Genomic DNA, 576716 nt, shown 5'->3' on the forward strand with positions numbered 1-576716 from the left:
TTGTTCCCCAGTTGAATTATTCCTGAGTTCTGGATGTTTTCTATGTATAAAAGTATTCATATACATACATCGTCGTCTAGTAGCCTTATTATTGAACTTATTGTGAAACTAGTTCAATCTGTGTTAAATTGTCCTTTAATATTATGTATCTATTTATACTACAGTCCCATCAGCATGCAGCGCTCTATATACGGGAATTGATATATCTATTCTATGACTCTTTTCTTTCCGGTCAGACTCTCAAATGTATGCAGAGCTTGAGAACATACTTTAAAAAGCTCGGAATGTCGACGATTGCGTGTTTTTATGTTTTTAGGGTTCTGTACCCAAAGGGTAAAAAACGGGACCCTATAACTTAAACAGTGGACTGTCTATCTGTCTGTCTGTCCGTCTGTCACCAGGCTATATCTCATGAACTGTGATATCTAGACAGTTGAAATTTTCACAGATGATGTATCTCTGTTGCCGCTACAACAACAAATTTAATACTAAAAACTAAATAAAATAAATATTTAAGTACGGAACCCTTCGTGCGCGAGTCCGACTCGCACTTGGCTGGATTTTTAATATATATTAGTTTTCAATCACACATAGCAACTTTAAGGCGGGATGCCACCAATGTGCGGCACAAGCATATTCATTACTAAAATGTTGTTTAGTAATTAAAGGATTGGGAGTAGGTTAATTAGGTTAGGGTAGTTAATTAGGTTGGATTATGGGCTGAATCATGTAAAAAAAAGTTGGGGCCATCGCTTGGTCATTTGTGTATTGGTGCCACAGTGCCACTACCTTAGTAGTTGTACGAGTTATGTACCTAATTATTTTTATTACAGCATACCCTGCCCTTAGTGCCCTGGAAACGGCAGAAGCGTCAATCCAGGACCTAGAGCGTCGCCATGCGGCCAACGACGCTACATTGGGGCAGGCTATGCTCCGCGTCGCGCGGAACATGGAACTGCTCATCACGTCCCATGAAGCCCACAACACTCGGCTTCATGAGCAGGTTGTGAGGCTCATAACCTCACGTGATGAGCAGTTCAAACAGTATCAAACCACGACCAACAGCCTGCTACATCACATGTCAAGGCAGCATGATGCTCTTATAAGATTGCTCGATGTAATGGCAAGCCGTGTTTGCTCGTCAAATCGGGAAGAAGTGAGTATCATTTTAATGTTGTGTTGTATAATTTTTACATACATACATACAGTTGCTACATTACCCTCCTTGACAATATTGTACATAATTATTTACTTAAAAAAAATAGATTCATTTAATATGTGTTAGTGTTGGTATGTGTACATCTGTACTATAATCTTGATACTTAAGTACTCTTAAATTTTGAGTAGGGCTACAGGGAACATATTTTTTTAAAGAAACGTTCATCATCTTCCTGGCGTTGTTCCGGCTTTTGCCACGGCTCATGGGATCCTGGGGTCCGCTTGGCAACTAATTCCAAGAATTGACATAGGAACTAGTTTTTACGAAAGCGACTGCCATCTGACCCAGAGGGTAAATAAAGTATTAGGCCTTATTAGGATTAGTCCGGTTTCCTCACGATGTTTTCCTTCACCGAAAAGTGACTGGTACATATATTCCGAAAAACTCAGTTACGAGCCGGGGTTTGAACCCGCGACCGGATTGAAAGTCACAAGCTCTTACCGCTCTAGGCCACCAGCGCTCTAAGCTTTTAAGAAGCGTTACATGTAGAAAAAACAGTTTTCACTGTGTGCACTGTGCATTGAATATAACATTGCTCTGGGTGCCTAGCCAAGACAATCATTTTCGCTACGACAACGAAACGCTGTCTCTCTACCGCAGTCATATGGAAGAGTGATAAAGGGACACAAAGCATTTCGTTGTCGTAGCACAAACAATGGTCACCTTGGCTAATAGGCAGACTGATGAGAAAGTGGCATATTAAGTAATTAACTGTTAAACAACATTAGTATTTAAGTTTTTGTTACTAACACTTCTATGGGAGGCAAAATAAATGATTATTTAATTCATGAATTGCATTTTATCCACTGGTGAGGCAAAGTAATCTGATGCAAATTTTGAGTTGTTTCCTTATGTTAGCCGGTAGAATTTACTTTTAAATGATGATTTTGAATGACAAGTTTAGTATAACGTTCATTTGGATATGATTTTGGTTTGATTTTGTTTGATATTTTTCAGTTAGTATTTTCCTTGCGTTGGTGTGGTGAAAAATCTTGTGTTTCACTTGGTGGTAAAATTTGTTACGGCACGAAGCCTTTGACTTGAAGCAACGCTCAAGATTCCACTTATCAAACTTATCGAACTCGCTACGCTCGTGGTTTCATTTCGATGTCTTTCGCTGGCTCGGGTATCAATATTAGCAAAAGCAGTTAAACAAGAACTTTGCCCCTTTGTATAACAAATAACTATTTTTACAGGGACGTAATGACGAATGACGATGAATACAGAACAGGATGACTCTTCCGTCATGCCCGTCCGCCCGTATTACCCAACCAGATGCTTTTGGTCGTCATCCGGAGACAACGACATCAACATCAACTATCAACCTCCAGAGTTTACCCAGGCCATTATGATTATTTCTTAGAATTCACACATTTTTATTACACACTTTTATTTAGCTTGACGCCGTATATCCAAACTATCTTTGTATTTGTGTGTGCTTCGGCTCGGCTCGGCTTCATGAGCAGGTTGTGAGGCTCATAACCTCACGTGATGAGCAGTTCAAACAGTATCAAACCACGACCAACAGCCTGCTACATCACATGTCAAGGCAGCATGATGCTCTTATAAGATTGCTCGATGTAATGGCAAGCCGTGTTTGCTCGTCAAATCGGGAAGAAGTGAGTATCATTTTAATGTTGTGTTGTATAATTTTTACATACATACATACAGTTGCTACATTACCCTCCTTGACAATATTGTACATAATTATTTACTTAAAAAAAATAGATTCATTTAATATGTGTTAGTGTTGGTATGTGTACATCTGTACTATAATCTTGATACTTAAGTACTCTTAAATTTTGAGTAGGGCTACAGGGAACATATTTTTTTAAAGAAACGTTCATCATCTTCCTGGCGTTGTTCCGGCTTTTGCCACGGCTCATGGGATCCTGGGGTCCGCTTGGCAACTAATTCCAAGAATTGACATAGGAACTAGTTTTTACGAAAGCGACTGCCATCTGACCCAGAGGGTAAATAAAGTATTAGGCCTTATTAGGATTAGTCCGGTTTCCTCACGATGTTTTCCTTCACCGAAAAGTGACTGGTACATATATTCCGAAAAACTCAGTTACGAGCCGGGGTTTGAACCCGCGACCGGATTGAAAGTCACAAGCTCTTACCGCTCTAGGCCACCAGCGCTCTAAGCTTTTAAGAAGCGTTACATGTAGAAAAAACAGTTTTCACTGTGTGCACTGTGCATTGAATATAACATTGCTCTGGGTGCCTAGCCAAGACAATCATTTTCGCTACGACAACGAAACGCTGTCTCTCTACCGCAGTCATATGGAAGAGTGATAAAGGGACACAAAGCATTTCGTTGTCGTAGCACAAACAATGGTCACCTTGGCTAATAGGCAGACTGATGAGAAAGTGGCATATTAAGTAATTAACTGTTAAACAACATTAGTATTTAAGTTTTTGTTACTAACACTTCTATGGGAGGCAAAATAAATGATTATTTAATTCATGAATTGCATTTTATCCACTGGTGAGGCAAAGTAATCTGATGCAAATTTTGAGTTGTTTCCTTATGTTAGCCGGTAGAATTTACTTTTAAATGATGATTTTGAATGACAAGTTTAGTATAACGTTCATTTGGATATGATTTTGGTTTGATTTTGTTTGATATTTTTCAGTTAGTATTTTCCTTGCGTTGGTGTGGTGAAAAATCTTGTGTTTCACTTGGTGGTAAAATTTGTTACGGCACGAAGCCTTTGACTTGAAGCAACGCTCAAGATTCCACTTATCAAACTTATCGAACTCGCTACGCTCGTGGTTTCATTTCGATGTCTTTCGCTGGCTCGGGTATCAATATTAGCAAAAGCAGTTAAACAAGAACTTTGCCCCTTTGTATAACAAATAACTATTTTTACAGGGACGTAATGACGAATGACGATGAATACAGAACAGGATGACTCTTCCGTCATGCCCGTCCGCCCGTATTACCCAACCAGATGCTTTTGGTCGTCATCCGGAGACAACGACATCAACATCAACTATCAACCTCCAGAGTTTACCCAGGCCATTATGATTATTTCTTAGAATTCACACATTTTTATTACACACTTTTATTTAGCTTGACGCCGTATATCCAAACTATCTTTGTATTTGTGTGTGCTTCAAATCTTGAAACTTAAATTTGAACCACTTGCCGATGTCTGATTCAGTTGAAATTTGGAGTACATCCGTAATTCCCAAGACAATGCAATAATATGCTAACATGGAGCTGATCTGATGAACCAGTCAGAATAAGTAGCAAACTTAACTCTTCTATGGAAAAACACAAACACATCGAGTTTGGGTTCATTAGAAAGGTCTCGTACAGTCAGCAGTAAAAGTGTGTCAGTAACTCGTATACTCCACAACATGTGACATTATGAATTGTCACGAATTAAAATATTTTCTATAAATAATTTAATTTGTTCTCATTCTTCAGAAAGTTTTGTTATCTGAGAAGCCGCTTTATATTGTAATGATAATACATACTTATACGAATTCTTAGCTAAAATTGTAAAGCATGGTCACTATCTTGAATTTTTTTATTCTTGGTATGAGCATGTTAAAAAATGTATAGAGTTAGACCAAAAAAAGTTTGCAATGATTTTGGTAGCACACGCAGTGCGTTATTTTAAACATTAAACTCCTATGTAATTATGACGTTTAAATAACACTTGCACTACGTTTGCTATTTAAATTGTTGCAGACTTATCTTGGTCCAACTATGTATCTGAGGATTCGAAAGGCTTTGTCATAGTAATCCGAAGTCAAAATTGTAAATAATGGCCACCATCTTGAATTCCTTAATTTTTGCCCTGCGGTGTCAGCATGGTTGCATTTTTATCACCTGTCACTATGCCTGCCACTTTTGCACTTACATACTTGTTAGAACGTGACAGGCATGGTGACAGGCGATAAAAATGCTACCGTGCTAAGCCCGCGGATCATAATGAAAATTGATATAAGAATTGGGGATTTAAGTGGCCCTTTAACATATTACATATTAATTAGTAGTTAAAATTGTAAGAAACGGCACGTGTTATGAATTTGTACATATTGTGTTCAGTTGCGTCGAAAATGTAATAGGTACTTAAGTAGATGTAGATAAATATAAATAATATGAACATATAAATCTTCTCTATAGGTTTTTCGAAAAGTGAGTTCTCAGTTCGGGGCGAACTACTATCGTTTACCGTAGTCAGGTTTCAGCTCCAAATCTTCTACAAAACATAATTATATCGATCTCTGTACAGAAAATTACAGACGTGGCGTCTCCGTTTGGTTATATCCTCCTAGTGAGTAAATAGATCCCTAGTGGCTTTCATACGTCATGTTCTCTGGCGTTGCGATTTGCCATAGAGCATAACGTGCTTTCATATTGGTTGATACTGTCGAAGGCCGAAGGCCGAGCTTCGCGTAGGGCCGAAGGCCCGAAGCGTCACACGAGAGGGGGAAGTTGGAGCTTAAACACGACCCAATAGTAAAAATGCCTCAGACAAGCGAAACGGCGGGCCGAAGGCCGAAGGCCGTAGGCCCGACGATATGATAATAAGCTGTGACAGACGGACAGACAGAGACAGGCGCACAAGTGATCCTATAAGTAAGCGTTCCGTTTTTTCCTTTTGAGGTACGGAACCCTAAAAATGTACTCATGCCAGTCCATTGACAGAGCCCGGTAACGATTTTAGATCAAAAATGTAAAATTGATAGATTTTAGTCTTTGAAATTGTACACCTTTTGTTACGTAATTATCTAAATAACAAGTATTGGTTTCTGTTAGCACGTATTCTCATCATGCGTTTTAATAATGAGGTCGCGAGCGTGCGTCACTGGTAATATATGAAGAGAAGGGGCAGTTTTTAAAAATTCATAAAAATAAAATGGTAAATTATACAAAATGATGTATAAGAATAGTTTCAGCAAATTTTGTAGATTATTGAAGTATCAAAATTACGTTGAAATTATGTCTATTTTCAGAGAAATTGTCACTTGTTTTGAAGTAATTTCTGGAGAAAATTGATTTCATCTAACTTTCATTTACACTACTTCAAAGTCATAATAATAAAAATGTAGTCTGTACAGGATATGTGTAATACAAAATTACCATTTTTAGCAGTCCAAACTTTACGAAATTTACAAATAAGAGCGACAAAATCAGTGCTTTACGCGCGTTTACCTAAACGTCCAACAGAAAAATAGTTATTTGTTATACAAGGGTGCAAAGTTGTATTTTACCCGCGAGTGTGGAATTGAAACACGAGAGCTAGCGAAAGGATTTTATAGTTGAACCACGAGCGAAGCGAGTGGTTCTAAAATAGAATCCTGAGCGTAGCGAGTGTTTCAACACACGAGAAGTAAAATACATTTGCACCCGTGTGTAACACAAAACTTTTCCCCTCACTATAGCGAGGAAAGTGCAACATCCACAGGCGTTACATCATCTTCATCACTGGAATCACTTTTTACGATATTATAACACAAACCACTGGAAATTCTGATTTTTACGTGAGTCGGTAAGAAGTGTTTTTAAGTAAAAAATTTGTTGACAATGTTGACATTTCTGTTCTGACGTATGAAATGTCAACGATGCGTTTTGAAATTGCATCGACTTAACTTGTGCGTTCAGAATTATATTTATATAAATAAAAAAACCTAACGTTTTTTATGGAAATTTAAGGTTTATGAGTTAAGATTATTAAATAAAGCTAAATTTGGTATTTTTTATTAGATTTTCAAACCATTTATTTAATGAACATACATTTATTTAATGTTCATAGATGGCAGCACCAGTCTCTCTCGCTACAACGTAAATCCGTAAGGAGTTCGTTTAGGAGGTGCAAGCGCGCACTGCTTGCCCTTAGAGCTGGTCAAAGACGCCTAGTCTTACTAAGATGGCATTTATTTAATGATAATTAATATCGAACGAACCATTATTATGAGCGTTTTACGTTTTGTTATCTGTCAAGCTACTTAAACACGCTCCATCCAAGGTCAAATTACTTTCCCCACTAGTGGATAAAATGCGTTTTTCCCCGCTTGTATTAAAGGATAAAAGACGGCTTTCCGAGCTAGTGAGGGGAAAAAAACATTACTAATTTTGTGAACCTGTTTTCAAAAAATTGATCTGTAAAACGGCAAGATGAGAAGACGTGCTAATAGAAACTTGTTATTTCTATTACGTATCAAACGTTGTATAATTTTACCGACTTAATCTATCAATTTTACGGTTTTGCGACTAAAATCGATAACGGATTCTTAAACGTTTAGCTTAAAATTGTGAAATTAATTATATGTAGTGATTGCACACAACTATACACATCATTTATTAGTAAATTAAGTTCATAATAAACGTAATGGTAGCGCTCTAAAAGTAATTTGTTACTGTTTTCGGTTTAAATAATACATTATTCTCGGTACATAGTCAAATAGTATGCTATTGTTCAATTATCAATTTTCCTTGACACTTGACATAGTGATTGGCATACACGCCGTTTTGTCGCCTAAATAGTGTTTAGTTTTTAAGTTTATAAAATGCATATATATATATGTTAGTCTGTAAGGTATTTGTAATATGTGACTTGTAATTGTTGCCTGATTTAAATTTTTAAATAAATAAATAAATTGTCCTAAATTGCGTGTTGGTGTGCACGCACCGCAATAGGTAGGTATTTAAGTACTTACTTCATAATGACAGTAAATAATATACGCAAAAAGTTTTGATTTTATTTTAACCCTATGAATGCCAAGAACCCCTAAAGTGGTCGTTACTAGTCGTGCCCACAGCGCCAAGGACCACTATAGCGGTTATGGCTGACGCTGTCAAAGTAACCTTGATACTTTCAAGTAAAGTTTACATTCGCTCGCTTGCGCCGGTTATCTTGGCGTGACAGTGACGTTTTTGTTTATGACAAAGCGTTCAAAAGGTTAACATTGCTATTGATCTTTTTTTTACTGCGTGCTTAATCTTTCGTATGCTCCCGTCAAAAAATTGCTATTTAAATAGCAATCTAGACAACTTCATGTTGAATATATATGGAATCAGATTTGCTTCTAAGCATACCAAAGGTTAAGATTGTCCTAAATACACAACTATTCTAGTCTTGCCTGTTTTTGTAGAATTGTACAGTCGCCATCAGATATACGTAAAGGTCTTTTTCGTGCACATTTGTGGACAAAAAAAAAAAAACTTTTCCCTCGCAATTTAACTAGACGGAGCCCCGCTTCGCGGGCATTTGTAAGCTACCTAACGAACCTAGTAATAAACAACGGACTTTTCTGAATATGGTTTACGAAATGTGTTGGGACAACTTGATTTATGAACGTGGTTTAGAAATAGGCAGCTTGAGAGAGAGGTGACGAGTAATTTGTTTCATTTTTTTTTACAATTTTTGAGCGTTCATAGGAGAATGTGTGGAGCGAGCATTATTTGACGTGTAGGTCTGGGTTCAACAAAAAGAACACTTGTCAATAAGGTGTTCGTACTGTTAAAATTCATTTAACAATAGCCTTTATCGACCATCAGCAGTGTAGTCCCTTTTTGATTGATGGAGATTGTCACGTATAGTTCCACTACTCGCCGCCGCGTCGTCCACAGCGCATTAGTTCATCTATCGCTTACAAGATGTCATTAATTTCTGTAAAGTTATGTACTGAAAAAAAAAATCTTTACTCTATGTTACAAATTCCCCTTTTGCACGTCAAAAACTCCAAGATGGTGCCCAAGCCTATAGACAAAAAAGTCTAGTGAACAAATCATTACATGTCAAAATTTGACATTAGCAATCCACAGTTAGGTGACAACGAAACCAAACCGAACCACGCCGAGTTCAGAGCCATTTTAAACCGTATAGTAGTAAGAAAACAAAGTTGATTTTTGTTGAATAATTTTTTCAATGAATGAGTTTTGGTTGTACCAAATGATACTTTCCACAGTTGATGAACAAATGATTCATTCCACTGTTGAACTGATGTTGAAGCCGAAACTGACAGTTGTGCATCTCGAATAGGGCCCCAGAATACCAATGTTTTTTCAACTACCTGTTTTCATAATAAGCAATTTAGATCCAGATTTTAAACCTGGCTCACATTGGATAGCCATTTACATTGATGTTAATGGTGTTGGTGAATATTTTGATTCGTTCGGTCGAAAACCTGAAGGTTATCATAGAATGTTCTTAAATAGAAATACTAAGAAGTGGTTTTATAATCATCAACAACTACAAAGTTATTTGACATCGGTTTGTGGAATATATTGTTTAGTTTATCTTTATTTAAAAATGAAAAATGTAAAAATGCATGATTTTATTAATGTTTTCTCCACTGTTAACAGATTAAGTAATGATGCTACTATATACCATATGTTTAGGATATTATTTGAATAAATATTGTACAACAATAAATGTTTTTTATTTCGACTAAAGGTAATAATAAGAATTAAATAAAACAGAAACTGTGTTAAGTTTATATATTATGTATTAAAATAATTTACAAATTACAGCATTTTATGATTATTCATTAACATTGAATTGATATCTTCTACACTCTTCCGTGTCAGAAATATCTTTGGTTATTCCAAACAATAACTCTTTGGTTTTGCTGTAATGCTTATTTGACTCGTTGACGTAATACTTTGCACGCACCTCCGCAAACTTCCAGTGTTGGCTTGCATCAACTTTGGATAGCTTTTTGAGATCATAAATTTCTATTTTTATTAGATGTGTTGAATTCGCGCCATCGTCTTTGTTAGTAGATAGGTATTGTATACCCCCTTTGCAGCCTTTTCCGACTGTGGATGATGCATATTTCTTCTTCTTTAACTTTGGCTGATCAAAGAATCCATCGATATTGGACGTGTTTAATTTTCGCTTCACCGGCTCGCCTGGTACACAAGTTAGACTGTCCTCTGCATCTGACACTGGATAATAGTACTGCTTAAATGTATAGTCTTGATCATCGAAGACATTTGAGGTGGAGTTCTGCATCAAAAAACATGAGTTACTAATTGACACGATTTTACACAGTTATAAATTTACATAATTTCATGATTACACAGTTTTTAAATTCTTAGCATTAGAAAAACATTTGTAGTTAATAATAAGTGAAAATAATTGAGGACTTACCGACATATTGATGCCTTCTGTGATGTAGGAGTACAGCAGCGTGGACAGTCAATCGATAGTAGTATGAAAAAGAATTCGCCTCGGGCCTTTATATACAACTCTTGATCATTAAAAATCTTGTTTCAATACAGAGTCTTGTTTGATCATTGATATCTTGTTTTGCTTCAAAATACGTGGTATTAGCAATTATGATAAACCCAATTACTAAGTAGATTGTACATACATTAAAGTAACATTAAAATTCCATTGTGTGAATTAGAGATTTCAACATTGATCTTTGTAACGAACGTGAATATTGATTAAACCTAGATACTCAAAAAATAAAAATAAAATAGGTTAGGTTTGATTCGAACTGCGATGGTATTAGAGACAGGTTAGGTTAGGTTTGAACCGTATCCCCCTTGAACGTAAATATTTAATAAAACTATGTATTTGAAGAATTCTAAATATAATAAAAATTAGGTTAGGTTTGATTCGAACTGCGATGGTATTAGAGACAGGTTAGGTTAGGTTTGAATCGTATCCCCCTTGAACGTAAATATTTAATAAAACTAGGTATTTGAAGAATTCTAAATATAATAAAAATTAGGTTAGGTTTGATTCGAACTGCGATGGTATTAGAGACAGGTTAGGTTAGGTTTGAATCGTATCCCCCTTGAACGTAAATATTTAATAAAACTAGGTATTTGAAGAATTCTAATTGCCACCCTGTATATGAGTCTCAATACGCTATCTAAGATCAACACCCTACTCACTTTGTGATACGATGTGAGATAATTAACGAATGTAATTAGGAATGAGCATCATCATAGCAACGACCAATAGGAGTGCACCATTGAGAACCAAGATCCCTGCCCACTTTATAACTTCAACTAGGGGGGTGTGGCCTAATTAATGGATGTAATTAGCTAATGAGAATCATTAATGAACTCAACGACCAATAGGAGAGCACCATCTTGAGCCAACACCCCGCCCACTTGCTGACACCAAGTAACACCTGAGGTAGATAGTGTGGCTGCTAAAAAAAAGGTAATCAACCAAAACCAGGGCTGTTTGACCCCCCCAAGTTTGAGCCAGAACGCACGAATCCCTACTACTATCGGCAACGGCGACCCTAACTAATTACGAGCGTGGGCTCTGACATGGCTGGCAAAGGCATGGGGCAGTAAAGCTGACCAGAATCATTGTAAGTGTAATTATAGGAGGGTTTCGGCCGGGACTTACGTATCTGACGTTTCGTATCAAGTTCAATGAGACGAGCGTCTTCAAAGTTCTTTACGCTCATCTTAACACGAGAACGCCATTCTGGCCGCTGAGAAGCATACTCCTCCCATTTCTCAGGTGGTATACCGCAGGCAGTTAGGTGACGCTTAAGCATGTCCTTGTAACGTAGGTGCTGCCCACCTTGCTTCCGTTTACCAGCTGATAGCTGGGAGTAGAAAACGGCTTTAGGTAGTCTACAATCAATATAGGATAGAGGAGTACTGTCATAGTAAATTTTGTAGCCACAGTAAATTCACTGCCATCTATCGACACACGATTAAAACTAAAAATGACGATGGTTAAAAAATACCAAAAAATATATTTATATATGGATAAATGATTGCATTTATTATTTTCATATTATTTTGACCTGTTCTTTCACTGATATGCGACAAAATAACAAACGAAACCGTCAAAGCCATCTAAACGAGAATAGGCCAAAGGTGGTAAAAGGTGGCGCCATCTGTTCGAGAATCAAATTTTCGTGAGTTTCGAGGCACGATTTTTCCTTAGACCGTATCCATCTATTACGGAGTTATATCTATCTTTGATATTAGCAAGGATGAACAGCAGATATGAATATCCATACAATACAATACAAAATATTCTAAAGTAAAGAGTAAAAGTGCCTACATACAAAAGCGAAGCCAAGGTTCAAAATTTACTAGGTACATCACGCAACTACAAAAATAATATAATTTTTGAATTATCTTCTTGGTACTTAAATAGATAATAATGATTAACTTCGAAAGATGCCTTTGTGGTTTACTTATTTAAAATTAGTTCCAAGAAACGTAACTAGATGTCGCTACATATTAAATCGAATTAATTCCGTGACGACTTCAAACTCATCATTCATCAAATTATACATTATTAACTACTTGAAAACATTGCGAGCAAATATTAAAGATAATAAAATGTTGCTATTAAAAAATAGCAGACATACGTTTCGTATGTACAATGAATCAACTGAATTGAGTCCTGTCACTCCTGACATACGTATGTAAGGGCCACATTCACCATTCACTAACCCGGGGTTAACCGGTTTAACCTAGTTACCATATGGTTACCAGTACAATTTGACACTGGGTTAACGGTTTAACCGCTTAACCCCGGTTTAGTGGGATGGTGCAAGTGGTCCTAAATGAGTAATGAAATTGATTTGTTGCCAATTTCCATTACAAATGAGGGCTAACGCGTATGAATTCGCCGCTAGGGGCGCTAGTGTAGATGGTGGTCCTTTCCATAGTTCGAAATGTCAAATGTCAGTTGTCACTTCAATGACTGACAGCTGTTCTTTAGTCTTTTGGACCACCATCAACAGAGGCGCCAACTGTGAGCAAAAAAACGATAGCCCTCATTGCAATTTCAGCAATGTTTTACATTCATTCTATTTTTAGTATTGCTGGTGACGTCACATAACCTCTAGTTTTTAACTGGTACGACTATTTCGCCCACTTAGTACAGAGGCAGCGTGGCCGAGTGGTCTAAGGCGCTGGTTTTAGGCACCAGTCCGAAAGGGCGTGGGTTCGAATCCCACCGCTGTCAGAAACCTTTTTGTTTCCTTTTTCAATTTTTTTTACATTACAAATTATGATGGAAATGTAATTTTATATTTTTGCCTATAGTACAAAATAATAGTACTAGTTTGATAGAATTAAAATTACATATTTTTATAAAATGTATTTTAAATAAAGAGAGATCTAAGTAGTGCCAAAAGATTTTTTTTCCTTTTCTAAAATGAAGTGATTATTATTATTTTGCTTAAAATGTTTAATGAAAAGTGTAAGTAGCAAAAAAGGCGTTTCCGAATAAATAATGCTGTTGAAATACAAATTGGTAGGTCTCTGTTTTAGTTATGTTTATTTTTAAGACATAATATAAATATCATAATTATTTTTATATTTAACACATCATTCATCATCAGCACACTACAAACACCATTAAATTCCCTAATAAATGAGGAAATACATTTTCACAATTACGATAACTGTCAAAAATTAATTCGCACATTTCTAAATTAATATCACTATGGCATTAATCTTAATTCTTATGCCACGTTACAAACTTACATTTGCCGTTCATGGCAACGCTGTCACCTATGAGATCGTAGGAACGTTATAAGTGCCAACTAACGTTCCAAATCTTGCCGCTTTCAGTTGTAAGTTTGTTTTTTCTATAACAGTTTATTAATATGAGCAGTTGACCGAAAATGACTGTTTATTGCCGAATAGGATTTTGTTGAGTTTTATATCACTGCTAGAATTAACGGAAAATGTATTATAAATAAGTGTCAAACACGTATACCATCGGTATTGGACTATTTTATAAAAACTTTCTAAACATCTACTTACAATAGGTAGTTATTAAGTTTATTAAGTACTGCCTTATTAAGTTTACTGTGGAACTAGGTCAATTTGTGAAAAAAAATCTCATAGTAGATATTTTTTGCAAATTACTTATTTTTACAATTATCTATAGCGCCTGCGCTTTAATTAAGTTAGGTATAGAATAATATGACTACGGGATCTGGGGGTACGGCAGTGCCCCCGCCAAGTCGAGCAAAACAAAGAGGCACGGCCGTACCATCCTTTTCTCGAAGCCATTCAGGTCATTTTCGACGTCCTGTAATTTTGTGCTGGTTAGATTGTGCAGCCCCGTTTTATTAGTAATTAGATATTTTCAATTTTTCACCTCAGCAGCTCGAACAAGGGTACTTCGTTGCAAAACAGTGAGCAAAATATGGTTTTGCTAGGCTCAAAATTCTACATAAGATTTACTTGCTACGCTTGTAGTCTATTGTAGAATTTTTCGCTTGCACTGTAATTGGAAATATTGAACTTTGCTCTCTTGTTGCACAAATACCTAACTATTATATTCACTCGGACATTGCAACGAATCGCCTGCAAAAAAAAACGATCATTATACGACACTGCGATAGGTCGGCACTGCGGAGAGTAGGCAGTAGGCACAGCCGACGCGAGCGCAGTCAGTCCGATGTATTTATCCTGGAAATGTCGGCCCGAAACGAAATGAGCAATGATGCAAGTATATAAGGTATATAATGGTTTGGACCTTTGAGGAATAAACACTATCTTTAATAATGTGAGAAAACAATTATTTACTTGTAACCACTTAATTTTGCTAATTTAAAGTTACTTAAACTAATTGCTTTTATGAAGTAGCTCAGCGAAATAATATTTAAGGAATGCTTTGTATAAAGAAAGCGTGAACAAGGGCGTGTTCGGTGCACAAGCACTTATTATTAAGTATTTTACGTAAACAACAACTTAAGATAAATTATAATTTTAAGCAGTGCAAATTCAAGATGCAATGCAATTAGCACTTTATGACTTATATATTAAGATTGATTAGCTCCAGCGGCCGCCGCAGCGCAGCTGAAATGTACGTATATTTTACCTGTGTGAAAATTGTATACATGTGATAAATAAACTAAACTAAACTAAACATAGGCAGTTACTGACCGGTAGATATACCTATATATAAAACTAGATTTGGATTGGGTTTTATTTGAGGATAAATATTAAGCTTCTAATTAATATTCATCAAATTCTATTAATCATAACCTGTATGACAGTGTCTTATATGGCCCAGCTTTCTCAGCTTTGCCTAGGTTTTATAATCAATCTGCATAATTATTACTGACTACCGAAATGAGAGAAAATTAATTTGATTTCTTCGGAGAAATACTAACAATCTCGTTCATTATAAATTGGTCAATAAATTACGGTTATGCTAATTTTGTTTTCGGTTTATAATAATTTAAGTATTTAACGCTAAATAATGGTAGATACTATAATTAAGATATTCAAATGATTAATGTACTTTTTATAGACATAAGCAGGGGAACAATTGATTTTTGACTTACCTAAAAAAATAGTTCAAATCACAAATTAAAAAAGTGCGATTTTTTTGTATACTCCCAGAGAGGAACAAGGAGACTAGACCTATTTTTATTTTGTTGTCGATTAACATAAAATAAAGTGCATAGATAGATTCTATCTTCTTTTTTTAGGGTTCCGTACCCAAAGGGTAAAAACGGGACCCTATTACTAAGACTCCTCTGTCCGTCTGTCTGTCACCACGTCCCCAGGCTCATGAACCGTGATGTATTTCTGTTGCCGCTATAACAACAAATACTAAAAACGGAATAAAATATATATTTAAGTGGGGCTCCCATACAACAAACGTGATTTTTTGCCGTTTTTTGCGTAGTGGTACGGAACCCTTCGTGCGCGAGTCGAACTCGATCTTGGCCGGTTTTTATTTAGTACATAATAAGCGTAATTTCTCCATATGTCGTATGTTTTAAACGTATGGTATTTTTGTAGCTTAACGGAAAATGACATAGGTCCATTTAACCCCAAATTGGGATTTCCTATTTATATATTCCTTAGAGGATATAACGAAACGGAGTCGGAGGCGATCCCCTCTGTCGAAAATAGGCGGCCAATGTTCATACACATTGTATGGACTGACGTTTATCTGACATGGCTATTTTTAAGGTACGTATACATTTGACGGTCCCCTCCCCCGCAAAAATCGGCAGACTGTATTGTACAGAAAATACAGAGTAGTGTGAACATTTTTAGTAGTTTAAATATGAATGTTCCAGACCAGTTAAGATATTTATCTCTGAAGTCATCACGTGACGTCAAAATCACGTCAGAGATAAATACCTAAACTGGTCTGGAACATACATATTTACACTACTCAAGGCGTCTCCGTTTGGTTATATCCTCTAAGATTTAGATCCGCCCAGAATGTGGAGCTCTTCAAATTTTACCTACATAGTTATCATAGAATTAAGTAGGCATTTTGCTAATTCAAACAAGTCGTTGTCTTTACGAGCTTATCAATCTTCTGTCAAAGGATTTAATTTCGCTTTCTTTTTTTTGAAAAATGATCGGGTCCAACTGGTGCTTCCACTTTCGTCGCTCTCTAAAAGGAAAAAAATGGGATTAGGATATTAATCAGGTTTATACAGGTTGTAAATCAGGATAAAGGTGTGGTGCGACATGCAGCGTGCGGCGATTTGATGAACATGCTAATAGTAGGCAAGTGCGTAGACCGTACGGCCAGCAATACTATTAGCTTAATCTAATTAGCACCTTTGCATACAAACTTCTACACAGGGAGGTTTTCTCTGCAGCTGACTGTACATCTATATACGCAACATCATGATGCTATTGTAGGCTAGAGCAGGATACCTAATTCTTGTAAACAAGAGAGGCTTCCGACGATCCCCTGTCAGGCGTGACGCGTGACTCACTCCGCGAATCCGTCGCGCCGCTACAAGTACATGCGGCCGCCCCCAGTTCTGAGGTCTAAGTGGTCTAACCATAGTAATTGCCGCGCACCGTTACGGTACGGACGCCTGTTCGCGCATGCGCCACCTAGCGGTCATATTTTTCGTAATAGACGCGTTTTATTAGAGAGCGAATCTTCTGTACCTAGTATACTATTATTTATTCTGTGCCCCTGTCAACCTCGCAAATTAAGAATGGCGGTGAAACCAAATTTTCACAATTTTAGAAGAAGCTAGAACTATATTTGGGCCGGTTTAGGTAAGAAACTTGCAGCTTGATCCTGTCTTGTGACTACAATATCTCCATTATTCTTATTTTTGAGAACAGAAGTGACAACCATTTATTTTCCACCTCTTATGACGCTAGTCAATATTTTTAAATCTTATTTTTGATCTATACTTGTGTTCTTGTTATGTGTCCTTATCCGCTAATCGCTACAACTCGGTCCCCACCTCTCGATCCGAGTGCAATTAATCGATGTCACATGACAAGCGCGCGCGCAGCGGGCGCGCTGTCCTTCGCTAAATCAGTATTTAGCATTATACGCAGAGTAACAAAGGTACTGGATAGATTATTTGGCGAAACGCCTCGTATTCAAATAAAACCCTAGCTTTAAGTTTGTAAGCTCACAATGAGGACTACCGCGTTTAATTTCGCCGCTAGGGTCGCTAGTGTAGATGGAGGTCTTTCAGAATGTCAAATGCATAGAAGTTTCGGGGGTTTCAAGCTTTTTTATCGAGAATTTTGACTCCTTATTCATAATTGTGGTAAATATTTCTCCATCTTTGATTAATCATGGTAAACAATAGATATAGCTCAATAAATGTTAGTGGTTTAAAAAAGTGCCAACTAAAATATATGCAAAATTAAACAGGTTGAAAAAATGGCACATTTAGACGTTAAATTAATACTTTTGTGTATATTAGAACGTATTGATTTTATAAAAATAAGCATAGAAGAATTTTGAGATCTGTTTTTCTGTACCTACATGCGCGCCAACTGATGACCACAAAAACGGTAGCCCTCGTTAAGTACCAGTTTTTTTTTTCTCTGTGTTATTAACTAAACATCAAGAAATTTTTCTATTCAAGTAATCGCGCATCTTCACTTCCATACCTATAATACGTGCAATATGTAGGAATGTATTGAAGATTTACTGTCCGGTTATTTTTATATGATATGATAATTCAGGGTCCCCGTATAACCCGGTTCTTTTTACCTAATTAGCATCTTTACATGTCTACTGTTAATCTGTCTACTACATTACATTTACTATATGACGTTCGGTTTCTCTATATGACGTTTAAAGATTGGCCATAGCAATGAGGATATAATAAGATAGAGCGGTACTGTCATAGTAAATTTTGTAACCGCTGTAAATTCACTGCCATCTATCGACATACTTTAAAACTAAAAATGAAGATTTATAAAAATACGTTAAAATGTATTTAAATATGGATAAATAATTTTTTTATTTGCATTAATTAGTTTTATATGATTTTGACCCATATTCTTTCACTGGTATGCGTTAAAATTATAAATAACAAACGGAACAGTCAACGCCCTCTATACGAGAGTAGGCCAAAACTAGTGGCGCCATCTGATCGAGAATCAAATTTTCTTGATTTTCGAGGCACATTTTTTCCTTAGACTGTATCCATCTATTACGGAGTTATATCTATCTTTGGCCATAGCAATCCAGCGCGGGAACGCTGCCTGTGTGATGGGCACCCTACCAAGGGCACAAAATTTTGATAGGTATTTTCATTTTTTAGCTCTAGTTAAGTTTAGTTTAGTTATTAGTTAGTTTTAGTTTCGGTTTCTTATGTGAGTTGTATAAAACCTTCATTCCATTCCGTACCAATAGGGAATATTAGGCGAAACTGCGCAGGGGGCGCCACTACCACAATCTGAGGGTCTATCGCAAAACAAAAAAATCGAAATTGTCACTCTCGCATATTCGAGCGATAATGAGGCAGTAGCGAAATTTCGGATTCGCGTTTCCCGGTAGGTTCTCTGTAAACAAACCGCCTTGGTACATCAATAACATATTTTATTATCTCTGAAAACTTGTCAAACAACTGTAAAATGCACAGTATGTATAAGTTAATCTGTGGTTTACTAAAAAGGCTAGTGCTGCACTCTGGTGGCAGAACATTGCAGTAATACCCCCTATTGATTACATGGTCACTATTAATAATAGCAATCATTGAACATAAAACACGTAAGTATTCGTTCGCAAAAAAGCTCTACATTTCACTACTCTGTGCACTTTTTAATCTGATCCCAATTAATAGCAAGTGACAATACCGATGTCCGAAAGAAAGAGTAAACAAACGACTTTCTCTGTCGTTATGATCGATATGTCGACAGCCGATAAGCTTAGAAAGTGAACTCTTGGAGGCTTTAAAGTTTAAAGTTACATTCGGGTTTTTGTGCAATATTCCTCTGTTTTATACTTACCTACAGTGATAAAAATGATAAACAAAGATAGTAGGGTTAGTAAGCGCATTGAGTATGCACTTTTGTCTCAGGCGATGCCGTTTGGCACGATTGTTCCTTAGGTCAAACAGAGCTGATTTGGCCCAGTAGCCACGAGATCGTACCGTGCATACCCCCCATAAAGGGGGGGTGAAAGGGTCGGCTCCCCAGGTCCAATCTATGCTATATTTCTTCCTCTTCTTAGCAACTAGTTATATAATTTTTGTATAATTTAGGAACGAGGAATTAATTTTTAAAATAATTAATATTATACGTTTTCGTACAAAAAAATATATTGTTGTACAAAAAATTAAAATGTAATGTAGTTTTTTGTGACAATTTTAGCTGTTACAATCACAGTGTGGCGATTTTCACAAAATTAAAAATTGGATAATGTAGCCCATTTATTCTTCATTCTGGAAAATATCACATTAAAGTAGGCATTCATACATTTTTTTGTAAAAAAAAACTTATAGCGCGTGGCGGTGACGATTTCCATACAAATGGAACCATGCCCAGTCAACGATTAAAAATTTCAATCCCCCCTCCCCCTTTTGGGGGCTATGCACGGTACGATCTCGTGATCGTGACTACCGGGCCAAATCAGCTTTATTTGACCTAAGGAACAAATCGTGCCAAGCGGCATCGGCTGAGACTAAAGTGCATACGCTCCATACATTTCTGCTCATTACTATTAACCCTAATAAGAAGCATGATCGTAAGCAAACACTGTAGCACGTGCAAACGGACCGATTTTAACGATACTACTTATATGTGAGTTAATGCTACGATCAATTATCTTCTGTTCTAAAAACTCTATTTACATACAAGATATATACAGCGGTACTACGTAAACGAAATTAATAACTAGCTTAATACTAAAATAGGCCCTTGAGGCATTGTACCAAGGATGCTGGCGGCATTTCCTCGCTGTATCGCAATGCTGATACCAACTGATACGTTGTGCGAGGAAGCCGCCAGCTCTTCGGAATTATACTTTCTGTTCTTAGTTCACATGCGATGATGATGATGACAGCGTGCGATTGCCAGTCCACATCCACCGAATCGAACGATATGTTAGGCCAAAAATATGTTAGGCACTAATGAAACATATTTTAAATATAAAATAAGAAACTGTATTTTCCACTCTTCTAACTACTACATCTTAAATATTTGTTCATATACCGTTAACGCTTGTGCTTAGATACAAGGTAAGTTCTGTACTATCTATTTGACTTCAAAATGACAAAATTACATCATATAATTTTGATGTCTATATGTAAGTTTGAATATGAAAAGGTTTTGAATATGGTAGGAGAAAGGCGAAGCTTATTAAATACCATAAGAAATAGGAGAGGCAAGATGTTAGGACACCTAATACGAAACGAAAACTTTTTCCTAAACATCCTGGAAGGGAAAATTGAAAAGACGAGAGGCAGTGGATGGAAAGCCTAGAATCACAAATCTAAGCCAAGTAAAAGAGAATATGCATCGTAAGAGCAAATCAAAAGACTGGCTCAGGAAAGAAAGGATTGGCAATTACTCCACCGACAAGAGCAAAGCTCTTAAGTTATGATGATGATGATGATTAGATTAGATGAAGTTTAAACTGACCTCCATTTATAGATTGTAATCTTCGTCAAAACGCGCTGTTTTTATACAGGTACATAATAGCTACCTATAATTACTCTGAGCGGTACTAGATGGGTTTTTTCTTGCTCTATCTTACCAGACAACATTTTTTTCCTCTTAGCTGAGTCCGATTGTAAGGACAATAATTATAGTTAACTATTTGGATATCCATGAATCGTATTTTTCCATAGCCTTACCACGAGTTTGACACCGATATATATTCGCTGACGTCTGTGTAACTTACTTTCTATGCATCTCGCTGGCAATGGTAATGTCGCGAGATGTAGGTATAGAAAGTAAGATACGCAACGCTAGCGAATATGTCAGTGTCAAACTCGTGGTAAGGCTACTAATGATTTTGTCAAACAGCTTTCAAAAGGTAGAAGGTTTGAACATGCAAGTCATCCAGCAAGAAAATCGGGCTTTAAAATCCATTTTTTAACGATGTCAACAGGAAAGAAGCATGACTCATGCCTACTAAAAAGTTTTTGACCCGTGAAGCTGGTTATATGGAACTTTCGAGATTATTGCTTTGAACTAGATGTGGTAATTAAAATGACATAAAGTCGTGTTGTCTATTAGTCGTGAAAGGAAATGAATACGTTAATTAATTATTTAAATCGCGGATGTGTTGTCTTTATGGGCAATATTTTTACAGATGTTTTAAGAGTCCCCGGCAAGCTCGGCCGAATTGCACCTTCCCTTGTTGTTTTAAAGCATAAAAGACGGCTTTCCGAGCTAGTGAGGGGAAATAGTTATTTGTGCAACAAGAGAGGAAAGTTGGTTTTTCTTGCGAGTGTTTATTTTGAGTCCCGAGAAAGCGAGTGATTCTAAGGTAGAATCTTGAGCGTAGCGAGGGACTCAAAAACACGAGATGTAAAATAACTTTGCTCTCGTGTTGCACACATAATTTTTCACCTCGTAGTGAGAACATATTAAAGGTTAAAATGTATTTCGAATTACCAGAATAAACAGAAAAAAAAAGTATTATAATATGTACGATACGATAAAATACGATACGATACGAGACGGGACCGGACCGGACCGGACCGGACCGTACCATAAAAAAAAATGTAATAAAAGTGAGGTCAAAAAACTATTATAACTCAGTTAAACGGTTACCTACTACGAATCCAAGGGTCATAAGTGAAAATATAGTGGTGACGGCCAGTGTTTTATATATATTAATACTTATGAATAAATGCACGATTTGCATGGTTGTAGAATAGATTACACGCCTAAACACCGCTAGGTGGCATTCAAAACTGATGAGACCGTTGCTTCAGACAGCGGCAATTAATGGACCTTTTGTATGGGTTATCCTTGATCAAATTATTATTGCATGTACAATATTAGGTTCCTCCTCCTCCGAATTTTAATAAGAATGTTTTGTACTAAACAAAAAAAACTGTAGTTGGCATATTGTTTTACTTCGTCACTTTTCCACAACGTATTGCACAGTAAGAATTTTTACTTAATTTTATGAATAACATAACAAAATAGGTAGGTACCTATCTATGTACCTACATATATTAAACAAAATGGAAATTCCTAACAGGCGTTTTCTATTTTTAAAATGTAACAGGTTCTGAATTAGATCTGGATTAGTTATGGATCTGATCTGTTAGTGTCAAAAGTGACATGACAGATCTGATCCATAACCACAGAATACACCGTACAGAAAAGAAACTTCATACAAAACCGAAGTATGACAGCGGTTCAGGGACGAATCATGCTGTCTCTTTCTAATATATGGCACTATCCCTTTCGGCTATAATCAAAATTCAAGTCATTATCAAGTTCAAGTTATTATTAGACGTTAGTCTGTGGTCGTGCACGCATAAGGACGTCAAGTTGTGTTAACCCTAGGAGGAGTTTCGCACCCCTGGCATAACTAATCCAGATCGAATTCAGAACCTGTTATTAAGATCAGAATACTCCTGTAATGTCAATAGAACAAAAGTATAACATTATGTAGGTCAGGTACCTATGTTTATACATTTAAAGGCTTAGTAACGTACTTAATACATGTAAGTACGATAGGGTGCCGGCCGCGGCCGGCTTATACAAATTTTTTGTTGTATTACATATTCAGTAGGCGATTTATATTATGAATCCAGTTTTCTTATCTCCAAATCCAACGTTTCATTACAAATTTTATTAATGACAGTAGTGATAACTGATTTTAAAATCTGTGTATGAGCCAAACATGAATGTTAGGAGTGCTTTTGAAAAATAATTGACAACTGACAATATTCTGAATTATTTAGTCTGAGTTATTTAGTTTCTTAACTAGAGTTCAACGTTCAACGCACTAAACGAAAACAACACGGTCATATGCCATACTGTCAATAAAATCTAAATAATCGCGATCGAACCGTCACTCATTCATCTTCAACCATTTCTAGATCGCTAGAGAAGGGGCGCGGCGCGGTATTTAAGCTTGGAGAAATGCTTTCACCGCATCCACACGCCTGTGTCCTTCCGACAACACATCATGGCAGCCAAGCTGATCGTTGCGGCGACCATCCTCGCCCTATGCCACGCTACTCCGGCCCTATACAACGGTAAGGTAAAAGGGTTTGAAAGGAGCACCTTTTTGGAAAAGATGTGGTTAAAATTTTGAACATCAGTTTAAAATTTATTTTCGTATTTTTTTGCAAAATCGATCATTAATTACCTACTTGTAAAAGATGTTGAAATTACATTGAATAGGTATAGTAATTCCTTTTTAATCCAATCTGCCATAAAATATTTATCCTCGTAATTTTACCCCCGACTCAAAAAGAGGGGTGTTATATGTTTGACACCGATGTCTGTCTGTCTGTCTGTGGTGTCTTAGCTCTCCAACGGATGAACCGATAGATTCGATGCTTTTACATGAAAGCGAGTTTCCTTGCGATGGTTCTTTACCTATGTTTGACAGAAATCTATTCAGTAGCTTGAAGAGTATCAGCTTTTTTTCCAAAATAATGTAATGGTTTTTTATTTTAATGGGTTATGCTGTCAGCTACTACAGCTAGTCTAAGTTTACATTATTTTAAAAAAGTGATTTATAACTCCATTTCAACTTCCAGGTATTTATTTCCGTGATGGACGAAACTTTGCCATGGGCAAGGCGTACAGCAACAACTTCGGCAGCCAGGCCTCCGGAGAAGCCTCGGTGAGCGACGGCTCCGCGCAGGCCTACGGCAGTGCCTCCGGTAACCAGCTTGGCCGCGCCGACCTCGTCTACCCCGGCCAGGCCAGCGCCCAGGCCGAGCTCTACGACGCCCCCGCCGTCCCTGTCTACGGATCGGCAAAGGCTGTAGCCGAAGCTCAGAACGGCGAAGCCATTTTCTACGCTCCCGCTCCCGCTACCATCATCTCTTATGAGCAGAACTTTGCTCCCGCTGAGATCAGCTACGAAGCCCCGGCCGCTCAGTCCGTGCAGTCCACTGCTTTGATAAACGACGATAGCGACTCTTCCATCGCTTCAGCTTCATCCAATGGCGCTGGATCCGCTGTTTCGTCCGCCCGCATCCAAGGACTCGGCAGCTACAGGACTTCTAGTAACGCCAACACCTACGGCTCTGGCTTCGGATCGGCCTCCTCGAACGCCAACTCAGGTGTCAGCTCGGCCATCACTGCCGCCCGGACTCAAGGCTTGAGCAACGGATACAGCTCTGCCACTTCCCAGGCTGATGGCGGTCTGGCGAACCGCGCCACCGCTGACGCTCAATCAACCGGAGGATACGGATCTGCCTCTTCTACTGCCAACAACGCTCAAGGCTCCGCTATCAGCTCGGCTAAGTTACAAGGCTACAGCGGCTCGGCTGCCTCCGACGCATCCGTGAACACCGGATACGACAGCGCAATCTCTGCCGCTAAAGTCGCACCTGCGCCCCAGAAGAGGATCCACTGGCGCTTCGGAACCCTCTACGGCACTCCTTCTCACGTGAACACTCGCGCTCAGGCTGACGCTAACGGCTTCAACGCTGCAAAATCCACCGCCGACGTGCACCAGGGCGGCTCCGCGCAATCCGCCGCCAACACTTACGGCTCCGACGGCTCCGTCAACGCCATAGCCAACGTGAACGGAGGCTACGGCTCCGCCAATTCCGAGGCCAACACCCACGGCTCCGGTTTCGCCAAGAGCGCCGCCAACACTCAAGGATTCGGCTCCGCTCAGTCTCAGGCCAACACTCACGGCGCCGGCTTCGGCGCGGCCAAGTCGTCTGTCAACACCGGTTACGGCTCTGCCAACGCTAACGCCGACGTCAACGGAGGAGCTGGTTTCGCGAAGTCCGCAGCCAACAACGGCTTGGGTTACGGATCGGCCGTGTCTTCAGCCAACAGCAATGGTTTCGGGTCGGCGCGTTCGGACGCAAACGTGGCGGGCTCTGCCTTCGGCGCCAGCAACGCCGCGCGCCTCGCCGCCTTGTCGTCTGCGCGCTCGCAGGGCGTGGACGCGGCCTACAGGGTGGCCAACTCCGCCGCCAACACGCACGGGTTCGGCTCGGCGCACGCTAACGCTAGAGTTCACTAAGTCAAACAGCCAATTAGCAAGTACAACAAGATGACAAATGACTTATCTTGATGTATTGCCTCGAAAGACTTATTAATTTAATTTAGTGAAATTATTTATTTGTTAGCTTTAAGGATGACTGAGGTGGTGTAATAAAAGACTTTCGTTTACTTTAGTTTTTTTTTTTCGAAAATACTCCTTACTACATAATCACAATACTAAAAGCCAACCACAGCATAATTAGTGGAAGCCGTACGAGCCAAATTTCAAAGAAAAACCGCAAGTACAGTTTAACCATTCGGCACACGCATACTTGAGGTCAAAACTACATTATTGACCCGCAGTTAAAAAAAAAGAAAATTCCCTTAGGAGGGATGCTGTCATTTTTTATTTTTGTATAGGATTTTTTTTAGAAACCTATCGTGTGTGGGCTTTTTGAAACGTTTCTAAAAATATACCACATCATTACATTTCAGCTATTATTTTTTTTATTAAAACAAAAATAGTTTTCAAAACCTCAAGTTTGGGCTCCTTCAGATACGATTTTTTTTGTACTATATACCGCAAATGATACGTGATACCTTCATATCTATAGATATCCGATATCGGATCAGACAATGTGACAACACTCTAAAGTCAGTAATTAAGCAACAGTAATCAATGGATTTTCCCCTCACTAGCTCGGAAAGCCGTCTATTATCCTTTAAAACAAGCGGGGCAAAACGCATTTTATCCACTAGTGGGGAAAGTAATTTGACCTTGGATGGAGCGTGTTTAAGTAGCTTGACAGATAACAAAACGTAAAACGCTCATGATAATGGTTCGTTCGATATTAATTATCATTAAATAAATGGTTTGAGAATCTAATAAAAAATACAAAATTTTGCTTTATTTAATAATTTTAAGTCATAAACCTTAAAATTCCATAAGAAACGTTAGATTTTTTGTAATGATGTTAAATATAATTCTGAACGCACAAGTTGAGTCGATGCAATTTCATAACGCATCGTTGACATTTCATACGTCAGAACAGAAATGTCAACATTGTCAACAAAATTTTTACTGTTCTTCTCACCGACTCACGTAAAAATCAGAATTTCTAGTGTTTTCTGTTATAATATCGTAAAAAAATTAGTGATTCCAGTGATGAAGATGATCTAACGCCTGTGGATGTTGCACTTTCCTCGCTATAGTGAGGGGAAAAGTTTTGTGTTACACACGGGTGCAAATGTATTTTACTTCTCGTGTGTTGAAACACTCGCTACGCTCAGGATTCTATTTTAGAACCACTCGCTTCGCTCGTGGTTCAACTATAGAATCCTTTCGCTTGCTCATGTTTCAATTCCACACTCGCGGGTAAAATACAACTTTGCACCCTTGTATAACAAATAACTATAACACCTTCGTGCGCGATCAAGGGTCATTGCGCAAGCTAATACATTGATGATGCGCGCGCGCACGCGACAAAGGCTATACTTATTTAATTTAGTTTTTTTTTCTTCAAAATATTGAAAAATTATACACATAAATTATTGTCAAAATTGCTTTCTGGAGGTTCGATATGAAGATATTACGTATCATTTGTCGTATATTTTACACAAAAATCAGTTAGGTATCTGAAGGAGCCCAAACTTCATATTATGTGTGAAAAACTAAACAAACAATACCAACTGATGAAAAGGCTCAGTTAAAGGGTTAAAGAGGTATTCTCCGTTGGATATATGGTTATTACGTATCATTTTATGATTAATATGTACATACTGTATCTGCAGTACAGTTCCATAAGTTTCGTAAAATAGGTACTGAAGTGTCACTTTAAAAAATAAAAATCAAATACTAAATGAAATTATTTTCAAAATTGCTTTCTAGGGGTTAGCTATGAGGGTATGACGTATCATTTGTGGTACCTATATTGTACAAAAAAAAATCAGCCATATCGTATCTGGAGGAGCCCAAACTTGGTATGTTTTGAAAATTATTTTTGTTTTAATTTAAAAAAATTGATGAAATGTAATGATGTGGTATATTTTTAGAATCCTAAACTCATGAAATATAATTAAAAACTGTAATAGATGTCATATATTAAAGAAAAAGTGACGAAGCCCTCCAGTGGTGAAGGCCGGATCCGGCCTAAAATAAATCAAATTTTTAAAGTTTGAATGTTCGTATGACATTTTGTCGTAAATTGATAGGTATGTACCTACCTAATAATATAAGATCAAATTAATAACACACGAAATCAAACTGAGTTTACCACTAAAAGCTATATTAGTATGTATATGGGTCGGCGGAATAGCACAAAAAAACATTACGTAACTACTCCTAGTTACCTCAAATCAACAAATATAATGGGGCCTATTCGATTCGTCAGAGTCATGTCATGACTTGACCATATGTCCATATTCGTGATGAAATGTGATGATCACGTCACGATCACCGTGATCCGAGTCGATTTAAGGATGACTCACGTTAGACCGGGCCGTGTCCGGGCCGGAGCTTCCGGCGCTTCGTTTTCTATGGAAAGCATCACGTGATCACCTGTCATGTCATAGAAAAGTAAGCGCCGGAAGCTCCGGCCCGAACACGGTCCGGTCTAACGTGAGTCATCCTTTATCCTTATGGCTGAAATCAAAAAGTTCACACCTAAAATCAGGTATATATAGAGGTTATCACACAGATGTCAATGTGTAAGTTTATATAATTTTATTGTACTTTTGAACGAGCTACATTGGAAAATTGGGTTAAACACGTTTCAGAAAAAGGTCCCTTCTGTGGACAAAACAATGAAAGTTAGCGTCCCGGGTATGTCACGATTTCCTTATTTGAATCTCAAGCACTGAAAAAATGTATAAGCCTTGAAATAAACTAAAAAAATTACACATAAGAAACATTACAGATAAGATTCTTAAAATTATTGGTCAATAATAAAACGAAAACCAGCTGTAAAGATAATTACTCAAAATTATTCAAAATCTGCGAAATCTTGCCAATTAGTTTAAAACACAAATAACTCCTAACAGTAAATAACCATAGCAATCGAGCGCATAGCCTAGTACCGATCGACCACTCGCATAGCACAAAATCTGTGTCTGCTGGCAAATATGAGGTACCACGAGTACAAAACTATTTCGGTGACAGAACCCTAAAGAAAAGATTACCGTACTACCTCAATAACCTACCGTATAAGATAAGACACCAGCCCGACAAATCTAAATTTAATAAACAGCTTAAGAAATACCTACTGGATACACTTAAGTGACACCAGGAGCGGTATTCGACATGCGTTAAGTGACGTTTCGTGTTGAACTTCAGTTGAATGGAAGAAATCGTGTGTTGTCGAATAGGTAAATTTGACATTAGCAATCCACAGTTAGGTGACAACGAAACCAAACCGAACCACGCAGAGTTCAGAGCCATTTTAAACCGTATAGGTAAGAAAACAAAGTTGATTTTTGTTGCATAATTTTTTCAATGAATGAGTTTTGGTTGTACCAAATGATACTTTCCACAGTTGATGAACAAATGATTCATTCCACTGTTGAACTGATGTTGAAGCCGAAACTGACAGTTGTGCATCTCGAATAGGGCCCCTGTATCACAAACAGGATGTCGCTTAAGTGTGCCAATAATTAACATTTAGCATAACAAGCAATAAGTTAAGTAGCATAGCAAGTAGAATAATTTAGTTAACTATCTTACCTGCAGGCAAACTGTGAACAACAGTTTTGCAGGAAACTGTATAAATTGTATGTATATTTTTTTCAATAATAAATCTCTCTATCTCTCTCTATCTATTAGCTTTTGATTTTCTTCTTTTTGCGATGTGTACTAAAGACGCAAACCAATTAACCATACAATAAAATGTGTATGACTCAATTAATAAGGTTACTACTACAAACCGGCTGCCTAAGTAGGAGCGACGAATTCAATGGCTCGATCAAATGCTGCAATGTATCGCAAATCGTGACGGTTGTATAGAGGAAATTAAATGATTTATATTAAGTTTGTATTAGGGCTTTACAGTTCGTATTATCATAGAGTAACTTATACTAGAGCGGTACTGTCATAGTAAATTTTGTAACCCCAGTAAATTCACTGCCATCTGTCGACACACTTTAAAACTAAAAATAAATATTTTTAAAAATACGATAAAATGTATTTAGATATGGATAAATGATTTTTTTTATTTGCATTAATTATTTTTATGATTTTGACCCATGTTCTTTTACTGATATGCGTTAAAATTGTTAAATAACAAACGAAACCGTCAATGCCATCTATACGATTGTAGGCCAAAGCTAGTAGCGCCCTCTGAACGAGAATCAAATTTTCTTGATTTTCGAGGCACGTTTTTTCCTTAGACTGTATCCATCTATTACGGAGTTATATCTATCTTTGGTATTATTAATGTTTTTAGAAATCATCTTACACTCAAGAGAAATATTAAAGTCGGCCAAGTGCAAATCGGACTCAGGCCCGTGGGGTCGTCCGTACCTCAACATTTTTATACGGTGTTGTAATGTTTTACTGCTGGACGAGTCAACCTTGGTCAGGTTTTAATTGTTTGTTGTTATTATGCATGTTTTTATTATCTTTATCATCACACCGGTTTGATGTTTGTATGTTTAATGATTATGGAGATACAAAAAAAAACAATAAAATACACTTTTAGGATGCCCAATAAGGTTTTCATTTTATTTTATTTTTATTATTTGTAGTTATAGCAGCAATAGACAAACACTAATGGTTCTTGAGATCGAATCCGCTGATAGATAAACGGACGCGTAAGCGTTTAAGAACTTTTAAAAACAATAATAGTGGGTCACTTGGTGGTGGGTAATTATTGTTTAACTTCATGTCAAAAATACGGGGTCTGTGTTTGCTCCATACCGAGTGATCCACTTTCAACTCTTGTAGCTTAAAGTTATTCTGTGGAAAGCACGTTTTACAGAGTTTTCACGCATTTCTACGAAACAAATCAAATAAAAAAACAGATGCCATACACAATGGATGCATTCATTCATTCCGTGACCATTCCATTCCATTTCGTGAGATTCCGGTGCTTTATTTCCAATCATTTAAGCCCATGTGGGATTCGCCTTATTAGCATTAATACGATTGAAATGTTGTTTAAGTGCGTATTGTCAGCGCAAAAAAAAACAATGAAAGCCGGAAATTTTTAATAGCTTTTTCGATCAGCCGGTGCGTTGGAAAGTTGAATTAAATTTGGGTAATTAAGGTGGTGACTACAGAGTTTTCTCTTATTAATATTATTAATAACTAAATATAGCTCGTATTATTAAAGTTTTTCAGCACTGCAGAATACCTTAAAACACAATAAATCTCTAATGCAAAACAACCATTTCTAATGATAGCTAGAGAAGGGGCGCGCGGTATTTAAGCATGGAGAAATGCTCTCACCGCATCCACTCGCCTGTGTCCTTCTGACAACACATCATGGCAGCCAAGCTGATCGTCGCGGCGACCGCCCTCGCGCTGTGCCAGGCTACCCCGGCCCTATACAACGGTAGGTTGGGTAAACACCACAGAATTTTAAATTATAAGCTTTTCTTGGAATTGGATATGGAGTGAAATTCAATTGTTTTAGTCAGCTACCTATGACCATACGATTATAGCATACCTAAGTATGTTTTAGAAATATAGTTTATGTTCTTCACCCTTCAATAGTAACACATTTTAAATTTGAGCTTAAAACAAGTTCGGCGCTTCACCGCGCTTTATTCACCAACCGGCCTTGACGTTTGATCACAAAAAGTTGTTTTGAACTAAACACGTGTAATTAATTAATTACTGATAATTATATTTATTATTTATATCTGATGTATAAACTTTGATATCTCTATCTAGACTGGACCTTTTTGTCGCCGCACCATCTAAGTCAATCTTCTGTACATTTCTGATTACAGGTTTCTTATACCGTGATGGTCGGAGTTTTGCTATCAGCAAGGCATATAGCAACAACCTCGGCAGCCAGGCCTTCGGAGAAGCCTCGGCGAGCGACGGCTCCGCGCAGGCCTACGGCACCGCCATCGGCAACCAGCTCGCCCGCGCTGACCTTGTTTACCCCGCCCAGGCCAGCGCCCAGGCCGAGCTCTACAACGCTCCCGCCGTCCCCGACTATGGATCTGCTAAGGCTGTAGCTGAAGCTCAGAACGGAGGAGCCATTTTCTACGCTCCCGCTCCCGCCGCCATCGTCTCTTATGAGCAAAACTTTGTTCCCGCTGAGATCAGCTATGCAGCGCCTGTCGCTCAGTCCGCGCACTCTACTGCTTCGATAAACGGCGGCAGCGAATCTTCCATCGCTTCGGTTTCATCCAATGGCGCTGGATCCGCCATTTCGTCCGCGCGCACCCAAGGAATCGACAGCTACAGGACTTCAAGCAACGCCAACACCTACGGCTCCGGCTTCGGATCGGCCTCCTCGAACGCCAACTCAGGTGCAGGCTCGGCCATCACTGCCGCCCGAACTCAAGGCTTGAGCAACGGATACAGCTCTGCCACTTCCCAGGCTGATGGCGGTCTGGCGAACCGCGCCACCGCTGACGCTCAATCTAACGGAGGATACGGATCTGCCTCTTCTACTGCCAACAACGCTCAAGGCTCCGCAATCAGCTCAGCTAAGACTCATGGCTACACCGGCTCAGCTGCCTCCGACGCAGCCGTGAACACCGGATACGACAGCGCGATCTCTGCTGCTAAAGTCGAACCTGCGCCCCAGAAGAGAATCCACTGGCGCTTCGGAACCCTCTACGGCACTCCTTCTCACATCAACACTCGCGCTCAAGTTAATGCTGCCAAATCCACCGCTGACGTGCACCAGGCCGGCTCCGCGCACTCCGCCGCCAACACTTACGGCTCGGACGGCTCCGCCAAAGCCAACGCCAACGTGAACGGAGGCTACGGCTCCGCTAACTCCGAGGCCAACACCCATGGCTCCGGCTTCGCCAAGAGCGCCGCCAACACTCAAGGATCTGGCTTCGGCTCCGCTCAGTCTCAGGCCAACACTCACGGCGCCGGCTTCGGCGCGGCCAAGTCGTCTGCCAACACCGATTACGGCTCTGCCAACGCTAACGCCGACGTCAACGGAGGAGCTGGTTTCGCGAAGTCCGCAGCCAACAACGGCTTGGGTTACGGATCGGCCGTGTCTTCAGCCAACACCAATGGCTTCGGGTCGGCGCGCTCGGACGCCAACACGCACGGATTCGGCTCGGCGCACGCTGACGCTAGAGTTAACTAATTTAAACACCAAAATAAGCAAGTACAGCAAGATGACAAATGACTTATCTTGATGGACTTCCTCGTAAGACTTATTTATTTTAGTTAAGTTATTTATTTGTTAGCTTTAAAGATGACCGAGGTGGTGAAATAAAAGACTTTCGTTTATTTTTGTTTTTAATTATAATATTATTCGAATATTCACAATCACAAATCACATTACTCACTAAAATAAAAACAGAACATGCACTACGAAAAAATACTTAAATTATACATAATTATAGTAGTAGTTTGATTCAGCATATAAAAAATTTATATCGCAATTATCTACTAGAAAGACAGCAGATTGCTCACAAAATATCTAATAGATTAGATATCTAATAGATTAGATATTTGTGAGCAATCTTAAAAAAAAGAAAAAAAAAGATAAAGCTAAAAAGATAGAAAAATTTGAAAGATCTTTCTTTGAAGGTACCTATTTAATATACCTACTAACGCAAATTTTGATCTGCAGCTTTAAGCTAGGTACCTAACCTAGAAATTAGTAGATGTAGACTGCAGCTACCAACTATCTTTATTCTTAATTTAAAATGATTTACTAGGTAATAAATTAATTCCATCTTCTTGAACATTTATCATCTAGTCTGAACCTAATAATAAACGTTTAATAGACGTTACACTGGTTACACGTTACTCAGGTCGCCTATTCGACTCGTCAGAAATGACAATTTATAAAAAAAGTGACGTCATGAAGTAGCAGCTACTTACGTCCCCGTCAGTCACTCGCGAGTTGAATCGTCCAACATAGCACAATCGACTTCGGTCTAACTTCGAAATCTCCAGAACAGTCTGACTTCTGAGCCATATTTCTATGAGATGGCTTCGTTCAAGGGACATAATGTCGTATACCTTTTTTGTGTGGAATTTAATAAGCTTTCACTTTGCCATACACAATAATCATATGAAATCCATAGCTACAGAGAAAAAACTAAAAACAAAAAGTCGTATATTTTTTCATATTCCGTTTGATCCCCGTTCTCAAAGCTCAAATTTTAAGACACGCATACAGGGATCCCAGAAATTGTAGGTGTCAAATTTGATCACTGTCACTATTCTCAAATCTAAGCTACAGGGCGTACTGAATCATCAGTACTAAAACCCATAACCCTACTTTCTGGTTAAGTCGCAGTCGAGTAAAATGTGGATATTGGGGTAGGACGTGTACAAATGTATAGACAAAAGTGGAATTTATAGTCCTCCAAGTTTCCTATTAAGAGAATATCCCCTGAAAGGGTATATGCGCTAAATCCGGATACAGCAAGTATTTTCTATAACAAGTGTACTTTTTCCGCAAAGATATTTAGGAATTTTTCGTGTAGAATTTAATAAAATTTTATGTTGCCTTACACCATATTTTCATAGAGAACGTAGATTTACAGTAAAACGCGAATTTCTCCAGAATGGTACAAATTTTCCAACATGGCTGCGATTCCTCGAGGTCCCCATATGTCAAATGGTGTGGACATGAAAAAGGGGCCTTTAATTTATATACATACCAAATTTCACGACTGTTCTAGAGATTTCGAAGTTAGACCTAACCCGATTGTGCTAATAACTATGACTAGATTCTTATGATATGTGCTACTCGACGTGCATTTCACGCGCACCAATTAGTGCGACCGATGGATGCCTAATGACACGACGCATGTACATTTCACACGCAACAATCAGCGTTAACTATTGTGAAGGTCGTGTCATAACCAGATCAAAACCTTAACAATTCGTCCAATCCGAACCGGCCTCCATGGATTTCAAATTTAAGATAGTCTTAGTAGTAAGTACTAGCTAGCAGCCGAAACTTTCAAACTAGTTGGAAATATTAAAATCTTATGTCATTCCAATTTCAAAGTGATTTAATCCGACAAAGTCAGTATTGTCATAAAAATAAACTGTGTGTGTGTGTGCCTAAATGCAAACAAATTATTACTTTTACCAAGAACACACCTTTCCCACTAGTTTCCTACCCCCGTTAGCGCATCGACTCTCGAAAAAGTCTCGGTAATAAAAGATCTTGGTGTCAATTTGAGGAGCTTATATTCCAAACCTGATTTGTCACAAAAAAAAGTAAAGTTAATGTTATCAGTCTATAGAGCATTAAAAATAGCATCAATATAAAATGTTTCGTTACCGCATTAATCTTATTTTCCTTAAACAACCCTGAACTTACCTCTATTTATATAATTCACTGGTTAGGTCTCAGCTCAGGCTGGTTAGGTAATATGCCGTGTCTAATATGGAATCTACGATAAGTACAAAATCTGTTCAAAAGAAATTCTTACGTGCCATGCATTTTCGATGTTGCCGTTCGCGTTTAAGTTACCAACAGCTTCTCGATAAGTACAAATTACTCAACTTACAAGTTACTTCTGGACGCGATGGACTTTCCTTTCTTCTTCCTTTGCCATAACAAATTCGACTGTCCCAGCCTGAACGTGGCTATTTATCGCTACCGCTTACAGACGCGGGCGCGGCAGCGCGCTGCGCGCATGCACCATTGCACCAGCTGTTTGCGGACTCGCGCTGCCGCACCCGTCCTGGAGAGCACGATCCCCTATACACGCTGGTCAAATGTAACAATTTGTATTTTAATGAAATTGATATTTTCATGATGTCTGACAATGTGTATAAAAAGAATTTGATGCAGTTGCTTCAAACAAAACATAATTAAAAGTCGATCCGGTCTCCAGTGGGCCATGCTGTTTTTACTGTTTACTGTTTTTACTCGCTCATTAAACTGTACATTTATGTATAAATATACTGCTACTGATACCATAAATATGAATTTGTTACTGTATCCACAAACTTATTTCGTAAACGTAGCTAATTATTAATTTCAGCTTATATCCTATATTACCTAGCGCTATTCATATGTAGGTAATCTAGTAATCTGTGGACGATGTACTCGAGTCTATAAATCGTTCCGGCAAGCCGTCGTGATTCAACTATACTCTCGTTTGCAATATTTAACTTACGCCCAATGTTGCACAATGTATTATTTCCGTCGTGTTTTCTCGGAAACGTTCGTATTTTGTCATGCTACTTCAGTCCCCCTCAGTACTTTTTGTACCGAGACTGAGTGAAATAGCAAGACACGTTCTACGTTTCCGTGAAAATACGATGGAATAGTAGATTGTTAACCAAGGGATGAAAGGCACCCATTTCTGCCGAGGTATTTTGGTGCTCGAACGCAGTGAGAGCGCCAATAGTCCGAGGCTGAAATGATGCCTTTCACCCGAGTTAAACACTCTACTTTTCATTTCGAATACGAGGAAAGTAAAACGAATGTGTTTTTTTTAAAACATGACTAAGTATACATTTTTATAGTATTTCTTGAGGGTACTTTCAATTAACAATTTAGGCAAAAGTATCGTTATTTATGGAATGGAGAGTCAAATATCAGAATGAAAATTTTATAATAAATCCATTTGAACTCAAATTTTAATTGCTTATCGTAAAAAAGTTAAAAAAATCGTACTTCGAACGTAAAATGCTCTAGTGCAGACACGTATCATTTTCTGCACACCTTTTAGAACAACAACGACCCTCTTTCAGAGCATGAGAAATGAAAAATAATTAATATAATTATGCACTACATCTGTATACCAGAGGTTGAAATGTAATCAATTGAAGTAATAATTATAAGAACCTCATTCATCATTCACAAACAAAAGAATTTTTCTTAAAAATGGTCTCTAAATTTTAAGTAAGTTTTTTGTTTCAGCTTCAGCTAGTAAAGTGGTCACTATTTTAAGCTTATGAAAATTAAGCCTCACGTTCTCCAAGTTTTTCAGCTGTCTACTTACGCTCCATTGCAATAAATCTTTAATGCAAAACAACCATTTCTACCGATAGCTAGAGAAGGGGCGCGCGGTATTTAAGCATGGAGAAATGCTTTCACCGCATCCACTCGCCCGTGCCTTCCGACAACACACCATGGCAGCCAAGCTGATCGTTCTGGCGACCGCCCTCGCCCTATGCCACGCTTACCCAGCCCTATACAACGGTGAGTAAAGAAAATCCCGCCAACCGAAAATAATATATATTTGATGGAATAGCGAACTAAATTCTTATGTAGAGCTTTTTCGAAGTTAGTCATTTACTTCAATTATTTCAGCCAGCAGCATTTTTCATAGTCATTATAACTATTTGAAACTGAAGCTCAAAACATATTCCGCGCTTCATTCATAAACCGGTCTTGGCGTTGGAGTTCAAAAAGTTGTTATGAAATTAAACATGTTGCAAATTAATTGTTGATAATCGTCGTTGCCTACCTACCTACCTACCTATTTGTATCTATCCTCTAGATTATACCTACTTTTTTGCAGTAAGATCCCATCTATGTTTCTTAAAAGTAATATATTTATTTGTTTTCGTATTATTTATATTCGTGATTTTGCTCCAGGTTTTCTATACCGCGATGGTCGGAATTTTGCGATCAGCAAGGCATACAGCAACAAATTTGGCAACCTGGCCTCCGGAAAAGCCTCGGTGAGCGACGGCTCCGCGCAGGCCTACGGCAGCGCCTCCAGCGACCAGCTCGCCCGCGCCGAACTTGTTTACCCCGCCCAAGCCAGCGCCCAGGCCGAGCTCTACAACGCTCCCGCCATCTCCGTCTACGGATCTGCTAAGGCTGTAGCTGAAGCTCCGAATGGTGGCGCCATTTTCTACGCTCCTGCTCCCGCCGCCATCGTCTCTTATGAGCAAAACTTTGTTCCCGCTGAGATCGGCTATGCAGCGCCGGTCGCTCAGTCCGCGCACTCTACTGCTTCGATAAACGGCGGCAGCGAATCTTCCATCGCTTCGGTTTCATCCAATGGCGCTGGATCCGCCATTTCGTCCGCGCGCACCCAAGGAATCGACAGCTACAGGACTTCAAGCAACGCCAACACCTACGGCTCCGACTTCGAATCGGCCTCCTCGAACGCCAACTTAGGTGTAGGCTCGGCCATCACTGCCGCTCGAACTCAAGGCTTGAGCAACGGATACAGCTCTGCCACTTCCCAGGCTGAAGGCGGTCTGGCGAACCGCGCCACCGCTGACGCTCAATCTAACGGAGGGTACGGATCTGCCTCTTCTACTGCCAACAACGCTCAAGGCTCCGCTATCAGCTCGGCTAAAACTCAAGGCTACACCGGCTCGGCTGCCTCCGACGCATCCGTAAACACCGGATACAACAGCGCGATCTCTGCCGCTGAAGTCGCACCTGCACCCCAGAAGAGGATCCACTGGCGTTTTGGAACCCTCTACGGCACTCCTTCTCACATCAACACTCGCGCTCAGGCTGACGCTAACGGCTTCAACGCTGCCAAACCCACCGCTGACGTGCACCAGGCCGGCTCCGCGGACTCCGCCGCCAACACTTACGGCTCGGACGGCTCCGTCAAAGCCAACGCCAACGTGAATGGGGGCTACGGCTTCGCCAACTCCGAGGCCAACACCGACGGCTCCGGTTACGCCAAGAGCGCCGCCAACACTCAAGGATCTGGCTACAAATCCGCTCAGTCTCAGGCCAACACTCACGGTGCCGGCTTCGGCGCGGCCAAGTCGTCTGCCAACACTGGTTACGGCTCTGTCAAAGTTAACGCTGACGTCAACGGACCAGCTGGGTTTGCGAAGTCCGCAGCCAACAACGGCCTGGGTTACGGATCAGCTGTTTCTTCAGCCAACACCAATGGTTACGGCACGGCGCAAGCTAACGCTAGAGTCAACTAAGTCAACAAATCGGCAAGTACAGCAAGATGACCCCTAACTTATCTTGATGTATTTCGGAACTCGGAACTAGTGAAATTTAATTTATTCTAGTTTTAAGTTATTTATTTGATAGCTTTAATGATGATTGCGGTGGTGAAATAAAAGACTTTCGTTACTTTTGTTCTTTAATTAATTTATACATATAAGATAAACATTTCAATATGTAGTCCATACACATTTATTCTTAAGAATAGCAATATCATCCCGAGGAAAAGGATGAGATGAGAATGTATTTAACTAATATATAAGGGAATACAATCCGTAATTTGTGAATATTAAATATTGTAAAAAAATACCATCAAATTAGCTGAAGATTAATTTTCAATATTAAACCTTATAAAAGTTATAAAGCACAACCTTTCTTTGGCCAATTTCCATCACCATAGCGGTATCACCCAAATTTTATCACAAATTTAAAATAAGAAATGTATTATATATCTATCAATATTTATTGACATGCGTAAGTTAGCTTTGTAAAAGTATTAATATTTATAATTTAGGGTTTTGTTTTTAAGAAGAGTTTATATTAAAAGGTCTATAGTTTATGAGGCACCAGTTTCCCTTGCATAAGGGGCTTCAGGTATTTGTGGAAGCTCTCGTTGACGGGTTCAGCGTTGAGCGGGCTCTTGAGGGCCTCCTCCATGAGGCGCTCATACACGCGCCCGTCGTACGCGCCCAGGGCGGAGTTGAGAACCTACATACATTGTTTAGTGGATATCAAACAGTGAATAAAAAAAACACACGAACGGATTACTCCAAATTAACAACTACAAATTATTAGTTATGCAGGCAACTTACTCACTAGCCAATTAATTTACACTTAATTCGTGTAATTTCTGTCTATTATTTAACGTACCTCATCTCTGAAGTCAAAAGCGTCTACCAGCCCCACGGCATTGGGTCTGATCTTCCCCAGCAGTGTTTCATACCGCTGCTGCAACTCTTGCACATCAGTAGCAGTTACGGGGGTATACTGCAACAACAAAACATCAACTATAATCTTACAATACGTACGTTATTCTAAGCTATGAGCTTAAATCCCAGATACTAAAACTCCAGTTCGATTGGTATATAATAAAAACAAAATCTGTCTGGTTTTGTACTAAAATGAGTAAAAGACAGTTGGATTGGGTATATATTGGCCATTGGGTAATAAATTGGTCAATCTAACTGTAATTTGAGTTATTGGGATATAATTACTGGGATAAAGGTGGCAGGTATGGTCGGATTGGAAACCCTGGAGTTTCGGAGGAAAATGCTTCTCGCGATCCACAATGATAAAATCGGGAAAAATGCCGGTGAAAAATTTCAGAAAATTTTTACCTCGATCCTTACGAGCGAGCTAAACTCCGCCTCCCATAGAGATAACCAATTACGATGCATTTAGGATTTTTCATCTTAATAATGGAAAGGGTTAAAAACAGATAAAACAATAGGTAGTAAGGCCAGTTAATTAGTTGTTGTTTATGCTAAGCTTGGCCTCCCCATATGCATTTTGGATTCCTTATCTTAGTTTGCAAATGCCGGCCGTCACAAGACAATGGACTGCAATAAACTACCTGAGCTAACCTTTTTTTTCAACACCCACATTTTTAAGTGCCATGCTATTGGTCATCATTCCTATGATATCGCCTGACCGTCTGCAAGACGTTTAAACGATTTTTGCCCTTAAGGTGGTTCACCGCCAATGTCCTCGATTGTACATGGTAAAAATTTTACCATTAAAAATAAGTAGTCCAAGTGCATTCACATTATACCTTTTGAAACCATAGTCATCTAAAATATCTACCCATGTAATTGGGGGATTAGGTATCTCAATGCTAAGCTATTTAATCTGAGGTGGTTAGATAAGTAGAATATGTTGGTCACGACTGCACGATTTGCCAACCGGTCCCATCTTCCAGTACGTTCTTATGAAGGTAATCTCTCGATCATAAATAAGTTGATTGAACTTTGAACGAAGGTAAAAGTGAATCAATGTATAGAAAAGTGATAGGTAGGCACTTAGAACCAACTTAGATTTCAAATCAAGTTTTCTTGAATAGTAAAGCCATTTGATAAAATCAGGATGATAAATATCTTAACACCTCTTAATGTATACCTACATAATTTTATAGGCACCTCTATAACTACAACAAGCCTTAATTGCTATCCTAAATTATATTAAGTCTAAAATGCACTGTCACCAACCAACGCAATAAAATTTTAATTTAACAATTATGGATTCAAACGGAAACTGAAGACAAATCTACGGTTTCTCCTGTCGTAAAAGGCGACTAAAGCGGGCCATCGAGCCTTGATAGTCTTGTCAACCAGTACACAGTACTTGGTAACAAACAACCCAGAAAAGTTGTGAGAAGCACACTTGGTAACACAGAAACAAGCCAGCTACCTAGCATATTGCCAAAATCCCAATTTTCCAGAAACTACGAGTAGTCATCTAGTTTAAACAATAAATGGCAGTTAAGTTTGTGATGACTAAAATATGTTCTTTAACGATATTAGCGAACGATAAATAAGAACAAAATAGCAAGCCCACGCTGTTATTTGTCTATCCAATGATGAACCGGTCAATCGATCCATATTGATAATGTCGATACTCGATACTTTATGATTCTATTATTTTTGCGAACTAGATTATTGACCCCATATTTTTATAACTGTATCCATAACCTTATGAGTCACAGGCTAAATCTAGAGATATTAAAATTAAGCCATTATATAGTCGAGATAGATTTGTGTTGATTGACGCCTGATAAGAAATGCGCTACTCTATCAATAAAATAACATTTTGCAAAGTCATCTGTTATCGAGACTGTAGCTCACCTACTTTACAATAAAATTATCAAACCACAAATTTTAATGGCAATGCTAATAAAATTATAATCAGTATTACTCATTTTAAGCAAAGAATTGGTAAAACATAGAGTAACATATAATACATACTGTGCCTTTAACAGTTTTTTGACAAGATTTCAGAGATAATAAAATATGACATTGATGCATCAAGGCGGTTTGTTTACAAAGAACATGCAAAGAACCTGCCGGGAAACGCGAATCCTAAATTTCGCTATCTGCCTCTTTATCGCTCGAATATGCAAGTGTGACAGAGATGTTAGATAACGAAATTTCGATTTTCTTGTTTCGCGATAGACCCTCTGATAGTGGCCCCCTACGCAGAGTTTCGCGTAATATCCCCTATTATTAACAATATTAACCTTGCTTAAAACGCCTAGCATCCACAGCAGCTGACCAGAGAACTAAAAAAAAAGTATTTTGACGTTTGACAAGAGTTGTCAATTTAGTCAATAAATTCAACTATTGTCGTGTCAAAATCCGAAGCTTTTCTCGATAATCTCGATGTTCGAAGTATTTGTAAATAATAATAATGAGCCTTCCATTAAAGGAGACGTATTTGAAGTATAAAGTGTGTGTTATTTGCAACGTTCCACAGTCACAGGCGCCAGGAGTTCTATACGCCAAGTTTCCTCAGAATGTTAATCGGTATGTTTCGTATTTCGTTTTACTCGCAGCAAAACATGTCCCTTATTAGTAAATTACCCAATAATTATTAGCTACTATTATTTCAAGTCTTCAAAACTATATATTAAGAGGTTATGTATATTAGCACGCCAGGCAAGCAAACATTTAACTTATAAACACTGTAAAGTGACTAAAGTGTAAATCATCAACTATTTAACTCCATTAATTAACAATATAAATACTTAGTCTTATGTTTTTTACACTAAAATAGACTTGAGTAGAATTACTTGTGCATAAGAATGTATTTTCACAAACTTGCAAGTTACGTATTCAATAATGCACAAACTTCCAAGTGTACCATTAGTCATCTACACATTTTAGGTTATAAAAATAGAAGAAATTATTAATAGTATCAAGTTGTCAATTTACTATCCACTAGTATCAATTTTATTTTCAGATGTCGGAGATGGATACGAGTGATTGGTGATGTGAATCTCCTCCAACTCTCTCTAAAGAGGCTCCAGTACCGCTTTGTCTGCGGCAACCACTTCCTCCCCCACTATTTCACTAAAAGCGGGAAGCATTTGACCAAAGACGCGGTGCCAACAGTGTTCCCACATACCATCAAGCCGCTTAAGAGAGATGTGGTCAAGTTGTTTCCCATGCTTATGAACCGGACTAAGGATAAGATTTTACTTAGTATGTGAATTTTAATTATCACTTTATTTCAACTGTATGAATAAGGCTACCGTCTGACTAGCAATGATATAGCAATACACAAGTAGCAAATCACTTTCTTGGGCAAGAGAAATAAATCAGATGCATATCGTCAGGTGACAACCAGAACTCACTAATAACTACCACAAGTTCAGAACCATAGTAATCCGTACTAGTAATCTCTCTTCTTTGTCGGTATCTCATTACTGAGGATCGTGACCACTTGGTCTTGCAGCTCCTGTGATTTGTATGCGTGCACTAGTGTGTGTAAAGCACTGTACACAAAGGTATCCCACTACATTCATTTCAAGCTGGCTATAATTTGTTTTTCAAAAAACACAATTTGACCGAATTAAAAGGCCCCAGGCAGCATAGTTTAAGACGGCATTGCTTAGTCAACTTTGTTGTTCACACTCAATGTATAAACAAATGTAACGTTTTCAACCAAAAGGTATATAAAATAAATATATTTCATTTCAGAATGCACTCAGAGGATTGTGCCCATAATAGACCCAGCCTTACAATCCCCTGACTCCCCAACATATGAATACTTAGATGAGTTTCGAGAACATATGGATCCAGGTGAAAAGCTTTTTTTTTTTACTTTTTGACTGACCAATATCACATAACGAAGTAAGCAGGAAAGGTTGCTGCAAGTACTATCAAACAACATGATTCCTAGCCCACTGTGAAGCCTTTTCACATTTATATAGTCCTCAACATCGATTTCGATGATGGCGACCTCTACAATCAAAGTTTTACTATCATATAGTATCATAAAGTTTTACTATATTACTATCATAAAGTTTTACTATCAATTTGAAAAAAGTAAAATTTTTATGACACTGAAAACTTTATATAGTAGGTCACAAACCAGTTATTTCGGTTGCACAATACCTACAACAGAGATATACCAAAGAGCATAGCGTTGCTGCGCTTGTAAATTCCCACATGTGCTCAAATTTCAAATCGAATAATCGAAATCATACCATGAAAACTATTACATAAGGAAATGTGACCGATCACATCACAGAATTTACAATCGCAAATAAGTTGCCTTCAGTATTTTGTCTTAGACAATATATAAAGCTGTAAGAAATACCGTCCTCCTTTTTTGAAGTTTGTTGAATATTAAATATGAATTTCTTTAATATTTCAGATGCCCCTGAAGTTTCAGAACCTTTAATAACAATAAAACAAGAGTCACTGGACCCAACTCTTCAAGGTAATATTTTGTTATACTATTTAATGATCCAAATTATTTTAATGCTTAGACATTTGTTTTATTTACTTTCCTAGTTACTAATGACCGCTTACGAACATAGTTACATTTGTGAGATAGTCAGTCAAAAGTGCGATTTTTAATGGGGTTGGCAACTGTCAAAGGTTTGCAGAGATTTTTCTAGGAGATTTGGCTTAAAGGGCTGGCATCCAGGGCATTAAAAAAACAAAAATTTGACACAATTCTAGGGATTGACAGGGCAAGCTATGCTGGCGCCATCTGCTAATTATTTCGACCGGCCAACCCCATTGTATCCAAATGGCAGTAATCCCTGTTGACAAATAGTACATTTGTTTTAACTTTTTTGATGTTTTTTTATATACATATTTGTCTTTGAATAGCTATCTGTAATAACATAGGTACCACAAATCGTCTTATATCTTATCTATGTTCATAGTCCAAGCCAAAGTTCGGGCAAGTTCGATTTTTGTAGAATTGTCATGTAATATTTATATGAAATCATAGAGTAACTTATACTAGAGCGGTACTGTCATAGTAAATTTTGTAACCCCAGTAAATTCACTGCCATCTATCGACACACTTTAAAACTAAAAATGAAGATTTATAAAAATACGATAGAATGTATTTAAATATAGATAAATGATTTTTTTTATTTGCATTAATTATTTTTATGATTTTGACCCATGTTCTTTCACTGATATGCGTTAAAATTGTTAAATAACAAACGAAACCGTCAACGCCATCTATACGACTGTACGCCAAAACTAGTAGCGCCCTCTGAACGAGAATCAAATTTTCTTGATTTTCGAGGCACGTTTTTTCCTTAGACTGTATTACGGAATTATATCTATCTTTGATGAAATGGAAAGAAGATGTAACTATGACCACCTCATTTAGTTGACCATCAACATTTCTTTGCAGAATGTCTACCCAAGATAATCCCGATATTGCACCACAACCTGGCACCCAATTCATACACCACAGAAGTCTACACCATCAACAAGGACCGTGAGGTCATACCCATCACCACCAAAGTGCTCAACGATGGCAAAGGTAAACCTACTGACTGAAAAGTATAAATTAGTATTTTAACACACACATTAACATTTTTATTTTATAACAGTGTTTCAATTTGCCTCGCTTGCGAAATGCAACAAAATGCTGAGTAAAAGCTTTTTCCCTATCACACACATTTTTGTGAATGAGTATATTAGGGGAAGTTTGAAAGTAGTAGGTTAGCGTGGTATGGGCATGTGATGAGGAAGGATGAATGCCATATAGGCAAAAGAATGTAAGGGATGATTGTTGATAGACGGAGAGCCAATGGTAGACCCAAAAAGCGATGGATGGATTGTGTGAAAGAGGATATGAGAAAGAAAGGAGTGAGTGCTGAGGTGACGAAAGATAGAGGAGAATGGAAGAGAAAAACATGTTGTGCCGACCCCACATAACGTGGGATAAGGGCAGGAAGAAGAAGACACATATTATAACCTAATGTAATTTGTTTATTGTTTTCGTGTTGTTGTTGAAATGTTTTTCTTTTTTCCTTAAGTTTACCCTATGAATGTGTGCTTTATTTTATTTTAATTCATATTGTTCATAAATTACAAACATAAGAACTTATTTTTTTTATTCCAGAATGTATTATAGAGTTATCACGAAAGAAGATACCTGTGGTCCCCAAAGGTATGTATTTTTTTCTGCTTCCTTGTTAAAAATTTTGTTCTGCTCCGTGAAACAGAACCATTTAAAATAACTTTACTTTTATTTTCAGAACCGAAAGTGATACCTGTCAGTGACAAAGTGTTGTCAAGGATTCTGAAGAAAGGTAGATTTATCTATAATCAAAACATATACTATCATATTATTATATTAAAAGGATGTTTTAATTGTTTAATTCGCGATATTTGTTACGATTTTTGTACCTACGTCTTACATTTTTTTACAGACTATGTTGATGTGGAGATAGAACCAATCTATTACAACTCCAGAAGTAGGTATATTTTAATCGTATTCTATGGCAAATTTTGATAACAAAACCGGCCAAGTGCGAGTTGGACTCGCGCACAAAGGGTTCCGTACCATTACGCAAAAAACTGCAAAAAAATCACGTTTGTTGTATAGGAGTCCCACTTAAATATTTATTTTATTCTGTTTTTTAGTATTTATTGTTATAGCGGCAACAGAAATACATCATCTGTGAAAATATCAACTGTCTAGCTATCACGGTTCATGACATACAGCCTGGTGACAGACGGACGGACAGCGGAGTCTTAGTAATAGGGTCCCGTTTTTATCCTTTGGGTACGGAACCTTACAAAATTTAACCACCGAAAAATACATGCACATTTTTTATAGCCACTACAAAAGGCCCCTATTTACAAAAATATTAATTTATCTGGAGAAATTTCGACCGGTAACGAGATCGGGTGGCCTAGTGATTATTGCGTCTGCCGTGAACGCGGAAGATGCTGATTCGATCCCGCCCAGAGCTGGCGGACTGGAGGCCTTGGTCATTTTTTCTTTCGTCCAAAATCCAATTAGTCCAATTTCCGTTTAAAATATTTTTTATTAATTCCAGAGAAATCTAAAACAAAACTACAAAGAGAAGAGAAATTGCAACACCAAATCGTAAAACTACAGCGGAGAAACAAACAACTAAAACGGATACTCAAAAACATATGTTTAGTCGACGAAATTGTGTCCCCTAACATAAAGAGAGTAATAGAAAAGGCCATATACAATAAGCAGTTGAAAGAAGGCATTAACGAGTTCACACATGAGAAAAAGATGGCAGCCGCCATTTTGAAAAGAGCTTTAAGCGCATATCACTATTTGAGTTGTTTAATGCCTTTACCTAGTGTTTGTGCGTTAGAGAAGATAGCTAAAGGAATTCCTTCTAGAAGTAAAACTACTAAGTGTAGACATTTGTTATAAAAAAATTAGTTAAAATCATGCTTTCGCACAATACACGTTCTATGAGTGCGAAAGTGTAATGTTTAATAGGTGGTGTGAGACTATTACTTTTTAACAATTTTGGTGCAAAATCGATGTGTTGGTTTTACAATTTAATATTATTAATAAAATATGTAATATATAATATTTTCCTTGCCTTTTCTATCAGTAGTTATTTACTTACCTAATAAGGTATGTTTGTTATCAAATTTTGGAGATTGTCTATTATATAGTCGGGCAAAAAAGAGTAGAAGTTAAAAAGTGGCAACACTGTAGTGTCGTCCCTTTCAAATCAATCTAAGTAAAACGGGATGACACTACAGTGTTGCCACTTTTTAATTTCTACTCTTTTTTGCCAGACTGTACGATAGCAGATTTAGATAAATATTAAATATACGATAAAATAAACCCTAAGCCTAATCAAGTGTGTTGCCTGTTTTGCGTTTGATGGTACATGAAGTAAGTACACTTATGTAAGTACATGGGTACCATCACTGTTTTCATCTTTTACTATAGTAAGGTTTTGTACGCCTAAGACTCTAATCTGGTAAACAAAAGCCATTGTTTCTTTTGTGTGAGCGGTCAGCTTCCGTTTTGAGCGCGTGTCAAAGCAACAATGATTAAAAAGCTGCTGTCGTATTGTTTTTAAGGTTCAAATCTATGTAATAATATGAGCGCTCGATGGTCAATCATCCTACATTACCAAAACATGTTAGATGTGCATAGACTTGAACCTTAAAACCACCAAGATACAGTTGCTTTTTAAATGACATTGTTGCTATGCCGCGTGGCTTATACGGGAGCTGCCCGCTTGCACAAAGAAACAATGGCTTTTGTAAAAATCATTTGAAAATATTCATACTAAACCTATAGTTCGCACATTTTTGAGTTGAAGAAGCGACAAAAACCGTCGTTCAAGGAAAGCAGGTGCGTGGGAAGAAAGCGGGGTTAGGTACTTTAAAAAAACTTAGAACGTAACTTGTGTATAGACTACACTTAGTCGCCATCAGTGATATCGGAGCGGCCAAAAGAAGCTGAACACAAATGTCTGAAAACGCCTCTACATTCTAAGCGTTGAGTGTGTGTTCAGATATTTTTGAGCGCCCCACTCGACTGTACCAGTCAAATAATTTCACTCACCAGTAGCAAGTCGCCGAGCCGCTCCAGCGCCCAGTAGACCGCGTACAGCTCTAACAACTGGTACAGGACAGTCCGAGTTTCCCCGCTGAGAGCGAAAGCGGTCGCTTCTAGTTCTGACTTATACACTGACAGAAGAATCACTCGGGAGTGAGCCTGGGGACAATTTGAAGATTCTGTAAAATTTACATGCCTTTACGTTCTCAAATTTTTTTACAGCCATTTATGATTTACTTTATGTTGGAGATTTTAAAGTGCAAGTACTGAACAACCAAATTAGATTGAACTCTAAATGGATCATCAGTGAAAGTCCGTGGCCGTACCTACCAAACCGGGACGGTGGGGTATACAAACGATTTGTGACAAGGCGTTGATGTCACCAGCTAAAGCATGGTCGTGGGACCATCAAACTAACGGTGTACAAAATCGCACTAAAAAGTTCTAAAAACTTATTCTTCACTCGCACATCAAAATAATGGGTTTCCAAATTACTCTCACCGTAAAACGATTACCAAATAAATAAAAAACCGGCCAAGTGCGAGTCGGACTCGCGCTCGAAGGGTTCCGTACCATTACGGAAAAAACAGCAAAAAAATCACGTTTGTTTTATGGGAGCCCCATTTAAATATTTATATTATTCTGTTTTTAGTATTTGTTGTTATAGCGGCAACAGAAATACATCATCTGTGAAAATTTCAACTGTCTAGCTATCACGGTTCATGAGATACAGCCTGGTGACAGACGGACAGCGGAGTCTTAGTAATAGTGTCCCGTTTTTACCCTTTGGGTACGGAACCCTAAAAAGGATCATAAACCTAATACAATTTAAACTATAGTCTGTCAAGCCATTTCCGTCAGTAGAAAAAAGCGGCAAATTTAAAATAATTTAGGCACGAAGGGTAATCGTCCCATAGACAATTTGAATTTAGCGCCTTTCTACTGACAAAGTTGTTTGACCGGCTATAATTTATTAGTGAAATTCGCATTCAATTTCGTTTTTTTCGATATACAACTAGAGAAATCTAAACTAACCAAACACCAGACATTTATAGCCCCATAAATCTAAAGTCATTGTAAAACTGTAGCAAATAATTCTTATTTATTAAGTTTTATTGGATCACACGACCGCATTATAATATTCGGTCAAGATCTTTAAAGAGCGATTCTTTGATATGTTAAATAGCGACAGCGGACATCCTTGTATAGGTACTTATAGAAATATGTATGTATGTATATGTTTTTATGGAGATTTAATAAGTGGGTTGCGGTCATATCTAACTTGCTCAAATTCACGCAAAATGATTATTTTTAACCACCTGCGCCCTGTCACAAAATGACAAAATTACATATCCGAAGTAGAATTAATATCGGCCTAATGTGCAAAGTGCGCTTTTCAGTAAAGGACATCGTGAGGAAACTAGACTTATCCCAATATTCAATACTATAAAAAAGTAGTACAGTCGTATCAATACTTAATTATGTAGTTATAGTATCCCTCGGGGTTGGAAGACTTGGAATGTCAGTTGCTTACATAAAAAACTAGTATCAATATGCTGCAACAATCATTATGTGCACGCCAGATACCGACACGTACGGCCAGGATGCGTAGACAAGTTGCCAATCGTTCACGCTCCGTAGAGTCGTTATCTTTCTTTGTCACTTCTCCATATTAGTGCGACAGAGACAGTTGCGTTTCGTTCGCTACGGAGCTTCAACGATTGGCATCTTGTCTACGCAACAGTTGTGTTACGCTGCGTCTTACGTATGCGAACGTGAAGCGGCGCGGCGGGCCCAAGGCGTTTGCGTTCGCAACGAGATCGCCCACGTAGACGTAGGACACTTTTATAGGTACCTATCAAAGGATTGATTCACCCCGCTTAGTACGCTGCGTTAAAAGGTATACATTAATTATTACATAAATATACAATGATTACCTCGGAAGCAGCAACTAACTGCACCGACGTGAGGTTCCACGCATCTTCTTGGCTTTTGCCGTCGTTCATGTGCCTCTGCATGCTGTACAGGCACGCCTCCACTTTTCTTTAATCAATCAAATATTGTTTTTGTTTAACATAAAAATCAGCAATATTTCATAAAACCAACTACAGGGCGTATCGCTTAAACGATCTCTATCACTTAAACGCTCACTTGAATAAATACCTACCTGTTTGTGTAAATTAAACACTGGGTAAATAAACAATACATACCCGGCAGCGACCTTCTCGAATCCTTTAATGATTCCTTTGACGGAGTTATCCCACTTGGTCATTTTGCTGCGGTCGGCCAGGTAAGCCATGGACGGGCTCACCGTCTGTCCTGATGCCACTTGCGTGCCAGCTTTCATCAAAGCCCTGCCAGTAAAAATCAGTTAGCCATTAAAATGAGAAACAACAACTTGACTTCCTAAATACTATAAACAACTATAAATAACAAATACTAAAACCGGCCAATTGCGAGTCGGACTCGCGCACGAAGGGTTCCGTACCATTACGGAAAAAAAACAGCAAAAAAATCACGTTTGTTGTATGGGAGCCCCATTTAAATATTTATATTATTCTGTTTTTAGTATTTGTTGTTATAGCGGCAACAGAAATACATCATCTGTGAAAATTTCAACTGTCTAGCTATCACGGCTCATGAGATACAGCCTGGTGACAGACAGACAGACGGACGGACAGCGGAGTCCTAGTAATAGGGTCCCGTTTTTACCCTTTGGGTACGGAACCCTAAAAAGCAAATAAACAAAGAAAGGTCGATAATGGTTGGACAGGGTCTCTATTGTTTGACATAATTATTCAACTGACACGCGACTACAGCCCAATATTGGCATTCGTGCATTGCGGCAAAATTCACGATTACACGTCGCGCTCTATAGGCGTTCAAAGGGTAAATTCCTCGGAAAATTATCATGCATCGCAGTTTGCAAGTGAAGGACAGTGTTTTGGACCCTCATAAATGCATGTGGCAGTTACGTTGGCTACGAGTATGTCTGTGGTGGATTCGAAGAAAGCATGTATCCGTGACCTCCACACGACGGTCTGCAACGCTCCACTAGTATTGATGCGTCTGCTGTGCTTGTTGCCTTACGGCAGTATCAAAGGTATTGCACAGCTGATATAAATATTATCATACCTCGCAGTTTGCAAGTGAAGGACAGTGTTCTCCCCCTCGTAAGTGTACGCAGCAGTTACATTGGCGTATGTCTGTGGTAGATTCGAAGAAAGCATGTATCCGTGACCTCCACACGACGTTCTGCAGCGCTCCACTAGTATTGATGTGTCTGCTGTGGTTGTTGCTTTGAGGCAGCAGGATAGGGCGTGCAGCTGGTGAAGAGAACGAACGTTAATTGTAGGTATTGCCAGATCTTGGTATGTACTAGAAAAAATCCAAAATTGTCCCTATGCAGACCATCCAATTGTAAGAAAGTATAGTTCTGGTTTAACGATCACTCGCCATCTAAAAGCGGTCACTTATGACGTTTCGTGAAATAGATAGTCTGGCAAACAGTGTCAGTCAGTAAGAACCAGGAAAATTATACTCATCCCTTTCTTTTGGGTGTTAGTACTAGCGTAAGACAAAGACAGTATTATGATTCTCTCTATGTTTGAAATGAGTCCTGAGGAGTCCTGGGCAAAACTATAGTGGTCGACATAGCTTAAAAGATCAGTAAGTTGAAATGGCGGCGGGAAATAGTTAGTGTTTTATAGAGTTAGTCCAAGAAAAGTCTGCAACGATTTTGATAGCATACGCAGTGCAAGTGTTATTTATACGTCATCATTTCATAGAAGTTAAACGTTTAAAATACATAACACTTGCACTGCGTGTGCTATCAAAATCGTTGCAGACTTATCTTGGTCCAACTCTATTAGACGCCACGCGTTTTTACAGAGCTATAAGAAGGTTAGTTAGAACACTCCAAAGTCTCAGAGTCATTTTTGCAGTTTTGAAGTTAGAACCTTTTATTCCATTATAGTTCAAATTTGTTCTTTTTAAAAGGGCATCGGGACTTAGGTTAGACAAGTTTGGTACCTCAGCCAAGTTCTCCAGGTTCCCGGTGGCCAGCTCATCATTGACCTTCTTGTAGATGGTCCAGAGTCGGTAGCAGTTGATGTAGTACGCGTGGCTGGTTGCTATGGAAACGAACAGCTTGTGCTGTTGCGTCACGTAGTCTAGGATCTGAGGCTCTGGTTCACTGGAACAATGTGGCGTAGTTCATTTTATGATATGGTGTAAATTGCAGGAGTTCGTAATATGTCCGTAAATATAAAATCCTACTATACAGTTTCAATTGCCATCATTATGGTCTTCAACAGCAGTTTCACTTTACCCATTGGACCTTTCCGAAAGCAAATGCACCAACACTTAAATCGCTGCGTGCCTTTTATATTTGAAAAGTTCCTACGATTGCTCCAGGGTCCCACGATCAGATCGTCAGGAGAACAGATGACAAATGGGATCAACTATGAAGTATCCCTTTGAAACAAAAAAGGATTTTCCAGATCGATCGAGCCAAACATTTCGACAAATAATTTAAAATCAGAAGCAGAAGGAGATCTCCAGGAGAATCCAGCTGGGTTGGGCGGCTTTTAATAAATTAGCGGACATCTTGAAACCTGCTAACAATCCACAATGCCTGAAAACTCGCCTCTTCAACCAATGTGTCCTCCCCACCATGACATACGGTGCCGAGACATGGACGCTCACTAAGGAGCATATTTTTTATTTTTGTGCATAAAATCCGCGTAGCACAGAGAGCCATGGAGCGCGCCATGCGTATCAAGCTTCAAGATTAAGTAAGGAATGTCGAGATCCATCGACGCACCAAGGTGCAAGACGTTGGTTTCGCCATTACCAAACTAAAATGGAGTTGGGCGGGACATGTTGCTAGGCAAAGTATTGGCAGGTGAACTAAAATGTTAACGGAATGGTGGCCGCTTTCGAATGAAAGAAGCCCCTGGCGTCCGTTGGCTCGTTGGGCGGACGACATCCGGAAGATTGCGGGTCACTCTGGATAAGATTAGCTCAGGACCGAGACAAGTGGCGTACTGGAAGAGAGGCCTATGCTCAGCAGTGGGCGATAAAGGGCTGATATGATGATGATGAATTTAACATTTTAAAGTCAGTGTAAAGGGCTGACCTTGTAGGTACCTGTTCTTTAGTATTAATTTTTTTTTAAAACATTGTCGAATGTCCTTACTTAGGCTTAGGTTGCGACTGCCTCCTAACAGCGGCATAGCGCGTGGCGATCGTAACAGCTTGGCCGAGGCAGTTGCCCATGAGGCACAGTATGGTCATCCTAACGTAGACCATAGTCCCGTACACGAGCTTGCTGCTAGGACCCGATACGAATGTGCCATCCTGGAAGAAAACATCAGATGACACAAGGGATAAAACCTGATCTGAATGAAAATGTAGCTTTGTACTGTAAAATTATATGTAGGTAGCTAATTCTGATATTATTAGGTTGACTAAGCATTTTATAAATTTATTTAATCTTTAATCAGCCTTGAAGCCAAAAGAACGACATTAAATCGTGATTTATAAATCGTCTATAAGTAAATATTTTAGAATTATTAGGTAGTCAACCCGAAGAAACATGATCACTCTACCATCACTATATTAGTCCACAACCAATTTATGGTCCGATAGAGTGATTGCAGATTGTTATAAATCGACGGTTCCTTTGACTCGCCGTCTTCATCTGAGAATAAGTAAGCATCCTATCTCTAGACATGGATGTGGGCACGTATATTAAACATCTTTGTTGTACGTTCTTATCGTTCACTATAATCTTACACAATTACTTACACCCACTTTATCGCAAGTTAGGTACCAGAGACATCTTATCAGTGTCTGAGATACTTAAAGCCATTCACCAGTCCCAAGACCTTACCTTCTTCATCTGAGAAAACTTCATCAGCATCCTATTTCTAGGTATCCTATGGTTCTCAAAGCCTAGGAACCCATTATTGACAGTGTTAAAACCCAGCTTGGCGCCTATTTCGCCCAGCTTAACACCCTTCATCGGCATGTGGGTGTCCAAGTCTCGGATCTGGACGATGAAGGGCTGGATGCCGCAGCTTTTGCCGCGGCTGTATGTGTGGGCAATAACGACGCAGTGGTTGGCTGTGTGGGCCACTGTAACGAAAGAACATAATAGTAATTCTTAATTTATGTTGTGTTTTTTGATGGCTATTTATTTACATAAAAACAATGTCCTACAGTGTGGCATAAATTCTTCCGCTAAGTTAAAAAAATCTGCCTTGTTTGGGATTTTAAACGTAAAACCACCAACTTATTTTAATCCTGTTCTGACGTGGGTAGATATAACTGATATAAGCATTAATTATTAGCATACCCCGGATTTTTGGGTCCGGGAATAATTTCGTGTGTTTATAGCTTTGTTTACTGTAAAATAGTTACCAAAATATTTATGAATAAAAAATAGGTAGTAAGCTCCGAGCGAGCTTAGAAATGTTCAAATAGTTTCTTCTTTTACAGTTTTTACCTATTTTTAGGCTAGTGTAAAACACAGTGGGAACACCTAAAAATCCGGGGTGTGGACTAATTAGGTATGACTATCGATCAGTGTTAGGCACATTTTTAGAATTTGTACCATCTCAAAATTGTGCAAAAGTCAAACAATACGAACATGAATACTTATTTTTACTAATAATTGGGTACGTAATCTAATCTAAATATCCGTTACAATGTCCGCATACCGATAAAAAGTACTAAATGTACCTAAATTTAGTTAAGTATAAAGGTTAGATGGGGTAAGATAAACTATGGCATGGGGCAAGATAAACACTTGCAGGGAAATTTATCAGTTAGAGATACTTAAGGATATTAAAAATCAAATATTTTTGTATTATTTCCATATATTATTTTAATATCTACATTTATCCATATTATTCATTAAATAAAGTATTACAAGGCGATAACCAGGATGAAACAAATATCCAAAATTAAAAGTCCACATACAATTACATTTAAAATAAAATAACTAATCTTAAATTAAACTAAAACTATACCTAACCTTATAAAATAAATTAAAACTAAATTAAAACTAACTAAAAATGTCTCCCAGATCTGACCCCTGCGGAAGGGTGCCCATAATGCTGGCTAAATTCCCCCGCTGAATGGCAATTCCGATTCTTTGGCCAAAATTAAATTACCGGAATGATATGATATTACTATAAATAAAACAAATGCATAAATAAAATTAACTTAAAAATTACGTAGAAGGACTTGCCCCGAGCAAAATAAAGTACTTATATCCTCTTGCCCTACCTGACCTTAACAGAATTATTTCCAACATGTCGAGAAAAATCTAACATGTCACCATGTTTACCTTTACCAAATTGGATAAAAAGAACTTACATCCTCCAGGCCACCATTTGTATGCCGTCAACTTGGGGCTATTCAGAACGAATTCTTCAGTCTTGGGATCGTATTCGGCAGTCGTCTCAAGACCACGGATGAATGTCCCGTGGCCTAACTCGGTCTGAAAAAGTAAAGTGAGCAATTAACAAAGTTACTTGTGTGAATGATCAGGAATTCTAGTTTGGAGCGCTGGTGGTAAAAGTTCATTAATTGGGTTCCTGGGTTAGAGTCCAAGCTCGTTCCAACAGTGGCATAGCGTTTTCTCTGCCTGAACCCATCTTTCTTGTGCCGCCCAGGGAATGATGATCACTATGATGACCCCGACGGAAGACCAGCGCTAGCCGAGCCAGCACCACTGAGTCGGGACCGTTTCGTTTTCTTCTTTTTTTGCCACGAATAAACGCTATCTATCTATGATCAGGATTTGAAATTTTAGTTCCTCAATAACTTTTAAAGCATCAGAAGATTGTTGTGCATAAACCTAGAGCCTAGGGTATACCCTCATTGAATGTATTTACGAAATTATTCTTGCTTGGCGACAGTAGTAGGTACCTCTGTTTTACTTCTTGACAAGATATTTGCTGTATAAGTATTGGAGACCTAAGGTCCCTAAGGACAAATATGGGATTGGATTTTACAGTATAACTACCCTTATTGAAGTAGATACATGTAGGTACCTGTTTATGGAACTACATGAACGTATCCTTTAGCTGTATTTTAAGATCTGTGGCAACACTAACAACAACTAGACATGGCGTCGATTAAAGTCTGTGTTATATTTAACTCTGTGTTTTAATTAAATAAATAATTACAAAATGAACATGGTTTAATATTAATAAAAGAGGGGGGATGTTTATGGAACTACATGAACGTATCCTTTAGCTGTATTTTAAGATCTGTGGCAACACTAACGACAACTAGACATGGCGTCGATTAAAGTCTGTGTTATATTTAACTCTGTGTTTTAATTAAATAAATAATTACAAAATGAACAGTACCTGAGCATATGTCCCAATGATTTTCATGTTCCTGATCTTCGGCAGCCAGTATTTCTGCTGTTCGTCGTCTGCCTGTCCGGCGATGACTTTGGTGAACATGGAGTAGTGCAGTATCAGCGGGGAGTTTTCCTTGAAGATGGCTGATGATATTGTGGTGCGGAGGTCTAACCTAAAGACCAAACATTTAATTTTATATACACAAGACTGTGAGTTGAATATCGTATTAAATTGAAAGCCCTCGCCGTCATCCACGATTGAAGGTTCTGATGCGCTGCCGATAGTAAGATACGCCCACGATTCCGACATCAGAAGTGGGATTCGAACCCACGCCCACAGAGCGGAACTAACCGACATTCTAAAGACACCCGATACACCTTATATGGGACTGACACAGAAAAAGAAACTTGTCTCTCGAAAGTTAAGGAGACTAGGGAGCCTAATGTTGATTATGGGAAGTATCGACATATACTTCGAAGTACTCGATCTACAGTTTCAAAGAAGTCAGAAGTCTTAGGATAAAGAGGATTGGTATTGTATTGTATTTTGTTATCCGTTGTCCTTAACTTTAGGAGAACTACTCAGTACGTTAATCATTAACGTACTGAGTAGTTCTACTACCAATTATTGTTAAGTGTTAACTAGTTTTTTAGATTTTTTGTTTGAACAATCAACCCCAAATAAATATACCAATAATGCGATTTAAAGATGTTAAATAATAATTTTCGATGTTTATTTATTTTATTATTTCAAAGCAAAAAATTTCATCAGCATCACTTTGTCTGGTGCAGAATTAGGACTTTCACTCCCTGTACCGTACTAAGCTATTGTTCGAGTCTCCACTCCCTCGAGTTCAGGACTGTCCTTGGTCTTACCTGGCTTTCTCCTCTTCGTTTAGGTTGTGTTCATCCAGGTTTCCCAGGGTCTGGTGCATGATGACCGCTTTCCGCACCGCGTTCTCATATCGGTCCTTGTGGCTGAGATATTCTTCCGGCACTTCGTCTCTTAGCCCTTTGACGTTTAAGACTTTGTCCTCTTGAAAAAAAATACTCTTTTATTGAGGACTTCATAGCGTAAGGGTTTTGGCTAGAGTAAATAAGTAAATTAATTTATGAGTTAATTTCAAATTCGTCATTTTTGCAAGAATATGTATACACAGGTCGTATCATGGGCAGGCCTCCTTCACTCGCTCAAGGCCACGCGCTATATGCCTACCGCTCGGCGTATCGTCGACGATACAACCGACAGAGGGCCGCCGAACGCCCGCCTGAGCGCTCGCACCGCACGTTTCCCGCGCCTACGCTTCGAAATGCCGAAACCACGTAATTATTGTACAGTAGATGGGTGTAAAAGTCAAAAAACAAAGGAAAATTTGTCGTTTTTGTCATTTCCGAGAGACGAAGAAAGGTGAGTAGTGTTTTAAATCTATCTTTATGAATTTTGTCACCATTTATTTATTTAAACATAAGTAGGTAAATCGTAAATTAAGGAGTTTTTTGAGTCAGGTTGTTTTTATATTTGATTGACTAATAAAAAATATGATTGATTCGAAACATTCGTTTTATTACAATAATAACATAATTAACAGTACAACCCTAGCGCATTCTTACGATGACGCGTTGGCACGTGACTCGCACGGCGAGCAAGGCAGTCTCGACTCTTTGTGCACGTACTTATGGTACATTTCTTCTCGTCCTGAACAGCAGGTATTATTATTAAGATTTTGTAGGCTATTATAGCGTAGGTATTTTCGCTTTAGTATGGGAATGATGTATCTGTTACGTAGTAACTATTTATTAATCTGTGTCATGGGTACCTATTTACATGACAGTGGGCTCACAGTTAATAATCCCTTCATGTTTTACATAAATGTTAATTTATAAAGTTACTTTTAATTTAAGTACAGTCGCCATCAAATATATCGAAGCGGCCGAGGTGCTCAAAAATATCTGAACACGCACTCTAATGCCTTGAAAATAGAGGCGTGTGCAGATATTTGTGAGCACCTTGGCCGCCCCGATATATCTGATGGCGACTGTAGCTTCACGCCTTCTCAATCATTTTTACGTAAATATCGCTCATTTAAAATAGTACCTATTGATCTATAGATACAGTAATCGCTGAATGGGCGTACGAGATTTGATACGCCAATTATGTCACTATTGTATGTTACAATATTTTAATACGAGTCACCTGAAGTAACAAACTACATCGGTAACTATTGAAAATATATGTCCTGCCGAAACGAAGCGCAGGTCCAACGGCTAGATGCTCGTTGATGTCTTTTACTTTATCGTTTGGCTTAATATTCTTAATGGAGATAGTTTGAGGCCCAGAGAAGTTTTTTATCAATCATCATCATCATTCAACGCAGACGAAGTCGCGGGCAGAAACCAGTACTTAGTTTAGTAAAGAGTAAAGGTGATTTAATGAAATCGTTTTAGCGGGGAGCGCCATTGATAAAAACATTTCATTTTAATTAGTTTAGTAAACAAAATCTTTAAAACATCGTAAATGTTTGAAGTGTATAAGATCTTCTTCTTTTTAAACTTGTATGGTGCTGTTTGTAGATTTTTACAATAAACGTTTTCTATTCTGTTCTATTCTATTCTAAAAACATTAAAGTCATTGAGTAGATTTTTTTAAATTATCATGAAGAAATGGGCCTCATAGTGCTTTAGGTCTAATTGTGTTATTAGCAACGACAAATATTTACACAGCACTTAATCATAATATTTATTATTGGAGTGGTTTTAGCACTTCATATATATGTTTATGAGTCCTACCAATGTTACTAATTGTATGAAACCAGAAAGAGGAGTTGTTAGTAGGTATGTTGTGTACGAAAATAATTTAAGTATTCATGTTCTCTTTGGCAAAAACTTTTACTAATAATACCTACACAAAAATAATAACTAATTTCGTATAATTTCTATATAATATTCATAGGTATAGGCATAGATGTATCTTATAGTTTTTGTATTTTTTTATATTTATATACCTACTTGTATTTTTATATAAATTTATTTACTCATATTAGTAACAAATAACTAAATACATAATGTATAAGTAAATAAATGTATATAAAAATACAAGAAAGCAAAATTGTTGTTTACCCTCGTGCTAACATTGACCCGAGCAACCGAATGATTCCAAAATTGTACCCTGAGGGTAGCGAGTCTCGCCACACCAATGCGAGAAAATTCCTAGCTGTAAAATAATACACATCTAACACAAATTAATGGTATTAAATATTAAAAAGTCCATCCGCTCAAGCTGACGTCAGAGTTTGCATCTAATTACATTTGCTCTTTACATACAGAATGTTAAACAACTCTGCCCGCTGTTATCAAAGAATAACGAGACTTACGAGAGCATTGCCCCGGTAGTGTTAAAAAAAACAATCAGCTGTCAACTTAGTCTATCTAATTTAAAGAGAGGCAGATCAGATACAAAATTTAGATTTTCGTGTCTCGCGGTACTGTCTGTTTAAGAATCCAACCAGTTTGATCATAACATAATCAGTATTGCCAAACAAATCAAACAATCCTTACCCATCTCCTTCCGATACTTTGTAATCTTCTCCCCTCCATCCAGATATTGTGTCAACTCTTGCACATTGAACGTGCATCTGTCACGCTCTTTCTGCAGGTCTTCATTTACTTTCCTGCTCACAACCATTTTGACGTGCGCTTCCCCCGAGATCTAGTTGTCACTGAGACCAAAAGAATATAATCACTATTCGCTCATTTGTTTACAACGCGCGCGTATCTTTGAGATAATTTATAAGTAATCTTGCGATTTTGTGAGCAAAGTGCGATAACGGCTGATCGGGCTACGCGCTTGCGTTGAATGAACGTAACACGTAGGAGAAACTTCGAAACAACATTGCTACCGGCTCTTGAGGAAGTTGTTGGCTTGTTGCGTAATTATCCGTCATGTAGTTCAATAACTTTTTAACACTGGAGTATTAAAGCGTCAATAAAACTGTTTGTTACCTATATTTTACTCATTTGTACATGATAAAACATTAAAACTATGGATATAATGTAGCGGAGTTTTACTCCAAGGGGGGATGTAATGATAACCTCGCTACATGGATCTCTACGAATACAAAGCACAGTATAAAATAGCTATTGCACTGACCAGGAATCAACACTCGATGGGCGCACAATTCCATCTACTCTCAATCTCATATCTCTTATTCTCTTGTTATGAATGTAACCTCAACACTCTCAGGGAGATTAGAAGGGCCCCAAGTCCCGTGGCTTGTATCAGTGGATGCACGGCACAACTGAATCTCGACAAGAGAACTCATCGTGCATCCCGCATCTCATAGGTATTACTCTTCTCAACCTCATGCGATGAGTACTGAGGTGGGAACCATGTGGTCCCCGACGAGCCTCCACAACAACCCCTACAGCTCATCCATCAGCCTCCATAAGAAACCTCCAGTAACTCAAACCGATAACCTCCAGCCACCTCACTTGTTACATTCAAACTCGAGCTACACACAAAGAATAACAATTCTTTAACTCAGCTCTATCTCAAGCATATCTCAAGTCTCTCTCGTTAATTCAAGGTCACTGCAATATCTATATATCACAAAATATAGATATGTTTCGCTTACCAAGAGCCTCCTGTACCTGAATGCACTCGCGACACCACGTGTTACGTACCAGCATTCAGACGACCTTTCTCAACTTGTCTCCACTCGCTCCCGCCATCTTGCTCTGCTCGTCACCTATAACACTGGCCGACCTCGATCGCCAGTGTTACCAGTGAAAAGTACGCTAAGAGTGACAGATAGGATACATACCACAATAACAGACTTCGCGATCTCCGCGACACTCCCGAGGGCGAAAAAATTACATAAGTAGCGTCATTAGCTGACGCGTCCATTCGGCTATTCGTTCTCTAGCCCAAATGGCAGCGTTCCGCCTTACTCTTGTCGCGTCCTCTGGCCGTTCTTCCATAACTCTTGGCTCTCTCACTTCTGCCTCGTATGTATCAGCAGCGGGAGCTTGCTCAGTTTGCGTAGGACTACTTTCAGAATCTAACACAGAAACTTCTTTCTCGGTTGCCGATTCAGTAGGGATTGTTAGCTCATCAATTTCCATCTCGGGCTCGGGTGACACTATCGTTTCTGATACTCTTATGGGTTCCATAGTTTCAACCATCTCCATGTGCTCATTTGGTGTCTCTGCCATCTCGTTTTCTTGTAATGGTAGTTGTGCATAATCTATTGGGCCGTATGTCTCAGACTCTAACGGATACAGATGGGCTATGGATCTCGTAAACTCTGTATTCCCAACTACCACTTTGGCTGCTCGGCATTCACCATCACGGCTTCGGATTAAACTTGAGATTCTACCAACCTTCCAATTGATTCTATTTTTGGAATCGTTCTTAATTTGTACAATGTCACCGACTTCAGGCGACTTCTTTGAAATCACTCGCTGTTGTTTATGAGAATGGCTGAATCTTTCCCGCAGACTCGGTAGGTACTGATTGGTGAACATCTCTTTATACTCGTTAAGAATCCTCTGACCTCTCTTCCAGCCTTCAACCAAGTCGACTTTAGTATTGGTGCCTTGTGAGGTGCCCTCACCAAGTTCTGGGTTTATTTCTAGACACTGACCTAGAGACAGAAAATCAGCTGGTCGTAGCACTCCCTCTGGGTCAGAACCCACTACAGTCAAAGGTCTTGTGTTCAATACAGCCTCAATCTCCTTTACTACTGTATGCATTTGACCGTCTGTTAATAAATGCTTATCAAGTGTGCGCTTTAAACAATGCTTTACCAGTGCAACTAATCTTTCGTAAAAGCCGCCTTGCCAGGGTGCAAGCTGCGTGATGAATTTCCACTTGATGTGTTTCTCCTGGCAGTATGAATGGATTAGTACTTCACTTGTTAGCTTGAACTGTAGTGCATTGTCAGATATCAATACTTTAGGTGATCCTCTAGCCGCCACGAACCGGCGTATCGCTAGCAAGCACTCCTCAGCCGTCAAAGCCTTGACCAACTCCAAATGTACAGCACGAACTGCTAGACATGTCATAAGACAAATCCATCGTTTTTCTCTGCCAGTATTTGTTTCCACTAATACTGGACCCAGGTAGTCTAATCCAGTAAAGGTAAATGGAGAGCTATAATTAACCCTTTCACTGGGTAGTGCAGGTGGTGGTGGCAGTTTGTAAGGACCTCCAGAATACTTCTCACACTGCGAACATCTCTTCAGAGCTTTCTGTACTTGGGCTCGCCCATGAGGGATCCAATACTTTTCGCGTAATATACTTAGCGTGTGTGGGACCCCAACATGGTAGTTGTCTCTATGCGTCTTAAGTATTATCTGGGTTGTGAAGGGTGATTTCTTCGGAATCAGAATGGGATATCTCTTATCATAGGATAAATTAGCATTTGCGAATCTTCCTTTACATCTTAAGATCCCATCTTCGTCTACAAAGATACCTAAGTTCCGTGACAAACTAGTCACCTTTCCTGAAACTTCTTCTGAAAAGAATTTTTCTTGCAACTTCTTTATCTCAGTCACTGTCTCTTCACACTTTTCTTCATCTGAGGGGTTTTGCATAGAATCCAAACTTTCATGAAGTGTAGTGGCTGCAGGAATAGCCTCCATTTCAGAAAGGTTAAGATCATTATCTTGGTCTTCATAGCCTTTAATTGTCATCTCTGGACCATCCACCGTGTCCAGAGCCCTCCCGGCCAAGCACATTTCTTCTTTCCTCTGCTCCTTAGGCCAATCACTTTGCTCTTTTAGAAGAAAATCTGGACCATGGAGCCATAGATCCTGTTTATGATGCCACAATTCTGGTCTGGTAGCTATGTCTGCAGGGTTTTCTTTTGAGTTGACATAGCGCAACTCTGCACCTAAGCTGTCCTTAATTTGCTTGATCTCATTGACTCGTCTCGATACAAATGGTGGAAGTAGTCTACTTGATTTGATCCAAGCTATGACAACTTGACTATCCGTCCACAAATATATCTTGCATATATTTAGGTCTATGTGGCTTTTAACATACCTCAGAAGTCTACTTCCTATCAGATACCCTAGCAATTCAAGTCTAGGAATTTTGAGATCACTCTTGTCTTCTGCTGGTGTTACTCTACATTTTGACATGAGAAAAGAAGTTGATACTTGCTTTTCAGCTATGACTCGCAGATAAACGACTGCTGCATATGCATTCATAGATGCGTCAGTGAAGCAATGTAGTTCATACTTCGTGCATTCTGACTTTGATCCACTTGCGACATGTCTTGGCAGTTCTACATTCTTAACAGCTTTTAAATTCTCAATTATGCTCCTCCATGATGTCGACAAGTCTTCAGGCAGAATCTCATCCCATTTAAACTTTCTAGTGCAAATCTCCTGGAACAAGAGTTTTCCTGGTAGCATGAGCGGTGATACAAAGCCGCATGGATCATACAGACGTGCCAGCACTCTCAAGACTCCTTTCTTTGTAATGCCTCTGTCTGTGATCTCGCTCTCAAAGGTTTCGTTATTCATTTTGAGCCGTAGAGTGTCATTTTCCAAATTCCATACCAAACCGAGGATCTTCATTTCACTTTCCTGTTTAGCTCTCTTTTGCTTGGGAATTTTGTCTACAAAATCTTTGTCATTAGACATCCAGTCTCGTATGTTCATTCCTAATTCTTTAAATGAGTTTGTTGTTTGAGCATACAAATTGAGAGCCTCTTCTCTTGATTGAACTGACGTCACTAAATTGTCTACATAACATTTATCTGCTATCACTGGAAGAAGACTTTTGTTAGTCCTTGAAATGTGATATCGAATTGTTGCCGCTAAGAGGAAAGGGCTTGATATTACTCCAAAAGGCACTCTGCAGAACCTATATTGCATGATATTGTCTTCAGTCAGTTCCTTATTCAAATCTTTGACCCAGAGAAACCTGGTTACATCCCTGTCCTCTTCTTGTAGACCAACTTGAAGAAAAGCCTTTTCAACATCGGCGGTGATAGCAATTTTCCCAATTCTAAATTTCAGTATCAATCCTGTAAGGTCTTCCAGCATGTTCGGACCTCTGTATAAGCACTCATTCAAGCTTTTCTCGTTTTTAAGCTTAGCTGAAGCATCATAGACTAGCCGACCCTTTTTACCCTTCTGTTGAACCATATGAAAGGGCAGATAGTGAACTGGATGGTCACCAGGAATGGTAGGATCCACGACTTCTATTATGTTAGCTTCAAGCTGTTCCTTTAAAATTTTCTCATACTCCGTCATGACTTCTTTATTTGATCTTCGTAATACACCCTTTAATCTTCCAAAGGCAAGTCCAAAATTAGTAGGCAATTTTGGAGGATACTCTATCCACGGCCACTTGACCTGGTACCTTCCTTCACTGTATTTGACAGTCTCGTTAAAGTGCTGAACGGCTTCTTCCTCACATGTAGTTTTTGGAGAATCACATATCCCGATGCTCTCAAGTGACCATAAAAATTTGACATCTATGGTACGCAGAGGAAGATCTGGTTCTGTAAAATAGTCTTGATTAATTTCATGGCACTGGCAATATGTGGCCACTGATAGAGTGTCCCCTTCCTTGTTGTCAGTAGCACTTCCTGCGAGGAACCAACCAAAATCAGAATCAACTAGGAAAGTATCATTTCCCAAATCAACACTCTTCCTGATAAATGAGAAGTATAAATCATTTCCAATCAACAAATCGATGCCTGCGCCAGTAGAAGCATCGTCCGCCAAGATGTCTATCATTGGTGACTCTACCTTAGCCATGGGTACCTCTGCAGTGATGTATGGAACTATATTCACTCTAATCAGTCTTTCAACATTACGTTTACTCACTACAGTTATTGATGCATATGGGCAAAACATTTCTCTAGGCTTTTCTGATCCAAATGTATAAATCATCAAACAATCTTCTCCATCAGGTTTAATTCGTAATAATTTTGCTATTCTGTTTGTAATATAAGTTCGTTGACTTCCAGAATCAAGTAAAAGTCTAACGCTCAGACTTCTCCCCTCCGCTGTCCTTACTTGGGTTACTGCCGTCTGTAAGAAATTAGATGGCTTATTTAACTGTACATTGACTGAAGTCATGTTTGAAAGAACCATATCACCATCCTTACCCTTCTGCACCTTCTGTCGGCAAAGTGCTCTATTATGCATTCTAGAGCAATGTACACATTTCCTCCTTCTTGTGCACTTAGAGGCACGGTGTCCTATTTGGAAGCACAAATAACACCTATCTTTCAGCTTGCCAATCCTCTCCTTATATGTGTTAAATTTGGTACAATCCTCGCTGTAATGTTCTTCATTGCAAAATATGCACATTCTCTTAGGGCGTTTCCTATTAGGTTGAGCTGAAATTGCCTCTCTCTTTTGTTGCCATTTCCTTTTCCTTACAGCTCCAATTTGCAGTGTTGCTGTTGAAGCAGGTGTACTCATCTCCGTTGTGTCATTGGATTTTACCGGAATCACAGAACTCTTCATGTTTGTAACAACTGAACTCTCCATGGCTGTTATTACGGCCTCCAAAGCCTTTCGGACTGCATCAAAGGAATCATCGGTTGACATAAGCCACACTTGGTATACCACTCTTGATGGAAATTTATTAAGTACAATAACTCTAAGGTAACTAGCATCAACTTTCTCCCCTAGAGCTTCTAATACCCTCAGGTGCTTCTCTATAATGTTCAGAGTGCGCCTACAATCTTCAGGTGAATCCTTCGCTACAGCCAGATTTTGCAAAGCATCATTGTGAGCATCGATGACCTTTGTAGGTTTACCAAAGCGGCTATTGAGAATGTCTACCGCAATCGGATAGTTGATGTTAGTAGTTTCCAGACCCTCAACTGCTTGAAGGGCTGGTCCCTCCAATGACGCTAGCAAGTATGAAAGCTTCTCAACGTTGGCAATGTCCTTACTATCAACATTAGCCGCGAATTTATCCCAAAAACTGTTCCATTTTAGAATGTCACCATTATATTTCCCTAACTCTAATTTAGGTAGACGCGTTCTATGATTGTTTTCTCCCTCATGGCAGTATAGTTTTATCGCAATTTCTAATTCGGTAAGCGTGTCCTCCGCTTTTACTTGCATATCTCGACATTCATTGCAGAAATCTTCTTTTATGTTCGTTGCGCCAGACAAATATCTATTTAAATCTGTTGTGAGTGATAACAATCTACTATTAACATTAATTTTCACAGCAATTATCCTGTCCCTTGCTACACCAGTCTCAATGCTGTTAAGGGCCTCTGTGGCTCCCTTTAACGCTTCTGTTAGCCTTTCTAGGCGCAATTGTAACGTGGAAAGCAGAAAGTCCATTTTGTACGCAATGCAAGCTACCGATATACTTCATATGCTTCTAAATCTTATGTGAATCTTGCATTTTGCTTGATGCTAATAACGGCTTATTTAGCAGTCCACTTCAACACTTTTGCACTTTTTAATTAAGTAATTGCACTTCTATTCGATTGTATATTTCTAACACAAAAGTTTTCTCACAACCGGCGAAAGAAAAAAACGGGTAAGTTTGCAAAAGTAAAACCATAGACTAACTTGAAACTTCTAGAGTTTCTAGACTTCACTTAAATCGCCTCTATACGACGCGACCGATCGATCTGTCATACCAAACACAATAAATATTCCGTAACGTAAATAATGACCGTAGGGAAAATAATACAACAAGTAAATGTTTCAATACTTCTTTTTGTCTTTTACACAATAAAAATAAAGTTGGTGTAATAAAGCTAACGAGGAAACGTGCGCAAGTACAAATTTAATAAATAAATTTGCAAATAATTTTGATCGAACGTAAACAGTGGCGTGTTTCTGAACGTGATCAGAGACTAAGTTCAGTGTTGCCAGAGTAAAAAGCGTAATTATAGTTTGTCAAAGGACCGTCTCATTTCAATTATAGACAGAGAGAATCATACCATCCCCGTCTCACACCAATACCAGCACCCAAAAGAAAAGGATGAGTATAGCTTTTTGTTCTTATTTACTGCCAATTTGGTTTGACCAACTATAATTATAATTACTACAACTATAATTACTTTTAAACACGGTATTACAACAAATAACAAAATCAACGCAAAAAATGCTGATCTATCGAGATGAGAAAAAAACAAGGAATCGTCTGTCGGCCGGTCCACCGTGTAATTAAATTCTACAATCAGTCCGCACTGAGCTCGAGACATACATATTCTCTTCGCGGCTGGGAAATATTACTGTCCATGTGTACGCACCACAATGGGTCAAAACTATCCCATGTGTACGCACCACCATGGGCATACCCAAACCGAAAAAAAAGTCGAGTTGAATAAATAAATAATTCAACATTAAGTACGACAACTCTTATTCTCATTCTAAAGTCCAAACACGTGAACCGTAGCCGATAGATTTTTTTAAGCATCTCCACCAAAACATGTAGCGGAGTTTTACTCCAAGGGGGGATGTAATGATAACCTCGCTACATGGATCTCTACGAATACAAAGCACAGTATAAAATAGCTATTGCACTGACCAGGAATCAACACTCGATGGGCGCACAATTCCATCTACTCTCAATCTCATATCTCTTATTCTCTTGTTATGAATGTAACCTCAACACTCTCAGGGAGATTAGAAGGGCCCCAAGTCCCGTGGCTTGTATCAGTGGATGCACGGCACAACTGAATCTCGACAAGAGAACTCATCGTGCATCCCGCATCTCATAGGTATTACTCTTCTCAACCTCATGCGATGAGTACTGAGGTGGGAACCATGTGGTCCCCGACGAGCCTCCACAACAACCCCTACAGCTCATCCATCAGCCTCCATAAGAAACCTCCAGTAACTCAAACCGATAACCTCCAGCCACCTCACTTGTTACATTCAAACTCGAGCTACACACAAAGAATAACAATTCTTTAACTCAGCTCTATCTCAAGCATATCTCAAGTCTCTCTCGTTAATTCAAGGTCACTGCAATATCTATATATCACAAAATATAGATATGTTTCGCTTACCAAGAGCCTCCTGTACCTGAATGCACTCGCGACACCACGTGTTACGTACCAGCATTCAGACGACCTTTCTCAACTTGTCTCCACTCGCTCCCGCCATCTTGCTCTGCTCGTCACCTATAACACTGGCCGACCTCGATCGCCAGTGTTACCAGTGAAAAGTACGCTAAGAGTGACAGATAGGATACATACCACAATAACAGACTTCGCGATCTCCGCGACATATAACGTAGGATAAACTACATACAGATTTATTAGCTCTTATAGGTGAGAGGTCACTTGCATCAGAGTAGGGTTGCCATACGTCGGGATTTCCCTGACATGCGGGGGGGACTTGGTGAGTGTCAGGATTTTTTAGAAACCTAAACTAACTAGAAGACATCGATCTAAAAGTTTGGAGTTGGGTAGAGGAAAGGGCCTTCCATTTCCTTTCCTTTGTTGTAGCTACAGCATATGGTGGCGAGTTATTGGGCTCAAGAAATGTTTTGGAATGAGATTTATTTTGGGTGAAATGACCGTGCAGGAAATGTCAGTATTTTTATGGCGATTTCATTATTTATGAAAAATGTCATTTGACAACCCTATATCAGACGGCGAGTGGTGATTATCTGATTATTAATATCGCGCGTTACGCTCGTGTTTATAAATTGTTGTTGTCAATAAGACGCTATTTCCATAAAGCTTCAATTTGAAATCAACCTTATCGACAACCGACAATGTGGTACCTTTTTAGTTGAAAACGTCACAAATAGTCACTAGAATTTATAGTCAAAAAAAATTAAAATTTAAACTGTTTATATGGGAATGCAACCCCTGCTTACATTATTAAATTTTAATTAAATATTTATTTTTACATGCTAGTGAGTCTTTCTTTATACATTTATGTCTATCAGCGCTTTTTTAACAATAGCCTTAATATTACTAGGTTTCTTATTTACATTTTCAATTACATCTCTGGGAAAGCTGTTTAGAGCTTTTGGCACGTATGAGGACCAAGTCCTATTACCATATACATTATTATTCTTAGTAGTCATGAAATTAGGTTCATTGGGTAAACTGCGAAGGTTATTTTGTCTACTATATCTATTCAGCTCTCCCAAACGATGCTTGTATTCCAGGATTACAGCCAGTTTAGCCTTATCATACACACTTAGTACCCTGCAGTAATTAAACAAGTTTTCATAATTATTTCGATGTTGTTGTTTTATTTTTAGCGGAACTATAGTTTTTAATATTCTAATTTGCAGTTTATGGATTCTTAGTAAATAAGTTTTATTGGTTCGCCCATAGCTGGATATGCCATAGTTAATTATGGAGTCGGCCAGAGCAATATACAATAATCGGATTATGTTATTATGGCATTTTATGTTTAATTATACAAAGATTGCTGAGGATAGCCCTTAGCCTGTTGCATACATTATAGATGTGCGGTCCCCAATTAAACGAGGTATCCATTTTTAATCCCAAATAAGTATGGTTGTTGACAACTTCCAACGACTCACATTTACCGCTACAGTAGGACTGCGCTGTGTGCATGCAAGCATGGTCATGGGCCACGATTTTGGGTGTATCACAAATTTTAACATATGGAGAATAAATGTGCATTACTTTAGTTTTGCTATAGTTTATAGACAGGCCCACATCATGAGCCCATTTACATAGCATGTTGAACTCGCTCTGCATCTGACACTCTGCCACTCTTATATCTGTATTAGCAATTAATAAACATGTGTCATCAGCGAACTGGTATACCGAGGCTGTTTGGAATATATTAATCATATCATTAACATAGATTAGGTACTCCGTCGGCCCCAAAATTGATCCTTGCGCTGTACCGTGGTAGGATTGGAGGAGGTCACTTTGCTCTCCGGCAATGCTAACAGTTAGAGTTAGTTAGTTAGTTCCCGGTCAATATAAGTCTAATGGTGGTACTGCTTGAACCAATTCAGTGTGGGCCCCTTCGCTGCAGCTTTTTGTACAATGTCTCGTGATTCAGAGTGTCAAATGCTTTGCTAAAATCTATCATGACTACTACCACCTGCTTCCTGTCATTTAAGTGCTGGTTTACTTCATCAGTGAATTGTGCAAGCAATTGAGTAGTGCTTTTACCTTTTTGAAAACCGAGTAGGTACATTACGCGTGAGTTTATAAAACGAGCTAAAAGCGAGTTTCATAAAAACTTCTCACATAATGCCTATTTATTTACAGTTATTTATATACACTGCTTTAGCTATACACATATAGGTATTATAAGCTCTCTATGATGTGTTCAGGAACCGCATGTAACGACCGCCATAGATCAAATCAAATTGGTTCCTTTGTTTTTCAAAGGTGCTCGAAATGTCATGATAAAAAAAAATATTATAGGACTGACTAATTCCCACGGTAAGCCCAAGGAGGCTTGTGTTATGGGTACTCTGACAACGATATACATACTATACATATAAATACTTAAATACATAGAAAACACTCATGACTCAGAAACAAATATCTGTGCTCATCAAACAAATAAATGCCCTTACCGGAATTCGAACCCAGGACCATCGGCTTCACAGGCAGGGTCACTACCCACTAGGTCAGACTGGTCGTCTAATTAAATAAAAATAAAAATTAATTTGATATCGACATTATAACATAATAATATCATTTTAACAGATAATAAATCTGTGTAACAAGCCAGTTTATCTTTATGCTGGCTAGATAAATGTTAAAGCCGCATTATATAAGTTATTACCAACAGTAAGTAACTAACCAATTAAAGTAATTAAGTAATCACCAGGACGGCTTGTAATTGATGGATTTAATTAATGGATGACCCCTAAATGCAAGTCATGCTAGAATGTAATTAGGATAGAAAAATAATCTTTTATTGGATGTCACAAACCAGTTATATAGATGGTACTTAGGTACACATTATGTGGTTAGTTATTGTGACGCCCTATATGGGTACAGCAACACAAATACTGTAGGTATTTAGGTACATAATGCAATTTAGATTTTAGTTCGTAACGCCACGGGGCGTCAAAAAAACCTCGAAATTCGTATGACGTAATTAATGGATGAACCCTTACTAGCGAAACTTTAGCGAACTCGGCGCCGTCGACTGGACAGAGACGGCTATGGACAGAGTAGCATAGCGGTCTTTGATGTCGGAGGCCAAGATCCACTTCGGGTCGTTGCGCCACAGCAGTAAGTAAGTAAAGTATGACTTGCATTGTTGCGTTACTTAAGGTCGCACGTGACAACAAGTCAGGCTAGTAGGTCAAATGAATCCGGGATTCATCTGTAAAATTTCTTTTTTTTTCTCATTAGTTGAATTAAATCCTCAAAAAGCCACCTGAGCACTAACTTGGGTTAAAAACATGGGTTACATGTAAATAATAAAAACGACTTACTTTCACAACCAAATCTTTAATGACATCACAATGTTCACAGTTACAAGTTTCACAGTTTCCCCTGCATGAAATGTTTGAAGTGCGTATGGAAGCTCTTGTTGACTGGCTCGGCGTTGAGGGGAGTCTTCTGGGCCTCCGCCATCAGCCGCTCGTACACGCGGCCGTCGTACGCGCCCAGGGTTGATTGCAGGATCTGAAGACAGGAGAAAAGTCACTATAAAAACTATTACATTTACTGCGATAAATACTGCGTAGGCTTTGAATGTGTTAATAGCGTGTTATATCAGGCATGACTGCAGCCGCAGCACTATTCATATAATTCATTGTAACGCGAGCCTCGAAACGAAAGACGCAACACAAAGGGACGTCTAGCTTCTGAGGCACGCCTCAGGTAGCACGCTACCTAATTGCCTAAAGACTTTTGGTTTAGAACACAGAAAAGACAGGGTAAAACCACAGAATAAATATTAGTACTGGGTACAGGAGGTTCGCTCTCTAACAAAACGCATCTATTACGAGCGCAAGCCACGCGCAAGTGCAAGCAGGCGTCCGTTCCGTAGCGGTGCGCGGCACCTACTACTGCTAGACACCAAAATTGGTGTGGGCCGCATGTACTTATACCGACGCGACGAAATCGCGGAGTGAGCCACGCCTGGTAAAACTTAGATTTCCTCTGCAATATCAGAGGACCTACCTAGACTTCTAGACTGGTACCAGTATCTGGTATGGGGAAGAACCGTAAGTTCACTTTAAATAGTTTACCCGGCTTAAACTGCTGACACGAGTAGCAGCCACTGCGTAAAATACATTGCGATGTGGCGGTGATGGTGGTGCCATTGTGGTTACTGTTAACTTGATTACAATTTCTTTTAATTATAATCGAAATAATTATGGTATTTTGACGAGTATTTCATTTAATTACTCGTCAATTGGCCCCTGAAATTTTATTTTACGAACTCAAAAATTTTGTAATCAAATTATAACTGACATGACATTGAAAACTAAATGAAATGACGTCCTTTATGGCATTTTGTCTCAGAACGGACTAAAGCACTGTTAAAATATATACTTTTACCTTTGGAGTCTAAATAAGTAATTTTTATGAATTAAAATGCGAAAGTACAAACGAATGCTTTTATATTTTGTCCAAGAAGAATGTTGACACATTGCTATGGTAACCAGTAGTTTTCTTAAATGTTGCTATATAAACTCTATTCTGCAACATATTCCGCCAACAGAAATAACATAACTAGGCACAAAATCAATACCTTATTAAATATAAACTACATTTTACATTAGCTCCTTGTATACTTGTATTACACAGATCAATATTTAGAGTGGACTGTAATCTTTTAAGGTTTGTGAAATTTAAATTAATATAACTCTTATTAAAACTTAATAAGTTGCTATGTAAGCAAGTTCACAAGATTGCTACGAATGTAGTTATGGGACAGTATGTAAGAACACAAGATTAGACACATTTTATAGAACTAAATAAACATCTTAATATATTAGATGCGACCAGCATCAACATATATCTCATGACTACCTACTTACAGTTATACTAAATTAAGTATCAGTACAATTCAGTAGGATTATTAGTCATAATAATATTTAACTAAAATATCAAAATACAGATATTATAACATTTTTAAAACATTACCTATTCATCTAAAGGCAATATACACACTTTGGTAATAGAAGTTGTATGAACTTTACCATTAGCCTTTTTAACTTCTAAGGCTCTTATCTTCCCATCCTGACCTGGAAAAACCTTAGTCACTCTAGCCATTGGCCAAGTCATAGGCGGAGCATCTATTTCACGCAAGATAACTAGAGCACCTACTTTAATATTAGGCAAGGCAGTCTTCCATTTAGGACGGTTTTGTAAGACATTTAGGTATTGTTTAGACCAATATCGCCAAAAATGCTGCTGCAGAGCAGTACATTTCCGCCAAAACTTCAATCTATTATCAGGTAAGTTTGTGATATCCTGTTCAGGATAGCAAGTTAAGGGCGCACCGGTTAAGAAATGCCCTGGCGTTAAATACGATAGATCCTCAATATCTGATGACATTGGCGTTATAGGCCTTGAGTTCAAAATGCTCTCAATTTGAACGAGTGCAGTGTACAGAAATTCATATGTTAAAACATGTGAGCCCAACATTCTTTTCAAATGATATTTAACACTTTTTACTGCGGCCTCCCATAGACCACCAAACACTGGCGAGTAACTTGGTATGAAATGGAATGTTGTTCCCAATTTTGCAGTTACATTTTGAACTTGAATTTGATGACATTTATTATTATTTAATTTATATAGCTCAGACAACTGAGTACTAGCTGACTTAAAAGTAGCGGCATTATCACAATATACCTCTGTAGGAACATTACGTCTGGCAATAAATCGTTTGAAGCTAGCCAAAAATGTGTCAGTGGTCAGATCTGACACTAACTCTAAATGTATGGCTTTGGTAACAAAGCACACATACACAGCAATATAACCTTTAGTAGTGACGACACCTCTCACCCTTGACTGCTTTATCAGGATTGGTCCCGCAAAGTCTATACCAACCTTATCAAACACCCGATCTATGCTGACTCTACCAGCGGGCAATGAACCCATCAGCTGTTTTGCTGTTACACCTTTTAGTCTAAAACATGTGAGACATTTATTCACAAACTTTTTTACCAATCTTAAGCCGTTAACTATATAATAGCGTTGACTTAAATTGCTAAGCACCTCTTTCTGACTGGCATGTAACAGTTTTAAATGTTCATTTTCAATAATAAGATAAGTCACCCTAGATTCTTTTGGCAAGATTATCTGATGCTTTTGGCTATAAGGTAAGGAGGAGTGTTGCAAACGTCCACCTATTCTGAGAATACCGTTAGCATCAATGAAGGGGTTGACAGATAGTAAATACGACGAAACCTGCCTACCTGCCCGCAAAGAGGCCAGCTCTTTATCAAAGAACCTTTCCTGTTCATTCTTTATAAAGAAATGCAATGCCTGAGTTGCCTCGCTAAATGTAACGAAATTAAGCTTTATCTTTTGTGAGCCAGGCCTTACATTTTTACAGAATCTTTGTATGTAGGCAAGCACGTTAACTGCCTTATTAATGTTAGAAAACCTATCTAACAAATCATTTGCAAGAGAAACCGATTGATATGATGCCATACACACCGGCTTGGAACCATCAGCATGCTTGATCTCCGGTAAGTTGTCAGGTACATTATTACTATCATCGGTGAATTTATACTCTGGATCAGACATGCTAGTCGGCCCACACCACCACAGTTGGTTACTTTGTAATTCACTAGGTTTTACACCTCGACTCAAACAATCAGAAGGATTGAGGTCTGTTTTTATATACAACCATTGAAAACCTTTGGTATATTCGTTAATTAATTTGACTCTATTAGCAACATAAGCGTTTAGCTTTGTTGGATCCGTTTTTTGCCATGCCAAAACAACCTGAGAATCACTGAAAAGATGCACACTTTTAATAGGCATTTTTTTACTTAATGTATTGTATGCTCTCAAGCATAATTTTGCCATCAAAAGAGATGCATTTAATTCTAATCGTGGCACAGTCCATTTCTTGTCTCTAGATGCAATGCGACTCTTAGAACAAAGAAGCGACATAGTTACTTTGCCATGCTCGTCAGTGACTCTTAAATAAATTGCTGCTCCATATGCAGAAATCGAGGCATCACCAAATGCTACTAGCTCTGCAGACTGAATGCTATCAACAGTGACATTTCGTTTTATTTTAATCTCTTTCATAGTCTGCAAATCATTGTAAAATTCAAGCCATTCTTTTAGTAAAATAGGCGAGGGCACTGAGTCCCAGTCGGTGCAAGCCTGAGCCAATTTTTGCATGATGATTTTGGCTTGGACAAAAACAGGTCCAGCTAGACCTAACGGGTCATAGAACTGGCTTATGTAACTTAAAATCTGTCTTTTTGTCTTAGGGACATTTTTTGACACTGGACATGAAAGTTTAAAAGAATCTGAGTCAATATCTAACTTTAAACCTAAAGTTTTGATGTCCTTATTCAGTTCCAGTTCTCCAACAACCTGCTGCTCTACTGGAATATTTGTCAAAATTAAAGGGTCATTAGCTGCCCATTTATGTAGTTTAAAACAACCTTTGGCAAGCAATTCTATCAACTGCGTTTGCGTGTCAACAATCTTTGCCAAACTATTCTCTGTATAAATGATGTCATCTACATATGTAGAGTTTAGTATTGCCGAACTGGCTAGAGGATATTGCCTCTCGAATTTCTTAGCCAGCTCGTTCAAGCATCTTGTTGAAAGATAACTTGATGACTTCATTCCATAGCAAACTGTGTTTAGCTGAATACATTTTATTGACTCTTTAGGAGTGTCTCGCCAGAGAATGTTTTGCAAAGATCGCTGATCTTTCTGTACTAAAATATTTCGGAACATACGCCTGATATCACAAGCAATGAAATATTTGTGCACTCTGAAGGACAACAATATGTCAAACAGCTCCTGTTGAACAATTGGCCCGTTCATTAAAATATTATTCAATGAAATCTTAGTACTCGTTAACATAGATCCATCAAAGACTACCCGAAGCTTAGTACTTACTGCATCCGGCCTTAAAACAGCTGAATGTCCCATAAAGTACACAGGATCTTTAGCAAGATCATATGAGGAAATATCAACATATGATCCATGACGTAAGTCGAGATATTCATGTATGAAATCCTTATAACCCTCATACAGTTTCTGATCGCTTTGAAATCTCTTCTCAAGATTATAAAATCTTTTGAGAGCTAGCCCAAATGAATCCCCCAATGTATTGTTCACATCATAGATAGGTATTTTTAATGGCAATGAAACTGTAAATTGATTGTCATCAAGTTTGACAGTTTCAGTGAACAATTTTTCGCACTGTTGTTGTTCAGATGTATGTTCCGCATATATTTCTGGTACTTTTTCTGTTTGCCAAAAATTAGACATAGTATCGCGTACATCAGTTTGACATTCTTGACAGAAAAGCGTAACAGCAGGTCGCTTAAGAATAGAAGATGGGACATCACCTCCTACTATGTAACCAAACTGTGTGTGAACCAAGCTGGGTGCGGCATCAGGATCGCGCAGCTCCTCAGGCTGCGACAACAGGCACTGAAAAAAGATATTTGCAGCTAATAAAATATCTATCTCACTTGGAATATGGAAGGAGTCATCGGCTAGTGTTATATTTTCAGGGATCTCAATCTTTGAAATATCAATCTCAGTTTGTGGCATATTTTCCTTAGTAAACTTTTCTACCACTAACAGATTTACTTGTGCTTTATATGGATAAACACATGAGAAAATATCCAGTCGCAAACTATGTTTGACAGATTTATCTTCTAGAGTTACACCAGTTATTGTAGTACCTGGCAAGAGTGGGTAACCTAGTTCCTTTGCAAGTTTTGCTGTAATAAAGGAATTCTGAGATGCACAGTCAAGCATTGCTTTAACTATGATCTCCTTGCCACTTTTAGAAACCACTTTGACTTTTACCGTTGGCAACAACACAAGTGTCTGGTTATTAATGTTAGCCAATGACACCGATGGTTTCTCTTCATTACGATGAAGTAGCGAGTTGTGGGATTCTTTGCACACCTTACATTTAAAATGAAACCTGCACTTTCCTTGGTGAATGTTAAGACAAATCTTGCACAGCTTTGTTTCCTTAACAAAATCTAGTCGTTCCGATATGGAAGCTAGAGCAAATTTAGGGCATGCATATAGTTTGTGTTCCTTACCACAGTACAGACAGCCTTGGGATGTTTTTGTAGTGACAAATGATGCCATCTTCACTGGAGCTACCTTGCCAGCAGCACAGCTTGCTGTATCACCCCGTCCCTCACTGTTCTCTAGGGCAAGGGCCCGACCTTCTATAAATTTCAAAAAATCATTAAAGGTTGGTTGTTTTGATGAATCCCTATGTAAATGATACTCTCGGTTTGTTACCGGGTCTAGTTTTTTATTTAATAGGCAAATGAGAACGCTGTCCCATTTTTCAATGGCCTCATCAAGGTTTTTTAATGCAGCTAAATGCTGTTTTGTTATTGAAATCAAAGAGCGTAAAGCACTAGGACTTTTAGTTAGCACTGGCAACTCAAACAAAGCATTAATGTGGTCGTTGATAATTTTATATTTATTATCATACCTATCAGCTAAAATTTTGAGAGCTTCCGAATAACTTTGACCAATGACAGGTAAGTTTTTGACTAAATCAAATGCTTCAGCTTTTAAGAAGCTTCTCAGATAGAAAAACTTTTGTATACTATCAAACCCTTCATTATTGTGCACAAGCGCAGTAAACATTTCAATAAAAGGTCTATAATCTGTATATTTACCATTGAATGTTGGTATTTGTATATTGGGTAACTTTATTTTTGACGAAACTTGAGGCGACGCTACCGGGAAAACAGCAGTGGTGGGTCCAGGCTCAGACAAATCTGCGATTCTTTGGCGGATCGCGGCGACACATTCATAGTAAGTCGTTTCAACAGGTATGGGATCTTCCTCATCTTCTATCTGTACGCAAAGATCTTCATAATCGCTGAATGCCACCTGGGCCCTCTCAGCCATTAGCTGCAGCATCTGCTTATCGTTAATATACGATCCCTCCATCTTATTATTTAAGCGCGTTAAGGCTGCTTTCTTTGTGCCTCGTCGTGCAACTAGCAGACGGAGTTCTTCTTCGGATTTTTTCCATTTTAAACAACACTGTGCATGCGAAAAACCGAACTTTTTCGTAAAAGCTTCGAAATAACACAAATTTATTTAATATTTTTCACAATCACAACAAAATATCTGGAAAGGAACAACAAATGTCAAAATATAGATTTGAAACGTAAAACGTTACTTGATTATTCCGTTCCACGCGCGGGCTTCGCTGCGTAGTGTGTGGTGATCGTTGTGGTGCGTTTATGGAACGCGTTGCTTGCTGCCGGCTCGTAGAACACTGCACCGCTCAATGGCGGCACCTTTAAATTCGGCAATGCCAGACGGGACGACAGAAATTTTTTTTTTCGTGCTTCTGGAATTCGCTGTTGCTTCTACGCAATTAATTTTATTTACTTACGGTTCGCGACTCAAAAGGACCATGTTAAAGTATATACTTTTGGCTTGGAGTCTAAATAAGTAATTTTTATGAATTAAAATGCGAAAGTACAAACGAATGCTTTTATATTTTGTCCAAGAAGAATGTTGACACATTGCTATGGTAACCAGTAGTTTTCTTAAATGTTGCTATATAAACTCTATTCTGCAACAGCACATTTGGTAACTGCTACTTGACTGCTACAGCACACTAAATACTTTTTTCACTAAGTATGGCAATTGTAAAGAGTATAATAATATAAGTGGCATTTGACATGTCATTGGCGTGGTGTAACTGGGTGGAGTGGGTATAAGGATCACTATGTATTTGGATATCATATCGTAATACCAGGCTCTTGGTGATATATATGCACAGAAAACCGCATCTGTGTATCATGTAATCAAATCGCTGCAAAGTTTATCGAGTAGCATTATGTAGTATATTTACAATATTAGTACACTTTCATTTAAGCCTTGTGGTGTTGGTGGTGATGGTTGGTGTGGTAAGTTTAGAATAAGATGTTACCTGATCTCTGATATCAAAAGCGTCGACGAGTCCTACAGCATTTGGCCTGATGAGCGCCAACAGCTCTTCATACCGCTGTTGCAGGCTTACGATGTCACCTTCGCTGATGCTGCAATACTGCAAATAAATTAAGAAAATCTGAAATCCTGTACGGTCAGCTTTTATTAGGTATTGTTGCACAAACACAACGTCGGCACACGTCTTGCCTTTAACATATTTCCTCTCTCTATCTACTTAAGTAAGCTGTGCTGCAGAAAATCAAACTTCTTCCAAAAATCTTGAAGGAACATATCAAAGAAATCAAGAAACTTGAAGGTGAGCTATTAAAACTCCAGTTAAAATCTGGTGTTTTCCTCTCCTATAGAATAGAATGAAGTAGGAATTGTATCACCGTTTGTATACAAATTCCCGTTTAAGTAAGATTCCCACCGACTCCTTGCGGACAAGGACGGCTCCGGACTGACTCCATCGCTTCTGCCATACATAATGTATAGGCGCATTTAAAATGCGCTCCGGCGCATATGCAACGCACTCCAGCCGGTCTGTGGGAATCATAGATACATTAAATAGCCTTATCCATGTCGATGAAAAGCTCCTTAAGTATTTATAAAGTCATTATTAAATTACCCGCAGCAGGTCGCTGGTCTATTCTAGTACCAACAGTGGCGGATTTGCCCTAAGGCCAAGTAGGCCCAGGCCTAGGGCGGCAAGACGTTAGGGGGGGGGGGCAAGATGAGTGCTGAGAAAGGAGCGGCTTAGTAGTTACTACAGGGCCCGGGGCCTAGGGCTGCCAAGACTGCAAATCCGCCACTGAGTACCAAGTAGGTCTTTTATAAAGAACCCTGCCTTGGCGTTTATAGATGACGTCGCAGTCAGGTGTTGTCCCGCTGAATGCAGATCGCAACTCGATAATAGGCCCAGTTCAGCGACAAACTTTTACCCTTAATAAGTCTCCAGTCCTTTCCAAAGCCCAGTAAGTGATGTAGAGAGAAGCCAGCTGATGCATGATGGCTCTGACGTTTGCTGACGACAATGCAGTCAGGCGTTGTGTTTCACTCCAGTAAGTGCTGCAGATGACGGCGCGGCAGTGGGCCTGGTTCAAGAAAAACAACCAGTTAAGGTAAGGATGTTTATTGCGACTGGTTTGATGCAGACAAATATGGATGATGTTTCCTGGATATGTAATTAATTATCCCTGATCATTTTTTCCAGGCTACGAGGAATGAAGCTAAATCAAAAAACAAAAGTACGGGGAATCTAAATACACTGTCAAAAGTGAACTTTCAGAACAAGTTTCCAAAATAGATCAGGTATTTGAGTCTAGTACCATCGCATCTCATCGCATCTGATATTTGAATCGCAAGAAGGTACTATGTGGTTTACATGCCTCGGCTGCAGCCACTAACTGGACCGTAGACAGCTGCCAGGCGTCTTCGTAGTTCATACCACTGTCCAATCTTCTTCGAATGCTCGTCACAGCCGCAGAAATCTTCCTATGGAACAAAACGATTATGCAATCGTTAATTGTAATCTTGAATGACTGTTTCACCTGTCGCCCCAACATATCAAATATCAATATTGTTGGAGTTTTTAAATTTAAATATGACCATTATGATAATCTTTTACATTTTAACCTTCAGCTGGCTGAGTTTAAACTGTCTGGAAAATTTATTTGCGCGGTACTCAATCTTCTTTTTAAATAATACAGAGTCTGTGCGTAAAGAGAAGAGTCGTGAAATATTAAGGGAACCAATACATTCTATATGACTCTCCTCTTTCCGCACAGACTATATCTTTACCAGACAAAGCCCCAGTTACATTTTCCTTACCCTTTAGCAAGTCGTTGGAACGATGATACCATTCCTTCCGATGAAGGATCCCAGCCACCGACGCCGACGGAGCCCGTGTGAGATAAGTACGAGACGGTTGGAAACACAGAGTTCCCTGCTTCTGTCTGCCCGTAGGCCTTTACCAAAAACCTGTAAAGTATTAAAAGAGCCTATTTATTTTTACCGATTTCAAAATTTCGAAGGATGAGAAAGGAAGGTTGGTATATTCTTTCAAATCCGGGGATTTCTCGAAGACGGCTGGATAGGTTTGTCATTAAGTCATAACATAATTTGATAATGAGATACTTTAAAAAAAATACTGACCTCTGTTCAAATATTACAGGCACAGCTATTGTGATTTCAATATTTTTAGTGCCTGGGTGCATTTGCCCTCGGAAAGTGGAGCTGCTGATAAAGACCATAAAATTATACCATTTTAAACTAGGTACATGTATTTTGTAACTAGTCTGCTTTTTTAGGGTTCCGTAGTCCACTAGGAACCCTTATAGTTTCGCCATGTCCGTCTGTCTGTTTGTCCGCGGCTTTTCTCCGTGATCGTTAGTGCTAGAAAGCTGCAATTTGGCATACATAAATCACGCATTGCGACAGAACGGTAAAATTAAAACTACAAGAACATTTTTTGTTGGGGTACCCGATACCTCCCATACAAAAAAAATTGTTTAACATTTTTTTCGCTGTAACCCAATGGTGTGGGGTATTAGATAGGTCTTTCAAAACGAATAAGGATCTTCAGCAATTATTTTTTCACAAAATAAATATTTTTGGAAATAATCGCTCCAAAAGAAATGCTTGGCCGATTTTTGGTTTATTTCTTAATACTACTAGCATTTGACGTAGGTATTACCTTGCACACTGCAGCATCAGAATAGTGTAGTCCCCCTCATTGGTCCGGATGCCCGCCACAAAGCTGTACAAGGTCGGTAGACGGGAGGACAGCATATATCCGTGGCCACCACACGCAAAGCGACACTGCTCTATGAGAGCCAGGGAGTCTGATGTGCTGAGGGCTTTAAGGCAACTGGATAAAGCGTGGAGCTGGAAGAGAAAAAAACATTAGGTTTTTTTTATGGGAAAGCTATTAGCTACAGTCCGTTAACTCTGAGAACGACCTTCGGATTTTAGAATGATACATCGGGTATCGGCGGTAACACGCGAAGGTGATACTGCTGTTCTGCTTTCTTATTACCTCACAAAAAGTTTTAAACTTACCGCAAAAAGTTAAGGATACCTATTGTCTCAATGTAAAATAAACCCTAATTTAATGACCTTATGCTTAATATTCGGTTGATGACTATATTGCGATTTGACTTTTTGTCATAATCTAAATATAAAATAGAATCAAAATTTGAAATTAGAAAACCAAATTTGAAAACAGAACGTCACACCGTCATTTACTACTTCTGGCGGAAATTATGTAGAGTTGATAATACCAGTCACATAATATTTCAGTTCATATTTTATGGTAAATTATACAATTGGAAAATTGTGATATTATTGTAATTTTTAAAACTACCTATTCAACATCAGTCATTTGTATTCATTATAAACCGGTCACTATAATCGTCTATTTTATTTTCATATATACGGAAGTCTTCTTCACATTTAATTGCGTGTTGACAAACTTTTTTCCAGTCTTCTGGACCTTTAAGTTTATCTGCAATGACTCGGAATTGGAAATGCGGAGATCTTCAAGAGAACCAGTCGTTTACATAAATCGGGTGGCATGGCTTAAGGAACCTGTGGCCGCGTTGGCTAAGATCGCAGGGAACCGTTTGACAGATAAGGTGAGGTTTGTCCACAGAAAATCGTGTTTCTCAACGTCTTTGAAGATCAAACAAATCCTGCCATGCTTTTATGTATGTGCTTAATATAAGGAACCAACTTAAACATTTTAATGAGTCCTTCTAAGCTAACTTGCAAAAATCTTGTGAAACAACATCGTCTACCTACAAATTGTGAAAGTGCAATTAAAACGTCATATTTTATTTTCAACACTATCGCTTGCCAAGTAGGTGCAGAGTTAGCTTTGTCTGACAACGAACCTCTGGCAAATTATCGACGTTCCCCTCTCTCATATCGGCCTGCAAGGCGGCGAAGGTGGTCCACGGCCAAGTGCTGGTGAGCTGCAGTGCGTGTGCTGTTCGATACCAATGAACATCAGCTTGCGCTGCTGCGTTATGTAGTCGTTATTTTTATCCTTTTGGTTTTGTCTCTTGTCTTGTTTTGATATCAAAAGAAACAATACTTGCGCAACTACAAACCTCTGGTAAATTATCGACGTTCCCCTCTCTCATATCGGCCTGCACGGCGGCGAAGGTGGTCCACAACCAAGCGCTGGTGAGCTGCAATGCATGTGCTGTTGCGATACCAATGAACAGCTTGTGCTGCTGCGTTATGTAGTCCAGGATCTGAGGTTCGGGAGCGCTGGGAATGTTTGGAGAGGTTGCGAATGTTATATTTGTAAGCATATCGGCCAATTATTTTGCTCTAACGCAGACTAACCTCACGGGTGCAGGTAATCGCCTTCGCGTTCACACTAGTCAAATTAAGAAGTGCAAGGGTAATTCAGACTTAGAGGATCGACCATAGTATAAATATAGTAAGAATAATATCTACTCAGTATTCAATTCAAATGGATCAATCTCTTTAAGTACTTACTTTAGGAACATGCACATTTTTGTAGCAATGATTACAGATTTTGATGGCATTTGTAATTAGATCCATATCTAGTCAAGCAGTAGGTAGTAAGACTAAGAAGTAGAAGAGTGGTCTGTGTTTTATAATACCTAATACTTTCACTTAAATGTACTAAATAAATTTTTTTATGAAAATAGACGACGACGAATGATTATCGTGGGGTGCTAATTCTCATCAAAATCATTAGATATAAATAACTTAGACTTTCCCAAGCGCTAGAATAGAACTCATCAATGCGAAAGTTATATATTTTTAATGAATAAATACATAACATAATTTAACTTTATTAACAGAATATGTGCCAAGAAATAGCCAACTTACAAGTCACACAACTAACCACGCCAATCGTCATGCAGTCGCCACTGTCGCCAGCAAGAACGCGCGTCAGTTGACGTCTTTGGCGGTCAAAGGTGTAGAAAAAAATTCACCTACTCGGGGTTAGGCTGGCATTGCCTCCTGACAGCGGAGTAGCGCACTGCTATGGTGACTGCTTTCGCCAAAAAGAAAGCTGCATCGTTGACCAGAATCACGCGGATGAAAACCATCGTGCCGTACGTCATCTTCTTGTGGGACTTCTTTACGTAAGTTCCATTCTGAAATATTTCCAATAGAAATCATAGGTAGGTAGGATAGTGGGGGATGGGATTAGAAGTTTTAGCAACGACGCAAAATATAATAAGTGAAATCAGTAAGTGAAAAAAATTATCTCGTAGGTATGAAACCATTTAAGTGATTACGTCTCACAAGATAGGACACATAATATATGCATTATCCCGATTATCCGGTTACAGACAAGTGAGTATTACGGTATTACTTAAGCGTACATGCATTAACAAGATACGCATTATGCTTGATAAGATATTGGAAGACACCTCTAAAATTGTAATAATGCAAAATTAGTATTTGTGGGTTTTTAAAAACTTTTTCTAGTTAGTCCAATAAGTCTCTTAATTATGCTGCAGACAGATCGATATGAAGAAATTATACATTTATTATGATTCTTTGATATAATCATCGTGTAGTTAAGAGCTGTGCTCTTAACAGCGAAGCAATTTCTAAAATGGTGTGCAATCACAGCATGAGATCGTATCTCTACCGTCTCTACGCTGTTCATACTTTTTAACGGTTTCACGTTTACTTTTTCTTTTATTTGGTCAATATAAATTCTTCTACGAACCCAACTAACAGAACCCTACCTAATCTATTTAGCTACGAAACAAAAAAAAACTAAAGCATCACCTTCAAAACCTGAGCATTTTTCATCAGCATATTCTCCCTGGGTATCCTAACGTGGTCGAACCCCAGAAAGCCGTTATCAGCATTGATGTACCCCATCCTGGGGCCGATCTCCCCCACCCTGATACCAGGTAGCGGCATATGGGTCTCCCTGTCGCGGATCTGAACTATGAAGGGGTGGGTTCCGTGACACTCGCCTTTGGTGTACAGCTGGGCTATGACGATGGCGTAATTGGCTGTTTTTCCCACTGAAAATTTGCATATAACTGGGATGAAATTCATAGTATAACAAAAAACCCGGCCAAGTGCGAGTCGGACTCGCGCACCTTACAGGTAATGCCAAAGCGGCACAAATTGAAATAGATTTAGATTTGTTGTTATAGCGGCAACAGAAATACATCATCTGTGAAAATTTCAACTGTCTAGCTATCACGGTTCATGAGATAATCGCGATTATTATAGATTAATCGCGTAAAATAAGTTTTAAATTTACCTCCGACGTTTCGAGGACGGCGTTGTCCCCGTGGTCTCGGAGAAGACTGGCTAAAGTTGAAATCAATATCTTCTAGGCGCACGAGTTTTTCAAACTACCCGCACTTGGTCTTGTTTATTCACTGGAACGTTTTGCGCACTAAGGGATGTCACCGGGTCGACACACAACACTCACAAAATAATGAGTAAAAATCGTGAAAGTTTAAATCAGTGTTCTAGTTGCTAAACAGCTACATAGACCGCTTTACTAGCGCAAGTATTTTAAGCCATTACTGTTGTATCTATTTAGGAAAAATACTTACATCCACCAGGCCACCACTTGTGAGCAGAGAGCGTTGGCGTGTGCAGCACGAATTGCTCCGTCTCTGGGTCGTAGGTTGCTGTCGTCTCTAGCCCTCGGATGAAGGTACCGTGACCCAATTCGGTCTGAAACACGTACATGTTCAAGCACATTTTTGTTGACTGCAATTATTCCCAAACTGACTGATTATTTTGTTAAATTATCCTCGGTTATGTGGTGGTGTGATCGCGCGAAATGGCCTTCTCTAGTGCACTTGTGACCTCTGTTTATTCATGGCCATGATAAACGACTAGAAAGGGATTAAATATTTCCTTTCTCAATTATTGACATGCTGACGCAGTTTTGAGCTGATGAGATCTTGTCTCCTTGAACAATCGGTTTAATGGAGTTCAAAGAAACATATTTAGTTTTGCCGCCTGATTCGAGAAGCCGGGCAAGCAGAACTCATGGAAACAGTTACGCTGGGCTCTGACAAGCATTGCTTCTAAGAGAGTGACACGTTCCAAACCTTATGGGACTATTTTATCTCAGTGTTACTTGCCTGAGCATAAGTACCAATAATCTGCATGTCCAAAGCACTAGGTAGCCACTCGGCCTGCTGGTCTGGCGTGCCCTGACCTAAGATTGTAGTTACGAACATCCCCAAGTGAATAGCGAATGGGGACTGCTCGTTTAGGTAGGCATCTGATGTCCTCCTGATAAAGGATGACCTGTAATTGATATTTATGTAATATTAAGAGCCTATACAACGCTCAAATACGTTTAGACAAACAGGTTTTGCCACAGAGTTTACCGATAGAGGCAGGATCGCTAAGGTAAAACTGACTTCACACGCACACATTGAGCCATTTACTACTCAGCTCTTGAGTCGCGTCACGCGTAAACGAGAGGAAATCTGCGTGTTATGAAATACCAATTTTGTCTTAGCGTCCCTAAAACTACCCACACCTAACTCTGACGGTATTCCATCCTTACCCAATAGCTTCAATATCTACATCGCTAGTCGCGACGAAGTTCTTGAACAAGACTGCAAATAGGCAGGACTTCTCGATTGCTTTCTCGTATCGTTCCTTCAAACTTAGGCATTCCTCTGGAGGGCCTTTGTTTACTACTTCTAGATATTCTTTCTTAAATGCAATGCTTTCTGTAACAACCATATTAGAAATCACCACATTTTAATCAATAGGCGCTAGTCGTCGAGTTGCGGAAACCTGCCCGTGCTACAATACATTACAATTTACAAAAATAGTACCTCTGATAATTATTTTATTTATTTTATTTTATTTATTAAGGTCTACCAACAGTTATTAAATCTGACATTTAATTTACGTTAAACCATAAGAAACATTCAGTGATGCATAACTAATTAGAGGTAAACACAGCATTTAAAAAAAAAGGAAACAGTAAACTTAAAGTAACAGTTAATGGCTAAATAACAACCTAACCTAACAACCTAATGAAGGTTATATACATACTATTTTCTTATGTTAATATTTAATAATTTTCGGAACCTGGGCAATGAGTCAGAATGAACGTCACAGCAGTGGCCGTGCTTGTTTAACAATCTACACAGTCGTGGAATTGGTGAATTGGCGCCTAGGACGGTTTTCCTAAATACCGGAGACAGAAGGTCTATTTTGTTTCTAGGATACCTATATATATGGCACTCTAAATCTTATTTTGCGCAAAAGTTGTGGACAATCTATGTAGTTATTTAAAAGTTTATATCGAAATTGGAGATCTAGTAGATCTCTTCTTTTATCAAGAGTATTGATTTGGAAGTGTCGTAGTCTCTCTGAATAAGATATGTATTTGCTAGCTAGTTGTGTTTGGCTAGATATATGCCAAAGAAATCTCTTCTGCACTCGCTCTATTCTGAGGCAATGGGTTGAAAAGTGTGGCCGCCAGACCGTGCTACAGTATTCTAAGATGTTACGAACGAAGCAGTTATAAAGAAAGATTTTAGTACTTGCTCTTCGAAATTGTTTACCAGTTCTTATGATAAAACCTAGCATTTTAGAAGCCTTCTCAATAATTGCGTCAATATGAGGTACAAAGGTCATCTTTTTGTCAAATGTAACTCCAAGGTCTTTGATGTGATCAGCTTCGCTAAGGTACTCCCCAGCGATGTTGTAGGACGAGTTTATACAGTTCAAGTTTCTTGTAAATTTTATATGTAAACATTTTTTGATGTTTAACTGCATGGCGTTCTCAGCGCACCATTGATTTACTCTATTTAGGTCGCTTTGCAATAATTCCACATTAATTCGTCTTGCGAACTTTAAATCGTCGGCGTATAGAAACGGGCAGGACAGTTTTGAATATCATTAATAAATATATTAAATAAGATAGGACCATAGAGTAACTTATGCTTATACTAGAGCGGTACTGTCATAGTAAATTTTGTAACCCCAGTAAATTCACTGCCATCTGTCGACACACTTTAAAACTAAAAATGAAGATTTATAAAAATACGATAAAATGTATTTAAATATGGATAAATGATTTTTTTATTTGCATTAATTATTTTTATATGATTTTGACCCATGTTCTTTCACTGGTATGCGTTAAAATTATAAATAACAAAAGAAACAGTCAACGCCCTCTATACGAGTGTAGGCCAAAACTAGTGGCGCCATCTGATCGAGAATCAAATTTTCGTGGATTTTCGAGGCACGTTTTTTCCTTAGACTGTATCCATCTATATAGGACCAACGTGAGATCCCTGTGGAACTCCGGAATGGATGTCTTGCACTTCAGAACGATGTCCGTTGACTACAACAAAGAAAGCTCTTTTATCTAAATACGATTTTAGCCGAGAGACGCGATCAAAGGCCTTGCTAAAATCCGTGTATATTACATCTATTTGCGTATGATCATCGATACCCTCAATGACATATTCGGTAAAAGACATCAGATTAGTACATGTGGACCTAGCTCTGGTAAACCCGTGCTGGTGATCAGTTATAACTTGCCTAAAGTGTAACTCGATGAATGGACATACCAGAGACTCAAACACTTGTATATGTACAATGCCTGTATAAGTATTTCAAACGTCAGCTGAATTATATCGATAAGTAAGTAAGTGTACCTACTGTATACCTATTTTATAGAAATAACATTAGTAAGTAAATACACTAAAAGTACCTACCTATATTCCTTCTATCCTCGGTCCTTTCCCTTCCTCCGTCTATGATATACGTCAGCTCTTCTATATTAAAATTACACTTTTTTCTTTCTCTTATCAAGTCTTCATTCACTGCAACCTCAGGAGTCATTTTTGCACAGAATTCAAGACCTAAATACGCTTCAGACTATGAATGATAAACTTATCTTTTTAAATATAGTTTTAAACACCAATGTTATCACATCAATAGTCTGGCTAATGAAAGTTGAACCTGCTAAAACCCGGCAATTTCAAAAAATCTGTAGCAGGCCACTCTTTGATTACAAGGATTGCATAATTTTGATACGTTAAATGATTTCTAGAATATAAAAATTATAAAAAGTATATAAATGATGCAATCCTTGTAAGCAAAGAGGTGCCTTCTATAGATATTTTTGAAATTGCCGCGTTTCTACAGGTTCAACTTTCATTAGCCAGTTTCGTTACTAATGTCAATGACGGAATGTATCCTAATGTAAATTTACTTGAATTAAGTTCATATTTAACATGCATGACTATTGTTTCGATTAGGGTGCGTAAGGTCAGTCTTCAGGGATTTTTATTTACCTTGTTTATTTTCAATTGTTACCTTTATTAACATAACTCTTATAAGACATATTTTAGGCGTAGTGTTATTTATAACACTTGTATTTTCCAATTAGGTAAGTAACCCAGGGCCACTTGCGCGTTGCAGGTTTAGCCCTTGACTCTTGAGTCTCTAAATTTGTCCATGAGCGTAGTGGTGCATGATATAACGACATCTTGCCTGACAGACAGGGTACTCGATATATTGGGTCCTCTAAGTGGCGCACCTTTAATCCCAGGACTTTGTCATACACACAGAGTATTTCGCATCGCGCCATTAAAGACAACTATTTAACTTATTCAACATCTTTATTTCCAAAACAATTAACAAATGTATAAAATATTAGAATATGTTCAGTCTCAGAGTTTATCACAGTTTCCCCTGCATGAAGGGCTTCAGGTATTTGTGGAAGCTCTCGTTGACGGGTTCCGCGTTGAGCGGGCTCTTGAGGGCCTCCTCCATGAGGCGCTCGTACACGCGCCCGTCGTACGCGCCCAGCGTTGATTGGAGGATCTGCAAGTAATCGTATCCTTGTATTTCCTATATATCTATTGGAAAAAACATATGAAGGTGCGTCCAAATCTGGCAAAAGCACTTACGTGCACTTTCGCCTTTTGTAAACAAGCACTTTTATGGCACGTGCTCCACATCGGAACGCACCTTAATATTCCAGACACGCAAAATCTAAAATCCATAAAGCTTTTACCATCTAACTCCCTCAGCAAACATTCGAATCTCGTCATTGGGGACAAATCACACACATCAGAATGTTTAGATCTGTACGGGTTTTACTCACTATTATTGATCTAAATATTTTGAAATATGTCTCACGATAGTTTAAGTGCGATAAATCACACACATTTTTAAAACTAGGTCGGGATTGAAGGATCGTTTCGATTTATTTTCGATTCAGCCTAATCCCATGTAAATTGGAGTTCTCAACGACACTAAACTAAACCCTCTAGATGGAGGGAGAGTGTCGACTTGATACTCTTAACCGAAACTAAAAAAAACAGACTAGGAATCAATGTGCATTTTTCTGGCTTGCGGAAAAGGCGCATTCCAGTCAAGATGCACGGCTGTGCCAAGCCGAGCAAAAACAAATAAAGGCATAGTGGTATCATCCTTTTTTCAAAGCCATTCAGGATATCTTTGCTTGCAATTTTACTCACGCCATCTATGATGTCGAAGGCATCGACCAGCCCCACGGCATTAGGTCGTATCTTGGCCAGGAGCTCCTCATACCAATATTGCAGCTCGTCCACGTCATGTGACGATATGCTCGTGTACTGGAACACAATACATATTTATATTGACACAAAGCTCTCTGTGTACCTAAGCTGTGTACAGTAGATGTCTACGATACGAATCCAACCATATCTTTACACTTTTTTTAACGGTGTGGGAATGCAGATACGCATCGTCGCATCGTGGGCCTATATTTTTGGGGGGTATATAGGACTCTCACCTCCTGGATCTTTCTACTGAGAAAAAGGGGGAAGGGGGGCTACCTACTAAAGCAATGCACCGCCGCAATGTGCCGTTTGAAGCCGTCATGGGATCACGAACATTCCACCACGGGTCCATATCAGGCTATATAAGGTCGTGTATACATATTTTTGGTGCTTTGTCCGTGTCAATATTTTAGACCTTGACTGATCCTACCTGCGAGTATACCATACCACACAAGTACTAAAATTCAACTAATAATGACGGCAGGATTGCAACACCAACACCCCTCCAACACCCACATGAAATACATGTGCCTAATTGACTAAATTAAATAGTGGTCTGTGTTATAGAGCAGTGACATCTTACCAGTAACAGATCGTTGAGTTTCTCCAACGCCCAGTAGAGGGCGTACAGCTCAACTAGTTGCTGTAACACTAGACGCACTTCAGCCGGCACGCTCGCGTCCAGTTTCCTGATCTCGTCGTGGAATGTGGACGTTATTATCACTCGACAGTGTGCCTGGAAATAATTTAGAAATTTTCCTAAAGCAAGCTCGTGCTTAGTGAGAATTAGAACAGCATGACACATTAACATCTCGAACTTGAAGGCCGAGGGTTCCGTACTTTTTAGTATTTGTTGTTATAGCGGCAACAGAAATACATCATCTGTGAAAATTTCAACTGTCTAGCTATCACGGTTCATGAGATACAGCCTGGTGACAGACAGACAGACGGACAGCGGAGTCTTAGTAATAGGGTCCCGTTTTTACCCTTTGGGTAAATAGGTACGGAACCCTAAAAAGGAGCCAGAATATGGTATTCAGATTACATGTTTTACAAAAATGACACGGTACTAAATTGGCAGTGACAATGTTTAAAAACTTCGTATTAGGAACTAGGAACTTAATACGTCAAGTAACTACGACGCTACGGCACTACGGACTGAAAATTTGGCGTGGTCAGTCTCAATGCACGGTTCAGTTGGATATTATAAAGCTATTTTAATAATGGCTTACTTCAGCCGCTGAGACCAGTTGGACCGAGGTGCAGTTCCAAGCGTCTTCAGGCGACATCCCGGAGTCAACGCGTTTCTTTAAGTTCTTAACGCATGTTGCCACTTTCCTGCAATGTTGGCAAAATAAGATGTTGGTTAAGATTGTTTAGTAAATCTTTTTTTGGCTAAATAATATTTCAGACATCATAATGAGAGTTAGTAGATTTAGCAGTTAACAAAGTGACGGGGTTCCAAACCGGAGAGAGTGGGTTAGAACCAATGCCTAAATTTCTTGAAGATTACCAATTTACTCTTCTAAAAAAGAAAACATCTTGACGAAACCGCGGAGTAATCCCAATCAAGCCTAGTTTCCCCTCCAGGTTGGAAGTCTGACCTTACCTAAACAATATCCTCGAAATCGAGAAAAAAGTATGAAAGAAAACGCCATTTATTAATTTTTTGATTAATCGCATAGTGAAAATTCTTCACTATGACACATTCACCTCGTAGATAATAACAAGGGTTGAATAATCACCCCAGTAGAGTTGAATTAAAGGTTATTACTGACCCCATAGCGACCTTCTGCAGCCCCCGAACGATGCCATCGACGGAGTTTTCCCACCGTGAGAAGCCGGGAGAGCTGGCTGTTTTGAAGTAGGCTAGAGTTGGTGTCAGGTTATCCATGCCAGTCTGCCAGGTCTTTACTAAATACCTGAAATCGATATAACTTTAGCAGTAGCGTAACTAGGGGGGGCAGAGGAGGCAAGTACTCCGGGCGCCATCCAAGGGGGGCGCCAAAATGGGCAAAAAGCAGCAGCAGGGCAACTTTTGTCAGTCGTCAGGGGGCGCAAATTTGGTGACTGCCCCGGGCGCCATATCCTCTAGCTACGCCCCTGAACTTTAGGTAGTTATTTAGGTACAGTTAGCAGAAGAAGTTGTTAAACGGATGAGGTGTTCAAAATGATCTTGACGCGACTTTATTGTTAAGAGAATAAGAGCGTGTCAAGGTAATTTTGAACATCTCGCCCGTTTAGCAAATTCTGCTGCTGACTGTACAATGTGTTACATATTGCTCCTTCTTCATTTCAAAGACAATAAAAAGAAAAGCCATGTTTTTAATTTTACCAAATACTGTGTGGCAGTATTTTCACATATTTATTCACGGTTTTAGGCAAGGTTGCAAAACAAAGGCAAGTAAGTAAATCCCGTCTAGCGGATATGGGACACATTGGATTCTCATAAAATTTGAGCCCACAAATTCCACTTTTAGTTCTACTTTGCACATAGCCAGAGTAGTCACATGTTTCACATTTTTTCAGATGACTGGTTTGTAGTCCTTTCCTGGATATAAGCGAAGTGCTCACAGCTGACGTGATGATCTACTCTACTGATTAATGTCCTACTTTGGATTTTCGGATCGACCCAGTGCACTAAAAGTAAGACCATGGATGGATACGGATGGGTGGGTCCTCGCCCAAGAGTCTGCAGCAGTAGCACCGTGTTCTCCCCCTCGTAAGTGCAGACCGCGGTAACCAATCCGTACGTCATGAGCAGGTTGAAGGACTGTATATAAACGTGAAGAGATGGATGGATGAACCCTCACCTAGCAGTCTGCAGCAGTAGCACCGTGTTCTCCCCCTCGTAAGTGCAAGCTGCGGTAACCAACCCGTACGTCATGGGCAGGTTGGAAGACTGCATGTAGCCGTGTCCGCCGCAAGCGAGCCGGCAGCGCTCCACGTACATGCTGGTGTCGGCCGTACTGACGGCTTTTAAGCAGCAAGCTAAGGCGTGTAACTGTAACAATATATTATTTCTAGCATAACTTTAGTACAACTGTCTAGAGATGATTTAGTAAGTATGTAATCTAGTGGGCTTAAAAGTCACTTGAGGCTCACAGGTCACCAGTTTGAAGCCCATAGACAGGTGCCCATTGCCGAACTAAGACGGAACTTCTTTCATTTTTTATACGCCCTTCCAATTTGTTATGAGCAGGGACAACACGTACGCACCTAGCTTTCTCCTCATGCTCTTGCCGATGTCAAAGGTGGTTTTTCAAGAAGGATTGAAAGGACCGGCAACGTCAGGAGTACCGACATGAGTAGTGAGTGTTTGCTTTTTATCCGTAGCGGTATGTTCTTCTCGGATCACGACATTGCAACGTCCTGACAGCAACAGAGGAATGAGCATTGGCTTGGCAATATGCCGGCAGTGGCAAGTTCAAAGCAGAAGCAAAGTGGAAACTGCTGCTGGTATTTAAGTAATAAGTACCTCCGGCAGCCTCTCCAGATTTCCGTCCACCAGCTGTTCAGTGACGTCATGGAACGTCTCCCACAGCATGTTGGCGGTGAGCCTTAGCGCATGGCACGCCGCTATGCCGATGAAGATCTTGTGCTGTTGCGTTACGTAGTCGAGGATCTGTTGCTCTGGTTCTCTGAAAGTATTTTTGTAATTCTTTTGAACACTGTTTCATTGGTAGTAAACCGCTAAATATTCATAATCCAAACAACTCTTTTACACGATGGACTTCGATCAGCTGGTAGGTACTTACTGTCTTATCTACGCTGCGCTTCAGAAGTTTTGGTATAGAATTATAGACGATTTATATCCTGTTTGCGATTGGTATCCTGAGAGGACAATTAGAATAACTGATAATGATTGGACTAGCTAACTAGCTAGCTAGTAACGTCGACTCACCCTTCTTTCAGCTGGCTCTGCCGGCGCACCGCTGAGTACCGCGTGGCAATGGTGACCGCCTTCGACAGGTAGTTGACCATGTCGTAAACGATCACCACTCGCACGAACACCATGGCGCCGTAGTTTAGCTTGGTGTTCCTTGCATTCCGGACGTATGTGCCATCCTGGTTGGAATACATCAAGAATAAGATATAATAAGATAGAATATATAACTGTGACGATAGACATAAAGTCTATTACAAAAAAGACTCATCCTCCAGAAACTTGGCATACTGGAGTTCTGGCCTATTCGTATTCGTGAAAGTTGAACGCTTTCGATAAAAGGTACCTACATTGCTAAACCCCAAGGGATTTTTGTCGTTGAATATTATCTGACTTGGATAATCTATCTCGCCTGTAGATGTTAATGGAGTGGTATTATCTACTTTAGTGCTGATCTGAACGCTATCAAATCCCATAAATATGTAAACCATGATATACTTGACTTATACACAAGTCTAACTACCTACTATTTATAGAAATCATCTTATTGAAAATTACCTCTAGAACTTGTGCATGCTTCATCAGCATGTGATCCCTCGGTATCCTCAAGTGGTCGAAGCCCAGAAAGCCGTTGTCAACTGAGTTGAGGCCCAACTTGGCTCCGATATCTCCCACCTGGAAAAGGTAAATTTACCTACTTTTATTACACCTGCTTACTTTACTCTTATATATTATCAGGAACTTTATTGTAACAATACCCGCGCCCTCGTGTTAAGCTATACAAGTATACATGTTTTCATAGATACATTTCAGTAGTTGCCATCGCTCCTGATAGAGCCCTTTCGAGCTTCTATGTAAAAACATTGACTTTTTAAAGCAAATATCTCAAGTACAAGTAATCTAGCACATACGGCACACAGAACGCCATCTCCCAAATATCATTATCAACCTTTGAACTAGGTAGATCTCTATCAAGTGCGACCAAGGTTCATCAAATGCAAGAGTATATTGGCTAATTATACCTAATTACTCCGCAGTTGTTTTACAGTTAAGTACCTTAATCCCAGGTAGTGGCACGTGCGTGTCCTCGTCTCGGACCTGGACGATGAACGAGTGGATCCCGTGGCACTGGCCTTTTGTGTACAGCTGGGCTACCACAATGCAGTAGTTGGCCGTCTGGCCCACTGGAAAAACAATAAGGAATACATAGGTATTTTATTAATTTTACTGGCTACAATATTTCCGCCTTCGCCATACGGCCACGTTTTTCTGAAACTGATAAGTTAAGCAGGTAGTAAACGTCTATGACTCTCCACCCTGGACTTGATAGGTTGCCGAAGACTATTTATGAGGTGGAGAAGGAGAAGTTGGAAAGCCAGTCCCCGAGCTTTGAAGTCCGAAACAGTAGCTGAAGTTGAAACCGGGATTACCGCTAAGCTGAAAGAGAACTAGAAATATATGATATGTTTAGGTACTTTTCTACCATATTAGCACCTACATCATCATATCTACTGTTTGTTTGGTCGGATTACATTCAGAACTTACATCCACCAGGCCACCATTTGTACGAAGTAAGAGTGGGGCTGTGCAGCACGAACTCCTTCATGTCAGGATCATAAGTGGCGGTCGTCTCCAGCCCGCGGATGAAAGTACCGTGTCCCAACTCCGTCTAGAACATTAATACATATGTGTTATTGGATTCCTGATGCCAGGTATGTAAGAAACATGGACCCTGAAAGGGTGTAGCATCAGAGGTAGTTCACAATACTCGTATGACTTCAATACTAAGTAGGTAGGTAGCTAATATTTATAAATCTCACTGTCAAGAAAAGTATCCTGTTATGATCCTGTTGCTACAGTGAGGTTAATAGCATTAATAAATTTTGATAAATTACATGTCAACAACTTAATATATCGGTACCTACTAAATTGATAAAGTAATTAAGAGCGCATCGACTATCGGCAAATGACAATAAATATTTTTTTTTATTCTTTATTGCACAAGAACAAGTAAAAAGTACAAAATGCGGGATTAATGCCTTGAGGCATTCTCTACCAGTCAACCACTGGGCTTAACATAAATTACTCCACTCCGAACGTGTCCTAAGGAGGCCATCACGAGTCAAGTCAACGTGGCCTTTACCTGAGCATAACTTATTTTATTTTATTTATTTTATTACAAGGAGATAAAACAGAAGCATACAAGTGAAGAACAATATAGACAGAATATACATAACTATTATAGATTATGTTGTTTCCTTAAGCATATCTCACCGAGAACATAAGTGGTATTAGAATGTAAACCTAGCAACATGCAACACTTAACTATTTTAACTACAACAACTACATTAAATTCATATTTATGATTTATGAATGTTATGATCTAAAACTACTTATCTATTTTTTATATAATTTTGTGACAGCAGCCTTGAATGAGGCACGGGAGCATGAGAATAAATCTACATTACAAAGTAGCTGGTTGTGGTGGTCGCAAATTCTATGTAAAGGAGCCCGTTTGCCTGCGTTAGAACGCGTAAGCGGTAAACTAAATAAGTGTTTGGACCTGGTCAACTTCTGCGGAGTGCGAAACTGTAGGGCCGCGAGAAGCTGCGGGCAGTCTATATCGGCTACGCAGATATTGCGCAGCATCACTGCGTCAGCAACGGCTCGTCGGTTCTCCAGAGACAGCATGTTAAACTTGGTCAAAAGATCAGCGTATGAACAACGCGGACTCTTTATTTTAAAATTCAGAAAGCGAAGAAATTTCTTCTGCACCATTTCTATTTTATCTACGTAAATTTGGTAGTATGGGTTCCACGCTACTGAAGCATACTCAAGATATGATCTTACCAGTGATTGATATAGTAGAATGAGAGTGTCCTGCTTTTTGAACGGTTTAGATGTACGTATTATGAAGCCGAGCATTTGGTACGCTTTTTTTACAACGCTGTCTACGTGAACATCAAGAGTTAATTTAGAGTCTAAGTGCATACCTAAATCACGTATACTTTCAGTAGTTTCCAGGCGGTGTTCATTTATGTGATATGAGTTATGTATTATGTATTTCTTTTTTGTGAATATCATATGTTGACATTTGTTGAAAGCTAGAAATAATTTATTCCTTTTGCAATAGTCATAAAGCTTATTTAAATCATCTTGTAGTAAGATGGTGTCTTCATGACATTGCACCCTTTTATAGATTTTGAGATCGTCAGCATATAACAAGATGTGACTATGTTCGAAGCAGGATGAAATATCATTAATAAATACAACAAATAACAGGGGCCCCAAAATTGACCCCTGGGGCACGCCAGACGTTACGGCTGTAGGTGACGATGTGAACCCATTCACTACAACAAATTGGGTGCGATTCTGTAAGTATGAGGCAAACCACCTAAGAAGATTCCCTTTTATACCGTGTAACTACCGATGATACTACAGTTCCAAGCCCTGGGCAGCCACATCATCTGCTACTTCTCTGTGCTCCGGTTGAGGATAGCATGAACATGATGTAGTGCACTCCATCGCGTACCCACCCGAGCGTAGCGCTGCCGTGCTAACAACATATGCTACTGCATATGTTAGCACGGCAGCGCTAATGGTAATCGCAGTTGAAAAGTCATGCAATTGTTTATTTTGTTCTCTTTGAACAAGTTCTTTATTTAAACGTTTTTTTTTTCATGCAAGTACTGCACAAACGATAAGCAGGGCAGAGCGGCCAATAATAGATACTACAGTTCCAAGCCCTGCACAGCCACCTACTCCGTACCCTGATTGAGGATAGCATGAACATGATGTAGTGATTTATCCATCATGTACTTATAATGTACCCACCTGAGCATAGCTCCCAATAATGCTGCAGTTCCAAGCTCTGGGCAGCCACGTCATCTGCTGTTCCTCAGTGCCCTGGTTCAGGATGGCCGGCATGAACATGATGTAGTGCACGCCGAATGGTGAGCCATCGCGCGTACTTGATGAGCCTAGGAGGCCGCTTATTACGTCTCTGAAAAAAACCGTTGGTGTTGATCGCAGCATTGAGTTGGTGGTAGATTTTGAGAGCGATAAAAGTTCTAGTCAGAAATCGGTGCATTTTCGTCCTTAGTTTAAATCGACACAATAAATCACGGAAGATCGAAAAGTCAAAACCTCGGCGCTAAATACTGTAAAAAAATCCAAAAAGAGGGTCAAAGGTTATGTATGTTAGACGCGTTGTCGAGTTTAGGGTTCAACCTACTATGTTAACAATAGTTTCAGGGATTATTCTACAGTTTGTCCGCATAGAAGTCGTTAAAAATTTAAAGCCCATTTTCACCTTTCAAGGGGTTGAATTTCCAAAAATCCTTTCTTAGTAGAGCACTACAACATTTTAAGCTGTAGGTATATATACAACATCAGTAAAATTCATTGTACTGAAGCACATGGAACACAAAATTAATGCTTTTAGGCGTGGCATGACTTCGAAGTTCCCTTTCTAATTTCTCATGCAAATATATGCAATTGTATGCAGTGAAAGACCAGTTACGTACGTGATAATCCGCCGATTCGATTTTAATTTAAAAGGTTGAGGTCAGGTTCACGATTAGATACACGCGAACTAAACTATGGTGCAACTTTTTTACCTTTTAAGGTACATTTTCCATTTATTTCCAGTGAATCACGAGTAGTATGGCGCCTAGGGGATACGAGTATATCGATTTTGTCTACCAGCCATACAGAGCGTCTTTCCTGAAGCCAACGAACCTACAGCTTACTGACTTATTGATTATTTTTCATTAATTAATATTTCTCCTTATGCCTGAGATACTTACTCCTCTCCTACTCCTCTTACCGATAGTTCGTGATGTTAGATCGTCCTTCTTCCTGCAACCGACGAACCAACTTGAAAAGTATTACAGATTTCCTAATGCTGTTCTCGTATCTCTCCTTATGGCCGAGGTACTCCTCTGCTACTCCTTCTGACAGCTCTCGCTCGCTTAACATTATCTTTTCTGAAATAAAATAACAATCATCTATACCTATTAATGGCGTTATTCATAAACGTGTGTCAAATTTAACAAATAATTCATGTCCCTATCCGTCATTTTGAAATTTCCGTTTGTTCGAAAGAGAAAAAAATTAACAGAGGTTTGTAAGAAGTTGCTAAATTTTATGAAATAAGGGGGTTTTTGGCTATAGTAATTGTACTCGAACACACACACTGCCGTACGTAGAAAAGGCGCGAGATTAAAATTTTGTATGAGAAGTCAACTTTTCGCGCCAACATTTTTTAAATTCTGACAAAGTGGATGCGCCAGAGTATAAGTTAAGATAGTGGGTTTTTAAACGCAAAAGCAAAAAAATACCGTAAAATTCAAGCTTCGTAACTAAATAGAACATAGCAACAGTTTCATATGTGTCACTAATAGTTTTTGAGTTAATCTACCTACTCTTACACGTGTAAAAGCGGCTGTCTTTCTGTCACCGGCTAATATTGTAGGTACCTAAACATACCTAACCGTTTTTATTTGCATAAACCCCAAACTTCGTAGATATAGGTAATACTTAGGTAGTAAATATCGTTAGAAAAAAGTTTAGAACTTCGTGCCTCGAATTTGACAGCTGAAGTAGATTGCTGTACCTACGGCTCCGCACATTAAGCGGTAGTTCTGGTTGTCTAAAGTTGATGTTTGACTATTCAGTTACAACCAAATCGTCAGGTGACTGCCAAAACTCACTCTCGCTACGCTTATGGTTCAATTGTGGAATCTTTGGCTTGCTCGGGTATGTAATTGTGTTTACTTGGACGCAAATAAAGATCTCTCTATCTATCTCTAAATATTAGCACGAGGAGTTAAGCAACAACTTTGCCCTCTTGTAAAACAAATAACTACTCTTATCGAATACCTACCTCATACTTAATAAATATCTACTGGTAATACCTAAAGAATTTTAAAAGCGCCATTATATCTACTTGAGGATATGGTGTATCGCAACCACATCGCAACTCTCGTCTCTCTATAGCCACTTATTTCTTACCTCTATATTTACGCTCCAATGTCTTTTGCGGCGTTCCATCTATAAACGTAGTCAAAACCTTTATATCGAACGAACAATTGTCTCTTTCTCTTTGCAAGTCCTTGTTTACTTCACCCATGTTTTGAACACTAGTGATGAATTATTTATTCTTATAGTATACGTAAAGAGTTGAAGACCTGACTAAAGTACCTATAAAAGAAGCGCGACGCGGGCGCTCTGTCTGAAATGTGACGACAAACTAGTCAGTCACTACTCACTACTTAAGTAGATTGAACGAAATCATAATGATTTGCACTGACTGGTCATTCATGAATGGTGAACCTGCAACCGGTCATTCTTGGTTAACCTACTTCGTTATACGAGTAGTTATGTACTTGCCTGACAACTTTCTAGCGCCACCACCATCCCGCGGTGCAAATACTATATGCCAGAAATTTCTATCACGCAAAGGGATTTTCGTTTTCGGCAGGAGTTGCTATGCTTTCGTTTTCGTTCATAAGGCGAGCGGGCCGAGTGCTTCAGAGTTGTCCCGTGTTAGCGCGTCTTTTCACGCTTTCTAGCAACAAATGCCATGTTCCATCTTCACGGAAGACGGCCCTTGTGCACCCTGTGCTTAAAATGGCGATAGATCAGACCCACCGAATTAAGGTATCTCTAAGGGCATGAAGATGTATTAACACAAAGCTCCCGAGATTCCTAGAAGAACATGATCTAATCAGCGACCGCCAGTATGGCTTTCGCCACGGTTGCTCAACTGGTGGTGGAGTATACATTCAACCTTTTTTTATGAGGACCACAAAGACGGTTTTACCTTGTAGCCCCCGGGCCGCAAGATGAATTCGCTTAAAGGTGACGTTCGAATGGCAAGGTTATATGTATCAATTCCAGGACCACCCGGCGGGCCGCAGGTTAAGTACCGCAGCGCTGTTCTCGTGTATCTCACACACCGCGGGGCTTCGACCATTGAGCGTCAGTCCGAGGTCCGAGGCTGAAATGATGCCTTTCACCCGAGTTAAACACTACTTTTCATTTCGAATACGAGAAAAGATGATACTGACTGCGGGGTAAATCGCCGGAGCTTCGGTTGCGAAAGGACAGTGCCAATAAAACACAAAATTTGTTTGTTTTTTTTTTAATGAATTAACCCGTTCACTTCTTGGCGGTGACGGCGGCCTCGTCCTCCCTGGCGAAGGTCTGCAGCAGCTCCTCCTTCTTGGCGGCGATGCGCTCCTCGCGCCGCTTGCGCGCCTCCTTCACCTTGTTGCGCCGCGCCTCCGCCTGGTCACTGTAATACAGATTATACACATTACTTATTTGTAAAACTACGTCCAGGGGCCGATTGCATAATAACTTGTAACTAATAGTATTAGCGGAAATCTCTTTCCAATTGCTTTGATTAGAAAGAGACTTCCGCTAATATTATTAGTTACAAGTTATTATGCAATAGGCCCCAGATCGGGTGAATATGCTAAACTCACGCGCCATTATGTCTGCTACTCGACGCAACATTGGCAACTGCGCAGCGACCCCGTTTTCCATAGCGCTGACTAGACGCCGACGTTTAAAAAACCGGCCAAATGCGAGTCGGACTCGCGCAGCGCACGAAGTGTTCCGTACCATTACGCAAAAAACAGCAAACAAATCACATTTGTTGTATGGGAGCCACACTTAAATATTTATTTTATTCTGTTTTTAGTATTTGTTGTTATAGCGGCAACAGAAATACATCATCTGTGAAAATTTCAACTGTCTATGACGGTTCATGAGATACAGCCTGGTGACAGACAGACGGACAGACAGAAATAAATGCATTTGTATTTTGTATTTACTCAGTTTCAAAGCATTCTCAAAAATTGTGCCGTTTTCAACCAAAAGGGTACTTATTGTCGGTTGTCAATAAGACGCTATTTCCATAAAGCTTCAATTTGAAATCAACCTTATCGACAACCGACAATGTGGAACCTTTTAGTTGAAAACGTCACAATTATGTAAATAAAAGAGTAATGTTTGTAAGCAATGCTCCAGCGGAATTGCTTCAGTGTGGTCCATTTGTAATAAACTGTGTTACTGTCCTCTCTTTGTTGGGACAAAACAAAATGTCAACAAGAAGTGAATCAACCATGAACCCAAATAAAGTGAGTCTCACCTAAGCATCTTGGTCCTAGCCTTCTCAGCTTTCTTCCTGTGGATGTACTCCATCAGCACACGCTTGTTCTTGAACACATTACCCTTCGCCTTCATGTACAGGGCGTGGTACAGGTGTCTGTCAATCTTCTTAGCGGTTCTGTACTTGAGCAGCAGCTTACGGAGCACGCGCTGCCGTTGGACCCAGAGTTCCTGGAAGGAAATATTAGTTTTAGAGTAGTTTAATATTGCATACTCTTGCGATCATATAATAAATGTGACGTTTTCAACCAAAAGGTACCACATTGTCGGTTGTCGATAAGGTTGATTCTAAATTGAAGCTATATGGAAATAGCACCTTATTGACAACCGACAATAAGTACCCTTTTGGTTAAAATTGGCACAAATTATCTTTATTTTAGCACTTTCTCAGTATCCTAAAGGAGCCCAGTTCTAGAAAATGGCAACAGTGGCAACCAGCAGGACCTGGCAGACATTATACAAAAGTGACCGCTTTGTTGGGTTTTGTTAGGTTTCCTCAGTAGTTTTCTGTCGCTGGAGAGGAAATGGTAAATATCTCAAAGTATTCATATAATCACCCCAAGACCTCAATAATAAATTTTGTTCTTCATTATTGTTAAGCGAGGTTTAGACTAGCAAGAACTTGCATGCTATTTACATTACATTGCTGACTACTAAGGTAAACTGCATTCAAAATGTTTATCAGATACCGCAATGTAATGACAATTGCATGCAAGTTATTGCTAAACCTCGCTTTAGAAATGGCATTGTGCAAGTTTCTAGTCCCAAATATTTAATATACCTAAATAGTCGGCTCATAAGTCCTGTCACTGGCCTTTAAAATTTAAATTTGGAACTCCTAAAACAAAAACCGTTGAAGCATTTGAATTTCGAATCTTTATTAAATATTTGAGTAGTATAATTTTGCAATTTTCTGTTTTCTTCAACATGGAGTGGACGCTTAAAGATAGCCGTACCGCAATAATTGCACTATATCGTTGTGGTCACTCGCCGACTAAAATTTTTAAGCTACTTGAAAATTTAAAATTCTCTCTAAGATTTGTGTATCGTACCATAGAAAGATACAGTGAGGTCTCTAGTTTAAATGACAAGAAAAGAAGCGGTCGTCCGCGTACAGCTAGGACTCCAGCGGTTGTACAAGCAATTAGGGCACGCATTGCCAGAAATCCCGCTAGGAAACAAAAAGTTATGGCCCTCCAGATGGGTTTGAGCAAAAACACGGTGAAAAGTGCTTAATCAAGACCTGAGACTTCGTGCTTATAAACGAAAAACTGGCCATCTTCTCAATGGTCGGCTTAAAGCTTTAAGGCTTAAAAGATCTAAAGCTTTATTGAAGAAGTACGCTATAAATAAGCACCGTTGTATACTGTTTTCGGACGAGAAAATTTTTGACATAGAAGAAAACTGTAATAAACAAAATGATAGAGTGTACGCTCGCAATAGTAAAGAAGCGTCTAATAGCATTCCCCGTATTCAAAGAGGTCATCACCCTTCATCTGTGATGGTTTGGCTGGGAGTTTCTTATGCGGGCGTCACTAGTATGCATTTTTGTGAGAAAGGAGTAAAAACTAGTGCCAAAGTGTACCAAGACACGGTGTTGACTAATATTGTGAAACCACTATCCCATACGATGTTTCTAAACCAGCATTGGGTTTTCCAGCAGGACTCTGCTCCAGCCCATAAGGCAAAGTCTACACAAGCCTGGCTCGCCTCCAATAAAATCGACTTTATACGGCATGAAGATTGGCCCTCCTCTAGCCCAGATCTTAATCCTTTAGACTATAAAATATGGCAGTATTTAGAGGAAAAGGTGTGCTCAAAACCTCATGCAAATCTAGACTCGCTGAAAAAATCTCTTGCTACGGCAGTGGCCAATATCGACATGAAAGTGGTGCGTGAATCCATTGACGACTGGCCACGAAGACTTCAAGCCTGTGTAGATAATTATGGCGGTCATTTTGAATAAATGTTATACATTTAGATTCTCTAGTTTATAAGCTTTCAAACGCTGTACAAATTATACGGAATAAACTTAAACTTTTGATTTTATTTGATACTATGTATATGACAGAACTTATGAGCCGACTAGGTAGGTATTATCTCTTCTTAGTTTTTGAGAGTTATTAAGTAAAGAATATAAAAAAGTCCAGTTTCATAATGGCTGAAAATCATGTTTCATTCAACATTCTAATTATGGCTCTCTTTAAATAGATTAGACAAAATAAAAACAACAGCATCAGAAATGGAACTGAGCATTGGTAGTCTTCCTATGATTAAATGTTATCCTGCAAAATGATAGTACTTAGGACAGGTACTTAGTACAGACTGTTACCACTGTGAAATAATTACTAGGTACTACGTCAAATAATTCAGTTGAAATTCGGTATGATATGAAGCCCCAGAGAAAGACAGGAAAGGTGAAACTGAGAGACATAGTCCTAGGCATAATGCATGTACATGTACTTAACGCAAATAAATAATAATCTGAATCTGAATAAATACATAAAATAAAAAAAAGTTTTTTGCAGAACCATAAAACCACCCAAATATTTTCATTTAGCTTATTTAAATGTCCTAATAAAAGGGCTCTGAGGCAAAATATTTTTATAAATAAAATAAAAAACCGGCCAAGTGCGAGTCCGACTCGCCCACCAAGGGTTCCGTACTTTTTAGTATTTGTTGTTATAGACGCAACAGAAATACATCATCTGTGAAAATTTCAACTGTTTACCTATCACGGTTGATGAGATACAGCCTGGTGACAGACAGACGGACAGGGGAGTCTTAGTAATAGGGTCCCGTTTTTACCCTTTGGGTACGGAACCCTAAAAAAGTTCCGTACTTTTTAGTATTTGTTGTTATAGACGCAACAGAAATACATCATCTGTGAAAATTTCAACTGTTTACCTATCACGGTTGATGAGATACAGCCTGGTGACAGACAGACGGACAGGGGAGTCTTAGTAATAGGGTCCCGTTTTTACCCTTTGGGTACGGAACCCTAAAAAAAGAACATTAAAATTAAATTAAATTTCTTTATTTGAGAGACAACATATGGTCCATAAATAAGATAGTTATAGCTTATACATTACATTACACACATTACATTACATTACATTACATTGGTATTGATACTTAATTACATGTATTGAACTCGTTGACCATAGTTTTACTTTATGGTAGTCAAAAGCAAAAGCTGGAAAGCTTCTTGTTTTGATAAACATGTCCAATTATTTAAATTTGTACCAAAATAATACTACTCAAGTCTCGGAAAACAATGTGCAGAAAATGACAAGGAAAATTATGCAAAGGAAAAAGAGAACATTTGTTATAAACACTCACCTTTTGTGGCATCCTAGCGTTGGCTGTACCTCTCCTCTTACCGAAGCCACAGTGACGGCCCTTTCTGCGGGCCTCTGTGTTCTTGCGGACGCGCGCACGCGAGTGCACGGCTACGGGCTTCTTGATGACCAGACCATCCTTGATCATCTTACGGATGTTCTGTCCTGGAAGATAGGTTCATATTTTAAGCTTTGTGACCAGTGCCAGGTTAGAGAACAGACAAAATAACCTTTTCACCACTATTGACTTGACATAGTCAAAAATTTGCACCTCCGGCAGGATTCGAACCTGCGACCATTTGGAGTAACATTCGCAGACGTTTCTGCTTCATAAAAAAATTGTTCAGTACATTTCCTACCCCACACACCACAACTTGATATTATGTTACATGGGTTGTTTACATGTATGGTGGTTTGGCGTTGATGATACTTTATTACTTCATTGTCGTGGTGGCGAAAAGGTTAAGCAGGTGTTTAAGGCAGCTGTCTTAGGGGCACTCAAAACTTAGAAATCCATCAAACCAGATCAAAATGTAGCAGGGAAATCAAAGCAACAGATTTTCTTGCTACATTTTGATGAGCATGAATTAATGAACAAATATGTAGCTGAAAATCGCTAAAAGAAAATTTAACCCTGACTACCTATTTCAAAACTTGCATTAGCAACTACAATAAAGTATACAGATGCCTAGAAAAGGTAAATTGTACAAAAGGTAAACTCATACTCATATATTTATTGCATCCATGGTAGGTACACAGGTGTTACATAATAATTGGTCTCACATGGGCCCTGGTAGGGCACGGCATATACTTAAATCTAGAGATTGTATGTATGTACAATGATTATCAATATCTTAATTAATTAAAATTAAATATTCATGCTGAAAAAATTATTACGGTTAATGTCAATTATCAATAAATTATGTTAATAAAACTTAAATTAAAAATTAAAAACAAAAATTAAAATTAAACATTAAAACATCAAAAATTAAAATTTAAAATTTAAACATTAAAAATTGAGTCATATTATATGTCCATATTGTCATCGAAAAATCATTTAGCTTATAATAGCACTTGTTAATTAAAAAATCCTTCAACTGCTTATTAAATAGCGTTTCTGACGTCTGTAATTTTGATACTACTGTATTCGTATTCGTTTATTGCAGTCATGTACAATGAATTATGTCTAGGACTTATTACTATGGTACATGAACCCGGATAGGGTGAAGCAATTGACTACTTATATCTAACACATAATTTACAGTAAGAATAATCAAATCTTAATATTCATAATACGTCACATAATTTACTTACATACATGATTAACCTAAAATTTATTCTAATGATTTAATGTCAATATTTTTGCTAAATAAATAAATTCTGATTCGTCATTATTTGAGTCAAAGTTAGGCAATCAAATTAAGTACTTTAAATAAGTCATACATTGGCGTCGTTTAGGAATTCGTTAACAGTATAATAGCATTTTTCAATTAGCAGTTTTTTAAGGTTATTTATAAAGGCGGTGGGATTTATTTCGGACTTAAATCTTCCGGGAATTTTGTTGAAAATATCTATAAATCGGGAATGTAGACTATTTCTATGCATTTGTAAGTGTGATTTTGGCAGTGCTAGTCTGTTTTCATGGCGCGTTTTAATAGTGCAGTTTGGAGCGTCCTTTATTTGTCTGAAAAAATGTGTATGGCCTCTAACGAATATTGCTACCTCCCAAGATATATATGGACGTTAATGTAAGTAATTTTTTTTTAATAAAAAGAGGTCTACAGCTTTCTCGAGGGCGGGCGTTTGCAAGAATGCGCAGACACTTTTTCTGCATTATGAACAGGTTGTGGGCGTCGGTACTATGGCCCCATAGAATCACCCCGTATCGTAACCATGCATAGGCGTAAGCAAAATAAGCCGCGAGGGTAGCCTCATAGTTGGTGTTTACTTTTAGTACACTTTGATTTTGTGTTTTGAATGTGTACCTTCCAATCAACGTTTGAATCGATTGTCAGTCCTAACAAGGTAAATGCGGTAACTTCTTCTATTTTTTTATCGTCTGAAATTAGATTAATATCGAGATTTTGTTTGGCAGGTCGTTGACGTATAATAAAAACAGCACACACCCTAGGACACTTCCTTGGGGAATTGAGGACCGTATGTCACAGATGCCTGATGCCACGGAGACGACTTCGCCGGTGTCTGCATTTGTGTGTTCGATCTCCACGAATTGTGTGCGGTTACTTAGGTATGAGGAGAACCATTTATGCGCGATACCGCGTATCCCGCACCCGTACAGTTTATCCAACAATATTTTATGTGAAACTTTTTCATATGCTTTTGTTAAATCTAGTAATAAGCCCACAGCATATTTTTTGTTGTTTAAAATGTTAAGTACATTTTGTATGTAACTATATACAGCTAGGGTCGTGGAGTGATTTTGCCTAAAACCGTGTTAATAAAGCATTAGAACTATTCAATTATACATTAGATACTTCTGTATATGTATAGTTTTACTAAGAAATAGGGAATACTAAGGGTATGTTTAGTGTACCTTAACCTAAAATATTGTATGAAACATTTGTGGGTAAACATACTTTTTCGTCATATTTTTCACTATTGTTTACCAAAACTTAGCTTGTGGGACAAAGGATTGTATTTTTAAACATCAATATTTTACTATACATAGATTATTACGAAAAAGCGTGCACATTCGAAAATGATTTTGACAAGGCATACTTACTGGAGTTGGTGTTGGCGATTTCATTGATCTCGTTGGGATCTAACCACACCTTTTTTTTACCACATCTCATAACAGAGGCTGCAAGCCTCTTCTGCAGCTTTAAGGAACTGAAAATAATAAAAATTCATGTGAGACCACATGGCACACCCAGGTAGGCCGATAACGACCAAGTTCAAACACGGTCTAGACATTCCCCTACAACACGAAAACACATTATTCTGATGCTAAACTACTTAAATAATCCATTGGTATTCTTAATTTTTCCATATTTCAATGGTTTTCCTATTTTTTCTTCGGAACTAACCTCATCTTGACGGAGTGAGATCCAACGCATACAAGAAAGAAATATGGCGTGCACGTCCACTAGTGATTTGCTGTACTATCGATAAATCATTCCGATTTTTGTAATCGATTCTAAAACATTATTTGTTTTAATATAAAATAAAAATATCCCTTGTTGATGATTAATAACACTAGGCCTAGTAATGGACTGAAATATTAAATTTCATATCATTTATACACACACAAGGCCCTATTTGCCCAAACATTTGTATTGCATCTCTTTCCTTAATATGACAGTTTGTCAGACAAAAGAGGATGATGGATGATGCAGCTGTACAACACAATACCTTAGCATGGGGTAAATTTTGGCCTGCAATACTTACTTTCCGGTGCTTCTAGTGAATTTCTTAAACATTTTGAGAAAACTGATTACGTCATTAATTTTGTTTGTAATCGAACCGGAAATCGAATCGTAAAATATTCTCATAATACTTCTCATATACATCCCTTAACCCTTTACGGTTGCATATGGCAACAATAATCTAGCTGTCAAGGCATGGCTGTCATGAGGCTGTCATATAGTGACGTCACGTCATGTCATGACGTCACGCACGTCACTTCTGAGACTGTTTAGTTTATTTATATATTTTTAAATGTTAAAAAAATCTATTTGAATAATCAATTATATTGTAAAATTGCGAATAAAAAACAATTGTTTAGTGGACAATGTTATAAAGTTCATGTACTTGATTATCATCTAGTGATAAATAGCAGCGTCCGATTACCCAACGAATCCTACAAATTATGCTATTTCCTATTGTTATCGAACAAATCTCAGATAATTCAGTGTAGCATAACTATGCTGCTCTGATTAATTATTTATCAGGACGATAATTTTAAATCCTGTTCACGCAATTCGGGTCGCACTTCTCTACAAACTTGTTTTCGCTCGTCTGCGGCAAAGTTTTGAATTTCGTCACTTGAGTTGATTGGGCAGTTTCCGTGGGTCCTCTCACCGCGTCAGACGTGCCTTCGGTCACAGTTTCAGTAATAATGACGGAAGTAACGAAAGTGAATCCCGATCTCCAAAGAGAAAGGGACAACTGCACATTTAATGTAACAGAATTGACAAACTTGATTGATGGAGGTGCACAGAAAACCGAGGAGAGGAGAAAAAGAGGTAATTACTTTTGTATCTCTGGAGACAGTCATTAAGTTAAACAAGTCAGTTATTATTGTTGCATGATGCCAAGACTCATAATTATATTGTAAAACTGAAGATACTTGCCTATATACAATTTATTTTTATTATAGTACCATAGCTTCAATTATTACAATGTAAACATGTTTTTACATCCATCCATTCTTTTATTGCCTACTTTATGCAGAGTTAGACAAACATAAGTACTGACAATTTATATAATTGTTTATTAGTACAGAAATCAATGGCTGGTTATTTAAAAAAAAATGTGGGTATTTTAATCAGTAATTTGAAAACACAACAAGCCAAAAGTTTTACATTAACCGGCTATATTTTATATTGAATGAAAGAAGAAATTATACAATTAGCATAATGTACATGTTATGATAATTGTTAATTTAGAATACTTAGTAACAGCCATTAACACATCACCTTTTATAATGAAAACCAGCTCCATTTAGACGCACATGCTGCATAATTATGTTTTTATAGTTCAACATTTATTTTTAAATAATATCTAACTTATCGCGTATATATATATCTTTACTTGAAAATAATTGTAGTGTATAACTGGCCTTATGAACCGATTTTGCATGTACAACCAGCCTTAAAGTTTGTAGTCTATGATTGTTCATTATTTTAGTATGTGGGTATTTTTGCACTTTGTAATTTTTCCTCAGTCACCCGTTGACCACGAACGCTGTAAAGAGTTCGAAACGTCGGGATGTATTATAAATTCAATAGACGCGATATAATCCGTTTTCATAGTTTTATTTCATGAGTAACTATCGCGGTAACCGAAGACAATATTAATATCTAACTTTTTTTAACAAACTGTATTATTCTCTTAACCACTTTATTCTTTAAGTGTCATTGCAAAGGTATAGTACGATTACGATTTTTAAGTAGCCTAAATCGTAGAAAAGTTCCTAACTTAAATAACATTTGAGCATTAAAAAAAACTATATACATAACACATACAATTGAATTGAAAATTAATTGTAAAAAGCCTCCATTTCCAAATTTCTGTTAAAATCCTTGACCCAAACGCACAAAGGTTGCATGTCATTGTTATCTCCGCAGGGACAGAATCACTCATTACTTATGTACAACGCTAATAATGTAGGTAATACTTATAAAGGAACAGGAGAATGGACCCTCTGATAAGAGTAAAGGCTTGGTATTGAAAGATAATAATTACTTGAACATAAAAGTGTTGTGAATCATGTGATGACAGTGTGATTTTATTTGTCATTAAAATTCTAATAAATTTAATCAATACATTAGACATGCATGTTACATTTGGATAAGGTCAACACTACCTAATCTACACTATCACACAATCAATTTGCCAGTCATAATAAATGACTAAATTTACATTAAAAATGGCACCCACTCCATTTTCCTCGCATTGTCCCGGCATTTTTGCCACGGCTCATGGGAGCCTGGGGTCCGCTTGGCAACTAATCCCAAGAATTGGCGTAGGCTCTAGTTTTTACGAAAGCGACTGCCATCTGACCTTCCAACCCAGAGGGGAAACTAGGCCTTGTTGGGATTAGTCCGGTTTCCTCACGATGTTTTCCTTCACCGAAAAGCGACTGGTAAATATCAGATGATATTTCTTACATAAGTTCCGAAAAACTCATTGGTACGAGCCGGGGTTTGAACCCGCGACCTCCGGATTGCAAGTCGCACGCTCTTACCGCTAGGCCACCAGAATTTTAATGACAAAAATGGCACTCACTCCGATTTAAAAAAATGTATGAATTGGTGGGGATTTATCTGCATCCAACCCAAGCTATAAAATAAATAAATTAATATTATAGGACCCCTTATAAAAATCGACCTAGTCCCACAGTAACCTCAATAAGGCGTGTTGTGGGTACTAGACAACAATATATTCTTAAAAAAATTAAGAAAATGACTTAGACCATTTTTTCTATGACATCAAAGATTTGTTTAACCTACCCAAAAAATCAATGGAATTTAATAATGTGTTTAATTGAATAATTTAATCCTTATATTTTATTAAATTTTAATGTTATATACGAACTGAATAATGCTTGACATGTATTATTTAAAAATATTATGAATCGTGTCCGACTCGCACTTGGCCGGTTTTTTAAATTGACTCTTGTTTTGTTACAGAGGAGATGGTACTCAAGGAAGGTATTCACTTAGACGAAGTTCCGTCCGAGTACCTAAGTCACAAGGAGAAGTACGAGCTAGCAGTAAAGAAAGCGTGCTACCTGTTCAAGATGATCCGTCGGCTGCAGGAGGAGGAGAACACTGGCATGGAGAACTATCAGTAAGTTACATCAAATAAAATATGTTTAGGATAGGGGGTACTGTCATAGTAAATTTTGTACTGCCATCTATCGACACACGATTAAAACTAAAAATATCAAAAAATGTATATATAAACGATTTTTTTATTTGTTTTTATTATTTTTATATGATTTTGACCCATGTTCTTTCACTGATATGCGTTAAAATTGTTAAATAACAAACGAAACCGTCAACGACATCTAAACGAGAATAGGCCAAAGGTTGGTATTGGTGGTAGCGCCGTCTGTGCGAGAATCAAATTTTCTTGATTTCCGAGGCACGTTTTTTCCTTAGACTTTATCCATCTTATACGGAGTTATATAGGTCTTTGGTTACATTAAATATAACTATTAAATTTTAAAAATTAAAAACCCCCATGCCAAAAATGCCTTACATCATTTTAGAAAAGAGCTGATACTGTTCAAACTGCTGGATCGATTTCTATCAAACATAGCTAAGAACAACCGCAAGGAAACTCTTTCACGTAAATAAAACCGCATCGAAAAATTTTTTTTTATCTTTAAACATAAACACCCCTCTTTTTGAGCCCGATAACGATTTTAGAGCAAAAATGTAAAATTAATAGATTTAGTCGTTGAAATTGTACACTTTTTGTTACGTAATATCTAAATAATAAGTATTGGCACGTCTTCTCATCTTGCCTTTTAATAATGTGGTCGCGAGCGTGCGTCACCGGTAATATACGAGTATATGACGAGATTGACGAGGTCACAGACGAGGTGCAGTTTTTAAAAATTCATCAAAAAATTATGGTGGTAAATTATACAAAAGGATGTATAAGAACAATTTCAGCAAATATTGTAGATTGTTTAAGTGTCCAAATTACGTTGAAATTAAGTCGATTTTCAGAGAAAATGTTACTTGTTTTGAAGTAATTTCGGGAGAACATTGATTTCGTCTAACTTTCATTTACACTTCTCCAAAGTCATAATAACAAAAATCTAATCTATTAAAAGGTGCAAAGGATATGTGTTATACAAAATTACCATTTATAGCAGTCCAAACTTTACGAAATTACAAATACGACCGACAAAATTAGTTTAACGCGCGTTTACCTAAAATTACTAATTTAGTGAGTCTGTTCTCAATAAAATTTACTATTAAACGGGAAGATGAGAAGATGTGCTAATAGAAACTAATACTTGTTATTTTTATTACGTAACAAAAGGTGTACAATTTCACCGACTAAATCAATCAATTTTACAGTTTTGCGACTAAAATCGATACCGGGCTCTTAAAAATAATAAATAAATATTATGGAACAAATTGACCTAGTTCTACATAGGGTTGCCATCCATCCGGGTTTCCCCGGATTTGTCCTAGTTTAGAGGGCATCCGGGGAGCGGCCGGGCCGGGCTTCATTTGTAGTCCGGGTTTAAAAGTTTAAAGTCTTTGGCCGCCCGCTGCGACACGCGCGGCTCCGCGACACGACGACAAACCTGTTGACATGTCCGGGTTCTGAGCTCTAAAATCCGGGGTTTTCACGCGTCTAGTCCTGGTTGCCAAATTTTAGAGATGGCAACCCTAGTCCTACATAAAAGCTTATGTTGTTAGCACTAGTCGACAATACATATAATAGATAGATATAGTATAAATACAAAATCCATACCTCAGAAAACATCCGTAGAAAACATCCATAACTCAGGAACAAATATTTGTGATGAACACACAAAGGCATGGTCACTACCGACTCGGTTAGTAGGCCGTTAACTAATTACATTGATGAGTGCTGGTTAGTTGATGCCCCTAAACTTAGGCTAGCTGCCAGGCGGAAAGTATCTAGTGTTGTCCAGAAAAGTACCGAAATTCTATTAAATTTTAATTCATAGCATACGTAATTGAATGCATCACATTTTAACAAACCACTAACAAACCAAAATAGTCATGCAGCAAGTGTTTCATCAACACAAACATTGAGGTTTGTCTGTTACAAACTTATTATACCGCGACTACGCGATTATCGGAAGTGCGCGCGAATTTTACTCGTGCGAAGGCGCGATATTTATTAATCTGTGGCGCGATCGAACATATTGATTATTGAACTCGAAAATTGGTCGCGCGATTGTCAATTAGGACTCCTATCATATAGCGATTAATCGCGCGTTCGCACGAGTAAAATTTTTATTTATTTAATATGTAATATTAGCACTAACAGATGGTTTATCTGTTACATGCTAACACTCCGATTACATTTATATTCGCGCAAACTTGCGACAACCTTAAAGTTCTCGCTGATTTCTTTGTCTGAAATAGAATTTATGAACAGTTCAGCAAGATATCGTGTTGTCGAACCTTATTGATAACAAATCACGGAATGGTAATTAACGGTCTTTATCTATTAAGACCTCGATTTATGTCGTTGTTAATGAAATATATATTATTTATATTTGGATTTAGTACAGTTTATCGACTTCTGCGCGGGCAGAAGCTATTCCTACCTAAAAAAACCGGCCAAGTGCGAGTCGGACTCGCGTTCCAAGGGTTCCGTACGTTACACAATATAAACAATGTATTTTTTATGTGAAATGTAAGTGAAATGTGTTTAAAAAACCCGTAGGGGTCGAATCAAAAACTAGTAATTAACTCCGACTCACGCTTGACTACACATTTCTAATAGGTTTTCCTGTAATCTATAGGTAAAAACCTATTTTATGTATTTTTTTCAAAATTTTTGACCCAGTAGTTTCGGAGATAAAGGGGGAAATGGTCATTTTTTGTATATTTTCTTGAATAACTTCTAAACTGTCCTAAAATTATAAAAAAAAAATATTTTAGTTTCTCACAATGATCTCTTTCATTTGATATGTAACACGATATAGTTTGAAAAACTTTTTTTTTTTTAATTTTCTCATTTACCCCCTAAAAGTGTGGTTCTCATGTTTAAATTTTATTTGTTTACGTTACATGTCCATCTTTGGGTCACAAACTTACATATGTATACCAAATTTCAACTTAATTGGTCCAGTAGTCGGAGAAAATAGGCTGTGACAAACGGACAGACAGACAGACGCACGAGTGATCCTATAAGGGTTCCGTTTTTTCCTTTTGAGGTACGGAACCCTTTTAGATGTTTGTTTATTCCTTCACACAAAAACGATGTTAACGGAATTTGATGAAATTTGGCATAGGTAGTGCAACGACTTGTGCGGACGAAATGGGCTGAGGCTACCATAATATAATATGTATTATTTATAAGATAATAGATTCAGTAAGCAGTTAGAGTTTGACCCACCACAAAAGGTCGATGACAAACAAAAATCTAAATGACAAGACAAAACAAATTTGCTGTCGATGTCGACCCGAGGGTTCAATTCAACCAACATATGTTATACAGGCTGTTTTTATCCGACAATATTCATTATTATTCACAACGACGGGACTTAATTAGCCAGTCTTCTCCGAGACCACGGGGACAACGCCGTCAACGAAACGTCGGAGGTAAATTTAAAACTTATTTTACGCGATTAAGTCCCGTCGTTGTGAATAATAATATGTCTATGGTTATTCTGAAATCAAACGTCACATGTTTTTACCGATGTTAGTTGCAAACGTCGGTTTTTTGAGCCGTCTTTAATAGTTCGTTTGTTGAAATCTGATTAGTTATACGGGACGGCGAACGTAAATGAATCCTTCAAATGTCGGTAACACTTAGGTCGGGTTGCACCAAACCGTCTGTCACCGTTTTAGCGTTCGCAAAATTTTATCGTATGGGAAGTTTCATAGTTTTCTGCTGCTTGACGTTGATCAGTCTGTTAATCACCAAACTGTTTGTCATAAAAACAAAATGTTTGTTAAATATTTCGCTAATTTTTTTGTATGGAAAGTTTCATAGTAAACCGCCGCGGCGCGCCGGGTGACGTTGATCAGTCTGTTGTGTGCGGATGGTGCAACTTGCCCTTTGTGTCACTTGCACGTTGCACCATCCGCAGTTTGCACTTGACAGACTGATCAACGTCACCCGGCGAGTCGCGGCGGTTTACTACAAACCTTTTTATACAATAAAATTTAGCGAAATTTTTAACGATGACAAACAGTTTGGTGCAACTTACCCTTAATGAAACGATGCTACTTAATAGTAAACAGTTGTTAAATGTTAATACATTGTGAACTGAAACTGACATACTTATCAAGTTATCATCAACAGACTAAATGCCTCAGCCTCAGCACAGGCTTCTTATCGCAAGAGTGGTTTTTTTTATACTACGTCGGTGGTAAACAAGCATACGGCCCGCCTGATAGTAAGCCGTCTCCGTAACCTATAGACGCCTGCAACTCCAAAGGTGTTACATGCGCGTTGTCCTAACACTCCGCACCCTCGTTGAGTTCTAGTTCCCAACTATTAGACACCGTCAGTGAAAAGAGCAAAATTAATAAAAACCTAAATCGGTTATAATAATTCGAAAACCGTGCAACTTTTACTGGGATCGCGAACATTCTACCACGAAACCATTCCACTATTGTCTCTAACCTTTTTTTGTTTTCGGAGTGGGAAATGCATTTACGCACCGTCCCCCCGGCCGCGGGAAGGCCATTGATGGGGGGATGTGTGGGACTCGCCGCTCCTGCCCCTCTCAGCTGGCGAGAGGGGAGGGAGAACTTGGCCCTACCCACTAAACCCACTCCGGCGTTTCACTCTCTTTGCCGTTTGCGAGAGCGCCATGGGATCGAGTACACTTCACTCCACCATGGATTGTCTCTAACCTAACCAATTCTTTTGTCAACAGAGAAGTGCTCGGCGGTTCCCTAGGCTCCGCCATTCTCCGCGATGGTTCCCCCCTCACGCTGCATTACGTCATGTTCATCCCAACCATCATGGGGCAGGCCACCGTGGAGCAACAAGTACTGTGGATCGGCAGGGCCTTCAATTGCGATATCATCGGCACTTATGCTCAGGTAACGTTAATATCTGTAGGCTCATTTTTAGGGTTCCGTACCCAAAGGGTAAAAACTGGACCCTATTACTAAGACTCCGCTGTCTGTCTGTCCGTCCGTCTGTCAGTTGAAATTTTCACAGATGATGTATTTCTGTTGCCGCTATAACAACATATACTAAAAACATAATAAAATAAATATTTAAGTGGGTCTCCCATACAACAAACGTGATATTTTTTGCCGTTTTTTGCGTAATGGTACGGAACCCTTCGTGCGCGAGTCCGACTCGCACTTGGCCGGTTTTTTGAGTTGTAGACCTCGCAAGCCCCCATTTTGAAAAATTGAAAAATTAAATCGATAAAAAAATAGTAAGTATCTAAATACCCGCGTATTCATGCGCGTTTGATCGCAATCCTATTCTCCCATATATAAGCCTCCGTCTAAAAAGTATCCTTTTCAGCCAGTTCATAAATCATAAACTTAAATGACTCGAGTAAAAATTCTGAACGGATGTGAATGGGTTCATAATATCCTTATATAATTTGCCAACCAACGGACAAACATTCACATTTTATGTAACAATTATTTAATAACAAGCCGCCTCTTGACTTTATGTCAGTTTCCTTTCACTTTTACACTACTCAGCCGATTTTGTTGAAATTTGAAATGTAATACAAAACTGACTGACTATATGTACCGACGATCATAATATAAATTCGTGTAAGGACAATACAAAACTTAAGTCCATGAAATAGACAAAAGACTAATGATCTCGTTTTGCGGTTTTCATATATTTTGAGACGATAAGTGACTGCGATGAAAGATATATGTACGCAAGATATGTAGCTATAGGTATACAATTACAAATTTATTTACATACAAGATATATACAGTGGTACTACGTAAACGAAATTAATAACTAGCTTAAATCTAAAATAGGCCCTTGAGGCATTGTACCAAGGATGCTGGCGGCATTTCCCCGCTGTATCGCAATGCTGATACGTTGTGCGAGAAAACCGCCAGCTCTTCGGTCACCAGTTACGTCAACCAGACGCTTCGCGATTTCTGCAAACAACTTATGCGCGCTGGGACCCCATGGACCTAGAGTTTCAACTCCAAATGGAACGAAATGATAGGTATACATATTTGCCAAGTTCGGTGGGCCGTTATTTCCACAAAACTTTCTTGACTCGAACGCTTTGTTTAGGAGTATTGTACTACTTAACCACCCTTTAGATCACTTATAATAATGTTCCAGATTTAGTTAGGTACTTATAATTATCCAGAGTATCACCACAGAATAAGTAATAGTATTTTCATACAGAACGGCCACGCACCGTCCCGCCCCGATTCGAATTACCTCGCCCCGCGACACCAGATTAACGATTCGACCTTTTGCCGACCGCTCAGTACTGTTTTTAAGCAACTTACACAGTGCCGCGTCTACAGACTTGCCGTTCACACATAGAAACGCAAGTAATTTTTGATGTATAGCGTGTCTGCCCTGTGGTATCACTGTGTCAGTTTAACTTATTGCCTAATTGTATATGCTGATAATGAACTGTGTTATTGATATAGGTAATTATTTGTTATAGACGGAGCTAGGACACGGAACGTTCATCCGCGGGCTGGAAACCACCGCCACCTACGACCCCGACACCAAAGAGTTTGTGTTGCACAGCCCTACTCTTACTTCGTACAAATGGTGGCCTGGTGGATGTAAGTAATACAGAATATATATATTATTATTACACTAAGATTGTTAAGCTAACCATATACAGGTTGGCGGGGTTGGCTATAAAATCAGTGCATTCCCGTTGCCAGGGAGGTTTTGGGATTATACTTTTATTATGGCACCAACCAAAATGTATGAAACAGCCAAATTTTTTTTCGCGATTTCGGGGTTGGTCCTATAGTAAAAGTTGCTCAGTATAATCCCAAAACTTCCCTGGCATCGGGAATGCACTTATTTTTTAGCCACCGTGTATATGTGTAGGTCATGTTAGATTTTTTATTACCGAATTTCACCAACATCCAAACAACTTTACTTACCAAAGTTATCGTAAGAGAAATGATCAAAAAATACAAATGCGCAAGTGTGCGCCGAGCTGAACCAAGCTGAACGTAACACCTAGGTACGCTTCGCTTTGTCGTCAGGATGTTTAGTATGTATTATTTCTTTTGCGTTAATAACCTACTGCGGTAATCAAAATCCATAAGAAACGCAAGAGTGGCTATAGTTAGTATCTTATGACACCAACATTTTGACTTACCAAATGTCGTGTACAATCTAAAATTTTGTTTTAATTTTTGTCCCCAGTGGCCCACACAGCAAACTACTGCATAGTAGTAGCTCAACTCTACACCAAAGGGCAATGTCACGGCATCCACCCCTTCATAGTTCAACTACGCGACGAAGAAACTCATATGCCCCTCCCTGGTATCAAGATTGGCGAGATCGGGGCCAAGCTTGGCATGAATGGGACCAATAATGGGTTCCTTGGGTTTGATAAAGTGAGGATTCCTAGGGAGCATATGCTGATGAAGAATGCTAAGGTTTTGGAGGTGAGTCTAAGACAAACATTATTCGTATTATCGGCCTCTGGCGTGGCTCACTCCGCGATTTCGTTGCGTCGCTACAAGTACATGCGGCCTACACCAATTCTGGTGTCTAGCTATAGTAGTTGCCGCGCACCGCTACGGAACGGACGCCTGCTCGCGCTGCGCCACCTTGCGGTCATATCTGTTTTGTGACGCGTTTTGTTAGAGAGTGAACCTTCTGTACCCAGTGTGCTAATACTAATTATATGTTTCTTCCAGGATGGCACCTACATGCGGGCGCCAAGCTCCAAACTAACATACGGCACCATGATGTTCGTGCGAGTAGTGCTCGTCAACGATGTGTGCAGTTACGTGGCGAAGGCCGTCACTATCGCCACCCGATACAGTGCGGTGCGCCACCAGTCGCAACCCAAACCTGAGTGAGTCCTCTTTAATATTACAGTTATAGTAAAACATACTCCAAGCTAACCTACGGCGCCATGATGTTCGTTTGAGTAGTGCTCGTCAACGATGTATGCAGTTATATGGCGAAGACCGTCACTATCGCCACCCGATACAGTGCGGTGCACCACCAGTCGCACCCCAAACCTGAGTGAGTCATCTTTAATATTACACTTGTAGTGGAACAAGCTCCAAACTAACGTACGGCACCATGATATTCGTGCGAGTAGTGCTCGTCAACGATGTGTGCAGTTACGTGGCGAAGGCCGTCACTATCTCCACCCGATACAGTGCGGTGCGCCACCAGTCGCAACCCAAACCTGAGTGAGTCCTTTATAATATTACACTTATAGTAAAACATACTCCAAGCTAACCTACGGCGCCATGATGTTCGTTTGAGTAGTGCTCGTCAACGATGTATGCAGTTATATGGCGAAGACCGTCACTATCGCCACCCGATACAGTGCGGTGCGCCACCAGTCGCACCCCAAACCTGAGTGAGTCATCTTTAATATTACACTTGTAGTGGAACAAGCTCCAATCTAACGTACGGCACCATGATGTTCGTTTGAGTAGTGCTCGTCAACGATGTATGCAGTTACGTGGCGAAGGCCGTCACTATCGCCACCCGATACAGTGCGGTGCGCCACCAGTCGCAACCCAAACCTGAGTGAGTCATCTTTAATATTACACTTGTAGCGGAACAAGCTCCAAGCTAACCTATGGCACCATGATGTTCGTGAGAGTAGTGCTCGTCAACGATATATGCAGTTACGTGGCGAAGGCCGTCACTATCGCCACCCGATACAGTGCGGTGCGCCACCAGTCGAAACCTAAGCCTGAGTAAGAACTTTTTCTATAAAGTTGACAGTGTCTATCACGAGTCACTTGGTTATTGCTGCAATTCTAAGCTAAAAAGCAGTATTTTAATGCATACATGTATAGCATGTACGATTTCTAAGATCAAGTTCGCCATACATTTACTATGGCGTACTTGATCTTAGAAAAACGGACGGACTATACTTAAAATCTTAATCTGTAAGTTTAATTTTCAAGTTAATTTGTTTTTGAGATATCGGGTTTTAGCTAGGAGGGCACATTGGGTTTCCTGTTCAAAATGCAATCTTAGTTTTTAGGATATCTTTTATGTTTGAGAGCTGAATCAATAAACTAGACCAGCCATTCCCAAAGTGTGCTCCGCGGACCCGTAGGGCTCCGCAAAGCCTCTGTGAGGACTCCGCGAGAAAAAGCGAAAACAAATCAATAATCAGCTCTCCTATATCTCTGATCCACAGTTAATTTGAAGAACGATTTTTTTTATTTAGGGCTCCGTCAAATATTTTGCTTTCCAATAGGGTTCCGGCGCCAAAAAAGTTTGAGAGCCGCTGAACTAGACAATGTTTAACTTACTAACACTCGTACGTACTAGCAATATAGTCAAATCGTCTATATTGCTATTGAAGATCTGAATTTTATATCATTTAAGTTACACCTTATCAGTAACAGCACGGAGTCAGAAGATGGATAGGGGAACTCTTTGGTGCAGGGTTCGAAAGGATAATTATCGTGATTTTTATCCCTGATAATTATCGATTTGATATAACCTAAAATTTACGAAGATTCTAAGACTAGATTTTAAAATTTACTAAAGAATTCAAAGAAAATAAATATAGCACCATCCATACCTGGGATAATTATCCGATAATTATCGCGATAATTATCAAAGACTATAATTATATGGATAATTTCGAACCCTGCTTTGGAGGCTACTAGTAGACCGAGGGGTCTAGTAAATCGGACTCATATTATTCGTTTCAACGAGTTCTTTTATTTGGGGCGTTAAGTACAGTCGCTAGTAAACTTCTATTAGAAACTTATTTAGCATTCTCTTACAGCGAACCAGAACCCCAGATCCTAGATTACGTGACCCAGCAACACAAATTGGTTATCGGCATAGCTACTGTCCACGCGCTTCGTCTCAGCGCCTCTTGGATATGGAACATGTACAACAATGTGACAGCCGAGTTAGATGCCGGCGACCTAGAGAGGCTGCCTGAGGTAAATAGCTCTTATTCATCCACATTAAGGGAGATATTCAAATGGGAGGTTTACAGCGAACCAGAACCCCAGATCCTAGATTACGTGACCCAGCAACACAAATTGGCTATCGGCATCGCTACAGTCCAAGCGCCCCGTCTCAGTGCGTCTTGGACATGGAACGTGTTCAACAACGTGACAGCCGAGTTGGATGCTGATCTAGATTCCCGAGGTACTCCCCCGAAACACAGATTATATAATAGTTCATACGAACAGATACTTATCTCTCAAAGAAAACGCAAATACCTACCGTTTTGATACCTACACAAAAATACAATGGAGAGACCTTCAACGCGCCGCTCCCCGCACCGCGCGCGCCGTCACAACGCTAGGGTTGCCGACGCTTCTTTCAAATACTTAGGTGTCTTAGGTAGATATCTTATAGGTAAATGTGTCGTAAAAACATTACCTACATCTTTAAAACAATTTAATAGTACCTACGTAGCTTGTTTTTTGTTTGAATTGTATTTTTGGAATTTTATTTCTTGACATGTCCCGCTATTATTTATGTGCTAATACATAGTTTGTAAGATTTTTCTAACACAATATCATATTGTTATAGAAATAAATAAATGAAATGAATGTAACTATCGTAAAAATAATAACAGTAGGTGTAAGTACCTATATTGAGAATGTCTACTTACTTTTCCTCATCCGTCGAAAGAGGAAAAAACTATATTTTTTATTTGTTTTGTTGTTTCTGCATCCATCTACACTACAAGCTGTGTTATTTGTTCGTGACGAAGACATTTCTTTGGCATAGCGCGCGGTGACGTGCGTGCGTGAGCGCGTGTGGCAACCAACTGGATAGCTTGAGTCCCGCCGGCGGGAAGCGAGTCGTAGGTATAAATCCGAGCTCGCGCGAAGAGTTCCATAGGCCTGCCCGAAATCTATTCTCTACCTTACTCCCCGATATTAAGATTGGTATTTGAATGGGCAGTTTGGAGCTTTGGGAAGATCTCTACATTTACGATTCCTTTTTCATTACACGTGCTCGTATATACGAGGTCTAGATATTCTTTAGGATAGCTCAATTACTATACCTAATTTCATTACTTATTTTAATTTCCAGCTACACGCCCTATCGTGCTGCCTGAAAGCCATAAGCACTTCGGACGCCGCCGAAAACGTAGAGCGATGCCGTTTGGCCTGCGGTGGACACGGATACATGCTAGCTTCGTCCTTCCCTCTCATGTACGGCATGGTCACCGCCGCCTGCACTTATGAGGGAGAGAACACCGTAATGTTGCTACAGACTGCCAGGTGAGACTATTATACAGAGCAATGCTGTCTGGCCTGCGGTGGACACGGATACATACTGGCTTCCTCCTTCCCTCTCATGTACGGCATGGTCACCGCCGCCTGCACTTATGAGGGAGAGAACACCGTAATGTTGCTACAGACTGCCAGGTGAGACTATTATACAGAGCAATGCTGTCTGGCCTGCGGTGGACACGGATACATGCTGGCTTCCTCCTTCCCTCTCATGTACGGCATGGTCACCGCCGCCTGCACTTATGAGGGAGAGAACGCCGTAATGTTGCTACAGACTGCCAGGTGAGACTATTATACAGAGCAATGCCGTCTGGCCTGCGGTGGACACGGATACATGCTAGCTTCCTCCTTCCCTCTCATGTACGGCATGGTCACCTCCGCCTGCACTTATGAGGGAGAGAACACCGTAATGTTGCTACAGACTGCCAGGTGATACTATTATACAGAGCAATGCCGCCTGGCCTGCGGTGGACACGGATACATGCTAGCTTCCTCCTTCCCTCTCATGTACGGCATGGTCACCGCCGCCTGCACTTATGAGGGAGAGAACACCGTAATGTTGCTACAGACTGCCAGGTGAGACTATTATACAGAGCAATGCCGTCTGGCCTGCGGTGGACACGGATACATGCTAGCTTCCTCCTTCCCTCTCATGTACGGCATGGTCACCTCCGCCTGCACTTATGAGGGAGAGAACACCGTAATGTTGCTACAGACTGCCAGGTGAGACTATTATACAGAGCAATGCTGTCTGGCCTGCGGTGGACACGGATACATGCTGGCTTCCTCCTTCCCTCTCATGTACGGCATGGTCACCGCCGCCTGCACTTATGAGGGAGAGAACACCGTAATGTTGCTACAGACTGCCAGGTGAGACTATTATACAGAGCAATGCCGTCTGGCCTGCGGTGGACACGGATACATGCTAGCTTCCTCCTTCCCTCTCATGTACGGCATGGTCACCTCCGCCTGCACTTATGAGGGAGAGAACACCGTAATGTTGCTACAGACTGCCAGGTGAGACTATTATACAGAGCAATGCCGCCTGGCCTGCGGTGGACACGGATACATGCTAGCTTCCTCCTTCCCTCTCATGTACGGCATGTTCACCTCCGCCTGCACTTATTTGGGAGAGAACACCGTAATGTTGCTACAGATTGCCAGGTGAGATTATTACCCGAAGACCAACCTCTCCACCACACACGCATTAACTGTACAACACATAAATACATATAATCACGCCTATTTCCCGGAGGGGTAGGCAGAGACCACGGATTTCCACTTGCTACGATCCTGACATACCTCTTTCGCTTCCTTCCCTTTCATAACATTCCTCATACTTCATAACATTTCACGGAAGACCAGCGTCGGGGACCTCAAAGGTTCCTTGACATGAAGCTGAGGGGAGACCATTTCAGGAACGCTTTATAACCAGCAATCTATGTTAGCGTCATTAGTTAAGTCTAAATTAAGCGTTTTTGAATAAAGCATCTTCTATTCATACACGCTCGCCGGTTTAGGGTGCTCTTGACCTGGCCTTTCTTCAGGATTTCCCCGATCTGATCAGGGAAAGTCCGCCGAGGTCTGCTCCTTCCAACTCCCAACTGTATATATTATATCATATGCCCCACACGGAACCCCCGCTAGACAACTCTTCATAGATAGTAACATAATGACACTGACATCACAATACCTATTTTACATAATTAAATATATTAGAATGAACATACACTTATTTCCAATAAAGACATTTAAAAGTTCACGTATCACACAAAAACACAAAAATAAGTTGGACTCGACATGTTGCCGACTTGCGAAATCCTCCAAAACGATAACTAATGCAGGGCCGGGTATCTACAATAAACTACCTGATAGTTTTAAAAATATTGAAAATGACCTGACATTCTATAATCAGTTAAAAAAATGGTTGACCACAAAAGCCTTTTATGACATGTCAGAATATAATAATAATGATTTAATCTTAATTTAATTTTATATTTTGTATTTTTATTAATTATTGGAAATTTGAAATGTGTTGATTATTTTTATATTGTATTATTTTACTTTAATTTAATTAATGATTATTTGAATGAATCGATTATATTATGTAAATCCAATTATGACGTGTAATATGAAATATTATTATAAATAAATGAGTATGAGTATGACACTTGACACAAATTGTGACATTTATTATCTGTTCGTAGATACCTGGTGAAGGCCTGGCAGCAAGCCAAAGGCGGTAATCCCTTGACGCCCACGGTGGCGTACATAGCGTCGGCGAGCGCGGGCCGGCGCTCGCCGCCGGCGCCGTGGGACAACACCTCGGGAGGCATCCTCCGCGGCTTCCAGCACGTCGCCGCCGGGTAAGATAGATAGATAGATAGATAAAACATTTATTTGGATGCTGCAAAACACACAATTTTAGTGTAAAGTATAAGTAGGTACATTGCAGTCAGAACAAAACTTAAGTAAATACTTAAGTTAAATTAACAAAAAATTTTTTACTTAAACACGAAATATTAGTTTTTAGTGGTTAGCTGCACGCTGTGTGCATTGCAGCAGCAACAAAAGGGTTCCGACTCAGCTATACGCTCCACTCTATTGAGCGGAGCACTGATATTCTGCCGGAGCCCAGATCACGTTACAGTTAGGTAAATATGACGGTGATAAGTATACGGTACAGTAAAAAGTGTGTAGTTGAGTGGTGTTAGAAAGTTCTGAAATAAAATACATAAATAAAACAGAAAATAAGCATAAACATAGAAATAAAAATAGTAGTGGCCATAAAATAAGAGTGAGAAAGCGCGAAAGGTTCGGTACAAGATCTCATAGCAATACCGATTAGATCCTGAAATCAGCAACCAAAAAGCCGTATGGTATCCCTGTTATGGTAGCCGTATGGTAACGTACCTATTCAATACAATAAAACGAAACCGGCCAAGTGCGAGTCGGACTCGCGCACGAAGGGTTCCGTACCATTACTCAAAAAACGGCAAAAAAATCACGTTTGTTGTATGGGAGCCCCACTTAAATATTTATTTTATTCTGATTATTATTTATCTCCACGGGACTTAATCGCGTAAAATAGTTTTAAATTTACATCCGACGTTTCGAGGACGGCGTTGTCCCCGTGGTCTCGGAGAAGACCACGATAAATAATAAGTGGAGATAAATAATAATGAGTAAAAATCGTGTAAGTTTAAATCAGTATTTTATTCTGGTTATAGCGGCAACAGAAATACATCATCTGTGAAAATTTCAACAGTCTACCTATCACGGTTGATGAGATACAGCCTGGTGACAGACAGACGGACAGCGGAGTCTTAGTAATAGGGTCCCGTTTTTACGCTTTGGGTACGGAACCCTAACAAGTCACTTTCTAAGGATATCACATGTGTTTCCGAGTGTAATCTGTAATATAATAAGAAAAATTAAGTTTAGGGAGTATTTTAAAGTGTAAATCATGATTTAGGAATTAATCGAATGTTTCGTGTCTCGCGATAGAGTTGGAGATATACAAAACTTTGAATTCCAATGTCTATGGTTGACATTCTGTTTATCAATACTGAAAATTCTTCTTCTTCTCGTGTCAACGGTTTCGTATTTCATATTTAGCGGGACCAAAAGGTAGCGACGCTTAACGCCCTGTCTATTGCTGGAAATTAAAATGTATGTATGTTTTATACAGTTTTCCGTTCGGGGTGACAATTTTCGGATAATTATTTCATTAAGAGCCCGTAGTCGATTTGAAAACGCGCGAAGATACGACTTTTACACAGTAACCGAACGCCGGCCGCTGCTTGAAATAACGCGACCGCCTAAACAATATTGATACTTTCGCAACATTATGCGTCACTATAAATTTAATTAGGTTAAAATAAAACTTTCGGTAAATTTGATATAATCGTTTATTACTCTTAACAATTTACCTATGTATTCATATAATACATACAAATTATATAGCATGATGATAATGATTTGCACTAAGGCAATATCTTATATATATATAATCATCTTACTCGCGTTATCCCAGCTTTTTGCCACGGCTCATGGAAGTCTGCTGGGGTCCGCTAACAACTAATCCCAAGAATTGGCGTAGGCACTAGTTTTTACGAAAGCGACTGCCATCTGACTTTCCAACGTTCCAACCCAGAGGGGAAACTAGCCTTTTGTTGAAATTTGGTATACAGATAGTTTGAATCCCGGGGAAGGACATAGAATACTTTTTATTCAAGAACTCACCCTTTAAGGGGGTGGAAATTTGTATGGGGAATCAATAAACGCTGAACCGATTAATTGGATGGAATTTGATATTGTGGAGATAGTCTTAATCATTGGGAAGGGTGTATAATAATTTTTAATTTTTATTTCCAAAGTCATCCTCTTCTCTTCTCCACTCTTCTAACACTCGCTCAACGTGTTGTTGGTTGTACGATGAATACTGCTCAAGACCTGGAACACCTGGAGTGCTTCTGGGTGCAAAGGGTCAGGGGTAACACTCGCTCAACGTGCCGCTGGTAGAGTATGATGGGGAAAACTCAAGACCTGGAACACCTGAAGTGCTGCTGGGTGCAAAGGGTCAGGGGTAACAGTCGCTCAACATGCCGCTGGTAGTGTGTAGTGTACGATGGATACAGCTCAAGACCTGGAACACCTGGAATGCTTCTGGGTGCAAAGAGTCAGGGGTAACACTCGCTCAACGTGCTGCTGGTAGTGTATGATAGGGAAAGCTCCAGACCTGGAACACCTGGAGTGCTGCTGGGTACAAAGGGTCAGGGGTAACGGGTAACACTCGCTCAATGTGCCGCTGGTAGTGTATGATGGGGAAAGCTCCAGATCTGAAATACCTGGAGTGCTGCTGAGTGCAAAGGGTGGGTAACACTCGCTCAACGTGTTGTGGGTAGTGTATGACGGAGACAGCTCAAAACCTGGAACACCTGGAGTGCTGCTGGACGCATCGGATCAGGGGTAAAACTCTTTTAATCTGAAGTTGGTAGAGTATGCTGTAGGCAGGTTAAGTTCTTCAAGACCTGGAACACCTGGAGGGCTGCCAGATGAAGCAGGCACCTGACCAGAGCTACTACACGTTTAACATGCAGTAGGTACTGGGGGTTAAAAGGGGGTGGAAGTTCTGATAACAATAAATGAACCTGAGTTCCACTAAGTACAGCCAGGGTTCATCATCAGCTCTATCTTGGGTACTGCTCTCCCATTTGCTCATCAAGACGTGTCAGAAGACCAAAACAGCGTGTGCCTATATTGCACCAAACCTGAGTTCCACTAGGTACAGCCAGGGTTGGGGTGCAGGGCTGGTAGACCTCCTTGTGGTGTTAAGTCGACAATGCGGTACCTAGGCATAGTCCTTGACAGCCGTTGGACGTTCAAGAAACACTTTGAGGGCCTTGCTCCCAAACTAATTGGAGCGGCGTCGGCACTTAGCCGGCTTCTACCCAACGTCGGTGGGCCGAATGTGGGCTGCAGGAAACTGTACGCGGGTGTAGTGCGGTCCATGGCCCTATATGGGGCGCCCATTTGGGCCTTCTCCCTGACCGCCGAAAATCAGGCCCAATTGCGAAGGCCACAGCGTATCATGGCGGTCAGGATGGTGAGGGCATACCGCTCCGTCTCCTACGAGGCAGCGTGCGTGTTGGCGGGGACTCCGCCTTGGGACCTCGACGCAGCAGTGCTCGCTGATGTTTATTGGCGTGTCACTGAGGCGCGGGCCGAGGGGATCCAACCACCTCTGGAGGAGGTCAGACGGTGGAGACTTGACTCCCGTCGAGTGCTCCTCCATAAGTGGAATGAAAGGTTGGAGGCGCCAAGTGCCGGCCACTGGACTGTCGAAGCCATCCGACCCGTTCTGGAGCGATGGGTCAAAAGAAAGGGGGGGTTCCTCTCCTTCCACCCAGGTCCTCTCGGGACACGGTTGTTTCGGGAGATACCTGTGTAGGAGGGCGGGACGGGAACCAACGACGCAGTGCCACCACTGCGGCGACGCTGAAGACACAGCGCTACACACGCTGGCTGGATGCCCAGCGTGGGCGGAGCAGCGGGCCGCACTCGTGGCCGCAGTGGGAAGAGACCTCTCCTTGCCAGCGGTGGTGAAAGCCATGCTTGGTGGGGAGAGTCTATGGAAGGCGGTGGCCTCTTTCTGTGAGGACGTGATGGTGCAGAAGGAGGCAGCGGAACGCGGCAGGGAGGAAGATCCGACCTCTCAGCCAATGCGCCGCAAGCGCGTGGGGCGGCGGCGGTTGGCATACGACCGCCGGTTACCCCCATAAGGGTCCCTGTGGGCGGCAGGCTCGGGGACGTCTGTCGCCTACGCAAAGGTCCCTGCGTGGGCGGGCGCAAACAAGGCGCCCATTGAGGTGAAGGGGTGATTTCCCCAAGAGCCGGGTCCGAGTTCGGACGGCCGCTGGCGAGGTTGCGGAAGAGTACTTCGGCGTTCCTGGGACCTCGACGTATAGCAGTGAGGCGGCAACAGAGGGGGTTTAGTGGGTAAACCATGGGTCCCATTAGCCTGTATGGGAGTCCCACATAACCATCCCAGGCCCGTCCCTGCGCCTGGGTGGTATGCGTAACGCATTCCCCCTCTATAAAAAAAAAAAAAGGTACAGCCAGGGTTCAGCATCAGCTCTATCTTGGGTACTGCTCTCCCAAGTGTTCATCAAGACGTGTCGGAGGACCAAAACAGCGTGTGCCTATGTTGCACGAAACCTGAGTTCCACTAGGTACAGCCAGGGTTCAGCATCAGCTCCATCTTGGGTACTGCTCTCCTAATTGCTCATCAAGACGTGTCGGAAGACCAAAACAGCGTGTGCCTATGTTGCACGAAACCTGAGTTCCACTAGGTACAGCCAGGGTTCAGCATCAGCTCCATCTTGGGTACTGCTCTCCTAATTGCTCATCAAGACGTGTCGAATAACCAAAACAGCGTGTGCCTATGTTGCACCAAACCTGCGTTCCACTAGGTACAGCCAGGGTTCAGCATCAGCTCCATCTTGGGTACTGCTCTCCTAATTGCTCATCAAGACGTGTCGAATAACCAAAACAGCGTGTGCCTATGTTGCACGAAACCTGATTTCCACTAGGTACAGCCAGGGTTCAGCATCAGCTCCATCTTGGGTACTGCTCTCCTAATTGCTCATCAAGACGTGTCGGAAGACCAAAACAACGTGTGCCTATGTTGCACCAAACCTGCGTTCCACTAGGTACAGCCAGGGTTCAGCATCAGCTCCATCTTGGGTACTGCTCTCCTAATTGCTCATCAAGACGTGTCGAATAACCAAAACAGCGTGTGCCTATGTTGCACGAAACCTGATTTCCATTAGGTACAGCCAGGGTTCAGCATCAGCTCCATCTTGGGTACTGCTCTCCTAATTGCTCATCAAGACGTGTCGGAAGACCAAAACAGCGTGTGCCTATGTTGCACCAAACCTGCGTTCCATTAGGTACAGCCAGGGTTCAGCATCAGCTCTATCTTGGGTACTGCTCTCCCAAGTGCTCATCAAGACGTGTCGGAAGACCAAAACAGCGTGTGCCTATGTTGCACCAAACCTGCGTTCCACTAGGTACAGCCAGGGTTCAGCATCAGCTCCATCTTGGGTACTGCTCTCCTAATTGCTCATCAAGACAGACCAAAACAGCGTGTGCCTATGTTGCACTAAACCTGCGTTCCACTAGGTACAGCCAGGGTTCAGTATCAGCTCAGCTCTATGTATACTAAAACCTTCTCCAGAATGTAACAAACACTTTTCTAAAAACCGCATCAAAATCGGTTCAGCCAAATGCGAGATAATCGCGAACAAACATACATACATACATACATACATACATACATACATATATATACAAACATACGGATCAAACTGAGAACCTCCTTTTTTTTGAAGGCGGTTAATAAACAAGTACTTACAACCCAAGGATTAAAGTTTCTGGTCGCAGTTTACACGCACACAGTACAGCCAAACACGCAACAAATATAACTTTTTACACGGCGAGCGACGCACACAATGATAAATAACTTCGTCGTCGTCGATGCAACGTGCGGAGCCGATCAACAAACGTCCTGCCTCTACCAGCTCCCGCGCGGGACTGAGGCCGCAAGCGCGTCTCACCGATGTTATACCAGTAAAAGGGGAAGTTTTTAAAAAATCGTCAGAAAATAAAAGTTGCAATTTAAATAAAATGAAGTACAGCAACAGTTTAAGTAAACATTGCAGATTATTTGAGTATGCAATCTACGTCGAAAATAAGTAGATTTTCGGAGAAATTGTCACTTGTTTTGAGGTCATTTCTGGAGAAAATTGAATTCGTTAAACTTTCATTTCCTCGAACTCTAAGTCATATAACAACAATGTAATCTGATAAACCTAGAGTACAGAATATGTGTAATACAAATTTACCATTTTTAGCAGTCCAAACTCTACGAAATTTACAAATAAGAGCATCAAAATCAGTGCTTTACACGCGTTTACCTAAACGTCCATCAGAAAAAAATTCATTACTAATTTAGTAAGCCTTATTTCAAAAAATTGATCTGATAAACCTAGAGATAAGAAGTCGTGCTAATAGAAACCAGTACTTGTTATTTCAATTAGGTAACAAAAGGTGTACAATTTCACAGAAGAAATCTATCAACTTTACATTTTTGCGACTAAAATCGTAACCGGGCTCTTAAACTGACTCAACAATTCTTTCATCCAACCGTTTTGCAATTCAAAACGGGCCAAATTCCTCAAACGCTAGAGAATAAAATACCTTCCTCATTCACTTTCATTCAACAAGGCATTCGTTTAAACCATAGACATTATATACAAGTAGTTATAGACATGAAACCGAGCGACCAGGGGTGAGAGAAAGACATATTGTATGATTGACAGTTTCATGTATGGCAGCATAATCCTATTTCTCTTTCACTCTTAAGAATTTCGGTATTTCGCCATCGCCTCCTTACTATGATGCTATAACTCGACCATGAAAAAATGCCCGGTCGGTGATAAAGACAAAGCATGGCACTATTTTGTCTTTCCTCTTATAGGAATCGCAATAAGACTATCTTTCTCTATGAAAGAGTGTCAGGCCCTTGGTTTAAACCAACCTTCTGTATTTTGCAGTAAAATAGCAGCGTGCGTGGTTAACATCGAGAAGCGGCAACGAACCGGCATGTCGTACGAAGACGCCTGGAACATGACGTCAGTTCAGCTCGCCAATGCCTCAGAGGTACGAACTATGGACGGTATAGAAAGGACGACAATCTCTTATGGCAGAACTATTGTAAAAGTGACCAGCTTTCAGCTTTAAATAATAGTTCCTAATCACTCCAATGGCGCTAGTTAGGCTCTGGGACATGAGAATAACATGAACCATATAAGACAAAAAATAACCCGACCAATTTATGTAGGTTGTTTTTGGTAGTACTTCGGTGTATGGTGGCGCCGCCTAATTACTGTTTTTTGATGGACACTTTTCATACATAGAGATTTGGCTCCTTTATATAGTCTCCATGGTACGAACGATTTGCCAAATTGATCTTCTGTCATTTACGATTAAATTAAATAAAACCAAAGAGGATATAAAAGGATATAGCAGTACTGTCATAGTAAATTTTGTAGCCACAGCAAATTCACTGCCATCTATCGACGTACGATTAAAACTAAAAATAAAAATATTAAAAAATGTATTTATATATGGATAAATGATTTTTTATTTGCAATATTTGCATTAATTATTTTTATATTATTTTGACCCATGTTCTTTCACTGATATGCGTTAAAATTGTTAAATAACAAACGAAACTACCAGGGAAAGGAGCACCCGACGGAGACCCCTTTTAGTTGTCCCACAACGTAAACTAGCTATATCTAGAAAGTCACTCGCTGTTGTTGGGGCAAAATTGTACAACTCGCTTCCTGCCGAAATAATTGATGCAAGCGATACAACATTTAAAAAAACTCAGGGCACTCTTAACTGAACTGGCGTGCTATACCATCGACGACTTTGTCAGTAGGGCAGCCAACCCAACCACATAAAAATAGATACGTAAGTTAAGTACCTATATTTGTAAAATGTATACTAAAAATGTAAATTAATTAGTAATAATTTAATATAATTATTTATTATACTGAAAATGACATGTAAAATACTAAATTTTATTAATAAATATCTGAATCTGAAACCGTCAACGCCATCTATACGAGAGTAGGCCAAGGATAGTGGCGCCATCTGATCGAGAATCAAAAGTTCTTTATTTTCGAGGCACGTTTTTTTCCTTAGACTGTAGCGATCTATTACGGATTTATTATCTATCTTTGATAAAACGTTAATGTTCCAGGCCCACTGTCGTGCGTTTATCCTGACCACATACTTCAGTGAGACCGAAAACCAGATCAAAACCGTGTCTCCAGCTCTAAGGACGGTTCTACTTCAGCTGGTCGACCTGTACGTCGTGTACTGGGCTTTACAGCGCGTCGGAGATCTGCTCAGAGTAAGTCCACGGCTGGGTCATAACGTGGCCGTTATTAGGCCCACTTACACCATCCTTTTTTTTGAAAGGTAGCCCATTGGGGGGCGGTATGTGGGACTCGCTCCTCCTCTGCTAGTCAGAGGGAGAGGAGGAGAATACCCACTAACATCCCTTGCGGCGTTTCACTAGCATTCTAACCACGACGCCTCCCCATACACTTGCACCATCCCACTAACCCGAGGTTAAGCGGTTAAACCAGTGTCAAATTGTACTGGTAACCATGGTAACTCCAGGTTTAACCGTTTAACCCCGGGTAAGTGGTATGATGCAAGTGGCCCTTATTTTTTTCTTTGTCTTGACTGTCAGATTACTACATAAAATTGTAAAGATGGGATCCAGGACAGTAGATAGCCAACCCCGAAGGAATCTGAAAACAATATGTTTGTGAACAGTTCACGTCGATCTCTGAGCGCGACATCGAACAACTGCAGAGCTGGTACGAAGAGTTGCTCATCAAGCTGCGAGTCAACGCCGTGGGACTTGTCGACGCCTTCGACATCAGTGACGAGGTGAGGAAAATACTCAATCAGACATGGCCACAACATGGCAAACAGAGGGTCTCCTCTTGTTTCCCATAAAGTTTAAAGTATTGTTTGTCCGAATTTCCGTTATTTGATTTTTTTACGAAACGCGTAACTTTTCAGGATTGCCATAAAACAAACCTAACCTATCTATACGAGAACCTTAGGAAAATCCTGAAAAGTTAACGGTTTCAGAATTATGACTAATGATAATATGACAATCATTACATTATGACTTTTAATAATTATGTCAAACAAAGGGACCCCGGCAAAACAGAGCTATACGGTCTTATTGAGAACAATAAGACCATAGCTCTGTTTTTATCTCAAATACTGTGTCAGTTATGGTAGTTAGTTTGATTGGTCAATTTACTGCCCTGTACTATATGCCTAAATTACCATATTACCAGTAACTATACGTTACTGTCTGCAACATAAGTATGCGACGCACGGAATTGCATAAATACCATGTAAGCAATAATAGTCTATAAATAACTAATGTTTAGATTTACTTGCTCTCTCTTTATACTTGACTACCGATAATATAACACATCTACGTTATGTTTTTTATAAACATTTATTTACATACAAGATATATACAGTGGTACTACGTAAACGAAATTAATAACTAGCTTAAATCTAAAATAGGTCCTTGAGGCATTGTACCAAGGATGCTGGCGGCATTTCCCCGCTGTATCGCAATGCTATGTTTACGTTATGTTTGGTTTTACTTAACAACTCCATTTGGCTCTCCGTACCAACTTATCTGATGGCGACCCTATGACCATCTTGCTTATGTACCAATTTTGTACTAAAACGACGGATGGGGTGCAACTATTGGGGCCCTTAGAGTAATAAAAGTAGGCTTTGCGGAGCCCTAAGGGTCCGCGGAGCACACTTTGAGAATGGCTGGTTTACAAATTAAGACTTTCTTTGCCGACGATGACCTAATGTCTTAAACCTTATTTTTTACGCAGATATTAAAATGATTGTCCAATTATCCCAAAGTTTCCAATCCTGTCATTTTAGTATGGTAGATGATTGGATAGTAAATTGACCAATCAAACTGTCCTAGAAGATCTGGGATATAAAAATTCGAAATTACAGGCGAAATTTGTGATAATTTTAATTTGGTGACTTCCAGATCCTGCACTCCGCGCTGGGCGCGTACGACGGGCGCGTGTACGAGCGCCTCATGGAGGAGGCCCTCAAGAGCCCGCTTAACGCGGAACCCGTCAACGAGAGCTTCCACAAATACCTTAAGCCCTTCATGCAGGGGAAACTGTGATCTCAACTCTAACTTCACGGTGATAGAGTCCAAAATAGCTTGCATTTCAAACCTAAAAAAGATTTAGATAATATCCGCTCAACCTGTTAATGAATTTTCACAAATACCTGAAGCCATTCATGCAGGGGAAGCTGATTTGAACTCTAACTATAAAGCGTTAGGGCATAAAGTAGCTTGAGGATTGAATATGTCGATAATACATATAGAGCGCGTCAGGGATGTTAGCGGAAGCGCGGGTAGACTGCTCCTATAGTTCGTTTTTTTTTAGCATTAGAAAAAAGGTAAACAATCTTGACGTGTCTTTTTATTAAAAAATATTTAAAAACGCTTTAAAAAAATTAGTTTATATTACCAAAGAGAAACTGTCACTGTTTACTGTCATAAATTTTGTAATCACAGTAAATTTACTGCCATCTATCGACACACGATTAAAACTTTAAAAAAATTGAAAATGTATAAAAATATCAAAAAATGTATATGTACATACATATATATATATATATTATGGATAATTTTTGTTTTTTATTTGTAATTATCATTTTTATATGATTTTGACCCATGTTCTTTCACTGATATGCGTTAAAATTGTTAAATATCAAACGGGGTCGTCAACGCCATCTAGCCGAGAATAGACCAAAGGTTGTAAGCGCCATCTCATCATGTGCGCAGGAATAGGTAAGTTGGTAGATTTTCTTGAAACTGGTTTTTGAAAAAATTGCTTGTTTATTTATTAGAAACAAGAATTGTAGTATATAGTTAGCTAGGCAGTAAATAGTTATGTATATTATACTAACATTAGCCTTAAGATAAAAACTGTCACTTACACAAATTGATCCAAGTTGGTCGTAAATTAATTAATTTGGTTTGTTATGGTTATTGTAAGCTAACTTTGCACCGACTTGGACAGAACAAAGTGAGGGATTATCATTATATACTTCATATTATGATAAATTTTTACATTAATGATGATTGATGACATAGCATGGTCCGAGTTTAATACCAAAATGTAGTTCCATCCAATGTTAGATTGTAACAATGTATTTTCCAGGCATAGTACGATTTATCGGCCACATACACGCCAATAGAATTTCAACTTTAGCATTCCGATTTAAGGTTCAAATTAGATTGCAATTTGGGGAAATGTAACTTGTTTTCAAATGAAACATCAAAGCTGGATTAATTGGAATATATGTATTTGGATTTTTTTGGGAAAACCATGTAAATGAGGGCTACCGCGTTTAATTTCGCCGCTAGGGGCGCTAGTGTTGATGGAGGTCTTTCAAAATGTCAGATGCATAGGCTTTCGGGGGTTTTGGGGGTTTCAAGCTTTTTTATCGGGAATTTTCACTCCTTATTCATAATTGTGGTAAATCTTTGTCCATCTCTGATTAATCATGGCAAACAATGTCGTATAGCTCCATAAATGTAAGTGATTTAAAAAAAGTGCACAAAAAATGGCACATTTAGACGTTAAAATACTTTAATATTAAGGTATTTTAACGTCTAAATGTGCCATTTTTTCAACCTGTTTAATTTTGTATATATTTTAGTTGGCACTTTTTTTTAAATCGTATTGATTTTATAAAAATAAGCATAGAAGAATTTTGAGATCTGTTTTTCTGGACCTACATCTACAGTGGCGTCAACTGGTGAGCACAATAACGGTACCTAGCCCTTATTGCGGGTTAAAACAATGGCGAAGCGTGAGACCTAAAATTGAGAAGTGGACGAATGTAATAGAATAGGTATTATTGTTAATAGATTCTATTATAATGGGATAAGGGTAGCAATATCATACTTTTATACGAAAGTTGAACTGAATCACTGTAGATATATATATATTTTTTTAAGAATAGGTGGTGGATGTTAAACATTCCATGAGCGACTGTTAGGAAATTTCGTTTAAATAAGTATAAATTAAGCAATTCCTAAGTGCTAAGAGATTTAACCATGAGATTTTTTTTAAATTTCAATGTTTACCATATAAATGAAATAAATTTTATATTACTTTTATGCAGTGTTGTTATTTTAATAATCAAACATCCAGTAACCAATGTACAATGAGCAAATGAAATAGCTAAGCGGGAGTTACTAGTACTAATTACGGTATTATTAATTACAATGGTACATAACATAGTTTAAAGTACATTGAATTTTAAACCATTTTCAATCGGAACAAAGTTGAATTTCTTTTGTTTTGTTCATTAACAATAAACTAGTGTTCAATTCATTTTATACACCTCGCCGCTACTGTTATATGCCTCCTACACTGAATGAATTGGGTACACCAACCATTTATAAATATTTACTACATATTAGTTTTGTACCATCACGCTCCGCGATTGATGCGCCATTTAGGGTCCTAGCTAAATTGGTTGTTCAATACTTACGCTATAGAAAATCCAATTGAGCAAGAACCCTAAAATCCCGTGTGGTGAGTGGTGACTGTTCAATACATTTTTTACATTAAAAATGACCCTCAAGGCGTCACGATGTATACAATTACATGTTTTTTTATGTGCGAGGTAATTATGATTATAAAGGATGTATGTAACTTCAAACGAAATGCCTGTGCTTACTTCAGCGGAGTTCCTTTTAATAATAAAAAACCCTATAGACCTTACCACGACGTAATAAAGTTTACGAATGGTATATCTATGGTATATCCCGCGACGGATAAAACGTAAAACCTCCCAAAACTGTAAAGTCATCAAGAACGTTTTATGTTCGATTAGACTCGTCATCAAAACAATCGTACCCTGATTTCACGGTGATGCATCGGCGTGGTAAAAATATCTGTGTCAGTATGCTGATGACTTTAGATAGTATAGTAGGATTCTACGAGTATGACTGCATACCTACCCTATGTTCCCATAGACATTTTTTACAGAAGTATTCTTAGAAAGTACCTACTAAAACAAAAAATATGGTAACCTATATTTTTTTTGAAACTATAATAAGTAAATAACTTAAATATCTGATTGTTAACGTTTCGAGTTGTTGTTTTTTGTTTGTTAACAAAACGGGAATCAATCACGCATGTTGAACACCCACAATTTCGAAGAATATAGCAGTTTTCTCAAAGCAATGGCCGATGAAACTCTTCTCGTTTTATTAAAATTTTAATAATTAGCAGTGACATGTAAGCAAAAGGGTTTTATATGTCGGAGTGGCCAAAGTGCTCACAATTATCTGAACACGCCTCCATTACCAAGGCGCTATTTTAAAGCACTTCGTGCGCTCCAATATATGTGATGGCGACTGTGTTTCTTACAATTCGTTTGCCCACAAACTCGCAATCATTATGACAATAAGAATTAATTCAAATTAGAATTTATTTTTTGTAACGCTTGTATTTGTTAAGGAAAAACAATTGACAAACATCTAAGAATAAAAACGTTTAGTTAATTGGTTTGGACAGTCATTTCCTCCGGTTTTCATACAGGATAGATGTATAAAACGATGGGTTACTGGTCATTTTTGCACAGTTGGTGAGTATGGCTCGACTAGTACTGTTAATATGTGTTTTCGGGCTCCTTTTGGGTGCTAATGCAGCACCAGGTAAGTAAAACGACCTACTCTATTGTTTCGATGTTTGCAATTTTGCAAACTTATACCCTATAAGGGCCAGTTGCACAAACCATTATTAAGGGACTGATCAACGTCATATCATATCATATCATATTTATTCATCAATAATACAAGATTGTGTTTGAAATGCACATTTTGAAAATAATATGTTTAAAAACATAGTTTTTGGACTGAATAATAGTAACACATTTTAGGACAACATTCACGTTATACATAATGAGATAAAATAAGGCATTTATAAACTATTTATACACTAACTAAACTAAATCAGTATTAAATAACTCATCCAAGCTATAAGAGCAACCTCTTAACAAATATTGCTTCAATTTTTTCTTAAAGATTATACTTTGAAATGGCGAAAATGTATTTTCAAATTATTTGTGCGTATGAGCAAACGCAGTTCCTCTTCTTCATGCGTTTCAAATCTTTGCCTTGGTGTTTGACAAGTTCCGTAAGCAGCAGTGAACTATGAAATTTCCCATACTTACAATACACTATTGCGAAAGTTTTGTGTTTAACGGTGACAGTCGGTTTGAGGAACAATGAAGTTAAAGGGGTGCCGTGGGAGGGTTAGTTACGAATAGAACGCGAGTGTTCGGATGGTGTATGTATTATCATTTCCTATGCGGAATTATATGTGTTTTCATATAAATTATTCCTATTTGTCCCCGCCTCATGTATTATAGCGGCGGTCACGTTGGGCGGGGACAAATGGAATACACCGTCCGGACAGTATATTGATATGGCTATTTATTCAACGCAGACGCGTAAATCTCGATAGCTTATTTGGTGATGAAAGATGGAAGGTGGCACGGGCAAGTAATCAATATCCTCACCCCTATCATCAGATAAATTAGCCCCGTTATGCAGACATAATAGGTATTATAGGTTGGCGAAAAATAGTATAAGATGTCAATACAATTTTATTTTTGTTCTTTTATGTTCCAGGTGGTAAAAGGAAAGATGAAGAAAGTATTGTCAGCTCCGCAAAGGATGTAAAAAATGATGGAAAAGGTGCCAATTACGAAAATGCTGGCAACGTAAATCAAGCCAAAGATGGGGAACAGATTAGCAACACCCATGATGGTAACGATGAAAGTAGTCGATACGGCAAATTAGGAGAAAATGACAACAACGGCGACCATGAAAATGGTAACATTGGTCGTAGTAGTCAATACGATAAATTAAGAGAAAATGACAACGGCGATGGTGCTGCTAAAATTGGCGATCATTATAACCGAAATGATAACAGTGAAGGAGAAAATAAAGGTACTAGTCGACACAAAAGAAATGAATCACGAGGCAAGGGAGATCACGGAGGTCATGGAGGCAATGGTGGTAAAGGTAGTGGCGGTGGCAGTGGCGGTCCTGGTGGAGGTAGAAAAGGAGGTGAAAATCCAGGTGGTCGACCTCGGCGTTCAGAAGGCAATGGTAAAAATTATGGAAATGACAAAAGCATATCCAATGAAAGCGAAGAAGACACTGAAGGAACAGCTACAAGTGGAAACGACCATGGCTCAGATAATAACGATGAAGAGAATAACGGAGATAACGAATCAAGTGCTAAAGGAAAACATGACGGTGATGATAAGGACAGTTCCGATGCAGGTGCTAAAGCATCGTCCGAAGATAGTGACAAAGATGTAGACCAGTGCAGCTACGATAGTGATAAAACAGAATATGACACCGGCAATTTACCTGCAAACGAAGGCCCTGAAACTTCTGCTATTATTCCAAATAATAACAATGACAAAGAAAATAGTAGTTCCTTAAATGTAGAAGACAACAAAGACGGAGGTCGTTACAGACGAGACAAACCCCACGGTCAAGGCAATCAAGGCGGTCATGAGCATGGAGGCATCGGTGGTGGAAAAGACGGTCAAAAAGGTGCTGGTGGTAAAGGTAGACACCGACGTTCTGAAGACAATGAAGACCACTCAAGCCATGACAGTAATAACACACGTGAAGGCGAAAATAACACTACTCATGCTGTTAATAATAGCAGTAATAACCATAGCCCGGATCAAGAAACCAGTGGAAACGACCATAGCTCAAATAACTATAAAGAGGAAATTAAAAACGCTGCTCGACATAGACGTGACAATTCACAGGATAAAGTAAATCAATGTGGTCATGGTGACAAAGGCGGCCCAAATTCAGATAGTAATGGTAGGCACCGACGATCTAAAGATAACGAAAAACACTCCGAACACACAGACAATGATAATAACTACAGTAATTCAAGTGAAAGAAAAGAAAGCTCTCCTGATAAAAATACTGATGTTGACCAAGATAGTAAAAGCGATGAAGATGAAGACAGCCATGACTTAGAAAGTAATGAAAAGGAGAATATTGATGCTGTCAGGCGAAGACGTGACAATTCACGCGGTAAAGGAAACCGTGGTCATGGAGGAGACAAACGCGTTCCAAATACAGGCGGTGAAGGCAGGCGCCGACGATCCGTAAACAAAGAACAACACTCTGAAGGTAAAGATGGAAACGACTCAGTCAACGCTCATGATGACAATAACAATAATTCAAGAGAAAGTGAAGAAACATCTGTTAAAAATAACGATCATAACGATGACCAAGAAAGTAACAGTGATGGAGACGGCTATTTAGACAAAAATGAACAGGAGAATAATAAAAGCGAAGAAAGCTCTCCTGTTAAAAATACCGACCATGATGTTGATGATGACCAAGGAAGTAACAGTGATGAAGGCAGCCTATCAGATGATAATGAAAAGGACAATAAAGATGGTGCTCGCTACGCACGCACACTACCTATAGATCAAAGCACATGGATGTATTTATTGTTAAAGTTGCTTAGTATTTTTGATATTATGTAAAGAGCATGTCATGTTGTATTAGAGTTGGACCAAGAATAGTCTGCCATAGATGTAGTGTAGTCTGCAGAGATTTTGACAGCACACGCAGTGCCAGTGTTAATTATACGTCATAATTTCATAGAAGTTTGACGTTTAAAATAACACCTGCACTGCGTGTGCTGTCAAAATCTCTGCAGACTATTCTTGGTTTAACTCTACCTATATTTCTTATCATAAATTCAATTTACTATTATATGATTATAAAATAATGACTCGTTTTATTTGAAACCCACATTCACTCGATTATATAAAATTACCGGTATTTTTATGTAGCGAAGTGTACAACACTATTCGAACAAAGTCGGGCGGGGCGGCCATTTCATTCACTCATCTCATTCACATCAAATCAAATTAATTTTTTTGACTTTTTGAGTGAATGTGTCACATGTGTCATGAATGTGAGAGTTGATTGATTTGTCTAGAAGTTTGTTATTTTATGGTGAAAAGTTTAATTGATAAATAAGATATAAATTGGGTTGGTTCTCTTAAATATGGAGAAATGGAATAATAGCTGCCGTGCTTGCCTATCGACGTCGGAATCCTTCACGTACTTCTTATATGAAAACATTTCACCCGAAGTCTATTGCTTTTGTACTTCCCTTGAGGTTTGTGTTATCATTTATCAATTGAATGCTCTAACATATTTTATTTTACATCAATTGATGTAAAATATATTATATGTTAGAGCCAGTTACAATTTTTGCTTACATATGTACTATTTAAGTATATTATGATTGTTTTAGTTTTTTGATATTTTTCAGTGAAATTAATTTTATCTTACCTTAATGATTTATTAATGAAATCTAAACAAAGACAATACATTTAAATGTATAATTTTGGTGCAATAAAGAATATTTACTTACTTACATTTTTCACAATTGATACTTTCATTTTAGGTAAAGCAAGATGCACTTCCTAAATCAATTTGCAACAGTTGTTATGGCTTACTCACAAAATTATCAGAGTTTAAAAAGTTATGTATACAATCAGAGAACATATTATATAATATTTTTAACAATAGTGAGCCCGAAAGCAAGAATTATCTTAACTTAAAATCAGAACTTGAAGGGAATGAATATGAAGAAAACCTTGAAAGTAATGTATTTGTGAAGAATGAAGATTTGGCTGATATAGGTAGGTACATTAAGTTTATTTTGTTATAGTTTTGTTAGAGAGAAAACTGGTGGGGATCACATTGAGAGACCGTAAAACGAATGAGTGGCTGAGACAACTGAGCAAGGTCCATTGATGTTGTAAAACGCGTAGCCAATTTGATGTGGGAATGGGCTGGTCCTATAGCACGAAAGACCGATTCGTGGAGTAAACAACTACTCTAGTGGCGACCATAGGGGGAAGAGCGTCCTCAAAGTAGATCACAGATGCGTTGGGAGGGTCGAACATATCTTATTTTTTCTTACAATGGGGGAGGAAGGGGGTTTTCATAGTTCTTACGTAAGATCACAAAGATGCGATTTTTATTTAATTTCTGTGAAATTATGATGCTTAAAATAATACTTCCACACACTATGCTATCGCACACAGTGCAGAGTTAGCTTAAACAGGCTCCAGTATTTTTGTAGGTATAAATAAATGTTCCTAAAATGATTTTTTTGAATAATATACACTATAAGTATAACAAATCAAATGTGTATTCATTTTTCCTTTAGATTCTTACATAATATAACTTATATAGGGGGAGGAGGTCAGCCTTTTCTTATTTTTTCTTACATAGGGGAGGGAGGCTCAAAAAATGGCAAAAATCGTCTTACGTAATAAATTAATGGCACCTTTCTGGACTGCCCCTTAAATATATTTAAATTAATACATGGTTTGAAACATAATTATCTTAAATGACTGTTCCAGATGATATAGAAACCGATTTTTGCAATGATGTTTATGAAGAAGATAGACATGAAACAGTTTATACACACAACACAAAGTAAGAAAATTACAAAAATATAAAATAAACCTAATGGTGCACGTTAATCACGTTATTCTATTATACATAAAGGTTTATTTATTTATTTCAGAAATTATAAGACAGAAACTAGAAAGAAATATGCAAAGCCAGTATCAAAATTAAAGAAGACAAGAAAAAAGTTTGAATTCACATGTGAATTGTGTTACAAAAAATTTGGCTTTAAAGAGCGGTTTGAAGCCCACTTGCTGGAGCATGAAGGAAAAACAGTAAGTTGATATTAACACCATAGACAACTGGACCGGTCTGGCTTAGTCATTAGTGACCCAGACCCCAGTCTATGAACTGGGTTAGAATCCCGTGTTTGTGTGATGAGCACAGCACAGATAACTGTTTCCGAGTCATGGGTGTTTTCTGTTTTTAAGTATTTGTATTAATATCATTTTCTGAGTACCCACAAAACAAGCCTTCTTAAGCTTACTGTAGGGCTTTGTCAATTTTGTAAGAATGTCCTATAATATTTCTTTATTTATAGAAACTATATCAAGTTATTGTCGGTTAAAATTCCAATTTCCCCTATTTCCTTCATTGGGACTTGAGTGGTTTGTAATTCTTGCTGGTGTCATTTGGGAGACAGCAAAGGTAAAGCTAGTTATTATAAATATAATTTGGATTTCTAGCTCCTATGCTGTGTATTTTGTGTGTGTGAGTTCAGATAAGATGATATACCTTTAAGATGTACCTTAGATGGCTTTACCAGTACTAATTAGCAAAAAAGTAGACATGGCTTGACGCCGAGCAAGATTAATATTATATTTAGAATATTTACCAATATTACATAATTAATGTACCAACATTATTTTCATTTCAGACTTCAATATACTGTGCACCATGCAACAAAACATTCACAACCTGGGGAGGTTTGAAGCGGCACAATGACTGTGAACATACGAGGCTGTCCCTCGACCAGCTGACCTGCAAGTTGTGCTCCAAGGTTTTTAAGAGCCCCCGCACACTGGCAATACATCGCACAACCCATGGGGAGAGAAAGCTAAGGATATGCGACGTTTGTGGGAAGGGGTTTAAAAGTAATTTGACTTTGAAGGTAATTCCCTAATTTATTATTATTAAAGATAGATCTTAAAATTGCATTGTTTTGCTATCCAATCTTTATAATGCAAGCCATCAGGCATAATAAAACAACGCCAAGTTCTTCGAACAATCACTAAAATGGATCTATCCAAGCACCACTTCTAGTTCTAACATCCCTGCTGGTTCATTAAATAAAACATGTGCGATAAAGCCTGAGTCTAGATACTATAATAATATTCTCCAAACTGATCTTCATTTTCAGGCACACCTAGAAACACACATAGAAAACCGCGAGCGTCGCTACACCTGCCAACACTGTGGCAAAAAGTTTCTCAGCAAAAAGACCTGCGCATCCCACGCCGCGCGGCGCCACAGCGACCGCCGCTACATCTGTCACCACTGCAACTACCCCTTTACGGACAAAAGCAACCTCGCCAAACACATCATGATACATGAAGGAAAACAACTACTACACAAATGCGACTTATGTCTCAAGACCTTCGCAGCACATTCGTCTCTAGTCATCCACAAAAGGATACATACTGGAGAAAAGCCATTCGCCTGCAACTTTTGCCCGAAGAGCTTTTCTAATAAACGAATGTTAGTGGACCATCATAGGATACATACGGGTGAAAAGCCGCATAAGTGCGCAGTGTGTGACCAGAGCTTTACGCAGCGCGGCACTATGAAACGACATATGAAGGTGCATGAAAGGATATCTACGTAAAAGAACTTGGAACAATGTGGACACAAGTGACATAAAAACGTTTGCCTAATCTTCGGAAACGGGTAAATAAATTGAAAAATTAGGTCATTCTTTGTGTCGTCCGCTTTTAAAGAACAATACTATATCGTCGGCCTAAATCGCAAACCTCGTAACTCAATCTGACCAAATTTTACAGGAGGCACAAAAAACTTCATTACCAAAAATTTTGCATGAAGACTTACTTAGTATTTTTTTAGATAATGTTAAGTTAAATTTAGCCATCAGATTCTTAAAATCTATTTTTTTTTAAATCACCTGAACCTGGAAAATTTGGAGTTACGAGTTTTTCTTCAAAATTTCTGGAAAGCTAATCGGGAGTTAAGAGTTTTGCTATAAAAATCCGTAAAAATAGAGGATAATCTTTTGATCTCAACAAGGTAATTGTGGATAAAAAAAAATAACTTGCAAATTAAAAAAATATTTATTAAATTTAAAAACAGAAAAGCCTCCTCTGGCTTCACACGTTAAAGTTGGAGTACAGAATTGCAGCGAGTGGGTAGTAGGATCCCATGGTTTCGGTAGCCGGAATCACCTATGATTCCGGCTTAGGGCAAATGCTTGTCAACTTCCTCGAGAGAGGGGCTTTTCTTGATGAATTCGTTCTTCAACCATTCTAGGGCATTTATTTGTGTGATGAGCACAGAATAGATATTTGTTCCTAAGTCATGGGTGTTTTCTATGTATTTAAGTATTTATATATTATATATATCGTTGTCTGAGTACCCATAACACAAGCCTCCTTGGGCTTACCGTGGGACTTAGTCAATCTGTGTAAGAATGTCCTATAATATTTATTTATTTATTCAAGACAAAGCCCCAAAGAAAGTGGACATGACGGAGCCCAGATACTATGACAAAAAATGAGAACAATTTCATCGAAACCGACAAAAAGCATATATATTCGGAGACGTCTCAGTGATCAACAGGTTCAACACCGGTAGTGATCACCGACTTGTTAAAGGCTATCTGAATACAACCATAAGCTCGAACGTGTCCGTTTAATAAGTCCAGGCTCCGACTTCCGACCTAGGCTGCTCCAAACCATGGTAGGATCTGAAGCATTTCAGTCGAACCTGGAGAACCGATTCGCTGCCGTGGAAAGCACAAATGCCGTTGACATAAACCAGACCCTCAAAAATGTGGCTGGAATCCTCAGGAAAGAAGGTATGAGATCTTGCGAAGTACAGCGTAAAGCCGGGAGGTCGAAGTTTTCAGGGGAAACCCTCAGGCTCATAATGGAACGACGGGAAAGACCCACCTGCCAAGTGGCAGAAGAAGAAGGAAGGGAGGGAGGGTGGAAAAAGTCTTCACAGCGACGGGCTCTTAACAAGAAGATCGGCAAACTAGTACGACGTGACTTCCGGTGCTCCAATACACGCTTCATTGAGCAAGCAATTGGGTGTCAAAAGTTTTTGTCCAGTCCCTTGGAAGAAGCCACCTGACGAAGTTGACCACAACTGATGGGGCTGTTGTGTCCTCCCGGTCGGGGATTCTCTCTGAAATCAAATCCTTCTATAGCCTACGCTTCGCACGCATCTCAGTCAGATCCCGAAATGAGGACTGTAGAGCCACATTGATCCACACACATTTTATGCGGCAAAGCTTCTGGTTTATGATGAGCGGTTCTCATCACGATGAGCCGATTTCGTGGCTTGAAAAGCGATTTTTTTGTGTCCACAAGGTGCCTCCAGAGGCAAGCTCTTGAAACTAGTTACCAGCAGAAAACCACGTATCTAATCTTCATGAGTAAAGATCCACGCGAAGCAAACCTCGTATGTCCATGGCATGCAACCAAACGACATTTTCAATAGTCTAATGTGTTTAAATATGATAAATATCTATTAAGAATAAACAATCAGTAAAATCGTAGTACCTTATTACACATACCTGTTATTCAGCACCAGTTTTCTTCCTAAATATTTACGCAAAACTGACGAGCAGTCACAACGCCATCGCAAACTGTACTGATGGGAGTGGCGGCGGGGGGAGATACGAGGTATTTCTTTTACAAAAATGGCGGTCGGGAGTTGCGAGGTTTTCTATTTTGCTTTTTAAACGTAAACGGTTTATTTTTGGTATTTAAGAGTTTTGCCGTTAGATGCGTTCAGAATAGTACTATCTAAAAGTGTCAAAACATGATTTTCAAAAAAAATGGAGTTACGAGGTATGCGATTTAGGCCGACGATATTATGATATTGTAATTATTGTGGAAATTAAAGGTATTTTTTTATAAGCATATTTTATTTAACTTCTTATGCAATGTTATAGGTATCATAAACAAGATATAATGGATCTCCATATCACGTTCGGCAGCGGTAGGTATAGTTGGTCAAGCAAATCTTGTCAGTAGAGAAAGGCGGCAATTTTAAAAAATGTAGCCGCGAAGGGTTATCGTCTCACAGAAAATTTTAATTTCGCGCCGTTTTCTACACACAAGATTTGGTAGACCAACTATACTTATAGCGATAGCTGATAGCCGTACTAAATGTTAAAGCTTAAATTCACTCGGCAAGTACGACTATAACCGTTACCGCCGCCTAACGAGATATTTCATTAGATGGAAGGGAGGGCTAAAATTTGAACAACCCATATTTAAAATTTCTTATTCTAATGTGTGTATTTTTAATTTTGAAAGTAACTTCAAAATTAAATAATCGATCATCTCTTTGCAATCTTATTTCAAAACTGGTTGCTTTACTTGTAATATTTCAGTTAAACACTTCGCTAACGCTAATATCAAAATAACAAAAAAAAAACGGTATTTACCGGAATCATTTTTATCGGTATTTACCGGATCATCACTTCACGTCACGTTATTTTTCATTCATTCGCACTTTCGTAGTTCACTCACTTCACTTGTCAAACGAAACGAATCGTAACGTAATCGTAGTTTTGTTTATCTTTATAATTGTTGTTTATTTTATGAATTAACTGGAATAATAAACCAATACCATCTGTAATATGGAACAATGGACGAATTCATGCCGTGCTTGCCTCAAAAGAGCCGAGTGTTACTCTCATTTTATTTACGAACACATAAGTCCCGAACAGTATTTTTATTGTACATCAATTGAGGTCTGCTATCTTTATCTTTTTATATTAACATACCGCTAAATATCCTACTACTTATTAATCTGAATATTTGTTAATTATTAAAACTGTATCATCAATATCAATTTTCTTTTCTCTTATTCCGACTATTTAGGTCAATCAACTTTCTCTTGTCATTCGCCATGGTTACGGTCACTTTTAAAATCCTGGATTTACAGTATTTCAACTAACCATACAATTTTGTAACAGTTACAAGCGTTTTCCATAATGAGTCATCTAATTAACATATTAGTAGGTATAAAGTAGTATAACATTTCTAACAAACTGTGCTGAGCAATTGTTGACTGGCCAATGGGACAGCAAGTTCATGTGGATCAACTTTATTTCTTTATAGATTACATTTTACACAGGTACATTATATTACAGGTAAAATACGAAGATGGACTTCCAAAGGCTTTATGTGACCATTGTTACATATTCATTAATGAGTTTATAGAATTCAAAGCAAAATGTGTTCAGTCAGAAAACGAATTACAGACATTGTTATTAAAAGAAGAACTTTCTATGAAATTAGAAACAAATACATCTGATGTGGCAGCTACACAGAATACAATGAGTGGAGATGAGCTTATAGCTCTAGAAACAACATACAATGTAAAAATTGAAATAGAAGATGCTAAAGAAGAAGCGGAAGAAATTTTAAGTGACAGCCATAATGATGGTAGGTGCTAGTTTTGGTATTTAACATTTAATTGTATTACTAATTATGAATCCCCACTATATACTTATATGATATGGATCCCTACTTAATATTATAATGCAAGAGTAAGCCTGTTCTGTCTGTCTGTTACCTCTTCTTGCTTAATAGCGACACAAACCTAGCTGCCGCCATACGATCGAAGTTACATTCGTATCCCCTAATTCATAAAACTAAGCAACCTCTTATAGACCTTTCACCTTTTTGACGCCAATGATGGATATATCTGCACCGTGGGTCCAACGCCAAAGATGGATTAATCCGTCATAGTCACAGCCCACAGCAATATAGACCTACGTGCATATGCATAAAGTTCAATTTCCGTTTTGACACTTTGCTGACGTGGCATCTGAGTCCAAGCTTTTGTGTTAGTCACAGCGTTAAAAAGTTAAATTTTGCCTGTTTCTAACAGAGGAACATAGGAACATTTTTAACTAGATATAACAAGCTAGCATCTGTTATTTCCAGATGCACAGAAGGATATTGAAGACACTGTTGAGGCAACCAGGTACGTCTAAAAATGTCGATACAACACGTCTACACTGGCCGTTTTATGCGCGACGAAATTACCTCGTGCGTATGCTCGCTCTGTGTGGACCCGGCTTATAACAAAACTTTAGTGAGACACAGACATATTAAATATATTAAAACGGGTCACTCACGTATTTTTACGTTGAAGCTTCTTGTTATGGAGCAAAACATGTCGAGCAAACCCTCGGCTTAAAAATAAGTGAGTTTTTACACATTCAATGCAAGTGCGAAATAAGCACTACGAGCATAGCCGGTAAAGTAACGCAGCGTACTACGTAGGCGAACCACATGCGAACGCGAAGCGATGCGGCGTGGGGTGAATCAATCCTTTGATACCTATAAAAGTGTCCTACGAGGGCGATCTCGTTGCGAACGCGAACGCCGTGGGCCCGTCGCGCCGCGCCGCTTTGCGTTCGCGAGTGTTCGCTTACGTAATACAGCCAACACACCTGGCAGTGAATGTGTTAATATATTCAATTTTATCAAAACTATTTTTTTGAAATAGGTACTAAATAAATATCTGTTTCAGTTCAGTAAAACTTAAGAAGTCAACCAAAAAGAGTATAAAAGCAAAAAACCCAAAAAATTACAATTGCGAGCACTGTAATAGGAAATTTTCATCTGAAAAACGTCTGGAGAACCATATGATAATATGCCCCAACAAAGAAGGAAAGGGGGAATTTGTAAGTTTATATTTGTTTAAGGGCCAGAAATTTTATTATATATTTATATGTTAAAAATAACGGCTCAGTACCGCTTAATCCACAATTTTATTTCGTCACCTTTTTAAATTGTTCACAATGCCATGTCGTTAGCATACAATTCCTAAATCGTCATCACCTTTATAACTCGTCCACATTACTATTTTTTGAGGCGTGGCTCACTCCGCGATTTCGTCGCGTCGCTACAAGTACAAGTACCCACACCAATTTTGGTGTCTAACCATAGTAACTGCCGCTTGTATCTTTCGTAATAGACGCGTTTTGTTACAGAGTGAACCTTCTGTACCTAGTACTATTAGGTATATTTTTTTATTCTATGCTACAGTCCCATATCGTCTATACTTACATTCCTATTTTGACCACAGTGCCAGCTCGTCAACATCATTGTACCATCCATTATCCTAACGCGTCTGTCTGTATTTGTGCAATTTTCAATCAAAAGGGTACTTATTGTCGGTTGTCAATAAGGCGCTATTTCCATACAGCTTCAATTTGAAATCAACCTTATTGACAAGCGACAATGTGGTACTTTCTGGTTGAAAATGTCACATTTATGTATGTTCGCGATAAACTCCAAAACTACTGAAAGGATTTTCATGCGTTTTACCTATCAATAGGTTACTCTATCGATAGATGAAAACGCAAACGCTTTCTTGAGGAAGGTTTAGGTGTATAAAATCTTATGGCTCCTCTACACGATGGCCCAGCGCTGGACCAGCGAGATGGACATGCGATGGTTGGGAGCACGCACTATGGAATGGACCACGTTCGTACGCAACATCGCTATCGCCATCCCGCCGCGCCATCCGACACCAATACCCTCTCTACACGCTGGTCCATCTTAGTTGGGCCAGTATGATGGCATATCGTGTAGAGTACCCATTAAGGTTTTTTTGTAACCCGTGCGAAGCCGGGCGGGTCGCTAATATTTAAAAACATCGGCACTTTTCATTTACTTTTACATTGCTTTTTTCCAACTGAAAAGTTTTGTTGGCCTGGTAGTTTGATCTCAATGCCATAAGTATAGGAATGTGGGCAAGATATGAAAGAACGATATAGGAATGTTGACGAATCAGAACAGTGGACCAAATGACAAGGTGACGAAATAGCATTGTGGATGAACGATGAGGCATAATAACAATAACTGAGTCAGTTCAGTATTGACCTAAACTGCATTTTTAGATAGAGTGCAATAAATGCCACAAAACCTACAAGGGTGCTTCCAGCCTCCGCTGCCACATAAAATCTTGTCACACTGACTATACATTCAAGGATTTGACATGCCAGATTTGCTTTAAAGTGTTCAGTAGCCCCCACACTCTCAAGAGTCATCACAGAACTCACGAGCAAAAATGGCAGCGTGTCTGCGAGGAGTGTGGAAAAGTGTTTAAAAACACTGCTACATATAAGGTAAGATACCTTGATATCTTTAGTGTGGGAAAGCCCTCGGAAAGGTATACAGGGGACCAGCTGTTGCCACCAAGTTACCAGTGGTAACAACTGGTTTATTTTTTCCGCCGGTTAATGGAATTAATGGATAAATTAATTAATTAAATTTTTACTGCACGGGGTGTACAATTTTTCAATCTAATTACAATTAGAACCTGTTTCATCGCTTCCCAATTCACTATACTATACAACAAGATTCAAATTAAAAATATGTAGTTTGTTTTGTATGGTAGGCCCTAAGAGGCAAACCATTTATTAAACTAAACTCCTTCATTCACAGCACCACTTAGACACGCACATCAAGAACCGCGAACGGAACTATCCATGCGAGTACTGTGGCAAAAAATTCATCAATAAGAAGGTCTGCGGCAGTCACATCCTCATACGCCACAGGAACAGACAGTACATATGCGATTACTGCGGTTACGTGTTCTCAGAGAAAGCTTACCTAAAACAACACATTATGCGTCACGAAGGAAGAAATCCTATGTACCAATGTGACGTATGTTCACAGTCATTAACGTCCAAACCATCTCTAAAGGCCCACAAAAGAATGCACACTGGCGAGAAACCTTACAGCTGCAAGTATTGCATGAAGAACTTTGTTGGCAAACTGGGGTTGGAGGAACATGAACGGAGCCACACTGGAGAAAAACCTTTTGAGTGTGTCGTGTGTGGAATGAGGTTCTCCAGACGGAATTCTATGAGGCGACATATGAAGGTGCATAATAAGTAAGTTGTAGGCAGAAAAATCTGAACAGATAACTTTATTTATATCATTTATATGCCCATGACGGGCCTGGAGGCAATGTCAAAAAAAAGGACAAATAATGGTATTTGTGTTTATTTATAATTTACATTTGTACAAGAATAAATTTCAATTTTATTTTTCCTCTGCAAGTTATGCTGCTGTTACTTAATTTCTAGTAAACAAGAAAAAAATTGTTATGATTTATGAACAATAATTATTAATTCGTTTTACAAATAAATTATTAACACAATATTGTCTTTTATTTTGTAGATAAAAACTTAATTATAAATATTAGATTTCCATTATACTCAGGGCCGGATTTAGAGGTGTGGAGGCCCCAGGATAACAAAGGAGTGGAGGCCCCCTGGCCCCATATTATTTTTCCGAAATCTCTATTGTGGGGGCCCGGGGCTGCCCCAAATCCGGCCCTGATGATACTAAAAACAAAAATAATGAAGTGATTGCAAGACTTACAAACAAAATCACTGTGACTGTTCATTACTGGCGGATTGCAGAAATGTAATTATTATTTACTGGCACATTACTTATTTACTTAAGGGTGTTCAGTAGGGAATATTACGAGAAACTCTGCGTAGGTGGCACCACTACCACAATCTGAGGACCTACCGGGAAACAAGAAAATCGAAATTTCGTTATCTAACATCTCTGTCACTCTTGCATAATTGAGTGATAAAGAGGCAGATAGCGAAATTTCGGATTCGCGTTTCCCGGTAGGTCCTCTGTAAACAAACCGCCTTGATGCATCAATGTCATATTTTATTATCTCTGAAAACTTGTCAAAAACCTGTTAAAGGTAAATCCTGACCAGGAATATATGATCACGCGCCATGTTGCGGAATTTCACTGTAACTAATTTTTTCATACTATATGAACTGTCACCCTATACATGAGAATGAACAGCGCCCTCTTGACAATGATCATATATTACTGGTCAGGCTTTACATATGTCAGGCTTTTTAAGGCTTGCACTCTGGTGACAGATCATTGCAGTAATATCCCCTATTCAAGTGTCATTTGTTTCAATAATAATTATATAAGATGCGAGCTGTAAGACATGACATGACCATAGAAACGTTCTATCAATCTGTTTTTGAGGGCATTCATTGTATTATAGTATTACAACTAACGCTTTCTATCCAACATACATCCTATGGTTCCAAAGGATGCCCTAAATAACGTAGCATTCATTCATATGACACAATTCTTTACTATTTTACACTAATGCGAAAGCAACAGACAAACCTCTTAGAGGATGCTGCTTTAACTCCACAATCACGTATCGTTTCTCCACTCATAAGTGACAGCGAGCGGCGCATGATCCGAAATCGTCGGCCGCTCGTCCCTCATATGTCCCTTCATATGTCTGTTCAACGCACACTTCTGTATGAAGGCCTGGGCACAGAGTTGGCACTTGTGGGGCTTCTCGCCGGTGTGGATCATGCGGTGGTTGCGGAGATCCTTGCGGGCCATGAACTTCTTCGGGCATAGGTCGCAAGCGTATGGGCGCTCGCCTGGAAACATTAATTTCATATTGAATTTATACCTCACACCAAATAACCAGTACAAATTGAACCGTAAACTCCGTCCGTTACGTTTTACGGTTCAATTTGTACTGGTTAATGGCAGGGTTCGAAAGGATAATTATCAATGATAGTAATCTTGATAGTTATCGTGATTTTTATGCCTGATAATTATCGATTTGATAATAACCTAAAATTTACGAAGATTCTAAGACGAGATTTTAAAATTTACTAAAGAATTCTAAGAAAATAAATATAGCACCATTCATACCTGGGAGAATTATCGCGATAATTATCAAAGACTATAATTATCTGGATAGTTTCGAACCCTGGTTAATGGTTAATTGCAATTAACGTTGGGCCAACACTGCCTCATATAGACTATAGTGAATATTTCAAGTACTTTTAACGTTACTAGAGTTAGTGCCTGCACCATCCGCACTTTACAGACTGATCAACGTCACCCGGCGCGCCAAGGCGGTTTATTATGAAACTTTCCATACAATGACAAACAGTTTGGTGCAACCTTAGACCTAGATGAATCTGCAACGATTTTGATAGCACACGCAGTGAAAGTGTTATTTATACGTCATAATCAGAGAGCGAAACTTTGGTGCCGATGACAGACGTATGACGTCAAGTCGCATATAGGATGTTTTTTAAAAACAACATTGTAACACCTCAATGATTCTTAATATTGATAATATATAAATTTTGCATATTTTCCGCTTATGCATTTTTCAAGAAAATAAGAAAGTTTTTATTTTGTAATTGTTACCAAGGTATATTCGAAGCTATCATAAAATTTGTTAAATCCATGTTAAAATCTCGTTCTCGTTCTCTTTCAATATGCTTTGTTGTTTTCAAATGTTTCTCTATATTGCTTGTACATTTTTTTCATTTTTTACAATCAGAAAAGGAAATTTCTACAAATACGGCTGCAAACCCTCCACTCCACGCGACTCCATAGCGACTTCAAACAATTATATTTCGGTTATATTTTATTAATAAAAAAATTATTAAACAGAAATTGGTTGTCATTTCCATTAATCTTGTTTTTAACATGACAAAGACAAATTATGTTTTTATACGTGGCCAGTACGTATAAAAACTCTCAACTCAAGTTTCAATATCAGTATACTAAAGAGGCTAATAAATTGTTATTTGTATAAGTATCTATAATCTAGACCAGAGGTCGGCAACCGGCGGCCCGCGAACCGCTCGCTTGCGGCCCGCGAGCCTCCGGGTTACATCAGTCCTACGTCACTAAAGTGATCGAGTGAAAAATAAAAGTTCCATTTCAATTTAATTTTTTTGGAATTGGGACCCATTATCACAAGATCTACATTAAATGTGCTGATCACTCAATATGCACAGACGTGCCAATATGAGTGTCTGCCTATCGCAATGTAAGAGCGCTGAATGTCGGGTTTCGCCCGACCTTCAAGTGTGGAGGGTTCTTTTAAGTGTGAGGGGCCCCGCAGGCGCCCTGTATGTGAGAGCGCGCGAAGGGCGCTGAATAACTGTGAGGGACGCCGCAGGCGCCCTGCATGTAAGAGCGCGCCGAGCGCGATGAATTTCGGGCTTCGCCCGACCTTTGCGTGTGAGGAGCGCCCTTCGTGTAGTAGCGCGCGAAGCGCGCTGAATAACTGTGAGGGACGCCCTGAATGTAAGAGCGCGCGAAGCGCGCTGAATGTCGGGCTTCGCCAGACCCGGTCGAAGCGCGCTCTGAATTTCGGCACTGCATAAAAATATTAAAAATGTATATTAAAAATAGTCCTTTTCGACAAACGACAATGTAGTACATTTTGTCTAATAATTTCACGAATTATTAACAGTGTGCGGCCCGCTGCAATTTTGCTAACCGCTATGTGGCCCTTGGCTGCTAAAAGGTTGCCGACCCCTGATCTAGATAACAACACTCTGTATTTAGCTTGACGTCTGTCATCGGCACCAAAGTTTCGCTCTCTGTACATAATTTCAGAAGTTTGACGTTTAAAATGACACTTGCACTGCGTGTGCTATCAAAATCGTTGCAGACTTATCTAGGTCTAACTCTAACAACCTCTGTACTTTTATAAAACCTGGCTTTCTCAGACTTCCCAACCCCATAAATCCCATAATACAGATTAAATACAAAACTGTGATAATGATAAAAATTGCTATTTTAATCCTTAATGACTACCTACAATGATTTTGAAATTTAGTCTAAAGCAACGGGGATCATTTTTGTGTAATTTCTGAGAAGTTAGAACTTAAAGGTCAATTTCGCCGTTACCTGTATGAGTTCTCATGTGTATTGCCATGAAACTCCTACTTTTGAAGGTCTTTTCGCACAGCTGGCACGAGAATGGCTTCTCGGTCGAGTGAGACCGCATATGCTTCACTAAATCTGCCTGTAATCACAATTAAAAGTACATTGAAGTAAAAATAGTATCTGAATAAACTTGAAATATTATGTGTACCTATGAAATAAAACTGAAAACGTATTATATCGCGTATATTGAATTTATAATACATCCCGACGTTTCGAACCCTTTACAGCGTTCGTGGTCAACGGGTGACTGAGGAAAAACTTCAAAGTGCAAAAATACCCACATACAAAAATTAATGAACCATAAACTTTAAGGCTGGTTGTACATGCAAAATTCGGTTCATAAGGCTAGTTGTACACTACAACTATTTTCAAGTAGATAATATATATATATATATATACATACATACCCTCGGACCCGAGAAGATTTAATTCCCTCCTAAATTGTAGGAGGGTATCCCAATATGGGACCAGCAACTTTTCAAAACATATTATACTCAGAATGTCCAACATCATCCAACACAAAGGTCTCACGGTCTATGTCTCGCTTGACAACTTACAACTAACCTTGATGTAGAATTTCATGTCACACTGTGTGCAGGCGTAGTTTTTGATGCCCGTGTGTCGTATGAGATGTATCTTCAGGTTGCCGGGCTGAGCGAACTTTTTACCGCACTGGTAACAGCCGTAGTTCCTCTCGTTTTTGTGCGTTTCTATGTGCATCTGTAAAATAAACATGGATAATATAATAAAACAGGAGACTGACCACGTCATAAGCCGGGTCCACAGAGACAGGGTCTCGCGCGCGAGGCACGTCTACACTGGTGGTTTTGTGCGCGAGGAAATTGCCTCGCGAGTATGCTCGCTCTGTGTGGACCCGGCTATAATCCCGTTTTTGTCCAATGTTCAGATTACTAATGACCAGGGCCGTGTTGCATAAAAAAAATACACTACAACTAATATTAAAAGCGGAACTACTTTTCTAATAAGTGGAATTAGAAAAGGAGTTCCGCTTGTAATATTAGTTGTAGTTTATTATGCAACACGGCCCAGATGGCGTCACTGACGCAGCAGATCTTAGTGTCACATATTTTGTTCGGTGCTTAGAACTCTCGTCAAAATAACCCACATTCCGTTCAATAGATGACGCTGAATACTGAACGCAACTTTGTATAGATAGACACCGTCACTCTTTATTCGTCCATATTAAAAATAAAAATATGTATATATGTACATACTAGCTTTTTCCCGCAACTTCGTCTGCGTGGACTTAGTAATCCCAGCTAGAGTAAGAATAGCGCCTGGAGAAAGTCTTATAGCAAAGCCAGTTGCTTGTCTTTTCCTGAAAACTTGCCTAATACTTTAAGAATAGAAACCGGCCAAGTGCGAGTCGGACTCGCGCATGCAGGGTTCCCCACCATTAGGCAAAAAACGGCAAAAAATCACGTTTGTTGTATGGGAGCTCCACTTAACTATTTATTTTATTCTGTTTTTAGTATTTGTTGTTATATCGGCAACAGAAATACATCATCTGTGAAAATTTCAACTGTCTAGCTATCACGGTTCATGAGACGCCTGGTGACAGACGGACAGACAGACAGCGGAGTCTTAGTAATAGGGTCCCGTATTTTACCCTTTGGGTACGGAACCGTATAAAATTACTAGTAATTTTTGGCTAGCCATATAGTAGCAGCATCTCAATAAAACCTACCTTCAAATTATGTGCCTGCACAAATTTAGCGTCACATAAATGGCACGCATGCTTCTTAATCCCCGCATGTATCAACTCATGATTCTTCAGCACATTGAGGTAAGCAAAGTCCTTGCCGCAGGTCAGGCACTGGTACTTCCTGACTCCAGAGTGCGTTCGAGAGTGGCTGGTGAGGCTCCGGAACGTGAGGAAAGTCTTGTCACACTCGCTGCATTTGATGTCTGGCTGAGGGGAGGTTTCATTTGAAATTATGCGTTAAAACAGATATCCCTGGGTTGTAGTGTTGATGGCTTAGAGAGATTTTCAAACCAAATGTTGCGAATTTGAATTAGTTTCTTGGAACTTATGTATTAACCTAATCCCAACGAGGCCTAGTTTCCCTCTGGGGAAATAGCTTTCGCAAGGATTAGAACCTGCACTCTTTCTTGGGATTGGTTGCCAAACAGGCATATGCTGGAATGAGAGAAGAGATTTAAGTTGGGCTGCAAAGCACACATTTCAACTAACTTTTAGGCAACCATCTGTTGAAAAATTGCATTTTTGTCTAATTGTGTTCTATACATATATAATTACGGCGGTGGCAGAATAACATCGTCCGTTGCTGAAAATCTTTGGGGCTGCTGTGCCCCGAAGCCTTTTTGGCACAGACATCAGCTGAGCCACCTTCCCTTTGAATTAGTTTGTAAGCATTATCGTGTACTTTTATTATGTACCTATGTTCAAACTTCTTGAATAAACGTCTTATTATTATTATTTGTATGTCTTTTATAGTATGTTTACACGCTTGGCAAGTCTCGACAAGCTTCCACAAACACAAGCGTGTGAACGGGGTTGTTTGGCTTGGCTTGCGTGAGCTCCGGAACACAGTAACGCACTCGCAAGCATGTAAATGGCATCCAAGCGTTTGTAAAGGCTTGAAGCTTGTAGACGCTTGCCAAGCCTCGGCAAACGTGTAAATGTAGCATAAAATAAAATAATTATGAAATATAGTGTATAAGCTAAAGAGTAAACATAAATGTAATTTGAATGTTAGCATGTAAGGTTTATCTGTTAGTGCTAATATTATATATTAAATAAATGAAATAAATTACATATCACGGGACCATGGGGTCCCGGACCTTTGAGAGGCGTACGTGGGGCCGAAGCCAATTGCGCAGAGGCCCTTTAAGACACTTTAATCTAAAAGCAATTATATGAAAAATATTGAAATAAATATTTTACCTTCTTTCCAAAGTGGCTCCGCATGTGAGCCTCTAGGGTCTCATACTTTTGAAATCTCTTATCACACTTGACACATTTCATGCGGTCCCTTTTACTCGCTTGTTCTGTTGTTTTTCTGTACACCCGTCTTTTCCTCCTAAACACAATAACATTGCATGATACTAGGTAAAGTGGATAATTTCAAATTCTGATAATCACACACACATCATTCCAACACATTACATTCCACTGTCTGATATATGTGCCATTTTCAACTAAAAGGGTGCTTATTGTCGGTTCGACGAGCGACAATGTGGTACCTTTTGGTTGAAAACGTCACATATTAGGAACTTTACCAGGATGATAGTTATTTTCTGACAGAATAACAACTTTGATTCAAAACAATGTTAATTGTAAAAAGTAGAAATACTAACAAACAAGAAACTAACTTTTTGGGAGCTTCCTCATACGGTTCACTGGATTCGGGGCTAGATGAGGAGTCTTCCTGAAGACCCTGCTCAGCTAACTCGTCATTTATATTTTTTTCCGTTGATTGCCCTTCATCTTCCACCTGTAATGTTTTCATCAAATTTAATAGTCTCTTTAAAATCCATACTAATATTATAAATGTGAAAGTGTGTCTATATGTCTGTTACCTCTTCGCGCTAAAACCGCTGAACCGATTTAGTTGAAATTAGGTATAGAGATAGTTATAGTCCCGGGGAAGGACATAGGGTAGTTTTTTATCCCAGAAGTCATTTAAGGGGGTGAAAAGGAGGGGTGGAAGTTTGTATGGGGAATCGATAAAAAGCAGATGAAAAAAATTAACTACCCTAATTACTAACGTGGAGTTAGCAGACGAAGACGCGGGCAAAAGCTAGTAGTACTATAAATATGTCTACTTTGCTTTTGCAATGAATTTTCTTTAATGCCAAGATCACACACAGCTATTTACTTAACAATATTTACTTCATATTAAATCACATTTAGAAACGGGTCTATCGCGAATTTATTTTGTTACCTTTATTTACCGACGTTTCGACACAGGTTTCACTGGTGGCCCGTTTCTAAATGTGATTTAATATGTGTTTAAACCGCGAAAGTTTTAAATGTTGTAATATTTACTTCATCATCCTAAGCATATTTGTACATGTCTGAAACATAGAGGCAGTGCAATATTCAATATATTGCATTGCTTCTCTGTCACTTTCAAAAAACAAAATTTATACAACTGGCACAACCTATGAAGTTAATTTCAACATAAAAGGTATTAAATGATTTAAATGAAACCATAATTGTGGTGTAAAGCTAGTATTTTAGGTCAGTGCTGCATAAGTGTGTATTCTAGCAAGAATAGAATAGCAAATACTATTAACTGCACATTTAACCCTGTCTCAGCATGGTTTTTAATTATAAGCAAACTAAAAGTGGGCTTAAGAGCCCATCAACATGCTCACTAGCGCCACTGCTAAATAAATGTGATCAAAGATAGATATAACTCCGTAATAGATGGATACAGTCTAAGGAAAAAACGTGCCTCGAAAATCAAGAAAATTTGATTCTCGTTCAGAGGGCGCTACTAGTTTTGGCCTACAGTCGTATAGATGGCGTTGACGGTTTCGTTTGTTATTTAACAATTTTAACGCATATCAGTGAAAGAACATGGGTCAAAATCATAAAAATAATTAATGCAAATAAAAAAAATCATTTATCTATATTTAAATACATTCTATCGTATTTTTATAAATCTTCATTTTTAGTTTTAAAGTGTGTCGACAGATGGCAGTGAATTTACTGGGGTTACAAAATTTACTATGACAGTACCACTCTAGTATAAATTACTCTATGATGTGATTGTATAAATTTAACAATAGATATAAAAAAGGGGGCCGCTATGTACTGTATTTTGTATTTAAGTACCTTTTGAATACATTATAATAGTGCTAACGTTGCGTTCGTCAATCTATGCGTCCAAAGTTAAAACCGCCGTTTTTGTCTTGAGTTCATAGAGAATCCAGCAACATAAAAACTAGTTTGATGTAATCAAAAGGTACTTAAATACAAAATACAGTATGTAGGGGCCCTCTTTTTTAAATATCTATTGTTAAATTTAAATAATCACAATTATTAAGCAGTGGCGCTAGTGAGCATGTTGATGGGCTAAATAAATTTTCTCTCTCTCTCTTAATCTCCAGATAATCCACTTATTTTTCCTGTTTCGTGTATTGTTAACCTAGCATAATATTTGTATTTTACCTTTAACTGTTGCCTCAGTATAGAATTGGACCTGGAAACCACTTGTTTGAAGTAATACAGCTGGTTTAATAAGTCTAGACATGATTGGCATATTAGTTTCGGCAAGGGGTCGCTCTCGGAAATCTGGAATAAACACAAATAAATCTTAAATCCATACTAATATTATAAATGCGAAAGTCTGTCTGTCTGTCACCTCTTCACGCTTAAACCGCTGAACCGATTTAGTTGAAATTTGGTATACAGATAGTTTGAGTCCCGGGGAAGGACATAGGATACTCTTTATCCCAGAACTCACCCCTCAAGGGGGTGGAAATTTGTATGAGGAATCAATAACAGCTGAACCGATTTAGATGAAACTTGATGGTATGGCGATAGTTTGAGCTGTGGGAAAGGATATAGAATAACTTCCCGATAGAATAATATCCCGAAATCATCCCTTAAGGGTGTAAAAAATGGGGTGGAAATGTATAGTGTGACCAATTTGGGGGTGAAAAATGATGGATTAAAAAGCAGATAAGAATTAAGGTATCCAAATTACTAATTCCACGCAGACGAAGTCGCGGGCAAAAGCTAGTTATTTAATAAGGTTAAAAATATTCGAAGACGTAACTTATATGGATAATAGATCATGTAAAAAATTATTGCATACCTCAACAGACGTACAGTACTTAAATAGTTCGGAAGAACACACGGAAAACAAGTCCTTCAAGGGTTCTCCATTCGCTAAGCACGCTCTGCATACATTCTGTAAGTCAAGCGCTTCTTCCATCTCGTATAAGTATATTAAACATAAATTCGATTTATATTATAGTACACAATAATTGTTTTTATTTTAATAATTAATTAATTACAAATTATTTAAATTAGAATTTAGCAACTTATAATAAGATTATATTATAAGTTGATTATAAGCTTAGCTCATGTTTGACATGTTCATGTTTCTGTGATTTTGATTTCTGTCAAACAAGACTGAAAACAATACGAACACGTTTCAGACATGCACAAATACGCTAAGGACTAAAATAATACTGTTACAAAACAAGATAAACATATTTTATATAAACAAATTTTCAAAGTAAATTCAAAAATAAAACAGCAATTTTTGCTGTATTTTCTTTTAATAAACTTTAACATGGAACTAAGTTTCAAAACTCGCCTCAAACTAACTTAAAAAAAATGGCGGGAAACTATGGATCATCAAAAATGCGGTCGTTTTATTGTAAACACTAATCATTGGTTTGTACCAGCTACATTACTGAAATATTACATTTACACTGTGAAATTGTGCATTTATATTAATGTAACTAAACATTATAATATATTATTACTCCATTTTTTTAATTTGAACTCATAACAAGGTTTATACAGTGTTCCTGTTTTGTGATGGTTTAGTTTGGTGCCTCGCTTTTTGTACAATGATCTGCGTTGTCTACGAATATTATATTTTGTCTAATTGTGGTACATAATTGTATTTATTTTTAATATGATACACGCAAAACACATTTTTTTTAATTTAGCACACTGATATAATTTAGAACCTGGAAGTAGGTACTGATAGGATTAATTATTTATCTAATAAAACTTATAAGGCAATGAAATGAGGTTTGCAAATGTTAATGGGAGTACGATTTAGAAAACCTGAGTAACTCGTGTTCTGATTATTTATGTCATTCAGTTAATAACCACTACTTTGTTTTAATTTATACTAGTCACATCTGAGAATTCTTCTTCATATATCTGTTCTCTGATAATGTTGAGCATACTTGAACGGAACAATGGGCATTTATGGAGTTGAGAATTTCCTCAGGTTTATCAAAGTACTTAGTAATCGGTATTGAGTCCACCAGTTAACCATTCAATGAAAAACAGTATCTTTTGTGTATCAACATAAACACAAAATATAGCACAAAAAACACAATATCAATAACTTGCAAACTGGGATAGCACTCATAAGATATGCATATATATAAAAATAAGTACACTGCTATCGCTAGTTGCGATTGAACGGATGTTACGGATGTTGGGCAATACATGTTTTAATATAATGTTTTCTATTTGCTGATAACATTTAACTACTGACTGGCTGAGAACCTATTTCAAATTATAAAAGAGGGGGCCCATTAATATCTACTATTTAAAAAAAACTTGAATTTACTCATTCATCAATAATGGTGTTTACGTGTCATGTCCTTAATCTTCTTAATCCTGTTAATCAACGTACAGGTACTTATGATAATGCTGTACCTACTTTATGTACCTAATGTACTAACTGATTAAGCTAAGGACACCGAGACACATTTCTTAATTACCTATTTTAGGTTTATATTAGTTTCATCGATTTCCAGCATTTGCAGCAATACTTTTAAATTGTTGGTGTTACTGAAAACAATTCATTTTGTTTGAAATTTAGGCATAAGTAATTTAGAATACTTACGAAGAAAAAAGTATTTTTGTAATTAAAAATACTATATGAAATTGTAGGTAGGTACTTTCATATATTTTATTTTACCAATTATCAAAAAAAGAAAAATAAACTTGGAAAAATATTTACATAATTTGATTATTACAAATCAAACAAAGGGGCATCGCTATAGATATAAATGTTCCATCAAATTGTGTAAAAAATTCATAATGTTAATATCCAGAGAGGATAATAGGGACTACGTTTGTATTGACAAGCAGGTGTTCACTTTCCTCTTAAGTAAATGTCCAGAAAAATTACAACTATCAAGAATAACAAAATGGTAGTTTAAAAACTATATTTATTATATTAAGTACTTGATACAGGGGTACATATATGCCTGCGAGTCGAGCAATACTAGTTTTGATAACATGTTTACTTTCCTAACTGTAAATTCGACTCGCAACATCGGCCGAGAAAGATGCGCAAACGAAAACGTCACCCTACTGAATAGCATAAGTAGTTTTATTTTAGGTTATGTTTGAGTAATTATTGTTTACTATTTTCCTTCAGTTGAATTTGATATAGATTTATTAAGTAAAATTAAAAAAAGCGTAGTTGACAACTTGAAATATCAATAATAAGAAAGTTTAGATGTCATCGGTGAAGAAGAACCGAAATTGGTATTAACTATTTCATATATGACAACCTTGCAGTGAATAAACGAGCGCGACATCGCTTTGTTATGATTATGACTGTGTACGTGTAACAAAGTGAAGTGTGTAGTTCAGTGGCATAAAATCTCATTGCTGATAAACGTAATTTTCAGTTATATTATTGCGGTGCCGCAGTACGGTCGCTTTGTACCTATATAACAAGTGCTAATTAATGCCAACGGAAATGGAAAGTGAACTCAAGAGTGATAAAGTACCAATCGCTATCACACCTAGTGATGAAAGAATAAATCGTTTATCTCGTTTATTTGAAGATGAATTTGGAAACAAGCCGTCATTTTACGTGAGAGTTCCGGGACGTGTAAATATTATTGGTGAACATATTGATTATTGTGGCTACCCAGTGTTGCCCATGGCATTAGAGCAGGACATTTTAGTTGCGGCAAGTTTGATACAAGAACCGGCAATTTATCTTCGAAATGCCAACAGTAAATACAAAAGTTTTAATGCAAAAATTACAACTTATGAAGAGATTAAGATAACACCGGATGGTGATGGAAAACCATTTTGGTATAATTACGTACTATGCGGTATAAAAGGGGGTTTAGAACATTTGGAAAATAAGATGAAAAATGGATTACAACTTTATATTGATGGAAATATTCCTCCAGCTTCTGGTCTTTCTAGTTCGTCGGCACTTGTAAGCGCTGCTTGCTTATCATTTTTATACGCACAAAATGTATCTATGAGCAAAACCGAAATAGCGTCGTTGTGCGCTAAAAGCGAAAGATATATCGGTACTCAAGGAGGCGGAATGGATCAAGCTATTGCTTTTCTAGCAGAAAAATACTGTGCACAATACATTACGTTTCAGCCACTCCAAGCAACATCAGTGAGCCTTCCAGAAGATGCTGTTTTCGTTGTAGCCCACAGTTTAGCTGAAGCCAACAAAGCAGCAACAAATGATTACAACCGACGAGTTATTGAATGTAGACTGGCAGCACAAATATTGCTTACACTAAACGGAATACCAACTGATAAAAAGATTATAACTCTTAGCGGAGCTCATAACAAAATCGGAAAAAGCTTAAAAGAAATGATACAGTTGGTGCATACATATTTACCAAAAGACATTTATACAAAGAACGAAGTTTGCACCACTTTGAAGATTGGCGAAAAAGATTTGGAAAATCTGTATCTTACTGCAAATACAAAGCATATCAATGAATTTAAATTAAAGCAGAGAGCTCTGCATGTTTATGAAGAAGCGTTGAGAGTAGAGGAATTTCGGAATATCTGCAACCAGTCTTCTGGTAATGGCAAAGTCAATGGTAAGAATGGTCACACCACTAACGGAGAATCGCAGAATGAAACTTTGGCTATTCTGGGAAAATTGATGTTAAAAAGCCATGAAAGCCTAAAGAATTTGTACGAATGTTCTCATACGAACTTGGACCGTATTGTAGAAATATCTCAAAAATTGGGAGTACATTCACGATTAACTGGTGCAGGGTGGGGTGGTTGCGTTGTAGCTCTTTGTCCAAAGAATCTGTTACAAAAATATATTGAGACATTAAAAGAGGAATTTTATGATAAGTATTGCAATATAGATAAGGGTAATGCGCATTTATATGTTTTCGCTACCACCCCTAACCATGGTGCTATAATTTATGAAAATTAATTATGTAATGGTAATTCTTTTAATGTAATGCAAGTAATATAGACATAGGTATAAATCGTTTTAAATCTAGTATTATATCAAACTTACCATCGAATGCATTTATAGTGCCAATTAATTAGGTCGTAAATTTATGTTGAGATATTACTTCCGTTTTTGTAATCAGTTACTTCAATTTAGTGTGTAATAAATATATATATATATATATATATATATATGATAATTCATTTTAGTTTGCATCACTTTCTTCTTTGTAATGTAATTAAGTCTATTAAGTTTCCATGAAGCGTTGCAATATGAGAGCCATGTAGGTATCTAAGTTTCTTGTATCTTATTTTATTAGAAAATATTTAAATTAATTAAAGTATACTATTTATGAAATATATTTTTTTTATTGTACTTGGTAATAAATAGTATATCACCAATCATGTTGTTTTACTTAACAAACTAATTGATCCTTCCTCGTGTTGCTTTACTTCAAACTCGGGTAAATCCATTCGACCCTCTTAGGAAACATCTACTCTATTACCTCTTTTTTCTTAATACCAAAAAAGCAAAATCTGACAGTTGGATTTACTCGAGTTTAAAGTTAAGCGACTCACTTGGTTTTCAATAAATGGATTTGAATTATTAAAATTTATTTGTTATTTAAACTTTCTAAATCGTAATTTTTATATGTTATATTTTATAATAATACATGTCTTTAGTATAACATTTGGTTCGAATCCTAGTAAGGGTATTTATTTGTTTTTCATATGCAATTTACAAATTTTTTATTAATTAATTACTCTAAACAGTTTAAACTGTAAATTCTGTAATTCTTAAGAAAAGTTTCATATTAAAGTTACCAAAAGTCGTATATCTAAATTAAATAGTACCAATTTGTAAACTTAAAAGAAAATAACAACACGCTGTATAACGAGTGTTATTGTGGAATTCTAATTCTTATTTGAACGCTGGTGGTACGCACTATTGCATGCTGTCAAAGCTGTCAAACCACTCTGTACTTGACGTTTAAATTTGACGTTGACATTTCAGCTGGTACATTATTGTAATATATTGAAAATTTCAAAATTTATTACCAATTTTCAGATTAATGTGTGGTAATATATGTTCTTTACTTCTCACCGAAAATCTTGTTTTTTTAATTAATAACTATTTGTGCAGTTAGTCGTTGCAGCTTAGTTCCCATAAAAAGAGGTTAGTACCTAAATGCAATATTTTCTATTTTCTACAACTAAATCGAAGGCTTATGACACTTATAAGTATATTTTTCTCATGTTGATTTGTTTCGTAGCTTACTAAGGAATCCAGCAATGTTCTTGTCTAAGGTATACTATAATTTTTCTATTGATGTGTCACTGTATTTGAGGTTATAGAATGCAAGCTTTGTGTTTGTGCCTGAATAATTGTTATATTTATTTCTTATTAAGGGTTTTTATGTCCCTGAAATGTCTGTGAACGAAACCTCTCGGTCTGTGTGTCATATTAAAAAAAAAACCTGTGTTTTGCTTGTACCGTTACTTAGGTTAGTAGTTTTTGTTACATATAAATATTTACTTCCCCTGCCAAGTTTTATAAAAAAAAAAAAACAGCTGCGATCCATAAATTGTTAGTTACATGACACTTATAAAACTACATTAGTAAACTACCTATTACATAAAAACATATAAATACTTATTTCCTAGGTCGTACAACATGAAGGTCGGTATATTGGCGGAGGATATCCGAGTCCCACCTTTCGGCAATCATTCTCAGGATGCTATTTGAGCTCCCCCTCATCCGCAGCACCACAGATGCCGTCTTCTTCCTTACTATGGCATAAAAGTCATCTACGCTAGCATAGGCAAAAATCCCAGAGGTGCTGCAAAATCGAGGAAGCCCAAACAGCATCCTGAAAATGTTATTATATTGGATACGCAGGGTATTGTAGGTCATCAGCCTGAAACTGGCCCACAGTTTATGTATGCCTAATGTTTGACAACCTTTTAAATAGAAAACTATGGAACGGTGAAAAATACTTGTTTATTGCTATTGATCCTATCTCTTTTTTATTTAAAGTTTAGTTGTCAGAGCGTACTAAAAGCAGGCGACAAGCGATGTGGTACCTTTTGCTTTAAAACAACAATTTTCTCTGTGTACCTACCCTAATATAAAAAAACTTGCTTTTGCCCGCGACTTCGCCTGCGTGAAGTTAGTAATTTGGGTAGCTTATTTTTTATCCAATCTGCTTTTTATCGATTCCCCACACAAACATTACAAACTTCCACCCCCCCCTCCCCTTTTCACCCCCTTAAAGGATGACTCCTGGGATAAAACTACCCTATGTCTTTCCCCGGGAATCAAACTATCTCTACACCAAATTTCAACTAAATCCCATGAAGAGGTAACACACAAACACACTTTCTCATTTATAATATTAGTATGGATTTATACATATTGTTGAACTTGCATTACCTATTCCAACACATTCTGCATTGAATATTGCACATTGTAACAAAGCAGTTACATTTTGATGTTGCAATATTGTTACATCATACAAACAAATTTTATCCAATTCATGTATTTACTTTTGTCTTGCATATCTTGTTTTGTTTTCTGTTTTTACATTACAACATACTTGTTCCATAGATTGCATGTTAGATGAATAAAAAAAACAGTACAATTTTAATGTGTATGTATTATTATAGGAACCTCCTGAAAACTGTCCAGAGGAGTCTTCGCAAGACCTAAGCACTGCACAAAAGAGAAGAATCAGGCGCAAAAGGCTTCAAGCAGCCCGTACCACTAATCCTATCACCACCCATCAAACCATCAATATTATTGACAGCATCCGAAGAGATATCTCATTCTTACAAGCCACAAACAGCTCCCTTGTACTAGAAATAGATCCCTTACCAATCAAATCTAAATGCAAAAGTTATGATATAGAAGAACTTATAAAGCCTAAAGAAGTTAAAGTATCAAAAGAAATGTCTTCTACAGAAAAATCTAGAGAGGAAGTTAAGGCTGCCAGGGAAGCTAAGAAATTAGCAAAACAAAAGAAGAAAGAATCAGATCAGAAGGGACAAGAAGCAAAGGTTGCTAAAGATTTAGTAGTCACAGAAAAAAATGTTAAAGTAAGTCCTGTCAAAGGCAAAGATGAGGTTGACAAGGCATGCATTCATGCAGAAAAACCTATAGTTAGAGAAAAAAATGTAGCAGTGAAAGAAGAAATTAAAGCTAAAGTAGAAACTCTTACTAAACCTGTTGAAAAACCAGATAAAACAGAAAGTACTGCCACATCTGCAGATGATAAGGCTAAAGATCAAATCAAAGCTGAAAGAGCAGCTAAGAAAGCAGCCAAACAAGCAAAGAAGAAGGGGTCAGAAGGAGATGCCCCCAAAGGAGATGGAGAGATGACTGTTAAAGATGTTGTAAATACATTGAAGGATATCGCCATTGTTGCTAAAGAAGTGCAAGATGTCACTGCTAAGGTACAGGCAATTCAATTGGATGGCAAAAAGGTATACTATTTTTTTACTATTAATTATTTTGAAGCATTATAAGTATGTGCAAATTAAGTTTGTTTTAGTCAACTTTATATTTGCACTATCATCAATATTGTGCTTCTAATGTTTATGAGAATGAAGCTTGAAATATTTTAGTTTAACTTTTAGCAATGAATTACAGAGCATTTGTATAATTTTACATTTATTATATAATATCATACAATAAATATTTTTACACTTTTGATTTTGTTTCCGCGGTTTTCGCAAACACGTTTTTGTACAAACTTTTTGTCCCAGATCCTACTTTTAAGGAAGTATTTCTTACTCAGAAACAATTGTTAGTCCTTTTTTTCTAAATTAGAAAAATCCAGATGTTAAAATTCTGAAAAAAAATCCCTCATAAACTTCAACTTTGCTCTCTTTGCAGTCAGAAGAATCAGTCAAGAGTAAAGCAGAGCTGAAGGCCGAACGGCGAGCAAAGCAAGAGGCTCAACGAGCAGCAAAGCAGGCTACCACTGCTATCAAGCCTGCTGCCAAGCCCGCTGACAAGCCTAAAGAGACAACCGCACCAGCCCAATCAGCTGCTGACAAGGTTTGATACATGTTCCATGCCCTATCTGTATCTGGTAAAAGCCAAAACTTAACTGTTTAACTCTGACCGCCAAAGACGTCAACAGACTCAACAGACGCGCACGGTTAGTGTATTACTATTATCAACTTTCATATATTCCAATAGGGTTTACGATGGCGCGTTGTATAATACTGGGAGGATTTCACGGGGTTAAAACGAACAGAAACTTGCCAAGGCTGTGAGTTCAATGCTAATTAACGCTCAATCCTTATGATTCTGGTTAGGAAACAATGCAAAACGGGGATCTAAAGTTATGTCGCTCTTGACCTACAATACAATACGTAATAAGGGGATTACGTAGTTTATTACAACTTTACCAATATTAAACAACATTGTAAATAACCGGGTCTATCGCGAATTTATTTTGTTACCTTTATTTCCGACGTTTCGACGTTCGTACACGACGTGTTGGGTAGTTACACAAATCTCTGGTTTGACATTTTGCTGGGAAGTTAGCCTCAACCACGACCAGCGAAACCTGTGTCCCGGTTATAAATATGTTTTAATATGTGTTCAAAACGCGAAAGTTTTAAATGTTATAATATAAATAACCCCTGTGTCATAGGAGAAATCCCCCAAACCGAAGACATTAGAGAAATCTAAGCCAAAGCCGCAAGTGGTGCAGCGAGTGAGCTGGTTCCAGCACCTCAGTGTGGACCCCGACAAGCAACAGAAAATCGCCATCAATTCCAAGTAAGTTTCCTTAATCCCTGTAGGAGAAATCCCCCAAACCGAAAACTAGAGAAAGCTAAGCCAATGCAGCAAGTGGCGCAGCGAGAACAAGAACAAGAAGAACAAGAAGTTTCCTTAAGCCCTGTAGGAGAAATCCCCCAAACCGAAAACTTTAGAGAAAGTTAAGCCAAAGCAGCAAGTGGCGCCGCGAGTGAGCAGCAGAGCATCACCTCAGCGTGGACTCCGACAATCAGTAAGTTTCCAGAGTCCAAGTAAGTTTCATGTTATGTTGAAAATTCGTGGTTCATAATAGGTACCTTTTAAAAAAAAAAAAGATTTTAGAATGACGGTTTAAAATGCGATCATTTTATGGTCTTCATCAGCAGTCTCACTTTATCATATGATGCTTCCCGAGAGCAAATGAAGAAGTTTTAAAGAATTCGGTATCACGTATGACTAGTGTAGGTATTTAAAAAGTTTCCTCGATTACTCAAACAAAAAAAAAAAAGGCATTTTATAATACATTGTCATTATCCTATACCACTTTTACATTAAAATAATATCTAGTTGAAAGTTTTGTTAATGCTAAAATTTGTATTTTTTATAAGTATATACTTTATTACTCCTAAGATAAGTACTGTAAACTAACCGCGTGGAGGAGCAGTGCATGCTCCCTTAGCACAAGTGTATTCTCACTTAAAAAGAGGCACCAGCGCAGATATTGTAATTGTTTTCTATGCTACCGAATAAAAATATTTTTTTATTTTTATTTATTACCTAAGCTTATTTTTCCTTGTTATGATTCATTACACTTGTCTGGTAATTTGTCCTTTATGTCATGTGGTTTGTTACAGCCTGCACCCCGCCATCATCAAGTTGGGCGTGCAGTTATCTTCGCGAGTGGTGTCCGGATCGAACGCCAGGTGCATAGCGTTACTGGACGCTTTAAAGAAGGTAATGTTTATGAAATATGTTCTTGGAGTTCGAACACGTGGATCCTTTGATAACTTCTTAAACTCTTGCAGTTATTAGATAAGACTTGACCGATAAGAACGCTTTAAAAAGAATCTGATTTCACATCACACGCCATCGAATACAATCAGAAAATAAATATGAATAATAAATTTATTTTTAAAGTATTTTTAGTCGATTAACACTCGACATTTTTCGATATTCGAGTATTAGATGACCATTGAAACGAATCGAAACAAGTCAATCAAACGACAAAAATCACATGACTAACTCGTTTAAAAATAATTTAAATTTTTGTGTCTCAAGGGACGACTAGAGGGTAACTCAGATTTTTTCTCTGACGGAAGTAACGCTCAGTAGTGGCACACGCACAATAGGACACACGTCAAAGTGCCAACATAGCGATAAACGTCATCGTCAAAGAAATTTTACTTCAATCGCGCGTAAAAATTACACGCACACACTTTTTTCTCAAAAATGGACGGCAAAGTCGACGTTGCCGGTTAAAAAATAGGTCGCGAAGTGCGTAGTTAATGGTCAGTCAAAAAATTAAAAAGTTAAAAACATTGCAGTCTCGATTTCGGGACTGCAATGTTGCATACAAATTCCATTATTTGTCGAGTTCCAAACTTTTTAAAAGTTGAAGTGGCCATATCAAATGAAGGCATAGGTCCATTAAACAGCCAAACAGATGATCAGTACTTATTATTATAATGTTGGTACCGCGACTATTTAGGTGTCTCAAATAGGTTGGCGTATTTTCAGCAGAAAAATACACTTCCATTTTTAATTAAATATTTTTTAAGAAAAAAAAACCGACTTCAATGGGGGATGCCGCTGAAAGTTCACTTATTGTTGATGGTGCACTCTTAGATTCCAGACAATGAAATAAAAAAGGCAGCATCTTTTGCCTAATACTGTAGAAAAGGAGGTAAAACCACCTACTTTTCTAGTAGCATTTCGTTTCTGTACGGGTTTGCAGTTCTAACCTAACCTAACCTACTTTTCTGATAGCATTTCGTTTCTGTAAGGGTCACAGCTCTAACCTAACCTACTTTTCTCATAGCAGTTCTGTTCTGTGAGAATCGCAGATCAAAACCCAACCACCCACCTAACCCACTTTTCTAGTAGCATTTCCGGGTCCGGATCAGAGTCCGGGTCCAAGTTTGGATCAGAGTTCGGTCCGGGTCCGGGTCCGAGTTGGGGTCCATGTTCAGACCCGGGTCCGGGTCCGAGTCCGGGTCCATGTTTAGGTCTGGGTCCATAAGGAAGAGAACAAATCGCCAAACGTGAACTGTCATTGAAGAGTTCCATTCTGATCATTATCAGTCATCAAATGTCACTTTTTTAAATGTAAATGCTGGATTTGTTGATAAAAAAACAAAAATGACTATAAGTATGCCTTTCACATTTGAGGAGTTCCCTCGGTTCCTCGTGGGTCTCATCATCAGAACTCGAGCTTGACAAAAATATGTCTTAAAAACTTAAGTTGCTTAACAAACATAAAGAAGAGGACAAATCGCCAAACGTAAGCTATGCGTCATTAAAGAGTTCCATTCTGATCATCATCAGCAGTTCCACTTCATCAAATGTCACTTTTTAAAATGGAAGTGCTGGATTTGTTTATAAAAATACAAAAATCACTATATGTATGCCTTTCACATTTGAGGAGTTCCCTCGATTCCTCATGGATCCCATCATCAGATCTCGAGCTTGACAAAAATGTTTCTTGAAAACCTAACTTGCTTAACAAACATAACGAAGAGGACAAATCGCCAAACGTGAACTATGCGTCATTGAAGAGTTCCGTTCTGATCATCATCAGCAGTTCCACTTCATCAAATGTCACTTTTTTAAATGGAAGTGCTGAATTTGTTTATAAAAATACAAAAATCACTATATGTATGCCTTTAACATTTGAGGAGTTCCCTCGATTCCTTATGGATCCCATCTTCAGAACTGCTTTTTGACAAAAACGGGACCAATCTGTATGTATATACTTACAATCAAAAAAAGAATTTTCAAAATCGGTCCAGAAATGACGGAGTTATGGAGAAACAAACATTAAAAAAAAAAACAACCGAATTGAGAACCTCCTCCTTTGAAATCTTGAAGTCGGTTAAAAAATAAAACGGCGGCAAAGCAAATCTTTTTACTTTTTTCTGTGAAAATATATACATAACAATGTTGCTTCTGTAAAATATTTCTATTATATTTGCATTTATTGCGCCATTTTTGAGAAAATCACTATATATGACTCGGCTGGAAGGCTACTTGCTGGCTTCGAATTCAATTAAACGGACTCCCAAGGTCGTCCGTTTAAAACAAATCCTCAGCCAGCAAGTAGCTACTTCCGAGCCTCGACAATAATGTACTATTTCTTTTAGATGGTGTCGGACTACACCCTCCCAGCGCGCACGGAATACGCCCGCGGCCTCGAGACGCACTTAAAGGAGAGTCTAACGTATCTGTGGGGCATGCGACAACCCACGGCGTCACAAGTGAACGCCGTCAAGTTCTTTAGGCACCATCTGACGCAGCTGCCGCATAATGTGGACGAGTTTGACGTAAGTTTCATCTAGAACTTGCAACGGCACCTGAATTTGCAACGGCACGCTTAGAAAATAAAATTTCACAGGCACCTGTTTTTATTTGAATTTGATCGGTGAAAGAAAACACAGTTAAAGAAATCTAGAATGATCCCAATATAGCTTAGATTCGCCTCTGGGTTGGATGGTCGCTTTTGTAACAACCGGTGTATGCGACAATTTTTTACATTAGGTGAACCCCGGGATTTTTCACTATACAACTGGGAAAACGCTAAGATGAAGAGTAAGAAATTTATTCGAAATATGACTTGTTGTTGGCAGGCCAAGAAAATACTACACGAAGAAATAGACCGATACATCCGCGAACAAATTGACATGGCGGGCGAAGCTATCAGCATCGCAGTACGGAACAAGATTTCGCACGGGGACAAGATACTCACCTACGGATGGTAAGGGCAGGGTCGCCATGTAAGGTATCTAGAGGACAGTTGGTAGAGGAGATTAAAATGTTTGCTACTGAAGAATAATAGGCTACATAGGTCTTTATTATAGTCCGACGAGAAATTGTAGAAACTTATTGAGGGCGCCACTTCCTACGTAACTGTCACATTTTTGACGTAAGATAACGTAACATGGCAACAATTTAGTATGGATTTTTTTTAGTTTAATTTTATTTATTTTCTATTATTTTATGTCGCATTATATGTAACTACATCTCGCTCGGAGACAAGATACTCACCTAAGAATGGTAAGGTAAGATATATTACCTAACATTGACAGGGTCGCCGTGTCAGGATAATAAATTACAAGTTATAAATATACCAATACATCCGAGGACACGACATGGCAGGCGAAGCTATCAAGATATAGGTCAGTAAATAGGTAGGTACATATTCAACTAATACTAGTAGGTACAACATTTCTGGAGTTATATTTGATGTCACTTAAACTTATTATTATTAAATAAAACATATTTTAAGCAAAACAAATTCGTAAACAGTAGACAATAGGGTCGCATATGGTTTAACAAGTCATCATTTTAATTTATAAGGTATAAATTTGTTTATACATATTAGTAGATAAATTACTTAGGGTTAGTACACGTTTCAACAAATTCGTCGACGCTGTAGCATGCTACGTCAGTTAACATTGTTTTAAGATTTCGGTCAAACTTTTTATCCGTTTTAGCTAATTTTATTATATCAGCATCACAGTACGCAACAAGATCTCGCACGGAGACAAGAAACTCACCTACTGGTAAGGGCAGGGTCGCCATGAAAGGGCGATTGGAGGATAGTAAGATTTAGCAAAAAAACTATTTTGATTTGAAATTAAAGTAGGTACTGAAGGTTACATAGGTCTGTGGATGAACTGGGGTGGTTAAACTGGTTTGAGTAGCGCTACCCTCTTTCATGCAAAAAAAGAACAATGAATATCGACTTGCGGAAAATGCCTAGAAAAACTAAGGTTGGCGGCTAGAGCATAGTGTTAGCAAAGGATCATTCTCAAATTAAATGTGTTTTACTACAGACTTATCATGAAATATCAGCAATCATATATTAAACGAGCATGCAGGTTGTATAATGAAAAGTGTATGAACGCGGATATATTTGGCAGTTCGTTAGGGTTATTTAAGAAGAAAGTTTATTCTTTATTAAATTAGTATTTATCTACACACATATCATAAACCCTCTATGATGCCTTCAAAATCCGTAAATAATGGCCAACATTAAAATAAACTGTTTTGTTTCAGCAAATTTTTTATCTGTGAAAATGTTATTATTGCTAAATAATAACATCGATTTCGATAATATTATTTTATTCAAATTTCGAACATCTCTGAAAAACAAAGAAATTTGATTTAACCTCTATTCTAATATCAGTCGAGATGACGTTTTATTCGAAATGAAATGTCAATTGCATACAAATTTGACAAATCTCGCTTTTTAGGGCAATCGACCCCCACTCTAGTTTGTCTCTGAATTTAAAAAAAAACTACGGATGCGTGACATGCGTGAAAAAGTTTTCTTTGCCGCCATTTGACGTGCAGTTTATCTTTTAATTAGTTTGTAGGTAAAAAATAATTTGTTTTGTTGTTTTTAAAGTAACTCTAGCAAAAGTTTCATGTAAAATGTGCGTTAAAGATATTTCGTAGACGCCACCTCATATCCGCGAATTCCGCCAGAGAGCAACTATGCCCCAATGTCGGCTGTAATATGAGGTTAGTTAATATATCATAGAAAGTTTATAATATGTTTGTAGATAAAGCAGTGTATGTAACTGTACATAATTAGGCATTAAAACACTCGTGTGATTCTATTATGAAACTCACTACGTTCGTTTCATAAACCCACACTCGAGTTTTAATGCCTTTCATTATGTAGCAGTCACATAAAACTACTATTAAGTTATCTCATTATTTGTTAATTTCACAGTTGTTATATTCAGATAGCATTTCATAGTATTAAGTTTAAAAAAAAATGTTTACATACAGGAAACTATAGGTCTACAGCTTATTTACCTACATGTTTTATAAGACTGTTTGTTTCTATATAAAAAAAAATGAAGTCCAAGAACCATGTACAGTTTTTGACTGCATATTTGCAATTATTTTAATCACTACACAGGACCATGGGTAACTTTGTGTGGAGCCTGGTTTGATAGGTATTTCTATGTACTTCATTTCATTATATGGCCACAAAGCGGAATTCCATTGCACAACTGAGATATTTGTTATTCAAGTCAAAATGTCTTTACCCTTATTACCTAGGCAATAGAGTCCTACTAGTCCAAGTATAGTAGATTGTTAACCAAGGGATGAAAAGCACTCATTCCTGCTGAGGTGTTTTGGCGCTCGAACGCAGTGAGAGCGCCAATAGTCCGAGGCAGAAATGATGCCTTTCACCCGAGTTAAACACTCTACTTTTCATTTCGAATACGAGAAAAGTAAAATGCATGTATTTTGTTAAAAACATGGCTAAGTATACATTTTTATAGTATTTCTTGAGGGTACTTTCAATTAACAATTCAGGCAAAAGTATCGTTATTTATGGAATGGAGAGTCAAACATCAAAATGGAAATTTTATAACAAATCCATTTAAACTCAAATTTCAATTGCGTATCGTAACAAAATTAAAAAAATCGTACTTCGAACGTGAAATGCTCTAGTGCAGACACGTATCATTTTCTGCGCACCTTTTAGAACAACAATGACTCTCTTTCAGAGCATGAGAAATGAAAAGTATATTAATTGCTGTAGAGTAGTGTAGAGCAAATGTCCGCGCACCGCCGTGTGAGCGCGGCGAATGGTTTGCCGCGCTCGCCCAGCGGTGGACTTTATTGCCTAGGTAATAAGGGTGACGAGATTTTGACTAAAATACCAATATCTCAGTTCTGCAATGGAATTCCGCTTGGTGCCCATAGAACGAAATAAAGTACATAGAAATACCTATCTTATAACCTAATTCTTGACCCTGTTGGTTTTTGGACCATTGACGCATAGTCCTTTTCGTCCACAGCTCATCCCTAATAGAGCGCATCTTCCGCGAAGCGTGGGCTGCGGGCGTCAAATTCGAAGTTGTAGTCGTCGGCAACAGAATACACCCCCATGGCAGAGAGATGCTGCGACGACTCGTCAAGTATGGCGTGCCTTGCACGTATCTGGACATTACTGCTGCCAGTTATATTATGCAGAAGGTAAGTCAAATATTTTAGTAACTAGATTGGGAAGTTTGAGGTCGTAGTCAGTAGAATACACCCCAGCTTGCCGGGGACCCTTAAGCAGTTCGAAATTTTTTGAACATTAATTTTGGACCTGTAGGGTGGGTCTTCTTGAAACTTTAAACCGAACTTTGTATTAACAGATAAGCAAAGTCCTATTCGGCGCGCAAGCCCTCCTGGCGGACGGGTCTGTGCGCGGCGCGCTGGGCACGGCGCAGCTGGCGCTGCTGGCGCGCGCGCGCAACGTGCCCGTGCTCGTGGCCGCCGAGACACACAAGGTCTCCGCCCGAGTGCAGGCCGCGCCCACGGACCACAACGAGCTAGGTAACTATACTGTGCGCGCGCAACGTGCCCGTGCTCGTGGCCGCCGAGACACACAAGGTCTCCGCCCGAGTGCAGGCCGCGCCCACGGACCACAACGAGCTAGGTAACTATACTGTGCGCGCGCAACGTGCCCGTGCTCGTGGCCGCCGAGACACACAAGGTCTCCGCCCGAGTGCAGGCCGCGCCCACGGACCACAACGAGCTAGGTAACTATACTGTGCGCGCGCAACGTGCCCGTGCTCGTGGCCGCCGAGACACACAAGGTCTCCGCCCGAGTGCAGGCCGCGCCCACGGACCACAACGAGCTAGGTAACTATACTGTGCGCGCGCAACGTGCCCGTGCTCGTGGCCGCCGAGACACACAAGGTCTCCGCCCGAGTGCAGGCCGCGCCCACGGACCACAACGAGCTAGGTAACTATACTGTGCGCGCGCAACGTGCCCGTGCTCGTGGCCGCCGAGACACACAAGGTCTCCGCCCGAGTGCAGGCCGCGCCCACGGACCACAACGAGCTAGGTAACTATACTGTGCGCGCGCAACGTGCCCGTGCTCGTGGCCGCCGAGACACACAAGGTCTCCGCCCGAGTGCAGGCCGCGCCCACGGACCACAACGAGCTAGGTAACTATACTGTGCGCGCGCAACGTGCCCGTGCTCGTGGCCGCCGAGACACACAAGGTCTCCGCCCGAGTGCAGGCCGCGCCCACGGACCACAACGAGCTAGGTAACTATACTGTGCGCGCGCAACGTGCCCGTGCTCGTGGCCGCCGAGACACACAAGGTCTCCGCCCGAGTGCAGGCCGCGCCCACGGACCACAACGAGCTAGGTAACTATACTGTGCGCGCGCAACGTGCCCGTGCTCGTGGCCGCCGAGACACACAAGGTCTCCGCCCGAGTGCAGGCCGCGCCCACGGACCACAACGAGCTAGGTAACTATACTGTGCGCGCGCAACGTGCCCGTGCTCGTGGCCGCCGAGACACACAAGGTCTCCGCCCGAGTGCAGGCCGCGCCCACGGACCACAACGAGCTAGGTAACTATACTGTGCGCGCGCAACGTGCCCGTGCTCGTGGCCGCCGAGACACACAAGGTCTCCGCCCGAGTGCAGGCCGCGCCCACGGACCACAACGAGCTAGGTAACTATACTGTGCGCGCGCAACGTGCCCGTGCTCGTGGCCGCCGAGACACACAAGGTCTCCGCCCGAGTGCAGGCCGCGCCCACGGACCACAACGAGCTAGGTAACTATACTGTGCGCGCGCAACGTGCCCGTGCTCGTGGCCGCCGAGACACACAAGGTCTCCGCCCGAGTGCAGGCCGCGCCCACGGACCACAACGAGCTAGGTAACTATACTGTGCGCGCGCAACGTGCCCGTGCTCGTGGCCGCCGAGACACACAAGGTCTCCGCCCGAGTGCAGGCCGCGCCCACGGACCACAACGAGCTAGGTAACTATACTGTGCGCGCGCAACGTGCCCGTGCTCGTGGCCGCCGAGACACACAAGGTCTCCGCCCGAGTGCAGGCCGCGCCCACGGACCACAACGAGCTAGGTAACTATACTGTGCGCGCGCAACGTGCCCGTGCTCGTGGCCGCCGAGACACACAAGGTCTCCGCCCGAGTGCAGGCCGCGCCCACGGACCACAACGAGCTAGGTAACTATACTGTGCGCGCGCAACGTGCCCGTGCTCGTGGCCGCCGAGACACACAAGGTCTCCGCCCGAGTGCAGGCCGCGCCCACGGACCACAACGAGCTAGGTAACTATACTGTGCGCGCGCAACGTGCCCGTGCTCGTGGCCGCCGAGACACACAAGGTCTCCGCCCGAGTGCAGGCCGCGCCCACGGACCACAACGAGCTAGGTAACTATACTGTGCGCGCGCAACGTGCCCGTGCTCGTGGCCGCCGAGACACACAAGGTCTCCGCCCGAGTGCAGGCCGCGCCCACGGACCACAACGAGCTAGGTAACTATACTGTGCGCGCGCAACGTGCCCGTGCTCGTGGCCGCCGAGACACACAAGGTCTCCGCCCGAGTGCAGGCCGCGCCCACGGACCACAACGAGCTAGGTAACTATACTGTGCGCGCGCAACGTGCCCGTGCTCGTGGCCGCCGAGACACACAAGGTCTCCGCCCGAGTGCAGGCCGCGCCCACGGACCACAACGAGCTAGGTAACTATACTGTGCGCGCGCAACGTGCCCGTGCTCGTGGCCGCCGAGACACACAAGGTCTCCGCCCGAGTGCAGGCCGCGCCCACGGACCACAACGAGCTAGGTAACTATACTGTGCGCGCGCAACGTGCCCGTGCTCGTGGCCGCCGAGACACACAAGGTCTCCGCCCGAGTGCAGGCCGCGCCCACGGACCACAACGAGCTAGGTAACTATACTGTGCGCGCGCAACGTGCCCGTGCTCGTGGCCGCCGAGACACACAAGGTCTCCGCCCGAGTGCAGGCCGCGCCCACGGACCACAACGAGCTAGGTAACTATACTGTGCGCGCGCAACGTGCCCGTGCTCGTGGCCGCCGAGACACACAAGGTCTCCGCCCGAGTGCAGGCCGCGCCCACGGACCACAACGAGCTAGGTAACTATACTGTGCGCGCGCAACGTGCCCGTGCTCGTGGCCGCCGAGACACACAAGGTCTCCGCCCGAGTGCAGGCCGCGCCCACGGACCACAACGAGCTAGGTAACTATACTGTGCGCGCGCAACGTGCCCGTGCTCGTGGCCGCCGAGACACACAAGGTCTCCGCCCGAGTGCAGGCCGCGCCCACGGACCACAACGAGCTAGGTAACTATACTGTGCGCGCGCAACGTGCCCGTGCTCGTGGCCGCCGAGACACACAAGGTCTCCGCCCGAGTGCAGGCCGCGCCCACGGACCACAACGAGCTAGGTAACTATACTGTGCGCGCGCAACGTGCCCGTGCTCGTGGCCGCCGAGACACACAAGGTCTCCGCCCGAGTGCAGGCCGCGCCCACGGACCACAACGAGCTAGGTAACTATACTGTGCGCGCGCAACGTGCCCGTGCTCGTGGCCGCCGAGACACACAAGGTCTCCGCCCGAGTGCAGGCCGCGCCCACGGACCACAACGAGCTAGGTAACTATACTGTGCGCGCGCAACGTGCCCGTGCTCGTGGCCGCCGAGACACACAAGGTCTCCGCCCGAGTGCAGGCCGCGCCCACGGACCACAACGAGCTAGGTAACTATACTGTGCGCGCGCAACGTGCCCGTGCTCGTGGCCGCCGAGACACACAAGGTCTCCGCCCGAGTGCAGGCCGCGCCCACGGACCACAACGAGCTAGGTAACTATACTGTGCGCGCGCAACGTGCCCGTGCTCGTGGCCGCCGAGACACACAAGGTCTCCGCCCGAGTGCAGGCCGCGCCCACGGACCACAACGAGCTAGGTAACTATACTGTGCGCGCGCAACGTGCCCGTGCTCGTGGCCGCCGAGACACACAAGGTCTCCGCCCGAGTGCAGGCCGCGCCCACGGACCACAACGAGCTAGGTAACTATACTGTGCGCGCGCAACGTGCCCGTGCTCGTGGCCGCCGAGACACACAAGGTCTCCGCCCGAGTGCAGGCCGCGCCCACGGACCACAACGAGCTAGGTAACTATACTGTGCGCGCGCAACGTGCCCGTGCTCGTGGCCGCCGAGACACACAAGGTCTCCGCCCGAGTGCAGGCCGCGCCCACGGACCACAACGAGCTAGGTAACTATACTGTGCGCGCGCAACGTGCCCGTGCTCGTGGCCGCCGAGACACACAAGGTCTCCGCCCGAGTGCAGGCCGCGCCCACGGACCACAACGAGCTAGGTAACTATACTGTGCGCGCGCAACGTGCCCGTGCTCGTGGCCGCCGAGACACACAAGGTCTCCGCCCGAGTGCAGGCCGCGCCCACGGACCACAACGAGCTAGGTAACTATACTGTGCGCGCGCAACGTGCCCGTGCTCGTGGCCGCCGAGACACACAAGGTCTCCGCCCGAGTGCAGGCCGCGCCCACGGACCACAACGAGCTAGGTAACTATACTGTGCGCGCGCAACGTGCCCGTGCTCGTGGCCGCCGAGACACACAAGGTCTCCGCCCGAGTGCAGGCCGCGCCCACGGACCACAACGAGCTAGGTAACTATACTGTGCGCGCGCAACGTGCCCGTGCTCGTGGCCGCCGAGACACACAAGGTCTCCGCCCGAGTGCAGGCCGCGCCCACGGACCACAACGAGCTAGGTAACTATACTGTGCGCGCGCAACGTGCCCGTGCTCGTGGCCGCCGAGACACACAAGGTCTCCGCCCGAGTGCAGGCCGCGCCCACGGACCACAACGAGCTAGGTAACTATACTGTGCGCGCGCAACGTGCCCGTGCTCGTGGCCGCCGAGACACACAAGGTCTCCGCCCGAGTGCAGGCCGCGCCCACGGACCACAACGAGCTAGGTAACTATACTGTGCGCGCGCAACGTGCCCGTGCTCGTGGCCGCCGAGACACACAAGGTCTCCGCCCGAGTGCAGGCCGCGCCCACGGACCACAACGAGCTAGGTAACTATACTGTGCGCGCGCAACGTGCCCGTGCTCGTGGCCGCCGAGACACACAAGGTCTCCGCCCGAGTGCAGGCCGCGCCCACGGACCACAACGAGCTAGGTAACTATACTGTGCGCGCGCAACGTGCCCGTGCTCGTGGCCGCCGAGACACACAAGGTCTCCGCCCGAGTGCAGGCCGCGCCCACGGACCACAACGAGCTAGGTAACTATACTGTGCGCGCGCAACGTGCCCGTGCTCGTGGCCGCCGAGACACACAAGGTCTCCGCCCGAGTGCAGGCCGCGCCCACGGACCACAACGAGCTAGGTAACTATACTGTGCGCGCGCAACGTGCCCGTGCTCGTGGCCGCCGAGACACACAAGGTCTCCGCCCGAGTGCAGGCCGCGCCCACGGACCACAACGAGCTAGGTAACTATACTGTGCGCGCGCAACGTGCCCGTGCTCGTGGCCGCCGAGACACACAAGGTCTCCGCCCGAGTGCAGGCCGCGCCCACGGACCACAACGAGCTAGGTAACTATACTGTGCGCGCGCAACGTGCCCGTGCTCGTGGCCGCCGAGACACACAAGGTCTCCGCCCGAGTGCAGGCCGCGCCCACGGACCACAACGAGCTAGGTAACTATACTGTGCGCGCGCAACGTGCCCGTGCTCGTGGCCGCCGAGACACACAAGGTCTCCGCCCGAGTGCAGGCCGCGCCCACGGACCACAACGAGCTAGGTAACTATACTGTGCGCGCGCAACGTGCCCGTGCTCGTGGCCGCCGAGACACACAAGGTCTCCGCCCGAGTGCAGGCCGCGCCCACGGACCACAACGAGCTAGGTAACTATACTGTGCGCGCGCAACGTGCCCGTGCTCGTGGCCGCCGAGACACACAAGGTCTCCGCCCGAGTGCAGGCCGCGCCCACGGACCACAACGAGCTAGGTAACTATACTGTGCGCGCGCAACGTGCCCGTGCTCGTGGCCGCCGAGACACACAAGGTCTCCGCCCGAGTGCAGGCCGCGCCCACGGACCACAACGAGCTAGGTAACTATACTGTGCGCGCGCAACGTGCCCGTGCTCGTGGCCGCCGAGACACACAAGGTCTCCGCCCGAGTGCAGGCCGCGCCCACGGACCACAACGAGCTAGGTAACTATACTGTGCGCGCGCAACGTGCCCGTGCTCGTGGCCGCCGAGACACACAAGGTCTCCGCCCGAGTGCAGGCCGCGCCCACGGACCACAACGAGCTAGGTAACTATACTGTGCGCGCGCAACGTGCCCGTGCTCGTGGCCGCCGAGACACACAAGGTCTCCGCCCGAGTGCAGGCCGCGCCCACGGACCACAACGAGCTAGGTAACTATACTGTGCGCGCGCAACGTGCCCGTGCTCGTGGCCGCCGAGACACACAAGGTCTCCGCCCGAGTGCAGGCCGCGCCCACGGACCACAACGAGCTAGGTAACTATACTGTGCGCGCGCAACGTGCCCGTGCTCGTGGCCGCCGAGACGCACAAGGTCTCCGCCCGAGTGCAGGCCGCGCCCACGGACCACAACGAGCTAGGTAACTATACTGTGCGCGCGCAACGTGCCCGTGCTCGTGGCCGCCGAGACACACAAGGTCTCCGCCCGAGTGCAGGCCGCGCCCACGGACCACAACGAGCTAGGTAACTATACTGTGCGCGCGCAACGTGCCCGTGCTCGTGGCCGCCGAGACACACAAGGTCTCCGCCCGAGTGCAGGCCGCGCCCACGGACCACAACGAGCTAGGTAACTATACTGTGCGCGCGCAACGTGCCCGTGCTCGTGGCCGCCGAGACACACAAGGTCTCCGCCCGAGTGCAGGCCGCGCCCACGGACCACAACGAGCTAGGTAACTATACTGTGCGCGCGCAACGTGCCCGTGCTCGTGGCCGCCGAGACACACAAGGTCTCCGCCCGAGTGCAGGCCGCGCCCACGGACCACAACGAGCTAGGTAACTATACTGTGCGCGCGCAACGTGCCCGTGCTCGTGGCCGCCGAGACACACAAGGTCTCCGCCCGAGTGCAGGCCGCGCCCACGGACCACAACGAGCTAGGTAACTATACTGTGCGCGCGCAACGTGCCCGTGCTCGTGGCCGCCGAGACACACAAGGTCTCCGCCCGAGTGCAGGCCGCGCCCACGGACCACAACGAGCTAGGTAACTATACTGTGCGCGCGCAACGTGCCCGTGCTCGTGGCCGCCGAGACACACAAGGTCTCCGCCCGAGTGCAGGCCGCGCCCACGGACCACAACGAGCTAGGTAACTATACTGTGCGCGCGCAACGTGCCCGTGCTCGTGGCCGCCGAGACACACAAGGTCTCCGCCCGAGTGCAGGCCGCGCCCACGGACCACAACGAGCTAGGTAACTATACTGTGCGCGCGCAACGTGCCCGTGCTCGTGGCCGCCGAGACACACAAGGTCTCCGCCCGAGTGCAGGCCGCGCCCACGGACCACAACGAGCTAGGTAACTATACTGTGCGCGCGCAACGTGCCCGTGCTCGTGGCCGCCGAGACACACAAGGTCTCCGCCCGAGTGCAGGCCGCGCCCACGGACCACAACGAGCTAGGTAACTATACTGTGCGCGCGCAACGTGCCCGTGCTCGTGGCCGCCGAGACACACAAGGTCTCCGCCCGAGTGCAGGCCGCGCCCACGGACCACAACGAGCTAGGTAACTATACTGTGCGCGCGCAACGTGCCCGTGCTCGTGGCCGCCGAGACACACAAGGTCTCCGCCCGAGTGCAGGCCGCGCCCACGGACCACAACGAGCTAGGTAACTATACTGTGCGCGCGCAACGTGCCCGTGCTCGTGGCCGCCGAGACACACAAGGTCTCCGCCCGAGTGCAGGCCGCGCCCACGGACCACAACGAGCTAGGTAACTATACTGTGCGCGCGCAACGTGCCCGTGCTCGTGGCCGCCGAGACACACAAGGTCTCCGCCCGAGTGCAGGCCGCGCCCACGGACCACAACGAGCTAGGTAACTATACTGTGCGCGCGCAACGTGCCCGTGCTCGTGGCCGCCGAGACACACAAGGTCTCCGCCCGAGTGCAGGCCGCGCCCACGGACCACAACGAGCTAGGTAACTATACTGTGCGCGCGCAACGTGCCCGTGCTCGTGGCCGCCGAGACACACAAGGTCTCCGCCCGAGTGCAGGCCGCGCCCACGGACCACAACGAGCTAGGTAACTATACTGTGCGCGCGCAACGTGCCCGTGCTCGTGGCCGCCGAGACGCACAAGGTCACAAAATAGACAAAATAGATCTTTACCTATAGATCACAGGAAAACCTATTAGAAATATGCAGTCAAGCGTGAGTCGGACTTAATTACTTAGCTTTTGATCCGACCCCTACGGGTTTTTTAAAGACATTTCACTCACGTTTCAAAAAAAAAATACATTTGTTTAAATTGTGTAATGTACGGAACCCTTGGAACGCGAGTCCGACTCGCACTTGGCCGGTTTTTAATTTTCTACTTGCGAATTATCATTTTTATGTAGATAGATATATTGTTTAGACATTAAGAATTGCAATAAGTCCAAATTTGTGCAGCAATATGTAGGTTCATATTCAAATTTTGTCAATTGGAGGAAAACTAGCGCAATGACCCTATAAAATATAACAGGTTTTTTTATTAAGATATAGTGAATGCCGTCGTTCTTCAGGCCCTATCTAACGTAGCTGCCGAATAATGTCGAGGAGTTTGCATGAGTGAATCCCCATAAGAAAAGAAAACGATTGGAGATGAACATTTTCACCATGCCACACTAAAATAAAACACTACAAATAACTCTTAAGATCACTTCCTCTTGAAATTCCTTAATTTTCCATCCATTTTACATATTCTCTGTGTGTTATGTACTTTTTTGTGCAATAAAGTGTTTTACATCATTTTCATTTACAGTACATATGGTGCTACTTTACCGCACTAGTGCAATAGTAAGCACATTACGTAACTATGTTGAAAATTCAATAGGCCATATGTACTGTAAAACGTTGTACGATACATGTGCGAATAGGTCATTCGCAACTCGTGTCGATTTAAAACACTCCTTTCGGTCGTGTTTTAACTTATCGCCACTCGTTTTGTATTTCCTATTTTTCGCACTTGTATTCTAATGTACTACTACTAAACCGCTGTTATTATCACTATACCTAAGCGATAAGCCGGCCGGTGCAAATAGCCATTTAAAATTCCCTAGTTTTAAGTAGGTACCTAATCATTAACCTAGGTCCTAGATCGTAAACTGCAAGACTGCAACATACGATTAAAAGAAACACAACTCTGTATAACTGAGAGTTACTCTCACTCAACAATTTCTCAATTACCTACCATGATTCTATATTTTAATGATCCCGCGATGATGTCCATTAATTACTTTTTCGTCTAAGACGGTAATATAATATGTTAAACAAAAGCCACTGTCTCTTTTATGTGAGCTGTCGGCCATTGTATGTTGGCGCGTGCCAAGACGCGTGCGGCGTTCACACACAATGGCACAGAATAGCCAACCGCTCGCACAAAAGAGACAATGGTTTTTGTTTAACATATTATATTACCGTCTTAGACGAAAAAGTAATTTGATATGATGCAGACTATACACTCACAAATAATAAAACTGCTCTGTTGATGCATTTTTAATGTTTTCTTTTTACCAAAACCAGGTGACCCCGACGACCTGATTGACAAGTCCGACCCCGACTCGCCCCTGAAGGACTGGCGCAACAACCCGAACCTGACCCCCCTTAATCTCATGTATGACGTCACGCCGCCCAGCCTGGTCACCGCCGTGGTCACGGAGCTAGCCATCCTGCCTTGTACGAGCGCCCCTGTTGTGCTTAGGTTTAAATTGTCTGAGTATGGTATAATGGCGGAATAGATGGTTAGGTTACGTTCCTACCCTAAGGCCAGGGCAAACCGGCTGCATGTGCGTGGGTTAAAGCAAAAGATATAAATATACCATAGATGACGCAAATGCATCTACTTCGCGTGTCCGAAACCCGACCAAGCGTCGAGGTTGACCGTCACTCTTGACAGTCCACGCGCGTTAGTTGTTGCAGCCAGACGTCCGTGAAAACTTAATAAATGCCTCGTTGCGTGATAATTAACTTACCGCCTTAACTAACAGCCCAAAAATTGCGAGCCCCCAAAGGCAAGGACATATTTCTTACCGCAGGTAAGTAATTTTAAAATTATGTTACCTATGCGTATGTATGAAAAAGTCGACACGCTTGGTTTCAATACAAATCGCGATATTTGCGTCATCTAGCGTATGGGATTCTACTGAGCAGCTTTTATTATGGGACCAACCACGAAATCGCGAAAAAAAATAGCCTCCCATAGAAAATGGACCAGCCAAAACGTATGAAGCAGCCAAATTTTTTTCGCGATTTCGAGGTTGGTTCCATAGTAAAAGTTGCTCAGTATAGTCCCAAAATCTCCCTGGCAACGGGAATGCACATATTTTTTGGCCATCCTGTATATTAAATCAGTGGTTAGAGCCGTGCACGCACGCGTCACGCAAGCGGAGTGTCGTCTCATAAGGATCTTTATATTACGTCTACGCACACGCGTCCGGTGTGCACAGGTCTTTAGTTTCAATAGAACTGTGAAAGCCATATGATCTATAAATAATACCAGTTCAGTTCTGTAAAAGTAATGTTCTCGCGAAATTGACTTTTACTGGGTATGCCTGCGAAAAGAGAAGGCAACTGTCTATTTTAGATTAAACACTTAAAAATCGAAATATAAAAGTGAGTTGGTAAAACTTTTACATGTTACAAACACTTACACTTAACTTTTCTAGTATTCTGGTTCGAAGGACCAAAAACAACTTGCCTAGGTAAGACTCCTAAGAGTGACAAATGCCAAACTAAATGGTCAACATTGACTGTAGGAGTGGTGCTATGGATTTGAACATGGAGAATATTTGTGCCGTTTTCAATAAAAAGGTACCACATTGTCGCTTGCCATAAGGACGCCCTGGTTATTCGCATAAAGATACAACCAAATTACGTCCTTATGGTAAGCGACAAAGTGGTACCTTTTGCTTGAAAACATCACACTTTATCATACTTTTGTCCTTATTCAGAGCTTGTAGGGATAATTATGGTGTAAATTTAATGTTTTATAAGCAACACTGACATCTCTAGAAGTAAGGGCTTGTGCAAGTTGAGCACAAATCACGCGAGGTTCGATAGGGGGGGCGGGGTCACGAAAAAATCACGACACATCACGTTGGGGGAGGGGGGTATAAAGGAGACCTCACGTGTATTTTTCTTGTAGCAAAAAACTTCACCAAATATTACCAAGGGGGAGGGGGGGTTCAAAAAGTAGCCGAAAAAACCTCGCGTGATTTGTGCACAAGCCCTAAGGAACATAAATGATTTAGCTTGCTAAATTGTTTCTAGTCCATTAGTCCAATATCAGACTGCAAGTATACTTATACTCAACTTGTTGCAATAACTAAAAAAGAACTGCTTTCTGTATATTTGTTATACTTATAACCACGTAAGGCCCCCCATACAAAATTTCCCTATTTTTAATTTGAACCTTGAGTGTATATTGTAATGTAATGCACTTGGCCTTACGAGGATTCATTTTTAAGAAGTTAATGGTTTTGTCACATAGATATTTTAGTTTATTTACTTAGGCATACTAAGTTTTATCTTAGTTTTTTCATGTGGTTTTTTCTAATTTGTAAATATATCCAAATAGTTCAACTTACGCTCAAATGTGTAAATTATTGAAATACTTATAAATGCTGTTAGTTTTATTTGGCTCTGTTATTAACCCTTAAATGCATGATTTTTTGTATAACTTTTTAATAAATTGAAATAGATGTGTCATGTTGTATAGATTGAGGGAATAATATTTTGGATAGCTGCATATTGAGCCACGGACCATCAAATATACGATGCATATATACATCATTATGCATTTAAGGGTTAAGTGTATGAATTATGTCTCAATGTATACTTAGTTGCAGCTGGAGCTGTGTAACTGCATATTTTTCCTTAAAGTTATCAGCATATGTATAAAAATTTGTATGTAAGCAGACTAAATAAAACAATTATTATAAAAACATCTTTATTTAAATGTATTCTTCACACAATCACATAAAATGCAAGTGAACTAGATGCATTCAAATTATAAATTAGTTATACAAGTAACTTGTTATATGAATTATTCCTTATGAGGGTGTTCAGACTTATGGATAGAGAAATCTAATCTTACATAAATAATTACGCATAGGAATAACATGTAAAGGAACCCGACAACCAGCAGAGGTTCCTGCAACATGAGGAGACGTGGGAATGTGTACCGAAGTTGGAAATCTTGGATATGGTTCTCAACAACATTCTTTGTTGTGAATGTAACTACGGGGCGACCCTTGGTGTCTAAATAAGTGTAGTGAAGAGTATCGGGCAGTCTAGTTACTGAATATGGGATGTTCAGTTTAATGTTATTAGAACCTTCCGGCAAAATAATCTTTGTGACAACCTCATCAACCTGCATGTCATCAAAAATGTGGTCAATGACTCTCATTTTTAACAAATACTCATTACCATACTGGTAAAGGTATTCATAGCTAGGCACATTGTATCCCAGAGTGTAGTGGCTCCTCCAACCACCAAAAAGAGGGTATCTCGGTCTCAGATCTAGTTCTACAGAATCTTTCTTGACTTTCATGTTGGAGGTAGAGATGTTGCCGTTGGTATCACGGTAGTAGACATCAGAGGCTGAAGCAGGGAGAAAGGTCTTGTAGGAGCGAACACTAGCGGGGCCACTGTGGTGGTCCTGCTGGTAGTCATAGCGTGAGAATGGTCCCTTCAATTGAGCTCCAGTGTGCTCAATCTCAATGACTTCCTCGACAGCAATGTTGCCCCAATGGGATACTTCAATGAGACGCTCCACACGCCTCACAGTTAAGAAAGGAGAGTTGTTCTTGTAATGAATGCTCAACTCCTTGTCGCTGAACGCAGCAACATTGGTGTAAGGGCCGTAAATGATGTTGCCGTCCTGTTGGACGAAAGGCTTCACCTTTGTGAAAGACTCCACACTCTTTGTGTTTAATACAACAGTGGTTTTTTGTGATGCGATGGTGTAAGGCGAGTAAAAATGCAGATTACCGTGATACTTGATTAGTTGATCCTCAGCTTGCGTGATAGCGGTCGGATAAGGGAGCAGAGCCTTAGTGAGCACTGCTTCGCTGTTAATGACCGCGCTAGACCCGGCGTTGATCGCCTCTTTGAGCTCGACACGCCAGAACTTTACGTTATCATAACCTTTTACTGTAGTCTCAGTAACACGAAGATCTTTGTTAGTGCTATCTTTAGCACCGACAAAAGCAATATTATTCTTGGCCGAACCTTCTGAGGCGAGCAGAAATTGTTTCACCGGTGAAGAACCCGCGTTCTCCAACGTTATTTTCGATGAAATTTTCACGAGTTGCGATGTGATGTCAATTGTTCTGTCTACATTCTTGATTTTTATATCGTTGGTTATTGTATCCACTGTGGCGCTTCTACATTGGATGATTACGTAGATCAAAAATGTAAAGCAAAATTGTAATTTAGCCATCGCCGGTAACATTTTTCCCCACTGCCACTGACAATGTTTGACAATTCAGCGGAAGTACACGCCAGCACTTCAGAGGAAATACGTTGTAATATTTAGTGTTGCCATACAACAAATATAATCGATTATTAATAGTTTGAATCCAAAATCGATAGCTCGAAATAAAAACCGGAATTGGCCTCTACAATGAACCCACATCACTATAGTAATTTGACATTTTGATTCGTTCGTTCTTAAATAGCTGTCATTAACTTGTCATTCACCAGGACTCGTTCATTTCATTCAATTTATTTATTGAATTGAGATTTTCTCGCTTGCTTGGACGTGACGTGAGCGATATCTTTAATCTTTTAGTTCGATGCAAGTACTAAATATTAACGTATTCTCTAGGGTTCTTGGAAATTGTGAATGACTTTTACACTGTGTGTTCATTTAACTTTCTACTGCCACAATTTTTATCTACCGGGACTCGGCAGGAAATTGAAACCCGTATCATAATAATGATGAGTTTATTCCTTCGCTTCACCCTACTTCTACTCGGTAAGTTAATGGACCTTTCATCTACGAATATCTGCACACTGCAATTTGTGGTTTGAGTTAGTAGGTATAAATTGTTAATATTCTTTTTTATTTTAGCATTGAACGTATTATTATCATGCGAGGCATATGGCACTTACGGCGGCTCCGGAAAATATGTTGGAGGTAAACCAGGAAAGAACCCCATGTTTGCGCAGGGCACGACTACCGGCGCCCCTGGACAGACCGCGCGTCGTGGTGGCCTTGGCGTATCCGCCTGGGGCATCGTAGTCATTATTTTAGGTGTGATACTCGGAGGAATGGGCTTCTATTACTTCTCTATGTGCTATCCTATTTTGTGCAAAAAAGAGCGAAAATATGACATGATTCACATAGATACTGCATAATTTGAAAGTATTTTAAATGGAATATCAATTCATATCATCATCAGCATTGACAAGAAATTCAATTTTTTACCTAGAAGATTGTATACTTTACGATAATTTTGAAAAATAATTTACCAAGTTAAAGGTACATTTGTATCTTGCATGTTTTTAAAATGTGAGGCTCATTAAAGCGTAGAAAAAGACTGGTACTAAAAGTGATTTGTAATGTAACTTGCAATAAAGTAATTATTACTAATAAAATTGCAAGAATAGGTCAATCCCTTGACTTCCTCAAGATTTCCCAATTAGCATTTAAGTCATCAAATAAGTTGTGTTCATCCTTAATGTATAACTTACTATAGTTAGTTGAAAACCATATTTTGTAAGTAATTTATGCCATTTTTACATGGGTGCCATAAATATATTTCACTAAGATATTTTAAATAGCATAAATACATTCTACTCCCTAACTTTATTTTATATGCTATCCAAAGTTTATCATCACAAGCTATTTAAAAAATTTAGATTTTTCTTTATGAACAGAGAAAAATCTGATGTATTCTCATTTGTCCCTGCTGGGCAAAGATGGAAATAGATGCATTCATATGAATCATTCCCATCTGTCCCCACCTCTTGTATGGTGATGGGGACAAATGGGAATACTTACACCAAAAATCTAGTGATTTTCGGCAGTTATCAGTTATACCTGTCACACTGCCTTGTCCTAATTGGTTCAGTATTATCTTGACTAATTGTTAGTTTAGAAGTAAATTATCTGTAAACAAACTATACAAGACTGTATCTTCAACTTTTGTTGTATATTCTAGGTTAAGATGTCTTATCTTTAGTGAAGTGCTCAAATAAATTATACTTTATACCACAGCTGCGTTTTTATCATGTTTCACTTTTTTATCTTTAAATAGGTAGGTAGATATAATTTTTTGCATTTCATGACTTTTTTGTACATCATGAGAGGGTAGGACATTTATCTCACAATATGTGAATTACCTACATATTGAAACAATTCTACTTGCTTGAAAAAAAACAGCTAAAAAAAAAACTAAAAAACCAGAATCGCAAGTTTCCTAAGACAACCATCAACCTCAAGAAAAGCTACTCAGTCTATTGTGGCGCTTGCGCCAGTGGCCTTGCACGGTTGACGGCCTCTGCTTAATGATTATGGTAATGCGCCATTGTTTTTGGCTGACATTGCTATATAGTAACGCTACTTTACCTTTTATATTACAAAATCACTACACATTTATAAAATACCTATAATAAATGTTATCTTGTAGACGTAAAAAATGAGGAAAAATCCTTGTTTACGAAGGACTTAGCTGTTGTAAATGTTTGGCCTACTTGCGTTACATATGCATTTATTTATTCAGTTTTAGTTAAAAGTACATGTTTAATTAAATAATACACCAACATGTATAATAGTAAATTTATTAGGAAAGAATTCATTTCTATTTCATAAAATTATCTAAATTCTAATTTTACTGTACTGTTATGCTAACTATTATAATTTTGTTACATTTATGGAAGAATATTATTACAAATTTTACAAAACAGTTTTCTAGACATATGCAAGTAGTAACGGAAATAACTGCATTTAGATAACTTATTTGGAACATGAGCCATATGACATGAGTCATTATTGAAAATTGAGATAAGAGATAACAGGTACGCTCCTAAAAATTAAATTACATAACACTCGTCACATTCACGCGTCATCTCCCAATAAATGCACGATTGTGCGAACAAGCTGTGAGTCAAGTGTGATGTAGATATGTGTATACATAATGAGTAAGTAAGGTTAGTATTTCACCTATACAATATCTTGGTATAATGTGCATTGTGTCTCACACTCTAACTAAGCAAAATGTGAGATGCAAATACACATTGGACAAAGTGGGTTACCACCCTAAGGTAAACATCCTAATGGTAAACATGATAATGCTCAATAATTGAAACCCTGCTGTCACCTTCATGGAGACATCTACATTACATGGATACTTTACAATTTTAGATCCAGTTCTTAGTGTTTTTAGCAGTTTTTAAAAATATATGGAAATATTTTAAGAATAATAAAAATAGTCTGAACTTATAAAATAAGCGTCATAATACAGAACGTATTCAAAAATGGTACGTTTTACAAGCTTTTAAATTTATTTTAGTTTGACACATCTAAGTAATTTTGCCATTATAAAATATTACGAGGATATTTTTTCAATAAAAGTAGATCATAATTATGTTAAAAATTAGTATCTATTTGTTTTCGTGTGTTGTAAATTTCATTAGAGAAGTTACAAAGTTATTTCTTTAATGACTTATGAAAAAGATCGACACAACACAACTCGTAATGCACATTCATCTCCCTTTCTTTAAATTCTAATCTCTCACGAAAAAAACTTTCTTTTTGAAATAATTTTAAGGTTAGAACCTTATTTCCCAAATGAGCGCACTGACAGTCCTCGCACTGGCTACGTCTATAGCTCGTCCTTCTCGAGGTCGACGTCGGAGAGGTCAATGTCCTCCTCTTGGGGCAGCTCGCCGTCCTTGCCGTCCCAGGGCTCGCCGGCCGCGACGTCGGGCATCTCGGCGCCGCGCACGGGCGCAGTCTGGCCGCGGCCGAATGACAGGTCTCTGAAATGGGAGATGACCATTTATAGTCGTCCTGCTTTTTTTTTTTTTTTTTAACATTTATGGAGTCGTCCTGCTCTGCTTAGGCGTATTTACCCTAGGGCCATGATCCGAAGCTGCACCAAATCTTAAAATCATGTAATCTTAAAATGTTACCATTTGAGTCTATAGTATACAATACAAATTCTTTTTATTGCACAACCTCAGAATATATATACATGGAAACACAAATAATACATGAAGACAGAGGTGACAACAGGCGGCCTTAGTATGAATCTTCTCAAATACTTTTTACGCCTAAGACCCTAATCTGTTAAACAAAAGCAATTGTTTCTTTTATGCAAGCGGTCGGCCATTGTGTCTGAGCGCGTGTCACTGGCTGTTGGCTTTTGTTTAACAGATTTGGGTCTTACGCGTAAAAATCATTTGAGAAGGTTCATACTATACCAGTTGCCCTAATTGTTTTGTCCTAAATGGGCATGCATTAGCCCTAACGATGAATTGTCATAACAATTATATTCCATAATGTAATGTTGTCCTAAGCATTTTTACCATAACTATCAATAAACAATGTTTTTTTCCATAGTCCTCGCAATCTCTAACAACGTTTGTTCTCGTATCAATTGCCCTAAACTGATCCTTACTGATTTTGTTCTAATCTAATGGGTTTTAGTCCTAACAATCAATTGTCATGACAATTATTTTCCATAATGCAATGATTGCTCTAAAACTCATTTGTGCGAAGCCTGTTTACCATAAATATCAGTAACTTTAGGGGATTCCGATAAAGATCCGTTATTTTAAATGTCAAACTTCTATGAAATTATGATGTTTAAATAAGCCAGCGTCCGCTTTCCTAATCAATCTTCACCACTTTGCCCGGTCTTTGGCATCCTCAGGTGTGAGATTGTTCTTCCATATCCGCTTTCACGTCGTCCAGCCAGCGCTTCTTAGGCCTACCGCGGCCTGGTCTAGTCTATGCAATCAAAATCGCTGCCAATTTAGCTTGGTCTAACTTTACCAGCGGTATGATTTAAAAAAAACCGGCGAAGTGCGAGTCGGACTCGCGCACGAAGGGTTCCGTACCATTACGGGAAAAAACAGTAAAAAAATCACGTTTGTTGTATGGGAGCCCCATTTAAATATGTATATTATTCTGTTTTTAGTATTTGTTGTTATAGTAACAGAAATACATCATCTGTGAAAATTTCGACTTGGTAGCTATCACGGTTCATGAGATACAGCCTGGTGACAGACAGACGGATAGCGGAGTCTTAGTAATAGGGTCCCGTTTTTACCCTTTGGGTACGGAACCCCAAAGATACTTTTAAGATTTGTATGTATTATGTAAGGATTGTTCACTCCATCTGTATAGTATTGTGTAAGTACCTGAGGAATTCGTTGATGCCGGTCTCGGAGAAGGATCCTCTGAGGGTGGAGAACTTGAGTTTCTTGGCGTTGACGACCGCCATGGCGGGGTAACCGAAGCCGCCCAGCTCCAGCGCTTCTTCAAGAGCGGTCTGTGCACCGGCCTCTGACCACACCCAGCTGGAATTTAACACAAGATGTTTCATTAAATGCGCAGGTTAATACATTCTAATTTTCTGGTACTAAAAAAAGGACTATATTCAGCAGTGGGTGGATACTGGATGAATAGATAAGTAATTTCCCGGTTTTTGTATTAAATAAGGCTTGTCCTACAATAAAAAAAAAAAACAACGAAAATGATTTCTTAATGAGCGATGATTTTGGGTGTTTGACTGAAAATGTAATTTAACAAAGGTGATAATCATATTTTTAATTGAAGTTTCGCTCATTCATTAATAGACTACGTATTGTTATGAGTCGTTTTCGCGGGCCATATTGACAGCCTCGCAAATCCGACCCAAAAGCCGTAGTTGGGAGACCCCTGTTGTAATAAATCGACTTTCTCTACCACATCTCCCAAAATTTTCGCACTATGGCGAGTTAGCCCTGGACCCCTGGAGTCAAAAATATAGGAAAGATTCGTGTCAGTTTTTTTTTCAAATACTCATCACATAGATGTCATAGGTCATAAGAAACCGGCCAAGTGCGAGTCGGACTCGCGCACCGAGGGTTCCGTACTTTTTAGTATTTGTTGTTACAGCGGCAACAGAAATACATCATCTGTGAAAATTTCAACTGTCTAGCTTTCATGAGATACAGCCTGGTGACAGAAAGACAAACGGACAGCGGAGTCTTAGTAATTTTAACCCTTTGGGTACGGAACCCTAAAAACACGAATTTTAAGCAAATAGTGCAACTCACCCCCACATCTTGCTCTTATATTTGTCGCCCAGTTTCTTGAGAATGGCCAAGTACTCGTTGCGGCACGCCGCGTTGCAGTCGAGGATGTGCGGCAACACCGACACCACGCACAGCGGCTTCTCCGAGCATGCCTTCATTGTTTCCGAGGACACGATCTGGAAATTATATGGTACATTCATTATTATGTATTAGTTTAAGACTGCGAGTCCAACGAATGCGATATAGAAGTAAATTTTTTTATGGAGTTAAGAATTTTAATAACTCTAGGGTTGTTAGGGGGCGTTCAAATATTACGTAACGCAATTTTCGAAGATTTTTGACCCCCCGTGTAACGAGCCGTAATGTTTTCGTGTAAGACTGTCTCCGATATGTATTTAATTGAGTAGATATACCTATCGTGCAATAGGAGAGGCCTATGTCGTGAATGAGAGTAAGCTGATGATGATACCTATCGCGGATCAAAGCAACCATGGGCTCTCCCTTCTTCTTTCCGTGAGCCGTAGTTTGAAGATTAATAATAATAATTATCATGTTGTTTCCTTTCCTCGACTTAAACCAGTTCAAATCACTTTTTGATACACATGCCACCTTTACACATGGCCCTGATAAGTTTTACGACGTTTCACAAGCTGAACAAATCGCTCTAGTAACAATTTCACAGTTCAGTTCCATTTGGGTCGTAATATTGACGTGTGCAGTAAAAATTTCAAAACGTTTGCCTATTTTTACGCCATAGAAGTAGGTATAACGTGGGAACAGTCAACAGCGTCGCTCAATTTGGCAAGCACAGTTATCTCATCTCAATATAGAGGTAGGGGCCACATTCAAAATGTCAACTAAAATGTGATTTAAATGTTTTCATGAACATTGTGGTACTCCCCCGGGGAATCCATGAGACCATTTAAGGGCTCCGTTAAAAATCAGCAACAAGCAAACACGGCAAGTCTTGTCAATGTAAAAATGTAATTCAGTAAGCGCCACTTGCACCATCCCACTAACCCGGGGTTAAACCGTTAACCCAGTGTCAAATTGTACTGGTAACCATTGTAACCAAGTTTAACCCGTTAACCCCGGGCACAGAATAAGTAATAGTATTATCATACAGAACGGCCACGCACCGCCCCGCCCCGGCTCGAATGCCCTCGCCCCGCGACACCGGATTGACGGCCGTTTGCCGGCCGCTCAGTACTGTTTTTAAGCAACTTACTCACACTATGACGCACGACGCGTGTACAGATGTGCCGTTCACACATAGAAACGCAAATGATTTTTGATGTATAGCGTGTCCGCCCTGTGCCCCGGGTTAGTATGATGGTGCAAATGGCGCTAAGTAATTTAGAAAAAGTTTAAGGGACTGGATTTTTGTACTCAGGAACATCATGGTACGCTAAACAAACCCTCGACATTCACGTTAATTCACTTGTAGTACAGTAAGCTGCAGAGATAACTAACCCCCCTCTGCAAACAAGTTTCTATGGTCAGTCCTACTGTTCGACATTTATTAATTCACTTGTAGTATAGTAAGCTGCAGAGGTAACTGACCCCCCTGCAAACAAGTTTCTATGCAGGGGAGTCAGTCATCTCTGCAGCTTACTGCACTTCAGGAGTGAGAACATTTTCTGCAAGTTTCTCAAGAAACCAGGTGATTATGTCACTGCTGGTGCGGCCACCGTTGCACCACGGACACACTCTACTTGCTAAGAACATCTTAGTAAGCTAAACCCTGACTTAAACATACCTGTAGTACTTCAGGGGCAGGAACATTCTCAGCTAACTTCTCAAGAGCCCAGGTGACGATGTCGCTGCTGGTGCGGCCGCCGTTGTAGTCCTCCGCGGAGTCGCTGGTCTTCTTGCCCGAGGGGAACATTTTGATGGTGGGGTAGCCCTGGACTTGGTAGCGGCTCGCCATGGCCTGGTGCACGGTGGCGTCGAGCGCGCCGAGTTTCACCTGCAAATGTAAATATACTCTGTCAAACAACTTTGTCAGTAGAAAACCGCGCGAAATTAAAATTTTCTATGGGACGATAACCCTCACGCCTACGTTTTTTAAATTTGTCGCTTTTTTCTACTGACGGAAATGGCTTGACAGACTATAGTTGGTTAGTTTACATCATTTTAGCATAAAACTGCCAAAACTAGTATGAAACGAGTGATTAGGTAGTAAATTGGCCCCTCAAACTATCATTTTAGTATCTGGGTTAAAAAAAAATGATTAAAAAAAAACTGCGAGCAGCTGGTAGTAGCTAATACTGCTAGAAACTTCGCCAATATTCTATTGTTCAATAAATAAAGACAAAAGAAGGGTACATTGGAATAGAAATGAAAGACCCTGGCAGGGTCGCCATCAAATAACAAGACTGATCTTGTTATATCGTCTCGAGCAGTGGCTGAGAGAATGTAGTGTAATAGAATTGTAATCGGGAAATTTGACGCCACTATTGACCAATCTTGTTTAACAAAGAGAGGAGGACGTTTCGAGTTACATTTCTCAAAATAGCAACCGGCGACCGGCATTGTCGGCATTCGAGTTTCTTTAGAGCAGTAAACGACATCTTTTCTGAATCAAACATTTTATTTGGTTTTCAGCCGCAATATACCCATTCAATGTGAAATTATAAAGCATCGAGGACAATTGCGAATATATTTACATAATGTTAATTAAAAGGTAAGTCATTATGTCATTAATTATGTATGAAGTCCCATTATCATTATAGGACTTTCTTTGAACATTTTGACATTGAAACAAGTGTTGGCTGTTGACATTTAAACAAAGTGAAATAAATATTGCGAATTTAGAAATTTAGTTACACTTTATAGAGATAGCTTCAAAAGAGATGTCATCGTCAGTTCAACATCTTGCCTTTGGCATGCACATATATATTAAAAATGTGTACTTTAGTTAAGCAATTTCCAAATTATTTCGTAAAGCGTTCAGACTTTTTTTTGTGCTAATCCAAGACCGCAATATAAAAATCTCAATCAGCCACCGTGTATGAATTATAAAAACAATGCTTATAATATTGTGATCTATAACAAGTTGCCAGTTCAAATAAAACCTCTCGAAGGCAATGAATTTAAGCCAACCTTAAGAAATTGGCTTCTTGATCGGTGCTTCTAAAAGCGAGGTTTAGACTATATAGCAAGAACATGCATGCGAATTTCGTTACATTGCGGTATCTGATCAACCTTTTGAATACAGTTTACTTTAGTGGTCGGCAATGTAACTTAAATTGCATGCAAGTTCTTGCTAGTCTAAACCTTGCTGAAGACTCAAGATGTTTTAAATAACGTGAAGTAACGGTCTGGGTTAATTTGTAAATAATGGTTATTTGTACTGGTTTTGGTTTATGGTTATAACTATATGAATGGCTGTAATTATATAATATTTGATAACTTTAATAAAATGTTAAAGTTGTTTATAGTTATAAAGTTTTCAAATGTAATTATTTTTAAGATGCCTTCATGGATTTGCATGTGGTTTGTACACAGCTGAATTACTTACATTAAGACCTGTAAACGTTACCCTTTTTATGCAAATAAATAATTGTTTGTTTAGAAATTTTCTAACCCAATTGACTTTTGACCGCACCAGGGCGCGAAGAACTCCACCAGCCACAGATCCTCGCTGTCCAGCACCAACTTAAAGTTTCTGTATGCAAGAGAGACAGCGACATGCACGTATATAGCGTCCTACTCGCACAGAAAGTTAAGAAGGTTCGTTACCTTGCCCTTGAGCTCAGTGGCCGCCTTAGCCCAGTGTGGTTCCAGGTTCTTGCAGTGGCCGCACCAGGGCGCGTAGAACTCCACCAGCCACAGGTCCTCGCTGTCCAGCACCAGCTCCTTGAAATTGCTGTCTGTGAGCGTGATCACGTCCGACTGAAACGAGAGATAAAAATTAGAGGGAGAGGAAACATATTTGGTTTAGCTCAGGGTTTCTTAAAGTGGGATACGCGAACCCTTAAGAATTCACCAGTGATTTCGCAGGAGTCAACTGATGATAGGTAAAATAAACTGCCCGGCTTCGGCGTTAAACAGAATTGAAAATGCAAATCATATTTTGGGATTTTCTAGGGGTGTAATAACCAATATGTAATGTGTAAGTATGTTGTTTTCTACGGCCTGCCCAGAGACAACATGTGATCAAATCGTGGGAAAAAAAAAATTGAAGTATACTATCAACTTTAATTGTTGGGATGTTTACGACATTATTTTTGTACTTTCCGTTCAGTATTGGGTAATTTTTTACAGGTACCGTCGGCAGACATGTCAAATAAATAACACCGTAATAAAGATCTGCTTATAAAATATTTTGAAGAGAATATGAGGAGTTATCGTCTCATAATATTAATATTATGCTTATAGAGTATATTTATAACAATGTATTTTTTTATTAATAAATGCATACGCTAGCAATCGACAGACTAATAAATATATAAAAAAACATTATCCCAATTATTATATCCCTGCCCTAGTAGAAACTTAGTATTTGATGGTGATTTTATATGAAAAATTAAAAACTTTGTATAGTATTAAGGGGTCGTGAGTTGTCCTAATACAACGCAAGTGCAGCAAAAGTTATTGGCAACAGAAGTTACTATTCGGTCAAAGTGTTCAAAATGATCTGAACACAAATAAGATCACGTGTAGGTCATTTTGAACACCCACTTAGCTACTTCTGCTGCTGACTGTACTTAAAGCAACAGAACTGACAAAGCGTCTGACATCTTTGTCTTAAAGCTTCAAAAATTATGATCAGTATGGCATCTGACTTAATGTTAATAACAAAATAACTACTAGAACAGATGAAAAGCTCTCAAATTGCTGAGTTGGCCATCTGCCAAATCCATGTAAGGATTGTATCAGCTTACGTGTTATTGAGCTATAGGCCGTCTAAAAGTGAGAGCGCACGTGGGCGTAGAGCAGACATCGTGGGCGATATCGGGTAAATATGTGGGCCAATACGTGGATAGCTAGCTTCCATTGAGGTGAAAGAAAATTCTAGAATATAGTATAAGCTGTATCTAATATGCTACGCATTCTTAATGAATATAGGAACTGACTGGACGAAGAATTTCTGGTATTACTGCGGTCGATATATGTGCGATTTTCAACCAAAAGGGTACTTATTGTCGCTTGTCAGTAAGGCGCTATTTCCATATAGCTTCAATTAGAAATCAACCTTATCAACAAGCTACAATGTGGTACCTTTTGGTTGAAAACATCACATATTTCTAAGAATTTTTATACAATTCTTTTTTTTTTTAAATATTCCTACATGGTATAGTCTGCATCTTCTCAAATGATTTTTACGCTTAAGACGGTAATCTGTTAAATAAAAGCCATTGTCTCTTTTATGCGAGCGGTCGGCCATTGTGTGTGAGCACGACTATAAATATATTATGATGTTTACTAAATGTTTTTTTTTATAATGTAATATGTAGTTATAATGTAAATCACCAATGTATGCTTGGGAAAAAAGTTTGAAAGTTGAATGGACCTGGATCGAACCCAGTACCATTGACATAAGATTACTGAAGAGTCGATCAGTTGGCAACAGTATCGACACGAGGACACGACTGTTGATTGTAGAAATAACTTCGATAATTAAACTAGTTTTTTACTTTTAATTGAAACAGAAAATTTATGTCATGGTATGTTCGTAATAAAAACGTAAACGTTGCGTAAACAATCTGAACAACAATGCCCCTATTAATATAATAGCCGCTTATCTGCCGGTTAATTTATAAAAAAGAAAGATAAGATAAATGTCATCGCTCCACGACGAAGCTATGTTTAAAATTCTCGAACATTATGTACAGTCGAAGGCAATAATATCGATCCAGACAAATGGCTTAAAAATATGTGAACACGATTTTATTGTCTAAGGTATAGGAGATTTTACATATTTTTGAAAATTTAGGAATGTATATATATTTATGCCCTTGACTGTACGTACCTACTCTAAAGCTCCATTATTAGCTAAAATGCACTTGGCTAATCATTAAAATACATGAAAAAGCTTGCAATTTTCCCATACTTCCCAAAAGTGCCACGTAGGTCACTGGTATAAATACCTAAAAGTATGTCTCGGATATTATGAAACTGAGTAATAAAATTGTTAAGAACAATATTTATTTTATTTCCAGCCTTTCCCTACTTATTAAATTACAGTTCCAAAAGGAAAACCATGGGTTAGGGGCCTGAGTTTAAAATGTATAAAATATATTTTTCAAATAGATGAAATGCTGCAATTGGGTTCCTTCCTTGCGTGGCGGACAACCAGGATGACATTTCGAACTAAGATTTAATTTACCCAGTTTATCTTTTGTTTATGCAAAATTTTAGTTTTCAAAATAGTTTTGTTTGTCTGCTTCGACTTAGTCAGTTTTCGGTTCCCGATTTTCTTCGAACTTCCCTTTTTCGGATGATTAGGCGCATACAGTTTCTTGACTTGTTTATTACTGTTTCTTATAATACGTTTCGGTAGCTGCTCGTTGGCCGAATCAAAGTTGTTAGTAAAAAGCTGTAGGTTGTCCAACTTCAACTTTTTAACAGGAATTGATTGATTTTTTGATTTATGAACTATATTTCTACGAGATAATCGTTGTAGTTTCTGTGTGACATTTTGTATTTGGTCATTTGCACGGAATAGTTGTTCATGTAGCTTGTCCATGTTAAGCTTATTATGAATAACCGCTTTTGGTGTGGAAGGTTGGCTACGTAATTTCTTAACTGGAGGTGAATGGAATGATAAAAGTGGCTTCTGAACTCGAGGTTTCAACTTGTCATTTGCTTGCTGCTTGTAAGATTTATTTTGCGATTTTCGCACTGGTGGTTCACGGAATGATAACAGTGGTTTCAGTACTTGAGGTTTGCGGAACGATAAAAGTGGCTTTTGAACTACAGGTTTGTGATTCTTAGGTTTTGTTACGTTATGTTCCTTGAGTTTTTCAATGGTGCGCTGTATCTTTTTCCATGGAATATTGTGCCCATAGAGTTGACGCTAGTGTGATTGAGGATTATATAAAAATTAGGAATAAAACAAGTGTTATATTTTGAGTTTTAAGAATATTTTAAAGCTAAGTTCTGTGTGCCTGCTGTGTTGTAATTAAATTATGACCTAATTAAAAATATAAACTGACAAGTAACATAGTAGGAACATAGCATCGATACATCAAGAATGATTTAATGTATTTCAATTGTTTTATTTAAACTAAATAGATTCTGATGCCAACATCATTATCATATCACTAGCTAGTTACCTTTTAAACGGATATTTTAGCATAAACCATTTTGAAACTGCATGCATTTATGCTCACATCTAAAGACAAGTCTAGATTTACCTAACACAACATATCAATGACTCGCATAAGGGCTTCATTAGAAATACCAGCCCTACCTAATAAAATTCTCAACTTCATCATTGACTGTACCTTATCTCCGGAGCCTCCCGACTTCTTGCCCAAATTGTCATATGCTCGTTCCTTAGCTGCCTTGATACCCGCATCAACAAATGCATCAGCGGTCCTCTGGCCCTGGTACGGAGTGTGCTTGGAGCCGGTGAAGATCTTGATTGTGGGGAAACCAGTGACTCCATATTTGCTTGATAAGCTCTTGTGCTGGTCAGCATCTACTGCACCCACTTTTATAATGCCCTGAGAATAAATTTCTAAAATCAATATAAATTATTAGGCTGTGAATACTCATAAAAGGACACCTACACCTAGTCAAGCTAAGGGAATTATATTACAGTACAATCTCACTAATCTGGCAGTAATGCTGACACAAGAGAGCCAGATTACTGGAAGTTAGAGCAAATCTACATATTATTGATGTTTTTAGGGTTCCGTACCCAAAGGGTACAAACAGGACCCTATTACTAAGACTATGCTGTCTGTCTGTCACCAGGCTGTATCTCATGAACCGTGATAGCTAGACAGTTGAAATTTTCACAGATGCTGTATTTCTGTTGCCGCTATAACAACAAATACTAAAAACAGAATAAGATAAATATTTAAGTGGGGCTCCCATACAACAAACGTGATTTTCTTGCCGTTTTTTGCGTAATGGTATGGAACCCTTCGTGCGCGAGTCCGACTCGCACTTGGCCGGTTTTTTAGTAATGTCGTAGAAATACATTTTACTATAAAATACTAAATTAAAAGAAATTTCTACTCTTATCTGGAACTTCGCCTTTTATAAAGAGATAGAAGGGCAAAAATGTAAGCGCACATATTAAATTAGGACATAAAATTTATTGAAATTTCATTGTGCTGTATTTTTTCTTTTTCTTTGTGTATCTTCTTTAGTTAATTTCGAATTATGAGTTTACTGTAGCTTTTGCGTGTAAATGTAGGAATCATGCAATAGTGCTAACCACCAATTGTTTTTGTTAATATGTAGCTACTGGTGAGAACCTGTAATTGGCTTTTTGTATCATATTTATAAAACCTATAGACATGTTAACAGCTGTTGGATCTCCGAATAATAATAAATAAAATAAAAATAAATAAAATAAAATGATCATTTGCATCCCAATATTAGTGCCGAATTACTGAGTTTACCGGACCTTTGAAGTGCCAGATTATCGAGATTTCACTATATATATATCATCAGGAATTAATCTACACAGATGAGTGACTTTCTATGTCGGTCTGCATGGGGTCTAAAGTTACGTACTTACGTAGGTAACTTCACGCGATATAAAGCTACATAGTTACCTTTAGTGCTTTAGCAGCTTTCTTATATTCGGGTACGAGGTTTTTACAATGTCCGCACCACGGGGCGTAAAACTCTACGATCCATACTTCTTCGGAATTTGTGACTAGACGGTCGAAATTACTGGGCGTTAGCTCCACCACGTCAGAGGACGAGTCGTACAGGGCCTGAGACCCCGCCGCGCATAGCAATACCCCTGAAAATAATAGCAAAATCAGAAACTCCGACCATGTTATCAAAACCTTACATACACACCGTGAACTAAATTTCACCCTGCATTAAGATATTATGAAAACATACCCAAGTATAATGTATGAAACATTTTCACTAATTTAACGCTACTTTAACTTATGAGTTATGAGCTAACGAAACACCGGCTTTGTTCTGCAATTTTTACAACTTTGAGAGAGTCATCGGCGAAACAACGGTTGAAAGAAATACACGTCAATTCTTCGCGAGTGTCAAGGCACCGGAGATTGTCAATGGATTTCGTGGTAGCGCATGATTGGTACATTTTGGTTTGGGCGCCAACAACTAAAATTTTAAAATCCATTGTTATACGTAAATATATATTTATTGAATCAAGGAAATTTTTATGTTAAAAATTCTAACCAGTCGCGCGTGCTAGAAAAAAATCAATTTATGCTCGTTTCGGTGCTCCTGTGTGGTCCCTTCGGTAGTGTTTTAATTTATCGCCACTCGTTGCGAATTTCTATTTTTCGCACTTGTATCGTAATGTACTATAAATTAAAATTTATATAATTGGTCAAACCAAATTGTCAATAAATAAGAACAAAAAAAAACTAGTGCTAGTAGTACTAGTGTAAGACAAAGATAGTATGTTTCTCACTGTCTATGTTTGAAATGAGACAGTCCTTTGACGAACTATAAGTTGCTTGTCAGTAGAAAAAGGCGCGAAATTCAAATTTTCCATGGGACGATAACCCTTCGGGGTCTTCCGGTTCGAGCGCCATCTTGATAGTTAGCATCGTGATTAATTACTTTGTTTTTTGCTCATTAATATTGTTTAAAGTGTAATATCGATAGCTTATTATACAATAAACTAATGTGGTAGTGTGCAGTGAATGGAGAATTAATTTTGAAGCGCGTTTAACCACCATCTTGGAGTTAACGGCCGGTAGTCCACGTGCTTCTTGTAAAGTCTAGCTATCGATTTACAAGAGCTAACAAATCACCGTACACTGTCTTGTACAACCGTACAAATTTTTGTCGTTTGTAAACCTCTTAATACCTTGACACTGGCGAAATAGTCCCACTGGGCTGAAGCCATAATTTTAAAAGAAGAAGAAGATAACCCTTCGCCCCTACATTTTTCAAATTTGACGCCTTTTTCTACTGACAAGATTTGCTTGATCAACTATATATCTATAATACTGTATATTTTTTACATAGACAGAGAGAATCATACTGTCTTTGTTTTGCTAGTACTAGCACTTAAAAGAAACAGATGAGTATAATTTTCCTGGTTTTTACTGACTGACAATTTGTGTTTGCCAAACTATAACTAACAACTCAGTTTTGCATAAGCCCGCTCCAGCCTTCGTGTTGCGATTCGCGCACGAGTGTGGAGACTGGAGACTATAGAAAATTAGAATTTCGCGCGTTTTTCTACTGACTAAGTTATTTTACGGACAATAATTTAGCCAATTCTCTTTTAAAACATAGACAAAGAGAATCATACTGTCTTCATCTTACGCTAGTACTAGCACCCAAAAGAAAGGGATGAGAATATTTTTTTGTTGTTCTTATTCACTGGCAAATTTGGTTTGCCAGAGTATATTTTCACGCGGCCATAAACAACGCAACGTTATTGGTTGTATGTTGGTATGTTGGTACAACTGATCTTTTCTTTCATTTCCATGTTTTGAATAAATTTTGCATGGAACGGAACTTTTACGCAGACATTTTCACGCGACGTACATTTTCTGCGTTGTTTCGAAGAGAATTTTTTCAATATTATTGTGAATTCATCACTAAAAAAATGTTAGAATTTTATGAAAATATTGTGAAATTACAATGTTAAGGCGGTATATTCGTTTGTTATCTTATAAAGGTAAATTAAATATAAATAAAGGTTATGTTTGCATTGTTTTGATAAATTTTGATTGGGTTGAAAATTTAGGACATAGACAAAATTCTGTTCTGTTGGGTCATTGGCAAGCTACAATGACGGGCTAAAAGGCGGGCAAATTAGGCGGGAAACGGGCCTAGTAGAAGTAGTAAGTAGCGGTCTGCGTCTGGTCAAGTGAATCATCTGTTTTGTTATATTTTGCAGCTCAAGCTCAAAGACGTTATTACAAAATGAGTACTGCCAATAAAAAACCCTTCACGGTGTTCGTGGAAGGTAATATTGGTAGTGGTAAAACGACATTTCTGGAACATTTTCGCCAGTTTGAAGATATAACGCTTTTGACCGAGCCAGTGGAGGAGTGGCGCAATCTCCGAGGATGGAACTTATTGGTAAGTAATTTTAAGATTTCATTATTAATACAACTGTCACTAATAAAACTACGTAGGTGTAGTTAGCTGAATCTGCAATACTGTACCTGTCTACCTGATGACCTCGAATACTATCTACATTCTTTACATAAACAAATGGGGCCATGAAAAATATACCTAAAAATACTTGAACACTAATTTTCACTTAACTATTATCGTTTTGAGCGTATTTAAGTATTTTTTTAATTATTATTTCAAGGATCTCATGTACAAAGACCCCACAAAATGGGCAATGGCTTTCCAAGCCTATGTGTCCCTGACCATGTTGGACATGCACCGGAGACCCACAGCGACCCCAGTGAAGCTAATGGAGCGGTCACTGTACAGTGCAAGGTACTGCTTTGTGGAGCATATGTACAGAAGTGGAACTCTGCACCCGGCCCAGTTCTCGGTGCTGGATGAGTGGTTCCGGTTTATTCATACTGAGATCCCTATTCAAGCTGATCTAATCGGTAAGTGGCTAATGTTATTGTAATTTTCAATTTTAATTGTAGTTTTTTTTTTAAATATAATTTAAGGTTTGTTTTTTTAGGTGCAAATTCTGATATTTTTTTAATCATTATGTATTGACCTTAATTTTATATTTCATTTCATATATTTTCAATATTCATTCCAAAGGAATAAAATATATAAATTACCTCTCAGGTCAGATTATGGCTATTCTTTGCTTGAAAGTAATTTATAGACTGACCTCCATATATCTCACTCTATGAGCTCAATAATAAAAATAAAAAATAAAAATAGCCTTTATTTCTGAAGTTTTGTAACAATCTACTTAAATATACCTTATTTTTCTCTATAATTATATATATATTACTATTTACTATTTTCTAGTTCCCATCGACAACTTCAGCTTGTCCTCCGACATAGGCCTCCAAGTCCTTCCAGGTATCCCAGTCTCTTGCTTTCCTGGTCCAGTCCACTCCGCCTATCCTTTTTAAGTCATCCGACCATCTACGAGTAGGCTTTCCTCTCTTCCTTTTGTGCCCCCTTGGGTACCACTCTATAAGGTCTCTTGTCCACTTTTCTAGCCCTTCTCTGATGATGTGACCGGTCCACCGCCACTTCTGTTGCTTGACCTTTTTAACTACTCTCCCACACTTTGATCTGGCTCTAATTATGGACAATTTCACTCTATCCTTGAGTTTAATGTTTAACACGCTTCTTTCTGAGATGAGCTCAATACTTGACATAAGGTCATTGTGCTAGTTTTAGTCCACTTGACGGAGTAGCAAATAATATAGTTCATATTTAATTAGCTACTTGCGAAATATCATTTTTATGTAGACAGATATATTGTTTAGACATTAAGGATTGCAATAAGTCCAAATTTGTGCGGCAAGGTAGGTTTATATTCAAATTTCGTCAAGTGGACGAAAACTAGAGCTGGACGGAAACTAGCGCAATGACTTACCTACCTACCTACTTTGCATGAAAACAGCATGGAGTTCAACTCTAGTTTCATGACTCAACTTAGCACACAAACAAAGATAATGGTAAACTTTGTGACATAATTCCTTGATATTGTATTTATTTATTATTTGTAAAGCAGGCAGGCAGTCGCAACAACTGCTAATGCCTGTCTCCAGAATCATTTTGTCAAAGTTTTCAGTTTTGAGTAGAATTTGCACTGTGCTTGTCTAAATCTTGTTTATCATTGGATCTTTCTATTTATCCCTATAATGATTTTTCCAGTCTACCTCAAAACAAACCCAGTGATTGCCCACGAAAGGATAAAGCAGCGAGCTCGCTCCGAGGAGCAGTGTGTCCCGCTGTCATATTTAGAAGACCTTCACACCCTGCATGAAGACTGGCTGGTCAACAGGACTCATGCTGAGTGCCCTGCCCCAGTAAGTATAAACAATTTATTTCTGTATAGATTATATTTTACATATGGATGTCAAACATGGGCCCTAACTGTCAAAATAGTATGGAAAGAAGCATGTTAAATATAAAACTTAGAGATGGAGAGAACTGGAGGACATTAGAAAGAGAACAAAAATAATCGACGTTAAACCACACTGAAGAAACTAAAGTGGAAGTAGACTGGCCACATGCTCCGAGACAAAATTGAAAAATGGTCAAAGGACATCACAACATAGTACCCAACATGGTTGTGACGGGCATGTAATGCGTCGAGAAAAAGATCATCCGGTAAAAATTGCTCTTGAAATTGACATAGGCAAGCAACCACCAGGACGCCCAAAAGCCACCTGGTGGAGAAACCTGGAGAAACAGTTGCTAAAAATACCAGCAACCTACTTTGACAGAGCCAAATACAAAATTCTTTGTATTTTTAAACATTTGAATTTGAATATTTTTGTATTTCTGGAGAAACAGTTGCTAAAAATAACAACAACCTACTTTGACAGAGCCAAATGGCGGACACGTATTTAGAGGGCCGACCCCAAATGAAATGGCAAGAAGAAGACCCAGAAACAGTTGTTTTGTTTTTTAATTTGGAACCATTTGTTACATCTAAAAGTTCCCTCAGTCAGATATAGTCTGTTAACAAGTCTGTACAGATTGAGTTGGAGTGGATTGTTATCAATATTATGGGCAGTTATTACCTATTCATATCTGAATGACATTGCCAATGACTCAAATAACCGACTCTAGTGCATTTGCATGTGCACATATAATAATTTTATATTCCCACATAAAGGATAACTTGAAAGTATTTAATTAGATAGAGCAGCGGTCGGTTTTTTTTTGGAAACCAAAATATTTGACGGAGCCCCAGATGAAAATAAGAGTGTAGAAACTCTTCTATACAACTGTAGTTTAACTGTAGCTAAGTATTTCAAGTATTCTCACGTAGCCCCCACAGAGGCTTTACGGAGCCCTAGGGCTCTGCGCAGCACACTTTGAGAATGGCTGAGATAGAGAATACTCAATAAATTGAATAAAATCTAGAACTGAATTTAAATTCTCTTTTTACTGATGGATGTCTGTGGAAAGTGAGGGTAGAGAATCACAAGTGAAAGCAACCATGTTTAGCATGCTTTAATTGATGAATTGTAATGATAAATAATTTTCTGAACAATAATACGCAAGTTTACGATGGCATTTTCAACAGAATGTTTCTAACAATTGCTCTAAACTTTCAGGTCCTGGTTATAGATGCAGACTTAGACTTATCTCAAATAACTGAGGAATACAAGAGATCCGAACACCAAATCTTGAGGAAGGCCGTGGATGTAGTGATGCGGTCCCCGAACAAGCTCAGCCCTAAGAAGCCCATCACTAGCTCGCCTATCAAGATTGTTCCACAAATTAGACTGTAACATAGACTTAACCTTGCTAAGGTTGCTTTTATTTTTATAATTTAGATTTTAATTGTGTGTTCTTGATTTTACCTAAGTTCTTTGGTAAAAAATAGTTAATCCAGGCTATCTATTTAAGGCACTGACTTTACCCTGTTGCGGCTAATTTCAAATGTGATAAAGATTCCAAAAGGTTTCTTAAATTTTCACATTCTTAATAAAATTGTTTTTTTTTATACTACGTCGGTGGCAAACAAGCATACGGCCCGCCTGATGTTAAGCAGTCTCCGTAGCCTATGTACGCCTGCAACTCCAGAGGAGTTACATGCGCGTTGCCGACCCTAACACTCCTCTCCCTTGAGCTCTGGCAACCTTACTCACCGGCAGGAACACAACACTATTAGTAGGGTCTAGTGTTATTTGGCTGCGGTTTTCTGTAAGGTGGAGGTACCTCCCCAGTTGGGCTCTGCTCTAGATCTGGAATGACATCCGCTGTCCTGTGCCCTACCACACAAAGCGAGATGTCATTCACAGTGCCCATACCTCTCTTTTGGACGTAGTTTAAGGACATACACGGGTCCAGAGTGTGTTTGTAGATATTAAGCAGTCATTCAGCATTCAAGCAGTTTAATTTAAATGACATAATAGATAATATTCCTTGCAATTAGACTGCTGAAGCAGCATATGATGGCGAGATGACGTATTTCACAGACATTATGTACCAATTAAATATTGCCTTATTTATATCTTTATTAAATAAACTTTAATGACCTGCCTAGTGTGACCTCCAGTTTCTAAGTATTATTAATTATTACTAGACTGTAAGTAATAACATATTTGAGTAACATTATGTTATGACTATGTACATTGATTGTGTACATAATACTATTGATTTTTGTGTAAGGTATAAAATTCCTTAACTTAACATATTGCATTTAATATGTCCATTTAACTGCCTTAAACGGCTGTAAAAATAAAGATAGTAATAGAACTTTATGACTGAAGCAAATATGTCTATTTGCAGAGAAATTTGTTTGTAGAATTTTTAAAGAATCACAAATAGCATAATTGAGTTTTGCCAAATATGCAGTTTATATTTATGTAATTTATAAACAAATAAATTTCTACTGATCATTTAACTCGTATAATTACTATAATTTATTTCCTGAACAATATGGGGCTGTGCGCGTTGGAGGGTCTGTCATCTTGTGGCCTAAATCGGAATCATAAATAAAACTATACATTGACACTTCACACCAGTTCGAATATGAAAAATCAAACAGCCATCCGCATGGAAATGTATAAAATAATCCTTTTGCTAGCTTTTTAATATAAGAATAATCTAGCTAGCATGCTCAATAAGCAAACCTGTTCACCCGCGCTGCAGGTAGCATGCCCAAAAATCGCACGACCGTCGATTTTTGAGCAAACTCGAAATGAGCATGCTCATTATTAGCAATGTTTAGACACACATGCTACTAAGTAGCAATTGCTCAATATTGGCATGCTTTCGTGCTAGTAATCAGCATGTGTAACGGCCTTAACACACCATCGCACCGCACCAAGGTCATTGTGCGATGTACCCATAAGTAAGAGCGAGAAAGAGATATCGCTTTCTCGCTCTTGCTTATGGGTACGTCGCACAATGACCTTGGTGCGATGCGATGATGTGTTATGGCCTAACAGTAGCTTGATACATTTTTTTTTAAATAGGCAACACTAACATTAATGTCAATATTTGTAAGAAAAATATTTTTCTTTTATTATTCTAAACTTTATCATTTTAACCAATCCACACTAAGTAAAAAAATAATAGGTCTTTTATTATTGGCCAAAATGACTTAATTCAAATGACATTAGACAAGGGAAAAACTTTCTTTCGTGTTTACTGAATGATTGCTGCCGAACGATATTTAGGCCAGTAAGCCAGTAACAATCTTAAATTAATAAATTAAATTAGTTAATCACTTCTAGTCCATAATACTTATTTCTTAAAATGTATTTATTGTAGTTGAATTGTAATGAGTTCTTGTTGTGGCAATGAGTTTGTTACTAACGCGGCACTAAGCGAAGTGCTATCCGCTAACTACAATCTAGTTGCAAATTTATTAGATTTAGAAGCAAATTCGTGGGTTATTCTTATTAGTATTCTCGTTATTGTTATATCAACATTTGTGGTGATCCGAAGGTCCGTTTGGTGTTCACGTTAAAGATCTATTAGACAATAATAATGAAAGTAAAAGTGTTGTAATGTAACCACTTATCGACAGAAGTTCCCGTGAGCTGTACACGTTAAAAGTAAGTAAATTTCTTATTACTACTGTTTGTATCACCACGCTTATTACAACATAAACATGATGTTTTAAATGTACACTCATGTATAAAGTTAATTGAAAGCTAATATTTTGAAAAGGTTTGAATGCCCATTCTGAACAACAAAAAACCCCAAACAATCCTATCTTAATGTAATAACTAAGCACCAGCAATGGTAATAAACCATATGACAAATCTCCTAATTACTTTTTGGTTGTTTAAAACTTATCTTCAAGTGAGCTTTGTATGTATATGTGTCTTTAATGGATACTGGCAGTAGATCATTATTGTTGGGTGGCTTTTGTAGATAATATTCAGCCATTTGAAGATAACTTTAAATTCCAGAAACAAAATCATTGAGTAGGAGCGTGGCTTTGTTTCTTGCCGGTGTATGGTGCAGACTTTATGAAAAATATAATTTTGCTTCTAGCAAGTGGACTTAGGTCTGTTTTTTTTTTCTTATCTGGCTTATACTCCCTGCAATTTTGCACAGGGTGAATTTGCCAATGTCGGTGTTGACTTTCACACGTGAGGAGAATGTTGTATAGTATTTTTGACGTGGTTGGAAAAACCTAAAAACAAATAATTGTTATGAACATCACAGACAAACACATGACAAATACAAAAATTAGCAAAAAAGTCTATATTTTCAAGTATTGTTAAAAAAATACATGTTTTATATGTATAGCTATTTAATAGAATTAGAGGATAAATTGGGTTCTGATTAGGAAAACACAATATAATGCTTATAAGAATCTTATTGGTTTAATCTTTGGAGTTCTCGCAACTTCTATAAGTGCGAGTCGGACTCGCCCACCGAGGGTTCCATACTTTTTAGTATTTGTTGTTATAGAGGCAACAGAAATACATCATCTCTAAAAATTTATAAATAGCTATCACGGTTGATGAGATACAGGCTGGTGACAGACAGACGGACAGAGGAGTCTTAGTAATAGGGTTCCGTTTTTACCCTTTGGGTACGGAACCCTAAAAACAATCCAAAAAAGCCCCCCACATGGTCAGTTATCCTCAAACAAGGCGACTTGTTTTAAGATCCAACCCTTTTTCCGCACTTTTACTTAGGTATCAATAAATATGTAGATAGTAGATAGATATAAATAAATCTCCAAAATTTCCCATGATCTTTAGAATCCTTATTCGTGAGACGATTGCCTCATTTGCCTCGCTGCAGTTAGCGATCAGCATTGAAACCTTTTGAAAGTACATTGCGACTTTTACATAGTTCTCGCACCTTCCTTTCCCAGGGAAACCCGCTGTCTTCTAATGCCTGGGCCACACTAACGGGTAGCGCCGTTGATTATTGCGATAATGGACACTTTTCATACGGCCGCACTGGGATTATCGGGATAATCAACGGTATTTCCCGTTAGTTTGGCCCCGGCATAACTGGGTCGTATATCGCTAAATAAATAATAAATAAAAATGCTTTATTTCTGACCGGTTTACATGATCCATATTTAGGTTAGTAACCCGCAATACTTAATAACTATGTTACTTTGCCCTGCCAATGACAACCTCAACCCAGTATTTAGTTCTGGGACAGTCGAAACGCCCACACAGCGCCCTAAGGAGGCTGTTGCTGCTGACCCACAGCTAAATCGCTCCACACCTGCCACAGATCTGTTAAATGTTAATATTCTGATTATATTATCTGTGCTAGACTGGTTGTCACAACGAAAGTGAGCGCGGCCGGGTGAGCGGTGCTAGTTTACGGCGTATTACCTCACTTCTCGCCCACTTTTTCACTTTCCTACGGGCAGAAAGCGTGAAGTGTTAACCTGTCCTCGACTTTTTATTGACACTTGCTTCTTAATTAATCATTTTTATGTACAGTCGAAGGCAAAAATATCGATCCAGACAAATGGCTCAAAAATATGTGAACAAGACTTTGTCTAAGGTGTAAGAGCGTACACATAGTTTTGAAACTTTGGGTATGAATATATATTTATGCCCTTGACTGTACTTACTTGGGATACGGGCCCTTTGACTTCAGTTCCCTTGGTAATCTGCAGATCTTACTTGTGTAAGTAGTCTAAGACTTTAGTGTCAGTTACCACTGTTACCAGTCGACAATTTTTGATGTACCCTATAGATATACTTTAGCTAAACTGGAATCGACTCACCCGCTGTATTTCTGGACCGATACAAGCGTACTCCCATCTTAAAGGACGCCAATGCACTTGCAACCCCTCCGGTGTTACAGGTGTCCACGGGGGAGTAAATGCTTAGTTTGTTGCCTCATATAATAATATCATTAAAAAAAACCATAAATGCGGTCTGAAAGGCTTTTGTGTTCACAACACAAATATTTGTTGTTGCCAGAATTTAGTTTAAATCCGATGCTGGTATAGAGGCGAGAGCCGGCTCAATCTGTCACGTTTTCATCATATTATATGATGAAATACTGTAAGCATCTACTTCTACGATTTGGCTTCTACCGAAGTTTTGAAGGGCTTTCTGTCAAAACCAATATCCCGGACAAGGGCCTGACACTCTTTGATAGAGAAAGATATTCTTATTGCGATTCCTATAAGAGGAAAGAGATAATAGTGCCATGCTTTGTTCTTATCACCGACCGGGTTTTTTTTCATGGTCGGGTTATGGCAGCATAGGTAGAAGGCGATGGCGAAATACCGAAATTTATAAGAGTGAAAGAGAAAAAGGATTATGCTGCCATACATGAACCTGTCAATACATGAATATGTCTTTCTCTTACCCCTGGTCGCTCGGTTTCATGTCTATAACTACTATACTATGTCTATGATCTCGGACCATATCTCTTTTCCTACAAACGTCACCGTGCGATCGATTGAATTCGTTGCTCCTAAATAGTACAGTCACCATCAGATATATCGGAGAAAATATCTGACACGCACCTAGCGCCATGACAATAGAGGCGTGTTCAGATATTTGTGAGCACCTCGGCCGCTCCGATATATCTGATGGCGACTGTACTTAGCCGGTAATTATCTAAAATCGTGTTAGTCGAGGCCTTATATTTGGCTAATACCTAAACTCGAGAGACTTCGTTCGGTCGGGCACAAGAAAAAACTTGCCAGCGAAATTTCATTGATCCCATAAACTTTACTAGTCTTAAAACGTATATAAGATAAGATAATATTTATTCATTTCATATGTTAATAAGTTTAATAAATGTGTGATGGTTTGGGCACATTTCTTCCTACTCACGCGAGGTTCCAATTACCGGAAATTATAAATACGTATACCAGTGATATTTTTAAGAATGAGCCGAGTGCATGCATTAACCCGGTAACCCAATACAGGATTTACTTTCTTAAATTTCTTCTGTACGCTATCGATTATTTCCGATATATTTAATTCGGGTTCTGTTGTTAGGGCTCGGCCATTTAATTTATGAGCTACTTTGACTTTTGTTAAAATTATTGCATACTAGCTCCTGCCCGCGACTTCGTCTGCGTAGAATGATGATGATGATGATAAAACTGTCTCCTTCCCCGGGCCTCATATTATCTTCATACCAAATTTCATCTAATTCGGTTTAGCGGTTTCAGCGTGAAGAAGTAGCAAACAGACAGAGTTACTATTGCACTTATCATATTAATAGTGATTTTGACCTCGTTTTGACTAGGTTCAAAGGAACTTCCAACTTCCAAAAAGCCTTGGAGAAGTCCACTGATATGATGGGACAACGGCAGAATTTATTTATAATTTTTGCGCTACCGATATGATTTTATTCGGAAGCCTCACATAAGGCACATAAGTTATGTAGGGGAATATGTAAGATATGTAATTTTTGATATGTAGGGGGAGTTCAAAAGAAAAAAAAAATGTGCCCAAAAAAGTGCCGTGTTCACTATATTTCTTTTTTAGTATGCACGTGCCACGTCCGAAGGTATCGTGAGTTGATGTCTCAACTAATAAAATAAGGATTATTTTGGTACATTTTTCACCTTGGCAAGTCCCCCGAACTTTCCCTACCTATCACTAAATAGTATAAAACAAAGTCGCTTTCCGCTGTCTGTCCGTCTGTGCCTATGTATGCTTAGATCTTTAAAGCTACGCAACGAGATGCGGTTTTTTTTAATAGATAGAGTGATTCAAGAGGAAGGTTTATATGTATAATTTGTAAAGGTTTCGTGTAAATTAGTTTAACTACCCGTGCGAAGCCGGGGCGGGTCGCTAGTCATATTATACATTTTTATTACAGGATTCTGTATCCATGTATAGAGGTTTACCAGTCATGTTCTGAATTAAAGTTTAAAGGCACATCATTTCTAGAATAGGTATCGTAAATATAGAGCTTCTAAAAAGTTTTGTGTGCCTAAACTGCCCGCAAGTCTTATCCTAGGATCCGGTACTACTACTATAACTACTGCAAGGTATACAATTGTTAGGATTAATCAATACCTACTTTATTAGTTCAATCACAGATACACTTATTGTTTAGGTAATCAGCTTTCTTTGATAAGATCGTAATTGTTGTAATAACTTAACGTCAACTAAGAGAAAACTGCTCTTAGTTGGTCTTTAGTACATTATTGACGAGGCTCGGAAGTAGCTACTTGCTGGCTGAGGATTCGTTTTAAACGGACGACCTTGGGAGTCCGTTTAATTGAATCCGAAGCCAGCAAGTAGCCTTCCAGCCGAGTCATATATAGTGCTTTTCTCAAAAATGGCGCAATAAATACAAATATAATAGAAATATTTTACAAAAGCAACGTTCTTATGTATATATTTTCACAGAAAAAAATAAAAAGATTTGCTTTGCCGCCGTTTTATTTTTTAATCAAAAATAGAAGTGTATTTTTCTGCTGAAAATACGCCAACCTACTCGAGACACGTAAATAGTCGCGGTACCAACATTATAATAATAAGTACTGATCATCTGTTTGGCTGTTTAATGGACCTATGCCTTCATTTGATATGGCGACTTCAACTTTTTAAAAGTTTGGAATTCGACAAATAATGGAATTTGTATGCAACATTGCAGTCTTGAAATCGAGACTGCAATGTTTTTAACTTTTTAATTCTTTGACTGACCATAAACTATGCACTTCACGACCTACTTTTTAACCGGCAACGTCGACTTTGCCGTGCATTTTTGAGAAAAAAAATTTTGTGTGCCGAAACCGAAACTTCGGTCGGACACAACTTATTATTGACCGTTCCAGAGTGCTCCTTATAAGAACACTTCTATCAATCAACATCAATATGACTGATTGAATAGACGCAACAACTTTGCGAAAAGGGTGATCAGTTCGTCATTTACCATTAGTATAATGTCAATCTATATCAATATTACCAATCAGACAGCCTGATTGGTTGCACTATTTAAGGATTGTTCTCGAACCGGAAAATGCTAAACATTTAGCAGAAGTGGGATGTTCATTAACATTTAAATTCCCTATTTTTACGGCTTATAAATCTCCTTATCAGATATAACGTTTTTGTTAGACTATTTCTACAACTTAATTAATGCGCTGTCAGTGCCAAAAATTTCGTGAAGCAATATTTTTATTTTGTTGTCGAATTTTTTAGATAAATTTGGATAAAATTTGGTTGGCTTGAAATCACAACTTGTCCCGACGGAAAATATTATGTAATTTTCCGTCGTTACGAAAATACCATACTTTTTTGTAACTCAGTGGAAGATTTTATAGGACATAAGTACGTCGAAATTGCGCTAGTATTGTAGAGAATAGGGAACTCTATATTATTAAATTATCTAACAAATTGTGCCATTTTCAACCAAAAGGGTACTTATTGTCGCTTGTCAGTAAGGCGCTATTTTCATATAGCTTCAATTAGAAATCAACCTTATCAACAAGCGACAATGTGGTTCCTTTTGGTTGAAAACGTCACAATTATATCGTTTACCGTTAGATGTAAATAAAAGTAGTAAAGATCCGACGAAGACCCGACGAATCCGATTCGATCTCGACGTTGCCAGCTTGCCAGGCCGCCATCGCCGTTGCGGTGCGAGGGAGAATCGATCGGCTACCGAACGACCCTCGCGACACGACCGCGGCGCACGTTGCCGCCCCGCGCGCCAGTCTGTTCTAAACGCTCCTCCGCGTAACCTCAATATGTTCAACGAAAAACTAGATTTAAAACTCATTGGCTTGGTCAGTGAGAATACAGTGCTCTACGACCACAATAACCCCCAGTACATGGACTTTAATGCCAGGGAAGTCGTCTGGCAGAAGATAGGCGATGAACTCAAGCGGCCCGGTGAGTTTACGATTTGAGTTGAATTCGTTTATAAGTTACGACGCAACGCTTACGGTCGTATTCTTTTTTATAGCGGCCGTGTGCAAGGCGAGGTGGATCAACATCAGAGACATTAATCGCCGTATATTGAGGAAAACACTAAGCAGCTCCGGTAAGCGAGTGAAGCTGTACAAGTACGAAAGCGACCTTGCCTTCATGAGGCCATTTTACAGGAATATTTTGATACAGAACGGCGAGTTTTCGTGGGATGAAAAGAACCAAAGGGACTGCGATGTGGAGGACGATCCAGACATCCCTGATCATAATACAGATGATTCTAATGACGAAAAACCAATAAAGGCGAAAGGTAAGAAGTCTGGTATTAAGAAAAAGAGAAAGAAGAAGAAATACGAGGAGGTTGAGGTAGAGAATCCTTCTGCAAGTATTGGGGAGCCGAGTACGGCGGGGCTCTCGGAGTTTGACCCCTGTGACCCGGTGGACTCTTTCCTTCTGAGCATAGGAGCCACGTTAAAAACCTTTTCTCCATACCACCTGAACGTGGCGAAGAGTAAAATATTCGCTGTTGTCCAGGAACATGATTTGCAACAGATTGTTCAGAAGAAAAGTGATATGGACGACAAAACTCCTTTAAATATGATCTAAGTTTTGAATAAATTAACTATAGACACTAGTTGAATTAAAATCTTGTGCGTGGATGGATGGAGATGTGATGTCACTTGCCATAGTGATTTAATTTTAAACATATATGGACATTATGGACCTATAAAATCTTTACAATGTTAGATTATTTTATTGTTTTCCTTTTACAACAACTCCGGATGTGTCTCAGTTCCAAAAATAGCTTTCAAACTCCATGGTAAAAACTCAGTCTGTTTTTGAAATCGTTATTATACAGTGTCTTAGTTTATTACAACCAGTACTAGAAGTGTTTAAGAATATTAACAATGGATACTCGTATAAATATAAACCTCGATAAAATTTTCTTCCAATAGTCATTATAAAATATAAGTACTGCAACTGCGGTGCAACCAGCTTTATAATTAAAATTTATTTCTGATTTGTGTATGTCGTAAATAAGGCTGTTTCTTTGGACTACTTACAAAAAAGCTCGTGCTGGTTGCATTCTGAATATATTTACGAGGAATTGTTGTAAATTCCAGATTAAACGTGAAATTCCCAAAAATGGCAAAGCAAACGGTAGAATTAGAGGTTGCGGTTTGCGGTACACATTTTAGTTTACCGGTACAGGACCCTTATTAGGCTTCAGTAGAATGAAATATTGGCCCAATTTTTATTTTTATGGCGTTTTTTTTTCGCAATTTTTTTATAAAATTTGTTAAGTTTGTAGAGCTCCTCATTCTCGCTCGCTCATTCTGGGCGATTTGTAATGAAAAGTGTATGTAATTATCCATTGAGTTACGACAATTCCATACGATTTCGTAACTCAGACAAAGATTTGGACATACGGTGAAATTACGCTTTATATTGTACAGAATCTTAGAGAACTCTATCTAATTACCAAAATTTATCGAAAAAGTTAAATTTGGTAAACCCGACCTAGTACGTACGTAAGTAATAAGTATAGAATTAATAAATAAGTTCATGGTAGGCTTGGTTCCTTCTAGTTTATACCAGTAAGGAATATTACCTATTAATCATATTATAGGTCATCTCAGGCGGTCCGAAAAAAAGTTGCGCGATTTTCTAGTAGAAGGTAGCTGAATTTTGGAACTAAAACTAGTTTAAATATTACATCTTTTTCTTAACCCAATACAAATCAGCTTCATGAAGCCAAGCCTTCGGTCCGTAGCTGACCATTACTGATGTGACGTCGGAAAATTTCGGAAAATTGCAAAATTTCCCAAACTTCTCATATTTTTGTACGGGCATTTTACATTTGCATAATGAAGGGTTCCCTTGTTTCTCGTGCCTGAAATTTCCTAGAACTTTTCCAACTTTTTGGAAAATTTTCGCAAACTACTCGTCTGTACTGACCATAATCATTTCTTACCATGCCCCGGTAGACATGTTACGAGTATATGTGACGTTTTCAACCAAAAGGCACCACATCGTCGCTTGTTGATAAGGTTGATTTCTAATTGAAGCTATATAGAAGTAGCGCCTTACTGACAAGCGACAATAAGTGCCCTTTTGGTTGAAAATGGCACATATAGTAGGTAGCAACAGTTAATCAGGTCAGACCTTGCCTGTCAATCAATCAAGCCCTATACTTCGACTTCGACCCATCAGATACATACCGTTTTTATTCAACACCCATATAGCGACACTGATTGGCCGATAACACACAACTGTTTTATATTCGACATTAATATTAACCGGGCGAGCCTGCGTCAGCAAATCTTACTAACATGATATATTTGATATCATCTTGACTTTCATGAGGTTTTGATATTCGGTATAAATTTTGGTTGTCGTTTACGTGATTGAATTTTGAGTTGCCATGAGCACAATCAGTTAACACTATACAGCTATATGTGCAGTAGTCCACGTGTATCTTATTTCTATAAATTGTATAGGCAGATACAGTCATCTATATACATTTCTATTTCTATACAATGAGATATAGATCTAATCATTCTTTCCCATCGCGCATCGTAACTATTTTGACGAAAACGTTCGCATTTTTTGTCACGCCGCTTCAGTGCTTTTCGTACTGAGCATGACACGTACGTTTCCGTGAAAAGACGGGAAAGGATTGTTCACTACGTCTGTACCTCAAAAATTTACAGTCACCTAACAATAATATTATTCACAAAAAAACGAAAATAAATTATTAGACGCTGATAAGGGGCGCCAATTAAGTAATTGCGAGAGGAGGGCTGTTTGAAATGTCGCCATATTTTAGTCTAAACATGTTGTATGTTAATTTATTGTAATTTTCTCGAATTGTAACACTAAAAATTACCAGAAAAAAAGTGATATTTGCCTAGATCCCCCTCTCCTCCACGTGATATTGGGTGATATTCGGCTTGTTAAGTTTAGTGAAGTTTGTATGGTTTTTCTTTAATATATGCCAGCATTTCTAGTACCTACAAAGCCTTATTGGCTTTGTACTAGAGGAGTACTTAAGATGAAAAATTGTATACATATTTTTGACATCGACTGTGCAGTTCTCTAACTACCTACCTTCTATAATTTTATTACTTATACATTACGGTATCTAATGAAGCACGTTCATGGACTTTTATTAAATATGTAATTAAAGCAATAAATCCTAAAAAAAGGTATTTTTAATGCGATACAATTCTGACTAAAGTTACAACAATACGAGTATACTAACATGCAACTCCTCTGGAGTTGCTGGCGTACATAGGCTATGGAGACTGCTTAACATCAGGCGGGCCGTATGCTTGTTTGCCATCGACGTAGTATATAAAAAAAAAACTATATCACTATACGAAAGAAAACTGATGCTAAATATCCCGAGCCGTGATGTGCCGAGTAACGTGAGAGTATGTAAACTTATTCGAAATCAATAACGCCAAGCCCACGCTGTCTTAAATTGTTCTATTTTTGGGTTCTAGGGCAATGGGTCTTTAAACATAGCATAGCAGTAACAACTGTTCTTCCATACATTATCGATATCGTTAAAGTAAAAGGGCTTAGGTAATGGTTAGTAAAAATGTTCACTATTGCCTATGCCTAGCTTCGAAATTGGAAGTCTGATTGGGATCAAATGCACATTCTGCCTTTTGACTTTTTTTTAGCACATGTATCTAACTAACCCCATTCATACTACGACCACTTTAATCCCAACCAAACATTTGATTTTGCTCAAAAGTTGCTCAGACCCACCTCAGACCTGACTGACCTCACCTCGCAAAATGTGACCAAAGGTTGAAAAAACGCCCTGTATATCTTATACATAATAGATATACTTACTTATAGTAGTATAGTACCTACTGAATTAAATATTATATCCTTAAAATAGGATTTGATTTACATTGCATGCAAACGTGTGCAACATTAACCACTCAAAGTAGTGTTAACCTAACTAGGCAAAATATAATGTTGCAATTGGTAGTTGTTAACTATCTGATACCTTAGAATTTGCTGTAAAAACGCCAAAGCTTGAAGTGGATATATGGTAAAAGAATGCATACACTCGCCCATACCAAAGAGAATTAAGAAGACATAGAACGCTCACTCCATACATCGGTTTTGTTACCAAAAAGACCATTGTCTTCGTAGTCTACATCTAGCGTCAAGTAGCGGAACTCTCTGTACTGCTACTCGACAATAGATGTCGCGGCTAACGGAAAGTCTAATGATCAGTGGCGGATTTGCAGTCTTGGCCGCCCTATGCCCTAGGCCCCAAGCCCTGCAGTAAACACTAGCCGCCCTTTTTCTCAGCACCCACCATATAGACTGCCGCTCCTAATAAGTGGCCGCCCTAGGCCCGGTCCTACTGTGCCTTAGGGCAAATCCGCTGATCTGATCCGATCAACGATTTTCAGCTAATATTATTATCGGAACTCTATTTTCAACTTCTTCTGCTTATAATATTAGTTATAAATTGTTGAGCAATACACTTTTCGTCAGGCGTCACTTTTGTATTATCTGTATATTTATGTGCCACGAATAAATTATGTCTGTTTCTATTTTCTATGTGACATCTAGTGTCGAGTAGCAGTAGCAGCACTGATAGTTCCGCTACTTGACGCTAGATGTAGACTACGAAAATAATAGTCTTTTTGGTAACAAATCGATGTATGGAGTGAGCACTCTTTGTCTTCTTAATTCTCTTTGCCCGTAGATAGTTTGTGTTACAGCTGATTTTAAAGTTAATTGGAACCCCACTTTGGGATAGGTCGATGGCGAGCCAACTTTATCTGTAGCCCAAGACAATTAGTCTAGTTTTTACTGCAGCCAGAACTGTAAGAAGCAAGAGGAATGCTTGCCAAACGACGAATGTACGTCCCAAACGAACCAGTATATATGTGATCTTTGTAGAAGTATGTTGTTAGAGATCTCGATGTTCAGCTTTATTTGGTTAATCTGCTTTCATGAAACGATGGAAATACAGAACACGATTGCGAGTGCGAATCGGATCGGTCACTTACATTTTAAAAAACTGACACATAGCAAGAAATACGTAAGTTGTGCTTCTTTACAAGGATAGATTTATACATATTTATACGAGACAGCAATAGCTCGCGCAAAAAGCGGTTTTCTATGCGCCTCGCCTGAAATATCCAGCCTAATACCCGCCATGACCATAATTCTGCCCGAGCCGTGTCATAAATACGTTGTATTTCGTTCTATGCCGTTTGAAGTCGGATAACGTAGCTAATAAAAGGAATATTAAAATCAACTTGTTTGTGTGCATTGGAATTATGATTTACGATCAGACATAAAGCTTCGAGAGGAATGTTGTTTGGAAAATTTTGAGCAACATTTTTATCAATGTTTCCCTCGTGTTTATATTTACTTCATTATTACAATGTAATAATAAATCAGGTCAGTAGTTGAAAACTTGATACAGTTATCGGAGAGTACCCTAATTGCAAGTGTTGCAACATGTCGTAGTTGGTTGTTATCATGATATGTTGTGCGACAGATCGCTGCGCTGACGTAAGTGACGGGCCAAGTTTTCGGGGCCCCCACCAGAGTTTGTTTACAAGAGCGACGCCGCGCGTCGGCACTCCGCCGCCGGCGCTCGGCCTCCTCGCGTCGCGACAACCGTGAATACAATAACATTACTATTACTGAGAACTAAACTGAGATCCAGAGCTGTTAGAAAACTATTCTAGCTCTAAATATTTAAGAAGAAACATAACTGAGTTTCAAGTGTGTGCGTAAACTGTATTTTCATCAGACTTCGCCTAAAGGTGAGTTTTCAGGATACTTTTATTTACTATATGAACATCATAAGTATCTAATAGGTACGCTTATGTACATATCGAAAGTGTAATTGAGTCGACATTGATATATCGATGATTTTACAAGTGCTCGTAATAAGGCTCGTAATACGCTGTTAATTTGTATGCCACTTGCGTTCCTTTTCAAAACTAAACCGGTTGGGATGGGATGTGTTTTAAAGCTGGTGTAATAAAACGTCCGTATCGGCGGCTCGATCAGACATAGGATCCCTTTTACTCAACAGCCCAAATTCTAATGAGATAATGTGCCAATAGCAATATTCCGTTCAAATAAACCTAATTTTACCTTGCGACATTCATATCAATGTGTCAACAGCAATACCGTACCCTATTTATTCATTACGGTCTGCAACTTTGATAGTGATAAGTGTGTTGATCGATACGAGTAGAGCACTGAGTATTTTTCTAGAGCAAATATCTTAGATATAAACTTGGTAAACTCTTTTATCAGTATGCGCGGACAGTTATTTGCGTTTCATGTTGAAATGCACTCAAACAAAGATATTTTGCTTTCATTTATTTTTGCGGCCCATTGTATTAAATATAGAGACGAATGCAATTTATAAATTGCAGCAGTGGGCTTAAGGTTTATGTTTTATTTGCTCTGTACTTTTATTTTATCTTGTTATCGATATAATTTAATTAGATAACGATTTGCCGTGTAGTGGCCGGCGTTAGAATAGCGCCAACCCTCAGGATAAGGGTGTCATACGAGGCGACTAAGTCCAACAACGAAGCAAGAAGCTACTTCGTCACAGGGGAGATGGACCTCTTAGCATTGGTTTGCAATCCATCTAGAAGGATACTCCAAAACAAAACCCGGAATGGAGTTTCCGTAAGGCGCGAGTAGGGCCCAACCTGAAATAAGCGGCAGATTCCTGCAGCCGACCTGCCTACACACGTATTACGTATTGGCTCGCCTTTCCTGTGGGATAAGACAGTGAAGCCGAGAGGGTAATGCGGGTGCTGGGCATCCCTGCGTTTCCTTAATTCCGTCCCAGGTTAACTGTTCTTGGAAGAGTCCCCGGTCCCCGGCAAGCTCGGCCGAATTTCACCTTCCCATACAAACGGAGTGTCGTTTTCATTTTAAAACTACGTGTTGGATTGTAATGAATCTTTGCACATACAATGACATGAGATATATCTAGGTCTGTAATTAGTTTATATAGCTCCAGTTTATACAACAAACGAAATAGAGCAAAAACAAGTTTTGTATGAAAAACTTAAATTCGCTGTATTTTTTTAACTATGATATCTGAATATTGTCTTCGGTTACCGCGATAGTTACTCATGAAATAAAACTATGAAAACGGATTATATCGCACTGACACTGCACTGACATATGACACTGACACCCGTTGACCACGAACGCTGTAAAGAGTTCGAAACGTCGGGATGTAACGTAACGTTTTCATAGTTTTATTTTATGGTATCTGAAGCTAGATAAACTAATTACAGACATAGATCTTATCCTATTGTAAGTACAAAGTTTCAGAGCAAACTAGCTATTCGTTTTAAAACGAGAGCGTAATTACGTTTTAATGGATGATTAATATAAATAGTGGATTTCCAGCTTATGAACAAAATAATACCTTGAACTAGCATTGCGATAAACGTAATTTAACTATCACTATCAACTCGAAGTAGGGGGTAAACAATTTTACTTTACACTACACGTGTTATAAATCATTACTTCTACGAACCCTTAGCACCAATTAAACACCTTCATATATATTTTCATCCTAGTATCTTTTATAAAAGTATAACTTCGTTAACCTATACTTTATATTTTAATCCTTGATAATAACATTAATAATTGATTTTCTGTATACTTGCAATCCAATCAAAACAGTCCTTCTATTTGGTGATTTGGTGTACTGCAGGGTGCGTATTTACGCCTACAACTAGCGCTTGTTCCTTGTAAGCCTCTCTCTCCCGGTTGACCTCTAGACGTTTGACCTCGACGTTCAGCTTCCTTGCTGTTCCCGGATTTTCCATTATTTTCCTTAATTTTCAACGTTTAGGAAGGCATAATAATGTTACACATAAAAGGGCTTACTGTATTGAAATTTGTTCTAATGTTTAGGTGACTTACCTTTCACCTTATATAAATTTTAGGTACTCTCTTTGGGAAATTGTTTAAACATTATTTTCTCAGTAGATCTACCATTGGCACATGTCTTCTGCCAATGGTAGATCTACTGAGATCGTCATATTTACTTAGTTTTACTGGGCATTTTTGGCAAATCCACAACCATGGTGTCAATCTTGCGTGAAAACCGGGGTGCAATCACACCCCCGCTCCTCCCCGAAACCTAGCAAGGTTTTTTAGATTGCGATTGTAATATTATTTATTGTAATATGAGGAAAATACTTACAGATTTACTTTAAATCAATATTTTAATTTAATTGTGTAAAATAAAGGTTTGTTGCTATCATGTTTTTACATTATGAATTAATTACACACGTTACATACACACGCGTTTAGTCCGTAAATATACATTTCTATGGCTTTTTAGGGTTCCGTACCTCAAAAAGAAAAAACGGAACCCTTATAGGATCACTCGTGCGTCTGTCTGTCACAGCCTATTTTGGTATTCAAGTTTGGTATACATATGTATGTTTATGACCCAAAGACGGACATGTAACGTAAACAAATGAATTTTAAACACGGGGATCACTTTTGGTAGGTAAATGAGAAAATTAAAAAATAAAGTTTTTAAAACTGTATCGTGCTACATATCAAATGAAAGAGATCGTTGTGAGAATCTCAAATATATATTTTTTGTAATTTTAAAATAAATAGTTTAGAAGGTATTTAAGAAAATAGCCAAAAAATTACCGTTCCCCCCCCTTTATCTCCAAAACTACTGAGTCTAAAATTTTGAAAAAAATACACAATAATTCTTTACCTATAGATCACAGGAAATCTATTAGAAATGTGCAATCAAGCGTAAGTCGGACTTAATTATGTAGTTTTTGATCCGACCCCTACCGATTTTTTAAAAACATTTCACTCACGTTTCACATAAAAAATACATTATAAAAAATTGTGTAATGTACGGAACCCTTGGAACGCGAGTCCGTCTCGTACTTGGCCGGTTTTTTAAATTGTAAATTTCACAAAGTTTACTAATCTCATTCCCAAATAAAATCCTAATGAGTTATGATTTAGAACGATGAAATAACTGAAAAATATTCGAATGAAGAACCGCACGCCGATAAGGTTATTTTGTAAGTATGAAACATAATAGATAGTTATCAATTAAAACACGAGTTGTTAGTCTTTGCTACAGATAACTGCTGCTTGAGACGCTATCAGTCGCTGAACCGGCACTCGGAGTTATCTCTCAGTTAATTACTTGGTCCGTGGGAATGAATTATTAAAACGCAGATCAGATCTTTCATTAATACGAGTACTTGAACTTTTGCTGCATGTGATTGTGTAGCCACTAGCCAGTACCTGGCAATGTACATAATGCAGGAATGTGGTTATTTTAATGATATTAACAGTTGTGGCTCATTTATTCGTCGATCTGCGTAATGCGTTTGTGATTCAAAATAAACATGAATATAATTCTGTACACCTTGTAATTTATCTGCTCTGTCTTAGATTTTGTCACACTAAGCTAGATTTCCTTATTATCAAATTGCACCAAATGAATAATTTCTTTGTGCAACAAGAAAATTTTAAAATTAAATACCGCAAGGAACTATTCTTGTTCCTAAATTTTATGATTGAATGGTGTTACATTTATGAATATGCTGTGTCATGTCAAACTGATGATGATCGTAATAATGGCGTGTCGGTGCAGTGTCGGCTCTTGCTTTAAAGTCTAATTGGACTTTCACGGTCACGGCCACGACACGGACAATGACAATCGCTTCTCTAGGTGGTTTTTACTTCGATCGTCGCTATTGTAGATAGATATTTTTAACGGAGTACGGCAATGGGTTATAATTTTAGTTATGTTTGTTTAATGTTAGATGTACAATTTTTAAGTAGGTACGTTTAGGCTAGGTTACATTTTGAACTTCCAATAATTCTTCTGCTTCTCTACAAGAAAAAAATCTATTGGTGGTTACTTGGTTAGGTGGGTTAAAGTTTTATACTTTTTAATTGTTAAAGGGAATGGGTCTGACGTTCTGACTTAACCCACATTATTGCCGATATCCTTACTTCGACGTCGGCCGGCTTATTTTTAGCGGACAGCGGGTTTCTGAACCGATATGAAAGTAATTAGAGAAGCCACGTTCTTGTATTGTAACCAGTTTGCTTCGGTCGCTGACTGTACACGATGAATGCTCTTTTACTATTATTTGTTTTGCTTCGCGCGGATTTTGTTATGGCAAAAGAGGCAAAATATTTAAACAAAATATTTTGCCTCAATTCTACATAATTCATACTTAGGTACCTATAGTGTGTACCTATACATGTTCGAAGTTTAATCAAATTTAATTCTTGTGGTTTTCATCTGCATTATTCATTATTGTGATATCCAACGCTATATTAAAACATGATTTCATAGTCATATTATCATAATACAGTTGTAAACAGTCATTAAGATCCGTCTACGCTATTCCAAAGAATATACAATAAATACATATGTGTGTTCACCTACTTGTTCAAACATAAGAGAAACATAAAGAACAAAGTATAACTTTACAACCTTTTGTTGAAGCTGCGGTCTTAATTAATTTGTGTAAGTGCTTTCCGAGCGAAGGTAAAAGTTAACTTTCGGCATCACGAATGAAAGTTAATCTCTTAAGCAAGTTACTTCGTATTAGTTTCGCTCTCGGTTGCTTTGCTTCCATTTAACTTGTATTCTCTTGGTGACTGAATGTGACATTTACTGTCCCCAACGACGAATATGAAAATTATATACCTACATGATTGTGTCGTCCTGTTTACTCAGGTTTACTGATGTGCCATTGGAAAGTTTCCAAAATGGCAAAATTTCCATTTGGAAAAATTTCGGAAACTTCTCATAATTTTGTTTAAAAATCGAAATTTTCCATTTCGAAAATGAAAGTTTCCTTTGTTTCCTACGAAATTTTCCAACTATTTGGAAACTTTCCGCAACTTGCACATCTGTTCAGTCGCCATCAGATATATCGGAACGGCCAAGGTATGCACAAATATCTGAACCAAGCCTTTTAGAGCACTTAGGCCGCTCTGATAACTGATGGCGACATGATGGCGACTGTACTGTACCCAGGTTCATGTCGCAGAATTTAGAAGTAGATTTTCCTGAATATATCTTTAAATTCATGTCGTTACATTGTATTGTTTATGTACTTATTTCTCGAGTAGACACGCCATTGATTTATATTAATACACTACCAGTTGGCATTTGGTATTGATTAGGTACTTATATACTATATACTCGTAACTGAGTTGTTGAATTCAAATTCTATGCAACATTGATATCGTTAATTAATTCCTTGCCTGTCGTTTAACTACGAATTTAAATACCGTGATTTTAATGTATAGACTCGTTTTAGCGCTGTTAAATGTTGTCAGAGCATAAATGGGATACTTACATTAATGCTGTAGATAGTATTTAATGCTGCTGGAACGGTTCTAAGTTAAATGCCTGTATAGAACAGAAAAACAGATGGACATGACATGACGAATTTATAAGGCACCGACACTTTCGATAACGAAGGGACTGGCGGTTCGCACGGACCTGGGTAATTTAATCTTGAATTTGCTCCTTTTGTTCTTGTCGTGTCGTTACCTATATTAAATATTGAAATCGTTTACGAGTTCGAATAAGATTCAACTGTACATAGTAGCGCAATCCAATTAAACACACATAAATTATGGCCGGTAAGAAAATACAAGTTAACGATATCCCTTTCCTCTCGATAAAAATCGTTTTTTTACCTCTGTAGCTCCGATTGTGCGAAAAAAGCGAAATTGAACCAAATGTGTTTGCACTTTGCGTACGACAGAGAAAGTTATGTTATACGCAGCGCATGCGCCAGACGGATTTACGTGATGATGACGCGCTCGTTGCGAAAACATGCGCAAAAAGTGCAGCAACAGGGAACCATCGATATTCGACACTGTACGCGATTATCGAAACGTTGAGTAACAGAGTTAACTTACGCATGTTTCCCGCTGCGGTGGTCGATGTCGAACACACCTGTAATTCTAGTGGTATTACAACGTAAGTATCAATTTCATCCACGATTGGATATTGGTTTGAACATCTTTTCATTGACAAATCTTAACATGGATTTTGTTTGATGTTGTCTTTGGATCTTCCTCTCTTCCTTAGAGTATGAAGTCACGTCTGCGTGGTGTGTTAAAAATACACACATGTATACATCAGATATAGAAGATTAATGAGCAGTAACATTATCCGCTTACTGGCTCAAAATAAATGCAGGTCAAATCGAAAAGTAGGCTTTGATATTAATTTCTGTATCAGCCACGTCTTTGGCTAATTTATCAGGGATAAACAACCATCAATCATCGTTGCCACTAACATTTTAAAGCTTGAGTATTAGATAATTTTCTTGTGTCGAAGGCCAGTAGGAAGGCGTTGTGTTATACTGTTATATACATAGGCCATGGCCTTGATCTTGGGCATCTTGGCGTTGACGATCTACTGTCGTAGCCGAAAGCTCGCGCTGAAATTGAAAGAGAAATTGGTGTCATCGCAGAATTCGCCCAGCGCCGAGCGCTGGACCGTGCGCCCGAAGTAAAAGTGTTCCAAAAATGTACGCGAAATTACATTGCGTTTTCGCCTTAACCAGGTTATGGATGTGGGTCGAGTAACAGCTATCTGTTAGAGTTGATACTTTTTTTGTTTTGACATCCGGCTTTGTCAAGCGGAGTTCAGGGTCACTGAAATTCGGTTTTTGAGCGCTGCCAGCAGTCCTACGTTTCTCGCGTGTACGGTTCTTGTGTTTTGGTTATCTAGCGCAACGCAACCTCTCTCTGAAGATACCTATCGTTTTACAAACAAGCCGTTTATTTTTTTGTTCATTACTTTTATCTTATTTTTATAATGTTTATCGGGCACTAAATTATATTGGTATGTGTAACTCGTGTAAGCTAAAGCTAACTCGATAGCTTTGCCATTGACCCTGCCAGTGAAATGCCTGCTCGAGGACTCGTCGACCCCCGATAACCCTGCCGTCGTGGCAATGGAAAGTATATGAAATTCTGCTTTGACCGGATAACCTCTGTCAATAAGAGAGTTAACACAATTATTTATATTCAATAAAAAAAGATCTCATTGCCTTTGAAACGTCAAATTGGTCATTGTGTGATAATAAGTATTGTTCATATCATATTTAGAACAGAACCACTCTTAGAACAATGTCCTTGACACTAAAGATCTCAGCTACATAACTAGGTTACAGGAAATTACGGTTACGGAGAAATTAAACAGTACTGCTGCCGACTTGATACAATCGACATTGAATCAATTCATAATAGAAGGGCAATAGTCATATCATGATTATCACGCATACTGTCCCCAAGATGTGTCTTTTTCTAAAGTTGTTTTTTGCTGTAGTGGCCTTCGTGTCCTTTCCATATCTATCTCGTTTTAGTACTACTTTTTGTTTTACGATACTGCACTAATCTAGAAGCTTGTTTTCTTTTGCTTTTATTCCCACACGTTTGTTTGAAAAGTAGTTTTACTTATGGTATATTTATATTGGTAACAGCATTGTTATTAGTATGAAACATCGAGAACAATACACCCTGCAGGGTCAGAAACACGTGAATGCCATTATTTATTATAATTAATTCATTAGCTCAGCGTATACATTTCGAAAGTTAAAGGATAAGCTCGAAAGATTTATAATGTAAATTTCTCTTCGTCATTTCTGAAATTGCAAACTGGTTATTTTTATTTATCTTGTGGTCATACGCCACACCGTGTCGTATGTTTAAGATTTTGACACATTAAGGCTAAAGAAAGCTTGCTACCACAAGAGCATGAACTTATTGGTAATTAATGCATTAAATTAAAGGATGTCTCACTATACCTAATAATATTGCCGCAGCCTTACATGCTCGGTCCTCCGCCTGTCTCTTTTCCCTTGATTGACCCCGTCTGCTTCATTACACTCTCTCTTTTGTTTCGTTTCCAAGTCAGACACGGACTTCAGTGCTGCGCATGGCTAATATATCTTCGATTCTATCTGGTTAACTTGTTTTTAGGGTTCCGTACCCAAATTGTAAAAACGGGACCTTATTACTAAGACTCCGCTGTCCGTCTGTCCGTCTGTCCGTCTTGCCGCTGCGCGAGTCCGACTCACACTTGGCCGGTTTTTTTAATTTATTGATTCGTCTACTCAAATGCCAAAACAAAATCTCAAATTAGTTGTGTACTAATTTATAAGTAGTTTGAGAATTAGTTGATTGGCCCGTTTAATTGAAGGGTCGGCAATTTTGTTAGTGCACGGATATTGTCTAGCTAGTCCGTTATTATTTAAAGGACGTGTTTCGATTGTCGCCTTTACAATACACATTGCAGTGTCGCGTGGCCTTTTACTCTGATTTTTTTCGGCCGGATTGCCTCGTGGCAAGATATAGGTACGGTATTAGGTACCTAAGGTAGCCCACCCAAACTTTCAAGTGCTTTTAAAATTGTATACTGTACACCTGTAAAAATCATCAACCAAAAGTTTCGGTTTTCTTTCGAGTTGAAAGCCTTCTGTTTGGGTTTCATTCTGTTTGTTGTTTTGTTGCGAGTGCGTCGGACGGAAGTGGCCTGTGAGTTGTTTGCGAAGGACGGGACCTTATTTGTGGAGTTTAGTGCACCGAGTGTAGGCTGAGTTGCACACGCATACTGTTAACATTAAACATTCATTTTTATATTTTATCGGTTTCGACCATATTTACAATCCAAAAATTTGAAAGTGTTGACAATGTTGAAATTATAAACATCATGTATCTTTTTAAATTTTGCCTTTTAAGATTTGTCTGATTCTAAAAACAAATGTAGGCATAACTTACCCGCGTTTATCCTTTGCTTTGCTTTGTGATCCAAATTCTCATAGTAAAACTCTCGCAGTAGAAACCAACCGGGTTAAACCTTTTCGAACTCTGTTCTATTAACATGAGTATTTTTAATGACCATTGCAATACAAGCTTTATCATTTATTTATTCCTTTAAATATCAGACACATGTTTACCTCACCTACACCTGTTGCAAACTGGTATCCATTATACGAGAATTATGTCGAAAACTTACTAACTTAATTTTATGTTTCCTGTTTGGCGATTAAATTAATGTGTCTGTGATTCTAATTTCGTGCGATGGGCCCTTGTGTGTGTAAATCTGTATTCATTGTTTTTACCTTTTTTGGTTCGACGCCTATTTATTCAAGTGATCTCTTATATTCTTCTTCGGTAATTTCAAAGTACCTAAGACTGATCTAGTTTTTTCTGTAAAACACATCAATAAACTGACGTCACCGATTTAGCTTTGACGTTAGGACTGTATTGTTTGTACAACTGCATAAGGTGCGATTTATGTAAACGAAATGTGTAAGAAAGAAACAGCGATTTGTCGCCTGTAAGTGTTGATGTCAACGAGAGAGAATCTACATACAATCAGATCAAGAATATCATATCCATATCTTTATTATCAGTAGGTATAAGTTGCAATTTAAATTGTGTTTTGACGAGCTTTATTGAACGTCCAATATAGTCTGCCACTTTTTTTGCTTGACGTCGTACATCTGCAAAATAAAATGCACTAAATTTAACGCTCTACTTCACATGCCGCTGCTAAATATGGCGGAGGCCCTAATGGGATCAGTACTACCGAAAATCACGTTTTAATGAAGGTGCGTCGTCATCCAAGGACAACACAAACATTTGTCATACACTGCTGGCACTCTAATATTTGCAAGAAAACAGCTTTGCATGTGTGCGTTACTCGAACTATTGTAGGACAGAAGTAACGTAGATAGATAACACAATAATACTGTGTGTTGTGTCCTGTAGTAGTTTGTTTTTGATGCCCTTACGTTGCGTTTAATGTGTTAAAGAACAATGTGCCATAAAACGTGTTTTATGTTTAAATCTTTTGTGTCTTGGAAAATTTGGCAACGCATCTTTTTTAAAAGATTACAAAATGTATCCAACAAACGATACGAGCTCTTTATATGCAAAACAGTTATATCAAATTGGTAGATGCCTGCTGTGGTAAAATTTTACTTGTCACGGTCTAATATTTTATGCTGAATCATATGTTAGCTTTACCAATAAATATATGAATATGAATATCAGTAATGTTGTAATTTTTCCTCATGTACAGTCGAAGGCAAAAATATCGATTCAGACAAATGCCTCAAAAATATGTGAACACGACTTTAATTGTCTAAGGTGTAAGAGCGTACACATATTTTTGAAATGTTGGGAATGTATATATATTTATGTCCTTGACTGTACCTACTCAATTCGTACTGTATTACTAGACTTATATTGACGTACTGTATTGTTTAAATATGATTAGTTCTTGGTTAACATTGAATTATCTCCACAATATCTTTGTCCAAATAGGACGCGTTCAAGTAACATTCTCCACAGCTGTGTATTTCTTGTTCGTTATACCTCTGCATTCCTCTTCTAATATATTTTTGTTGTTTAGCCTTGACTACTTGGCGTTCTTGACTTTTTCCCTCATTATCACCTTAATAGTTACGGTACTTAAACGTTTCAGAATCGACTTTACCTTCAAGTTATGACGTTTCTACACTGCTATCTCGTTAAACGGTTACAGGGTGTTCTCCATTTACACGTTCCACTTCGTCCAATAAGCAGAGGTGACTGATATCAAATTGGTGGTACTAGAGTACTGATTCGTTGACAAGTGGTTGACAACTACCTTGCCCGAAGCGAGTTTTAAAACCGTGTCTATTAGACTATATTTGTGACGTAACTGTGTAAAACTGGCGCCGGTCTGCCTGGAGACAGGTTTTGTGAATTGTAGCGCGGAAATTCAGGGGACGCCTTTTCTGTTTTAATATGCATTGTGTTGTTATTTGTAATTGTTACTATTATGTTAGTAAAGTTTCGGTTGTATGTTTAATTTGAAAATATATTTTTATTTGATTTATGGCTCATATCATAACTAGAAGAATTCTAAAAATATCCTTTTTTACAAAATATAATTAATCCATATTGGTTCCATTTTTACCGAAGAACTTACCGACTGATGTGCGTTAAGGGTAAAATTATATTTGTGTGTTATTTCTTAGTGCATAGTATCCATTAAACAAATAATATACTTATGCACTGCATACCATTCCCCACAGGCCACAACAGATAGCGGGTTAAAATCCATTTCGTTATTATATTCACTCGATACTTTTGGATCACAATTTCGTAACATATAAATGTTGTATTGTAACACTCAGTGGCTTATTATGCCTGGCGGATTGTATCCTAGTTACGCCTATTATTATTCTAGACTCTCGACGGCTACCTGCGCCTGCGGCTTTGGCACGGCTCGACGCATGAGATCAACAATGTCAAGGATCTATTGCGCAACTCCACCGAACATCACCCTACTATGAATAGACAAATCTATACTTGACCATTAATATTCATGTTCATGGTGACCATGTACATTTGGAAATACCACAACACTTTTTGTTTCAATGATCTTATCTGTCCTTTGAAAAAATAAAATTATCCACTGTGTATGGTATGACTTCTACGTTTATAGTTAATTATAGTTGTGCAAGTAAAAGTTAGCATGTAATCATCAAAGTAAAGACAATGCCGCCATTGTTAACACTTTTAAATTACAGGTTTGCCATATTTAATGACCATTTGCAGTTGTAAAGTTTTTGTCGCAAAATCTGATACATCAATAAGTAATCGATACGTTAGATTAGAAGAAATAAATTTTATAAATGTATTGTATTCACTAACAATAAATAACGTAAGATTTCCTAAGTTAGTGGTTCTAAAACTGTTTTGGACGGAACCCTTTTGGAAAGCGAAATATTTGACGGAGACCCAAATAAATAAAAAACGTTCGTCACTGTGGACCAGATTACAGATATACTTATTATTTTTATAAGTATTCTCGCGCTGCCCTAATAGAGGGTTTGCGGAGGGGTCCGCGGACTGTCCTAAATTAAAAAAAGCTAATTTTCAGAAAGGCCCACGTTCTTGTGAGGGCTTAGAAGTAGGAGAACGGCAAGGGCAGTATTGTTATGCTAGGGTTAAAAGAAGCTCAGATTACAATGTCCTTACATTTGCAGTCGTCAATAAGACGTTTAATTTTCCCGGGAACAGCAGTAAGTCTCGCGCGCTCACATCTCGCGCCGCGGGGTCCCGTCGCCAATGTTTTATGCAGACACACCTTCTCGGAAGATTTGTTTGACACCACCGCCTTTTTGCCTGAATTATTGCTGTTAATCAGACTTTTGTTTTAATTTTGTGTTTTCTTTGGTTCATTATGGATTTGTTTTATCGGCCGTCATTTATTTTGAAACTTTTTTGGCTTTGCTGTTTGCTTTATTGTCTCTGTATTTAGTAGATGTGTATTTTAATTTTGATTTTGTTTTGGTTTGGTATTTCCACGGCATATTTGGCAGTGTTTTCCTTGTCCTGTTCTGGTTTGTGTATTGAAATAAGTGCTTAATATGGATATCGAAGCAGGAATTATTTATTTAATTGAACAATTCACATGACCATGGCGTTGTTAAGGATCACAGTTCATTCAGTTGTCAGTATAATTGACGTATATGTTACAATCAGGCCTCTGCGATCACCTGCATATTCCGTCTGTGTCACTAAACTTAATTACTATTCAAATCTGTGTAATCTGGCTAGGGTTTTGCATAAATGCCTGTTTTATCAACTCGGATAAATCATTTGTACTTGGTTCCCAGCTGCTGTTGAAATTAATCTTCGCAATAAGTTTAATTTGATTTGCAAATGTACTTACTAGAGGCATTTAGATGCCAGGTGTCCGTTGTCTACTGGACTCAATAATTAACCAATTTAATGTTCAATATTCAAAGTCTGGATTAAATATATCTGATTTTCTTTGAGGCTTGTATTTTAAAGGGTTTTAGCATTTTATTTTAATTTAAACCAAATTAAGCCGTTTATTCACAGTCGGAACTAAACATTGATTGGGCGGGTATCAAGTTTTTCTGCCTTTTTGGTCGAACCACAACCGATTCATTATCCAGATGTACAGCCCACTCGGCATTGTATTGCACTTTATTGCATTTATTCCGATAATTATGCATTCGTTCACCGCAGCACGTACTCTATGCCTAGTGCTTTGCCGGTTCTGTAAAGGCACTCAAAAACAGGCCTTAAGGTTTTACGAGCTTGAATCATTTAAATGATATTTGCGTAGAATAATTATCGATAATGGCGTATACGGCTGTAGCGTTATGGGCCCTTTCAGCTGCTGCTACGTATGTGGTCAATTAACATGACTGGATCTACTCCCGCGCACTGGAATCCGCAGCCTCCGAGCCGTTTTAAATGCTAATCGATTCTTAATTAAAACATCGTATCGATACATGCGATGCTAACAATATTTAAATAGATAATAATCTGTGTTTATCGTCGACTGATAAGGCTTAGTAGTACATAGAGTAAGTTGGCAGTAGCTTCGAGCTTATCTGTTAACATTGGCAAGGCAGGAGCTTTGTTCCGCTTAAAGAAAATTCATTTCTTGAGCTGGTGTGATATACCTAAGATTCGATTTTCTGTTGTAATATACTATGAATATATTATGAAAACCGAAATATTCAAAGACAGATAGATAGATATAAGTATAAAAATCTTTACAGTACATATGGTGCTACTTTCTCGCACTAGTGCGTAAAAGAGCACTTTTCGTGCTTGTCGAAAGTTTAAAGGGCCATATGTACTGTAAAACGTTGTACGATACACGTGCGAAAAGGTAATTCGCAACTCGTGCCGATTTAAAACACTCCCTGCGGTCGTGTTTTAATTTATCGCCACTCGTTTCGAATTTCCTCTTTTCCGCACTTGTATCGTAAATAACTATTACAGTACATAATTATGGTGCTACTTTCTCGCACTAGTGCGTAAAGAGCACTTTTCGCGCATGTCGAAAGTTTAAAGGGCCATTATACTGTAAAACGTTGTACGATACACGTGCGAATAGGTAATTCGCAACTCGTGTCGATTTAAAACACTCCCTGCGGTCGTGTATTAATTTATCGCCACTCGTTTCGAATTTCCTCTTTTCCGTACTTGTATCGTAAATAACTATTATTCTTCTCATTATTATAGAACTACTTACTTAGGTAATGTATATTCACAAAAATACGCAGTATCTGATTACTGATGAATGAACGTATGTTTTCTGTCTGACCCTCTTCTGCCGTTAAACCAGCTGGCGAAATGGTTCAAATATATATAAACCGCCAGATTATCTCACGGTTCACAGTTGCATAACCTGTGACGTAAAGCAAGCGATTATCTATTTACTGAAGGACCTGTTCTAGAATCCGGTCCTAGGCACTCGGGGCAGTCGGGGCCCAGACTGTATATCCATTCAGCTAAGGGCTAACGATTCGTGATTGTTTAGCCTATTTACATATCTAATTAGCTAGTAGTTTATGACTTAAATTCCGTTATATCTATCTAATCTGATCGTTTTTTTATGGTCCCACTTTAAATTCTTCATTGTTAAATTTACGCTTAGCTTTACAAGGTATATCCATATAATTTGGGTTAATTGCGATTATTTAGGTATCTATCTATATCGTTCTGAGGATCATTGTTTAATTAATACAACAGTTTCAAGAATTGTTCAGGCACAAATATATAATTAAAAAAAAGACAAGTTTAGAAATTTATATGGCCCTCTCGGTCAAAACATTAAGTTTTAGAGCTCGTAAAAGATTGCTAATATCAAAAGATAAGCATTACACCACCAGACGAACTGGGTCTGGAACCCTCTAGTAACAGGACAAGAGATAAGGAGAGAAAGAGAGCCATATCATACTTCAATATGTACTCTAATGGAGTTCGAAATACCTCAAAAGTTTATAATTCCTTGGCTATGATAACCAATTGTACTCGTAGTTAAACTTGCCTTCCTTTTCATGAATTAGTTATCGATCTAGCTATTATTTCGCCATGACCTTCAAGCTACTGTTTTTGTTTGAATTCGACTTTGTCATGAGGACTAGTTAGGTCATATTAGTCATATACATAAAGTGTCACGTCAACAACATGATTTAATTCATTTCAAAGCTTCACGCGGGTAAATAGTCAACATTCACTTGTGATAAAGTAACTTTAACAGCTTCTTCATATCAGTTTAATAACACGGTTGCATCCTGTTACTTTTAATAGCTTTAGGTACTGTTTACTATTTCAATGCTACGGTTATCTTTATTTTATTACCTACGGATTTAAATTATGAGTGATTTGTCCAGCTATATTCATCTTAACATACCTAAGTAATGATAATAAAAATTAATCGATATAATCTGTACAGCGAGCTGCAAAATTGCATGGCCAAGCACTGGATTAGAATAAAACATCTTTTCATCATACGTTTAAATAACATAGATCACGATATTGATATTCTAATATCGTAAATTATACGATCGGTTGCGATACTTGCGATGTTACATTTCTTTTTGTACCATAAATAGAACACGAGGACCATATTACCGTGCACAGTAAACCTTGGATATCACGAGAATGGTAAAAAAGATGTCTGTCTATTTTTGGCATGTCTTCTGAGGATTATGCTTTAAGAAACTGATCTCTATGATTTAGAAGAGAACATGATTAACGCATTGACACTGTGTTAATGGAATGATAGATGGAATAAGTCAAGCGTGTACCTACTTTTATCACCGTTTTGAACAGGCACAAATTGCCAATTCAATTTAAATGTCCATGGTGAAATTTATGTGATGATACTAACCCATATCACCCATGTATATTCATATACCTAACCCATGAAAACTTATTCCAGAAAACATTTTTCCGGCGTTATTCATAAACGTCTGTCAAAACGAACAAACCGTTGGTAACAGTTGTCCCTATCCTATCTAACATTTCTGTTTGTTAGAAAGAGACAAAATTTAACAGAGGTTTGTAAGAGGTTGCTAAGTTTTATGAATAAGGGGGTTATACTCTCTACGACACCTTGACACCTAATCCTACATCTTAAATAGACATGACGGATGTCTCCCAACGCTTACTGTGGTGCCTTGCTCTAGTTTTCTTTTCTTTTACGCTTTTAATGTGTTCCTTTAAATGTGACCATCTCTTTTTGGTGCCTTGCTCTAGTTTTCTTTTCTTTTACGCTTTTAATGTGTTCCTTTAAATGTGACCATCTCTTTTTGGTGCCTTGCTCTAGTTTTCTTTTCTTTTACGCTTTTAATGTGTTCCTTTAAATGTGACCATCTCTTTTTTGGATCGCTCTTGTGCTTAAGGTCTGTGTGCCTAGTCCCAGTGTGGAGGGACGTATTGGCTATATTTTTTGTTATTCCGTATATAGTATATCACAGCTCAGTTCTGAATGGCAATATCTTGACTAGTTACGTCAAGTAGTTGACATTGGCTCGTGTTTACTTTGGCTCTTAAAATGTCTATAACTCTATATATATATATATACTTACTCTTCTACTTCTACTATTTCTAGGCGGTTTATTTCTTCTTTTATCCCTGACCCAATGGCGGATCTGAATGCTTATATAATTTTAGCTCCAAAAGAAATTTTCTAGACAGTTTTATTTAAAGTATTTGAGCGTCCGTTTTTTGGGAAAAATTAGCTTGAAGAAAAAAATCTGGAAAATTTCATGGATAATTTATATTTCAAACTTTCCGTTTGCATATATTTTGCCCGTTCTTTCAAAAACTTTTCATCCCGACGGTTTTGAGTGCTCGCTCCTCCCGAATGGTGTCTCAGCTAGATTTGTGTTATCGAAGAGATGGCGCGGCAGGTGTTTGCCTACTCGCCTTGACCGCGCACTATGTCCTCTCCAGTCTCCTTTCACTCAGGCTTCGAGATGACTTTGCACCTGGAGCTTGCCGCCTACTTAAATGTTTCTTACGACCACTATTCTAAAAAATCTGATAACTTGAATTTTACTAGAAAACCAAGTTTTCATTTGACACAGTCAAAATTTAATGTCAAACTATCAACATATTATACGATATAGGTAGTTTTATTTTTTGTAACAGGTTTGTGTAACAGACCCGTGCAAAATGTAGCTTAACAGTATTTGCCCGTAACATTGTAATACAGTTGTCATAATAAAATGTTATCTATCACAGCTTTGGTTGCTTTTTCCTGGAGCTGCCTTGATGTTTTTATTCATGTCTCGATCTCTCAAATATATCTACCGATGTCTGTCGCGTTTGATATGAATTACAAAGTGTATGTATGAGTCCTTAAGGCTACCGAAATCACTATATATAACATTATATCCCATTTATACAGAGTGAGGCCTCAATCTGGATATATTTAAATATTATATGTTTGATGATCTTTGAATTTAGGATTTATTTTATTTTATGAGTAAGTTGTTATGTATTTACTTTAATTGCAATTTATTCATATATAATCAAATACAAAGGTAATCCGCCACATATGTGCTTCGTCAAAACAAAACACATATGTAATCCGCACAAGCATTGTCACATACATATTCTACATTAATACTAAAACAAAACATAATTTCTGCAACAAGTGCAGCGTAATTTCGTCAACAACATCTATAAACTAACGCCCATCTCCACCCTGCACCAAGCCCGGCCCGAAAGTTCCCATTATGCTGGCAGCATTCCCACGATGTATGGCGATGGAAACTTGTTGGACCCGCCAAGACCCACAGCGGGGATCATTACTCCTCCCGTAAACGCCTGCCCAACTCCCTAAAAAGCTCCAGAGCCTCATGGAATCACCTAGGAATTAAAAGTGTAACCATCTAACTACTTATTGTAATTGTAATAATAATGTTGCTTCCCCATTGTGTTGAAGAAAGTTACAATTACAATAAGTAGTTAGATGGTTACACTTTCGCATACTGCTTTTCGCATAATTAGAATTTGCAAAATTTCTTTTTGCATAATATTATTTGCCAGAAAACCCTAACCTAACCCACTTAGAAAATTCTGCCAAATGAATATTATGTGAAATGACTATTATGGCAAGTATATTATGGTAAGTAGTATGCGAAAGTATCATTCGACTAAAAGTTTTCTGCGATACGTGTTATGCGAAGTGTATTTCTGACAAATAATACTCTGCCAGATGAGGGGAACCCAATAATGTTAGGTATTATGAAAACGGATGAGTAATATGTGAATATGTGTGATATGCTATTATATATAATTTTGGTTATCTCATATTGATAAGCTTGATATTGATATTCTTATAATTTATGACATTTTGTGTTTTCAACATTCCCTGCATCTTAAAGTATCAGACTTGCTAATTCTGACCCGATCGGTTTGCTCACCATGTATATTTATTACTTATGTTTGACTTTTCGAGAGGTTTGATATGGGTTGACATTGATTTAAGTGGTCCTTTTTGGTAATTCCAAACTTTTGCAAGACCAGTCAGGCATTCGTTTTATTTCTACATGCTTATATATTAATATATTTTTTATAGATGTTCGAAAACAGTTTATTCAATTTATTCCGCTGGCGTGTCTATATAAAATTTATTGGGAGTGAATCGGCTAAGATTAAATAAACCGTCTTATTGTAGTTGTGTTAGTGGTCATGGACCATCGAATACAAGTCTACTGATCAGTTGCGCACCTTACCCCGTCGACTTAAAGTCTACTTTCGTTAAATTTTGGTTACTAGTAATAGAATGGCTTTCATAGATCGGTTGCAACATGGACGTGAGATCAATTTGCTGTGATGAGATCGAGATTGATTACGCTGAGGCTCGTATTATGTGTTCAGTCTTACTTTCTGACCGGTAAAATGAAAAGTTATAATCCCATATATATAAGGTAGACAAGGCAAGGCTATATAAATGTAATAGAACGATCAAATCTGGTTGTAGGTAAAGTATGTCCACGAAAAAAAGTGGTCGTGGATGATCTGGTATAACTTTTTACCGAATGTACATTTTCAAGAAGTTTTTTATTTTAATAATTTGTATATTTTAATACTATACATATAACAAAAATAAAATCGTGTTTTAATGTATGGGTTTGTGTGTTTTCGCCAAATAAATTCCATCAATGATCCTCAGTCATCAATGATGATGATGATGTGTACCTTTCATTGCTTGTACAGCGTATTTTGACAATCTTCACTCGCTTCCCGCTACAATGTCACAACTGTATTTGTATTTTTACAAGCTGTTGTAAAGATACTTCTTAAAACTCATTTATATTTGTGGTAGTCAGGAAGACTCTACTCCAACTCTCCAAGCGGTAGTTTTTTTATATGGGAGGCATTTTTTCGTCAAAAAGTCAAATTCACCAAAGTTAAAGAACGTCAGAACTTGAGATAGTTCTCTAGATCTAAATCTGAATACAATTAGAAAAATTGTTTTCTTTGTGAAAAGAGGACGTCATAACTTATGACGTCCTCCAAATTATACCTTATGACTCATAAGGTATAATTTGGATTATCTAATGTAAAAAATACTATATATATTGCAGGAAAACTTGGTAAAGACTGCCAGAAGACGCTGTACAAGAAAACATTGGTACCATGGGATATATGTATATTGTTAAAATTCATATAGGTATATCATGTTTGTATTTCTAATATGTAGTTTGATATCCACAAATTACGTACAAAACGTGCTGCTTAAAAATTCACATTCATATATAAGATTTACACTATTATGTGCATGGCCACTTTTTTCTGTGGATAGACTTTAGGTACAGAAACCAAAAGTATCAAACACGTAATCAAAGCACAATTTAATAGGTATATCATAAATTCATATAGGTATATCATGTTTGTATTTCTAATATGTAGTTTGATATCCACAAATTACGTACAAAATGTGCTGCTTAAAAATTCACATTCATATATAAGATTTACACTATTATGCATGACCACTTTTTTCCGTGGATAGAATTTAGGTACAGAAACCAAAAGTATCAAACACGTATCAAAGCACAATTTAATAGGTATATCATAAATTCATATAGGTATATCATGTTTGTATTTCTAATATGTAGTTTGATATCCACAAATTACGTACAAAACGTGCTGCTTAAAAATTCACATTCATATAAAAAAATTACACTATTATACATGACCACTTTTTTCCGTGAATAGACTTTAGGTACAGAAACCAAAAGTATCAAACACGTATCAAAGCACAATTTAATTTTGCCAAAACAGATCTGTTTTTAGGACTGAAGACCAATTCGGCTTATTATGTCGAGTTCGTGTCGCGCAGGTCATCCATGATAAATGTCTCGGCGCGGTGGTAGTGGTAGCAACAACCTGCCGTGCCGCGCTAGTCCGCGTCCCGTTATCACTGTAGCGAGCGATAGCGCGCGATAATCCGCAATTGCATAACTTTTGTATCTCGGCGTGCAGTTACCAATGCGCTTCATCAAGTATCGCTCGTTAAAACGCGCACGTCACAGTAAATAGATCGGTTTTTCTGTTCATAGAGCTCTTAGACTCGGCTCAGTGCTTAACCCGGAGTCGTCGGTGGTCATCGGCCTGGTGAGTTTCGCAAGTCCTGTTATCTGTATGACTCGTTTCACATTAATATTCCACAGGAGCCGTTAATGCGAACTTAGCTAGCTCTTGGTGACAGTTAATTCAGCTAGAGAACATCCGTAACTTGACCCGATACGTGACGCACCGGACAAACAAAACAACGCGACTTTTTTCTAATTCTACGTGTAAATTGTAAAACGATACGGGCTTAAAAAGCTGAGAGACAAAGACATTCCGTAGACGAGACGAGAGGGAATCTTCTGTGAGGGCGGCGCGCAGACGGCTTTCATCGTATGTAAATACGTGTCCCGCAAAAAACGTATGGACGACCAATAAAAACCCTGTGTGGGGAGCAGGGCCGGGCGTCTCGCGGGCGCACTCGCAGCCGCACTCTGCAGTTGCATTCGGCCGCGCCGACGCGCGCACGCAGCCTCCACCCTCGCCCTCACTATGCGCATGCCTGCACCACCGACGATCCTAGTTTTTGCAGTATTTCGTTAACCACTAGAACTTCGCGTGCGATCCGTTTCTGCTTCGCCGATCGCGTAGATTAAGGGTTGCGGACCGCTCAATTGTGTCAGTCGCTCTTGAGTTGTGATTATGAAGTGAGTTAGCTCAACAAATTGGAGATAAGCGTGTCGCACTTAACCTACCTTAAGTATGTGCTCGTTCTGATATGTGCCTCTTTTGTCGCAGGGCGAACGCGGTCGCTCCAGTACCAGCGGGCGGGGAGGCGAGCCCCGCGGGCCTGCCGGTCGAGGACGCCATGAGGGGAGTCGAAGGGACACCAGAGGAACAGGAAAAATTAGCGGCAGGAAACAACAATGGCTCCCTGGACTGCAAACTGCCGCCCCAGCAGGCCGTCCCTCGCTCCGCCTTCCATTCCACACGAGTCTTCATGCTGGTTTTCCTGTCCGGTTGGGTGCTGCAGGGGATGTTCCTCACGTATTTCGTGAGCGTGACGACAACAGTTGAGAAACTTTTTAAGATCGAGTCGAAGACAACTGGGACGTTGCTGGCGGCGACGGAGATCGGTCAGATATGTACGGCGTTGTTTTTGACGTATCTGGCGGGGCGAGGGCACCGGCCGCGATGGATCGCGTGCATGATGCTGGTGCTGGCCGTGGGGGTTATCGGCTGCGTGCTGCCCCACATGAAGTACGGGACGGAGCTGTTGGATGTTCACTTGGATTCCCACAGAGGCGGGGCAGCTCCGATCTGTTCCAACGGAACGACGAACAACAGCTCGTGTGACGCCGCGCACGTGCAGAGCACCGCGAACCGCGCGTCGATGACGGCGGTGGTGATTCCGTGGCTGTTCGTCTGCCTGCTGGTCGTGGGCGTGGGACAGACGGGCATCGCTACGTTGGGGATCCCCTATGTCGACGACAACGTTGGCAGCCGACAGTCGCCACTCTACATGGGTAAGTGTTTATTTTGATACTTCAATTAAAGACACAAAGGGATAGATGGCGACTTTTCTAAATGTTGGAATACTGAAATACAGTGAACTCTTTTTACCACTAGCCCTCCCAACTGTTATATCTTGAGAAGCGCGAAAGTCCACCATTTCTTTAAAATAAAAAAAAGGGCTTAATTTTATGTCTTGGCCTCCTAAACGTCCGGGGCAAAAGCAATCTAAGCTTGTTAAATTAAATATACGCTATCTTTTAATAATTAAATATAGTAACATTTTGTATTCTTTTTATTCTTTGTCGTTTGACTCTTGACAGAGTGGTCGTTTTCATCATTTCAGTGATTGGTGGCAAGCTTCACAACCCGCCGCCATCCTTCCCTGTACCTATTAAATATAATGTAAAAAGTCTAGTATACGTATCTGTTAAATTTCTCCGAGTTTAACTAACTTTAACTTTCTAATATTCTTAAAATTGCCAACGTATTTAATTTATCTTAAATAAAGAAAACACTCATATGTACACAATATAAAACAAAAAAAAATGTTATGCCCGTTGAAAATGCTTAGTGGCCCGGGTTCGAGGAAAAATTCAAACCAAATTATACATAATCATAATGCCTTGTTATATCGTGCAGCAGACGTTTAAAAAACTCGTAAAACAAACAACAAGCCCACGAGAAATATAATTATACCTGAAGTAAGCCAATGGTAGGTAGAATCTTGGTGAAACAAATTCAAAATATTGTACCCAACACCTACTTATTGTAACCCAATATTCATATGCAAATAAATCATTCATTCATTCATTCAATGACGCCTCCGAATTTCCATAATATGGCTGGTGCAATAAATAAAATCAATTCGCCCGCACCGCGATCGTTAAGATAGCGTCATAATTAATTGTTTACTGCAATTAAGATCCATTGGCGCTCGCACGAAAGCTCAGTGCGTTGCACTCGATGCAGGAATCGATTAAGATCGTTTCAATCGATTGTTACCGATGAAAATCACATAAAGGTGAATAAATCAGGCGCGCGCGGCCCACGCCGCCCGCCCTCCGAGTTGCGTAAGTAATTAACCGGTGCGTAAAATGCGGCTTGTTGCCATTGTATTATTTGTATTCCGAGTGTAAACCTACAACTATGTAATGGTTTCTCTACACGATGGCCCAGCGCTGGACCAGCGAGATGCCCATGCGATGGTTATATGGCTCTCTACACGATGGACCAGCGAGATGGCCATGAGATGGTTATATGGCTCTCTACACGATGGACCAGCGAGATGGCCATGAGATGGTTATATGGCTCTCTACACGATGGACCAGCGAGATGGCCATGAGATGGTTATATGGCTCTCTACACGATGGACCAGCGAGATGGCCATGAGATGGTTGATAGCACGCACTATAGAATGGGCCACGTATAAATGCGTGCCTTTAATGTGTGGAAAAACACAATATAAGGAATGAAATAAATTCATTTGTATTTTATTTTGTATTTCAAAAAACCGACACCGTGGCCATCCCATCGCCATCCCGCCGCGCCATAAGCCATCCGACACCACTACCCTCTCTACACGCTGGCCCATCTTAGTGGACCAGTATGATCAATCAAACGATTAATATTTCATTGCATGTTTGAGAAAAGTCTCTTATACCTATTTTAAACGACCCTGTTTTCAAATGTATTGTTTGGCTTATGCTCTCTTCAAATAGTACGAGAGAGTATTGTTTTAATAACTCGTCCCTCTTATTTTTTATTGGAAACACGAGTAAATCCGACTGCTTATAGACATCAGATAAAGGATAGCTACAAAAAAAAAATATTTTTTGCAAAGACACACCTTTTTGTTAACTTCGTCGACCATTCATTAGTATTAGATCATATTACAATGTAATAAGATATACCACCGGTTAGTTTAGTATGCTGTTGTACATTTGTTGTGTCTGCGCAGAAACTGTTACGCACACGAGCTAGTGTAAGCCGATACGATTACGACTTGCACTATACAGCAGTAAAACAACTTTTTACATACGAATTGCTGGGGTCAAATGAACAGGAGTCTGGAAGAAATCTGAAAGTTTGTGCGCAAACATAATCTTTTACCCTAAGTAAAACGTATAATATGTATAATGTCTGTCTTCAATCATTTTTTAAGTCTCAAAACGAAGCTCAGCGCGATATTTGTGATCTTTTTCGATTTTATGTTGTATTCTGATAATGGATTCGAAAAGACATTATATTTTTCACACCAAAACTGGTTATTTTCTTACTCGACAAAAATGTCCGAATGGTCTCACATTCCTTATTAATAAGTAGCTATTAATGTTGGTGAAATAGTATAGTAAGCGTACTAGAACTGTAATTTGTCCCATCCAAGAGACGCAGGTAGTTTTACGATAGATGCTGCTCTCTAGGATTTCTAGGAAGCTTTGGTCCAATTACGAGTATATCTTCTAATGGAAATAAATAATTTATTGTTACGTCACATTTGAAACACTTTGCTTCCATTTTCTTTGTTTGTAGTCGTTTGACGTCTTTTGATACTTTACTTGGTCATTTATTTGAGTGCTGCCTCTTTGCCCCTTATTTTGCGTCTGTACTTGTTCGTTTGAATCCGCTGAAAAAAGGAACGTTGTGCAGAATGTACTAGTGTTCTACTGAGATTGGCTCTTCTTCTCAAAATATTTCGGACCCCTGTAGTAAAGCTATCGTTCAGCTTGGGCGATAACGCATAACCGCAAACATAACACTGTTCTGTCCAAAACGGTACAAGTTCCATACAACTTGTATGAAACTTATAACCGTTATTCACTAGCCACAGTTTATTTATAATACAAAATGCATGTGCTTGTACGAGTGTCCGACTCGCCCTTGAGTTGTACCAATTACTAGCTGATAGCGTTCAGGATATTGGTCCATTGATAACTACAGAGTGCATTCTTTCATAAGAGTGTAGTAGGTTAATGCTTCAACTGCTCCATTTATCTCAGAATAGGTTGAGTGGACCAGTTGAATTTATTAGATGGTGCTCTGTTTAGTCGTTATTTAATGGTTTATGAAATTTTGTTTGCGCGAAATGTCTCAAATCATATTTAAGGCCCAGTCTCTAGTCTTGAATAAATTTGCTTTTTGCTTCACAATTTTAAATATTTTATGGTCCAACGTGTGGGACTTTGATCGGATTTTCGATTAGATCCTTAGAACTACGTATCAAATGCCACGTTTTTTCCTTCTAAATTGTAGTTCCATTGAAGTAGACATACCTGATCTACATCCATTTATCATCAGAAACATATCCATGAACCGCTATTTAATTGTTGTAACTTGATCGCTGTATGAAGGTTCAGCTACTTGTTAGACTTTATCATTCGGAAAATTTCTCATCACCAGATTTTTCCTAATGAAAACCACATGTAATCTCGATTAAAGGGCGAATAGACGAAATATCTAAATATACAAATTATTAAAAACATTTTATTCAGTTGCATAAGTTTGCTCTCGATCGCTAATTCGAATATCAATTTGTGGTAACGATTGTTGACCTGAATTGGGGCGCACTGGACGTCCCCAATAGGGCTAATATGTGATATATAATAGCACAGAATTCAGGTCATATGCAATATCAGTATACATTTCCATTAATAAGACGAGCAGGAAAAAAATTCAGAAAACCACAGGCGATGACGTCGTGGCCAGAAGCTTTTGCAATCTTGATTGGGATTGGGACAGTCGATAGCAAAAAGAGCTATTTAAGTGGAAACACAACACATGCAATAGGCGTCATTATATGTATGTATGTATGTATGTACATCAAAATGATCTGAATAAAAGTCTATTTTCAAAAGTATGCAGTTCAATTTGAAGTACAGTAGCGGCAAATAATCTATCATATTTTTTTTAGCTATGTCCATGAAATTTACAAAATGAAAACGACAATTCAAATAAATTAGGGTAGGTACATTTTTAAAATAATTAGTTTGCCTGAGTTTTCGCAGTAGCCCGGTGGGTATTAAATTGTAAAGTAATGATTCGATTTAATTTTTAAACCAGAGGCTATAACGATGGCGAAAGATCGATCTAGCTAGGTATTATTGTTGGTAAGATTCGCTTTTGAGTGTTTTCAAATAACAAATTCAATATTTATTACCTACACACATTAATAAAGTGTGTAAAGTCCCCAATGCCCCCAGCCCTAACGTGGCTGCCTGTTGCCACGTGATGTAGGACGTAAGTATACATATATATGGTCAGTGTTGGCCAAAACGTTAATGCAATTAACCATTAACCAGTACAAATTGAACCGTAAACTGTAAACCATCCGTTACGGCTTACGGTTCAATTTGTACTGGTTAATGGTTAATTGCAATTAACGTTCGGCCAACACTGTATATGGTCGTGATGATGATACAATCATTGTTTATATATTTGATTTTTTTTTCTGTGTAGTTATAATAAATAGTTCTGTTACACAATAGCAGGAAATCACACGTTTGTGTATAATTGACAGTATGTTGTTCCGATCATATCACTAACAATAATGCCTGTTCCCATTTTCCATATCGTCTATTCATGACCAGTCTGCATTATCAACTCCCGTCGCGAGTCTAACCACCTATTGCATCATAGAAAATAGGCCGTGTAGCAAGCCACGTGCTCCATCCAATTGAAATGCAATAAAATTAAGAAGTAAAAGGTGTAGCTCTATTTCAGTAGCGCATCTGTGCCACCGGGCCGCCGTCTGACAATTTGAGCTTGTTGCCGCATTTGTAACTACCACGTTAACTTTGCCTTCACTAGGAGAGCTAGTGGCCGGGAACAGCAGGGAATCCTTTAGGGAATTGACAGTTCCAATTTTGAATAGCGAATTGGTTAAGTTTGTCGTAACGCTCTGAAGTTACCGATGCGTTTGGAGCACTAAGAGTTCTTGTAAAAGGAAACTGACATTTTATGTCAGCGTATTTTGGTAGAGTGATCTTTTGTGACGTTGAAATGTTAATTGTGTTAGATTTTTATCTGTTTACGTTTGTAATTTACAGTATACACATTTGTAACCTGCGCTGAGTGTCGTAGCAATTTTGGCTGCCTTGTCAGGTCACGGTAACTACTTTTTAAACTTAAAAAAAATCCAAGTAAATACCCAGTAGTCCTCGTTTTGTTGTATTCATTTAAATTTAAATATAAAATATATTTGTTCTTATATATTTCACAGAATTTTACTTCGTTCATTCCATTGTCAAACGTTATTCTCCGGAAACGTTAGAATTCTCTCGGGATTTCAAGAGCGAAGTCTATGATGTGAACCAAATTCCCGGTTTCTGTAATATCGGGCAGTGGGCCGGATTTCTTAATGCGTTGGCCACGCGTGACAGGACGTGGCATCTCCGCGCTTGTTAGGGAGGGCTTAAAATACATTCGTTTCCTTGATCAATTTGGGAGCTAAAAAGAATACATCTTCACTCAAACTGTGATGTACCATATCTTTCTAGCCTCCACACTTTCCACCTTATCTCTTCTTATTGAAAAAACAAATTGATACAAAAAGGTAAATCGACCTAGCAGTGGCAAGTACCTACTCTTATCATCTCTCTGTTGATCTAGCATATTTGCGTTTGAGGAAAACTTCAGTCAGTGTTATTATTTCCATTCACTATTTCACTGGCAGCCTTGCAGAAGTTTTTAAGAATGTGGCGGTTTCTAGGAAGGTTAAGAGAATAATCTTTGGTGATAGGGAGGCCTTCGAACCTTTGACGAAATTAGCTCCATGCATGAATTTATTTTTATTTTTGGATTCATAATTTATATCGTTGGAACACCGGAAATGATAAAAATACTTTTGTAAACCTTAACATTATTTTATTAAAAAATATTTAAAATGTTGAAAATTTTTGAGCGGTTGAAACGCTTATAATTTTTGGCGCGAATTCGACAGAGCGTGATGACGTCACACGTTGGGCGGCCCAACTGACGTTTGCTACTAATGACACTAATCTGACGAACGCGTGACGTCACGTGACGTTTCGAGCGTTTCGCTCACTAGCTTTTAGCGGGCAAATTTTTGTACTTTTTATTTATAATTTTAAGTAATTAAATGGTAATTTAAAAACGGAAATGCATTTGTAACATGATATAACGGTAACAAACATCCGAATAAAACATATTTCGTTCAAATACTTCATGCATGAGGCTAATTGTTTATTTTTGCCCCTTCTATAGTAGAACTACGACTAGCATTAGCTCTAAGATCTGAGCAACCCAGGTGGGACTTCAAATTAATTGTGCAGATATTCAAGTTTAACAACTAGAAAAAACACGCGATATATTTATGACATCACATAGTCCAATGCAACATGCAACGCATGCCGCTACGCGTGCTCCACGTTTCGCAACAAGTACCTAAAGCTATCATGTTGCACTATCATGAGTTGGCATAGGTCAGTTTCTACACGATTATTTAGATTAAACCCCTCCACTCTCGCGTTCGCGGCTTCGCGCCGCGATTCGCACACGAGTGTGGACAGAGCTTTACAATCAATTTCGCCGATTAAACAAATGACGAATCCATACATTCGCATATCAAGTGAGTGTGATTATTTTTGTGCATAATAAATGCGTGTGTCCTGGCTCACTGATTCATCAACGCAGAAACTACAAACGATAGAAAGTTGAAATTTACACACTAGGTTGCATTTATAAAGTGTACAAGAGATAAGAAGCGATTTTGAAAAATTCAACCCCTAAGGGGGTTAAAAAGGGGACGAAAGTTTGTATGGGGATCAAGATTTTACTTAGGAACTTGAAACTTCGTGAAAAGGTATTAAAATAGAAGAAAAGTACTTTCAGCGTTTCTGAAAATTCATCCCCTGAGGGGGTTAAAAAGAGGATGAAAGTTTGTAACAGGAGCGATTTGAGTAGGGACTTGAAATGAGCAGGAAGAGAAAATATTAGAAAGTACGAAAAATAATTTCTATCTTGATGTGTTTATTCTATCTTGATCTGTTTATTGTTTCATTCTCAATTGCTCAAAGGTTGACTGGAAGAGATCCCTTATAGGGATAAGTCCGCCTTTGTACATTGTATATATTTATGTTCTTTTATTGTGTTTGTAATCTGTCTTATGTACAATAAAGTGTTTACATACATACATACATAATTTTAATGGTTTTGAAAATTCAGCCCCTAATAAGGGGTTGAAAGTGTGTTTCGGGAAATAAATCCACGCGGACGAATTCGTGGGTAACAGCTAGTTTTTGCATAATTATGTTGCAATATCAAATGAATGTTAACAACCAAAAGTCCAAACTAAAAGAGTATAATTAATATAGTATAATTAATATTAATTATATTCTTTTAGTTTGGACTTTTGGTTGTTAACATTCATTTGATATTGCAACAAGGTAACCAAATAATTTTTTTAATAGATAATACGATAGTGTTATAAGCATAATATTCATATAAATATTCAGGTCGTATTTGCATTAAGAAGATAATGGTAGTTAAGTGGTAAGGATTGCGAAACTTCTAATGCTGTGACCCGTGTTGAACCCAAAAAGTCAAATAACATTACTCATTTTGTGCGCACTATTCGGTGAATTATGAATATGCATTTAGCGACCGGTTTTAGGTCTCTACGTTTACAAGAATTGATAAAATCTAAGGAGCATAAGAAAAAAGGTATACCTATCGATCTTCTGTAGAACATCCGTATTTTCATTTGTTGAGATGGATTTTCAAAGCCATTTCTTTAAGAAAAAAAGGCGTGCGGATAAATGAGTATTTGGCAAAAAATCTATACTTAACATCGGACAAAAGATCTCCGGAATACTGAGGTTGAGGTTGTTCTTTAGGGTTCCGTACCCAAAGGGTAAAAACGGGACCCTATTACTAAGACTCCGCTGTCCGTCTGTCCGACTGTCTGTCAGCAGGCTGTATCTGCAAGCTGTTCATGAACCGTGATAGATTTTCACAGTTGATGTATTTCTGTTGCCGCTATAACAACAAATACTAAAAAGTACGAAACCCTCGGTGTGCGAGTCCGCTTGCACTTGGCTGGTTTTTTCCCAACGGCCATGCAGTTCCGGGATACTTTCTCAGCAAGTCGTAGAACAGTCCATCGGTACCTGGTGTATAGTTTGAATCTTCTCAAATGATTTTTACGGCAAGGACCCTAATCTGTTAAATAAAAGCCATTGTTTCTTTTGTGGGAGCGCGTGGCCATTGTGCCTGAGCGCGTGCCACGCGCTGAGAAACTATGGCCACGCGCTCAGTCACAATGGCCACGCGCTCTTATAAAAGAAACAATGGCTTTTGTTTAACAGATTAGGGTCTTTGTCGTAAAAATCATTTGAGAACATTCAAACTAGTCTGCATCTTCTCAACGATTTTTACGCCTAAGACGGTAATCTGTTAAACAAAAGCCATTGTTCCTGTTATCCGAGCGGTCGGCCATTGTGTGCCATTGAGTCTGAGCGCGTGCTACGGCGCGTGCTATCGTCAGACACAATGGCATACAATGGCCGATCGCAAGCAGAAAAGGAACAACGGCTTTTGTTTAAAAATCATATGAGAAGATGCAGACTTATAACAATTTTTGTAAACGTCTGCAAAGATGTGTCTGCTTAGAAATAAGCTAAGTACATTCGATATGTGTCGTGTCACACATAGTGTTGGTTGGGACTCGAGTCCTTTGAGTCCTCTGCTTCAAGTGTTTTTCAGACTCTTATAATTAAATCTAAACTCGAGTTCTTTTCAACTTGTTAGTGTCCCGAGTATTTTGTAGAGACTTGAGTCCTTTTCAGAGAGCTCTTGATTTTTTTACAAACAATTTCGAAATGAATTGTCTTTATGTAAAATTTGTAGATAATGTGCACAAATCATACAACAACGCCTAATTTCTTTACAGTTATTTAGGATAACCCTATAAAAATGTTGACGGAGTCTTTATTCGGAAGCTCGAGTCCTTTTGAGTTGCTCGTTGAGAAAAGACTCGACTCGGGACTTAAAAGACTCAAAAGTGTTTTAATCGCCGAGTCTCGTAAAAACGAGCTGAGTTCTTCAAATTCAGACTCAAAAGACTCGAGTTCCTACCAACACTAGTCACACATCGCTTATTTAGGTGATTCGGACTTCCTCGGTATTAATGTAATAGTCACGCCTACAACAAAGTTCAATGAACCGTCGATTGATTATAAATAATTATGTCGCACAATAAATAATAATTGCAGTTGGCTAACGAGCTAACGACCGATGTATTTTAAGAAATTGTTATTTAATTGCATATACTGTTAACCTCTTAACCTGATTTTGCCGAAATGTATTTCAGGCACCTTTTATTATAAAGCCTATTACTATTACTTAAAACAGTATCTATAGGCGGTGTGGTGGTATACTTAAACAACTCATTTAAAAGTGGAAAATCTGGGAGACCGAGCTTTGCTCGGAAAACATACAAAAACTCAAAAATGCGCGTTTTCCCAGTGATAAGACCTAGCTAGATCGATTTTATCAAATTTCATCAAAATCGTTAGAGCCGTTTCCGAGATCCCCGAAATATATGAATATATATACAAGAATTGCTCGTTTAAAGGTACTCATACTCATACTCATTTATTAATAATAAGTAAGTAAGTAAGTAAGTAAGTAAGTAAATATTCTTTATTGCACCAAAATTATACATTTTACATACATGTAAAACTACAAAGAAATATTTAAAGAAAAAATAGAACCAGGTAACAACAGGCGGTCTTATCGCTAAAAAGCGATCTCTTCCAGACAACCTTTGGGTAGCAGGAAATGTAGAATATTGTTACATATTACAAAAATTTTATTTAATTACATTAATAAGAATAACGTATCATATTGGAATTATTGGGTGGCCGTATATACGCCGTACACATAGAGGCTTTTACATTGTGAACAGGGAGTGGGAATAATTTTTAGTCCAATATTTTCGGTGTCCATTTTTTTCGGTTAACAATAATTAAAAGAATTGATTTCTCTTGCGGTGGCCAGCTGCTGCAGTGAAGTACCTATAGTATAATTAGTTATAGAATGGAGAATCCAAAATCGTTATTGGATCACAAAATAAGCTGCGCTGACTCGTAGCAACAATGCCGGCTATCTCTGCATTTATGCGTTATAATTATGTTTTTATAAGGAAAGAAGAGCAATAAATACCTTTCTAATTATATCATCGATATGAGATTGTAAATAGCACTGTGATGACCTTATTTGTCACAGCGAACGGGCAAGGTTATCACTGAAAGGCAGGGCTCGCATTCGTATCGGCTTGTTTGTGTTTTTTCTCAAACATGCAATGAAATATTGATATTATGTTCTTCATATTAGGCTGGGAAGTATCACGTCTCGGGCGCGGCTAGACGAGAGGTCTTTAATGAAATTTCATACAAAGTTGCAGGCCTAGGTCGGGAAGTAGTTCTTTTTTAATTTCCATTTTACATATATTTGTGACACAGCATCATGGCATTCATCCATTAAAAAAAAACCGGTAAGCAATATTTGCTTTTTGGATCGTTATGATTATGACATTCTGCCACTACGCCTATAAAAAAAAAACAATAAACGATGTTTGCTATAATTTGCAGCTTTATTTATATAAGATTGACATTATTGACATGAACATAATAAATAACACATTATTAACAAATTCCAATAAATGTGAATTGCAAATTAAAGTACAATAAAAAATATTTCATTTAAATAGTAGCGGTAAAATGTCTACTCAAACACGGTTAGGTATTTTTTAAATCGTTCTGGAGGCAAAGTTGAACATTTTCATTTTGTAAGTAATTCTGTTTTATTGGATTTGTTGGGCGTTGTTGATTGTATTATTTAATATGAGTTCCGATGAAAATATGATGAAAAATGAATATTAATTTACTCCTACAAAATTGAGAGCGGAAGCAAGCAAAGTCAATTCTGGACTTAAAATAACTTGCTGCCGCCAAAATCAAAGGCGGAGTATATGGATGCTTAAGGCAATTTTATAAATTGAAAAACAAAGAATAATGCTCACAGTTTATCAGAAAGTTTTTGTGGCATATTTTAAAGAACTGAATGAAACTATAAAATCTTCAACACGGTGGGAATTGTACTTCATGCTTAAGGCAACGATGTATGTGAAGCATAATATCAACATAATTAACTATGTAAACTTATGAAATAAAACTATGAAAACGGATTATATCGCGTATATTCACCCGTTGACCACGAACGCTGTAAAGAGTTCGAAACGTCGGGATGTATTATAAATTCAATATACGCGATATAATCCGTTTTCATAGTTTTATTTCATGAGTAACTATCGCGGTAACCGAAGACAATATTATGTAAACTTAGTTATGTGGCTAAAACGACAAATATGCAATGCGAAAAAAATCAGATACATAAATATATCTTGAAAATGTGTGTAATAAATTGACAAATTACATGAGTAATATATGTATACGACACGTGTGATAAAGATAGGTATAGGTGGTAGTTATATTTTGTGTCTAGTTTACTTTCAGTTTCTCTAGAAATAAAACTTTGATTTCGTGGAGATTTCTTTATTTATTTCATTGCATGTTTGAGAAAAGCACTATACATACATCGGCGTGAATAGGGGTTGTCAGCCTCATAACTATCATATGCATTCGGCTGGCAACCCCTTACTTCCCAGCCTCTGTAGTAATGTACTATTAACTCATTCGCTTGCCCTTGTCCCATTCACTTGGGGTCGGCGCAGCATGTCTTTTTCTTCCATACATCTCTGTCACCCGTCATCTCATCATTCACTTGCGTTAGTTTCATATCATCTTTCACACAGTCCATCCACCTTTTCCTCGGTTTTCCTCTCCTCGTACTTCCCTCCACATTCATTCTTAATACCTTTCTCGTCACATGACTTTCATCCCTCCGCATCACATGCCCGTACCATGCTAGGCGATTTGCCCTTACTTTTTCTGTTATGGGTGCAACTTTCAGGCTTCCTCTTATATACTCATTCCTTATCCTATCCATTCTCGTCACGCCACACATCCACCTTAACATTCTCATCTCCGCTACATGCAACTACCTGTCTACAATCAATACATAACATGTCCGATGCATTCGTCGTAATTTTTCGTCGGTGGTCCGATTCGTAAAAAAATTAAACCTTTAAAATGCGTAATTCGTCAATTTTGACAATCGACGAGCGTTAATTCGAGACAACATCGGTTAATGATGCAGTTGGACCGGTATGGAGGTACGGTACAGTCGGCGGGAAACTTTATTCCTTGGCATAAAGGGCTCTATTACGAGGGCGGTAAGAGGGCACTGTCGGCGGATTTGTGACGCTGGTTGTATCAGGTCGTCATAAAAAGTTGCTGCAAGCCGGAATTGAGTGGCATTCCAGTGGCTTCGCTAGTTGATTGCTCTTGAGAACCAGTGTAAGACCTTTCTCCGGCACGTAAGGATCTTTAAGCTGGTTGGTTCGCTCATCGTTCTTGTAAAGGGAATGCGTCAAGCCCTTTTTGAAAAACGATCTTGACGAGGTCATTATTTATTACAAAAGCGCATGATGATAGGACGGTGTATTTTATTTTCCCCGGAGCACGCGAACGCTCGTTTTTTGGCAGCGGCCGATTTCTGAGAAAGATTACATTTGGAACCTAAGTACCTGATTGTTTTCCGGTCAATCACCCTTATGCGGTTTATTACTTATTACGGTAATGTTTAATTTTATTTTCGACTTGCGATAATCGCTTTCAATAATGACTACACGGAATCCGGATATCATTGATCATGACGTTAAGGAAATTATTCGGTACCTAAGTAATTTTTTGAAGTAGAAAATATAACATACCAGAGTTTGAGCCGATATTGTGTATCTTCTTTTTATCTTAACAACAACGCCGCTAAATATTTTTTGAAACTTGAAAATTTCCCGATGGGAGCTTATTCGTTTGAAACTATTTTTCGGAATAGAATGTCATTCATTACTTTCATTAGGTTGGTATTCCACCGTCCAATGTTTGGTCCAATGTGCATTGCGTCTCACTCTCTCAATAGGCAAAATGTGAGACGCAAATACACATAGGATAAAGAAATTGGACAGGTAGGGTGGTATTCTTACAATTGGACAGGTGGGAATACCACCCTTACCGCTCGCACTGCATCGAGCAATTTAGCCCATTTCCCGTCCGCGAATTGATGACGACGAAGACGTTATGACAATTAGCTGAAGTTAATTGTATTGCATGGATGCATGATTTTTTTGAAATTTTTATAATCATAATTTATATCGTTTGAACACCGGAAAAAATAAAAATACTTTTGTAAACCTTTACATAATTTTATTAAAAAATATTTAAAATTTTGAGCGGTTGAAACGCTCATAATTTTTGGCGCGAATTCGACAGTTGGACGTTGGACGGTCCAACTGACGTTTGCTACTAATCACACTAATGTGAACTAATCTGTCGAACGCGTGACGTCACGTGACGTATCGCGCGTTTCGCTCACTAGCTTTTCGCGGGCAAAATTTTCGTACTTTTTATTTATTATTTTAAGCAATTAAATGATAATTTAATAACGGAAATGCATTTGTAACATGATACGAGTATAACAAACATTCGAATAAAAAATATTTCGTTCAAATATAAACTTCATGCATGAGGCTAATTCACCTCTCGGACTTTGGACGTGTCCGGAAAGTTAGCTAACGTATCAAAACTTTATCCGCCAAACTGAACTCTATTAAACGTTTTTGTATCGAGTCTTCCTTGGTGGAAAAAGTTGTTCATTTACCCTTCCTTGTCTGTACTGCATTTCGCGTTCTGCTCACGCCCCAAGCATCCATGAAAACTATTAAGTTGGCAATTATATAACAAGGAGGTTACCACAAAATTTTTAATTCGAATTCGCACTTGCGACATTCGTGTGACATGTAATCGGATAGTTTTTTTTCTAATTTTGATGTTCACGATAACCGGGTTAGAAGCTTCTGCAGTGAACCCTTCATAAAACAATGTTTAAACTGCACCCTAGACAAGTGCACTGGCTCACGTGATGGCAATTTGTCCGCGGGTTGAACGCACGCCAATTATCAGCCCTTGCCTTATTAGATAAACTACACAGACATACAGTAGCGGCAAAAATTCTATCATATTGCAATTTTTATTTATTTATTTTATTTTATTTTATTTATTAGGAAAACTTACAGCTGAAGTAACACGTTAGGTAATAACATAGAAGCAGTGAGCCAATTACAAGTTTCCACAGATAGAAACTGCGTAAAGTGCATGGTGTGCGAAATTACAACTAATAATACTTACTAACTTATAAATATACTTTACTTATCTTACTAGAGAGGGAAAATTGGTTTAAACAGTTAACAAGAAGAACAAAAGAGAGAAAAAAGAACAGGATAGAGATACAATGTTGAGTTAACACTTTTTCCACTGTTAACACTTAACAGTGGGAAAAGTCCTGAGTCATTAGCTTACGTATCGAACTAAAGCTATCGCAGAACAGATCGATGAGATCATGATGTTTGCAAAGCTGATTGAAAGACTTACCAGCTCTGCAGCTTATGCAGCTTATGCAGGTATTCATTCGAAAATTCGTGAAACTAGACTTTATATCATATAAACAATGATTGTATCATCATCACAACCATATGTAGATATACTTACGTCCCAATGCACGTGGCATTAGGCAGCCACGTAAGCACAATGCGGATTGGGGACTTCACACACACCAATTAATGTATGTTATAAATATGGAATTTCTTATTTGAAAACACTCAAAAGCTAATCTTACCAACAATAAAACTTAGATGGATCGATGTTTCGTCCACGTTAGCCTAGGTTTGAAAATTAAATCGAATCATTACTTTACCCACCGGGCTACCGCGAAAATTCGGGCAAACTAATTATTTTAAATAAGTACCCTAGGTGGATCGAATTGTCGTTTTCATACGTTCCTATACTGTAAATTTCATCGAAATCGCTAAAGCCGTTTTTGAGAAATTACCAAAAGAATTATGTAAATGTATCTGAAAAAATAAGATAAGTACTTACATTATTTGCGGCTACTGTATTTTAGCAGACCACGCATGGTATAGGCGCCTGGTTTTTACGGATGTCATGGTCATATTTGCCTACGTGACAGCTTGATAATGGGATAATTGCAGTGTCTGTCTCTTTCAATCGCGTGCTTAAAAAGTGACACTTATTTTATCACGCGCATAAATCCATCTATTATATAGCTTCATGGGTATTTTCCTCGAAATGAACAAATTACAATACATTGTATATAAACAAATAAACAGATTAACAGACTAATACAAACAATATAACAGATTAAAGTCTATTAATAGAAAAAGGGCCTTCACTTCACCGTTCTAAATTACCTACCATCTCAGGTGACTACCACACCAGGTCAGATGACTGACTAGGTAACTATAGTTGGTCAAACCAAATTGTCAGTAAATAAGAACAAAAAAACTATACTCGTCAAAAGAAAAGTCTTTTGGGTGCTAGTACTAGTGTAAGACAAAGATAGTATGATTCTCCCTGTCTATGTTTGAAATGAGACAGTCCTTTGAACCCCAGAGATAGAGTCGATTCAAAGGGATAGTCGACAATTTGTTGAACCTGACATGGTTGTTTCTTTGGGCTGTAACGTGACGACATTTTATAGCGTTGTTATTATCGAGTTATGTATAAATTAAGCTGTTTGGCGGACACTACGTATTGGCGGGAACCAAAACTTCAGGAAACAAATGAATCTGATGGATGACCCCAGAGAGAGGGGAGCATCATGATCTAATTGTAGCATCAAAATATCTTAATCCGGCATTTTTAAGTAAGCTCTAAGCGCCTCTTGCACCATCCTACTAACCCGGGGTTAACCGGTTAAACCGTTAACCCAGTGTCAAATTGTACTGAACCATAGTAACGGTGCAAGTGGCACTACGTGGATTAGCATTAAGCACAAAACAAAAAACTACATACATATATTATATGTCTGGACTGGATACTAGCATGGCGTTTACTGCAATTCCTACAGCATTCCCGCACTAAACAAGATAGAAAAAGCTATCATTAAACCACGCACCCCAAAGGTTAGTCTACACAATTACCATTTAAAATTTACTGCATCATCAACGATTAAGGCTTCCTTGAATTCAAAGCCGGCTTCATTCAAGTTTTTATACCAGCTCGTTATATCCTGCCTGTGCTATATAAAGAGCTTGGTATTAGGTCTTAAAAGTTATGAGACTTCGACAAAGCTTATGATAAATATAAATATGAAAGGAATCAAACGATTATATACCTACAAATTATACAAAAATCATTCGATTTTTGCGCATTCTTAAAAAAAAAAACGAAACGAAAACGAAACGTTTTTTTAATAATAGGCCTTTTTAATACGTAATCGTATTCTTCGAATTGAGTCGAGTTTTCTTGTCCAAAAAATTTTTAATAGGTACCTTTGGAAAATGCCGAAGTATTTCAAATACCGGAGGGACTTTTCCTTCCACTTGGTTTTTGGTTGTTGGACATTTTCATACAAAATGACCCGATATAATTATCCGTGAGTAAATCTGCCCCTGTACTATGGGGCCAATTCAAACTTACATTGTGACGGCAAAGATAGATATAACTCCGTAATAGATGGATACAGTCTAAGGAAAAAACGTGCCTCGAAAATCACGAAAATTTTATTCTCGATCAGAGGGCGCCACTAGTTTTGGCCTACACTCGTATAGAGGGCGTTGACGGTTTCGTTTGTTATTTATAATTTTAACGCATATCAGTGAAAGAACATGGGTCAAAATCATAAAAATAATTAATGCAAATAAAAAAAATCATTTATCCATATTTAAATACATTTTATCGTATTTTTATAAATATTTATTTTTAGTTTTAAAGTGTGTTGACAGATGGCAGTGAATTTACTGGGGTTACAAAATTTACTATGACAGTACCGCTCTAGTATAAGTTACTCTATGGTGACGGCAAGATTATGTCATCGCTCGTGCGTCTCGCTCGCGCCAATACATGTAGTACGAGCAAGTACGAGCGAAATGCACACGCGACTGACATCATTTAGATATGATTTTATGTCACAATTTAAGTTTGTATTGGCCTCTATGTCGCATGTACTTATGTTGCGACTCGATTAATTCGAGATGGCGCGTGTTCTGCAGCCGATGCGCACGCGTCACCGTAATCGCTATCACGTCAAAAATGACAAATCTGATAAACCTATTCTTAAAATTCTTATTATTAACCCCAATTGTCTTAAAGTAGATAATGCAATTTTTTTTTAAATCAAACATTCAATATCAGTTGTGAGAGCGCTGTGATCGTTGTTTGTTATCAAAGCTAGAGGCAATAGACTAAATACGACGTTTGATTTAGGTAAACCTTTCGGATTTACTGTAAATTAGTAGTTAACTGGGTGCCAGTTGCACCAAACCGCCTGTCACCGTTAAAATACTCGTTAAATTTTATTGTATGGGAAGTTTTATAGTTCACTGCTGAGTGACGTTGATCAGTCTGTCAAATGTGGTTTGTGCAACTGGCCCTAGATCTACGAAGTTTTCTTTATATCTTACACATACGCATTTCGTTTAACAAACGTTGCTATTACAATGATGATGATGATGATGAAATATATAGGCACATGATTTCAAAGGAGCAAAATTGGCAAATAAAGTTTAAAACTGACAACTGCAGATTAATTGCTAATGCTATTTTTTAGGGTTCCGTACCCAAAGGGTAAAAACGGGACCCTATTACTAAGATTCCGCTGTCCGTCTGTCCGTCCGTCTGTCTGTCTGTCACCAGGCTGTATCTCATGAACCGTGATAGCTAGACAGTTGAAATTTTCACAGATGATGTATTTCTGTTGACGCTATAACAACAAATACTAAAAACAGAATAATATAAATATTTAAATGGGGCTCCCATACAACAAACGTGATTTTTTTGCTGTTTTTTTCCGTAATGGTACGGAACCCTTCGTGCGCGAGTCCGACTCGCACTTGGCCGGTTTTTCTGTTTACTGCCGTCAACGCCATCTAGTGAAGATTCACGTATAGGTAAAAAAGAATTATTACCCAAATAACGCATAGATGGCGCTCAATTCGGCTGCAGGCGATTGTTTTGCTGAGATGTCCAACCAATAATGACCGCGTCTGTATTTCTAAAGACACGGCGTTCGAGAAATCTATTTATGTAATTTTTCTTTGTCACCAGCGATCACCATCGGCATCAGGGTGATTGGACCAGCCTTGGGCTTCCTGCTGGGGGCTCTTTGCACCAGGGTGTACGTGGATCCCCTTACCGATCCCGGCTACGATTCCAGTGACCCGCGATGGGTCGGAGCTTGGTGGCTTGGTAAGTTCATGTTTTCTCTTAGTCATTTTCCATCGACATACATGTAATAAAACTTGCTTGCTCCTCAAAAATCCCCTGTACCGGGTGTACGTTTTTCTGGCACGGAATGCCTAAGACTCCAGCGACCTACAGTGGTTTGAGTCTTGGTGTTACACATAGTTACAGGTACTAAACATAAATACCATCGGTCAAATAGTCGATTTAAACATACTAAAAATATATTTAGGGGGTTTTCTAGGGTCTAGATAATACAGTGTAAGTATATGTATGACTGAAAAAGGCTAGCGGGCAAGAGGGTTAGACAACGGAGATAATGTGAAATACTATTTATATTTTACTGTGAGGGATAAAGCTCTATAAATTAGTATTCGTAATAAGTACCTACTCAATTAATTCTGTATATTTATGTGTTTGGAGCATGAAAGTCGTAAACATCATACCAAAGATAGATATAACTCCGTAATAGATGGATACAGTCTAAGGTAAAAACGTGCCTCGAAAATCACGAAAATTTGATTCTCGATCAGATGGCGCCACTACCATTGGCCTACTCTCGTATAGAGGGCGTTGACGGTTTCCTTTGTTATTTATAATTTTAACGCATATCAGTGAAAGAACATGAGTCAAAATCATATAAAAATAGCTAATGCAAATAAAAAAATCATTTATCCATATTTAAATACATTTTAACGTATTTTTATAAATCTTCATTTTTAGTTTTAAAGTATGTCGATAGATGGCAGTGAATTTACAGTGGTTACAAAATTTACTATGACAGTACTACTCTATCTTATTATATCCTCTTTGATCATACATACGCATGTAAATCTCATTAATTACGGATGTTATTATAAAAACCAATTATAAGGTTAAATCTTGACGAATCCATAATTACTTGAGTAATGATTAATTAAACAAATAAAGGCACGAACTGTTAGGTTCTCAAGTTTCGCAAATTTTTATACATCACAAGTTTCATTTAGAGTTGGAGAAGTCTGGATAACTTTCATTATATACCAAATTACCTAACGGTATTTTTTGTAATTAATAATTACATACACATAATTACATACATAGTAATTGCAACTAGTTTCTATGCTACATAACATCACAATGAATACGTCTGATGAAGTAGTTACACTAATTAAACTGTCTATGGAAGTCAGCCTCGTATTGCACTGCATCACGCTAATGCATCAGTAATTTCGATAGGTACTTTGTGTACTTAGCCAATTGTTTCCAATACCAATCTTAATATAGAGACAATAAAGTTTATTGTCCCTAATCAATGTAGAAGATTGGAAATCGGAAAGAATGGAAAATGAAGATAGTAAACTTAGTATACACTAAACACTTTATTGCACATAAGACAGGTTAAGATATACAATTAAACAGAAAGTATACAATGTACAAATGCGAACTTATCCCTGTAAGGGATCTCTTCCAGTCAACATTTGAGCAACTGAGAGTAGACAATTAAAAATGATTAGTAATACTGGATTGATATACCGATTATGGTCGATCATATAAATAATATAATGCTGAGGATCCTAAGGCTGTCTTCGCATGAGTCTATATTACAGTCCAGTTATTATTATGACTTCGTAAAAAAGCCTACGTTTATTCATTACTCGTATTTAGGGTAACAGTAGATGATAGCTGTTTAGTGAGAACTATGTCAATGGCAAAAAGTAAATGCGATTCCAGTCCAAAAAGAGTCAATCAGAAGCACTGTGACTACTGATTACCTTGCCTCACGGTAAGCGAAACCCCATTTGCCAAATACCATGTTCAAATGTTAAAAAAAAATAGACAAACGTTCAGTTCAGAATAAGAATATCTAGGTCCTGGTAGCCACAAGTATGAACCACGGCATTCCATCGCGGAACTGCCATCTACCGTTACGTCGCTTGCGCAGATTTTGCGCGCAAAATCCACGAAGAAAGCACGCGCGTGACCCGTTTGCCAAAGCGATGCGTGTGCCGCACCACGCTTGAAACTCACGCGGGACTTAAACTGATGTCCTTTCTTGTTCAAAGAACAAACGTCATAATCGTTTAACTTTCATTTCAAAAATGGCAATTCGAACGTGGTAAGGTGTTAGAAAACTGTATTCGTGCCCGGACTGGCAATAAAGTGAATTAGCGAATACGCATTGGATGGTTTCTGAGTATTTCCTTATTGTTCTATTTCGCTAGGTGAGTTCATAAATGGAGTGCTGAATTCTAATTAGTTTTTTCGGCGGACACATGGAATGGTCATTATGTATAATTTGAATAAGAATCGTTAGACACATGCCTAAAATGGTACATTTTCTGGATATTCTTGTTGATTTCTTAGCCAACATGTACCTATATGTTATCTTATCATATTTGCACGTAAGTGATTTCAATACTTTGTTATCTAATTTTTTCAAATGTAAAATAAAGTGTTCAAGTGCAAGGTCATTTTTTATTTGTGTAAATAGGTACTTCAAGAAGGATCTAAGAATTTTTTTCTGAAATCGTAAAGAGTACCTATATAAGGGGGACAACGAAAAATCCACGACATTTTTTTGGAATAGTTGAACCGCGAACAATACAACTTGTAGTAGTAGTAGTAGTAGAGCCATTTATTTCAATAAATATTACACTAGTTTACAAAACATGCAGTGGTTTTTGTAAATAGATTTAGTATTAATAATATATTCATAATTTATGCAGTTTAAATTTATACAATTATAAAGATAAGTACTAAATTTCGTTTTAAAATTATTGTTCCATGCATTTTTATAATTTAATTCTATAAGTAATTTAATAATTATTGTATTTATTTATTTTATAAATATTTATTGAGATGTCCATTTGTGGACATAGGCCTCCTCCATCGTGTGCCATGTATTTCTGTCTGCGGCAATTCTCGTCCAGGCTACGCTAGCCACGGCCTCGATGTCGTCCCGCCAGCGGCGCCACGGGCGACCCCGTGATCTCTTACCGTCGCGCGGGTACCAATGTAGCATTTGTTCGCTCCAGCGGCCGTCTTTTGTTCGTGCTATGTGCCTGGCCCATCTCCATTTTAGTCGGCAAATTAGTTCGGCGGCATCAGTAATTTTGGTCTTCTTACGGATGTCGACGCTCTTTATTTTATCCAATAATTTGATGCCAAGCATGCTGCGTTCTGCGGTTCTTTGGAATACCCGTACTTTACTTATTAGTTCATTAGTTATGGCCCAGGTCTGACATCCGTAAATAAGAGTTGGAGTGACGACTGAATCCATCGCTTTCTTTTTTAGTTTAATGTCAAAATTTGACTTGAATATGTGTTTTAATGACCAGTAAGCGCTCCATGCTTTCTTTATGCGTTTCTCAATTTCGTCCAATTTACGTTACAACATACAACTTGTAGAACCTAATAATTAGGCTGCTAAAAAGTCTACTAGCAGTACATAATTACATATTATAGTCTTTAATCTATGTTTTTATTATTTGCTCATGCAGGGGGAATATGAAGAAGTTTGTTACACCGTTTAAGCATTTGCTATAAATCTGATGTCTTATTGCTTTTTGAAACAAATGCCTCGATAAGCCACAAGGAACTGGCTAGTTACGAGTAATCCGTCCATTGTTCATTTCCTTTAATTGATTTGTAAATATCTATTTCAAATACAAACGTTCGTGATCAGAATGGAATAACAGAAAAAATCTGTCAATTCTTTTAAGCCGTGCCGGCAAATTAAGCTTGCAAAATCTCCCATGTTATATACGGTGTCGCAACGCAATCGACTACTTTAACCTCCCCTCAATCACAACCAATTGCAGTAATTGCTTCTCTGAAAGGGCTGGCCGTTGCAGTCTGGCTCTTTGTCCGACTTGCATCACTCATTTACAATTTATCGCGATTTATTGCAGTCGTAAAAACTTTATTGTCATGTATGTAAAAGGGTATTTAAGAACGAGTTGGGGTAGGCGGCCATATAATTGCCCTTACTGCTGTCGCTTCGTTGAGAAGAGCTGTGCTTTTATTCGTTTGGTCGACCATAGGATTTTCCACACCTCTGCTTACAACTGTCACTGAAACGGATTGATTGAAATATCAAAAGTCCTTACGACAAGGTATTGACCCACACCTACTTACTTATGGCGATTAGCATGTCCTAAAAGTCAGGCAAACAGACGCAATACCGGACAAGTGGAAAATTAATGGCTAGAATGCTATTACCCAACTTAACCTTACGCAAATCCGCGAATAAAAAAGTACCAAGCAATTATTAAAATCTTAATAGGAATTGCATAGTGTAGCCGGTGGAACTTCAATGTGTCGATACCTACTATCGACCCGCGTGGTTTTCCCGGAGCGCTGCATTTCCACGCGACTTTCGCTTTTTCTCGTCACGGCGAACGCACGCTCGTTATGAAACGCACGCTTACATCACGCCACGTCACCAACTAAAATAACTAGCGGTCACGGCCAAGGCTGCCTCACAATTGCCCAGCCGTAGCAAGAGGATTTGGTGGGACGCGACAACCGCCATGCCTACTTTTACTTTTAAACCGGTCTTGCCTCTAACACTGAACATTATTTTCTAAGTTTAGAATTTTTGATGCGACGCTGTTTAACACTGATTAACGTAAACAATATCCTATCGTGTTAGAACCTTATGTCTAGCGAACGCCCTTGACTCAGCGGCGACCGGGCGACCTTGTGAGCCGCGAATGTTTTCTGTTTGTATGGCTCGGTTAGACGTATTACTAGGTATATCGTATATCTAAGTATCGGAATTATTTCGTACGGCGGTCGATTATCGCAATTCGTCTCGGCTTGTGGCGTTTCATGGACCGTGAACTGTTGTCTGTTAAAAGGGTTGACACTCGCTCTTTCTAAACTTTATAATAATAAACACCAAACCTCAAATATTGTCCCTTGAACCTCTACTATATAAACTAAATCATATTTACAATTGATTATTACACACTTAAGTACTTTTTTAGGAATAGCTTGTTTCGTTTTTAGACACTTTAATTGTGTTAGCACCCCTGACCGAGACCTTGAAGGCCCCTGACCGGCCTGACCTAACGTCTGCGTTTCGGACAGCCTGTTTCACACATCAGACGTTCATTGCCATCCATACTAATATTATAAATGCGAAAGTCTGTCTGTCTGTCTGTCTGTGTGTTCCCTCTTCACGCTTAAACCGCTTAACCGATTTAGATGAAATTTGGCATAGAGATAGGTTGAGTCCCTGAGAAGGACATAGGATAGTTTTTATCCCGAAAATCATCCCTTAAGAAAGTTAAAAGAGGGGTGGAATTGAGATAATTAACGAAGTGCCTGCTAATTTGTGTGCATAATATACTCAAATTTAGATTGCTATGAGATTTTCTCCAGGCGCTATTTTTACTCTAGCTGCGGTTACTAAGTCCACGCAGACGAAGTCGCGGGCAAAAGCTAGTAATAAGATATGCCTCAGCTCTTGATAATTTCTTCAACACACAATGATTCCTGTACAAGAATTTAGCTTTGTACCTATCTATTTGCACGAAATTTTAGCAGAATTTTTTGGCAAACTGATTTCCTGTGCGAATCATTTATCTGTAGCGCCCAATATCGACATGTTAAAATTTTTTGAATTAACATATGCTTCGTAATGTAAGGTTATGTTAGGCTCTCGTTGTGGCATATGTACCGTAAAGTTGAATGATCTTTATATGATAGTAAATGGGCTAATGTGGAATGAGAGTGGGAGTTTCCTCCGCAAATAAAAATCTAAACAAAAGGATAAATAAATTCGATTATTACCTTCTTATCAAATTTATAAAACTACGTGTCCAGTTAAAATTTATATAAAATGTACGAAATGCTCATTGAGTCAGAAAATTTGTGTACCATTCGGTCACTCTAATGAGACGGGTTGAGCTGGAGCGAGGCCAGAAGGGTCGCTGAAGATAGGAAGGCGTGGCGCGAGCTTGTGAAGGCCCTTTGCACCTCTAAGGGCCATAGGACAATAACAACAACAATGAGACATACACAAAACACTTGAATAATGACCGAAATATTTTACGAAGCTGGATGCTTTTCATTTAATTTACCTATTTCTTGCAACCATGGTGTTTACAGGATGTTCATTTATAGTTTTTCAAAGGACTGTCTCATTACTAGCACCCAAAAGAAAAGGATGAGTATAGTTTTTTTTGTTCTTATTTACTGACAATTTTGTTTGATCAACTATAACTATAATTTACCAGTACATTCATAAGACCCTATCCTATTCGCATTTATTTTATTTTAAATTTTTGCATCTGTTTCGAATTAAACAAGCAGTCATTCCATGGGAGTAACGAGATCGGCATCAAAAATGTAGATTTGCTTCAAAACATTTAAAATTAGGGGCTCGTCATAACTTGGCCAAGCCCACCTAATCCAACAGCAGGCCTCTTATGTGGACGCGAGCCGACGACGGAATTATGCAAATGTAGATAGGTACACATGTCTAGACATCGCGCACTTACTATACAAGATCATGACCAAAAACGGAGATATATTACCTATGTTTGAATACGTGGATGTTCGAGTTGTTTATGTAATTAAGTACAAGTTACTTCTATTGTAGTAACAACAATCTTCAATAAAAAAATAGGTAATATTTTTTTTCGCGCTTGCACTGTAAACTAGTTTGTACATTGGTAGTATCTCTACATATTTAGTTGGTCAAACCAAATTGGCAGTAAATAAGAACAAAAAAAACTATACTCATCCTTTTCTTTCGGGTGCTAGTACTAGTGTAAGATAAATACAGTATGATTCTTACTATGTTTGAAATAAGAAAGTCCTTTGACAAACTATAACTAAATAACTGCGTTGCTTCAGATTGATGGTCTATTAAGAACGTTACAAATCAAGTGGGCTGTTCTTAACCCTAGCCACCTTACCTTAGATTTAGACTGAGATTTCAGGGCAAAAGCAAGCATTAGTATTTTAGTTTATTTTATTTTCCTTTCTTTATTGGGGAAAAAAACAGATACAGGCCAGTGACAAATAAGATCCAGAAATTATATGTACTCATCACTTTCTTTTGGGTGCTAGTACTAGCGTAAGACAAAGACAATATGATACTCTCTGTCTATGTTTGAAATGAGACAGTCCTGGGCCAAACTATACATAAACAACTTGTTTGCTTACTTGTGCTACAATGTAAACGAATTTCTGGAAAAAGATCATTGATCCTAACACTACAATGAAACCCTGTAAATAAAAATAATATAATGTGCAATTTAATATTATGTAACTTTATAATTTAATGTTTATCTTATCTTTGAATAAATTGTATCTTTGTTTGATATGTAAATGAGACGTACATTTATCAATAAATCATCTGAAATCTGTTTAAGTCGTAATTGTTTGTTTCCAGGGATGGTATTTATAGCCGGGTTTATCGTGATGCTGTCGGCGCTTATGTTCTTCTTCCCGAAGCAGATTCGGCAGGAGCCTATGCCTGTCATCAGGAAGAGCAAGGAAAAGAGCCGGCCATTCTTAAAAGGTATTCATGTTCCTATAAGTCTTCTGCCACCTCCGTGTCATCGCGATAGTCCACCGAAGTCCGCAGTGTTTGCCCAGGTAGCTTGCGGTTTTGCCCTCAGTTGGATGAGCTACAAAATACTTCGGACTCACGCACCGAGGGTTCCGTTCTTTTTAGTATTTGTTGTTATAGCGGCAACAGAAATACATCATCTGAAAATTTCTACTGCCTTGCTATCACGGTTCATGAGATACAGCCTGGTGACAGACAGACGGACAGACGGACGTTTTTACCCTTTGGGTACGGAACCCTAAAAAGCTTAGAATATACTCTAACTTTGCACAAATTTGGCAGTAAGAATGCATATATACATATCCCTATCAGCTCCTTACTTGACGTAGCACTTGGCATGAAAACTTAGCGTGGTCCCACTCTACACTTAGACCGATACAAAGCGATATATACTAGAATTATGCATCCTATGCTAATCCAACATACGAATCTTATGTAGAATCTTTGTCAGTTGTCATGGCACTTCATGATATTTATAGAATAAAAAAAATCTCATTATTTATGCTTATGAGATCTCTTGAAGCTAAACTACGATCAATAATTTCAGATTTCTTCGCCACAATAAAGCGGCAGCTGACAAACGACATCCTAATGTGGCGGACAGCTTCATCTGTACTCCATCTCATGCCGATATCTGGAGTCTACAGCTTCCTGCCCAAGTACTTGGAGAAGCAGTTCCGACTGCCCACGCACGACGCTAACCTAGTCTCGGGTGAGGTACTATGACGAATCGTAGCGTCGTCTGCCAGTTTACAGTCTACACACTATCGCAGCTATCCAATGTAAAGACACTTGAAGCAATCCCTTGAAGGTTGCTTTACGTTACAGCATTTTATGATAGGCTTTAGAGTCCCTAGAAGCTAACTCTGCATCGAATTGGTTAGCAGCAGAGTGTGGAAGCGCTAACCTAAAAGTAAAATTAGTATGAAAATATAACGTTAATATTGGGGCCTTGTACACTGTCGCTGCTAAGTCAGCGCAGAGCCAGCTCAAACGGATTCAAGAAGCAAATTAGTTAAAAAGTTAGAAACAACGGAAAAACAACAAGAAAGCAACACTTAATTGGAAGCACGTGTATGAATCAATGCTAGTTAAAGTTTGTCAGTTTTTTATTTCGATATAAATAAAATGTATGTAATTAGCATGATGACAGCAACAAAGAACCATGGAAATAATGATTACAAAGAAACATATATGTTAATATGATTCAAAACAATGGCCCAATTTCAGTATAAACATTAGGAATATTAATATTTTCCAAGGGCCTGACACTCTTTGATAGAGAAAGATAGTCTTATTGCGATTCCTATAAGAGGAAAGAGAAAATAGTGCCATGCTTTGTCCTTATCACCGACCGGGTTTTTTTTCATGGTCGGGTTATGGCAGCATAGGTAGGAGGCGATGGCGATATACCGAAATTTATAAGAGTGAAAGAGAAAAAGGATTATGCTGCCATACATTAACCTGTCAATACATGAATATGTCTTTCTCTTACCCCTGGTCGCTCGGTTTCATGTCTATAACTACTATACTATGTCTATGATATTTTCAATAAAATAAAAGCGCAAAATTCTAAAATCGGCCATTTTGACTGAAACACCAATCAGAAGCGAGCCAAACCGTGACGTCCTGACGTCCTGACGTCATCATTGCATGACATATTTCTTTGAGCAGCTACAACCTCATTGACCGTAATCCATACGTCCTCACCAAAGGGTTTGAATTAAAAAAATATATATTTCACCATTAAACATTTATTACGTACAAAAAATATTATTACACGATATAAAGTAAATATTTTTTTGTTACTATATTTAGTTGGTCAAGCAGGTCTTGTCAGTAGAAAAAGGCGGCAAATTTAAAAAATGTAGGCGCGAAGGGATATCGTCCCATAGACAATTTGAATTTCGCGCCTTTTTCTACTGACAAATAGTTGGTCAAACCAAATTGTCAGTAAATAAGAACAAAAAAAACTATACTCATCCTTTTCTTTCGGGTGCTAGTACTAGTGTAAGACAAAGATAGTATGATTCTCTCTGTCTATCTTTGAAATGAGACAGTCTTTTGACGAACTATAAAAAATACGATATTTCACCAAAAAAATGTCATCATGCCAATAGTGCATTACCTACTTTATTAAATATCACACATATTTAAATGATTGATGATTTTATCGGTGACTAACATGGTAACATACAATTGAACAGTGTAAATTGAGCGATTGAGTAAAGTTACTCCACCATGACGTGGTGTGAATATGACAATTCAAACGCTGACCTCAAAATACTTATATTGCCTAGTGACTGATACAAGCATTATGAATTTATAAGGAATGACGTTTTTGATTTTTACGTATTCGAAATAAATTAATAGATAGAGACTAACAACTATCTCCATTCTCAATAGATCAAACATATGCCTACTATTTACATTTTATTTATTCCCTGGGCGCCGTAAATAGAAATATTGCTCAATATTTCAACATAATTAGAATGAAATTTATTGTTCAATAATTATAACATAATTGGGGCATTTCACGTCAAGCGGGCAGCAAAAAAATTGTCAGGTTCTGGATTTTGTTCATAGTTGGATTATTTGGACCTATATGTGAACTACAAAAAATGATGATGAACGGATTTTTTAAAAATTATTATTGCAATTCTTTCAATGGTTTTAATTATAACTAAATAGTGATTATTTGAGAATATTAGTTGATTTCTTTGAAAATTTATAAAAAAAGTTTTTTTTATCTTTTTTTCATATAACAAACCGGAAGTTAGTATTAAATATCTTTTTTTTTCCAACTTCGCATTTTTTTATATTTTTTATTTTTACACAATAATGTAGCTTATGGTGTACTAATGTCCTATAATTTTTTTTATAATGGCATCTCGATTGGTTTTGAAGGTTCATGAAGTAATTCGAAAGTACTGCGCGACGCTCCGTACTGAGCGGTAGTTCTATGTGGCAGTCTTTAATGGCCAATTACGGGTTTTTTTACTTTTGCGTAACGGAATTAAAGCAATAAACAATATTTCATCGGTTAAGATGTATAAAAGCAAATCATGTCTTATTCAATCGTGCCTTGTAGCGCTATCACTGATCAACCATATCTTGGAACTGAAAACAAAACGTTTATGTTTTAACAAAACGCTAGAGGTAACTTAATAACTATAGCTAGGTTTAGGCGGGGTATGTCACATGCTTAAGATGTCACTTTTGAGTTAGGTCACGTTCTGAGGACGTCACTTTCTGTACGTCACATTCTGAGTACGTCACTTTCTGAGAACACCACTTTCTGAGGCCCTCGCTTTCTGAGTTCGTCACTTTCTGAGTACGTCACTTTTATAGCAAAGTAATATTTAAGCGTATACCTGCATTAACAATGGATACCAGCAATCATATTAGCTGTACGGCATAAAAACGGCCGTATGCCGTACAGCAGTATCTATTGTTCATGCAGGTATACTCTTTAATCTTACTATGTTATAAAAGTGACGTACTCAGAAAGCGAGGGCTTCAGAAAGTGGCGTTCACAGAAAGTGACGTCCTCAGAAAGTGCCGTTCTCAGAAAGTAACGTACTCAGAATGTGACGAGCTCAGAATGTGACAAACTCAGAATGTGACGTACAGAAAGTGACGTCCTCAGAACGTGACCTAACTCGAAAGTGACCTCTTAAGCATGTGACATACCCCGCCTAAACCTAGCTATAGTTATTAAGTTACCTCTAGCGTTTTGTTAAAACATAAACTTTTGTTTTCAGTTCCAAGATATGGTTGATCAGTGATAGCGCTACAAGGCACGATTGAATAATACATGATTTGCTTTTATACATCTTAACCGATGAAATATTGTTTATTACTTTAATTCCGTTACGCAAAAGTAAAAAAACCCGTAATTGGCCATTAAAGACTGCCACATAGAACTACCGCTCAGTACGGAGCGTCGCGCAGTACTTTCGAATTACTTCATGAACCTTCAAAACCAATCGAGATGCCATTATAAAATTTTTTATAGGACATTAGTACACCATAAGCTACATTATTGTGTAAAAATAAAAAATATAAAAAAATGCGAAGTTGGAAAAAAAAAAGATATTTAATACTAACTTCCGGTTTGTTATATGATAAAAAGATAAAAAAAACTTTTTTTATAAATTTTCAAAGAAATCAACTAATATTCTCAAATAATCACTATTTAGTTATAACTAAATCCATTGAAAGAATTGCAATAATAATTTTTAAAAAATCCGTTCCTCACATTTTGTAGTTTTTTCAAATGCGTATAAATTTTTAACGAAGCAATATATTAAAAAAGTAATGATGCCAAATTTTTTAGTTCACATATAGGTCCAATTAATCCAACTATGAACAAAATCCAGAACCTGACAATTTTTTTGCTGCCCGCTTGACGTGAAATGCCCCATTTGACACTTTATGCTTAACATTTAACATGTACAGTTTAAACGTATGCTAACAAAACCGCAATGAAATTCGCAATGTAACGTATGATTCAATCACATAGTACAAATAAAACATGGGATATTTAATTTTGTAATATGTACATCTAAAAATGTAAGTAATTATACGTAATTTTGTGCACTATACAGAAACAATACAAGGAAACAACAATACAATGAAATTAGTTGATGGACAGGCGTTGTTATAGCGATAAAGTGATTATGTATGATAAAGTGATTGTTTAAGTGGGTATATTACATTTGGTGCCGTGACCAGGATATTTTTTTACGTCATTGGCCGCACATTATCGCTAAGTTTTCACGGGAAATAATGCAACATATTGCTCTGCTTACCTATTATAGTGCATTACGATACAAGTGCGAAAAGTAGAAAATTCGCAACGAGTGGCGATAAATTAAATCGACACGAGTTGCTAATTACCTTTTCGCACGTGTATTGTACAACGTTTTACAGTACATATGGCCCTTTAAATTTTCAACATAGTTACGTAATGTGCTAATTATCGCACTAGTGCGGTAAAATAACACCATATGTACTGAAAAAAGTTTTACAGTACATATGTTGCTACTTTCTCGCACTAGTGCGTCAAATAGCACTTTTCGTGCATTTGTCGAAAGTTTAAAGGGCCATATGTACTGTAAAACGTTGTACGATACACGTGCGAATAGGTAATTCGCAACTCGTGTCGATTAAAAACACTCCCTGCGGTCGTGTTTTAATTTATCGCCACTCGTTTCGAATTTCCTCTTTTCCGCACTTGTATCGTAAATAACTATAAAAATGCAGCGACCACAGTGGGCCGCACCATAAAACTCAATTTGATAAGAACTTTATCGTTTCTTGGTGGCGTTGTCATATTGGCTGCACCAAGCCACCTGTCACCGTTAACATTTTTGCATAATTTTATTATTTGTCAATTTTCATAGTGCACTGTTGATCGCTCAATCTGTCAATTGTGGTTGGTGCAACTGGCCCTTAATCGCTGTAGACTTAACTTACTCGTACAATTAGATAAACTCTAAGATCGGCAGGGTGTGTAGCGTGGCGTCGAGCTTTCAAAGCAGCCTCCACTAAGGCTGCTCGCATACGTTTGCATTTGTTTACCATGGACGCTGCGCCGAACTCGCCTTGCTGGTCCAATTATCCAATAAGTTTTCACACAAATGCAGGCATGTAATTTTATTAACACTATTTATTCCAGGTTTGGGCGGTATTCTAGTCATGGGTCTGGGCATCATCACGTCGGGCGTGGTGATCCTGAAGCTGGTGCCGACGGCGCGGCAGGTCGCCGCGTGGACGGCGGCTACGGCTGCCATTTATAGCGCCGGTGAGCTTTAACACCTACGACACAAGGTTTATTTTTGTACAAATTGTTTATAAATATCAATAAAGAAGATCTAATGGGAACTAATTTCCCAAACTCTTGTACTGTTAGTTCTATGCAAGGCCTAATTTTTTGTTAGGGTCTCCAAATAGTTTCCGCTTTTTATGAGATATTTTTTTGGATAATTTTTGGCTGTAGCCTGTAGGAATATTAGAAGCCTGTAGAGTGTTATATTGTTCCAGGCATGGTGGTGCTAATGTTCGTGAGCTGTCCCGAGGAGAGCTACCGCGCGCTCAGCTCGGGTGTGACAGGAGTCGGAGGCAACCTGTCCTGCAGCGCGGCCTGCGCCTGCGACGGCGTCGCCTACAGCCCCGTGTGCGGCCAGGTGCGTCAACTACATACACTACACACCACACCACTACGAGTAGGCCTGCTGCTGCTGGTGATCAACTGATGACTCGCTCAACTGTGGTCCTACTGTCCGATGTCCGGACAGGTGCGTTCACTATACGTACAAGGAAAATTAAGAACACAAAAAACATTGGGCGCCATTTTAGTATTCAAAATCTACCTGTAAAATTGTACTTGCCTGACAGCTGTTAGAGGCACAAAAGTAATATGAAAGCATTTCAAAGATATTTTATTTTATTTATTTTATGATGTAGCACAATCTGTTTTTAATATTTCGGAATCCATTTACAGAGCTTATAAGATGGCGTCGATAAATAATCTCAATGCTTAACAATCGTCCTTTTTTGCCTGTAACAGGGGTAGACAAGTTCAATATTTTTTTTACACTCTTTAAAGCTAAAATACAGAATAGTAGACAATATTGTATGAAAGTAGTCCGTCTACCGTATTTACTAGCCTCCATTAATACAAAACAATATGAAATGTAAACGTTATACTTGATTCCAGGACGCATATACATACACATCGCCGTGCCAAGCGGGCTGCCTCGGCAGCGTGCAGGTGGACAACAGCACGTGGCTGTACCACGGCTGCGGCTGCATCGCCAACAACGGCACCGCGCCCAAGGCCACTAGCGCGTGAGTTGCCAGATCACTACCTTACAGACGCTACATCGGCCCGTCCCCACAATATAGACCGAATATACTGACAGCTCCACTGCGGGGGGCGCGACTTGACACAACTTTTAAAGCCGAAAGGCAAATAAAGCCGCTCATACCCTCCAGAAACGAGGGTATCGAAGAAGACCCCATGATCTGTCACAAACTTTTCCAGTTGACGCTTAATCCCTTGTCTTTTATGGTCGCGATATCGCGTCCGAAATGACAATCAAAATACAATTTTAAATTTAAAACCTCAACATCGTTTTTTTCTATCTGGCAAATATAGAGCCCTGGGACTCCACGGGTAATACCGCTTGGAATACTCTACTTCCACCTATCATGTAAACTACTTATGCTGGTAACCTATGTTGAAGTAACATCTTGTATAATTTTGATAAATTAAAAATCAGTGCTTTTTTTACACCGATACTATACGCATCACTCTCACAAACAAGGGTTTGAGCAAAATGTATCAATTTTCAAATGGTTTTTTTTTTTATAAAATTATTAATTAATTGCTCATTATTTTGTTGCGAAAACACGAGGATATATATTACATTATAAAGGAGATTTAAGTGAGGAGAATCGATATAACGGGGGAAAATATGGTCAAGGAAATTATATTAAATCGCACAAGGACATCCACCTTAACAAATACTTTAAACGGAAATTATTTCAACAAAATCGGCTTGCCATTTTTTGATTATTTATCAAAAATCTTCTTATTTACAGTTTCGAGCGCTACGCGCTTCTCAACGAGTCATCCTATTTACTCCGCGAGATTCAGTCCGACGAGTTGAGTTTATCCGGGTACGCGGTCACCGGCGAGTGCGGCGGCCCTTGCAAGCAGATATACGCGTTTATTGCGATGTTCGCTGCGCTCATGTTCGTACATGCGAGCGGGGAAGTTGGAGCAGTGCTGCTAATTATACGGTGTACTGATAAACGTGGTAAGAATTTAGAACCTTATTTTAGTAGAAGTAAGGTTTAAATTCGATTGGAGATCACAACATTAGACTATATAGAATTAAGGTTTAAATTGGATTGGAGAACCAGACAGAGTAAAACACGCTTGTACACACGTGCAAGCAGATATGCGTAATTTAAAAATGATCGAATTTAAATTATCGTGAGACATATTAACTTAACTAACTTAGCGGTTTCACTCACGTATTTTTAGTCACTCGCGCGACATGTTTCGGAGAGCCTAGGTCTCCATTTTCAAGCATGCAAAATACGCCAATACTTTGACCTACACGTAGACATTGCATAAATAAAGAATTTTGTAAAAAACTGGCAGTATCTCATGAACCGTGATAGCTAGACAGTTGAAATTTTCACAGATGATGTATTTCTGTTGCCTCTATAACAACAATAACTAAAAACAGAATAAAATAAATATTTAAGTGGGGCTCCCATACAGCAAACGTGTTTTTTTTCTACTCGTCGAGTATAATCTGTGTATTACGACTTCATATACAACACTACAACCTTACTCTTTTCAACGTTGGATAGTCTATGGCACTCCGACTCAAGCATAAGAATTTTATCGATACGGTTTAGTCAATTATAAAAATTTTGAAAATAGAACTTCATACATTTCAGTAAAATATTTCTTGTTTAAGGAGACTCGATTCAATGCAAATTAGCCTACTTAAACACGCTGCTGCGTTGTATCTGCTTTGTGATTGGTTGGCCAACAATTGCAGTCATAAACGCGCATGTGACACCCTTCATATAGCAACATCCATATCCTACGAAAACCGCTTAGCGTTGCTTGTTAGTCTCCATAGGCTACGGTAGCCAAAATCGACAAAAAAACTGTCTTAAAATTGAATTTAGCGCGGAGCAGATACCAGGGTCTCATGAGTTACGAGGAGGTGTCGTTGACCAACCCGCCGGGGGCGCGAGGCCTGGCGGCCGGGGCGCGTACGAGTATGAAGGTATCGCAGGCTGCGGCAGCTCGCGTATCTTAGCTGTATACTTTTGGTTTGTTTACTTAAGTATATGATTCTACTAATTGAAAGTATTATTTTTTTGTCTCGTAGAAATAGTTATTTGTGCAACAAGAGAGGAAAGTTGGTTTTTCTTGCGAGTGTTTATTTTGAGTCCCGAGAAAGCGAAAGATTCTACAATTGAATCACGAGCGAAGCGAGTTATTCTAAGTTAGAATCTTGAGCGTAGCGAGGGACTCAAAAACACGAGATATAAAATAACTTTGCTCTCGTGTTGCACACATCATTTTTCACCTCAGTAGTGAGAACATAATAAAGGTTAAAATGTATTTCGAATTACACAGAATAATTCAGAATGAAGTGATAGTTCATGTCCTTCACTAAATTAAAAAGCTACTTTGTTTCACTCCCTGGAGTGAGGAAAGTCGCACTTTCCTCACTCCAGCGAGTGACGAAAGTAGGCTTGTTCGAGCTGCTGAGGTGAAAAAGTATTGTATACAATAGTGATATAATCAAGCTTTTCAATCTCGTACCTTAACTTAAGCAACTCAGCAAGCTTCGTTGCTTAAACACGGTACTCGACTGAAAAGCTCTCTATTATTTCACGATTGTATAAAATACTATTTTGCCGTTTTTTTGCGTAATGGTCCGGAACCCTTCGTGCGCTTCGTCCGACTCTCACTCGGCCGGTTGTTTTAATATCTCCGTTTCCCCCCTCGATGCAGACAAGGCGATGGCGATGGGCGTGATCCAGTTCGCGATCGGCGTGTTCGGCAACGTGCCGTGCCCCATCGTGTTCGGCGCCGCCATCGACGCGGCGTGCCGCGCGAGGGACAAGCTGTGCGGCGCGCTCGGCGCCTGCGCCTCCTACGACAACGACAGCTTGCGACATTTGTTTTTGGGTAAGTGAGATCACTATACCAGATGGTATCATCACACTTCCCAATAACAGTAAGCTATTTAACATGTAATAATTAAGTATTTTTGAAATGTTGTAATTTAGTGTAATTTTGAGTAGTTTTATATATATATATATATATTTTTTTTTTAATAATTTAGGATAGTTTTTACTCGTTACAAGTTCTTTTTTGCTGTGCATGCTTACTTTGGATGGCATTCTTATGTAATACCTACCACTCATGTACTCTTTGTAACAATGTTGAATGTTGTCTGTTTAGTGTGCCTTTTTAAATAAAATAAAATAAAATATAGGGCCACCTCACACTAGCGTCGGTGTCTAGTCAGCGCTGTGGAAAATGGCGTCGCTAGTCGCTACGCAGTTGGGCAACGTTGCGTAAGTTGACTAAACGCAGACGCTCGGGAGACGCTAGAGTGGGGTGGGTCTTATTATTTTAGACCCGATGTGCATTACGAGGTACGCGCCGTTCCTGTTTAATTAAAACCTTTCATAAAGCCAATAATGTAGCATTTCTTTTGTTTCTTTGTTTTCTCTAACGAACAAAATTCAGCCCTATTTACTATACAGCAAGGTTCAGAATAAAAATAGGAAAGTTTCGTATGTGGGCTGTGGGCATTACGAGGTTACATATTCGGTGCCAACGTGAGCTACGCGCTACGGGCGTAGCCGATAACACTGAAAAAATTGTATGTAGTGAAAAGCGCCTACAAACAGAACCCACCTAGCGGGTCGCTGGCAGTGAATGTGTTCACATTTTTCTTGCAAATTTTCTAGTTATCTCGCTGCCTAGAGGGACAGAAAAATAATATATATCTGTCACAGTCACTTTTATCATGTGATCTATGCGATTACAATATTAGGTGGTAATGTCTTCCGGACTGTTATGGAGGATTATATTTCAAACGACGTAAACCCTTTTCTACCTCCCTAGGGTTGTCATCGGGGCTGATGTTCCTGGCGTTTATCATGGACATGCTGGTGTGGAGCCGCGCGGGCCGCATCGACATGAACCCCTGCGACCGCGACCCCCACCAGTCCCCGGGCGACCGCGACCGCGACCGCGACCACCACCAGCACCAGGCGCCGCTGGCCACCGTCGCGCAGCCGCCGGAGAGCCAACTTTGACAGCTTTACGAGTCACACTTCTAAACGGTGACAACCCTGCAAGGTAACTACCGCTGGGTTAGCGCTGCGGACGCTTCGAGTAGCACTTCTGTGGTAGGTCTTCCGCGTTGACAGATTATATGACTGTAGCTCTTTAGTGGCGATTGTGACGCATATTGGTAGTAATTCTTTACGCTGTGAAGCAATTGATCAAAGTGTACATTTTAATGTACGAATATTGTCAATTAGTATGGTTTTTGGTATAAAGAAGTTGTTTAGACTTACTAGGATCGATCGAGGAATTAGATTTCTGTGCCACTTCGTACCTTCACCACAGATTCAATTCATTCAATAATACTTTAAAATCATATTGAATGTCTCTGAGACAGGATACGAAGCGGCATAGAAATCAAATACCTTGAATGTACGTATCTACCTAAACGACAAGTTTTACAAAATTTTGACTAAACTAAGATTGTGTTTTTAAGTTTTTAAAATCGAACGAGAAAAGTGGTCGGTTCGACCGAGGTTTTTAACTATATGAAACAATATTGTTATATTATTCAGCTGGCATCACTGACCAGTTAAACAATTATAAATTTAGATCAAATTTAAATAAAATAGGTTTGCATTTTTTTCTGTTATATTTGTGCATTTTATACACTAGTTACATTTTATGAAATAAGTATTTCTGCTCAATTTTATACAAGAGACAGTGACGAATCGAGCATAATATTTTTCATCTGTAAATATATGTAATAAATGAAATGAACTGGGATCAAATATAAGCTTAAATCAATATTTGTATATAATAAATCATAGGCGACTACATACGTTTTTTGAAATGAAGAATACTAGAGTATTTTTCCGTGAAAATTTATAAAAAGTAGGCAATGATTATAAAAAAATCCCAAGCGCTGTACAATTAATGTGTGAGTGACAAAGTTACCATGATTGCTAACGCCACGCCAGTGGAACAATATATGCAAAGCCATAAAACGTGCAACATGTTTTCTTTTATGGAAATAGGAGAACAATTGAAGCAAGTCGGCATTCAACTTTCAGAGGGTTATTTTCGAGAAGTGAGGTTAGACTCAACATGAATATTTTCATAAATGTTCTCATTCTTGTGCGTTTTCAGCTTGATCGACTCTTGAGATTCAGTCTCCCCTATATTTTTATTCAGTTATGATAGTATATGATTTTTGACACAATTTTTAGTAATTTACATACGTGCATATTTAGTGCCCGATACTGATAAATTTGTCGCTCGATTAATTGTTTCTACATCACTTTTTAATGCTGTGTATACTGTATAGATCACATATGTCTGGGACGAGTTTATTGTAAAGCTTGGCTCATTCTATTGGTTAAATATTTAACATTTGTCTTAAATGGATCGATGTTATAGTATGATGCAGCTTTATTTTATTATTAAATCATTTTACGGTTTAGACTCACTTGTTTTAGTCAGTCGCGCGACATGATTTAATGTTAGTATGTCTCACAACAATTTAAATTCGATTATTTTATTATTATTACGATTATTGCGATTATATGGCTAGTGATTAGACTTTACTTTAGTTAAGTGCAAGTATTTTTTTGCAAATTACTTATAAATTGTAAATACATCAATTGAACAATTGTAATCACATAATAAAATTAGATTAAATATAAGCATATGTTTAGTATAAGTCTGTTGTCTATTTTAAATCTATTTTATTATTATTCTACTTCTTTTATTGTATTATAATGAAATTTTTACATCAGGAAGCTATATGCGAATGTTTACAAATATATCAGCCCCATAATTTTTATAATTTTTTACACAAACATTTGTTACGAATTGTATTGGATACATTTGGGCTAGATGGTAGTAGTATGCCTATAGTCACTTTATTTTGGCTAAAATGGTAATTTCACCCAAGAAACCCATATTATCCCTATTAGACAACATGAATTGAATACATTTAAAATTGAACGCGTAGCAAATAATTCCTGATCTGTTTTGATTGTTTCAACATAGCCATGTACTATAGCTTCCCATAAGAATAATTATAATTCTTTTAAAAAGGCTGGGTCACGTGTAAACTTCTTAATATATTAGTATAACTGGACGGAATGGAATTCGCCTCTACTTGAAGCCAGAAACTTAGATCTGTGATCGTTTAAAACATAATAATTGTCTACTTATTTTCGTGTATACATATATTTACTCGGTCCGTCTTCGGTTTAGTTTAATTGCTTGTGCAATACGTTTTTGTAGGCATATTGATGTTAGATTAGTAGGTATTCGTCGGGACTGTCGTAATATAAATATGATGTTTTTGGAATATTTAGTGCGCAATTTTACATTGTTATAAATTATAATATATTGATTTGTACATTTTCGGGAGGAATTTGCCACCCCTACCTATATTTTGTGCTAAGTCGTATTGACTGTGGAGTATGATCGAAATTATGTTTTTGGTCTTGAATTCAAGCAAAAAAGAATAACATAAGATGATTATACACGATGGCTAAAAAATAAGTGCATTCCCGTTGCCAGGGAGGTTTTGGGATTATACTGAGGGACTTTTACTATGGGACCGACCCCGAACTCGCGAAAAAAAAATTTTGCCGATTCATACGTTCTGGCTGGTCCATTTTCTATTGGACGGTAAAATTTTTTTCGCAATTTCGTGGTTGGTAAAAGTTGCTCAGTATAATCCCAAAACCTCCCTGACAACGGGAATGCACTTATTTTTTAGCCAGCCTGCATAAACAAAACGTTTTTTGATCTGTTTTCTGAGGTTTATCTGTTAGCAAAAAAAAAAATTTAGCAATTACAAAATTTTGTACGTGTGCATTACGGTCGGTGCAATATTGCTTTATACAATTTTTTATTGAATTATGTAAAAATGCGTACCTATTTGTACTATATGTATACATTATGTATATTATCTTGATCTACTTATTAGCTTTTATCTTATAATATTTAATAAATATAGCTAGTTAAATGTTTTCTGTACGTTATTGTAATATTTTAGTTGCCATACTATAATAAAACGGACTACACAGTATATCGGCCAGTTAGAAGTACATTTAAATAAATATATATATAAATTTCTTTGAGAACCTTTGCTTTGATATACAAATAATTTAGATCGAAAAATAATATTAGCTTGATTATTTTTAACGATCATCACACATTAATCTAAGTGAATTTGTAAACAACCAGTGTGTAGAAAATAGACAAAATTTTACTTTGTTTTTATATACAAAACTTCTGTGAGACTCAGATATATAACATATACCTATTAAAAGTGGGTCACTCACGCTTTTTCACGTTCTTTCAATACGTCAGTCAGCCAACGGGAATGGCTCTCAAACATGTCAAACAATTTCGACTAAAACGTGAGTGACCCATGAAATGTATTAAAATGGGTCACTCACGTATTTTAAGTCGAAACTTCTTCGACCCGTGATTGGTGACTGAATGACATTTTAATACATTTAATATTTGTATGTAAAACTTATCCGATCACCTAGTTGCATAACTACGCGTATTTCACATTTTAGTTCTGCTTACGCTACTCCGCTGCTAGAAGTAGCTGCTACTGCGGTCACACAACACTTGCAACAGTGTTGTGTGACCGCAGTAGCAGCTTTTCTAAGGCGGTCATACATTGCATCCGGTGTGCAGCGTGACATCACTGTATAAGGGGGTTTTAAGAAAAAATGGTACCATTTACTTTTTTTGAAAAATCTTCAACTTTTGGGATATTTAGACTCGAAATCACGAGTACTTATTGAATGAGAAAGAAAAAAAGTGTCGCCAGTTTTTCATACAAATTTTGGGTGTCCGTTTTGTAACGGTCCATACAAAATGTATCTATGCGTTACAAAACTGTCATTTTTTTTGGGACATTTTTTCTTTTTAAATCGATAGTCGTGATTCTGAGTAGAAATAACCCAAAAGTTGATGGATTTTCGAAAAAAAGTTAATGGTACACTTTTAAGTGAAAATGCCCATAAGTGTGATAACCGTAACGTTGCTAGATGTCCGTGCCGATGATGTTTCCTAGTCTACGTTTAGTTTTAGTTATTAATACCTCTGGATTGTACATACAAAATGGCGGTGCCGAGACAGCAATTTAGGATATATATATATAGGAACTTTTTGATTTCTTTGGGCGATAAGGTTTTATAGTAAAATCTAGGGCAAATGTTTCGACAGACTTTTAACGCTTCAGTTATATACTTTACTTAAAATTATAGATATGTTGTTGAAACAAGACTTTTGTTAATTTAATAAAGACGGTTTTTAAGTTTTTTTTTTAACTTTCATCGTTATTTAAATTTTATATTCGTAAAGTATGTCAGCATGAAAAATAATGCTAGCAAAGAACTGATAAAAAAATATTATTAAGTACATACGTCTTAAATAACAATAATAGGTAAATAACTAAATTGGCAGGTGTCTCGTTTCAGTGATTCTTCTATCTACTATTTAAATTCTTCGTTTTATCGAAATAAGTAGATTTAAAGTTGTACCAAAAACGCATATTTTGTGAGGATTTTTGTACGAAGCCGTACCGAAACTGATTAATTAAAGCTTAAGGCGTAACTGCTGCACGTAATAGTCTCAGGGGTCTCCAAACTACGGTCCGCGGGCCCTTACTTTTAGCCCGGAAATCAACCGGAAATGAAGCGAGTCGAATGGTTGGTTGTGACTCGGGTCAAAAAGATTGAAGATTCCTTTTTGCGGTAGGGCCCCTGGTCTAGCTGATCAGATTATATATTGTTGTATATGTAGTTATTATGATTTTACCCCCGTTTTATACTAGCGTGAATATATATTGAAACTATTTTTAACGGCGTTTTTTAACCTCTAAAACTGCGTAAGCCTTATTGCTACAAAATAAGATTTATTTTTCACATGTTTAACTGTATTATTACGTTTTGCAGCAATAACGCCCAAGTTTTTATAAATTAATATACAAAGTCCGCATGAAAATGATCCGGTGAAACTGTTTACGTAATATTATATTGTATTTCGGTAACTATAGATTTGTTACTGTGACGACTGTCACGTATTTTTTAATTATTTGTAAATAAAAATATTGAGACTTGTTGTTTTTTTACTTCTAGCACAGCCAACTGCAAAAGTTGCTGATCTAAACTCATTGATCTGAACATTTTTCTTAACAACTTAAAATTCTCCCTTAAGAGTCCCCGGCAAGCTCGGCCGAATTTCACCTTCCCATACAAATACAAACGGAGTTTCGTTCTCATTTTAAAACTAGGTAAGTGTTGGATTGTAATGAAACTTTTCACATACATGAGGTATATCTAGGTCTGTAATTAGTTTATATAGCTCCAGTATATAAAACAAACCGTATCTATTGTATTGTATTGTAGTTCGGGCGATTTTCCGCAACGCGACGACTGGCGCCTATTTTGCGTGAAATGGGGGTGGGCTAATCCTGCCAGCTTATTTATTATTATTTATTGTTGGGGTGTTGTGGGCCTGTGAGTGTCACGTCGACCAAGCAGTGATCTATTGTGACGGCCCTTTAAAGTTCGTTACTAATGCCCGTTGAGTCCAGAAAATTCCAGATTCTTTGGGCCGTAATGTTCTGTACCTCATAGGGTTGCAGTATGTGCCGCCCTAAGTGGATACTTCTTTTTGACATTAGTGGTCCACAGGAACAGAGAATGTGCATTGCAGTCTCCTCTGATTCCTGGCAGAACCTGCATGTCGCATCCTGTTTCTTCCCAATTCGGAACATGTGTTTGTTCAACTTACAGTGTCCAGTCAATATTCTAGTCACTGCGCAGGTTTTATATCTTTTGAGCCTTAGAAGCTCCTTAGCAGTTTTGCCGTTGAACCCTTTGATTAGAGCTTTCGAGTGTTCTTGTCCTTTGACGAACTTCCACCAATCGATTGCTCTCGTTTTTTCTATGTTGCTGAGCAGAGAGTATGCATCCCGTTTTGTGATTCCACAGAACGGTTCTGGGCCGACCAGGGGTGTGTCTGCGCCCTTTCTAGCAAGTTCGTCCGCTTCTTCGTTTCCGTTAATGTCGGAGTGTCCTGGTACCCATCTAAGTATGACTTTGTTGGAGTTAGCCAGTGCATTTAGGTTTGTTTTACAGTTCTGGACTAGTTTTGAGTTTGACTCGAGGGAATCTAGTGCCAGCAGAGCAGCCTGGCTGTCTGAGTTGATGTAGATATGATGGTGTCTTAGGTTTCTATCCAGGTTAAGCTCCGCACATTTGTTGATGGCGAAGACTTCTGCCTGGAAGATTGATGCCTGTGTGCCCATGCTGACGCTAGCTCTGAGCTTAGGTCTCTCACCATAGATCCCACATCCTACATCATTGCCTTTCTTGGAACCATCCGTGTACCAAATATGGCTTCCCTCTTCGACGTACATTTGGTCGTTGGTCCATTTGTCTCTAGGAGGGATTTCTACTGTGTACAGTTTGGTAAAATGACATTCGGTGTGCGTGTCATCAGTGGGCATGCTAAGGGTTCTATTTGCAAAAACCCAGGCCTTTAGTTTGGTTAGTGCTTGAGAGCGCCATTTTGGCCTGTTTAGCGTGCATATTCTGTAGACGCACTGCTTGGCCTCCTTTTGCACGTGCAGGTGGAGTGGTGTAATGTCCAGCAGTGCGTCTAGGGCCGCTCCCGGTGTCGAGGAGAAGGCGCCTGTTGCGGTTAAACAAGCCGTGCGTTGCAGGCTGTTTAGAGTATCTATCGCCGTCTTTTGGCTGGTTTTGTTACACCAGACTGCGGAGGCATAGGTGATAATGGGCCTCACTACCGCTGTGTACAACCACATAGCAATTTGGGGTCTTATGCCCCATCTTGCTCCTGCCATTCGACAGCATGACCACATGGCCATTTTTGCTTTTTGTATAATATTTCTCAAGTGAGGGTTCCAAGTTAACTTTTGGTCGAAAGTGACCCCTAGATACTTGACCTCTTCTGAGAACGGTATTATTTGTCCATTAAGTCTTGGTTGTGTAAGCTTTTCCAGCTTTCGTTTCCTTGTGAATGGTACTATTACAGTCTTGCTCGGATTAATGGACAAGTCATTTTCTCTACACCATTTGAATATAGTGTTTAGAACTCCTTGCATTAGGTTGGAAATCGTGTGGAGGCAAGGGCCTTTGACAATGACTACCAGGTCGTCGGCATATCCCTGTGTGTCATAGTCATGGCCTGACATAATTGCAAGAAGTTGGTCCACTGCTAGGGTCCATAATAGTGGGGATAGAACGCCTCCTTGTGGACACCCTTTTGTGGTATAAAATTCATGCTCTATGGTATTGAGGGTCAGAGTGGCTACTCTGTTCGAGAGCATGCTATGTACCCATCTGGTGGTGGTTTCGTCTACTCCCTTTGAATTCATACCATTGAGTATGGTCTCTGTGGGCGTATTGTCGAAAGCACCCTCGACATCAAGGAACGCACATAGAGCGGTTTGCTTTTCCTCTAGGGTTTTCTGCACCTTGTCAACCAGGTCGAGTAGGGCAGTCTCCGTAGATTTCCCCTTTTGGTAAGCATGTTGGTTTACACTTAGTGGTCTATCCACCAGGTATTTCGCTCTAATGTGTTGATCAATGATTCTTTCCATCGTTTTGAGTAGGAACGATGTTAGACTAATAGGTCTGAAGGATTTAGGTTGTGAATAGTCCTTTTTCCCTGCTTTTGGTATGAAGCGTACCTTGACCCTAGTCCATTCATCTGGTATAATTCCCCATGCAAAACTTGCTCGGAATATTCTGGCCAGATGCGGGAGGAGGAGTTCCTGTCCTTGCTGTAAAAGCGCCGGAAATACTCCATCTTCTCCTGCCGATTTAAATGGTTTAAATTTATCCAATGCCCATCTAATTTTGTTTGGTCTGAAAATGTTAGTTGCCAAATTCCAGTCGATATTGCTTGCCCTGTGGTTTCGAGAATTCCTTTGGGCGCAAAGTTGTGTGTTACTGGTTGAGTACGAACCGGGGAAGTGGGTGCTTCTGAGCAAGTCCAGAGTTTCCTCTTCTGTGTTCGTAAATGTGCCATCTGGTCTTTTAAGAAGACCGAGATAGTTGGTTGGTGTCTTGGAGAGTATTTTGTGAATTCTCGCTCCTTTATGAGTTTGGGCAATCTCTTCACAGAACTTCCTCCATGACCTTCTTTTTGCTTTCCTGATTTGTTTATTATATTCAGTCAGCGCTCTACCATACCTTTCCCATTCATTCGGTGTGGTCGAGTGATTGAATATGCGACGTGTGGACCTACGGAGATTTTCTAGCCTTTTGTTCCACCACGTCGTTGTGTTAGTAGTTTTTGACTCTTTCAGTGGGCATCTTTGTTCGTAGGCCCTACGTATGCCTTCAGATATTAAATTAACTGCCAAGTTGAGAGAATCTGGGGTTTTGACATATTTTGGGACATCCTTTAGACGGTATTCGAGGTCGGCCTTGTAGGCTTCCCAAGACGTTTCTTTTGGATTTCTACGCGTAAGTGGTTCCCTATCTAGAGAGCCTTTTACCCTGAACAAAATATGTCTATGGTCCGACATTGAATTTTCGCTGCTGACACGCCAGTCGGCTAGGCAGCTCGCCGCCTTTTCAGTAGCGAAGGTTATATCTAATACTTCTTGCCTAGCTCTAGTTACGAAGGTGGGCGTATTGCCCTTATTCAACAAGTGCAGGCAATTAGTAAAGATAAATTGGGATAGTAACTCACCCCTTTTGTTGATTCCAGTGCTCCCCCAGATGGTGTGGTGGGCGTTGGCGTCACATCCCACAATAAGTTCCGCCTTTTGTGCCTGAGCGTACTCTAGCACTTTAGTCAGTTCTTCTGTGGGATCTTGCTTCTCTCCGGGCAGGTAGGCGGAGCAGACTATTACCTTGCGTGCTCCTCTCCCTTTGAGATCGACGTAGGCAGCTACTTGGTCTTCACTGCATAGTTCTGTAACAGGCAAGAAGTTCGAAGAATCCTGCCAGCTTAGCTCCTCGAGGAAACCTATCAAACCTTTGATGTTGAGTAGGACCTCGGGGAGGTTTCTCGGGGATCCGAGATGTTTTGCCCTGTATGGGGCCACTCCGCTGCACTCCAGCACCACGTGAGAGGCTGTTTCTTCTGTCTCCATGCATCCTCTGCATAGGGGACTGTCTGTGACACCTGTTATAAAAAGATGTTTGTTAAATAGTTATGACACTGGTTACCATACCATACCATAAACCGTATCTAACACAAACAGTATATCAAACAAATTGTATCTGAACCTACATAAGCTAATTACAGACCTAGATATACCTATTGTAAATATTATATATCCTATTGTAAATACAATGTTTCAGAACAATCTATGAGAGCGTAACCACGTCCATTGTATGGAGAAACGAGCTTGCTTTCGCCATCGCCAGACAATCCAGACATTATAACATTCATAGCATATATATACTAATCTATGGACATCGCGACTGACGCTCACGGCTACAGCCCAATTTCGTCAGGTGACGACTAAAACTCAGATTAATAATAATTAAACAAAAATCAACCTTATTAGGGTACTAATATGATTCACTACGGCTATGAACCTGTAGTGGTAATTAGTGAGTTTTGGTTGTCGCCTGACGATATCATCGTTCGTCCATTTTGACAAGGTTCACAACATGTTCACAATAACGCGCTGCACACGATAGGCGAGGCGTTTAACCATTTGGACGCCAAGAGCCACTAAATAGGTCGTGTGCTGTCGTGCCTGCCACGCCAGCGACCACTAAAGTTGTCATGGCGGACGCTCTCAAAGCAATTGTCCTGCTGACAGATAAGGTTTATATTCGTTATTCACTAGTCGAGATATTGGCGTGCAGACCACGTCTTGAAGCTTGAGGAAAAGCGTTCAAAAGGTTAACCATTTCCAGGCATAGTACGATTTATCGACCACATACGCGCTAAAAGAATTTTAACTTAACCTTCCGATTTAAGGTTCAAATTAGATTGGACTTTCGGGAAATGTGACTTGTAGCTATCACGGTTCATGAGATACAGCCTGGTGACAGATGAACAGACGGACGAACGGACATCGAAGTCTTAGTAATAGGGTCCCTTTGGGGTACGGAACCCTAAAAACTACTTACCTACTCGAGTACTCGTACTATATGTACATATATCCTCAAAAAACGGCAATCACTCTAATTTTGAAGTCTTGGTAAGATTGAACACAAAAAACACAGTTATTGTTTACCCGTTGCGCGTACCCTGAGTACTCGGCAAGCACGAGCGTAGCGAGTAGTTCAAAAAGTGGAATCTTGAGCGTTGCGAGGGTTAAAAGCACATCAAGACACGAGAGTTAAACAAATCAAATTAATGCTATAAATATTATATCGAATTCAAATTAATGCTATAAATATTTGAAGAAACAACTCAACTTCGATTGCGAATAGAGAGTTTGCCTCCACTGTTAAAGAGAACCTTTCCGGGCGGGTGTGGTGAAATATATCTTAACACTTTTCCTTTCCGGGTGCCCCCAATGTAGGATCATAAGGCTTTGTTTTCAGGAATCCGTTCAAAACTTCTTAAGAGAAGCACACTTGGACGAGTTGGACGTGTGACTTTGTCATATCTTTTGTATGGGCACAATGAATGTATTAACATTAACCATTAACACCGTCTGTTCCAAGTTGAGTTCAATAGGTACTGATATTGACCATGTTTTTTGTAAGGCCTTGACTGTTCACCACGTGTAGGGGTCATCCCAACACCCCAACAGCACTGAATGTTTTCCCATCCTATTTTCCTGTTTGCAATGCTACCGAAACTAACGCATTGTAGCACCGTGTCACCGCTCTATTGTGGGGCGAAGCGTGTCTCATTTAGAGCGACCTTCTTATTTGTAGGAGACCAACTTTTTACAAATTGGCAGTAATTGACTATAGAAGAGTTGTAAATTCTACAAACATTCGTATTTTCAATTTGATCCCTGATATAGATAAACTTATTAATACTAAATTTCGGTGATCACAGGCTGCTGAGGCTGCATTTTCACGTAGACTCAAATCCGGCGCAGGAATTGAGCCTACATGGAAATATTATTGGAAATTCAGCCAAAAAATTATTATTTCATACGTATTTTAGGTTGCGATAGGGCTGCAAGTACCTATAGACCTATACATATGTTTTTTACAACGTTTATAAACTGCTGGGTAAAGGTGTCCCCCCTAGCTCAAGAAGAAAATGAAGTCCAGCTTGCCTACCATTATATTTGACAGGCCACAACTGGTGCAGTGTTTCTAACCGCTGGTATAACATTAATCTATGAACCTATCTACGGTATCTACGACCTATGTAATTCAACCATCTTTTCGGTTTCCGATGAAGCTGAAAATTTGCATACGCATGTAAGTCGGGTGACAATGCAATATTATGGTACCATTGAGCTGATCTGATGATGAAGGCAGGAGGTGGTCATAGGAACTCTGTAATTATGCGATCATGTCTACTCTAATCACACAAATTATGTCTTGCATATCTGTATGATCAGTGCAGTGAGTATCTCCAAAATGAATGAATCTGCTTCACACCGATCCCCAACGGATTCGCAAAAAAGGAATGACTTGTATTTTCATCAATTTCGCGTAAACGACCACGATTAGTTGACAGTTTCCAGCATATAAAACGGGTGTCGCGTTGGGTCTGAACAGTGTATATCCAAGTCCAGTGTGAAACGGGTAAAATGGCGAGATTAGTGCTCATCTTCTGTCTGGCTCTAGTGACCTGTGTCGTAGCAGCACCAGGTAAGAGAAATATTTTAGAGGTATCTATAAATAGTGGCCATGGCAAACGATCTCAGAAAATGTCTGTTTTCGCGGTCAATAAAATTAAATTCACAAAGAACTCAATTTGCCACCATTTCCATTTTATAACTTTTTAATTTTTATTTCTAACCATTAACAATTAAAAAAAATGGCTGAAATGATCTGTTTGAGTAGAACCCAGTTTAGATTACACTCAGAGAAGATTAGGTACACTATATAGTTGTGGTCAAACCAAATTGGCAGTAAAAAAAAACAAAAAAAAACTATACATCTTTTTCTATTGGGTGCTAGTACTAGTGTAAGACAGAGATAGTATGAGTCTCTGTCTGAGGAGACAGTCCTTTGGCAAACTATAGTTGGTCAAGCAAATCTTGTCTTCAAAATTTCTATGGGACGATTACCCTTCGCGCCTACATTTTAGCCGCTTTATTTTATTTCTGATACTTCTTTAGGTATCATCCATGACCGTGGGCTCCCCGACGGCTACCACCACGGCGGTTTCAGCGGTGGCGGCGGTGGCGGCGGAGGCGGTGGATATGGCAGCCTCGGCGGGCATGGTTTGCACGGCGCCGGCGGCTTGGTTCGCGGCACTCACGGCGGCCAGTCGCAGTCGTTCTCGAAGGCTTCAGCCAGTGCTAGCTCTCATTCTGGCTCGGGCACCATTGGATGAGATCGTAAGTAAGTGCCTACCTAATTTTAACCTTTCGAGACCCAGCTCCCTGGGTCCAGAATATGGGTCCGGATCTCGAAAGGTTAACTTAGGTCTTGGTCATATAAGCAGTCATACAGCGTCCTGCATCTGTTTGACGCCGGAATAAACGCCTTAGTAGCAGGCAGTATGGCGGCCGATGACGAGTAGCGCGGCCACACTAGTACACTACGTCTCTGCCTACTTCCCATGCCACTCGTCGAGTATGTGGCCGGGGTATAATAATTTGCTACTGATGTGATATTTATAGTTGGTCAAATCAAATTAAATTGTCAGTAAATAAGAACAAAGAAAAACTATACCCATCCTTTTTTTTGGATGCTAGTACTAGCACAGTATGATTCTCTCTGAGACAGTCCTTTTACAAACTATAACATACATACCTAATCATAATGGAACAGTTATGATCAGTTAATGCCATGTATTAAGATTAGTCGCTCAGCTCACAAGAAATTCATGTTATTTTATTTTAAGTTTTCTTTGAAGAATCGTTTATAAATGTAGCCCGCTTATTGCCGAGAACATTACCATAAAATCAGAATCAATTGTTACCTCAGATGAAAACATCTAATCTTAATATACGGTGAAGGTATAAAATTAACAATAGTAAATAATATTTTGTTGCAGGCAATAACCGGAACCCAACTAACGTCGACGATGAGGCTGCTAACTTTATGTTTCTACTTAGGATTATTATTGTTTTAATTTACGTAATTTATTACATAAAATATTACTAGGCTACAAGTCTTTTTGAAGTTGAAGGACATGTTATTTAATTAATTATCAAAATTACAGTAAGCGTATGTTTTAAAAATTTACCTATTTTTTAAAAATATTTTGATAAATTTATTTACTTAAATAGATTGATTAATTTTTTTTGAATGTATTTACTTCCACAATTTAGTTTTAAATTATGTGTTAATTTTAAGGTAAGAATAATTAGAAAGGGCATGAAATAAAGCACACCTGATAAAACTATACATAGTTTTATTTACTTTTATGCGTTCTTGTCCACAATTTGACACTTAATTTAAAAAATTAGGTAGGCATATGTGACGTTTTCAACCAAAAAGTACCACGTTGTCGCATGTCGATAAGGTTGATTTCTAATTGAAGCTATATGGAAATAGCGCCTTACTGACAAGCGACAATAAGTACCCTTTTGCTTGAAAATGGCCCATGTAAATGACCCTAGTTTTAGTCTCAAATTGTTTGTAAAACTTCGGGGACGTATTTTTATCCATTACTTAACACAGATTAATCTGACCCAATCGTAACTATTTGTATAGCCATAAGGTCATATACATTTTTACGATATAGACAGGTATCATACTGTACAGTAAGCAGCATAGTTAAGTGACCCCCCCCTGCAATTTCTATGTAGGGGGATCAATTAACTGCAGCTTACTGTATATACAAGTTCACGATTCAGTAGAAAACCACTCGTTTTAGGCGAGTGTAGAGCAGCGCTATATTGTACCTATACGTTTATACCGGTGTCCCGTCCGCACATCTGAAGCCTTATTCATTTGAAGACTGCCTAAATCAGTCTGCTACGCAAACACGAGGGACTTGGGGTTAGGTAGCGGTTGAGAGCCGAAGCTGACAGAACTTGCAATCTGAGCCGGTGCGCTGCGTCCGCGCGGCTCTACTGGCGCTTCTCGCTTGTTGATGATGACGTAGCCCAGCTCCAGACTTTCACTGCTGCATAACAAAAGATGGCTGATTTTAACTATAAAACTACCTAACGTAAGACACGGACATGTTTAAATTATTTTAAACTGTTTATAATAATTTAATTACGTCACTAAAAAAACTATGTATTTTTTTTAAAGATACTTACTTTTTTATTTTTTTTTAAATAATAAGGTTATGAGGTTAAGAACAGCATTTACCTGTCATCGTCACTGCAATCAGCACCAACGGTTATAATGTGGTCCCTGGCGATGCTTGCGTCTTCCAGGCTGTCGAACAAATATTCGCTACGCCGCAACCTTGCACCTGCAATAATAATTAATTGGATCACTTAACGATCTTTTCAAATATAAAAATTCAAACACATATATATTCACCTTAATAGAAAAAATAATGCAAATAATAGGGTACAATAATTAAAAGTAGCGGTTGACGAAATACATTTTATATGTACGATGGATAAAGTTTTCAACCGATCCAAATTATAGTTGGTCAAGCAAATCTTGTCAGCAGAAAAAGGCGCGAAATTCAAATTTTCCATGGTCCGATAACTTCGCGCCTACATTTTTAAATTTGCCGCCTTTTTCTTCTGACAAGATTATTAAGATTATAATATTTGATGTAAATACATACTTATAGGGAACACTATTATAGATATGAAAAATATGACTTACTTTGAACGGCAACAATAATAACTAGGAATATAGCAGCGACACACATTCCCGTGTTGGCCATTTTTTCGACTACACGTGTTTCTCAATTGTTTTCTCTTTTATGTTGTTATTTGGCCTAATTTTGCCGGACGTATAGTATTAAAACTATAGCCATGGCAGGGTCGAGCTCAATGTCAATTTGAGCGATGATATAACAGAACAAAAGGCAACCTTTTGTTTGATTTGTGACACATATCATGGTCCCAAGATAATTTTATTATTGTCATTTACTTTATTAGCTAGGTAGGTACCTGTTACACTCGCCATTACATATATCGGAGCGGCCAAGGTGCTCTAAAATATCCGAACATGCACTTTAATGTCTTGATAATAGAGGTTTTGTTCAGGTATTTCTGAGGACCTTGGCCGCCCCGATATATCTGACGGCGACTGTACTTATCAGGGACTTGAGGCTGATGATACTGAACCTATATTCTCCAAACGTAGCTCAGAACACTTTATCCAAACAAAGAAACATATTAAACATCGAAAACTAGTTACAACAAAGAAAAACCTAGATCAAAATCAATCCATCATCCCTTTTTCTCTATCATCACTATCATTAGAGCATACATGATACAACAAGGCTATGCTTATCTTATGTCAAGGGTAAAAAAAGGCTTCTTAATTATTTTTCCCCTCACTAGCTCGGAAAGTTGTCTTTTATCCTTTAAAACAAGCGGGGAAAAACGCATTTTATCCACTAGTGGGGAAAGTAATTTGACCTTGGATGGAGCGTGTTTAAGTAGCTTGATAGATAACAAAACGTAAAACGCTCATAATAATGGTTCGTTCGATATTAATTATCATTAAACAAATGTTTTGAGAATCTAATAAAAAATAGCAAATTTAGCTTTATTTAATGATTTTATGTCATAAACCTTAAAGTTCCATAAGAAACGTTTGTTTTTTAATAATTATGTTAAATATAATTCTGAACGCACAAGTTGAGTCGATGCAATTTCAAAACGCATCATAGACATTTCATACGTCAGAAATGTCAACATTGTCAACAAAATGTTTACTTGAAAACTTCTCACGTAAAAATACAGAATTTCCAGAGTTTTTTATTATAATATCGTAAAAAATGAGTGACTCCAGTGATGAAGATGATCTAACCTATGTGGATGTTGCACTTTCCTCGCTATAGTGAGGTGAAAAGTTTTGTGTTACACACGGGTGCAAATGTATTTTACTTCTCGTGTGTTGAAACACTCGCGGGTAAAATACAACTTTGCACCCTTGTATAACAAATAACTATTGTTTATAACGCGTTTATTTTGTTTATTTTTTTTCTGCTGATTTGGGGCTTAGAAAAATAAATATTCAGTATCAAATTTCAAAAAAGAGCATTATTTTTTGATGTTGTTGGATCTGCAGTAGTTACTTTATTACGTCAGATCCACAGCGCATGCTTCGTCATCTAACAGAAAGCTCATCAACCTTATTATTAAAGGACATCACTTCACCAGCCTCTGGAAATACAATACACCATTCGATTTGTAAACTAATATATTAAGCTTCTTCAATTTATCCAATACTTATCTTTTTTTTTACAAAGAACCAGCCGATACGCCTCGATCATCTTGACTCTCTAAAATACCCGCCTGTTATTTTTATTAAAAATCAATTCTTACCCACATTTCTTTTGTTTTATTTAAAACGATTGCTAGTGTTGCTAACAATTGTAAACTTCGTCAGTGCTACTTTTGTAATCAACGCGACTATCATTCGCATTACGACTATCATTCCTTTGACCATGGTGAGGCATTTCGTTACACCATAAAAAGCTAGTTTGAAACTGTATTTGGAATTTGAAATATTTATTTAATCGTATGGCTTAATAAAACAGTTATAGATACAAATTTAGTCCAATTAGCCACTCGATAGCCTCGTCGCTAAGGACGATTAGGTCTTCAGGAGGTCCATTGGAATTTAAAAGAACTGGGCAGATGTTTTAGCGTTGTTTGCTTTTTGTTATTTTTTAGGGTTCCGTACCTCAAAAGGAAAAAACGGAACCTTTATAGGATCACTTTGTTGTCTGTCTATCTGTCAAGACCCTTTATCTCGGGAACGCGTGTTGATATCGAGTTGAAATTAAAACCATATATATACTTTTCCCCTCACTAGCTCGGAAAGCCGTCTATTATCCTTTAAAACAAGCGGGGAAAAACGCATTTTATCCACTAGTGGGGAAAGTAATTTGACCTTGGATGGAGCGTGTTTAAGTAGCTTGACAGATAACAAAACGTAAAACGCTCATGATAATGGTTCGTTCGATATTAATAATCATTAAATAAATGGTTTGAGAATCTAATAAAAAATACCAAATTTAGCTTTATTTAATAATTTATAAAATAATTTTAAGTCATAAACCTTAAAATTCCATAAGAAACGTTAGATTTTTTGTAATGATGTTAAATATAATTCTGAACGCACAAGTTGAGTCGATGCAATTTCAAAACGCATCGTTGGCATTTCATACGTCAGAACAGAAATGTCAACATTGTCAACAAAATTTTTACTGTTTTTCTCACCGACTCACGTAAAAATCAGAATTTCTAGTGTTTTCTGTTATAATATCGTAAAAAAATGAGTGATTCCAGTGATGAAGATGATCTAACGCCTGTGGATGTTGCACTTTCCTCGCTATTGTGAGGGGAAAAGTTTTGTGTTACACACGGGTGCAAATGTATTTTACTTCTCGTGTGTTGAAACACTCGCTACGCTCAGGATTCTATTTTAGAACCACTCGCTTCGCTCGTGGTTCAACTATAGAATCCTTTCGCTTGCTCATGTTTCAATTCCTCACTCGCGGGTAAAATACAACTTTGCACCCTTGTATAACAAATAACTATTACTTTACTTTAGATCTACAGCCCCTTGAAGATGTGAAAGAATCTCACTTCTAAGTTAACGTAAAAAAAAATACCGCAAAAAACGTATTTCGTCGACAATCTCTAGATAATCAAAATTTATAGGGTACTTCCCGTCGACCTTTTTTGATACTTTGAATTTTGATGAAATTTGGCAAATAATATCGTCTTATACTACAAATAGGGAAAAATCTAAAAACTATTTTTTTTTTAATAAAATTAATAAAAGTTAAATTTTTATGGAACCCTCGGTGGTCAAGTCCGACTCGCACTTGGCCGGTTTTTAACCCCCGACGCAAAAAGAGAGGGGTGTTATAATTGAAGGAAATGGAAGTCTCATCATCATCTTCCAGAATTAACTATCTCTCTTATTTGGTAATTATTAACCCTGGCTGCTAGTGCACTCGGTTTGGTTCCCGACATGGGAATTTTAATGATGATGGTCATAAGCATGGACTATTGTTTAAGTGTTATGGATGCATTTTAAGTTATCGACGTGCAGTGTCACCGCATTAAATTGTAAACACTCGTCAGTTTATAATCTCGCTAGTTAAATTATAAACTGACGGTAGGGAGATTACAAACTTAACCTACGTTAGATTGTAAACTAAGTTCACAATCTTACGGTGTCACGTCTTAGGTATTTATTTTTTAATCTATCTATTATCATGTGTCGTATTCTGATACCTACCCGCAACACAGTCCTAATTGGCGGGAGTAGGTCGATTAATTTGATTAGCGTAAAATCATAACATTTATTATTAGGTACATTTGTTTATGCTATCCAATATGGTTCACAGTTCACATCAATCATCTAAAATGGAAGTGCTACAAGCAACTTGAGCTTTGCACACTAAACGGCGGGGTGCGGGTTGTTTACGTAAAGTTTTAATGTTCTATCTATTTTTATTCTTGATTATTTAAAATTTACAATTTAGGTACCTGGTAGTAATGTAATGTAGATAAGAAGCCCCAATGCACAGGCACGGCACAGGAGACTCTGACGGCCCGACACATTTTTCGAACTGGCTGCTTGTTCATTAAGTACCTATTGATAATGTTGTATAACATTCAGACGTATCGCATGCATAATTAGCTTTTGACTTTTAATTGGTTTATTTGTAAATACATATTGCAGACTGTAAGTAGCGTGAGTCATCTTTATTCAAGGAATCTCAACGCGATGTCAAAATAAAATACTGTAGATACTGTTGATGATTATCTGATGATAATTATCTGTTCATAATCCCCCCCCCTCCCATAACCATCAAGCCCCCGTTTTACAATGATTTGTGAAACGGGAAACGGGGGCTTGATGGTTATATTGGTTATGTACTTATGCCTACATGGATGGAATAGAAATTAAAAAAAAATTACAGAAACATACCGTATATTACATACATATATATCTACAATATTATGGAAAAATGTATCTAAAGTATCACATTGGGGTTTTTGAATCTCTGTCTTGAATCTGTTGTCTTAACGGCTGTAACAAAATAAAAATGACTTTATTAATATAAATAAAACTGGCACAAAAACTACTTGGATAAGCGTAAAGTTTGTATTGAGTTTTAGGTAAGTATATTGAGTTTACATATGTACGAGTACGTAGAATATTTTATCTTTAAAAAAAACATGCGAACGACATGCAAAAAACAAGTGACGTTAGAAGCCATATTATTAAAGAACACTCCTGGGCTTTTTCCTTCTAATATACCTACGGAGTGCAATCAATAGCTTCGCTTAGAAGATGAGGTCATACGGTTTTTCTCTTATTTTAATAAGGTCTGGCGAACAATGAAGTGATCCTAAGAGCGTTTTCACATTGTCCGTTTCGATATCGATTGTTGGATATGAGTACATTGTACAAAGAAGCAAAAAGTAAAAGGTACCTTTTTATATTGTTTTTTTGTTTACATTTAATTATTGTTTGTTTTTAAAAAAAGAAAGCGTTTCTGCCAAAATGAAAGGACTAGATGCTATTGAGCATTTTTTTGTAGTTGTTTTTCTCCATAGGCAATGTTACATCCGATTTCGGATCGCACAATGTGAAATCTAAGGATTCATTACGAAACCCCAGAAACTGATTAATTTATTATTTAAGATACTTCAGAACTTACCCGTATCCGCTCTTGTATCCGCCGCCGCCACCAGCGCTAGAGCTGGCACTGGCACTTGCCTTAGCACTGGCACCACCGAAGCCGCCGCTGCCCCCATTTCCACCGCCTCCGTGTCCTCCACCGCCGGAACCGCCGCCTCCACCGCTGTTTCCGCCACCGAATCCGCCGGATCCACCGCCTCCGTGGCCACTACCGCCTCCTAGTCCGCCACCGCCGCCATTGCCACCTCCGAGACCACCGCCGCCGCCATTGCCGCCTCCTAGTCCGCTACCGCCGCCATGGCCGCCTCCAAGACCACCGCCGCCGCCATTGCCACCTCCAAGACCGGCGCTGCCGCCATGGCCGCCGCCTAATCCGCCGCCGCCGCCAAAACCGCCACCACCGCCGCCGCCGCCACCACCTCCTCCGTTGCTACCCCCGCCGTAACCACCTGTAAACGAATACTATGTTACACTTAAACCAGTTAAACCTACTGCTTACTCACCAGTAAGGATCAGAATATTATAAATCCCCGTGGCGTCGAATAAAAAAAATCGTAGGTACTTTTTGATGTCTACCTTTTATTTCTTATGTAATAGGTACCTAAGATATTGTTTGTATACATGATGCTTATTATTTGATTGGCAAGAATGGTCTGCCACTTGACATTGAGTTTGAAGAAGTGGACAAATAAAACATCTGTACGTATGACTGTATAAGTAAACAAAACAATTTTTTTTTAAACGGCTTATAGGACAAAGTAGTGAAATTGGCATAAACGCCATGTTAGTTATCGAAAAAAAAGAGAAATTCCTGGCTATTAAAGCGAATAGATAAGTTAATAGCCCTGACATTTTTGTAAGCATACTGACCACAATGAACTTAGAAAATATTAATACTATTATTCTTTGAATGATTTTTTAAATGATAATTTGGAATAAATTTGATTTCATAATAATAATGTAAATCGACACGAGTTGCGAATTACCTATTCGCACGTGTATCGTACAACGTTTTACAGTACATATGGCCCTTTAAACTTTCGACATATGCACGAAAAGTGCTCTTTTACGCACTAGTGCGAGAAAGTACCACCATATGTAAAAATGTTATAGTAATATTTGGATTATTTTATGATAAATTATAATTTAATATAATTTAAGCTGGTGAACAATGTATAGCTGTTAAGATATAATTTAGATTAAGTATTATTTAAGTAACAATGTTGCTATGCCCTAACGGGTGCATGTTGTAACCTAAGATATAAATAAGACCTCCTGTAAACACGTTACATGTATGCAATAAATGATATGAATATGAATAAGTATCTAGTACCTTGTTACCTAAGTAAGTTAATAAGTCGGAATAGTTATTTACGATACAAGTGCGGAAAAGAGGAAAATTCGAAACGAGTGGCGATAAATTAAAACACGACCGCAGGGAGTGTTTTAAATCGACACGAGTTGCGAATTACCTATTCGCACGTGTATCGTACAACGTTATACAGTACATATGGCTCTTTAAACTTTCGATATATGCACGAAAAGTGCTCTTTTACGCACTAGTGCGAGAAAGTAGCACCATATGTACTGTAAAGTAAATAGAAACAAAAAAATACTAGCGACCCGCCCCGGCTTCGCACGCCGCACGGGCATAGGTAGAGAAATAAGTAAGCATGAAGAAAATAATACGCGTTTTGATTACAAAACTGATGTATGGGAGTGAGCACTCTATGCTTACTTATTTCTCTATGGTGGGGCTTACTCATCATCAGTATTCTTGAATTTTGCAAAAGATTTTCCGAGCTAGTAAGTGAAAATATAATTTTTAATACAGTTGCTCAAAAAATTCTCATTTAAGTCCCTATCTTCCTATGTACCTAAACATAAAACAGGTTAGGAAATCCTGGCCAAATTAATGTTTCTTTTACTCAATTAGTGGAGAAGGCCGGGAAAAGCTCATCACATAGGATGCTTTACTATGCTTCATTAGCTACATCAAATTTACCTTTTTATTTCGGAAATTTGACGATGCCATAGAATATAGATATAAAGTATGTCCACGAAAAAAAGTGGTCGTGGATGATCTGGTATATCTTTTTACCGAATGTACATTTACAAGAAGTTTTTTATTTTAATAATTTGTATATACATATAATACTATATAACAACAATAAAATCGTATTTTAATGTATGCGTTTGTGTGAGTTTTCGCCAAATAAATTCCATCATACCTTTCGTTTCTTGACATTCTTCACTCGCATCCCGCTACAATATCACAACAGTATGACAGTATTTATATTTTTAAAAGCTGTTTTAGGCAAATTAGAATGTCATCTTACCAAAAAAATACTTCTTGAAACTCATTTCTATTTGTGGTAGTCAGGAAGACTTTCTACTGCAGTAGAAAAATCACTTTTTTCTTTTATTTAAGCACTGAAAGTAGTTTTTATATGGGAAACATTTTTTCGTCAAAAAGTCAAATTCACCAAAGTTAAAAAAGCCTATCTAAAACTATCTCAAATTGAATACAATAAAAAAAAATTTTGCTATCGTGAAAAGAGGACGTAATAAGGTATAATTTAGGTTATCTAATTAAAAATAAAAATGGAAATTTAACAGGAGAACTTGGTAAAGACTTCCAGAAGACGATGTTCAAAGGAATATAGGCACGATGTAGTATAAGCTATGATGCTGAAAGTCACAGACAACCTAACGTTATATTATGGTTGTATTTTTATGGTGTGGTTTATATCCACTAATTATTAAAAGAGAGGTGCTGCTTGAAAATCCACATTCATTTAAAAGATTTACCATGTCACGCATGTTCGGATTTTTTCGTGTCCACACTTTAGATAGACAATTAAATGGACAGTTGTCTTGTAAATATAGCAAGTTTACCTGGGTAGGCGTGGGCGCAGACGAGGAGCCCTAGGGCGCACGTAGCTAGCACTAGTCGAGCCATGATGCCGACTGTGCCGGGTATCCGCCGACCTATCTTTTATACAGACCCGCTTATGTCATACGAATACCAACATAAGCATTCTTAATTGACCATCAGTAGAGCTTAACGTCTTGGTAATTAGGTTTAAGAATAGTTAACAGTGTGGACGTGTACAAGGATAGTGCAAAGTTTGCGAGCTCTTCAGTTTTTACGAGAGCTTTTTGTTAGTTGTTTTTAGGGTTCGTATGAAATGTTTTGCTGAATAACTGGATTATCGGTGATGGAACATTTTGACGCACCAAGCCTTTAAGACCATGCCCCCTTCTCTGGGGTCATCTACCGGTCCGAGCCTTGGGTGAATACAGTAGAACCTAAACCCAGGCCCTGTAGCCAGCCAAGGCCAGGGCCAGGGCCTGTTTCTCAGTACATCATATTGAATACATTTTGAGTCATTTCTTGTTATCCATCAGCGATTTTTTTGTCACAATTTGCCGCCCCTAATATCTTGCTTGCCGCCCTACGTCCCCGGACCTACTGGGCCTTAGGGTAAATCCACCAGTGACATTTCTTCAACCAAAATCGTCACTTTTGACACTGACGACACTTGATAGGTATCTAATCCAGATCGAATTCATATCCTATAACTAAAATTAGAATACGCCTGATAGCATAGAATAATAAGTACCTAAGCCTAGAGTGCTCAGTTCATACAACTGGTTATTAGCCCGAAAGCTTATTGACATAATGCTGATAGTGGACGCTCGAAGCGGAGCGTTCGGCGGGGCGAGCAGTGTGGCGTCGTCGGGCTGACAAGTAATTTGAGCTTTGAACGGCGTGCACTAAGGCCGTTCCTGATACGTTTGCATTTGTTCAAACATGCACACCGCACGCCCCGCCCCGCTGCAAGTCCAACTTGACTTGGGGGACTGATTAGGGCGTGATACAGTAATAACATATACTAATCTATGGGCGTGATTAGGGCCATAGATTAGTATATGTTATTACTGTAAATTAGGGCGCCCGTCGTAAAACTTGGTATTCACTCCTCCTTCAGTTCCCTTAGTCGTCATGCCTTGATTATCGACAATGATAGATATATCCCTCTTTGTTATCGATAAATAAGCAGTTTAGTATGGATCTGAATTTTATTACAAAACGGAGGACAAAAGCTTAAATTATTAAAACAAATGACACCAAAATAATAATTTTTAACCCAAAATTAGTAACTGTCACCAAATTTGAAACTTCATTTTAATGTGAAATGATAACCAAATTTTTGCATCTTTGCTATCCTATTAAAGAAAATGACACCAAACTAATAATTGTTAACCCAAAAATAGTAAATGATTACCAAAATTAATATTCCATTTTAATTTATTTATACTTTATTGCACATAAAATAAGTACAAATGGTGGACTTAATGCCTTAATGCATTCTCTACCAGTCAACCACTGGGCCAAAAAGAGACGTTTGTAGGCTTTGTACTGTAGGTATTTAAAAATAATTAACCGACGTCACTACATTTTTTAAATTTGTCGCTCTTATCTACTGACGGAAATGGCTTGACAGAGTATATAAAATATAATACATAGGGTCATTGCGTTAGTTTCCATCCATGCTCTAATTGCTCTTGTTTTCATCCACTTGACGGATTAGCAAATAACATATTTACGTTATGCTAAATATAAGTTTTATGTAGCTTGATATATTGTTTAGACACTAAACACCAAGGATTGCAATAAGTCCAAATTTGTGCAGCAATGTAAGTTTATATTCAAATTTCAAAGGTATGGCGCCATCTATTCGAGCATGAATTTTTCTTGACTTTCCGAGGCACGTTTTTCCCTTAGACTTTACTTATCTTATACGGAGTTATGAATATTCGTTAACTTTCTCTAAACTTCTCGTCAACAGATAACGCTGCTTCTTCGACTATATAAACGGCCGCCGCGCCCGGGAATGTAGCAGTTGAAAATCAGAATACGAACGAGTAACCAACCGACAAAGAAAATATGCCGTATTGGGCGCAATATTTGAGGAATCTGGCCCTTCGCGATCCTTTCGCGAGGGCGTTTGAGATTCCTTTCGTTGTCTTCACTCGCGATCCTTTCTTCCGCGACCCTATAAAGTGTATCAAGCAAGCCACGGTGCCTCTGAAGCATGGGATCGAGGGAGTATACTCTGATTCCGAAGTCAGAGTCGACGAGAAGAAAGTTGAAGTTTATTTGGACGTGCAGAATTTCACCCCAGATCAGATCCAAGCGAAGACAGTCGGGAATGAAATTATAGTGGAAGGAAAGAAGGAGGTGAATTGCGAGGATGGTTGGACGAGGAGCCATTTTGAGAGGAGATTCCTGCTTCCCGAAGGTTTTCCTCCGGAGAGAGTTGAGTGCCATCTTGATAAGGGGAAGCTGTTACTAGTCGCCCACAGAGCCGAGCCTCGAGGAGAGAGAACCATTAAGATCATTGCCAAAGAAGTCAAGGAGCCGGAAAAGATTGAGTAGACTGATACTGATTTAGGTTTAATGTTATAGTTCTAAATAAATTATGATTTAGTGATAAATACTTATAATAAAATCTTTCAGGCTTTCATTTAAAAGCCGCTTTTAGTTTTACCTCTGGTGTTATATGCCGGGCCATCCCTATTTTTTGCTATTTTATTTGTCACTTGAGACTATTTATTTAACTTTATTGCACAAAAGGTTATGTATTGTAAAATAGCACAAAACAGCATGGAATGGAGCGCAACTGAGTTAAAATAGTATAAAATTCTTTAAAATAGGTATATTACAAAGTAACTTAAAGAAACAAAAATTTTGTAGTAGGGTTAATTTTGAGAAGGGAAATGAAAATTAGTTCAATTCATTATCATATTTATTTTCACCTACCTCTGATTTTAGTTGTTCATCCTGCTATGTTATAATATTTTTACTTAAAAATCATAAAGATGAATTAGCTGCAGTATACATAAAAAGAAGCGTCGAGCAGAGTTGAATTTAAAAACACTGCAATCCGGGACAACATGTGGTTCAACAAGGTGGAACTGAAGGGCCCCGGGCAGACGCTGGATGAGTTTTTTAACTAAGCCGCGTCACAATGCTTCGGCGTCCGTAGCTGCTGAATGTGGAACGGCGACGTGACCTCAGGAAGGATGGAGTAAAGCGCCGTGTGAACTGCAAGGCCGAAGTTAAGTCGCTTCCGTCTTTGATTACGCCATTTGCTGCTGTGGTTGCGAATGGGGGACCGTCCGTGGCTGCATCTTCGACCTCGATCACTAAGCCAGGTCCCCAGGCAAAGCTAACGCCGAATAAGGGGTCCAAGCAGTCTCGAAGACCCTTTCATAACAGGCCGATTGTTTCGCGAATGTAAAAGTCTTTTCCGTGCGAACTCTTTAGTTTAGTCGTGTAATAATACTAATAATCCTTTTTTTTCTGTCCTTTCGTGTTTGGTCTTTATACTTTGTTTTGCTGACTTTGTTTTGTATAGATATCAAGATTTAATTTTAGTAGATCTGTCATCTGTCACTTCTGACAGTTCTGACATATTCGTTCGGTGTTGCCTTATTCTAAATTTGCGTTTTGTTTTTGCAATGTCTTTTAAAAATAGCGGTCATATTTGGGTCATATACTATAGATTGGCAAAAGTTGGCCAGGGACTGTCTGATTAGTCATATAACATAGACAGAGAGAATCATACCTACTGTCTTTGTCTTACGCTAGTACTAGCACCATAGACATAGTCTGACATAGTATAGTAGTTTGGTAGTTATAGACATGAAACCAAGCGACCAGGGGTAAGAGAAAGACATATTCATGTATTGACAGGTTAATGTATGGCAGCATAATCCTTTTTCTCTTTCACTCTTAAATTTTTTATTTTTTATTAAGCCATCGCCTCCTACCTATGCTGCCATAACCCGGCCATGAAAAAAAAACCCGGTCGGTGATAAGGACAAAGCATGGCAATGGCACTATTTTCTCTTTCCTCTTATAGAAATCGCCAAGGGAATCGCAATAATAGCGGAAGCCGCTCGACCCCAATTTCAAAGGAATACCGCAAATCGATGTACAGGGGTCATAGCACGGTACGCTTATCACCATGCCTGTCACGTTCTAACAAGTATGTGAGTGCGAAAGTGACGGACTTAGTGATAGGGGAACCATGCTGCGCGGGCAGGTAAGCCGTTTGGCACACACATACTAGAGGCCAAAACAATTTTTTTTTTGTATGGAAAAAAAAATAATTCCAAAACCTATAGTATGTGGTATCATACGAAAGGGTTTTTTGAGGCGATTCTAAAAATATATCACATCATTACATTTCGGGCATTTTTTTTTAAATTGAAACAAAAAAAAATTTCGAAACATACCGTGATTTTTTTTAAAATTTCTCAATATTGTAATATTGAAAAATTATACACATGAAAAATATTTTGACGTTGCGGGTCAAAAATGGTCAAAAATTTTGTTTTGGCCTCTAGTATGTGTGTGCCAAACGGCTAACCTGTACATCGATTTGCGGTATTTTTATACGAACGGGTTAGACTATAAGACTATCTTTCTCTATCGAAGTCAGGCCCTTGACTATAGCACCCAAAAGAAAGGGATGAGTATAATTTTTTTTGTTCTTATTTACTGATATATTTGGTTTGCTAGACTCTCTCTTCTTTTTTTAGGGTTCCGTACCCAAAGAATAAAAACGGGACTTAGGACCCTTTTACTAAGACTACACTGTCCGTCTGTCTGCCACCACAGGCTGTAGCTTATGAACTGTAATAGCTAGACAGTTGAAATTTTCATAGATGATGTATTTTCGTGTACTATGTATTTCTGTTGCCGCTATAACAAAAATACTAAAAAGTACGGAACCCTCGGTGGGTGAGTCCGACTCGCACTTGTTCGGTTTTTTTAGCCCTTTCAATCCTAGGTAGGTCTTCAATTTTTGCCATTCTGTTCAATTTTGCGCTCTTTGTACCCATCTTGATCCAGCCAGCTGTTCTTTTGATACCTATCATCATACCAACGCATTTTTGGTTTTTCTACTGGGCGTGAATGGCGTGATTGACTCTCCCTAAAGTCTCCATTCTACCAGCCGCTTGCACCATGACTCATGGAGAGCATGAGCCGTATTTATAGACCGCGAGCCGGGAACTTATTTCCATGACCAATCGCCTCCCGGGCGATAACTCGTATAGTGGTTAACGGCTATGAATAATGAACCCTCGTAGACGTCAGCTGCCGCTCCGTTGGTGGGTCGAGGAATGGCAGCCACCGAAACACGTAAAAAAAATATATTTGATGCATTTGAGCAACGTCAAAATGACGTCTTTATGACGTAACGGACGCCATAATGACGTATAAATGCTACCTGGGTAGTCATCGCCTCCCGTTTGATACTTTGGCAGATGATAGTTTAGATGCTATTGTGAATTAAAAAAATCGTCAGCCGGTTGTATCGCGGTGGAAAGACCGTCAGCTGGTCGCATAAACATGTAAAACCGGCTGACGGTTTTTGTTATTCATAATAGCTTCTAAAACTATCACCTAACCAGATTCAGATTCAGATTCAGATATTTATTAATAAAATTTAGTATTTTACATGTCATTTTCAGTATAATAAATAATTATATTAAATTATTACTAATTAATTTACATTTTTAGTACATTTTACAAAGACCAAGTATCAATCGGGAGGCGATGACTGTAAAAACATTTTTTTTTACATGTTCGCGTGTTGTCAGCTCACGGACTTTCCACCGCGATACAACCGACAAGCGGCTGACTATTTTTAACCGACTTCAATTTCATAGAAGGAGGAGGTTCTGTATTCGGTTGTGGCATTTTTTTTTTTTTTTTTTTTATGTATGTTCACCGATTATTCCGAGACCCGTGGTCCGATTTGAGTAATACTTTTTTTGTTCGAAAGGAGCTACTTCCAAGTTGGTCCCATATTAATCTGGTTCTGATCTGATGATGGGATCCCTGAGGAATTGAGGGAACTCCTCAATTTTTAAAGGCACATGTATGGTGATTTGGGTGTTTTCATAAGCAACTTGAGCATTTTCTCTCGAAAACGACCAATTTGATGAAGTGGACCTGATGATGATGATTGTTTTGAAGATAGTGATGATGATTTTTTTAATGTAGGATGTTCAGCGATTACTCCGAGACCCGTGGTCCGACTTGAACAATTCTTTTTTTGTTTGAAAGGAACTACCTCCAAGGTGGTCCCACATTAATCTGGTGCTGTTCTGATGATGGGATCCATGAGGAATTGAGGGAACTCCTCAGTTTTTAAAGGCACATGTATGGTGATTTGGTCGTTTTCTTAAGCAACTTGATAATTTTTTCTCGAAAACCACCAATTTGATGATGATGATGATTGTTTTGATGATAATGATTTCAGCGATTACTCCGGCACCCATGATCCGATTTGAGTTATTCTTTTTCTGTTTGAAAGAAGTTACCTCTCCAAGGTGTTTTCGTAATATTTTTAGTTTTGATCTGATGATGGAATCCGTGAGGAATTGAGGGAACTCCTCAATTTTTAAAGGCACGTGTATGGTAATTTCGGTGTTTTCTAAAGTAACTCAAGCATATCCTCACCAAAACCACCAATTTGATGTAGTGCAACTGTAGCCTAACCACGAGTTTGGCACTAAATATTCTTCGTAACTTACTTTGTACACTAATACGCCAGTACGAGCGAGATGCATAAACAGTAAGTTACGCACACGATAGCGAATATATCAATGTCAAACTCGTGGTAAGGCTACTAATAACTTCCCTCGTATGTGTATTATGATTTTTGATGTAGGTAGTGTTGGAAACAACCAAAGAGACTGAGAGGTGAAGGTAGAGGGTATTAGTGTTTGGGGGGTTTGAGGTTGGGGGTTGAGGGGAGGTGAGTTGATGGGTCGGGGACTGAGGGGTTGGGAGTTAAGGGATTGGGGGTTAGGGTTAGGAGTTAAGGGGTCTGGGGTTAGGGGTCGGGGAATGGCGGTTGAAGGGTTGGTGGTTTAGGGTCGAGGGGTTCAGTGATCAGGGGTTGATGTGCTGTGAGGTTGAGTGATCGGGGGGTTTGAGGGATTGGGTCAGTGGCCCCCGCCACCGCGGAGAATGGATTTACTGACAGGAATGATTTCCCAGACGGACTCGAGGAAAATTCTGATTATTTAATAAAGTTTACGAATTTATGATGATTATGTTTTTCATTCATGCGTCACGCTCTTAACAATGTCTTAAAACTAAAAATGGAAAAATAAAAACTTTTATAAAAAAAAGATAAACGGACTTCAAAGAGGATGAAATAAAATGTATCCTTTTTAGGGTTCCGTGTTTAAGTATATGCGTTACCAACTGATATGTTTGAAGTCGGTGCCAAGCCAAGTACTCCAAGTAGTAACAATACCAGTCAAAAATAATCAGCTTTATGTCTATAAATCCCATTACAACTGTACAAATATTATAAACGTGAAAGCAATTATGTCTGCCTCTTTGCTACCTTTTCATGGCTAAACAACTGAACCGCTTTAGCTGAAAAATTGCATGAAGGTTCCTTGAATTGTTTTATATTTTGAAATGTAGTCCTCTGGATAAGCGACAGAAAATAACTCAGTCCCAATCCCACACTTGCGTGCTATGACTGTTTAAGAATTAGTAAGAAATGCTCTTAAAAAAAATACGACGACAAAACGTATTAGATTTACACTAACGTGCCGACAAGCATTGTACGAACTGCGCCAAGATGGTTCAACCGTGTGTTCTGTTCTGAGGTGTACGGAAAGTTCGTTTATTGTCGTCGTGTAACGCTGCGTCTTACATAGGCGAACACGGCCGGCCCAAGGCGTTCGCGTTCGCAACGAGATCGCCCACGTAGGACACTTCTATATAGGTATCAAAGGATTAATTAAGGCGCCGTGCCGCGCCGCTTCGCATTCGCGTGTTGTTCGCCTACGTAGTACGCTGCGTTAGGTAATCCAACGTACATACTTATATAGCCGCATCTTTATCGAATTGCACCAAAATCACTATGAATATATGGTTTAAAATTTGGCTTGGCACCGACTTCAAACATATCAGTTGGTAACGCATATACTTAAACACGGAACCCTAAAAAGGATAAATTTTATTTCATCCTAAAAAGGATAAATTTTATTTCATCCTTTTTGAAGTCGGTTTATCTTTTTTTTATAAAAGTTTTTATTTTAATTCATAATGGCATCTGAAGTACCTGAACTATCATGTGACGAAGTATCGACCGGGAGGCGATGACTGACGAAATTTTCGCCTGGCCCGCGGTCTATTACGGGTAAGGTTGCCAGATCGAAAGACCTCCAATAAATATCGGGAGAAAATGTAAATTTTTCGATGTTTTGGGACTTATATGTCGGGAGAAAAAAAAATCGAATTAAAGGAAGTATACTAAAAACAAACAACAACATTCAACATTATTTGTCACATCGTCCGCTGCCGATAGAAGTTTCTACATAAAGGAAAAGTGCGAGTCGGACTCGCCCACCGAGGGTTCTACTTTCTAGTATTTGTTGTTACAGCGGCAACAGAAATACATAATCTGTGAAAATGTCAACTGTCTAGCTGTCACGGTTCATGAGATACAGCCTGGTAACAGACAGGCAGACGGACAGACAGACGGACAGTGGAGTCTTAGTAATAGGGTCCCGTTTTTACCCTTTGGGTACGGAAGCCTAAAAAGAACAAGTGCGAGTCGGACTCGCCCACCGAGGATTTCCTTCCTTTGTGGTTTTAAGCGGGAGGGGAATAAAATAGTTATTACAAAAACATACCGTATATTTTATATATATCTACAATAAAGTTATGGCAAAAATATATCTAAAGTATCACATTGGGGTTCTTGAATCTCTGCCCTGAAGCTGGGATCTTAACGGCTGTAACAAAATAAGAATAATGTTATTATAAATAAAAATAAATAAATAAAGATAATAATAATTTTTTCTTCTCAAGCAGAAATGTCTAGACATCAAATTACAGACAAGGCGTCTCCGTTGGTTATATCCTCCAAGACCAAAGAAGGCTCATCGTTTTTTTTTTTTTTATATGAACTTGCAGTTTTCTCTATAGTAATATCGAACATGGACGCAAAATTTGAACTTATTTAGGCACACTTATAAAAGTATGAAATTCTTAAAGTAGACAAGCTTAAGAACCGGGCCTTCTTTAGCGCAGACCTTAGTACAGGATGCTTTACTCGTAAACCTTACCCGTATCCGCTCTTGTATCCGCCGCCGCCACCAGCGCTGGAGCTGGCACTAGCACTGGCGCTAGCCTTAGCACCGGCACCGCCGAAGCCGCCGCTGCCCCCATTTCCACCGCCTCCTTGTCCTCCGTGACCGCCGCCGCTGTTGCCGCCCCCGAATCCGCCGGAGCCGCCTTGCCCACCGCCTTGGCCACCGCCTAAGCCGCCGCCGCCACCACCGCCGTTTCCGCCTCCGAATCCACCGGAACCGCCGCCTCCGTGGCCACCGCCACCACCGTTGCTGCCGCCAAAGCCGCCACCGCCACCACCGTTGCTGCCGCCAAAGCCGCCACCGCCTCCTAATCCGTCGCCGCCACCATGGCCGCCTCCGAGACCTCCGCCGCCGCCATTGCCGCCTCCCAATCCTCCACCGCCTCCATTGCCGCCGCCTAAACCGCCGCCATGACCGCCGCCATTGCCGCCTCCAAAACCGCCACCTCCACCGCCTCCGCCACCACCTCCGTAACCACCGCCTCCGTTGCTACCTCCGCCGTACCCTGTTAAGAAAATTATAATTATACATTAACCGTCCGTATCGTATACTCTTCATGCAGTCACCATTAGGAAAGGAAAATTTAAAAATCCCTAGAGCGTCCTGAACTAATGTCCCTAATAATCTTTAATCGGATGAAAAAAAAACTTGTACGAGTAGAGTTGGACCATGTCAGGTATGGAGCTTGTAGGGATATGTATGCATTCTTACTGCCCAGTTTGTGCAAAGTTAGCGTGGTCAGTCTAAGTCGCATTACGTAACATTTTGTTTGCGTACCTATAATTCATGATGCTTATTTTGATTGGGAATATTGGTCTGACACTTGACATTGAGTTTGAAAAGGTGGACAAACAAAACATCTGTGCGTGTAATTTTATAAATAGGTAAAACAAAAAAGATAAATAAATCATCTTTCCTTTTATAAATAATCAGAATCTAAACCGGCATACCGGACCGGTCGGTTACATAATGTTTGTAAACAGTGTCGTTATTGTTGCGTAGAAATGCATGGTCAAGGGCCTGGCACTCTTTGATAGAGAAAGATAGTCATTGCTATTCCTATAAGAGGAAAGAGAAAATAGTGCCATGCTTTATCTTTATCACGGACCGGGCATTTTCATGGTCGGGTTATGGCATCATGTGGGCATCCCTTTATTCCCTTTGTAGTCTGTGGATGGTCCCTATACGTAGTGGTTATATGCTCTATGGTCCCTATGACAGTTCAGTTTTAAATAGAGTAGCTCTCACGTAAAATGTGTGTAGTAATTTTTTTAAAATTTTGCCCATTAATTTATTTAAGAATGTAACATTTAAGTAATAAAACTACGTTAAAAACATTTATTCAATTATTTTCTGAATTAGCCCCAACCAGAACAGACTTGAAGGACTATCATAGGGACCATCAACGTCGAAACGAGAGGTAACAAGTAAAGCAAGTTTACCTGGGTAGGCGTGGGCGCAGACGAGGAGCCCTAGGGCGCACGTAGCTAGCACTAGTCGAGCCATGATGCCGACTGTGCCTGGTATCCGCCGACCTATCTTTTATACAGACCCGCTTATGTCATACGATTACATTCTAAAATGACCATCAGTGGAACTTATGACTTTGTAATAAGACTTAAGATTAGTCAGCCATCAGTGAGGACGTGTACAAGGATAGTGCAAATTTGCGAGCTCTTCAGTTTTTACGAGAGCTTTTTGTTGGTGGTTTTTAGGATTCGTGTGAAATGTTTTGATGAATTTGAGATATATTTAATTATACGAACGGGTTTTTCGCGATTTAATTTCATTGTTTTTACCTTAAATTCCGACGTTTCAGCTGAGTTGCACCAGCTGTGTGGTCACGGAAAGACTACCACTGAGCGACACTATTATTTGCTATTATCCACGGATCGTGAGAGAGGCGATCGAGATTAAAAAACACCCTAAAAATTTCAATAGAGAGGACGGATACAAATTATCGTCTACTTAGGGACCAGTGATACAAATATTGAAACCAGCGGATATATCGTCGGACCAGTGTGCGGATATTGTGTGTTGCGTGTCGTGCCGTGGACAATAAACAGTTGTAGTTGCAATTTCCGTGTCTACCCCAAACATTTTTATAGACAAATTTCGGGTAGTTTAGTGTTGTTTACTTAGATCTCCATTGCCATTTTGCTGGGACGTCAGTCTTTCCGTGACCACAGCTGGTGCAACTCAGCTGAAAAGTCGGAATTTAAGGTAAAAACAATGAAATTAAATCGCGGTAGACGTTCGTATAATTAAATATGAATTTGAGATAACTGGATTATCGGTACTGCAATACTTCTGGACACATGTTGATGCCTTATAAGCATTCTTTAGACTATGAGCCTCACACTTTGGAGTACTTCACACATTCAATTCATTCTTTGATGTGGTGCTCCCCTAGAATCCCCAGAAGTAATGCCATTAGCAACTGCTGAAATTGCCTAAATTAACACAACTTTGGGAACAAATCAAATCAAATTATTTTTAGTGGTGAATCCGGCCTTCACCACTGGAGGGTTCGTCACTTTTTCTTTCATATATGACATCTATTTTATTGCTTATATTAAGTTACTCTGGAACTGTGGATTACATATATGAATTGAAGACAAAACGGGTAAAGGAACTGAGGGGGAAGTCTGGTGCAAAACAAGAAAATAATTGGGATTTCGATCAAGTAAACTAATTATTGGGCAATGACATTATTGTTGGGAAATATCCAAAAAACATATTTTAATTTTACAGATTAGCCCCTAGTTGCCTAGAAGACATTTTTTACGATCGGTCGGTAAGCTGATATTGGATATAATACATGTGTGTGTGTGATATGTACAATAGGTAGTATATCAGTCCCGAGACTAAGGGGGAATACGAAAGCTATTTCGTGTGTAAAAAAGCTATCTGTTGTAGCATAGCAGTTTCAGCTCGAATTTAATCTGCAAATTAAGTTTTAGGCAACTTAAGCAAAGTATAAAATCTTTTAAGCGAAATAATTAAGACCAATTACATTATGGGAATATCTGCTACATATCCGCTCGAAGCATATTCATATGTCAGTCTCAACCATTTTTAGCTGTTGGTTTGTGTGTGGATATAATCCAAATTATATATAACTAATTATCTATTATTTTAGTACTACCTACTAATCTCTCAGGTATCTAGTACGAAAGAGATAGTGAGACTGAGCTTAGATAAGTATATAGTAGAGCCTCGCTTACTGCACTCCTGAAAATCCAGTGACCGCGGTAATCCGGAAGCAGCTGATTTTCAGGGTCCATGTTAACACAACTTTACCATACTTTTTTTCACGACCATGCCTTCACAGTCATAATTTACATAAACAATAAAATATAGGTAAGAGCGCCCAAAAAGTTCACAAAGCTAAAGAGTGTGTTCTGTATTTGATTTTTTTTGCGTGACTTGCGTCCTATATTTTGTAGATATTAACTCGGAACCCTCCACTGCGTTTAGGTATAAAATATGTATTATTATTTTAACTCAATCAACAATAAGTAAGTGGAGCCGGGCGATAGTTTTTTGATTTCAACCAAGCGTTATTGATTGTATATGATTATTTTTTACTGGGGTTGAGCAAAAAGTTCCAAACGGCTCTGACGGGCGCGGCGGGTAGTATATGGGTGTATTGTGGTAGTAATACTAGTAATGAAATGCCTTAGTAAATTATAGTGCGCAGTATCATATTAAAGGAATAGGTAGACAACCACGCTAAGTTTGCACAGACTTGGCAGTGACAATGTACACACCACCGTACCAACGATACTTCATTTAACACTTGTCATGAAAACTTAGCGTTATCGGACTCTTGGAAGTATACCTATAACCTAGGAGGTCTATTTAAGGATGACTCACGATAGAACGGCCCGGGTCCGGGCCGAGGCAAGCGAAATTTAGTTTTTTATGACAGGCCGGTGATCACGTGATGCTTTCTTTAGAAAACGAAGTGTCGGATGCCTCGGCCCGGACCCGGGTTGTTCTAGATAACGTGAGTATTCTTATTATTTTTAATTTATCTTGAAATTTATAACTTATAACTGTGTCTTTATGTAGACACTTGTATGCAGCGGACGATGTAACAATAATGTTAAATGTTTGCTTTAAATAATATATTTACTTTGTTTCTCTCGACGAAAGTCCCAAAATCTGGAAAACAATAGTTTTTCTCCCGATAATCTCCCGGAGAAGTTTCCAAAGTTCTATAGCCGCGTCTCCACAGTGTGGACGCGCGGCTATAGAACTTCCAGAACGTCCACACCACACTCGTGCGCGATAGGAAAAAGCTCTCAGCAGTTTTTAAGGTTCAAGTACATTAGCATATTAGTATATTAGGTACATAGACATAATATATACAAGTAGTTATAGACGCGCCACCGAACGACCGGGGGTAAGAGAAAGAATATTCATATAAAATTTGGGCAGCATAGGATTTTTTCTCTTTCATTCTTATAAATTTCGGTATTTCGCCATCGCCTCCTACCTATGATGCCACCCGCTCGATGATAAGAACAAAGCATGGCACTATTTTCTCTTTCTTAATTGGCTTACATTTACACATATAGTTTGTCAAAGGACTGTCTCATTTCAAACAGTGAGTGAGAGAGAGAGAATCATACTATCTTTGTCTTACACTAAGTACTAGCACGCAAAAGAAAAGGATGAGTATAGTTTTTTTGTTCTTATTTACTGACAATTTGGTTAGACCAACTATATTTGGAAAGCAAATCTTGTCAGTAGAAAAAGGCGCGAAATCCAAATATTCTATGGAACGATAACCCTTTGCGCCTAAATTTTTTAAATTTGCCGCCTTTTTCTCCTGACAAGATTTGCTTGACCAACTTATATCTACTACATACAGTGGTTACATTACAGCCTTTACAAATCAATACCTATTTAAATACCGTATCCTGCCTGACCCACATATGAAACCTTGAATATATTGTTAACAATGTACTTATACTAAATATTGTGAATATATTATCACAAAACAGAGATTAAACAAATGATCATAAGTCTAAACCTAAATTAGCCTGAGGCATTATTGTTGCCAGGACACTGGCCGCGTTCCTCCTCGGCACAGTGAGGCTGAGTTTTTGCGCAAAAATGCCAGCATAATTTCTTTTACTAGTTTTTTGGTGTCTGACGACCAAGGACCGAAAGTTTCAATCGCAAGAGCCGCAAATACATTATTAGTTTTCAAAAATGCATATTTGCGTTGCGACACTTGGCAATTTGAGCGTCGTCTGCTGCCGTCCCTGGCTTCGTGAGAGCGCCGGACGTGAGGTGGGGCCAGCGTGTCAACGCATGTTACATCCCACGTCAAAGGCCGCCCCAGGATTCCCAGGAACCAAGGTACGAGCGAGCAGCCGTCGGACCTTTTCCCATCCGCCGCAGATAGACCAACTGGCTCCAGGGTTGCTGGTATGGAGGCGGTACCGAGTGCTCTGCGGATTAAGTCGTTTAGAGCCGTGTCCGTATTAGTAGAGACACGAAAAACATGGCAAAACTTCTTTCACTCGCCGTTCTTTCCGCGTAGATGATATTTACGGCAATACAATGTTGTATTTACTTCTAAAATTCTTAATAAATTTGAATTCATAATATTATTTGCTTGGCAAATATTGTTCGATACACATCTCATAAAAATATGCTGCTCAGCAATTTAAATGTACCTTCTGCCTGTCTAATGTGAAGTCTATATTAAATTATAAATGCTATACGGAAGACTGTCTGCCTGTCTAATTAATAAATGATATGATATTTGTTATTATTAATTAATAATGTTTTATTTATTTGTTTGTTTGTTTGTTTATTAGGATCACCAACAGAAGATACAATTTACATACTAGTATTAACTTACAAAAAGGGCACATTTTTTATTGATCCCCCACTTACAGGCAATCACAGCATGCATTATTATATTAATTTAAACATTAAGTCAACAGTAACACCTAGAAAAAGACTTAGTATACATTACAAAAATCTAGAATAAATATATAATACCAATTAACAAGACACCTAATAGTTGATATTAACAATAACTAAGGTAATTTAGCCGAGCTAGCTGAGGTTGTCAACAGACAATAATTTGTTTTTAAATAAGACTTCACTATCGTGAAACACATCCAAAGAAGGAACATTATTAGCATGCTTGTTGTATAGGCGAGCCAGGCGAGGCAAAGGGGAATGAGCTAATAGGTTAGTTCGACTACGACGCACATTGAGTAAGGCACAAGGGTAACGTGGCAAACGAGACGGCACTTTCAGCCCTATCTGACTAACCATATGCATGCAATCAATCTTGTCGTTTAGAAGTTTGTGCAAGAACATTAGGTCCAGCAAAATACGCCTACTACTAAGAGAAATCAGTTTAAATTGTTTAAGTCTTGTGTTATATACTTGGCAGCCTGTTCCATAGCGATACGCAAGATGTCTAGTGAACCGTTTTTGCAATCGTTCAATCCTTTCAATATGTATTTTGTAACTTGGGTTCCAGATAACGCTACAGTATTCTAATTTACTCCTTACATAACAGTTAAAAAGGGTCACCATTGTAGAACATTCTTTGAACTCCCTAGCACATCTTAACACGAACCCTAGAGATTTAAAGGCAGCATTTATTGTCTTATCTATGTGACTCACAAAGCGTAATTTGCTGTCCATTGTGACACCCAAATCTCTTATTTCCTTGACCTCTTGCAAAGTTTTGTTGAGAATAATGTACTCTGATGGTATAGGATTTCGTTTCCGACAAAATTTTATGTGGTAACATTTACTGGGGTTAAGTACCATATTGTTAGTCCTACACCATTTTACCAAAACGTCCACATCCTCTTGTAACAGATGGACGTCCGATTGGTTCTTTATTACCCGGACCAATTTTAGATCGTCAGCAAACAGCGATACAGTCGAATTATTGAATTCATGGGTAATGTCGTTAATAAATATGTTAAAAAATAATGGCCCCAAATTAGACCCCTGTGGTACACCGGACAATGCAATATAACAGTCAGACTGAGTGCCTTCTATTACCACAGTTGAAGGCCTGCCCTGAAGGTAAGATTGGCACCAGTTAAGTAAACTACCTGCAATGCCGAAATTTTGCAATTTATTAATTAAGACATTGTGATTAACCTTGTCAAAAGCCTTCGAAAAGTCAGTGTAAACCGCGTCTACCTGATGACCACCATCGACAGCTGCAGTAAGGTTAGTGACGTAGCTAAAAAGATTTGTACAAGTCGATCGCTTGGGCATAAACCCATGTTGATATGGAGAGAGCCTACCTTTGACATGATTAAATAGTGCAGCATACACCAGCCTTTCGAACACTTTAGCCACCGAAGACAATATGGAAACGGGTCTATAATTTGAAACGAATTCTCGACGGCCGCTTTTAAATACCGGAATAACTCTGGCTCGTTTCCACGCCGATGGGAATAACCCTGACTTTAGAGATGCATTATATATAATCATAAGTGGCATGGAGAGTGACTTTGCGCATTCTCTTAAAAATAGGGGGGGAATATCATCTGGGCCTTTACCCTTCGTAGCATTTAATGTCCGCAATTGTAATTCAACCTCAAACTGTGTGAAAGACAATTCCCCACCTTCATATCCCATCGGTATTACGGCTAGTTCCACGTTACTAAAATCTGGTTGGTTTACACCATTATTCGTGTCGCTGTCATTGTACACTGAACTAAAATGCTCTGCAAATAGGTTACTAATCTCACTCGAATTACTAGCTTGTTTATCATCATACAACATAACTGGTGGATAATTTGAACTATTTTTACGCAAGTTCTTAATATGGGTCCAGAAATACTTAGGATTTTTCTTAATCTGTTTTTCTATAGAGTTTATGTAACTATTGTAGCATGTTTTCATAATCTTTTCACAATCAACCCTCAGGTAATCGAACTCTAGTTTATCTAGTGGATTTTGGTACTTTTTAAATCTTACGTGATATTTGTGTTTTCTATTCAACAGATATATTAGATGAGTTGAGTACCATACTGGAAAGGCGCGGTTGCGTTTGTGTTTAGTCATGGGCACATTCATTTTGATAATATCACGCAAAATCTCATAAAACCTTTCTACCATTTCATCTATATCGCTATATTTATCGAGTACGTCGTGCCATGAAATTTTATTTAACTCCTTTACAATAATGTCATAGTCAGCTTTATAAAAATTAAAATTGGAACTAGATTTATTTAACCTTGGCAATATTTTGTCAGGTAATTCAATTACTAAGTCTAATGGCGGGTGAAAAACATCTGTGTGTTTAATCGGAGATAAGCTTTCGGAGACTCTAAGAACTTCCTCATTACACAGTGCAAGATCCAAAATACGACCTCTCGAATTAGTCACCGCGTTAAATTGCTTTAAATCATTTAACATCATAAAATCAACTAAAGTACTCTTGAGCAGGCAATTATTATATTGAGTAGGCTTGTTATACGAAGTATCAGCAGTCCACGTTATTCCACTGAGGTTAAAATCCCCTACTATTATAGTATATTTACATGGAATCTCCAGATCTTTATTTGCTTTATCTACAAATTCGTCCAGCGTTTTTTTCGAGATTGGAGGGGGCAAATAAACTGCGCACAACCTTAACTTGTCTACCTGCCTACCAGATTTTATCTCTAATGTGACCCACAAGTCCTCACACTCACTTTCCCACCCTTGCTCTCTTCTCGACACAAGTTTGTTATTAACAGCAATAAGAACACCACCGCCCAATTTTTTCGAGTTGTTTAAATTAGAGGTTTCACGATCTCGCCTATATACCGCATAACGATTATCAAATAATTCACAATCAAAAATGCTATCATTCAGCCAGGTTTCTGTAAGTATCACTATGTCATAATTTTTACTTAAAATCTGTTGACGTACCTCAGCAGTGCTCGACCTTAGGCCCCTAACATTTTGATAGTAGCCTAGTAACGGTCTAGACATTCACAAACTAAGCAAATAAATGAGAACTACATCTAAGAAGCAAAACACCCTTTTTAAAAATGAAATTTATAATTACAATTGAAAAATACTTCACAGGTTTTCAACTTCATTAATATACATACATATTTATTTTTTCCTTCAACTATTTAACGTATGAAAATATGAAACCATTAACTACTTCTAGTTTTAAATTAGGTAAATAGATACACTTATTATTAAATTGAATATGAGTATACTCCAATTCTACCTTAAACTATAACTAAGTAACATGACACTTAAGTAGTTACCGCACAGCAAGCAATAACATACATATACAACTGAACACGTTTCACAGCGATATTTGCAATCATTTATTCCAGCCCGTACAGATAAAAAACAGATAAACATCAAGTCTGCGGAGTTAAAATGCGTTAACCACCACCCGCGGAGAACATCACGCAATTTTAAACCTTATCACGTTGCAGTTAGCTATCCGCCTTTAGTTATTTTATTGTATCGTCCTTGTGGTACTTTTCGCGCGTAGTGGTGGTCAAACGTTCAAAGATGCAAGTAGGCATACGTACATGAATTAGGTATAAATTATATTTTTAACAAAGAAATTATATGTACAAGTATAGTCGGCATGGTTAAGGGTTTCCAATAACTGGTATGTCACCATTAATTAGGCACGGAAATCCATTGTAACAGTATGTATGTACTTACATAGTAAAGTCCATTAGCTTCTCACTCCTTTACAAGTCTTTATTGCCGTTCAATTTATCTAAAGTATATTTTTTCCTGCTATCCGTACATAGGCCGCCGCTACGACCACAACAATGTCCAATGTTTAGGTACTTACCTACTAAGCAATGCGTAAGGGTAATATTTATTATACATGAACATACAAATTCCTATATTGTTTAGGGTAAGTACAGGTATTAAGTATTAACTAAACATACACATAGTAACCACACATATAATGCCAGTATTAATTATGTCAGGTTTACCAAAGTGTTCTTACCTTTAATTAAGATATAATTAGAGGACTCAGATTTACGCATAAAAATTTGTCCCTGTGTCACCCAAACAAACTTGTAATTCAGCTCCTTGGCCCTGGCACGCGCCGCAGCATGGAGATCCTTCAAGGTCGCTGACAGGTGCTCCATTACGTATATGGGTCTTCTGTCGCCTGCTATTCCGAGATGACTCGAATTCAGCTTCTCTGATGAAGATGATGCCTTTCTATTAAAAGATTTGACAGCAGCCAGAAATCCATCTCTCACCCTTTGGCAGCCAAATTTTACAATTATTGACCGCGGGCGCGGGTTCTCTTTATTTATCTTGGCTATACGTGTACACAACTGAATATCTGTCTCGTTAAGACTGTATTTCGTGATAGATGCAATTTGCTTTACGGTGCTTAGTAGATTTTCAGCCCTGTGCTCCGGAATGCATTGAATTTCGATGTTAGTTGATCTTGAGTGTTGTTCTAACTGGGTCAACCTGGTGCTAAGGTCCGTAACTGTTGTGCGCAAAGTCTGGTTTTCGGTTTCCAACGCTGTGATGGCAGCACTCTTGGTGGCTACCTCTTGTTTAACGTCCTCATATTTTATTTGGAGGTTGTTAACGCTAGTCTGGACCCGGGTAAATCTGTCTAACATATCGTTTATTTTCTGGTCAACGTTTTGTTGATAAATTCCCACAAAAAACTTTCATAATGGAAACTTACTTTAAATTCTCATGTAAATTTCCAGAATGTTCCTGCATTTTTAAGAATGTTCTGCAGCATGCACATTGCTGATATCATAGAAAATATTTTACGTGTGTTTTAGGTACTTATCTATACATATAGGTGTCAATACCTATATAGATTAATCAACATTCCGCGTCATTCGCATCATGTCATTATATCATAGATCATCGCTGATACCTACATCAAGGCCAAGGGCAGCCACTTTTTTGTGAATAAGTTTATTGGCACCGCAAATACATAATAATAAACAAATGTAAGTTGCGCCTGTGAACGGGTTCCAGCAGGCGTTCTACATGACATTAAAGCTCTCCAAGGGGCCTCTACGTGTTGGATCTATATCCCCACGCAAGCGTATCAAAAGACCGGGCTTTATAAGCCCGTGAAATCTATAAAATCGTAAAATATTGACTTGACTCAAGGAGAACAAATATGTAATAATTTTTCATATATGTATATAGTCGATTTTAAAGGAAAAAATGTAAACACATTTATATCCTAGCTAGATTTAAAATTTGTATACATTTTATGTTCCTTCCATGTCGTTACCATCATACATATACCTAATATGAAAATTGGCAACGGAATAAAAAAAAAATTAGGCCACTTTTTTACCTAGTAGGATTAAATTTACAAAATAGGAAAAATCTTGGGACTATAGGATTAGGATCGAAACAACTATATAGTCATTTTGAGTAGAAATAATATCCAAATAAAAAAATAGTGTAACATTCTTACATCGTAGAGTTTGTCTAGTGCCTGCGCCCTGGTTGTGCTAATTCCTGGGATTCTGTTGCCAAGCGGGCTCCAGGCTTCTATAACCGCAACCCGAAAAGCGCTAGGCGAGGACTTCATAGGAAATGAACGAATTAATGTCGGTCATAAAATAAAATAATAAAACAGAGCTTTATATGAGCTTTTGTGATTAAAAAGACACAAACCAAGATTATCTACTAAACTTCTTATTACATAAACTTAGCCTCTAAAGAGCGCAAATTAGTGTTTATAATTTACTAGTAAACAAGCTTCCTTATAAACCACAATAACGACACGGGAGATCATATCGAAGCAGGCAGACTTCAGATTCTCCGAACACACGGTAGCATTTTCCTTAAACTAATTCGCAAAGCTTAAGAAGGTACCTACATACCTATACATATGTACCTACACGCAGTTGAATTTATAATTGCAAATTAACATTGAGCGAATTACAAGGTTAGGTTTTTAATGTTAAATGCAAAAACGTGTGATAAACAGGATTTTTAGTATATTTGCGTCTTATGAATCATAGTTAACTTACTTAGGTATATTATACGACTGTCTGTAGGAAATGTAACGTTTTTTGTGGTCCTATTTTCTCTCTCTATACAAACGTAACGTAGTCCCCATTTCCCTCTCTGGAAAATATTTCTACATAACATGATATATATTCGTTTAACATTGAAAACTTTGGATTACTTCCTAACTCTTCTACTATTATATTTGTAAAAGAAAAGAAGACAAGATAAAACTTAGGTACTTCAGATTTTACCTTACTTTAATAAAATGTTATAAATTTAAAGAACTTAATTTTCAAACCTGAATATAGGGCAGCACTCTCGCACAGACATATTGTCAACGCAAATACCACGAGTAACACCACTAGTAGCTTCATTTTTGATAATCACTGTTTCTACACGAGGCGGTCCTTTTTATACTTTATACGTTACTTTATAAGGTTATTTACCAGGCTCTTAATCCTCTTGTTGTTCATTTAATTGATAACTAAGCTCTTACAGATTAGTTTTAGGGTATCGTGGCCGTGGTCAATTTATAGCGTAATGTGTGCCGTCTGCGAAGCCTCGACCCAGACAAAAACAAGTGGATAGCCAGATTAGTCAGCGATAAGGTTGCAATGCAAAATACCCTGTGTAGCTCTCCACACATGAGCTGAATTTATCAGAAATTCAGAGCCTGCATTTTTCCTGAACCTTTTCCATACTGTAAAACAGATGCCGTGGACAATATCTGAATATTCTGAATTTATTGACCAAATTTCGATTTTCACGGTAGGCCCTCAGGATCAGAATTTCTGACGAATTCAGCTCGTGTGTAGTGCTACTAGTATCGACCCAACACTAGGTGATTCAGTGTTCTGAGATATGTTTATCTCAAAATCAAAATGTGATAAAGAAATTTAGATTTTTTCGATAACCGAAGGACTTTAGACTTTTTTTTATCAAGCAAATACGTTTGCAAGGAAATGGAAAATTTTGACAGCCTCTCGTCGATTGCTTGCACGTTCATAACATTTTTAAAATTAATACTATTAGAACTACCAAAATTAAATAACATATGCATACACAAATGCCTATGCCATTCGTTACAAAATATTGTGCGTTTATGTAAGATAAAAAAAAACGGAAATATTGCCGGCAACATTTCCGAGAATATTGGAAGTGGTAATTCCTGGTATTGAAATAGTAATGGCACATCACTAAGAGTGCCTACGGATAGTGTAAAAAGTTTTAGACCTAGACCTATAAATAGGTACTTACGTAGTTAAGTTGTATAATAAACACATCATAGCCTTAATGAAATTTAAGATATGCTAGATAAATTCGCAGAATCCTGCAATACTATAATAAAATGTTTTTTGTTCAATATTGTTATTCTTTGCGGGCAAAACCCAACGTGGCCCGGTCCAGGGCACCTACCGTGAACCACGTTCGACGTGTTGCCTCCCTGTCACACTTACGTACAAATTTACTAGTGCGCCAGAGAGGCAACACGTCGATCGTGGTTCGCGGTAGGCCCTCAGAGCTTCGAGAGTTTTTGTCTGTATTCACGTCATGTTCAATAAGTTGTTTTGTTTTAGGTAGAATCATGTAGAGTAAGCAATAAAACAGGTTTTCTAAGTTTTTTATATATTTATAACATTTATAGTTTTTTATAAAAATCGGACAAGTGCGAATCGGACTCGTCGACCGAGGGTTTCGTACTTTTTAGTATTTGTTGTTATAGCGGCAACAGAAATACATCATATGTGAAAATTTCAACTGTCTAGCTATCACGGTTGATGAGATACAGCCTGGTGACCGACAGACGAACAGACGGGCAGACAGACAGACGGACAGACGGACAGAGGAGTCTTAGTAATAGGGTCCCGTTTTTACCCTTTGGGTACGGAGCACGGAACCCCAAAAATAGCCCCAGTTTAGCCTATTGTGACGGAAGGGTAACTACGGAAACGGAACCCTACACTGAGCTTGGTCCGTCATACTATTGGCGCACCCCACACTGTAGGGTTGAAGCGAGAAAAAAAAACTAAATTTTTTTTTATTGTACCCCTGCTAGATTTAGTGATTTGTATATCTATGCCAAATTGCAGCTTTCTAGCACTAACGATCACGGAGAAAGGCCTCGGACAGACGGACGGATATGGCGAAACTGTAGTTGACTACGGAACCCTAAAAAGACTCCGAGACACGTAAAACAGTTATTTAAGTAAGTTTATATAAAAATTGTAATTGTCATGACCTGTCAAACTCCAGTAGGTATTATATTCTATAATTTAAGATCTAGTGCCAGCACCACACTTCGCTGTATTTGGCAAATACTCGTGTTGCATCCCTTTTGTTTTGTATGTCAAAGGAAAGAGATGCAACACGAATATTTGCCAAATAAGGTGAAGTGTGGTGCCAGCATAATATTACTAACCTTAATACTAAGTATGTTGTCATGGAACTTGGCAAAGGATTTTATATTCAAGAGCTCATTTTGACATGCTATAACGTCGTTAGAGATTATAGATATGGCAATTAGTGTAGGTATCGTTGATTGTCGGAAATAATTACAGAGTCAAAAGGTTGCAAAAAACCTAGATTCTAAGCGATGACGCCAACCCATAAAAAATAATATTAGTATTTTACCTCGTGATGGCTTGATTCATAGTTGTCTACCACGGTATGTACTGTACCTACTCATTGGGTTTGAGTGCTCAGCTATCGGAGGTCAAAATGTGTTAAGGGGCCCACTGACTATCAGTCCGCCGGACGATATCGGCCTGTCAGCTAGAACAAAAATTTTACAGTTCCGAACAACTGATGCGCCGATATCGTCCGGCGGACTGATAGTCAGTGGGCCCCTTTGATAGTCAGTGGGCCCCTTTAGCTTTTGTCGATTTTGACTGATTACTTTGACCTTCCATTATGATATGTCGTTTGGTTATGAATTTTAAGATCAAATTAACAATTAAACCGAGAGCAAGTTCTCCAGTGTACAAAAAATAGTACAGTCAAATGAATAACCCACAAACTACAAAGAAAACACTACGTAGTTATCTCTTGCCAATTACCATACAGGAAATATCATTTATAAAAAAAAATATTGCAATTTTGAATGATTCACGATTAGTTTCACTAGACCAAATATAGATATAACTCCGTAATAGATTGATGCAGTCTAAGGAATAAAAAGTGCCTCGAATATCAAGAAAAAATTATTCTCGAACAGATGGTGCCACTACCTTTGGCCTACTCTCGAGTAGATGGCGTTGACAGTTTCGTTTGTTATTTAACAATTTTAACACATATCAGTGAAAGAACATGGGTCAAAATCATATAAAAATAATTAATTCAAAAAAATATATAAATACATTTTATGGTATTTTTATACATCTTCATTTTTAGTTTTAATCGTGTGTCGATAGATGGCAGTGGCTACAAAATTTACTATGACAGTACCGCTCTATCCCATTATAAGTATATCAAAGAGTAAAGTAAGTATGAAGTATATCCTCTTTGACTTCACTTATATCGACGGATATATGGGCCGTGATTACAATCACGAAAAGTCACGAAGTTAATCACGGTCCATATTCCGGTCGATTTAATTCTAGTGAAATTATTTTTGTTTACGTATTGTTAGATTGTTAATTAATTCTTATATATACTTCTACTCTGAATCACAAGATCTTTTTACCCTAAGCGAAAATACTGGCCCAAATTTTATGGGCATATATATTTTTACATTTTGTCATATAATATATATATATATATCTTCTGTATACATATATGTTATAGATAGCATAGAGTAACTGATACTAGAGCGTTACTGTCATAGTAAATTTTGTAACCCCAGTAAATTCACTGCCATCTGTCGACACACTTTAAAACTAAAAATGAAGATTTATAAAAATACGATAGAATGTATTTAAATATAGATAAATGATTTTTTTATTTGCATTAATTATTTTTATGATTTTGACCCATGTTATTTCACTGATATGCGTTAAAATTGTTAAATAACAAACGAAACCGTCAACGCCATCTATACGACTGTAGGCCAGAACTAGTAGCGCCCTCGATTTTGGAGCAAAAATTTTAAATTGATAGATTTAGTCGTTGAAATTATACACGTTTTGTTACGTAATATCTAAATAACAAGTATTGGTTTCTATTAGCACGTCTTCTCATCTTGCCTTTTAATAATGAGGTCGCAAGCGTGCGTCACCGGTAATATATGAAAAGAAGGATCAGTTTTTAAAAATTCATCAAAAATGTATGGTGGTAAATTATACAAATTGATGTATAAAAATAGTTTCAACAAATGTTGTAGATCGTTTAAGTATCAAAATTACGTTGAAATTAAGTCGATTTTCAGAGAAATTGTCACTTGTTTTGAAGTAATTTCTGGAGGAAATTGATTTCGTCTAACTTTCATTTACACTACTTCAAAGTCATAATAATAAAAATGTAGTCTGATAAACGTCAAGTACAGGATATGTGTAACACAAAATTACCATGTTTAGCCTTCCAAACTTTACGAAATTTACAAAAAATAGCGACAAAATCAGTGCTTTACGCGCGTTTACCTAAACGTCCATCAGAAAAGCAAACATTACTAATTTAGTGAGTCTGTTTTCAACAAATTGATCTGATAAAAGGTAAGATAAGAAGATGCGCTAATACAAACCAGTACCAGTATTTCAATTAGATAACAAAAGGTGTAAAATTTCACCGACTAAATCTATCAATTTTACATTTTTGCGACTAAAATCGACACCGGCCTCTTAAGGAGCCCACTGACCCTATATATTATACTACTCTTTGCCACTGACTATCAGTCCGCCGGACGATATCGGCCTGTCAGTTAGAACAAAAAGTTCCGAACAACTGACAGGCCGACATCGTCCGGCGGACTGATAGTCAGTGGGCCCCTCCGGCTATTTACTATAGTGTTATTGCAAAGTCCGCTATATTTAAACTATTTATTTCTGTTGTCTTTAATTTTCTTGGGGATAAGTACTGCGATTATGTGATAGGAGTAGGTTACAAATAAACTAACAAAGAAAAAATAAAAACATTTTAATTACATTTGAACATTAATATACAAAGATCACAGTCTTATTTATACGCTAATATTTAACCTACTTTCCGTACCCATAGCCACCGGAACCAGCAGACGCTGAAGCCTTTGCGCTGGCAGAGGCGTAAGCGCCAGATCCTGAACCACCAGAACCACATGAGGAGGAGCCACAGCCTCCACTGTGACCATCACCACCGCCCCCATGGCCACCGCTACCCCCATAGCCCCCAGCGCCACCGGATCCACCGCCTAATCCACCTGATCCACCATATCCACCGGATCCATGACCACCATCTCCAGATCCACCACCAGATCCTCCGCCCAGACCACCGCCGCCTCCATAACCTCCGGCAGATCCACCCCCTAATCCACCTGATCCACCATGTCCACCGGATCCATGACCGCCATCTCCAGATCCACCACCAGATCCTCCGCCCAGGCCACCGCCGCCTCCATTACCTCCGGCAGATCCACCTCCTAATCCACCTGATCCACCATGTCCACCAGATCCATGGCTTCCGCTACCACCAGATCCACCACCAAATCCACCGCCGAGGCCACCGCCCCCGCCATAGCCCCCAGCACCGCCAAATCCACCTCCTATTCCTCCTGATCCACCATCTCCACCGGATCCACTAGATGCACCACCCGCTCCTCCGCCCAGGCCACCACCTCCTCCGTAACCTCCAGAGCCGCCAGATCCACCGTCTGATCCACCATGTCCTGATCCTCCGTGGCTTCCGCCTCCGAAACCTCCTCCTAATCCGCCCCCATTGCCTCCACTTCCACTACCACTCTGGACATACGCTGCTTTTCCACCATCGCTACCGCCTCCAAAGCCGCCACCACCGCCAAAACCCCCGCCACTCCCAAATGATGTTCCGCCTCCATAGCCACCCTTTCCTCCGCTACCTCCTCCAAAAGCGATACCACCAGAACCTCCATCAGAGCCGTGGCTTCCGCCGGAAGAGCCACCGTAGCTCTTTCCACCTCCACCGCTTCCCCCAAACGAGATTCCGCCTGATCCTCCATCAGAACCGCCATGGCTTCCTCCACCGCTATGTCCGCCACCGCCTCCAAGGCCACCACCACCTCCAAATCCGCCGCCGCTTCCGTACCCTCCTCCTCCTGAACTTCCTGAACCACCCTGGCCACCTCCATTAGATCCACTGCCGCTGTAACCACCGCCTCCTCCATATCCGCCATTTCCATAAGTTCCCGTAAAGGCAAACCCGCCAGATTTACCATCATCCGACTTTGAATAAATTACTTTCTCATTTCCTCCGCCAGAACCTCCAAAACTACCTCCGCCATGGGCACTGCCTCCCGCACTCTTTACGTGGTCCAAACCGGATCTGACGTTCTCTAGGATTTTGTCGACGCCACTCTTGATGCCTTCGAGGTTGAAGCCGCCGTGGAATTCTCCGCCGCCGTCGCCGCCGCCAAATCCGCCACCGCCGCCGTAACCGCCGCCGCCGCCGCCGCCACCGCCGTAGCCGCCGCCACCGCCGCCGCCGCCGCCATAGCCCCCATTGCTTCCTCCGCCGTAACCTCCTAAAACAAGAGGCAATAAGGGTAAGCCCTTGTTAATAATACTATAGTAGTTTATGTGACTGCTACATAATGAAACTAAACCGACTAAACTTCGTTCGTTTCATAAACCCACACTCGAGTTTTAATGCCTAATTATGTACAGTTACATACACTGCTTTATCTACACACGTATTATAAACTTTTAACCTCATATTACTACAGCCGACATTGGGGCATAGTTGCTCTCTGGCGGAATTCGCGGATATGAGGTGGCGTCTTCGAAATATCTTTATCGCATATTTTACACGAAACTTTTGCTAGTTACTTTAAAAACAACAAAACAAATTATTTTTTTACTTACAAACTAATTAAAAGATAAACTGCACGTCAAATGGCAGTAAAGAAAACATAGAAATATGTTTTTTTTTGTCTCTGAATTTAAAAAAAATACGCATGTCACGCATCCGTAGTTTTTTTTTAAATTCAGAGACAAACTAGAGTGGGGGTCGATTGCCATATCGTTCGATACCAACTAACAAGCGAGATTTGCCAAAATTGTATGCAATTGACATTTCATTTCGAATAAAACATCATCTTGACTGTTATTAGAATAGAGGTCAAATCAAATTTCTTTGTTTTTCAGAGATGTTCGAAATGTGAATGAAATAATATTATCGAAATCGATGTTATATTTAGCTATAATAACATTTTCACAGAAAATTTGCTGTAACAAAAGAGTTTATCTTAATGTTGGCCATTATTTACGGATTTTGAAGGCATCATAGAGGGTTTATGATATGTGTGTAGATAAAGGTATTTACTACATAATAATCATTATAAACAGATAAAACTATACAGTTAAACTATACAGCTATACACATACGTTATTTGTTCTAACTTTATAATAAAAAAAGCCTTACTCGAAATTATTACTATCTACTATAATTTAGGCATCTGAACAACAAACTTAGACAAAGAAGCCTAATACGAAACTTTCGAAAAAAACTTTTAATTCCATTGTCGTTCGTCGACGGTAGTACTAGGTATGTTGATTCGTTCGCATCACCTAAACACTATAACTAGCTCACTTATCAATAGGATTTTAATCTTAAAAGGGTTCGTAAAACTTAATTTTACACTTTTCATCCAAAATAATTGCCTCTTAATGATTAAGGTCAGGTGGGGTAAGAGAAACCGTATTATGAAAGTCCTTCTACGTAAGTATTTTTAAGTTAATTTTATTTATGCATCAGTTTTATTTTTAGTATTATCATTATAATATCTTTAAGTATCTGTTTATTTTCCCTACAAGTATTTCTCTTGCCCCATAGTTTCTCTAAACCCATCTAACCTTACCTACCTATTAATTTTAAAGCCTTACCTGCTTGCGCGAGCGCGACCACGCACGCCGCCACCAGACACGCTCCAAACCTCATGACTGCTTCTATACTACTCACCATCAGCCGGCATCCTTTTATATAACTATAATACATGCAGATGCGTTAGGCTGAGATTACCGGGAAAACAAAAACATACTTAAGTTTTTTTGCGCTAGTCAAAACTTGAAACTGGTTATGTTTTTGCTACGGTCGGCTGTAGGGAGTAATTTCATCTCAAGTGTTAACCTTGGGAACTTTGACCTGAGTTTTAGTTTTTATTATATTTTATTGATTGATAAGAACCTCAGTTACACGTGGTTTTACTTATGGTGTCAGTTTCGAATGGATGCGGAAGCTTTAGGAGAATACACAGATTGTAAACATGTAAAAAATATTGATTTTAATTGTTATTATTCGTGTAGATATATAATTACATATTGATGAGTCAACATCAATAATAGCGAATAAAACTATTTGTAAAAGTATCTATAATTCTCTAAAAGCTTGGCAAAAAGTTTTTTTTTTAAATAAATATTATAGGTCATTCTTACACAGATTAACTAAGTCCCACGGTAAGCCCAAGGAGGCTTGTGTTATGGGTACTCACTACTCAGACAACGATATATATAATATATAAATACTTAAATACATAGAAAACACCCATGACTCAGGATCCAAATATCTGTGCTCATCACACAAATAACTTAACGGGATTCGAACCCAGGACCATCGGCTTCACAGGCAGGGTCACTACCCAACCCACTAGGCCAGACCGGTCGTCGAATAGATAAATCTAAGTTTTAAATTAGAGAGTGGCATTGGTGGTGGTGGCGGTGGTGGTGACTAAAGCTGGCCATGGCCTGGCGGTACTCCTGCGCAAGTGCGCAGTTTTGCTGTAGTGGCCTGTACAGTTCAACTACGTTTTACCTGTGCATGATCAGCTTAACTGTAGAGATAATTCTGTATTTGTATAGGAGGAATATTTGTTCTATCTGCTACTATAGATGCTGACTAAATTTTACATTAAAGAAAGAAGTGTATAACGAACAGGTTGAATATTTTGGCAATATAAATATAAACGTGATAGGAAGAGGCTGGAGGCTTTTGAGATGTGGTGCTGGCGTCGAATGGCTAAGATCAGTTGGACTGAAAAAAAAACCAACGAAGAGGTTTTACGTATAGTAGGAGAAAAGAGGACTTTGTTAAGAACTATAGATAATAGAAGAGGAAAGATGCTTGGGCACCTGATACGACACGACGAATTTATCAAAAACATCATAGAAGGGAAAGTTGAAGCAAAGAGGAAGGAGGGAAGACCAAGGAGAGCGTACATGCATCAAATAAAGGAAAAACTCAACGTCGTGTCGTATCAGGCTGTCAAAGAGAAGGCAGAGGACCGCGAAACATGGAAATTGCTCCACCGACAAGAGACTTACTCTTAAGTATATGATGATGATAAATATAAATATTGACTATTTTACCGGGATTCGAACCCGGGACCATCGGCTTCATAGGCAGGGTCACTACCCACTAGGCCAGCCAGACCGGTCGTCAAGGTCTACGGTCTACTAAATTCTCAAAAGAGTTAGTTCTTCGAAGCGGCTCGTCCGGTCACGATGCACTAATAACGACTATTCACCAACCATTTGATATGAATTCGTTACGTTTTAATAAACTACATCTCTTCTTGTCTGTCTGTTCGGAGTACTGAAAATAAGTAACTTTTGTACAAGTTTAGCGAAATCTTATTATTATAGGACTCAATTTTAAGAAGTAGGTATTAAGCAAGTATTAAGTACAGCTTATTATTATTAAGTAAGGAAACCCATGTATGGAGCGAGCACTCGAAGCTTACTTATTTCTGTGTAATAATTTCAATAAGAAAACAACCAATTTCTACTCTATTTTTTTTCTTTTAATTTTAAATATTAGTGGGCGTCCAGACAGGACAATCTAATCGACAATTTTATGAGAAATTTAATTGGCGTCACGTTCACAAGTATATATAGCATTTAATTAGCAATTAGCGTCAAAATTGGCATTTTTACTTCCACACCGAAAAAAATTTACATAATAACATTAGATAATCAGGAGATTATATCGGATAATTTTACAGGAATTAAGTGGGATCGGAGAGCCAATTTAAATTTAGGTGCGAATTATTGTCCCCCCTACTACGCCTGGACACTTAGATATCTACGTCTACTAAGTGATGACGATCTCCCGTTGTCAATATTCCCGTTAGCGGAAATGGTCCTATTGGCAATATTTCCGGGAATTTTAAATGATGATTTTGAATGATAAATATTTAATAGCATTCATTTTCAATTGATTTGCTTTGTTTTTTTTCGATATTTAACAGTTAGTATTTACCTTGTGTTGGTGTAGTGAAAAATTTCGTGTTTCACTCTGTGGCAAAATTTGTTTAACCCTCGTGCCTTGAAACCCTCGCAACGATCAAGATTCCATTTTCCCGTTACGCTCGTGGTTCAATTTTGGAATTTTTCGCTTGCTCGGGTATCAATATTAGCACGAGAGGTTAAACAACAAATTTGCCCCCTTGTAAAATACCTATAAATATTACCAGCGTTTACTAATTTAAAATATAACTTTTGTGATATATAAAAAAAAAATGTTGCAAAGAATTTTTTTGAGAATAAGAGTTTAGAGAGAGTGAGACAGAAAAGTTTAGATACTAAGAGTACATAGGTAATCAAATTTTCTCCGAGGCAGGCAAAGTTGCAATCTAAAACTAGTTATCGATCTTTTATCGACCCGATATGTACTAGTTATATCGATTTAATATCGATGCAAGATCCCGTTGACCGCATCCGGGTCCACTTCACACGGATAATTTAATTTACATTGCAATGCTCGTGTATTTTATCAATGCACTTAGCTTGTTATGGAATTACCTAATTGGTATAATAAAATTAACATATAGGAATGTTTGTATGTGCCTTCATGGACTAGCTTGACGGGAGTGCAAGTAATGGCAATTTTTACAAAGTTGCATCCGAGTTTTGTGTGTTTGGAATTTTGGATATTATTCTTCACAACTAATTAAATGCCACATATATAAATGCATAAGTAACTTCAGAACCATAGTACCTATGTATTACGCTGCGTCTTACGTAAGCGAACAACTCGCGAACGCGGCGCGGCGGGCCCACGGCGTTTGCGTAAGGCGTTCTATAGGCATCAAAGGATTGATTCACCCCGCGCCGCATCGCTTCGCTTCGCGTTCGCGTGTTGTTCGCCTACGTAGTACCCTGCGTTATACTTGCATTTTTAGGCACTGTATATATACAGTTAGCATGAATGGAGCGTATGAAACTACGAGCCAAAAGTATCTGTCACCCTCGAATACTTTTCCGAATAGAGATAAATCTCTACGGTTCGCGTTCCAGTCTAATCCCTATTAGGGATGATGACACATGTTGAATTTTATAACAAAATCTAGTCAAATAGATAGCAAGATCGCCTGTTGGTAAGCGATTACTATCGCCCTTGGACACCCGCAACACCAGATGGATTGTAAGGGCGTTGTCGGCCTTTAAGATGGAAAGATATTTGTGATCTGATCATCTCGTTCTCTCCAAAATATCAGATGGCGACTCCACATATTTGTGTATAAGGTATACTAATTAGTAGGTAGGCTAATTGTAATGACTAAACGGGGCATTGAACTGTTTTTTTACCACGTCGGTGGCAAACAAGCGGTTCAGCGGTCCACGTCGGTGTCAAAATTGGCAAACAAGTTTACCGGAGCGCATCAAAACAGAACTCATCTGATGTCATGACGGAAACCCACTAAAGTCTGAAATTCCCCAAAAGCATTTAAATTATGGAAATAGTAGAGCTCCAAATCTAGGTAGATGTATGCGAAAAATGTGTTTCCCATTCCTAAACAAAGTAAGACAATATTAGTCAAGTAAAACTTACGTACTAAAGGAGCCCACTGATTATCAGTCTGCCGGACGATATCAGCCTTAGAACAAAAAGTTGACAGTTTCGAACAAATGACAGGCTGATGCCGTCCGGCGGACTGATAATCAGTGGGCCCCTTAAGGCAAAATAAAATGTAGGATTACTAACATATACTCTTTATTGTACGAAACACAAATGATGTGGTGGTTGCGGTGTGTGTTTTGTTGTGTTGTGGAGTAGTTAGTTGGGAAAAAGGGGAATTGCCTACACCAATTATCAATTAAGTAGGTACTAGGTACGTTAAAAGTGTTTCTGCTTGTGTTCAACGTTTATTGTTAGTATACCTTTATCTTTTTAAAATCCTTAAACGTTTTATTTCCTATTCAAACAATATGAGCAAATGGTTTAAGGAATCCATTTGGTTACTCTTTGAATCAGGCGTTTTGCAAACTCACGAAATTCCAATGTGTTTGTAAAGATGTATAAGGTATTGTTATTCACAACAATTATATAGGTAGCTTATTCAGTAACCTGTCAAACTATTAAACCATCCTTTTTTAAATTTATATACTTTGCGTTCTATTGTATTATTATGTATGGTTATTTAATCCTAAATTATTTTTATATAAAGCAAAGACAAAATCCTTTATTCTAATATTTATTGGTTTATTTACATACATACATGGCATAAAATAAAAGATATTTCAAAACAATATGTTTTACAGATCTGTGAAATTCATAACAACGAATAGAAATTGCTACATAATACTGGACAATCAAAACATTGATAGCTAGGTTTATTGTTGTCTGTTAAATTACATACATGTCTTGGACATAGGGTAACGTAAAAATAAGCACTATTTGAGCTCTATTTCTTGGACTCTAGGAATCTACCCTAATCTTTAAACCTTGTTTTGACTGTCCAGTGCTACCTAATAGCTATCGATTTCTACGCTAACCTATAATTTCTGGCTGTCTGGCCTCGGTGCGCCGTACGCGGTGGCGTGGCTACTGGCAACGCCGCCGCGGCCAGTGCTGTAAGCATTGGCAACAGCCGTTGGTCCTCCTGGCATGCCACCAGACCCGGACCGCCCGCCATAGCCGAAAAACATAGGGAAGAATGCCGCAGCTGGCATCTTTGGCATATCGTATCTGTCTTCATCATCATCATCATCGACAGGCCGTTTGACTTGTTTCTTTTTCTGCACTCTTTTTCTAGGCTTCTGTTCCTCGACCTCTTCAACTTCAGGTTCCGCTATTTCTGGAATAGTTTTAACTGTGGTTGAAATTTCTGTTCTTTCTGTCGGGTCGGCAATTTCGGTTTCCTCTGTGACGGGTTTCTCTGGTTGTTGTGGGTAGAAGACCTCGTTTTGCTGAGGGGGGAAGTAGGTGAGCTCGGGTTGGGTCTGGCGACGACGGTCAGGGAGGTAGTACTGGCTGGTCTGCTTCTCTTCGGGCTGGCGGAACATGAAAGCGGCCAGACCGCCACCGGTCTGCTGCGTGTAGTACGGGTTGTAGTACCTGCTCATGGCCATGCCGCCGCGGCTGCTGTCGCTTGCACCGTATGATACTGGGAAAGAAAACGAAATGATAAAAAACTGAATTCGAAGTTTCATTGACCAGGTTTTATCATCTTTGTCAACAGAAAACGTTATAAAATAACCCGCAAATAAGGGTCGAAAGCCCTAGAAAGAAAGTCTAATCTGTTATGTTTTATGACATTTGAAACAATTTTATGTATACCTATATAGGTACGGTTGAGTTCAATTGGAAACTTATACTATTACTTACTTGACTTATATATATATTCTTAATTTATTCTTAAACCAGCAACGTATTTTTTTGGCAATATTTCCCATGGGATTATTTTTGGGAATGGGAATATTTGGCAACGTCACATCACATCACTAAATTAGAAACGAAGCCCGTAGTAATTTTATCTGTCATGTTAAAAACAACAAAATGTTTACGCGATGACGAAGAAAGGTTTAATTTTTCAATTAATAGATACAAATTAAAGAAAGAACAACAGATATCATCATCATAAAGTGTCACCGACACGTCTTAGGAATGATCTTAGCGACACCTACCCTTAGTACTTAAGCTTCTTATACTTACGGCAAAACTCTTTTACCTGAGTATTTAGTAATATTGAAAAATTGTCCGTAGATGTCGCTAGCAAAATTAAACTAGACTTGTGCGGAAAGAGAAGTCATATAATGTATTGTTCCCCATACTAACTTTATTATTATTTTGAATCAGGTTATAAATTGGTTATATAGTTAATACAGTGTGTGGTTAAATATATGTAATGGTATTTTACTCTCGTTTACAATTTTTTTCACAACGTAGGTACTAATTTCACATTATAAACATTTACTTTCACGTTTAAAAAAAAAACTTACACGTATCAACATTGCCGTAATACGGATAGTACGGGTACGCGTCCACCGTCCACAGCGTCAACACCAAAGCCAAGACCTTCATGATGACACTTCCAAAGCTGTTTGACACTGTTAAGTCTAAAAGCTGGCAAGCTAGTGTTGTCCCAAGCCAAGTGGCGGGTTATATATCCGAGACGGCGGGACTCATTGGGATTCAGATCGCGTCGTGCGCTCGGCGTTGTCATTTTACAATGTTCGGCGTTCGGCGGGTCCTACCGTTATCGGGATACATCCTAGAGCTCTCATCGCGAAAATGCAACACGTATCGGACCGTTTGGATAATGGGTGGAAGGTGAGTGTTCGGTGAGGTCATAATCCTGTATCGAATCTAATCGATTCGAACAGTTTACAAACATCGATTATGCGGAGTACAGTGGAGCTTTGGGGAATTACTTATGAATAAACTCGAAATTTTAGTGATAATTTAACTATATATGCATTGTACGCAGATAATGATCATCATGATCATCTCGTAAAGGTTTATATATATAAATAAATATTGGTAAATTTTGTGGGTCTAAATAAACTTCTAATCCTGTTCGTTATTATTGTGGTGATTGAGATTACCACAAGTAATTATACTTATGATTTTTGCGATAATGTGTACTTAATTAACAATACAATTTTATTTCATACTGCTGAAATGTATGCTAAATAAAATTCTATTATGTGACTATTTTATATGACATGTAACAAAGCTTATGGGTCCAGCACGCTTCTACAATAAGATTGATAATAATAATTTTTAAGAAAAAAAAACCGACTTCAATGGGGGATGCCGCTGAAAGTTTACTTATTGTTGATGGTGCACTCTTAGATTCCAGACAATGAAATGAAATAGACAGCATATTTTGCGTAATTATCCTAATCCATCTTTTGACTAATTTTGCCTAATTGCCTAATTATTATAATATTGCCTAATAATGTAGAAAAGGAGGTAAAACCACCCACTTTTCTAGTAGCATTTCGTTTTTGTAAGGGTCGCAGTTCTAACCTAACCTAACCTACTTTTCTGATAGCATTTCGTTTCTGTAAGGGTCACAGTTCTAACCTAACCTAACCCACTTTTCTAGTAGCATTTCCGGGTCCGGGTCTGGGTCCGGATCCGAGTCCGGGTCCGTGTCCGGCTGGCCGGGTCCAAGTTTGGGTCAGAGTTCGGTCCGGGTCCGGATCCGAGTTGGGGTCCATGTCCAGACCCGGGTCCGGGTCCGAGTCCGGGTCCAAGTTTGGGTCTGGGTCCATAAGGAAGAGAACAAATCGCCAAACGAGAACTATGCGTCATTGAAGAGTTCCATTCTGATCATCATCAGCAGTTCCACTTAATCAAATGTCACTTTTTTAAATGTAAATGCTTGATTTGTTGATGAAAATACTAAAATCACTATATGTAACCCTTTAACATTTGAGGAGTTCCCTCGATTCCTCATGGATCCCATCATCAGAACTGCGTTTTGACAAAAACGGAACCAATCTGTATATATATACTTACAATCAAAAAAAGAATTATCAAAATCGGTCCAGAAATGACGGAGTTATGGAGTACCAACATAAAAAAAAAAAAAAAAAAACAAGCGAATTGATAACCTCCTTTTGAAATCTTGAAGTCGGTTAATAAAAAGTGAGGAAAGATTACGCATTTCTTTTCAGGCGCTTTTTAAATATTATGTTGTTAACCAATGAGTCCGATTTTTTTTTACGACAAGCAATTGAAATTTGAGTTTAAATGGATTTGTTATACAATTTCCATTCTGATATTTGACTCTCCATTCCATAGATAACGATACTTTTACCTAAATTGTTAACTGAAAGTACCCATAAGAAATACTATAAAAATGTATACTTGTGGTCATGTTTAAAAAAAAAACATGCATTTTACTTTCCTCCTATTCGAAATGAAAAGTAGAGTGTTTAACTCGGGTGAAAGGCATCATTTCATCCCTAGGTTAACAATCTACTATATCCCTTGTATTGTACGTGTTGATGGTATCTGCGAAAGTTCGGAAATCTGTTCTGAATCCGCCCACGCTGATTTGTTGGATCAACTACCTACTGATTTTAAAATTCAGACTTAAATTCAATACGATAATATCTAAACTGGACCTAAAGCACATAACATTCCTGCATTATCTTGACATAAGTGTAACACTCTGAGACAAACCGAATCTCTAGCAAAATTTTCAAAACAACTTTGAATCTTATTTGTTCCGTAAAAAGAGTGTAATATTTAAAAAAAATACATGGATTAAAGGCCTTTTTGTTATTGTAAAGTGAAGTGACGATAATTTTCCAATAATCGTGTGAACTTTGAAGACAAAGTGCTATAAATAAGGGAGTATGCGCGGCATACGTGCGCGCGCGCGCGGTGCGCATACTAATCCGACTTCAAACGTTCGAACAATATGTCGTATGCTAATATAGAGTATTTGGTTGTTAAGTCCTATTGTTTTATTATGTCTTTAACGTCGTTGGAATTAATGGTCGTATGTCCATACAACGTTTTTGTCGGTTAAGTTGTTTTATTAAATGAAGAGAAAAAGAAGAAAGAGCCCATTCATGACGATTTATAATACGTGGGTTCGCCGTCGAGTTCGTTTCTTGGAAAGGTGTTTACGGATATTGGAAATGTCTGGGACGGCTTTTTGCGAGGAAAAGCTTTGCTTTGTATCTACTAGTTGTTTGCCCTTCCCTTCCCCTTTCTCCTTCCTTTTTCTTCTTCACTTCTTTCACTTTTTTTCTTCTTTCTTTCCTTTTCTTTTGTACTCAATACGAATTTCGGGATAAAGAGTAAGTATACATATTATGTTATTGTGTTATTATGTATTGTGTATATAGGTACCATATTTCATCAAACCCCATTTATTTGTAGCTATGCAACACAGAACACTTAAATAAGATAGGAATAACTGCAGAACCTTATGATTGTATTCCATTGATGCAAACATTGACATCAAATCAAATTAACATCCTCTAGTAGGTATTTACTTACGCTACCTGTTGTCTAGGAGCCCAGCCTGTTATCAGCGTCCGTCTTTTTTAGGGTTCCGTACCTCAAAAGGAAAAAACTTACGCTACCTGTTGTCTAGGAGCCCAGCCTGTTATCAGCGTCCATCTTTTTTAGGGTTCCGTACCTCAAAAGGAAAAAACGGAACCCTAGGATCACTGTGTTGTCCGTCTGTCCGTCTGTGTGTCTGTCACGACCCTTTATCTCGGATACGCGTGGAGGTATCGAGTTGAAATTAAAACCGTATACTCAGGTCTACAGTCCCTTGAAGCTGTGAAAAAATCATACTTCTAAGTTAACGTAAAAAAGATACCTACGGCCGTTTTTGCCGTAAAAAACGTAAATTTCGACACTCAAAGGAAGCAAAATTTATATACTACTTTCCGTTGACCTAGAACTATGAAATGTGGCAATTAATATTGTCTTACACTACAAATACAGGGAAAAATCTGAAAACTTTATAGTTTACAAAAATTATAAAGTAAATAAAAAAATTGTTACATCTGTACGAAACTCTATGGGCGAGTCCGACTCTGGTTTTTTTATACCACGTCACGTGAACCATTAAGGAGGCAAATAAAAGCATAGCGCCCGTTTAGATAGTGAACGATTACAAACTTACAAATATGACTTATGACCTTTTCAAAATCCTACGTGCCTTCTGTTAGCCTTTTTCAGTTTTTTTTGCACTGTTTTCAAATAATTGAGGAGTATTTGTAAGACGCTTAGAATGCCCCAACCGACTTTGTGAATGAAATATGCTCCTTGACTTGTTTTCATTGGATGCACGTCTTTATCTTGAGGAGGCATCTCTCGTACCAGTTTAGCCAGATAGCATCGCACCCACGGCATAAGTCCCCCTAAATACTCATAAACGTCCGACGATTTGAGATGTGAGTAAAGAAACAGTGCAGAGTGACCGCTTATTGTACCGCGTATCCATGCAAACCTCAACAAACAATAAAAGCTAGATGACATCGATCGTACAGAATACGCCATGCCATAGTACTTAAGTTCATCTAAATACTCATAAACGTCGGACGATTTACGCAGCAGAGTGACAGTTTATTATTACAATAAATAAATAAATAAATTAATTACTTAACCAAATTACAAACAAATAAAAAACAAAGGGTAGGGTACAAATAAAATTATATGTTTATTTTTATTGTTGTTTTAAGTAGTCGCATTTCAATATATCAAATATAAACTTAACATCAATTTCATCTTAAATATCAGTGTAAAAGTGACCAAGCCCTTGGGTGGCCGAAGCCAGGAAGCTTGGGTGGACAGTGTTGGCCCAACGTTAATTGCAATTAACCATTAATCAGTACAAATTGAACCGTAAACTGTAGGGTGGCTCTAAGAGTGACAACTCTATTTAACCGGGCTTTGAGATTAGGTAGGTATATACTTACTACACACTACTACAAGCAGTTAGGGTAATAGTAGGCAGGCCTTCTTGTGGTTGGTATTTGTATTTCTGGGAAATGAAATTTAGTGCTAGTTTTAATGGCTAGTTTAAAATTTTCACACGTCCGTGTGGCAAACAGGCATCTCTCTTACCAGTTTAGCGAGATTGCTATCACACCGGGATCGTACCTACGCATAAATACCCCTAAATACTCATAAATGTCAGGTGATCGTACATACAGAATATACAGATTGACCATAAGAGTAAAGAAAATAACAGAGAAGAAAAAACACTAAACGTGCTGTGTACAAGCGCAATCCCTTCCGTCTTAAGAAGCCCTTCAACAACTTTGACAATCTATGGTGTAAGTGTCACTCTGTTAAATCAATTTACTCCCGTTTTTTCACACTTACGGAAATACTTTTTCATCATACATTTGTATGATCGGCTGGACTTGTGACTCACACATACCCACCCACCGTGCACATATGTGCTGCTGAGCATAAATTGGCATATTTGGCTTAATATGTATGAGGTATGTTTTAAGGATTGTTCCTAGCTAGGTGACAATGTATCTATGGTTACGAGTACAGTGATTCATACTTATACAATATACATTATTGATTTTAATGGCAGGTTTTAGGAATTTATTCGATGTGATTTTCTGGCTACATTTTAAAATTGAATTACAATAGTCGCATAATTTAACATCCTTCGATGCTAGCGGGGACGGTATGGTGCATGGCAGAATGTCTAAGCCGTTTTCTCCACGGCACCGCTCCAACGATGTCACTTTGAGTTTGAGAAAGTCTGGAAGAGCTCCATCTGCTATAAATGTTTGTTTGTACTCCTTTGTTGTCCGTGTGGACTAGTACGAGTACCTGTCTCATTCCTGAAGAACTCAAACTAGACAGACAGTCATCATACGGCATACCCCATTAGAATAAGGTGTCTATAATACACGCACTCATTAGCTTTATATATGGCTCGTAAAGGGGCCCACTGACTATCAGTCCGCCGGACGATATCGGTCTGTCAGAACAAAAATTTGACAGTTCCGAACAACTGACAGGCCGATATCGTCCGGCGGACTGATAGTCAGTGAGCCCCTTTACTGATGAATGCACCAAACCATCCACACATTGGGACGTCAGCCGCGACCACAACCAAACCTGTGTCGAAACGTCGGTAAATAAAGGTAACAAAATAAATTCGCGATAGACCCTATATTGTATATGTGATTTAACACCATTTAACACTATCTAGACTAGAGGCCAATTTGCGCCATGGTAGCACTTGTCCCAACTGATCGTATAAGTATAAGAGATCACCTTTAAAAAATTCTTTTGTATTTAAAGTAGACTGTAAACGAATTGCACCTAGTTTTGAGCATTGAGGTTGCAAACCACGCATCAGATGGTAGATATGCAAAGATCCCGCGATTACATTGCAAACAAAAGTGCAAGAACCTCCAAAACCTACATTTAAATGTGCTACATGATGTAGTACATGCAGTTACAAGCGAAGAGTCAGTATCTAGTTTTTAAGTGAAGTGACAGAGCGATCGATGTGTTGGTAATAAGTTCTTAATCAAATCATCATCAGTCCCCTTGCGGTCTTAAGCCTAGGTAAAAAGCTTCGACTTAGGGCCAGTTACACCAACCACAGTTAACAGACTGAACAACGTCAAACAGTAGAGATCTATGAAACTTCCCGTACAAAAAAATGCCCTCACCCTTTAACGGTGACAGACGGTTTGGGGCAACCGACCCTTAGTCTGATTAAATAGCTTAATTCATGTACTGTGTCAATCTGCTATAGAATTATTTCTCAGTTTCACGAGTCATGAGTTGACATTCCGTTCTGTGTACCGCTTGGCAATGCCATGGCAGGTCTGATTTCATTGCATAAATAATGCCATTAGTTACATTACCATAAGTACCTACTTAACAAAATACAACAAGATCCTTACATCCTTAAAAAACCTGATCATCGTTTTGCTCAGGCATGTCCATGTCAGACAGCCGAAGACTTCGAGATTGAAAGTTGAGACCACCTGCTGCATTCCAGGAAGTCTATACCAACACACATTAACTATTTATACACCTTAATACTTTACAATAAGGTCTATAAGTGGTAAATTATTTCGTTAAAGGCATTCTGAAGGTATATTTATGCAGTTACCGTAACGTATCAGAGTAAGACGCGCTGTCTGCAGTATTCAAATTTGTGGACGAAAAATGCGGCGCCTGGGAATTTGTGGCAAAATCCATGAGAGCCTGCAACGACCAGCAACGACACAATACGGCATTAGTTACCATCATAGACGTCGTCATAAGGGGTTATTAGGCTAACTCCTGTCCTTTTTCAGGACACGTTCTGTGTCTCTCTTAGCGCCATATAACAGAAAGTGTCCGGCAAAAAGATAAATGTCCCTAAAGGAAATTTGAGGTTAATGGTGATGATGCCACATAACTAAACAGGAGACTTACCTATTTAGATGGACCCTGAAATTGTGGACGTTTTATTTTGAATTTGACAGTATTAATGGGGGTTTTCAGAAAAAATGGTACCAATTAATTACGTTTTTTCGAAAAACCATCAACTTTTTGGTTATTTAGACTCAGAATCACGAGTACTATTAAATGAGACAAAGGAAAAGTGTCCCCAGTTTTTCATACAAATTTTGGGTCTCAGTTTTGTAACGGTCCATACATAAAATGTTATGTGAAAATGCGTTACAAAACTATCATTTTTTTGGTGACGCATTTTATTCTTTTTAAATCGATAGTCCTCGTGATTCTGAGTACAAATAACCCAAATGGATTTTCGAAAAAAAAGTAAATGGTACACTTTTTAAGTGAAAATGAAATGATACATCCTATCATGAATAAAAGCCTATAAACTTCAATACCACACGGAAGCAAGACATTATAAATTATAATACAGTCCCCCAAATACAAGGAAAACAGCACATCGATACACATCTCAATCTTTTAGTTGTAAATCAATCCATGCCAACGTGGTCACGTCCCGTCGATGCAAATGCATTAAACAGGAAAATGTTCTATCGCACTGACGTCAAACATCTTCGATCACACGTTTGCTTATTTGCCTCTCTATCGCTCCAATATGCAAAAACGATAGAGAGGCAAGATGTTTGAACGTATGCGTAGATAGTTTAGATTGCATGTACGGCAGACCTTTCCCAGACGTAGGTTCTTTTATTGTCATTAAGCGTGGGACGATATACCTTTTTCCTTGTAGATTGATATTTGTAAACAATACCATATGCTGATTCTGTCTAGGTTTATAGTTTCTGTTTATAGTTTGGTTCATTTATGTAGTTATTTACATACGAAGTGTAGAAGGATAAAAAGACACGGAGGAAGGACAATAAAGATACTGATGGCATTGATTTGGTAGGTACCTAAGCAATTGTAAAGTGCAGTTGTTTGTTGGATAAAATTAAAAAAAAAACTGGCCAAGTGCGAGTCGGACTCGCGCACCGAGGATTACTTTTTTATTATTTGTTGTTATAGCGCCAACAGAAATACATCATCTGTGAAAATTTCAACTGTCTAGCTATCACGGTTCATAAGATACAGCCTGGTGACAGACAGACAGACGGACAGACGGACAGCGGAGTCTTAGTAATAGGGTCCCGTTTTTACCCTTTGGGTACGGAACCCTAAAAAGGAGTTTTTCTAAGAGTGCATTGACCTTTCTGACCTCACTCACTATCAATAGGTACAGTCAGAAACTTAGAACAGAAACATATTCTCAGCTAGGTATATTTAATTTAAATCATCCTTCAGATATTCATCACATACCTCAGACTCATTGTCCATCTTTTAGGGGCTCACACAATACCGCCGCCGTCACTTGCCCAAAAATTGGAGTCTAGACAATCAGTATCAAAGTGCAACCCGTGAGACTTTTCCGTCCGAATGCTCGCATTGCGTCACATCAGACCATTGTGGCTCTCATGACGCACTTGCATCTAGACACCATCGCCCGATTACTCATAATCGCTCAAAAGAACCTAAAAACACTGATTCGAAGTTCATTATAAAAACACATTATCTAAGGCTTATTTTCGTTGGTTGTTGCGGCCCAAATGGCTCAAGCTATCCTGTTTTCTCTCGCATTGTCAGCTCCCAACACGCAGGGTATGAATTATATTTTTACATCACCAATTCGACAAAGGGCTTTTTATTTCCCGCTAGGAGAGATCATAGTGGCACTTTTCTTCCCTGCTAGGAGGGATCAAAGTAACACTTTTCTTTTTTAGGACACTTATTTTTTAATTTTTTGCACATTATTTTTTTAGCTTAAATAATATTTTTAAACATCATGTGTCACATGGCAGCAAAATTATTTCCATCTTGGGCGTAGCACACTGGAATCCCTCACTACGCTCAGGATTCTACTTTAGAATCCCTCGCTACTCTCGGGATTCTATTATAAAATCCTTCGCTTCGTTTAGGATTCATTGTACGCCCTCGCCGTAAATATGTCATTTTGCTCTCTTGTGACACAATCTACTATTTCCAGTGCACATTAATCTATTAGCCTCTGAAAGGCAGATGAGCCAGCCAGCATGCTCGGCCGTTGGAAAAACCTGTACGGAAGCTGTATTAACATTCAGATCAAGCTCACCATATTTAATTTACTACCTTATCGATATTTTGGTTAAAATGCGAGCAGCGTACGCAGTAGCGAATTTTTTATTGTTCCCCGATGAAATAAATTCGCATACGAACCGTCGCAAATAATAGTTCTGGCAGATTGTAAATCCTTACCAAGGACATTGCATAGATTTTAGAAAAAAAATCGCTACGCTCTTTGTCGGGATCAGGCGATAAATTCTTGCTGGGACAATTGAGCTCAAAATGGCAATTAAATTAATGTTTTAGTATGTTTTTATAGCTAATGAATTGAGTACCAACGTTAGTGTCGTGTATTGTCTCGAATGGGTCATGCTTTAAATGCTTAATTTTGTTTTTAGGTATTAAGTAACTAAAACTAGAAATATGCAATGCAAATCGAGAAAACTAATTTGCGTGTCTATCGGTTGGTTAAAATGTTTTTTAACTGCGGCTTGTTTTTCTGTTTGTCCAATTTGTTTATTTTTATTGCGTAAATATCCAAATATAAAAAAAAGAGCTTACAGAGCTCTAGATTGTCCCGAAAAGCTTGTAGCCTCTACCAACCATACCTATGATGACTTTGGCATTTTAAGAAGACGTGAAATAATTCTAACATATAAACTAGGAATAGCATATTTTCTGCTTCATGCTAATATCGACACGAAAGTTATCTGTGAGGGAAAAACAAAAGCATAATCATAATCATAATCTTTATTTTCTGTGAGAAATGGGTACATTGCACAGTAATAACTATTGTAACAATTTAACGTCAAATCAAATCAAACAAATCATCAAAAACAAGGCAACAAATTCAGCTTGAGATTTTAGTGAGATTTCATTATTTCCTTTCATCTAAGTCTAAACTAATCACAAAACAAACTAAGAATTAGCTACTCGCCGGATTACACACGCAGCCCGCGTCCTGCTGTCGGTTCGTCTATCGCAGATGAAAAAGTGCTAGATCGGTAATAGTATTAATATATGCGCGCAACAGCGCCGCCGACATGACAATGAGGCGCACACGCGCACCGCATAACGTGCGACGCAACGCGTACGGGGTGGGTACAATGCTATATCATAACTGGGGTAATGGCTCTAGTTATAGTTATTATTTCCTACCATGTATATTTTTCGAAAAACTATCAACTTTTGGGTTATATTGACTCAGAATCACGAGTACTATTGAATGAGACAAAGACAAAAAGTGTCCCTAGTTTTTCATACAAATTTTGGGTGTCAGTTTTGTAACGGTCCATACAAAATGTATGTGGAAATGCGTTACAAAACTGTCATTTTTGGGGACAATTTTTTTTCTTTTTAAATCGATAGTCCTCGTAATTCTGAGTATAAATAATCCAAAAGTTGATGGATTAAAAAAAATGGTACACTTTTAAGTGAAAATGTCCAGTTACTGTAATTACGTAGTATGAAAAATAACCATCAAGTGTCGAGGATATACGACAAATATCACCTATATCAAATATTATGGCTAAGATAAAAATAAGACTAAGATAAAGATAAGGCTGAAACTAGCAAGGTAGAGTCATTAGGTAAAGTGCCACGAAGGAGGGCTGCATTATCATGCTAAATAAAAATACAAACCCGTAAAGGCAAAATAGCCTAGCATAGTGTCCCCAGTTCTATTTTCTGTGTTCAACCAACTTCGTCAAGACACCTTCAACAGAAAAAAAATCCTAAGCTCTTTTCTTGATGAGATTGAAATAAGCACGTGTCTTGGGATTCGCCAATGTTCGCCATGCAGAACCATATATGAAGAATTGCGAACACGCTGTACATCGCTATATTTGAATACAATCAACCCGCGACCGATCGCCGTTACGCCGCACGCACCACACCACATTCCCATACCAAAAGGTCGTAACTCCATACAAGCCTCTTACAACATACAACGTTTTGGTTTAAGAAGGAACATCAATAATTACTTATTTCGGCGCGCCATCTGAATACGGTTAGCCATGGTTCTGAGAAGTTAGCCAAATCGCCACACGTCCTGAGGCTTTTGGGAGATTGTATTGTGATAGGGTAAGCTGTTCGCAGATTATTATCCCCTGACGGACGGATCGGATACCTAGTAGGTGTGCCATCCTATAGGTCAATACCTATATAGGTAGGTAATGTGTATAAAATACCTATCCATACACATTACATAGATATTACCACAGACTTACACAGACAGATTATATGATTACTTTATGATATTACTCCCAATAATCGCCAAAAGGTCGTCACTCCATACAAGCCTCTTACAACATACAAGGTTTTGGTTTAAGAAGGAACATCAATAATTACTTATATCGGCGCGACATCTGAATACGGTTAGCCATGGTTTTAAGAAGTTAGCCAAATGCTTTTGGGAGATTGTATTGTGATAGGGTAAGCTGTTCGCAGATTAGCCCTGACGGACGGATCGGATACCTAATAGACATTACATAGGTATTACTCCCAACTATCGCTAATAATTCCTTAAACTAATGTGGGTAATCATCCCTTGATGTTGTTAAATTCCCAACATTTTCGGCGACACTACTTCACTAGAGGAGCGGTGCGTCTTCGTTTGGTTGTTTTTTTTTTTATAGTGTCGTCATCGTCATCCGGTGTATGTATCTCTATTTTATCATGCCCTCTAATTCATATCACAGGCGTGTTCAGATATTTGAGAGCGCCTTGGCGCTCCTTTATCTTTGGCGACATTTGTGCATCTAAGTTGGCGCCACAATCCTTCTCCCATCCGACATCTTGTCCAATAAATCCAGCCCAATCGAATATATTGACTTCATTGATTTCTGAATAATTGTTCGGCACGTTCTCGACGCTTTATGTACTTAAATACCTTTACGCAAAGGAATTGTGCCAATATGGTAATGGAACAAGCACGCACCATTACCATATTGGTAGAACTTAATATGTATAAACTTTTTCAATCCAGGTTTTGTATAGTGAACGTACTCGTATCTAGTGCCTTTTGGTGGCTTTCGAATTCGTCCTTCGGATCCACATCCAATTTGACGTATAAAAATTGACCTTTTATATAAAACATGGAGACTATATAAAGGAGCCAAATCTCTATGTATGAAAAGTGTCCATCAAAAAACAGTAATTAAGGCGGCGCCACCATACACCGAAATACTACCAAAAACAACCTACGTAATTTGGTCGGGTTATTTGTTGGTTCATGCTATACTCGTGTCCCAGAGCCTAACTAGCGCCACCGGAGAGATTAGGAACTATTATTTAAAGCTGAAAGCGGTCACTTTTGCAACAATTCTGCCATAAGAGATTGGTATCCTTTCTATACCATCCATAATATAAAAGCACGATTTTTGACCACGTAGGTATATATATACCTACGTGGTCAAAAATCAAGTGTTCAAACTTCGGTTGCGCTCTATAAGCAGAAAAAAACGTTCACGTAAAAAATGCGTAAAATATGACTAAAAAATTCGGTCAGGTCAGGATCTCAATTGTACTCAAACAGGATTAGGTTAGGTTAGGTTAGGTTAGGTTAGGTTAGGTTTTATAATATTTAATTATAGAAATAATACTAAATACTGTTTTCTTAAGATACATTAAACTAGATGTCACCATTTGTATTCAAGGTACTTGGTTACTGCACAAAAAATTTAGGTAGGTGTACTTAACATATAGTACCATACCACGCGTAATGGAGAAGTTATGTCGATATGTGGCTGTGCCAAACTCGCAAGGAAACTGATGTTAAAGTAGCACACACGAGGCACTTGCGAAACTTGTAATTAACTTGCTAATTAGTAATTACTTATACTTACAGTGCGGAAAAAATTATGGGCCCTGAATGGAAAGTGCCTTAAAACATTAAGCTTATTTTACTTAAATGAAACATTCTTTTATTTTTAAAAAGAAACAAAACTGCATTTAAAGATTTTTTTTAATTCATTTGCCTCGCCCGGGAATCGAACCGACTAAACATTCCAAAAACTAAACACTCGCTATTTTATTCTACATTTGATACAGTTAATGTTAATGATAAAATTTCTCCAAGAAACATTAATTAAGTCTTATACTCGTCTGTTGTACAAAATATCCATAAAATCGAATATTTAGTACTCAAGAATATTTTTAGACTAAGAAAAAAAAAACTGAATACAGTTTTGTTTCTTTAGAAAACTAAAAAAATGATTCCTTTATAACTCGTTTTTTATGCGAAAAAGGGTAAATATCCAGAAGCATAACCTAACATATCTGATGGGTGTCTACCAATGACCTTTTAAACTTTAGAAAATTAGAAAAAAAAACATGGTTTTTGGAAAATACACGTTCTGTCAAATAGCCATTTGACAAACGAAGCATCGGACAAAATTTTCGAGATTGCGATAGTATAGTCTGTCAAGCCATTTCCATCAGTAGAAAAAAGCGGCAAATTAAAAAAAAATTGGCGCGAAGGGTTATCGTCCCAAAGAAAATTTTAATTTCGCGCCTTTTTCTACTGACAAAGTTTTTTTGCAGACTGTATATTTAAAACAGATTTTGCTGTAGGTACTTTATATAGTATTACTTATAGCTAAGCAGTCAGGCCTAGTTTTTCTCGGCCACCTTCGAGCCGTGGACGTAGTCTGTCTTGGTGATGGTCCTGTCTCCCGGCGGGGGCGCACACGTTCAGCACTTCCTCCATGAACGGCTGGCTTCCGTTGTCTGACAAACTTTGCTGCACTTTATATAATATAACTTATAGCTAAGCAGTCAGGGAGCCTAGTTTTTCTCGGCCACCTTAGAGCCGTGGGCCAAGTCTGTCTTGGTGTTGGTCCTGGCTTGTCTCCCGGCGGGGGCTCGCACGTTCAGCACCGACTCCACCACCACCTCCTCGATGAAGGGCTGGCTTCCGGTATCTGAAACAATATTTGAACCAAATTTAACTAATGAACCTGGATCTTGCATGATTCAAGTCTGGGCTGGGGCCCTAACCAAGATGTTAGATGACAATTAGGGATTAGGGATTGTTAGGGATAAGCTCGCCTTTGTATTTAAATTTATATGAATTTCATGTTAACATTTTTTTTGTACAATAAAGTGATTTACTACTACTACTACAATTGCAGATCGGCAAACGCCAAACGAAAGTAAATATGGATCGGGATGACAGAATTGACAAATGCTAAGAAAAGTCACGTCACTATTTCCATAAATTATTTATGTTTCGATTGGCGTTCTTGGCTAGGCTCCCTGATCACATCTACAGGAGCGGTATTCGACATGCGTTAAGTGACGTTTCGTGTTGAACTTCAGTTGAATGGAAGAAATCGTGTGTTGTCAAATAGGTAAATTTGACATTAGCAATCCACAGTTAGGTGACAACGAAACCAAACCGAACCACGCAGAGTTCAGAGCCATTTTAAACCGTATAGTAGTAAGAAAACAAAGTTGATTTTTGTTGCATAATTTTTTCAATGAATGAGTTTTGGTGTACAACCAAATGATACTTTCCACAGTTGATGAACAAATGATTCATTCCACTGTTGAACTGATGTTGAAGCCGAAACTGACAGTTGTGCATCTCGAATAGGGCCCCTGGTGTGTATACTCCGCCCATCTACTGAACCAGCCACTAGACCTCAGGTTCAGTAGATGGGCGAAGAACAGTGTGCAAGTTCTTGAAAATGTTCGGAAAATTTTACTACAATCAATTTTACTAAAATTTCATTCCCTTTACGAATATTTTCCGTGACCCTTTCGCAAAATTACCCGGTTTTATGTAATTTGAAAATACGACAGACATTAAGAGGCCGGTGTCGATTTTAGTCGCTAAAATGTAAAATTGATAGATTTAGTCCGTGAAATTTTACACCTTTTGTTACCTAATTGAAATAACAAGTACTGGTTTCTATTAGCACGTCTTCTTATCTTACCTTTTATCAGATCAATTTTTTGAAAACAGACTCACTAAATCAGTAATGTTTGCTTTTCTGATGGACGTTTAGGTAAACGCGCGTAAAGCACTGATTTTGTCGCTCTTATTTGTAAATTTCGTAAAGTTTGGACTGCTAAACATGGTAATTTTGTATTACACATATCCTGTACTTGACGTTTATCAGACTACATTTTTATTATTATGACTTTGAAGTAGTGTAAATGAAAGTTAGACGAAATAAAATTTCTCCAGAAATTTCTTCAAAACAAGTGACAATTTCTCTGAAAATCGACTTAATTTCAACGTAATTTTGATACCTAACCAATCTACAACATTTGCTGAAACTATTCTTATACATCAATTTGTATAATTTACCACCATGATTTTTTGATGAATTTTTAAAAACTGCCTCTTCTCTTCATGCATTACCGGTGACGCACGCTCCCGACCTCATTATTAAAAGGCAAGATGAGAAGACGTGCTAATAGAAATCAATACTTGTTATTTAGATATTATGTAACAAAACGTGTATAATTTCAACGACTAAATCTATCAATTTTACATTTTTGCTCCAAAATCGACTACGGCCTCTTAAGTATCTACTCAAAGACAAAAATGTAAAAAAATGTAAGCCATAAAAGAATCCGAAAAATTAGAATCTCTCATTTTAAATTGGGACATTTTGCGAACCTGACATCTATGCGAATGGGTAATTTTATGAAAGGAAAATTTGCAAATCAGATAAAATTTTAAGAAGGGACTTTAGGTATGAAAATGGGACATTGTGTAGATGGGTCGATTTACAAAAAGTACCAATGAATATTTCGCGGCCCAAAAGTTATATTCTACTCAGGCATTATAAGGAAAACCTATCCATTCGTAGGTATTTAAAGATTTAATAATATAGGTTAACATTACCGAGAAATGAGCATATAAGTAGCTATGTACCAACTCTAGGTAAGGTTCATACAATAACAAAAACATACACACATTTAAGATAACTGACGAGGTCAGGGACACGTGGTCTTCCGTCTCTAAATAGATAATTTTAATTATTATAATGTGTGAGTTCTTCTTATTAGTATTATAAAAACTCTTGTCATGTTTTTGTGTGTCCAAAAAAACTGATTCCTACGGGTCAGTTACTAGTAATCATTGTTGGTTTAGACTTTAGAGAAAAAAATATGTTTGATTGGATGGTTTACTGATGTTTCGGCGAAAATTACTTGACAAACTTTCAGTTCCCAAACTATTTATCCCATATTTTTAGTTGGGCGAAATTTCATTTCGCAAATTTACATAATCCAACCTAACCCAACCTAGTACGTCATTTTCATTTCGCAAGTATGGGGTTGGGAAATGAAATGGTTGCGAAGTAAAGTTATGCCAACGATTGGTTTGCCAAATGAAACTTTGGCGAAAAGTTGATTGCCAAGTGAAATTTGGCGAAATAAATTTCGCCAAAAAGGAAGTACACCGATTGGGTTGTGACTTGGCCATGTTATATTAAGTGGAGACTGCTGGACCCTGGGGTATTAATGAGGCTCTGGAGCTTTATTTTAGGGACTTGGGCAGGCGTTTAAGAGAGTGGGGTAATGATCCCCGCAGCGCTCTGGATCTTGGCTGGTCCAACAGGTTTCCATCACCATACAGCGTGGTAATGCTGGAAGCATAATGGGAACTTTTAGGCCGGTCTTGGTGCAGGGTGGGGATGGGCATTAGTTTATGGTTGTTTTTGACCAAGCTTGTTGCAGAATCTATGTTTTGTATTAGTGTTAATGTAGAATAAGGTCAGGACGAGGCTTGTGCGGATTACGTTTGTGTTTTGACGAAGCATGTGGCGGATTACCTTTTTGTATGATTTAATTACTAAATAATCAAAAGTATTGTTACTAAGTATTTACAAATATTTAGTTTCAAACATGTTAAATATTATAATATCTTAATAGTAACGCGTAACGCAGTTTTAGGTTATTGCATATACATATACATATAATTTTAGCCTAAAATTGCGCACTTCTCTTTCATTTTCGGTTACAATGAGGTACCTACTTTGAACCTACTACTTGTTGTACAAACTGCTGGAAAATCCTTAACTAAATTTACCTATGAACCTATGAACTTGAGTACCTAATAGTACCTACCTATGTACGAATTTACTTAGTTTTCTGTCATAATACTGTAGCAAATTTTTACCAATATGCACAATCCTCAGGTACTTAATCGATAGACAAAAACCAAATAAAGAAAAATCCTCACCTCTTGGTCCTGCTTGCAACGTAGACTTCTGTGGCGCCGCCGCCACCGCCGCCAACACCACCAAAAAAATCAACAAGACTCTCATGGCTCTATGGTTTAACTTTTTAAACTTTGACAACGCACTTTATGGCCAGTCAATTATTTTTTAGTGGCCAGTACGTTGTATATTTATTTATTCTTAGTGGCCAGTGCGGTTTTATCAAAGTGACAGGTTAGAGTGCCGCTAGCGCACTGCGGGTGAGATGTCACCGAGTCGGTCGTCGACGTCGGCGGTCTATTCTGCAGCGAGACAAATTCGAAATTTAAAGGTGATAAATGGTTGTGTCTAAAAAAATCGGCCAAGTTCGAGTCGGACTCGCCCACCGAGGGTTCCGTACAAATTTAACTTTTTATTTTATTTATAATTTTTTACAAATTCAGATATTTATTTTTACGTTTTCAGATTTTTCTCTATACTTGTAGTGTAGGACGATATTACTCGTAGGTACTTGTCAAATTTTATAGTTTTAAGTCAACGGAAAGTACCCTATAAATCTTTGATTTCCTTGTATTGAGAGTATCGAAATATACGTTTTTTGCGACATAAACGGCCATATTTTTTTTACTAACGTAAAAAAAGAAGAAGAAGTTTGATTTTTTCACAGCTTTAATGAGTACATATATGGTTTTAATTTCAACTCTATACCTCCACGCGTTCCCGAGAAAAACGGTCTTGACAGACAGACAGTTGGACGGACGCTGAAAAGCAGGTAGCAAAATGACGTCAGCGACGTCATAATGACGGCATTATAAATGCTACTGTAGTGATCCTATATGGGTTCCGTTTTTTTTTCCTTTTGAGGACCGGAACCCTAAAAACTATCTGAACTCAAAATGAATTATTTGAATTGCATCATTAAGTTCACGTTTTAATTACAATGAACCTATGAATGTGTTTAGTACCAATTAGTTACTGTAATTATTAGGAAATGAAATATATGGATAACTTTCTGCGAGCACATCAAAACATTGAAAGCTAAAGAAACGTTTTTATCCGGGATGCAATAAAAACGTTGACTCTCTAGTCAAAATTTCATCGAAATGTATGGGCTCTACAAACCTCATCGATATCGCATGCTTTTTTTGAAATATTCGATCGATTGAACTCGTCGAATCTCAGAAAAACCTACCTAACCTAAACCTATACCTATAGTCGGCAATGTTCGCACAGTAAATAGGGCTTAGATACAATTTTTTTAGAAAACTGAACGACTTTTAAAAGTATTTTAAGACTTTTAAAATACCTAATTGAAATAAAACGAAAAGCTAACAGGCAAAGAGCTTTGGTTGCACTTGTAAAAAAAAGTTGGTTCAGAAAAAATTACAATTAATCTTATGCACTAAATATTTTGTCATTTTGTGTTTTATAGGAAGTGATTTAGCTCAATGCAAATTTGCATAATATTTGCAGAATGGCCGCCGCATTGCATAAGGCTCGCGAGTGGGCGATATCCAATCCACTCCCGCGCAGCCTACACACCGCGACCCGCCAATATTACACACCGGTCGCATTTTATGAAAGGCTTGTAACATATAGCATATATTGTATCAAATGACAAATTTTTTTTTTTTGATACAATTTTTATCGCTGGCTTTACTTTTCTTTCAATAGTTAACTAATATTCATCGAGACAATTCTAGCAAACCCAAACACGAGGTTGCGTTGTTTTATCATAGTTAATAATGTTAATATGGCTACCTGCGGTCTCCGTGATCAGAGCAGTTCGACGGTACCGTCAGAAAAGGATTTGCCACACTGGATGCGTTCTGCGGTCAGCGGTCAGGTCAAACCCGCATTATGTATGAACAACATTGACAACCTTTGAAGTTGAAGTTTGACCTGACCGCTTCCCGCAGAACGCATCCAGTGTGGCAAATCCCTAATACTGTGCAGGCCTAGCAAGGATGACATTCGTTTGAAGAAAACGAAAAGAAACGCAGATAAACGTAAATAATGTATGGAAATGATAGCGTTTCACTTTGTTTTCTGCAAACGATGGTCATCTTGGGCACCTTGGCTAGTCCGTAATTAAAATTAAATATGCATGCTTACAATAATTATGTAGCAAATCCACACGCCACCCGACAACCTTCAGAGTTCAATCAAAGATGTGCTAACTATGTCACCATGATTATGTCGTAATATGTAAGTTAAATGTAATTATTACATAAGCTATGATAAGTAAAACATGTAGGTAGGTACCTGCATTCGGATTTTTCATATATTTCCAAACTGCCTACAATTCAGTAACGGCTGCCACGAGCAACAATGTGGGACATTACGTAAGATTACGTGTTTTTTTTTTTATTACAATTATAAGCTTACAGTAATACCAAAGCGCCTATAATGCTAACAACAGTATTTAACAATACATAATGAAACAGTAGATTTATATCATATATTATGTAACAGTAAATCTGATGTACATTTAAGTTTAAATGAATTCATTACCTTCGTACCTTGCCAATACTCAAACATATTTATTGCTCATAGTATTACAAATTACAAGAATACAGACCCTGTAAGGGCACAGCAATTTATTTTATACATACTTATACAATTAATCTTATTAATTTTTTTTTTGCAATGTATGCAAAAAAAAACTAACATTCTACTTTTTTCGCATAGTATCATCGAAAAACTCCTGCAGAGAGTAATAACTTTTATCTAATAAGTATTTATTTAAGGTGGTTTGAAATGATTTGGGATTTTCTATTGATTTTATTGCTTGCTCTATTAGCTACGAGTCGAATGAGCAAAGATCTAAAGGGGCCCACTGACTATCAGTCCGCCGGACGATATCGGCCTGTCAGTTGTTCGGAACTGTCAAATTTTTGTTCTAACTGACAGGCCGATATCGTCCGGCGGACTGATAGTCAGTGGGCTCCTTTAGGTAGGTACTTAGATGAATCTCCATAAGACAAAAGTGGAGGACCTGCGCGTAATCGCCTTTTCATACAAACGTAGTCCTCATTTTCCTCTCTGGATATTGACATTTTTGATACGATTTGTTGTATATCAACCTCAGCTATGCCTATACGGTTGTTTTTTTTCGAATTTTAAATTATTATAAGAGTTAGGAGTTAGGAGCATTTATAAATTTGTATAGAATCTGTTTTTCGCTCATAATTTTGACCATAATCAAAAAATCGAAAAAAGTCAAACGTACAGTCAAATACATCGAATTATGTTAAAATATTTTCCATAGTGTCAATATCCAGAGAGGAAAATGGGGACTACCTTTGTATAGAGAAACGGCCGTCCCCTTTCCTCTTAAAGTGACAAAAACTTTTATTACAACCATTCATATAATTCAATTACCTACCATTACAAGGATTAAAATGCAAATCAGTTGTGTAAAATATTTTTAGCATTTTCATTTGACAATATTATGTCAAGTGATCATAAAATGTAATACAGATGTTAAAACTCTTTGGAAGTGATTAAATTAATGGCCTATAAAGCTTCTGAATACGTGATTTGCAGACAGAATTCACAAAAATCAATGCATTTGCTCAAAAATAAATTCGTTTATCTGGCACGAAGGACCAAATGTAGAGCTCATTGTCAAAAATATGCGCGAGTTGTCAGAAAAATGTCAATTCCAATGCCACGGTTCATTGCAATACTACAGAAAAAAGTAATATAAGTAAAAAAAAAACAATTGTCACATAGTTTATGCCTACTATTTCCAAAATAAAACCATAAATACGGACATACTAATTTAATCATAGCCAAAAGTTAAGAAACGGGTTTAAACTAGGATAGACCCACTGTCTCTTTTTCGTTTGCGGTAACTTCCACGGGTCTCCAAACACATACTGGGTCTGCATCGGCCACTGCCATTGGCTTGGCCAGTCCATTGGAAAATACCCTGGGTCAATATAACCCGCGTGAGCGGACGAGGAAACGCCTAAAGCGCCTGGTTGTATTTGAACGCTACTTGTTCCATAGTTGCCGTTGATTGCTTTGATGAACGTGGCAGGATTGTAAAACTCTTTGGCTCCGTTGGGTCCTGGTCCAGGGTAGAAGTGGATGCCTCCTGAGGAGGATATGCGGCCGTTTCTGGAGGTGACCCTTGCGATGGAGGCGACGCCGAATATGTTTGGATCGTCTGATTGACGTTCAGATCTGAAGTTGGTGGCGGTTTCTTCTGAAAAATGTACAATGATATAGTGCCTAATTATCATACGATAAAAATAGATATAGAAAACACTGATGTCACTACGTTATCCACTATCAACATACCTGCACCAGCTGTGACAAACACAAATACAACCAAATTGACAAACCACGCAAGTCTCGTCATCTTGACAAACCACAGTCAAATGCAATCAACTCACAGCATCCCCAGTTTATATTTACCAAGATAAAATTACAAGTTTTCTTAATAACATTTAAAACGTTTCCTAATCAATGATGGAACGCGTTGGCAGGTCAATTTCCTATTCAACAGTGTGATGTCTATAATTTCTCCGTCATTACATTTTGGACGTGAGACATTAACCAATATAAAATTGTTTGTAAAAACCATAATAGCTTTACTAATACTAGCAATTGTTTGCAGTAATTATTTGTATTATTGATTGGTGTGAATATCTATAAATTGAGGTAACTGTCCTTGAAGATGAAAGAAAAGTCGGTCACTTGGATAGTCTTGGTTGCTATGTTGAAATGAAAAATATACATACCTACATATTTGGGACCGTCTTATACTCGCATGTAAGCTCTACATACATGTTGAGTCAAAATTAAAGGGGCCCACTGACTATCAGTCCATCGGACAACATCGACCTGTCAGTTAGAACAAAAATTTGACAGTTCCGAACAACTGACAGGCCTATATCGTCCGGCGGACTGATAGTCAGTGGGCCCCTGCTTTGTCTAAATTTGTTTGCCAAGTTGTAATACGATGGAGCTCCAAATCTCCTAATGAAACAAAAATACCATGATGACATAAGATTCCTAATTAAAAGTTTACCCGTTACATTAATAAAGCGATATGATGGAGCTTTTTGTCTTTCTCTTGGTTCTGACAGAAACAAGGCAAGGTCGTTGTCCTCTGTACGCAAAACATGACCTCAGATTCATGATTTCAATTTCAGCTCTCTAATCTAATATAATCGCAGTGTTGATTTTTATGGATCTTCACAGTTACGCGCCTACGTTCAGGCAATTCATATCATAATTAGAATAGATAATTACAGTGATAGCAGGACTATGGTTTTTTAGGTAGGAGTTAATAACGATAAGCCAGTTCGTATCTTTATGGCTCAGACTTAAGGTTGGATTTAGGCTGTATTGATTTGCTTTTTTATTCTATCAAAAATCAAATATTTTTAGGGATGTGTTTTCAGGGTCCATTGCCTTCCTCGATGCATCGTTAAGTTTAGTAATGACGGACATTTTATAGCGTTATAAGGCCTATAGGCCTATATAAAAGAAGGTGAAATAAATTATGATTTCTCACAGTAACTTCTCACCATCCACATCGCCAAAACCGTAGAATTACACCTTAGTTCAGTTTCCTATTTAATTTTAATACACAAGTGGTGTTTGCCTATAATTAGCTGTGCAATAAGCTTAATATTAATCGAATGTAACAACGTAAAACGTAACCTAACAATGTATAATTGTAACCGCTATGGAAGACCTTTTAAATAAATAAAAAAAAAACAAAATTCACACCTCACTAGCAAACATTTGAAATTTTGCAGCCATGTGTGGATTTAAATTGTTATTGGCGTTTGCCAATGTTTTTGTTGTGACGGTGGTTCCTATATAGGTACTTAACATTTTTAGCTTGCAGAATATATTATTATATTACATTGTCATTGTTTGTTTCAGGATCGTCACCATCACACAGTAATCGCCATATCATCATCAGATCCCAACGTCGAGAAGTATTTATATAACAATCAACTTTCCTAACCAGGGGGTGAATGTTGAAGTTAACATTAACCCCTCAGACGTTTTCCAAAAATCTTTTAGTACTGCTTAAGCTGGAACATACTTCAAGTGGAAGGTAAAATATGTTTTCCATCCTTCAATCCGTTTGTACTTCCATTTGGAGTTTTGGAATTAATGGAGTTAGTTTTGACAACGCTAAGACGAAACAACGAGGTACCTAAATAGTTTTCATATTTCATATTTGAAAAGAAGTTTGACCTAATTTATTTGGGGATGTTTATATAGGTATAAATATTAAAGTAATTAACTATCATGTCCAGCTAATTGATTTATATGACTATAGATAGAAATATCAAAACGGGCTGAACAATAAAAACTGTTGTAGGTATTTAAGAACTAGACTTTTATTGAGATTCATCACACAATAATTCAAAAGACACTGAGACAAGTTTAACAAGTCGTCTCAGTGTCTTTTCACAATATCCTTATTATTATAATTAGTAGAATCCGCTGTTAACGGCATGCGATTGGGCCGCTTGGAGACCTGGCGCATTGACGCTGGAGGCTCCACTGTGCTGAACAGCACCTCCATGGTTTTGCATAGCTTGTGCAGTGCTAGCTCTGTAGTTTCCATTATTTTGAGCCGCCGAAACAGCTGACCCATAGTGTCCAAATCCACGATTTTGAGCCGCAGACATAGCTGAACCGTAGTTTCCAGAATGCTCAGAAGAAGCTACCGCTGAACCGAAATCATTATTATAACCCAAGCCCCTCACGTTCTGAGTGGACGCCACAGCGGATTGGTAACGAGGGTTGTTCTGGGCGGCTGAAGTAGCTGCTCCGTATTGGAGACCATTTTGAGTTTGAGCGGAGGATACGGCGGAATTAAGGCCGTTGTAGTTTTGAGCTGAGGAGATAGCGGAGCCGAAGTCGTTACGAAGTCCTCCGTAGGCTGGCTGTTGTTGGTAGACTGGGTAGGATGGTCCAGCGCTGGCCATGCCAACGCCGCTAGCATAATTTCTGTTGCCATTGCTTCCTAAACCAGCTCCGTAGGCTTGAGCATCGCCACTATGGAAGGAGGTGCCCATGCCAGTGGAGTGGCTAATGCCGCCGATGTTGCTGCTGAAGCCGCTGCCGAAACCGAAGGCGAAGTTGGGGGAGCGACCGATACGCATTAATACTCCGGGGACGTATTCGTCTGGAAGGAAAAAATATACACATTACTTACACAACTTAAGACAATCTTTGCCAAGTTAAGAGAGTTAGAGTTAAGATCGAGTTAGTAGAGAACTGATAGATAAAAAAAGTCTTATTACTTAGATGTATGATTCAATTCCTGGACGTGGTATTTAAGTTACTTAATTTAATTTAGGTATTAGGGCATAAATGTACATTCCAAATGGTGAAGTTTATTTAGTAATCACAGGAATAGTATGGAACTTTCATTTTGGAAAGTTCTCCATGGAAATATATATAAATTTTTGAGAACTTTCATGCATGTTATTCCACACCATAAAACTAAAAAATTTAATCGCTTACCATCAATGATGACCGGCACGGCACCGCAGGCCGCCAACGCCACAACGAAAACAACAACCTTAGCCGCCATTCTAGATCTCAGCTAATTGCTAGTACTAGAGAGCTTACACCTTTCTCCAACACTGGATGATGCTCTCTCGCATCCCTGGCCTTTTATACGAAGAAAATTCCCCACTATCGGACTCTATCATCTACTTAGAGCATCACCCTTAAATGATCATCGGTAGACCTTATGTCTTTGACATAAGTTTTACATGTAGACGATATGTATCGTAAATATACGGACCGGTAAAATAAGATGGGTTTGCAATGATTATTATCGTAAACTTTGGGAGCAGCACTTAATTGCCCGTTTGCGAATCGGGGGTCAGCTAGGTCGGAGATTTTAAAGTGATTTATTTGGTGTGCGATTTTTTCTGACTGAGTATTATGATCACACGATCATCGGTCTTTTGAAATATACTCTAAAACTGTATTAAATTAATGATTTTTAATCGTACACGACATATTTTTTATGTACGGTCAGCTGCAGCTATCGCTAGTTCTAAACAATATTGTTTATCTATGGCAGGGGAGATCAGTTATCACTGCAGCTGACTGTACTAATGGTCACAAATTAAAAGAAACGCATCTAGATTTTGTGATTTTTTTTATTTTATCAAAATCATTATCATCATCGAGTTATCATGTCATGGTGAATTATCGTTTATCTTATCACAGATGGACGCTTAATTACATTTCTTAAAGTAGGTAATACTAATACTCAAATATATATTTATCACAAATAATTTGACTAAAACTTAACTATTTTTGCGACCAGCAAAAGCAAATGAACCGGAAAGAGCATAATCATGTCCATATTGTCCATGTTCATGAGGACCATCTGGCCGACCATGATCATCACCAAAAATCGCCTGGTCATTCTGCTCCTGTTGACTAAGACCTTCATCATGTGAACCCTCATTATGAGCCTCATCGTAGTATACACCTTGTCCAGGGAAACCAAACCCATTGCCGGCTCCTGGGCCGTAGTAGTTTCCGTTAAACTGGTTATTAAATCCCCCTTGTCCGTTACTGAAGCCTGGTCTTCCAAATCCTTGGGGACCTCCAAAACCTCCATAGCCTCCGTGGTAACCGCCGTATCCCGGTTGAGGCCCGTTGTACTGATAATTATTAGGATAGTACCCGCTGCTGTAACCACCGCCTCCAGCGCTTGCTGAGGATTGAGACTGGCTGATACCAATGTTGATCGCCGGCGGATACCCCTGTTGGTACCCCTGTTGGTACCCTTGTTGGTACCCCTGGTATCCTCCATAACCCTGCTGCCCACAAATCCCATACTTTTTGCATAACCTCTTTTTGTGCCCGCGCGGCTCTCTCACCAAAGCCGCTCCACTTTCAGCATCTGTAATTTAAAAAGTGTTACACTAAGGGTTCTATCACGAACAATAATATAACGTGCTAATCAGTGAACGATCGCGAAGTCATGGCAGGTCGATAATATCGAACAAGTTTATTATAGTGGCTAACTGATGGCTAGCCATAGCCCACAGGCAAAAGTAGAACAAGGGGTAATCATACACCGAATTCGATTCGTGTTTAGATAAATTTGTTTGGTTTATTCCCATCGCTTATACGATTATAGGCCGCAAATTAACGTTGAAAACAGTTAAACCAGTAATAAAATGTGATCTTCAATAAGCAAACTTATTAAGTACGAATCACGAGATCACGGTTACCAATCGTACAGTCGCCATCAGATATATCGGAGCAGCCAAGGTAATTACAAATATCTGAACATAGCTTCTATTATCAGTCGTTAAACTGTATGGTCAGACATTTTTGAGCATCTTGGCTACTCTGTAGGCCGAGCACATGATTGGCGCGACAGTATCTCGCCGCGAGATAGACTACTTTTCCTTTACTAACTGTATGAATTAAAGAGGGACGGGTAGTCTATGTCGCGGCGAGATACTCTCGTGCCAATCACGTGCTAGCCCGGCTGATATAATCTGATATGATGGCGACCGTACATTGGAGTTGAATGCTTGACTAAATTTAATCGGACCCGACCAAACTGCAGCTGCACCGCCTTTGATCGTAACAGAGTGTTGAAGTGTGACAATAAACGTCAAAGTAAGTACAATAAAAATATGACTTCTATAATGGCAACTCCACACTTTGTTACCAAGTCGGAACAGATAAAGTTTATACGGACAGTATACGCATTAAGCAATATGAATGAAGGTTTATAGGTAGCACCAAGCCAGTGAGTAACCTTGAGTAAGGGCCGGCCCGAAGAAACCAACAAGGGCGACGACAAAAAGTACTCTCAGAGCCGCCATTTTCTTCCGATACTTCTTGTGGTTGTGTTAGTTTTTTTGCGGGATCATATAGTTTTTATAGGTCAAAGCGAGGTCACCCCCACGCAAACTCGAAATACGCAAAACCAGACTTATTCACAAATTATTTTGCAGATAACTTGTATATCTTGAACCCGGGACATGTAACAACTACGGTTAATATAAACTTGTCTTTAGACTGGTTTTATGTATCGAACTGGTCAGTAGTTTTGATGATAACAGTGAAGATTCCCACGGATTCGGAAGTAATTATGAACATCGAGAATTTGTAAACAATGCATCGGAAGCTCTTATTTAGGGGCTTGTGGCTGGGCCAAACAATGGGTGATAGATGAATCGTATATGGAGATAAAGACGAGCGAAATGTTTTTAATTTAGGAAATTATTTGTTTTATTTTTAGGTAACTACGGTCACTAATAACTACTGGACATATGGGGTACGGTCAAGGAAAGTAATTTCAGTACATACTAGCCAATACTCAAATGTATACACATTTCACCTATCTAAAGATAATTCTACGATATGTTATGTGTAGGTACATACTTCTTCCTATTTTCTCTTGTTTTAGGGTTCCGTACCCAAAGGGTAAAAACGGGACCCTATTACTAAGACTCCGCTGTCCGTCTGTCTGTCACCAGGCTGTATCTCATGAACCGTGATATATAGCTAGTTGCAATTTTCACAGATGATGAATTTCAGTTGCCGCTACAACAACAAATACTAAAAAGTATGGAACCCTCAGTGGGCGAGTCCGACTTGCACTTGTCCGGTTTTTTTATTATTATTATTTGGCTATCATTGCCTTTTACATCCCATACACGCAGTTTATTATACAAAATCCCATGGAGACTATATAAAGGAGCCAAATCTCTTTGTATGAAAAGTGTCCATCAAAAAACAGTAATTAGGCGGCGCCGCCATACACCGAAATACTACCAAAACCAACCTACGTAATTTGGTCGGGTTATTTGTTGCCTTATATGGTTCATGTTATACTCATGTCCCAGAGCCTAACTAGCGCCACCGGAGAGATTAGGAACTATTATTTAAAGCTGAAAGCGGTCACTTGCAACAATTCTGCCATAAGAGATTGCGATCCTTTCTATACCATCCATAACAAAATATATTCCGCCTACATGGATCTTGTAGTTTTATGGACATGTCGTAGATAGAGAGAGATAGAGATCATACGTATATATAGTAGAAGAGAGAAATAAATAGGTATACTAAATATGAGTTTAATCATAAACAAATATTGTGAAAATTATTTCATTAAAAAAAAACATAACTTATTGAAGTTTATGCCATAAAGATGCAATATTACATCGCCCTTCGGTAAGTATACGTATACTCTAAGTACCCTTTGATTGAAAACGTCACGATTGTCTATTTCCGCATTATTCCCATAATAACAATGTTGTCGGTCAGTGTCATCAGCCCGGAAGACCACTTCCTATTTGCTAATAAGTTTTAATTCGTTTATTAGCATATTTAATCCGCGAATTTTACTATAAAAGAGCTGGCAAGGAGAGGCGTGGGCGGTGACCCTGACCACGAACCAGTGGCAGATACGCTATAAAGTATAGCCCTGATAGTTCCTTACAGGTTAAAGATGATAATATGAGTCAATCAGTATATTCTTTGTGTAACATTAGACTTCCGTGAGACACAGACATATAATAACCGTTAACGCAAGCTCCTGATGACACTCCTCGGTACGGAGTGAAACATGATGAGCGTTTTTCGACTTAAAATACGTGAGTGACCTGTTATTAATACCTATATATTTAATATTATTTGTGTTTAAAAAGCGATAATAGATCGCAATTAATTTCTCCACTAATGTCTACTCTAAATCTATAACATTTCGGCAAGGTACATAACCCCAAAGTGCTGAGCTCACTGGGACTGGTGGTGCCCTCTGGCCAATTCACCTACTGTCAGGGCGATATTAATTTTATTTTATTTTATTTTATTTTGGTACATGGAAAACCAACAGCGTTAAACATATCATCATCATCTTCCTCGCGTTATCCCGGCATTTTGCCACGGCTCATGGGAGCCTGGGGTCCGCTTGACAACTAATCCTAAGAATTGACGTAGGCACTAGTTTTTACGAAAGCGATTGCCATCTGACCTTCCAACCCAGAGGGGGAAACTAGGCCTTGTTAGGATTAGTCCGGTTTCCTCATGATGTTTTCCTTCACCGAAAAGCGACTGGTATAAATATCAAATGATATTTCGTACATAAGTTCCGAAAAACTCATTGATACGAGCCGGGGGTTTTGAACCCGCGACCTCCGGATTGAAAGTCGCACGCTCTTACCGCTAGGCCACCAGCGCTTCTTCAACAGCGCTAAACATATCAACAAACTATAATAGAATTAGAGAGCCAATTATAGGTTTTCACTTATAGAAACGGAATGAAATATAACAAGCTTATTGCCCAACTTAATTACACATGTACAAGTTCATACAGCACAAGAACAGAGGATCGATATGAATATGATCGAATATTACAAAAAATAAGTAGAAAAGAAGGTAAAATCTGTTAGGTAGTACATTTAGCCACAGTACATTAGCCCTGACCTGCGCCAGAATCATTGTCACCCATAAAGTATCTAATTAATTTATTTTTATATTGAATGAAGTCTACTACGAGTAAAATAGACTTATTTAACTGCACTCTGACTGAGTTCACAGAAGCTATACAAGCCGGCAACTATGTTATTTGCCAAATATTTAATGTTCAGCTTTGTTGCAATATGATGCTGTAACGTGTTGTGTTTATCTGTTAATAATGTTTAGTTTTCAATGTAACATTTAATTATCACGCGTTAGACTATATAGTCTGTAAGTGATAAAATTTGTATGATTGTAATAAAATTAAATAGTTATTTGTGCAACAAGAGAGGAAAGTTAGTTTTTCTTGCGAGTGTTTATTTTGAGTCCCGAGAAAGCGAAAGACTCTATAATTGAATCACGAGCGAAGCGAGTGATTCTAAAGTAGAATCTTGAGCGTAGCGAGGGACTCAAAAACACGAGATGTAAAATAACTACTCTCGTGTTGCACACATAATTTTTCACCTCAGTAGTGAGAACATATTAAAGGTTAAAATGTATTTCGAATTACACAGAATAAACAGAAAAAAAAAAGTATTATAATATGTACGATACGATAAGATACGATACGATACGATACGATACGATACGATACGATACGATACGATACGAGACGAGACGAGACGAGACCGGACCGGACCGGACCGGACCGGACCAGACCGGACCGTACCGTACCGTACCGTACCGTACCGTACCTTACCGTACCGTAGTATGAAGTTCATGGCCTTCACTAAATTAAAAAGCTACATTGTTTCACTCCCTGGAGTGAGGAAAGTCGCACTTTCCTCACTCCAGGGAGTGACGAAAGTAGGCTTGTTCGAGCTGCTGAGGTGAAAATTAAATATCCGATCAAGACACCAATGTCAGTGACGATAAACATACATTTTGCGACGTTGTTGGTGCAGTCGTCTTCGAGAAATCGGAAAACATAAAAAGAGAATTTTGAAGTAGATTCAAAAGGAATCTGTAGTATATTCAATATTCTTGATTTAAATATTCGCGCCTGCGTTAACAGATTCATTCACCAACTCACTCTCTTCCGTCATATCGGTTTACCTATAAACGTGTAGTAGCTATAGTTTAATAGAAATAAAATATATCCAAGTGTTTGGAAGTGTAGTGATGTGTATTAATATTAATTAATTACCGTCCTCCTCCGGCACCCAAATATATAACAGAATCTATTAGAATTTGTTATAATTTTATTTGTTACTACTGATGCTATAAATTTAAATCAATTTGATATTAGGTCTTTAATTTGTGGGTTCGAATTGGCTTCCCAATTCGCTTGAATTGGTGAACAGGCCCTAATAAACCGTACCCTTGAACGATCGAACTTGAACTCGCGCGTGGACTTCAATACGAATAGGTATCAGTTATCAGAAAACAAGTGTCAGGAAAAGAAACACTGATCCCAAATTTAGCGAGGCGGTGCTAAAACACATCAGAGACATCGTCAACAGCACTAGTGGCCAATGGAAAAATTGCTGCAGGCATGTTGTAGAGATTGAAAAGAAAATGAAACGAGATTATGGGCACCCCTCTGTCATAATGAATGTGACAGAAGATTCCGAAGATGAAGAAACTAGTTAAAAAAAGTAGTCGTGATTTTTGTTATTTATTAATTGAATATATCTACATCTTTATTTATATTGTACCAATGCATGTTTATTTATATTTTTAGTTAGTAATTTATATTGTATGTATGTATAACTCATTACTGTTTGGCTGGTTGTTTATTATTTACATTGTATAAAAAAACGTTATTTTAGTTTATTAAAAATTTGTCTGTAATACCTATATATTGTAAAAAAGCCGATATTGTTTAAAAAGGGCATATATGTATTCATTTTGTTAAATATAGTTTTAGTTTTTAGTCTGTAACATTAGAGAGGAATATTTTAATAGTTGATTATTTGTAAAACGGATTATTATCTAATGTTATTATTTAACTGATTAGTAAAAAAATGTTATTATTGTTTGTTTTAAATATGTAAATACATACTTGTCATGAATCCATCAAAATGTTTTAATCGCAATCCGACCCTGTCTCTTACCTGGTTCGTGCATCGTGGCGAGCGCGGGCTAGTCCAACGCTAAAAAAAACCAGTGTAAGTGCGCTCTCCGATAACGCGCCTTTGTTACGCATATCGATGACACATTTTAGACTGGTTCTTTAGCGTTCGACTTGCCGGCACTCAGTAACCGCAAAGACCACACAGCTAAGGAATATGTTTTCCCATTAGTTCATTTTAAACCTTATTGCAATCTCCATAGAGTGGTAATTGAATAACCGGTTAAAACGGCCATACCATTTTTTTATGCTAGTAAGTAGCACGTGCGGTTTCATTTAACAATAGACAAAGGATAAGCCGAAAGGGGACTGTTTGAAAACTACGAACTATACTATGGCGGTCAGCAAAATATTATCGGCGCGTGTCGATAACTTAGTATAGGTTAGAGCACGCGCTGATTTGATTAAGATAATGTCTGTACCGCCGTAGATTAGAGATGTATAAAATACTTGATTATGGTTTAATAAATCAGTCTAAGTCTACCCGTCAACGGTACCTTTTTCTCACCCAACTACGTTCCTCTAAAGTGGTGACCCCGACGTGATATGAACACGCAACCTTCTGATCTGGAATGATTTTGTTCCTCTTAAACGTTCCTCTAAAGTTACAGACCTCTACCAGTAGATACCGCTTTGTGAAGTGTTTAGTACACATCTACTCCGGCGGTCACACCTCATTTGCATCCTACGTAGTTTTATACTAACCAACAATGACCTACGCACGTGGCGAGGAAGGCCTAATGTACAGTCGCCATCAGATATATCGAAGCAGCCAAGGTGTTCACAATATCTGAACACACACGCAAAGCGGGTTTAGACTAGCAAGAACTTGCATGCAATTTACGTTACATTGCTGACTACCAATGAGGAATCCTCATTGAGGATATAATAAGATAGAGCGGTACTGTCATAGTAAATTTTGTAACCACTTTAAATTCACTGCCATCTATCGACATACTTTAAAACTAAAAATGAAGATTTATAAAAATACGTTAAAATGTATTTAAATATGGATAAATGTTTTTTATCTGCATTAATTATTTTTATATGATTTTGACCCATGTTCTTTCACTGGTATGCGTTTAAATTATAAATAACAAACGAAACAGTCAACACCCTCTATACGAGAGTAGGCCTAAACTAGTGGCGCCATCTGATCGAGAATCAAATTTTCGTGATTTTCGAGGCACGTTTTTTCCTTAGACTGTATCCATCTATTACGGAGTTATATCTATCTTTGCTGACTACTAAGGTAAACTGCATTCAAAATGTTTATCAGATACCGCAATGTAATGAAAATTGCATGCAAGTTCTTGCTAGTCTAAACCTCGCTTAACGCCCGGACAGGCGTGTTCTGATATTTGTGAGCGCCTTAGCCGCTCCGATATATCTGATGGCGACTGTACCTAAGGCTTAATAATGTACTTAGCGGACTCGCATACAACTCTTTTAGTCTGCCAATTTATAATCAATTGACGTACAGCTAACGCCTAAAATTATCATTATCAATGTTATTTCGCCCAGTTGTGCGAATTCGTTTGAACAATCACGGATTACTTAGCTTATCCTGATTAGAGAGGAACCAGGACACATTATGTAATCCCCATCTTCGGGATTGAGAGAACAACTGATGACGATGACAACACTGAAATAAGCTGTCAATGTCATATACGTTAGTTAACAGGCATGAGAGCACAGCCCATAACTATGTGGTGACCGTGAGCCGTGAGCCGTGAGTGCCCGTGAGTCATCGAATGCTCTATCTAAAGAGTGATCTGTGGTATAGAATAGATCGAGATAGAGGGGCGTTGATCGTAAAAATGATTTGCGATCAACAGACACCATTTAGCGGACAATTTCCAATTGTGGTTTTAGAGAGCTTTCTAGTTTTAAAGCAGTTTGCGGTTCCGTCTCGACACTCAAGCAATTAAAATTGGGTCTATAGAAATTTCATTATATAAACAGTTCGGTCTTTAGTGCTTTCTACACATGACTGATACACGTAAATGACATGGCCCAGTTAAATTAAGGGTTTCACCTCGGAATGAGAGATAATAAGCTGGAATCTCGTATACACCTTCGTTATGACGTATTAAAGGTTCTCTTAAAAATTGACGCATAGATCGTGTGCGCGTCCGAAGTTATTCAAGGTCAAATGTCATATAAATCGGTTTTTCGCGGAAATCAAAATTTCTATAGGTCCGATGTTATTTACATGTAGGAAAGAGTTGTAGAGCATAAAATTTGCGATAATTAGGTACCAAAAATGTTTTCATGCGATTATCCGTTTTTAAAATATACGGCATAGAAGGCGCAGCGGCCACCCAAACGCACTATGACGCAAGGTTAGTTGGTAATCTCGGTGAATACTACATTCTATAAAATAAACTATGGCCGTTATTACAAAAAAACTATTTATAATAAGCACTGCTGTATGTCTTTATGTAGGTGTAGTTATTAATTGAAGGATGACTTACACGTTGAAAACGAAGTATCGGATCCCTCGGCCCGGACCCGGACCGTTCTATAGTGAGTCATTCTTCAGGGTCTGACTTATGTTGTCCGCTGTCTCTCTTATTGATTTCGATATTAAAATCAAATCATATTTTATGTTATTGAAAATGCTTTGGGTTAGAGACAAACCAAACTGCACAGATATAGCAAGAGGCAGAATATGGAAGTGTCACCCGGGTTTTTAAGTACAACCCAACCGTTTATAAGTACAGGGTTAAACTGTATTGTATAAACGGTTTACTCCGAGTTAGTTGGCTAACCCTGGAACGCGCAAGTAGCCCTTACTCTAGTTATATATATACTTCTGCCCTTTATTAGATCAGGGACGTATCCTTAGCAACTATTTCACCTAACAGGTACGCAACGTACTACGTAGGTGAACAACACGCGAACGCGAAGCGAAGCGATGCGGCGCGAGGTGAATCAATCCTTTGATACCTATAGAAGTGTCCTGCGTGGGCGATCTCGTTGCGAATGCGAACGCCGCGCCGCGCCGCGCCGCTTCGCTTAGGGTTAGTAAGTTGTTCGCTGACGTAAGACACTGCGTTACAGTTATATTATCTTTAGTAACAGTCTCCATCTATCTAGACAAGAGCTAATCAGGAAGTAATAAATAATCCTAGGCGGACTAATAATAAACTAGGCTAGCAAATCGAACTCCTAACGTAACTGTTATGTTAGCCTTAGATATATTTGAAGCGGACGAAAGTGATGAGTGATGGCCGACATAATTAACTGACATCCGTAAATGAGGTTGTTTCGATAATTACTTGATAATTACTATTCATCGTTGAGGGTGTAGTCTAAAGAGGTCCACTGACTATCAGCCCGCCGGACGATATCGGCCTGTCAGTTGTTTGGAACTGTCAAATTTTTGTTCTAACTGACAGGCCGTTGTTAACACACCACAGTTGCACCAACCACAGTTAGTTTAGTTTAGTTTAGTTTATTTATCACATTTATACAATTTTCACACACGTAAAATATACGTACATTTCAGCTTGTACTACTTATCGTATAATGATCGTTTTTTTTTTGTAACTTAACATTAATTTGCATTTGTAACTATTAACAGACTGATCAACGTCAAGCAGTAGAGAACTATGAAACTTCCCATACAATAAAATTTAGCGAACGCTAAAACGGTGACAGACGGTTTGGTGCAACCCGATCTTACTACACTCACCATAGTCACCTAAATAGAGAATGCTCCAATAAATTAACGGTTTGTCAATTTATAGACAAATTACGACAGTTTATTTTATTAAAATGCATAAAATCACTCACAATTTGACCAGTGGAAGCTTGTTGAGCTCATAACCTAATAGTTTTAAAGCGTAAAAGGAAACTGAAAGACATTCATTGAAGCTCTATTTTATACAGGAAAAACATCGAAACAATTCGTGTGTTTCGAAGGAAATGTGAAATAAGTTTTTGACAAAAATTTCATTTTTTGTAAAAGCTTTTATCGCTGACTACCTTTCCTCATCGCAACATCATTATCATCTCATCATGTTCTCATTGAGACAATTCTAACAAACCCAAACACAATACGTTTGCGTTGTTTTATCACAGAGTTCCCATGTCTTGCCATCCCATCAGCCATCTAATCATCATCAGCTCCATGTCATCATATGATTATAGCATTGTCATCCGATTTACATATGTATGCAAAATTTCAGCTTAATCGAAAATCGGGAAGTGGGTCAAATTTAGCTTCCAAGATTTGACCCACAAACATACATTAGTACTAACAGGGTAAAATTAGTAATAAAAGCTGGTTATAATAAGAGATCCGCGAACAGTTTTGTGAGGAGCTCTAATAATAGGCACTGGAGCATATTATAAGTTATTCCTAATATTGAAGAGTAGCTATAGATGTTTACGTTTTACAAAGCACCTTTATCTTCTAATGTACCTACGCATTTGTAGGTATCGATACGGATCTTAGTCGTCATTCTAGAGTAGGTTTTATTATCAATGTCGGAAAAAAAACATTATATGTTGGTAAAACAAAAAAAGAACTATTTACTACAATTTTATTCGTAATTAAAAACTTAACAAATTAATTTGTAGGCAGCAGGTACTCCTGCAAATTCGTTTTTAGTCATTTTATTATTTTTAAAAATATTAAAATATTAAAACAGTTCAATTACGTGTTAACTCGAAGATTATTAAAGTCGTGATTGACTCGTCGTGTCGTGTGATAATTTAGTAAGTATGTGCCATCGTTCACACTGTTACCTGGCATCTGGCAATCCGTAAAATTCATGGCAAAGATCGTGCAAAGATCACATCATCGGGGGGGGCAACCAGAAGATAACGCCACGACGAAAAGCCACGTGATTTTATCTTATCTTATAGTTTCGGGGGCCCTTACGGATACACTTCGACCCATAGGGATCTTTTGTGCAGTTACCCCCTAGGAAAGATCCGTCCGCTACTCAAGAGCCTTCCCCACCATCTCCATATGCCGGATAAGCCCCGTGATCATTTCCATACATTTTTTCACTTTTGATTGGCGTTTTCTATAAATAAATAAATAAAATTATCGGGGATCATTGGGTTAGTAATTACCGTCCGTATTATAGTCCGACAAGAAATTGTAGAAAATGATAACACTGGCACTGCGTGTACTGTCAAAATCTTGGCAGACTTCCACAATACTGATCGCATTGCTGCCAGACTGTGGTACACGGTTGATTCGAGTCCTGTTCACTATTGTATTTAGATTCCGATTGAGAGTTTGCTTGATTCTGTTTTTTCTGTTGGTCATGTTGGAAATAGACGACATCTTGACGTGATCATACATTTTTTCACTTTTGATTGGCGTTTTCTATAGTCCGACAAGAAATTGTAGAAAATGATAACACTGGCACTGCGTGTACTGTCAAAATCTTGGCAGACTTCCACAATACTGGTCACATTGCTGCCAGACTGTGGTACACGGTTGATTCGAGTCCTGTTCACTATTGTATTTAGATTCCGATTGAGAGTATGCTTGATTCTGTTTTTTCTGTTGGTCATGTTGGAAATAGACGACATCTTGACGTGTACCTGTAGCTCCTATTATGAGTCTCGCAGGAGTTAGTTAGTTTTAGCCCGAGCGATAGCAATAGCGACTGCTTGCCCAGTTTCACTCTGCGCATTACTGATCGCATTGCTGCTTGACTGTCCCTGACACGTGGTACAAGGTTGATTTGAGTCCTGTTCACTATTGTATTTAGATTCAGATTGAGAGTATGCTTCATTCTGTGGCTGATCTTGGAAGTAGACTACATCTTGACGAGGCGGTGGCGGTGGCGGCGGTGGCGGTGGCGGCGGTGGGGGCGGCCAGTATGGTGGTGGTGGTGGAGGGGGCGGTGGTGGCCAATAAGAGGGGTGGTGGTGGTATTCGGGGGGGCAGTCGGGGTAGTATTCGTATGGTGAGCGTTTCAGTCGCTGTAAAGGTGCTATAGGTGATTCGCCATCTGAAAATATATTAGAGAGTTTTTAAGTTTCTTGCACCTTGCTATCGTTTAATATACGAGTAGTGTACCTACTTAGATTAGGTATGCAATATGTAAACCAACATTTTATTTGTGAAGTCAAAAATGTAGGTTTTCAAGAATATGAAATATTTTGATGAAATGTTAATTATATTTTAAATGTTAGGGTTAGATGGGGTAATAGAAACAATGGGGCAAAAAGAACACTTGTAGGGAATCCTCAAACTGTTTCTCTAGTCCCGAGAAAAATATACTAAGTATATTTTTCTTACCCCACATGACCTCGTTAGATTAAAATTTGGAGTGGTTAGGTACAAAAGTACCTATACTTAAAAGTATACTTAGTAGGAAATAAGTCGTCAATTTATTTTGATCCTCCGATTTGGGACCCAATCGTGTACTTTTCCTTAGTTTACAAAATAACTGTCAAGACTCTATCTGTTCCTTATTAAATATTATATCACTAATATTTAATTTAAAACTTTAAGGGAAGGGATCAAGGGTCGGTTGCACCAAACCGTCTGCCACCGTTACAGCGTTCGCTAAATTTTATTGTACTTATGAGAAGTTTAATAGATCTCTGCTGCGTGACGTTGATCAGTGTTAACCTTCTGGGTGCAACTGCCCCTTTATGCTATAATAGTTTTATTTTACAGTGCATATATTTGTGGTATTTTTATAAAAAGGGACATTATTGTCGATGGCGCTTACGCCATTATAAACGATGCTCCGATATAAATACAATGCCGCGCGACGCTGTGTAGCGTAAGCGCCATCGACAGTAAGGTCCCTTTTCATAGAAAATGCCCCATTTTAACTTACATTGAACATCTGCACAACAAACGCCCGCAAGTACAAGCACAGGCACGACACCTCTCCACATGTTGTCGGTCTAATTTGCGGCTTCACAAACATATGGAACATTTTTATACACCTGAAATATAAACAGCAAATATCGCGAGAAAATTCCCGCCAGTTCCTTATAATTGCCATAGACATTTGTGTTAATAGACATCGCATGTGCCTGGTAACAAGCCGACTAAGTATTTAGTAGACGGGAGCGGGGATTTTTCTTGTTAAGTTTTGATTTGGTTTCCTGAACCCGACTCTAATTTGACCAGTTTTTTATCACACAGTATAAAGATAAGAAAGACAAATGTCATACCACACTTGAAACAATACAAATACTTAAAAAAAAGGCCGAAAAATAAATATATAAAAACGTGATCCCTTACATTTGCAATATTATTTTAAAAACATTATAAAAAATCAAGTCTCTGTGTATTACCATTCTTAACCCACTGACATTGATATATATAAATACAGACAACGCGGCCCTTTGAGTACATTTACGGACTTATGATGTCTAAAAAAATTTCGGTATGTATTTGGCACTTCTTCCTATTAGTTTGCGTACCACTGGCTCAAATCGGTGAGACTTTTGAACGTAAATACCCAGTAGCACCTATTGGGTTTGTGTGGTCTACTCAGTAATATATCTGTGACCACTGCTTTGAAAACAACATCAGCGCAAACGATTATAGGTTCTAATACCTCGGCTTACAGCCCACATAAGTTGTCATAAAAATTCTTCCACCAGTGCTAATGAGTAAATCATATGCGAAATCACGCGTTTCCATATCAACTATGAATTTTCGGATGAATAAAAAAATTGATACATTTTTTTGCTGCCAACGTGCCAACGGCAATGATGCAATGTTTTTAATACCATAACATTTGCTTGTCATATTTGCTAGGCTTTGTTGACTTGGCTAACCGCGATTGCGGATGAGAAATGGGTTTTCTGTAGTATCCGAGAGAATAAGTAGGTAGGTATAGGTAACGCAGCGTCTTACGTAAGCGAACAACTCGCGAACGCGAAGCGAAGCGGCGGGCCCACGGCGTTCGCGTTCACAACGAGATCGCCCACGTAGGACACTTCTACAGGAGCGGTATTCGACATGCGTTAAGTGACGTTTCGTGTTGAACTTCAGTTGAATGGAAGAAATCGTGTGTTGTCAAATAGGTAAATTTGACATTAGCAATCCACAGTTAGGTGACAACGAAACCAAACCGAACCACGCAGAGTTCAGAGCCATTTTAAACCGTATAGTAGTAAGAAAACAAAGTTGATTTTTGTTGCATAATTTTTTCAATGAATGAGTTTTGGTGTACAACCAAATGATACTTTCCACAGTTGATGAACAAATGATTCATTCCACTGTTGAACTGATGTTGAAGCCGAAACTGACAGTTGTGCATCTCGAATAGGGCCCCAGGTCACCTTTGATACACCCCGCGCCGCATCGCTTCGCTTCGCGTTCGCGTGTTGTTCTCCTACGTAGTACGCTGCGTAAAGGTACGATACCATTCAAATCGATCAGGCCAGGCGCTATAATGTTTAAATAAAATCTTCGTAGACGTAGACCGAACCATAACCGAATACTTTTCTTAACTTCCAACTTAAATATAATGTAGGTATTTACTACAGAACGCTTTAACCCTTTTCCAAGCATAGCACGATTTATCGTCCACATACGCGCCAATTTAACCTGAGTAGGTACTACCTGAGTACGCCGAAAAGGTACATCATAGCCGCTGCATGAAAAACACCCTATCACCTGTACTAATGTATTTACACCTGTGATGACGAAATAATAAATGATTGATTGATTGATTGGTACTTAATACGATTTAAGTTACAAATCAGATTCGTCTTTCGGAAAATGTGACTTGTCTTCAAATTAATGTTTAAAGCTGAATTATTTGGAATATATTTGTATTTTTTGAGAAAATCGTGTATATGGATGGGTCCGTACAAAAAAAGCTGAAAAGCTTATCATATATTGTCCGGGAATTGTGGACATTTAAATATAATTCGATCTGAATTCGATAGCTTAAGGAGAGCAGAAACGAAAAGCTGACTTCCAGAGCAAGATTTTACTGACAACTGTAAGGAAAAAATCTAAACAATATAAAAACCTATTTACTAGTCCTCGTCATCTATTTTCTAATTTTTCTGTCACGTGCCTATCACTGCGGATAACAAGACAAAGCCAAACAGTATAACAAGACATCAACAAGCGTCTAGCCGTTATCAATTTCAATTTCAATTATTTATTTATAAAATAATAATTTTACACGTCACATTGCAAATTTACAATTATAATTTATATTCCATATACAACAATAATTAGTATTAATTATAGTAGGTATTTATAGCTAATTATATCACTTGAGCTTGAGTCCGAGTATGAATGTCACATGAATGTATTTAGTAACTCGACTGTACTTTTTTATAAACTTTTCTTATAATTTTACTTGCTTAAGAACTCTTGTAACGAATAGTTCTTCTTTTCAACAACGATAACTAGGTAGGATCAGGTGGGGTAAATATAAAACACAATTTTGAAGCGTTGTATTACTAGCCTAGGTACCTTATAGCTTCAGGACTAAATAAACAATACTGGTAAAAATAATTCAACTTTCAGCCCGTTGCACTAAACGTCAGAAAGCCTCAGCTAGATCACATGTAATTGTCGGCCGACTCGGCCGAGGCTATTAAAGTTTACTGCCTTAATAAATATATTATTATTTGTGACGTTTTCAACCTAAAGGTACCACATTGTCGGTTGTCGATAAGATTGATTTCAAATTGAAGCTATATGGAAATAGCGCCTTATTGACAACCGACAATTAAGTACCCTATTGGTTGAAAATCGCACATTTACACCATCGTCCTTAAATTTCCTATTTGACTTGAAGAAATGCTGTGTGCCTGTGTAACGTATTTTTGCTAACATTTAAATAAATAAAAATAAATATAACAAAGTACAATCATTTATTAATTTGATAACGAACCTTTTAGATAGAATAACATAAAATCAGGGAAAATAGTCAGGTACAGATTTAAAATAATTTAACCACCAATAGACAGTGCAATGGCGTTACCGCTGTGGCTCTTGGCATTGCTCAGGGCATAACCGCTCTTTCCACAAGTGCTGCATCCTTCAGATGTCTGAAGACCCTGGGAAGCCAGGTTCAATGCCCCGTTTAAGGTCGACTGACCCTCGTCGAAACCGTTCGAACCAGAAACACCATGGGACCCACCACCTTGCCCTGAGGCACTCCCAGAACCATATCCTTCTTTTTGCCAGCCAGACTGCACTTGTTGTTGATTTCCTGTGTACTCGACGTCATGCTTAACACCACCCTGACCAGAGGATGCACCGCTCTGTGCGTTAGAGCTAGATCCAGAGACGTAGTTTGACAATTGATGCTGTCCGCTGCCTGAGTACTGTCCTTGTTGTTGCTGATGACCATTTCCAGAGAAACCTTGGTCTAGATTAGCATGCTGTTGGCCGTTGCCTGAGAATCCTTGTCCTTGGCTTGAGAACGAGCTGCTCTGTGATTGGCTTTCTCCGTTTCCATGGAAATCACTACCTAATTGTTGTTGCTGCTCGTTTCCAGAGAACTCTTGGCTTGCAGCACCTGAACTGGCATAAGATCCGCTTTGTCCGTTAGGTTGCGATCCTTGTCCGCCAATATCTCCTCTCTGTCCAGCGAAGTAAGATCCTCCACTTCCATCGGATTTGCTTCCACCTTGGTAAGAGTAATGGGATTCTTTGTAATGACCGGATTGGAAGTTCTTTCCTTCATTGAAGCCGGTTATTTGAGCTTGGCCATTGCCAGAGGATCCTCCAAAACCACCTTTAACTCCTGCTCCAGACCCGTAGCCACCTGCAGCTCCTGTAGTTGCTCCTGCAGTTGCTCCTGTGTTTGCTCCTGCTTGTGCTGCTGAATTTGCTGATGCAATCGAAACAGCCTGACTGCCAACATCGGCACCAAGATCAGCGGAAGCGGCCGCTCCACTGAAAACTCCTTGTCCACCATCAGATCCACGGGCATAGCCGCTCCAGTTATGCGTGTGAAACCTTGGTGGTGGTGGTGGTGGCCAGAACGGCGGGGGTGGTGGGGGTGGAGGGCCGTCATGTCTGTCGCATTCGTCACATGGAGAACGCGCTATCCTTTTGAGCAGTGTATCTGAAAATAAACAGTAGAAATTAATTTAGACAAATTGAGAAAAAAAAACGGTAATGTTTACTTTGTTTTCTGTTTATGATATAGGAGGGAAACGAAAGGAAAAGGAGACGAAACTCCTGATGATAGGTTATTACTGACACCTATGGTTGCCGGGATTAGGATGGGAGTACGTTCTTTGTTGCAATGTAAACTTCTCTACAAAAATTTGATCACATAAAGAGGTGGGCAGATTTTTGACGTAAAACGGTTTTATTGCTTTTACGTAAATCGCGAACTAAGCATACAGATTAAAGTGATATAGCAGGATTTAAGTGAAAAAAAAATATATATATATATATATATATAAACAAGACAATAGTACATTACTACAGAGGCCGGGAAGTAAGGGGTTGCCGGCCGAATGCATATATACGGCCGAACGTAGTGAGGCCGGATAGTTATGAGGCCGACAACCCCTTTTCACGCCGATGTATGTATAGTGCTTTTCTCAAACATGCAATGAAATAAATAAAGAAATTACGAAATCAAAGTTTTAATTCTAAAGAAACTCAAAGTAAACTAGGCACAAAATATAACTACCACTTGTACCTATCTTTATCACACGTGTCGTATATTTTACACATGTAGTTAATCAATTTATTACACAAATGTTCAAAGGTATATTTATGTTTTCTTTGATTTTTCGCCTTGCATCCTTCTGACTGTAGTGTTAGTAGCCACATAACTAAGATTACATCGTTTTTTATGTTGATATTATGCTTCACATACATCGTCGCCTTAAACATGGAGTATAATTAACAGGTATTCATTTAATATTTTCGTCGGAACTCATATTAAATAACACAATAAACAACGCACAATAAATCCAATAAAATAGAATTACAGATACACAATGAAAAATGTTCAACTTTACCTCCAAAACGATTAAAAAAACACCAACGCGTGTTTGAGTAGACATTTTTACCGCTAATATTTAAATGAAATATAGTTTGTCAAAGGACTGTCTCATTTCAAACATAGACAGAGATAATCATACTATCTTTGTCTTACACTGGTACTAGCACCCAAAAGAAAAGGATGAGTATAGTTTTTTTGTTCTTATTTACTGACAAACTGGTTTGACCAACTATATTTTAAATCTGTATTTGTAGGTAAATTTGCAATTCAAAATTATTGGAATTTGTTAATAATGTTTTATTTATATATTTTTTGTAAATTCGATACAAATAAAACTGCAAAATATATTAATTATCGTTTATTGTTTTTTTTAAGGGGTATTGGCAGAATGTCATTCCGAACCATAAGCAAATATTGGTTATAGTTTTTTTTTGCTGAATGCCATGATGCTGTGTCACAAATATATGTGAAATGGAAATTAAAAAAGAGCCACTTCCCGGCCTAGGCCTGCAACTTTGTATGAAATTTCATTACAGGCCCCTCGTCTAGCCGCGCCGGAGTCGTGATACTTCCCAGCCTAATATAAAGAACGTAATATCAATATTACATAGCATGTTTGAGAAAAACAATATAATGTTATAAATTTTATTATTTGCAAGGGTAGTTAAATTTAAAAGTAAATAGGCATGGTAATAATCAACCCCACACAATTATGTAAGTCAAAAAAGTTTAATAATTACCTTCGGTGTTCAGTACAGCGCTTTGTACCGCCAAAGCGAAGAGAGCCAACAAGACAACACTAGACTTCGCCATGTTCAGATCCAGAACTGTTCTGAAGCATCAAGCTATCAGCCTCCTAATATATACTAGAATATGTAACCAATGAAAAATAGTTTCTGAGAATAGTACGAAGGCAACTAGCCAACTAAGCTACTCGTATAGAAGCTAATCAGTAATGTACATATTGGACTAGTCACAATTTATATCAGAATATTCACACGGTGGTCATACTTTTAGTGCATTTATAGAAAAGACTTAATGGATGATGTCATATTTGTGGGGGATTATGTCGGGGGTTTTTGGAATATACAATCTTGTCGTATTTCTATGAATCTCATGAAGACTGTATTTAAACAAATGAGAAATAGCGTTTGCATCTGTGTTTCCTTTCCACCACTCATTTATATGCTTTAAGATGTGACTAGGTATACAATTTTTAATTTTCGCTGGACATACATGGGGGCTAAATGTGTAGCTAGTAAGGTCTATCATTGGCCTTCATCTGATCCGTATAGAAAGCGACACCATGTAACACTGATCAAATACTTTAACTTTTTACTTTTTCTGTTTCATTCATGAACCCCTATACTAGTCCCTATAAATAATAATATGTCTGACTGTCTGTCCTCTTCACGCTTAGACCATTGAATGTGTTAGGGGAAGGGGATTTTTACAGTTACTCGAGCTCCTCAGATTAACATATCCTGTTGAGTAGGTACCTCCACTATACATATATCAGATAAATCCAACTGTCAGATTTTAGAATTTTGGCAATAAGATAAGATAATAGGGTAGATATTTCCTAATATAGCTGGATTTATCCTAGTTTGCAGGGTCACAAAGCAAAGAAAAAACGTTACCTTGACTTACTCGAGGGCGGGCGTTTTTTTTGTGTTTTTGTAGGGAATAATCCGAATAATGCAAGAATAACGAAAAAAACCTACCGATATACACAAGCCGAACTAGCAATAGTTATTTGTGCAACAAGAGAGGAAAGTTGGTTTTTCTTGCGAGTGTTTATTTTGAGTCCCGAGAAAGCGAAAGATTCTATAATTGAATCACGAGCGAAGCGAGTGATTCTAAGGTAGAATCTACAGCGTAGCGAGGGACTCAAAAACCCGAGATGTAAAATTACTTTGCTCTCGTGTTGCACACATAATTTTTCACCTCAGTAGTGAGAACATATTAAAGGTTAAAATGTATTTCGAATTACACAGAATAAACAAAAAAAAAGTATTATAATATGTACCATACGATAAGATACGACACGACACGACACGACTCGACACGACACGACACATGACACTAAACCATACCACACCACACCACACCACACCATACCGGACCGGACCGGACCGTACCGTACCGTACCATAAAAAAAAGTAATAAAAGTAAGAAGTTCATGGCCTTCACTAAATTAAAAAGCTACATTGTGCAAAGCGAAAGTAGGCTTGTTCGAGCTGCTGAGGTGAAAAAAAATTAGTGTAATTATTATGATTTCTTGTCAGTGATATGGACGCTGAATCTATTATTGACGACCCAATGGATCTTATAGTTGATGTCCAATACGATGATATTTCCTTGGATAACGATGACAATAAAAAAATAGAAAATGGTTAACCCGGTAATTTCTGAAACCTCCCGCAATTTTCGAGAAACTGTTTCTAATGAAACCGGCGTTTGATTTTGGTCTTCGACGCAGTTTTTTACGCACAAAACAATATCTAAATGAAAAAACGATTTGACAAAACTTTTGTAAATTATCTTAAAAAATCGTCAGAATAAAGATACACTGCTCCACATTATAGTCAGATTTAGGTTAAACACAACTGGGACATCAATCCAAACCTTCTGTAAAATAATATGACATGCTCCAGTATTACAAGATGGCAAGTATGGCAAGATGCAAGTGCGGATGGTGCAAGTGGCCTTAATTAAAATATAAAGCCTGACCAGAAATATATGATCATTGTCAAGAGGGCGCTGTTATTCTCATGTATAGGGTGACAGTTCAGTATAGTATGAAAAAATTAGTTCCAGTGAAATTCTGCAACATGGCGCGTGATCATATATTCCTGGTCAGGCTTTACAAACTCACATTTTAAATATTAGTAGGGTAGGGTTAGGGAAGCTGGATGGTCAGAAATGGTTGCAGTTAGAACTACTGAAAAACTTTAACAAACCATCAAAGGTCAAAGCTTTTCTTATTACTGTTATCTGTAGGTGGAGAGACAAGAAATCAAAATCAATTTAAACAATATTTTTTACAAAAATAATTTATTGTTTAAATAAAAATTCTTATTAATACCTATTCGGTTTATTCTGTTTAATGTAGGTAATTATATAATGCTGTAATAAACACAATAGGTAATCTAGATTTACTTGTTGCAACAAGAGAAAGTTGAAGTTGAGAAAGAAGAAGAAGTTGCAAAAGTTATTAATGCCTAAAGTGCTGATTTTGAGTCCCAAACAAGCGTATTCTTATTTCATTTCATTTCATTATTTTATTAAAGACAACAAATGGTCCAATGAGTGTTAGTTGATCCTAGCCTACGTTAGTACTTAATAATAAATATAGATTTTGTCCTTATATTATTCAATTTAATTTAAAATCTTAAGCGTAGCAAGACTCAAAAAGAACTTGGTGGGTACAGTATATAACTTTGATCTCTTAAACCATATAGCAAAGTTATACCTCGAATATGCCGCATATTAAAAGTGTAAATAAATACAGCGAGGAAATACGGCCAGCCTTCTGGGCACCTTGCCCGTTGACGGCGATCTGGGCCAATTTTTTTATCTGTAGGTTTTTTTGTACTTAAATAAGTAGTAAGTTTTATTATGTTTATTTCTTTGTTTTTATAAATACAGATAAATAAAAAATACAGCATTAGTCTTCGACACTTTATTATAAATTTTCTATCAAAAGTCATTCCTATCAATCATTACTTCCCGACACCCGAACCCGCACTGGATTGTGCACTAGACTGTGCTCCACCGCCGCCGCCGCCGCCTCCTCGGCTGATACTGATACTCTTCGATATGCTTATATTAGTGGTTCCCCTGTTCCCGAATCTTCTGCTAAAGCCCGGGCCGCCGAAGCCGGGTCCGTAGCCGGGGGGTCCGGGGGGTCCGAACGGGCCTTGGAACCCGGGGCCGTAGGGCCCGCCGCCGAAAGAGCCAGCCTGGGCTTCCGCTTGGCTGTATGATCCACCGAATTGGGGAGCTGAAAGTTAAAGAGTTAAGGAATTAAGTTTTGATGGAAGATATAGATAAATTCTCATTGTTATTCTAACGTTAAACCATTTTCTGAGAGGTAGATACGTAGGTTATGTTAAGAAACTTTTACTCGCCAATCCTAAAATAAAATAAAATTAAGGGTAATTTCATATTGTCCTAAAATAAAATTATTAGCTTCGCCTAAAAATCTCACACTAGGACTCTCACAGACTAAAACTATTGTCGGCATATTGATCGATGCAATCACTTTCAGATACATACATACATACATACATACATTCCTATAGCTGCTGGTGGAAACGGCACCACTTTTCAGCCTGACAACACCGAGTTTCTTTAGGAGCCCATTCTATTCTATTCTATAATTAAGTCAAACTGCGGTCTAATAATTATGCATACGACACAGTTCTATTGATCCTCGTCTATTGACCATCAAGCGTGTATGCTTGGACCAGCATTCACCTTCGCTGTAGTTGATTGTTAATCACATCTCTTACATATTACAGCAATCTTTATCGGGGTCTTACCTGAATATACTCCAGCCAAACAGACCAGTAAAGCCACACAAATCACTGCCAATCGAGCCATTGTAAAGGTGTTCAAACACTGGCTTAATTCCTAAACATAATGCCATATATACCAACTCATTCCCACTGATACGATAAATACGAATTTTAGCACCAATTCCGTGAATATCAGGAAGTCTCATAGTACATTCGATCATAAAAGTAACCAACATAAAGTTTAAAGTTGCTTGGTGGATTGTAGTTTGTTTATGTAAGTAGTCAAATGGGGGATTACCTTCTTCGTGATATTTTTATCGCGGTTTTGTTCAAATATTGGTTTTCCATCGTTGATGGAATGACCAATTAGGCTATAAGCAATAAAAAGGTATAGAGGGAAATGCTAGGAACACAATTTTTGACTACGTAATTTTGTTTGGACTAGACAGTTAGGTGGTGAACATATTTAAAATCCCCGGCCGTAGCCCTGGTGCCGGGGGGGAAAGGGGGGTTTGAAGGTTCCATTTTTCGGTTTTTCACTTATATCTTGGAAACTTTGCGTCTTGGCGACATGACTATTAAACAAAACGAAAGCTGATTAAATTTTATACAAGTTTAATTCAGTCAAATTTTTTGATATCTTGAATAGTTTTCGAGATATTCTCTATTGAAAGTTTATTTGGTTTGGGGCTCTCAATTTTATCTTGATTCTACATCAGTTAAGCTACTAGGCCATGTTTGGTATCGTTTTCGTACAAATCGGGAGTGCCAAATTCGTTTATGGTATCACATTGACACCATTCCGAAGTAAAATTCTCCTACAAAGCCAATGTTTTCTTAATACCAAAAAAATTACATAATCTGACAGATGATGGATTTATGGATTTACCCGAGTTTAAAGTTAAAGCGACTCATATGATCGCGATAAATTCAAAAACTACTGAACGGATTTTCATGCGGTTTTCACCTGTCGATAGAGTGATTCTAGAGGAAGGTTTACGTGTATAATTTGTTAAGATTTTGTGTAACCCGCGTGCGAAGCCGGGGCGGTTCACTATATAGTTTGTAATAAACCTCTGTAGCAACTCTTGTTAATTCTCATTCTTACTCCTATCTGTTCCATCTGCCAATCATCCGTCTGTCAGAACAACATGTAAAAGTATGGATGGTAAAGAAAGGATCGCAATCTCTTATGGCAGAATTGTTGTAAAAGTGACCAGCTTTCAGATGTAAATAATAGTTCCAAATCTCTCCGGTGGCGCTAGGTAGGCTCTGAGACCAAAGAGTATTGTAATATATAGGAGACTCTATGACATGAACCATAGAGGTATAATAATGTAGAGATGAAATGGGGCAGGGGCAGCGAATAACCCGACCAAAATACGTAGGTTGTTTCTGGTATGTTGTCAGGAATGTTAAAACGTGTTTTTAATTGTGTCGCATTGCGTATGTTCTGTCCCTCACGGTCGCACAGATGCACATCTATATAAAATACTAGGTGTATGGTCTAGGTACTTCAGTGCATGGTGGCGCCGCCTATTTAATGTTTTTTACGGTCACTTTTCGATACATGAAGATTCATTTCCTTACCTCTACCTTCCATAATGTAAAAGTCTACAGTATGGATGGTATAGAAAGGATGCCAATCTCTTATGGCAGAATTGTTGCAAAAGTGACCGCTTTCAGTATAAAGACTGTATAAAGGAGCCAAATCTCTATGTATGAAAAGTGTCCATCAAAAAACAGTAATTAGGCGGCGCCACCATACACAGAAATACTACCAAAAACAACCTACGTAATTTGGTCGGGTTATTTGTTGCCTTATATGGTTCATGTTATACTCATGTCCCAGAGCCTAACTAGCGCCACCGGAGAGATTAGGAACTATTATTTAAAGCTTAACGCGGTCACTTTTACAACAATTCTGCCATAAGAGATTGCGATCCTTTCTATTCTATACCATCCATAACTAAAACTCTTGCACATAGTACAATTATTAAACCACCTGCAAGGCGATTTATCCACGGTATGTCAATGTTAGATTAATGACAAATGTCATATTTGCAGATTATGGTACGATATCGAAAAATAAGTACCTAAATTAATGCAAATAATCATCAATGTTTTCCTTTCAGGAAGAAAAGAAGGTTCATCGTGTTAAATTCCTAAAGCACTTGAAATTGTTAACATGGAAAAGTTACCTACAGAGAACGTATGTGCAAATAACACCCCTATTTTTTACTATACCCCGGTATGATTGTGATATGTATGAAGTAAGTATGAAGTGCCCTTCCCAAAGAACGGGCCAAGAGCATGTCGGGTAATTATTGAAAGTCATAATGTAATGATTGTCATATTATCATTAGTCATAATTTGTTTTTTCTCAGAAACGCGTAAATTTTCAGAATTTCCATAAAACAAACCTAACCTAGGTAACCTATCTAATCTATAGGATAACCTGAGGAAAATCCTGAAAAGTTAACAGTGTCAGAATTCTGACTAATGATAATATGACAATCATTACATTACGACTCAATAATTATGTCAAACATAGGGACCCCGGGTTCGTTAGTTGGCCGTCCGTCACAATTAGCAGACTAAAAGGGGGCCTTTTTGAATACACATAGAAAAGGTACAAATGGAGTCAATTATAGGGCCGAACCGAAAATTGTCAGGGTGGGTGCAGTGAGAAGCATTTAGAGAAGAACTTACAATTAAGTACTAACATGAGCAAATAAGAAAATTACATATAGTTTGTCAAAGGACTGCCTCATTTCAAACATAGAGAGAATCATACTATCTTTGTCTTACACCAGTACTAGCACCCAAAAGAAAAGGATGAGTAAATTTTTTTATGTTCTTATTTACTGACAATTTAGTTTGACTAACTAAATGAATGACTGAATGCTTGGGTGCAATAAGGAGATATTCTGTCTCCTCTTTTATTATAGCTATTCATTAATCTAATCGAATCTCATCCTTGCAGCTCTTATCATCAGAGGGCCTAGCCAAGATGCCAATCGTTTGCGCTGCGCCGTAGCGAACGAAACGCTAATATCTGTGTCGCACTAATAAGGAAGATTGTTAGAGATCACCGTTTCGTTCGCTACGGCGCAAACGATTGGCATCTTGGCTAGGCCCTCTGATGATAAGAGCTGCAAGGATTAGATTCGATTAGATTAATGAATAGCTATAATAAAAGAGGAGACAGAATATCTCCTTATTGCACCCAAGCATTCAGTCATTAATATTACTACGGAGGGAAGACTTTTTACGAAAACTCAAAAACAAGTTAACCGTGCACGGGAATCAATATATGTACATACTTACAGGGTGGCTAAAAGATAAGTGTTTCCAGTTGACAGGGAGGTTTTGGGATTATACTGAACAACTTTTACTATGGGACCAAATTTACCCTCCTATAGAAAATGGACCAGCCAAAATGATTTCGGGGTTGGTCTCATATTAAAAGTTGCTCAGTATAATCCCAAACCTCCGGCAACGAGAATGCCCTTATTTTTTAGCCACCGTGTATATTTTGCTAAAATGTTTTTTTAGGAGGCGATGGCCAATGCTAGCAGCCCAGACCGTATTTGCGGGCGGCTTGTTCCTTATGGCCGTGTTCGCGGCGAAGCCTGTGTTCCTCACGCCGCTGCAGGACGCGCCCCACGCGACGCTGACGTCCGGCGATATTATGACGACACTCAGTGTCGGCACACAGGTTACTCGTACTATAACATACAGTTTACAGGATGGCCGTGTTGACCACGCCGCTCCTCATGGCCGTGTTCGCGGCGAAGCCTGTGTTCCTCACGCCGCTGCAGGACGCTCCCCACGCGACGCTGACGTCCGGCGATATTATGACGACTGTTGACTGTACGGGGTTCGTATGAAGAAAAGGCCGATTTCTAACACGAAAATATATTATGTAAAACACACAATTACAAAAAAAGTCACGAGAGCGTATGTGCATAGGCTCGCGGCCAGCAGCGGACTGCCTGGCGGCACATAGCAACGAGTTGCATTAGATATGCTACAAACAATTTTCAGCCTTAAGTCTAAACTATTAAAGTCTAATTTAACACGACAATGATTTTTATAAGTAAAACATAACTAGCTACAGATATAAAGAGCGCATCGCCAACAACGACACTCAGTGTCGGCACACAGGTACCTAGTTCTTAGTGTTACCAAAGATAGATAATAAATTCGGAGGCTGCGCGGGCAACCGTGCGCGATGTTAAGGTGGAACATGACGTGTATTGGTCCGACCACCTACCGCTCACGGTTGTTTGTGAGATGAATAGAACCCATTGTCACTATAGTCCCGTGAGGCGGCTGTATGAGGGAGTGGTATGGGGGGACAGATGTGCTTCACAAATTGATGAATATCAAGAGGTATGTAACGAAAAACTGAGGATGCTTGACTTTCCGGCCGAGTTAACGTCATGTGCTGATCGGTTGTGTACAGATCGTAAACATCACGACATTTTGAATGATATGTATACTTACATAATATCAACATTGACGGAGGCGGCTAGAAAGTCAAGTAGGCTAGCAGGGAGGAAGCGTTCGAAGGCTGAACATCTGGCGGGCTGGAATAAATACGTGGCCGATGCCCACAGAGAGGCGAGAGCTAAATTTCTGGTCTGGGTGTCGGCTAACAGGCCTCGTCAGGGTCCCGCTTTTGACAAAATGTGTGAAACCAGAAGGCTTTTTAAGTCTAAGTTAAAGTGGTGTCAAGACAGGCAAGAACAAATAAAATGCGACATACTTGCCTCTAAACAGGCAGCCAAAGACTTTAAAGCCTTCTGGAAGAACACAAAGAAGCATGACGTTCGAATGTGTGTTCCGGTGACTGTAGGGGGGGCGAGCGATGCAAAGAGCATTGCCAATCACTTCAAAAGCATGTTCGCTGTATCTCCGCTTCTGAATACTGCAGGCACAGCGACGCACGAGATGTGCGATACTGAGACTGTAATGGGCGAGAGTACTGTAGAGTTTACGGCTAAGGAGGTTCATAATGTAATCAGAAATATGCAGAGGGGAAAATCGCCGGGATATGACGGTCTCAGTATCGAACATCTTAAATATGCTGGAATACACCTACCGCGGTCGCTGGCAATGTTTTTCACTCTGTGTCTGAGGCACGGATACCTACCCGAGCAGCTGACTAGGACAGTGGTCATACCACTAGTCAAAAACAAAACGGGAGACCTGTCAGACTTTGCAAACTACAGGCCTATTTCACTGGCGACTGTTATTGCAAAAGTGCTGGACAGTTTGATTAATGCGCAACTTTGTCGGTACATAAAGTTAAATGACGCTCAGTTTGGCTTTAGGCCCGGTTTGTCAACTGACAGTGCAATTTTGTGCGTTAAGCAGGCTGTCCAGTACTATACGGATAGAAACACACCTATCTACGGGTGTTTTCTTGACGTGTCGAAAGCGTTTGACCTGGTTGTGTACGACATACTGTGGGACAAACTAGCAAGCACGGGCCTACCAGCGGAATGTGTGGCGTTGCTAAGGTATTGGTACAGCTCCCAGGTCAATCGTGTGAGATGGGCGGGGGAAGAATCGGACGAGTATAGACTCCAATGTGGTGTTAGGCAAGGGGGGCTTTCGTCACCTATTTTGTTTAACCTCTATATAAATGAGTTGATCGATGGCCTCAGCAGGACGCGTGTCGGTTGTCACATGGGCGATAAGTGTTTTAATAACATTAGCTACGCGGACGATATGGTGCTGTTGGGGCCATCGGTCAACTCCATAAGGCAGTTGCTGGCACTATGTGAGGGTTACGCTGCGCAGCGTGGTCTCAGGTATAACGCTACCAAAAGCGAGCTGGTAGTGTTCAAGGCCCGTAAATACAACCGGGAAGCTGTCCCTGAGATCACGCTGGGTGGGGTACCTCTAAAAGTAGTTGATAGGGTTAAATATCTTGGTCATATGCTCACCAGTGACCTGAGCGATGACCCGGATCTGGAGAGGGAGAGGAGAGCGATGGCTGTGCGGGGCAATATGATCGCCCGCAGATTCGCACGCTGTAGTAACGAAGTCAAACTGACGCTTTTCAAGGCCTACTGTCAGACGTTCTACACGTGTAGTCTGTGGGTGAAATTTACACAGAGAGCCTACAACGCAATTCGCGTGCAATACAACAACATCCTCAGAATGTTGTTGCGGCTGCCGAGACATTGCAGTGCATCCAGAATGTTTGCTGAGGCGCGTACAGATGACTTTTTCGCCGTCAGGAGAAAAAGAGTTGGATCACTGCTAAGTCGTATGCGGGGCAGCAGCAACGGCCTTCTGAGGGCGTTGGCTGAGCGTCTCGACTCTCCTCTCACTAGCTACTGGGTGGAAGTGGCGATTGGCAGGGCCAAGTAGAGCAGGTTGTCTGCCTTGCTTGCCCCTGCCAAATAATATTTTTTTTCCTATGTCGTGTAGGTAATATATGTAGTTTTATATTTGTAATGTTAAATTTTAATTATTGTTGTTTTTGTATTGTGCCACTAACATAGTTATTAAGATACTCTGTAACTAACAAACTATGGATCAGCTCGGTCTGAAATAAATGATTTTATTATTATTATTTTATTATAATAGATTATATCCTCTTTGGTGTTACTTGTATTTTAAGACGATAATATGAATACACGTAGTTTTCAAAATGGCGCAAAGCGATGCTTCTAAGGTGGCTTACTAAGTATGATTTCATCATGACGACACTTAGTTCTTGATCAAATGATCACGCAGGTGATGTAGGACGTAGGCGTCAGCTGCGCGATCAAGAACTAAGTCATTAAATCATTAAAATCTTGACTAGACTTATATTGACCGGGATATGGACCGTGATTACCTTTTGTATTGTTTTTAAACTAACCGTGAATCATTCAAAACTTTCATTAAATCTTGAGTCATTAAATCGGCTATCATGAGCATGACACTAGGGTGCCATGCGCGCGACTCCATACATCTAGCGCAACTTCAAGTATGTACTCGGGGACTGGACTCTACGGTGGACATGTGACCAATTGGCCAGGCCCTCAGGCTTTGCGAGCCTGCGCCTCCCAAATAGAGGCTAAGCAACTCCCGATACGGCGCGACTCTCATGTAGAAAGACAAACAACGTTAAATACGTGTATCCCACAGACCAAGGAGCTTTTAGATGGCTGTCGGCCCTAGACCGATTGCTACTAGTGAACTACTTTAGATAAATTAATTCACTTCTTTACTCAAATAAGAATGCACGGTGCTACCAATAAATAGTTTAGTGGTTTAATAGTCCTTGCCAATGCTGGATATGCAGATTAATAATCTTTAACTTCATTTGCGAGCACAAAAATCAATTATTATGTGCCCAAACGCCCAATCAATGTTTTTGCGATGTAGGTACCTGTGTACACTTGTACAGTCGAGTTTATAAATATCCCAGGTAGCAGTGACATCAGCGACGTCATAATGACGTATAAATGCTACCTGGGCTGGGATGTATACATTTTGACACCTAATTTCAATGGATTAAGGTGAAGAAAAGTATAGGTACAATATTTATGAAACTCCACGTTTTGAGTGTGTTGTGTTTTTGATACAGCTTGGCTATGCACCCGACACGGATCCCTACAAAGCAATCATGGCGAAAGTGGCTGAGAAACTTAATAAAAGTAAGATTTTATCATATTTCAGGAGCACTGTAGTTTTCTTTATACTCTTAATACTTAAAATTACTTAGTATTAAGTGGTACCTAACCACTTAATGCCTACTATTAACATTAACTAGATACCATTCTTTTCATTTCATGCTAGCATCATGGTAGGTTAATGTGCACTGTGCAGTAGTACTTAGTAGTATTTAGTTAGAGTGTTGGCCGAAACGTTAATGCAATTAGCCAGTACAAATTGAACCGTAAACTGTAACCGTCCGTTACGGTGTACGGTTCAATTTGTACTGGTTAATGGTTAATTGCTATTAACGTTCGGCCCACACGGAGTATTTAACGGTATCTAATAAGCGTGCACGGTCAGTTCTTGGGCGGGTAAGGGGGAAATAATATGTACACGCTCTTATGATCATATTGATAAGGTTGTGTAGCAGTGGCGGGGCGTTTATAGAACTCGATTCCACCCGGCTTGCCTGTAAGAGACAAATGAGTACCTAGTGTATCCTATACTCGTACAAGTTTGAAAGGAAAATCTGTTTTGTTTTCAGAGTTTTTGACTGGTTCCACTGAACAAGAGCTAAATGAAAAATTGTATGAAAAGTCCAAAGGCCAGGTGTTGAAGCATCACATTATTTGGGTAGTGTGGAAAGAAAAGGTACCTAACCTGGATCTTTATATACATTAGTACCAAAGTTGGCTTGATTTTTGCACAGATCTGTCAATATTATCATAGAAATCCCACTGCAGCTTTCAGCTTTCGTGACTCATTTAGTAAGTTGATGCCGAATCCACATATTGGGCCAACTTGGGCCAATATGAGGGACGCAGCTATGCGGTGAAATGAGATAGCAATATCACTTGCTCCCTCTAACGCATAAATGCGTCCCTTAGATTGGCCTACACTGGCCCAATATGTGGATTCGGCATGAGGTTGTAGGATAGCGCCTTTTGATTTATAAGAGCAAACTCTATAAGTTGAATTAGTCTAAATGTAATGACAATTTGTTTTATTTTTAATTTTTATCTATAGGTAGGTTTTTTGCCTGAAATAAAAATATTGATTGATTGATTGATTGATTGAAATGTTAGAGCTACACGCAGGAAGGAGCACTATAAAATAATAAAAAAGTAAATAAAGACAAAATCAACATTTCAAGCGATTTAATTTAAGTCACAAAAACCTAGCCGCCCCGTACAATTGAAGTTACACTCATTTTAAAACGACGTGCTGAAATAATTATTTCACTTTTATTCAAGTATCTATAATACCTATAGGTATCATGTCTGGTATAAGTTTTGGATGCTATAATTTATGATATGAGGAAAATAGAGAGAGTAGAAGTTACACATACAAAACTTTTTTGTACTACAACGCCGTCATTCATTGTACAGTCGCCATCAGATATATCGGAGCGACCGAGGTGTTCACAAATATCTGAACACGCCTCTATTGTCAAGGCGTTAGAGTGCGTGTTCGGATTTGTGAACACCTCGGCCGCTCCGATATATCTGATGGCGACTATATAAATAATTATTAATGTCAAGTTTCATGTTATTTCAGCATGTCGTTTTAATGAAAGTGTAATATCGATTATATGGGGGTGGTTTTTGACAGTCGGTTGTGTCACTCTGAATCACTAAAACGCCGTGGTCACGAATTTTTTTTTGTCTTAGGAAAACAATACTTGGAAGTTCAGCATTCGGTCCACAGAACTAGCGCATTTGGCTAAAGTGAACTCCACAGTGACAAGAACGCTTCCGCACAACAGACACCTCCTGAGTGGCTTTTTGGCAGTCCAGTTGGCTGTTTCTGAAGAAATTTTGGCTGCGGAAAGCAAGGAGCTACTTAGGCACAAGGTAAGTAAAGCCTGACCAGGAATATATGATTATTGTCAAGAGGGCGCTATCATTCTAATTTATATGAATTATATGGCAACAGTTCAGTATAGTCTGAACAATGTGGTTTGGCAACTCGTTTGACTTACATCAACTTTTATTCACCGTAATCAAAATCAGAACCCATTTATTTGGTGTCTTGGTGTCTACACTTTTTTTTATAGTCGGTACTTCTTTTTTGCCGTATAAAATTTATGTATTTTCTTACGTATCACACATAGGTAAAAATCGGCTAATTGCATCTTCTTTTTTATTTTTAGTTTGCATAAAACCTCATGAGGTACAACCTTCTCTCGTAATCCGCGTAATCGATGCCTCCGATTTACCTAGAAATGTATATAAATTTACATATATGTATTTAATTTAGTCGTAACATACCAGACGGTGTGACTACTATTAGCTACACCATCAGCTCAGCTCAGCTCTATAGTTGAAAAAATATTTCGTCTATCATGTTACTCCGTTCTGGGAAGCGGCCTACATCCAAGATTGGATCACCAAAAGGCCACCATGATGATGATGGTGGTCATGTTACTAGGTATATATTCCGTAACCTTATATAGGTTCTGCTACATTGTCAATTAACAAGATTGATCGTCTCCAAAGCCCATAGTAAATATTTTTCAAACTCATTTTTGTTACTGTGATTCCTCGCTTGTATAACATAACACTACGACAACTGTCGTTATAACCAGACTATAATGACATTTTGATTTGTTTACCTGTCAGCTCTGATGTTAATTTGGAAATGTTTCGTAGCGAAATAGTTTAATTTTCCGAACTGTTCTTTTCTAGCAGTTTATTATTTACATTATTAACAATGTTCCGCTCCTGACTATGTATAGTTTTGGGCATTTTTGTCATTTATTATTTAATATTCAACACTTAAGCATTATTCAAGTAACCCCGCCACAATGACACTGACAACAGTGACAACCTATCATTAGAATTATTGCCAGTGTAAGAAATTAGTTCCAATGAAATTAGGCAACATGGCGCATGATATGATCATATATTTCTGGTCAGGCTTTAATAAAGCAAGAAGTGAAGGAGAAAAGACTGACGTTGACTATACAAAATCGCTCTTCTACAAAATTCAGCGGCATCTATTGAACGGAAGAGTTATACTCTGCTGGCACATCCAGTTTGTCAGTAGAAAAAGACACGAAATTCAAATTTTCTTTGGGAGGACAATCCATCGTGCCTACATATTTAAAATTTCCCTCCTTTTTCTACTGACAAACTGGGTGTGCCAGAGTATAATATTTTTTGACCGGGGTCCGTGGAAATATTTAAATTGTGAAAATGGTCCGTGACTGCAAAAAGTTTAAGAAAGGTTAAGTTATACCTAGTATAACTTAACCTTTCATACGTGTGGTGGTCAAAAATCAGGGGTTCAAATGAAATATTTTTGGAAAAAAGAACCGGTCAACTGCGAGTCAGACTCGCGTTTTAAGGGTTCCGTATGGTTCCGTAGGTACATCGTACATCACACAATAACAACACCACGTTTCACGTAAACCATGCTGTGTCAGTCTGTATACGCATCGCGTCGCACAATTACCTTGGTGCGGTGCGATGGTGTGGTACGCCATAATAAAAATATAGCATAATACATACATACATTGTGGCAATAAATTAATTTATTACCTAACTATCTATGTTAAGTACTGTGTTATAGGTTTTCCTGACATCTTAAGGTAAAAGAACTTATTCTGTTTTTTTTTTCAAAGTTTTAGAACAAATAGTTTTGGAGACAGGAGGAATGGAGGGGGGATTGTCATTTTTGCCTATTCTATTGAATATCTTCTAAACTGTTTACTTATTCTAAAATTAAAAAAATATTGAGATTCTCACAATAAGCCCTTTCATTTGATATATATGTATGTATAAAAAGCCTGACCAGAAATATATGATAATTGTCAAGAGGGCGCTATTATTCTCAATGTATAGGCTGACAGTTCAGTGTAGTATGAAAAAATAGTTACAGTGAAATTCCGCAACATAGCGCGTGATCATATATTCCGTCAGGCTTTATATGACACGATATAGTTTGCAAAACTTTGTTTTATTAATTTTCTCATTCATTAGCTAATTTTTTGACATTGTATTTAGTATGATTATTATTCTATTGACATTTTATTTCACTGTATTTGACTTTTACTTTTAATTTTGTTTTGATTGTTTTTATTTTTTACTTAATTATTATAATTAATTGTCTTTTACAATTTGACGATCTTTTTGTGAGTTCATGTTATTTAGAAACATTGTGACATTGTTAAATATTATCAAAGATATATTATGTAATTTATAAGAAATATTAATCTATCTATCATTTAGCCCCCAAAAGGCCCCTATGTTTAAAATTTATTTGTTGACGTTACATGTCCGTGATGTCCGTCTTAACTCCCGCGCCGGAACAATATAAGGAGCGTGCATAACCTGTAGGGACACGTCAGATTTTTGGCGCGAGGCGTAAATGTGTAGTTTATGCTTCCAAAGTAGCCCACAAGATGGCAGCACTTGCTTTGGCGTGAAGTGTCAATGTACATGTGATGTACATGTTTATGGTTTCGATTCGGGCCACAAGATGGCAGACCCTCCAACGCGCACGGTCCCTATTATAGTACCCTAGTAGGCCTTTGTCCTTTAGTAGGTACATCTGCATAAAATATAGTACATTGTGCAACATGCCGTAAGTTAAATATTGCAAACGAGAATATAGTTAAATCGCGACGGCTTGCTTGCCGGCTTGTTTGCAATACTATTACGCCCCGAGTTACACAAAATGTTCTTCATTACACTTGCGATACAAAAATGAAGTATAAAGAAAAAAAAACTTCATAACTCCCTAGGGAAAACGCTTTTTCTATAGTTCCCGCTAAGCCTGCTTGCATTTACTGAGCGAGTGTGATTAAAAGGTCTTTTTCTAAGTGTGATGATTTTTTTTATATCGAGAACGTCCAATTTTTTTTTTTCGTATAACGATCTTGGCCACAAATAAAAGGATTTGGCGTTGAAATAATCGAATAATTGAAAAAAAAGAAGAAGAAAAAAAACTGGTTGCCGAAACCAGGGATTGAACCAGGGACCTTTAGATCTTCAGTCTAACGCTCTCCCAACTGAGCTATTTCGGCCGATAACGATACATGCGAAATTATCGCTTGCTTCAAGACAAGAATGTCTACCTCTTACGTCAGCGCTAAAGTTATTGTCATAAATATAGTTTAATCGCCATCAAATATATCGGGGAGTCAATGTACAGTAGCCATCAGATATATCGGAGCGCCCAAGGTACTCACAAATATCGCCCCACCGCCACGCCCCTATTGTCAAGGCGAGTGTGTGTTCAAATATTTTTGAGCAACCTCGGCCGCTCCGATATATCTGATGGCGACTGTACAAATATCTAAACAGCTTCTATTATCATGACCTTTAAGTGCATGTTCAGATATTTTTGAGCACCTTGGCTACGCCGTTGTATCTGACGGCGATTTTACAATATTGGCGATAGATTACTTAGGCCACCAAACAAAGGAAATACAGGGGAAATAATTCGTGTATAAGCAAATGTGACGTTTTCAATCAAAAGGTACCATAATGTCGCTTATCGATAAGGTTGATTTCTAATTGAAGCTATATGGAAATAGCGCCTTACTGACAAGCGACAATAAGTACCCTTTCGGTTGAAAATGGCACAAATTTTGGCATAGTTGTAGGGAATGGTGTATTAAACAACATACTAAAAGTACCCGAGGGTGGGGGTGAAGGTAACGGGAAAGGGTAAAGGGGGGTTTAGGGTCCCTTTTTATAGTTTTTCGTAAATAACTTTTAAACGGTGGCCCGTAGCAAAAAATGTTCTACAACATAAGTAATCTACATAAAATTTTCTACAAAAAAGGTTTAGTACATTTTTTCACTAGGATCAATATTTTAAAATATATTAAAGTAGGAAAGTTACTTACAATTTGTTCTGTCGTTTTTTTTAGTTTTTCGTAAATAACTCGTAAACGGTAGCCCATAACAAAAAATAGTCTGGTAATCTACATAAAATTTCCTACAAAATAGATATACAGGGTGTCCCAAAAATAGCACGTCAAAGTGCCCTAAGTAGGACACCCCAAGAGGATCGTTTTTTAGGGCCCGTTTTGCTCCCTCTGTCTGTAAATAATAATTTAATATACTTTTGTTTTTAGTACTTAGTAAATACGTAAATAGTAACAATGTAAAAATATTATTGTAATGTAACTAGTACTATTTATTGTATATTTGCATGTATACTTGTGTACGTATGGCAAATAAATGATTTGACTTTTGACTGACTTTTGTCCGTCTGTCTGTCTGTCTGTCTGTCTGTCCGTCTGTCACCAGGTTGTATCTCATGAACCGTGATAGTTAGACAGTTGAAATTTTCACAGATGATGTATTTCTGTTGCCGGCTATAACAACAAATGCTAATAACAGAATAAAATAAATATTTAAGTGGGGCTCCCATCCAATAAACGTGATTTTTTGCGTAATGGTACAGAATCCTTCGTGCGCGAGTCCGACTCGCACTTGGCCGGTTTATTTTGAATAAATAATTATAGGTACCTATTTTTTTTACAGATAAAACTGAAAGCAATGCCGATATCTCCTTTAATGCGGAAGGAAGCGGTGCGACAGGCCATGGTCTGGGTCCTTCTGTGCTTCACGGTGGCCTTCATACCGCCCGTCATGGAGGTCTCGGAGCTGGTGGTCCATGAGACCTCCAACGAATATAAAGTACGTTACAGGGTCCTACCCAAGATGACAATCGCACATTGATAAATTCCAAATGAAAAGGCAATTAGTTGAATTAGTCTCATAAAGATAATCCTAAAAAACCCAAACACAAGTACCTATATATAAAGATGAATTCATAGAAGCACAACAGATGAGCTCTCGTAATGTTAGACAACAATACAAACATAAATTTATAGACCTGTACCGCTGGCTATATTTTGACCCCTAGGTTATAAAAATATTAAAGTCAATTCTGTTTTCGCTTATTTTTACATTACATTTTGTTTTGTGTCATATATATATAATTTGCTTTTTTAGTAATTTGTTAATTTATTTTGTGGTAATTATTTTTTATTTTGAATTATTTTGGAGAAAAACTGTGTTGCATTTAGGATATTAGAGTTAAAAAAAATACTTAGGTCGAATTTAATCGTTTAAATAGGTCCATTAAATGATTTTGTGTCTTATTAAGGCATAGCTTCATAAGATATTTGATGATTTTGTTGTAACAGGCTGTCACCGTTACAAAAGAATATTAAAGATATTAGAGTTCACATCTTATTAATTTGAAATGCGGGATAAATAAGATATATGAATTTGTGTCATTTGCATCCACTGCTTAAACAAATATTACAAAAATATTATTTGCGTTCAAACGAAGCTAGCGGGCGGTCTGAATGGGCAACGGAGGCCGTGCAGGGTGGGGCCGCGGCGTGACCTTGCCGTACGCAACGCATGTTTACTTCGCCTGTGCGCCAAATTAACGCAACGTTTTCAAAGAAGTTATACTACTACAAGCAAAGAATGCGTCGAATTATCTTTTACCTATTTAAAACTTATAGATATTGTACAATGTCACCATTTTGCAAAAGAACTGTAAGTACATGTTTGATTTGCGAGCGAGCTGGCAACATTGCGCAGGGAAAGCCTAAAAATATCGCGTTTACGTGAACGCCACATACATTTGTGACAGTGATAGCGAAAAGGTACCACTAAAGTAAAATTTGGTTATTAATACCGTGACTTTCTTTTCTTTCAAAATCAGTCTTCATATTTCGTATCAACTTAGGTACATAAGTATTATAGTTGCACAAGCACTTAATATTATTTTCTCAAACATGCAATGAAATATCGTCCTTATGTGCGTCATAACAGGCTTCAAAGTATCACGTTTCAGGCGGAGCAACTCGAGAGAACTGTAACGGAATTTCATACGAAATTAAAGGCCTAGGCCGGGAAGTTTTTTTTTTAATTTTAATGTAAACATGGCTTCTGTGTTCATGCGAACAGGCTAAAACAGCAGAATTTTTTTTACAGTCGTAGCGCAAAAATAATCAAATTTTCGTTCCCCGTAAGCAACCCTTAATTTATATTTAAAACAAAACGCAAAAAAAAATTTTTATAGGGCTGTAATCGCTGTATCTCCTAAGCCATGCATCGTAGCGCAAAAATAATAAAATTTTCGTTCCCCTTTAGGTAACCCTAAAGTATTATATGAAAAATACAATTAAAAAAAAGAAAAAAAAATCTTTATAGGGCTGTATCTCCTAAACCGTGCATCGTAGCGCAAAAATAATCAAATTTTCGCTCCTCTCTAAGTAACCCTTCATATGTATTTAAAATAAAAACGTAAAAAACAAAAAAAAACTATAAGGCTAAGGCTAAGTATCTCCTAAACCATGTGTTGTAGCGCAAAAATATTAAAATTTTCGTTCCCCTTTATGAAACTCCAAAGTAATATACAAAAAACAATAAGAAAAAAGAGAAAAAAAAAAAATCTTTATAGGGCTGTATCTCCTAAACCGTGCGTCGTAGCGCAAAAATAATCAATTTTTCGGTCCTCTTTATGTAACCATTAATTTATATAAAAAAACGCAAAAAAAAACAAAAAAAAAAACAGAAAAAAAATCTTTATAGGGCTGTATCTCCTAAACCATGCGTCGTAGCGCAAAAATAATCAACTTTTCGGTCCTCTTTATGTAACAACCATTAATTTATATTTAAAAAAAAACGCAAAAAAAAACCAAAAAAAAAAAAAATCTTTATAGGGCTGTATCTCCTAAACCGTGCTTCGTAGCGCAAAAATAATCAAATTTTCGTTCCTCGTTATTCAACCCTTAATTTATATTTAAAAAAAAACGCTAAAAAACATGACATAAGACCGCCTGTTGTTACCTGGTTCTATTTTTTCTTTAAATATTTCTTTGTAGTTTTACATGTATGTAAAATGTATAATTTTGGTGCAATAAAGAATATTTACTTACTTACTTACATATAAATTATTACAATGGGCAATTCCTGTGTTGTTTAATGACACACCTAGTCTAGGTGTACCGTTTACCTCAGGTGGTTGATAGGTGACGAATGCGTTTGCGTTAAGTGTGATTTTGTATGGGATTTGGAGTTTCCAATTGAAATTTTCACTAGGTTTCCTGTTTTAAATTAGTACTAAATGTTGTACCTATTAGTTTTTGTTTAAAATGGATTTAGGTAAATTTTGGGAGTTTTCACTAAACTGCTGTAACTCGGAAACTTAGAATCCACAAAGGGGACTTTACTAAATTTTGACACATATTACTTTGACACATATGAATGATGTCTCGATGTGGTATTATAATAATGTAGACGTAAACTTAATAATATGATTTTTTTTGTGGCAGATACAGGTTGTTAATAAAAAAAATTTTTTTACAAATAAAAGCGGTGGATGAATTTGACACAGATTTGTTTGAATAACATATAACAATGTTCTGTAAAGTACAACACTTCACTTACCGACTATAATATTATTTTAGGCGTTTTAGGATCAATATTAGGTATTTATTAAATGTCATTATATCCGTGGATGAAAATGACACAAAATGCGTTTGTACGTCGGAAGTCACTTTGCCTTTACAGGGAAACAAAGAATTTCGTCTCTAATATTTTTTTTACAGAATGCTGATTGAAAAAAGAAATACCTAAATTTCTACCTAAGCAAATACCTAGGATGACACAAAATATTATTTTTAGGTTTAGTATATGGTCTGGAAACTATATATAAAAAATAAGCAACATTAATATTCCTATAACCTCAGAAGTTATTGGTACAGGTCTATTACACAAACCAGCTACAAAACTAGAATTAGCATCTTAAAATTCATACATCATTCAATTTATAATAAGTTACGGGATGAACTTAAAGGGGAGAAAAATATTTACAACATTTAAGAAAATGATGAAAGCTTGGCTGCGCGGGAAATGTTTCTACAGTGTGGGCGAGTTCCTTAATAGATAAGTTAATTTAATATGCATGCACTTAGGCTAGTTTAATTAAATTTGTATGCCAGTTTGTAGGCACAATGTGGAGATCCTATGTACTTACATATTGTAAATAGTTTTAAGACCTCTTTGTGACCTATATTGACAAAAAAATTGTCTATCTATCTATCTTATAGGTTGCGTTGTTTTATCACTGCATTTATGTGTAGTGGGTAGTTTGAAAATGTGTGTTGTCTATATCTACCCCACAGATTTAAAATGTGTTCAAAGCGAGAAGGGTTTAAATGTTATAATCAATATGAAAGTCGCTATTTGTGACTGACAAAGTACAAAATGGGTAGGAAATTAAGAGTCCGGTATCGATTTGAAAACGCGTGAAGATACGACTTTTACATACTTTTTTTTTGACTGAACAATCATTTTCAATCCCTATTGTTTCTCTCCAGCGCGCCTTGTGCATGCGTAACGTAGGCGCCGCCTGCATCTACCTCGGCTGGCTGTCCTACCTCCACATGACGACCTTACCCATCCTCATCCTCGCCACGCTGACGCTCATACTCATCTTCAGATGGGTGTGGATATTCGTCGCCTTCCTGTTCGTAGCTATCTATATCACTGTGATGGCTATGACGGCATTCATCATGTGTATGTTTCAGAATAAACGTAAGTTATAGTTTAGGAAAGTAATACTGTAAAAGTATATTTTATTTTTTAAATTAGACATGTGTCGCGGCTAATCAAAGGTTCCACTTTGTCGCTTAGGTAAATGGATGCTAGATTTGCTTCTATATTTATACGAATAACCTGTCAAAGCGTTCTTATTGCAAGCGACAAAGTGGGACTTTTTGCTTGGAAACTAAGAAAAAAATTAGAATAGTAAAGGGACTAAATCAATAAACTCACGTCAGAAGTCGCCGCGATGTTAGGTGCGAAAAAATATAACAAGTATCACTTGGTGTATTCACTCGTCTCCCGCCCTAAAGAAAGGCAAAACGAATGAAGTGGAATCAGCTTGATAATCTCTTCTGTATAGCTGTATTAAGTTTCTATTGAAACAGTGACCACAAAAGTTTTAAACAAATTGCTCAGTAAGTGACGGATTCTGGTATCGCCACAGCTCAAAGGTGTTTTTGTCCTCAGCTCACATCGCTGCGATCTGGTCCGCACTATTCACGCTCCTGCAGCTGTTCCTGGCGGACCTGCTGGTGAACCATGGGTTTGACAGCACCACCAGCTTCACCGTGGTGCTGCACATACTGCTGCCGCCGCTGGGGCTCGTGCATGGCTTCCATGGTTTCGCCCTTCTGGATACTGGACGTGAGCATCTCACATTTTAGTCCAGATCTCTATATCAGGGTTGTATCTTTGGCGTCTTTTGGAAACCAGCTACGGAGATCAGCTTTCCTCCTTTACTTCACATATCCTCTAGCGCGCTTATTTGCATCCCAAAGGAACCTAGACGCACAGGACCAAGATCTTATTATCCCCATTACATCTTTGGCTACTGCTCGAGACTCCTAAATTTTGCTATGCACGTCCTCATATTAACATATATCCAGTTCAAAGAGAATTGATTGTAATAGAGAGGTAAAGTCTAAGAAAAAAATGTGGCGTTTAGTTTGATATCCAAAACAGATGGCGCTGTACTGCGCCATATGTGTTGCGGTCACTGAATTGTCAAACGTAAATTTTTGACAATCGGAGCTACCGGCAAATGTATGGAGCTGTATAGCGCCATCTCGTTTACATGTCAAATTCGAAGCACGAAACTATCTTAGTTTTACGCACCTTACTCAATCAATGTATCCACCAGTTCCATTGCATCCATGTTTACAGAAAACGCCATTCGAAATTTAAATAATGAATGGAAATGATCATGGACATTTCGTTCACATATGTATATTTGATTTGATACACTTTCTTTTCGATTGGCGCACGTTTAATCTATTGTACAAACAGCAACACTATTAACAGTACATCAGTGCACTTGTGCCGACGATGGGTTTTCACCGCGTAGATGACATTTACAGGTGAAGGCATACAATACACCAAATATACAATATACGAGCATCACACTCTGATCATCTGGATCATGATGATCCTCGCGTACTTCGGGCTGCTGATGCTGCTACAGCGAACGATCGGGAGTGACCGCGCAGTAGGCGGCCAGGTGTCCTGGAGGTCCATCATCTTCAAGCAGGCTGAGGTACCCACCGATGAACAGCTGCCATGACCATTGGGCACGACTACGCCGTGGGCGGCCAGGTCCATCATCTTCAAGTAGGCTGAGGTACCCACCAATGAACAGCCGCCAGAACCACCGCGCCGTGGGCTGATGATAGATGCTGCTGCAGCTGAGGCTTCATGTGTCGGGTCCGATATATGACTGTTTGATTGTAGAATATCTTTAAATAATATAAATAAAAACTGGCCAAGTGCGAGTCGGACTCGCGCATTGAGGGTTCCGTACTTTTTAGTATTTGTTGTTATAGCGGCAACAGAAATACATCATCTGTGAACATTTTAACTGTCTAGCTATCACGGTTCATGAGATACAGCCTGGTGACAGACAGACGGACAGACGGACAGCGAAGTCTTAGTAATAGGGTCCCGTTTTTACCCTTTGGGTACGGAACCCAGAAACAAGAAAAAAACAGTTGTCCTTAATATAATTATATTTCCAATCCCTAATTCATCTCACTCTGAACCTTCACCTTAAGCGATTAATATATTGAATTTTGGATTACTGGCATAGATCATAAACCGTATTAATTACGTTGGATGACATGGTAACATTTTATTGATACTTTCAGGATAAGAATAAACTGCGCACCATTCAGAACCCCCTTGGCAATGAGCGGGACCCGCTCCAAGAAATCGATGAGCTGGTCGCCAAAGCTATCTCCTTCCATAGCGTGACTAAGGTACGGGTACGACTAATTAAGGACCTTGCGCGTTGGAGGATCCGCCATCTTGTGGCCTAAATCGGAAACTAAAACTGACATCGACACTTCACATTAAAGCAGATGCTGACCCTTACAGTTAACGTATGAAACCTTGTGCGTTTGAGGATCTGCCATTTTGTGGCCTAAATCGGAAACTAAAAATGACATCGGCAGGGTGCAAGCTAATGCTAGGCTCTCTTGCATACACATTTGTATGTTGGGGTGCTAAGCTATAATAGCTTTTTTTCACAAACCATAACTCCCGCGGGAACAATATAGGCCTTTACCCTTTTCAGTACACCTGCATGAAATAAGATATTTTCCCCTCACTAGCTCGGAAAGCCGTCTTTTATCCTTTAAAACAAGCGGGGAAAAACGCATTTTATCCACTAGTGGGGAAAGTAATTTGACCTTGGATGGAGCATGTTTAAGTAGCTTGACAGATAACAAAACGTAAAACGCTCATAATAATGGTTCGTTCGATATTAATTATCATTAAATAAATGGTTTGAGAATTTAATAAAAAATACCAGATTTACCGATTCTTTATTTAATGATTTTAAGTCATAAGCCTTAAAATTCCATAATAAACGTTTGTTTTTTAATAATTCTTCTTCCTACCCTTATCCCACGTTATGTGGGGTCGGCACAACATGTTTTTCTCTTCCATTCTCCTCTATCTTTCGTCACCTCAGCACTCACTCCTTTCTTTCTCATATCCTCTTTTACACAATCCATCCATCGCTTTTTGGGTCTACCATACGCTCTCCGTCCATCAACATTCATCCCTAACATTCTTTTGCCTATATGGCATTCATCCCTCCTCATCACATGCCCATACCACGCTAACCTACTACTTCTTATCTTCTCCGTTACTGGTGCTACTTTCAAACTTCCCCTAATATACTCATTCTTAATCCGATCCTTCCTCGTCACTCCACACATCCATCTCAACATTCTCATTTCCGCTGCGTGCACTCTTCTTTCATCCGTCACTTTCGTCGCCCAGCATTCTGATCCATACATTACAACAGGTCTCACGATCGTCCTGTAAATTTTCCCCTTAAGTTTAAGAGGCATTCGTGGATCGCAAGTTGTTCCAGAGACCTGTCGCCATTTCATCCATCCCGCATTTATTCTATTTTTCACGTCACGGTCGATGCGTCCGTCGCTCTGGATCAATGACCCAAGGTACCGGAAGTCGGAGCAGACTGGTAGGGATACACCATCTAAGGCAATATGGGAAAAACTGGTTAGACCACCGAAATCGCAGAACATGTGCTCCGTTTTGGTTCTGCTTATTTTCAGTCCCACACTTTCCAGCTTTTCTTGCCATTTTACCAGCCTGCTCTGGACCTCAAGTGCATTATCTCCGACAAGAACAATGTCATCGGCAAACAGCATACACCAGGGTGCCTCCTCCTGTATGTTCGATGTCAGAGCATCCATAACCAGGAGGAACAAATACGGACTTAAAGCCGATCCCTGGTGTAAACCTACCGCCACATTGAACTTGTCGGTTACTCCAGCTTCGGACCTGACGTGAGTACTGGCTCTATCATACATCGCCTGAACAAGCCGCACATACTTCTCTGGCATTCCTTTCTCTCTCTTTGTTTTTTAATAATTATGTTAAATATAATTCTGAACGCACAAGTTAAGTCGATGCAATTTCAAAACGCATCATTGACATTTTATACGTCAGAAATGTCAACATTGTCAACAAAATTTTTATTAAAAAACTTCTCACGTAAAAGTACAGAATTTCCGAGTGTTTTGTTATAATATCGTAAAAAAATGAGTGATTCCAGTTGATGAAGATGATCTAACCGCCTGTGGATGTTGCACTTTCCTCGCTATAGTGAGGGGAAAAGTTTTGTGTTACACACGGGTGCAAATGTATTTTACTTCTCGTACTTACTCGCTTCGCTCGTGGTTCAACTATAGAATCCTTTCGCTTGCTCGTGTTTCAATTCCACACTCGCGGGTAAAATACAACTTTGCACCCTTGTATAACAAATAACTATTTTCGAGCAAGTGTGATGAAAAAAAATCAACTTAGTTGTGTTAGTGATACATAAATCTGATCGCCATTGAATACTGATTTGAAAAATTGGTTTCTGTTCACCGGCACAGATTATATAATCACCGATAAATTTCCCCTTGTATACCTCTATGTGCCTTTTTGAAGCCACGCATGAAAACAAATAAGTAAATCAATCATTCATTTATGAAAACTTGGAAACACTTTATTTTTTCACTTTATACAGAGTGTTATGGGCATTGGAATAATACGGAGAGTCACTCTGGATGTGTACCGAGGCGAATACACGCTGTTTTTCGCTGAAAAGATTCAAGAACGTATGTTGAATAGGATTGAGGATCTAATTACTGGTAAAGATTTTCTTAATAAATTAGTCTAATCAAGAAACAAAAGACAGTTGCGTTGGTAGCCTAACGGATCTATCGTTTGTTTAAAGAATTTTAAACAAATTAATACTTAGTGTCAGTAAAGGTCGTGCCAGGATAAGCTGTGATTCTGCCCCCACGGAGTTTGGGCTTGTAATTTTTATGAGTGATGTGGCTTCACATTAGTAATCAAAATACAAAACTTTAGTTCTAAGTAAAAAAAAACGAAATATAATTTTTCGTCAATATTTTTTTTTAGCCAACCGATTTTAGCCTGCGTCACATATATTGTACATGTACTAAAAATGATTATATGACATTAATCACATTTTCATAATGTCATAGAAAAATATGTAAAAAATGATGACTAAACTTTTAAAAATTTTTTTGTACTTCCACGTTAGACATGACGGAAAATTTGTCATTCCAGGTTTAACCCTACCGGATGACGGTTCGGTGAACATGCTGGGGAACGATATGGCCGCCCTACGCAAAGCAGGCAAGCGCGTGGCGGCCATGCAAGGCATGCTGGGGTATTGCCACCGCGTGGGCTTCCTCGTGGCTGAGCTGAGCGTGCAAGAAACTTTGCGATTCTTTATTCGGGTATTAGCTGCCTCTATCTTTCACACGTACAATACTCATGCACGTTCGCACACAAAAGGCCGTTAACGAAGCTGTCAAGCGCGTGGTTCCATGCAGGGCATGCTGGGGTTCTGCCATCGCGTAGGTTTCCTCGTGGCTGAGCTGAGCGTGCAAGGAACTTTGCGGGTCTTTATTCAGGTGTTAGTTGTGTCTTTCTTGACTATCTTCTTTCACACGCATTCTCGCACACAAAACCCAGACACATGATTTTGCTCTTTCAAATAAATAAATAAAAACTCGGACATTTACTCTGACGTCTCTGTCTTCGGATTCATACTAATTAATTTCACTTAATAATTAGTATAACTAAACGTCTTTTTGTCGAGAGTAGCTGATTTGATTCGTCAGAAGTCAGAACCAAAATACCTTGGGGGTTTAATACCTATTTAGAATTAAATTCTGGTTATCGTATCTGACGCGATATCGAGTCCGTTATAAGTACTCAAGGGTGGCAATCTGGTTGGATACTTAGTTTCTCTTCGTTTACTATTTCGAACCTGTTTTGGGGCAGTCTACGAGAATGTTACTTACGTAAATCTTTTGCCTTGTATGGCAGCTACCTCGATCAAATCCGTAAAGCTCGAGAATATACCTACTGCCAATTTGTTAGCCAAGTCGTGAAATAATACCAGATCCAATATCACTTTCTCAGCATTTCCAGAAACAGAAGAATGGCGTTGTTCAAGCGACATTCTCGTGCAAAACTCCTTTGAAAATATTAGAATAAGTACTTTATTAATATATGATCTTTTATATCCTAATAGTTATGCCTCTGGGACCAAAGCGACGAAGATATCGAAGGTTACACTCTTACCCACACTCCAAGATTATACAAAGAATGCGACTTACAAGACGTTCGGGACACGTATGTGCGGAATCTAGGGACCTACTACAAGGCGCAGCTGTGCTGGGCCATCGCCATGATACTGGAACCACGCGTACGTTTCTACGTAGTGAAATAGGAATATAAAACTATAAATAAATAAATATTATAGCAACATTCTTACACAGATTGACTAAGTCCCACGGTAAGCCTAAGGAGGCTTGTGTTATGGGTACTCAGGCAACGATATATATAATATATAAATACTTAAATACATAGAAAACACCCATGACTCAGGAACAAATATCTGTGCTCATCACACAAATAAATGCCCTTACCGGGATTCGAACCCAGGACCATCGGCTTCACAGGCAGGGTCACTACCCACTAGGCCAAACCGGTCGTCCAAACTATACCATTCATATTGTGCGACTTATAAGATGTTAGCGACATGTATTGTGCGAAATCTAGGGCACAGTTCTGCTGGGCCATGAACCACACGTACATTCCTTCAAGTCCTTCAACAAGGAGGAGTTTTGGCCGGAGCTCCGGCGGTTCCGCGGCCGGCTCTCTGACACTGCGGGGTTGCGTAATACATCGCAACCATGATGTGTTTTGTAGTTTTTAGTTTCAAAATATATTTTTTTGTAATATGTAGTAGTAGTAATCACTTTATTGTACACAACACAGGTTGTATGTATGCTAGTTTTACGTTTTTCATTCATTCATTCTTCATAGACCAAAAGGATCGTCAAATTTTTGTTAGTTAAACTTTCCGCAGCAGACATCTCCAGTCTAAAAAAGAACTGGAAGCTACCGCATTAAAGAGCCGCAAATATTGATTCTAGTGCTCTTCTTATGGAGTATTTTTTTTGGCTCTTTTTATTTCCAAAGTGCCATACTTATGCGGATTCGCAGCCACCGTTTGCCGAACCCTGCCATAAAGACCATTTCACATCGATGCATATAATTCTTACTCATATAACATATAATACGCATTGAATAATTTCGTATGGTTTTTATCTCATTGTTTATGTTTCCCATTTTAACATTATCTACCTTACCTTACCTACGTTTCTTGTGCGAGAAAATGGTAATAGATAATTGTTATGCTGTGCCTAAAATGTGCTGCTTTAAAATTTACTTGTTATCTTTCAGATCGTGTTTATACAATCTTTTATTGATGGTAGAAAATACATCTCAGTGATCAATGACAAAATAGTGGTAAGTATTCATCCTTATTCATCTGCAACTATAGATACCTACGAGTATGCAGTAGAGTTTGGGATTGGTCCATTATTATATTTTTTCTGGAGAAAGATGTATCTCCTTATCCCCTGTACACCTTTTCGGACTAACATCTCGTCGCGGCTGTCATCCGAATGTCTACGCAGTCCTTGAATAATTCGGTTATATTGCAAGGAAAGACGGTGGCAACCTCGAAAAGCTCTTTGTGACTGGCAAAGTGGATGGGAAAAGGCCTGGACGTGGACGCAGTCAGCACCGCTCTTGACTTCACAGTTCACAGACCGCCAAAGACAGAAACAAATGGAGAAAGATCGTAAGAGAGAAAGTGATACAAAAGGGAGGCCACGACCCTCAGTATTGAGGCATAGGACTGACTGATTAACTTTTATATCTGATACTTCTACAAATTGTATAACTTGACAAATATTTCAGAAATACAGAACGCACCTGACGATTGTAAAGATATCGTTCACGACATCAGTGCTGGAGCATGCGGACCGCGTGTTCCTCTTTGACCGTAAAGTCCTCGTGTTCGGCGGCTCGCCGGCTTACATGTTCTTTAAATATGGCTAGTATCCCTTTCAACTCATGATATCCAGTAAGATTACAAGGGTGTTGCGTAAGGCCTTCTCACAACCGGTTGCGAGCTGTCCCCATCTAAAGTTGCAAGCAAATGGGCCGCACTGGCTTATAATTATGTTCTTTAAATATGGCTAGGATAGGATCCCTGTCAACTCATCATGACAGTCAAAAGTTTATTGATGTACATAGATATCCTCAAAGGATCTCCACAAGAGGCTTTCTCAGGCCCGCATTTTGAGACCTAAGGCCCCTAGGCACTTTATGGCACTTAGAATTTAGGGAGGCCCCTTAATCAAACAGAGGAATAGTGTTGATATCATCCTCGACGTCAATCATGCGGACCGCGTGTTCCTATTCGATAGGAAAGTCCTCATGTTCGCCGGCTCGCCGGGTTACACGTTCTTTAAATATGGCTATTATCCCTTTCAACTCATTCATGATAGCAGAAAGTTCATTGCTGGACATAGGACATAGACATTCCAAATCATATCCACAAGTGAGGCTTTCTTAAGCATCTTCAGAACCACGCGCGCTCTCGTCAGCCAAAGTTATATCCAGATATAGCCAATCGCAAGTAGGCTCGAATGTTGGCTATACATTGCGCGTTTTAGATGAGCTATGCATGAGTTTGTACTTTGTACTAATTATTAGGTGTGCCCACGTGCTAAGTGCTATACGTTTTTTCCTTAGACTGTATCCATCTATTACGGAGTTATATCTATCTTTGGTGCTATAATGAAATTATATTAGTATTTCTCCTTATGGCCTGTGTGTATATCTCATAAATTTTATTCAGTGCTGCTGTAATAATTAAGATTTTTATTATTGATTGAGAACATGAAATTATTCAAATGTCATCAAAATTTCAGGCCGAGAATACCGTGTGCGTATGAATTTTCGGGTCCGAGGCAGTCTAGACAACGAGAAAGTTGAGGAGTTGGTGGACCGAGCCATGGAAATGGGCGGACAGGTGCGTCGTGCTATCATCAATATACAGTGTTACAAGAGACCGATTGGCTGGGAAAAAAGAATGTTCTGGTCGCTGAATGTACTTTTCCAAAATCTGTAAATGCCAAGAATAGAGACGTAGCAGCACGGGGTCTGATAGCCCAAATAGTCCTATTTAAAAATCCATCCTTTATATTCAGGTTCGCGCCTACGTAGGCACGCTTCTCATATTGCGGCTGCCGACCAGCCCCACCGATGTGACCGCTGAATTCGTCAAAGAAATCACTGAAAACGCCAACCATTATGGAATCACTTCGCTGAACATCAGCCTGCCGGATAGCGAGGAGATTCATAAAAGGTATTCCCTTTTATACTTACTTCTCTGCTCTGCTTCTGGCTCTGCTGAAGGAAATTTAAATAAAAAAATAACATAATCGTCTACACACGTTACGTGTCGTGGTAATGAAATATCATGTCTGTGTTGACGACTGTGTTGACCTCGTTGACTGTTGCTGTTTATATAGGCAGAAAACGAAAGCAAACCTCATAAAAAAACGGCCATCAACCTACTTAGATATAAGCAACATCAAACACCTAAAAAAATATTTTTCTAGTTTTTTTACCAGTCTGTCTGGCACTGATGGAGCCAAGCCGTGGGTTGACAAACGGACAGATAGATAGACAGACGGGCATAGCGAAACTGTAAGGGTTCCTATTTGCCTACGGAACCCTAAAGAGGGCCACATATGCGTTGTTTTTCTTCGTACATATTCTATTACGGCGTTTTATGCGAATGCGTCAAATCCGGTAAATTTATTTTTCCCAGAATGTTTCCTGAGAAATACTACTGTAAATATCATCGTTGTTCTAATAGGAGAATTCAAACGTAACCCCTGATACAGTAATAATGGTTTTTAATGGGAAACTTGCTATATCGTTTAATCTGTTTGTTTTCAGGGCTATAAATGATTCGAGAAAGCAAATAATTAGTTACACTGGTTATGGTGGTTACACTAACGCCTCTGAGCAAGCCCTTAGAGAATTAACAAGTGAGTGAAATTGATTAATTTTGGTTGTAAATAATAATGATTAATTTTCAATCTTAAGACCGCGCGCATTGTAGGGTCTGTTACCTTGTGGCTAGGGTTTGCGCGACGGATCTGAAAGGTATGGGAAGAACCGCGGATCCGGATCCAGATCCGGATAATTTCATACATTTCGGATCCGGATTGCAAACCCTACTTGTGGCCTAAATCGAAATTAACACTTGAAATTGTCACTTCATGCCAATTAACTAACAGTTAGGTCTTGTGCTGTCACCTACAGTCCATCCACTTTCGTTATACTAAACGCAGAATATTGTTGTACAGTACAGTCTTAACCTTTTGGACGCCAATGACCGATATATACGCACTGTAGGTTCAACGCCAAAGACCGATTAATCGGTCATAGACCGCCGAGCATACCTACATGCATATGCATCAAGTTCAATTTCAGTTTTGACACTTCGGTGACGTGGCGTCTGGATGACTGCTTTTGTGTTTGACACGGCGTTGAAAAGGTTAAAGGTATTTAATTTAGGCACTTTGTCCGTGTAGAATGTGTAGATATTCAATACCTTGACTGTACCTTCGTCTATTTCGTCCTTAATGTCTATTAAGGTTTACGGATTGTCTAATCCGTAAACATTTTTGCAAAGATATTAGGCCCACCGATTATCAGACCGCGACCGTCTAGCATGAGTTGCGATCACGCGCGCGAGTCCATACTTGAAGTCGCGCTAGATGTATGAAGTCGCGCGTGAGACCGCAACTCATGCCAGCAGGTCAGTAAAATAAAGAGTGTTCCTGATAGTAGTGATTGACTATCCGTATTTGTGTGCACAGAGCCGAAACTGTGGAAACGTAAAAAATCCCCGATCCTGACTATAACCCTGCTAAAACAGACCCTGTGGAAATACGTCTCTTTCTACATACATTATAGATTGTTTCTGATCATCACGGTAAGTATATTTCATTAGTTAAGGGCCCTCCACACTCGCGTTCGCGGCTTCGCGCCGCGTAGTCTGGAGCGCGCTTTAGATACTTCACACACACATTCAACAGGGGCTTTAGCTATTTTTTTACAACCTAGGTGTAATAGAGTTGATATTTCTATCAGTTCCTTTGCTGTGTAGGAAAACATCGTAAGGGAACTGTGCTTATTCCAATACGGCTTTGTTTCATTTCTGAGTTGGAAGGTCAGATGTCAATCGTTTTAGTGAAACCAGTACGGTCGCCATCAGATATATCGGAGCGGCCAGGGTGGTCACAAATATCTGAACACGCACTCTAACGCCTTGACAATAGAGGCGCACAAGAGGCGTGACCACATTGGCCGCTATCTGATGGCGTCTGAACATGCCAGTGTTTGCTTCAAATTGCCAAGTTCGGCCTCCTTTAGAATGCAGCTAGGATCCAGAAGCTTATAACAAATAACAATGAACCACCTAACTCTGGTAGTGTTTTTAGCACTTGGAATATAATGTGCTGATCAGTAAAACGTAAACGCCTTTTAGTTAGATCAGATCTCCAGCCAAAATCTTTGACCCTAATGCGATACTGGGCTATAGCGAAAATCGAAGTTCGCATCGGGCATCTTTCTCTGTCACTCTAATTACGCCTTCATTGGAGTAAAAGAGAAGGATCCCTGCAATTAACGAATTTCGGTTTTCGCGGTAGGTCCTCTGTACCTTAGATAAAGCAGACCAAAACTTGACAGTCTCTAGCTCTTTCCAAATCCGGCCCACGTCCTTTTCGTGGGTCGGATTTCAGGTGGATACCATGACATGGTGGATGGCAAGTTCTCGTGAATCGGACCTGCCCCGCGGGCCGAAGTTTAAACATCCCTGGGAAAGATTGTTTGCTTTACAGATGCTATCAGCAATAGTGACAGGCGCCATAATCGGCGTGTTCCTCTCGTTCCAACTGAACGAGATGGAAACAATTATATCCTCGTCTCGTCTGCTCGGTGAGAAGATGACCGTAGAGGCCTTGGAGCAAAGCACTACGCTCGTGCTTAGGGTGTACAACACGGATGATGCCATCTCTGTCGCAACTGGGTTAGTTTATCGTCTAGGTCTGACGAATGTAGGATCCCCTTCCCTTTTTGTTTTTCTTCTACTGCATATTTTGGATGCCTTTCCACTGAGGCGTTTGCAATGCTATTGGTTGATTCCCGTAGGCCTCCTCTCATGGCCGCCTCAGTGGAAAGTAAGCCTTAGACTTAGACCTATATTAATAAATACTGCAATATAAAGTAGTTGTATCCTCAACCGTATTGTACCTTCGATCCTCACTTAGCTACAAATCCAAACATGTTTCAGCTATGCCTTGTCAACTACCGGCGCTAGATCTGCGGAGACGCAAAACATGTTTTACACCGCCTTACCGTACACTGAGGTGAGTTTGTTATTACTAGTCTCCCACTCCATGTGCACATGAAAAGTAAATCAGGGAAGACCATACCCACTGCTTTGTGCCGTGCCGCGCGCTGGGCACACGAGGCACGCTAACGGATCGTACTCATGCACTGTTAGTGCTTGAAAATAGAGACCTATAGGCTCTCCGAAACATATCGGCAACCCAAGCAGACTGCTTCCGGTACAAAGAAGACTCGCACGGTCGAACAAGGTAACACACGTAATGGGTCCAACTGTTTACAATAGGCTACCTCAGACGGTCACTTCAGCTCCTTCATTGATTAGTTTTAAGTCAAAACTAAAAAGTTGGCTTCTCGAGCACACGTTCTATAATTATGACGAATTTTTAAATGTTTAGCTAATTATTTTATTTTATTAACCCATTTACAGTTAATAAATAAATTGTATCCTGATTTGACATGTTATATTAGAAATATAATAAATAATATGAGTATGAGTATCGCGCGGGTAACTAAAAATACGCGAGTTAAACCGTTCTATTAGCCTCAATTCTAAAACCTAAAATTGTTGATGCAGAGTTCGACAGAGTACCTGATGCTGCGAGCGATCGACTCACCTCAGCACTACGTTTACGCCTACGCGTATGGCATGGAATTGAAGGACGAAAGTGGAATCCTAGATGTTGGTATATTTTAATTTCTTAATGCATTGCAGACTTATTGCACCAGAATATATTGTATTGTTGCAAGTAAAATATAAATCGCACGGATTGACGTTTTGCCATCATAGGTATGTTATGAAATTTTGCCTTACTAACTTATAAATACGGAATAGACCGACGCAGGTCTTTATTTAAAGATAATTATAAGTTTTTGTGTTTGTGTACGTCTTAATTAAATTTAATCATATATTATTATGTAATTCGTTTAAATGTTTTAACCTCATATTTCATTCATTCATTCATAGACATAGGGTTTGCACGACGGATCTGAAATGTATGGGAAGATCCGCGGATCCGGAATCCGGATCCGGATTGCAAACCGCAATAAACAATGATAACAATCTTGTAGGTTTTGATTACCTTGTTTCACTCTCTAAAACGTGTTTCATTAAATAACATTTAGAAATCCCTCATGAAATGAAAGTTGCTAAAATAAAATAAAATAATAAAATAAAATAAATCAGTTGATAAAGTATTTTAAGCTTATTTTGATCATGTAATGTTGATAAAAATACTAAGAACAATGTGGAGAAGACCGGCATATAAAATTTATTGCTTGGGAAGAGTGGGAAGACCGTATACGGCAAGAACCCATCAGGCGGCTCGTCTGCTCGTTTGCTTCCTATTACATAAAAAAACAAAAAAAGAACTTTTGTAATTTGTATACGTGCTTCAGACACAGTCAGAAAGGAAGAGCTTTACTCCTTCTCTATACTCTCCTTCGCTCTACCGACCTTCTGCAAGTGGAAGAGTTAAAAGCCACGAAAGAGCCAGTAGACGGTCTTCCTTTATGGACGGTCTTACCTACCTACTTTCAGATCCACGTGTTATACAGCCCGATTCATCACGACACCGCTGCAGCGGCGAGATCTCTGGCCCGTGTATACATGGCCCTCTTGCGACACTACACCAAAAGTCTTGACGCGGATATAGAGGTTACAGACGACCCACTTGTGCTCGACTCTTCTCCGGTTAGTTATTATTAAAACGCGATCAGAATACGATTGAGCACATATGTAGTTTTTGAATTAATACATTGTCAATGGTAGTGTGCAGATAAATGAAAATACCTACTTATTTTGGAAGCTTGGAAAAAACATCAAATTCATTTTATAGATTTCGTTACTTACTCAAATATTGAATTACATTGAAGATAATTTCCCGGCATTTGTTATGCCCGTGGTACACACTCGTCGAGAGCTTCTCGAGACTCGGCGAGACGAGACGAGAAAGGAAGCAGTATGTACTCACTCGTTCTCGGTCGAGAACAATGACAATCCTGTCTCGGGGTCTCTCGACGAGTGGTCTGTACAAAATGATTTTGTCAAAATCCACATCGCGCCAGTTTCACATATATTTTGAGAATTGATAAATAAACTTAAGGTAATTATGAACCTAACCACCGTTCCTCAAAGATCTAAAAGGAGTTGTTACCTATGAAGGCTATATGAATATTAGAAACATCACGACGATCCCTCAAGATTTAATCGTTTTGCCGGTTTGATCGACAATGGCGGGTTATAAGTAATTTTATTTACAGTCCCAGAAGAAAACAAAAGTCCCACCGCTCGTCATACACTTCATGTTGATTATAACCATCGCACACATAACCTTGCTGCCTACCATGGAACATGGACTTATAAGGCACATGCAGGTAAAGTACCACCAATTTATTATAAATGGTGTCTTTGTAGTTTGTAAACAGTACATACTGAAGCAGATCCGAGCTATCCAATGATATCCAATACCTACTAGAGGACTAACTAAACAAGGCCTCGTTGGTATGTCTAGTTTCCACACGAATCCCCTTCACCGAAAAACCTAAACCTATTCCCATTAGTTATGTACCTTCCAGGTGCACGCAATGAATTTCTCCCCAGCACGCTACTGGTTCTCTTTGTTCTGTTGCGACATCATCCTCTATTGGACCCTGGTGTTCATCATCACGACGGTTCTATTCTGCGTCATGTACTGGGTGGCGCCGTTGCATTTTTTGCACAGGGATTTGAGTAAGTACAACGGCATGGTTACTATAGTCGGAGAAGAAGCAAATTTTGACAGTTATGAAGTGATCCTTATATATGTGACACTAAGGCTATTAGCTAAATGGTAGGTCTTATTATTAGCCCGTAAATATAAGGGTCAATCTTAATAAAATTGTAATTCATGAAATAAAACTATGAAAACGGATTATATCGCGTATATTGAATTTATAATACATCCCGACGTTTCGAACTCTTTACAGCGTTCGTGGTCAACGGGTGACTCCGGTTGACCACGAACGCTGTAAAGAGTTCGAAACGTCGGGATGTATTATAAATTCAATATACGCGATATAATCCGTTTTCATAGTTTTATTTCATGAGTAACTATCGCGGTAACCGAAGACAATAAAATTGTAATTATTTACTTCTTAACTTACACCGACTAAGGTCTTTTCCATCGGGATTACAGGAATGCAGGGATGGTGCAAGTTGCGAAGAGTTTTCAAAAAGTTAGAGTTAGTTCTCAAATCGGTGGAAAATTTATCTTCACAAATCAAGAGAATGCTGCAGTTGCTACCTATTTTATTTACCAATTTTGTTTATTTTCAGTCGTGATCCCATTCATGCTCATTATGTATGGGTTTAGTTGCGTGCCGCAAGCATACCTCTTCAGCTTGGGACCCAGTGCAGCTTTAAATTCTATGTCCTTCGTCATATCCAACATCATTTTCGGTGAGCTTACTGGATTTACGAAAAACAATAAGTACATACTCCACCTCATTTAGGCAAAGCGTCTCAAATTATATCCAAATAACTGCTGAGAGTATCGTAAAACTACATTGAGCCCTATAATGACTCCATCACACTACACTTTCATTTAAATTAAAAGGAAATACGTTACGTCAAGTGCATTATTGCAAATTATTGCGAACAATTCGCTAGCTTAGTTTACCTACTTTTAATAATAAACCTAAACAAAACATTTCCAGTTTCATTTAATGCAGTTGCGTTTCAGGTGAAGCCTCAGTAATAAGCCAGTTTATACAAGGCGGCGCGTTCACCTACGCCGAGAAGGCGCTCAGCCTCTCCCCGCAGTATAACGTGGCCAACGCTTTCGTTCAGATTACCAAGATCTTTGTCTACAATAGCGAGTGCGTCATCTTTAATAATAAGAAGCTCTGCAAATCGAATGTACTGCATAAATGTTGCAGTGAGTAGTTTATCCTTTTTTCATCATCATTTTGTGTTTCTGTTGCCTAATGCTGCGCATAGGCCTCTGCTGTTCCTGTACGTCAAAAGTGCCCTTCGATCTTTCGAATGTCGTCCAGATGTCCATTCAACGATCTAACGGACGCCAGGCACTTTCTTTCATCTGAAAGTGGCCACAAATCCGTTTTTAACATTTGGTCCACCTGTCACCACTCTGCCTGGCAACATCCTTTAGCATTGGGAAAGGTATTTAGATATGCATACTTATCATCTGGTTGCGGGGATTATAGTCTAAGGACCTAGTAGTCTTAAACTGTAATCCCAGCTGCTAGTGCAAAAGCTGCAATGGAGAGAAAAGATTATACCGAATGCGCGCCTGGTAGCAGAGGAAACCAAGATTTCGAAGAGTAGCGTCGGGGCTTCTAACCTCCGTGGCGACATGAAGTAGACCGACTGACTGACTGGCTGACTGACATACATATTTGGAACGACCGACATTTAAATTCCATTCTTTTCATTTTTCATTCTTTTTTGTTTTGTACAATAAAGTGATTTACTACTACTACTACTAAATTCAAAATTCAACAGACAACCGAACAAGGCAGACGACGACGACAGACCGTTCAAGTAGGAAGTCGATCTTTAAACAAATTTAGATGATAAGTAAGTATACGCTTCAAATGCACCACTAACCCAGAGTAGAATATAGTGACTAAAAGTCGAATTTGACGTATCTTGAGTTCGTGATTGTTCCAATACCAGGATATTCTATATAGTATATATTACTTCTTGCTTTTCAGAAAAGTGTGGAATAATGCAACGCTGTTTCGAGCGCATATCCTATCTGTCAAAAGCCGGCATCCTCGACGAGATTCTCTGGACCGTCTACCACTCCATCTTCTTCAGTAGTCTCCTCATCATTTGGGAGTACCAGGTGCTCCAGCGGTTATGGTACTACGCTCGGGAACGCTGGTTTCCTCCGGAAGAACCTCCTATGATGATGGAGACGTCGGGAGGTACGCAAGAGCGGTGGGACGTCGAAGCGAAAAGCACGCAGATGAAGCAAAAAAGGATTCGAAGAAGTATGTTTTGGTAACGCGTAAATAACTACTAAACTACTCTATGTAAAAATGTAAAGATAGGTACCTATTAAGACATAAACTTTCTTGCGGTAATCTTCGATAAAGCTTTGTAATCATCGATGTATGTGGGTGATCTCTAATATTTAGTCTAGACAATCTAGACATCAGTTAACACCTCTTCAGCATCAATTTCTGTTTTCAGATATAAAAACAGACACATTCGGAGAAAACCTCTTAGTGAACAATCTATCAAAGAGAGTCAACGGATCTTATAAACTCTCCCGCATATTCTTCGGGATCGGAAAGGGCGAGGCTCTGTCCCTCGTCGGGCAGTCTATGGGAGGTCGGCTGGAGCTCTGTGAGATAATAGCTGGGTTTAAGATGCCGACTTCTGGGTCGATCAGTGCTATGTCGAGGTGGTCGCTCACGACCGATCCACATATGGTAAGCTCACCTTTAGCTTGTAGTTTACGAGTAGCGACGATAATGGACCGATTTTTATTTTATTGTCGTTTCTTTTCGTTTGATTTCGATAAAATTTTATGGATAGATACGAGTTCTGCCTCCACTGAAAAAATTTACGCTTTAGTTACGAAAACGTATGAAAAACTTTTTGTCCCAAGTTGGAATGTTTTATTTATTCCACCCAGATTACCCAGAATGAGGACTTCTTCACACCGGAATATTTTTATCTAAATTTAACGTGAAAAAACGACCTAAACATAAATATAAATAAGCCCTATTATTATAGTAAATAGTTATCTCACTGGCTAACCGAAATGTTATTAAATGCACTACTTAAGCTCGGCTACAGATCAACACCCGGCGCACTGAGTTGTATGATGTTGTATATGTATCATTGTCAACTGAATACCTTACTTCTCACTTAAGCCCGTACTACATAGCTAGCAACCAAGCTTCTGGCGGTTCTGGGTCACCCTGACCTTGGTCGGGGCGCAATACCTAGTCCCTACCTATCAAGTTCACAGTGGTTGGAAGCGTCATGTAGTAGGCAGTTTAACCAACTCATATTATGTGTGAATTCCAGTATTCTCGCAACGTCGCGTTTAGCTGCTTCGAGTACTGCCCCATGCCTCCGTGGATGACGGTGTACGATTCCTTGTGGATGATGGGCGTGCTGCGCGGCATCCCGCAGCATTATGTCCACGAGGAGGTCGCCAATCTCCTGGATGCCTTAGGTAAGCCTTCATCGGTCTAAAACTGTCTAACATAACATAAGGAGGATTTATCTTCGGGGGAGAAACCCGCAAATTCGAAAACAAACCAGTCAGGCTGGAGTTACTGAAATTATCCAACAATTCCCTTCTATCTGGACAAGATCATCGGCATGAAAAAACCTCCAACAATGTAGTTGGGGGGTTTCTATTGTTGCGTCCTTAGTTTAGCGGTTGCCAACTTGCCACTCAGCCCCATATTTGCGGTGGTAGGTCCCTATCGCAAATAAGGACCAAAGATCATGTAGATGACTCGATTATTTACTAATTCTACTTTACAATTATGTCGGAGGGGTGCTGACTGCTGACCTGCAGCGAGTGTGGTCGCACATTCGCTGCTAAAATTGGCTAATGTCAGTCACCTGAGAGCGCACCAGCGACGCTCTCAGCGATAAAACGCAGTCGCTGTGGCCGAAATCGGCTAGGAGATGATGAATGATGATGATGATGATGAATAAGTCCGCTTCCAAATTCGCAGAACTGGACGAGTCCTCAAATGTGAACGTGTTCCGCCTGCACCAGAATGAGAAGACGCGCTTAAACTTCGCCGTGGCCGTAATCGGAGCGCCGCCTGTTCTCGTCCTGGACGAGTTCACGGCTTACCAGCAGTACTCCGTCGACCGCGCCATGTTCTACATACTATACCATCTGAGGAAGCAGGGACACGCGCTACTAGTTAGTTCAGCTAGGTGAGTTAAGAGTGACAGAGATAGCAATAGGTACTGCTCGCGCTTAGCATATCAGACGTAATTTCAATGATGTGTAGATATATACCTACCCCTGTAAGCATCATAAAACCAAGCCAAGCCAATCCTTAATTTTTCTGGCGCAAATTCGAAGGGGATCGGATTGATTCTGTTTCTTGGAAAAAGTTGGTGTTCAACCTTGATGTCCTTCCATCTGACTAATACGTCACACGTACGCTAATTTCATGTACCTATAGTTATTCTAACTGTTTGCGCGCCTATTTAACAACGTATATGTATACACTTTATGGACAAAATTTAGAGGAACGCAGAAAAAAAAGTATAATTACTAATTTTGAATTTAGGTGCCACCAGTGATTAAACCTTTTTTTGCGTTCCTCTAAATTACGAGCAGACGAGCCGCCTGATGGGAAGCAGTCATCGCCGCCCATGGACAAGCAACATCAGAGGAGCCACTTATGCGTTGCCAACCTTTGAGAACTCTAAATACCTGCTTCTTGAAGAACCCCATGTCATAGCGCAAGGTCTGACACACTCCTTTCTGTGTACAGCATCGAGAACCACATGGCGGTGACCAACCGTCTCGGGATCCTCCTCAACGGGCAGCTGGTCGACGTGGACCACATAGACGTTCTGGTGGCGCGCTATAGCTCGAAAGGGTACACGGTGGTGGTACATCTGAAGGACGAGGTCGATATAGAAGCCATATTTGGTCGACATTTCGTGAATTTCAGCGTCAACGATGTCTCTGGTGTAAGTTAGAATACTTAGAATGATTGGCAGTTGGTAATAGACTTGTTGTGGAGGTTTTGTATCTACTTACTGCTTTATACTTTTTAATATTTTCCATTGCCTTATCTTATGCACATATTTGTACCTTTTACCTTACCTATTGCTTTCTGCGTCTTAACATTTTCTTTTGCCTTATGTATTTTGTACCTACTGCTTTTATATTCCCGCTGCTTTGCCTCTGACTCTGACTGGCAACGCTTTTGGCTAACTAAGTGCTTATAGAAACTGAGATTCGTCACAAAGATTTCAATAGGTACCTGCCATAGTCCAAAGTTATAACTTGATTTCGCAGTTCTAAAGCAAAATATTTTCACCAAAGGAAGAAATAACTCGGGCAAAACCTGGGCTATAACCGCGAAAATCGAAGTTCGCAAAGAAGTTTTTATCTGTAACTCTAATAAAATTACGCCTCTATTGGAGTAAAAGAGAAAGATCCCCGCAATTTGCGAATTTCGTTTTTCGCAGTAGCCCCACTGCCTATATTTCCTACTACTTCTGTGATACTTAATTACCACCATGTGGACCATAGTTAATTGTAATACTGGACTATAATGGGTCCTATACCTATTATAGAGCAACGTCATAATTTCATAGAAGTTTGACGTTTAAAATAACACTTGCACAGTCTGTGCTATCAAAATCGCTGCCCAGTTAGCTTGGTCTGACTCTATAACCGCATAACTATGTTTCTAAAATTTTATTTTCTCGCCAGGTTTTAGCAAACGTGCAAGTGAAAGACTCACTAAACTACGCCGAGATATTCAGTAAAATGGAGGAACTAGTACAAGCCAACCAGACAGTATATTCCTACGTCATCACCGTCACTGCCATGGACTACATTTACAACGACATCTTAGAAGGCTATAAGATCCAAATCGCACCTGAAGAGTACTTCTGGCCTTGTCTAAAGTTCTTAGCAAGGAAGAAGAAGAAGGTAGATTTACAGAAGTTATTGGAATTGGAGAAGTTTCGGAAGAAGTATGATATTGTTTCGTTGAAGGAGTTACCGTGGTCTGTGATATTTCGGAGATAATTCTAAAACTTTCCTTGCAATAGCGGCCAAACTAAGTGTGAGATTATCTGGCTTTTGAGGGTGCTTTTTACGCTAGGACTCGTTTCCTTAAGCGGTCCAGTTATCACTAGATTTATGAATATTATTTCTAGATGCAACGGATAGTTGTTTGGCCGGATACCGGATGTTCGGCCTACCATCGGCCGAATACTCCGATCGGGCCGCCGAATATTCGGCCTGCGGAACTAACTTATTTTTCTGTTCAACTGAGCCGGAAAGCGGCAACTTAATTTAGCGCAGCGTAGGGGAAATTCGCGCTTTCCGCGAGAACAGAAAAAATCTTTTGATGGGTGCATTGACCTGACAGACGAGGTCAACGACCTTGTTCGTGTTAATCTCTTTGCGTGAGTGGGATGGCAGTATATTGCGCAAGCGACAAAGGCATATGCCCGATTTTTTCTGGTCGACGGCCCAGATCTTGATAGTTGTGTTATTAAGAATAAGACTATAATTTTAAGTTTCTGTTAAAGTGCAATTTTTTTGTTAAGTTCCATACCCTTTTTAAATAATTTCAATTCACGAAGATGCTCCATTCTGTCTATCAGCACATGATTCATTTGTTTTTCTTTGTAGAATTACGTTAAAAAGAGCCACTTGCACAATAGCACTAACCCGGGGTTAACCCGTTAACGCAGTGTCAAATTGGTAACCATAGTAACTCCAGGTTTAACCGGTTAACCCCGGGTTAGTGGGATGGTGTAAGTGGCGCTAAGCTGTTTTTATGTGCCAGATACAAAAATGACAGATCGAGTGATCAAATTGGGGCAATCGAACTATCATTTCAGTATCCGGCTAGCATGAGTTGCGTTGTCGCGCGCGAGTCCATACTTGAAGTCGCACCTCATGCTAGCAGGTCTGGAATAGTTATTTGTGCAACAAGAGAGGAAAGTTGGTTTTTCTTGCAAGTGTTTATTTTAAGTCCTGAGAAAGCGAAAGATTCTATAATTGAATCAATCAATCAATCTAAGTTAGAATCTTGAGCGTAGCGAGGGACTAAAAAACACGAGATGTAAAATAACTTTGCTCTCGTGTTGCACATATAATTTTTCACCTCAGTAGTAAGAACTTATTCAAGGTTATAATGTATTTCGAATACAGAGAGAAAAAAAGGGTAATAGAAGTACCTATGAAGTGGCAGTTCATGGCCTTCACTAAATTAAAAAGCTACTTTGTTTCACTCCCTGGAGTGAGGAAAGTCGCGCTTTCCTCACTCCAGGGAGTGACGAAAGTAGGCTTGTTCGAGCTGCTGAGGTGAAAAATAAAGTTTTTAAATTTGTTCTCATCCTGTAGGTATGTTAGTGCATGCAAATAAAAGCGTTTTTGTGTTACATTGTTTACTTTCCCTTAAAGAAATTGTTAGCATATACAGAATGCAACAGCATTAGAAGGTTTAGAAAGCACACCAATAAATTGTGTTTGTAACCAGGGACCAAACTGACATAGGCAACAAGAGGGTTATTGTTAATTTAGGTACGTACCAATGGCTGCGCGTAAGAATTCTTCGTTTTTTTAAATCAGGTATTTAAATATTATATTCTCAGAGGACATAACCAAACAGAAACACCTTGTCTGTAATTTTCTGTACAAAACAGTCTGCCGATTTTTGCGGGGGAGGGGAACGTCAAATGTATACGTAACGTAAAAATAGCCATGTCAAATAAACGTCAGTCCATTATGGCCATTGGCCGCCTATTTTCGACAGAGGGAAACGCCTGTTAATGGCTACTCCGTTTGGTTATATCCTCTAAGATTATATTGGATAAGTTTGGTATATGTAGAAAGAAATACCTATACGGAATTTCTAATCTTAGAAAGATTTGGGAAACGAGTTCTATGACCGCCACCGCCAGTGATACCACGCAAAGGTAGAAGATTAATGACCTGTCCACACATATATTAATATATAATCAATTAATCACCACGTTAATTACCCATTTACCTCGCCCATATTGCTAAAGTATGGACACTAAAGCGAGTTTTAGACTAGCAAGAACTTGCATGTAATTTTCATTACATTGCAGTATCTGATCAAACTTTTGAATGCAGTTTACCTTAGTAGTCGGCAATGTAACGTAAATTGCATGCAAGTTCTTGCTAGTATAAACCTCGCTTAAGATCGAATAATTCCGTACATTAACCCGCCGTTTCCTATCTCTATCGTACGCGCATGATTATAGTATGAATTATCTCAGATGATTTTTTCGGGTTCGGGCCTCACGCGGACGCTCCTGCTGTGGAATGAACTCCCTTCCAAGGTTTTCCCGAGGGTCTACAGTATGGGGTTGTTAAAAAAATTAGTGTACAGGTTTTTAAAACGTCGGCAACGTGCATGTAACACCGGCAGCGTCCATAGGCAACGGTGACTGCTTACCATCAGGCGGGCCGTAATAAAAAAAAAGCGTTAAGCAGGTTTTGTTTTCTCGGGCCCTGTTTCTCGAGTACCTTAGCTTAGAAGACATTATTTTATAGCATGCCACAAATTGCTTCCTAACAGAATTAATCTCGGGCCGTAGAAAGGACGAAATTTATAAGAGTGAAAGAGAAAAAAACGTATGCTGCCCAAATTTTATATGAATATTCTTTCTCTTACCCCCGGTCGCTCGGTGCCGCGTCTATAACTACTTGTATATACTATGTCTATGGCTGTAGCCGTGAACGTCAGTTGACATCTTTGGCGGTGAAACGGTTAAAAATTGGTGTTTCTAGAAGCAAAGTTGGTGTTGGTGAGAAAATACCATCTTGTTTAGAATCGAATGGGTTAAGCTGGGAATTATTACTCATTTGTTACCACTGGAAAGATGGGAAATGAATTTCAGTAATTATACCAAAATCATCCTACTAAGTACATTACAAGTTCTGAAAATAGAGATCATTATGGTTGAGAAAAGGAATAGATAAATAGAGCCCTTATGGTAGTGGTCACACCAGGGCCGTAGAGGTCTGGAGGCCTCGGGGCAACAAAGGAGTGGCCGCCTGGCCCCAATTTTTTTTCTGAAGTCTATTGTGGGAGCCCCTCTTTGGTGGAGGCCCCGGGGCTGCCCTCCCCTATATCAGGGCCTGGGTCACACTAGCAAGCTTAACAATCTGGAATTTCCACTTCCAAATAATAATCTCAAAACTAACTTGTTTTTGTTCATCTACAACAGCAATACACCAGGGGCTTTCTAAGGTGGCCTGCCAGGTAATCCTGGTGTAGATACATTTGAACGTCACCTTTAAGCAAATTGATCTTGCGGCCCAGGGCTACAAGGCAAAACCATCTTTGTGGCCCTCATACAATAAAAGGTTGAGTAGCTGATCTACACCAGGGGTCGGCAACCTTTTAGCAGCCAAGGCATAGCAGTTAACGAAATTGACGCGGGCCGCACTTTGCTAATATCTATGACTTTATCAGGTATTGTCGTTTGTCAAAATTACATACAAAATAGCCAGGGAGGCTCGCGGGCCGCAAGTGAGAGGTTCGCGGGCAACATGCGGCCCGCGGGCCGCCTGTTGCCGACCCCTGATCTACACCATAATTCAATGCAATGTAGTATGAGACCTATGCAACTCAGCCGAGGATCCCCTGGCGTGCGCCATCATATTTTCTATCCGGTTAGTAGTCTCCCTAACCATCGAGAACTCTGAAAGATCGGGTAAGTCTAAAACAATGTGTGCCGAGAGACGTTTGTAAACGGAACTGGAATCTTTTTTATTTCTCCTACCCTCCTCGTATTTTAGTTGTTGTTTTAGAAATATGGATTGTTTGAGCATTTCCTGTATGTTTGTGAAGCTGGTTGCTGCGCTGTCCATTGATTTTACTGCACTGGAAAAGAAAAAGATGGAAATTGATAAAGATGAAATATTAACTAAATTTAAGAATCCACAACATTCCACTGTCATAATCTTGGGGCTGACCATATGGTGTGTTGACCAAAGCGAGAAACAGATTACGATGATATATCATTCATATATCAATGACTACAATATAATTTATAATGTATTTCAGGATTTCCCAGTGATGTCTGGCCTTGTCAATGTAAACCTTATGTGATAGACTGAAGGTTATAGATACTGTCCGCGCGCGAACTCTGTGCACGACTGAGGAATGTTGGGCGTCATGACAGTGATGGTCACTGATGTCATTTTGTACGAACGGGCGCGGCGCAAACCCCCCCACTTCCTCGAGCTCCGAATGCACGGAATTGGCGCGCGGACAGTAGTCATAGTGTAAGCTAACTGTTACCTATGACATAAAACTTATAAGCATCCTTAGTATTGTGAGCATGAGCGTTTTTAGGCGTTCATAGCTTCCAAATGGTTCAAATATTACTGAATATTCGAGCAACTGGACAAATAGTGTTGATTCTAGAAAATTACCTCAATGCATACTCCACATCATAGCACCGCCCCTGAAGCTCATGCTGTAACTTCGTGACTTCGACTCTGCGCTCCACCATGGGCGGCAGGGCCTTCCTCACATGCTCTTGTAGCCTGTACAGGGCTAGGGACGGCTCGTTGGCCACGATATGCATGTTTTCTGAGATCCGTTCAGCAGCTGAAACAGGTTTTGTCAAAAAAGAGATTGTAAGGCTGGTTCTTAGTTCATGCGAAGGCGTGGTCTGAGTAGGCATGAGATATTCTACATTATTACTTTAGTTTACAGATATTTGATACCTTTTTTGGCTTTAGCTTCCAAATCGGTATCTCCTTGATAAACAAACGTCATATTACTGATGTGATTTTTTATTAGGTCTTATATCACTTGTATCACTAGTTTTACAGTCGTGAATTTTTGCCTATTTGATTTCGTTTTTTATTTTACAAATTGATTAGAATATTTAGAATGATTAGGATTGTATTTTGTATTGTTGTATTTTGACTTTTTATGCTTTTTATATTTAAAAGTTCATCGACCTTTAATTTGATGTTGCTATATGAAAAAAAATACATGGGTATGTTCAAAAACAAACGTTAAGAACTTTACGCTCCAGACTACGCGACGCGAAGCCGCGAACGCGAGTGTGGAGTGGATTTCGTTTATTAGCGAACTAGATGGATTAGAGACACTTTTTGGTATAATGTACTTTTTATAGGACACGCTGTATCCAAGTCGAAGTAAACCTAAAAAATACATGAAATACTATAGTTTGTCAAAGGACTGTCTCATTTCAAGCATAGACAGAGAGAATCGTACTATCTTTGTCTTACACTTAGTTTATTTTGTTCTTATTTACTGAAAATTTGATTTGAACAACTATATAAAGCTATTTTTTCGTTTTTCGTGATTCTTTATAAAGGTCCCTCCACACTCATGTTTAGCGTAGCATTACTTTCCGTTACTAAGGAAATAAATGTAACAAAATACACTTGGACAAACACGGCTGTGTGTCGCAATATTATTTAGCATTAAGCTCACTCCACATTGCCGCGTAGTCTGGAGCGAGCGAAATAAATGTAACAAAATACACTTGGACAAACACGGCTGTGTGTCGCAATATTATTTAGCATTAAGCTCACTCCACATTGCCGCGTAGTCTGGAGCGAGCTTTACAACTTTGCTACTTTTGGAACATGGCCTAATATTGTCAATGTCACTTTTAACTGATAACTGACTGTCAACCTATCAAAATACATGAACAAGTTGGTTGATTGTTGAAGAACTTTTATCACTTATCACTGTTATCAAGTTTATTTATTATCAAATTATAGATGAAAGTTCAGTTCCGTTTCGCTACAAGGTGACCAAATTCCGTGTCTCTGACGACGATTCATTTCTCCAATCATACAAATTTCTGGAATACTTGTTACATTAACATCAACTAACTTTCAGTAATATATTATACAGATTTTTATTTAGTTGATATCTTCTAGCAAAACAAAATGGTAAGTCGCTGTTAATATTCTGTTCCCTTAATTTAAGTCTAATTCCATGTAGAAATTTTTTTGTAACTTTTTTTAGTGAATTGGAAATATACCTACATGTTTTTTTTAAGGAGAACCGTCAACTGGATACAATGTTCGGCTTCATCCTGAACATAATGTTTCCCATCAAGTTGCTGCTCCGTGTGTACTCACTAGGGATCCTGATGATAGACTTCATGTGGGTGTGGGTGAATGCAGCCTTGGCCATTATGCAGGCTACATATGAAATGTTCTGGCCTCCTCCCATGAAGTCCTTGAGTATGGAGACTGCTTTGGTTAGTTTTGGGCAAGGCACCCAGCCAGGTTAGCACATAATTGGGGCCGCGACATAGACTATCTGTCCCCCTTTAATTCATACTGTTTGTAAAAGGCGGGTAGTCTATCTCGCAGCGAAATACTGTCGTGTCACTCATGTGCTCGGCCTACAGAGTACAGAGGCCTAAGGTCTCCCATTCCATTATATTTAGAATCTTCATTTTATCAAATTAAAATTGCATTTATCTTGCCAAGCTTTTAAAAATAAAGCAAGAGTGAATGGGTTATTTCTAATAGCAGGATCCTCGTCTTAAGTAAAGACAGTGTCAGTTTCTATCAAAAGAAACAAGAGGGTCAATTTCTTGGTCTCTTTACAAAGATTTTTTTTTTTTTCATTATTTGCTTTTAATACTTTGTACAGCCAGCAATCCAGCATTAACCCTGTAATATACATGATTCAAGCCTCATCACCTCTTAAAGTCCTACAAATTCTGCTGATTCTGCATAAGAAAAAAATACTAAAAGATGATGTTATAGGGTGGGGTAGGCATTTTTGCAGAATTTAACCTTGTAAAATCACTTAAGGTTTTTAAAATAACATGGAGATTGGAGGTGGCTTGTCTGTCAAGTGATAAATTTAAGAATCTACTGTCTAGCAATTAGTACACTCTTGGCATTGGTCCATCATGAGTGAGCTACGAGCGATCGGGTTGAGCTGGAGCGAGGCCAGAGGGTCGCTGAAGATAGAAAGGCGTGGCGCGAGCTTGTGAAGACCCTTTGCATCTCTGGGGTGCCATATAACAAAAACAACTGTCTAGTAAAAAAAAAACAAAGAAACTTTTATTTCTCAACTTATAGGTTATCGGCTCCGGCAGAGGAGTAGGCCGGGAGCTAGCCATTCAGCTCTCAGATTTAGGCGCCATTGTGCTCTGCGTAGATAAGAACAGTTCCAACAACATGGATACCCTGGAAGCAATCAAGCGGCGCGGTGGCTCGGCACTTAGCTTCACCTGTGATATCACGAAGAAGCAGAATGTTGAGGAGTTGGCGATACAAGTGCGGAAGGAGATAGGTTTTGTTAGGTTAGTTTTCTGAGTTATATCCCTAGATTGATAAATGAAACATATACGGTATGAGTAGTACGCAAAATAAGCGCCAGTCGTCGAGTTGCGGAAAATCGCCCGAATTACAATACAATATGGTCCTACTAATCAAATCAGTTTCTTTTTTAGAACTGTCAAAACGATTTGTTAATATACATCGAATTTATATGAAACTTACACAATGACGTCACGGTCAACTCACCTAATTTATTAAATAGAACTTGTGCTATCTATTTTTTTCTAATAATTATCTGGTGCTTTATTTCATGCGTGGTGTGAAATAATTTATTTTAAATACAGTCAAATACCCTATACAATGGGTGTTGTCTCCTGGGTCACTTTTGGTAAGAGTAGTAAGGTGTATTTGGGGAGTTTCATACCTCTCTGAATAGGAATTACATGAATATACAGCAAGAAATATATTGCAACTTCTGTCTCTGCCATACCACCAGATTTTTCTGTATCACAATTTAGAATGCAATGCGAGATTGATTTTTTTGTTATTTTGTATTAACCTATGATAGGTAAATCGGGTGGCAAACAGCAAATCTACAGGACGCACTTAGATTTTTTTTAAATTGATAGATATATATGAAACTAGGGACTAGGGAGCAAACATGGAACAAATCAAATTATTTTATGAATTTTTTTTTTCCGTCGCCGGGTGGTCTAGTGGTCAGGACGTTAGCCGCGTAAGCTGAAGACGCGGGTTCGATTCCCGCCTCGGCCACCGGTGGACTTGGTCACTTTTTCTTTAGTGTATGTTATCTATTTCAGTTAATATGATTTGTGAATGTGAATGTCCTGGGCCACACTAACTGGAAACGCTGTTGATTATCGCGATAATCCCAATGTACCCATATGAAAAACGTCCATTATCGCCCGTTAGTGAGGCCCCGGCATTATACCTATAGATGTTTGCATATTAATGTACAGTCGAAAGCAAAAGTATCGATCCAGACAAATGGCTCAAAAATATGTGAACACGACTTTATTGTCTAAGGCGTAAGAGCGTACACATATTTTTGAAACTGGGAATACTACTAATACTAGTAACTAAGTTAAATGTTAAGTTTCTTAATAAATTAATAATGTCACTAAGTAATAATGATCATCAAAACTAAACAATTATGATTAAAAATATTACAATGAAAACACTAAATCACAATTATTTAAATCACATGATTTTTACTAAAAATTACTTTACATAAAATAATACACAAACAAACTGCAGTTTGTTATTGTCATATTAATGCATGAATATATAAACTCTTGAATTTGAATTTCAGCATGCTGTTCACCTGCTGCGGCATTCCCAGTCCGCGGTCTCTGCTCACGCAACCTCCGCAAGACGTACATGGAACTTTGGATCTCACACTTACATCGCTTTTCTGGGTAAGATATAAATTTATATAGTCTTTTCTAGAATTAAAATATTATATATATCGTTGTCTGAGTACCCATAACACAAGCCTCCTTGGGCTTACCGTGGGACTTAGTCAATCTGTGTAAGAATGTCCTATAATATTTATTTTATTTTATTTTATCAACATATATTATTTAAAAAAATATGTGCTGCATAAATAAAACTACTTACTAGGAAGTACTATTCTAAACTGAAAATAAAATAAATAAATACTTTTTTTATACCACTTTGGTGGCAATCAAGCATACGGCCCGCCTGATGGTAAGCAGTTACCGTAGCCTATGGACGCCTGCAACACCAGAGATATTACACGCGCGTTGCCGACCCTTTTAATTGTACTTAAATGTAATTGGACAGGTACAGACTACAGACGGACTGCAACCCGACTGCAACTTGGAAACTGCACGCTGACGTTGCAGTTGGCGTGTCGGTGTGCAGTTCTCATAAAAATTGCAGTGGGATTGCAGTCCGTCTGTATTGGTCATTACACAAGTCAACATACTATCACAGGGCGGATACGCTATATGTGTGAACGGCACGTCTGTACACGCGGCATGCGTCATAGTGTTGAGTAAGTTGCTTAAAAATAGTACTGAGCGGCCGGCAAGCGGCCGTCAATCTGCTGTCGCGGCCACCAGCGCTTCCTCCATTCCGCTAGGGTATAAAAAACCGACCAAGTGCGAGTCGGACTCGCGCACGAAGGCTTCCGTACCATTACGGAAAAAAACAGCAAAAAAATCACGTTTGTTGTATGGGAGCCCCATTTAAATATTTATATACCCAAAACAAATATTGTATACCCAAATATAACAACATATATGGAACTAGGCTGTACACATATATATTACCTAAAATATTGAATGATCTGCCAGAAGTTGTTTGTGCTAAATATTTAAATGGTAAACATATAAAAAAAGTCGTTAAAATGCACTTATTAAAAACTAACGACACAAGCTATGTATACTAAGAATCATATTTATGATGATATAGGATATATGATAAGATATAGGATATAATATTGTTTTTCTTTATGTTATTCTCGAACTCCCCATCGACACACAAACCTCCATAAGGTTTTGCCTACGATGGGTCTTGTAAGGATCTAAAAAACTGTAATTTGCTTCCTTATTCAATAAATAAAAAAATAAAAAAAAATATTATTCTGTTTTTAGTATTTGTTGTTATAGCGGCAATTTGTGAAAATTTCAATCTATTATCTATCTATCACGGTTCATGAGATACAGCCTGGTGACAGACAGCCGTCAGACGGACGGACAGATGGACAGCGGAGTCTTAGTAATAGGGTCCCGTTTTTACCCTTTGGGTACGGAACCCTAAAAATAAGATTTCTTATATACTAATTTCAGCTCATAGACCAGTTCATCCCAGCCATGAAAGCAAAGAACCGCGGCCACATAGTAGCGCTGACTTCAGTAGCTGGTCTCAGCTACATTAAGGATCAGATGCCGTTGAGTGTTGCACAGTTTGCAGTCCAAGGTAACTAATTATAACTAGAACTGAGTCTAACTGGCAAGTACTTCATATAACCGCTAGGCCAATACATACATTCTATATTAGAGATGGGCCGAATAGCGGTATTCGGCATATTTTTAATGTTCGTATTCGGCCGAATAGTTCGGTTGTTCGGTTCACACTGCCGAATATCTACTTTTCGCGTTTTCGCTGGCGCCACTTGAAGAGCTAATGCAGTGAAAGTTCACACTTTGACTCTTGTAAAAGCACCCTGACTGACGTCAATAAAGCGATATATTATTCTTTTCTCGCCCCCCTGCCGCCACCGAGTCATCGGGCGCGAGGGCTGCGGCCCGCAGTCTGCGCCGATCCGTCACCGTCGACGCAAGCTCCTGATGACGCTGCTCGGTACATAGTGAAACATGTCGAGCGTTTTCGACTTATAATACGTGAGTGACCCGTTATTAATATATTTAATATACTTTTCCCGTTTCATTCCAGGCCTGGCAGAATCTCTCATGGAGGATCTCAGAATAAACAGGATAGACGGGGTCCACGTGACCCTGACCCACATCTATCCGCTTATCGTAGGGGAAGACAGCTCGGAATTGAGGTTGAGGTGCGTACCTACGATATAAAGGCGTCCGCTAGATGGCGCGATTGCAATTTTCGAAGATTTTTCACCCCCCCCCCCCCCCTGTAACGCCACGTTACGTATTCGTGTACACCCCCCCCCCTACCTAAAAGTTACGTAACACCCAATTTTTACCTAGAACTCCTAAAAGTCACAATTATGTTCAGCAAAGTACAGGGTGGGCCAGTGATAAATAATGCATTAAAAAAAATTAATAAATAATCAATTTTTATGTTTTTAAATAAAAATTATAATTAGAATTTGGGATAAAGAAATAAAATTTACGTTTTAAAAATTAAATCATCAAGATGTCGTCCGTAGCGGTTGCGGCACTCTTCCAGTCTTGCTTGTAAATTTTGAAAGTCCCAATCACTGGCCCACCCTGTATAATCATAAAATTGAAGAAATGAGCGAGAGTGTATGAGGAATTTTGCTTTCATGGCTGGGATGAGATGAACTGGTCTATGATGAATGATTAAGATTTCTGATATACTAATTTCAGCTCGAGCTGAGCAAGCTCGGGGTGAGCAGCAGAAATTAGTATATCAGAAATCTTAATCATGTAGGTATTGCAATTTACCTGATAGTTATCGTTGTTGTTATCTGATTAATTCGTTTTAATGCTATCATAAAGCCATACAGGGATTTCGTTTTCAAAGTAAAGTCAAGGTTAAAGATTATTCGTATTGCAAATATCGCTTATCTAATGCCCCCAATTTATTATCGATATTTGCTACAGATGAAATTCAAAGGAAAACATGCGTGGAAATAGACATTTTGGGGATTATAACCCAAATTACAGGAGGCCTGTTCCTAGCGCTCTTAAGCGATTAATTATAAAGCCTTACCTAAGGCTTTGATCGCCATGCCTGTCGGCTGTCGTATGCGGCGCGTCATAGTGAACCTTGTCAGAATTTACGAAGATTGTTTTTGGGCTGTAGCCGCGCGTGTCATTTTTTTTATACCACTTCGGTGGCAAACAAGCATACGGCCCGCCTGATGTTAAGCAGTCTCCGTAGCCTATGTACGCCTGCAACACCAGAGGAGTTACATGCGCGTTGCTGACCCTAACACTCCGCACCCTCGTTGAGCTCTGGCAACCTTACTCACCGGCAGGAACACAACACTGAGTAGGGTCTAGTGATATTTGGCTGCGGTTTTCTGTAAGATGGACGTACTTCCCCAGTTGGGCTCTGCTCTAGATCTAGAATGACATCCGCTGTGCTGTGCCCTACCACACAAAGCGAGATGACATTCACAGTGCCCATACCTCTCTTTTGTATTGTCCAGTCATGAGCTGCCTTTTATCCGGTGTTGCCAGTCATTTAGACTTGTGAAATTGTTTTTTTTTTTTTTTAATTTATTTAGGAAACAAACAGTCACATACAGATAAGTTTAAACTTGCAGATATACAATAAGACCTATAGTTCCATTAATTATAACATACTGATATCGATAACAAGTAGAAACAGGGCTTGTTCGGCACTGCCTATAAATAAGAAGATACACAGAAGTAACAATTGGATACACAACTAATAAAGTACCTAAGTATCAAACATGCTTACAAACATACATACGTTACATAAGACTATAGAACAATTACAATTTTTTTTTTTTTTTTAAAGCAAAGACACTGCTATGGAAAAAGTAAGCTCCGCAGACCACTACTATTTACCGAAAGACAATGAGAAGATATTTAGATTTATGAAATTAACATTGTAATCATGACAGGCTCGTCTAAAAAAAGTATTTTTGGCGAAATTAGATCTACAAAAATCGATATGGAATGTTTGGGGGTGGCGCGTGGGAATACGAAGCAATTTAAAGACAATTTTTTCAAGAAGAGTGGAAGAATCGGTAAGGCCATTTAAGAGTTTATACAGAAACATTTGGTCTATATAAACACGTCGTCGCAATTTATAGCTTTAAAAATCCAGTTTTGGGCTTGATACAAGTTCAGAAGGTCGTTGGACTGTTGAAGCAATGGTGTTTATTCTTTATTTTCTTACGTTTCAGGATACCAAGCTACTTCGGCACTATAACCCCTCAAGTGGCAGCCTCCAGTATCCTAGAGAGCGTCCGTCGGAATTACCCCGAAGCTTCAGTGCCTAAACAACTTCTCTTCTTAGGGCACCTGCTCCGGATATTACCCAGGAAAGCCACAGTGCTGATACGCGACCTATTAGACACCGGCGTGGATTTTGCGTGATACTAGTACCTACTAATGTTATAATGTCTGGCTATCAGTTTTTATGTTATGATTTTGCCAACTATTTATATATGGTTCTTACTAAGTCAAGCGAATCAAGAAGGTTATCTATCAGTGTTTATATTTATAAATCAAGCTATAATTAAGAAAACTAAAATTGATTACCTTGAAGCCTTCTGGCCTAAATATCTGCTGTTCCTAGGGCACTTGCTCCGGATATTACTCAGGAAAGCTACAGTACTCATACGTGATCTATTAGACGTAGATTTTGTGTGATATGAGTACATGACAGAAGACATGTGTTGACTAGGTCAAGCGAACCAAGCGCCATCAGAGTTTATATTTATAAATCAAGCTTTAAGTAAGTTTTACTCTAAGAATACTAACATCGATTAGGTACCCCAAAGCATCAGTACCTAAACACCCTTCCTAGGCCACCTGCTCCGGATACTACCCAGGAAGGCCACAGTACTCATACGTGATTTATTAGATACGGGCGTGGATTATGCGTAAAGTTGTATTAGTAACTTTATAGTTCGTGTCATTCATTTGTCAAATCTAACCTTTAATGACATGACATTACGAGTCAAGGTACGCGTCTTCGTGAATGACACGATCTAATATATAAAGCCTATCCGTAGGTATTCCTAAATTTATTGTAGTCTGGTTTTTTAATTATGAAGTACTGTCCATAGGAAACAGTATGGAACGCTCATTCGTTTCTTGCGTAAAAAATGTATGGCGTAGTACTTTAGATATTATTATCCCGGAAGGCTATAGTACTGATCTACTAAGAGCTTTATATTTTTGTAATATTATTAAAAAATATTTATACTTATAGGAAAGACTGTTTTTTTTATAACCTTTGATTATAGCGGTTATTAGATCTACACTGTTGCCGGGCACTTGTAAAAGGGGACCAGTCTACGGGTGCTACGGGTCAAACTTATATAGTGAAACACACCTAACTTGTCAGTAGAAAAAGGCGCGACATTAAATTTTTTCTATGGGAAGCCAACTCTTCGCGCAAACATTTTCTTACTTAGCCGCCTTTATTATTGACAAGGTCGCTGCCAGAGTATAACACACCCCTTATTTTGCGTCAGGGGTTAAAAATAAATCAACGTCCACAACGACACTATGCATACTCCACGGATTTAGATTTTAATGCATACTCCGAATTTTTGTAATGTATGCGAGTATAGTGGGTCAAGCAAATCATGTCAGTAAATAGGACCAAAAAAACTACACTCATCCCCTTCTTCTGGGCGCCAGCACCAGTGCAAGACAAACACAGTATGACTCTCTTCGTCTACGCCCGAAATGAGACAGTCCCTTGACAAACTATAGTTCCCAAGCGCTTGCGGGTTCTATTGATTTAACTACAAAATGAAAACATTGCAAACCTGTTAAAATTTCATTATAGTTTGTCTACTGTCTCATTTAAAAAAATAGACAGAGAGAATCATACTATATTTGTCTTACACTAGTACTAGCACTAGCACCCAGAAGAAAAAAAATTTTTTTTTTTTTGTTCTTATTTTTTTTTTTTTTTTTTTTTCATGACCATGGATACAAGATACAAGTCCTTCAGTCGCTCTTATTTACTGACAATTTGGTTTGACCAACTATATTTAAAAAAAAAAATTTTATTAAGGCAACACAAACACAAATGTCACTTGCATGCGAATAGCTCAGTGGCGCCGTCGTTGTTCGCTAGAGTTTTGTTTCGTTCGTTTCCTATCGTGTTTTTGGAGTTTGTGAAAAAACAACAATTAAATTCGCAGTTTTAATAAGTGCAATGTGTTATTGTTTTTGAGTGCAATATCTGGACTGAGACTCTTGAAAATTATCGTGAAGATTTTGATCCGGCGAGGTTATTGGTAAGTATTATGCTATTCGTTAAGAAAACCGATCGATAATATAGAAAACTACTGCTTATAAACACCTTTTACTCGGAATATATCAATATTCATGAAGTTAATTGTTGATACTGCCTTCGTACTCTTGTAAAATCCATTGACCCATTTATGAAATGTACATAACTGATGAACTTTCTATAGTGTGAGCTAAATTACGGCAACGTTGTACAGTAAACTGCAAAACAAGTTTCGTAACCATATTTATAAAATTTAATTGTTTATTAATGTGTGTACTGGCGTCGGAAAACACAAGTAATAATTTTACCTTTTAATTAAGTGTTGTAATAAGTACCTTCTTCTATGTCATTGTATTGTTTTAAACAAATCATCGTTCGAGAAACGCGAATGTGTACATAGCTGCATTCGTGAAATAAATAAATGCTTGGCACATTTTATTGGTATGATTTATTCAGTTTTAACTGAATACAATCAAGCAAGCTATCAAGCTAGCAAGCAAAGTATCAAGTTGTTGCATTAACTTGAAATTTACCTTAAATGTATCTAAAAGTAAACCTATTCTAAAAGTCAAATTGTACGCCTTAGGGCATTAAGTCCGTCATTTGTACTTATTTTTATTGTGCAATAAAGTTTTAATAAATAAAAGTACAATGCAATCTCGATAATCCAGTACTTTGATAGATGGTCCGGTACACCCAGTAATCCGGCACTAAAATAGAGATGCAAGTGATCATTCTATGTCCAAGTTTACTATCTACGCTTACATTACCACACTGCCTCCTATTTAAAAGTGACCTAAAAGCCAGATAACAATCAAATTTGCTTTGAACTTATTATTTCAGGATAGTATATTTATACGATATACTTAAAACATATCAAAATATATACAGAAATGCTCGAATTTCCAGCAATCAGATTTTTTCACTAATTTGGCTCTCTTATGTCAGCGTTAGTGCCGATTAACGGGATTGTACTGTAAATTAAGTTTTGAATTGAACACAGAGTTTAATAAGACATGTACTGGCAGGGTCTCTGCTGGCATTCAGCTGGCAGTAGATGGTCAGGGAGGCCTTGTACTACATGGAGGTGATCAGTTGAGAAGGAGGCTGGTACAACTAGACTCGAAATGAATAAGCTGGAAGTAGCCGCTCAAGACCGCGTCAAATGGAGAATTCTTCTGTGAGCCCTGTGTTCCTACTTCCTAATGAGGGATCATCATCATCGCAAATGCAAAATTTAAGACACGTTTGGTTCATTGTGACTACAAATATCATAATTATTTACAACGAGGGGACTTAATCGCGTAAAATAAGTTTTAACTTTACCTCGGACGTTTCGACACAACAAACACAACACACACGACAAATCTCATAGACAAATATCACAAATACATACAAGAGTACAAGTTTCGACAAATATCATAGATTTTAAATATGCCATAGTCAACAATTAATTAAATTAATTTATGAATGAATACTATAGTCTCTGTGACTGCATGATAGAGAAGATTATTTAAGAATTGATATTAACTTTTTTGACATGATTTCACCTCTAGCCCATACAAGAAAAATTGGCAGTCAAATTTGAATCAATTAACCCGGTTAACCCCTTGGGGGTCAGGGGGGGGGGAGTGAATAGAGAAGAATTTATTTGTTGTCTGAATTTTAGGAAGAGCTGCTAAGTGACATTTGGATACCTTAAAAATTCCAACTATAAAGGCCCATCTGGACGGTTCAAGAACTTCCATGCAATTTTCGTTACACTGCGGTATTTTGTACTTAGGGAATGCAATACCGGGATACCAGGATCCCGAAATACCGGGATCCCGCATGCAATTTGCGGGATTAATCCCGCTCGTAAATTAAGCAGGATCCCGCGGGATTTGCGGGATTGAGGAGCGACGTGGTTCGTACGAGTTACTACAAGTAACACATGCGCAGATGCGCGCGTACTAGCGAAAATTCTTCTCGGAGCCTAGTATGCATCTGTGGAGGAAGGGGGTAAGGACACGGAAGAGAATTTCTCCTGAATTTGTCTATTTTTTCCTACCTTGTGCATTGAGTAGGTAAAATTTGTTTTGATTAAATATTGAAAAATAAACATTTATTTATATGAATATAGTTATTTGTGCAACAAGAGAGGAAAGTTGGTTTTTCTTGCGAGTGTTTATTTTGAGTCCCGAAAGAGCGAAAGATTCTAAGGTAGAATCTTGAGCGTAGCGAGGGACTCAAAAACACGAGATGTAAAATAACTTTGCTCTCGTGTTGCACACATAATTTTTCACGTCAGTAGTGAGAACATATTAAAGGTTAAAATGTATTTCGAATTACACAGAATAAACAGAAAAATAGTTATTTGTTATACAAGGGTGCAAAGTTGTATTTTACCCGCGAGTGTAGAATTGAAACACGAGCAAGCGAAAGGATTCTATAGGTGAACCACGAGCGAAGCGAGTGGTTCTAAAATAGAATCCTGAGCGTAGCGAGTGTTTCAACACACGAGAAGTAAAATACATTTGCGCCCGTGTGTAACACAAAACTTTTCACCTCACTATAGCGAGGAAAGTGCAACATCCACAGGCGTTAGATCATCTTCATCACTGAAATCACTCATTTCTTTACGATATTATAACAGAAAACTCTGGAAGTTGTGTATTTTTACGCGAGTCGGTGAGAAAAGGTTTTAAGTAAAAGAATTGTTGACAATGTTGACATTTCTGATGTATGAAATGTCAACGATGCGTTTTGAAATTGCATCGACTCAAATTGTGCGTTCAGAATTATATTTAACATCATTATAAAAAAACAAACGTTTCTTATGGAATTTTGAGGTTTATGACTTAAAATCATTAAATAAAGCTAAATTTGGTATTTTTTATTAGATTCTCAAGCCATTTATTTAATGATAATTAATATCGAACTAACCATTATCATGAGCGTTTTACGTTTTGTTATCTGTCAAGCTACTTAAACACGCTCCATCCAAGGTCAAATTACTTTCCCCACTAGAGGATAAAACGCGTTTTTCCCCGCTTGTATTGAAGGATAAACGTCAACTTTCCGAGCTAGTGAGGGGAAAAAAGTATTATAATATGTACGATACGATAAGATACGATACGATACGAAACCGGACCGGGCCGGACCGGACCGTACCGTACCGTACCGTACCGTACCGTACCGGACCGGACCGGACCGTACCGTACCGTACCTTACCGTACCGTACCGTACCTTACCGTACCGTACCTTACCGTACCGTAACGTACCAGGGAGTGACGAAAGTAGGCTTGTTCGAGCTGCTGAGGTGAAAAATATTTTTGCTTGTAATCATTATTAAGTAAGTATCTTATGGACGGTGTAGATCTGTAGGTATAAAGAGTTTCCAAGTACTGGCAACAGTATCTTATTAGGAAAGTTACGGTGTGTGTGAAAGTATGTTTTGAAGCAGTGGCGTAGCGTAGCTAGGCGTGGGCCGCCGCCCACGGCCTCGCGCCCTAAGGGGAGCCTCGCGCGAGTCCTCTTCGGCCACAGTGAAAGAACAGGGCCTCGCAGATGCCATTTCGCCCACGGCTAGATACGCCACTGTTTTGAAGGCGGAAGATCGCAGAAACTTAAATGCAAGTTGTGTCAAGCAATTATAAAACTACGGGGCGTATTTTATACCAGGAATGTCTAATAATTGTTCTTTAAGATGTTAAATAAAGAACTTTTCTTCTGGTCATGTGGACCGTTGTTTTGGTTGTTTAGTCGAAAATGTACTAACAGCTTCGTCTTTATTCCGTCGCTGTTTTATGCAATAAAGATTGAATAAATCATTATCACGAAACCTCCCACTTTTCCTCTAGAATCGTAGGTAATGTTAATTAGTTAGTTCTGCTGGGCATTTTCCGCAAATCGACATCCAATGTGCCTATTTTGCGTGAAACGAGGTAGCGCTACTCTAACCACCCCAGCTCCTCCACGAAGCCTAGCAAAGTCTTCAGGTTGCTAGTTGCCTCCTTTAGTGTGCATGGATTCCCTAGGTATTTGCTCCTATATACTTCTACCTGTACAGTCTAGGAGAATATGTTTTGTTGTTTCCTCTTCTTCCAAGTTTTACCCATATTATTTAGGCGTTTGTTTAGTGTGTCATGTCCTGTTATTAATCCTACTATTTTACGTAGTTGGCTTCTTGGTGTTTTCAGTAATATTTTGGTGAGCTTGTGGTTCAGTTCCGGTAGAATTTCGAATCGTAGGTAATCCTAATATTCGTAATAATAACCATTTATTTGAAACAATACATAGCTCCCCGTATACTTAGCCGCCTACGATGTTTATCAGATCTGCGTTATTTTTGGGACTTTCATTTCTCTCGATTTGATTAATTGCTTTGTAATGGCAATGGGCATTAGGGCGCAATTTATCGTTAATTCTATAGGAAAATGCGGGGAATTGATCCTTTATAACGGACACAGATCACTTACCGAGACGACTCATGTTCACCTTGCATAGGTGGTTCACTTACTAGAGTCGGGCCAAGCTAACTCTGCAATCTCTGCATGGCGTTTGCAATGACAAAGGCGTCATTTATGAGGAGAGGTAAGGGGGTTGAACATGTCTTATTTTTTCTTACAAGGGCTCATCGTGTAGTTCTTACGTAAGAACCAAAAGATACGAAAATTTTCAAATTTCAATGAAATCTTGACGTGTAAAATAATACTTCCACACTATGCAATCAAACTCGGTGCAGAGTTGGCTTAGAAGGACTCTAGTACCTTTGTACGTACAAATAAACGTTTAAGAAAGGTTTTTTTTATAAAAACTAAAACAAACCAAACGTGTATTAATTTTTCCTTTAGATTCTTTTTCGGCCTATTCTTATTTTTTCTTACAATGGGGGAGGGAGGGGGTAAAAAACTGGCAAAAATCGTCTTACGTAATAAATGAATGGCGCCAAAGTGTGGTAATGCCATCGTTAATGTAGATTTTATATATATATGGCGATTGCTGTCTTAGCTGCTGCTGCTCATAATTTACTAGTCTGCCTAAGTTAACTTTGCACCGACTTGAACAGAACAATGTGAGGAAGTGCCGTTATAGAAATTTTACGTTAATGAAGACCAATGCAACTCATTGCAAATTCCATGTAGTCCGACTCTACCATAAACAAAGGGCTTAATGCGTAGTCTATGGTTGACTATGGTCTATGGTAGCGGATTACCGCAAACTGGCCGATTGACGGTCGTTAATCAATTGAATTTATGATAATTTGTGAGCCAAATTGTGCCCAATTGAATGAGGCATGGCTGGTCGGGTTTTCTATTTTGTACTAAAATTGTAAAGTAATTACAGGGGCCCGTTTGACTGAAGCTTGTAACTTTTAAAACAAGCGAAATCCTCCAATATTTATATGTTTGTTTTATGTACTATCGTATAACGTATCGTTTGGAACCACCGCAGCGTCGAAAGCAAACCCGTGGTCCTACCGCAAAAACGAAAATTTTCGCGGTAGGCCCTCTCATCTGAGCAGATTTTCGTAAATCAGTTTTCAACTCAATTGATTCACGATCGATTCGATTTCATAACGCGGGTTTTCTCGACGACAATTTTGAAAAAAGTAGTATTTTTACCAAAAAAAACTGTAAATGTCGGTTTAAAATTTTAGTTTTTTTTTAAAGGTAGCTAAATAACTTATATTATTATCTAAAGGGGCCCACTATCAGTCTGCCGGACGATATCGGCCTGTCAGTTAAGGGGCCCACTGACTATCAGTTCGCCGGACGATATCGGCCTGTCAGTTGTTCGGAACTGTCAAATTTTTGTTCTAACTGACAGGCCGATATCGTCCGGCGGACTGATAGTCAGTGGGCCCCTTAAGAACAAAAATTTGACAGTTCCGAACAACTGACAGGCCGATATCGTCCGGCGGACTGATAGTCAGTGGGCCCCTTAATCGACAATCACACAAATAAATACATGAGACATGCATCACCAACATAGTTTCCGATAGACATAAAAGTAAACACGGGGCTGCACGCCCGAGATCGCATGATATTTTTCCATTACACAGAGTAAATAGCCAATATTGGTTCCATAATAAAAGTTGGATAGCACGTATATTTACACAGAGGTGCAAAAACCGGGCGAAAAGGTCCTCGAGCTAATTAAGAGAAAAGGGGACGGCCGCTTCTGCACAGACGTAGTCCTCATTTTCCTCTGGATAATAATATTATTGAAAATATTTTGACACAATTTAATGTATATTGTAGTTGGGCCCTGCAGCTGCCTCCAAACATCCATAGCAAGCCATTAAGGAGGCACCAGCTCAGCGTGGTCTTGAGCACACTCCGCGCTCATGCCGACGCCCTTGACCAGGTAGGGAACTGAAGGGTTAAACCAACGACTCCCTCTTGTAAGGTTAAACTGAAGACTTAACCTGAGGGTGAGGACCCCTCTTGAAAGCCCTGGAAATAATTAAAAAAACAATAACTTTGAGGCTTTGCCGATCCTCGACGAAAGTTAAAATTCTTGCAAGGACAACCGTCCAACTTACTCAATGCAGAAAAGTAGCCGGCTCCAGAGAGGCAAATGGGAACTACGTTTGTATGGAAAGGCAGTTTCGGGGCCGTCGTCCACTTTCGTCTTAACTCGACAACGCAACAAAATGCTGCGAGATGCCATTTCGTCATAGTTAATTTTGTTTCGTATAGTTGAAGATATATTTTAATCGTACACAGTTGCTGATAGGGATATATTCGTGAAAGTTACGCACAATATTGATAAATGTTAGCAAAAACTACGTTCGACGCCATATCCGGATGAATTACGAAGCAAAAATTCTTGGCTCCAATCCCCAACTTTCGGGAACACGCCAATAATTCTTTTTCCTATATAACTGTATGCGCCACTTGCCCCATCCCACTAACCCGGGGTTAACCGGTTAAACTGTTAGCCCAGTTTCAAATTGTACTGGTAACCATGGTAACTCCAGGTTTAACCGGTTAACCCCGGGTTAGTAAATGATGCAAGTGGGCTATATTCGCACACCGCTTGTTCCGTTCGTCTTTATCTCTTGGATAATCTGAGAAGCAATGACTAAACTTCGTTTTTGCGGCATAGGCAAGCCCCTTGAACCTTGCTGAAACGTTCTGGAAACAGACATTTTGCATCTGTCAAATTCGCGTACAAGATATAGATTGGCCCAGGACTGTCTCATTTCAAACAAAGTTTTATTCTACCGACTGCGCCATGTAATATTAAGATTTAAAATAAACGACAACCATATCTGAGGAGTGTCTTTTTAAAAGGGTTTATTTCTCTATGAAAACCATACAAACATCTTTTCACAAGGCATAGTTTTGTATGGTTTTTCATAGAGAAATAAGCCCTTCTGAAAAGACACTCCTCATGTAGTTTGGTCTAAGAATGATTTATTCATCTGTTCAATCATAGACACAAGAAAATAAAAGTCTATGACAAACTAAAACATAGACTTATATTGACCGGGATATAGACCATGATTACCTTTTGTATTATTTGTGAGCTCCCGATATTTCGACGCAGTTACATGCATCATGTTCACGGTTGTAATACAAAAGGTAATCACGGTCTATATCCCGGTCAATATAAGTCTAGTGAAACTAACCGTGAATCATTCAAAACTCAAACTAAAACATACTCTACAACTACATATACAGAGGGAATCATACATGTCTTTGTCTTACGCTAGTAGCTACTAACACCCGAAAGAAAGGGATGAGGATAGTTTTCTTTGTTCTTACTTACTGACAAGTTGTGTTTGCCAGACTATACATTGTCATAAATGAAGCTGCTAAATGCTACTGCTGAATGACTATTAAAGCCTTATTTACTACGGATTTTACGTTAGCTTCTCGGTACTCTACGGAATAGCAATGAATTTGGGTTGTACATTTTAATATCAGTTGCCAATGTCGCGATGTTTTATTTCGTGTTCTGGTTTTGATGAGATTCGTCGCAGTATGAGACTGAAACCTCTGTTCAAAGGTTTCATATTTTTACGAGGTCGACCCAGATTTGCCGAAAATATGACTGAAATCCATTTTTATTACAGCTCAAAAGAAGTAAAATTACTGAGACCGTTATGGAATTACTGCTTCTTCAAATTTTGTGGTGAAATTATTTTTATTGAGAATAATGTACTCGATTTTTTTAATATATCTTGCCCCAATTTATGAAGTGTTTGCGTCGGTCTCTGCATCAAAATAGATTACGAATATTTCGCTGCGTTGGTTCCCTACGTACGTTTTTTTATAAGCATAGATAAATTTGAAACTTCGCTACCTGACGCCAGCGTATAGAATAGAACAGAATATAATTTCTTTATTTGTGTATCGGGACACGGGCGCTCCAATTCTTTGCTTCTACCTACATGTAGATGGCCCGCTTTCGGGTGCTTCATCTGCAATTCCGCAACGAAACTGATGGCCAGGGACCGGACAACCCTTTCCGCGATAAAACCCTTTCAATGGGCGACACTTAAACACGGCTAACACATTGAAAGACTTTCCCTTTTGAACTGCAAGCCCATTCATACCCTTACCTTTGACTAACCCTTACCGAAAAGCTAACCAAAAATAAGGCTAGCTCTTAATAAGGGTTACCCTTTAAGCGCTTTTTATAAAGGTTTCCCTTTGCGTGAAAGAGACAGGATTAGTATATATCTACGGTAGTGTATGAAAAGGAAAGAAAATACGTGTCTAGTCAAAGAACGCCGCCGTCGCCGCCGACGATCACTCGAATTCGAAGTAATATGTGCTTTATGAACAAGGTAGACGACTTAAATTAGCACGCTTATATGCTAAAAGGAAAGCCCTTTATAAGGCTAACCCTTATAAGCAATATGCAAGGTGTTGGTGAGCGGATGATAAGGGTTTTGTAAGGGTATTTGGGCTACCGAGTACTCAAATGTGGTAGCTTTATATAAGGGTTTTTAAAAGCAAAACAACGGGTTTCGTCTGGCAAAGGGTATGGTGAGTTAAGCCTTATGCCCTTATAAAACCCTGATAAGGGATAGCGGGCCGGTCCCTGCTGATGACGCTGTAAGGGGCATTCCAGAAAAGTGTCGGGTACACAATTTTTTTAATAATTCTGATAAAGCTAAGAAGACGATATTTGGTATGGTAACGTGTGACAGCTTAAAATTCAACTATATATAAAACATTTCTGCTGCTTATTAAGGTAGCTGCCATACGCGCGCGTCACGTCCCCGCACCTATATTGCCACGCGCACAGACACAATGGCCGACCGGTCGCATAAAATAAACAATGGCTTTTGTTTAACAGATTAGATCTTAGGCGTAAAAATTTGAGAAGATTCATACTATTGAACTTTTTGTGTAATGCCCATGTGATCTCTATCTTAAAATAATACAAATCAAGTTTTGTCCACATTTTTACAACTATACAGATTCTTCATCAGTTGAAAACTCTCGTAAAAACGGCACGTATGAAGAAACTCATTAAAAACCACCCCTCGTGCGCTCTCGTAATTCGCCGCACGCAAACTCATGATACTGTTTTTATTATAACCGTGTAATGGGAATGAAATTACGACAAATTTTATTACCGTCCGTTATTTTGGTTCCACAAATTCGTTGTTTTCGCATTAATATTCTTGTGTGGTACGATCGTATAGAGGATGTATGTAAAATGGTGGGGTAATTGAGGATTTATACATGATATAATATATTTGAAATGAGAAGCTACCTACGTTTGAAAGCCTAAGTAGTAAGTCGCTCACGCAACTCGAGGGATTACTCAAATAATTGCAAGTCAGGATTACAGAGGTTACCGAGATAATAATATTCTTAGGCGTTTTAAATTATCGACATTTTGTGTTTCTATATTTGCTCATCATCACGATCTCTTTCGATTCACACTGCAGCACAAAATGGCTCGTGGTTTTATGTGTAAGTACATTTTTCATATTGTTCATTCCGTTACCGTCATTGAATTAGAAAAGAAAACATAATTGAATGAAAATAGGCCAGAACAGTTTCTTTTCTTAAACCTTTCAAGTTAATAAACTCACTATGCCGCTGCTTTTCTGTAGTAACCTTCAAAACAGTACTACTTTTAACGTAATTACTATGAAATAATATTGATTGGTGGGACAACCCTCCAAATTAAACTAATTGGAGTCTTGTTGTTTCTGGATACGGCCAGAACGCAAAATTTAGAGAATCAAGGGACCGGAAATCAAACGGTTCCACCATTGACACTCAGAGAGATATAAACTTGTTATTTTGAATAATTTAGTTTCATATACCAGAGGGATAAGTAATTGAAAATTCATGCTAACAGAATATTAGGTTGTTTAAAATAGTAAAAAGCTTTACACAAGTTTGTTTATAAACCTCATAAACCTAGGGAAAAGCGGTGCCTCCAAACAGGCATTTATTTGCTTACCGGGTGACTCCATCCCCTGCATCATACACACACACACACACACACACACACACTATAAAAAGAACCATTTAAATATGTTAAGTTTACGTTAATTTTATTTTAAGTTTAAGTTTAATTTCCAAGATCCACTTCGGATCGTCGCGCCACAGCAGTAAGTAAGTTAATTTTAATTTATTTTTTTAATTTTCATAATATGTGCTTCTGGATATATAATCCGAAATAAAAGCTTTTAATTTAATTTATATACATGTATATTTTTATAAAAAATTTTTTTTGAATAGGTATGATGACTATTAATGGGCCCACTGACTATCAGTCCGCCGGGAGATATCGGCCTGTCAGTTAAAACCAAAAATTTGACAGTTCCGAACCACTGACAGGCCGATATCGTCCGGCGGACTGATAGTCAGTGGGCCCATTAATAGTCATCATACCTATTCAAAAAATTTTTTTTATAAAAATTAAATTTAAATTAACTTACTTACTGCTGTGGCGCGGCGATCCGAAGTGGATCTTGGAAATTAACCCTTAAATGCATGATTTTTTGTATAACTTTTTAATAAATTGAAATAGATGTGTCATGCTGTATAAAAGTAATAAATGTGATTTTGGATAGCTGCATATTGAGCCACGGACCATCAAATATACGATGCATATATACATCATTATGCATTTAAGGGTTAAACTTAAAATAAAATTAACGTAAACTTAACATATTTAAAAGTTACTTTTTATAGTGTGCGCGCGCGCGCGTGTGTGTGTGTGTGTGTGTGTGTGTGTGTGTGTGTGTGTGTGTGTGTGTGTGTGTGTGTGTGTGTGTGTGTGTGTGTGTGTGTGTGTGTGTGTGTGTGTGTGTGTGTGTGTGTGTGTGTGTGTGTGTGTGTGTGTGTGTGTGTGTGTGTGTGTGTGTGTGTGTGTGTGTGTGTGTGTGTGTGTCGTCGACCTTTAATCGACAAAACGAGTCAATAAGTTTAGTAATAGACGAAGTAATATAATATATCATATTTGAGTTATATATGAAAACTCTCTGCCCTGATACATCTGTTTGAATGGTTTGTCTGCTCTGTAAACATGAATTGGTTGGCCTATTTTAGACCTTTGTAAATAAATCTACGAGATTACTTCGTTTATTGGGATAGGAGAAGGACTAGGGATTCAAAAATACGAGGTTATATCCAACGCGATGGTCGGAACAATGTCAAATCAACGAAGGCCAAAGAAGCTCAAATGAAAATGCCCATAAACCTCAAACCCAGAGTATTGGAACGAAATTGTAGAATCTGATACGTCTACACCACAAGGGTTACCAAGATGACTTTGCCAAATGATGAGCTTCCCGACTAATGAAAATCAAATAGGATTGATATAGATCACATCTTTTAATATATTGAACAACAACAATATCATCTTTTATATTCTACAGTGTTTAACCTGTCGAGCACTTATCCCTGACAGGTTGGAATGTTGCCCACGGACAGAAAACTTAAAGGTTGCAAGGCTCCTTAAAAAGCGCTTATATTTACATACAAAGATAAACCGAGACTGGAAATAGTAGATTTGCATCTTGGAAAACTTGTAAAGTTCAATTTCGTAATGTTGGCAATTTCTTTGGAACTTTGGATCGGAGATATTTATTTTAGAGCAATTGTTGATTGTCCTTTAAGTATCAGAATACACTTCACTACACCTTATAAAACAAAGTCCCCCACCGCGTCTGTCATGTGACTCATGTGTGTATGTACCTATGTTCGCGATAAAGTCAAAAACTGCTGAATGGATTTTTATGCGGTGTTATTTTAAACGTCACACTTCTATGAAATTATGACATAATAACACTGGCACTGCGTGTGCTCAAAATCTCTGCAGACTTTTCTTGGTCTAACTCTATTAATAGAGTGATTCTTGAGGAAGGTTTAGGTGTATAATTTGTTAAGGTTTTGTGTAACACGTGCGAAGCCGGGGCGGGTCGCTATAGTTATTTATGTATTTTATTCGAATTCCATAAATCCGTCTTGTTGCTGCAAGCATGCTTCGGTACTTTTTCAAGTACGTCTTAAATATCCTCTTTATAGAACCCCTACAAAGTCCCGTTCAAAGGCTTGACGCAGGTGTGTTCCCTGGATCGTTTTCCAAACTGCGGTTTTTCCGCCGTTAAATTTGAATAAGCCATTACTTCAGGGCTTTCTTGTTATTGCACGAGTGCCTGTATTCAATCCAGTTACAGCCTTCATTGCGAAATTATATTCCAAACTTGGGACATTGAATTTGGTTTTGGAGTTGTATAACTTGAAGCCTTGTTCTTATAAAAGTATTCTTACTTTGACTGGAATTGTATACAATACCTATACTTAATGGTTGGCGTGGATCTAATTACTTCATCGGAATAACAGCTCATAACTTCGCCGACATGAGCCCGCTTTTCTCTTAAATTTACATTTAAGTTGATGTTGATACCTTTTAGTTCCTATGTCCTGGCCTGTCGATATGAAGAATCGAATGAACCCAACTTGGTATTTAGTACTTTGATATTTAAAAACTTAAAACAAAATTGAAAATTTTATTTTTATTAGGAAAAACGTGGGATATTCAAATTTCCAAACAGGTAATATCATTTTCATGGTCCGATATATATCATCCGCATTCTCTTCACATGAAAAAAAAGCCAATATCAACAGATTAATTTTATCATCCCAAAATTGTCCAGCAATTTCACCGAACAAATTTCATCAAAAACTTCCCTCCGCTTTGTCCATAATTCAATAGCAATTTGTTTAAAAAGTCCGCTGTACTAGTTCATTATTTACTAAACAGCTTGTTTCCGTTGCTTTTTTAAATTATATGAGATACAAAGTGGGACTAATTGAGAGGCTATGAGCTGGAAGATTGTCCATTTGATTAACTTTGAAAGCCCTGACAAAACGACCACGAGTCTTCATTTTCTGTTAGCTGTTCTTTAATCTAATTTTTCTTTTAAGGATTTCGTTTTGGGCCTTATTTTTAATAGAGGGTTAACTGGAATATTGTAACCCTGTGGAAGGACGAATTTTGTTTAAACTTTCTTTTGTTCGCTTTGTGAATTGAGTTGGTGATTGGTTTAATATTGTAGGAAAGTAACGAGAAGTTATGATTTACTTTGTTTTTACAGGTGATAACAATGCTTCTTTGAGCTGAAATAGATAATACCGAAGCTTACTTAAATCTCATTTCTCATATTTGAATACTGAAATTGTATAAATATATACTTGAGCTATATTCTGCACACCACAGGCTAATGCTATCACAATATCCGCCCGAACATATTTGCCGTAAGTATATAGCCAAAGGGCATTAACTTCACACCCTATTCCGAGAAAGTATCGTATTAACCAGGAAATCCCAAAAGGAAAATCTCTCGCTTGCTTAAATATTCATTAACGCCAGCCTTTACTCACTAACTATACTGCATAATAAAGTAAACCACTATTAGCCAGCAGTTTTGATAGGTAGTTCTGAGCGCGGTTTCAGAACGCTACCTCGTTTTGGAAACTTTAATTACGTTCACATGACTCGCTGAAACGCTTTGTTACGGTTTTTGAACGTACCGTAGGGTACGTCAGTAAGTATAGGCTTAGTGGTCATGTATTTGAAACATTGCGTAGTCATTCTGGTTAGTTTGGGCTATACAGTTCTGAACAGGGTATTTTATGCTCGAATAAATTTCGTAACAATACCGCTACGCCTGTATTGTTCTAAAGCCTAAAGGAAAAATAAAAATTGTAGTGGTATTATAGTATTTCATTGTCCTAGTGAATCTTTTTTAATTGCTTTGCGTAAGTTTTTCTGGTCCACTTTCTTGATCTTTGCTTCGCTGCGGGAGCAATTTACTATATTCTAGACAATTGCTTTGTCTTGCGCTATCTTTACTAATGGCATTATAATTTGATTCCAAGTAAGTCTTCTTGAAGATTTAGGCATGGAATGCGTCCATTGAAATTATCATGAAGCTTATGGCCTTTCTTTCCAGATTTAAACTACACGGCAAGAAAGGAACACTTATAGAGTTAACCCAATCCTAAAGTCCACGTGTCAATGTGTTTACGCTCCCATCTAAACATGTCGATTAGGGGATGATGTTTAAAACCACAACTAGCTGCATCCAGTGCATGATCTAAAACCGGATCAGACCAATCTTCTTTAGAATTGGAATTGGATTTAAAATACTGGGTATTTCAACAAGTTGGATATACTTACCGTATTCTATTATCATCTTCCAAGCAAAATCGTCTTGAAATACGTCTTCCAAGCAACATTGGAAAACTTACTGTCATCGTACATCCAAACATTTGTCTGCCTTTAACCACATTTAACCGAATAACATTATTTGTCCCACTTAATCCCGCGTACTATTCGGCAAGACCACGGGCCTTTGTCGCCGTTATAAATTGTTTGGGAACACCTACAAGATTAATAGTTGCCGAGCCCCTGCTAAGTGAAAGAGCCTCTGAAGTACGGAATTTGAAGTGTTTGTTTATTAAGTTTTTGGGCGCTTTAGGACTTTGTTGCTATTTATTTTTTAGGTCACCTAGTTTTTGTTTGAAGATTTATTTTAGTTTCTAATAAATGCTATGCAGGTACATTTAAGTTATACTAGCGACTTGCCCCGGCTTTCGCACGGGTTTCACAACCTTAACATAATTAATTAAAATAATCTAATTAAATCTAATCAGAATCAAATAATCTAATCTAGTCTTAATTTAATTTTATCATATATTATTATGTAATTCGTTTTAAATGTTTTAACCTCATATGGAAATATTTTCTGGATTAAATAATTTCATTCATTCATTAACAAATTATACACCTAAACCTTCCTCAACAATCACTCTATTGATAAGTGAAAACCGCATGAAAATCCGTTCAGTAGTTTTTGAGTTTATCGCGGGGCTTTGTTTTATAAGGTGTAGTGATATAATAACGCAAAGAAAGCCTTGATCACTCATTATTGTCACTCATTTATTTCGATCTAACTAATATTAAGTTTCTGATGACAAGTCAGGTAGAATCCTGACATTTGAAAAACCCTAATTATAGTTAACTATTACGCACTTAAATCAAAGTTAATACAGATTTATGCCAAAAAATAATGACATCGGGGCGAAATATACCCAGACCTATTCCTCTTTTAGTCTGTAGTTTAAATTCCATTCTAGCAACATTATTACCAAATAAATAAAAACTTCGATCGATAGAAACTCGAACGGAAATATCAAAAATGGACCTTGGCCACACCCTAATTATTTGATTTCACGTCACTGATAAGTAGCCTAACTATTTAGTGTTTGATCCGTTCTAACATTACATTACTTACCGTCTTACTTTAGTATTAGTCCCGCCACTTCGCAAACGACGCGACTTATCCCCGAAACTCGGGGATGATATATTACCCTCCATCCCTCCAATTACCTATGTTCAAAATGTCACGTTCCTACCGTGCTCCGTCCGTGATGAAAAGACAAATAAACAAACCATAATATTTCAGATTTCAGTAACGATTCTCCAGACTCCGTCAATTTAGATTTAGACGAATCTAATTTGGCAGCGATTTTGATAGCGAAGACTGTGCAAGTGTTATTTAAAGGCAGAAAGAATCGTACTGTCTTTTTCTAATGCTGGTGTTTAAAATCAATAATATGACACCAGAAAAGAGGGATGAGTATATTTTTTTCATTGTACTAAGTACTTGACCAAAATTTGTCATTGTACTTGATGACAAATCATCACACCAATAGGCCAGGAAATTAATGCTCAAAAAAAGTTATAGAGGGAAATGCTTGGAACACAATTTTTGACTTCGTAGCTTTGTTTGGACTAGTTAGGTAACATATCAAAAGTCCCCGGCCGTAACCCGGCCTAGCAGCTTCACTGATGTAGATATTAAGATAAAATTGTGAGCCCCAAATAAACCTTCAAGAGCGGATTTAAAAAACTATACAAGATATCGAAAAACCGAAAAATGGAACCTTCAAACCCCCCTCGCCCCCGGCACCAGGGCTACGACCGGGGACTTTTGATATGTTCACCTTACTAGTCCAAACAAAGTTACGGAGTCAAAAATTGTGTTCTTAGCATTTCCCTCACCTTCTTATTGCTTGGCCTACAGCTATAAAATAAATGTCAGAAAAAGACTTAAAAGTTGTAATTTATAAAACGCTGCACTTTCGAATATTTTTATCGTCACAATCGACCGCTTTTAGTACATTTTAATGGCATTTAAACAGCAAAAGAAATTACTCGGGGCGCACAACGATGACGTTAAAAGCTTTCACGTTTTCCGGACAAGCAGGGCGAAACTCTTCGCATAAATTATCTGTACAGCTCGCAACAATTGCTAGCGATAAGTACGAGTTGAAAAGATATTAAGGTAAAGTATTCACGACTTTGTAGAGGTCATTTCAAGTTTTCTGTGAGACGAAATGTAACGCTTTCATTTTTGTATTGACAATATATTCTGAAGAACGGTTTAATAAGTAACTGGTTTCGGTTTCCGTAACGTTGCTAACGTTGCGACTGAAGTAGACAGCGTAGACAACTCAGAAAAATTTGGCTTGAGCTGCGCAATTTCGCGTTGTTTATAAGTATATTTGCAAGCAATTAAATAATGAATAAACAATTGGTGACGGTAAATTTGTGTTCGTTACAGGACAAAAACCTGTAATCTTAGGATCTTGGGACACTTTTTTTTTCTTCTAATGATCGAAAGAGCTCGTGATTATAAGTAGAAATAACATAAAATTTCCAAAAAAAGTGTAGTAAGTATACAACTTTAAATAAAATGGTTCATTTCAAGACGATTTTGAAACGATTATTGAAAAATACGCTCCTGTTGTAAACAATGTAGAACAAAAGTAGATCAACGACAGTTTATGTGGAAATAACGATCGCAGCATATCGATGTAATTGTTCCAAAGCTCACTCGAGCATATAACGGTACCGCGTGTCTAAGAATTTATGTATTACCCAAGGAACATACGCCAGTACGGCTGAGTTACGAAGCATCTATGGAACTTAATTGGTGTCGCCGAGCGCGTTTTCTTATGTAAATGAGCGTATATTGTTCCGTAATTTTCCTAAACATTCCCCCAATAAATTCACCATAATTAATATGAATGACCTTTCAGGCGACGTTCCTAAAGACATTTCGTTATTTAATTAGGAAATTTCCATTCACTGGCTTTCCTGAAATGAATTCAGCTTAAAGAAAAGGAGCAGGTGGCCTATAGGGACTGGAATAAATAACGTGTATATAAATCTAGCTTAATATTGCACTGAATATGATTCGCGAGACTACAGTCGGGTTAAAATAAAATACGTTCCCACGCCGGGTATTTGTTTAAATTTAAACATTTTTACGGCACCATTTGCTTTGAGCAAACGTCCCGCAGTGGAAGTTTGTTCGGTTGATTAACGATGGGTACAATGGGAGAGGATTACGCGGCTTTTTGATTCGCGTCGACGGTGCCAGATGGATGGACTAACGAATCAATCTGATTGGATAGAGCGCTTTTGCAAAAATAACAAACGTCAAAACGGTTTAAAAACTAGATAACGATTGCGATAAAGTGAACTTTTACAGAGCATTATCTCGCTTCTTAAAATGATAATATAGTTCTTATAAAGTTATTCAGCTTACAATTTTCTTTTCACATCACCAATTCGAAAAAGGGGTTTTTCTTCCCTGCTAGGAGGGATCAAAGTGGCACTTTTCTTCCCTGCTAGGAGGGATCAAAGTAACACTTTTCTGTTCTAGGACACTATTTTTAATTTTTTTTGCACATTATTTTTTTTTAGCTTAAATAATATTTGTTACATCATAATTACCTCATAGGTGATGTGAAAAGCAGTATGTGTCACATGGTAGCAAAATTATTTCCATCTTGGGCGTAATACACTTGAATCCCTCACTACGCTCAGGATTCTACTTTAGAATCCCTCGTTGCTCTCGGGATTCTATTATAGAATCCTTCGCTTCGTTTAGGATTCAATGTACGCCCTCGCCGCAAATATGTCATTTTGCTCCCTTGTAACACAATCTACTATTTATGATAGGAGGCAAACGAGCAGACAAATCACCTGATGGTAAGCAATTACACAATATACACATTCATTCCACAGTTTAGTTGTGCGAGGCAGGTGGTTTTTCTAAACTATTTTCCAATAAGTAACTAATTTAATTTCCAATAACTAATGCATTTTTTTTTATTAAAGTGTTGGTACTAAAATTACTTTTCCAATAACAGATGAGTTTTGTTCGACAAGTTGGCTGATCGTGGTAGGTGGTATCGGTCCGGATATCAGATTCATGTGACAAGGCCAAAGGCAGGCAGCACATTCAAAGATTTGAATGAATGAATGAAATTATTTAATCCAGAAAATATTTCCATATAAGGTTAAAACATTTAAAACGAATTACATAATAATATATGATTTACTAGGTATTTATATGATAGGATAATATCAAACTTAGTTTAATTTCATTTGAAATCCTTATACTGACATTTTGTATACATTTCTTTTCTCCAGAGAAGGGGCAATAAAATACTCAGGAATCTTTTTCACACCAATAAGGTTAACAGGGGACTTCCGGTTCGAACGCCATCTTGATAGTAGCCTCGTGATTAATTCCTTTGTTTTTTGCTCATTAATATTGTTTAAAGTGTAATATCGATAGCTTTATTATACAATAATCTAATGTGGTAGTGTGCAGTGAATGGAGAATTAATTTAACCACCATTTTGGAGTCAACGGCCGGTAGTCCACGTGCTTCTCGTAAAATCCAGCTATCGGTTTTACGAGACAACTACAACAACCACCGAACAGCGTCGTGCTCTAAGAGCATTTATTTTGTTCCTGCCCTTTTACGTGACATTGGCTACGGGCAACACCGCCCTCAAGTCCATCAAGAAAAGAAAAGAAAGAAGGTTAACAGGCTTGACTGAAAAATCGTTTGTTAAAATAAACAAAGTTCACAAAACTTTATTTTATTAAGGAGCATCCCTAAAAAGTGTTTTATTATACATACTTATATTATTCCCGCTTGCTCTGAATACTAAATATATCTCATGGAGTTCACATTCACAACATTTTGATCACGTACAGAAATAATGGCGGTGTGGGGCAACTATGGCTTTTAATTTCATTAAATTTTCGGTTAGTTAATAATAACTTATTTCATAAACTGCACATATAATTTAATTGTTAAATAAATGTTTTGGACTTAGAAAGTCTAGGCCAATAAAGTGTACCTACACTTTTATACTTATTCGTATTTTTCAAATTTCATGGGTTGGCCCTATATAGTATTTTTTTTTTCTAGTATAGACATATTAGACATACAGCCATAACAAAATTATGCCATTATATACCAGGAATCTGTGTGCGAGCATGTGTGAGGTTAAAAGAAAAGGTAAATAGGATACAAGGAGACGAGTTGCAGGATTTATAGTTTTATAGGCGAGATGAAACTAGGTTGACTTGCAATGTATTTTGTAGCAGGAAATGAGATACCTACTTTGTAGAGGGGAGTAGATTACATGTTTATAGCTTCGCGTTGATATTGTTTTCACCCGACTGAAGAAGGGGTATTTTTTTATACTGTTTGTTAGCTTAATAAGCTGTGGTGGCCGAGTAGCGATTTTCAATCCGGGTGTCGCAAAATCAATGCATGAGGTTTTTAGAAGTTTTCGAGTTACAACGAAAGTTTTTCCCCAAGTGTACAACTCTAATACTAACATTCGTATTGACAAGGAATGAAAAACATCAATTTCCGAGGGAAATTCTAACAATAGGTAGAGGTACCATTGTTTATTCCCTAGCTGGTCTACATTTCAGAATAGCTATGCACTAGAATCGAAAATACTGTGCTGGAAAAATAAACATAAAACAGAACTACATATTTGTAATTATTAGGCGAGCTTTTGGGCAATTGTGGCTAGGTAGGTACCTATATATTTTTTTATTATGTTATATTATATTTTTATTAATAGTTTACCTTTGGATCAATAGCTTTCCTGTCGATGAAATTAAATTGTTAATCAAAAACACAGAAGAAACAAGGTAAATCCCTTTTTAGGGTTCCGTACCAAAAGGGTAAAATCGGGACCCTATTATTACTAAGACTCCACTGTCCGTCTGTCATTCTGTCTGTCTGTCTGTCCGTCTGTCTGTCTGTCACCAGGCTGTATCTCATGAACCGTCATAACTAGACAGTTGACAGTTAAATTTTGGAACTTTTAGATCCTGTATTGTTTTATCATTTCCATATATTATTTTAATATCCACACTATTGTGCTAAATTCCTCATTTGCTATCTCTTTTTTTTATAGATTTCGTTATAAAATTCAACATGTGTCATCATCCCTATTTAACCCCAACATTTAACCACAATTCAAATTCGATTACCGATCATAATCGTTCTAAAATCATCAATTCCACTCACAATGCGTTCGACATCGACACGGCAAAACGAAGATTTGAACAACATCGTGTTGAATGCCGCTTTGTGATTCGCTGGATTATAATCGCAATCGATTTCAATTCCGAGCTCCATTATACATAAATTCGCGTAGGGAAAGCGACAACTGTGTAGCGATAATCGCTATTTTGAAATATGTCAATATTTAATTTAAATTGGTCGCTTTTCTGAGTGTATAATAAATAAAGACCTCGGGTCAGATACAAATTGCGTCAGTCATTTTCTCTCGAACGGTTACTGGTGAGTTGTTAAAAGAGATGAATCACGAAGCTTCGAGAACGTCAGCTGCCGCTCCGTCGATGGATTAAATAATGCTTGCTGCCTAGAGAAAAACGTAAAAAACATATTTACGCATGAGCATATACGCAACAGGAATAACTAAACTATAAGCTATGTTAGAGATTGACCCGTCAATTCTAACATTAAATCTAAAGTGATATAAAAGGGCTAAAATGTCAGTCTCGTCTTTTAGCTAGATTTATTTTAGTGCCAATAAAACTGGAGCCAAAGATCTGGAACTTTCGATGTCTTAATAGCTTCGGAAAAGTTTTATTTTAGTCAAATGAGAGCTACTCAAAGTAACCGAGAAACCTGTGCTCGATAGCTTAGCTCGACCTAGATCCAACCTCAAAGGCGTCCTGATAGCCATATAGCATATACGATAGGTAATAGTACGTTAGGTTTCCTATCGTAAATGCTAAATCAGGTGAGACAAGTTAGAGATTAAGCTATCTAGTTAGTCACAGTATACGAAAAAAAAAACTCTTGATGTCAAAACACAGCAATAAATAAGTTCATATACTAACGGTCTTTAGTAGATTGTTAACCAAGGGACGAAAGGCACTCATTTCTGCCGAGGTATTTTGGCGCTCGAATGCAGTGAGAGCGCCAATAGTCCGAGGCAGAAATGATGCCTTTCACCCGAGTTAAACACTCTACTTTTCATTTCGAATACGAGGAAAGTAAAATGCATGTATTTTTTTTAAAACCTGACTAAGTATACATTTTTATAGTATTTCTTGAGGGTACTTTCAATTAACAATTCAGACAAAAGTATCGTTATTTATGGAATGGAGAGTCAAATATCAAAATGAAAAATTTATTACAAATCCATTTAAACTCAAATTTCAATTGCGTATCGTAAAAAAATTAAAAAAGTCGTACTTCGAACGTAAAATGCTCTAGTGCAGACACGTATCATTTTCTGCGCACCTTTTAGAACAACAATGACCCTCTTTCAGAGCATGAGAAATGAAAAATAATAATACATTTCGTTTTAAATTCTTATTCAAAATTCAAACTTCGATGCGCACAATTCGGATTCATCGCTCTGATAAGCTTTTCTGCAAAATAAATAATGTTATCAATATCAAATTATCGGTTTCCCATTTTAACTAAATTGTCTATGTTTGCGAAAATGCGAACATAGTGCTCCGCCTAGCTTATTACTTGATAGTATTATCAAATAATTTGAAAACTTCGTATTCGTATTATTTGTTCGGTAATAATCGTAAAAGTTCGTATTTTTTGGCCGCATGCTAATTCTGGACATTGTAGACTTTTCCGGATATCTAATACTTAGTATGAAAAATTTAGCCCACTATAGTTCACATTTTTGCCTCGATCATTGTTTCTAGGGCGTACGCTAACTGGCGCGGGTGCCATAGGGATGATGACATGTTGAAATTTATAACAAAATCTAGTATCATAGATAGCAAATGAGTAATTTATCACAATAATGTAGATATTAAAATAATATATGGAAATCATACAAAAATACCTTGAAAGTTTTAATATTTAAGTAATTTTTCAACTTCCAAAAAGGAAAAAAGTAAGGGTACCATTCGATTTCTTACATTTTATCCAAAAAAAGATTGTACAGCAACTATATACATAAACGCAATATTTCACCGACAATAACGCAATTTTCTTATATTGTCCATACATTCAAAATGGGCTCTCAGTGAACTTGACGTCACGTTCACTTATCGTTTTGTTTGGGAGCGTTTTGCGAGTGAAATAAGACTGTCGGACTTTGATTATCATTTCTGACTTTTGTATTGCTTTAATGCAAATACATTTGATCTTAAAAATAAACCTGATCGATTGATACCATTAAGGAAAATTTGTCGTCTAGCCTATTGTAGGTAAAATCCGTCGCACGCGTCCGCGCCAGTTAGTTTTGCTCATACTATTTTTCGTTAAGCCGCTCACCCGCTCCGTGCAACCGTACCAGCCAGCGGACGCCCTCAGGCGGTCTTCACAGTGGATGCGGATATTGCGGATCCGTCAGCCGCTCCGGCTATATACACGCATAGCACTGTTTCGCTCACACACCGGGCTTGCTTATCCGCATCAGTGTGATAACCGCGTTAGGTCTCCCACACGCATTAGGCCTCTCAAAACATGTCACGCGATACGCGATCAAAATAAATGCTCGCTGTAACGGGCTGAATACCAAGTGGCAATCCTCGACATGATTAAAGCATTCGAGACCACGGTACGTGACACATTGTGTCGATTATGTCAGGAATGGCTGCTGAGTTAGGTCATGAATCATGATCATGATATGACAAGGTTGTGGCCTAGCTAGACTTAAGCCCTATTTAGACCTGTGCCTAGAGTTTTGGAGTAGGGCAAGCCGAAAAATATGTTTTCGTAATAACTGCCCAATCTTCACTCTTCGAACTCAAATGAATCTGCTAGCGTGTCGAGGCGAGCTAATCATAGCGCACTGAGGGCATACTATTACTAGATAGAATTTTACAAACATATCAGCAATTGCAATGTCTGAGAAATACACATTATACACAAGTCGGGTGTTGGTTTTGGCGCCGAAATGATATCCCGTTTTTCCACGAAGTTTAATGAGTTTAGTAATTTCAGTAAGGCTTTTGTGCTTGTATGGAAGTACAACCACTGATTTAGACGGTTCAAGAACGGGACGGTTCGCGGTATTTGGTCGAGCGACTTAATTCTTTGTACTCTGTACTGTACCTCTAGTGTAAATACATTCGATATCGTGACGTGACGTACGCGTTTGCGTTGTCACATTTTGTATGGGATTTTGAGTTTCCAAAACGTCCCGCTTGGCGCGCTGTTCAAAATTCCCTAGGGGTTCTGTAGTAAGCAATGTATCGAATATTGCAAGTTCTTGAATTGTCTAAATGGGGCTTAATGTTATAATCAAACCATGATAATTTAAAACCGGCCAAGTGCGAGTCGGACTTATATATATATAAAGCTACTATGTTTCACTCCCTGGAGTGAGGAAAGTCGCACTTTTTTCACTCCCTGGAGTGCGGAAAGTCGCACTTTCCTCACTCCAGGGAGTGACGACAGTAGGCTTGTTCGAGCTGCTGAGGTGAAAAATTATGTGTGCAACACGAGAGCAAAGTTATTGTACATCTCCTGTTTTTGAGTGCCTCGCTACGCTCAAGAATCTAACTTAGAATCACTCGCTTCGCTCGTGATTCAATTATAGAATCTCTCGCTTTCTCGGGACTCAAAAACAACACTCGCAAGAAAAACCAACTTTCCTCTCTTGTTGCACAAATAACTATTTCAGGAATCGTTTTTTTCGTATCTATGTGACATTGTACAGTCGCCATTAGATATATCGGAGCGGCCAAGGTGCTCACAAATATCTGAACACGCCTCTATTGTCAAGGCGTTAGAGTGCTGTTCAGATCTATTTGAACACCTCGGCCGCTCCGATATATCTGATGGCGACTTTACTTTAGACAGTAAAATGTATTTTTCAGAAATCGTTATACATAGTTTCACTTTTTTTATTCTAAGGAGTTTAGGTTATTCCTAGAGTTTAGGTTTAGGTTGCCTACTATAGCAAAACCCCAAAACTGGGGCGGCCGCAGGTACTTGTAGCGACGCGACGAGACACGCCTGATATTACGAACATTGTCTCCGTGGAAGCTATTATAGATCTCATCAGAGCGCACCATTAAACTGTTGTCAGTGGCTAATTGACCAACCTAATGTAATCGGACCATCTGCCACGCACGGATTGTCAAGTTAATCACCATAGATAGGATCTAGGCTTATCAAAAATGCGATGATTGTTGCTGACATAATTGATATTAAATTTGGACCGAGTTTGATTTTGTTCTCGATTTTTTCATCAGTGTTCAGAACGCATCTTAAGAGACGTCACGGACGGCCGATTGCCTCCGAAATTAGAATTTTGTGTGGTTTCGATAAAATTTGGTAGTTAGACCAAGATACGTCAAATTTCTATGAAATTGTGACGTATATAAATAACATAATAATTAAAATCGTTGCAGACTTCTCTTGGTCTAACTCGAGATAGATAAGAGTTCTATGTCGTAAGAGGTATTTTACTGAGTTACGAAAACGTATATCGTATCTCAACGAATTATTACATTAGGTACATTTTCTTGTCTCAATTTGGGATTTCGTCCACCCAAAATAAGAAGCTTTTCAAACCAGCAAAGTAAAAATGGAAAAATACACAGACATTGTGAATTAAATAAACCATTTTGCTTTTGAAAATATTGACAAGACTCATGTTTAAATCAGATTCTTTCAGAACTTTAAACTTGTACCTAATCCTGTTTGTCTGTTATATTCCACCGTGTGGCGTGTAAATACTTACTTACAACGCAATTATGTAACTAAGCGCCAATTGGGATGCGTGACGTGTCGCCGTGACGGTATTGACCGTGAATCGGGTACGGAATCAATACTTTCGGTTCATGTGACTCTTATATAACTGGCTTGTTCATTTTATTGCACTCAGAACTAGTAACAAAATTGGCTTGTTTACTAAGAATATTATAAATGTAAACTGCTTAAGAAGCTAACTAAAATGAGTTCCTAGTTTTGTCACCGGCCTAAAGTTTGTCACTAAATGGTTCATATAATTTGCAGTTTGAAAACTAACTACATTTCACGCGCAAGTCGCGCAGGTGAAGTGCCGGATAAGTTCGGAAATTAAAGCGCATTGTTGACTGAAAGTAGTGTACCGGGAGGTTCATAGAGCTTACATATGTCAGTTTGCAGGTGAGTCCACGCGCTTAGGTGAACCGGTGTAGGTATTAGTTCATTAGAATAGATATGTAATAGTAGAAAAACACGTTATTGTACAAGAATCAAAACAAAACAGGAAAAATAACATTCTCCATTAGTACGAAGGCGAACTTATCCCTTTAAGGGATCTCTTCCGGTTAACCCTTGAGCAATTGAGAGAGCATTAGAGGCGATCGATTTACACTGACGAAAGAGAAGGTGGTAAACAATTCCATAATTTGACAAAGTAAACCGTAATTCGTATCTGTATTTGTCATAGAAAAAGCTTGTGCTGTTTGGTTAGTCCTTTTATAAGGGCGTTTTCTAAAATAAATATTGAAAACCTGATTCTCACAGATCCTGGTGTTTTGGGTTCTTTCAACTCAGAATTACTAGCATATTCAATCGATACATGACGCACATACAAGTGAAAATATGTTTCACACTAAAACGTGACGAATGGACATCAACATCTTTTTTTAATGGCTGGATGGGGAATGCTGTCGATTCTGAGTAGAATGAGCACAAGAATGTCCAGTTTTGAAAGTATCAGGTTTTCAATATTTATTTTAGAAAACGCCCATCTTACCACGCTTAGAAATCATTTTCACAAATAGGAAATCAGGGAAGAAAATTTAACTAACTTTTTTCAATTTAATTTATGAAATCGTTTTACTTTGATGTTCTATTATGAATTTCTTATCGTCTGTTATCGCATGTTCGACTCAGCTGCTTCACGATAAGCGATAGTAATAACGCAGTTCCACGTTGGATCGAGTTAGCCGCGAGTTGGATTCTGCAAGTTGGCTAACTTGATTAGTTGGTACATGAAATATGATGAAGTGCTGCGTTTCTTTCTAAATTTTCTCGTAGATCAAGTAAAAAAAAAATGCCGTAAGTGTACAGAATGTACCATCGCCCACACTTAGGGTGGTTCAGGTTTGTATAGGAAAAATTCAAACTCTAGCTAGAAGAAGCGGCAACCCCTTATTTTATTACACGTATTATGTTAATAAATTACGCCAAGTTTTGTAACCTTATCTCAACTACAATGGGGTGCTTAACCACTCCGAAATTAAGTATCTGTTTTCACATTATTTGGAAATGTGATTTATAAGTTATTAAGTAAAAAAAAAAATTTTTCTAATAGGTGTAATTTAAAAAATCTAACTTGAAAAATAAAAAAAATAGAAATAAACATGTTTTTCCAGTTCAAAACTTAGAAATTGTTTTTTTTTTCGTAACGGATCTGCTCGATAGTGTTATATTAAATTATTAATATAGTTTTCTCACCACACATTGACATAGTCATTCTATACCTATTAAAATTGCTAATTCATACCACTGAGTCGTACATAAATTAGCATACAAAAATAAAATTGGTAAGTCTTAAAACAGACGAATACTGCTACGAATATTCCGAATTAACGTTGTAAAACTTAGCCCGAAGTTTACTTGCAAACTTATTTTGGAACCTTCCTACCCCCTTTTATTCCCACCTTTGACAACGCGAAAGTTCATGCATGCCAGGATTATGCCTCTATTCAATAACCGGTTTCCATGCATACCAACTAGGAAATGATGAAGTTAAGCTCCCTACGTAGATCACCCCACACTAGATCGTACTTATAGGGTATCGTAAAAGAGTAACAGTCCGAATGCATCACGTGATCATCATAGAAAACTAAGTGTCGGCAGCCTCAACCCGGATCCGGGCCGCCTTCTAGCGTGAGCCATCCTTTAGTTCAAGTTAACAAACTATTAGTGAGCATCTTCGCAACGAGATAATAAATAAATAAAGAAATAAATAAAATAAAATCACTTTAATTCAGACAAAAGTCCATAGAAGAATAAGGTAATAAATGATGGCCACTCTGTTGCTGTTTGTATGTCCGGGCCGTAGCTAAGATGACAATAATACATGAGATAAAAAGCTCAAATAAAACAAATAAATTAGCAAACGCATATCGAAGAGTAAAAATGTAAAGAGATGACAGGTGAAACTGGGGGTGCCTGACTAACTGGCGCCCCACAATGTCCTATTATATGTCCCTGCGGCGCTCCACTATAAGGCGGAGTCGCCATTCGTTGGTGGTTTAAGAATGCCTTTCAACTGAGGCGGAGATGAGAGGAGACGTGCAGAAATCAAACATTTCGGCTCATCTCTGGTAGTCATATCAGCATATCACGTTATCTGGTTCCCCTGGTACAAATGGCATGTGTAAACGCATAAATCGTCTTTATCAGTTCCAGTCATGACAATTGACAGATTGGGCATGGATATAATTTCGGGCGTTCGTCAGAAAAACTTTACAACGCGTGCGTGTAACACCCCTTTTAACCCGAACGCCAAAGATGTCCGTGCATTCCGAGAAGGTACACGATGACGCGCCGCACACGATAGACGTGGCGTTTGAAGGGTTAATACGGGATCTATTAGGATTCATCCACATTGCTATCACCTGCATAATCGCATCGCAAACAAGGGCCATACCGCCTTTGAGGGCTTGTTCGGATATAACTGGTATTATATCCGTTACAGGGATACCGATTATGTAGAAGACCGTAATTGGTACGTTGGTTGATTATAATAATCCCCATGACACCCATGACTCAGGAACAAATATTTGGGTTAATCATACAAATAAATGCCCTTACCGGGATTCGAAACCAGGACCATCGGCTTCACAGGCAGGGTCACTACCCACTAGGCCAGACCGGTCGTCTGATTATGACGCTGATTTACTAGTGTCGTAGAGTAATTGGTAGAGTCTAAGGAGTCTTGGCCAAGATGGGACACTGACAACACCGAATGTCGAATGTGTGGCGAAGAGGATGAGACACATCTAACGTGTGAATGTCACGCCCTCGCCAGACAGTGAACGACTGGAGCAAAGGCCCTTTTTTTTTTGACATGGATTTACAATGAGCCGGGCAGCGAGTGCCCTTTGCTCGTGGGCTTTAGCGTCGTGTGCGCGAGAGGCGCACAGAGCTTTACATCTAAACTTATATCTACTTAGGGCTACTTACAACTAACTATAACTAATTATTGCTAAGTAAACTAACATAAAATAAGATAAGATAACCCTTTGAGTCCCGGAGCCTTAAGGACTCAGGGCAAAGAACTCCAAAGGGGTCATCAGGAAGGACCTGGACATTTTTGTTAGGAGTAGAAGTGGAAATGGGGCTTTTAGGCTTTTTAGACCTCATTTTAGACTTGGAGTTGCAGATGTATCTAGGGGACTGCGGACCTGAAGGTGCGGGTAATGATGATGAAATCGATTGTGATGGAGCAGGTTGGTGGTGGGGGCAATTGTGGGGGGAATGAAAACAATAACATAAAATAAGACTAGGTAGAATCTAATGTAACCTAAAAAAATCCTATCACATAATTGCCACTTTACTCACAATAAACACCATGTTAGGTTTAGGATCACAAATCCTTTTTAAAAACATAAAAAATTGGTACCCATCAGTATACCGCTTGGCCCAAAAATAATACGTTGACAAATAATTTTCACTGCTGCATCAATATTAAGTATGAGTATACAGTTTTTGAGTTGCAGAACAAAATTGCCTTATCTGACTGAACTGACATTCTGACTGCACATGCCGCTTTTCAGTATTCTTTATTTCAAAGCGGGCGCTAAGTCGAATGTACCCTTTTCGCGCGTTAACTGTTAGAGTTAGACCAAGATAAGTCTGCAAAGATTTTGATGGCACACGCAGTGCAAGTGTTATTTTAAACGTCAAACTTCTATGAAACTATGACGTATAAATAACACTTGCACTGCGTATGCTATCAAAATCGTTTCAGACTTTTTTGGTCGTACTGCTTCTTTATACAAAACGTAACATTTAGCGACATTTAAATGGGTCACAGCGGGTGAAAAACTAACGTACAATTAACTCTGCCTACAGACTATCTCACACAGAATCCGCATAATAAAGGTCTTGCACACTATATCAATTTTACACTACAGCGACACCAACTTAACTCACTTTCGTGAATATAAAATATTTTGCATGCCTACTAGTATAAGGTATTACGGTATATATTACGATATATTTTGGTAAATTTTGTCTCTCTCACAATGTATGTACTAGACAGAGAGCGATATATATTTTGGTATCGTTGTCGTGTGTGGTGCTTAGCTATACTATAAGATATTTTACGGCATCTTAAGTCATCTTACGGGATATTAATATATATTATCGCTTCGTCTGTAACTGGCTTAATATAATAACACCTATGCGCTTGGTGTGTGAGCATGATTTACACCATCTACTAGGGAAGTGATCTGTGACTCCAACCCTTAATAAAGTGAAAGGTTCATGTTTCTGGAACGTTTCCTCGTGTTCTTGTGGACGTATGAACTCGGAAGCACTGTAGAAACTAGTGATGCGACACAAAATTCCCTGTTCTGGGGTTAACTTTAACCCCTAAAATGCATGACTTTGTCTTTATCCCCGAAATTAATAATATGTGTTACGTAATTGGTCACTGATTCTGGGAAAAATGGTAAATAAAATTATAACATCGATTTGCACTGCTAAATCAGTGTTAGAAATCACATAGGGTAATCCATATTTATGTAAATATATGTATAATTATCGGTAAAATATATATGAAAAATCTTACTACCATCAGAAAGATACACTATTTGCAATATACCTATAATAAAATATTAAAATATAAAATCATTACGAACCCCGAAAAAAACTGCCTAAATTACACACTAAAAATCATCCCCTTTGGGATTTTTCCAAATTTTCCACTATTTCGTCTTAAAACAAATGTAACTGTTTTAAATTAAAATACTGCACAAATTTGAATAAAAAATCGGGAAATGGATTAGTTTATCTATCGAAATAATTTACAGGATCAAATAGATTTTATCTAATTATGCATAAAATTATATATTTTTCCAACACTATGCAGTTAAGGGTTGACGGCATCTTAGCCTACTCGATAGTAATACGAAGCAGGAGGTCCCGGGTTCGAATCCTGCTATATAAATGAGTTCCTGAGTTATAGATGTTTTCTATGTATTTTAGTATTTATCTATATATCGTCGCCTAGTTAGTACGTACCCGCAACACAAGCCCTATTGGGCTTACTGTGGGTCTAGGTCGATTTGTGTTAGATTGTCAACAATATTTATAAAAAAAATATTTATTCAAAATTCTTGAATATTCCCACAAATCGGGAATATTCCCGGAAAAGGGCGCTTCACTAGTTAAGTAGTAGGACTAGGGCCCTCACTTTGTGGTCGAGGATGTGAAAAACGAGATTAAAACCCCGTGGCCGGAATTATTCATAACTCGTGCGAATTTGTTTTGGATGTTTGGTGCGCTTTGGCAGAGGGCTTGTCAAACGGCCTTTTAAGTTGTGTGACCCTTCACCAATCCACAGAAAACGCTTCCAGTGAGAAGAAAAATATCCAGTACAAGAACGATAAAATTTTATCCATAAAACGTTTATTGGAACATTTTTCTTTTTCTTTTAAAGGAATAACTCTTGTGTGTTGTCAAGCAGGCTAGATGACAAATTTTCATTAATGGTATCAATCGATCAGGTTTATTTTTAGGATCTTAATGTCTATAAGGGACTATTATGGGACCCACTGCATTAAAGCAATACAAAAGTCAGAAATGATAGTCAAATTCCGACAGTCGTACTTCACTCTCGAAACGCTCATAACAAAACGAAAAGCGAACGTGACGTCAAGATCACTGAGCCCATTTTGAATGTATGAACCACAAGTATGGACAAAACAAGAAAATTGCGTTTTTGTCGGTGAAATATTGCGTTTATGTATATAGTTCCGATACAATCTTTTTATGGATAACATGTAAGGAATCGAATGGTGCCCCTACTTTTTTCCTTTTTGGAAGTTAAAAAATTACTTAAATTTTGAAACTTTCAAGTCCTGTATTTTTGTATTATTTCCATATATTATTTTATTTTTGTGATAAATTGCTCATTTGCTATCTATGTTACTAGATTTTGTTATAAAATTCAACATGTGTCATCATCCCTATTATGTTCCTGTTAATAAAAATACCAGCAGGTACGGTAAGTACTTTATATGAGCCATAAAACGTCGCATGTCACTAAGGTCAAGATGTTCCTACCTGTATTAATGTTCACTGTTTGAAGCATTACTTCGGACTTTGTGAAGTGAGAGTAAGTGCATCGTGGGTGTTTTTAGTACCCTCGTGACGTTACAAACGCTTACCGAGCGCGGGCGTGTCATCACTCATATCCTCGAACGAACCAGTAGGTATAACTATAGTGAGGAAACCAATCAACCAACCAACCGACTTGTAGTGCAAGGAAAAGTCGAAGGCACAAGGCGCGGTCACCAATGCATTGGTCAGACCTTTTTTTAAATTATAAACTGATCGGCGATTGGCCCTAGTCACACCTGATGGAAAGTGAAGACAGGGCCTAAGATAAAGCTCACCGGTTTAGTAAAAGCCTATTCACTCTTGTTTTAAAGAGACCGAGGTCATATTGATCAGGGAATGCAGATGGCGGGAGCGCATTCCATTCCTTAGTCGTCCTCGTCTAAAATACACTCAATGGACTACTCCATGAATGTACAAGAAAGGCTAATATATGTATGGGAAGAATGGCTGATTGTGAAGCTTGCCACCGGCCCTGATATGACGACCACGACCACTCTGGCAAGAGTGTGACGACAAAGAAGAAGAGGAAACCAATTTTGTCCGAGAAAAAGTTTTTTTTTTAATGTAGTAAAATCATCCCCCATTCCTATTTTTTCTCAACCGTTTTTTTATTGCACCCCTTTAAAGGCGCCTAACACGGACGCGCTTGATAAATGAACCGTCGATACTTACCGACCAAGAAGTGTACCTAGGTCATAGACATAGTATATACAAGTAGTTATAAATGCGCCACCGAGCGACCGGTGTAAGGGAAAGAATATTCATATAAAATTTGGGCAGCATACGATTTTTTCTCTTTCACTCTTATAAATTTTGATATTTCGCCATCGCCTCCTACCTATGATGCCACCTGGTCGGTGATAAGGACAAGCATGGCACTATTTTCTCTATAGGAATCGCAATAAGACTATCTTTCTCTATCAAAGAGTGTCAGGCCCTTGACCTAGGTACAGGAAATTGTCATGTTAATGATATTCCCCAGGCGCCTATTTCACCACGCCTGACAATTGACATCTGAGAGGGCAGCGCCGAATGTTACTGGTCCAACAGATAAATGTGACGTTTTCAATCAAAAGGTAGCACATTGTCGCTTACCATAAGGACGAAAATTACTTGTATCTTTATACGAAAAACCTGTCAGAGCGTCCTTATTGCAAACGACAATGTGGTAGCTTTTGCTTGAAAACGACACAAATATGTATTGACGCTACGTACTGTCCGTCCTTATCGATCCGACATGTACAAAACATTGTCAGTGTCAAGTTTCAATTTGTGTCATATTAGTGAAATTCCCGGTCGTTTTTGAAACGCGATGACACGGGCTCGCGTATTAAGGCCGTTCCATCGGTTTGCCGCTATCACTGTCACATTTCGCTAGAAAGAACGGGAAAGACCATGCGCGCCAAGTGTCAATTTTGATCGAATTTTGTCGATTTTTATTTATTTTAAAAACGTAAAATTACTATTTAAGTTAGGATTGTTTTTCTTCTTTTTTTATGTATAGTGTCACATAATAAATACCCGAGTAAAGTTGGATTAAAAGTCCTAGTTAGAGGTTACTTTGGGAATTAATTTTATCGAGCGAAGTGTCATAATTTGTGTATCGGAAGCGTATAACTTAAAGATAATATAATCAAGAACTACATATATTTTTTCCACGTCTATTACGACTATCACCGTCTCTTAAAAAAATATGATCATATAAGGAGATTTTTCGCCTTCTGGCTCAGGGAACCGCCTTAAGTGAGAATTAAGTTGTACATATATAAATATAACAACCTCAAGAGTTTTACTGCGCCCTCTATCCTTTGAGTCCTCACGAGAGTAATGGCTGCCTGATGCACGGCTCTCAGAATTAATGATCATTAAATAAATAGGGGACGTGGATGTTTTGCATTAAACACACCGCACGCATTATAATTTGCACGGAAATTCACCCTTGCAGCTTTGCACAGACAGGTTTAAAACATAGTATTTTTTTTACTTTTTAAATTGAGGAAAAACTAAAAAGTTATTTGCTTCATGCGAGATTTAGGATAACGGCGGCTCTACGTAAGGGTAATTCTAAAAATGGCAAATCTTATACCTTTAATCGAGCAATTCTTGTATATTTATATATTTCAGGAATCTCGGAAACGGCTCTCGGAAATTAATCTATCTGGGTCGTATCTCTGGGAAAACGCGCATTTTAGTTTTTATATGTTTTCCGGGCAAAGCTCGGTTTCCCAGATTATCTATAATAGGTACAATACCAGGAAGACTTAATACTTTAGCAACGTTACTCCAATGCTTAGGTACTGTATCTTGCTTACCTACTGTTGCTACAAAAGAAACTGCTTCTAGTTCAGTAGATATTTCTCATTTTTCGAACTAGCGAGATATAATAAATAGGTATATCTATAGTAAATCGAATTAAAAACACTACCTGGTCAAGCGAACATTTGGTCGCCTTAACAAAAATTTTATTCAAGGTTTTTACCACATTATCAATCGTCAAAGGCCCAGCTGTACCGATCTTTATACCGAAAAGCCTTTCCAATAATCCTAACGCTGGAAACTCGCGAAGAAAAACCGTGCATTAAAAGTTAGGGCCCTTCAGATGTACTTATTGGTTCGGGATTCGGGTCGGAGTCTATTAGGGGACTTATGGAGGGCCTTTATCGAATGGCGGTTTAACTGGCTAAGTGTCAGGAGATGGCGATAGAGACTTTTATGTTAGGTACTATCGGGGACATTGGCAGTGAACCAGTTTAAAATAAAGTGAAGTGGACATTGTACAAACGTCAAATAAAATGGCCCACGTAGACTTCATTGGGCAGCCAAAACAAGCGATTAACACGCATATATCAAGGTTGCACCTACAGCATATTTACTACATATCCGGAATTTAGTTTAGTAGCTCGTAGTTTCTACAGAGTTGTAGGGCCGAGGCCGAGCTTACTAAGTATGGAATAGAACGACATGCTCTTGGCCTTTAATTCTTGTCTTAAACAATGAGTGCACCTCACCTACATTAGGTACATTTATTTTACGCTCATCCAAACAATTAAACAAGCAGCCTTTTCCTAATATGGCTCCAATGTTATAGACAGACGGTTCAATTACAGGCTCATAAATTGTTGCCTTAATATCAGCACTCCAAACATGGAACAATAGCTGTCGCATCGACATGGCACTCGAATGTCACCCGACATTTAACGGTACTACAGATAAAACATTAGTCTTATCTCGATTAATCTGGCTATACAGTGACGCGCGTGAATTTGATAAAAGCTGTCAATTTCAGGTAGGCTTGGAGAGTTGTTGAATGATAAAATTACGGGAGCTGTATTAGTTAATCTATGTCAAACGCGTGGAAAATCTTCATTACGTCTGTAATAGTAGGCTGCGAAATGTCGTGTTCATAAGCGCGCCGGCAATTAATTTTCATACAAATTTGCCGGCTAAAATGATCTTGAGCGCGCGTTAGGCGCCGGCCGCGCGCCGCGCCGTAGGTCCTGTACATTGAACTTTTAGGTAAATTATTTAAAGAAAAGTGAATACTAAATTTGTGGACAGTCAGCATCAAACAACACTGTCTAATGCTAACATAGAGACATATCTATTTTTATGAAGCTGCTGTAGATACTTTTGACGCGCAGTCTGATATGCTACTTTTAACGCTGACTATACCTATGACCCAATTACGTTCAAAAAGTGTATTTGATACCCGTATTTGCGGAGGCATGTGGACACTGAACGCCTCGATTCGTTCAACTATGACAGATCAAAAATAAATACGAAAGTAAACATTAAAAGGGTTTATTTCGTGTAATAAATGCCCCAGCTGCTATGTTTTACAGAAGGAGGTATAATATTGTGTTTCTATCATAAATAGATATGAATATAAATGAAATTATCTGCTGCATAATGAATGAAATGTTCCATACGTGAAATATTCTCATAAATAAATCATCATTCCATCCATTGTATTTATTTAACTCCGAAATAATATTTCGTCACAAAAACATTGTAAATTCATTTTATATACAAAAACTTCGGCCGGAGAGGCCCACTGTTATCTTTATGTTAGGGACCCATCCGTCCCTTTGAAAACTCCAAATACAATATGCCACTCAGTAACAACATAACGCCTATTACGAGCAAATAAGGGTGATAATAACTTTGTCGCTTATCGTACGCCAGGGAGTTATCAGGGGTGTTTTTTTCAGTTGCATTTGTAGATTCGTACAGCGAGGCTGAGTCTAAGGTTCAAAGTGTCCAAACGGACTAATATAGGAGCATGACGAGTAGCGCGACCACACTACGTCTCTGCCTAATACTTCCCATGCCACTCGTCGAGTTGGCCGGCGTAATTACTGCTGAGCGAGAAATGGAAGTTAAATTTAAGGGTTGAATTATTAAAAATGTTAGTTGATTTTGTAATTTACTTGATCGTGTAATTCGAAACTTGTATCTAGCTCACGGGACTTAATTAGCTCCATGCATGAATTTATTTTTATTTTTGGATTCATAATTTATATCGTTGGAACACCGGAAATGATAAAAATACTTTTGTAAACCTTAACATTATTTTATTAAAAAATATTTAAAATGTTGAAATTTTTTGAGCGGTTGAAACGCTCATAATTTTTGGCGCGAATTCGACAGAGCGTGATGACGTCACACGTTGGGCGGCCCAACTGACGTTTACTACTAATGACACTAATCTGTCGAACGCGTGACGTCACGTGGCGTTTCGAGCGTTTCGCTCACTAGCTTTTCGCGGGCAAATTTTTGTACTTTTTATTTATAATTTTAAGTAATTAAATGGTAATTTAAAAACGGAAATGCATTTGTAACATGATATAACGGTAACAAACATCCGAATAAAACACATTTCGTTCAAATATAAACTTCATGCATGAGGCTAATTGTCTCGACGTATCGATTACACATACAATAGTGTAAACATTTTATTACATAATAAACTCGTATCGTATATATTAAAAAACAATAATAAATAATTATTTTGTTACAGATAAAATTAAACCTCTTCTCCGGATCACGATAACTGTAAGTTTTTTTATTAATAATAAAGTTTACAAAGTGCAGTTCTATTATGATACCTATATAATGTAATAATGTTGTTTCAGACCTCTACTTTTTCATCCATCAAATCCCTATCCTGATATTCCTGAACCCTGATGGCATCCAGTGAAAACAAAAGAATGCCGTACGTTTGAAAACCTCAACCTCCCTAACCTGTTTATGAAAGTATTTTGTATTTCTTAATAAACTTTGAAGAACGTAACTTGAATTGACGTAATTAATTGAATAAATTTTTTAAAAGGTTCTTAAAAATATTATTTTATTTCAATCGCGCCAATTTAAATAATCAACTTACTTCAGCGATTTTTCGTAAGTACCTACTTTATGATGAAGCTTGGAAGTATGTTTTTAGACCTATATTTTCAATGCAATTTGTGTTCACTTTGATATCTTCTCGGTAGGCATAGGCACTTAGCTGTTCTATTTTAAATACTGCTTGTTGTACAGTCGCCATCAGATATATCGGAGCGGCCGAGGTGATCACAAATATATGAGCACGCACTCTAGCGCCTTGACAATAGAGTTGTTAGCTCATTTTACTTAAAGGAAACATTCTATTACTTTTAAAAAGAAACTGTGTTCAAAGATTTTTCTTTTTTTTTTTCAAGTTTCGCTTGACTAAAATTATTATTGAGTACTCTAAATATTGGATTTTATGGATATTTTTTACGACAGACGAGTGTAAGACCTAATGTTTCTTGGAGAAATGTTATCATTAACATTAAGTGTATCGACTAGTAGAATAAAATAACGAGTTTTTATTTTTTGGAATTTTTAGTCGGTTCGATTCCCGGGCGAAACAAGCGAAGTTTTATTTCTTTTTAAAAATAAAAGAATGTTTCCTTAAGGTAAAATGAGCTAACTTACGGTTTTAAGGCACTTTCCCTCTAGGGCCCGTAATTTTTTTCGACACTGTATAAAGTTGTTAGATTTCATGGAGATGGATATTTAAATGAAAGCTATCAATCTTGCGCTCTGCGGCGATAAATAAACAGAAGCTAACAAATGTAACATTATAGTCCACAAACAATAAGCTCAAACAACACTTGTTGAGCCGAACTCATTCCGTCAGGCAATCCAGCCATCAGCAGATTACTCTAAGTAGCGATTAAACGCTCAGGGAATACTGAGAGTTCATTCCTAGATTCTGTATTAACAATTTGATATGGTATTCATCATTGTTTTATAAATAAAAGCTAATAAATGTAACATTATAGTCCACAAACAATAAGCTCAAATAACACTTGTTGAGCCGAACTCATTCCGTCAGGCAATCCAGCCATCAGCAGATTACTCTAAGTAGCGATTAAACGCTCAGGGAATCGAGTTCATTCCTAGATTCTGTATAAAATATTTGATATGGTATTCATCATTGTTTTATAAATAAAAGCTAATAAATGATACATTATAGCCCAAAAACAATAAGCTCAAACAACACTTGTTGAGCCGAACTCATTCCGTCAGGCAATCCAGCCATCAGCAGATTACTTAAGTAGCGATTAAACGCTCAGGGAATACCGGTAATACATTCCGGAGGCTGATTAGTGATTATGTTTTAAGAATTTGATGTGGTTTTTATCTTATATTTCAGCTAATTTGAAAAAATATTGTACAGCAATAACTTACATAAACGCAATTTCCACAGACAAAATCGCAGTTTCCTTGTTTTCCATACATCAAAACGGTTTTTAAGCAATAGGGGCGTTACATCGTGGCGTCACCATGTATTGCCATTTTGTTAGGGGCATTTCGTCAGTAAAGTGCGATTGTCAGACTTTGACCATCATTTGACTGTGCGCGTGTGATGCCTGCTGTTACTACTCAAGCGCGTATCAAAATAAAGTGGAAACCATGTAAAATTGAATCGGCCTCCTGTTCTATTTGCGCCGAGACCTTTTTTAGACTGGTCTAAGTAATCAAAGTCCAGTCTTATAGAATCCCTGAGGGCTCATTTTTTAATTAAAATGTAGAGTGCAATGAGGATATTGATAAATTCTTTTTACTTCTTGTTTAATCGAGGAAAAGCCCTAAGCTCTATGGTACTAGTACCTACAAATCCTACAATACTTAGCTTATCATAGATTTTTAATAGTCAGTTGCAAAAGTAGCTATAAAGCGTACGAGGTTTTCAGATTAATCTTGCCCCGAATTAACTTTGTTTTGAACACCTTCCAATTAATTATTTCAGCTGTTTAATAGAGTAGATTAGTAGAGAAAACACGGAAGAGAAATTTATTAGAATAGAATAGAATCAAATTTTATTCGCAAGCACAAACAAACAAGATATTACATAATATAAAAGAAAACATAAAATAAGATTAAAGTGCCACGAAATTGCCTCATAGCATGTTGCTGGTGGCTTCCAGCGCTGATCTTCCGATGAGACCATCAGGTGAGGAGAATCACAGACAAGAAGAAAAATTATACAGTCTATAAAAAATAGTTACTTAATATTATTTACTTTAAGTAGGGTATACACAACGGCCCTTTAAGTACTTGCCCCTTATTTTAACTACCTCTGCTATGATTGCTGCCCTTAAATGAAAGGACCAATCATAAGCAGGGACTAAGTTACCCTAAAATTCGAGAGTGACTGTCAATAAAGTACACAAACTCATTGGTCGTCAATGTTCAGCAAGCAATTATTAAGTTAACTGGCGCTTAGCTCACTTCCTACTTAGAGAGTCTTTTGTTCCCGTTAACTCGTGTACCTATTTAACAAACAATGCTTAACAAACTTCTTCACTTAGTAACTTCTTTTTTGGGTTCCGTACCCAAAGAGTAAAAACGGGACCCTATTACTAAGACTCCGCTGTCCGTCTGTCATTAGGCTGTATCTCATGAACCGTGATTCGTGATAGCTAGACAGTTGAAATTTTCACAGATGATGTATTTCTGTTGCCGCTATAACAACAAATACTAAAAACAGAATAAAATAAATATTTAAATGGGGCTCCCATACAACAAGGAGATCCAGAGAGGAAAATGGGGACTAGGTTTTTATGGAGAAGCAGCGTCCCTTTTCCTCTTAATAGGGAACGGCAAACGCCATCAAAACTTAATTAATGTATAGAAACTTGACTGTAGCACAGGGCGGACACGCTATACATCAAAAATAACAACTATCGTAAGTAAATTCCAAAATCTAAAATGGCCAAAAAACTAATATTTGCTTCACACCCGCGGGTCTTTTGATCATAAAAATAACTTGTGCTCCTTTGAATTTGTTACATCCAAAATAATAAATAAATCCAAAATTGGTTTTACTCAGTCTTTGCTTGAAAACACTCCGTACTCCGTACTCCGTACTTTCAAATAATCTATAGTTTGTCAAGGGACTGTCTCATTTCAAACATAGACAGAGAGAATCATACTATCCTTGTCTTACACTAGTACTAGCACCCAAAAGAAAAGGATAAGTATAGTTTTTTTGTTCTTATTTACTGCCAATTTGGTTTGACCAACTATACAATTTAACATCATGATTCTAATAAAAAAAACTCCACTTACATAAAAGGAAGTACTTAAACTGCCCTTAAAAGCCCACAAACATAATTACCTACTCTTCACAATTCTTAACAATACGATTCGATCACGTAATTTATAGATATGGCCAAGAAATCCCTGAACCGTGAAGGAATTACTCGAATTTATCGATCGTATAATGATACCAAAAAAGGGATTGTAATTAGGGTGCGTGTCGCGTTATCAGCGCTGAATTAGCGGCTGCGACAAACGCATTCGAGTTTTAGAAATATGATTTGATTTGACAATTGTCTCTGTACAACGCGCTCTTATTCAGCTTATACATATATTACATATATCGCAGTGAAATGATCTTGGAAAGGTTCCAAATTGCGAAATTTCCCCATTAGAAAATTTCGAAAATTACTTATGAACTCATATTTTTGTATAGGGATCGAAATGTTCAGTGTCCTAAATGAAAATTTTTCCTTTATTTCCTATGGAAATTATGTTTTATTGATGTTACAATGAAGCATGATTTTGAACAGCAGATGTAGATAGATTCTCTATGGCAAGGTAGTTCAATCTTATCTATTGTCTTATCTATATCTAAAGAGGGTCCCTGGTATGGATGGTATAGAAAGGATGCCAATCTCTTATGGCAGAATTGTTGCAAAAGTGACCGCTTTCAGCTTAATATAATATAAAATAGTAGTTCCTAATCTCTCCGGTGGCGCTAGTTAGGCTCTGGGACATGAGTATAAGAGGCCGTAGTCGATTTTGGAGCAAAAATTTTAAATTGATAGATTTAGTCGTTGAAATTATACACGTTTTGTTACGTAATATCTAAATAACAAGTATTGGTTTATATTAGCACGTTTTCTCATCTTGCCTTTTAATAATGAGGTCGCGAGCGTCCGTCACCGGTAATATATGAAGAGAAGGGGCAGTTTTTAAAAATTCATCAAAAAATTATGGTGGTAAATTATACAAATTGATGTATAAGAATAGTTTCAGCAAATGTTGTAGATTGTTCAAGTATCCAAATTACGTTGAAATTAAGTCGATTTTCAGAGAAATTGTAACTTGTTTTGAAGTAATTTCTGGAGAAAATTGAATTCGTTTAACTTTCATTTTCTCGAACTCTAAGTCATATAACAAAAATGTAATCTGATAAAGGTCAAGTACAGAATATGTGTAATACAAATTTACCATTTTTAGCAGTCCAAACTTTACGAAATTTACAAATAAGAGCGACAAAATCAGTGCTTTACGCGCGTTTACCTAAACGTCCTTCAGAAAAAAAATCATTACTAATTTAGTGAGTCTGTTTTCAAAAAAATTATCTGATAAAAGGCAAGATAAGAAGACGTGCTAATAGAAAGCAGTACTTGTTATTTCAATTTGGTAACAAAAGGTGTACAATTTCATCGACGAAATCTATCAATTTTACATTTTTGCAACTAAAATCGACACCGGCCTCTTAACATGAACCACAAATAACCCGACCAAATTACGTAGGTTGTTTTTGATAGTATTTCGGTGTATGGTGGCGCCGCCTAATTACTGTTTTTTGATGGACACTTTTCATACAATAGATATTTGGCTCCTTTATATAGTCTCCATGGTCCCTGGGGCATAGTGCCAAAAATACTGGCAGCATTTCCTCGTTGAATTAAATCGCAACTCTTATTCGTTGAGCGAGGAAGCTGCCAGCTCTTTTGTCCCCATGATCCCAACCAGCCGTTTGGCCAAATCCATGAACAATACTTTATTTCCTATTAAACTTCTATGAAATTTCTTAGAAGTTTTCCAATCCATTAGTAATGATTTATACGTCATGCCATGGACAATAAATATCAGGTCGATGCAGTGTATACAGATTTCGCAAAGGCGTTTGATAAAATTTCTTATAATACGCTCTTGTTAAAACTATGGAACCTTGGTATGCATGGTGACCTTTTCCGGTGGGTTAAATCATACGTGGAGAATAGATCACAAGCTGTAGTACTGGGAGGTTTTTCATCTGTTTTCAAACAGACCACGTCTGGCGTCCCACAGGGATCGCATTTGGGACCGTTGTTATTCATCCTGTACATAAATGATATTACGGAGTGTTTGTCCAACTCTAGAACCCTTCTTTATGCAGATGATACCAAAATATACCGAGTTATTAAAACGCACACTGACTGTTTTGATTTGCAAGACGATCTGAAAAGGTTTGAGGATTACTGCGCTCAAAATAACCTCTTTTTAAATAATGACAAATGTTCCGTAATCACATTTACACGAAAAAAACAGCCCATATTACACAATTATACGTTATGCGGAGGCACTTTAACTCGGAGGGATAGTATACGCGATCTGGGTGTAATAATGGATACAAAATTAACCTTTAATCTTCATATCGATAATATCCTAAATAAAGCATATAAACAGTTAGGCTTTATTCTTCGCGTTGCAAAACCCTTTCGAAGACCCCTGACGTATAAATTACTTTATAATAGCTATGTCAGAAGTAGCTTAGAATTTGCTTCTGTAGTATGGAACCCCTGTCATGATGTACACAGAAACAGAATAGAAAGATTACAAAAAATATTCATAAAGGCTCTTGAATTCCGAACAGGTAGAAATTACAAAAGTTACGCCACCTCCTTAGCCAGATACAATCTTGAATCTCTTTCCTTAAGACGCTCCTGTACCGATTTAATTTTCTTATTCAAAATTTTCAATAATTTAGTAGATGCCCCTGAACTTTTGCAAAATATAGATTTACGCGTACCCCGCAGAACAGAACGTAGTTGTCGCAATAAAATGTTATTTAGCATCAAAAGCAGCAGAACTAAACATGCGCAGCACTCATACATTAAACGCACATGTAGGTTGTACAATGAAAAGTGCCAAAACGTGGACATATTTAGCAGCTCATTGAGATTGTTTAAGAAATTAGCTTATTCGTCTTTGAAATAAAAATACCCGATTGTAAAATTAAGATTTCATCATATATCTCGTCACACATGTGGTGCGGCATGAAGGTGGTAGAAATTAAATAAAATTAAACAAAAAAAAAAAAAACTCCGTACTAAATTATTGCCATCTTCTTCTTATTAATTTTCTGCAATTTCTTGTCGGACTATATGTACAATATGCATGTATTGTTTGTCATTTGTACTTAGTAATAAGTTTTTATTAATAGTCGTTTACATATAGGAAACTATAGGTCTATTGCCAGAAAAATGTTACTTTAAATACTCATCTGTTTTATAAGACTGTTTGTTTCTTAATAAATAATAAAAAAAAAAAAAAACTTTTTTGATACTTTCCGCAACTTACGCATCTGTTCTATCTTGAAATATTGAGAATCTCCTTTCTGCCGCCGGTTAAAGCTGCTCCTGTAATATTCCAGTTTATCCACACGCCATTTATCAGCCCAGGGCACGCCACTTTTGTCTCTCGACTACCTTCCTCTTGTCCGCTTGTGATTTATAGTCCTAGCTTTAGTACACGTAGACTCCCCAACGTAGGGTCCGCACTGCGTTTATGAACATTACCAATTTTGTGCATAATAATATTTTTTTAATACAGTTGCTCAAAAAGTGCTACTTTACGTAGCTGTTTAGCGTTCGCAAAGTTGGTTTTTGCGAAGTAGTGCTTTTTACTTTTCCAGCTTTTTTAAATTTAATTCAGACCGTAATCGATACGTCCGAACTCCGATTGGATGAACGAATTTCATTTTTGCCCGCTCCATCCGCGCCGACGTTGCCGTCGCTGAAATAAAAATAAGTTTTTGGCAAAAATTTCATTTTTGATACAAGCTTTTATTGCTGATTGTACTCTTTTTCCACAGGCAACTAATACTCATCGAGACAATTCTAAAAACACCAAACACAATTAGGTTGCGTTGTTTGATCACAGAGTTCCTATGACCACCTCCTGTCTTCATCATCAGATCAGCTCGATGGTACCATAATATTGCATTGTCACCCGACTTACATGCGTATGCAAATTTTCAGCTTCATCGGAAACCGGCAAGATGGTTAAATTAGTTACCTTAGATTCCATTACATAGTTGATTTCATCATGAAGTTCCAGTTCATGTCTTCCGGCTCCGTCATCAGACCAGTTCGACGGTACCATATTATTGTATTGTCATCTGAACTACATACAGCTTCCAATTTTCATGACGCTACGATCCATGGAAGATTACATAGTTAGTTACATACAGGTCGACCTCATAAAAGCGTGTTAACAAGGCACTACGTTTTCGATTTACGAACAAAACACCAGTTATTTGCACCTGTGTACTTACGAAAATTATCTTTGTTACCATAAAATAAGGTAAGTATAAAATTGTTGGGGTGCAGATAAAAAGTTTTTCCCACATCAGCACGGAACCGCCAATGCGAAGTGATCACGAGTTATTTATGATTCATGTAGTAAGATTGTTTATGATCCGTCTTTGGTCCGTCTAGCGGGTAGCGGGTAGTCATCTGTGGTAGTACGTAAAGGCAAAGGCGTCCTGAATATACCTACAAACGGCGGCTAGAGAGAGAGGCATTGGGGCCGATGACCGGAGCAGCTGCATGCGTAGGAAATTGCGGGATTTGATACCTTTGTCACAGAATGGATAATACTATGTATATTCGGATTCGGGTAATTACAAAAGGAAAAAACACTTAAAAAGTAGCGGATAATTCCGAAAAGGGATTCTATTACAACAAGTGATTTTTAAATGATTTACGGGATTACTCGATTGTAAGGTAAATTACCCGAATATCTTACAGTATTCTCACAATCTATCTAAGAGCTCGTTCCCACTATGTCGGATGTCGGGACGACTTTCAATCGGGTGTCGGCGCCTCTGTTCACACTAGTCGGCTGTCGGGACGATTTTTAATCGGGTGTCGGTGCTTCTGTTCACACTAGTCGGCTGTCGGCCACGACCGCAGCTGGTGCCATTTGAGGTTCTCATTTGACGCGCGGGAGGCACAGGGGGTGCGGCGCGGCCAGGGTCGGTCCGACATCCGACATCATGTGAACAGCGCCAACGACACGATTTTTTTCCTGACGGAGGGCTGACAATACACACGATATTTTATGTCGGATCCGACACAAAATCGTTGTCGTTCGTGTGTGAATAGCTTCATATAAAATGTTCTGCCGCTACGACACCCGATTAAAAAGCGTTCCGACATCCGACATAGTGGGAACGAGCTCTAATGAAACCGATATTTGACAGCGGGAAGGTGACGAATCATGCTGTCCTTCCCAAACGACACGTATCTACTTACTTACCTACCTTAGGATTTTAAATTGAATATGTGATATTTTCTATAAAAAGGAACGTTATTGTCGATGGCGCCTACGCCATTATTAACGATGCTGCGACATAAATACAACGCCGCGCGATGCTGTGCGGCGTAAGCGCGATCGTCATTAATATCAGTACGGCCCCCGGCTCCCAACAGTTTGACACTGGCATACAATCATACACTAACATGCGAGTACGAGCGAGATGCATAGAAAGTAAGTTACGCACGCTAGCGAATATGTCACTTTCAAACTAATGGGAGAGGTGGTAGCCGTACAGGAGTATAAAACCACAACAAATCTATGATGTCGTGACTCGATTCTAATCACTTTAACGAATCGAAATAATAAAATTACCTTATTTATTCAACGTTACCATTAAACGTGCCTAACTAACGTAAAACAGTTACTTTAAGGGCACCCACCGAGTTTCAAAAGCACTAAAAATGCAACCGGGAATTTAAATTACAAGTGGGTTTATTTTGCGCGAGCCGTGTTTCCGGAGTTCTCCAAATAGTTCTTTCATTACGTTGAGGATTCTAGCATTTTTAACAGTTTTTCAGGCTTAAAACAGTTGGGAATTCTGGCCCATTGTTAGGTCTTACTGATAAACGGCCTGCAAACACTTTTTAAAGAGAGCTTAAGAAGAGTGTGAATTTTGGCCCATTGTTAGGTCTTGCTGATAAACGGCCTGCAAACACTTTTTAAAGAGAGCTTAAGAAGAGTGTGAATTTCAGTGTTTTGTAATTTTTATGGTCTAATTATATAATTACGTTAAAAAACCGGCCAAGTGCGAGTCGGACTCGCACACGAAGGGTTCACCATTATGCAAAAAACGGCAAAAAAATCACGTTCGTTGTATGGGAGCCCCACATAAATATAAATTTTATTCTGTTTTTAGTATTTGTTGTTATAGCGGCAACAGAAATACATCATCTGTAAAAATTTCAACTGTCTAGCTATCACGGTTCATGAGACGCCTGGTGACAGACGGACAGACAGACAGCGGAGTCTTAGTAATAGGGTCCCGTTTTTTACCCTTTGGGTACGGAACCCTAATTATATAAAGTAGGTAGACACTAGAAAATGGCCACGCTTCCATAGCAATCGCTTGAGATAAGTAGGTTAAGTGGTAGAGTCTGTTTAAGCTAACTGTGCACCGATTTGAATAGAACTAAGTGATGGAGTGTCATATAAACGTCCTAGTACCGAATGCGCTGGCTTTCACATACATTTCACTCCCTCGGACAACAAGCTTACACACATACAAATTTACACTTCACACTCCTCTTTCTTTCCTATCCTTAAGCGAGGTTTAGACTAGCAAGAACTTGCATGCAATTTACGTTACATTGCGGTATATGATGAAACTTTTAAATGCAGTTTTCCTTAGTAGTCGGCAATGTAACGTAAATTGCATGCAAGGTAAACTGCATTCAAAATGTTTATCAGATACCGCAATGTAATGAAAATTGCATGCAAGTTCTTGCTAGTCTAAACCTCGCTTTATGTTTAATATACATAAATATAATATTGGTAAAGCATGTGCCAGACGGCAGACAACCACAGTTTCTGCAACATGACCTTGGTAGAAAAACAGTGGTTTTAAGCCATGTGCGGGGTTCACTGCAATGTGCCTCCGCTCCGTGAATTTGTGTTTATTGTTAAATACAGTTTTTTTTTATAAAGCCATCCAGCATTATGCCGAGTTGGGTCCATTTCGTGATGCACACTTAATGATTTCTTTTTTTTCTTGCTGTTGTTGTCTGTACATGTTCGTACATGTGTTGTGATTGTCATGAATAAATATCTTTTATATTTTCATAGACTTGACATAAATGATGCAAAATGCCATCTTGGTCCGACTTTAGACCTGTTGTCCGTTGTTTCACAGTTTTATTTTGGGAAAGTTAAAAACTATATTCGTCTTGCAAAACGAATTTTATTAACTCATAATTTATAAATAATTTTGCGCTGATCGATACCTAGATGTTTTATAAATAAGTTCAAATAGAAAATTCTTTAGAAACCTAACCTAATTTAAATATTGAAATACCTTTGAAATATTAAATATGTTTCTTTCATCGCGAAGCATTAGAATTCCGTTGAGTGTGAAATCTCAACGCAATAAAACCTAGGTTTTGCTTTTGAGCTGAAGATTCGATTTACCTGGAAATCTAGAATTAGATCCGTGGCTGTCGAGGAGTAGGAGAAATCCATTTATTCCCTATGATTGACTCCAAGTGTCACTAATGTACCTTGAGAGGTATGCCGATCGGCTTTGGGCACTAAGTCGAAGGGAATTGAAATAAATCTAATAAATTTGAATCTAAATATATAGATTATGGTTGCGTGTATAAATTTAGGTGCTATTAAGCGACATGTTATCCTTGAAGGTCTACCGCGCAAATCGATAATCGAAATTTCTCTATCTGCCTCTCTATCGTTTGTATACTTCGAATATGCAAAAGTGATAGAGGCGAATATCGAAATTTCGATTTTCGCGGTAGGCCCTCTGCTTACAACTTCTCCGGAGGAGTCGTACGTTCGTCTCTATACATATAACAAAAGAAGTGAGGAGACATTTTAAAAAGATTAGAAAAAAAACCGACAGAGATTAAACTTCGCAAACAATTTTAAATTAGTCACTCCCACCCACAACCGAAACAAATTAATCTAATGACACCATACAAATACATTGATAATCCTTCAATCGGTATAGGATGTAAGCCGTGCTAAACAATTAGGGATACAAATATATAAACGTCACCCGTTCTTCGAGTCGGATAATAGGTTGGTTTAATAATAGGAAAAACTATGAAAAAGAAGTCTGTTAAAAATAATAGATCGGAAGTATCGGAACTACAAAATCGTGTTTCTACGAAACAACCACTCACGTCTTTCCTTTTAATTTAATTGGCTATCGTCAGCGTATTCGCGTATGTTTTTAAACAACATTCCAAAGTGTAGTACAGTCAACGGCATAAATATTATATTTACATTCCCAAAGTTTCAAAAATATGTGTACTTACACCTTAGACAATGAGGGCTATCGTTTTTTTGCTCCCCAGTTGGCGCCTCTGCTGATGGTGGTCCAAACGACTAAAGAACAGCTGTCAGTCATTGAAGTGACAAGTGACATTTGACATTTCGAACTATGGAAAAGACCACCATCTACACTAGCGCCCCTAGCGGCGAATTCATACGCGTTAGCCCTCATAAAGTGGAATTCACATATTTTTGAGCCATTTTTCTGAATCGATATTTTTGCCTCCGACTGTACCATCGCCCACACTGTTAACTGACAGTTCATAAACCTTATTACAAAAGGCATAAGGTCCACCGATGGACAGTTAACCTTTTCGACGCCGTGTCAAACACAAAAACTGTCTCACGGACGCCACGTCACCGAAGGGTCAAAACTGAATTTGAACTTTATGCACATGCACGTAGGTCTAATGTTGCTCTGTGGTCTGTGACGGATTAATTAGTCTTTGGCGTTGGACCTGCGGTGCCGATATATCCGTCATTGGCGTTAGGATTGTTGCTGTTTGTACGGTACGAGCGAGTCGAGCGACCCAGTAAATGTCACTCAATTCTATTATCTGAGGGCCTACCGCGAAAAACGAACATCGACATTTCGTTATCTGCCTCTATCGCTCTTGCATATACGAGCTATAGAGAGACGGAGAAAGAAATTGCGATTTTCTTTTTTTGCGATAGGCCCTCTGGGCTTTAATAAAAATGCGATCAAACTTCATTTTGTCAGCCGCGAACGCTCGCGGTATCGCCCTTTGAATCTAATTTTCGTGTCCAATTTTTGTTTTGTGCGATATTTATTCGATTTTCAATGTCTTCCGTTTTATTGTTTCAGTCATCAACGGCACAAGTGTTGTAATAGCGTTTTGTTTTGATAAATTATTTTTGAAGAAATTTTATTTATACAGCGGCCTGTGTGGAATTTCTAAATTAACGTTATTATTAAATTAAATAAGCGCGTCCTGATGCCCGGTATCGTCATTTTCACCAGTAAAAAAGTCAATGAAGTTCTCCAAAAGGATTATTTGGTATAAGTAAATAATAAACAATTTCTATCAAACATGCCTACTTCTAACTATTTAAAAACCATTACAAGGAAACGCGCTTTCACGTAAAAAAACCGCATCGAAATCGTTACATCCGTTGGAGAGCTACGATGCGATAGACAAACAGACAGATATATAACATCCCTATTTTTGCGTCGGTGGTTAAATAATATCAGCTACAGACTGTGCCCTGTGCGCCCTGTGCCATAATATATCACGAGGCTCCCCATTAGGGCGTTTACTAAAATAAATATTGAAAACCTGATTCTTTCAAATCTGGACATTCTTGGGCTCATTCTACTCAGAATCGACAGCATTCCCCATCCTGTCATTAAAAAAAGATGTCCCAAAATGTCCATTCCATTACGTCACGTTTTAGTGTAAACAATTTTTTCACTTGTATGTGCGTGACGTAGTGGAACGTAAAATTTTCATACAAATTTTTGTGACATTTTTTTATCATCATAATTGAATAAGTATAGGCTAGTGATTCTCAGCACGATCTGTGAGAATCAGGTTTACAATATTTATTTTAGAAAATGCTCATTAACGTTTCTCGAATGTTTCTCGACGAAATGTCCGTGAACGTGTTAAATAAAATATTCCCAGTGTGTTTGTTTTATGCTTTCTCGTATGTTTAAAGTGCAAATGTCTCGTCTAGACGAATCAGAGGGCCAGACTGCGTCAATATTGGTTTTCAAAGTTTCAATGGTTCGAACGTAAACGGATTTCGGCGAGAGGCACAGGATTCTCATAGCCATTATATCTAGTTCTCAATAGGTGTTTGAACAATTGAATCGAATGTTATTTGGACTTACTAGACTTATTGAAGCTGTTAAATACCTACTTTCAAGTTTCAACCCCTTAGTTAGAGCAAAGATAGATATAACTCCGTAATAGATGGATACAGTCTAAGGAAAAAACGTGCCACGAAAATCACGAAAATTTGATTCTCGATCAGATGGCGCCACTAGTTTTAGCCTACTCTCGTATAGAGGGCGTTGACTGTTTCGTTTGTTATTTATAATTTTAACGCATACCAGTGAGAGAACATGGGTCAAAATCATATAAAAATAATTTATGCAAATAAAAAAATAATTTATCCATATTTAAATACATTTTAACGTATTTTTATAAATCTTCATTTTTAGTTTTAAAGTATGTCGATAGATGGCAGTGAATTTACAGTGGTTACAAAATTTACTATGACAGTACTACTCTATCTTATTATACCCTCATTGGTTAGAGGTTGAACTTCCAAAAATCCTTTCTTAGCGAAAATTTTGCGAAAATGGATTGATTGAAAATGGCATTATAGAAAAAGAAAACGCCTTTTATATTTTTTGTTGTATAACGCTAAAGAATGTGTCAAAATGATATTCATATATAACGTATCTCCCGATTTGAATGTATGGTTAACGTAGGCACTAGTTTTGACTAAAGTGACTGCCATCTTGTTTGATGACGTCAAATAACCCTCCCAAACATATCTAGCGAAAGAGAAACATTTCCCGAGTTAATAGTAGGAAGTAATCTAGTTATGGGGCGATGTCCGCTTTTCTGCCTACTTATCTACCCTTCTATTGCCCTAGCGAGCTAATTTACGGCATATGCTGTAGTTATTAGAGCACAATTTAGGTTGTGTTGGCTATGAGTGTTTGGAGTGCACTTTATTCTGCTATTGACCGCTGTTTTACAAACTTTCACGAGGGTTTGCTTCAAGTTGGCGCTAAGTTTTCGTCTAGCCGCTCGTTTTAAGGTGGATTTTAATGTGTTGTTTTGCAGGTTTTTGGCATTTTAAACTTTTTTGTTAATAGTACTTAGTTAATTTTGTGAGTAAGGCGGGAATTTATTATAGAGCCAATACAAAAATGCATGCAATATTATTAATTGCGCTTTATTTTCGCATTTATTCGTTCATCTACAAGTATTGTTAGATTGTTTGCTTAAAATATCAAATTGTACTGAACATTATTATAAATAGGTTATGTGAGTATTTCCGCACTTAGGTACAACAAACAGATTTCAAACTAACACGATTTTCACTCATAATTTTAAAACTTAGACGGGACTTAATCGCGTACAAACTTACGTTTATTTATGGCCTGACGTTTCGAACGTGACGTTACGTTCGAAACGTCAGGCCATAAATAAACGTAAGTTTGTACGCGATTAAGTCCCGTGTTAGTTTTAAAATTATAAACAGATTTCACATACAAACAATCGTTAAAATTACCCAATTTAATTTTCATTATCAATCGATAGCCTAACTAGAGGTAGTAATTGTTACCAAAATACAAAGGCCTTGGGGTGAAATATTCTAGACGCAACGACGCACTGGGCTTTCAATAGACCGCTGGATAATGCCTGAATTCATGGTGGCAACACTGGCAACACAAACAATGAGGGCTATCGTTTTTTTGCTCACCAGTTGGCGCCTCTGTTGATGGTGGTCCAAAAGACTAAAGAACAGCTGTCTGTCATTGAAGTGACAAGTGACATTTGACATTTCGAACTATGGAAAAGACCACCATCTACACTAGCGCCCCTAGCGGCGAATTCATACGCGTTAGCCCTCATTGAGCGCTCACTTACGCGAGAATAGTTAGATTTGGACACAATTCAGATTTAGCAACTTGTTAAGGTTTTGATCTTATTTTGATAACCTTTGGAGATCGCTCAAGCTGATTAGTGCATGCGAAATGAAGTGAACAGTCTAAAGTAATATGCACTGTATGACGAAAGTGGAGGACCCGCGCGAAATCGCCTTTTCATAGAAACGTAGTCCTCATTTTCCTCTCTGGACATTATGGAAAATATTTTTTCACATCACCAATTCGAAAAAGGTTTTTTTTCCCCATTTTTTTGCATTATTTTTTTAGCTTATATAATATTCCGTCCGTCCCCTTTCCTCTTATAAAGGTAAAATGTTGTTTCAGACAGTTAGAGCTTTTTTGGGTTGCTTATAAACTTCGAAATTTGCATAGAGGCAAGCCGGTGGCAATCGAGTTCTATGGACGCCTTCTCTTCTTTCCATTCGACTTAATAAAGAATTAAATGTAATACATACAAATTACCTTAGTTTCAAGGCTCGAACTCGAGCGGTGAAGGGAACACAACACAACAATCGAGACATTTAAATAACCGCATTCATTTGCAATCGTGATCTAATTATATATCAATTAACATTAAGCCGGTCTACAAGTACATACTTATTTTTAGGGTTCTGTACCCAAAGGGTAAAAACGGGACCCTATTACTAAGACTCCGCTGTCCGTCTATCTGTCTAAAAAAAAAAAAAAAATTAAATTTTAACTTTATTTTTCATAAGGAACAAGAATTACAATATTCTTAGCTCTAATCTTATATTTTTAAGATTATATGGGCTATGGGATATGAGGATGCAACCCCTGCTTACATTATTAAATTTTAATTAAATATTTTACATGCTAGTGAGTCTTTATACATTTATGTTTATCAGCGCTTTTTTAACAATAGCCTTAATTATATCTTCAATTACATCTCTGGGAAAGCTGTTTAGAGCTTTTGGCACGTATGAGGACCAAGTCCTATTACCATATACATTATTATTCTTAGTAGTCATGAAATTAGGTTCATTGGGTAAACTGCGAAGGTTATTTTGTCTACTATATCTATTCAGCTCTCCCAAACGATGCTTGTATTCCAGGATTACAGCCAGTTTAGTCTTATCATACACACTTAGTACCCTGCAGTAATTAAACAAGTTTTCATAATTATTTCTATATTGTTGTTTTATTTTTAGCGGAACTATAGTTTTTAATATTCTAATCTGAAGTTTATGGATTCTTAGTAAATAAGTTTTATAGGTTCGCCCATAGCTGGATTTGCCATAGTTAATTATGGAATCGGCCAGAGCAATATACAATAATCGCAGAATGTTATATGGCATTTTATGTTTAATTATACAAAGATTGCTGAGGATAGCCCTTAGCCTGTTGCATAAATTAACGATGTGCGGTCCCCAATTAAACGAGGTATCAAATTTTTAATCCCAGTCACCAGGCTGTATCTCATGAAGCATCATTCACAGATGATGTATTTCTGTTGCCGCTATAACAACAAATACTAAATGGTACGGAACCCTGGGTGGGCGAGTCCGACTCTCACTTGGCCTTTTTTCCATGTGAGCATTTACGTCTCTCTACTTCTGAATACGCGCAGTCGGTTTTGAAAGTCGCTGGACACTTTAGGGCCTTTTCATATTTAAAATTAGCATATTGGCATAGAGGTATTCAACAAGCTGTAACATTGTGAGCGTTACTGTGACAAAGTACCATGCCATGTTGTGTCGATATTGCGATCGATATCGGTTCCAATTCCAATGCTTCCGCCTTTTTGATCGTGCAGTTGATTGAACCTTTAAGTAAACTAAGTTTTATAAATGAGGGAATATTATTTTTCTATGATATTTATTTCCTTCAATGTCCTGTATGAATTTAGTACAAAAAATATACAATATCCAAAATACACGCCTAAAAAACATTTCATAGACAATACAAAATACATCGTGTAGATCCGGCATAAGCTCAAACGCGTATGGCAGATTTTGTTTAGCGACGCGTCTACTCGAGCGTGTCGCTAAATCGGATTGCACATCTGGGCGCGCGCGATACCGACGGTGTTGCCAGATGGGAAATTGAAAAACCCCTCGAAATCCCTGGACTTTGCGAAGGCTGAGGCAATTTTGTTTTCGAGACATTTACAAAGTTAAATTAGATACAGATTGCCGCTTTGTACGGTGTCAATGGTATGTAAATATTTAGGTAGGTAGTTAGGTACATTTAGTACCTAGAGTCCTGTTAAGCTAACTTTGCGTCGACAATAACAATTATTACGAAAATATGATGTACAGACAGGCACTTTTTCATTTAGACGCTGCCAGGAGGCCAATTCGAACTTACATTTTGATGCCAAAATGATGTCTTTTGTTATCACTTGGGCGTGCATTTCAATCGTACTCGTTTCATACATTTATTGGCGCTAGCGAGACGCAAGGACAAATGATAACAAAATAACATCATTTAAATATCATTTTGACATCAAAATGTTACCTACAGTTTGAATTGGCCTCCAGGTCGGTGTAGACTTGTAGAGTAGGGTTGCCATGCGTCCCCGTACGGCGGGACATATCCCCGTTTGAAGCTTGGTGTCCCGGTGGCGGTAAAGAATGTTTACACTTACCTACTATATCTACTAATGAACAGCAATGTCAAAATTGAATTTCCCACTGGCAACACTAAACTTTTCATAAAGCGCGAGACTTACGCTACATCAATTCATTTGCTGAGATGAGACGATTCACAGACGAATTCGCGTTGTGATAACATTGAAGATTTTCAAGGAGAAGGAATGAAATGTAAACAGCTTTAGCGAGCTGATATGTAAATTCACGACACTGGATTATGTACGGATTGTTTGAAGACAAACATCTCTTAGTGAACTACAGTTTCTTGAATAAATTTCGTGACATCAAAGGCAGATTTACTTATTTAGATTGTATTAAGAACAAGCGTAAACTGTTCATAAGAATTAGAAATTAGGTAAACAAAGAAATAAAAAAACCCACATTAGATCGGTCCATTTAAAGAAACTGCAGGCATTTGCCGAACAAAAGATAGTTAAAATTTAACTTAAGCCGGACGTGTAATGGCTCCTCTACACGATGGCCCAGCGTAGGCCAGTCCAAGGAACGCATTTATGCGTTAGCGGGAGGAAGTGATATTGCTGTCTCATTCCACCGCATAGCTGCGTCCCTTGGACTGGCCTACGTGTAGAGGAACCATAAAAATTAAGCCTGTTTTAAAAGACTGCTTTTTATAGTGCACAATTAGAAAATAATTTCAACGGTATTTAAATTTTTTGTGTACTTTGTTAACTGTAACCGTATTAATCCTTTCAAGTCCTTAACAAGACTCGCTGAAAGCTCCACCTTCACAAGTAACATCCAATGCTAAGTACCAAAGACATTTGGCACGTCTTTCATCCAAAGAGTTAAGTATTCTCGGCGGTATTTAGTAAAACTTGCTCGCTCGTAACGTAGCTGGACTTATTGAATTAGTATGCGCCGAGCCGAACCGTGTTACAAGTTGCATGCAATTAGCAAGTTACTGCTGATGCGAAATGGAGATTGGATTTTTGCACTGGTTGTGTTCCGATATTTCATTTATAGCGAGAATCTAATTAGGAAAATAGATAAAATGTTTGTAGTGTAGAACGTTGTGGGATTGCATTCTGCTCATTGAAAACACAACAAACTTTTTTTCAAGCGGATCCATAACTACTTAAATAACTTAACAGTGCTTTCAAATAATACCTATTTTTAACATTTCAACCAAAATTGTTATTGAGAAAGAGTAAATCTATACACGGTGGCTAAAAAATAAGTGCATTCCCGTTGCCAGGGAGGTTTTGGGATTATACTGAGTAACTTTTACTATGGGACCAACCCCGAAATCTCGAACCATTTTTTAGCCACCCTGTATAAAAATTAAAAGTAGTAATAAAATAAGTATTCGTAGAAAATACCTATATTCAAAGACACCAATTTAACACATGATCAAACATTAATTTACTCTCTCTACTTTTAAATATCACAGTACGAGACTTAAATCGGTGTCAACGAGAGACAGTTTTACTTGGTTTTACTTTGATATACGACCCGCCGGTCACCGATACCTTGTCCCACGCATCAGTCAGTATTACTTACAGTCAGCAATATCTCAAGCGACGCTGAGCCGACGCTAACTTTTCCCGCCAGTGTTACCACACACGAAACTGTGTTGTCACACACGGAGCAGTGTTGCCATCACGGATTCAGAATGACGCTTATGTGGAAAATATAGTTTGTCAAAAGACTGTCTCATCTCACTCTTATGTGGAAGATATAGTTTGTCAAAGGACTGTCTCATTTCAAACATAGACAGAGATAATCATACTATCTTTGTCTTACACTAGTACTAGCACCCAAAAGAAAAGGATGAGTATAGTTTTTTTTTTTACATATCAGAGATCACCGAAATCTATAAATATATACAAGGATTCGCCTTTAGAGATAGGTAAATAAAATACCTTGATTATTTAGTTAATAAAAGAATATGAACTTAAATTATTTAGCCGTCAGGCTTTTTTTACATTTATGTAATTAGTGGATTTTCTTAGGCTCCGACTCTATAGTCAACAAGATGAGAATTGAGTGAAACTTTAAAAACTATTAGTCCATTTTTTTTACTTTGACTGACTGACTCTATAGTCAAGAAGATGAGAATTGAGAGTGAAACTTTACAAACTAATAGTCCATTTTTTTTACTTTGACTGTAGTACCCATATTAAATAGTATGGAACGCTCGTTTAGGCACATTTCGTTACAGGAGAGAGAAGAAAAGAAATAACGTAGGAACGACAAAAATTATTAAATTTTTAACAAGTTTTACTTATATCATGAGTGTCGGTGTGTGTATTACTTTCGCCGTTCTTTCATAAAAGATCGAAATTCGATAGAATCAAATGGTATTGTGTCTCACAAACGTGTTTTCAGCGTACTTTTCAAACTCCTTTCCCAACATGACAAACTGATGATTAGGTGCGATAACCACCATTCTCGCCTTACATTCTCGCTAAGTATGTCATCAATACTCTGTACAAGATGTAGAAATGAAAAAAAATGGAATGGTGCTTCATTGGAAATCTGATGAAAATTTCGATTTGTTTGCTCATGTTGGCTGGCAGAATTGACATTTAATTGATGATTTTCAATGATTCAATTTTGGAATCTTCCGCGTGCTCGGTGATCAATATTAGGATAATCAAACGGTCACGAACACTGCGCGCCGCGTAATGCCGCTCGCCGCCCAGTGCGCTGGCTTGTTTTAAGTCTAATTGTCGATGTTCCTATGCCCTTCCAACATCCTCGGCCCGTCTTAACTCCATGTCAGGTAATTGAACAGCCGCTTTGATCTCGCGATTTACTGCAAACAAAGACACAGGAGTTCGATATTTTACTAGCTTCTTAGGGTTGCGGGCGTCAGGAATGTCAGGATTTATTAGATATTTACTGGAGGCGTATCATGAATGAAATAAGAGCGTTTTCACATTGCCCAGCTGCTAGAAAATGCCCTATCGCATCATCAAGTCCTTTTATTTTCGCTTTAACGCCTTCTTTTGAACAACAACAAAGAAAATTAATGGATTAAAATATATAAAAAGGCACTTTTTACTTTTTTGCTTCTTTGAAGTCGAGTCCAACAACTGACATCGGATCGAATAATGTGAAAATGCTCTAAGTATCAATTTAACACCACGCGTTTTGAAGAGGCAGAGAAAGGCTGGGTCAAAGAAGTTAGTAATAAATTGGTAATGGTAACCCTATAGTATCAGTTTCCCTCACTTGTTTATGTCCTAGATGGGTTCGCTGCCGTACAGCGGCGGCCGGCAAGACGGATGTACTACTTTATTGACTGCCTCTGAAATACAGCGGTATGGAAATGTTATAGCAGAACCGAGGGCCTATAGGCTATGGTAGTCGCTTAAGATCAGGCGGGCCGTGCGCCCTGTGCGAAGTCTGAATGATGGTCCCGACAGTTCATTTAATGTGAAATGTAATAATAATTATTAGTAAATAATTATTATTAGTAAATAATTACTATATCCTGGAGTGGGCATATTATCACGTGCATATATTTAAGAACGTTTTGCTCAAAATTATCAGCGTAGATAAAGTAAAGAAATTGATATTTGGTGACCCTTTATTATTAGGGAGCTTGGTAGTTTATGTCCCCTATAGATTCCCTGCCGGCCGGCAAGACGAATGTACTGGTGCTTTATTGACTGCCTGTGAAATACGGCGGTATATGGAAATGTTATGGGGGTCCGACGGGCTGCCGTATATTGCGATTGATTGGCCGAGATCTTTATTGGAGTATAAGGCATTTGATGAAATATTCAAAGACGTCGTCATTTTAAATAATGTGTTAAGAGTTATACTCTCATTCAAATGTCAATCACGTTTGAAAAAAGAAAGGAGTTATGAAACTAAGTTATTCTGAGTGGTAATACCACTAATACCAGTAGTAACAGCTGGGAATAATGCTAAATTAACTTAAATTATTTACGTGTCACAATAAATAGGTATTTAATTTACCTGCTTAATTCTTACTCATTTCTGACTGACCTGCAACTCGGGCCACCACAATATATTTACACTTTACAGACAATTTTATAAACAATATCTTATTCTAAACCTTGTAATTTTCTCCACGCCCATAATAAACGCAAACCATTGAAAATTAAGCCATAATTCCCGATAACTTCGAAAACAGCTTTGCTCAAAACTTATTATAGCCCCTAATAGTTGAGAAAGAGCATCCTAATGCATAATGAAAGTGGCTCAGTGTTTAATCATCGGTTATTACGGGGCATGCGACCGCACGGTGCACTGCAGGGGGTTGGATGCAACGACAATACCTAATGTACCTATAGCGTATAAAAGAAATATGGAAGTATAGTTGTGTATGTAGAACCCCTTGATGTTAGGAGAGCTTAGGCTGGGAAATTGAGTGCAAATATCACGGATCACGGTAGTTTCATGAGTTTCGGGTAGGTTCTCTCCCAAAAAACGCCTTACCGTATTATAGCACGACGAGTAATTATGACAAAACCATGTGATAACATTTGTTGATCTATCAGACATTCTCAAATCAAAATACGCAGCTTATTTAACTGCAGTGCAGACAAATTAAGCCTTATGGCTTGGCTTGGAGTGCTTATGTACTCATATAAAAGCTTACAGCTGGAATGAACATATTCCCTCGCGCGATGTGCAAATATTGCCGAAATCGAAGACATTACCCCTAGCGCCACTACATGCCAACATCAAGTGTTGAAGTGTTCCTTTGAGACCATAAATGTCTGCTAGATAGTGTGAACAGCAATAAACAGGTTGCTGAACATTCCTGTACATATTACTGTACGAGTACAGAATCTAGTTTTCTTAACAACAGAATAATTAAAGAACTAAAAACATGTTTTCTGCGAAAAGCATCCTCGGATGCCTTTTGTGTTTGCAAATATGTTAGCTCTCAAGCTTTTGTCTTTGCTCCAGTGTATTAACTGTATAATTAATTAAATGTGTACTTAAGCTAGCCTTTATAGCTTTCATTAAGTGTAATAAAAAGGTTTAAAAACAAAAGAGTTGCCGCTTATTGTGAAATATTAGGGTAATAATGTCTTTCCTTGAAGGTTTGTATTTGTACCTTTACTACATAAACATTTTTCAAGAATTTGGCAAAATTGTTTGTATAACAAGATGCCTTTTTAGCAATGAATAGTGTTAATAAATATAGGATTTTAACATCCACAGTAAGCCGATTACAAAACGCAAGTCCAATTTACATAAACATATGCAAAAACGCCATGTTCAACACTTGGTTTGGATTTTACCCTAGTAATCCACTCGCTATGGTTTAACCGCCATTTTGTAAACCGTACCATTTTCCTTTCACTTTTAAAACTGCCAACTGCGCCTAGAATTTTAATTCTCAAATTTGAATTTAAAATTGGAATAGAAATTACGTCGATTAATGGATTTGATTAAAAATAATGATGCTCGCAAATTATACGAAACTCGTCGACTCTTCTGCATTTCTAATCGCATATTTATAATTCCTAAAAACAGTAATACAAATTAATTAAAATCTGAGATTGGCGCCCAAACGTTGGACAATTGAGATTTATTTTAAAGTAATTAATGTCTTTTGTTATTTTTAAATAAAAACGGCCCTGGAAGACCACGTGTAGGTAGGTAGTAAACGAATAAATGTTTAAGTAAATGCCCTTCAGTATTTTATTCTGCTGTTATATTTTTTTGCTCATTATTAATTCTGCCGCTGAGACAGCAGTAATGCTAGCCTGTCACTATGAATACAGTATAAAATACAACCTTCATATGTTTGTAAAAGAATAAACAACGTGCGAGTCGATGACAATATGTGTAAATAGAAAATAATGTTGACATGGCGCCCAACGTGGGACCATATCTTAAAAGCGTGTTCGAACTTTCGAAGATATTTTTCAATCTGCTCCGGATTGTCGGTTTGCGGATTACTCTGAAACCTATTGGGAGGCGTCGGATTTCAGGCCATTGTCGCCTCGCTGTGGGACGAGCCGTTCGACGCGTCTGGAGCTCCATTCGAAATTTAAAAAAAAGCTGTGCTATGTTTTTAAAATGATATTTTTGATATCATTTTGTAGTACGATTTCAGCTTACATCATTTACATTCAAACGGTATTTACCCGGAATGAGCGAAACAAGCGAAAATATGTGGTAAATGTGATAACATGCGAATCCGAAAGGGGGTAGAACGCTATGGTGTATTGGTAGACCACAATTCAAAGCACCAAGTCAATTACGCCGAGAAGATGGCATGTGCAAGTGCGCCGAAGTATTAGGAACTCAAATAAACATGGTAGATATCCTGTTTTTAATATGTAGTAGTTTCAACTTGTAACCTTAGAATGCCGCTTCAGTGCTCGGTTGGCTGTAGAAATGGCACTCCAGGCATTAGAGTTTAATTTCGATCCGCCCTGGGCTATTTGAAGAGATATTAGAACGCTTTTGACTGGGGACAGAAATCTCTTAATTTGGGACTTGTACGATTACGAATATACTAACTTACATTTGATAATAAGATTTAACATCTAATAATAATACAAGTTTCAATTATGGCTTTTATGAATAATATGGTGTGTTATAGTGACTCTACGAGTGTTCATCAAATACGTAAGTACGATAATTTTTGACAAACATGATTTATAAAAACTCTAAATGTAACACAGTAATACCCATAATAAACTTGAATTTGACTCGATTAGAGCCTAAGCCTACTACCTATATAGTTTGTGTTAAAAATATGGATAAATCTACATCATTCATTCATCATTAAATTTAAGAGCTGTGGGCTCTTGTCGGTGCAGCGTGATGGAGTTGTCTCCACCTTGGTCGATCCGAAGCCAGCCCCTTAGTATCCTGGTACGACACGGCCCCTGCATGCTCCTTTACTTGGCTCATATAACTTTTTCTTGGCCTTCCCCTACCTCTCCTTCCGTTTATTTTCCCTTCTATGATGTTCCTGATGAATTGGTCGTGTCGTATCAGGTGGCCGATCATTTTTCCCCTCCTATCTTATTCCCTCCATCCTTCGCCAACACCACATTTCAAATGCCTGTATATATCCTTCGTCTCTCTTATTTAGCGTCCATGTCTCACATGCGTATAGTGCGATGGACCATATATATGTTTTCATAAATCTCTTTCTTATGTTTAAGGATATACGTGATTTAAATAGGTTTTTCTTCTTATAGAATGTCTGTTTAGCCATTGCAATTCTTGCTTTTATATCTGGAGTACATCTTGAGTTTTCTGTTATGATACTTCCCAGATATTTGAAGTTCTTGACTTGTTCTATATTTCTTCCTCTTATTTTTAGCTCGCTCTTTATATCACTATTCTTAGACACTTCCATAAATTTAGTTTTATTGCTATTAATTTTTAGTCCAAATTCTCGAAATATTTTATCCATTGTATTGACCAACTTCTCTAATTCTCTGTTGTTATTGGCTAAGGCTGCAATATCATCAGCAAACCTAACAAATACTACTCTCTCTCCATTTATTTTAATGCCCTGTTCTTTTTCCGATTCCAAAACCTTCAGGATTGCAGCTTCAATAAATACGTTAAATATGAGTGGCGATAATGAGCACCCCTGTCTTACCCCCTGTTTTATTTTAGCCATTCCCTTTTCCTTCCCTACTTCTATAATCGTTTCTTGTTGTCTGTATAGTTCATATATTATCTTTCGGTCTCTGTAGTCTAATCCTATTTCTTTAAGTCTGCCCATCATCAGCTTCCAATCCACCTTGTCAAAAGCCTTTTCCAGGTCTATAAAAGCTACACTTGTATTATGGCCTATATCTAAACGTCGGTCTAAGGTCAGTCTCAATGCCAGTATTGCTTCTCTAGTACCCTTATGCCTCCTGAATCCGTACTGGTCGTTTCCTAGGTTGCTCTCAATCTTATCTCTTATGCGATACTGTATTATCTTTAGTAGGATTTTTGAGGCTTGTGATACTAAACTAAGCGTTCTGTGTTCCTCACACTTCAAGGTGTTTGCTTTCTTTGGTAACATTACCGTTTTCGTCGTTGTAAAGTCTTTGGGTACTTTTCCTTTAGAGTACATATTCGAAACCAGCTTAAAGACTTCTTCCATTAGGATTGGGTTGTTAGCGTATTTCATCATTTCTATATAGATTTCATCAACACCTGCGGCCTTTCCATCTTTTATTGCTCTTAGTGCTCTATCGAATTCTCCTCTAATAATTTCTGGTCCCATGTCATCTTCAGGCACTTCCCCTTCAATCTCCATATCATTTTCCTCCATTCCGTCCCCTTTGTACAGATCCTCTACATATCTTATCCATCTTGTCAAAATATCCTTGCTGTCCGTTATTATATGTCCATTCTCGTTTGTTATTATTGTGGACTTGGTTTTATGGTTCCTATGTAGTTCTCTTATGATCCCGTATGCTCTGTCATTTTCTCCCTTTTTGATGAGTTCTTCAATCATTTCACAGTCTTTTTCCATATCTTCTATTTTTGATTTTCTACACAACAAGGTTATTTTATTTGTGATTCTCTTATATTTTTGTAGACTTTCTTCATCGGTTCTGTTTCTTATAGTCCTTCTTTCTATCATCAGGCTTATAATGTCTGCCGTAAGCCATTTTTTCCTAGGGATTAATTTCTTTCTTCGCAGTGGCTTTGGCACTCTCCTTTAGTATATTCTTTATGTCGTCCCATCTTTCATCTATTTTATTTATCGAATTGTCACTTATATATTTATCCTTATACTCTAATATTTTGCCTCCTATTAAGTTACTATATTGCACATTCGTTTCATTATCACATTTTAGCTTTTTGAGATCTATTTTCTTGCTTCTATTTACTCTCTTGCATCTTTTCGGTTTGACTTTAAGATTGCACATAACCAGGTTGTGATCTGTACTTACATCAGCTCCTGGGTAGCTTTTACATTTTGTTACAGACTTTTTGTATTCTCGTTTTAGCAATATATAATCTAGCTGGTATCTAGCTATGTCACCAGGCATTTTCCATGTGTAACGTCTTCTATAAGGTTGATCGTATAACGTATTCGTTATTGTTAGGTCGTGTTCTTTGCAAAATTGTACCAGTTTTTCTCCTCTCCCATTGCGATTTCCGAGCCCGAACCTGCCAACTGTCTCTCCGTCTATACCTTCACCCACCACTGCGTTAAAATCTCCTATTATTAGCAACTGCTCTTTTTCTTTATTAGTATCAATTAATGTTTCTATTTGCTCGTATACATTTTCCACTTCTTCTTCCGGGTGTGAGCTAGTTGGCATATATATCTGAATAATGAGCATATTTTGCGGTTCCGCTTTTATTTTCACAGCTGTGAGTCTATCACTAAGATGCATCGTGTTTTCGATTTGCAGGCCCCATTTCTTATTGAGAATAATAGCCGTACCGTTCTTTCCTCTTTCCGCTCCTGTAAAAATTATTCTATGATTGTCCTTCCAGTAGTCTCCGCTTCCTTCCCAGCGTGTCTCGCTTATACCTAGTATGTCTATGTCTAATCTTCTTATTTCACTTAAAAGCTCTTCTAGTTTTCCGTCAGGCAGCATAGTTCGCAGGTTCCAGGTTCCTATCTTCATATCCTGACAAGGGTTTCGCGGGATGACGACCGAGACAGCCTTGTTTCTGTCCCTGCCGGACTCGGACCGCCACGGTATGTTACGTCGTGGAAGCCCGTTGTCAAGGACTGTATTTTCGTTTATTGTACTATTCATCTTTGCTAAAGGGAGTGTAGTGCGGTGGTTTCCCCTTGCCTTCCTCACCGCAGTTCAACAACCATGGGTATGCTTGTTGATTTCCATTTCGAGCCCTACTGGAACCTGCTTCCTCGGCCTCTTCATGGTACTGGTGTTGCTGCTGCCCAACACCAGGGGAACGCTTATTTGATGGCGGCGTTTTTTCGCCATGACACGAAGTCGTCAACGAGCCTTTTGCGGTTTTTTATAGACAAGCCCGTCCCACCGGAATTCCCACCACGCCCTGATGACTTCGCCGCTGTTTGGTCGGGGACTGCTTATTGGGTATTCGCAGCTGACCATCATATCTGATGGCCGTTCCATTATCCGCCACCTATGGACCCCGCTAGTAGCTTACAGCTCAGCCCTAGCCTAACGGATAAATCTACGTGGCTTGAAAAAATCTAAACTTAAGTACGCGTACACGCGGTCATTATGGTACCACAAAAACATTCCTTTTTGGCAATGTTGTGCCAGCCGTATACAAAATGTTCTAAAATTTTTACACGATACCACAGTTGCGCTAATAGCACATGTCGTTAAGAACATCAAACTTTCAAACTGTACACGATTTATCCATTTTGTATGACAAACTTTCAGCAGTCAAGATGACGTTATTTGTGAACTCAAGTGAACTGGTAGAGTGACTAGCAAGTATGAAAGTCTGTGAATGAAAATGCTATGAAATTAAATGACAGTTCGAAAGTGACAGCTTAAATGATAGGCAAAGGTAAAATAGTTGCCATATAAATAATTTCAAATAACAGCTTGTAACAGGACTCGCTGGCCAAACTCTATATTGGTCGGAAATATGCATGATACTTTATGACACGTCACCAAAATACCCATAATTATAACTTATAGTTTCAGTTTTGTGGATTAAAAATTCATCGTTAAATAATTATCGATCAATGTGTATGTGATGTATAGTAGTATAGAACACAAGTACTTACACAAAAAAGTATGGACATGAGAATTAGATATTTAAAATGCCACTTAGTCTAAAGGTGCCATAATTAATTTCGTCGCTGCTCTCTAAATGAGTTTCTATGGCCACAAAAAGTACACAATTTTGTTATAAATTTCTATAACGCCTTGCCCAGAATTCCAGCTTCCTAATGGTAACCTTCAGCAACTTGCAAACGTTAGGCAGATTCACAGGCCAATTTGAACAATAAGATATGGATTAGATACGTCAGTGTCAAAAATGACGTTTCTTCAAACAAAAACGTCATTTTTGACACTGACATCTAATCCATATCGTTTCTAGAACTAGTAAATGACGTATTTTATTGTTCGAATTGGCCTACATGGTAGAACCTAGAGCAACAAGCCGCAACCGCCGCCAGCCGCAGCCCTAATGAAGCCAATCCGTGATTACACGTGCAGTTACCGTAGTATTAGTATTTTGAACTAAGGCAAGGTTATACGGTAATTTCCAAAACTTATATAAGCCCCTCTTATATGAGTTTTTCGGAACTAATGTACGAAATATCATTTGATATTTACCAATCGCTTTTCGGTGAAGGAAAACATCGTGAGGAAACCGGACTAATCCTAACAAGGCCTAGTTCCCCCTGTGGGTTGGAAGGTTAGATGGCAGTCGCTTTCGTAAAAACTAGTGCCTACGTCAATTCTTAGGATTAGTTGTCAAGCGGACCCCAGGCTCCCATGAGCCGTGGCAAAATGCCGGGATAACGCGAGGAAGATGATGGTATTGATGATATAAGCACCTCTTTGCAAATACTTGGAAATAACATGGTTTTAAAGTGAGACGATATATGTATTAGACTAAGAAGGGGATAAAAGTTAAAACATAACTAATTGAAGCTTGTAAAGTTTTATGGGTTGGGTTAGTAAAGCGAAATTTGTACATGCATATTCAATCTGCATGCTGTTGCTGGCGTCTTATTATCAACTCGACATTAATGACTTCCATGAGCGACGAGCGGCCATTTCACCAATAACTCTCTTGGATGACTGTATTGTAAGCCATACTTCACCAACAGCCTGGTATCTGCGCTGACAGCTATTAGTTTAATTCGGATGCGATAATATGCAAATGCGCCATCAATTATACTCGCAGCTTGTCCCAATATCGGTGCAGGCGGTGCCTCTACAATACTCTACATATTCAGTAAAAGCTATATTAATCTTTATCAAGTGTGCGGTTTTCAATAAGCGGCAGGAATTGGGCAAATTCACTTTTTATGAGTCTGAAAATTGCTTTTTTCGCAATCAGTATGCAAGAATATGCAAGGTGTTGTCAACACTGCCATACTAGCTAACTGTATACTTATAACTTTCATTATGGAGCCAAAAAAATAGGCTAATATCCCGTGTAACTCGTCGACATCTGATAAACAGCAAGTGTTTCTTTCGCCAGATTAGTCCCAACATAATAAGTTATTTAGTTTTGACTATATATTAGTGTCCGATCGAAGTTTAGGTTTCGGTGGATTTTGACATAAAAATCATGTTTCGGCCGAAGGTTCAATTTCTGCCCAAAAACTGCCGAACCTGACGGACGCGCCGAAACTGTATTTTCGGTAGTGTCCGACTGAAGGTTTAGATTAGATTTCGGCATAAAAATCATGCTTCGGCCGAAGATTCGGTTTCCGTCGGATCCTGTAGGTATATTGACTTCGCATAGAAAGAGTACCTATGGCTAAAGTAACATTATAGAGATATACAAGTCCTGTCTTCTGCTGTGTATCTCGGTAAGTTACTAATATCGATGAGATTAATATTCGTACCCTATCGTAACTTCGGCTGAATGCCGCAATAGCCCTCCATCATCGCTAAACTATCTGATATTACATCTGTCAGTGAGGCATTAATACGTTAGATTAGAAACGGCAGTTGTCAGTTAATCGGTTGATTCATAGTACATTGTACGATAATTATAATTAAACATTGCATCAAATATTTTCTTACAAACTTGATTACAAAAAGATTATAAGCCATGATTTATATGGATGTGACGTGAGATGTGCAAGACAAATACCAGGATATACAGCAGTTAAAAAATATTCCGAACTACTTGTAAAAGACTTCAATTACATAAATGTTTACAATTGTTGATTCATAAAAAAAACAGGAATCAGAAAAGCGTTTACTCCCATTACGCCTGCTTGTACTTAATTGTAATACACCTTTTAATAACAAATAAGTATGATGAAAGGTCTATGTATATCCATAGCTTGTATAGATACGAATAGAAACGCAATACGTTAAGAACAGAAATACTTAGGTATTGTATCAAATATAAGGGTAACGGTACCCAAGGGGTTTCAAGTAAAATGAATTTTCGAAGATGGGTCCACGAACTAATCGATTTCTGGACCTTTGGAACCTTTGTTCCGCTTTGAAACTTTTGTCGTGAACATAGCAGGGAAGAAACAAAATATATCGTTTCTTACAACTGACTATAACACAAATATTTTGATTAGAATACTACGAGTAGTGTCCTAAGGTCAAAGACCACATAAGTTACTTACTTTAAATGAAACATCTAAGGGACACTTGGACCATCCAGAGTTAGCCACTAAGCGCCACTTGCACCATCCCACTAACCCGGGGTTAACCGGTTAATCCGTTAACCCAGTGTCAAACTGTACTGGTAACCATAACTCCAGGTTTAACCGGTTAACCCGGGTTAGTGGAATGGTCCAAGTGGCGCTAAGGAGTTAACCGTTAACACAGGGTTAACTTGTACTGGTAACTCCGGGTTTAACTGGTTAACCTGGATGGCGCAAGTGGTCCTAACCTAAGTTATTTTCTACCAATTGGAAAACATGACGTCACAAGATGCTATGACTACAATATGAGTTTTCTAGATTTCATTCGACCTTTGGGAACAAATCGAATTACGGTATTTTATTAGGTATTATCTGTAGTACACTTTTTTATTTAGTACTGTATGAAATAGATGTTATTTCAGTTTACAATAAAAAATAGTCGTTTTTTTGCGTAATAGACATTTCAAGCGTTTGATTTACGCGTTTTCAAAAGCTCTGAAGCTATCAACATTTTTGATAAGTATCTGAAACATCAACAACAATTTCCAAACAAAACAAGGTGATTTTTTAAACGCAACGACCCGTCCAACTGCCAGCAACAAACATAAACCCGAGTTCTGTTACTGGCAACACCATGACGCGGGTCGTAACCTATATTTTGTCTGCGCCGTATCCGTCAGTAGCAGACTTTCGACAGTCTGCGGACCCATTTGGCACCGCTGCTAGGAATTGCCTGGTGAAATCTAGATTTCTCGGCAAACGCTAGGAATTTGAGTATTAGACTAGCTTCTTACCACGGTTCTGCGTAATAGTTTTCCTTATGTTTGTTGGAATTTGCATTTATCTGGCACATAAGCTTGCAACTATTGCTTCACTTGAGCTAGGCAAGTAAATATCTAAACTAATGATTTTTTTTGTTTGCTTCGTATAGTTTTACTATTTTATATTAATTTTTAAAATGTATCATTTAACAATGCCCCACGTTGGGTGCCAAATAATATATAACGAGTTGGTTCAGTTGGTATTGTTTTGTAATGTCAGAAAAGAAGTCAATACAACTGTACATTTCTATACCCTTAGACTAACTACACATAGACAGATAGTCCTCATACGGCTAATAGGCCAAAAGTGAAGACGAAACACGATTGATGTGTGCGTGGAACGCTCGTGTTTTACGCTCAGCAACACACACATATATACAAAAATATGTTGCCAGTATATATTTATTTCCTTCGAAGTAGGGAAATTTTAACATCATCCTTACACTTGGTTATTAATAATTTGGAAATGTGTAGATTTGATTTTGTAGAAAAAGCTTTTTATTTTTCTTTTACGGATTTATTGCATTTCTATCATTGTGAAATATGGTTTCAATAAATAAGCTGATACGTTTTTACTATTTTTTTATTTAACAAATGTGCATAAAATAATTAAAATAATTTTGTTGCTTTAGGAAACCACGATGCAAGTGAAACTTTTTTCGTATTGTAGGCTGTTTTTTAACTGAAATTTTCCGAAATTTAAATCTAAAACGAACATCACACAAAATAAAAATAAGAAAAAAATAAAAATAAAGACATCCTTCCTTTGGATATCAAGTGAAAACTATGTATGTCATGTCAGTCGTTATCAAAAGTAAAGGATGTCAGAAATGGACACTAGCAATATATATTGCTCCGCAGAGTCAAGCAATTCATTTCAAAGAAAGGTATCAGGATATTGTTCAATTTCGGAATCGTGAGGACATGAACCATTGGATCATATGTTCACAGGAATACCTACAAGGAAGTTGTATTGGTTTTGAAAATTGTTCCATTTGCGTCGGAGGACGACAGCGTAAAATAAAATCGGCTGTTAGCACAGCAGGGTCATCGAACTCAGTGTGTCACGATTCAAGTCGGACCCGGCATGTTTCAAATGGGAACCTGCCCATTGATATTTTATTTTGGATTTTTATTTTAGATGTTTATTTTGGATTTGTTGATTAAAAAACATTAATTTTTAAAATAAAATAATGAAAAATATTATAATATATAATTTTCTATAATTATACAAGGAACTTCAATTAAGCGTATTCATTTTAGAATGTAAGTTCATGTCCCATTTGGCGAAAAAAATATTCACTACACTGGCAACATTTATAAGAAATGGCGGCTGACGAAAATTTGGATTTTTGTATTTACGATTACGTAAAAATATCACATTAAACTCGATACTAACGCGTGAAATGTAATATCAGGCGGTTTGTTCTTATGATTTGATGCGTTGTGACACCCATTCACTGCACAAACAGTCATCTTTCCTGTGTTTTTGATTTTTAAACGGGAGGTGTACACAAACCGATTTGACCTTGAGTACTGCGAGGGCCGTTCGAATACGATGACACGAGTGTGACGTGACGTCGCACTTGAAATGGCTATAGGGATGTACGGACTAGGAATCTATGCCTTATATATCTATGTCTATACCTATAATCCCGTATTAATTTAATCTCGTAATATACTCAATGTAGATGCAGGGTTAAGACACATGTAATGACTACTTGTCACCGTATTACATGAAAGAAAATGCTACCTATATTATTTAGTCTGGCAAATCAACTTTGTCAATAGAAAAAGGCGCGAAATTCAAAAGAGACCGATACTTCGCGCCTATATTTTTTAAATTTGCTCTTTTGCTACCGACAAAGCTGGCTTGCCAGAGTATATTAAATTTAGTTTTTAGCTGGAGCCATATTTGACAGGCAAAATCATCGCTAGTGATCGGGCTATTGAAATCATAAAGAATACGCAGCGGACTCCCTTTGACGTTCTTTCGCGACAATTATTTTATAGCCCAAACAATAACCAAAGTGCAATAACACCAAACCTTTATCAACGCAATCTGGGCCCTACGGAACAAAACATAAGTTTTGAATTCCTTTGTAAGTTTCGAAGTAATCAGGCGGACTGACGTTCCCAAACGAAGGCAATCAACTGGATCATGATTTCGAAATTTTAATGTCGTGTCGTTTCAGTTCTAAATTCGAATGCTATATTTGGTTGGATGCCTCTGAAGTTTTCGGTTCAGATAGAATGTTTTACGGTACGATAAACATTTTCTTCAATAAAGCGCGTCACAGACGGAGCGATAATAGGGTAGGTGTGTCAGATTTCGTCCACTTATAGGAGATGCCAACTTTGAATAGCGAAAAATAATCAAAGCACTATTACTTAAATGTGTTATATTTGTTTGTATTGCTCATATTGTCTATTTATAGGTAGGTTAGGTTAATAATACTTGACTTTAATAATATTTAGGGTTTATTTTATAAAAAATATAATTTGCCAAAGTAGTGTTATTTTAGTTTCCGTCAACTTATGAGCTAGTTTTCGTTTGTTTATAACGAAACCGACCACTGTTTTATAACGAAAAAGTAAGAGGCAATCTTTTATCTTATATTTTATGTTATTTTCAAGAATATAGTGCTAAACAACTTAAAAAACCCGTTTAATATCGTACAAACGTATAATTGTGGCTGTATAAGATTCTGCCTTTGCTCATTTACGCAAGTGTAAGGTTTAAAAAAATATTTTTGATGTATTCCTTTTGGTTCCCGCCTTATGAAATTGAGTAAATACATTTCGACCAAAGAAATCAAGAATAATTTATTTTAACAATTTACTTACATCATTTTTGATAAAAAAAGATTCAATGCGGGGTAAGTAAAATTAAAACAATTACCAATAATTGTTCCAAACGGGGAATTAAAGACACTATTTTTCCATTTTGTTTCTACCCAGTTGCTAGTGGGACGGGGACGCAGAGGAGTACACCACTTTTCTGCAATAGAGCAGTAACGTATTACTGTCTGTGCAGTTTTTAAAACAACAACGACACACTTTTTTTTTACGTGCTATCTACTCCTAGATCAACATTTTAACGCACTTGCTCGTTGAACTTACTGAACTGCTTTTAGCCGAAGAAGAAAGCGCTGCGCTTCTGGAAACCATCGCGAGCGCGGAATACCGGACGAAGGGTGTGGTATTTCGGCGGTTCCGTGGGAACCTTCAGAATCCTACACCAGAACAGGTGACGCAGCAAAAAAACTGTTATAATTCTTTTATCCGTGTCATGTATGATATTCTGGGTCTTCCTCTTCTTTCCTCAATTCTGCCCTCTAGTATGATTTTATTTAGTTTTTCGTGTCCGGTGCTGTAGCCACTCATATCGGGAAGTGAAAACGAAAGCCCAGAACAGGCTCGAATGAAAAATGCTGCACTTGCAGAGACAGAGGGCCGGGCCCTCTTAATATTGATGATGATATTGATGAAGGTTATAATTATTGTATGTATGTTAGTCTGTAAGGTATGTAATCTATGCCTTTGTTGCCTGATAATACATTATTCTCTCATTCAATTAATAATTTTGTTGGGTCAAACACTACCTCATTTTCTTCAAAGGCACTATTTCGAACCGACCATCCCAGCAACCAAACGTATAAGTTTTGTTAAACATCCATATCTTTGAAGCCATCATACCGTACTGCCGTCCCATAGTCCCAGGAAATGCCTTTTCCATATTCTCAATGTCTATGTCTTTCATATAAATATGTCCTTTCATGACATTACACCCTTTTATTGGTAAACTGAAAATCCGGATAAACGCTTTAGGAGTAGCGCTATTGCAAGTTAGATTTTTGACCGCCATTATCCATTTGATTCCTGCAGGTGTCACTTTTCCAAATTTAACAATTCCTTGTTTATCTTTTCCTGGTATATCGTTTTCTATTGTCATGTTTATGGTCAAAAGATTATATCCTTCGCTGCCTTTATATACTTTTAATTCAAGATCGTAAGGAAGCGGTTTTATGTATGGCAGGTTTGGATTTTTGCAATTTTCTATGCTGATAAGATTAATTTTGTACTGTTCAGCGCAACAGTACTGCAGTAATAAAGTTAATATTAATAAACACTTCATGGCGGTAGGATCGAACCAGCAATAATGACAACAGCAAGAGAGCTCCAAAGTTTAAATGGGCATTTAATGATAAAATTGCTTGGAAACCTAGGTTTTACAGGATAATAAAGTATAGTTATCAGAAAATTCATCGGCAATTTAATATGAATTAGGTTTAATGAATTCTGTATTTTTGCTAGAGTAAACTAGAACTGTAAAATAACAATAGGAAATTTGAAAACTAACATAACACGGGTAGATAATCGAACGGATGTTATCAGGTTTTTACCTCAGCAGCTCGAACAAGGGTACTTTGCTACTTAAAAACAGTGAGCAAAATCCCATTTTGCTCACTGAGTGAGACAAAATGGCATTCAAGTGACTGAAGTGACCTTTATATTCAAATATAATTTTGAAAATGCTATGAAGTGTCAGATAATTAATTGACCAACTTTCTCAATTATTACGACTCCATTAAAACAGACAAATAAACAACCAAAATTAACGCATTAAACTTCCCTTTCAGCGAAACTACAGCTGGTAAAACTATTTAACTATCATCTCTGTTAAAAAAAGACAAGTAGTTTCTTTAAAAATAGTTCTAATCAAGCTCCGGAACAATTAAAAACCCAACATTAATCTATCGTTAAGCTCCCCAACGCGCCATCACTTTAATCCAAACAACTACAACTTCTACAAACTTTCATTAAAGGCATTAGGCCCGGAACTCCGGTATTGGCTGCCTAGATTTATGGCTGCAATACAATTTATCGACTAAGACAGATCGCTCGAAAAAGCCGTAAGTCCAAGGAAAAACCTATAAGATACGTCTTTCTTAATTAGCACGCAAGGGAATGTCGCCACGTGATCCGAGGGAATAAAACTTACCCGAGTAATGTCCATTTACGGCAGAGGTGAATGACTGAGGGTAAGATAGGCAACCCTTTGGTTCAAATACATGCGGCGCGGGGTGAATCAATCCTTTGATACCTATAGAAGTGTCCTACGTGGGCGATCTCGTTGCGAACGCGAACGCCGTGGGTCCGCCGCGCCGCGCTGCACCGCTTCGCTTCGCGTTCGCAAGTTATTCGCTTACGTAAGACGCAGTGTTACATAGTAAAGTAAGAATTGTCTTAGATCTCATGTAATTCTCGAATCAACATCGAACAATAAGGCCTCAGATCAAAATGTGATCTGAGGCCTTCTTGTTTACTGGCCGAAGCGCGTATACTTTTCTGTTCGACAGAGCCAGAAAGCACTAGTTTATTGACACAAATGTATTCAAGAAATGCGAGCAAGAGCTAAAATAACTGCCATCAAACTGTTTTGCAGTCTTCAATTTCATAAAAAAAACACGCATCTTTGTGACGTAAGAACTATGAAAACCCCCTCGCACCCCCTTGTAAGAAATAAGACAATAACATAAGACTTGTTTGATCCCCCCCCCCCTCCTCCCCTAAATCGTCTAACGTAACGTAATAAATGAATGGCGCCTTACCTTGTTTCGATGTACTGTCGTCGTTTACGCTTTTGTGTGTGTGTAATGTTGGAAGCATTGTTTTTCGCTGTTATAGGTTTGCCATATCTAAAGTTATAATATCATTGTTACCGAACACATTGCGTTCGAAGATACATTACTTAAGTACGAGTAGGACTACTAGAATAACTAGCGTTCTGAAAATTTGCTCAGAAAACTTGTTGAGTTACGAGTATTTGGGTTTCTTAGTCACCTCACAGAGTTGTTTATCGATCCGTCTAGATTGCTAACGAGTCTGTAACTTTACTTTAGAAATAAAAATAAATTGGTCAAGAGCATGTCGGGCCATGCTCAGTGTAGGGTTCCGTAGTTACCATTCTGTCAGAATAGGCTAAACAGGGGCTATTAGTAAGTATCATGTACACAAGCAAAAGGGAATATACTTTCGCAGCGCTTTGTACATTTTTTTACTAAGAAGAGAAGACTTTTTGCAATAACTCATAAATGGATAGACCAATTATATTCGGTATAGTTTTCATTGAAAGTATTTATTAAGCTTTTGTTTATACGTAACTAGCTTTTGCCCGCGACTTCGTCTGCGTGGACTTAGTAACCCCAGCTAGAGTAAGAATAGCGCCTGGAGAAAGTCTTATAGCAATTATTCAATTTGAGCATATTATGCACACAAATTAGCAGACACTTCATTAATTATCTCAACTCCACCCCGCTTTTTACTTTTTTAAGGGATGATCTTCGGTTAAAAACTATCCTATGTCCTTCTCAGGGACTCAACCTATCTCTATGCCAAATTTCATCTAAATCGATTCAGCGGTTTAAGCGTGAAGAGGGAACACACAGACAGACAGACAGACTTTCGCATTTATAATATTAGTATGGATGTGGCGAAGGCGAACGCTAAATAGCAAACACAAATCAATAAAAATAAGTGTAAGCAATGAAGTCCCATTCGCAAAAATATTATCCCATATAAGTACAAAATAAAACGAATAACATTTCACCCATATTTCACCAATAACACTCTCCAAGATTAAACGATAAATAAAACGTGTTTTTCTCACAATAGCTTTTCCATAGAAATATCTAAGGTTTAACCCACAATCAAATTATAGTTTGTTGATACTCAATTTCACTCGGCTCAGCGTTTCATTCCGCTGACAGCTGTCAGGCGTGACAATTGCCGACAAAAATCCTCAATAAACGCTTGACAGTGACATCTGACGGACTCGTAATTTGACAGATTGTATCGGCTATGAATACGTTTAAACGTGGATTTATGGTTGAATTGGTTGAACTTAGTGTGCTGCCATGGTAACCCATGCGATTTGACAATTTGTTGACTAATATTATTAGTCTAATACCCATGGAGATTATATAAAGGAGCCAAATCTCTATGTATAAAAAGTGATCAAAAAACAGTAATTAGGCGGCGCCACCATGCACCGAAATACTACCAAAAACAACTTACGTAATTTGGTCGGGTTATTTGTTGCCTTATATTATGGTTCATATTATACTCATGTCCCAGAGCCTAACTGGCGCCACCGGAGAGATTAGGAACTATTATTTAAAGCTTAACGCGGTCACTTTTACAACAATTCTGCCATAAGAGATTGCGATCCTTTCTATATACAATCCATAATGAATACGTTTAAACGTGGATTTATGATTGAATTGGTTGAACTTAGTGTGCTGCCATGGTAACCCATGCGATTTGACAATTTGTTGACTAATATTATTAGTCTAATACCGTTCGAGAAATGGGCCCCAGGTTGTATTCGGAACGCAGCCGCAATGGAGTGGAATGTAGTGTGGGCTATATTCTTACTTTACTGCCCTAGGTATTATGGATGGTATAGAAAGGATGCCAATCTCTTATGGCAGAATTGTTGCAAAAGTGACCGCTTTCAGCTTTAAATAATAGTTCCTAATCTCTCCGGTGGCGCTAGTTAGGCTCTGGGACACGAGTATAATGTGAGCCATATAAGGCAACAAATAACCCGACCAAATTACGTAGGTTGTTTTTGGTAGTATTTCGGTGTATGGTGGCGCCGCCTAATTACTGTTTTTTGATGGACACTTTTCATACATAGAGATTTGGCTCCTTTATATAGTCTCCATGCTAGGTATGTTATATACGATTACGAGTTATCGTCTGGCTATGAAGTCTTGTAGACATTCGATCATAAAACAAAACAGTATCGATTGATTTCGTGACAAATTCCTACTCGACCTATTATAGATCAGGCGCCATGCGGCTCCGAATTCCTTTAGGGTTAATGGCTAACGGCAAAAGATGACTCTTGCTAGAACGGTCCGGGTCCGAGCCGAGGCTTTTGACAGTTCGTTTTCTATGATCCGATCGGTGATCACGTGATGCGTTCTAAAAAAGTGAAGTGATGGACTTCTCAGCCCGGTCTCAGACCGTTCTAGTGTGCGTCCTTTAGGTTAGTCACACTTTAGAAGACATTAAAATTTGTAGACCTCCTTTATATCGGTCCAACGGGTCAGTAGATCATGTTGCCGCCCACAGTGCGCTTTATGCTGGCACCACACTTCGCCTTATTTGGCAAATATACGTGTATTACGTGTTGCATCTCTTTCCTTTGACATACAAAACAAAAGGGATGCAACACGAATATTTACCAAATATAGCGAAGTGTGGTGCTGGCATCATAGATACTAGATGTGACGATTACACAATAGTGCTATGTAAACTACCCGCCGACCGCACTCCGTTAATGGCTGCCGTGGCGGCGGGTCGGGTGCAGAGTACATGAGTACTAATGAGGGCTAACGCGTATGAATTCGCCGCTAGGGGCGCTAGTGTAGATGGTGGTCTTTTCCATAGTTCGAAATGTCAAATGTCAGTTGTCACTTCAATGACTGACAGCTGTTCTTGAGTCTTTTGGACCACCATCAACAGAGGCGCCAACTGTGAGCAAAAAAACGATAGCCCTCATTACTGTGTTTTATTAACCACCCACTAGGCCGCGGAGCCTAAACGTCACACTAGACACCATCAGGCCACGTGAAAACAGCTAAACTAGGACTAGGTCCAATTTCCCTGAACCTGTGCCACAAAAAGCCAACCTAACAAAACCACAGTAGCTCCGAGCACTAGGCGCTCGTAAAATGTAGGCCACTACAGTGCTAGCCTTAGTTTACCCGCTGTGGAGAATTTATAGCGTGAGGTTTACTTCAAGAACATGCAGCTAAAAGAAGTTATTTTGTAGCACACTGGCTTATGGTCTTACCAGGCCTGAAGTGTAATTGTAATGTAACCATTAATGTCAAATGTAATGAAAATAAGAAGTTTAAAGTGACACTCCCACACTTTGGGGTCATCCATCAATTGCGTCACACGAATTTCTAGGGTTTTTACCCCCCCCCCCCCCCCCCCCTTGTCACATTTGGCAAACCCCTCCCCCATGGTGTGACGTCACATTTTTGGATAAATTTAATTCGACGAAATTAGGTATTATAAATATTTTTTCAAAATATTTTTGTTAGAAGAAATATTAGTAATATTATAACACAAAATCGATTAGAAATGAAAATAAAACGAATAAAAACGATTATCGCTCGACAAACTCGTTATTTAACTTTACAACGAATAAAAAAATCGGGTACTGATGAAGTTAAAGTGACGTCACAAAGTTTGTGACTCGTGCAGTATAAAACATTAAAGTACTTACCTACTTACATGTTGACAACATGTCACATTTTTTGGAACCCCTGGTCTGGAGGCCCCTAAACGTGTGATGTAATTAATGGATGATCCCTTTAGCACTGCAAAGTTGTATCGGACGAAGTCAAGCACGACCCTGAGAGCCACATAATTAGATATAATTCTAGTTGTAGCGAAAATTACATTATTTATGACAAAATAAGTAGTAGGTACTTTAATGTTCTATACTGCATAAAAACTGAGCGGCCTTAAAAATCAGGCAACGTGTCTTTTTGAAGACATCGGAAATTCTTTCTAAATTTGAAATTACGAAGTAGAACCGCTGGATCCCCTTGACATTAGTATTTTAAATTCCGCTCGCGTTGTTGGCAGAATTGTGGGGAGCATGCATTGCAAGCTTTACTGAATTACACTTGCCTCTAGTTTTGAATCTATGGAAGGGTGAAACTTTTTAAATACAGGAGGGTTGACTGATTTCTAATTTTATTCTAGTAATTGGCTTCCTTTTTAAATAAAAAATACAACCGTGTATCCTACAAGTTGACGTTTAGAATTATCCTCATTTATTTTTGTGTTTCTATTTAGTTTATTAGGGTTCTGAAGCCAAAATGGCAAAAACGGAACCCATATAGTTTCGCCATGTCCGTCTATCCCAAGTCTATCCGTATGTCATAGACATTTCTGTCAAAAACTATAGGGAATATGAATGAAGTTTGTAACTGTATTTTGTGAGCCGCTTAAAATTAATTTAAACATGAAATAATAAAATCTTGTCCTTGTTTCAGATTGTGGCAATTCTGATGTTTTAAGCAAAAAACTCCAGCTCTAATTAAAGGTGAGTGTTTTTATTTTCTATTGTAATTGATTAGATATAGTTGGTCAAGCAAATCTTGTCAGTAGAAAAAGGCGCGAAATTCAAATTTTCTATGGGACGATATCCCTTCGTGCCTAATTTTTTTAAATTTGCCGCCTTTTTCTACTGACAAGATTTGCTTGACCAACTATAATTGTTTAAAAGCCTATAGGTTATACATATGTGGCTCCGTAGCGAACGAAACGCAACTGTCACTGTCGCTGATTAGCGAATTAGACTCCAGACTCGCGTTCGCGGCTTCACGTCGTGATTCGCGCATGAGTGTGGAGGGCCCAATAGAGAGTAGAGACACAAAGCGTTTCGTTGTCGTAGCGTAGCGTAAGCGATTGTCACATTCGCTAGGCACCGTGAAACGCACTAGCTAGGTGTATATATTATGTAAGTACGATTAAGGTAAGACCAAAATAAGATATTTATTAAAATTCCATTTGGTCTCTTGAAAATAATAAGCTTTTATTTCAAATTTTCAGCAATAAATCATCATTGTAAATATTATTCTAATCCTAACAAGACGTGACTTTATTTATTTGAAACTGGCAACATTTAATTCCAAGAAGGCGCGTTGTTCGTGAACGTGTATGATTGTAATTTATGTCCGTTTCGAGACTTACCCCCGCGTCTGGTTCATTGACCCTCAATCCGCAACCAGCTATCCTGTTCTTGCGGCGAAAAATGGAACTAAAATTCTCCATACGAAATTTCTGCGTTTCATATCTGACAACGCCACCACTCGGTTTTCAAATAACTTTGTCGTTATTCTGCCATCTTGTTGGTGCGGCGAAAAAAGGAACTAATGTTTCTTCATACCAAATTCCATTGTTTTCATACAAGACAGCGCCACCCTGCGTTATCGGATAACTTTGTCGTTGTAAAAGTTGTAATGAAATAAATGATCCTCGGAATATTTGCAGTTCCCGTATTATATTAACTCGTTATTCTGTAGCGAAATGTTTGTGAATAATTATACGCGGGGTTCGTTCAGGTGGAAATAAAGACGTGAATGATGTATAAATAATGTGGCCCCATTAGCTTTTTCCTGCATTTCATGTTTTACGAAATAAATGCGATTTTACCGAGCACTCATAAGTAGCGATGTTTTTTTTACTGTGTAATATAGAAAATCGTTTATTTAGATAATAGATATAGTTGGTCAAACAAATCTTGTCAGTAGAAAAAGGCGCGAAATTCAAATTTTCTATGGGACGATAACCCTTCGCGCCTACACTTTTAAAATTTGCCGCCTTTTTCTACTGACAAGATTTGCTTGACCAACTATATATACAGAGGTATTACATCAACTGTACGAATACTAAAGTAAATAACCAAAAAAATAATTATTATTGTTAAAAAATTTTTTGGACTTTCAAAGCAATTATTTTCAAAATATTTACTTTATCCACACTTTTTTAGAAACTTTGCAATTGATTTTAAAAAAGACGGAATCCTAAAAAGTTACTAATTAAGCGTTTTGTTAAACGCTTCACCAGTTCGGTACTTAATTCAGTCGTTTAAACTAACATCCTATAACTAGGATCCTAATTCCTAACTAGCATTCCAAAAATTAGTTTTAGTTTGTGCGACTACTCTTACTAGGCAACTTTTTAGGATTAAGACTTCCTATCCTAAACGCGGTTACATCTTTAGTACCCGGAGTCACTGACAGTGTCAAAACTGACATACGCGCTAGCGTCTACGTAATTTACTTTCTATACATCTCGCTCGCACGAATATGCGAGTCGCTGTACGACCGAGATGCATAGAAAGTAAAAGTTATACGTTCTCGATAGCGTTTATGTCTTTGCAGACAGTACCCATATGGGGCATTTTCTATGAAAAGGGACCTTATTGTCGATGGCGCTTACGCCGCACAGCGTCGCGCGGCGTTGTATTTATGTCGGAGCCATGGAGGCTGTATAAAGGAGCCAAATCTCTATGTATGAAAAGTGTCCATCAAAAAACAGTAATTAGGCGGCGCCACCATACACCGAAATACTACCAAAAACAACCTACGTAATTTGGTCGGGTTATTTGTTGCCTTATATGGTTCATGTTATATTCATGTCCCAGAGTCTAACAAGCGCCACCGGAGAGATTAGGAACTATTATTTAAAGCTTAACGCGATCACTTTTACAACAATTCTGCCATAAGAGATTGCGATCCTTTCTATACCATCCATAGTCGGAGCATCGTTAATAATGGCGTAGGCGCCATCGACAATAAGGTCCCTTTTTATAGAAAGTATAGTCCCTTTTTATCACTTGTATTGACACCATTTGTTGTATATTACAGTCTGGCAAAAAAGAGCAGAAATTAAAACGTGGCAACACTGTAGTTTCGTCACTTTCAAATCAATCTAAGAAAAACGGGACGACACTACAGTGTTGCCACTTTTTAATTTCTACTCTTTTTTGCCAGACTGTAACCACAGCCTATGCCCCTACGTTTTTTTTTAATTTTTATTATTATACAGTCCGGCAAAAAAGAGTAGAAATTAAAAAGTGGCAACACTGTAGTGTCGTCCCTTTCAAATCAATCTTAGAAAAACGGGACGACACTACAGTGTTGCCACTTTTTAATTTCTACTTTTTTTTGCCAGACTGTAAGTTAGGATCATTTCAAAATTTGTATGAAATCTGTTTTTGCGCCAAATTTTTACAATAATCAAGGAATCGAAAAAAGTCAAATGTGTGGGCACAGCTATAGTTAATTAAGGTAGAATAGGTACATCAAGGTTTCAAGTTTTAAGTTTACAAACAAGTACCAGTAGTTCACCTAGTACTCTAATTGTTCAATGCACGGATTATGTATTGTTTTGTCTTGTAATAAATATTTTAAACTCACTTTCTCCCACATGTTAGCTTATTCGTTTTGTTTTATTTAATTTAATTGTGTTTTCCCTGGTTGCCTTAAAAACCAGCGCCATGGCTAAATATCTTAGTCATCGGCATATGCTGAGTGGCATCCATTTTGGTGTTAGACTATATTAGAATAAGATGTAAAGTTTTATCACTGATTTAAACTTTCACGATTTTTACTCATTATTATTTATCTCCACGGGACTTAATCGCGTAAAATAGTTTTAAAATGTACCTCCGACGTTTCGAGGACGGCGTTGTCCCCGTGGTCCCAGAGAAGACTGGCTAAAGTTGACATCAACATCTTCTAGGCGCGCGAGTTTTTCGAACTACCCGCGATTTTACGCGATTAAGTCCCGTGGAGATAAATAATAATGAGTAAAGTTTTATGTTTTACAGCAAATAAAGTATTTCTATTTCTATAAATGTTATGTTAAATATTTGCAATAATGTCAATATCCAGAGAGGAAAGTGGGGACTAAGTTTGTACGGAGAAGCGGCCGTCCCCTTTCCTCTTAAAAGCATCGATTGCAGAAGTCCTCTTCAATGAGTCAACGAATGAATGGGTAGTAGAGTGACGTCATAGTTCATATTGTCTGCGTGAGGGTGAAATATGTTAGTCATGTCATGTGATAGCAATTTGGTTATTTTTGTGTTATTTTTACAGACAGTTGTAGGTATTTGTGTCATCTATTATTAATCAACCACCGAAAAAGGTCAATAAGTAAAGAGCTTTCGACTACCTGACTTAAATTTGATTTGATAGATAATTTCATAATTTGGAGAGGTAATATATATTTCAAAACCATTATGTCAAAACGACGTTTTTATTCCACCGATTTTTGGCTCATAATCCAAGATATTAAACACGCGTGCTTTTTCAGTATATTATAACACGTGCTTTTTAGGGTTCCGTACCCAAAGGGTAAAAACGGGACCCTATTACTAAGACTCCACTGTCCGTCTGTCTGTCACCAGGCTGTATCTCAAGAACCGTGATAGTGATAGGTGATAGACAGTTGAAATTTTTACAGATGATGAATCTATGCTGTCGCTATAACAACAAATACTAAAAACCGTCCAAGTGCGAGTCGGACTCGCGCAGGAAGGGTTCCGTACCATTACGCAAAAAACGGCAAAAACATCTCGTTTGTTGTATGGGAGCCCCACTTAAATATTTATTTTATTCGTTTTAAGTATTTGTTGTTATAGCGGCAACAGAAATACATCATCTGTGAAAATTTCAACTGTCTGGCTATCACGGTTCATGAGATACAGCCTGGTGACAGACGGACGGACAGCGAAGCCTTAGTAATAGGGTCCCGTTAGTACCCTTTGGGTACGGAACCCTGGGTGGACGGGTCCGACTTGTTTTGTTTTGTTATTTTTAGACAGAAATTTGTAGGTATTTGTATCATTATTATTAATCAACTACCGCAAAGGTGAATAAGTAAAGATATTTCGACTACCTTACTTAAATTTGATAGATATTTTGAAGAGGTACCTAATATATTTTATTTTCAATAACAAAACAAAAATAGAAGCATAAACAAATATTACTTATATAATTTTAAGGTGTAGGAATAAACGTGTTTGAAGACAGTTTATTTCCAAGTAATTTGTCAGCGACGACCACACGAGGATTTATCATGTCTCGCACTGTACACGCACTTATACAACCTAAAATAAATCTTATCTCAAAGAAGTAAGGTTTAAAATGATCACAATTGTACCGTCATTGATACAAACCAACCTTCTCGTGCGTTACCTTTAAACGTGGTTGAATCAGATAAGAGCTCAAAGGAATTTGTATTTAGAGTCATTTGCATAAGATTCAATTTTGCTTTTTTTTCCATGTCGAATTATCGAATTATTTCCGCCCGTCTTAGGATGAAAAGGATGTGTCTTAGGTTTGATAATATCAGGGCGCTTATAACATAATGCATGAGTTTGCCTGAATCAAGGCCCATATTACATATACATATACCTTATTGACTAACATACATATAAATTTCATAAACTTAAAAACTAAGCACCCTGTTGGAGACAGAACGGCGTGGCTCCGTTGAATCGTCTGGTCTTGTGTCGGATTCGGCAGTTTGCCCCGGAACCTCCGAGACACGACACCCTTTGGCCAGAAGTCGGCCGACTATATGGGCCACCATCGCCACAGGGCGGACACGCTATACATCAAAAAGCACTCGCGTTTCTATGTGTGAACGGCACGTCCGTACACGCGTCATGCGTCATAGTGTGAGTAAGTTGCTTAAAAATAGTACTGAGAGCACGCCAGAAGTCCGCCAGATTTCTGTCGCGGGGCGAGGTAATTCGAGTCGGGGCGGGGCGGTGCGTGGCCGTTCTGTATGATAATACTATTACATATTCTGTGCCATCGCCCACTACCTTTGATGTGCGGACGAAAAACCGACACCGAGGCCATCCCATCGCCAATATCGCCATCCCGCCGCGCCATAAGCCATCCGACACCACCCCTCTACACGCTGGCCCATCTTAGTGGGCCAGTATGATGGATTGATGGCCCATCATGTAGCCTTTTTTTCTTTTATTTTATCAAAATCAAATTCAAATTCAAATAATTTATTTTAGAATAAAAATTCCATATACACTTAACAGATATCGTAGAATATCATGAGAAACATACAATTCACATTATGGCTTAAGAACTAGCACGAAATCCAAAACAAGTGTACACAGCATGTTTTACAATTCAGCGGAAATGTTACAAGTTAATTTAACTATCATAGCTACAGTTAAAATATCAGAGAATAAATAACTATCTAAACATTACAATAGAGTTAGACTTTACATTATTAAGTTTGAACTACACAAAAGAAACAAACTTAAATTTAAAGGGTCAAAGCAGATGTCATCAGTCAGTGAGAGAAGAGGAGAAGAGGATACCAGCCAACCATTTATTAAACTTAGCAATGTGGGGGTCAAAAATATCAAAAATATCAATATCATTAAAACTAGACTAGACGATACGTCGCGACACCGAAGCGTCGAATCAGTGGAGCGAGAATAATGAATGCAGCTCCCATATTGGAACGCGCTTTCAGCCTGGTTTCGATATTCGAGCAAAGAGGTTAGAAGTGGATTGAAAACATGTGAAGTGTGAGTCGGGCTACGCAAAATGGAAGCTTCAGTACCCTAGGAGGATATAACCAAACGGAGTAGCCATTAACAGGCGTTCCCCTCTGTCGAAAATAGTCGGTCAATGGTCTTACACTAGTACTATACCCAAAAGAAAAGGAGAGTATAGTTTTTTTTGTTCTTATTTACTGCCAATTTGGTTTGACCAACTATATCTTACAATTGGTACGAAAAAAAACGCCGAATCGTGTTTCTCTTAGAAGGGCCGGCAATATAGATACCAAATTTCTAATCTCTCATACCAATACCAATTCATAGTCATTTAACTCAGTTATTCATAATATTCTAAATATTACATGTCAATAGTCAGTTAAACACTGTAATAGATGTCATATATTAAAGAAAAAGTGACGAAGTCCTCCAGTGGTGAAGGCCGGATCCGAACCGGCGTCTTTAGCTATCGCGGCTAACGCCATGAACTCTAGGCCACTCCGCCACGGCGGTGCCCGTCCGAATTTCTCGACTATATGCCATCCTAGTAAGACTAGGCGTCTTTGACCAGCTCTAAGGGCAAGCAGTGCGCGCTTGCACCTCCTAAACGAACGGGGTGGCCTAGGGGTTCATGGCGTTAGCCGCGATAGCTAAAGACGCCGGTTCGAATCCGGCCTTCACCACTGGAGGGCTTCGTCACTTTTTCTTTAATATATGACATCTATTACAGTGTTTAATTTATATATAGTAGTGTGACTACTTTAAAAAAAAACACAAATCAAAATATTTAATAAAATAATTTGATTTGTTCTCCAACTTGTTAATAGTCAGTTGTTATATAATATTCAAATTAATTAAATTATCAGCTTATATAAAATATCAGGATAGGCACAATTACAATGTCAATAATTAAATTAGATACATTACATTATTATTAATAGATTATTCGGTAGGTCAAAAAAATCTTTAACATCATAGAAAGAGTAGTCCAAGTAGAACAGCCATTGTCTTATTTGTTTTTTAATATTTGGGTACTAACTGCATTCTTTATCTCCGCTGGGAGCTTGTTGTAAACTTTAGATTAGGTCATGGAGACTATATAAAGGAGTCAAATCTCTATGTATGAAAAGTGTCCATCAAAAAACAGTAATTAGGCGGCGCCACCATACACCGAAATACTACCAAAAACAACCTACGTAATTTGGTCGGGTTATTTGTTGCCTTATATGGTTCATGTTATACTCATGTCCCAGAGCCTAACTAGCGCCAGCGGAGAGATTAGGAACTATTATTTAAAGCTGAAAGCGGTCACTTTTGCAACTATTCTGCCATAAAAGATTGGCATCCTTTCTATACCATCCATAGATTAGGTCCTACAATGTGATGATTTTAGATGACTTGGTCAATCTAATAGGTTAAGGTTTTTCAAGCCCTGTCTTGTTCGAGTGATCTTTTTGCACGGGTAATGTGTCTAAGTTTTCACGTGTTTTGCAACGTCATAAATGAACTGAGAGGGCAGTGTAAGAATATATTAAAAGTCAAAACTAAATGTTAAATCTGAATCAGGTTCCCAATAACAAAGATAACTCCGTAATAGATGGATACAGTCTAAGGAAAAAACGTGCCTCGAAAATCACGAAAATTTGATTCTCGATCAGATGGCGCTACTACCTTTGGTCTACTCTCGTATAGAGGGGCTGTTAGCGCCCTGATAGTTTCGTTTGTTATTTAACAATTTTAACGCATATCAGTTAAAGAACATGGGTCAAAATCATATAAAAATAATCAATGCAAATAAAAAAAATATCATTTATCCATAATACATTTTATCGTATTTTTATAAATCTTAATTTTTAGTTTTAAAGTGTGTCGATAGATGGCAGTGAATTTACTATAAATAATAATAATAATATAGCCTTTTATTCAGATCCACTTAACCTAGTAACATTAAACTGATTTTAACAAAAGATAAACATAAAAACTTATTCTAGTATTTGCTGCTTGCTTATTTTTTGTAGATCTGTTTGCCAATCGGCAAAGGCCTCCTCCAACCTTTTCCATTCCGATCTTTCCCGAGCGACTCTGTTCCACGTCGCTCCTGCCACCTGTCTAATATCATCATCCCATCTTTTTCGTGGTCTACCACTCTTCCTTTTGCTGTTCCTGGGGTACCATCCTGTCACTTTCTTACTCCATTTATCATGACCTCTAATCATGTGCCCTGCCCATTTCCATTTGAGTCTCCTCATTTTCCGTGTTACATCTATGGTTTTTGTTTTATTTCTGATGACATGGTTTCTCAGTCTGTCTGATTTCTTGACATTTATCATACTCCTTTCCATAGCGTATTGACAGGATGCGAGTTTTCTGGTCATTTTCTGATTTAAATTCCATGATTGGCAGCCATATATAAGGACGGGTAGTACACACGTGTTAAATAGTTGATTTTTTATGTTTATGTGCAGTTTTTTGTCTTTCATAGCTTCTTTTAAGCTCCAGTATCTTTTCCAGCCGTTCGTAACTCTTCTCTCTACTTCTTTGCGCATAGGTTCTTCTAGTGTTATGAGCTGTCCCAGATATATATATTCATCAGTGTACTTGATTTCGGTGTTTTCTAACTGTATCGTGACTTTGTTTCCATTTGTCATCATTTTAGTCTTTTCGGGATTTAGCTTTAAACCCACTTTTCCGCTTTCTAACGTAAGATCTTTTATCATTCGATTTATGTCGTCAGGTGATTCGGCGAATATCACAATGTCGTCAGCAAATCTTAAATGCGTCAGCGATACACCGTCCACATTAATCCCGAGATTTTCCCAATTTAATCGTCTGAAAATTGATTCTAGTACCGCCGAGAATAGTTTTGGAGATAGGGGGTCTCCTTGTCTGACGCCTTTTCCTATATTTTGAATGGATCGCCTTTCTTTTCTAATTGGATTCTAGCTGTACTATTCCTATATACGTTCCTGATTAGTCGAATGTATTTATGTTCAATCCCTTGATCTCCTAATGCTTCCCAGATGTTCTTATGTAGTAGAGAATCGAATGCTTTGCTGTAGTCAATGAATGCAATATAGTATGTGAGCTGGTATTCGTGGTACTTCTCTAGAATTTGACGTACTACATGGATGTGGTCAATAACCGAGTAGTCTTTCCGAAATCCAGCCTGCTCGATGGGTTGATGTTCATCTAGTGTTCTTTCAATCCGTTTTAAAATGATCTTGGCGAATATCTTGTAAATGTTGGAGTGAATTTACTGTAGTTACAAAATTTACTATGACAGTACTGCTCTATCCTATTATATCCTCTTTGCCAATCCATACTAATATTATAAATGCGAAAGTCTGTCTGTCTATCTATCTGTCTGTCTGTCTGTGTGTTCCCTCTTCACGCTTAAACCGCTGAATCGATTTAGATTAAATTTGGCATAGAAATAGGTTGAGTTCTGAGAAGGACATAGGATAGTTTTTATCCCGAAAATCATCCCTTAAGAAAGTAAAAAGCGGGGTGGAATTGAGATAATTAATGAAGTGTCTGCTAATTTGTGTGCATAATATGCTCAAATTGAATAATTGCTATAAGACTTTCTCCAGGCGCTATTCTTACTCTAGCTGGGGTTACTAAGTCCACGCAGACGAAGTCGCGGGCAAAAGCTAGTATCAAATACAGCCGCTTCCGTTCCGTAGTGCAGCGGCCAGGTCGACGGCCGCCCGGCGCCGCCCCATCGATTCACACGCAACCTTCAACCCGCGTCCCGCACACAAAACTAAGCTTCAGAACAAGGCTTATTCTAACCAAAGATAGATATAACTCCGTAATAGATGGATACAGTTTAAGGAAAAAACGTACCTCGAAAATCAAGAAAACTTGATTCTCGTTCAGAGGGAGCTACTAGCTTTGGCCTACTGTCGTATAGATGGCGTTGACGGTTTCGTTTGTTATTTAACAATTTTAACGCATACCAGTGAAAGAACATGGGTCAAAATCATAAAAATAATTAATGCAAATAAAAAAAACATGTATCCTTATTTAAATACATTTTCTAAAAACAAATTAAATTATTTTCTATGAAAATATTTTAATTTGTGGTTTTTCAAGTAGACACACTACTATTTAAACTATAAACTTTTTCAGTTTAAATACATTTTATCGTATTTTTATAAATATTCATTTTTAGTTTTAAAGTGTGTCGACAGATGGCAGTGAATTTACTGGGGTTACAAAATTTACTATGACAGTACCGCTCTAGTATAAGTTACTCTATGTTCGAACGTATGCTGATTGCAGAATGATATTTGAATGATGTCATTTAGTTATCGTGTCGCTCGAATCAACACTAAAACCACAGACCTAAAATTTATGCTTACTAAAACAATCAATTGAATGACATTAACAGATGTCATTTTGATATCAGTGTATGTTCGAATTGGTCTGTAGGTTCCAAGAGGCCATTTGCAACCCTCTACATACGGAATTGGCAGTGATATTACTTACTCTGTGGCAGTATTTATTTATTTATCGTATGGCAATACACACACTTCTTAAATTAAACTTAATGTGGCAGTAACTGTGTATGTATAATATGCATAGACATAGTATATACAAGTAGTTATAGACGCGCCACCGAGCGACCGGGGGTAGGAGAAAGAATATTCATACAAAAATTAGGCAGCATAGGATTTTTTCTCTTTCACTCTTATTAATTTCGGTATTTCGCCGTCGCCTCCTATCTATGATCACATGCACCCCGGTCGGTGATAAGGACAAAGCATGGCGCTATTTTCTCTTTTGTCTTATAGGAATCGCAATAAAACTATCTTTCTCTATCAAAGAGTGTCAGGCCCTTGATAATATGTATCTTCTTTTTCAGTCGTTCTCACGCTGACAGTTGGATTTATCCGAGTTTGAAGTTAAGCGACTCACTTTTGATGCTGAGTGAACACCGAGAAAATACTAGCCAGTACACTACGTCGGCGAACTTTTAAGTGGCCGCAGCGTAACTATTGTAACGAAAAACTAAAATAGTCATAAAATCCACGTGAATGTTTACACCGTTTTGGAGCTTGTTCTTGCAGCATTTAGGCGAGAAATCGCTTGGCCAAATAAAATGGAGTTAGAATGAAAGCATATCGATATTCCTAGACCGTTTATATTTTAGATTAAAGGAGCGTAAGGTGGCGAGCTGTGGCCTGAACGATGTTTCTGTAACTTATTTAAAAGTCTGGGGTCTGATACAGGGTTTCCGAGTCTGTAAACTTTGGAAAATTGGAAGTGATATTTATTTAGGTGGTATCAGTCCGGAGCTCCGTATATTTTACCCTGTGCGACAACATTTCCATCTTCACCACTTAGATGGTTAGCAGTCCTGAACTGCGCGATTCTCCAGAAACAATTAGAGTTGAATGATCCTGCCAGAAACATCCTGCCTCGCACGGCTAAACTGTCGCCCGCGGTAAGACCGATACGATGTTCAAGACAAGTATTCCCATCTTAAGTCGTCAAAGCAATTGTAACCCCTCTGGTGTTTATGGACCACGGTAAATAATTGCTTATGTAGGGACGATTCTTCTTTTTGATTGCCTCATGTGTTACTAAAAAAATCGTATGGAGTGTTACTTTACCAGGATGGCCCGGATGGCCGTGGCCCTGGAGGCCTAACCGCTGCTAGGGGCTTATTGCTTGAATAAGCAAGAGCGGCAGAAAAACAACGAACGATCGAAGAAAGTGGTTCCCGTAATAGAAAGATAGGTACGGAGAAAGTTACCTAAACTATGAATTGCACACATATTACTGCAAGTTATTAACGCCCTCCTTCGAAAGAATTTAAGTGCGAATTTCGAAGTTCTATGTGAAGAATTCGAATAGTTCGGAAAGTATTCGCAATATTTGCGAGTTCCTCGCTGCAAGCGTGCGTGGAACCAAATGCTTACCGACCGCGTTACTAAAATGTCCGATCCGATCCGACAGATCCAATCCATATCGTATCGAGATCAAATTTTTGACTTTTTTTTAATTAGAATCAGGCCGTGAGTGTGTTCTACATTATTTAGGAGAATGATATTTGAATGATGCTATTTAGTCACCATGTGTCTCGCACAAATCAACACTAAATCAATGTTTATTATCAAATTGACAAGTCTTATGCAAAAACTGTCACGTTTAGCTACAAAGTCTACTAAGTTTACCGAATAAACCTTCAACTCAAACTACAAATTACAAAATTAGATTATTAACTGAAATAAATGTCTTCTCTGCATTCGTGTCACATCCTTTAACTAAAAGAACACCGAATCTAAATCATTTTCTAAAAATAATTTGGTTTATAATTAAATATTTGTACGTTTTAAATTACATTATCATGGAGCCACAAAACTGTATATAATTTTCAACAGCAAAGCTTGTAACCGTTGAGTTGGTAATCCTGGTTAAAGCAGAGGCCATGAAATATGCATTTTTGCAGCTGTTGTGCATCTAGACTAGGGTGACCAGACGTCCGGAAAAATTTTTAGCCACTACTTCAGATTTTTCCAGTATTAGTAAAGTTTCGCAATAAAAGATAGAAAGGTCCATTCTGATAACAATTTGTTACGTGTTTATACTTGTTTTTACACGGCTTTGAAGATCGCTCACACTGCCTGGCCTGCACCAATCACCAAAGCGATCGTATTAAGACAAGATCACAACTTTATCATATAAATCAAAATCGTCCTCAGGGTTATATTAATTTATTTTCTAGACAATCAATCCCTCAAAATATGTATCAGTGTAACGGTTTTTACTCACTATTATTTTAGTCGCTTTTGGCGACATGTTTCGGGAATCCATCCTCAGGCACGAGTGTCCGCGGCGGTTGTACGTGGTGCACGACGTACAACCGCCGCGGACAACCGTACTGATAAATATTTTGAAATATGTCTCACGATAGTTTAAGTGCGATCAATCCCTCAAATGGGCAAATAGATACATACTACAGCATGTAGGTATTTAGGCAGTATTTAGGGTTATTGTTAAGTTGTATAAATATGTACTTATTGATTTCAAGTGAATACAATTGGGTCGATCTACTAATTTCTTAATATTGTCTTCGGTTACCGCGATAGTTACTCATGAAATAAAACTATGAAAACGGATTATATCGCGTTGCGTTTGTGTTTTTTTTTTATCGCGTATATATATATATATATATATATATATATATATAAATATATATAATATGTTTACTTGAAAATAATTGTAGTGTATAACTAGCCTTATGAACCGATTTTGCATGTACAACCAGCCTTAAAGTTTATAGTCTATGATTGTTCATTATTTTAGTATGTGGGTATTTTTGCACTTTGTAATTTTTCCTCAGTCACCCGTTGACCACGAACGCTGTAAAGGGTTCGAAACGTCGGGATGTATTATAAACTAATACGCGATATAATCCGTTTTCATAGTTTTTACTACTAATTTCTTGTTGTTATTCTGTCCCGTCAGGAGACGATATTAGCAAAGTTTGTTAGAAGAACTGTTGTACCACAGAGCCATCCCCGAACTGCGAAGCTTGTAATATTGTAGAGTATGTTCAACATGTACTAAGTGCAATGTGTGCGGAACGAAGGTAAAAGACAATTGTTGATGAAGTAACTAAATCTTAAGACGATTCTCGCTGATTTGGCCTTGAGCGTCTCAGCGTCTCTGTACCCGCACCCCGCTCACTGCGATCGTACGTGAATTTCGTCTCGGTGCGGCGACTGCGGCGGAACGAGGTTCAAAGAATAACCTACAGCCCAGAGGCGCGCGGCATTTGGCGCTATACCTCGTATTTGTGTATCTTTTGCAGATATTTTGTTGTTTGAGTATGAGTAGATCATGCGTGTAGTGGAGGTCGTAAATTATAATAAAAATATATTCCCTTATGCATTATACTTTACAAGCCTCAATTAGTTAATTTGTGTTTTATCTGTTTCTTACAAATAAATACCTAAGTCAAATCGACGGGAATAAGATTTATAGCTAAAGCTTGGTATGTACTAAATTGAGGCGTACAGTGAGTTTATTTTATACAGTTTTTTTTTATCCGTAATAAATAAATTTAAATAATGCCATTAATAGTTAACTTATAAAATTAAAGTACCTACTAGCTTCATATACTACTACTATTTTTCGAAGTTCGAAGTTTTCTCAATCATTACGTGGGAATATCATCATTATTAGGGGTCCGTACCTCAAAAGGAAAAAACGGAACCCTTATAGGATCACTCGTGCATCTGTCCGTCTGTCTGTCCGTCTGTCACAGCCTATTTTCTCGGAAACGACTGAACCAATTAAGTTGAAATTTGGTGTATATATGTAAGTTTGTGACCCAAAGACGGACATGTAACGTAAACAAATTAATTTTAAACACGGGGGCCACTTTTGGGGGGTAAAAGAGAAAATTAAAAAAAAAGTTACAAACTATATCGTGTTACATATCAAATGAAAGAGCTCATTGTGAGAATCACAAATGTATATTTTTTATAATTTTAGGATAAACAGTCAATTCAATTCAATTCAATTCAATATATTCTTTATTCAAATAGGCCTAGCAACAAGCACTTTTAAATTGTTTAGAAGTTATTCACGAAAATAGGCAAAAAATGAGCATTCCCCCCTTTATCTCCGAAACTACTGGGTACATACTCCAATTACACTATTTAACACTAATTACTACTTAACTAAACCTACAATAAACTTAATAGTAAATTTTTCCGTAAATAAAAATACGATAGGCCGTTTTGCTAGTTCTTAATCGATTAAAATTATTTTTAAACTACAAAAACAATGTTTTTTAACAGGTACTATTCATACATACAACGTAATAGGTAATAGGTAGCTTATGTTAAATCAATTATTTATTGTTTCGAGATGGAATGGAACATTATTCAAAACGTAAAACTTGAATGACATTATAATAATATGACGGTTAGAAAACATTTCTTTATTTATTTCAAATGATGTTTTCTCAAACATACGTATATTATAGTATAATATATACGGATATTATCATTACATTCATTGTAATAGACCGCAAAATACCGTGTTGCGCTCGCTAATGCGCGTCGCAACCAAATCAGCGCTCTGCAGTTATTTATTCTTTGGCCACAATAACTCCGATATTATAGCACTTTGCTTGTGCATAAGCGAACATAGTGCAAGGAAGGCACGGAGCGACGAGCGACACAGCCTCCTCGTCTCAAAGCTGGCACACGACTGCCGGCCACGCCATTTTCAGGCTGCATACGCATGAAATGTGGAAAAACGTTCGATTTCTTAAGAAAATATTTTTTGATTAAGAAAAGCTATGTTGCATTTGTAGAACCTATTAAAACATTTTTGTTAGTTTAAAAATAATTTTAATCGATTAAGCTGTTTAGAAGTTATAAGCAAAGTTAGCCGCAAAACGGCCTGTCGTGTTATTTTTTTTTCGGTGAAACTACAAATTTCAGGAAAAAAGTCAAATGTTGCGATTGTTGTCCATAGAGTGAAGATGCATATATATTTTTTTCATAATTTTTGGTTGACTCATTTAGAAGTTATAAGCTCTAAAAAGTAACAGTTTTTGACCAAAAACTGCGCGAAGCGCCTTAATAGGTTAGATGTAGGCGCTTTTCAAAGCATTTTGGCGACACCAAGCTCAGAAGAGGCAAAGGATTTATTTGTGTATAATTATATTAGTCAGTCAGTATACCGTCAGGCCGTAGATGATTGTAATTTAGTTTAAGGTACGATCTGTCGTAATTTTGACAGTTAACAGTCCCTAAATAAATAAATATAATAAACGTGTAGAACGTGCTTAGAAGCATTGTGGAAGGGGTTTATATGACCACACAAATTCATGTTTTGTTAATTTAAATACCATAAAATCCTGGTTTTAAGGCGGACCCAAGGAAACGTAACCATGGCAACGAGAGGGAAAAGAAAAATTTCTCAATTTATGTTTGTCCCGAATTTAACCCCGAGTCCCGAATTTTTGGAATCTGTCCTGGTAACCCTAATGTAGACTGTTTAATTATTTGTTATTTTGTAAGAGCCGGGCAACAGTTGTTTTATACCATTGTTTCCGTGATAAAAATAAGAGCGAGAATAACAGGAACAAGATAGCTATTTAATTAAAAATCTGTTACTGAGTTAATACTACATTACTGTGAAAAATTAGAACAACAGCATTTTGTATACATATTTAAATAAAGTAGTAGGTACTTAACATATTAAGAAATTATATTTATTCTAAACTATTACCAATGCATTATATCAGGGGTCGGCAACCTTTTAGCAGCCAAGGGCCACATAGCGGTTAGCAAAATTGCAGCGGGCCGCACACTGTTAATAATTCGTGAATTTATTAGACAAAAGGTACTACATTGTCGTTTGTCAAAAAGGACTTCTTTTCATATACATTTTTATGCAAAAGAGCCGAAATTCAGATCGCGCTTCGCGAGTTCTTACATACAGGGCGCTCCTCATCGTCTTACATGCAGGGCTCCTGCGGCGTCCCTCACAGTTATTCAGCGCGCTTCATGCAGGGCGCCTGCGGCGTCCCTCACAGTTATTCAGCGCCATTCGCGCGCTCTTACATACACACTTAAAGATTGGGCGGAGCCGGACATTCATCGCGCGTGGCACGCTCTTACATGCAGGGCGCCTGTAGCGTCCCTCACAGTTATTCAGCGCGCGAAATCGCGCTCTTACATGCAGGGCGCCTGCGGCGTTCCTCACAGTTATTCAGCGCCCTTCGCGCGCTCTTTCATACAGGGCGCCCGCGGTGCCACTCACTCTTAAAGGTGCGTTCAGCGATGCGCGCTTTTCCATGCAGGGTGCTTTTAAAGGTCGGTCGAAGCCCGACATCCAGCGAACCCTCCACACTTAAAGGTCGGGCGAAACCCGACATTCAGCGTGCTTCGGGCGCTCTTACATTGCGATAGGCAGACACTCATATTGGCACGTCTGTGCATATTGAGTGATCACCACATTTAATGTAGATCTTGTGATAACCCAATCCAACTCCAAATAATTAAATCCCTGCATTATATTAATAGTATTTGGTACAACAGGTACATAATAAGCTAGGGTTCTTAAAATTCACAACGAATATTCCTCGGAACATTTCAATACCATGCCGAGTATTTAAATGAGTTTTTCTCTTCATAAAAAGATTACAAAGCAATACCGCGGTATTAACGGTATCTAGCGGTAACAGACACCCTCAAGGGATTAACCCTTTATTAGGCATAAGAATGTCAGGATTTATGCAAAATTGAACCCTATCACTTTGAAATAAAGTTAAAAATCAGGTGCAAAATATATTCCCTCTTTCTTATAAAGGCTTAAAGCGCGAAACTGGTGGGGGTAGTTACTGTGACGTCATAAAGTCAGCAGTACAAAGTTTTTTACTTTTAGTACACAAAAACCTTTGTGTAATCTTCCAGTTGAAACCAAATTGAATAATATCAATCTTACGCACATAATTTTAAAGTACAAAATTTAATTGAAATTATAAGCGGCAAGCGAGCTAGTGTATTTTTTACTTTGTCTATATTTCTGTTTTAAAATGTAAAAATGACTTCGAAAAACATTTCTCTCGCAGACGCAGATGCCTCTCGCGGCGTTTTGTTTTTGTTTACAATGAGGTTAGTCTGAGTTTATTATAAAAGAGCCCGAGATAAGTAGGACAAACATAAGCTGGGTTTCATAACGGGTCTACTCTTCTTAATAATACTTGTAATTTTTTGTAATTATAATGTTTTTATTTGGACAGTCTGTGAGAGGAAATTCCTCCGCGACCATGTAGGTTCTATGGTGTGAGGATGACGACGAAGCGATAGTGGCCTAGCGGTAAGAGCGTGCGACTTGCAAAATACGGAGGTTGCGGATTCGAACCCCGGCTCATTATTCTAATACTCAAATTACTTTCGAACAAGATGGCGGCATTTGAGTCATGTCCGTATTAAGATTTCTACTTTTAATCCCGCGTTGTGACACCGACTTTGCCGACCACTGCTTATTAGAGATTTAGTAGCAGTAGTAGTAAACACTTTATTGCACAAAACAAGTACATAATACAGAGAGGATACAGTAAATGTGTACAAAGGCGAACTTATCCCCTTATAGATTTAATTCGTTTTTCCGAAATTTATTTTCAATCAATCAATCAATCAATAATAATTTATTTCGAACAAATAAGTCCATAATGTGTTAGTAACATACATACTAATACTTAAATCTAGGGTTAGTACAAACATAATATTAAAACAGAATTTCACATAATGGGGCATGTAGCTGCACCCAGTGCTTCAGCCACGGTGAGTCCCACCGGTCGGCCAACGTGCAGAGGATGGTATTCGAGCTGGCGCGCCATCGCCTCAACAGCGAGCTACACCGCTTCCTGATGATCGCGTGGAAACCATCGATCAGTCCCTCCGTGAACATACCCGATGCGCTACAGTGTCGCGGCAGCCCGAACACCACCCTGTACGCGTTGTTGTACTGTACCCGCAGAGCGCTGTATGCCCGCTGCGTATAGCTGATCCATAGGCTGCACGTGTAGAAGGACTGGCAATATGCTTTAAAAAGCGTAGCCTTCACCACTTCAGTACATCGTGCAAACCTACGAGCCAGCATATTGCAGCGCACTGCCAGCGCTCTGCGTTCCCTCTCGATATCCATATTGTCACACATGTCTTCAGTAACCCAGTGGCCCAAATACTTAAAACGAAATAGTTCTTTTGTAGTCTGCAAGTTTGTAAAAAGGTCAACTGTCCTTTAGCGCCAGGCCATAGAAAGCTTAGCAAAATGTTAAATTCCAGACTTTGAAAACGCTATCTCAACACCGAGCTCAAAGTGTATTTCCACTGTTCAAGGGTTCCATTTTCCAGGCGACTGCACCCATTCAGTAGAAAAACGCATTAAGTGCATTCAAGTTTCATATGTTTTTGCTACCCTTTGCTATAGGCAATGCAGTTGTTGTGTTCCAAACACTTGACGGGCGCTGGCGATACGAACCAGCATAAGTGAGTTCATACTTGTTATACGAATCTAGAGTTCACTTTTTAAACTGGTAATCGTGAGCTTTGGATACACTAACGCTTGGTAAGAAACGGGAATTGTGCGCAACGTCCAGCCTTATTGCGGCCAGCGAAATTACAGAACACATTTCAACTGTCGTATAAACAGGGCTGTAAAAGCCAAATTAGTGTGAACAGTAATTTGGGAGCCGCATTATTAAGTTTGCTTTGTGGGGTTCAGGAAATAAGTTGGTGTTACAATTTGGGGTAAGAAAGCCTGTTGAAAATGTACGGAATTATACTTATTTAATGTTTTTGTTCCGATCTTTTGATATTTTTTTATATTTAAAGCTGCTGGGTACCCATTTACACTTACAAGACAAGATAATTATTGCGTTTCATGCAATTTCTATGAAAGTTTAATGAATCAAATAACACAAGAGTCCACAGACCTAGGTTCTTTTTTTGTACAAGGTTTAAAATAAAACAAAATGAATGAAAACCAAACTTTTTTCTTTTCTTTTTATCTATTTAGTGTTCGATTTTACGAAGCTTACATTTTTCACTAAAAATAATAATTATTATGGTAGAACCGACTGCAAAATTTCGTACCGACTTGATACCGCGATGAAATGCACAATGGTTTCCCATGAAAGTGAAGTCCCGATGGTCACCTGAGAGCTTCTGCCAAGCACTTCCGGCAAAAAAAATACTGACAGATTTCGCTTTTCTGTGTCTACCAGTAAATTTCTAACTGCTGCCATAACTATTATTTCGATATCGATGGGTAAAATCAGCCCCCTTTTCCGCGCCGGAAGTCGTCTTCTTTTTTGTACTTTCGGCAAGTTCCACCGTGGCAAACTATCAAATTCGGATATAACATCACTTTTATAGGAAACCATTGTACATATCGTCGCGGTATCAAGTCGGTACGAAATTTTGCAGTCGACTCTTCTACCATTAGAGCTTTAATTAAGACATCCAGTGCCAGCGCGAGCGTAGCCGATAGATAACACGGGAAAAACTTATGTAGCGAAAAGCGCATATGAACAGAGAACCCGCCTGGCATGCCGCTGGCAGTGAATGTGTTAAGTAATTCCAACGAATTTAACGAGCTTAATGAACTCGATGAGTTTACTTTGAATTTTTGTCTTCATCCAATCCACAATAACCCTGCGTCTTACGTGAGGAACACCTCGCGAACGCGAAGCGAAGCGGCGCGGCGCGGCGCGGCGGGCCCACGGCGTTCGCGTTCGCAACGAGACCGCCCACGTAGGACACTTCTATCTATAGGTATCAAAGAATTGATTCACCCCGCGCCGTATCGCGTTCGCGTGTTGTTCGCCTACGTAGTACGCTTCGTAAGAAAGGTAGCTCTTTCCGTTTGTTAATACAAAAGTAATACATAAGTGTCCGAACTCCGAAGTAATACGAAGCTGCACCATTACGTCCCCTTACAAGTGAGGGAGCGACGGACTGTCTCTGGGGAGGGGCTGCACTAACCAAAGCTCAAGACGCGGTGCGGTCCGGCGGTCCTTAATTTTTCGAGAAAATCTTTGCCGGTCCATATGTAGGCACACCGTAAATCCTGCGTGAAATTTTCCTCGGCCGAGAACGTAACATGTTGCGATCGCATAATCACGTAGATCACTCACGGAATGACGCTAACGCTTGAACATTTTAAGAGTGCACATGAAAAAAATTGTGACCACTTTTGACCTTCATAGCGGCCGCTAATGGCCGCGTGAAGGTACAAAACGTAAGGTTAGCGCAGGAGGCGGCAAAAAAGCGCCCCAAAATAGTAGAAATCACCAGTTTTAGGAACCTGTCAAGATACTGGGTAATATTACTAATTTTTTTTATTACAGGTATCATCCAGTTTGGTGTATAGTAATTTTATTCGAAGTAAGCAAATAATGTTGATCAACCTGACTGAGCACGGTCGCATTTTTATCCCCTGTCACCATACCTGTCACGTTCTAACAAGTACGTGAGTGCGAAAGCGACAGGAATAGTGACAGGAGATAAAAAATACAACCATGCAGGTGGGGCCTTTTAAAATGGTAGCACGATTAAATATTTTATGAGCGAAACTAACAAGCCAATAGGGGGTATTACTGCAATGTTCTGCCACCAGAGTGCAGCACTATTAGCCTTTTTAGTAACTAAGTAACTTATACATACTGTACCTTTAATTTTCATATTTTAAGCTTTTGTGCATATAGTTAAATTGTTACAAATTTTTAAAGTGCGCTTTAGACCTATGTTCGTGATGTTTTTCTATCGCGCGATGGTCAAAAAATCAGGATTCGAATCGCCGAAGTCACTAGAGAAAAATCCTCAAGATTGCTTGTTACATTTTTGGCAACCGTATTGTGATCTTAAAAGGTGGTACTAGTTTTAAAAAACCGGCCAAGTGCGAGTCGGACTCGCGCACCAAGGGTTCCGTACCATTACGCAAAAAACGGCAAAAAAATCACGTTTGTTATATAGAAGCCCCACTTAAATATTTATTATATTTTGTTTTTAGTATTTGTTCTTATAACGGCAACAGAAATACATCATCTGTGAAAATTTCAACTGTCTAGCTATCACGGTTCATGAGATACAGCCTGGTGACAGGCAGACAGACAAACAGACAGACAGTGGAGTCTTAGTAATAGGGTCCCGTTTTTACCCTTACCCTAAAAAACACCGCGCTCAGAACCTACGGCACATTAAGGATCTCGTATTTCACATAAGCCCACAATATTTACCTAAAATACAACGTAATCGTTTTTTAAATCACTAGGGCGGCAAGTTGCGTCATACGTTGTTATTCGGCTCCAAGGCCGTTCAGAAATAGCTTGCGAGCTTAATTTCTTGCTTTCTTGGTAGATTATGATGGGTCCTCTACACGATGGCCCACCGCTGGATCAGCGAGATGCGATGGTTGAGATCACGCACTATGGAATGAGCCACGTGTGGATTCGTACGCACCATCGCTGGCCCACTACTTTTGATGTGTGGACGAAAAATGGTTGTCTGTAAAGTCGGTTTGCGGACGGTTTAAGAAAACACTGATGGAAAGGCCGTAACGTTACCATGGAGATCTGTCCACAACGTTACCATGGAGATCTGTCCACAACGTGACACTTTCGTGCATGCTGCCGGTGTTCATCGATTTATAAGATGTCATCACGTCAAAAACCGATACCGTGACCATCCCATTGCCATTTCGCCGCGCCATAAGCCATCCGACACGTACCCTCTCTAGACGCTGGCTCATCTTAGTGGGCCAGTATGATAGCCCATCGTGTAGAGGAGCTGATACTGCGCTTTGAAACCTTGGGAGAGAGGTGACAAACAAGTATTCGGCCCGCTTGATGGTAAGCTTCTGCAACTCCAGGGGTGAAAACGCGCGTTGCCTTTTTTAACTTTTTTTTAATAAGTCCATACAATAAACGAAATACAGTATTTGTATGGTGAAAACTTCACTACATAGTATCAAAGAGGATATAATAAGATAGAGCGGTACTGTCATAGTAAATTTTGTAACCCCAGTAAATTCGCTGCCATCTTAAAAACACACCTTAAAAATAAAAATGAAGATTTATAAAAATACGATAATATGTATTTAAATATGGATAAATGATTTTTTTTACTTGCATTAATTATTTTTATGATTTTGACCCATGTTCTTTCACTGATATGCGTTAAAATTGTTAAATAACAAACGAAACCGTCAACGCCATCTATACGACAGTAGGCCAAAGCTAGTAGCGCCCTCTGATCGATAATCAAATTTTCGTGATTTTCGAGGCACGTTTTTTCCTTAGACTGTATCCATCTATTACGGAGTTATATCTATCTTTGATAGTAAAAAACAAAGTTGCTTTCCGCTGTCTGTCCGTCTGCCTCTATGTATGCTTAGATCTTTAAAACTACGCAACGGATTTTAATGCGGTTTTTTTTAATAGATAGTGATTCAAGAGGAAGGTTCATATGTATAATTTGTAAAGGTTTTGTTTTGATTAGTTGAACTACCCGTGCGAATCTGCTTCGCAATGCTTATATTAACCTCCCGCTTGAATCACTCTATCTACTAAAAAAACCGCTTTAAAATCCGTTGCGTAGTTTTAAAGATCTGAGCATACATAGGGACAGAGACAGCAGGAAGCGACTTTGTTTTATACTTCCTATGTCCACTCATCTAAGCCTTATTTTATAAAAAATCGGATATTTTTTACTTTATCAAGGCAAAGTGCAATAAGAAAAGTAAGGCAGAGCAGAGTCCACGTCCATCGTTTAACAACTAATCAACCTAGCCTACTTGAACAACAATATCTTTATCTTATTTTATCTTTATCTTTATCTGAACCGGCTCAAGATTCAACCGGGTAATCGGTCGAAAACAGCTAACTATAGGTATACTAATGGGGCTGGCAACTGTCAAAGGTTTGCATAGATGGCGCCAGTTTCTAGTTTTGTTCTATGCTATTTGGCCATAAAAAAAAGACAATTCAAGGAAAACCTATGCTGGCGCAATCTGTAAACTTCGACCAGCCAACCCTATTTACTAGGGTTCTGCTTTGACAGATCAAGCTTTTATTTCCCGATTGAAAACCGAAAAACATTTGACACGCTACGAATCCATCCTTACGCAGGGCGTAGCGCATGCGCGTAGCCGCCGCGCCGCGCCGCAGTCGCCCTCCGCGCGCCGCCCGCTACGCACGTAGCTACGCGTAGCGCTACGCGCCCGCAGTGACGTGTGGTGTAGTGTAGTGTATAGGATTTTGTGACGTTGAAGTGAAAATGTAATGAACTAATGACGTGTCGAAAAATGTAAGTGTGTGAAAAAGGTACGTAAAAGCAGCGTGGTCTATGTAGGAGTAATATATGTCTGTAATACACGTTGACGTTACATATTTGAATTTTGACGTATATTCCATATTATATTAGTGTTTTAGCGTTTGTGTAAAATAAACATAGGAGAAATCTATCTACAAAATTGATGTTCCATATTTGAATTTTGACTTAAGTATATTCTGTAGCTGTTTTACAGATGTATGCATGTTACCTAATATTCTTACTTTATTCTATGTATGTGAGTATTTGTTCAAGTTTTTTTTAATGTAGTGACAGATGTTTGGCTTCAGATTAAGGGTGTTACATATGTGATCATTTAATATGGTTATTCGTTGTTGCTAAGAGTTCTATCTGCGATCTACTTGTTTTTAGGGTTCCGTACCCAAAGGGTAAATTGATGAAAAAGGTAAAAACGGGACCCTATTACTAAGATTCCACTGTTCGTCTGTCTGTCTGTCGCCAGGATGTATCTCATGAACCTTGATAGCTAGACAGTTAAAATTATAACAGATGATGTATTTCTGTTGCCGCTATAACATCAAATACTAAAACGTACGGAACCCTCGCTGGGCCAGTTCGACTCGCACTTGTCCGGTTTTTAAAATTAGGGTTAGGATTGATCTTTCGATTCACTGATTACATTTCTTCTTTGTGTTGTTTTAGGAAAGTTACCTATCATATAGACTTAGGGGTCATCCACTAATTAAAAAATGTGACGTCACACTAGGGGGGGAGGGGTTTGCCAAATGTGACTAAGTGTGACAAAACACCTCGAAATTCGTGTGACGTAATTAATGGATGAACCCTATCTATGCTCAGTCATGTACATATTTTAGTTTGACTACCCTATCCCATTTAAATATCTCTCTCTCAGTTGCTTAAATGTTAGCTGGAAGAGATCCCATAAGGGGATAACTTCGCCTTCGTACACATTTATTGTATTTACTCTATTTTGTGTACTTGTTTTGTAAAAAAAAGTGCAGTACCTACTAATACTAAAACTAAATAAAATTAACACAACCGAATTCATTTACCCACACGTTGTTAAAATCAAATTATACTTGCAAAATACGTTTAACGGTCGTGTATGTCCATAAAAATAGATAAAACGGCGTATTTTAAATTGAATTTATATTGTTTTGTGCAATTTCACGTAACGCCCATTACGCTAAGCAGTTTTTAGGGTTCCGTACCCAAAGGGTAAAAACGGGACCCTATTACTAAGACTCCGCTGTCCGTCTGTCCGTCCGTCTGTCTGTCACCAGGCTGTATTTCATGCACCGTGATAGCTAGGCAGTTGAAATTTTCACAGATTATGTATTTCTGTTGCCGCTATAACAACAAATACTAAAAAAGTACGGAACCCTCGGTGCGCGAGTCCGACTCGCACTTGGACGGTTTTTTTTACGAAAATTGGCTCAGGGATACGACGTTACGACGATGTGACTCATCTTTAAGATTTACTCGAACAACATTCATTTTAAATCGACTTGCTAATATCCACTGCCAGCGACTCGCTAGTCGGGTCTTCTGTTCGTAGGCGCTTTTCGCTACATACAGTTTTTCTCATGTTATCGGCTACGCTCGTAGCGCGTGCTACGCGTAAATTATACGTAGGAGATACCTATCTACAAAATTGATGTTCCATATTTGAATTTCGACATAGGTATATTCTGTAGCTGTTTTATAGATGTATGTTACCTAATATCATAGAGTAACTTATACTAGAGCGGTACTGTCATAGTAAATTTTGTAACCCCAGTAAATTCACTGCCATCTGTCGACACACTTTAAAACTAAAAATGAAGATTTATAAAAATACGATAAAATGTATTTAAATATGGATAAATGATTTTTTTATTTGCATTAATTATTTTTATATGATTTTGACCCATGTTCTTTCACTGATATGCGATAAAATTATAAATAACAAACGAAACCGTCAACGCCCTCTAACGAGAGTAGGCCAAAACTAGTGGCGCCATCTGATCGAGAATCAAATTTTCGTGATTTTCGAGGCACGTGTTTTCCTTAGACTGTATCCATCTATTACGGAGTTATATCTATCTTTGCTAATATGCTTACTTAAATTATATGTATGTGAGCATTTTTTCAAGTTTTTTTTTTTATTGTAGTGACAGATGTTTGGCTTCAGATTAGGGGTGTTACATATGTGATCATTTTAGTATTTATGGCTAGCACTGGCACTGAATGTGTTAAATGGCTTGAAACTTGGCATAGAGATTCAAGTAACATATGCATATCTATATCTGGTACTATATTTCGTTGTTAGGAATACAAAGAAAATGGAGCGAGTAATCGTTTTACTTGCAAAACTTCTACACGCTCTTTTTAGGGTTCCGTTGTCAACTAGGAACCCTTATGGTTTCGCCATGTCTTCCCGTCTATCCGTCCGCGGATTTGCTCCGTGATAGTTAAAGCTAGAAAGCTGCAAATCAATCAAGCCGACAAGTGGTAGAATAAAAATAAGAAAAAAATTTTTTTGGCTGAAGCGGGGATGTTTTTTTTTTTCGCTTTAACCCTATGGTGTGAGGTGTCGTTGTATAGGTTTTTTTAAATAATTACGGGTTTTCAAAAACAATTTTTTGATAAACTGTATATTTTCGGAAATAATCGCTCCGAAAGAAAAACAAAATGTGCCTCCCCTCTAACTTTTTAGGGTTCCGTACCCAAAGGGTAAAAACGGGACCCTATTACTAAGACTCCGCTGTCCGTCTGTCTGTCTGTCACCAGGCTGTATCTCATGAACCGTGGTAGCTAGACAGTCAGGTAGGTAGACAGACAGGTAGGTAGACAGACAGGAACGGTCGTGTATGTCCATAAAAATAGATAAAACGGCGTATTTTAAATTGAATTTATATTGTTTTGTGCAATTTCACGTAACGCCCATTACGCTAAGCAGTTTTTAGGGTTCCGTACCCAAAGGGTAAAAACGGGACCCTATTACTAAGACTCCGCTGTCCGTCTGTCCGTCCGTCTGTCTGTCACCAGGCTGTATTTCATGCACCGTGATAGCTAGGCAGTTGAAATTTTCACAGATGATGTATTTCTGTTGCCGCTATAACAACAAATACTAAAAAGTACGGAACCCTCGGTGCGCGAGTCCGACTCGCACTTGGCCGGTTTTTTATTTGTATTATTTCTAAACCTATCGCAAGTGTAACTATAATTTTACCCATACCCGTTTTTCGGTATACCTTATTCTGTCTTATCTTCATCTAGCCATGTATCCGTCAGAAGATAGAGTTACCCGTTTAGCGCTCCCGATTTCCGTAAATATCGACACCGGGACTAATTGACGGGATGCGGATATTTTCCGAGATTCTGGATATTTTCCGGGCTTTTAACGGTTGTTGATTGACTGGGACGGTATGTCTGGGCCGTTATTAGATTCTATTTCTTTAGGTAATCTGTCTCTTTCTGACAGTTTCGGTGTGGGAGAGATGGATGTCTTGTCTGAAGCAGTATATATCGGATATAATTTATTGCTATGCTTAGTTCAGGAGAAAAAAATCATTAATTGTGTTTGAGAAAACAAATTCTGGTTTCGTTACACATATACTTTTATTTTAACAAATTGCTTCCATGAAATTTATGATGATTATACCAATCATAAACGTACTATTGAGGAAGTTTATTCTTTAGCAGTTCACGGTTTACTTTACATTGGACAGCTCTTAGCATAAGTATGTACAACCAAATTGACTTGAACCGCAAATTACTAAAGAATCAATTTCCTCGACCGTACTTGTAGAACATGACGTTGTTTAGTACAGTATCACTTTGTTGTCCGTCTGGCCGTCCGTCTGTCCGTCTGACCGTCAGTCTGTCTGTCAAGTCCCTTTATCTCGGGATCGCGTGGAGGTATCGAGTTCAAATTAAAACCATATACTCGGGTCTACAGTTCCTTAAAGCTGTGAAAAAAAACAAACTTCTAAGTTAACGTAAAAAAAAGATACGGCCGTTAATGCCGCGAAAAACGTGAATTTCGGCAACAGTTTTGAATGATTCACGGTTAGTTTCAATAGACATATTGACCGGGATTAATAATGGCAATCACGGTCTATATCCCGGTCTAGTAAATTTCGGCTTTCTCAAGGGAATCAAAATGTATAGGGTACCTATTTCCCGTTGACCTAGAACTATGAAATTTGGCAAGTAGTTATCGTCTTACACTACAAGTACAGGGGAAAATCTGAAAAATATAAATTTGTAAAAAAAATAAATTAGTACGGAACCTTCGGTGGGCGAGTCCGACTCGCACTTGCCCGCTTTTTTAAAATAGAACAGTGAAACTCAGCAGCATATTATTGACAAAAGCAAAAGTAATTTTTAAAGGATTTTATAACCGTCAACATTCTAATTAAAGAATCAAATAAATTACCTACTTTGTATGTCAATTTCCATAAATCTTACACCATACAAACATCCATTAACTAGGACAAAGCTTAAAATCTCTAGAACAGTCCTATAATTGTATGTTATGTATTGGTATTGTAATAGTATGTTTTGTGTACCTCGGATAACCACCGCCATCTTGGAAAATGTGTATCATACTGGAGAAATTTAACTTAGAAATTCACTCTTGTGGAAATATAGTCCAGGGAAACATTAAAGATTATTAAATTCTACACTGAAAAGACGTACACCTTTGCGGAAAGTACGAGTTCTCACAAAATAATATCTAACTCGTGTAAAAAAAGAATTTAATGAATTTACATGACAGATATTCCCGAAGCGACCCTCATGCTATATGAAACAGTTCAAAAATCGAATCTTAAAATCCGCGTCAATCAAAAATAAACTCTCACGTCAACACAAAGAGCTCAAAGTCCAACGCTGTTGACCAAAACGATCGAGGCTAAAAATAAACGGTAAGGTTTTGCGTTTCAGCGGCCGTCAATCGAGTGTTTCGTTAGCCGGCTCTTTTAGCCCTTTTTGGCTCTTTTGAGCTCTTTTTTGAACGTGTGAGGATTGGTTGTGAAAGCTGAAGGGCTAAACATTACAGGGTTAGGTTTTAGTCGTCTAATGTTGATTGACGTTCGGGAGGACCAAAAAATAGGTTGTACCTACTAAATATCTAAAAAATCGGCCAAGTGCGAGTCGGACTCGCGCACCGAGGGTTCCGTACTTTTTAGTATTTGTTGTTATAGCCGCAACAGAAATACATCAACTGTGAAAATTTCAACTGTCTAGCTATCACGGTTCATGAGATATAGCCTGGTGACAGACAGACGGACAGACGGACAGTGGAGCCTTAGTAATAGGGTCCCGTTTTTACCCTTTGGGTACGGAACCCTAAAAAACACTCATTAATTCATTTTTTAGAAAATACACGAGGAAAAACAAGGTCAAACATCATATTTCACTTTTAATTATTTTAATTCAGAAAAATATAATAAGGAGGCAAAATAGGTAGAATCGTCACGATATACTATTAGGATGTCATCTTACTAACTATATTCAAATACAACGAAATAAATAACATATACAAATGAAAAAATTACCAAGGCTGCCAGTGCCCGGGGCTGGAACCGAACTAGCGTTCTCCGTTTACGCGACAGATGCTTGAACCGCTCGGCCACCCGGACTCGGTGGCATGGGTCGAAATTTCCAAGTATATGACAATTTCCGAAGGCTTGTGGCGCCCCCTGGCCATCCCTGAAGTAGAAAAGTATGGTTCGACCTCCTAACCGAATCAAACTCAGGGCTAGCGAAGAGAGATGGCGCTGCCATTAATACTCTAAGAACAAATTAAATTACTTCCTTATGACTTGTTTTTAACTTGCCAGTACATAAACTTAATACGCTCCTAACTTCTTAAACTAATAAAAAAAATATTTAATTATGTGACCACCGTTGGTTTAATAAAATTTGTTAGGTATCGTTTAAATCTACCACATTCATACAAAACAGCCCGTTTTCGATCGGATATCCGATATCGGATGTCGGATGAGCTTGAGAAAGACAGCTGCTTGGTTCTAATTCTTTTTATTTTTGCATTAAGTAATTCTTTCTTTTGAATGAATAAGTGTTATCGTATCCGATATCCGATCGGACAATGGGAAATGCTTTTATGACAAAAAAAATGCTGTGGAACCAAAACCATGATAAATTGCACGGATTTTTAATTGCTATTATTTCCTTGGTAATTTAGCTCAGTAACAATAAGCCAATTATTATGGCGTCCCAAAAAAACACCCCTACAGGGTGTAGCTTATCATGAATCATACCGCATTGTGAAATTTGATATGCCGTCTAACACCCCTACAGTCTAGAAGGCCGTTACTTCAAGATACAGTACACTTTAGAAGATTGCTTAATTATTATTACGAGCCTATTGTGTCCCACTGCTGGGCAAAGGCCTCCCCCCTCTTCTTCCACTCCTCCCGGTTTTGAGCTACATCTGGCCAGTCGCTCAAAAAGGAGTCCAAGTTATCCCGCCATCGCCGACGAGGTCTGCCGGATCCCCGGTTTGACTCATAGGGCACCCACTCTGTGGTTATTTTGCCCCACATGTCATTCGGCATGCGGCAGACATGACCAGCCCAGTCCCACTTTAACTTGGCCGCTTTCCGAGCTACATCTATTATTTGAGTTTTAGAGCGCGGCGTGGTGTTCCGGGTGCGATCCCCGAGTCTAAATGACGGAAACTTAATCTAATAAATGGTACCGTTTTGCCTCAGTAATAAAACTGAACAACGGAATAAAAAAAGGGGAAACGTTGTTTACTTTCAGACGTTTAACCTGAAGTGCCTTCATAAAATTACCTCCCTTTTTAAGTGCTTTATGGTAGGGTTAATTCGCAGGATTGTGCTCATTTAAGTGTCTTGAGTTTTGGGAAACAAGTGCTAGTAAAAGGCCCATAACATTTTCTTTGCATAAACCTTAGAGATTAAACCGAACAGTACAACAGTGTCTCAAAACAAAGAAAAACCGGCCAAGTGCGAGTCGGACTCGCGCACGAAGGGTTCCGTACCATTACGCAAAAAACGGAAAAAAATCACGTTTGTTGTATGGAAGCCCCACTTAAATATTTATTTTATTGTTTTTAGTATGTTTTGTTATAGCGGCAGCAGAAATACATCATCTGTGAAAATTTCAATCGTCTAGCCATCACGGTTTATGAGATACAGCCTGGTGACAGACAGACAGACGGCCAGAGGAGTTAGTAATAGGGTCCCGTTTTTACCCTTTGGGTACGGAACCCTAAAAACTGTAAGACTTTATATTTAATACATAACGACAAAACTTTTTTTGGAATCCCTCCCATTGAATGTACATCACAGTTATATGGTTTTCTTCAGCCATAAATATTTGCGGCCCCAGCGGGAAACTTGGAAGAGAAAATGAGAAAACGTAATGAATTGATTTACGATGGAAGTGGACGACGACTTATTTCTATTTATCTTGCTTGGACATGAGATTGGAAAGTCAGCGATGTATAAAAAGAAAAATTGTATGTGAACTTTAATATTGTCGTCGGTTACCGCGATAGTTACTCATGAAATAAAACTATGAAAACTGATTATATCGCGTATATTGAATTTATAATACATCCCGACGTTTCGAATCCTTTACAGCGTTCGTGGTCAACGGGTGACTGGGGAAAAACTAAAATGTGCAAAAATAACCACATGCAAAAATAATGAACCATAATAAACTATAATATAAACTTTAAGGCTGGTTGTACATGCAATATCATCTGAGATAATTCATACTATAGTATTGTATTATTATAGATAAGCAACGAAGTTTCAACATAATTTGAACACAAATTTTGTTGTTAATTTGTTAAAAGTTTAAGTTACATGCGCACTGTTTTTTATTATTATTTTGGGATAGAAATAACGCGGACATTTGCCACCTGTTTGGGCTTCGAGGTTAATAGTCGTAGGGTCAAAATAGCTGAAGTGATTGAAAGCCCTACATTTATGGATCTACCAAATGGTCTTCTGATATATCGCGTCCATCAAACGTAATAGCGGCTGCCAAGTGATATATCCATTTAAGAGATATCGGCTCTTTTCGGATTTTACTTTTAACCTTGAGGCTTATTCGAACTCTAATAGTAGTTTTTGTGACTGATACATACTAAAATACGAGTGTGAATTTATTAAAACATGTTCTTTTATATCAACTTGAATACCTACGTTTACCCGAAATCCATACTAATATTATAAATGCGAAAGTCTGTCTGTCTATCTTTCTGTCTGTGTGTTCATCTTCACGCTTAAACCGCTGATTCGATTTACATGAAATTTGGCATAGAGATAGGTTAAGTCCCTGAGAAGGACATAGGATAGTTTTTATCCCGAAAATCATCCCTTAAGATAGTAAAAAGCGGGGTGGAATTGAGATAATTAATGAAGTGCCTGCTAATTTGTGTGCATAATATGCTCAAATTGAATGATTGCTATGAGAATTTTTCCAGGCGCTATACTTACTTTAGCTGCTGTTACTAAGTCCACGCAGATGAAGTGGCGGGCAAAAGCTAGTATAATAAATCACAAACCAGTGATTTTCGAAATGTAAATCGCGTGGCAGCCTTACACGGTTCATGGGGACACGCTATTTTAACTATTCAAGTATAAAGTAGGTCACGCGTATCATGTTTTAGCTAAGTAATGTAAATTATCAACTATAGTTGTATTACGAGTATTAAACTTATTGAAATTAGTGTACAAGTTACGTACGAGCTGATTTTTGACAGATGGTATGGTCGCATACATAACTATTAATTGTCTATGGATTTGTTTGTTTGTTTCTTGAATGTTTTTCTTTTTTTTTTCTTGTATACTTGTTTTTTTATTTTTGTTTGTGCTCTTCATGTATATCTTTTTGGTTTGGTTAATATGTTTGTATATAATTTAGGTATTCTTTGTGTGTAGCTTTGTAATGTTTTAATATGTATCTTTGTGTGTTATATGTCGTGGCATCACCGAATGGGCCCTACGGAAGACCAGCGCTGGCTTTATAGCTAGCATTATGCTGAGTTGGGTCCATTTCGTGATGCACACTTGATGATCTCTTCTTTTCTTGCTGTTGTTGTCTGTACATGTTCGTACTTGTGTTGTGATCGTCACGAATAAATGTCTTTTATCTTTTTATCTTTTATTATTAAATTGTGAAACGGGACCTAATCGCGTATTTATTAAATTTTAAGATTTAACTCCGACGTTTCGAGGACGGCGTTGTCCCCGTGGTCTCGGAGAAGACTGGCTAAAGTTGACATCAACATCTTCTAGCCGTGCGAGTTTTTCGAACTACCCGCACTTGGTCTTGTTTATCAGCTTGAACGTTTTGCGCACTAGGGATGTTACTCTGTCGACACACAACACTAACGATACCTTCCAAGTATTATGCCAATATACGTATTTAAGTTACGTATTTTTAGTCACTTGCGCGACATGTTTCGGAGAGCCTAGGTCTCCATTCTCAGGCACCAATAGTGCCGAGGACCGATTCCGACGTATTCTAAAATATATATAGCAGGCAACGTTAGCAGCTTGTTTTTAGTAAATAGTCAGTTCTTTACACGATTCTGCATTGTATTCAAACCTCAAATCGCTCTCAAACATTTTTTCTGGGCTACGAAGACTATTTACATTTACCGATTTCCCCCATAATACAATTCTATACCGAATCTAAGAACACACGTATGCATGATATACATTACACGATATTGAAGTTTCCACTGACATGGTTCTCGTAATTGTTCTTTAACACCTGTAAATTGATAGATTTTTATAACTTTGTAAATTATATTCGTCTCAATGGGTCTAAAATGTATTTGGGCTTGCCCGTACACATACTTAATCACTTAAAACTGGTCACGTTCTATGACAATCCCGACAAAGTGCCTCGTTTTTATTGCTCTTTTGTACACATACACATACACGTCAAGTTTATTACTCAGCACTCTTCTAGAAAATGGCCAAAATTTCATTACTTCCCCCACAAATAAACAGCCCGTATTATAGGGGAGGGTGGTGCTAATAGGAGTTCTCAGTTCGATTCCCCGCTGGATAAACTAGGGGAGACGTGAGGGCGGTGCATTATAAATGTGGCTTGGACAATATTTTGGAGTTTCACATCCACACTAATATTGTAAAAGTCAAAGTTACTCCGTCTATTGTCAGCGCCAAAGTAGTAACACAATTTTGTTGATGTGATTTGGCACGTAAAAACCTATAAAGCTATAATAACAAACTACCCAAAATATTGAAACAGGAAAGTAATGACAAAATATTTAAAAATAAGTTAAAAATGCTGCTCACCGATAAGTCTTACTATTCAATTGACGAATTTTTAAATGATGACACTTTGTTGAAATGGAATCCGTTAAGTTAAATATAGTAGGAATGAATATGATTATGTAAATATTAAAAATAATTATAATATCAGATTATGACATTGCATTGTATAACTTCTTAATTTAATTAATATTGTTTTGACATACCTTTGCTTTGCATGAACTATCTTAGCTTTAAATTATATTAATTATTTTGATTTTCGCTAGAATTGTAAGTACCTATCTGTTAGCATTTTTTGCCCTATCAGGGTGTCATGTACCAACTACCTGTAACTAACATCTTTTGTAATGCACATGACATGTAATGTTGAATAAATATAAATATAAATATAATATACGGGTGTGGCCTGTAACACGATGACAATTAAAACATAGATTGTAGTCCTCAAACGGTGACACTTTTGTTCAATAACTTTTAAAAATTACGAAGTCTTTAGAGCGTTTTCACATTGTCCGACCCGATATCGAATGTAGGATCTTAAATCTGTGTAGTCAGGCCGCGGGGGCGCGCCCGGTCGCCGTCTTAAGCGGTCCCGAACACTACAACAATCATTACAATAGAATAGAATACAATTTTATTCGTAAGCACAAACAAACAAGACATTACATAATATAAAAGAAAACATAAAATAAGATTAAAGTGCCACGAAATGGCCTCATCTCAGCATGTTGCTGGTGGCTTCCAGCGCTGATCTTCCGATGAGACCATCAGGTAAGAAGAATCACGGAAGGGAACAGACAAGAAGAAAAAAGACATAAAATAACATACATTAAACAAATAGTTAAATAAGAAAAAGTTAAACATAACGATTAAATTAAAATTGTTTATATAAAACAAGCATCGTACTTATAACACTCAGTCACTGTATCGGTCCGGTCCAACCATAACCTTGGCTGAACATTACAGCTACATATGCAACTAGCGCCAACGGTAGCTACACGAACTAAAAGGCAATGACAGACCAAACCAAACTAATATCAAGCGTTCATGAAATCAATTTTATATCATTTATTTATTAACAAGACAGCATCAGAGGAAGACGAATACTAACATAACATTATGCCTACACATACGCACACTAACAAATATTGTCGGTCCGACAGCTGACGGGGGGCTCCGACAGGGCTGAATGTATCGGAAGCGCCTTTCTGATATCGGTTGTCGGAAGGTGCCTATGACAAAAACAGCTGCCGGAGATATTGACGTTCAAAGTATTTAAATATTGGTAACGCATTAAACGTTTAGCACCTCGAAAATATGATTTACTAGTTTTAATACCATTCAATTCATACTGCGAACGTGACTAAACTACCAAGTAGACAGATGATGTTATCCTATTCCATTTTCAAATCACGCTTCATATGTGACAGCATTAAGGCACAGTCATAAAACATAGAATTTACGGCGTACTGAGGACAACGAACGACTTGTATCAGTATATCTATATTCCCATCGCCTACTGTTGCAACAGCCAACCACATTAGTAATATGGTTGTTGACACATGTTGAATTCCATAACTATATCGACTGTCCGCGCGCCAATTCCGTGCATTCGGAGGTCGAGGAAGTGGGAGGGTGTGCGCCGCGCCCGTACGTACAAAATGACACTACCCTTTCATGACGCCCAACATTCCTAACATTCCTCAGCCATGCACGGAATTCGCGCGCGGACAGTAGGTAAATGTACCTATTACCCAAGGCTCCCAAAATTGATTTACACCTCCTGGGATTCCGCAAACTTGTATTACACGCATTTAAGGACCAAATGAAGGAGCTTGCTCGGATTTCATTCCTCATTCCTTTTTTTTTTATTTGGCCTATGAGGCAAATGCTCGCTAATGATATGTGAGCAATAAGAATAGCAGTCCTGCCTATCCTACCTTCATTTTACGACTGTTACACAAAAATAGTTCTTACCACATATATACACGGTATCCAGGTGATAAACATTCCTTTGATGCTCTTATCACCGTAGGATTTCGGGTACAATGTTATTTTGCCGTTGAATAAACTAAAGTGACTACAGTATACTGAGGTCGGTATATGACAGTTGTGAGTTCGCGAGTGAAATGATAAGTTTGTCGAATAGTAACGTATTGATGGTGTTCGAATTACTTTGTGTGGATCGTAGGGTTATTATTAGATACGTACAGTCAACATTAATAGTATCGCATAGTCATCTGGACCCGGGTATGTCCTTAAACTACATTGAGAGAGGTGTGGGCACTGTGATGTGAATGTCATCTCGCTTTGTGTGGTAGGGCCATAGACATAGTATATACAAGTAGTTATAGACGCGCCACCGAGCGTCCGGGGTTAAGAGAAAGAATACTTATTCATATAAAATTTGGGCAGCATATGATTTTTTCTCTTTTGCTATGATGCCACCCGGTCGGTGATAAGGACAAAGCATAACACTATTTTCTCTTTCCTCTTATAGGAATCGCAATAAGAATATCTTTCTCTATCAAAGAGTGTAAGGCCCTTGGGTAGGGCACAGCACAGCGGATGTCATTCCAGATATAGAGCAAAGCCCAACTGTGGAAGTACCTCCACCTTACAGAAAACCGCAGCCAAAGAACACCCCTACTCATAGTGTTGTGTTCCTGCCAGTGAGTAAATAATAGGGTCCCGTTTTTATCCTTTGGGTGCGGAACCCTACAAAACGTGAGTTAAACCGTAAAATTTGCTAAATGTTAGGCAAAACGAATAATATTTAGATTTATAAGACGTTTATGAACAGCGACATAGTTGACTCTCTTCTTCTTCTTCTTCAAGTGCCTTCTCCATCCCAAGAGGTTGGCGACCTTATGCCTGTATGCCGTTCTATCCGTAGTCATGCGAATTAGTTTTTCTGTACTGTCCACGTCTAACCAGTCTCTTATGTTCCTTGTCCATGATATTCTCCTTCTCCTTCTGACTCACAAATTTATAGATTTCTAAACACTCTTTTTAGGCCAGACCTTTTAACAACAACAGTGTCCCCTTCTATTATAGAAAGAACAAACCAGTGGAGGGCCCTTGACTCGCCGAGGGCCCTCAGTCTCGCTCAACAGACATTAATAAACTTGCTATAGATATTAGGGATTTATTAAAAGAATGAATGTATTAAAAGACGTTCGTGGGTAAATACTTGTAGGTTATTACAATAAAATGTTTACATCAAAAAAGGGCGAAGGATTGTGTAGGATTTCAATAAAAAAATATTTTCAATTAGGCTGCGTTTCCACCAGAGATGTGTAAGGAAGCGTAGCGAGGGATGTGTTTTAAGAACCAATAGAATCATTTCATTTACCTATTCTAGCATAGCGCAGCTCTAGTTGGCAATTTGCTATTGGTTCATCCCTCGCTACGCAACCTTGCATGTCTCCATGGAGACACAACTTTAATCGTTGGCATGGCCGATACTGACATTTTCATTGACTACAAATACATGACGTACGCACATTATTGCCTGCAAGCTGTTTGTAGCGACACTTTTACGTCAAATCACCACCATTTTACCTACTTATCGATTATATCAAACAAATCCGCGTATTCACAATAGACTCATTCCAAAACTGCGTAAACTAGAGCGGAAGCAAATCATTTCCAATCCCACAACCGCCCGCGGCCTAAATCGGTTTAACCCTTCACTGAAAGCTTTATGTTATGATTCGTAAGTGTAGCAACCACAACGCGAATGGAATCAAACGTAAGCTGCTTTGAAAGGATACTATATTTACGCAGAAACTATCTATCTATCCACTAAGCGATAGAAAAGATAGAAAATAGTAAGGCGAATACGGGTAAATTTGCTGTCAAAATTTGCTGGCGTCAATACAGTGGTGTCATTTTGTACGTACGGGCGCGGCGCACCCCCCCCCCCCCCCCCCCCCCCCACTTCCTCGACCTCCGAATGCACGGAATTGGCGCGCGGAAAGTACAACAGATTAGTCAGGATTAAACTTTTTTATAAAAACGTACACTTTCCGGCAAAAATCACTTCATATTAATATTTTAATATTTGCATAAGACACATTTCTCTTTAAAATACAATATTAAAGACAAAACCATAATCCGGTCCATTTCTCTACGGAGTGATTTAATTTTTTTAAATCTGGGCATTACGAATTTCATCTCCTTTGATAAAGCGTGTTCGTTTCAAAGCGGGATTAACTTTCGGTCGAGTTGTTTGGGTTTATGTAAGGGTCGTATTCCATCTGTCCAATTTATTTGTCCAATGTGCATTGCGTCTCACTCTCTCATTAAGAAAAATGTGAGACGCAAATACACGTTGGACCAATTTACAGGTGTAATACCAACCTAAGGAGTTTTATAAACAATAATAACTCAAATTCTCGGTTCATTTGATGTGGAAAAGATGAAATGTGATGCAAAATTATGTGGATTAGAGGTCTAGTAAGTAAAATAATGTATGTTAGTATGTCTATGTCTTTCGGACCTTGCAATACAAACTATTTGAAAGTATTTTACGTATAAGTGTCCATTTGTAAGATTAGTCAAAATTGTGGGTAAAATCCATACTAATATTATAAATGCGAAAGTGTGTCTCTCTGTTACCTCTTCACGCTTAAACTGCTGAACCGATTCAGTTGAAATTTGTTATAGAAATAGTTTGAGTCCCGGGGAAGGACATAGGGCAGTTTTTATCCCAGAAATCATCCTTTAAGGGGGTGAAAAGGGGGGTGGAAGTTTGTATGCGGAATCGATAAAAAGCAGATTGGGTAAAAAATAAGCTACGCAAATTACTAACTTCACGCAGACGAAGTCGCGGGCAAAAGCTAGTATTATATAAGTTTAATACCTAAGTACACCTAATCCTTATGTAATATTTTTTTAACTTTTCCGTTTTCTTTTCAGGTAAGAATATTCCGGTTCTATGCTGAGATATACTTTGAAAGCAGTATGTATACCTACCTAGTCAACCAAAAATGGAAAATCTTTAGTTGATAGTCATAGTCATAGTCATTGAGAGCGGATCAGCTACTCGCTAATAACGCGAATTAAAATTTGCCTACTCCAGAGCACACAGTCGCTGTGGCCGAAATCGGTCAGGAGAGCATCATCATCATATATTTTATAAACCCAATTTACAAGACAGTTGATAAATAACATCAGATTACTATACAGTAACATTAATGGATTAAGTTACATCATATTAAAATAACAATAAAATTACTTACATTAAAAATTACAATAATTCATTACATAAATAGTCAGGTCACAAATTCATTGAAATTATTATAACATCTAATAATAGCAATATAAAAATAATAAAATTACCTAATTGTCAATTACCTAATTATAATTGTAATTATTAATTACCTAATTGGAAGCGTAAAAGGACTAACTGCCCTTATACATTAAAAATTTATTGTAATTATAGAACGGAGCTCAACGAGGATCCGGAGTGTTAGGGTCGGCAACGCACATGTAACTCCTCTAGAGTTGCAGGCGTACATAGGCTACGGAGGCTGCTTAACATCAGGCGGACCGTATGCGTTTCTTTAAACTAAAACGTCACTTTTGACACTGACATATCCGATCCATTGTATCGTATCTTTAGCAAACTTTGGACGTATCTTAAAGTTCGAACCAGGCCGTAAAGTTAAGCTTAAAGTTATAGTAACAGGTATACAGGCGTACTGAAAACAGATAACATACACGTCGTACCTACCTATACTACATATTGTATAAAAACAACTTTATTATTAAGGACAAAAGAAATAACCCCTCATAATTTGGCCAAGTCCTGGTATATATACTTATTTGAGACCTTGACAATACAAAAGGATGGCATGAACATTACGAATGGGCGGTAACCCAAATTCAAGCACAAGGGGATACAATATATCTTTCTCGCACCCGTAACCCAGTAATAAAAGGATTCCCACTCTAATACAGTTACAGACGTCTTCAAGTAACTCCGCCATTTTGTAATTGCATGCAATTTACGTTACATTGCCGAATATTGAGGTAAACTACATACAAAAGTTTGATCAGATACCGCAATGTAATGAAAATTGCATGCAAGTTCTTGCTAGTCTAAACCTCGCTTAAGGTCGTGAGTATAATGAACTTACATATTTACTTGAAAAAAATAGAAATGGCATATGTTTGTTAGCCTCGTTGAGGATGCTTCAGGCTATGTTTTTTTTTTGGTATTATGGCTCCATCGATATTGTCGATGATTCCGCCAACGTCAAGGTTTAGGAAGGCACGTGCTTTATGAAGACAATTGGCCGGTGAATATCCACGACGCAGTTCACTCAGATGAGAATCGAAATCTACCAGGACAAAACAAACATATATTATTAAAACTAACTACTACAAATACAGGTTATTGTTTTTAATGTGTTTAGCTAAAACGTTCACAAAAGGCTATGTTCAAGTAGCTACGGGCACAGATAAATTTATGACAGTACGGCATATATTTATTGTACAAATGGCGCACTTTATGCCTCAAGGCTTTCTCTACCAGTCAACCATTGGGTCCAACAGAAACTTGTAGTTAGTGCACGATTGTACACAACGAGAGGAAATATGAAACACAAATCAAGTTATTCTGAACCAGTGTTTTTCAATCAGGAGGGAGTTATAAATATATTAGGTTTTAACCATTTATTAGGCTCTATTGTCCTCAACTTTGGGATAAATAAGGGAAGTTATACATTTTATATTTTTTGTCTGTAGATTGGGATAAAATCGACATCACGAAAATATTTCATCGAATCGCCCTGATACTGTAATATATACCTACATATATACAAACATGGATACATACATATATTAATAAATATATTAGGTTTTAACCATTTATTAGGCTCCAGTGTCCTCAACTTTGGGATACATAAGGGAAATTGTACATTTTATATTTTTTTACTGTAGATTGGGATATAATCGACATTACGAAAATATTTCATCGAATCGCCATAATATCTAATGTTTTTCTACTTCCAATAATAACAAAAAAATAAAGCGGTTTTATTTGTACAATTACAGTGCTACTTCCTTAAGGCTAAAATAGTTTGTAGCAAACCGCCACAAGTTACCAGTAAAAAGAGCAAAAATCGAAGCTTGAGGTCACTGACCTTGCCAATGCACGTCCGAAGTATTCATATAGCCAGCGAGTCGAAAATGCAGGGTGGTAATCCTTTAAAGTAAATGAAAATGAAGGGGCAATAACGCAAAATTATAGTTTTTATATTGAGTTTTTATACATTTAATTTATATTCAGTTATATCTGAGGTATATCGTTATGGTGTGCTAGTAATAGCGAGTTATATAGCCGAGGGAATAAAATATATATATTATATTGTCAGAGTTAAAAGTTAGAAACTCGCGACACGGCCAAATCTTCCGTCGGAAGTTTCCTTCCTCTCCTTTTAATTTCCTGACTTTATGTACCGTCTTAAATAATGTTATTTTATGGATATAATCACGTGACATTTTGTTTACATCTGAGGGCCTGGCCATAGATAGAAAACTCCAAACTAAACTTAAATAATGTATGGAAATAGTCACGTGACTTTCGTAGCATCTGATGTCACCCAGATACATTTTTTAGAGTTCCGTACCCAAAAAGGGCGTAAGGGTACAACGGGACCCTGTTACTAAGACTTCACTGTCCGTCTGTCTGTCACCAGGCTGTATCTCATGAACCGTGATAGATAGACAGTTGAAATTTCCACAGAATATGTATTTCTGTTGTCGCTATAACAACAAATACTAAAAAAGTACGGAACCCTCGGTGGGCGAGTCGGACTCGCACTTGTCCGGTTTTTTTCCTATTCGTTTAGCGTTTGTCGATGTATAATTGTCGTCTGGGCTAGACCCTCTGTCAACCCATTTACATATCACTTGGCGATTGAGGACAAGCGATTGTCATTGACAGTCTCTGGTTCGCCTAATAGTTCGACTTTCCTAAAGCGATGGTAACATATCGTCAGCTGACTATAATATCGATCGTATTATATATGCCTCAAGCCTCAAGGGTTCTTTATCTTCTTCTTCTTTTAAAATTATGGCTTCAGCCCAGTGGGACTATTTCGCCAGTATCAAGGTATTGAGAGGTTTACAAACGACAAAAATTGTACGGTTGTACAAGACAGTGTACGGTGATTTGTTAGCTCTTGTAAATCGATAGCTAGTCTTTACAAGAAGCACGTGGACTACCGGCCGTTGACTCCAAGATGGTGGTTAAACGCGCTTCAAAATTAATTCTCCATTCACTGCACACTACCACATTAGTTTACTGTATAATAAGCTATCGATATTACACTTTAAACAATATTAATAAGCAAAAAACAAAGTAATTAATCACGATGCTAACTATCAAGATGGCGCTCGAACCGGAAGTCCCGGGTTCTTTATCAAGTCAATACAATGTTGACAGTGACATCATATTAGTGACATGAAAATTGCATAGCAACATTTATAAATTCAACAGCCAAAACCTGGGTAAACATTACATTATAATAATCATTATCATATCAAATTCATAACCTGTTATGACATGCAGAGCACGCCTCCAAGTCGTCTATAACTGGGCTTCATTAATGCGAGGGTTCATTCGACCCGGTAGGGGGTGACGTCACATACCGCATAATATGTGGCTTTCCATCCCAGAAGAGTCCTTATGCTTCAAGTACAAAAGGACCTTTTTATCAGAAATTCAACAGAAATTGATCAGTGTTCAGTTTATTATGAACACTATACCTTTTAAATATATTAATAACGGGTCACTCACGTGTTTTAAGTCGAAAACGCTAGACATGTTTCACTCCGTACCGAGTAGGGTCATCAGGAACTTGCGTCGACGGTGACGGACCGGCGCAGACTGGCGTCACCGTCGACGCAAGCTCCTGATGACGTTCCTCGGTACGGAGTGAAACATGTCGAGCGTTTTCGACTTAAAACACGTGAGTGACCCGTTATTAATATATTTAATATGTCTGTGTCTCACGGAAGTTTTGTTATTAAAACACTATACCTACTTAGCAACTTCTGCTGCTGTCTGTAAAACTGCAACTAAGAAAGAAACGATACCCACCCAGGGCTTCGGGGCTTCCAGGGTCCTGAGGGGGCACTCCTGAACCACGTGGGTGACAGTTTCCAATTCGGCGCCACAATCGCATCTGGGAGTTGATCCAGCCACAAAGTTCATGTTTAAAATGTGCAGTACGGTCGAACCCTGCCCGCATTCTGTTCAGCTTGCACCATTCATGTCACGGGAGGCCGAACCTCTTTCACACCGGGTGAGGTAAGGCTACTTACAGATCAATCTGTCTTCGACTGCCAGTCAGAAATCCATTATTCTTTAAGACTGTATATGTAGTAGTACCTAAATAAAAGTACCTACTGTATGTAATTGCATGAATTCTATAGTAATTTAAATTGTATTTTTTCTTATTTACTCGTAATGCGTGTTTATTATAAGATGTATTGTTTTGAAAATATCTGTCCCGCCGAGTTTGTTGCCGGTCCGATATTGGGATACCCCCCTCCAATTGAGGGGGGATTTAAATCTTCTCGGGGCAGAGGTGTAGGGTTAGAGCCGGCGTAGCTTTATTTTATTTGCCTACTTGAATAATAAACTTTCTTTATTCTTCTTTATTCTTAGTAGTAGTAACAAACATAGTATTAGTTAGTATCGTATAGTAGTTGTAGCAAGAATGACAGTACTCGTAACCCCTTCACCGTTCAAGTCGTTAATAACTGGGGCTTGATTAACATGAGGGTGCAATCGACCCGGCAGGCGGTCGCTCGTGACGTCACACGCTTGACGCTACCGCAAATGGCTACTAGACAGCTGTACAAGTGCGAGTCGGACTCGCCCACCGAGGGTTCCGTACTTTTTTGTATTTGTTATAGCGGCAACAGAAATACGACATCTGTGAAAATTTCAACTGTAGCTAGCTATCACGGTTCATGAGATACAGCCTGGTGACAGACAGACGGACAGACAGACAGACGGACAGTGGAGTCTTAGTAATAGGGTCCCGTTTTACCCTTTGGGTACGGAACCCTAAAACACCCTCCAGGCTACTTGTGTTATTTACTGTTTTTCTGTATACTTGTATTCTATTGAGGCTATAAAGAATATTTGTATTGTAGTATAACCCTACAAATCTCAATTAAAAATGTTTTTGGCAAAAATTTAATTTTTGGCATAAGTTTATCGCTGACTGTACTTTTCTTTTCACTGTCAACTAATACTAATGGAGAAAATCTAACAACCCCAACATACAATTACTTTGCTTTGTTTCATCACAGAGTTCCCATGGCCACCTCCTGTCTCCATCATCAGATCAGCTCGATGCCATCATAATGTTGCATTGTCAACCGAGTTACATATGTATGCAAAATTTCAGCTCAATCGGAAATCGGGGTGGGTCAAACTTAGCTCGAACATTTGATCCACATTAATTAGCATACTAAACAGGGCAAGTTAAATAAAAGCTTGTAAAAAACATCAATGGGGGATATTACTGCAATGTTCTGCCACCAGAGTGCAGGACTAGCCTTTTTAGTAAACCATCTTCTCTTCTTCTTCATTTCCTGTTACCCCCTGCTGGGGTGTAGGGGTTTAGTAAACCATAGAGTAACTTATACATACTGTACCTTTAACAGGTTTTTGACAAGTTTTCACAGATAATAATATATGACATTGATGCATCAAGGCGGTTTGCTTACAGAGGACCTACCGGGAAACGCGAATCCGAAAATTCGCTATCTGCCTCTTTATCGCTCGAATATGCAAGAGTGACAGAGATGTTAGATAATAAATTTTTCTTGTTTCACGATAGACCCTCAGATGGTGGTTGTGGCGCCCTGGCGCCTCCTACGCAAAGTTTCGCGTAATATTCCCTATTAACACGACTTAACAGGCTTTCCGTATCGGCAATCGTATCAATGTTACCGGTTTAATTTAAAGCTCTTTGGTTTATAAAGTACCTAGGGCCCCGATTGAGGATGCCCTTTACAAGCCTTGCCTGTTCAATGGCGTCTGTAGGGCACGATATTAAAAGGGGAGAGGGCAACAATCTATTGTCTGCATTGATTGTAGCAGTGAGTCTATGGGTGTATTTTGTTATAACATATAAGTATAGGCTTGACATCGCTACTTGTATTGAAATCGTGGCGTCACAGGACAGACCCCGAGTCGGATTTAAAAACTTGTTACGGTTTTGATCTGATTAGTGCATGCGAAGTAAACGTTAAAACGTTAAATATCCAAAAAGCTAAACAAATTAACATAATAAAATTAAAATAATCATAAAAAATATAACTACATAAAACGTAATATAAAATGAATATATGCATAAAAACAGGCTAAATAATACTTATTTCATCTCAAATAATACATATACATTGGTTTTATTACAATAAAAACCATTTCATCTCAAATAATACATATACATTGGTTCTATTACAATAAAAACCAAAAAGCGTAAAATTAAAAAATGTTCTTAAAACGACAATAATTAACTTACATACAAACATAAATATTTAAAATACATAATTGTCTCTTGTCAATAACCAATAATTAACTACTGCTTAAAGGTCTCGTTTAACTTGCCCCGTAAACAAGTCTGGCAGTCATGAGTCGAACAAAAAATATACCCTCATATATTCCTATTACTAACCAATTAAATCTAAACCTTACGTTAAGACCATTAGGGTCGATTCTTAGTTTTATTCTTGTATTTAATTTTAGTTCACATGAAAATGCAGTTGCTTATTGTTAAACATTATCATAAGTGCTTGCTTATTGCGTTATTTGTAAATAATTACTTTAAGTTAGATATTTATAAGTTGTCTTATAAGTGAAATTTCTGTAATTTCTTAGACAATAAATTTCTTTAAACCGAAGTAAAGTGAAAGTCGTGCGTGAAATGCCCGCCAATACCAAAACCGATCCTCAAGGTCGTATCAAAGTATCAAAACAAGTTCAAAACCATTACAAGTACAGTAGAATCCGCATATAATGACATCGAAGCGTGACAAACACGACATACTTAAGGGTCGGTTGCACCAAAATGTTAGTCATCGTTAAAGAGTTCGCTAAATTTTATTGTATGGAAAGTTTCATAGTAAACGGCCGCGGCGCGCCGGGTGACGTTGATCAGTCTGTTAAGTGCGGATGGTGCAACTGGCACTAAGCGGATGTATTATAAAGCATAGTTGATCAACTTTTTATTTTTATAATTTTTTCCAAATTAATCACAAATTCCTTTGTGATAAATGAGTTTTATTAACCTAAATTAATATTTAACAAGTAGAAACGTCTGCGAACAATGCTATTAAGCTTAGAATATATTTAAAAGTGGAAAAATTACTTCCTTGGATGAGACTTGAACTCACGCCCAATTATCAACTTATCACTGAGAATCACAACTAAAACACACGTTACGCCACGCAGGTAGCAAATGTGTCAGTATAACCGGTCATAACGAAAATAGGATTTATAATAGGTCACTGTAAGCGATTTGTGAAGTCATTTTATCCGACTTTGTAACAAAGATTTTGTTATGAAAACCAAACTTCGCACAGTAACTACGTCATAGTAAGCGGTTGGTCAGTATAAGCAGAGTCATAATAAATGGATTCCAATGTAATTAAATTAGAATCGTACCTCAGGGTTCATGACAATGTTCGAAGATTAGGAAGCCTATTCTAAGTTCAACATCTGTTTACCTACTTAATTTTTAGCACTTAGCACTACTCAACAACAAATACATATGTAGGCATAGGCACATATGACATAAACAATTTCTACATAAACATAATTTTTAAGAAAAAAAAACCGACTTCAATGGGGGATGCCGCTGAAAGTTTACTTATTGTTGATGGTGCACTCTTAGATTCCAGACAATGAAATGAAAAAGACAGCATATTTTGCCTAATTATCCTAATCCATCTTTTGCCTAATTTTGCCTAATTGCCTAATTATTATAATATTGCCTAATAATGTAGAAAAGGAGGTAAAACCACCCACTTTTCTAGTAGCATTTCGTTTTTGTAAGGGTCGCAGTTCTAACCTAACCTAATTTAATTGTAAATGCTGGATTTGTTGATGAAAATACAAAAATCACAATATGTATGCCTTTCACATTTGAGGAGTTCCCTCGGTTCCTCATGGATCCCATCATCAGAACTCGAGCTTGACAAAAATGTTTCTTGAAAACCTAACTTGCTTAACAAACATAACGAAGAGGACAAATCGCCAAACGTGAACTATGCGTCATTGAAGAGTTCCGTTCGGATCATCATCAGCAGTTCCACTTCATCAAATGTCACTTTTTTAGATGTAAGTGCTTGATTTGTTGATGAAAATACTAAAATCACTATATGTATGCCTTTAACATTTGAGGAGTTCCCTCGATTCCTCATAGATCCCATCATCAGAACTGCGTTTTGGCAGAAACGGGACCAATCTGTATGTATATACTTACAATCAAAAAAAGAATTTTCATAATCGGTCCAGAAATGACGGGAGTTATGGAGTAACAAACATTAAAAAAAAAAAAAAAACACAACCGAATTGATAACCTCCTCCTTTTGAAATCTTGAAGTCAGTTAAAAAACTGAAAACTAATATCCACTTGATTCTTTACCCATGTCCATGTTCTATTAGTTATCAAATTTTGTGACGTCATTTTGCAATTCTCGTTTATATCAACATTACAGAATGAATACATTAAACTAATTCATATTAAATTGCCGATGAATTTCCTGATAACCAAATACTTTATTATCCCGGATTAGGTATTCAAGCAATTTTATCATTAAATGCCCATTGAAACTTTGGAGGTCTCTAGCTGTTGTCATTAATGCTGTTTCCATCTTACCGCCATGAAGTGTTTAATATTATTAACTTTTTTACTGCAATACAGTTCCGCTAAACAGTTCATTACTAATCTCATCAGCGTAGAAAATTGTAAAAATCCAGACCCGCCATACATAAAACAGCTTCCTTACGATCTTGAATTTAAAGTATATAAAGGCCGCGAAGGATATAATCTTTTGAGCATAAACATGACAATAGAAAACGAAGTACCAGTAAAAGATAAACAAGGACTTGTTAAATTTGGAAAAGAGACACCTGCAGGAATCAAATGGATCATGGCGGTCAAAAATCTAACTTGCGATAGCGTTATTTCTAAAGTGATATACCGAGTATTGAATTTCCCAATAAAAGGGTGTAAGCTCATGAAAGGACATTTTTATGCGAAAGATATAGACATTGAGAATTTGGAAAATGCGTTTCCTGGGACGATGGGACGGGAGTACGGTATGATGGCTACAAAGATATGGATGTTTAACAAAACTTCTACTTTTGGGTGCTGGGATGGTCGGTTTGAAATAGTGCCTTTGAAGTAAATGGGGTAGCGTTTTTGACCCAACAAAATTATGAATTGAATGAGAGAATAATGTATTATCAAGCAACAAAGGCATAGATTACACCTTACAGACTAACTTACATACTATTAATTATAACCTTCGAAAATAAAAATCAATTAGCCGACACAGCAGTTTTTTGCTGCGTCACCTGTTCAGGTGTAGGATTCTGCAGATTCCCACGGAACCGCCGAAATACCACACCCTTCGTTCGGAAATCCGCGCTCGCGATGGTTCCCAAAAGCGCTGCGCTTTCTTCTTCTACTAAAAGCAGTTCAGTAAGTTCAACGAGCAAGTGCGTTAAAAATGTTGATATAGCTGGAGTAGCAGAGTAGCACGTTAACACATAACTGAAAGTGAGTTTCGAATTTTTCCCACTTTCATATTA

The 576716-nt window shown here is 38.5% G+C and overlaps 33 protein-coding genes, 2 long non-coding RNA genes, 2 other non-coding genes and 1 pseudogene across 42 annotated transcripts in view; 19 read left to right on the forward strand and 19 right to left on the reverse strand.

Annotated features, from left to right (window-relative positions):
• The first annotated feature begins 13069 nt into the window (after positions 1-13069).
• Positions 13070-13149, forward strand: Trnal-uag (transfer RNA leucine (anticodon UAG)). Its single transcript has one exon. It is a non-coding gene; the product is annotated as a tRNA-Leu (tRNA).
• Positions 13150-23534: 10385 nt separating this feature from the next.
• LOC134756306 (ice nucleation protein-like) lies at positions 23535-25669 on the forward strand. Its single transcript, XM_063693136.1, has 2 exons — positions 23535-23611; positions 24122-25669. The coding sequence occupies exons 1-2, from the start codon at positions 23542-23544 to the stop codon at positions 25570-25572; spliced, it is 1521 nt and encodes a 506-aa protein (XP_063549206.1). The 5' UTR covers positions 23535-23541; the 3' UTR covers positions 25573-25669.
• A 5223-nt stretch (positions 25670-30892) lies between these two features.
• Positions 30893-32809, forward strand: LOC134756307 (hornerin-like). The gene is made up of 2 exons (XM_063693137.1): positions 30893-31078; positions 31479-32809. Exons 1-2 carry the CDS (start codon positions 31009-31011, stop codon positions 32807-32809), a joined length of 1401 nt encoding a protein of 466 aa, XP_063549207.1. The 5' UTR covers positions 30893-31008.
• Positions 32810-36780: 3971 nt separating this feature from the next.
• Positions 36781-38712, forward strand: LOC134756231 (pneumococcal serine-rich repeat protein-like). The gene is made up of 2 exons (XM_063693060.1): positions 36781-36854; positions 37173-38712. Exons 1-2 carry the CDS (start codon positions 36781-36783, stop codon positions 38557-38559), a joined length of 1461 nt encoding a protein of 486 aa, XP_063549130.1. The 3' UTR covers positions 38560-38712.
• A 44-nt stretch (positions 38713-38756) lies between these two features.
• Positions 38757-157856, reverse strand: LOC134756073 (probable peroxisomal acyl-coenzyme A oxidase 1). Of its 2 annotated transcripts, XM_063692877.1 has the most exons (13): positions 60069-60255; positions 57390-57549; positions 56518-56686; positions 55517-55640; positions 54027-54271; positions 53331-53491; positions 52163-52325; positions 51266-51456; positions 50341-50484; positions 50068-50173; positions 48137-48289; positions 39455-39571; positions 38758-39292 (listed from the first exon to the last, which is right to left on the reverse strand). In XM_063692877.1, the coding sequence occupies exons 1-13, from the start codon at positions 60193-60195 to the stop codon at positions 39134-39136; spliced, it is 2019 nt and encodes a 672-aa protein (XP_063548947.1). In that variant the 5' UTR covers positions 60196-60255; the 3' UTR covers positions 38758-39133. The 2 variants fall into 2 exon arrangements, with proteins under 2 accessions (XP_063548948.1, XP_063548947.1); XM_063692878.1 differs by lacking the exons at positions 57390-57549; positions 60069-60255 and adding an exon at positions 157852-157856 and having other exon boundaries at positions 38757-39292.
• LOC134756080 (uncharacterized) lies at positions 41915-47086 on the forward strand. 2 transcript variants are annotated; one of them, XM_063692885.1, is made up of 9 exons: positions 41915-42102; positions 42539-42780; positions 43279-43380; positions 43958-44023; positions 44963-45094; positions 45680-45727; positions 45816-45869; positions 45990-46034; positions 46623-47086. In XM_063692885.1, exons 1-9 carry the CDS (start codon positions 41987-41989, stop codon positions 46976-46978), a joined length of 1161 nt encoding a protein of 386 aa, XP_063548955.1. In that variant the 5' UTR covers positions 41915-41986; the 3' UTR covers positions 46979-47086. The 2 variants fall into 2 exon arrangements, with proteins under 2 accessions (XP_063548955.1, XP_063548956.1); XM_063692886.1 differs by lacking the exon at positions 45990-46034 and having other exon boundaries at positions 46623-47085.
• Positions 61383-66842, reverse strand: LOC134756233 (uncharacterized). Its single transcript, XM_063693061.1, has one exon. It carries the CDS (start codon positions 66840-66842, stop codon positions 61383-61385), a length of 5460 nt encoding a protein of 1819 aa, XP_063549131.1.
• LOC134756086 (probable peroxisomal acyl-coenzyme A oxidase 1) lies at positions 71940-89455 on the reverse strand. The gene is made up of 13 exons (XM_063692895.1): positions 89308-89455; positions 87132-87300; positions 86698-86866; positions 86158-86281; positions 85367-85611; positions 84560-84720; positions 83692-83854; positions 82275-82465; positions 81410-81559; positions 80968-81073; positions 80521-80673; positions 79581-79697; positions 71940-72112 (listed from the first exon to the last, which is right to left on the reverse strand). The coding sequence occupies exons 1-13, from the start codon at positions 89432-89434 to the stop codon at positions 71969-71971; spliced, it is 2019 nt and encodes a 672-aa protein (XP_063548965.1). The 5' UTR covers positions 89435-89455; the 3' UTR covers positions 71940-71968.
• Positions 90273-101206, reverse strand: LOC134756074 (probable peroxisomal acyl-coenzyme A oxidase 1). Its single transcript, XM_063692880.1, has 14 exons — positions 101045-101206; positions 99858-100017; positions 98864-99032; positions 96575-96698; positions 96086-96213; positions 95588-95704; positions 95048-95211; positions 94622-94784; positions 93957-94147; positions 92922-93065; positions 92376-92481; positions 91727-91879; positions 91081-91197; positions 90273-90421 (listed from the first exon to the last, which is right to left on the reverse strand). Exons 1-14 carry the CDS (start codon positions 101160-101162, stop codon positions 90278-90280), a joined length of 1998 nt encoding a protein of 665 aa, XP_063548950.1. The 5' UTR covers positions 101163-101206; the 3' UTR covers positions 90273-90277.
• LOC134756084 (large ribosomal subunit protein eL19) lies at positions 102161-109729 on the reverse strand. The gene is made up of 5 exons (XM_063692893.1): positions 109599-109729; positions 109295-109401; positions 106553-106716; positions 103191-103381; positions 102161-102329 (listed from the first exon to the last, which is right to left on the reverse strand). Exons 1-5 carry the CDS (start codon positions 109601-109603, stop codon positions 102194-102196), a joined length of 603 nt encoding a protein of 200 aa, XP_063548963.1. The 5' UTR covers positions 109604-109729; the 3' UTR covers positions 102161-102193.
• LOC134756085 (probable peroxisomal acyl-coenzyme A oxidase 1) lies at positions 110528-137122 on the forward strand. Its single transcript, XM_063692894.1, has 13 exons — positions 110528-110756; positions 112926-113085; positions 117851-118019; positions 119594-119717; positions 120319-120563; positions 120819-120979; positions 122897-123059; positions 124171-124361; positions 126581-126739; positions 133493-133598; positions 134710-134862; positions 135294-135410; positions 136567-137122. The coding sequence occupies exons 1-13, from the start codon at positions 110630-110632 to the stop codon at positions 136708-136710; spliced, it is 2019 nt and encodes a 672-aa protein (XP_063548964.1). The 5' UTR covers positions 110528-110629; the 3' UTR covers positions 136711-137122.
• LOC134756234 (uncharacterized protein DDB_G0290685-like) lies at positions 140208-143150 on the forward strand. Its single transcript, XM_063693062.1, has 2 exons — positions 140208-140271; positions 141250-143150. The coding sequence occupies exons 1-2, from the start codon at positions 140208-140210 to the stop codon at positions 143148-143150; spliced, it is 1965 nt and encodes a 654-aa protein (XP_063549132.1).
• On the forward strand, positions 143592-147006 carry LOC134756065 (zinc finger protein OZF-like). The gene is made up of 6 exons (XM_063692864.1): positions 143592-143794; positions 144086-144323; positions 145053-145128; positions 145220-145376; positions 145979-146212; positions 146462-147006. Exons 1-6 carry the CDS (start codon positions 143681-143683, stop codon positions 146924-146926), a joined length of 1284 nt encoding a protein of 427 aa, XP_063548934.1. The 5' UTR covers positions 143592-143680; the 3' UTR covers positions 146927-147006.
• Positions 146941-149242, forward strand: LOC134756235 (uncharacterized; annotated as a pseudogene).
• On the forward strand, positions 149823-154420 carry LOC134756066 (zinc finger protein OZF-like). The gene is made up of 6 exons (XM_063692865.1): positions 149823-150040; positions 150443-150737; positions 151242-151281; positions 151834-151987; positions 153209-153436; positions 153756-154420. The coding sequence occupies exons 1-6, from the start codon at positions 149927-149929 to the stop codon at positions 154209-154211; spliced, it is 1287 nt and encodes a 428-aa protein (XP_063548935.1). The 5' UTR covers positions 149823-149926; the 3' UTR covers positions 154212-154420.
• On the reverse strand, positions 155212-164186 carry LOC134756079 (oocyte zinc finger protein XlCOF6.1-like). The gene is made up of 8 exons (XM_063692884.1): positions 163898-164186; positions 163249-163371; positions 161442-161563; positions 161014-161149; positions 159793-160017; positions 158649-158804; positions 158046-158163; positions 155212-155758 (listed from the first exon to the last, which is right to left on the reverse strand). Exons 1-8 carry the CDS (start codon positions 164015-164017, stop codon positions 155520-155522), a joined length of 1239 nt encoding a protein of 412 aa, XP_063548954.1. The 5' UTR covers positions 164018-164186; the 3' UTR covers positions 155212-155519.
• Positions 164187-166062: 1876 nt separating this feature from the next.
• Positions 166063-168159, forward strand: LOC134756067 (N-acetylgalactosamine kinase). The gene has a single exon (XM_063692867.1). It carries the CDS (start codon positions 166538-166540, stop codon positions 168002-168004), a length of 1467 nt encoding a protein of 488 aa, XP_063548937.1. The 5' UTR covers positions 166063-166537; the 3' UTR covers positions 168005-168159.
• Positions 168160-169207: 1048 nt separating this feature from the next.
• LOC134756072 (translation initiation factor eIF2B subunit delta) lies at positions 169208-191689 on the forward strand. Its single transcript, XM_063692876.1, has 10 exons — positions 169208-169332; positions 170692-171507; positions 171920-172084; positions 172689-172816; positions 173650-173749; positions 176155-176334; positions 176638-176765; positions 179836-180013; positions 180181-180361; positions 189568-191689. Exons 1-10 carry the CDS (start codon positions 169318-169320, stop codon positions 189780-189782), a joined length of 2106 nt encoding a protein of 701 aa, XP_063548946.1. The 5' UTR covers positions 169208-169317; the 3' UTR covers positions 189783-191689.
• A 286-nt stretch (positions 191690-191975) lies between these two features.
• On the reverse strand, positions 191976-193547 carry LOC134756077 (dolichyl-diphosphooligosaccharide--protein glycosyltransferase subunit 1). Its single transcript, XM_063692882.1, has one exon. The coding sequence runs from the start codon at positions 193496-193498 to the stop codon at positions 192089-192091; it is 1410 nt and encodes a 469-aa protein (XP_063548952.1). The 5' UTR covers positions 193499-193547; the 3' UTR covers positions 191976-192088.
• A 3098-nt stretch (positions 193548-196645) lies between these two features.
• LOC134756078 (protein disulfide-isomerase A6 homolog) lies at positions 196646-208507 on the reverse strand. Its single transcript, XM_063692883.1, has 8 exons — positions 208336-208507; positions 208038-208231; positions 206751-206972; positions 203041-203193; positions 201056-201265; positions 199318-199472; positions 198418-198576; positions 196646-197031 (listed from the first exon to the last, which is right to left on the reverse strand). The coding sequence occupies exons 1-8, from the start codon at positions 208355-208357 to the stop codon at positions 196875-196877; spliced, it is 1272 nt and encodes a 423-aa protein (XP_063548953.1). The 5' UTR covers positions 208358-208507; the 3' UTR covers positions 196646-196874.
• Positions 208508-209967: 1460 nt separating this feature from the next.
• LOC134756081 (deoxynucleoside kinase-like) lies at positions 209968-214955 on the forward strand. Of its 2 annotated transcripts, none has more exons than XM_063692888.1 (5): positions 209968-210109; positions 210332-210516; positions 210755-211007; positions 212251-212405; positions 213666-214955. In XM_063692888.1, the coding sequence occupies exons 1-5, from the start codon at positions 210073-210075 to the stop codon at positions 213840-213842; spliced, it is 807 nt and encodes a 268-aa protein (XP_063548958.1). In that variant the 5' UTR covers positions 209968-210072; the 3' UTR covers positions 213843-214955. The 2 variants fall into 2 exon arrangements, with proteins under 2 accessions (XP_063548958.1, XP_063548959.1); XM_063692889.1 differs by having other exon boundaries at positions 210338-210516.
• A 794-nt stretch (positions 214956-215749) lies between these two features.
• Positions 215750-288019, forward strand: LOC134756070 (solute carrier organic anion transporter family member 74D-like). Of its 3 annotated transcripts, none has more exons than XM_063692875.1 (11): positions 215750-216119; positions 249636-250363; positions 268610-268750; positions 276135-276263; positions 276862-277026; positions 281998-282123; positions 282363-282505; positions 283039-283169; positions 283926-284143; positions 285874-286050; positions 286999-288019. In XM_063692875.1, the coding sequence occupies exons 2-11, from the start codon at positions 249706-249708 to the stop codon at positions 287190-287192; spliced, it is 2082 nt and encodes a 693-aa protein (XP_063548945.1). In that variant the 5' UTR covers positions 215750-216119; positions 249636-249705; the 3' UTR covers positions 287193-288019. The 3 variants fall into 3 exon arrangements, with proteins under 3 accessions (XP_063548945.1, XP_063548944.1, XP_063548943.1); XM_063692874.1 differs by lacking the exon at positions 215750-216119 and adding an exon at positions 227923-228220; XM_063692873.1 differs by lacking the exon at positions 215750-216119 and adding an exon at positions 249153-249544.
• On the forward strand, positions 222012-223031 carry LOC134756083 (uncharacterized). The gene is made up of 2 exons (XM_063692892.1): positions 222012-222368; positions 222442-223031. Exons 1-2 carry the CDS (start codon positions 222224-222226, stop codon positions 223008-223010), a joined length of 714 nt encoding a protein of 237 aa, XP_063548962.1. The 5' UTR covers positions 222012-222223; the 3' UTR covers positions 223011-223031.
• Positions 288020-307085: 19066 nt separating the features above from the next.
• LOC134756236 (acanthoscurrin-2-like) lies at positions 307086-310049 on the reverse strand. The gene is made up of 2 exons (XM_063693064.1): positions 309969-310049; positions 307086-307519 (listed from the first exon to the last, which is right to left on the reverse strand). The coding sequence occupies exons 1-2, from the start codon at positions 310030-310032 to the stop codon at positions 307086-307088; spliced, it is 498 nt and encodes a 165-aa protein (XP_063549134.1). The 5' UTR covers positions 310033-310049.
• Positions 310050-312024: 1975 nt separating this feature from the next.
• LOC134756309 (heat shock protein Hsp-12.2-like) lies at positions 312025-312516 on the forward strand. Its single transcript, XM_063693138.1, has one exon. The coding sequence runs from the start codon at positions 312025-312027 to the stop codon at positions 312514-312516; it is 492 nt and encodes a 163-aa protein (XP_063549208.1).
• A 6285-nt stretch (positions 312517-318801) lies between these two features.
• LOC134756088 (uncharacterized) lies at positions 318802-319665 on the reverse strand. The gene is made up of 3 exons (XR_010129101.1): positions 319465-319665; positions 319254-319374; positions 318802-318920 (listed from the first exon to the last, which is right to left on the reverse strand). It is a non-coding gene; the product is annotated as an uncharacterized LOC134756088 (long non-coding RNA).
• A 16655-nt stretch (positions 319666-336320) lies between these two features.
• LOC134756076 (uncharacterized) lies at positions 336321-339341 on the reverse strand. The gene is made up of 2 exons (XM_063692881.1): positions 339260-339341; positions 336321-337899 (listed from the first exon to the last, which is right to left on the reverse strand). Exons 1-2 carry the CDS (start codon positions 339336-339338, stop codon positions 336407-336409), a joined length of 1572 nt encoding a protein of 523 aa, XP_063548951.1. The 5' UTR covers positions 339339-339341; the 3' UTR covers positions 336321-336406.
• Positions 339342-343831: 4490 nt separating this feature from the next.
• Positions 343832-345712, reverse strand: LOC134756310 (uncharacterized). The gene is made up of 2 exons (XM_063693139.1): positions 345593-345712; positions 343832-344757 (listed from the first exon to the last, which is right to left on the reverse strand). Exons 1-2 carry the CDS (start codon positions 345672-345674, stop codon positions 344147-344149), a joined length of 693 nt encoding a protein of 230 aa, XP_063549209.1. The 5' UTR covers positions 345675-345712; the 3' UTR covers positions 343832-344146.
• A 13507-nt stretch (positions 345713-359219) lies between these two features.
• On the reverse strand, positions 359220-363017 carry LOC134756311 (uncharacterized). The gene is made up of 2 exons (XM_063693140.1): positions 362860-363017; positions 359220-359581 (listed from the first exon to the last, which is right to left on the reverse strand). The coding sequence occupies exons 1-2, from the start codon at positions 362942-362944 to the stop codon at positions 359445-359447; spliced, it is 222 nt and encodes a 73-aa protein (XP_063549210.1). The 5' UTR covers positions 362945-363017; the 3' UTR covers positions 359220-359444.
• Positions 363018-369195: 6178 nt separating this feature from the next.
• LOC134756312 (fibroin heavy chain-like) lies at positions 369196-370459 on the reverse strand. The gene is made up of 2 exons (XM_063693142.1): positions 370349-370459; positions 369196-370007 (listed from the first exon to the last, which is right to left on the reverse strand). Exons 1-2 carry the CDS (start codon positions 370416-370418, stop codon positions 369307-369309), a joined length of 771 nt encoding a protein of 256 aa, XP_063549212.1. The 5' UTR covers positions 370419-370459; the 3' UTR covers positions 369196-369306.
• A 689-nt stretch (positions 370460-371148) lies between these two features.
• On the reverse strand, positions 371149-376380 carry LOC134756237 (heterogeneous nuclear ribonucleoprotein A1-like). Its single transcript, XM_063693065.1, has 2 exons — positions 376368-376380; positions 371149-371753 (listed from the first exon to the last, which is right to left on the reverse strand). Exons 1-2 carry the CDS (start codon positions 376378-376380, stop codon positions 371149-371151), a joined length of 618 nt encoding a protein of 205 aa, XP_063549135.1.
• A 10902-nt stretch (positions 376381-387282) lies between these two features.
• Positions 387283-390201, reverse strand: LOC134756313 (uncharacterized). Its single transcript, XM_063693143.1, has 2 exons — positions 390091-390201; positions 387283-388453 (listed from the first exon to the last, which is right to left on the reverse strand). Exons 1-2 carry the CDS (start codon positions 390161-390163, stop codon positions 387330-387332), a joined length of 1197 nt encoding a protein of 398 aa, XP_063549213.1. The 5' UTR covers positions 390164-390201; the 3' UTR covers positions 387283-387329.
• A 2493-nt stretch (positions 390202-392694) lies between these two features.
• Positions 392695-394024, reverse strand: LOC134756314 (spidroin-2-like). Its single transcript, XM_063693144.1, has 2 exons — positions 393898-394024; positions 392695-393356 (listed from the first exon to the last, which is right to left on the reverse strand). The coding sequence occupies exons 1-2, from the start codon at positions 393956-393958 to the stop codon at positions 393076-393078; spliced, it is 342 nt and encodes a 113-aa protein (XP_063549214.1). The 5' UTR covers positions 393959-394024; the 3' UTR covers positions 392695-393075.
• Positions 394025-397437: 3413 nt separating this feature from the next.
• On the forward strand, positions 397438-433278 carry LOC134756238 (uncharacterized). Its single transcript, XM_063693066.1, has 34 exons — positions 397438-397594; positions 398662-400233; positions 401471-401540; positions 402086-402192; positions 403212-403394; positions 408042-408197; positions 411905-412121; positions 412599-412794; positions 413018-413034; positions 413489-413664; positions 414272-414382; positions 416674-416797; positions 417243-417454; positions 418219-418392; positions 419436-419501; positions 419958-420093; positions 420977-421077; positions 421256-421413; positions 422013-422104; positions 422942-423057; positions 423869-424155; positions 424420-424495; positions 425053-425157; positions 426016-426168; positions 426738-426851; positions 427053-427206; positions 427792-427914; positions 428198-428392; positions 429192-429473; positions 429676-429917; positions 430522-430672; positions 431187-431397; positions 431967-432168; positions 432920-433278. The coding sequence occupies exons 1-34, from the start codon at positions 397445-397447 to the stop codon at positions 433238-433240; spliced, it is 6750 nt and encodes a 2249-aa protein (XP_063549136.1). The 5' UTR covers positions 397438-397444; the 3' UTR covers positions 433241-433278.
• On the reverse strand, positions 406498-406570 carry Trnaf-gaa (transfer RNA phenylalanine (anticodon GAA)). Its single transcript has one exon. It is a non-coding gene; the product is annotated as a tRNA-Phe (tRNA).
• Positions 433279-436625: 3347 nt separating the features above from the next.
• Positions 436626-438129, reverse strand: LOC134756315 (BLOC-1-related complex subunit 8 homolog). The gene is made up of 3 exons (XM_063693145.1): positions 437936-438129; positions 437639-437816; positions 436626-437084 (listed from the first exon to the last, which is right to left on the reverse strand). Exons 1-3 carry the CDS (start codon positions 437985-437987, stop codon positions 436799-436801), a joined length of 516 nt encoding a protein of 171 aa, XP_063549215.1. The 5' UTR covers positions 437988-438129; the 3' UTR covers positions 436626-436798.
• A 763-nt stretch (positions 438130-438892) lies between these two features.
• On the forward strand, positions 438893-447108 carry LOC134756068 (epidermal retinol dehydrogenase 2-like). The gene is made up of 7 exons (XM_063692868.1): positions 438893-439144; positions 439255-439458; positions 440297-440520; positions 441831-441936; positions 443335-443464; positions 443942-444059; positions 446091-447108. Exons 1-7 carry the CDS (start codon positions 439142-439144, stop codon positions 446281-446283), a joined length of 978 nt encoding a protein of 325 aa, XP_063548938.1. The 5' UTR covers positions 438893-439141; the 3' UTR covers positions 446284-447108.
• Positions 447109-447976: 868 nt separating this feature from the next.
• Positions 447977-576716, forward strand: part of LOC134756089 (uncharacterized) — a 168715-nt gene continuing 39975 nt past the window's right edge. The window contains exons 1-3 of the long non-coding RNA XR_010129102.1: positions 447977-448166; positions 485359-485393; positions 527663-527712. This is a non-coding gene — a long non-coding RNA (uncharacterized LOC134756089). The remainder of the gene's footprint in view (positions 448167-485358; positions 485394-527662; positions 527713-576716) is intronic.

This window comes from Cydia strobilella, chromosome 3 (genome assembly GCF_947568885.1).
Source record: "Cydia strobilella chromosome 3, ilCydStro3.1, whole genome shotgun sequence".
NCBI classification, from domain to species: domain Eukaryota; kingdom Metazoa; phylum Arthropoda; class Insecta; order Lepidoptera; family Tortricidae; genus Cydia; species Cydia strobilella.

What these genes read in the sequence shown, in the direction of transcription:
- LOC134756234 (XM_063693062.1), top strand. Translation starts at nt 140,208, where the DNA reads ATGGCTCGACTAGTACTGTTAATATGTGTTTTCGGGCTCCTTTTGGGT. An exon ending in GGGTGCTAATGCAGCACCAG is followed by an intron (nt 140,272 to 141,249) that starts GTAAGTAAAACG and finishes TTTATGTTCCAG; the next exon opens with GTGGTAAAAGGAAAGATGAA.
- LOC134756084 (XM_063692893.1), bottom strand. An exon ending in ACGCTAGGATGCCACAAAAG is followed by an intron (nt 103,382 to 106,552) that starts GTGAGTGTTTAT and finishes ATTTCCTTCCAG; the next exon opens with GAACTCTGGGTCCAACGGCA. An exon ending in GCTAGGACCAAGATGCTTAG is followed by an intron (nt 102,330 to 103,190) that starts GTGAGACTCACT and finishes TCTGTATTACAG; the next exon opens with TGACCAGGCGGAGGCGCGGC.
- LOC134756086 (XM_063692895.1), bottom strand. Translation starts at nt 89,434, where the DNA reads ATGACTCCTGAGGTTGCAGTGAATGAAGACTTGATAAGAGAAAGAAAA. An exon ending in CTGATGCTGCAGTGTGCAAG is followed by an intron (nt 81,560 to 82,274) that starts GTAATACCTACG and finishes AATACTTTACAG; the next exon opens with GTTTTTGGTAAAGGCCTACG. An exon ending in CTTTTGATATCAGAGATCAG is followed by an intron (nt 72,113 to 79,580) that starts GTAACATCTTAT and finishes TCCTGTCTTCAG; the next exon opens with ATCCTGCAATCAACCCTGGG.
- LOC134756313 (XM_063693143.1), bottom strand. Translation starts at nt 390,163, where the DNA reads ATGGCGAAGTCTAGTGTTGTCTTGTTGGCTCTCTTCGCTTTGGCGGTA. An exon ending in CGCTGTACTGAACACCGAAG is followed by an intron (nt 388,454 to 390,090) that starts GTAATTATTAAA and finishes GTTTATTTTCAG; the next exon opens with ATACACTGCTCAAAAGGATA.
- LOC134756315 (XM_063693145.1), bottom strand. Translation starts at nt 437,987, where the DNA reads ATGACGTTTGTTTATCAAGGAGATACCGATTTGGAAGCTAAAGCCAAA. An exon ending in GGAAGCTAAAGCCAAAAAAG is followed by an intron (nt 437,817 to 437,935) that starts GTATCAAATATC and finishes AACCTGTTTCAG; the next exon opens with CTGCTGAACGGATCTCAGAA. An exon ending in GATGTGGAGTATGCATTGAG is followed by an intron (nt 437,085 to 437,638) that starts GTAATTTTCTAG and finishes TTTCTTTTCCAG; the next exon opens with TGCAGTAAAATCAATGGACA.
- LOC134756067 (XM_063692867.1), top strand. Translation starts at nt 166,538, where the DNA reads ATGCCAACGGAAATGGAAAGTGAACTCAAGAGTGATAAAGTACCAATC.
- LOC134756074 (XM_063692880.1), bottom strand. Translation starts at nt 101,162, where the DNA reads ATGGGTGAAGTAAACAAGGACTTGCAAAGAGAAAGAGACAATTGTTCG. An exon ending in CTACTGCTGCAGACTGCTAG is followed by an intron (nt 93,066 to 93,956) that starts GTGAGGGTTCAT and finishes TATCGATTTCAG; the next exon opens with GTATTTAGTAAAGACCTGGC. An exon ending in AACTCAACGATCTGTTACTG is followed by an intron (nt 91,198 to 91,726) that starts GTAAGATGTCAC and finishes ATTGTGTTCCAG; the next exon opens with TACACGAGCATATCGTCACA.
- LOC134756309 (XM_063693138.1), top strand. Translation starts at nt 312,025, where the DNA reads ATGCCGTATTGGGCGCAATATTTGAGGAATCTGGCCCTTCGCGATCCT.
- LOC134756231 (XM_063693060.1), top strand. Translation starts at nt 36,781, where the DNA reads ATGGCAGCCAAGCTGATCGTTCTGGCGACCGCCCTCGCCCTATGCCAC. An exon ending in CCAGCCCTATACAACGGTGA is followed by an intron (nt 36,855 to 37,172) that starts GTAAAGAAAATC and finishes ACTTTTTTGCAG; the next exon opens with TAAGATCCCATCTATGTTTC.
- LOC134756306 (XM_063693136.1), top strand. Translation starts at nt 23,542, where the DNA reads ATGGCAGCCAAGCTGATCGTTGCGGCGACCATCCTCGCCCTATGCCAC. An exon ending in TACTCCGGCCCTATACAACG is followed by an intron (nt 23,612 to 24,121) that starts GTAAGGTAAAAG and finishes TTCAACTTCCAG; the next exon opens with GTATTTATTTCCGTGATGGA.
- LOC134756066 (XM_063692865.1), top strand. Translation starts at nt 149,927, where the DNA reads ATGGAACAATGGACGAATTCATGCCGTGCTTGCCTCAAAAGAGCCGAG. An exon ending in TTTATTGTACATCAATTGAG is followed by an intron (nt 150,041 to 150,442) that starts GTCTGCTATCTT and finishes ATTATATTACAG; the next exon opens with GTAAAATACGAAGATGGACT. An exon ending in AAGAAGGAAAGGGGGAATTT is followed by an intron (nt 151,988 to 153,208) that starts GTAAGTTTATAT and finishes CTGCATTTTTAG; the next exon opens with ATAGAGTGCAATAAATGCCA.
- LOC134756073 (XM_063692877.1), bottom strand. Translation starts at nt 60,195, where the DNA reads ATGGTTGTGAGCAGGAAAGTAAATGAAGACCTGCAGAAAGAGCGTGAC. An exon ending in CAAATGGTGGCCTGGAGGAT is followed by an intron (nt 54,272 to 55,516) that starts GTAAGTTCTTTT and finishes CTTTCGTTACAG; the next exon opens with TGGCCCACACAGCCAACCAC. An exon ending in GGCTCGGCGACTTGCTACTG is followed by an intron (nt 39,572 to 48,136) that starts GTGAGTGAAATT and finishes TTGTTGTTGCAG; the next exon opens with TATACCCCCGTAACTGCTAC.
- LOC134756079 (XM_063692884.1), bottom strand. Translation starts at nt 164,017, where the DNA reads ATGGAAGAAGCGCTTGACTTACAGAATGTATGCAGAGCGTGCTTAGCG. An exon ending in TGCAGGCACATAATTTGAAG is followed by an intron (nt 158,805 to 159,792) that starts GTAGGTTTTATT and finishes TTTATTTTACAG; the next exon opens with ATGCACATAGAAACGCACAA. An exon ending in ACATGAAATTCTACATCAAG is followed by an intron (nt 158,164 to 158,648) that starts GTTAGTTGTAAG and finishes TTGTGATTACAG; the next exon opens with GCAGATTTAGTGAAGCATAT.
- LOC134756080 (XM_063692885.1), top strand. Translation starts at nt 41,987, where the DNA reads ATGAGCCTTCCATTAAAGGAGACGTATTTGAAGTATAAAGTGTGTGTT. An exon ending in GTCAAGGATTCTGAAGAAAG is followed by an intron (nt 45,870 to 45,989) that starts GTAGATTTATCT and finishes ATTTTTTTACAG; the next exon opens with ACTATGTTGATGTGGAGATA. An exon ending in AATCTATTACAACTCCAGAA is followed by an intron (nt 46,035 to 46,622) that starts GTAGGTATATTT and finishes TATTAATTCCAG; the next exon opens with AGAAATCTAAAACAAAACTA.
- LOC134756077 (XM_063692882.1), bottom strand. Translation starts at nt 193,498, where the DNA reads ATGTTACCGGCGATGGCTAAATTACAATTTTGCTTTACATTTTTGATC.
- LOC134756311 (XM_063693140.1), bottom strand. Translation starts at nt 362,944, where the DNA reads ATGAGAGTCTTGTTGATTTTTTTGGTGGTGTTGGCGGCGGTGGCGGCG. An exon ending in GTTGCAAGCAGGACCAAGAG is followed by an intron (nt 359,582 to 362,859) that starts GTGAGGATTTTT and finishes ATATTGTTTCAG; the next exon opens with ATACCGGAAGCCAGCCCTTC.
- LOC134756068 (XM_063692868.1), top strand. An exon ending in TGAGTATGGAGACTGCTTTG is followed by an intron (nt 439,459 to 440,296) that starts GTTAGTTTTGGG and finishes CTCAACTTATAG; the next exon opens with GTTATCGGCTCCGGCAGAGG. An exon ending in AAGGAGATAGGTTTTGTTAG is followed by an intron (nt 440,521 to 441,830) that starts GTTAGTTTTCTG and finishes TTTGAATTTCAG; the next exon opens with CATGCTGTTCACCTGCTGCG.
- LOC134756078 (XM_063692883.1), bottom strand. Translation starts at nt 208,357, where the DNA reads ATGTTTCATACATTATACTTGG. An exon ending in AAGCTGCTAAAGCACTAAAG is followed by an intron (nt 206,973 to 208,037) that starts GTAACTATGTAG and finishes ATTTATTCTCAG; the next exon opens with GGCATTATAAAAGTGGGTGC. An exon ending in GGCATCAACGAATTCCTCAG is followed by an intron (nt 197,032 to 198,417) that starts GTACTTACACAA and finishes CTCCCATTTCAG; the next exon opens with AGACCTGTCATTCGGCCGCG.
- LOC134756233 (XM_063693061.1), bottom strand. Translation starts at nt 66,842, where the DNA reads ATGGACTTTCTGCTTTCCACGTTACAATTGCGCCTAGAAAGGCTAACA.
- LOC134756070 (XM_063692873.1), top strand. An exon ending in GGTCGGAGCTTGGTGGCTTG is followed by an intron (nt 268,751 to 276,134) that starts GTAAGTTCATGT and finishes GTTTGTTTCCAG; the next exon opens with GGATGGTATTTATAGCCGGG. An exon ending in GCGCCCAAGGCCACTAGCGC is followed by an intron (nt 283,170 to 283,925) that starts GTGAGTTGCCAG and finishes TCTTATTTACAG; the next exon opens with TTTCGAGCGCTACGCGCTTC.
- LOC134756236 (XM_063693064.1), bottom strand. Translation starts at nt 310,032, where the DNA reads ATGGCTCGACTAGTGCTAGCTACGTGCGCCCTAGGGCTCCTCGTCTGC. An exon ending in CTGCGCCCACGCCTACCCAG is followed by an intron (nt 307,520 to 309,968) that starts GTAAACTTGCTA and finishes ATTCGTTTACAG; the next exon opens with GTGGTTACGGCGGGGGTAGC.
- LOC134756076 (XM_063692881.1), bottom strand. Translation starts at nt 339,338, where the DNA reads ATGGTGAGTAGTATAGAAGCAGTCATGAGGTTTGGAGCGTGTCTGGTG. An exon ending in GGTCGCGCTCGCGCAAGCAG is followed by an intron (nt 337,900 to 339,259) that starts GTAAGGCTTTAA and finishes CTCTTGTTTTAG; the next exon opens with GAGGTTACGGCGGAGGAAGC.
- LOC134756314 (XM_063693144.1), bottom strand. Translation starts at nt 393,958, where the DNA reads ATGGCTCGATTGGCAGTGATTTGTGTGGCTTTACTGGTCTGTTTGGCT. An exon ending in TTTGGCTGGAGTATATTCAG is followed by an intron (nt 393,357 to 393,897) that starts GTAAGACCCCGA and finishes TTTAACTTTCAG; the next exon opens with CTCCCCAATTCGGTGGATCA.
- LOC134756312 (XM_063693142.1), bottom strand. Translation starts at nt 370,418, where the DNA reads ATGGCGGCTAAGGTTGTTGTTTTCGTTGTGGCGTTGGCGGCCTGCGGT. An exon ending in CGTGCCGGTCATCATTGATG is followed by an intron (nt 370,008 to 370,348) that starts GTAAGCGATTAA and finishes TTTTCCTTCCAG; the next exon opens with ACGAATACGTCCCCGGAGTA.
- LOC134756307 (XM_063693137.1), top strand. Translation starts at nt 31,009, where the DNA reads ATGGCAGCCAAGCTGATCGTCGCGGCGACCGCCCTCGCGCTGTGCCAG. An exon ending in TACCCCGGCCCTATACAACG is followed by an intron (nt 31,079 to 31,478) that starts GTAGGTTGGGTA and finishes TTCTGATTACAG; the next exon opens with GTTTCTTATACCGTGATGGT.
- LOC134756310 (XM_063693139.1), bottom strand. Translation starts at nt 345,674, where the DNA reads ATGAAGGTCTTGGCTTTGGTGTTGACGCTGTGGACGGTGGACGCGTAC. An exon ending in TTACGGCAATGTTGATACGT is followed by an intron (nt 344,758 to 345,592) that starts GTAAGTTTTTTT and finishes TTTCTTTCCCAG; the next exon opens with TATCATACGGTGCAAGCGAC.
- LOC134756085 (XM_063692894.1), top strand. Translation starts at nt 110,630, where the DNA reads ATGACGGAAGTAACGAAAGTGAATCCCGATCTCCAAAGAGAAAGGGAC. An exon ending in ACCTAGAGAGGCTGCCTGAG is followed by an intron (nt 123,060 to 124,170) that starts GTAAATAGCTCT and finishes TTTAATTTCCAG; the next exon opens with CTACACGCCCTATCGTGCTG. An exon ending in AGCTCGCCAATGCCTCAGAG is followed by an intron (nt 133,599 to 134,709) that starts GTACGAACTATG and finishes TTAATGTTCCAG; the next exon opens with GCCCACTGTCGTGCGTTTAT.
- LOC134756083 (XM_063692892.1), top strand. Translation starts at nt 222,224, where the DNA reads ATGTTCAACGAAAAACTAGATTTAAAACTCATTGGCTTGGTCAGTGAG. An exon ending in CGATGAACTCAAGCGGCCCG is followed by an intron (nt 222,369 to 222,441) that starts GTGAGTTTACGA and finishes TCTTTTTTATAG; the next exon opens with CGGCCGTGTGCAAGGCGAGG.
- LOC134756072 (XM_063692876.1), top strand. An exon ending in TTCAATTGGATGGCAAAAAG is followed by an intron (nt 171,508 to 171,919) that starts GTATACTATTTT and finishes CTCTCTTTGCAG; the next exon opens with TCAGAAGAATCAGTCAAGAG. An exon ending in CACGGACCACAACGAGCTAG is followed by an intron (nt 180,362 to 189,567) that starts GTAACTATACTG and finishes TACCAAAACCAG; the next exon opens with GTGACCCCGACGACCTGATT.
- LOC134756065 (XM_063692864.1), top strand. Translation starts at nt 143,681, where the DNA reads ATGGAGAAATGGAATAATAGCTGCCGTGCTTGCCTATCGACGTCGGAA. An exon ending in TGAAGATTTGGCTGATATAG is followed by an intron (nt 144,324 to 145,052) that starts GTAGGTACATTA and finishes TGACTGTTCCAG; the next exon opens with ATGATATAGAAACCGATTTT. An exon ending in TGGAGCATGAAGGAAAAACA is followed by an intron (nt 145,377 to 145,978) that starts GTAAGTTGATAT and finishes TTTTCATTTCAG; the next exon opens with ACTTCAATATACTGTGCACC.
- LOC134756238 (XM_063693066.1), top strand. Translation starts at nt 397,445, where the DNA reads ATGCTAGCAGCCCAGACCGTATTTGCGGGCGGCTTGTTCCTTATGGCC. An exon ending in AGGAGCTACTTAGGCACAAG is followed by an intron (nt 403,395 to 408,041) that starts GTAAGTAAAGCC and finishes TTTTTTTTACAG; the next exon opens with ATAAAACTGAAAGCAATGCC. An exon ending in ACGAAAGTGGAATCCTAGAT is followed by an intron (nt 425,158 to 426,015) that starts GTTGGTATATTT and finishes ACCTACTTTCAG; the next exon opens with ATCCACGTGTTATACAGCCC.
- LOC134756081 (XM_063692888.1), top strand. Translation starts at nt 210,073, where the DNA reads ATGTTAAGGCGGTATATTCGTTTGTTATCTTATAAAG. An exon ending in TCCGAGGATGGAACTTATTG is followed by an intron (nt 210,517 to 210,754) that starts GTAAGTAATTTT and finishes TATTATTTCAAG; the next exon opens with GATCTCATGTACAAAGACCC. An exon ending in TATTCAAGCTGATCTAATCG is followed by an intron (nt 211,008 to 212,250) that starts GTAAGTGGCTAA and finishes TGATTTTTCCAG; the next exon opens with TCTACCTCAAAACAAACCCA.